Source organism: Drosophila eugracilis, unplaced genomic scaffold, assembly GCF_018153835.1.
Source record: "Drosophila eugracilis isolate 14026-0451.02 unplaced genomic scaffold, ASM1815383v1 contig_575, whole genome shotgun sequence".
Classification (NCBI taxonomy): domain Eukaryota; kingdom Metazoa; phylum Arthropoda; class Insecta; order Diptera; family Drosophilidae; genus Drosophila; species Drosophila eugracilis.
Genome location: NW_024573454.1, coordinates 669,172 through 1,129,264, shown reverse-complemented (window position 1 = coordinate 1,129,264; position 460,093 = coordinate 669,172). Strand labels below are relative to the sequence as shown.

The 460,093-nt window shown below is 41.8% G+C and overlaps 65 protein-coding genes, 1 long non-coding RNA gene and 1 other non-coding gene across 84 annotated transcripts; 37 read left to right on the top strand and 30 right to left on the bottom strand.

Annotated features, from left to right (window-relative positions):
• Nucleotides 1–2,254: 2,254 nt before the first annotated feature.
• Nucleotides 2,255–57,989, top strand: LOC108102534. The gene is given in 69 exon segments (XM_041819323.1): nucleotides 2,255–2,740; nucleotides 3,926–4,069; nucleotides 4,133–4,210; nucleotides 4,341–4,961; nucleotides 5,287–5,304; nucleotides 5,307–5,507; nucleotides 5,628–5,810; nucleotides 6,062–6,547; nucleotides 6,609–9,041; nucleotides 9,105–9,725; nucleotides 9,794–10,111; nucleotides 10,396–10,719; nucleotides 10,965–11,282; nucleotides 11,344–11,679; nucleotides 11,743–12,069; nucleotides 12,269–12,586; nucleotides 13,000–13,326; nucleotides 13,392–13,715; nucleotides 13,921–14,550; nucleotides 14,609–14,947; nucleotides 15,014–15,322; nucleotides 15,691–16,017; nucleotides 16,095–17,687; nucleotides 17,751–20,942; nucleotides 22,547–22,873; nucleotides 22,934–23,254; nucleotides 23,314–23,658; nucleotides 23,720–24,016; nucleotides 24,071–24,373; nucleotides 24,428–25,072; nucleotides 25,127–25,444; nucleotides 25,502–25,837; nucleotides 25,906–26,520; nucleotides 26,578–27,222; nucleotides 27,282–27,593; nucleotides 27,657–27,995; nucleotides 28,059–28,367; nucleotides 28,428–29,372; nucleotides 29,435–29,746; nucleotides 29,810–30,154; nucleotides 30,214–30,513; nucleotides 30,576–31,526; nucleotides 31,635–31,952; nucleotides 32,016–32,348; nucleotides 32,405–32,719; nucleotides 32,777–33,787; nucleotides 33,851–34,162; nucleotides 34,229–34,567; nucleotides 34,630–35,892; nucleotides 35,956–36,270; nucleotides 36,334–37,604; nucleotides 37,606–37,933; nucleotides 37,997–38,311; nucleotides 38,372–39,019; nucleotides 39,086–40,048; nucleotides 40,142–42,130; nucleotides 42,197–42,502; nucleotides 42,575–44,166; nucleotides 44,536–46,129; nucleotides 46,187–46,837; nucleotides 47,517–48,176; nucleotides 48,243–49,172; nucleotides 49,439–51,124; nucleotides 51,461–51,661; nucleotides 51,723–51,917; nucleotides 51,978–52,973; nucleotides 53,041–56,262; nucleotides 56,328–56,753; nucleotides 56,819–57,989. Coding segments are annotated over 69 exon segments (44,568 nt in total). The 5' UTR covers nucleotides 2,255–2,325; the 3' UTR covers nucleotides 57,061–57,989.
• Nucleotides 57,990–61,157: 3,168 nt separating this feature from the next.
• Nucleotides 61,158–69,059, top strand: LOC108102614 (sodium- and chloride-dependent GABA transporter ine). The gene is given in 10 exon segments (XM_017207722.2): nucleotides 61,158–62,395; nucleotides 63,118–63,409; nucleotides 65,032–65,210; nucleotides 66,013–66,147; nucleotides 67,067–67,196; nucleotides 67,254–67,346; nucleotides 67,443–68,205; nucleotides 68,207–68,395; nucleotides 68,458–68,634; nucleotides 68,701–69,059. Coding segments are annotated over 10 exon segments (2,820 nt in total). The 5' UTR covers nucleotides 61,158–61,761; the 3' UTR covers nucleotides 68,929–69,059.
• A 35-nt stretch (nucleotides 69,060–69,094) lies between these two features.
• LOC108102615 (polyphosphoinositide phosphatase) lies at nucleotides 69,095–72,002 on the bottom strand. Its single transcript, XM_017207724.2, has 3 exons — nucleotides 71,816–72,002; nucleotides 70,126–71,749; nucleotides 69,095–70,072 (listed from the first exon to the last, which is right to left on the bottom strand). Exons 1-3 carry the CDS (start codon nucleotides 71,894–71,896, stop codon nucleotides 69,201–69,203), a joined length of 2,577 nt encoding a protein of 858 aa, XP_017063213.1. The 5' UTR covers nucleotides 71,897–72,002; the 3' UTR covers nucleotides 69,095–69,200.
• Nucleotides 72,003–72,029: 27 nt separating this feature from the next.
• Nucleotides 72,030–73,252, bottom strand: LOC108102616 (gastrula zinc finger protein XlCGF8.2DB-like). Its single transcript, XM_017207725.2, has 2 exons — nucleotides 73,174–73,252; nucleotides 72,030–73,112 (listed from the first exon to the last, which is right to left on the bottom strand). The coding sequence occupies exon 2, from the start codon at nucleotides 73,105–73,107 to the stop codon at nucleotides 72,079–72,081; it is 1,029 nt and encodes a 342-aa protein (XP_017063214.2). The 5' UTR covers nucleotides 73,108–73,112; nucleotides 73,174–73,252; the 3' UTR covers nucleotides 72,030–72,078.
• A 59-nt stretch (nucleotides 73,253–73,311) lies between these two features.
• LOC108102528 (gastrula zinc finger protein XlCGF7.1-like) lies at nucleotides 73,312–74,405 on the bottom strand. Its single transcript, XM_017207565.1, has one exon. The coding sequence runs from the start codon at nucleotides 74,382–74,384 to the stop codon at nucleotides 73,380–73,382; it is 1,005 nt and encodes a 334-aa protein (XP_017063054.1). The 5' UTR covers nucleotides 74,385–74,405; the 3' UTR covers nucleotides 73,312–73,379.
• A 227-nt stretch (nucleotides 74,406–74,632) lies between these two features.
• On the bottom strand, nucleotides 74,633–76,291 carry LOC108102619 (zinc finger protein 808-like). The gene is made up of 2 exons (XM_017207727.2): nucleotides 76,210–76,291; nucleotides 74,633–76,152 (listed from the first exon to the last, which is right to left on the bottom strand). The coding sequence occupies exons 1-2, from the start codon at nucleotides 76,227–76,229 to the stop codon at nucleotides 74,676–74,678; spliced, it is 1,497 nt and encodes a 498-aa protein (XP_017063216.1). The 5' UTR covers nucleotides 76,230–76,291; the 3' UTR covers nucleotides 74,633–74,675.
• Nucleotides 76,292–76,362: 71 nt separating this feature from the next.
• LOC108102620 lies at nucleotides 76,363–77,629 on the top strand. Its single transcript, XM_017207728.2, has 2 exons — nucleotides 76,363–76,828; nucleotides 76,886–77,629. Exons 1-2 carry the CDS (start codon nucleotides 76,501–76,503, stop codon nucleotides 77,620–77,622), a joined length of 1,065 nt encoding a protein of 354 aa, XP_017063217.1. The 5' UTR covers nucleotides 76,363–76,500; the 3' UTR covers nucleotides 77,623–77,629.
• A 12-nt stretch (nucleotides 77,630–77,641) lies between these two features.
• LOC108102617 lies at nucleotides 77,642–79,532 on the bottom strand. Its single transcript, XM_017207726.2, has 2 exons — nucleotides 79,270–79,532; nucleotides 77,642–79,209 (listed from the first exon to the last, which is right to left on the bottom strand). The coding sequence occupies exons 1-2, from the start codon at nucleotides 79,528–79,530 to the stop codon at nucleotides 77,845–77,847; spliced, it is 1,626 nt and encodes a 541-aa protein (XP_017063215.1). The 5' UTR covers nucleotides 79,531–79,532; the 3' UTR covers nucleotides 77,642–77,844.
• Nucleotides 79,533–79,778: 246 nt separating this feature from the next.
• On the top strand, nucleotides 79,779–80,457 carry LOC108102622 (39S ribosomal protein L27, mitochondrial). The gene is made up of 3 exons (XM_017207731.2): nucleotides 79,779–79,910; nucleotides 79,961–80,124; nucleotides 80,196–80,457. The coding sequence occupies exons 1-3, from the start codon at nucleotides 79,847–79,849 to the stop codon at nucleotides 80,397–80,399; spliced, it is 432 nt and encodes a 143-aa protein (XP_017063220.1). The 5' UTR covers nucleotides 79,779–79,846; the 3' UTR covers nucleotides 80,400–80,457.
• A 250-nt stretch (nucleotides 80,458–80,707) lies between these two features.
• LOC108102621 (60S ribosomal protein L27a) lies at nucleotides 80,708–81,869 on the top strand. Its single transcript, XM_017207729.2, has 4 exons — nucleotides 80,708–80,788; nucleotides 81,029–81,346; nucleotides 81,563–81,697; nucleotides 81,773–81,869. The coding sequence occupies exons 1-3, from the start codon at nucleotides 80,786–80,788 to the stop codon at nucleotides 81,689–81,691; spliced, it is 450 nt and encodes a 149-aa protein (XP_017063218.1). The 5' UTR covers nucleotides 80,708–80,785; the 3' UTR covers nucleotides 81,692–81,697; nucleotides 81,773–81,869.
• Nucleotides 81,870–82,343: 474 nt separating this feature from the next.
• On the top strand, nucleotides 82,344–83,939 carry LOC108102698 (probable pseudouridine-5'-phosphatase). 2 transcript variants are annotated; one of them, XM_017207844.2, is made up of 4 exons: nucleotides 82,344–82,430; nucleotides 82,630–82,753; nucleotides 83,064–83,282; nucleotides 83,403–83,939. In XM_017207844.2, exons 2-4 carry the CDS (start codon nucleotides 82,690–82,692, stop codon nucleotides 83,813–83,815), a joined length of 696 nt encoding a protein of 231 aa, XP_017063333.1. In that variant the 5' UTR covers nucleotides 82,344–82,430; nucleotides 82,630–82,689; the 3' UTR covers nucleotides 83,816–83,939. The 2 variants fall into 2 exon arrangements, with proteins under 2 accessions (XP_017063333.1, XP_017063331.1); XM_017207842.2 differs by lacking the exon at nucleotides 83,064–83,282 and adding an exon at nucleotides 82,807–83,025.
• Nucleotides 83,908–84,486, bottom strand: LOC108102699 (NADH dehydrogenase [ubiquinone] 1 alpha subcomplex subunit 2). Its single transcript, XM_017207845.2, has 3 exons — nucleotides 84,298–84,486; nucleotides 84,131–84,237; nucleotides 83,908–84,068 (listed from the first exon to the last, which is right to left on the bottom strand). Exons 1-3 carry the CDS (start codon nucleotides 84,393–84,395, stop codon nucleotides 83,986–83,988), a joined length of 288 nt encoding a protein of 95 aa, XP_017063334.1. The 5' UTR covers nucleotides 84,396–84,486; the 3' UTR covers nucleotides 83,908–83,985.
• Nucleotides 84,487–84,777: 291 nt separating this feature from the next.
• LOC108102638 (tRNA selenocysteine 1-associated protein 1) lies at nucleotides 84,778–86,214 on the top strand. Its single transcript, XM_017207758.2, has 2 exons — nucleotides 84,778–84,894; nucleotides 84,955–86,214. Exons 1-2 carry the CDS (start codon nucleotides 84,859–84,861, stop codon nucleotides 85,909–85,911), a joined length of 993 nt encoding a protein of 330 aa, XP_017063247.2. The 5' UTR covers nucleotides 84,778–84,858; the 3' UTR covers nucleotides 85,912–86,214.
• Nucleotides 86,215–86,949: 735 nt separating this feature from the next.
• Nucleotides 86,950–90,876, top strand: LOC108102637 (PHD finger protein 14). The gene is given in 3 exon segments (XM_017207757.2): nucleotides 86,950–89,102; nucleotides 89,104–89,242; nucleotides 89,661–90,876. Coding segments are annotated over 3 exon segments (2,982 nt in total). The 5' UTR covers nucleotides 86,950–87,068; the 3' UTR covers nucleotides 90,470–90,876.
• Nucleotides 90,877–91,289: 413 nt separating this feature from the next.
• Nucleotides 91,290–93,039, top strand: LOC108102656 (solute carrier family 17 member 9). The gene is made up of 3 exons (XM_017207795.2): nucleotides 91,290–91,566; nucleotides 91,632–92,019; nucleotides 92,072–93,039. Exons 1-3 carry the CDS (start codon nucleotides 91,499–91,501, stop codon nucleotides 92,933–92,935), a joined length of 1,320 nt encoding a protein of 439 aa, XP_017063284.2. The 5' UTR covers nucleotides 91,290–91,498; the 3' UTR covers nucleotides 92,936–93,039.
• A 170-nt stretch (nucleotides 93,040–93,209) lies between these two features.
• Nucleotides 93,210–95,186, bottom strand: LOC108102655 (elongator complex protein 3). The gene is made up of 4 exons (XM_017207793.2): nucleotides 95,099–95,186; nucleotides 94,796–95,037; nucleotides 93,857–94,722; nucleotides 93,210–93,800 (listed from the first exon to the last, which is right to left on the bottom strand). Exons 1-4 carry the CDS (start codon nucleotides 95,118–95,120, stop codon nucleotides 93,281–93,283), a joined length of 1,650 nt encoding a protein of 549 aa, XP_017063282.1. The 5' UTR covers nucleotides 95,121–95,186; the 3' UTR covers nucleotides 93,210–93,280.
• A 57-nt stretch (nucleotides 95,187–95,243) lies between these two features.
• On the top strand, nucleotides 95,244–97,041 carry LOC108102678. Its single transcript, XM_017207819.2, has 2 exons — nucleotides 95,244–95,451; nucleotides 95,510–97,041. The coding sequence occupies exons 1-2, from the start codon at nucleotides 95,299–95,301 to the stop codon at nucleotides 96,839–96,841; spliced, it is 1,485 nt and encodes a 494-aa protein (XP_017063308.2). The 5' UTR covers nucleotides 95,244–95,298; the 3' UTR covers nucleotides 96,842–97,041.
• Nucleotides 96,929–97,504, bottom strand: LOC108102679 (protein FAM32A-like). Its single transcript, XM_017207820.2, has one exon. It carries the CDS (start codon nucleotides 97,407–97,409, stop codon nucleotides 97,056–97,058), a length of 354 nt encoding a protein of 117 aa, XP_017063309.2. The 5' UTR covers nucleotides 97,410–97,504; the 3' UTR covers nucleotides 96,929–97,055.
• Nucleotides 97,505–100,465: 2,961 nt separating this feature from the next.
• On the top strand, nucleotides 100,466–101,196 carry LOC108102531. Its single transcript, XR_001772177.2, has 2 exons — nucleotides 100,466–100,556; nucleotides 100,616–101,196. It is a non-coding gene; the product is annotated as an uncharacterized LOC108102531 (long non-coding RNA).
• Nucleotides 101,197–103,560: 2,364 nt separating this feature from the next.
• Nucleotides 103,561–143,653, top strand: LOC108102607. The gene is given in 5 exon segments (XM_017207711.2): nucleotides 103,561–105,092; nucleotides 138,051–138,908; nucleotides 138,980–138,993; nucleotides 138,995–139,300; nucleotides 139,376–143,653. Coding segments are annotated over 4 exon segments (3,126 nt in total). The 5' UTR covers nucleotides 103,561–105,092; nucleotides 138,051–138,067; the 3' UTR covers nucleotides 141,341–143,653.
• LOC108102510 lies at nucleotides 106,065–106,510 on the bottom strand. The gene is made up of 3 exons (XM_017207535.2): nucleotides 106,483–106,510; nucleotides 106,278–106,427; nucleotides 106,065–106,225 (listed from the first exon to the last, which is right to left on the bottom strand). The coding sequence occupies exons 1-3, from the start codon at nucleotides 106,508–106,510 to the stop codon at nucleotides 106,152–106,154; spliced, it is 252 nt and encodes an 83-aa protein (XP_017063024.2). The 3' UTR covers nucleotides 106,065–106,151.
• Nucleotides 110,065–110,721, bottom strand: LOC108102610. Its single transcript, XM_041819321.1, has 3 exons — nucleotides 110,508–110,721; nucleotides 110,331–110,454; nucleotides 110,065–110,274 (listed from the first exon to the last, which is right to left on the bottom strand). Exons 1-3 carry the CDS (start codon nucleotides 110,599–110,601, stop codon nucleotides 110,172–110,174), a joined length of 321 nt encoding a protein of 106 aa, XP_041675255.1. The 5' UTR covers nucleotides 110,602–110,721; the 3' UTR covers nucleotides 110,065–110,171.
• On the top strand, nucleotides 127,965–128,036 carry Trnaw-cca. The gene has a single exon. It is a non-coding gene; the product is annotated as a tRNA-Trp (tRNA).
• On the bottom strand, nucleotides 143,642–144,316 carry LOC108102609 (thioredoxin-like protein 4A). The gene is made up of 2 exons (XM_017207713.2): nucleotides 144,154–144,316; nucleotides 143,642–144,081 (listed from the first exon to the last, which is right to left on the bottom strand). Exons 1-2 carry the CDS (start codon nucleotides 144,229–144,231, stop codon nucleotides 143,731–143,733), a joined length of 429 nt encoding a protein of 142 aa, XP_017063202.1. The 5' UTR covers nucleotides 144,232–144,316; the 3' UTR covers nucleotides 143,642–143,730.
• Nucleotides 144,317–144,432: 116 nt separating this feature from the next.
• LOC108102608 (extensin-2) lies at nucleotides 144,433–146,830 on the bottom strand. The gene is made up of 4 exons (XM_041819322.1): nucleotides 146,519–146,830; nucleotides 146,280–146,458; nucleotides 146,009–146,248; nucleotides 144,433–145,803 (listed from the first exon to the last, which is right to left on the bottom strand). Exons 1-4 carry the CDS (start codon nucleotides 146,686–146,688, stop codon nucleotides 144,587–144,589), a joined length of 1,806 nt encoding a protein of 601 aa, XP_041675256.1. The 5' UTR covers nucleotides 146,689–146,830; the 3' UTR covers nucleotides 144,433–144,586.
• An 851-nt stretch (nucleotides 146,831–147,681) lies between these two features.
• Nucleotides 147,682–153,544, bottom strand: LOC108102647 (transmembrane protein 94). Of its 3 annotated transcripts, XM_017207774.2 has the most exons (10): nucleotides 153,294–153,544; nucleotides 152,600–153,233; nucleotides 151,828–152,542; nucleotides 151,605–151,767; nucleotides 150,883–150,979; nucleotides 150,037–150,823; nucleotides 148,712–149,868; nucleotides 148,489–148,651; nucleotides 148,184–148,430; nucleotides 147,682–148,127 (listed from the first exon to the last, which is right to left on the bottom strand). In XM_017207774.2, exons 1-10 carry the CDS (start codon nucleotides 153,440–153,442, stop codon nucleotides 148,055–148,057), a joined length of 4,185 nt encoding a protein of 1,394 aa, XP_017063263.2. In that variant the 5' UTR covers nucleotides 153,443–153,544; the 3' UTR covers nucleotides 147,682–148,054. The 3 variants fall into 3 exon arrangements, with proteins under 3 accessions (XP_017063263.2, XP_017063261.2, XP_017063262.2); XM_017207772.2 differs by having other exon boundaries at nucleotides 148,712–150,823; XM_017207773.2 differs by having other exon boundaries at nucleotides 148,712–150,823; nucleotides 151,650–151,767.
• A 1,334-nt stretch (nucleotides 153,545–154,878) lies between these two features.
• On the top strand, nucleotides 154,879–156,009 carry LOC108102625 (protein YIPF6). Its single transcript, XM_017207737.1, has 5 exons — nucleotides 154,879–155,001; nucleotides 155,055–155,268; nucleotides 155,338–155,509; nucleotides 155,576–155,733; nucleotides 155,788–156,009. Exons 1-5 carry the CDS (start codon nucleotides 154,984–154,986, stop codon nucleotides 155,898–155,900), a joined length of 675 nt encoding a protein of 224 aa, XP_017063226.1. The 5' UTR covers nucleotides 154,879–154,983; the 3' UTR covers nucleotides 155,901–156,009.
• LOC108102624 (alpha,alpha-trehalose-phosphate synthase [UDP-forming]) lies at nucleotides 155,993–160,575 on the bottom strand. Its single transcript, XM_017207736.2, has 5 exons — nucleotides 160,062–160,575; nucleotides 158,079–158,619; nucleotides 157,085–157,977; nucleotides 156,400–157,021; nucleotides 155,993–156,330 (listed from the first exon to the last, which is right to left on the bottom strand). Exons 1-5 carry the CDS (start codon nucleotides 160,193–160,195, stop codon nucleotides 156,091–156,093), a joined length of 2,430 nt encoding a protein of 809 aa, XP_017063225.1. The 5' UTR covers nucleotides 160,196–160,575; the 3' UTR covers nucleotides 155,993–156,090.
• A 951-nt stretch (nucleotides 160,576–161,526) lies between these two features.
• On the top strand, nucleotides 161,527–162,703 carry LOC108102659 (probable DNA replication complex GINS protein PSF2). Its single transcript, XM_017207798.2, has 2 exons — nucleotides 161,527–162,117; nucleotides 162,177–162,703. Exons 1-2 carry the CDS (start codon nucleotides 161,873–161,875, stop codon nucleotides 162,541–162,543), a joined length of 612 nt encoding a protein of 203 aa, XP_017063287.1. The 5' UTR covers nucleotides 161,527–161,872; the 3' UTR covers nucleotides 162,544–162,703.
• Nucleotides 162,704–162,810: 107 nt separating this feature from the next.
• LOC108102658 (vacuolar protein sorting-associated protein 53 homolog) lies at nucleotides 162,811–165,959 on the top strand. Its single transcript, XM_017207797.2, has 4 exons — nucleotides 162,811–162,996; nucleotides 163,060–163,566; nucleotides 163,622–164,796; nucleotides 164,859–165,959. Exons 1-4 carry the CDS (start codon nucleotides 162,901–162,903, stop codon nucleotides 165,757–165,759), a joined length of 2,679 nt encoding a protein of 892 aa, XP_017063286.2. The 5' UTR covers nucleotides 162,811–162,900; the 3' UTR covers nucleotides 165,760–165,959.
• Nucleotides 165,960–166,249: 290 nt separating this feature from the next.
• Nucleotides 166,250–175,010, bottom strand: LOC108102648 (TNF receptor-associated factor 4). 2 transcript variants are annotated; one of them, XM_017207775.2, is made up of 2 exons: nucleotides 174,481–175,010; nucleotides 166,250–168,034 (listed from the first exon to the last, which is right to left on the bottom strand). In XM_017207775.2, the coding sequence occupies exons 1-2, from the start codon at nucleotides 174,742–174,744 to the stop codon at nucleotides 166,841–166,843; spliced, it is 1,458 nt and encodes a 485-aa protein (XP_017063264.1). In that variant the 5' UTR covers nucleotides 174,745–175,010; the 3' UTR covers nucleotides 166,250–166,840. The 2 variants fall into 2 exon arrangements, with proteins under 2 accessions (XP_017063264.1, XP_017063265.1); XM_017207776.2 differs by lacking the exon at nucleotides 174,481–175,010 and adding an exon at nucleotides 168,175–168,243.
• Nucleotides 175,011–193,335: 18,325 nt separating this feature from the next.
• Nucleotides 193,336–194,233, bottom strand: LOC108102649 (cytochrome b5 domain-containing protein 1). 3 transcript variants are annotated; one of them, XM_017207778.2, is made up of 3 exons: nucleotides 194,033–194,233; nucleotides 193,608–193,977; nucleotides 193,336–193,533 (listed from the first exon to the last, which is right to left on the bottom strand). In XM_017207778.2, exons 1-3 carry the CDS (start codon nucleotides 194,177–194,179, stop codon nucleotides 193,472–193,474), a joined length of 579 nt encoding a protein of 192 aa, XP_017063267.1. In that variant the 5' UTR covers nucleotides 194,180–194,233; the 3' UTR covers nucleotides 193,336–193,471. The 3 variants fall into 3 exon arrangements, with proteins under 3 accessions (XP_017063267.1, XP_017063266.1, XP_017063268.1); XM_017207777.2 differs by having other exon boundaries at nucleotides 193,612–193,977; XM_017207779.2 differs by having other exon boundaries at nucleotides 193,463–193,565; nucleotides 193,612–193,977.
• Nucleotides 194,234–203,720: 9,487 nt separating this feature from the next.
• On the bottom strand, nucleotides 203,721–248,434 carry LOC108102557. 2 transcript variants are annotated; one of them, XM_017207628.2, is made up of 12 exons: nucleotides 248,304–248,434; nucleotides 247,105–247,313; nucleotides 231,867–232,265; nucleotides 215,808–215,861; nucleotides 213,610–213,667; nucleotides 212,039–213,541; nucleotides 211,888–211,971; nucleotides 211,205–211,823; nucleotides 210,916–211,137; nucleotides 210,659–210,856; nucleotides 210,421–210,587; nucleotides 203,721–210,301 (listed from the first exon to the last, which is right to left on the bottom strand). In XM_017207628.2, exons 3-12 carry the CDS (start codon nucleotides 232,249–232,251, stop codon nucleotides 209,767–209,769), a joined length of 3,825 nt encoding a protein of 1,274 aa, XP_017063117.2. In that variant the 5' UTR covers nucleotides 232,252–232,265; nucleotides 247,105–247,313; nucleotides 248,304–248,434; the 3' UTR covers nucleotides 203,721–209,766. The 2 variants fall into 2 exon arrangements, with proteins under 2 accessions (XP_017063117.2, XP_017063116.2); XM_017207627.2 differs by lacking the exons at nucleotides 247,105–247,313; nucleotides 248,304–248,434 and adding an exon at nucleotides 242,794–243,064.
• On the bottom strand, nucleotides 223,794–224,481 carry LOC108102559 (bifunctional lysine-specific demethylase and histidyl-hydroxylase NO66). The gene has a single exon (XM_017207630.2). It carries the CDS (start codon nucleotides 224,479–224,481, stop codon nucleotides 223,846–223,848), a length of 636 nt encoding a protein of 211 aa, XP_017063119.2. The 3' UTR covers nucleotides 223,794–223,845.
• On the top strand, nucleotides 236,265–237,410 carry LOC108102558 (nascent polypeptide-associated complex subunit alpha). Its single transcript, XM_017207629.2, is given in 2 exon segments — nucleotides 236,265–237,137; nucleotides 237,139–237,410. Coding segments are annotated over 2 exon segments (894 nt in total). The 5' UTR covers nucleotides 236,265–236,432; the 3' UTR covers nucleotides 237,328–237,410.
• Nucleotides 248,435–250,151: 1,717 nt separating the features above from the next.
• On the bottom strand, nucleotides 250,152–281,320 carry LOC108102591 (protein Star). Its single transcript, XM_017207693.2, has 5 exons — nucleotides 280,352–281,320; nucleotides 263,579–264,578; nucleotides 254,249–254,736; nucleotides 252,891–253,055; nucleotides 250,152–252,824 (listed from the first exon to the last, which is right to left on the bottom strand). The coding sequence occupies exons 2-5, from the start codon at nucleotides 264,507–264,509 to the stop codon at nucleotides 252,597–252,599; spliced, it is 1,812 nt and encodes a 603-aa protein (XP_017063182.1). The 5' UTR covers nucleotides 264,510–264,578; nucleotides 280,352–281,320; the 3' UTR covers nucleotides 250,152–252,596.
• Nucleotides 281,321–281,627: 307 nt separating this feature from the next.
• LOC108102700 (protein asteroid) lies at nucleotides 281,628–284,467 on the top strand. Its single transcript, XM_017207846.2, is given in 4 exon segments — nucleotides 281,628–282,238; nucleotides 282,294–282,734; nucleotides 282,791–283,207; nucleotides 283,209–284,467. Coding segments are annotated over 4 exon segments (2,559 nt in total). The 5' UTR covers nucleotides 281,628–281,704; the 3' UTR covers nucleotides 284,376–284,467.
• Nucleotides 284,468–284,643: 176 nt separating this feature from the next.
• Nucleotides 284,644–287,342, top strand: LOC108102605 (cysteine protease ATG4B). The gene is made up of 5 exons (XM_017207709.2): nucleotides 284,644–285,135; nucleotides 285,416–285,758; nucleotides 285,821–285,900; nucleotides 285,969–286,514; nucleotides 286,758–287,342. The coding sequence occupies exons 1-5, from the start codon at nucleotides 284,952–284,954 to the stop codon at nucleotides 286,823–286,825; spliced, it is 1,221 nt and encodes a 406-aa protein (XP_017063198.2). The 5' UTR covers nucleotides 284,644–284,951; the 3' UTR covers nucleotides 286,826–287,342.
• On the bottom strand, nucleotides 287,049–292,208 carry LOC108102606 (CBL-interacting protein kinase 15). The gene is given in 9 exon segments (XM_017207710.2): nucleotides 287,049–288,456; nucleotides 288,458–288,963; nucleotides 289,026–289,268; nucleotides 289,331–289,373; nucleotides 289,375–289,440; nucleotides 289,699–289,855; nucleotides 289,916–290,033; nucleotides 290,087–290,186; nucleotides 292,025–292,208. Coding segments are annotated over 7 exon segments (1,380 nt in total). The 5' UTR covers nucleotides 289,972–290,033; nucleotides 290,087–290,186; nucleotides 292,025–292,208; the 3' UTR covers nucleotides 287,049–288,147.
• A 19,946-nt stretch (nucleotides 292,209–312,154) lies between these two features.
• On the bottom strand, nucleotides 312,155–317,047 carry LOC108102657 (DNA-directed RNA polymerase, mitochondrial). The gene is given in 9 exon segments (XM_017207796.2): nucleotides 312,155–312,489; nucleotides 312,555–313,777; nucleotides 313,836–314,975; nucleotides 315,035–315,769; nucleotides 315,771–315,792; nucleotides 315,855–316,010; nucleotides 316,086–316,470; nucleotides 316,534–316,668; nucleotides 316,736–317,047. Coding segments are annotated over 9 exon segments (4,095 nt in total). The 5' UTR covers nucleotides 316,905–317,047; the 3' UTR covers nucleotides 312,155–312,359.
• Nucleotides 317,048–317,380: 333 nt separating this feature from the next.
• Nucleotides 317,381–321,480, top strand: LOC108102526. The gene is made up of 7 exons (XM_017207562.2): nucleotides 317,381–318,584; nucleotides 318,642–319,102; nucleotides 319,159–319,353; nucleotides 320,046–320,179; nucleotides 320,230–320,743; nucleotides 320,804–321,220; nucleotides 321,279–321,480. The coding sequence occupies exons 1-7, from the start codon at nucleotides 317,381–317,383 to the stop codon at nucleotides 321,414–321,416; spliced, it is 3,063 nt and encodes a 1,020-aa protein (XP_017063051.2). The 3' UTR covers nucleotides 321,417–321,480.
• Nucleotides 321,481–321,778: 298 nt separating this feature from the next.
• On the top strand, nucleotides 321,779–323,354 carry LOC108102530. The gene is made up of 4 exons (XM_017207567.2): nucleotides 321,779–321,943; nucleotides 321,996–322,293; nucleotides 322,352–322,558; nucleotides 322,614–323,354. Exons 1-4 carry the CDS (start codon nucleotides 321,779–321,781, stop codon nucleotides 322,736–322,738), a joined length of 795 nt encoding a protein of 264 aa, XP_017063056.1. The 3' UTR covers nucleotides 322,739–323,354.
• A 114-nt stretch (nucleotides 323,355–323,468) lies between these two features.
• Nucleotides 323,469–338,519, bottom strand: LOC108102630 (protein pinocchio). 2 transcript variants are annotated; one of them, XM_017207743.2, is made up of 5 exons: nucleotides 338,375–338,519; nucleotides 337,670–337,907; nucleotides 326,324–326,396; nucleotides 325,327–325,576; nucleotides 323,469–324,826 (listed from the first exon to the last, which is right to left on the bottom strand). In XM_017207743.2, exons 2-5 carry the CDS (start codon nucleotides 337,905–337,907, stop codon nucleotides 324,617–324,619), a joined length of 771 nt encoding a protein of 256 aa, XP_017063232.1. In that variant the 5' UTR covers nucleotides 338,375–338,519; the 3' UTR covers nucleotides 323,469–324,616. The 2 variants fall into 2 exon arrangements, with proteins under 2 accessions (XP_017063232.1, XP_017063233.1); XM_017207744.2 differs by lacking the exons at nucleotides 337,670–337,907; nucleotides 338,375–338,519 and adding an exon at nucleotides 327,434–327,914.
• Nucleotides 338,520–338,947: 428 nt separating this feature from the next.
• On the top strand, nucleotides 338,948–342,059 carry LOC108102652 (TBC1 domain family member 23). Of its 2 annotated transcripts, XM_017207791.2 has the most exons (4): nucleotides 338,948–338,964; nucleotides 339,030–339,158; nucleotides 339,482–340,844; nucleotides 340,911–342,059. In XM_017207791.2, the coding sequence occupies exons 2-4, from the start codon at nucleotides 339,142–339,144 to the stop codon at nucleotides 341,598–341,600; spliced, it is 2,070 nt and encodes a 689-aa protein (XP_017063280.1). In that variant the 5' UTR covers nucleotides 338,948–338,964; nucleotides 339,030–339,141; the 3' UTR covers nucleotides 341,601–342,059. The 2 variants fall into 2 exon arrangements, with proteins under 2 accessions (XP_017063280.1, XP_017063279.1); XM_017207790.2 differs by lacking the exon at nucleotides 338,948–338,964 and having other exon boundaries at nucleotides 338,971–339,158.
• Nucleotides 341,985–343,727, bottom strand: LOC108102654. Its single transcript, XM_017207792.2, has one exon. It carries the CDS (start codon nucleotides 343,718–343,720, stop codon nucleotides 342,092–342,094), a length of 1,629 nt encoding a protein of 542 aa, XP_017063281.2. The 5' UTR covers nucleotides 343,721–343,727; the 3' UTR covers nucleotides 341,985–342,091.
• An 805-nt stretch (nucleotides 343,728–344,532) lies between these two features.
• On the top strand, nucleotides 344,533–351,765 carry LOC108102666 (J domain-containing protein DDB_G0295729). Its single transcript, XM_017207806.2, has 5 exons — nucleotides 344,533–344,926; nucleotides 349,029–349,469; nucleotides 349,616–349,868; nucleotides 350,032–350,321; nucleotides 350,386–351,765. Exons 1-5 carry the CDS (start codon nucleotides 344,728–344,730, stop codon nucleotides 350,508–350,510), a joined length of 1,308 nt encoding a protein of 435 aa, XP_017063295.2. The 5' UTR covers nucleotides 344,533–344,727; the 3' UTR covers nucleotides 350,511–351,765.
• Nucleotides 351,766–354,309: 2,544 nt separating this feature from the next.
• On the top strand, nucleotides 354,310–358,761 carry LOC108102680 (sialin). The gene is made up of 4 exons (XM_017207821.2): nucleotides 354,310–354,527; nucleotides 356,614–357,600; nucleotides 357,813–358,099; nucleotides 358,160–358,761. The coding sequence occupies exons 1-4, from the start codon at nucleotides 354,488–354,490 to the stop codon at nucleotides 358,340–358,342; spliced, it is 1,497 nt and encodes a 498-aa protein (XP_017063310.2). The 5' UTR covers nucleotides 354,310–354,487; the 3' UTR covers nucleotides 358,343–358,761.
• Nucleotides 358,762–359,298: 537 nt separating this feature from the next.
• On the top strand, nucleotides 359,299–361,033 carry LOC108102681 (5-methylcytosine rRNA methyltransferase NSUN4). The gene has a single exon (XM_017207822.2). It carries the CDS (start codon nucleotides 359,370–359,372, stop codon nucleotides 360,879–360,881), a length of 1,512 nt encoding a protein of 503 aa, XP_017063311.1. The 5' UTR covers nucleotides 359,299–359,369; the 3' UTR covers nucleotides 360,882–361,033.
• On the bottom strand, nucleotides 361,021–362,296 carry LOC108102682 (general transcription factor IIH subunit 3). Its single transcript, XM_017207823.2, has 5 exons — nucleotides 362,181–362,296; nucleotides 361,940–362,120; nucleotides 361,689–361,884; nucleotides 361,210–361,628; nucleotides 361,021–361,147 (listed from the first exon to the last, which is right to left on the bottom strand). Exons 1-5 carry the CDS (start codon nucleotides 362,209–362,211, stop codon nucleotides 361,075–361,077), a joined length of 900 nt encoding a protein of 299 aa, XP_017063312.1. The 5' UTR covers nucleotides 362,212–362,296; the 3' UTR covers nucleotides 361,021–361,074.
• A 278-nt stretch (nucleotides 362,297–362,574) lies between these two features.
• On the top strand, nucleotides 362,575–363,393 carry LOC108102640 (vacuolar protein sorting-associated protein 29). Its single transcript, XM_017207761.2, has one exon. It carries the CDS (start codon nucleotides 362,669–362,671, stop codon nucleotides 363,215–363,217), a length of 549 nt encoding a protein of 182 aa, XP_017063250.1. The 5' UTR covers nucleotides 362,575–362,668; the 3' UTR covers nucleotides 363,218–363,393.
• A 147-nt stretch (nucleotides 363,394–363,540) lies between these two features.
• LOC108102639 (adenylyl cyclase-associated protein 1) lies at nucleotides 363,541–370,216 on the bottom strand. 2 transcript variants are annotated; one of them, XM_017207760.2, is made up of 7 exons: nucleotides 367,756–368,128; nucleotides 366,446–366,974; nucleotides 366,132–366,256; nucleotides 365,268–365,619; nucleotides 364,658–365,205; nucleotides 364,069–364,592; nucleotides 363,541–364,001 (listed from the first exon to the last, which is right to left on the bottom strand). In XM_017207760.2, the coding sequence occupies exons 1-7, from the start codon at nucleotides 367,970–367,972 to the stop codon at nucleotides 363,918–363,920; spliced, it is 2,379 nt and encodes a 792-aa protein (XP_017063249.2). In that variant the 5' UTR covers nucleotides 367,973–368,128; the 3' UTR covers nucleotides 363,541–363,917. The 2 variants fall into 2 exon arrangements, with proteins under 2 accessions (XP_017063249.2, XP_017063248.1); XM_017207759.2 differs by lacking the exons at nucleotides 366,132–366,256; nucleotides 366,446–366,974; nucleotides 367,756–368,128 and adding an exon at nucleotides 370,095–370,216.
• Nucleotides 370,217–370,650: 434 nt separating this feature from the next.
• On the top strand, nucleotides 370,651–372,357 carry LOC108102643 (dehydrodolichyl diphosphate synthase complex subunit NUS1). Of its 3 annotated transcripts, none has more exons than XM_017207765.2 (3): nucleotides 370,651–370,769; nucleotides 370,855–371,462; nucleotides 371,890–372,357. In XM_017207765.2, the coding sequence occupies exons 2-3, from the start codon at nucleotides 370,959–370,961 to the stop codon at nucleotides 372,232–372,234; spliced, it is 849 nt and encodes a 282-aa protein (XP_017063254.1). In that variant the 5' UTR covers nucleotides 370,651–370,769; nucleotides 370,855–370,958; the 3' UTR covers nucleotides 372,235–372,357. The 3 variants fall into 3 exon arrangements, with proteins under 3 accessions (XP_017063254.1, XP_017063256.1, XP_017063255.1); XM_017207767.2 differs by having other exon boundaries at nucleotides 370,663–370,797; XM_017207766.2 differs by having other exon boundaries at nucleotides 370,664–370,793.
• Nucleotides 372,346–376,451, bottom strand: LOC108102641. Its single transcript, XM_017207764.2, is given in 7 exon segments — nucleotides 372,346–372,711; nucleotides 372,713–373,249; nucleotides 373,251–373,348; nucleotides 373,412–373,991; nucleotides 374,087–374,306; nucleotides 375,528–375,693; nucleotides 376,428–376,451. Coding segments are annotated over 6 exon segments (1,665 nt in total). The 5' UTR covers nucleotides 375,617–375,693; nucleotides 376,428–376,451; the 3' UTR covers nucleotides 372,346–372,570.
• Nucleotides 376,452–377,168: 717 nt separating this feature from the next.
• LOC108102645 (integrator complex subunit 14) lies at nucleotides 377,169–379,138 on the top strand. Its single transcript, XM_017207770.2, has 2 exons — nucleotides 377,169–377,782; nucleotides 377,843–379,138. Exons 1-2 carry the CDS (start codon nucleotides 377,242–377,244, stop codon nucleotides 379,063–379,065), a joined length of 1,764 nt encoding a protein of 587 aa, XP_017063259.1. The 5' UTR covers nucleotides 377,169–377,241; the 3' UTR covers nucleotides 379,066–379,138.
• A 95-nt stretch (nucleotides 379,139–379,233) lies between these two features.
• Nucleotides 379,234–379,922, top strand: LOC108102646. Its single transcript, XM_017207771.2, has 2 exons — nucleotides 379,234–379,603; nucleotides 379,669–379,922. The coding sequence occupies exons 1-2, from the start codon at nucleotides 379,247–379,249 to the stop codon at nucleotides 379,849–379,851; spliced, it is 540 nt and encodes a 179-aa protein (XP_017063260.1). The 5' UTR covers nucleotides 379,234–379,246; the 3' UTR covers nucleotides 379,852–379,922.
• On the bottom strand, nucleotides 379,848–382,658 carry LOC108102644 (phospholipase A-2-activating protein). Its single transcript, XM_017207769.2, has 4 exons — nucleotides 382,323–382,658; nucleotides 381,393–382,259; nucleotides 380,706–381,335; nucleotides 379,848–380,650 (listed from the first exon to the last, which is right to left on the bottom strand). Exons 1-4 carry the CDS (start codon nucleotides 382,478–382,480, stop codon nucleotides 379,939–379,941), a joined length of 2,367 nt encoding a protein of 788 aa, XP_017063258.1. The 5' UTR covers nucleotides 382,481–382,658; the 3' UTR covers nucleotides 379,848–379,938.
• A 304-nt stretch (nucleotides 382,659–382,962) lies between these two features.
• On the top strand, nucleotides 382,963–383,565 carry LOC108102692. Of its 2 annotated transcripts, XM_017207836.2 has the most exons (4): nucleotides 382,980–383,015; nucleotides 383,094–383,141; nucleotides 383,201–383,335; nucleotides 383,390–383,565. In XM_017207836.2, the coding sequence occupies exons 1-4, from the start codon at nucleotides 383,012–383,014 to the stop codon at nucleotides 383,539–383,541; spliced, it is 339 nt and encodes a 112-aa protein (XP_017063325.1). In that variant the 5' UTR covers nucleotides 382,980–383,011; the 3' UTR covers nucleotides 383,542–383,565. The 2 variants fall into 2 exon arrangements, with proteins under 2 accessions (XP_017063324.1, XP_017063325.1); XM_017207835.2 differs by having other exon boundaries at nucleotides 382,963–383,141.
• Nucleotides 383,538–385,782, bottom strand: LOC108102691. The gene is made up of 4 exons (XM_017207834.2): nucleotides 385,009–385,782; nucleotides 384,568–384,767; nucleotides 383,879–384,492; nucleotides 383,538–383,736 (listed from the first exon to the last, which is right to left on the bottom strand). The coding sequence occupies exons 1-4, from the start codon at nucleotides 385,612–385,614 to the stop codon at nucleotides 383,573–383,575; spliced, it is 1,584 nt and encodes a 527-aa protein (XP_017063323.2). The 5' UTR covers nucleotides 385,615–385,782; the 3' UTR covers nucleotides 383,538–383,572.
• Nucleotides 385,783–386,087: 305 nt separating this feature from the next.
• Nucleotides 386,088–390,741, top strand: LOC108102560 (RNA-binding protein 5-A). The gene is given in 13 exon segments (XM_017207632.2): nucleotides 386,088–386,381; nucleotides 386,439–386,870; nucleotides 386,942–387,176; nucleotides 387,239–387,308; nucleotides 387,539–387,612; nucleotides 387,971–388,048; nucleotides 388,109–388,235; nucleotides 388,346–388,582; nucleotides 388,640–389,110; nucleotides 389,180–389,984; nucleotides 390,043–390,256; nucleotides 390,258–390,293; nucleotides 390,353–390,741. Coding segments are annotated over 13 exon segments (3,015 nt in total). The 5' UTR covers nucleotides 386,088–386,262; the 3' UTR covers nucleotides 390,470–390,741.
• An 82-nt stretch (nucleotides 390,742–390,823) lies between these two features.
• On the top strand, nucleotides 390,824–395,666 carry LOC108102561 (RNA-binding protein 5-B). 4 transcript variants are annotated; one of them, XM_017207634.2, is made up of 13 exons: nucleotides 390,824–390,975; nucleotides 391,066–391,165; nucleotides 391,225–391,587; nucleotides 392,008–392,236; nucleotides 392,297–392,366; nucleotides 392,657–392,730; nucleotides 393,113–393,190; nucleotides 393,249–393,375; nucleotides 393,467–393,703; nucleotides 393,764–394,180; nucleotides 394,237–395,032; nucleotides 395,094–395,343; nucleotides 395,405–395,666. In XM_017207634.2, exons 2-13 carry the CDS (start codon nucleotides 391,077–391,079, stop codon nucleotides 395,519–395,521), a joined length of 2,847 nt encoding a protein of 948 aa, XP_017063123.1. In that variant the 5' UTR covers nucleotides 390,824–390,975; nucleotides 391,066–391,076; the 3' UTR covers nucleotides 395,522–395,666. The 4 variants fall into 4 exon arrangements, 3 of the variants coding, with proteins under 3 accessions (XP_017063123.1, XP_017063122.1, XP_017063124.1); XM_017207633.2 differs by having other exon boundaries at nucleotides 390,824–391,165; XM_017207635.2 differs by lacking the exons at nucleotides 390,824–390,975; nucleotides 391,066–391,165; nucleotides 391,225–391,587; nucleotides 392,008–392,236; nucleotides 392,657–392,730 and having other exon boundaries at nucleotides 392,319–392,366.
• Nucleotides 395,528–397,173, bottom strand: LOC108102562. Its single transcript, XM_017207636.2, is given in 2 exon segments — nucleotides 395,528–396,383; nucleotides 396,386–397,173. Coding segments are annotated over 2 exon segments (1,365 nt in total). The 5' UTR covers nucleotides 397,074–397,173; the 3' UTR covers nucleotides 395,528–395,706.
• A 55-nt stretch (nucleotides 397,174–397,228) lies between these two features.
• LOC108102563 (queuine tRNA-ribosyltransferase catalytic subunit) lies at nucleotides 397,229–398,967 on the top strand. The gene is made up of 2 exons (XM_017207637.2): nucleotides 397,229–397,422; nucleotides 397,490–398,967. Exons 1-2 carry the CDS (start codon nucleotides 397,334–397,336, stop codon nucleotides 398,682–398,684), a joined length of 1,284 nt encoding a protein of 427 aa, XP_017063126.2. The 5' UTR covers nucleotides 397,229–397,333; the 3' UTR covers nucleotides 398,685–398,967.
• Nucleotides 398,968–399,321: 354 nt separating this feature from the next.
• On the top strand, nucleotides 399,322–411,776 carry LOC108102564 (dnaJ protein homolog 1). 2 transcript variants are annotated; one of them, XM_017207639.2, is made up of 6 exons: nucleotides 399,322–399,655; nucleotides 405,472–405,610; nucleotides 405,668–405,977; nucleotides 406,034–406,262; nucleotides 406,333–406,690; nucleotides 411,151–411,776. In XM_017207639.2, the coding sequence occupies exons 3-6, from the start codon at nucleotides 405,752–405,754 to the stop codon at nucleotides 411,376–411,378; spliced, it is 1,041 nt and encodes a 346-aa protein (XP_017063128.1). In that variant the 5' UTR covers nucleotides 399,322–399,655; nucleotides 405,472–405,610; nucleotides 405,668–405,751; the 3' UTR covers nucleotides 411,379–411,776. The 2 variants fall into 2 exon arrangements, with proteins under 2 accessions (XP_017063128.1, XP_017063127.1); XM_017207638.2 differs by having other exon boundaries at nucleotides 406,321–406,690.
• A 1,990-nt stretch (nucleotides 411,777–413,766) lies between these two features.
• Nucleotides 413,767–415,012, bottom strand: LOC108102529. Its single transcript, XM_041819324.1, is given in 3 exon segments — nucleotides 413,767–414,207; nucleotides 414,257–414,405; nucleotides 414,407–415,012. Coding segments are annotated over 3 exon segments (516 nt in total). The 5' UTR covers nucleotides 414,452–415,012; the 3' UTR covers nucleotides 413,767–413,885.
• Nucleotides 415,013–420,600: 5,588 nt separating this feature from the next.
• Nucleotides 420,601–421,705, top strand: LOC108110924. The gene is made up of 4 exons (XM_017220208.2): nucleotides 420,601–420,818; nucleotides 420,964–421,086; nucleotides 421,158–421,236; nucleotides 421,296–421,705. Exons 1-4 carry the CDS (start codon nucleotides 420,670–420,672, stop codon nucleotides 421,368–421,370), a joined length of 426 nt encoding a protein of 141 aa, XP_017075697.1. The 5' UTR covers nucleotides 420,601–420,669; the 3' UTR covers nucleotides 421,371–421,705.
• Nucleotides 421,706–437,147: 15,442 nt separating this feature from the next.
• LOC108110787 (nose resistant to fluoxetine protein 6) lies at nucleotides 437,148–440,678 on the top strand. The gene is given in 10 exon segments (XM_017220012.2): nucleotides 437,148–437,520; nucleotides 437,585–437,963; nucleotides 438,304–438,365; nucleotides 438,439–438,748; nucleotides 438,804–439,020; nucleotides 439,085–439,272; nucleotides 439,339–439,447; nucleotides 439,449–439,811; nucleotides 439,873–440,013; nucleotides 440,015–440,678. Coding segments are annotated over 10 exon segments (2,106 nt in total). The 5' UTR covers nucleotides 437,148–437,261; the 3' UTR covers nucleotides 440,093–440,678.
• Nucleotides 440,679–452,046: 11,368 nt separating this feature from the next.
• On the top strand, nucleotides 452,047–454,225 carry LOC108111155 (carboxylesterase 1E). The gene is given in 3 exon segments (XM_017220529.2): nucleotides 452,047–452,974; nucleotides 453,040–453,390; nucleotides 453,392–454,225. Coding segments are annotated over 3 exon segments (2,019 nt in total). The 5' UTR covers nucleotides 452,047–452,074; the 3' UTR covers nucleotides 454,160–454,225.
• Nucleotides 454,226–460,093: the final 5,868 nt, after the last annotated feature.

Below are 460,093 nucleotides of genomic sequence, written 5' to 3'. Positions count from 1 at the left end.
AGGCAGGAAATACCCACGACATTACTTCCTAGTACAACACTTGGACAAATGACTGAACCAACGACAGAATCTTCTAGGTTAGTACCGACTGTCAGGCCACATGAGAGGTCCACTCTTAGTCCAGCATTAGAAGACACCACTATCCAAACCCATCTGACAGAACAAACGACCAACCCTTCCAGCGAAGTAACAACTGAAAGGGCTATTGAAAGAACTACTCGTCCTGTAGGGTTAACAGAAAGTTCAATACCAAGCGAAAGGTCCGAAGTACCCACGACATTACATCCTGGTACAACACTTGGACAAATGACTGAACAAACGACAGAACCTTTCAGGGAAGTACCGTCTACCAGACCATTTGAGGGGTCCACTCTGAGTCCAGCATCAGTGGACACCACTATCCAAACCCAAGTGACAGAACCAACGACCACACCTTCCAGCGAATTAACAACTGAAAGGGCTATTGATGGAACTACTCGTCCTGTAGAGTCAACAGAGAGTTCAATATCAACCGAAAGGCAGAAATTAACCACGACATTACTTCCTGGCACAACACTTGGACAAATGACTGAACCAACAACCGAATCTTCTATGGAAGTACCGACTGACAGACCATTTGACAGGTCCACTCTGAGTCCAGCATCAGTAGACACCACTATCCAAACCCAAGTGACAGAACAAACGACCAAATCTAGCGAAGTAACAACAGAAAGGGATTTTGATGGAACTACTCATCCGGTTGGGTTGACGGAGAGTTCAATACCACCCGAAAGGCAGAAAGTACCCATGACATTACTTCCTGGTACAACACTTGGACCGATGACTGAATCAACGACAGAATTTTCTAAGAAAGTACCGACTGTCAGACCATTTGAGAGGTCCACTCTGAGTCCAGCATCAGAACACTCCACTATCCAATCCGAAGTAACAGAACAAACGACCAAACCTTCCAGAGAAGTAACGACTGACAGGGCTATTGATGGAACTACTCGTCCTGTAGGGTTAACAGAAAGTTCAATACCAAGCGAAAGGTCCGAAGTACCCACTACATTACTTCCTGGCACAACACTTGGACAGATGACTGAACCAACGACAGAATCTTCTAGGGTAGTACCGACTGTCAGGCCACTTGAGAGGTCCACTTTTAGTCCAGCATTAGAAGACACCACTATCCAAACCCATCTGACAGAACAAACGACCAACCCTTCCAGCGAAGTAACAACTGAAAGGGCTATTGAAGGAACTACTCGTCCTGTAGGGTTAACAGAAAGTTCAATACCAAGCGAAAGGTCCGAAGTACCCACGACATTACATCCTGGTACAACACTTGGACAAATGACTGAACAAACGACAGAACCTTTCAGGGAAGTACCGTCTACCAGACCATTTGAGGGGTCCACTCTGAGTCCAGCATCAGTGGACACCACTATCCAAACCCAAGTGACAGAACCAACGACCACACCTTCCAGCGAAGTAACAACTAAAAGGGCTATTGATGGAGCTACTCGTCCTGTAGGGTCAACAGATAGTTCCATGGCAACCGAAAGGCAGGAAGTACCCACGACATTACTTCCTGGTACAACACTTAGACAAATGACTGAACAAACGACAGAACCTTTCAGGGAGGTTCCGTCCACTAGACCTTTTGAGAGGTCCACTTTGAGTCCAGCATCGGTAGACACCACCATCCAATCCCAAGTAACAGACCAAACGACCAAACCTTCCAGCGAAGTAACGACTGAAAGGGCTATTGATGGAACTACTCGTCCTGTAGGGTCAACAGATAGTTCTATGTCAACCGAAAGGCAGGAAGTACCCACGACATTACTTCCTGGTACAACACTTAGACAAATGACTGAACAAACGACAGAACCTTTCCGGGAAGTTCCGTCTACCAAACCATTTGACAGGTCCACTCTGAGTCCAGCATCAGTAGACACCACTATTGAAACCCAAGTGACAGAACAATCGACCAAACCTTCCAGCGAAGTAACAACTGAAAGGGCTATTGATGGAACTACTCATTCTGTAGGGTCAACAGAGAGTTCAATACCAAGCGAAAGGTCCGAAGTACCTACGACATTACTTCCTGGTACAACACTTGGACAAATGACTGAACCAACGACAGAATCTTCCAGGGAATTACCGACTACCAAGCCATTTGAGAGGTCCACCCTTAGTCCAGCAGCAGTAGGCACTACTATCCCATCAATTACCTTAGAAACCACTATTATTCCAATTGTTACTACACGTGGGATAGACGTGGATCTGACGACCGAGTCAGCAAGTGAAGTTACATCTAGAATATCAATCGGAAGTTCAACCATGCCATCAGAATCGCATGATACATCCACATCTTTTATACAAGACACAACTTTAACAACGTCTTCTGTTGATATTTCTATAGCTGATTATACTCCATCAGAAAGTTTAGTTCCAACCACTATGGTGCCAGTTTTTAATGAATCCACTTCTATATCGGAGTTAAGTCCGTTTGCGACTGAAATGCCAATTGCAAATCACACGACTACGACAGAATTTGCAAAGAGTTGTATAACAGAATTTGACTGCATGGACGAACAGACCTGTTTAGGTGGGCTGTGCATATCGCCCTGTGATTACTTCAGCAATCTTTGCACGGTGCAGAATCTGACTATTTGTCGAACATTGAACCACACCACAATGTGCTTCTGTGATAACGCCGATGATGTAAATAGACCCGATTGCTCTATGAAAGCAGGTAACTAAAGTTGTGTATATAAGTGTAAGTCGTGTTATCGAATCATAATGAATGAATTGCAAGGAACCACAGGGTTGCGGTAAACTCTTGGCATCGTGGCATCGCCGACTACTTTCAACGCCAATCACATAACTGGCAAATTGTAGTAGCCTACTTCAGTTAGATGTCATGATTTCTTTATCTTCTCTTGGATTTCCAGTCATTATCCCTCTTGTGGCACATATATATGTATGACCAGCCATTGAAAATTGTGCGGGCACCTTGCATGCAACCATTCGGTTTATTTCTCGCAATTCCCGTGTGTTTTTTGTTCTTAAATTTTTCAAATGCATTTGTCTATGTTGCCCCTCTTCTTACTGCTTCCCCTGTGGCTGTATTTCGTTGAAAGCCTTGCACCTTCACCTGATATCTTCACCCGAGATAGTTCGAATTTTGTGTGTCCACCAAAAAAGCTTTTAATCGAATGTCAATTCTTGGGGGATCATTTCCCTAGCGCAGTCGAATGCATGTCCATTTATGTTGCAATGTTTCCCGTTCATGTTAGTTGCCTGCTTGTTGTCTGCCTGAATGCCTGCTGCAAGAATCATCATCAGATTTTCTGTCATCGTCCACACCACTTTTAATGTTTCTCGTTATGTCTTCGAAGATCTCAACTCGCATGTTTTTTATCTCAGCGCGACACCTTTCTTAGGTGTTCTAATCTGTGTTGATTTTGTTGTATTTAGTACATACTCGTTGTCGTTAATCATGTATCGTAAGTGTATTATCCAATAGTAAACAATTTGCATGCGGTATTTGGTTTCATAATTATAACAAACCTTAGCTAATAAATGTATGCACTAACCCACTTAATGCTTTTGCATGTGTATATGTTGTTTTAAGCAACAGCAAAAATGTAAACTATATTTAACTAACGCTAGCGCCTGCTAGTTATTATTTGGTTTGCCTGAATTTGGGCTTAAAAAGTTAGAATAAGAATTCCGTATAAAAATAAAAAGTTATACTAACTGCATTTAAAAATTAATGATTAAGAAAACTACCTACCGAACAGGATTCTTGACCTAAATAAAAAGGAATGACTTAAATTAAAACGACTTTATATAAACGCACATATGTGCTAAGCAAAATATACTCAAAGTATCTCAACTAATGTAATAACGTCCTTCGCTTTCAACACACAAACAGAAATCGGTTGCGCATCGAGTGATGAGTGCCCCTCCCAGCAGGCGTGCATTAATGCTCTTTGCGTGGATCCTTGCACCTACAATAATCCGTGCAGCCGGAATGAAGATTGTCGAGTTTTTAACCATCAGCCACTGTGTTCAGCCGGTGGGTATCAATAAAATGTATAAAAATCTTAAATCAAAAATGATTCAATTTGTAATATTACAGAACATGGTCGCACGCCTGGCTGTGAACATTGTCCACCAGGTGTCAACTGCGATCCTACAACCGGTGCTTGTATAAAGGGTAAGTTCTTTTTTAGTTTTCTTTTTTAATCATCCTAAACTCTTAATATTAAGTGTAAATACAATGTGTACATATTCTAATGTAAAATTAACCTCCCATTCCACCCGTGTAAATACATCTCTCTCCTTAGCTAATGTAACAATAACAACTATTACTACCAAGAACTCCACATCTACCAAGATACCAACGAAACAAAGAACAACAGCTAACCCAAACACAGGCGTCAAAACGACGCCGACAATCACAAGGCCCACCACAAGAACAACCACGACCACAACCACTACTACTACCACTTCCTCCACTAGCACTGAATCGAGCACAACAATCACAAGCGCTACTAACCAGACTAGTAAAAACCAAAAACCAGACACAGAAAGCACCACCTCCCACACCGATGCCACGAGGCGCTATCGCGATGGTGAGAACAATATCACCGATACGCCAACTCTGAGACCCACTATCCCGACGACCATATTGCGAGGGGAAAATATTAGTAGTGACAGTCAAAGGCTTTCCACAACGACGCCAAAAATGAAGACGACCCGGCTAGATACTTCCAACGAAGTCCCAGATACCACAACACCATGGCCAATAGAGTTGCCGACCACGGAGGGCACTACCACGGAGGTCTACAATACCATGATTGCCCCGCTTGGCAACACCACTGACACCTCATTAATTAACCCATGTACAGTAGATACTAACTGTGCTCCTAACGAGCACTGTAAGCTGGGCCATTGCAGTAAGAAAGGTATATTAACTTTATATGTGACATGCACGCCACTTTGGGATTTCACCTTACTATTCCAGTTAAACAAATTAAAGTTTGCACATCTTTGAAATATGAGAAAACATTTAACTGTTGTAAAGTCCCATTCCCAAAGTGGCACTAATACTGTTCAAGTGTACATAAATTCCTATGAATAGGGCTTGTTTTCTGGCATTACCAACTAGTTTTGTTGTAAAAATTGTAAATACTTAGAATAGCCCTTGTACATACTTACGACCTAATCGTTTAAAAAAATCATCATCATTTTATTAACTTTTTAACTCACTAAATCCTTTCTAACAAGTAGAACCACCGGGTTCACCGAAAACCCCGAACCCTGCCAATCTAACAACGACTGCATTGAGAGCGAGGCCTGTTACATGGGACTGTGCCAGGATCCATGCGAGTTTGCCAAGATTTGTGCTGCGACAGCTAAGTGTACGGCCAAGAGTCATCGACCAGTTTGCACATGTCCGCAGGGCCATGAGGGCAATCCGATGGTCAAATGTGTAACCACTCAAACCTCAAGTAAGACACTAATAAATTAATCAACAAACTTCATTTAATGCGTGGGACCAACTACCAAGTCTTAATTTTTAATGCTCCTTTTTTGACTCTTTCGAATAACCTTATAAAACTTATTTCTAGTTGAATGTACTGACAATTCGGACTGCGGAGTCACGGAAGCGTGCATCAACCAGCTTTGTCAACATCCTTGCGATGTCCATGATCCTTGTGCCACGAATGCCGTTTGCATTAACACCAACCATGCAGCCGATTGCAGCTGCGCGGATGGCTTCCAGGGCAACGGATTTGTCGGCTGTCAATCAGGTTAGTATACCCATGATCAACACGACGGCGCACCTATGTTGTCCTCAAAGATATCCTCTGCTAATGTGTCACAATGTCTCGTTTCCAAAAATTTCTTTCTTTCATACACTGTACAAATCCCCGTACACCACGACACTTGTATAAAACTTGTACCGCCCCGACACCAAATCAACTATAAAAACCAACCAACAAACTATAAATACACCCACCGATCCAACCGAATCGCACCGTAACCCTAATCAAAACCACAGCACGTCCCCATGTTTGTCAATACAACGAGGACTGTCCGCCGACTAAGCTCTGCGATCGTCTGAACCGCCGCTGTATCAATCCATGCCAAGAGGACTCTTGCGGCGAGAATGCCGAGTGCATTCCCGTGAACCACGGAACTGATTGTCGCTGCCTTCCTGGATTCCTGGGCAATGCCTATGTGCAATGCCTTCCCAGTCAGGGCTGTCGATCCGATTCAGAGTGCGATTCAAGTCAGGCTTGCATCAACGGAAAGTGTTCATCGCCCTGTCAATGCGGAGCTTTTGCCCTATGCGATGTTATTAATCATCGTGGAGTGTGCAAGTGCCCTCCTGGTTACAACGGAAATCCGCAAGTGGGATGCAGTCCACCGCAAGACCCTTGCGACCCCAATCCATGCGGCTTGAATGCCCTGTGTGAACTTGACAATGGCAATCCCATCTGCTATTGCCCCAAGGGGTTAACCGGAAATCCTTTCAAAAATTGCAGTAAGTATTCAGTATAATTAAGAAAGATAAAACGCTAAAATGTATTTTAAAAACCTTCCAGTTCCTGAGGGAGATGAGTGCACGCCTAATCCCTGTGGCCCCAATTCGGGATGCCGCCGCGTGGATGGCAACCCGATTTGCTTCTGCCTGCCGGAATACGAAGGTCAGCCTCCGTCGATTCCCTGTGAACTACCTTCAAATCCCTGCGATCCGTCGCCTTGTGGACCGAATACCCAGTGCTCCGTACTCAGCAATGGCTTCTCTAAATGCACCTGCCTCCCGAACTATGTGGAGAGCCCGAACACCATCCGAGGCTGCGTTGAACCCATTAACCCATGCGATCCCAATCCTTGTGGAACTGGAGCCATCTGCGATTCATCTCGCCAGCCTGTATGTTACTGTCCGGACAACAAGATTGGAAATCCTTTCAGGCTATGCGACAAACCAGCTGTCACAATTGAACTTTGCCAACCCGGACCCTGTGGCCGAAATGCCGACTGTTATGTAGCTGGAAATCGGGAGGAGTGCTACTGTCGATCAGGGTATGTGGGAGATGCTTATCAAGGATGCCGTGAACCAAGTCGCACCGTATGCGATCCCAACCCCTGCGGACCCAATGCCAATTGCGTTGTGGCAGGTGATGGTCAAACCGCTTGCGTTTGCCCCGATGGCTTATCCGGAGATCCCACATCCCTTATTGGCTGTCACGGCTACGAATGCCAGGTGGATGCCGATTGTCCAAACAGCAAGGCCTGTATGGGCTATCGCTGCTATGACCCCTGTCCAGGAGCCTGTGGTCAAGGAGCCCATTGCCAGGTGGAAGAACACCACCCAGTTTGCTCTTGCAGTGCTGGACTTACTGGCAACCCAGGAGTTCGCTGCTATGCTCTGGATCATCCTCAAAAGAATCCATGCGTTCCAAGCCCATGTGGTAGGAATACTGAGTGCAAGCTGTTGAATAACCGTGCTGTCTGCTCCTGTATCCCAGGTTACTTGGGTGATCCTCAGTCGGGATGCCAACCAGAGTGCGACATCAACTCCGATTGTGGTGATAATTTGTCGTGCATTAATCACAAGTGCGTGGATCCCTGTGCTGGAGCAATCTGCGGCATCAATGCGATCTGCAATGTGCGCCAACACACGCCAGTATGTCTGTGCTTAGACGGATTCGTTGGCGATGCCTTCCTGCAGTGTGTGCCAATTGGAATACTGAAAAACGTTTCGCGTGATCCATGTGCGCCATCGCCCTGTGGACCTCATGATGTTTGCTCGGTGTTTGGTGATGGAGTAGCACTTTGTGATCCCTGTTTCGGACCCAACGCCCAGCAGAATCCCAGATGCCGACCGGAGTGTGTGGCCAATTCCGATTGTCCGTTTGATCGTGCCTGTTTAGGCCAGCGTTGTCTAGATCCCTGCCCCGGATCGTGTGGACGAAATGCTATCTGTAATGTATACGAACATAACCCTGTCTGCGCTTGTCCGACGGGACTCTTTGGAAATCCCTATGAACAGTGTACCACGCAGTCAGTAATTGAGCCACCACCTCAACCAAGTTGCGCCAAGCTCCATTGCGGAGCCAATGCTGAGTGCAAGCGTCAACACAGCGGTCTGGCTTGCGTCTGCCGTAAGGGTTACTTCGGGGATCCACATATTGGTTGCCGGCCACAGTGCGTTCTCAACAGTGATTGTCCTGCTGAGAAGGCCTGTCTGAATTCCAAGTGTGTGGAGGCTTGTGCCGGTGTATGTGGTATTAATGCCGTATGTCGTGTAGTTAACCATGCGCCAGTTTGCATTTGTGCCGAGGGATACAGTGGAGATGCCTCCATTGCCTGTAATCCATTCTACCTACCACCTCCAGTGCGGCCAAATCCATGTGAGCCGTCCCCATGTGGACCGAACTCAAGGTGCAAGACCACCTCTGATGGTTATGCAGCTTGTTCCTGCCTACCGAACTTCAAAGGAGCTCCCCCAGTCTGCCAGCCGGAATGTGTGGTTAGCTCGGAGTGTGCACCAAATCAAGCCTGTCTGAATCACAGGTGTGCTGATCCCTGTCCTGGTATCTGTGGTGGTGGAGCCCGCTGTGAAGTGCTTAACCACAATCCGATCTGCTCTTGTGAGGCGAATTTCGAAGGCGATCCATTCGTTGCTTGCTCGCCCATTCCAGATCCAGGTCGCGACATCGCTGTGCCAAAGAACCCATGCGTGCCATCACCTTGCGGTCCCAACTCCATATGCCAGATCAAACAAAACCGGCCAGTCTGCTCCTGTGTGGCCAACTACATTGGTAGCCCACCGTATTGCCGCCCGGAGTGCACGTTGAGCAGCGAATGTCCGTCGGACAAGGCCTGTATCCAGGAGAAGTGCCAGAATCCATGTGCCAACATCTGTGGTCACAATGCCCGTTGTACGGTCATAGCACACTCCGCCCACTGCAGCTGTGACGAGGATTACGAGGGTGATGCATTCATCGGCTGCTCTAAAAAAGTCGTAGAAGGTTAGCTTAGCTTTTGCATTAAAATTCTAATTATAAATAAAATAATTTATTACTCCAATTCAGTACCGGAAGACCACATCGATCCATGTTATCCCAATCCGTGTGCCGAGAATGCTGTGTGCACTCCTCACAATAATGCTGCTCGCTGTTCCTGCATTGAGCCCTATAATGGTGATCCGTACAGTACAGGATGTCGTCCGGAATGTATATACAGCTCCGAATGTCCATCATCACTGGCCTGCATCAAACAGCATTGTCGCGATCCTTGCACGGCTGCTTGCGGAGCCAATGCCGAGTGCTCCGTGGTGAACCACTTGCCCTCGTGCAGTTGCACCCGAGGATTCGAAGGTAATCCGTTTGAGGGATGCAAGCGTGTGGCAATTATAAGCGTGAGCGTGTGTGAGCCAAATCCCTGTGGACCTAATAGTATCTGTCGCACCGTCGAGGGACATCCCACGTGCAGCTGCCAAGTTGGTTACTTCGGAGCTCCGCCTTCGTGCCGACCCGAATGTGTGGTTAGCTCAGAGTGTGCTCAGAATTTGGCTTGCATCAACCAAAAGTGTGTCGATCCATGTACGGAAACTTGCGGATTTAATGCCAAGTGCCAAGTGAACAACCACAATCCCATCTGCTCATGTCCAGTCAACTACGTTGGTAATCCATTCGAGCAATGTGTGCCTAAATGTAAGTTTAAAATTTATTATTTTAAGCTGTAAAAATTTATATTTATTAAAAATTAAAAACCGTTGCAGCTCCGGAACCGACACGAAACGTGGATCCCTGCCTGCCCAGTCCATGTGGTTCCAATTCCGTTTGTCGAAATGTTAACAATAGAGCTGAGTGCTCTTGTGCACCAGGAATGTTTGGTGCGCCACCAAATTGCCGACCGGAGTGTGTGATTAACCAGGATTGTCCATCGAATCGTGCTTGTATACGCCAGCGATGCGAAGATCCCTGTATTGGAATTTGTGGGTTCAATGCTGTGTGCTCCACTCAGCACCATAAGCCCAAATGCAGTTGCATTGAGAGCTTCGAAGGTGATCCGTACACCGCTTGCAGAATGAGAGAAAGTGAGTACACTTTTGGACTATTTGCTATCCTTTCCAAGAGCACGGATATGTGCTCGAGACGCGCCCTTAATGTTAAATGTTCCTTTCAGTGGTGCTCTAGAAGTATTGGTATTGTGGTGTACATCTTATGCATGTTCCTCGTATTGTGTACATATTATGGATTTCATCTATATATCTTTCTATTCTATTATTTATTAGTTTTACTTAGTTTTAAGTCTATTATGTTTGTACATTCCTCTGTATGCATCCGCATTGCCTGCTTGCTTTTTTCATGACCATGACAGTCGTGGTGCCAGATCCACCCTCCGATCCATGCTACCCATCGCCATGTGGTGCGAATGCCATTTGTCGCGTGCGCAATGGAGCCGGCTCCTGCACTTGCATCCAGAACTATTTCGGTGATCCCTACATCAACTGCCGTCCGGAGTGCGTGCAGAATAGCGATTGTCCCGGCAACCGTGCCTGTATAAATATGAAATGCCGCGATCCGTGCGCCAATGCCTGCGGTTTCAATGCAATCTGTCGGGTGGCTCACCATCAGCCCGTTTGTAGTTGTGAACCAGATTTCACCGGCAATCCGCTACGAGCATGCGTCAAGAGACCTTCAAGTATGACTTTGTCCTGGGGTGGGTCGACTTGAAGAGAACACGAATTGTAGTTACTTTATAATCTTTATTCTCTAAAAGTTGGTTTTAAGGCTGAAATAATTTCTTAAAGTAGGAAAAACTGAACTGTAATCTATGAGTTCAGATCTCATTCGTCTTCTCTGGATTCCACCAATCAAATCGACCCACCTCTCAGCAACCTTTAGACCAGAATTCTTGATCTAACTGTTTTGCCCTCCTCCTCATAGATATGTACCTGCCCCTGCCAAAAGACCCTTGTAGACCCTCTCCTTGTGGCTTATTCAGTACTTGTCATGTGGTTGGAGATCGTCCCGTATGTGCCTGCTTGCCAGATTACATGGGCGCTCCACCCAACTGCAGACCTGAGTGCATGACCAGTGCCGAGTGTCCCTCGGATAGGGCCTGCATAAACCAACGCTGCAAAGATCCTTGTCCAGGAACATGTGGTTACAATGCCCGCTGTCGGTGCACTAATCACTCGCCAATCTGCAGTTGTTACGATGGGTACACTGGTGATCCGTTCCACCAGTGCGTGCCTGAAAGAAGTAGGTTCCCTTTCCCATTTTCTCCATGGACAATTTTAAACTAAGAGTATAATAATTGTAGAACCACCACCGCCAATAACCGATCCCATTGTTCCGCCTAATCCGTGTGTGCCGTCACCTTGTGGACCCAACTCTCAATGTCAGGTATCGAGCAGCGGAGCAGTCTGCTCCTGCGTGACTAATTACATAGGACGTCCACCTGGTTGTCGACCAGAGTGCAGCATTAATTCCGAATGCCCGGCTAGAATGGCCTGTATTAATGCTCGATGTGCAGATCCATGCATCGGATCATGTGGAAATAACGCACTTTGCCATGTCAGCCTGCATGCCCCGGTTTGCATGTGCGCACCAGGTTTCTCTGGTGATCCATTCTCCGGTTGCTACAAGATCATAGAAAGTAGGTTTTTGTTAGGGTTTCTTAAAATAGATACTTATTCCCATATTTGCCCCGCCTATACAGCCCCCATTGAGGTGATCCAACCCTGTCGTCCCAGTCCTTGCGGATTGAATGCTCTTTGCGAGGAGCGGAATCAAGCTGCTGCCTGCAAGTGTTTGCCGGAATACTTTGGCGATCCGTATGTAGAGTGTCGCCCCGAGTGCGTCATCAACTCGGATTGTCCCAGGTCTCGTGCCTGCGTCAACCAGAAGTGCGTGGATCCTTGTCCAGGAATGTGCGGTCACAATGCACTATGCGCCGTCTTTAACCACGCCCCTAACTGCGAGTGCCTACCAGGCTACACGGGCAACCCCATCGTTGGTTGCCACCTCGTCCCTGAAACTCCGCGCTGTAAGATCTCATAAAAATTTCGATAGCAGTGATGGGAAGTACCTAGGTAGATAGTGTTTTCAGGCTCTTGTTCAAAAATGGATATGCATTTGTTGATTTTATATTGTTTCGAAATGTCTACCTTGGTATCCTTTCCTCCACTGCAAGTTAGGCCCAACGTTAGGAACCATATTAATTGTAGCATTTCCTACGCGTGTAGATCCTGACCCCATAGTGCCAGAAAACCCTTGCCAGCCCTCGCCCTGCGGTCTGTACAGTAACTGTCGTCCTGTCAATGGACATGCAGTGTGCTCCTGTGTGCCCAACTACATTGGTTCCCCTCCTAACTGCCGGCCCGAGTGCATGAGCAGCTCGGAGTGCGCGCAGGATAAGTCGTGCCTCAACGAACGCTGCAAGGATCCCTGTCCAGGCACCTGCGGCAACAATGCTCTTTGCCGCGTAGTTAACCACAACCCCATCTGTTCCTGCAGCCCCGGCTTCAGTGGTGATCCCTTCGTGCGCTGCTTCCCACAAGAGAGTAAGCATCGACAAGCAGTCGAAGGAAGCTTAACTTCGGAGAGCCGAAGATTTAAATCCCCCTGCAGTGAAACCATTTCCGTTAGATGAAGTTCCTTAAATTTTATATTTTTTCCGTTCTTTTTAAAAAAATTATAGTATGGAAATGGATCAAAAAGTGTCACTTTAATACAGATTATTAAAGATTATCTGCAGGGGTATTTAAGCTAACCATTCATCGAATCATTTTATCATCTGAGAGAACTTAAGGTCCTCAATTCATTTCATACCATGCTTGACAACATTATACCCATCCTCTATATATATTTTTCCATTATGTTTATTTCTTTTATATGTACTCTATGTATGGCTTATTTTGGTGCATGATGATTATCGTACTTGGTGTAATGTGATGGTTATAATTGGTGAAAGTAGAGCGGCCACCTATCACCGAGGATCACATTGATCCGTGTGTACCCTCGCCATGTGGGCCCAACTCTCAGTGCCGGGTGTCGGCTGCCAATGAGCAGGCTGTTTGCTCATGCTTGCAGCATTATGTGGGTAGGGCGCCAAATTGCCGGCCGGAGTGCACCTCGGACTCCGAGTGTCCCGGCAATTCGGCCTGCATAAATCTGCGCTGCCGGGATCCGTGTGTGGGTACCTGCGGCATCCAGACCACTTGCCTTGTAAATAATCATAGACCCATTTGCCGCTGTATTGACGGCTATACAGGGGACCCATTCTCAGAGTGTAGTCCGAAGAGTAAGGGAACCGAAAGCTTAGCTTTCCAGCCAGATACTAAACCTTGACCTTTCCCTTATCCTTAGTTGTTGTTCCGCCAGAGGTGGCACAACCTTGCAACCCGAGTCCCTGCGGTGCCAATGCAGTGTGTAAGGAGCGTAATGGAGTTGGCTCCTGCTCTTGCTTGCCGGAGTATAATGGAGACCCGTACACGGAATGCCGCCCGGAGTGCGTGCTGAATAGTGACTGCTCGAAGAACCGTGCCTGCCTGAACAACAAGTGCCGCGATCCCTGTCCGGGCGTCTGTGGCGTCTCCGCCGAGTGTCATGTGATTAATCACGCCCCAAGCTGCAGTTGTCCAAACGGATTTACGGGCAATCCCTCGCAATACTGTCGGGAGATACCAAAATGTAGGAAGTAGTTCCGCCTAGGGTGGGTCGAGTTTTTCGGACACGATTTTTAGTTTTCAAGGAAAAAGTTTAAATTCCTATTGTATCACTAACTAATATTGCATTTTGGCATATGAATTTAGTAAGTTTTCACACGAATTCCTTAAAATCGACCCACTCTACCTATTTTCAAGATAGGTTTAATAACGATCACCCTGAATTTTAGTACCCGCACCCGTTGAACCGTGTCGTCCTTCGCCTTGTGGTCCCTATAGTCAGTGCCGTGAGGTGAACGGACATGCGGTCTGCTCCTGCGTCACCAATTATATTGGCACTCCGCCAGCCTGTCGTCCAGAGTGCTCGGTTAGCTCCGAATGTGCACAGGACAGGGCGTGTGTGAACCTACGCTGTGTAGACCCTTGTCCTGGCACCTGTGGCAATGAGGCCATCTGTAAGGTGACCAACCACAATCCTATCTGCTCCTGCCCAGCCGGCTATAGCGGTGATCCCTTCGTGCGCTGTGCACCATGGCAGGATATACCTGATCAGCCGAAATCCAATGAGAATCCCTGCGTGCCCAGTCCATGCGGACGCAATTCTCAATGCCGTGTCGTGGGTGAGACGGGTGTGTGCTCATGCCTGCCCAATTTCGTGGGCAGGGCGCCCAATTGTAGGCCAGAGTGCACAATAAACACCGAATGTCCTGCCACATTGGCCTGTATTAATGAGCGCTGTCAGGACCCCTGTCCAGGATCATGTGGCTTCAATGCCTACTGCAATGTGGTGAATCATTCGCCCGTTTGCTCCTGCGACAATGGCTTTATTGGTGATCCTTTCGCCGGTTGTAATCCACAACGTAAGCTTTCTTCTTAGAGTCGATTAGAACGATACCTAATTCCCTTTATGGCCCCCAGCTCCAACCGTACCCGATGAGCATCTGACTCCCTGCCAACCATCACCCTGTGGCCCCAATGCCGAGTGCCGTGAGCGCAACGGAGCCGGCTCCTGTACTTGTTTGCCGGAATATTTCGGTGATCCGTACAGTGGCTGTCGCCCGCAGTGTGTTGTGAACAGTGATTGTTCGCGCGACAAGTCGTGTGTTAACCAGAAATGTGTGGACCCATGTCCAGGTGTTTGTGGCTTGAATGCTCAATGTCGTGTGTCCAATCATCTGCCCAGTTGCACTTGCATAGCCGGATACACCGGAAATCCATCGAGTGCTTGCCGTGAAATTCCACAACTGCCCCCACCACGTAGGTTTACCACTTACTCCTGGAATATGAAAACAATCCAACTGATTCCAACTCCCACTTTCCCAGCTGAACGGGATGAGAACCCTTGTAGACCTTCTCCCTGCGGTCCCTACAGTCAATGCCGTGAGGTTAACGGCCATGCCGTGTGCTCCTGCCTTCAGGGCTTCATCGGCTCAGCCCCCAACTGTCGGCCCGAGTGCATCATTAGCTCGGACTGCGCCCAAGATCGCAACTGTCAAAATCAGAAGTGTGTGGACCCGTGTCCGGGCACTTGTGGCATCGAGGCCCGCTGCCAGGTCATAAATCACTATCCCGCATGCTCGTGTGCCCCAGGTTTTACCGGAGATCCCTTCAACCGGTGCACTAAGATATTATGTAAGCATGATTAGCTAAATGGATGAGGAGTACAAGTCAAAGGGGGGAAGATTCCTTAATAATACTTTACAATTTCTTAATTTCTGCCTTTGTATTTCCTATCTAATGAGTAAAATGAGTATAAAACCTTGAAAGCACGGTATAAAATCGATCCCCACTTGGCTTGACACCCACCAATATTTCTTCCTCCTGCATGTATATACACTATTTAATGTTTGATTTTCTATTCTCTATTTATGTTTTGTTTTATTTTATGTACACTTTGTAAACCACTATCCAACTATACTATCCTATGAACCTATGTAAATGTTTGTCTAAATGTGCTATGAACCTACTACAACTTTCTGGCATGGCCAAATGGCATGTAGTGGAGCCCCCACCCACCGATAAGTCTGGTAATCCCTGCATCCCCTCACCGTGCGGACCCAACTCGAAATGCCTCGATGTCCGCGGTTCGCCTGCATGCTCCTGTTTGCCCGAATACCTAGGACGTCCGCCAAACTGCCGGCCCGAGTGCCTCAGTAGTGCTGACTGTCCGGCGAATCTAGCCTGTGTTAACCAGCGCTGCTCGAATCCATGCATCGGCGCCTGTGGCCTGCACTCCGTGTGCACGGTCATCAAACACCGACCAGCATGCGAGTGTGTGCCTGGTTACACCGGAGATCCCTTCTCCGGCTGTGCTATCGTACAGCAAAGTAATATATCTCTGCCTGCTAACGTATTAATGATTAATCATTAACGAACCTATAAAATTTTTCCATCTCTTCTTTAGTTACTCCGAAGGATGAACCAAGAAACCCTTGCAATCCTAGCCCTTGTGGAGCAAATGCGATTTGTAGGGAGCGCAATGGAGCTGGCTCCTGCGCTTGCCTGCCAGAGTACTTTGGTGATCCGTACAGCGGTTGCCGACCGGAATGCGTCCAGAACGATGACTGTGATCGCTCACGTGCCTGCATCAACAACAAGTGCCAGGATCCATGCCCTGGAGCGTGTGGCATTAATGCCGAGTGTAGGGTCTTGAATCATGGACCCAACTGCAACTGTTTCGATGGCTATACCGGAGATCCACATCGCTCTTGCTCGCCGATCGAGGTGGTTACGTTGCGACCAGAGAACCCGTGCCAGCCTTCACCATGCGGACCTTATAGTCAGTGCTTGGACACCAACAGCCACGCGGTATGCAGCTGCCTGGAGGGCTACATCGGAGCTCCCCCAAGCTGCAAACCGGAGTGCGTTGTCAGTTCCGAGTGTCCTCAAAACAGGGCGTGCATTAACCAGAAATGCGAGGATCCATGCCGCGGATCGTGCGGTAATAATGCTAAGTGTCAAGTGGTTAACCACAATCCGATTTGTACGTGCCAGGCGGGCATGACAGGAGATCCGATCTCTGGTTGTGAACCCGCTCCTGATATCAGGAACGTAGACGATCCATGCGTGCCTTCGCCATGTGGACCTAACTCCAATTGCCGCAAAATTGGCAACCAGGCAGCTTGTTCCTGCAAAACTAGCTTTATTGGAAGACCTCCCACTTGCCGACCAGAATGTACGAACAACGACGAGTGCCAAAATCATCTGTCTTGCCAGCAGGAACGCTGTGTTGATCCATGTCCCGGCTCGTGCGGTAGTAATGCCGTATGCCAGGTTGTCCAGCATAACGCTGTATGTTCCTGTGCCGATGGATACGAAGGAGAACCGCTCTTTGGCTGTCAGTTAATACCAGCTGTTACGCCCACAGAATCTCCAACATCGCCTTGTGAACCGTCCCCTTGCGGTCCGCATGCTGAGTGTCGGGAAAGGAATGGAGCTGGAGCATGTTACTGCCATGAGGGCTTCGAGGGTAATCCTTATGATGTCCAACGAGGATGCCGAAGAGAATGTGAGAACAACGATGACTGCTCCGCTGTGCAAGCTTGCTCTCGGTACAAGTGCGTCGATCCTTGCAACAATATCTGCGGTGACTACGCCATTTGCACAGTTGACAAACATGTGCCCACTTGTGACTGCCCGCCTGGATACACTGGAGATCCATTCTTCAGCTGTAAGCCTGTGCCGGTTACTCCTCGTCCTCCGTTAAACCCATGTAATCCATCGCCCTGCGGACCTAACAGCAACTGCCGTGCCATGAACAACCAAGCGGTGTGCTCCTGCCAGGCTGGATTCATCAATCAGCCGCCGAACTGCAAACCTGAGTGCGTGGTTAGTGCCGAATGTGCTCCAGAAAGGGCCTGTGTGAACAAGAAGTGTGTGGATCCCTGTCTACACACTTGCGGCATCCGAGCCATATGCACCACCAAGAACCACAGCCCTATCTGCACATGTCCACGTACTATGACTGGAGATCCGTTTGTCGAGTGCACTAAAGTTGGTAAGTGTTTTACAAACTTCATATATATTTTGGAAAACAAACACTAATATTAAATTTCCATAGCCATTACCAATGACAATACCACACCATCACCGCCACCGGCATCATGTGTGCCTTCTCCTTGTGGACCAAACGCCAAGTGCCAGATTGTGGGCAATAGTCCAGCCTGCTCCTGCTTGCCTAACTTTATCGGAGCACCACCTCGCTGTCGCCCAGAGTGCGTGTTGAACTCTGAATGTGGACCCACGGAAGCGTGTATCAACCAGAAATGTGCCGATCCTTGTTCTGGATCATGTGGATTCGAGGCCAAGTGCCATGTACTTAACCACCTGCCCATTTGCAACTGTATCGAGGGCTACGAGGGAGATCCGTTCGTGCGGTGCACCAAGAAGGAAGAAGAAAGAACTCCACCACCTCCCAATGATCCATGCAATCCGAGCCCTTGCGGTCTAAATGCCGATTGCTTTGCCGGAGAGTGTCGCTGCCAGAATAATTACCAAGGAAATGCCTATGAGGGCTGCCGTCCAGAGTGCACACTTTCGGCGGATTGCCCCAGGGATAAGGCCTGTATGCGCAACCGCTGTGTGGATCCATGCCCTGGAATCTGCGGCAACAATGCCATGTGCGAGGTAATGAACCACATTCCGGTGTGCTCATGCGTGCAAGGCTACGAGGGTGATCCATTTGTGAACTGCCGTGTGAAACCCATCGTGGAGGATCCCGTTGTTGAAGCTTGCTCTCCATCGCCATGCGGTTCAAACAGCCAGTGCCGAGATGTCAACGGACATGCGGTGTGCTCTTGCCTGGAAGGTTATATCGGAGCACCACCTCAGTGCCGACCCGAGTGTGTGGTCTCTAGCGAGTGTTCCGCTCTGCAAGCCTGTGTCAACAAGAAGTGCGTGGATCCATGCGCTGCTGCCTGTGGTTTGGAGGCTCGTTGTGAAGTCATCAACCACAGTCCGATCTGTGGCTGCCCACCGGGACGAACTGGTGATCCGTTTAAGCAGTGCGTAGTCCTGCCTCCGATACCCGTTCCGGATGTTAAGACACCGCCTCAAGATCCTTGTCTGCCCTCACCTTGTGGACCAAACTCAATGTGCAAGCCCGATAGGAATGGACCAATCTGCCAGTGTCTACCCGAGTTCTTTGGCTCGCCACCCAACTGCAGGCCCGAGTGCATCATCAATCCGGACTGTCAATCAACGCAGGCGTGCATCAACAACAAGTGCACCAATCCTTGCCCAGAATCGTGTGGAACTAATGCCGAGTGTCGTGTCATCGGACACGCCGTGTCTTGCTCTTGTCCAGCTGGATATGCTGGCAATGCATTCGTTCAATGTGTACCGCAGCAGGAAGAGCCGCCGAAGCCATGCCAACCATCGCCATGTGGACCGAATGCCGAATGCATTGAGCGTAATGGAGCAGCTGCCTGCAAGTGTATTGATGAATACCAAGGAAATCCCTACGAGGGATGTCGTCCGGAATGCGTTCTGAGCTCAGATTGTTCCACGGACAAGACGTGCATCCGCAACAAGTGCCAGGATCCTTGTCCTGGAATTTGTGGATTGAACGCCCAGTGCTATGCTGTAAACCATGTGCCAAACTGTGTCTGCAACGACGGCTATACTGGAGATCCATTCGCCAGTTGTCGCCGAGTAGAGGTTTCAACTCCTCCACCAGTCGCTGATCCCTGTATTCCATCTCCTTGTGGAGCCAACAGCAAATGCAGGGTGGCCAACAATTTGGCCGTGTGCTCCTGCTTGGATACCTTCATTGGAGCGCCACCAAACTGCAAACCAGAGTGCACTGTTAATGCCGAGTGTCCTTCGACCAAGGCGTGTCACAAGTTCCGCTGCGCTAACCCTTGCGCTAAGACGTGCGGTCTGAATGCCAAGTGTGAGGTGATAAACCATAATCCGATCTGCAGTTGTCCATTGGACATGACGGGCGATCCATTCTCTCGCTGCTATCCAGCTCCTCCACCACCGCCGCCTGGACCTAAGGATGAGCCTGTAAGAAGACCCTGCCAGCCCTCGCCTTGTGGATTGAACTCCGAATGTAGGGTGCGGGATGACCAGGCCTCCTGTTCATGCCTGCCAAACTTTATTGGAGCTCCACCTAACTGTCGTCCCGAGTGCGTTGTAAACACAGATTGTTCGCCAGACCGAGCTTGTATTGCCGAAAAGTGCCGCGATCCTTGTGATGGATCCTGCGGACTGGACTCGGAATGTCGTGTCCAGAACCACTTAGCTATCTGTACTTGTCGTGGAGGATTCACCGGGGATCCGTTCGTACGTTGCATCGAGTTTATCGAAGAGACCACAAAGTCACCACCACTCGAACAAGATCCGTGCGATTTGCAGCCATGTGGATCGAATGCCCAGTGCAGAAATGGAATCTGTAGCTGTATACCGGAATACCAGGGAGATCCATACACTGGCTGTCGCCCAGAGTGTACTTTGAGTACGGACTGTCCACCTACTAAGGCCTGCTTGAACAAGAAATGTGTGGATCCCTGCCCTGGAGTTTGTGGTCAGAACTCACAGTGTGACGTTTCGAACCATATACCTATTTGCAGTTGCCTGCAAGGTTACACAGGAGATCCGTTTGTTCACTGCCGCCAAGAGACGCCAGTTCCAAAGGACCCATGCCAACCAAACCCCTGTGGACCCAATAGCTTGTGCCACATTTCCGGCCAAGGACCAGTCTGTGCTTGTCAACCAGGAATGCTGGGCTCACCGCCAGCTTGTAAGCCGGAATGCATTGTCAGTTCTGAGTGCTCGCTGCATACTGCTTGTGTGAACAGAAAGTGCGTGGATCCGTGCCCCGGAGCCTGCGGACAGTTTGCCCGCTGCCAAGTGATCAACCACAACCCGTCATGCTCTTGTAACACAGGCTATACGGGTGATCCGTTCACACGCTGCTACCAGGAAGAACGGAAACCGTTACCTACGCCGGAGTTCCCATGTCAGCCATCGCCTTGCGGACCTAATTCCGAATGCAAGGTGCTGAATGGAAATGCAGCGTGCTCTTGTGCAGCAACCTTCATTGGAACGCCACCTAGCTGCAGACCTGAGTGCTCTATAAATCCGGAATGTCCACCAACCAAGGCCTGTATTCGCCAAAAGTGCTCCGATCCGTGTGTTAATGCGTGTGGATTCAATGCCCGTTGTAATGTGGCCAATCATCAACCCATCTGCACTTGCGATGTGGGCTATACTGGAGATCCGTTCACTGGCTGTCAGAAGGAGCAAGGTAGGACCCCATTTTTATTAACTTGTTCTGTTAGGCCAAGGCGTAAACCAGCTTATAAACGTTAATTTGTGGTTTTGGCTGCTTACTGGGCGCCCAGTACAACACTTGCTATTATTAAAATCAAACAGCACAGCCAAAATATTTGTTTACGCCTTGCAAAGATTTAACAATATGTGAAACTATTGAAAAAACCTCAGTATATTGGCTTGACCTAAAAAAAAGGAATTAAATGGAGAACCCATGAAACTCAGTGAAATTCCCCTGTTACGCTAGATTTATAGACCCCTTTAAAAGCAAGTTTCACATTTGTTACAAACGCATTAGAATAAATGAAGAAATGATCACTTGAAAGACAATTGCAATCGTTGTAATTGTTTATAATGTATGTTTTTTTGCACTGTTTGTTTGCACTTATGTTTATCACATCATCCGCGTGACTTGTTCTAATGTGTTCTTAGGCAGTTATATTTTACCACACAATTTACATTCATTAAAGTTTATGATTACCGCACGCACAGGCACAATGCATTGCATAATAAGGAGTGTTCCAATTATGTTTTTTGACACAAAATCACAAAGCACTCAAAAATGCGAAATGCAATTTTCAATACAGCACGCACTCTGTACGAGTTGTCTGAGTGAACGTGCTATTGAAAGTGTCTGTATGCTGGGATAGTCAAAGATTTTAATTAGTTTTAGTCAATTATTTATTTGCTTATTATTGCCCCTAACGCCTCAATTACAATATGCAAACTTGCCACGCCTTATTGCTTCCTTATATAAAACCTATAATGCCTTTACACCAATTTACCCGCCTTGATTATTGCCTTTAACCCTTGATGATTTATCGTTGTTGCCTCCAAAAGTATTACCCTGCGCCCTTTTGTTGTTGTATCCGATATTTGGGGGATAATATTTGCGAAATGCTTTACCTAATTCGTTATTTGGCCCAAAAACACAAAAGCCCCTGTCTCTCCACTCGCTTACTACCCAAAAATTGATCCTAACCCATTTACCCGAAATTGAGTACTGCGTTGTTGTTTATTACCCTGACCTGACCCTCAACCAAAATTCTGACTGCGTCTGCCAAAGAAATTAACCAAATACTAGTCGAAAATCAAACCAAAAACCGTGTTAGCACTTAATTAGAAAACTAAAATAGTTTAACATTGTAGCGTATGCGAATTGTTTAACAATGAACAATAAATCAAATGATATAACCCCGCAAAAGAACACTTGTTTTACTTACGACACAAAAACATAACTCAATGCCAATTTTTGATTGGCAAATCGCACTTACATAACACTGCCAAAGCACTCAGCACACAGAGTTTAACAAAACTAAATGAAGTAGTTTTCGAACTGCTGCACCTGAACCGCAATATCCTTCGTTCGAAGCGATTATGCCAACACCTAACTCTTACTTGTACTCTAATCCGCTACAATAATACCACCACTGCAATCGGATTAATCAGCTGAAAAACCAACGCCAGGTGTGTTGTACCGTACTAAAACCGATTTACTCGAGATCAATTAATGAAAATATCTGTCCACGTTTCTACTCCCTCTTTTCTTGGATCAAATCCGTTTACCGTCCAATATAGAGCGCATTGTCAATGAACAGATCACCCCCTGCGAACCCAATCCTTGTGGCTCGAATGCTGTTTGTCGCGAAAGAAATGGCATCGGTTCCTGCCAGTGCCTGCCCGAATACTTTGGTGACCCATATCAGTCATGTCGTCCAGAGTGCGTACGTCACTCAGACTGCGCCTCTAATAAGGCGTGCCAGCAGCAGAAATGTCGCGACCCCTGCCCAGGCACTTGCGGCAGCAATGCGGACTGCAGTGTAACGAACCACCTGCCCACATGCACATGCCGCATTGGATTCACTGGTGACCCGTACCGCTACTGCCATGTGGAACCACCCCAGCGTAAGATAACCCAACCTTTAAGTACCTCTTTTGCGACCCTGACCTTGGACCCATTTGTAGTCCCTGCTCGTGTGACTGAACCAACTCAACCCTGTCGCCCCTCGCCGTGTGGACCCAACTCCCAGTGTCGCGAACTCAACGGCCAAGCCGTCTGCTCCTGCCTTGAGCTCCATATCGGTCTGCCACCTAACTGCAGACCCGAGTGTGTGTTAAGTACCGAATGTCCCATCGATAAGGCATGTATCAGTCAACGTTGTCAGGATCCTTGCCCAGGCACTTGTGGCATCAATGCCGAGTGCCGGGTGCGTAATCACAGCCCTCTGTGTCAGTGTCGTCAAGGTTTCACCGGTGATTCCTTTACTCGATGCTATACCCTGCCACGTAAGAGATTGTGTCTTATTCTTACCACAACCCCAAAATAATCGTAATGACCAAACTAGCCCCACCACCTGTAATCGAACGTGTTGAACGTGATCCTTGCCTGCCATCACCGTGCGGTTTGAATAGTCAGTGCCGGAATGTCCAGGGTGTGCCATCCTGTTCCTGTCTGCCAGAATTCTTGGGGGTACCACCGAACTGTCGACCCGAGTGCACAATCAGTGCCGAGTGTCCCTCTAATCTGGCTTGCATAAGAGAGAAGTGTATAGATCCCTGCCCCGGTTCCTGTGGCTATGCAGCCGAGTGTAATGTGGTAAACCACACACCCATTTGCGTGTGTCCAGCTGGCTTTACGGGTGACCCATTCAGTAGCTGTCGTCTAGCGCCTCCGCCGGAGCCAGTGCAAAGTAAGAAATCTGGAAAAGAACCAAACAATAACTCGTTAAACAAAAAAAAACTACTTAATAGACGAATATGTGGATCCCTGCAATCCATCACCATGTGGCCCCAATGCCCAGTGCAACGCTGGAGTCTGCACTTGTTTGTCTGAATTCCATGGTGATCCCTACTCTGGATGCCGACCCGAGTGCGTTCTTAGTTCCGACTGTCCCCGGGACAAGGCTTGCCAGCGCAGCAAATGCGTGAACCCCTGTCCGGGAACTTGTGGCGAGAATGCCATTTGCGATGTCATTAATCACATACCCATGTGCAGATGCCCCGAACGCACTGCTGGCAGCGCGTTCATTCGCTGTTCTCCTGTGCAGAGTACGTCAAAATTGTTACCTTTTTTAAAGGTTCATCTTAATACCCCATCCATAGTTCTAGTATCTAATCCCTGCCTACCGTCACCGTGTGGTCCCAACTCTCAGTGCCGCGAGGTCAATCAGCAAGCGGTTTGCTCCTGCCTGCCTAGCTTTATTGGAGCTCCACCATCCTGCCGACCCGAATGCACTTCGAACGCGGAGTGTGCACCCACTCAATCATGCCTTAATCAACGGTGTGGAGATCCCTGCCCCGGTACATGTGGAGTCGGTGCAAATTGTGCTGTTGTCAGCCATAGTCCCTTCTGCACGTGTCCTGAGAGGTTTACGGGTAATCCATTTATTCGTTGTCAGCCCCAGAGTAAGGATATTATGTCAGCCAACGAGTCTCCTTTACAAGAGTTACCTTTCCCAGTTGAACCTGTTCGTGATGTTACTCCCGTCGATCCATGTCGTCCATCTCCTTGTGGACCTTACTCCCAGTGCCGCCCAGTAGGTGAGGCTCCTGCCTGTTCCTGTCTGGAAACCTATATCGGACGTCCTCCAAACTGCCGACCCGAGTGTGTGACCAGCTCTGACTGCGCCAGTCAACTGGCATGTGTCAACCAGAAGTGCGTCGATCCATGTCCAGGACGCTGTGGTGTAAATGCCGAATGCCATGTGGTCAGTCATGCTGTGCAATGCATCTGCCAGCAGGGCTTTAGCGGAGATCCGTTTGTGCAGTGCAGACCAGAAATCGCGTATGAAAACGAAATCCGCACTCCATGCAGCCCAAGTCCGTGTGGACCGAATGCCGTATGCCGCGATCGCAACGGAGTTGGATCCTGCCAGTGTTTGCCAGACTATTTTGGAGATCCCTATGGGGGCTGTCGCCCGGAGTGCATGCTTGATTCGGACTGTCCGTCAAACAGGGCTTGTCAACAACTGAGATGCCAGGATCCGTGTCCAGGAACTTGTGGTCTTAATGCCAACTGCCAAGTGGTAAACCATTTGCCAACCTGTAGTTGTCTAACCGGATATGTCGGTGACCCATACCGTCAATGTAATCGACAGCCTGAACGTAAGCAGACACCTGGAAAATCTTCGATCCCCTTTCTCAAGTCCACAATTTCAGCACCTCAAAACGAATATGTGAATCCTTGTCAGCCCAACCCATGTGGTCCCAACTCACAATGTCGTGTTTCAAATGAGCAAGCGGTTTGCTCGTGTCTGCCCCAGTTTGTGGGAACACCACCATCCTGCCGACCCGAGTGCACCATCTCTTCAGAGTGTCCAGTAGATAGGGCGTGTGTCAATCAGAAGTGCGTGGATCCCTGTGCCGCGGATAATTGCGGTAATAGTGCTATATGCAGGGTGCGCAATCACAGCCCCATATGCAGCTGTATCAGCGGTTTTACAGGCGACGCTTTTACTCGTTGCTTCCCCATTCCACGTAAGGCTTATTCTCTCAACGCTTTGGTAAAATATAGTAAACCCTCCCGTAAAACAGCACCGATTATTGAGACCAAGGACGAACCTCTGAGGGATCCCTGTATACCAACACCCTGTGGCCCTAATTCCGAGTGCCGTGATATCAATGGTTTGCCTGCCTGTTCTTGTCTTGCAAACTATATTGGTCAGGCTCCCAACTGTCGTCCAGAGTGCACAATAAACTCGGAATGTCCGAGTCAGCTGGCGTGTATTAACCAAAAGTGTCGCGATCCATGCCCAGGAGCCTGCGGACAAAATGCTGTTTGCAGTGTCATCAATCATACACCACTCTGCGCCTGCATCGATGGTTACATAGGAAATCCATTTACCAACTGCAACCCCAAACCTCCACAAAGTAGGTTTCTAAAGCGTTCATATAGGTTTGCTGATTTCTTACCCTCTTCCATATATTTCCTTTTATAGTCACAACACCACCAGTTGCCGACGATCCTTGCAACCCATCGCCCTGCGGAGCTAATGCTCTTTGTCGAAATGGCCAATGCACTTGTATACCCGAATATCAGGGAGATCCTTATGTCTCCTGCCGACCGGAGTGCGTACTGAATACAGATTGCCCAAGAGATCGGGCCTGTGCTCGCAACAAGTGTATCGATCCCTGCCCTGGAACTTGTGGGGTTAACGCCTTGTGCGAGGTTACCAACCATATTCCCATTTGTCGCTGCCCAGAACAAATGTCCGGCAATGCATTCTTTGAATGTCGCCCTGTGCCGCCTGCTAAGATTCAAGATCCTTGCCAGCCATCGCCTTGCGGTCCAAACAGTCAGTGCCGGGTGGTACAACAGACCGCTGTATGCTCCTGTTTGGCTAACTATGTGGGCAGTCCGCCGCAGTGTCGACCGGAGTGTGTAACAAACTCAGACTGTCCTGCCGATCAAGATTGCCAGAATATGAAGTGTCGCGATCCCTGTCCTGGCACGTGTGGCTTCAATGCCCTATGCAACGTGGTTAACCACCGTCCCTTCTGCACCTGCCCCAATCGCATGACCGGAAATCCATTCGTGAGCTGTCAGCAGCTAAGTAAGCCACCATGGTTATTTAATCATTCTTCTGTGCTCAAGTCTGAAGTTCTTTCAGTAATACGCGATGAAAGACCACAGAATCCTTGCCAGCCTTCACCATGTGGTCCTAACTCTGAATGTCGCGTATCAGGTGAATCGCCATCCTGTTCATGCCTACCCGAATTCATAGGAGCTCCGCCAAACTGCCGACCGGAGTGCATATCAAACTCTGAATGTCCCACAAACCAAGCCTGTATTAATAGGAAATGCGTGGATCCCTGTCCAGGATTGTGTGGTCAAAATGCCAATTGCCGAGTGTTCAGTCATAGTGCCATGTGCTTGTGTGACAGTGGTTTTACCGGAGATCCGTTTAGTCAGTGCAGTCCAATTAGAGATACTCCTCCTGAAGTTCTGCAGCCCTGCAACCCTAGTCCTTGCGGCGTGAATGCCAAATGCGAGGAGCGTGGTGGTGCAGGATCTTGCCAGTGTCTACCTGACTACTTTGGAAATCCCTATGATGGCTGTCGTCCCGAATGCGTTCTGAACTCTGACTGCCCCTCGAATTTGGCATGCGTGAACCAGAAATGTCGCGATCCCTGTCCCGGCACTTGTGGCCAAAGCGCCGAGTGCCAGGTGGTTAATCACTTGGCCACTTGCAATTGCTTGGTTGGTTATACAGGAGATCCGTATAGCTTGTGTCGTATTATAGCCAATGAGCCACGTAAGGATAAATTCCATTTCGACCAAGGATTTCGTGACCATCGATGGTTTTTATTTTAGCCGAACGCGTTTATGTGAATCCTTGCCAGCCGTCTCCTTGTGGTCCAAACTCGCAATGCCGTGAAGTCAACGAACAAGGTGTTTGTTCCTGCTTGCCAGAGTTCATTGGCAGTCCACCCGCCTGTCGACCTGAATGTACCAGTAGCTCGGAGTGCGCCGCTGACAAAGCTTGCGTGAACCGCAAATGTGTGGATCCTTGTCCAAATGTTTGTGGTCAGCAGGCCGAGTGTCGCGTGCGTAACCATAATCCTATTTGCACCTGTCTCAGTGGGTTCACCGGTGATCCATTTACCCGATGTTACCGTCAGCCGCGTAAGAAAATAGAGCAGACTAATAATGCTCTTCAAGTTACTATTGAAATCAACTTAATTCCAGCTCCCCCACCAGTTATTGAGCGTGAACCCCTTGATCCTTGTGTTCCTTCACCTTGCGGTGCAAATTCTCAGTGTCGCGAGATTCACGGCACACCGTCGTGTTCTTGCCTTCCTCAATATTTGGGTACTCCACCCAATTGCCGTCCAGAGTGTTCCATCAATGCCGAGTGTTCTAGTCATCAGGCCTGCATTAATCAGAAGTGCCGCGATCCCTGTCCCGGTTCTTGTGGCCTCAACACTCAGTGCAATGTGATAAACCACACGCCCATCTGCAGTTGTTTGGCCGGTTACATCGGTGATCCATTTAGCGTTTGCAATCCTCAGCCCATACCCGAGAAAAGTAAGACCCAATCTCTAACAGAACTAAAGTTTATAAATCACATTTTACCTCTTAACAAATTAGTTCGGGATCCACTTCCACCCGAGGATCTGTGCAATCCATCGCCTTGTGGCTCTAACACCCAATGCAACAATGGAGTTTGCTCTTGTTTGCCCGAATACCATGGTGATCCGTACACCGGTTGCCGCCCTGAGTGCGTCCTGCACACAGATTGTGACCGCAGTCGAGCTTGTGTTCGACATAAGTGTGTTGATCCCTGTCCTGGTGTTTGTGGCACCAACGCGATCTGTGAGGTTATAAACCATATACCCAACTGCCGTTGCTTGGAGAGAATGCAAGGCAATGCCTTTATCCAATGCAGCCCAATTCCACGTAAGATTTTACCCCAAGCCCCGGTCCGTCTCAGATACTACAAAGTCGCAAACTTTACAGAGATCGACGTTGTGCAGAACCCTTGCCAACCGTCGCCCTGCGGACCCAATTCTCAGTGTCGCGTTATCAACCAGCAGGCCATCTGCTCCTGCATCACGGATTTCGTAGGAAGCCCGCCATTCTGCCGACCAGAATGCACCATCAACTCGGAGTGCCCCCTGAACTTGGCCTGTCGCAATCAGAAGTGCGTGGATCCCTGTCCTGGCGTTTGTGGACGCGGTGCCCAGTGCCATGTTACGAATCACAGTCCATTCTGTCGCTGCTTGGAACGCTACACGGGTAATCCGTTCGTGAGTTGTCAGCAAATCATTGAGCCACCAGTTCCACCGCCAAGGCAAACTTGCCTGCCATCACCCTGCGGTCCATACTCTCAGTGCCGTGAAGTAAACGAGTCGCCATCCTGTACTTGTCTGGCAGACTATATTGGAGTTCCACCAAATTGCCGACCGGAGTGCGTGACCAGTTCAGAGTGTCCCACTAATCAGGCCTGCATTCAACAGAAGTGTAGAGATCCCTGTCCCGGATTGTGTGGACAATCTGCGGAATGTCGAGTGCTTTCGCACACGCCAAGCTGCGTTTGTCCAGAGGGAATGGAAGGTGATCCGTTTACTCTATGTACGGAGAAGAGAATTCAGGAGCGAGACCAGTTAGACCCTTGCAATCCCAGTCCTTGTGGAATTAATGCCCGTTGTACCTCACGCCAAGATGCCGGTTCATGCCAGTGCTTGCCGGAATACTTTGGAAATCCCTATGAGGGATGCCGCCCTGAGTGTGTTCTAAATTCAGACTGTTCTTCAAACAAGGCCTGCCAGCAGCAGAAGTGTCAGGATCCCTGTCCAGGAACTTGCGGTCAGAATGCCCTTTGCAATGTCCTGAACCATGTACCCACTTGTAACTGCATAACAGGATACTCCGGTGACCCGTACCGCTCGTGCGTCCCAGAACGTAAGACTGATGGTCAGAGTTCTTTGAATTTTGTAAACTTCCAAGAGTTACCTTTTTTATAGCCGTCAAAGAATACGTCAATCCTTGCCAGCCTTCACCGTGTGGCCCCAATTCACAGTGCCGCGAGGTCAATGAACAAGCTATATGTTCGTGTATGCCGGAATATGTGGGTGCCCCGCCTGTATGCCGACCCGAGTGTACGATATCGTCAGAGTGTCCGGCCGACAAAGCCTGTGTTAACCAGAAATGTGTAGATCCTTGTCCAAATACTTGCGGAGAACAAGCCATCTGCCGGGTGGTGAATCACAGTCCAATTTGCTCTTGTCGTGCCGGTTATACGGGCGATGCCTTCTTCCGCTGCTTCCCCAAACCTCGTAAGTGTCTGTATTCCCAAATATTAGGTCCCAGTCTTAACTGTCGCTTTCTCACTCCGAAAGCGGTACCACCAACGCCAGTACAAAAGACCCCGGTTGATCCCTGTGTGCCTTCTCCTTGCGGACCTTACTCTCAGTGCCGTTCCCAAGGAGATGCTCCCGCCTGTTCCTGTTTTATAGGATATTCCGGAGTTCCTCCCAATTGCCGACCCGAATGCCGCATCAACGCCGAGTGTCCCAGCAGCCAAGCTTGTATCAATGAGAAGTGTAGAGATCCCTGTCCCGGGTCATGCGGCTATGGAGCCATTTGTAATGTGATTAATCATACGCCTAGTTGCACATGTCCAATAGGATACTCCGGTGATCCATTTAGTCAATGTCAGCCCCTTCCACCATCGCCACCAACACGTAAGATTTAGCACCGAGTATTTAAAGTGTAGGAAGGATTCAAATTATTTAATTCTCAGCCGTTAAACTTGACGACCCTTGTAACCCCTCACCTTGCGGTCCAAATGCCCAGTGTAATAGTGGAGTTTGTACGTGTATTCCGGAATACCATGGTGATCCGTACAGAGGTTGCAGACCCGAGTGCATCACCAGTGCTGATTGCTCACGTGAACTCGCTTGTTCGAGGCATAAATGCTTCGATCCTTGCCCGGGAACCTGTGCCCCTAATGCTATTTGTACTGTACTTAACCACGTACCTATGTGCACGTGCCCGGATGGTTATAACGGCAATGCTTTCATTCAGTGCCAACCTACACCACGTAAATATTACCAGGCCACGCCCAAAAACCAAACGATTCCCAACGCAACGTTTCCCTTGCAGCACCTGTCCTTGTCCAGCCATGCCAACCCTCTCCGTGCGGACCCAACTCTCAATGCCGTGAGGTCAACCAGCAGGCTGTATGCTCTTGTGTGCCAGGATATTTTGGAACCCCGCCACTCTGCCGTCCGGAATGTACATCAAATTCTGAATGTTTGTCGCGTCAGGCTTGTGTAAACCAAAAGTGCACCGATCCTTGTCCCGGGTCTTGTGGCCGTAATGCTCAGTGCAGTGTAGTTAATCACAATCCGTTCTGTACCTGTCTGCCAAGGTTTACTGGCAATCCATTCGTGGGATGCCAACAGATTGTAGAGCCACCACGTCAATTTATAGTGCCTCAGGATCCGTGCCGTCCATCGCCTTGTGGCCCCAACTCTGAATGTCGCGCTGTTGGTGAGACACCAACTTGTACGTGCCTTGCTGAATTCGTTGGCTCCCCACCATATTGCAAACCCGAATGTGTGTCCAATTCTGAATGTCCTTCAAACTTGGCTTGTATAAATCAAAAGTGTCGCGATCCTTGCCCTGGATTGTGTGGATTGAGTGCCACTTGCCGCGTTGTCTCCCACACAGCAATGTGCATTTGCGATGTTGGATTGACCGGAGATCCCTTCACCCAATGCCAGCCTATTGAACAGGATGTGGAGATTATTAATCCGTGCCAGCCCTCGCCCTGTGGCGCTAATGCCGAGTGCATTCAACGAAATGGAGCCGGAGCCTGCCAGTGTCTAACGGACTACTTTGGAAACCCCTATGAGGGTTGTCGACCGGAATGTGTTCTGAACTCAGACTGCCCATCGAACAGAGCTTGTCAACAACAGAAGTGCCGCGATCCCTGCCCCGGAAGCTGTGGACAAAATGCTGAATGCAATGTGGTCAACCACACGCCCATGTGTAACTGCTTCGCTGGATATATTGGCGATCCTTATCGCTATTGTAGCCAACCACCAGAACGTAAGCCAGTCCTAATTATTTACGTAGTTGTACTAAACATGGTCGTAGTCGTGGATGTAGTTACTAATTTGAAATATTGTTTTGTACCGTATTTCTAACCATAACTAGCTGTTGTCCATGAGTATGTGAACCCCTGTCAACCGTCCCCCTGTGGCCCGAACTCCAATTGTCGCGAGGTTAATGAACAGGCAGTGTGCTCCTGCCGCCCTGAATTTCAGGGAGGCCCGCCCAACTGCCGACCCCAATGCACCTCAAGTTCAGAGTGCACCCCTAACAGGGCGTGCATCAACCAAAAGTGCGTTGATCCCTGCCCAGGTGTTTGTGGTCAGCAGGCAATCTGCGAGGTGCGCAACCATAGTCCAATTTGTAGGTGCCCCACCAGCATGATCGGTGATCCCTTCGTGCGCTGTTTGCCCCGACCAATACGTAAGGAAATTGAAAAGCCCCATGTGTATTATATCAATCCTAACCCGCTCTACCCGATACCAGTTTCACCACCGCCCTTGAGGGATGTAGCTCCCTACCGCGATCCCTGCCTACCTTCACCCTGTGGCCTGTACTCGTCGTGCAGGAGTCAACAGAATCAGGCCGTTTGTTCTTGCTTGCCCAACTACTTGGGCACTCCGCCGCATTGTCGTCCCGAGTGTACCATCAATGCAGAGTGTCCAAGTCACTTGGCCTGCATTGGCGAGCGCTGCCGAGATCCTTGTCCTGGTGCCTGCGGTCAGCAGACCGAGTGCCGAGTCATCAGCCATGTTCCTAGTTGTGTTTGCCTGCGGGGCTATGTGGGTGATGCGTTCCTGGCATGTCACCCTGCACCACGTAAGACTTGCTCAGTGCTTAACCCATTTTAGGACTAAGACCAAACCCCTTTACAGCCCCACCAGCCCGTGAAGAACCCCGCGATCCATGCAATCCCAGTCCATGCGGTAGCAACGCTATCTGCTTGAATCAGGGCGAGTGTACATGTCTTGCTGAATATCAGGGCGATCCCTATGTGGCCTGCAGACCTGAGTGCATTCTCAGTTCGGAGTGTCCTCGAAATTTGGCCTGTATTCAGCAGAAGTGCACTGATCCTTGTCCCGGAACTTGTGGCATAAATGCCTTATGCAATGTAGTTAACCACATCGCCATGTGCCATTGTCCCGAAAGGATGACGGGCAATGCATTCGTCCAATGTACTCCAGTGCAACGTAGGTTAACTCCCTTTTGTTTTAAGAGTCACAATCCAATCCCTTTCTGTTCACTAGTGGATGTATACCGTAACCCTTGTAATCCTTCGCCATGCGGCTCCTATGCTGAATGTCGAGAGCAGAACGGACAGGCGGTATACAGTTGTCTTCCCAACTACTTTGGGGTACCTCCTTCTTGTCGACCCGAGTGTAGCACCAACTACGATTGTTCCCCAAGTTTGGCATGTCAGAATCAGCGGTGCGTCGATCCTTGCCCTGGAGCGTGTGGGGCTTATGCCGATTGCCGCACTGTCAGCCACAGTCCCTTCTGTAGTTGCAGACCTGGCTATACGGGAAATCCCATTGTTCAATGTCATGTGATTAGTAAGTTTAAAATGAATATCACTAGAAAAGAACATAATCCGAATGATCCGCCTTTAGTTGAGCCCCAGAGAGATATTACGACCCAAGATCCTTGCCAGCCGTCACCCTGTGGACCAAACAGCGAATGCCGTCGAGTGGGAGACACTCCCTCCTGCTCTTGCCTGACCAACTTCTTTGGTACACCGCCAAACTGCCGACCTGAATGCGTTTCCAACTCCGAGTGCAGCCAGTTGCAGGTGTGCACAAACAATCGATGCAGGGATCCCTGTCCAGGTCTCTGCGGCACTGATGCCGTATGTCGAGTGATCAGTCACAGTGCCATGTGCTACTGCCAACCGGGTTACAGCGGTGATCCATTCGTCCGATGTATACCACACATCCAAAGAGAACCTGTTGAAATAGTTCAGCCCTGCAACCCGAATCCCTGTGGCACTTTTGCCGAGTGTCGTCAGCACAATTCAATTGGTTCCTGTCAGTGCCTGCCCGAGTATTTCGGCAATCCTTACGAAGGTTGTCGCCCTGAGTGCGTGCTTGACTCCGATTGTCCATCTCAGCTGGCCTGCGTCAATCAGAAATGCCGCGATCCTTGCCCCGGAAGTTGCGGCCAAAATGCCGAGTGCTATGTGCGTAATCACCTGCCCACTTGCAACTGCCTTAGCGGCTATGTAGGTGACCCCTATCGGTATTGCAACATCGAACCGAAACGTAAGCTGGCTCCCCGTTGAACCCTCTTAAACTGGTACTTAGAAGTCTTAAATTCCCTTACAGCCATTCGAGAATATGTCAACCCCTGTCAACCCTCTCCTTGTGGGCCCAACTCACAGTGTCGCGAACAGAACGGAGTGGCTACTTGCTCATGTCTTCCGGAGTATGTAGGCACTCCGCCAGGCTGCCGACCAGAGTGTACGGTCTCCTCGGAGTGCAATCTTGACAAGGCCTGCGTTCGTCACAAGTGTATTGATCCTTGCCCTGGCGCTTGCGGTAGTTCTGCCAATTGCCAGGTGGTTAACCATGCTCCACTTTGCTCTTGCCAAGTAGGCTATACGGGAGATCCGTTTACCCGTTGTCACCCTATTCCCCGTAAGTTATCAAAGCCAAGAAAACCCTATGAGGACGTGTTTTTTTATGATCCCCTTTTACATTTAGCTCCACCTACACACATTCTCCAAGATACTGTGCGCGATCCTTGTCAACCGTCTCCCTGTGGAGCTAATGCCCAATGTAGGCAGTCCCAGGGTCAAGCCATTTGCTCCTGTTTACCCAACTACTTTGGTGTTCCGCCTAACTGTCGACCCGAGTGCACTCAAAGTTCAGAGTGTCTGCCCAGTCTAGCCTGCATCAATCAACGATGCGCAGATCCCTGTCCTGGCTCCTGTGCCTACAACGCCATTTGTCACGTGCGTAACCACGTACCCAGTTGTCAGTGCCCTGTTGGCTATGTGGGTGATCCGTTCACCAACTGTCATCCCGAACCTCCGCCACCACGTAAGAATGTTTACCAGCGAATTCTGTTAGTCCTAGTTAAATGTCTTGCCCTTTACCCCCAGCAAAACCCATTGCTCTCGACGATCCGTGCAATCCTTCCCCTTGTGGAGCAAATGCCCTTTGCCTCAATGGTCAATGTTCATGTATATCCGAGTATCAAGGAGATCCTTATACTGGCTGCCGACCGGAGTGTGTGTTAAATGCGGATTGCGCGCGAAACCGTGCTTGCGTTCGTCATAAGTGTGTGGATCCTTGTCCCGGAACTTGTGCTCCAAATGCCATCTGCGATGTGATTAACCATATTGCCATGTGCCGATGCCCTGAGGGCATGATAGGCAATGCTTTCATCCAGTGCGAAACCCCTAAAGTTTCTCTGGCGCCTCCGGATCCATGCTTCCCCTCGCCTTGCGGTCCTAATAGTCGCTGCCGTGTATTTAACAACAACGCTGTATGTTCATGCATTGAGGATTTCGTTGGAACACCACCAAATTGTCGACCGGAGTGTACACATAACTCGGATTGCCTGCCTAGACTGGCTTGCCAGAGGCAGCATTGCATGGATCCGTGTCCAGGAACGTGTGGCTTTAATGCTCTTTGCCACGTGGTGAACCATGCACCGATTTGCACTTGCCCACCCAGGCACAATGGAAATCCATTCCTGGGCTGCTTCCCAGAACCTGTGCGCCGTGATGAAATTCTTCCGAAGCATCCCTGCCAGCCTTCGCCATGTGGTCCATATGCCACGTGTACGGCTGTGGGAGATCAAGCGCAGTGTACCTGCCTGCCAGAATATATTGGAACACCACCAAACTGTCGGCCAGAATGTGTAACCAATTCGGAGTGTTCCTTTGACCAGGCCTGCTTAAATCAACGATGCCGTGATCCCTGCCCGGGTTCTTGTGGATCTAATGCAAATTGCCACGTGATAAGCCACTCTGCAACATGCTCTTGTCTCCCAGGATATACTGGCGATCCATTCACGTCATGCCGTCAAGTACCATTCGTCCAAAAAGCGGAAATCGTTCAACCTTGCTCTCCCAATCCTTGTGGAGCCAATGCTGTGTGTCGCCACGAAGGCAATGTTGGTTCCTGCCAATGCTTGCCTGAATATTACGGAAACCCATATGAGATTTGTCGTCCGGAGTGTACAACGAACAACGATTGCCCGGCGCCCAAATCCTGCCAACAGAATAAGTGTCGGGATCCTTGTCCAGGAGTCTGTGCCTTAAATGCCTTGTGTCGTGTGATTAATCACTTGCCAACTTGTCATTGTCAGAATGGCCTCGTTGGTGATCCGTATAGCTACTGTCAAATACCTGAGAAACGTGAGTTGTGGCCTTAGTGTCCCAATTGATCAGTTTGTAATCAAGCCAATCCCCTACCTTTAGCTGTCCTGAAAGAATATGTCAATCCCTGCCAACCGTCTCCGTGTGGTCCTAACTCACAGTGCCGGGAAAACAACGAGCAAGCTATCTGCTCTTGTTTACCCGAGTATATGGGAGCTCCACCAAATTGCCGACCGGAATGTGTAACCAGTGCAGAGTGTCCTCATGACAAGGCTTGCATTAGGCAAAAGTGCACTGATCCCTGCCCAGGCGTTTGTGGCTCCAATGCAGAGTGTCGTGTTATCCAACATGCTCCTATCTGCAGTTGTCGTCCTGGTTTTACAGGCGATGCCTTCTCACGCTGCTTACCCCTGCCACGTAAGATTTTCCTCTAGAATGCGCAAAAGCATTTAGTTGACCCACCCATTCTTTATCTTACAGCCCCAAGACCACCACAGTTGGACGTATATCGAAATCCTTGTGTACCCTCGCCCTGTGGCCAATACGCAGAGTGTCGGGATCACCAGGGAACTGCTACGTGCAGTTGTCTGGCCTCCTACTTCGGCACTCCGCCCAACTGTCGCCCCGAGTGTACAATTAACCCCGACTGTCCCGCTCATCTGTCCTGTCAACAACAGCGTTGTCGGGATCCCTGCCCCGGAGCCTGTGGATTCAATGCTTTGTGCACGGTTATTAACCACAATCCCACGTGCCAGTGTGCCGCCGGACTAATTGGCAACGCCTTCACATCTTGTCATGCTCCACCTCCAGTCGCTCGAGATCCTCCTCAAATAAGTGATCCCTGTTCCTTGATTACTTGTGGCGCCAATGCAGTTTGCAATCAGGGACAATGTACCTGTCTGCCCGAGTTCGTGGGTAACCCATTAGTTGGATGTCGTCCAGAATGTGTGCTGAGTACGGAATGTGATTGGAACAAGGCGTGCGTAAGAAACAAGTGCGTCGATCCCTGTCCTGGAACCTGCGGTGCTAATGCCATTTGTGAGGTGCACAGACACGTGGCCATGTGTCACTGTCCACCGGGAATGACTGGAAATGCCTTCAGCCAATGCCGACCCTTGCCACCAGCTCCAATACGTGATGTCATCGATCCTTGTCAGCCTTCGCCGTGCGGTCCAAATGCTCAGTGTCGCAATATCAACGGACAGGCAGTTTGCTCGTGTCTTCGCGACTTCGTTGGAATACCACCTTCCTGTCGACCAGAGTGTGTTAGTAATGTGGAGTGTCCTCTGCACTTGGCTTGCCTTCAACAACATTGTCGAGATCCTTGTCCCGGTGTTTGTGGCTTGAATGCTGAATGCCGTGTGATCAATCACAGTCCGAACTGCCATTGCATTGGGTCCTTCACAGGAAATCCATTTGTGTCTTGTCAGCGTCAACCACCGCCACCAGTTAGACAAGATCCAATTGATCCCTGTCAACCATCGCCATGTGGAGCTAATGCCGAGTGTCATTCCCAGGGAAGCAATGCTCAATGTAGTTGTTTGACTGGCTTCATTGGAACACCACCTTACTGCCGACCCGAGTGCGTCTCCAACTCAGATTGTCCTACCAACCTCGCTTGCCTTAACCAAAAGTGCCGCGATCCGTGCCCAGGTGTATGTGGCTCAAATGCTGAGTGTTATGTGATTAACCATACACCTATGTGCACATGCACTGCTGGTCAAACGGGAAATCCTTTCGTTGGCTGTCAAAGTGGTTCGAGATGTTACCGCACCTCTAACACCATGTGTGCCCAGTCCCTGTGGAGCCAACGCAATCTGTACGGAAAGGAATGGGGCCGGAGCCTGTCAATGTCTTCCGGAATTCTTTGGCAATCCCTACGAAGGCTGCCGACCCGAGTGCGTGCTCAACTCAGACTGTCCAAGCCACCTGGCTTGTATCAATCAACATTGTCGCGATCCCTGCCCAGGAACATGTGGTACAAATGCCCAATGTCAAGTTCGTGAACACCTGCCGCAATGCAACTGCCTTGTGGGCTACCAAGGAAACCCTTACGTATACTGTAGTGTCCTTCAAGAACGTAAGCAGTTTGTGGAAAGAAGAATTATAAGACCAGAACGTTACCCTGTATTTTTCCCGACAGCCTTGCCTGAACCGATTCCCTCCCGCCCTTGCCAACCCTCACCATGTGGTCCAAACTCTCAGTGTCGAGAGTCGAACAACCAGGCAATATGCAAGTGTCTGCCGGACTTCATTGGCTCCCCACCCGCCTGTAGGCCAGAGTGTACTATCTCTAGCGAGTGTGACTTGCAAATGGCATGTGTCCAACAGCACTGTGTCGATCCCTGTCCTGGTGTCTGCGGCGTCAGTGCCCAGTGCCGGGTCATAAATCACAGTCCGCACTGTAGTTGCCTACCTGGTTTCACAGGTGATGCCATCAGTGGTTGCCAACGCATACGTAAGATTCTTCTTTATTTTAATAGCCCCGGGAGTTCCCTTAACCCAAAACCCTTTACAGCGCCCGCCATTACTTACGATGCCCCCAAGGAAACCTATCTCGACCCTTGTGTACCTTCTCCTTGTGGAACCTTTGGCCAATGTCGTGCTCAAGGGAACCAGGCTATATGCTCATGCTTACCTGGTTACTTTGGAGCTCCGCCGACTTGCCAGCCAGAGTGCATGATTAATCCAGATTGTCCCTCTCATTTGGCGTGTATAACTGAAAAGTGTCGAGATCCGTGTCCAGGTTCATGTGGGCTCTATGCTCAATGTAACGTCATCAACCACACACCGATCTGCAGTTGTCCATCGGGTTATCAGGGCAATCCCTTCGTCAGTTGCCAACGCTCGCCTCCGCCTCCAACTCCCCCACTACATGATGCCTGTAATCCCTCGCCTTGTGGCTCTAATGCTATCTGCAATCCTGGAGGACAGTGTGCTTGTCTGCCAGACTTTGATGGCAATCCCTACGTGGGCTGCCGTCCGGAGTGCGTCCTCAATACGGACTGTCCGAGAGACAAAGCCTGCCAGCGCAGCAAGTGCACAGATCCCTGTCCAGGAGCTTGTGGTGTCGGAGCAGTGTGCGAGGTTCGCAACCACATTCCAACATGTAACTGTCCACCCGGAACATCGGGCAATGCATTCGTTCAGTGTACCATTGTGCAATGTAGGTTTCAAACTAAGAATCAACTAACTTTAAAGACCAAACTTAACCATTCCTTACACTGTTTAGCTTCACCTTTGGTCCCTCTGAACCCCTGTCAACCATCGCCGTGTGGAAACAATGCCCAATGCCGAGAAGCCAACAATCAGGCTGTCTGCTCTTGCTTACCCGGCTACTTTGGTGTTCCACCAAAGTGTCGACCTGAGTGCACCATTAATTCGGACTGTGCCCCACATTTGGCCTGTTTGAATCAACAGTGTCGGGATCCTTGTCCTGGAGCTTGTGGGCAGTTTGCTCAGTGCCAGGTCATCCGACATGTGCCGCACTGTAGTTGTCCTCCAAGTTACTCGGGCAATGCCTTTTTCCTGTGCTATCGTTTACCGCCACCACCACCAGTACAAAGGGAACCGATCAATCCGTGCTCTCCATCACCATGTGGAGCAAACGCGGAGTGCACTAATCAGAATGACCAGGCCGTTTGCAAGTGTCTCAAGGATTATGTAGGAACACCACCCAACTGTCGACCGGAGTGCATAACATCTACCGAGTGCCCGAATCAGCTGGCTTGCATTGCTCAAAAATGCAAGGATCCTTGTCCTGGCCTTTGCGGAAATGCAGCCACCTGTCAAGTGGTCAGCCATGTGCCGTCATGCATTTGCATTGCGGACTATATTGGTGACCCCTACACTGGATGCTACGCCCGGCCACAGATTCAGCGTGAGCAGATTAATCCCTGCTACCAGAACCCTTGCGGAAGCAATGCCGTATGCAGAGAACGCGGAGGAGCCGGTTCGTGTCAGTGTCTGCCAGAATATTTCGGCAATCCCTACGAAGGATGTCGCCCCGAATGCGTGCTCAACTCGGACTGTTTAAGCCATTTGGCTTGCCTGAATCAACATTGTCGCGATCCCTGCCCTGGAAGCTGTGCTCCCAATGCCCAATGTCAAGTGGTTAATCATGTACCCAGCTGTAGTTGTTTCCCCGGATTCAGTGGTGATCCTTATCGCCATTGTCATGTGGTCCAAGCGGAACGTAAGCAGTCTTCACCCAGTCAATCGTTTAACCCTTGCACTAACATACCAATTTACCATTATCCACAATCTGCACTCTCCTGTCCCCCTATAGCCGTCGAAGTTGTCCACTTTAATCCCTGCCAACCATCGCCCTGTGGTCCCAACTCTCAGTGTACCGAATCCCAGGGTCAGGCGGTGTGTCGTTGCCTGCCGGATTACTTTGGTTCCCCACCTGCCTGTCGTCCCGAGTGCACCACTAATCCCGAATGTCCCAATGATAGAGCTTGCGTGGCCAGAAGATGCACCGATCCTTGTGCCGGTGCTTGTGGTCAGAATGCCATTTGCCGAGCGCATCAACATAAAGCGCATTGCTCGTGTCATCCTGGATACATGGGCGATGCCTTTATGCGTTGCTTGCCCATGCCACCGCCACAACCTGTTAGGGATTCACCCGTAGTCTATAGAGACCCTTGTGTGCCCTCTCCCTGTGGGCAGTTTGCCCAGTGTCGAGTGGAGTACGGCCAAGCCGTATGCTCGTGCCTAGCCTCTTATTACGGTATTCCACCTCATTGCCGTCCCGAGTGCACCCACAACCCAGATTGTCCTAGCCATAGAGTTTGTGTCAATCAAAGATGTGTGGATCCTTGCCCCGGGGCTTGTGGTCTAAACGCCCAATGTGATGTGCTCAATCATGTGCCCATCTGTACATGTCTCAGAGGTTTTGTAGGAGATCCTTTCTATCGCTGTTATCCAGCACCATCTCCTGCCCCTACACCTGTAACCGTTGTAGCCGATGATCCTTGTCAGCCTTCGCCATGTGGTCCTAATGCCCAGTGTTCAAACGGTGTCTGCAATTGTCTGCCCTTGTATCAGGGTGATCCCTACGTGGGCTGTCGCCCAGAGTGCGTATTGAGTACGGAGTGCCCGTGGAACAAGGCGTGCATCCGCAATCGTTGCCTGGATCCATGTCCGGGAACTTGCGGATCGGGAGCCACATGCCAGGTGCATAACCATGTAGCCATGTGCCAATGCCCCGCTGGCTATCAGGGAAATCCTTATGTCCTGTGCCAGCAGACACCTCTTCAGTCACCCGTGCAGCTCCATCCTTGCCAGCCTTCGCCTTGTGGACCCCACGGTCAGTGTCGAGAAGTTGGCTCGCAAGCAATTTGTACTTGCCTTCCCGGATATTATGGAAACCCACCAGCTTGTCGACCAGAGTGTGTCAGCAATCCGGAGTGTCCGCCAAGTTTAGCTTGTGTGAATCAGAAATGTCGTGACCCCTGTCCTGGTGCTTGCGGATACCTGGCCCAGTGTCATGTGATTAACCATAGTCCTCAGTGTATATGCCCTAATGGATACACTGGAAGCCCTTACTCCCAGTGCCAGTTGATTAGGACAGATTATACGCCAATTCAACGAGAGCCCATTGATCCCTGCTCGCCATCTCCCTGCGGTCCTCACGCGCAATGCAACAATGAGGGAGGCAACGCGGTTTGCCGCTGCCTTCCCGATTTCTTGGGAGTACCACCCTACTGTCGACCCGAGTGCATTTCCAATAGCGAGTGTCCCAGCGACAGGGCCTGCATAAATCGGAAGTGCCAAGATCCATGCCCGGGTCTATGCGGTTATAATGCCATCTGTAGAACTTATAACCATCAACCCAATTGTGTTTGTGCTCCCGGATTAGTGGGCAATCCATTCAGCTCTTGCTTACCGCCCACTCGCCCCGTTATTTCATCAGCACCTCCCACAACTGCCATAGAAGTACTCCAATATGAGGAACCATTTATCAATGGCTGTGAACCAAATCCTTGTGGAGCTAATGCTCAATGTAATCAGCGGAGAGAAGTAGTTTCCTGCGTCTGCCTGCCCGACTATTTCGGCAATCCCTACGAAGCCTGCCGGCCGGAGTGCATTTTGAACTCCGATTGTCCTTCAAGCAGAGCTTGTGTACAGCAAAAATGTCGTGATCCGTGTCCCGGAACGTGTGGTCTGAATGCTGAGTGCTATGTCCTAGATCATCTGCCACAATGCAGCTGTTTCAGCGGTTATACTGGAAATCCATTGGCGTACTGCGCACCTGTTCCAATAGTCCAACAATGTAAGAATCCATGCCCTCACAAATATGTTCTGACTTTAGATAATTATTTTGCCCCAACCCTTATAGCTCCCTTGAGTCCCTGTGATCCCTCTCCTTGTGGACCAAATGCCAAGTGTCATCCGGCAAATAATGAAGCCGTGTGCTCCTGCTTACCCGAATTCTACGGAACTCCTCCTAACTGTCGACCAGAGTGTACTCTTAACTCAGAGTGTGCTTATGATAAGGCTTGCGTCCATCACAAGTGTGTCGATCCCTGTCCTGGAATTTGTGGTATTAATGCAGAATGCCGCGTTCACTACCACAGTCCCATATGTTACTGCATTTCTTCTCACACGGGTGATCCTTTCACACGTTGCTATGAAACCCCCAAACGTAAGAATATAACGAAATCAGTGAATGACATTTATAAATCGGTTAACCATTTTAATATTCAACTCGAAACAGCTGAACGACCCCATATATACGATACACCTTCTCCTCCGTACCCGGTTGCTATACCAGACCTAGTCTACATACAACAACCACAACCGGGAATAGTAAATGTTCCCTCTAGTCCTCAGCCTGGATATCCACCATCCCATCCACCGCAATACAATGTGAACTACCCAACACCAAGTCCAACGAATCCCCAAAAGCCTGGAGTTGTGAACATACCATCTGTATCACAGCCAGTATATCCATCGCCCCAACCACCTGTTTATGATGTCAACTTCCCAACAAGGCCTAATCAAGTTCCACAACCCGGTGTTGTGAATATTCCGTCGCCGGCGAACCCATTACCTGCACCTCAACCAGGAGTTATAAACATTCCGTCAGTGCCACAACCTAGTTATCCTACGCCACAGACCCCAGTTTATCATGTAAATGATCCAACTACACCGAGACCAACTCCTCAACAACCTGGCGTGGTTAATATTGCAACTGTGCCACAACCATCATATCCTTCTGCAATCCCACCGGTTAACTATCCAACGCCACAACCACCTCAGACACCAGCACAACCTGGTGTTATCAATATACCTTCTGTGCCACAGCCGACCCCGCCAGCGCAACAACGTCCCGTGTTTATACCATCACATGAGATCCCGACACCAGCTCCAAAGCCAGGAGTAATTAATATTCCCAACGAACCGCAACCAGTTCATCAAATACCACAACCACCAGGGGTCTATAATATTCCGTCGTATCCACAGCCAGTGCCACCATCTCCTCAACCTCCCATATACATTCCGTCCCATGACACACTGACGCCAGCTCCAAAGCCCGGAGTTGTAAACATTCCTTCTGCGCCACAACCGGTTTACCCAACGCCACAGAACCCAGCTCACGACTATCCTACACCACCACCACCTGTGATAACGCCGCAACCTGGAATTGTTAATATTCCATCTGTGCCGCAACCAGCTCCTCCAGTTTCCCAACGCCCAGTATTTATACCAACCCCCATAAATACAACTCCTGCTCCTCAACCAGGAGTTATTAATATACCTTCTGTGGAACAACCAGTACATCCAACATATGAACCTCCGGTTGTGCAGCGGCCAGCTATATATGATGTGTACTATCCACCACCTCCTTCAAGACCGGGTGTGATCAATATTCCTTCGCCACCACGGCCGGTATATCCTGTACCTCAACAACCGATCTACGTTCCAGCACCGGTATTAAATGTACCTGCACCTAGACCGGTTATACATAACATTCCATCGGTATTGCAACCAACGTACCCACACCGGAATCCACCTATTCAGGATGTTAATTATCCAACGCCACATCCAACTCCTCCGGCACCTGGAATTATAAATATTCCGTCAGTTCCTCAACCTGTGCCATCACTCATTCCCGGAGTGATAAACATTCCCTCCCAACCATCACCTCCAGCCCCAGTACCAACTCCAGGAATTGTAAACATTCCATCTGTTCCACAACCGACGTATCCACCGAAAAATCCACCTGTTTACGATGTCAACTACCCAACACCACAGCCGACTCCTCCGGCACCTGGAATTTTAAATATTCCTTCGGTGCATCAACCAGTACCATCACCAATACCTGGCGTGATTAATATTCCTTCCCAACCATCACCTCCAATCTCAGTACCAACTCCAGGAGTTGTAAACATTCCCTCGGTTCCACAACCGACGTATCCAACGCAAAATCCGCCTGTTTATGATGTAAACTATCCAACACCACAGCCAACTCCTCCGACACCTGGAATTATAAATATTCCGTCAGTTTCTCAACCTGTGCCATCACCTATTCCCGGAGTGATAAACATTCCTTCCCAACCATCACCCCCAATCTCACTACCAACTCCAGGAGTTGAAAACATTCCCTCGGTTCCACAACCGACGTATCCACCACAAAATCCGCCTGTTTATGATGTAAACTATCCAACACCACAGCCAACTCCTCCGACACCTGGAATTATAAATATTCCATCGGTACCTCATCCTATGCCAACACCCACTCCTGGTGTTATCAATATTCCCTCAGTGCCATCTCCACCAACGCCAGTTCAACAGCCTGGAATTATAAATATTCCATCGGTACCACAACCTATAAGTCCAACCACTCAGCATCCGATTAAGGATATCCAATATGAGATACCGAGTCTACAACCTACCCCTGGAGTGATTAACGTACCATCCGTGCCGCATCCGACCTATCCAACTCAAAGGCCATTTTACCAGGACGTCAGTTATCCAACTTCTCAACCTACACCTGCGGTACATGGAATCGTGAATATTCCTTCGTTGCCACAGCCCGTGCCTGTAGCAACCCCTGGAGTGATAAACATACCTTCACAACCCTCTCAGCCGCTAACAACACAAAGACCTGGAATTATAAACATTCCCTCGGTTCCGCTACCTATACCTTCAACACCACAAAATCCTTTACAAGAGGTGCATCACGATACTCAGAGACCACAACCAATTCCTGGAATAGTTAACATTCCATCTGTACCGCAACCTACTCCAGCTCGTCCCAATTATGATGTGGCCAAACCCAATTTCGATTACAATCCGTGCTATCCAACGCCCTGTGGTCCCTACTCGCATTGTCACAATCGATTTGGAGCAGCTGCCTGCACTTGCCTGCCTAACTACAGTGGAACTCCTCCCAATTGCCGACCAGAATGTGTCATTAACTCGGATTGTCCATCAGTCTTGGCCTGCATAAATGAAAAATGTCGCGATCCTTGTCCAGGATCTTGTGCTTACAACGCAGTGTGCCGTGTACATGAACATGTGCCGAATTGCTTATGCCAAAATGGTTACACCGGAAATCCGTTTATTTCCTGTCAACCCACACCGATAGCCACTGATCAACGTAAGCCCATTGTGGAAAAGGACCCATGCTATCCATCGATTTGTGGACCAAACGCCGTGTGCAATAATGGAAAGTGTAGCTGTATACCGGAATATCTAGGAGATCCACATGTTGGCTGTCGGCCGGAGTGTGTTCTTAATACGGACTGTGCCAGAAATAAGGCTTGTATTCGACAGAAGTGTCAAGATCCTTGTCCAGGTACTTGTGGACTTAACGCCTTGTGTCATGTATACAACCATGTTGCCAGCTGCTCATGCCCGGAGCAAATGCAGGGCGATGCTTTTGTGAGATGTGACCCGATACCCAAACCTAAACCCCCTGCCCCTGCACCACCTACGACGTCACCGGCCCTTGTACCACAAAGTTCTCCGATTAATCCCTGCCAGCCCTCTCCTTGTGGTCCCAATGCTCAGTGTCGACCCTACCATGAACAAGCTATCTGCTACTGCTTGCCCGATTTTATAGGCACACCACCAGCGTGTCGTCCGGAATGCACTTCAAACTCAGACTGTCCCCTTGACAAATATTGTCTGAACCTCAAGTGTCGCGATCCGTGTCCAGGAGCGTGTGGCATTCATGCCATTTGTCATGTACAGAATCACAGTCCCTTGTGCGTTTGTCCACCCCAGTTAACGGGTAATCCGCTACTGGCTTGTCAACCTATAGGTATGTCAGAAAACATGACGAGTCCTAAGAAACAAAAATCTAATAAAACTTTTGTAGTTATTCCCCCCGTAGAACGCGATGAAGTGAATCCCTGCCAACCCTCTCCGTGTGGCCCGAATTCTGAATGTCAAGCCACGTCCAGCGGGGCTCGATGCTCCTGTCAGCCTCAGTATCATGGCACTCCACCCTTCTGTAGGCCGGAGTGCGTGAACAGTGCTGATTGTCCGGCGGACAAGGCGTGCCGAAATTACAAGTGTATTGATCCTTGTCCCGGTAGTTGTGGCCACTCAGCTCTTTGTCGTGTTGTGGCTCACAGTCCCCTGTGCTACTGTCCTGAAGGTTATGTAGGCAATGCGTACAGCCTTTGCACGCGACCCGAGCCAAGCCCACCTGCCGTGGTGATCCTTCCTTGCAATCCCAGTCCCTGCGGAGTTAACGCTTTTTGTCGGCCCCATAACGACTTGAGCGTCTGCCAGTGTCTGCCGGGTTACTATGGCAATCCATCTGAGATTTGCCGACCCGAATGCACTGTCAACTCGGACTGTCCAAGTCACAGGGCTTGCATGAGTGAAAAGTGTCGCGATCCCTGTCCGGGAGTTTGTGGCATCAATTCCCTCTGTCAGGTCATTAACCACAACCCGGTTTGCGAATGCCACCCTGGTCATGTAGGCAATCCCTACCTCAGCTGCCGTGTTCCGCAGCGTGAATGTAAGAAGAGATCATTTTATTTAAGCTATCTAAAACTGATCTTAATGCAAATTCTTTATCTAAACAACAACGCCGTACTTCTCTGCCCTACTATGAACTTAAAAATCTATTGATAAGGCCGTTCTTAATACAACAACCAACTCTCTAATGCCGAAAACAACAACGCTGTACTCAATTATCTGCCTCAGATACCTTGCCTCTTTTCTCTGCTCTTTCAACCTGCCCATATCATCAGGATTAAAACTCATATTTTAATGGATTAAGTCGTCATCACCTCTCTATAGCCATGTGGGCCTTTAAATATTTATTCTGTCATATTTAATAATGATCTCAAATATGAAGCTCGGCGATTCCTTTCAATAATTTTCTAGTCAAAATAATCTGTGATATCTTGCTCATCAAAGCTCTCTCATCATCAAAGCTGTGTAATAAGTTTTTCAGACTTTCAGCAACAAAGCAACACATAAATCTACATATTAAGCCGATTATTTTTCAGCTACCTCATTTGTATAATCTCAAAGCCATCAAGTGTCTCCTGGAATCGTCTATCGACTATACTCAGTGACAATATGCTAGCTCTAGAAATACTAAACATGCTTTTGGTTCGCTTTAAATCAATGCTTCGCTTTTAGCCAGCTGTTTTGCAAATGTTAAATCCCTCGTCTTTGATTTTCTTTAGCCCCAGTACCGGAATATGTGAACCCCTGTCAACCGTCGCCTTGCGGTGCTAATTCCCAGTGTCGTGAGTCCCAAGGGCAAGCCATATGCTCTTGCCTGCCGGAGTTTGTGGGCACACCGCCCTCATGTCGTCCGGAGTGTGTGATAAGCGCCGAGTGTCCGGCGGACAAGGCGTGCATCAACCAGAAGTGCCAGGATCCTTGTCCCGGTGCTTGTGGATTAAATGCCCAGTGCCATGTGCGTAACCACAGTCCGCTGTGCTCGTGTCAGACCGGATTCACCGGAGATGCCCTGACCCGCTGTCTACCCATACCACCACCAAAACCACCGCAATCTGATGATATCCGCGATCCTTGCGTGCCCTCACCTTGTGGACCATACTCCCAATGTCGGGTGGTTAATGGCGGAGCCAGTTGCAGTTGCCTACCGAATTATGTTGGAGCGGCGCCCAACTGCCGACCAGAATGCACCATCAATGCGGAGTGTCCTAGCAACTTGGCCTGCATCCACGAGAAATGCCGTGATCCATGTCCCGGAGCCTGTGGCTTTGCCGCGCTTTGTAGTGTCATTAATCATACTCCCAGTTGTTCGTGTCCCGCTGGATACACAGGAGATCCGTTTAACAGCTGTCGACTGCAGCCACCACCACAACCCCCGAAGAGTATGCCTGAACTTATCCTTAAGTCCCATGAAGTTTCCTCTAAGCTAGGTCCCCTTTATCTTGCAGCTCCCACCGATCCTTGCCAGCCCTCGCCATGCGGAGCTAATGCTTTATGCAACAATGGCCAGTGCTCTTGCCTGCCCGAGTATCAAGGTGATCCCTATACTGGCTGCCGTCCCGAGTGCGTTTTGAACTCGGATTGTCCCAGAAATAGGGCCTGTGTGAACCAAAAGTGCGCCGATCCTTGTCCAGGACACTGTGGCATCAATGCCCTTTGCGATGCCGTTAATCACATCGCCATGTGCCATTGTCCCGAGCGGATGACAGGCAATGCTTTTGTTTCCTGTCAACCCATTCGCGATGATCCTCCACCACCTACTCCTAATCCCTGCCAGCCTTCGCCTTGCGGATCTAATGCTCAGTGCGTGGAGAGGAATGGGAACGCCATCTGCTCCTGCCTAACCGGATACTTTGGACAGCCGCCTAACTGCCGGCTGGAGTGCTACTCCAGCTCCGACTGCTCCCAAGTTCACAGCTGTATCAATAACAAGTGCGTGGATCCGTGCCCGGGCAAATGCGGCCTAAATGCCGTGTGTCAGGCCATTCAACATCGGGCTCATTGCGAGTGTATTCCGGAATATACTGGAAATGCCTATGTTCTGTGCAATCCCATTCCAAGGAAACCCGAACCGGTTCGCGATCCCTGCCAACCCTCGCCTTGTGGTTCCAATTCCCAGTGTACAAATGTGAATGGTCAGGCGGAGTGCCGCTGTCTGCCGGAATTCCAGGGAACCCCACCGAACTGCCGACCAGAGTGCGTCAGCCACGATGAGTGTGCCAACCACCTGGCCTGTATGAATCAAAAGTGTCGCGATCCCTGTCCAGGAAGCTGTGGCCAGAGTGCCCAGTGCACGGTCAGCCTTCATACACCCAATTGTCAGTGCCCCGTGGGCATGACTGGTGATCCATTCCGTATTTGCCTGCCCAAACCACGTGGTAAGAGAGCCTTAATAAAGGAACCCTAATAATAGTATTTATTCTGTATCCTTACAAAAACTTAATTTTAAGGAAACAGATTTAAATAGGGGTTAATCGTAAAAACTTAACCCATCCGATCAGAAAAGTCCTTCTTTCCCAATAGGAAACCTGACCCCGTATACATTTACCCTCAAACAAGTTTGCATATTGTAATTAGGCAGGGCATCTTTTAAGATAACACTATTTCTATATAGTATCCTAACATATAAATGCTTCGATTTCAGATGAACCAAAGCCTGTGCCAACTCCTAAAAATCCGTGCTACCCCTCGCCTTGTGGAACCAATGCCGTGTGCCGTGTCCAAGGAGAGAACTACGTTTGCGAGTGCAGCCAACTGGAATATATCGGCAATCCCTATGAGGGATGTCGCCCCGAATGCGTGGGCAACTCCGAGTGCCCAGCCAATCAAGCTTGCATCCGTAGCAAGTGCCAGGATCCATGTCCCGGAGTGTGCGGCCTAGAGGCCATTTGCACCATGAACAACCACTTACCTATCTGCTCTTGTCCGCCGGGCTATACTGGCAATGCGTTTGCCCAGTGTACTCGACAGTTAACACCACCTCCTCCCTCGGATCCTTGCTATCCATCACCCTGTGGACCCAATTCCATTTGCCGTGTTCAAAACGAGAAGGCTGTGTGCGAGTGCGTGCCCGGATTCTTTGGTAATCCGCTGGCACAGGGCTGTCGCCCAGAGTGCACCCTCAGCTCGGATTGTGCCAAGGATAAGGCTTGCATCAACTCTAAGTGCGTGGATGCCTGCGTTGGAGAGTGTGGATTCGGAGCGGTTTGCCAAACAATTAACCACAGCCCTGTGTGTAGTTGTCCAATCAACATGGTGGGCAATCCGTTTGTCCAGTGCGAGGAACCGCGCCAGGTTGAACCTGTTGATCCCTGCCAGCCATCTCCTTGCCGCAGCAATGGAATCTGTCGCGTTTACAATGGAACTGCCACATGCAGTTATCCAGAGTGTGTGATTAACGAGGACTGTTCGCGTGATAGAGCCTGCGTTAGCCAAAAGTGCAGAGATCCGTGTCTTAATGCCTGCGGAATCAATGCCGTATGTCGGGCTATTAACCATAAGGCTGTGTGCAGCTGTCCACCAGATTTCTTCGGCTCTCCATATGCCCAGTGTGTAAGGCAGATACCGGAACCACTGCCCAAGCCCGAGTGCATTAGCGACGTTGACTGCACTAATGATAAGGCCTGCATCAACCAGGTTTGCCGCAATCCTTGCGAGCAATCGAACATGTGTGCGCAACAGGCGCGTTGCCATGTCCAGCTTCATCGGCCACTGTGCGTATGCAATGAAGGATATACTGGAAACGCCTTGCAGAACTGCTACCTTCTGGGATGCCGTTCTGATGGGGAGTGCGCCGCCAACGAGGCCTGCGTTAATCAGCAGTGCGTTGATCCATGTGGATTCACACAGTGTGGAACTGGAGCCATCTGTCGGGCTGACTTCAACCATCGTGCTAGGTGCCATTGCCTAGACGGATACCGCGGCAATCCTTTGGTGCGTTGCGAACGTCCAGAATGTCGCTCCGATGATGAATGCGCCTTCCACTTGGCCTGCCGTAATGAACGCTGCGAGGATCCGTGCAACTGTGGCATTGGAGCCCAGTGTCGTGTGGAAAATCATCGTGCTCAGTGCCGTTGTCCAGCCGGTTTCAGTGGAAACCCAGCCGTAAGATGTGACCTCGTGCCAACAGAACCAGAAGGATGTACCATGGATGCGGAATGTCCCAGCAAATTAGCCTGCTTCGGCGGCGAATGCAAGAACCCGTGCACTGTCACACATCCCTGCGGTGCCAATGCAATCTGCGAAGTGGTGGACACCCTACCCCTACGCACCATGATGTGCAGCTGTTTACCTGGCTATGTGGGTGAAGCCGACATTGGATGTCACAAAGGTAAGAAACGGCATGAATCACCAGGTGCTTAGAGTGAGATGGTTTGTTAGACAACAAGTGAACTCATTCTAACTTAAGTTATTTTTGAGTCCAGCTTTTTTAAAATATGCTTTATTTTTGAGTTTGCTTATCTCATTGCAGCAGCAGTTTTTATATAAAGTGCTTATACGAATATATATTTTTAATTACAAACCCATTTATAGTGATGCACCTTCTGAGCAGTTGCACCTATATATATTTTGACTGCACTCTATAACTCTTAACTGTTGCACTTAAACACTTAGCAAAGTCATTTAAATTTATAACATAATATTAATATATTTTTCTCACGACCAGAACCCCCGAGAGATCAGGGCTGTACGTCGCACGATCAGTGCCAGGATACGGAAGCCTGTCGAGGCGGAAACTGTGTCAATCCCTGTTTGGATGCCTCGCCTTGTGCCCGCACCGCCCAGTGTTTGGCCCAACAGCATCGTGCCATTTGCAGCTGTCCTGAGAGAACCCAGGGAGATCCATTCACCAACTGTTATGAGCCACGTAAGCTGAAATCAATATTAATATCATTCTGAATCCACTAACATAATAATCACAATTTTAGCTGAAGTCAAGACCGGTTGCACCCACGACTCGGAGTGCCAGCCGAATACGGCTTGCATCAATAAACGCTGTCAGGATCCTTGTGCCGAGGCCAATCCTTGTGCCGGCAATGCCGAATGCCGCGTGCAGAACTCAAGACCGATCTGCTTCTGTCCAGCTGGTTGGGGTGGTGACCCACAAGTCCAATGCTACAAACGTAAGTCCTTAAAAAATCTTCTTAATGTGGCATTTAATAATTTTATCTTTAATCCATCAGCCGAATGCAAAATCAATGCCGATTGTCCATATGACAAGACCTGCTTGAACGAGAACTGCGTGGATCCCTGCACACATGGCCAGGTTCGCTGCGGTAGTGGAGCCCAGTGCTTAGCGCAGAACCACCAGGCTGTTTGCATTTGCCCATCCGGAACTCAAGGCAATCCCTTCATCTCTTGCATCACTGGACACTGTCAATACAATGAAGATTGTGCTGATCACGAGGCTTGCGACCGACTGAATCGCGTTTGCCGACCAGTTTGCGACCAGGAGACGTGCGCTCTGAATGCCATCTGTGTGGGTCGTCGTCATCAGCCGCAGTGCGAGTGCCGACCCGGATACCAGGGCAATCCACACGTCCAGTGCGATATACCAGTGAAAACGCCTAAGCCTCAGTGTACCCAGGATGCTGATTGTCCATCGAAATTGGCGTGCATCAATGAGCGATGCGCAGATCCTTGTGACACGCCTCATGTTTGCACTCCGCAGCAGACTTGCACGGTTTTGGATACTCTTCCGAAACGAGCTATGGCCTGCAAGTGCCCCGGTGATACGGTTACCGATATTTCCCGCAATTGCGTGCCCATAACTGTGCCCAAGGTCATCACTGGATGTCAGCATAACTCCGAGTGTGCCAACCCAGAGGTCTGCTCGAATGGAAATTGCCTGGATGCTTGTCGACTGGAAAGATGCGGAGTTAACGCTCAATGTACCGCTAGGGATCACTATGCGCAGTGCAACTGCCCTAAGGGCTTCCAAGGAAATCCACGCATCGAGTGTTACACAACAGAAGTCGATAGACCTAGAATTCCCAGTCCTGGCTGCTCTCGCAACGATGATTGTCCCAATGATCAGATTTGCCGTAACGAGATTTGTATTAGTCCGTGTGCTTCGGATGCCTGTGGAATTGGTGCCTACTGCCATGTGCAGCAACGCAAGGCTATCTGCCGCTGTCCACCTGGCTATTCCGGAAACCCACAAGACCGCTGTCTGCCACGTAAGTGTTAGAAATTAGAATCTCTTTTAAATTATTTTAATACTTATTCGGTTTTTCATTTATGCAGCTTCCGATGTGATCTTGGCGGGCTGCAAGTCCAGCACCGACTGCCCAACCAACCAAGCCTGCATCAACACCCAGTGCGCCAGTCCTTGCAACTGCGGACCAAATGCCGAGTGCACGGTAAAGAACCATCATCCGATCTGCTACTGCAAACCTGGATTCTCCGGAAATGCCCAGTTTGGATGCGCACCTATTGGCTGCCAGTCGGACGACGAATGCAGCAGCGACAAGCAGTGCCTGAACCGCGAATGTATCAATCCCTGCCTGGCAAGCGATCCTTGTGCCCTGAATGCCGAGTGCTTCGGACGCAATCACCGGGCTAATTGCCGCTGTCCGGTAGGATTGGAGGGTGATCCGTTTGTGCGCTGTCTGCGCTTGGAATGTCACTCAGACTATGACTGTGCCTCGAACCTAGCTTGCGTGTCCAACGAATGTGTTAGTCCATGTGGTCAACGCAATCCTTGTGCCCAGAATGCCATCTGCCAAGCCCTGCAGCATCGCGCTGTTTGCCGTTGTCCGGATCAATTGCCCTTGGGCAATCCGTTCGCCTATTGTGAAGCTAGACAACTGGAGCCAGTTTGTCGCGATGACGGAGATTGTCCAAGTAAGTTGGCCTGCATCGATGATAAGTGCCAGAATCCTTGCACGGAGCTATCACCGTGCCACCAAACCGCTCGGTGCAGTGTCTTAGACAGCGTTCCTGTACGAACCATGGTATGTGAGTGTGCGCAGTACGAGGTGCCAGATGCCAGTGGAGCATGCAGAAAAATGGTACCTCCCAGGCAACCTGGATGCGAAAGTGACCAGGACTGTCCCGACCAAGAGGCCTGTATCCACGCCCAATGCCGCAACCCGTGTAATTGTGGAACCAATGCCGTCTGCCAAGTGACCCAGCATCGTGCCGTGTGCAGCTGCCAGGACGGATTCGAAGGAAATCCCTATGCTTCTTGTCGCTCGATTGGATGCCGCGTTGATGGAGAGTGCGATTCGGGCAAAGCCTGTATCAATGGTGACTGCATCAACCCATGCTTGATTAATGATCCATGTGGACCGAATGCCGAATGCTATGTGCAATCGAACCGTGCCCAGTGCCGCTGCCTGAGTGGCTATCGAGGAAATCCTTACGAGCGTTGCCGTGTTATCGGTTGCAGCAGTAACAACGACTGTCCCACGGATAAGACCTGCCAGAACGAGCAGTGCGTGAATCCCTGCGTTTACCACAACCCTTGTGCTCCGCGTGCGGAGTGTAGGGCTCAGAACCATCTGGCAGTTTGCCGCTGCCCTGCCGATTTCTTAGGAAATCCCTACGTAGACTGCAGACCGCCGCCACAGCCCATCTGTCAGTTGGATACCGACTGTCCTAGTCGCCAGGCTTGCATCAATGAACAGTGCGTGGATCCTTGCGTGGTCTTGGATCCGTGCCAACGACCTGCTCTGTGCGAGGTGACACCCACTTCCCCTGTGCGCACGATGCTCTGCATCTGCCCAGATGGCTATGTCAGTAGTGGAAAGGGAGGATGCAAACCCACACCAGCAATCAAGGAAGGTTGCATATCAGACTCAGACTGTCCCGCGGATAAGTCCTGTCTGAATAGCGTATGCCGAGATCCTTGTAACTGTGGCTTGAATGCGGAGTGCCGTATCAAAGATCACAAACCTGTCTGCACCTGTCGCCAAGGATTTGAAGGAAACCCAGAGTTCGAGTGCTCGAAGGTCGAATGCAGCATCAATTCAGACTGCCCAGGAACTCATGTGTGCCGTAATCAGCTCTGCATCCCTGCTTGCCAAGGTGAACAGTGTGGAAACAATGCCCAGTGCCTCGCCATTGAGCATCGTGCAGTATGCGAGTGCATCCCAGGACATGGTGGAAACGCCAGAATTGCTTGTACTCCATTGGGATGCCGATCCGATGATGAATGTCCAACGGACAAGGCTTGTGTCAACGGTAAATGTAATGATCCTTGTACAACGACTGCCATTTGCGCCCAGGACGAGCTTTGCAAGGTATATCAGCACCGACCGCAGTGTGCCTGCCCGCCAGGAACTGTACCCGGAAAGAACGGCTGTGAATCGGAGCGACATATTCCCATCTGCATCAGTGATGCTGATTGTCCCAGTCAAAAGGCCTGTCTGCGCGGAGAATGTGTGAATCCTTGCAATGCCACCGAGCCGTGCGGAGTTAACGCCTTCTGCAGCGTCAGAGATACTTTACCTGTAAGAACAATGATCTGCGAGTGTCTTGAGGGATACACCGGCAATCCAGCCGTGCAGTGTGACAAGCGATCCCTGTGTGTCATTGAGAAGGGCTTCGTTCGCGATGTGGACGGACAATGTGTCTGCCCGCCTGGAACTGCTTTGGACATCTACGAATACTGTACCCCATGCCGAGAGGAGCAGGGCTTCCGTATCGACGAAAGCGGACATTGCGTGTGCGCCCTGGAGCGTGGAATGGTGATCGACGAACGTGGTCGCTGCACTTGCCCCATTGAGCTAGGCTACCGTTTAACTCCCCGTGGCGAATGTCAGCCTGAGGAGCCGCCAGAGTGCACGAGCAACGATCAATGCGCTGATAACCGTTTCTGCAACCTGGACACCAAGACCTGCGAAGATCCCTGCCTGACCAAGGTGTGTGGTGTGAATGCCTTCTGTAACGCGGTCAATCACCGTGCCCAGTGCCAGTGCATTACTGGCTACACAGGCAATCCTGAGTTGCATTGCAACCACACTAACTTCCGCACCGATTTCCCAAGACCCGATATGGTGGTCAGTTGTCTGGCCGATGGCGTTCAAGTAGAGATCCATATCACAGAGCCTGGATTCAACGGAGTACTGTACGTTAAGGGCCACAGCAAGGACGAGGAGTGCCGTCGGGTAGTCAACCTAGCTGGTGAGACTGTTCCCCGTACCGAGATCTTCCGCGTCCACTTCGGTAGCTGCGGTATGCAGGCCGTGAAGGATGTTGCCAGCTTTGTACTGGTCATCCAGAAGCATCCCAAGCTGGTCACCTACAAGGCCCAGGCCTACAACATCAAGTGTGTCTACCAGACTGGCGAGAAGAACGTGACCCTAGGATTCAACGTATCAATGTTGACAACAGCCGGAACAATTGCCAACACAGGACCACCGCCCATCTGCCAGATGCGCATCATCACCAACGAGGGTGAGGAGATCAACTCCGCCGAGATCGGAGACAATCTCAAGCTTCAAGTAGATGTGGAGCCAGCGAGTAAGAATCCAAAATTTTTTAACATTTCAGCAAATTTTTTAATAATCGCTACTTTTTATTCACAGCCATTTACGGAGGCTTTGCCCGCTCTTGTATTGCGAAGACTATGGAGGACAATGTGCAGAACGAATATCTGGTCACGGATGAGAATGGCTGTGCTACGGATACCAGTATCTTTGGAAACTGGGAGTATAATCCGGACACAAACAGCCTGCTGGCCAGTTTCAATGCGTTCAAGTTCCCGTCGAGCGATAACATCCGCTTCCAGTGCAACATACGAGTTTGCTTTGGACGCTGCCAACCTGTCAACTGTGGTGGCTACAACGCCTTCGGGCGACGTCGCCGTTCCATTGCTGACAATTCCACCGATTCGACCGCCATTGCCACGAATTCGGGTGTGGAGGGTCAACTGCGCGAGGAGATCACCATCTCGTCGAATGCCATTTTGACATTCGAGAAGCGTAGCGGTCAAGGCCTTAATGATGCCAATAGTAAGTAGACCAGAATAATCAAAAATAACCGAACCCAAACTAACATTGATTATTTTATTCTACAGTCAAACCGGCGGCTCAGAGGGTCGAGGATATCTGCGTGTCGATGGTGGGACTAATTATTGCCCTGGTCATCACTGCCCTGTTGGCTCTCGTAGCCGTTGCCGTGGCAGTTTCCTGCTGGCTTATGGCCTACAGGAGGAGGCCCAAGACCATTGCGCCCCTGCCCCATCCACCAGAGTTCCCCAACCCGCTATTCGCCAATCCCGACGCAGTGCCCGAGCCAACGCCGGACTACATATCCTAAACGTAACGTAAAGATACACTGACATACATACACACCTAGCTATATCTTTAGTCTGTAAGAAAATTTAATGAAAATGAATATGAAAATTATGTGAATATTTGAAAGGCAAGTGCAAAAAGATCTGCAAAATGCAAAACAGATTAAATCGCGAAAAAGTATCAATATTGAAGAAAAGAAAAGAAAAACAAAAGTACAGTTGTGAGCTGAAAGTATAGTCGGCTCTGTTGGCCGTAAAACGAAACTATGAAAAGATTGAATTATTGTAAAAAGGAAATATGACGAAACGAGAATCGCATGAAAAATGCATGAAAGTAATTTAGTAGCTTAAGAAAATAATTTTATTAATTGTATTAACGTTTAGTATTCTCCTTCCTACTAATATGAGAATTCCGCGTAGTGTTTGTACGTTTAGCTGCCACATAGAGTTCACAAACTGCCAAACAGATGTGAGGGAATTCACACATAGAGAGTGCAGCTACAAACGAATTCTCGTCCTCTAACGACAACTTCTTCATTAGTCGAGTATCAATATTAATACTGTTAAATATGTATAACTAAAGACTTCCTATAAATATTTAGGGTGTGGGTAGTAGCAACGACACTTTGTATTATAGCACAGACACACGCACACACAACTGCAACTACTTCCTGTAATTTAGATATGAACTCTACTCGCCCGTTAAAATTGAAAACTGCCTTTAATTTCCAACAAGAACGAACAATGCACCCCAGAATACTCTCTACCAGATTCTAAGAGATCGTTGGACCAAAATCGATGGGTTACTATTCCTCGTGTATCACCTATAACCACTGGACAATATGTCAACGATTGTCTCAGTTGAGTTGTAAGAAAGCTATAGAGTAAAAACACACACACACACACACTGAGAAGAAAGACACTTTACTCAGCTTACAAAACGTGGGAAAAGTCCCAACAAGATCTAGGTATCAACTCTATATGGGAACATAACTATAACTGCCACTGAGGCGTCATCAGCGCACAAAAGATACTTATCTATTGCATAGGAAATACTAGGTTTGTTTTAATTTTAATCGAAATGACGACTAATGGAGGATTTGATTTTGACCAACTATCCCTCGACCACTTACTCGTACTACACTCTACTATGATTAACCATTATTTTTGTAGTTTTTTAGTCAATTAATATTAAATTGTTGTGATTGTTTTTAATGCAAAAGAGATACTTCCACTAACTTACTAATATGTAGAGACAAAAGTATAGAAAGTACTTAAAAAAAGGCAACGAACCAGTGCCCTTGTCCCGCCCCCTTTCCCATACTCATGGGGAACAGCTTGCCGCTGTCGACGCGCCGGAAACTATGCAGCGAATTTCCGTTTCTGGAGGCCGTTTTACAGAGCTTGTCTTTTCCTGATGAGATGATGGCTAAGGGAATAGCGGGATCGGGCCTGGATAATTAAATTATTAAAAATGAAGTTTTAAATTAATATTATTAAACGTAAACAAAATGTATAGTCACTACTTTAAGAAGAAAGATAATTTTCTTTATAGTAAAATACCATACAAAATAAACTCGCACTCAGACACGTACACAAAGAGACAGAATTTGTAAATAATGCACAGGCAAACTCTATGGTATTTTTAGTAGCGCATTATTGTGTATAGGTTTCTACACGTTGACTCTCAAATCCGAACTAAATCACAGGCTAACCTTAACCCATGCCAGGCATAAAATTATTTTCTTAAACCATAGACCATAACCATAATAGAATATCTAAGAAAGTGCACAAATTTTGCAACCGCCTCGTTCACAATTACCAAACACTTTTATTTTTCTTTACAAAAAAACCGCTTAAATATCTGATCCTAACTAAAGTTACATTGAATATAGACACAACTTTTTGCACTGGCAGCAAATATAAAAGGGAAAATAAAAAGAATAAGACTCGCTCTTATTGTAAAAAGACAACAATAGTTAAATTGTACTTATAAAGAAATGTATTTAAAAGGAAAAAAAGAGAAACGAAAATAATTGTAATCGCTTATTGTAAACTAATAAATAAATAAATAAATATAAATAAACAAATGCATTCCGATTGTGTTTGGCGGGTGGCTCACTTGATTATAATTAAATTAAATATTCCACCAGCATTTCAATTGGGCTTGACTCGAATCTGGCCACTTAAATGACCAAGCCGGCATATACTTAATATACTTGGCGAAAATTAAAGCTTCTTCTTATTTGTGTTCATATAATCTGAATTAATATTCCAGCATTTTGGGGACCGAGAACAAGCCTAACCCGTAGTGCTTCTTAAATCTGACCGCTATCAACAAAGACCCCATTTCTGTGTATTACTGGATCGGCTCTCCGGCTAAATATGGTGAGAGCGTTGAGATATAGCTGACCATATATATAGAGAGAGTGAGAGCGGATCGAGTTTGTGGTGTGCCACAGCAGTCGCAAGTGTAAACGATATTCGCAAACGTGGATTGGATCAGTTGACATTTGACAGCGCGCGTGCTGGCACGTTTTCGTGGTCCTCCTCCATGGACCGACGGTTAATCCAAAATTCAGTGTGTCTACGCCGGGGCCATTAAGTTGTCGAAAGTGCGGTGTTGCTTGGCAAGTAACATACCAAAAGTTGAACACCCCGGCACATTCAGATCGGAGCGTTATCTTGATTCGCCCGATTGACGTCGTCGTGTAATTTAATGTGCGTTGATTATGTTATTACCATTATTATGATTGATATTAATGCTTTCTTCACTGTATGAATGAAAAGCCACACAAGAAAATAAATTAAATTGCAGAAAAAAGTGAATTAAAATGAATGAAATTACCATTATTAGTGTCAGTCGCTGTCGGTCTGATTATCATAATTAAAGAATGTGATTATCTTTCGGTTTAGGCGCTAAACGCTGGCCGTGAATATTTTTGTTTTTGTTTAATCTTTTTGAGTGCCACAAAGGAAATCAATAAAAGCAGCGTTTAATGGCTGTTTGTTTGGGGCAGCAACTGGGCAAATAAAAATGTTGTATAATGGAGAATTTAGCACTTGATGGGCACAACTTTCATTAACAAGTCGGGGTGCTAATTTTGTTTTATAGTCCAGTCTGCTACGAGGGGGAGAATTATGCCCGGAATAGAACATCTGTTTAAAGGTGCCGCAGCTTTGTATACTCGTATATATTATTTACAACTTACAATAAAGTAGAAGCATCTTAAACGATGTCACTCTGTATCTCCCATTGTTAGACCTCAAATAAGCAATTACCAAAACATTTCTCAGCATTTTGCTTTCTCAGCAATAATTCCAAGCGAAAAACCAATTAAGTTCACACATAGTACCATAAATGATTTATTGGCCGGTAAAGGTAATCAATCAGGTTTTTTTCCTGAGGAATTGAATGAAAGCCCCAAAAAGCCAACAGATGATATTTTAAGAAGCTTACTACTCATACACAGTTATGTAAATACTTTTGGAATTCTTCCAAGCTTTGTTTGATCGGGTTTTATTCGTGCCTCGCGCTCTGGAAGAAAATTTACATTTTTACTACTTGAGTCTTGGCTGATTTTCATATTACAACGAAAACCCCCTAGCGTGCTTCGGCACTTGATATGTGATATATGATATGTGTATGGCAAGATGCGTAATTATTAATTACGGCATAGTTGAGCCATTCTGTGCGAACTCAGTGACCCTCGGGGTCTGGTCATGACCGAAGAGTCACTGGAGCAAATCGAGTGCCTATGACGTAGTGCCTCCGTGTTTATTCACAAGCGGAAACTTTCAAATTCATTTCGTTGGAGAAGAGCCCAATATGGGTAAAAGTGTGATTGGTAGCCAACGAAATGAAAGCAGAATGAGAAATGCTTTCCAAGAAGGCGACTAAGAGAGGGAGCGAGACCGCAGCAAACGTTTAGGGCCAGACTGGCGATAAGATACAAATTTGTATCTGTCGAGTCAAGTGCGAGTTGCTGTTTACCTGTGTGGGCCTGAAGAGCTTGTGTGTGAGTTTTATCTGTGGCGGTGATAAAATAAAATAAAAATGGGACAAAACTTCAGCTTGTTTATTTATATAAACAAACACAAAAAATATATATGTATATGAACTGCATATAAAAATTCCCCACTTAAGAAAAGAAAATTTTGTCAGTTTTATGGGAGAACAATGAGTCGGGAAAGTGAATTGCCAAGAAAGTGATAACAATTTGCTGAGAAGGGTATTAAACAACAGGACAATAAAGCACTAAAATAAAATATTACCAAATCGGTAAACGAATAACAAGTTATTTCGGTTTAATTTTAAACACAACTTTTAAGAAAGTAATCACCTTTATTAAAGCAAATAAAGATAACTCGTGCTCGCTTTCACATGATTTAGTTTATTTTGATTTAATAGCTCATACTCACGCGGCAAACAACAACAACATTGTGCAATTCAAGGTTTAAATGTGATTTAAAATTGTGTCAACCGGTACTCGCAATCGTAGATTGCGAACATTAAAAATGATAGATATGAAAGTGGCCCCAGCATCAGAGAACCAGTGCAAAAATAAACAACAGTCGGCTTTAAAAATGATTTTATGATAAAGCGACAAGCAAATAGTAACTAGAAACCTGCAACTAGCAACATATCAACCAGCAACAAGGCGCACAGCGACGAAAGCAATACGAATTTTTATGCAGAGAGAGCGTCTCTCTCAGCCTTCCAGATGACGGACAACAATGATGCCAGCCAGGTGCCGGCCACCACTTCTGATCAGGTGGTTAGCAGTCGTGCCCCGCCCACTGGCATAACGCCCTTGAGGCATAGCCAACTTTCTGATAGCGGCGCTGAAAGCTGCTACGAGGGCGACGAACAGGCACGACTCATACGATCGTCGTCGTCGCGGGCCCACAAGTTCATCATAATCCCGGCCACGCCGGGTACTCCACCGGCAACCGGTGCTGGACCGGGACCACTGCCTTTTCGCCAGACTAGCTCCACTACTTCACTGGTGGCAATGGCGGCTGCTCTGCACAAGCAGCCACCTCTTCGCCAGACATCAGTGAAGTCCAGGCCTAGTTCTGAGGTTTTACAGCCCGGCCAAGTACTGGCTCACCCACCTGCAGCAGCGGGATCCACCTCAACGGTGACATTCACTATCGACGATTGTGATGGACAAGTCAGCCCAACTCCAGCGCCCGTGCCAGTGCACGTGCCCGCCATCTCACCCACCCCCGCCACCTTGACCAGCACTACCACCACCACAATGGCCGGAGATTCGGTAGCCATCTCGCCGCTCAGCCAGGAGCTAAGATCGCGAATAGGCAGCCACCATAGCAGCATGCGCTCTGTGGTCTCAGGTTGGTGACCGTCAAACCTTATAACCCTTCCCCCATCAACTAGAACCCTCATATTGAGTTTCCAAGTACTTATATGTAATCGACCGTAATCAATTGCTTCGCTTGGAAACCCTTTAAATCTTTTAATTACATTCATTTGAAGAGGCCATTAAAATGTTGTGCTACATATAATTAAACGTCTAGCTCTAAAGTACCTAACTACTTTTCAGCGAATGTTAGTAAGAAAACTAAAATCCATAGCATGTAGCAAAATGAAAAAAGAGTTCATTGAAATTTAAAACTAGCTCTATTTTTGCGCTCAATTATTTAAATTTAGCACAAAGTTTTTAGACCTTAACAAGTAGTATAACTACTCGCAATTTATAATTTTATAATGCCTTATAATTGTAAATGAACTTCTAAAAGTTGAGTAAGGCCAACACTTTGTTCCACTTTTAATGCCCATAAATAACTAACTTTAAAACCTAGAGAAGTAGCGTTAAAAGGAAATGTAAATAATTTGATTTGCGGTTGTAAAATATATACATAAATTATTTATATACTCTGTAAAATAAATTATGTGACAGTAAACATATTAAATCAGTTATAAAGTCTATTCAGTAAAAAGTAACATGATAAAACGAACTTTTCTGCCTAGTCTTAACAGATTTCTTTATGTTCAATCTAAGATAATATCTCTCACTTGTAATTATGCCGCCAATGCTTTTTCGAAATCCCCGCAGGCTACCTTCCGGGCCTAAGCGATAGCAGCGGCAATCTGGTCGGAGGCATATCGATGGCCACTTCCGGATTACAGGCCCCTAATCCACTTTATATGCAACCACAGGCCTCGCTGAGCGGCAGTACCTATCAGTTTCACGACCTGGCCGGGAACCAGATCTATTCCGATGTGACCTCCGTTCGCTCGCTGGCCTCCATTGGTATTGGGTCCACGGACGGACGCAAGCTGGTAATCCGGCGAGTACCCACCACCGCCAACGAGCTGTTCGACATGGTTAACCCACAGACGCCACCGTAAGTGATTTTTTAATGATTATTTAAGAAGAATATTACCCAAATATAAAAACCTAGCTATAGTTTGGGAAAATGGAATATTATCCATGAAGTTTACTTTCGAAAGTCTCAAGTAACCTTAACCAAGCTCTGAAAACCTTTTTAGAAATTGATTAGGAACTTACTAACAAATATCTAACTTAGTTTTGATTTTTCTCCGTGTGAGTTTAGGGCCATTAGTTTGACAAAGGGGAGCCGATAAAACGTTCTAACAGTTGTGGCAAATTTGGCCAGCATTTGGCACCTTACCATAGAAAGCTAGTGTTGAACATTTGGCAAACACTTGATTTTAACACCCTTATGGCATCTTTGGGAGCGGGGGCCACATGATTGCCAACGGGCCCGAAACGTGCCGATCGCAGATCAGCTATTTTTAAGCAATGTTCCTTAACAAGATCAATAAATCGATACAAAAATCGAACAGTAGTATTTGTGTTGACCAGAGCACTTACCACTTCCCATTGTGTGCTCCATAAACATCGAGATTGTAGGCTGAAACCCGACGGAAAATTGCCGGATTCGTAGTCAGTAATGCGCCAACCCACAAACCGTTCAGTTCCCACTGCCAGTTCCATCCTAGTTTCCTTGGCTCCTGCCACATATAATCCAGGAATCCAGTGATGGCCACATGGATAACGTGATTTAAGGAAGCATCACAAGTTATTCCTGCCTTTAGATATCTTTATAGTAATAACTCAAGCCAAAGGAGTCCACAAGATTCAAGATGCCAAACCACCAGGAATATGATGTTCAGTCCTCGAAGCACTCGGAGCAGTCCTTCTATCGCTTCAATCGTGTGGCCAAAGTGTAAGATGTTCTTATTAAGAACCCATCTGAAAAACTTCAGTTGCATAACGAATCAGGCCATTAAACAGTGATCAATGGCTATATGTGATCGTGTGATTTATTTGGTCTAAGCATTAGCGGTCGTTCGCTGATTAAACATGAATGATTATTTAATGGTTAACTGGACTGTTTATACCAGACTTAGCACTACTCCACAAAGAAGAGCAAATATATGATCTTTCTTTTAAACCATCCATATATAGTGATGTTGTGCTGAAAAGTGTTTAAACTTTAGGAATATTTGAAAAATTTCAATTAAATTTTTTTTTTACAGCTCTTGTTAGAAAATAATATAATTAAGTTATTAAATCCACTAAAGTTAAGATTACAATAGATAGATAGATCATTAAACAAAACTCATTTATATTACTAAAATCGCCGTGTTCAAAAGGTTTTTTTTAACATGCGAAATCACAACTGCACTTTTTCGATATTTCCCCCATTTAATCAAAACACAGAAATGATAAAAAAAACCGACACGAACGGCAGTTTAATTCGTGACACCTCCACCCACACCACAAATTGCACACCCCATTCAGAAGCCACCCATGACATGACAACCCCGAATCAGATTCTCCGGGCACAATGCACCGCCAGTTGGCACCTCCATTGGAATAGCCAGCCCCCACTTTGTGGACTGCGTCCATGTGATTACTGCAATTAAGCCATTTGACGCATCAACTAATTCAGCGTGTGCTTTACATATATGGTTATTTTTATATCTTTCCCCTTTTTAGACCCTTGGGCATCGATGATGATGACAGCTACTTGGACATGTCCGACGAGACCGCCCATCTGAAGCCGCGTCAGCAACACTGGGCCAACAAGATGCAGTTCGTCTTGGCCTGCATAGGATACTCGGTGGGCCTGGGAAATGTCTGGCGGTTTCCTTATATGTGCTACAAAAGTGGCGGCGGTAAGTTATAGTTAAATTAAGACAGACCATATTTATCTCTTAATCAGAAATGTGCAACGTTATTTAACTTATTATTAGACATAACTACTTATACTTTTATCTGTGTCTTAAAACAAATCTCCGATTTAATTGAAAGTTAAATATGGGGGTCAGTTGTAGTCAATTCCCAGATTCCCACTGAATGTCAGGCCTTTTCCGGGGAAGGCTTAGCGGAAGTCCATCGTGAGAGTCCAACAAGTGACTAAGAGTGCCGCCAAAAGCCTGTACATGCGATAAGGCAGATAGTTACTTTGATTTCGTGCGACGACACCGGGAAGATATTTTTTTTAGTTTTTGGTTTTTGTTTGTTTTAGTTGCTCTAAAAACATTTGACAATTTTGCGCTTTAAGCGGCATTTCCGCTGAAGCGTTTAAAAGCCATAAATTAAAATTTGTTTAAGCTCAGAGCAGCGAGAATAGAGAATAGAGCGGTCACTGTCATCATTTCGACGGTGTTTCTCGATCACGCGAGCTCGGAGGCCAGCGTCCATCTTCATTTGCACTTGGAGACTCGGAGCTGGGCCTCCCATTTACATTCCTCATTTCTCGGGGGGGAATGGCAATGGAAATGGGAATTGTAATGAGCTGTTCGGCTGTGGAGAACTGGAACACGGTCTCCTGCCAATGACGCGAGGAGCGATAGACAGTAATATGCAATTTGCATTTGTTTATGTCAAATATTTATAATTAATTTAAATTATTTGTTTAGCTGCTCTCGCCCATGGTTACACGTACAAAAATGTTTTTCTGTTTGTCGTTTACAGGTGTTTTTCTAGTACCTTATTGCATAATACTGTTCATATGCAGCATTCCGCTGCTCTTCATGGAGCTATCTGTGGGTCAATACACGGGACGAGGTCCCATCGGGGCATTGGGTCAGCTGTGCCCTCTTTTCAAAGGTGAGTTTTAAATAAATATTATTTAAAATTTTCTTGCAACTAAATATTTAAATATAAAATATTAGAATACAAAATATTACAATATTTATGTATGAACTATTTTTTAAGTTTCCTTGTCGTTCCGTCATTTATTAAAATAACGTCACGCTTTTCATAACATCAGAAACCCCCAGCAAAACAATAGAAAACTAGGCTTGCCCAACTACCATGACAAACAGAATAGAGGGCTTATGTTTTGGCCAAGTCCATGGCCAAGGTCGGCCAAATATTTAGCTAGCTTGTTGAGCTCTATTTTGCGTTCTGATTTACACCGAGTATCCGTATCCACAATCAACATTCCCGTGCGATGCTCCACTTGCATACTAGCGGAAGCTAATTAGCTGGGTCATTGTTGTGGAGGTGGCGTGAAAACCTGAAGGTAAAGCGGGAAAATTTACCCCGCCTCCCATGCCGCTTCCCTCTCGGTCGAAGGCTAAGCCTATCATTACTGCCGTGAATCAAGAAAAAAAAAAATAAAAAACTTTTTGCTGTTTTTGCCGTTGCCAAACGCTTAATTACTGTCAATATTTTGCAAACAAACCACGCCCACGCGACCATTGAAAGGCAGGGGCAAGCTAATAAATATTAATAACGTGTAAAACTATTTAACCAAGATTCGCGAGCGACTTCGAACGGATCCAATTGTCACCGTATGTGGCCGACACATGGCCAATTATGCAGATGAGAGCCAGTCTAGACATGTGATTCCAAACAAAACCGGTCCGACTTTCATCTGGCCTAATTAAGACTAATTTTTCGTATGCTCTACTCAATGCAACTGCCATTTAGATCATTATATATCATTCAGTTGCATCAGGAGATCACCGACTTATTTAGGCCTCGGCGATAAGTAATTCAATTGTAATTTTTTCCTTCTCAGGAGCCGGTCTCGCCAGCGTGGTCGTCTCGTTCCTTATGTCCACCTACTATAGTGTCATCATAGGTTATTCAATCTATTACTTTTTCACGTCGTTCAAGACGGAGATGCCCTGGATCGACTGCAACAATAGGTGGGTTTTCAATTATCCTATATTTTTAAGTCAATATTATAAATTAGCAATTTTTAGATGGAACACACCAGATTGCTGGGTGCCTCAGCGCAAGGAGATGAATGCCAGTGCACCGGACACTTCTCGCACTCCTTCTGAAGAATTTTTCGAGTAAGAATAAGATTAATATCTTAAAATATACTTCGCATATCTATCTTATTTAATATGTATAATTTATATCATTTTATAATTTATCTTCTTTACCAGAAACAAGGTCCTTCAGATAAGCAGTGGTCTAGAGTATCCTGGCATGATGCGCTGGGAACTATTCGCCTGCCTGATCTGCGCCTGGCTGATGGTCTACTTCGCCACTTGGAAATCGATAAAGTCATCAGCGAAGGTGCGCTACTTCACTGCCACTTTTCCGTTTGTGCTGATCATCATCCTGATGGTGAGAGCGGTGACCTTGGATGGAGCGGCCGAGGGTCTGCGCTTCTTTTTCCGGCCCAAGTGGTCGGAGCTGAAGAATGCCAACGTGTGGATCAATGCCGCCTCACAAAACTTCAACTCTCTGGGCATCACCTTTGGATCGATGATCTCCTTTGCCAGCTACAACAAGTATAATAACAATATCCTACGAGACACGGTGGCAGTAAGTGCTGTCAATATGATCACCAGTCTGCTGGTGGGTATCTTTGCGTTCTCAACACTCGGTAACTTGGCGTTAGAGCAGAACACCAATGTGAGGGATGTAATCGGCGATGGGCCAGGAATGATATTTGTGGTGTATCCACAGGCGATGGCCAAGATGCCATATGCTCAGCTCTGGGCGGTTATGTTCTTTTTTATGCTCCTCTGCCTCGGTCTGAACTCACAGTTTGCCATTGTGGAAGTTGTGGTAACGTCGATACAGGATGGATTCCCGCGGTGGATCAAGAGACACCTGGGCTATCATGAAATCGTTGTGCTGTTCGTTTGCGTCATCTCATGCCTCTTCGGTATGCCCAACATCATACAGGGTGGTATTTACTTATTTCCAGCTGATGGACCATTACGCTGCCTCTGTAACGATCATGTTCTTGGCGTTCTGTCAAATGATCGCCATTGCCTGGTTCTACGGCACTGGAAGACTGTCGAAGAACATCAAGCAGATGACGGGAAAGGCTCCTTCGCTGTATCTCAGGTCCTGCTGGCTTGTCCTGGGACCCTGTCTACTTTTCGTAAGAGATCTAGCGACTTTGTTTTATAAAATTTATCTTAAATATATATTTGATTATTGCAGGCCATCTGGGTTTTGAGTTTAATAAACTACCAAGAACCCACCTACCACAACGGAAGGTACACCTATCCAGACTGGGCTTACGGAATTGGCTGGATGTTCGCCTCCTTCTCGCTGATCTGCATACCCGGATATGCGATAATTAACTTTTTGCGGTCATCTGGGGATTCCTTTTGGGATGTAAGTCAGAGCTGGATTCCTCTTTTCTGTAAGACCTTTTATTTAAATGTTTGCTCCCTTATATAGCGCATCCGGAACACGCTGAGACCAAACATATACGAGTGCAAGATCTGCGGTGAACACCATTGCGAACACGACTTTCCAGAGCAGGAACAGTTTATGCTGGCCCAAGAAATGTCCACCGTGTACAAGCCAATCAACCCCCACCTGCTGCACCTTAATCAGAAGTCCGGCTACAATGCAATGCATGCCTCACCCTCTCATGCGGTGGCAGGAGGCCCTGGTGGCCAATAGATATTAGAAACCTCTTCCAACACTATTGTTAGCCATTTCTGAGTATTTTTAACGAATCCTTTTTCTAAGTTACCAACAGAAATTAAAATATTTAAATAAATTGTAGTACGAGCCCATTCGATAAAACAGAATTTGAATTTTTTAAAATCATAACATTTGATAAAAGTATCATTATAATAACCCAAATAACGTTATTTTAATCATAAAATCTTAGATAAAATTTGAGAACAACAAACCTAAATAATAAAACATTATATATAAATGATGTAAGGCTATAGTTTTTGCACATACTGATAGAGTACATTGAATTCCTCCAATTTTGGTACTGCGTTAAACGTGCTGCGAGTGCGGCAGTACTCGGCATAGATTAGAAGACTCTTGCGAGGAACGACCGGCGGGCGCACGCTGAGATAGGAGTCAGTGCCGTAATCACTGAGAGGACATAGCATGATTCCTCGCATGATTTTGGCCAGCTCTTGATCGCGCTGGGCAACGGCTGTCTGAGCTGGTCTAGCACCACCGCTAGAAAGCTTGCCCATTTGAACGTACTTCTTATAGACAGCCATGCTTTGTTTGGAAGGCGGATTGATCGTACATCCGTATATTTCCTCCATTGAGGGCAACCCTGATGCCAGTGTGGCAGCGGCAGTTTCCGTAGATTCCGTTTGGTTAATATCCTTCTCTGCAAAACTGGCACTCAACTCCTCGTCGCTTGAGCTATCATCACCCTCGCTGGAGCTAGAAGAGTTGCTGTTCATAGAGCCCGTAGAGCTTTGTCCTGTCATAGAGGGATTCTGACGAGTCTTTCGCGAAGTCTGGATCTGTCGCTGGAAGGGACTGTAATTTGTGCGGAATGTGGGCATATATCGCAGCGCCAATTGACTGATCTCAAAAGCGATGTGCTCGCTAAGATCAGTCCACTTGAAGGACTGATGGTAATTCGAGTAAGCATCGATCATTTCCAGCCCACTACTGTGCACGCGAAACAGCTCCTTAACCAGTTTATTCGAGTCGGCACAGGAGTAGGGCAGACACTCACGAACCTTGTGGCGCACCCAGTCGGTAAGCGGCTTACTATCTGTTCTGGGCACAAAGGCGTTGTGCATGTCGTAGTCAGTCTGCAGCTCCCATATGGGTTGACCCTCTGAACAAAAAAGATTTTGTAATTTATGTAAGATCGAAATATATAATGCTTACGCTTTGTCAAACTGGGCTTATATATGCCCAAGAATAGGTTAATACTATGCTGTTTTTCGGTGTCACTGAACGTGTTGCTGTAGTACCGACTGAGGGTCTGCATCACATCGCTTCCCTGGGATCCCCACGGAGCCGTCTTCCTGTATGTTTTTATCCGGTGCACCAATTGCGAGCCTCCATATTGTAAAGCCAGTGTATCGCCGTGCTCTTCATACAGATTTTCCAGCATTGTAACGCAATCAGAATCGAATTCTAGCTTAGCAGATTTAACGAAACCCAGGCGTTCTAGTTGATGACCCAAAGCACATTTTCCAATAGCAAACTGGGCTGAATTGGTGCGATCCAAGCAATCAACGCAGTTAGTGCGTACGATTCCAGTTTGCAAGCCAGGCTCACTGCCCGCCGCCTTAAAGAACATGCCTGTCATCTGAACGATGCTTGAGGCATGAATGGCTAGTTGCTCCATGACATTGCCGCCACTCAGGCGACTTTGACGCGCCATATCGAAATGGATATGCTTCATGCGATGAGGAGGAGGCAGGAATTGATTGAGATAGCGAATACTGTACTCCAGCTCCTTGGAGATGATTGACTCGTGCTTGCGTCGCTCCCGCTTCTTTACTAAATTCAGCATGATTAGGGGCGCACCATAGTGAAAGAGAAGGCGTTCGAAATGAAGCGATGGAGTCTGCGCATATGGATCACATATGTCCAATTGAATCTGTGGCTTAGGGACCATCTTACTGATATCCTGGGACCAGTGCGAAGGTATTGAACCACGCATTTGGGTGAAGGCGCATATTCTTTGACCATCGCTGACAATCTGCTCTGTCTCCACCTCGTTAGCCACGTCGCCTTGAAAATTAGCTCCACGCTTGAGAAACCGCGTTCCGGCAAAACGTGAACTCCTTCGGGCTACCAGACAAACGTTAACGTGCCGCCCGAAGATGCTTATGCAGGATTGACTAACGAAACCGTGTGTAACCTCCAGAAGCCAGTCTTTTAGCATAATGCCCTCCATGGGCTGCAAAAGGTATGCGTTCCAAACAAACCGCTTGCGAGAATCGCTTCGAAAGGCGTAATCCACCCGCTCGTGGGCCTTGGCCACATTGTTGGTTAGCGTGTTCCAGTCAGGAAGAGGTTCGTCTTGGTCCAGGTCAACCTTGGCACCCACAAATCGTGGTGCGGATTCGTTGTATTGCAGCGTACGCGTAAGATCGTAGGAGTACGAGAAATAAAAATTGCTGCGCAAGTCAATGTTCTGGAACATTCGTTTATAACGATCCTCGTGCGGATGAGGTGGCCTCTGCGAAGTTACCTCGTTCACGCGCACCATTACCGTATCCTTTATGGTATAGACCAAGTGACGTCCGATGTGGGCGCAGCATTTGCGTTTGGTAACCAGCAGCAAGTAGTAGCCCTCAAGGAAGCGCACAAATCCTAGGACTCCATAGGCAGACGTCACTTTCGGCGACCCCGTAAGAGAGGCAACAAAGCGACGTATCTCCAGACTGTTGAATTCATTTGCATTCTCCTCGATACTTAAACGGTTATGAGCCAGTCGATCTATTGTCAAGAGGCGGAACCGAGTCTCCCTGTTGTTACTTCCCACTAAATAGAGCCGCTTAAATGAAAAAAAAACTAAACTATTAAATAAGTGAAAGAAGATCGAAATATGAGGAAATCTTACCGTTCTCGTCTCATAGAGCACAACTTTCTGGATACAACTTATCAATGGGTTAAAAACTATATTTGGGTTGTCATTGTTCATTTTTCTTCACTATTCTTGACTTTGTTTTCGTTTGAAAATTTTCAGTCACTCCCCCAAACAGTCATCAGCTGGTCACCGGGCTTAGAGATGTGAATAGTCGGAGGTGAAGGCAGCGTGAGTGAAAATATGTGGACTCGATTAAACTGATATTTTTATTTTAAACTACATATTTTTAATAATGCTTATTTGTGTATATTTCGGAGATGTCTTTCAAGAGATTTTTTATTCCTGTATGATTTAGAACAGTGTGGGCATGCGATGGTTCTTTCCGTACTATGCAGGAGCATGTGTTTCTTAAGGCAGGTCTTGTGACGAAAGGACGAGGTACACTGGGAGCACCGAAAATTGCGGTTTTCAGAATGGATGCGGATATGTTCATTGAGGTGGTGCTTTAAAATAAAAGCACTTTTGCAATGGGGACACTTATGAGGTCGTTCACCTGTATAAGATTGAAGATGATATTGTAGATGGCTTTTCCTGGCAAATGTTTTTGGACAATTTGGACACTTGTGCGGTTTTTCTCCTACGTGGGTGCGAATGTGCCGCTGAAGGTCCGTGGATCTATTAAAGGCCTTGGAACACTGGGAACACTTAAATGGCCGTTCGCCAGTATGAATTCTTTCATGCGACTGTAGTGTTGCCTGCTGAGCAAAAGATTTTTGGCAGTGAGAACACTCATATGGCTTTTCTGAACTGTGGGTACGTATGTGCGCCTTCAGAATAATCCTGAGTTTAAAGTTTTGAACACAATAGGGGCAAGGGAAGGACTCTCCATTGATGTGTGTTCTTATATGCGTCAACCACGCTCCCTTACGTTTGTATTTCTTAGGGCATTTTCGACACTCAAATAAATCCTCATTCCTGTCGACTTTCTGATTATAATCATCATCGCTTAGAGTGTCATTCCAATCTTCTTCATTGCACTTATCATCTTCTAGCAATAAACGGAGAGCTTGATCGATACCTTCGTCCCGAACTTGGCAGTAAAACTTGTGGCTTCTCTCGCTCGTCTGTCTTATTCCATATGCATTCTTGACATCGATTAAGCACAGTGGACATATCATTTCTGGTAATAAATCGCCACGCTTAACATCATAGCTGGTACACTCTGCAATCATCTCGGCAATGGAAACTCTTGTCTTTCGCCTAGCATCAAAAATATTCACCAAGTTCTCTGACTGATCGAGACAAACTCGACAGATTTCCTGCATAGCGCCTATTTAGGTAAATAAACAGGTGTAAGCTGAACTTTATAACTTATTTAATTACATATGTACCTGCTATTCTTATTTAAACATTGACTTAAAAAAAAGGCTTTTTTCAATGTGCACATTGCACTACATACCCTGTGTTCTGGTACTATGATCCATCGATTTATTATCGATATACATAATGTAATAAAAACTACTTCAAAATATAGTATTTACTGATTTTATTAAATAAAAAGAAGATCATTAATAACAATATAAAAAGATATACTTGGCTACTCCTTATGTGTAAGGATATGTCTGCGAAGACCCCTTTTTTCGATAAAAGACATTTTGCACTCAGAGCATTTAAATGCCTTTTCTTTTTTATGAGTTTGCATGTGATATTTAAGCGTGGTTGCCAAACTAAAGGACTTCAGACACTTGGAACATTTGTAGGGTCGTTCCCCTGTGTGGGTGCGGATGTGGCACTGAAGAGCGGCTTTCACTGTAAAGGACTTTGAACAATGGGAACAGGAAAACGGCTTTTCGCCTGTGTGACAGCGCATGTGATCCTGGAGATGTGATTTCCTTGAAAAAGATTTTGAGCAATCCGTACACCTATGAGGCCGTACGCCCTCGTGAGTGCGAATATGTCTCCGAAGGTCAGAGGATTTAATAAATGACTTAGAGCACTGAGAACACTTGAAGGGGCGTTCTCCAGTGTGAGTACGAACATGCGACAATAGAGTAGCTTGTTGTGCAAAGGTCTTCTGGCAGTGGGAACACTCATAAGGTCGTTCTCCAGTGTGTATGAGCATGTGCCTCTTGAGAAGGCAGCTATGTCTAAATTTTTTCGGGCAATTATCGCACGCAAAAGATGATCCTCCACTCAAATGAGTTTTCGGTTTTTTATGACGAGAGTCAAATGAATCTTCTCTGCTGCCTCTTTTGCCATCATAATCTTCGGTTTCGGAGGAATTAAAGTCGTCTTCATCATTCGAAAACTCCCATTCCTCCTCCTCAAGAAAAGCGCATACAGCCTCCTCAAATCCTTCATCACGGACTTGGCAGTAGAACTGATGGCTTCTCTCGCAGGTCTGTTTAATCGAAAATGCATTTTTAGCATCCTCTAAACACTGTGAACATATCATTTCCGGAAATATATCACCTTGTCTTACTTCAAGGCCAGTACACTCTGCCATCATCTCGGCAATTGAAAGTCTTGTTTTTCGTCTGGCATTAAAAATATTAACTAAATTACCCGAGCTTCCCAGGCAAACACGGCAGATTTCCTCCATTATTCAGAAATTAATTTTGTCACTGAACACCCTGTTATGCTTATGCTGTGTTTTGTAATGTTATCATCGTCTCATCGTGTTATCGATGTTAAATACCATTTTAGAGCATATCTATTAAATTTGAAATTGGTTGGCTAAACTGTAGAAGATACCAACATAACTTGTTGGCAATAACAGTTTTTCAATAAATTTAATGCTAATTTGAAATTTGAAAAAAAAATAGTAAACTATAATCACACTATAGAAACTTGGTAAGAAATATATTTTTATTAGCTTTACATTTTAGAGCATTTAGTTAGGAAGAATTTGGTCCTTGTGAGAGCGGAGGTGATTTTTCAAGGCATATTTATCCTTAAAAAGTTTTGGGCATAATGTACACTTCAACAAAGAGTCATTGTGAGTTCTCATGTGTCTTTTCAAATCGTTGTTAAAGGAAAACGACTCGGAACAAATAGAACAATTAAACCGTTCAACATGGTGATCTCGCATGTGCACATCCAGATCAGAGGAGCTCTTAAAAATCTTAAAGCACATTAAGCACCTAAGAACGTGCTGGTGCATGTGGCTCATAAGCTCTCGCCGAGTGACAAAAGGCATCGAGCATTCAGAGCACTTAAAGGGCCCGCCTTCGTGGACTCTTCCATGCATTGATAAATGTTTCTGTAAAACAAATGACTTCGGACAGAGTTGGCACTTGTATGGTCGCTCCTCGTGGGTCTGCATGTGCGTCTCCAAAAAAGTTTGAGTAGAAAAAAGCATACGGCAGTGACTACATTGAAGCGATGTCTTGTTAATAGCCCGGGTGCATTTCTTTAAATCCGATTGCACCATTAGTCTTGTGTGGGCTCCATCGTCTAACTCCTTTTTGATTGGCTCCTTGAATAAAAAGTCATTGTGAGTTTGCATGTGTTGTTTTAAATCGCTATTAACAGCGAAAGATTCGGAGCATATTAGGCAAGTAAAAGAGTGCGTGCGCATGTGTTGCGAAAACTGGCTACGATTGTTGAAGGTCATGGAGCACTCAGAGCAATTTAAGGGGCCACCTTCGTGCATTTTTCTGTGTCGTATTAAGGAGTTCTTTAAAGAAAAAGTCTTTGGACAGATGCTGCACTTGAACCATCCTTTCTTATGGGTCTGCATATGGGACTCCAGTAAATTTGTCTTAGTTTCTTCATTACATTGCTCAATAGGTGATGTTAGGGCTCCATCGTCTAATATTTCAGTTTTGATTGGCTCGTTGGTCACATCACAGTTAGACGATACCTGGTATTCTTCTTCCTCAATCGGCTCGTTCTTAATTTGGACGTGCATAGACTGGGTGCCGTCTAAACTATATTCCTCTTCTCCAATTTTTTCATTTTTCACTGGAATTTCCTCATCAATTTTTGATTCCTCCATATCGCAGTCAGGAAGAATGCAAGCACCTTCCTCAAATCCTTCTTCAATTATTTGGCCCTTAAACGTTTCTTCTTCTATGTCCTCGTCAAAAAATTCCGAGATTTCGAACACTTCGCCTATATCCTCTTCCTTCGGTTTGATTTCGCACTGGTTACTTTCCTCGCAGGACAGTCTTGCCCTAAATGCTATCCGCGCATCCACCATGCACAACGAGCACACGGTTTCAGGAAATGCATCTCCTCGTTTAACTTCTTTCCCAGTGTAATGTGAAATCACGTCGACATTTGAAAAGCCAACTTCTGATGGCCCATCGAATATGTTTATCATGGTGCTAAAACTGAACCAGCATATTCGACAAGTGGTTTGAGTCCTAAAATTAAATATTTTTAATTGTCTTGAGATCATTATATTAATAATAATTGCTCACCATGTTGTTTTGTTTACCATTTTTACAGAGAATTACAAGTGCACTAACCACCTTATAGTTCTATCGTGTTGGTAAACGCTTAAATTACTATTGATATCGATATTTTAAATTTTAAATGTCAAATAGTCAACCAATTATTTCTACCAATTTAATTTGCTAACATATCCTACAGCTGATAGATAAGTGTACTAGGCACCCTGTGGTGTACCAAAATATCAAACAGAAACTTTTAATATTGATATCGGTAACAGCAATTTAATGCTCATTTAAGAAAAAAAAACACTTAAATAAATGTCGTCTGCACCGATTGCTTCTTTTGAGAATACCCATATTCGCAGCAAATTTCGAGAATATGCCAGGGATCAGCGCCTGGAGTGCCGCATGAAGGCCAAGGACTCGTTGCGCATAGGACTCGGGCAGATAAAAGAGGAGGTGAAAGCTTTGGAGAGTTTGGAAACTAAGGACGTTATTGGAATGGCCGGCAGGATCAAGAGACGAAAACACGCCACAACTGAGGATATGCGCCGCCTGTCAGTAGCTTTTCTCCAAGGCAACGACAACATCAACGCCTTTGCAGGAATTCCTGGCGCGATCCAAGTTCTGGTAAAGGAGCTTACTGGTAAGCATTCGTTCTTCAAGGAAGGGTATTATCTATAAAAAAATACAAATTTTGTAGGACCGCATATTCAGCGACAGATCGATGCTATCGAGTGCCTTTGTAATCTTTCTCTTGGAGAGGCACATGTCTCAGAGAAAATTGCCAGTTTGGCAGGCAGTTACATTGTTACATACCTGGATGGTAAGGAGGAACGCCTTAAGCGAAGCTGTTTGTGGACATTGGCCAACATTCTAGCCACCTGCGAAAAGGCTTGTAAAATATTGTTGCAAATGCAACTGGTGCCGAAATTGTGGAGGGTCTACAATGATTCTAATAGCTGCCAAGAAGATGCAGGTATCTGCCTTAATCTGGTGGTCACCGAACACTTGCAGTATGTGAGTACCGAAGATCGAAATTACATAGCCCAGAACTTGCACAAAAAGAATCTCGGGGATCCCGCCACCGAATATTTTATGTATATAATATATCAATTGGAAATTGTTGGAGAGAATCACGAATTAGGGGCTCAGCAAGCTGAATGCCTGCTTCATTTCATTGATGCCCTTTTGACCTCGGTAGACAGTTTCTGCGTTATTTACGGAGTGCGTGTGTTGGCTAATCTGTTGGCTCTAGGGGACCCTAAACTAATTGGACGTCTGGCAGACCCACAGAATTTTGTTAAAGCCTTAAATCAGCTTTTCGCCTTGCGGGACTCGAATCTCAGTCTGGACCTAATGCGGTTACTGAAGAATTTCCTGCTTCTAAATATAACAGACTCCAACCTTATATTGGATGTTTTACAAGTATACGTATAGTCTCTTTTTTTTTTATAAATAAGTCTTATGTATCTCTTTATTGGTTTGAGTACACATTTAAAAACCAAGCCATAGGCTTTGAGTACCAGAAATTGTGAAATGGGTTTACAGATATTTCCAAAAGGAAACAAAATAAAATATAATAAATAATAAACAAATACATACAATTGATATCAACATGGAAACAAAGTGACAAGCATAATAAACAGGTTTTTGGATAACTTAAATGTCATCTTCGAAAAGGGCGATTATTTGACGCCTTTTAGCTTCGTCGTCAGCGTTCAGTTCATTGCCCCTGTGGACATTGTGATTGTGGACTTCCAGTTCGGAGACCGAGTCAAATACTAAGTTGCATTGCCCACATCGGGCTGAGAATATGGGAGCTTGGGCTTGAGAAATCGATCCGGGAGAGACTGCAGCCCGTTGCAGTTTTTCCAGGAAAGTAGCACGCTCTTTGTGCTTATCCGATACAAGACACAGTGAAGAACCAGCAGCTATTCCACGAATGGGAATGGGCTTTTTCACCGTAGGCGTACTTTGAGAGTTGCGGCTTTCTGAACGCTCAATTGCATACAGAACATTATTCTCCTCCGTGATCGGAGTCGTCGTGCCATTAGAAAAATCGAATATAGCAAATGGCTGTTCCACCGTGCGAGTATCCGGAATCTCTAATGGAATTGTCGGCTCAACCGTTTTCTCGCTGTTAGAAAGTTTTACCTGATTTAGTTTCTCAGCCAGACGCGAGTCTATGGAATGTTCTTGCAGCCAGGTGCAGGTTTTATGCAGAGCGAATATCATACGACGAATAAACTCATGCGGTGAGACCATCTTCTGCCGTCTTATGTCTAGCAGCTTGGTCACCTCGTTCACAAAAGTGACAAATTGGTACTCAACGCAGTTGTCCAGGTGCGACTGCTGCGAATCCTCGAACATGAAGCGCTTGGAACAGGCCGGGCACTTGCGCTCCTTCCACATAGGCTCCGGTATGTTTACCTTGATGTCGCGCAGTTGCAATTGGTCCTGCTCCATGGGATCGTCCTCTTCGAAGTTTGTCTCACTGTAGTTGTAGCAATTCTTGTGCTTACGCAGTAAAGCAGCCTCCTCGTTATCATCACTGGAGCTGGCCACAGCATAGTCGTCTTCTTCGTCTTCGTTTTGGGCACTGCTTGTGGGCATCTCTGTTTCTCGGGAATGCCTTGGCACGACATTGTGATGTTGCTGCTTGTTGAATAGTACATTTAAGTATTCAATTCGTTGCTCAGGACTACCTTCCAGTTGGGGAGCTGCCTGGTTTAGCAGTCGCTTGTGCACCTTGTCCTTGGAAGACTCAAGTTTAGAGCTGTTATTCAACAAAAGATTGTGTACGGGTCGCTGCTCTACAAAGCGAAGATCGTCAGCTGTGAACAGGGCACTCTCTTTGTCTATTTTGTTTGAGTCCGAGATGTTGACTCTCTTCTGCTGGTAGAGGTCGGCCAGCTTCAGGCTAAGGGCATTCTTGATGCACTGCTCACGGAATGTAACTGCGTGCTTAAGATATGAGATACACGGAGCACATATGTTTCGAGGCAGACCGTCGTCCGTGGAATTCTACGGTCAATCAAAAAAAAGATTATATGTGTCTATATGATAGGAAACGTTAACACTTACTTTTAAGCCCGTCGTTTCCTCGAGCAAAATGTTTATTGGCTTCTGCCAATTAAGAAACTCGTTTGTGGAGCCGTGCAGATAAGTAGGGATCTTAGCGAAAATTTCATAGTCTGCGGGACTGCTGCAGATGCGGCAAATATTTCCCCACGTCGTCATACTAATTTTAAACTTTAAACTTAATACTAGTGCCGGAAAAAACAAACAATTACAATTTTTTATGCCGGCGAGTAAGGCCTTACTGCGGAAACTCCAAAATTCCATAGACCGCCCCCGCTAGCATCAGTGATGTCCGCTGTAGCAGCTATTTTGTAGTCTTATTTGCGGAAAAATTATTTTCCTTCCAGGTCTGTTCAAATTTTTTTACAGATGCATTTTAATAAAATAAAAACCATGAAGAATAAAAAATCATATTTCGTCATAATCAAATGGAAATATAAATATATTTACTATCTAACGCATCTTTTATTTACATCGACAATTGGCAACAATGTCAATGTGCTCCACTTGATATGGCCACACTGCATTAATCTGTGTAATTGCATAAACAAACCTCGTTACTGGAATAAAAACACCAAAAATGTCGTTTAATATAATGCAAAAGCTGACCCTGCAGTGCCTGAAGGCGGACCAACCGTTGATGAGTAAGTATTTCCAGCGAAAAGATGACAGAAAGTAATTAATTACCTTTTAGCCACCATACGTAATGCTAGTAAGAAAACCGGCGGGAGTACAAGAAACAAGAAGGGCCATGCGAGACCAAAACATCGAGGATGGCGCGTCCAAGATGGACACCACGTCTCTGAGGGCACAATACTAGCCACTCAGCTGACTACGCGCTTTCATCCGGGTCTAAATGTAAGTAATGTATAAGGAAATTTGGTCAGGCTACAATATACTCATGTGTACTCCCAATGTTCTTGTCTTAGGTGGGATTCGGTCGCAATGGAACTCTGTTCGCCATGGAGCACGGCAAGGTTTATGTGACCTGCGAACCGATAGACCCCAACTGGGACCACACCTGGATTCAGCGGCATTATGCCGGCCGCCAAGATCAGACCATTTATAAGAAATTCTTTAATGTTATACCCGAAAATCAGCATCAGCGTTTTAAGCTAGTGGAGGAAATATAAATTGTTAAACGTTAATGTTAAAAACTAATTAAAATGAAACTACATTTTTAATTTGTAACAGCAAGGTTAATAACTTTTAAACCTTTCACAACACTATATTCAGTGGGGTTTAGAACCATGTTTCTGGCAAGCCATCGGTAAAATATATGATACTTTCAATATCGCAACTCGAACAATTGTACTCTATAACTTCTATGAGATTTTAAATATAACTATTCTTTTATATCCCACGTATACTTGGAAAATATAAAATAATATAATATTAATCGATGACTATAAGGAAAATATCGATGATCTGAGCTTATCGATAGCATAAAAAACATCGGCGTTGGGTCCACCTCTACAACCGCAGCCAACTTCGCTTCTTTCTTTCCAAAAATTTAAAGATGGTGAGTGGACGTCGGTAAATGAGGAGCATTTAAAATGTGGTATGTGGGCAAGTAAACGGTGCGAGATGAAAAGGAAAGTTGAAAAGAAATGTATTCCTTTGCCTGCCCACCGACCGCAATGCCAAAGTGAGCAACACGACTGGAGCAAATGCTGCACATAAACATAACCTCCAGCACGTGGGTGAGAAAATGTGAGGAATGGTAAATTAAAACACGTTTCTGTTCTTCTTTGTTTTACAGTCGAATATCAAGCGGAAGAAGACCAGGAAGCTGCGTGGTCATGTGAGCCATGGTCATGGCCGTATCGGCAAGCACCGCAAGCATCCCGGAGGTCGTGGTAACGCTGGTGGTATGCACCACCACCGCATCAACTTCGACAAATACCATCCTGGTTACTTCGGCAAGGTCGGCATGAGGAACTTCCATCTGCGCCGCCAGCACAAGTTCAGGCCTGAGATTAACCTGGACAAGCTCTGGTCCCTGGTTGGAGCTGAGAAGTTCGCTGAGTTGGAGAAGGAGAAGAGCACTAAGGCTCCCGTCATCGACTTGGTTAAATTCGTAAGTTTCGAACAAACTATACATAATACTACGAGCTCCTACTGCTGCTTTAAACATGAAGAGACACCCAAGGCGATGGGCGGACAGAATGCGACCGTACAATTGCTCTCACCGTGTAGAGAACAGCCTTTCAGATCAAAGCCAGCAGATTGTTTAGACGATGTGTAGACTTTTACCCCCTGTGACCTATCACTAACGATTTTTATCTCTCAACAGGGCTACTACAAGCTCTTGGGCCGTGGTCACCTGCCCGCCCGCCCCCTCATCGTGAAGGCCAAGTACTTCTCCAAGAAGGCTGAGGACAAGATCAAGAAGGCCGGCGGTGTGTGCTTGCTGAGCGCCTAAGTTAAGGTGAGACTGTGGTCCAAGAAAATCTTTAAAATGCCATTCTCAGGTCCATTAACTAATTGTCTTTTATTCTTTCAGATTCCTCTTCTACAGAAAAAAAGCAAGTTGACTACATTCGACCATCAAAAATGTATTTGTTTTTTAATAAATTTAAAAGAAAAACAAGTATCTTCTATTCCTAAAAAGTGTTGTTTACTGCAAGCTTGTGGGTTAATGTTACATAGGATTCCATATAAAAGTAGGAAACGGAAGACCTCTGATAAAGGTGTTTCGTTTTGCTTTTATATATTGGAAGTTGATATAAACTGAATTGTTGAATAAAAAACTAGTTTAAAAGATTGGAAAATTGAATTCTTACGAAACCATCATATGATCAAAGAGCTAAACTGGATTATTAAAAGATATTGAAACTCTTACAGGAAAAAGTTTTTAAATAAATGGACTACCACATTTTCATTTTCTTTAAATACCGAATATTTGTATTTAAGTTTATGAAAATATTAGGGGAATCGTAATTTAAAACTTACACTTAAATTTCAATTTTAAAAAGAGTATATATATTCGTCGCTCCAAATGGCATAATTATTATTTTTCATTTTTTAGTGTCAATTTCATTTCGGTATTTTTTGCCTTCTTGGCTACGGTTACACTGTTATAACAGAAAGCTCGCGGAAAAATTTGGAAGCGGCGGAAAAGTACGATACGCGCTATTGCAAAAGGCGGAAGAGGATTACGTGTAGGTCAAGGCCGTTTAGTTATGGGCATCCCTTATCTTTGACCCTGACTTTGAGGGATGCGACGACCTTGGGTCAAGGATACGAGCAAATAGGATGTCATATATGTATCCAGGGAGCTTGGTCGAAGTGGGGGGTGTCAAAGTGGTCGGGGGAGTTTCCAGTAAAAATAGTGACTTAATTATGACCTCTGTGTTACAGCCGCGACCTTGTCTATTTATATTACATAACTTAGAACAGAGTGAGGAGAACTGCTACGAGATGTCTAACAAAGTGCTGCGAAAGGTAACGCACTGCATCTTTGACATGGACGGCCTGTTGCTGGGTGAGTACTATCGTGCTTGAGACTGCTTTTTGTGTTAACTGTTTGTCGAACAGACACCGAGCGCCTTTATACTGTGGCCACCGAAATGATCCTCGAGCCATACGGCAAGCCGTATCCATTTGAAGTCAAGGAACAGGCCATGGGTCTGCAGACGGAGCCTCTAGCCAAGTTTATGGTCGAGTACTATGATCTGCCCATTTCGTGGGAGGAATATGCCCGCCAACAGCGAGCTAACACCGAGATCTTGATGAGGAACGCCCAGTTGATGCCAGGTACTAATCTCCGTTCTCACTTTGCCGTCACGTTTCAGACACGGAGAAAATATATGAGGAGGTCACCCGGCAAATAGCCGCCTCTTTTGGACGTCCATATCCGGTGGACGTGCGATTCCGGGTTATGGGCACCACGGAGCAACGCTCAGCAGAGATAGCCGTCACAGAGTGCCAGCTTCCCATCACACCAAAAGATTTCCTCAAGCAATACTCAAAACTTTGCCACGAGCGACTCCACAATGTTCCCCTGCTGGAAGGTTAGCACAACGACCAGAATACTAATCGGCTTTTCCCCCTATAAATACCTCCTGAATTCTATTTTTACTTTCCCTCTGTTGAAAGTTGTTTATTGATCCTATATTTATTCCGCTTTTTAGGTGCTGAGCGCCTGTTGCGTCATCTGCACGCCAACAAGGTGCCCTTTTGCTTGGCGACCAGTTCCGGAGCCGACATGGTCGAACTAAAGACCAACGAACATCGGGAGCTGTTCAGTCTGTTTAACCATAAAGTGTGTGGTTCCACGGATAAGGAGGTAGCAAATGGCAAGCCTGCGCCCGACATTTTCCTGGTGGCCGCCTCCAGATTTTCTGTGGCCCCCAAAGCCTCCGACTGCCTGGTCTTCGAGGACTCTCCAAACGGTGTCACAGCGGGAAATAGTGCTGGAATGCAGGTAGTAATGGTGCCTGATCCGAGGCTGTCCCAGGAGAAGACCTCCCACGCTACACAGGTGCTTGGCTCCTTGGCAGACTTTAAGCCAGAACAATTTGGACTGCCTCCGTTCAAGGATTGAGCTTAACTCCGATGTACTTTTTGAAGCCAGGCGATGCTATTGCTATAACTGGAAATTGATGTACCTAAAAACAAATGATTTTAAGTGTAATGTGTTACTTGATATACACGTAATTGTGCATATATTTATTTTCTTTTTATCTGTCTATAATGGTTTCTTAAACGTTAGCCCTATTTTCCGACCGCCTCTAAGTTTTTGTGTATGTCAGGAGCAGCTTGGTTGGCCAAAGACAGCGACAGCTCCTTGCCGTTGCCTAGTGGAGATCAGAAAAAAACCTAAAAAGTTATATGTAAGCCTTTTTCATCATCTACAAACCATAGCGAGCATAAAGTCGTGGCTGGACACCAGAGCATTCTCGAACCAGAATTGGCAGGTCTGGGTTGTTTTTCTTTAGATTTGGATAAAATCTTTCCACATATTCCCTGTAAATACATATTTCCTGAGGGTAAATTATGTAATTTAAAGAGTGCACTGCTTCTTACCTTGCTCCCTTAGAGGCCTCCGCTTTAGGATCGAGAATGATCCGCAGCTCCTTCAATTTTGGAGTGAAGGTGGCCAAACGGGAGAGAGTAATACGCATTTCGGCTGAACAGGTACGATTTTGAAATGATAAAAAGTAATGTCTTTGTAAATGTCGTTACTGTATAGGGTTGTCAAATAACCTTGGATTATATATTGGTATTATTGCTTAAAAAATTATTGAATAGATAATTTTAAGATATATTTTAATACACAAAAATAAACTTTTGCAATGCTGTTAATATACATATTACTTTCTATATTAAGTATGTTAAGAATACACACACTGTTGGTTATGGTTGGAACTTGTAAAAAACAAGTATTTAAATAGTAACTGTTTTTGATAAAAACAGTTTCTTACAAAACTGTTATCGGAATTTACCTAATACACACACCACGATTGAAACTTAAACCAGAGCTGCAACCGTATTTACCATTTCGATAAGTTTTTATATTCGACAGCTGTAGTTGTCAACACATTTGTTTCAAGATATTCTTTTGATTTTATTCAATTTTAAGTAATCATGGCGTCCGTACATTGTCAACTTTGGATGGGAAGCGTGAGTATCAAACCTCATTGCTGAAGAATTATGTTGGTAAACTCCCAATGATCATTTTAGCTGGAATCGTATATGACGGAGAACTTTATAATTGCTGCATTTCGCAAGATGGGCGAGGATCCCACCACAGTCCGCCTGATGCGCAACAAATACACCGGCGAACCGGCCGGCTACTGCTTCGTCAATTTTGTATCGGATGACCATGCGCTGGACGCGATGCACAAGCTGAACGGGAAGCCCATTCCCGGCACCAATCCCATAGTGCGATTCCGTCTCAACTCGGCAAGCAATTCATACAAATTGCCTGGTAACGAGCGCGAATTTAGTGTCTGGGTGGGTGACCTTAGCTCAGATGTGGACGACTATCAGCTGTACAAGGTCTTTTCCAGCAAATTTACCTCTATCAAGACGGCCAAAGTGATTTTGGACAGTCTGGGCTTCTCAAAGGGCTACGGCTTCGTGCGGTTCGGCATCGAGGATGAGCAGAAGTCTGCTTTGTACGATATGAATGGCTTTATCGGACTTGGTACCAAACCCATTAAGATCTGCAATGCTGTTCCGAAGCCAAAGTCGGAGTTAGGTTCTACTTTAGGAGAAGGGAGCACCACTTATGGTTATGGTGGCTCCGCTTCCACAGGCGGAACAGACTACTCACAGTACTACGATCCCACTAGCTCCTACTGGCAAGGATACCAAGCTTGGCAGGGTTACTACGAGCAGGCAGGTCCCTCTATCACAGATGCTGCAGCATACTACCAACAGGCCATGTCGCAGTCTCATTCCAATCCGCAGACCCTTGCCCAGCACGCCGAAGCCTGGAGCGCTCAACGCAGTGCGCAGTACGAACAACAGCAGTCTGCCGCTAACGGAGCCGATGATGTTTACGGACAGGTGGAGCACAAATTTGTCCTTGACGTGGAAAAGTTGAATCGCGAGGCTATTGACGCCGACCGCCGCTTTTATGACGCTCTGGAGAGCTCCAAGTGGCTGCCCATTGAACAGCTTGAAGTATTTTAGGTTCCTGATCTGAAATGTACCTTTTATAATTATAGCTTAGTTTTTAGCGTAAAATAGAAGAGACAGTCTCATATGATTTTACCTTGAGCTGTATTTCTTAAAAATCATAATGTTTTTTAAATTTATTCGAACAAATTTGGTATATTTTACATTTAAGAATTGTTTCATTTATTTTTTTTATAAACAAATAACAAAACAGTCATCTAAATGAATGATTATTTCTTAAACCTTACAGTTTATTTCGGTGCGACAATTAACATCTTTTATATTTTTAATAAATCTTCAAAAACTTTTGGTAAATCATTATTCTGTTGCTGAGTTATTATCCCCGGTTTTCCCTGACTTAAAAATTGTAATTTAATGAAACCAATATAAAGATAAGAGCGTATTCATGTACACAACTGAATTATTGTTTTTAGTAGCGTAATATCGTATGCATATTTTTTTTTTATAATCTATATCTTTTATAAAACTGAAATCTTGAAGAGTATTAATTTTTCGGTAAATACAAAAACATTATGTGATTGCAGTTTTAGTACTACCTTGGGCTGTATGTCTCAAAAATCATCATATTTTTTACATTTATTCGAACAAATTTGGGATATTTTACATTTAAGAATTGTTTCATTTATTTTTTTTATAAACAAATAACAAAACAGTCATCTAAATGAATGATTATTTCTTAAACCTTACAGTTTATTACGGTGCGACAATTGATATCTTTTATATTTTTAATAAATCTTCAAAAACTTTTGGTAAATCATTTTTCGTTTGCTGAGTTATTAACCCCGGTTTTCCCTGACTTAAAAATTGTAATTAATAATTTTAATTTAATGAAACCAATATAAAGATAATAGCGTATTCATGCACACAACCGAATTATTGTCTTTAGTAGAGTAATATCGTATGCATATATATATTTTTTTTTATAATCTATAGCTTTTATAAAACTGAATTCTTGAAGAGTATTAATTTTTCGGTAAATACAACAATATTATGTGATTGGAGTTTTAGTACTATTCTATATTATGGTTTTTTTTTGTTTTCCTAGCTACGGTTACACTGTTCAAACAGCTTATCGAAAAAATTTCGGAAAAATAAAGTACGGGTACAAGTGTAAAGGAAATTGCAGATAAATCCGGGTTATCTGCTGAATTATGAAGCGAGCGCGCCAGCCCAAAATAACCACGCAGGCCCTGCTCGATTTTGACCTGGGCGAGAGTTCATCAGACAGTGATTTTCTCCCAGACATCGACAACTGCTCGGACGGATCAAAGGATGAGAGCGATGGAGATGAGAGCAGCGACGGCAGCAGTGACTCCGATTCTGGTTCGGATTCGGATGCGGAAAGCGAGGATTCGACGTTGCAGCTGCGACAATTGCTGGCCGAGACGGAGCCGTCGCCGATGGAGAATGGAATTAACGGAGTGGACCACGGAGAAGCTAATACTCCGTCAGGTGGAGTTCCCCGACCACCTCTCCAGCTATCTAGTGCTCCGGCTAAGAGAATGTGTTGCGTCTGCCTAGGTGAACGCAGTGACGATGTCAACGAGATCGTAGAGTGCGATTCCTGCGGTGTTTCTGTCCACGAAGGATGCTATGGCGTCAGTGACAACGTGAGCATCTCTAGTACCAATTCCACCTGCTCCACGGAACCTTGGTTCTGCGAGGCTTGTCGCGCTGGTGTCTCGGAGCCTGACTGTGAACTATGCCCTAATAAGGGCGGTATATACAAAGAGACGGACGTGGGCAAGTGGGTACACCTAATATGTGCTTTGTATGTGCCAGGTGTGGCCTTCGGTGAGGTTGAACAGCTATCCTCCGTGACGCTGTTCGAAATGCAGTACAGCAAGTGGGGAGCAAAAGTGTGCTCCCTTTGCGAAAACGCTCTATTTGCCCGTTCTGGTGTTTGTATTGGTTGTGATGCAGGCATGTGCAAGACCTATTTTCACGTTACTTGCGCCCAGGTGGCAGGCTTCTTGATTGAGGCTCACCATGAAGACGACGCCGCTGATCCGTTCTACGCACACTGCAAAGTGCATTCGGAGAAAGAGATGATCAAGAAACGGCGACGCAACTACCACACATTGCGTCTGAACATGTTGCAAAGGGCAAGGGAAAAGGAAGCGACAGCTGGCGACCACGAGGCACCTGCTCCTCATCCGAACCCAGCTCAAGCCCGCATACAGCGCAAACTTCTGAAGATCCAACACAAATACGCCCGGCATAAGGAGCTGAAACCTACTCCGTGGGTACCAACTCAGAAAATGTCGCGCCTACTTACCACGTCGGCCTCCGCATGTCGTCGTTTACTGGCCAAGGCGGAAATTATGTCGGTGGATGTGCAACATCTGGAGCAGCGTGAAGCACACATCAATGCCCTGACAGACATCCGTAAGAAATGGCACATTGCGCCGGCCTTTAGTGTTGAGTTTACTGCCTACTACATGGACCGCATAGTTCGTATGGATGACTTCCGTCAACAGCAGCGGCAACTTATCTCGCATAACGCCATTCTGTCCAAGGATCAGGACGTGCTAAGGTCTCAGTATGACACTGCTTTGGAGGAGCGTAAGGCCGTGAAGGCCACTAAGGATTCTCTTCTAGCGAGCATAAAGTCATTGCACGCCACTTTGACACAAGTTGCACCCAACATGACTCTGCCTAGTGTGGATCTCATTGCGCATCCTTTGCCAGAGGCTCCTCCTAAGACGAGTACGCCCACTCCTCCCCAGCGACCCATTTCAGTACCCACAGCAGCTGCCCTAAAAATGGGAGTCGGGTTTCCGTTGGGTCACCTAGGTCCGCCAGGCAGTAAGCTGGACTCTTCACGTATGCTCAGTACTCAAGCCAAACAGGGCAAGCACAGCAGTTCTTCGGCCTCCGTTGATGCGGCCCCGTCGGTGGCCTGTGGCATTTGCAAACGAAGCAAAGATCAGCACTTGTTGGTCAAATGTGACACATGCAACCTGCACTACCATTTGGGCTGTCTAAATCCACCGCTCACCCGTCCGCCAAAGAAATCGAAACAATATGGCTGGCAATGCTCCGAATGTTGCGACAAGTCCGATGGCTCTGATGGCGTCACCGAAATCTCCTCAGGGCCGAGAAAGTCCCGTACTCGTTTCAACAAGGACGGTCACCTGGTTTATATGGATCGATATTCCCTAGACGATGTACCAGTGGCTGCTCCTATTCTCCCCAAAGGAGGTTACGGCCAAGCGGACGCTCAATAAAACGTTGCCAACTCCTGCCCCGGATTACGTCGAGGATCTGACCAAGTCACCAAAACGTCCAAAACTTCAATCACCGTCTAAAACACCAACTAATGGTGAGTTCGATGTGAAGAATTCGACTTTGCACTATACTGAATAAGAAATGAATGCATAATTTGAAGACATTTGTTTTATTTTATAAGCATGTAAATATGTACATTTGTTATTTTGAAACTATTTTGGTTTAATGTATTCGCGAATTTGTAGGATATTTGGCAAAATTCTTACAAAAGTTATATTTGGTAAATGAAAATAGAAATTGCGTTTTCTTAAAAAATTTAAATGCCCTTAAAATTTTATATTATTATTTTTAATTGGATTTTAACGAAAATCGAATTGGTAAAAACATTTTTGAATTTCAACTAAAAAATTAAGTAAAAGATTGGTGAGTATCCCTTTTATCCTTAAGCCGGGAAAATTCCACGTAATCTGTATAAAACTCCAAAACTAATGTCACTGATCTTCTTCCTTCAGTTCCTGCCTCTAATGTTACTCCCACAACCGCAGCTGCTCATGCATTGCCAACACCAACACCCAATACGAACGCCTTAAATCTATCTGGCTGCGAGGACTCCATAGACGGAAAACTATCTCGCAAGGGTAAACGAAAGGATAAGCACAAGAACAAGCACAACCTGTCGTCAGACACGGAGAAGTCCATCGGCAAGGAGCACAAACGAAAGCGAAAAAAACGGGCCCACCTCGACGAGTCGTCGTCCCACCTAGACAGTGTGGCAAACACCTCCGGAAGCACCATCAAGATCATATTCAAAGCTCTGCGTCTGCCCGGCGAGGATGCACCCGAATCTCAGTACTTCTACGTTCCGGCCAATGCGGTGCGGTCCGTTGATGAAGCATCACGCCCAACCTCGGTTGAAACAGTTGAGGATAGTGTACAAGGAACGGAACAGGCCTTGGCTCCCGTTTTGCTGCCGACAGCGTCGCCGCCAAAGGTGCGGGAGCCCAAGGAGCCTCCTTCCACCGCTCATGCAATCGCAACACATTCACCCAAGCGAAAGGTCAGTCCCCGAAAGGCAAGCCCCCGGAAGACGCGTGTGGGACGTCCCAGAGTGTCCAACTCCAAGCCAGTTGTAGAGATTAGTTGTTGCGTTTGCAGTCAGACCGGCAAAACGAACCAAGTGGTAACCTGCGACGAGTGCCACCGACACTACCACTTTGCCTGCCTTGATCCTCCACTGAAGAAGTCACCCAAGATACGGGGCTACTCTTGGCACTGCGCCGACTGCGATCCTACGGATGAGGATGCACTGCCCAAGAAATAGGAACTAAAATTGTTTACGTATTTATCTTAGATTTTTTACCATTTTAGGATAAAATATCTTGATAGATCATGCGATATTTACAAAACTGAAATTGAACATTACACAAAATTATTCATAGATTATACATAATAAAAAAATTATTGAAACTATTTGTTTGTAATGAATTTATATTTCGGGAATTTGGATTTTAGAACTTTTAATTGTTGCCAAATATACAACTCTGAATATAATTATTTTTCTAAAATACAAAAATATCAGTATGGCAAGGATTATTTAGTAATACAATCGCGTTATTAATTAATCTTTATAAATTGTGTATATTTCCCTGATAGTTTGTTCACTTCCTTGGTTACTTATTAACAAATCCTGGATTTGCACTCTACTCCCTAAAATATAAAAATCTTAGCAACGATTAAGGTAGGGTAATTCATAAAGTACGTCTGTTTATGAATATTTTTCAGAATGTTTGTTCTACTCTAACATTCCCATTTTTTTCAAAATGAACTGTTAAGAGCAATATCACATGTTGCTTTATCGAATTAGTATCGATTTATGTTATATCGACAAAACATAAACACGGAAAGCGATATATGGGCATACTGTTATGTGCACCCTACAGTGGACTTTATAAGAAACATCTGTCATAAGATAATGTATTTGTGTTAGCTAGTAAGCAGTTAATATTTTTATAAATTTTTAAAAACTATGATTAGTATTTTATTATGATTAAAAATAAATATCGACAGAAATGTCAAGACAATGGCATAATTTTATTTTGTTTACATAGGGGAAGAGGGGCTCTGTAAAGTCGACCATGCCGCGCTATACTCTAATCCAGCGGCTGCTTGAAAAACAGCCACGTAAAAAATATAATTTTAAAAAGCGTAAATACTTGGCATTCTTGAAGCACAGAATTGAATGAAAGCAAACAAAGGCCGATAGAATATGCCACAGCGACAAGCGACGCAGCAGTTTGAGTTGATATGTGACGTGAAGCAGTGGCAATAGATCCGGACCCATTTTGTGACCATGGACGAGAAACTGAAATATTCGTTGTTGCGCGGAGAATTGGTGGACACTCAAAGTATATGGACCAGGTGGGATTCACGATAAACATCTTACAAATACTTGAACTAAATATTCATTTGTCGCATATTTGCAGGCACGAGAAACGCGTGTGGTTCATTACCCTGATAACGGGCACCTGCATGCTCTACTCCACGCGCACTACTATGCCACTTCTTGTGCCGGCAGTGGCATCCGCTCAGAAGTGGAGTAAAACTGACTCCGGCACCGTTCTCAGCTCTTTCTTCTGGGGCTATACACTAACACAGGTTGTGGGTGGCTATTTCAGTGATCGTTTTGGAGGCCAGCGGGTCATCCTGTGCGCCGCCATCGGCTGGTCGCTCATCACATTCCTGATGCCCACGATCATCTGGTCAGCGGGATCGATAAAGAGCTACGCAATTCCTTTTATCGTGGCCATTCGCATATTAAACGGCGCCCTCCAGGGTGTTCATTTTCCCAGCATGATCAGCTTGACCAGTCAGGTAAGCCTCGTATAAGTTTTTTTCACATAAACTTTAATATAATTTTTTCCAGAACCTATGTCCTAATGAAAGGAGCAGCTTTTTTGGCCTGCTTACAGCCGGCTCTGCGTTGGGAACCCTTTTAACCGGAATCATGGGATCGTTTTTGCTGGATTACTTTGGATGGTCGTACGTCTTTCGGGTGATTGGTCTGATGGGGATCGCGTGGGCCTTGGTTCTGCGGTACTATGCAATGGCTGGAGAACGCAATCGAATCATAAATATTGCCACGCCCTCGCGGTTGTGCGCAAACAAGAGTCCGTCGGAGGCGTCGGCTGTACCCTGGCTACGCTACTTCAGTCGGCTGTCCTTCTGGGCCTGTGTGCTGACCCATGCCTGCGAGATGAACTGCTTCTTTGTACTTCTTTCTTGGCTGCCCACCTACTTCCATGACGGCTTTCCACACGCTAAAGGTTGGGTGGTAAACATGATACCTTGGTTGGCCTTGCCGCCATGCACGCTATTTGCAAAGTACTTGACCACAAGGTTACTTGCCCGCGAGTGGCAGACTACGACGGTGCGGAAGCTTATCCAGAGCTGCTGCTTTGCTGCCCAGAATTTGGCTCTGTTCGTGATGAGCCGTACCTCGGATTTCCATACGGCCCTTATCTGCATGACCATAATCATTGGGGGCACGGGCTTCCACAACAATGCGGTGACTGTGAATCCGCAGGATTTGGCTCCTCTTCATTCGGGAAGCGTCTTTGGCCTGATGAACACAGTAGGCGCGATTCCTGGCTTCCTTGGCGTCTATCTGGCCGGACACATTTTGGAGCTTACGCAGAGTTGGCCGATGGTGTTTAGCGCGGCGGCTGGAATTAATTTGGTCGGATGGATCATATTTCTCGTCTTTGGCTCGGCGGAAGCCATTGTTTAACATTCTCTAGCATTCTTTCTCAGCATAAACTAACTAATTTATTTGTGTATATTAGAGTGTGTCGATTTGTGTATGGATCTGTTTGAAGACTAATATTTTGTATTCTTATTTATGATTGACGACCGAGAACTTTTCTTGTAAAACGGTAAAGCCAAAAACATGGAGTATCGTGGACTACTACTATGATTTTTAGCTAATAAATCAATTTACAATATATCTATTAATGTATATATTATTAAGAACTTAGTTTTAAGTAGTGAAATCTTACTGCTCATAGCGTGATAAAATACAAGTGTTTAATTCATCAAGATACTCAGAAATTAATACATTTTATGATAAATTTATTTATTTTATGCTCTTAGACATGTATGGTCCATCCAGTTCATATCCCAGTTTGCGGTAGTAGTTCCTGGTGCCCACTCCCGAGATGACTGCCAATTTGGTGCTACCGTGTTCCTCGCGAGAAATTCGCTCCGCTTCTTCCATCAGCAACATACCGAAACCTTGATGTTGAAACTTTGTGGGATCGCGTGCATTCACCGGCACTACCGAGCCATATACATGCAGTTCGCGCACTATAGAACATGCACCCTTTAATTCCGGACGGAATGTATCCGGCGAGCACTTGCGAAGCCTAAGAAGACCGACAAGAATGTCTTGCTCGGGATCTTCGTAGGAGAGGAACGTTTCCCAGCCGCCGTTGGCCACATAGTCCCTGCGTATTAACTCGATTTCGTACGGTCGCACTTTGTTGTGGATTTCCTGGATGCCAACCTCGCGGGTTCTAACATCTCGACAGGTTGTTCCAAGATCCTTCATGCGGGCCAAAGCCAGTTCGCGAAGATTTCCGTGCTCCACGCCAGAACTAAAAACGATAAATTTATTAAGCTAACTCTTTGGATTCATTTCTGATGAGCTTACCTAACCAGCGGCATGGGAATGTCGCGTTGCACGCGGTAGACTCGCGTCCATGGTGGTACAAGAGCCAAAATTTTTGCCACTAGGTCCACAAGCATGGATGGTGGATAAGACTTATACCGACCGGTCTTCCATAGCTCGTAAAGGCCAGTGCCTCGAATCACAAGTGTAGGATAAATCTTTAGGCCATCAGAACGAAAGGCGGGATTCTCAAAATATTCGATAAACTGCTCGATGTCGCGCTCAAAATCCACATTAGGCAAGTCAGGCATCATGTGAGCCACAATTTTGTAGCCAGCATCCTTGCCTAGCTGGAAGCTCTCACACACTGCCCGCACAGTATGCCCTCGATTCGTGTCCCTAGCTACGTCTTCGTAAACCGATTGGACGCCGATCTCAAGTCGGGTACAGCCGTAGTTCAGCATGTCCGAAATGTGCCGCTTAAGGCAATAATCTGGTCGCGTTTCTATTGTGATCCCAATACACTTTGTGCGTGACTTTTCCGAGTAGCGAACGGCTTCCGCAACATTGGCGCTGCTGTGACCAGAGAGTGCATCGTGCAGGTTCCGGATGAAGTAGTCGCGGTATTCCTCCGGCAGGCACATAAACGTGCCACCCATCACGATGAACTCTACTTTATCCACACTGTGTCCCAGCTGCTTCAGTTGCTCAACGCGGTGGCGAGTTTGCAGGAACGGATCATATCGTGCCCGAATTGCTCGCATCGAGGTGGGCTCATAGCCCGTGTAAGACTGCGTCGAGTACTCGAAGTCACTATCCGGTCCACCGGGACAGTAGACGCAAATGTTGCCGGTCATGTTGATGTGCGGGCAACGATGGGGCTTGCACATGACGGCCACCACTGCAATCTGGAGAAATAGAGATTGAGCATGAATATTAGTAATAAAAAGGTAGACTGCTTTAAAGCCTAGAGTGACTTACTCCACTCGCTGTGCGAATGGGCTTGGCCCTTAGCTTGGGAAGCAAGATCTTCTTGGCGTCCTGTGGCACGGCTGCAATAATGTCCACTAGTCGTGGCGAACTGTCCAGTCCGTATTTTGAGGATACCAAAGACTTCATTCTGTTGAGGTTTACATCCTTTTTTGCTTCGTGCGCTTGCAGCAGCTCCTGGATAATCTCACCAATAACAAGCACCTGTCGCTCTTCGCGGCTGAGGCCCACACCTGTAATATATACGGAATAGATTATATTTAAAAGGCGATTTTCCCAAAACGTAAACTTTACCTAATTTCTTTTTTTGCTTCATTTTTTAAATGAATTTCACAAAAATTGCACGTGTGATGTCGCAGCTGTTTTGTTTTGGTTATCGAACGATATAATCATTCCTCTACGTAGCTGTGCTTTTAAAAGTTACTACGACTTGGTCACACTAGAACGCACAAAGTTTTTGTTTTCGCACCAGATTCTAGGGACTTCTGGATAAAATGACTAGCTGCGTGCCAGCGCAGCAGCAAAAGGACCGAGAGCAGTTGCTGAAGGAACTGATCAATAGTGGTGACGAGATGGACGACCCAGACGATTCAGATGATCCAGATCAGCACCATCATCAGCTGGTAGAGCCTACGTTCTCTTTTTCGGTGTGTATACAATAAGCCCATTTTAGCGGACAATGAATAGCGCCTTTCCAATTTATAGAATAGCAACACCTGCTGGGTGTGTAATGGCTATTATGGACCCAACTTTGGGGAACCATTATGCGGCGCCTGCCACGCCTTTCTATACAATGCTCAGCGGGCGGAAGAACTGCTGACCGAGCTTTCCGACGACGAGGACTCTGGGAACGACGAACCTCCTTTCAAGGACAAGCAAGAGGACGAAGAGACCGAGAATGATGTGGACATCATGGGCTTTGAGGATCTGGAAGATCCAGAACCGCCAGCCGTCGCTCAGCACGCCAATCCGCAGCCACCAATAGAACCGCAGAATGAGCAGCCAATTATGCCCGCTCTCGATCTGCCCCAGCAGGCGCCAGAAGCGGCGGCACAACCACGTGAGTCTCCGGAGCGCGACTTTGAGCAGGAACGGGCTGTAAATCCCTTCCTGTTGCCCATCAAGCGTCCTCGGGCTACGGCTCCATTGGCCTTGCCTCATTACATGCAGGAATTGGGCGATGGAAGGGCGCGAGCTCATGAATATAACGCCGCCGGTGGAAGCGGAGCAAGTGGCAGCAGCAGGAATATTGTAAATATTATACCGGTTGAGGTAATGCTAAAAATATTTGCATATCTGGACGACATGTCGCTGTGGATGGCCAGTGAGGTATGCAAGCAATGGCACGACATCGTCGGAAAGAACACGGCCCAGAGCATGTGGAAGTCTTATATTAAGCAGCGCTGGCCGCTGTTCGAAAATTTGACGGAGAATCCCAACTGGTACCGCCTGTACGGGGCACTAATGTCATCCTGCTTCTGTCGCACATGCCTGATTGAGATGGGAGGACGGGGTCAGGACTCGCAGCACGCAGATCAACAACTGGGAGAACGAGAGCCGGGCAACGTAATGCGCAACAACTTTCTGCGCGGCGAGGCGAATTTGCTGAATAGCTACGACTCTGAGGGCATATCGGCTATACCGCTGGATCGCCAGAATAACTACTGGCAAGCCACAATCCTGGGTCCACCCGGTAGCCCTTACGAGGGCGGCAAGTTCTTCCTGTTTATCTATTTTCCGGAACGCTATCCGATGACACCACCCACAGTGCGATTCCTTACAAAGATCCTGCATCCGAATGTGTCGCGGCACGGTGACGTGGGCATTGATATCTTCCAACAGCACAACTGGTCGTTGGCGCTGAACGTGGCCAAGGTACTGCTGTCGGTCCAGAGCCTTCTAACCGATCCGTACACCGAGGTCTGCATGGAGCCAGAACTGGGATATATATACGAACACGAGCGTGACCGATTCGAGCAACTGGTTCGGTCCTGGACCTGGAAGTACGCCATGTTCGAGCTGATTGTACCGCGTTAGAGGATCGATAGCCCTCCGAGGACATTGGACTGAAAGTTGGAAACTACCCCTCTTTACGTTGTAACTACATATGTCTGTGTATTTAGCTTAGTTGTGCCATTTGGATTGTTTATTTTGGCCTCTCTCTCACTTATCCCGCGCCCCAGGTCACAACATAGTCGAAATTACTTAACCTAATAATAAATGTATGCTTTAAGTTACGATTATCGGCGCCTTATTTCGTCCAGGACACCTTGGGAATATCAAAGTGCTCGGTAAGCGTGTCCAGGTGTTCGTTGAACTTCTCCACCCGTTCCTTGTGGGTGGTTTGTGCCTTGTCCATAATCCGCTTGTTTCGCATCTTTTCCTGCTGCTTCTTACTGGCCATCTCCGATTTGGTGAGCTTGCGTTCGTAGCCGCTGGCGGCTGACGAACTAGTGGCGCTAGCCTCCGCCAGTTGTTGCTCCAGGTACGCCTTCTGCCGCTCTTTCTCCTTGTCCTTGCTCTTGTGCTTCTTCTTTTTCTTAATATCCGAATCGTTTTTGAGTTTTAGCTTGCCCTTGGCAACGCAAGCGTACTCGTCGGACATAGTTGTAAATAAACTTTGTTCTAAAGACTTATACTACTCAATCTACGACTCCCAGATTTCCCTGTTTTGTTTACACCAGGCACCGATGTTTTATTGCCTACTACCATTATCGACATTTGCTTACACAAATATCGATTATTATCGATGTCACTTTTTCCGGCTATTTTTTTTAATACTAATCGACAAAATTACGTTATTTTGAAGTATTTCTTAAACAAGTTGTTTGATCATAATATCAGCATGCAGCTTATTTGTATGTATCCCATAAATTAAGTCGTCGGTTAATAGTTTTAGTTTATAATATTTTCACTATCTAAACAAGGTCTGAAATTGAACTTGAACGGGTCCACACGTTGATCAGAGGCTTTATTTCATCTCCTCCCTCGTACATAAGTTCTTTGTTTATTGTTTTACCTAACCTGAATCCTATCTAACCTAACCAGGTCTATTTGCGTCAGACTATTTATTTAGCACATTTTATTACCATTAAAGCTAAATGTTAAAGTTCCTGCTTAATTTTTATATTTTAAATCAAGTTTTAATTAAATTTGTTGTTCATTTAGAATGCAGTTTTAAGATCATTTATGCTTTAAATAACTGAAAAGTAACTCTGGAAATCAGTATACGTTTTGTTTCTAAGGGTAAAAACATGCATCTAGCTATCGGTGTACTTTTGGCAATCGTCGTAGTCCTGATTTCAGGCAGCGAGTCAGCTATCGTCAGGGGTTCTTTTAAGGACCCAGCTCATCCTGGAAAGTATATACATATTACTAACAAAGGTCATCTTCACAAAAGAATATCAAGCCAAGCTTTATGTAAACCTTGAACTTCTTTTTAATTCCAGTTAAATGAGCAAATTCATTATTATTGACTTTGATTTGACGGAAAAGAAATTAAGATAATAGGGAATGATAAGGGTTAGGTGCCACTATATATTGTATTTATAAAATTTTATTGAATTATCATATCATTTATCTCAATTGCTTGAGATTGTAAAATATATATATATATATATATTTGTAGAAGCACAGTAAAAGCCATTTTCAAGTTCTTGTAAATATGACCTAAATCCTTATCATTTCAATTGTCTCTGACATTTCGTAAAATCCTATAAAAGCATCGTGTTTACCAATAACGCGTTAACAGTCTTGACAAAATGTTTCTAAAGTTAACTGGACTCTGTGCTTTCCTCGCTTTACTTTCCCTTACTTCGGCCTATAAAATAACACCAAATGTTATCGATGGTGAGATTATAAAGGGTTTTTATATTTTACGTGACTCAATCTAATGAACTTTATATTAGGCATTCCTGGTTTCTTAAATATAACAACTGCTCCGTTTGTGAAGATTGGGTCAAGCTATTACTTTATTGAAAGTAAACTGCTAAAGAATTGGTATGACGCTTACGAAAATTGCCGGAAAATGGGAGCAGAGTTAATAGAGATCACAAACAGTGAGAAATTAAGTGAAATATTTCCATACCTCGTTGAGAATAAACTGTTTGCACTATTTTGGACCTCTGGCACTGATATGGCAAAACAGGGAAAACATATTTGGTTTACGAGTGGTAATCCCGTATCTTCTGACCTGTGGCTCCCAGAAGAGCCGAATAACGTTGACAATATTGAGCGCTGCGATGAGTTGGAGATTCACAAGGAAATCGGTGGACTAAATGACAAGAAATGTGAAAGTCTTAATCACTATATTTGTGAAGCACCCAAGCCAAAAACTGCTTCATTTGTAGTTTGGTAAATACATTTCCTGTTGTAAACAAAAAAAGGCAACTTTGATTGTTTTTTTATGTAGTTTAACTAACTGTGAATTAAATAAAAAAAATTACAGATGATTCAAATATTTAATTTTCTTTAATGAAAATAATCTAAACATACTTTGATAACACAGAAGTAAATTACCGTGCCCTGGCTGCTGTGACATACATATACATATATTATATATTATTAAAAACGAAAACCGTCTTTTGAGCCTTGTGGGCGTATGGGTGGGTGTGGCCGGATAGTACCACTGAAAGATGCGCTGGCATCTAAAGATTATATATTCTGACTTTCTAGCTGTAATAGTTCCTGAGATTTCAGCGATTTTAGTTTTTCGCGATTTGTGGGCGTTAGAGTGGGCGTGGCACGGATGCTGTCCCGGAACCTCAAGAATCTTAATGCTTAATCTCAACTTTGTATCTGTTATAGTTCCGGAGATCTCAGCGTTCATACGGACGAACGGACGGACAGACGGACATGGCTAAATCAACTTCGCTATTGATCCTGATCAAGAATATATATACTTTATAGGGTCGGAAACGCTTCCTTCTATCTGTTACATACTTTTCAACGAATCTAGTATATCCTTTTACTCTTCGAGTAACGGGTATAAAGATCATCTTCACAGAAGAATATCAAGCCAAGCTTTATGTAAACCTTGAACTTCTTTTTAATTCAAGTTAAATTAGCAAATTCATTATTATCATTATTTACTTTTCTCTTTAAAATATTTTGAAAATAATGATTTTGATTTGTCGGAAAAGAAATTAAGATAATAGGGAATGATAAGGGTTAAGTGCCATTTTATCGTTTATTTATAAAATTTTATTGAATTATCTTATCATCCATCTCAGTTTCTAGAGTCATACTTTGTATATCAGAAGTTGTCACGTTTTGTCATGATTTTGACTTGACGAAAATAAATTAAGATAATAAGGAATGATAAGCGTTAAGTGAAAATATATAATTTATTTATTAGATTTTATTTGAATTATCTTATCATCTATCTCAATTGCTTGAATCATACCTTTGTCTTTCAGAAATTGTCACGTTTTTTATATATATATTATTTATATTTCTTTTGTCGAAGCCCAATAAGAGCCATTTTCAAGTTCTTGTAAATATGACTTATATCCTTATCATTTCAAATGTCTCTGACATTTCGTAAGGCCATTTACAAGTTCTTGTAAATATGACTTAAATCCTTATCATTTCAATTGTCTCTGACATTTTGTAAAATCCTATAAAATCATCGTTTACCATTAACGCGTTAACAGTCTTGACAAAATGTTTCTAAAGTTAACTGGACTCTGTGCTTTCCTCGCTTTACTTTCCGTTACTTCGGCCTATAAAATAACACCAAATGTTATCGATGGTGAGATTATAAAGGGTTTTTATATTTTACGTGACTCAATCTAATGAACTTTATATTAGGCATTCCTGGTTTCTTAAATATAACAACTGCTCCGTTTATAAAGATTGGGTCAAGCTATTACTTTATTGAAAGTAAACTGCTAAAGAATTGGTACGACGCTTACGAAAATTGCCGGAAAATAGGAGCAGAGTTAATAGAGATCACAAACAGGAAGAAATTAAGTGAAATATATTCATACCTCGCTGGGAAAAAACTGTTTGTACACTTTTGGACCTCTGGCACTGATATGGCAAAACAGGGAAAACATATTTGGTTTACGAGTGGTAATCCCGTATCTTCTGATTTGTGGCTCCCGGGAGAGCCGAATAACCGTGACAATATTGAGCGCTGCGAGGAGTTGGGGATTCACGAGAAAATCGGTGGACTAAATGACAATAAATGTGAAAAACTTAATCGCTATATTTGTGAAGCACCCCAGCCAAAAACTGCTTCATTCGTTATATGGTAAATACATTTCGTTTTGTAAACAAAAAAAGGCAACTTTGATTGTTTTTTATGTATTGATTTTTATGTTTTTAAAATACGCGAAACTAGTTTAATTAACTGTGAATTAAATAAAAAAAAGTACAGATGATACAAATATTTAATTTTCTTTAACAAAATAATCTAAACATACTTTGATAACACAAAGTAAATTACCATGCCCTGGCTGTTGTGACATACATTTACATATGTACATATCTATAGCTTATTATAGCTTCCAAGAAACTTCAAGTCCGAAGAAAAATTAAGAAACGATAGGAATGGAAATTTTTCTTCTAATATCAGTTTTACGAGCTTACCAAGAATTTTTATGTCCGAAGAATTAAAAATGATCGATAATAATGGACTATATTAAGATGGAATTGCTAATATGAGCTTCCATTAGTAACTCTATTTTTCAAGCATTAAGATGTATCAGAGGACCGCAATATTTTTAGTGTTCGCTGTGTTTGTTCTTGCACAGTCCGAGGCAGCTGAAATGTCAGGTCAATTTAAAGAATCCTTGCTATCCTGGGAAATGTGTCTATGACGGCCTTGTTTTAAATTCTGGTCAGACGGGAACAACCAAATCGTGCGAACGGGTCTTTTGCGGCGATGATAGCTTTGCAACGGTTCAAACGTGAGTAAATTGTATTCAAACTGTAAGAACAATTAATAAATACATTTTCTTTAGGTGTGGTTTAGTCTTACTTCCCCCTAACATGAAGTTTGGAAAACAGACGGCTCCAAATGCCCAATATCCCGAATGCTGTCATCGTGAGGTTCTTGATAGTTCTGGCTGTGTTGTGTAACACGATACCCTTATATACAAATGATTTATTTTTTACTTTTCAAAAAATGCTCAAAATTTGTAATTAAATTTAAATGAAATAAAATGACTACATATACGACTACATATACGATTAAAATAAAGAATTCAAATAATGAAGAATAAATACTAACCGAATCGAATCGGAGTTTTCCGGCTGAGTATATCACAGTTGAATTGCTACTAAGGGCTTTTAGTAATGATTTTAGTTTTACAACCATTAAGATGAGTTTCGTTAGCGAAATCTTTTTAGTAGTGGTTGTGCTTCTTCTTGCACAATCCGAGGCAGCTAAAATGGATGGGGAATTTAGTGATCCTTCATATCCCGGCAAGTGTGTCTATGATGGCCTTATTTTGGATTCTGGTCAGACGGGAACAACTAAATCGTGCTATCGATTCATGTGCGAAGAAAAAAGCATTGGATCGGTTCAAACGTGAGTCTTATCAATTGGAACTGTGAGTACTTCAAATAAATGGTTTTCACTTTAGATGCAGTCCGATCAGTCTTCCGGATGAAATGAAGTTGGGAAAGTATAAAGCTCCTAAAGCCAATTATCCCGATTGCTGTGTTCGTGAGGTTCTGGATAGTTTTGGTAAAGTTTTATTCGCTATTTAAATGTAAAAATATTTCAATATTCAAGCAATACTTGTTTGAAATACATATATTAAATAAATGTTTGATTATATAAGCGTTGAAAGCGTAAAAAACCTCAAAAAATAATCTTTTTTTGTTTCTCATGTAAAATATTGTTTATAACTAAGTGCTCCTAATAAAACGCAACGCAATGTACACTTTCTCTTAAAGCCGTATCATTTGCTCTTCTGGTTCTCTTTCGGCTCTCTTCCGCCACCCACGCCGAGGTCCGTGTGGAAAGCTCGGTGGAAATTGTGGCTGTGCTCGCGAACTTGTTAGCATTGCATTCCGCTAGCAATCAGGTTCAGTTCTAATCCAACGGGCGACGGAACAACATACCGTGTGTGCTGTGTTCGCTGGGGGCGCGTCTGTAAATATTTAAAAATTGAAAAACATATTCATAAATGGCCCAGGCCAAAACACTGCGAGAAATTCCAGCAGCGAAGTGATTTCGAATGAGTGGTTTCAAAGTGACCAGTGCGAGCCAAAGTCGTGTTGTGTGGCCAAACATACAAAAAAATTATAAGAAATCATAATAAATGCATTTGAAATATAATAGTTAAGAAGTTAAAAAAAAAAAAGTTGAAAGTGTTGAAGGTGAAAATTCTGCTCACTCTCTTTGTGCCAATCGTGCTACCTCTCTCTTTCTCTTTTTCTGGCGGAAACTAACGGTTTAGGCAAAAAGTGCTGTAAAAGCTCGCTCCTTTCGCACATGCGTGTGCGTGTGACTGTGTGGGTGCCAGCTTGAGCGTGTGTGCGTGTGCTCGTGTTAGCATCCTGTAGCAAGTTCTTCACTCAAGGATAACAGTCGTAAAAGCACAACAATGTAATGAACAATATCAGAAAATATCATCATCATCTTCATTCCCATTCTCATGCCGAGGCAAAATATTATGTGTGTCCGTGTGTGTGTGTGCGTGTGTGTGTCTCTCAGGTTCTCTCGGCTCACAAACTTTAATGTCCTTCTTTGTCACTTAGTTTTATGCGACAGTCGCCGTCGAATGCGACAATACGAGGGCATTTGCATACGATTTACGATTCCCGTAGCCTCCAAAACGGACAATCCTACGGGTTAAGTCTGTCAGGAAGCTGCGGTTCCCCCTTACAACCTCCTCAAAAACACTCACACACACACAATGGAAGGCAAGGGCATGTAACAGGTAACACAACACAATTGACACCTGTCTCGCTCTGCATTTCCGTGACTCTCTCGCTCTCTGAGCATCCTTTGTGTAAGGTCCTGTAATACTCGTTCTGCCAATAACAACAGTTGCCACAAGGAGCCATTTCAATGTCATGAAATGATGTTTGCAATAAGTGAAAAAATTAAAAGAAGATTTTAGATCGATTTAATGTTTCGATAGACTGTTTTGGGACTTTTCAAGACAAAATGAAAAGGATATGAAAATACAAATATTTGCAAAAGAAGAACTCTTTTTAGAAACAAGAAAAGTTTCTTCAAATATAGGAAGTTTTAATGAAAGTCTTGGTAAAATATTTAACCGGTAATTGATATAGCATAATATTTGCTAAAATAACAATATTAAAATAAATTAAACTTTATGTATATGCGTATATAGAAACACTGAGAACATCCTTTATTTAGAAATGGATAACTTTTTGGGCAGCACATGTTGTGCCAGAGTTTGTCCTGTTTGTTTAAATCCCTTTTTGAATGTTCAAAGTTAAATGGCACTGGGGCTGGGGCGGAGTCACCAACTTTTTCATTACTGTTGCACATCAAGTTGAAGTTTGTCGTATGCTCGATGACCTTTATGCAAAATAGGTCCTGTCACATGTTTTCCGCCGTCCAGGACCCCGCACTCTCACTCTTCCAATGGCGTGCATTATTAAGCGCCAGCTTTTGTATTATTCAGAGCACACATGATGTCTGTGTTTGGACTGTGTAATAAAAAATCATTCATTATTCATGCAAAGGCTTCACTGTGGTCAGGCAGTTTTTCCTGCCGTTCTTATTGAAATGCCATTAGCGAAATTCCTGCGATTGCTAATGCGCCGACGCGACGTATACGCAATCTGGCATTGAGATAATATTTATATATCGCTTAATATGGGCATGGGCATCAGCCAGGTGAACAGAGATTTGCATTAATATTGGCGGAACAATGCCTGGCCATAATCATTACGAATGCAGATAAGTGGAGGCCATAATGCCAGGTAGTTGAGCCTAATTAAAAGAGAGAGGGCATACAGGAAACAAAGGCCAAGATTGCCTTGTGGTGATGCGTGAATTTCTTTTTTTTTTTGTAACAACAGTACAGAGATACAAAACATTGGCAACATTTCGTGGTCGTTTTCAGCGAGTTGATTCCGTTTTTGTTTGTGTTTGCCTTGCCGGAGCACGCGTTACCTTGGACAAGAATAAACCATCCAAACATCCTGCAGCAACCAAGCATCCAAGCACCCAGGCATCCATCTACTTGGCCATTGTGGTTGTTCTTGGCGTTTTTCCTCGGCGCGGCCTCACGTTCATCCTCATCTTTTGTGAATCCTTGGCGCAGCAGATTCTAGTTGGTGGCCTACTCTGAAGGTGAGTGCAAACATTCGCTTTTTCCTTTCTTTTTTCCTCCCCGTCACCATTTGCTCAATCGATTATTCCCTAACTGAACTTCAACTTAAATAGGCCATAAAATAGTATAAAAACCAAAACCAGAAACAAAAATCAGGCACATAATTGAGGTTTGAAATGAAAACGCCCACACTAACAAATTATTCAATAAATGTATTTTTTATTCCCCAGAGATAAATAGATTTTTATTTGCTTTTTGTGCGTATAAAGCCTCTAAATCAATTTGGCAGTCAGCACATCGATTTTTTATGATAATGTTTACAATGAGGCGATAAATGATAATAATCAAAACCATTTTATTTACAAAAAATTCCAAACTCAATCAGCTTTTGTTGCTATTTTTATACACATTTCTCTATGGTGATTGACTGTTGCTTTTTGTACTTTTTGTGGTCAAAAATTTAATCAAATGAATACAGATAAATGTGAAATTTTAAATGTTATTTTTAGTATTTTACAATGTGTTAAAGAAGTTAAAAACTAGTTTTTTATTTTGAGTTCTTTTTATTTCATCTTTTCTCATGCCAATCTCTTAGTTTGCTGTTTATTTGCATTGCAAATATTACCATTTGGCTGAAAAGGAATAACGCTCAAAGCGATGACGATGGCGAGCCACGTCCAAACAGTGGAAAATGTCAATAAACTTTTCGATTTGTGTCATGTCGGGTTCTCTCTACTATCTATGTGAATAAGCGACCTTCCAAAGCTGAGATTGACTTAGCTAACCCCCCTCTAACACGCCCATAAATCACAGACTGGGCGTGGCATAATGGGCGTGTAATGGAAACAGTTTGTTATAATTAGACAACAGTGACCGGCTATTAGAGTAAACTAGTTACTGGCTAATGGCCACGATGTTGCCTACTTTTCTGCGCTGTGCTTGGGGAAACAGGCGGATACGTTATTTCATTTCAAGAATCTTTTCTAACTAATTTGACTGCTTTATAATTTCCAAGTTTTGGTTATGACTGAAGGCTAAATAAAGTGCAAAAAATAATAATAATTGTAAACATATATTTATCATGATGTATCAATATTTTCACATAATGGAACCTGTTTTTTAGAGCATTTACGACGAGAAACGGGCTTTAAATCTAAAAGCAGAGTTTGAACACCATTTGGATAAAAATTATGATCGATATTTACCAGATAAGTTAAGAGACTTTCGATAACAGTTGATTGCTTGCAAAATACATGGATTGCGAACGGTATAAAAGCATTTGTTGTCCCTTTTGGCACATCCGGGGTTATCTTTGCCGGCACAAGGTTTATCACAATGTTGCGAGGCAGCAAAGGCTTTTAGTTAAGAGAATATATATTAAGGTTAAAAGTTAATATCTTTTCTTTTTACCCAGTAAAAACAGAAGGAGCAGCTTCATCTGCTGCACTTTTCAAGTTATAAAACATCACTGCGTTATGGCTGTGTGAAATTGGCATAACTAATTCTTCTATAAAATATATAAAACATATTCAAGCATGAAATTTATTCAACTATTGCTTTTTATAACAATGTGCACTTTCGTATTGAATACTAGACCGTGAATAACAAACAAGCAGATGGGTCAGAAGATGTCTTCTTCATAATTCATGGCAAACATTACGCTGCGACTACTACAAATCATGGCGAATAAGAATTCGCCCGACCCCTGGAAACATTTTTATGGCAACCATCTTTGCCAACAGCTCGTAAAACAAGAGCAACAGTCCGCAGTGCTTTACTCTCATAATTTATTTTGCATACACACTCACACTCATTCAAGAAAGCTGGAAAACAAGAATACACAAAACACAACGCATTGGAGGGGAAAAATTCAATTTCACAGGATATTTTCGGGGACCACAACTCCGGTCTTTCTAACAAATACAAAAAAAAGAAAGAACAATACAAAAGCAGTGAAAAAAAATAAACAAGAAATAGTTCTCATCTTCTCAACCATCGAAAATTAGTCGGAAAGAGGAGGAAAATGTGTGAATTTGGCAAAATAATATTTTACTGCGGATCCGTGACAATTTGACAAGTATTTTGACGGCATAAAAAGCGTTTTATTTTCCGCAAGAAAAGCTTAGCCAAATATTTGATTTATGGCGTTTAAATAGACACATTATACTAATATTGATTGACATTCATTTCGAATGATATATAAATTGAGGTCATTAAATAGAAAACAATTTTCCCTTGGGAGGTGTATAAAATGTGATTATAATTGCTAATCCTCAATAAATTTGTTATTTTTCCCGAATTAAAAAAACCTTTTTGAAAGTGTTAGTTAATATTTATTCATGTAAAGTCTGTTATCTAAAATATTCCTATAATAACTTTGATAAATATTGTATAAATACATTTAGATTTAATTTAAGGAAAGAAAAATTCAATTCCTTTGTTTGGTTCCTTAGAAAAGAGATCCTCTTTTTAGGCCAAAGACAGCGCGTGAAATGTAATGAATAAATAAAGTTCGGCTGTAGCTCGCCATTCGCATTCGAGAAGTTGAAAGATTTGGCCTGGCAACCAACGTGGTTATTGTACAAAGGTGCGAGAGCTTCTGTGCGTTTGCATATTTTAAGCTGCTCCTTTGCACCTTTTACATTTTATATGCCATGCGGCGGTTGAATTTGAGTTTGAGCCGTCGACTGGCCCTCGACTTTTCCGACTTTTTCGGCTCGTTTTCTGCGCCGACTTTTATTTCAGTTTCCGTTTATGTACACATTTGTAGCCTGGCCAACAGCAACCCACATACATTCACATCCACATCCACATCACCTTCACCTTTCGTACACACTGAGAGGTCACCATTCCCTGCCAATTTATAAATGCTGTATGTACATGTGTTTTCACAAGGCTTTAACTTTGCCCTCTCCCCGCCTACCCCATATTTCCACAAAAAGGGAAAAAGTAGAAAGTAAAAAAGAAAAAAATGAAAGTGTAATATTCAGTTTTTATGCTGAGGCTGGCGCTTCTCGCATGCGACTAAAAACCAGCTGCGGTCTCTGTACAGTGTAAATTTCTCCTACACTTCTCGTGCATTTCTAGAAACTTTGCCCCATGGCCCCCATGGTCAAGTTTCGGTTGGGCAAACAAAGAAAACCCCGATTTCTTTGGCCAGTCCTTGCCGAATCGGAACTTTTGTGGCGTTGTTTTTCCACTCGTTTTTTTCTTTTTTTTTATATTTTTGGATTTGGGTTAATGGCCAAACACACACACAGATTTTCACATTACTCTGGTAAATTCCAAGGCATTTCTGACCTTTGATAAGCCAAAGCTAATTTTGATGTAGAATGTGCAAATTATATGCATGTTAGCTTAAATTAAATCCGTTTGTAAATACATAGCTACAGAGAACGATTTTAATTAGTTTCAGTTGAATGCGCTTAACACGGCCACCAAATTAATTTCTCTGCCGCGGATTAGCTAAAGTGCCTCTTATCGGGATGATATACAAGTGGATGTGAGTTGGAGATGTTAAATTGTGGTTCTATTAGTGATTTTATAATAAAATATATTGATAATAAAAATGTGTAATAATTTTAAATGAAGTTTTTCTAATGCAGATATAAATATTCTTTAAACTCAGAGAAATATCTGAAAGGTTTTATTAATAGAACATTATCTAACATATCGTTATAGTATTTATTATTCAAAAATTCTTAAATATAAGTTATTTTATTATATAAAACAAAGTTGCTTAAATATAGTAACAAATCAAAACCAAAACCTAATCCATAGTCAATGCCCATCGCCAACACTAAATGTTGATTTGATGGTTGTAAATCGAATTGAATAATTAAACAGTTGGCTGGGAACAAGTGTTCATTGGCAATCGATCACATAATTGAGATGCGACTTTGATTGCATTTCAGGCTGTTCAAAATTACACAGAAGGGCAAAAATGCTGTCCCTTTGATTGTGGGTGAGGATAAAAAGGGGTCAGAGGTTCAGAGGGGGCAATTGGCCTTAAACCGAGATGGCTGTGAATTGGGAGCAACTGTCGAGGTCGTCACATTTGACCCGCAATGCAGCCGGGGCTTAATCTGCCCCACAGTCGCATTCAAATGTCAATTAGTGTTGTTGCTGTGGTCTCAATTCCCGTACGCCTCGCGCTCCTTTTATCTTTCCGGCTCATTCTGCCCATGCCATTTCCCCCGGGAAGCCATCGAGCAATTGAAGGCCACGGTACTAGCTTCGCATCCACATCCGCATCCGGTTCCTTGGCCAGCGGTCAATAAATCTGGGCCAGCACAACTTCCAGCCAAGGAGCCTAAGAGAAAAACCCATAAACAGTTTAGCTGGCGGAGCAGGAAAATAAAAAACTATGGCCCCGAGGAGTGCAGTAAATTGAAAACATACTTATGCATAATAACTATAAAATTAACATAATTTAAGTGGATCAAATCGATTTATTTAGCTAGTGCTTAACTGCTTGGCCAATTTCGATAAACTCCATGACTATGACCTAATTCGAAACTAAAAACATTTTTCAACTTGAATTTTCAAGTGCATTTGACTTTGCGGTTTCCTGTTGAGATATTCGGTGTAGCGACAATCCTTCGGTGGTAATTTATTTTCACATCTATTTTTAGAGAAGAATGTAGATTAAATTTAAAACATTTTCCATTCAAATTCGTATATAAATAGATAATAAAATCAGGAGAAAATTAATGATTATGATTTATTGTGTTTTTTTAATATATGTTATTTAAAATAAATTTTAATAGTAGTTATTATCAAAATATATCTTCGTACTTACGTAAAAAGCATGCCATATCCATCACCAGTACAAAAGACAGTAGTGCAGAAACCTTATGCGGAGGACCTGTCCCATCTTGAGAAGCACAACCGAAGGGCCGCCGTCAAAAACACAGTGATTGGAATAAGCTAAAATGTATTTAAATATACTTAATCGGTTAATAAATAAATCTTCAATAAACTTACCAAATGATATATCAGCAGAAGCCTGAAAAACAACCAAACTCCAGAGGAGCGCAAAAATGGCTTCGAAAAGTATCTACAAAAAGTATCTTAGTGAACCCGACCGATCGGCCTGCCTAGTTGCAAATAAGCTCACGCCTGCAGCATTCCGGATAGGGAAGGTTTGGATTGAGGTAGTCACCATAGTGACAAGAAGGTGACGGGATAGACACACCGCAACTGCCAAAAGGACAATAAGATTTGCATTTCTATCTTCAGGCAGTTGACCAACTCACCTATGGAAAACGACTCGCCCGTTGTGTCCGCACACGATTTTGCGGCACTCGTGCGTGGGATCCTTGATGCTAACCCCCGGATTGAGCACGAGTTCCTGGTTGATGACGCACTTATTGGGATGGCCTAAGGATGGGTTAGTAAATGTGGAGCTGTCAGCTGCGTCTGTCTGCACTCACTCGGATTGTAGTGGACTCCCTCCCATTCCGCAGAGTGACATCCGCTAAAAAGGATGCACAGAAGCGTGACTGTGAGAAGACTATGGGATGCCATGGATAAGCTGATGGCTTATTTTAAATCGCAGTGTAGTTTTAGTAAAAAATTGCTGAGAACTTGTTTGGTTTTATATTGACATTTGATTTTGAAGAGTTAACTTTTGTCTGAAAGCTAATATGATTTAGTTTGGCCACTAATTACTGTATCATAAAACATATTTATCATTTCGAATTTGAAATCAGCATTAAAACCTCTTTTAACCTTATAATATTATATAAAAGTCTTACCAGTATTGCCAGTATTATTAAGTAGTCAAATATGACTGACAATGAAAATACCTTTTTTTGCCGATGGTTATGATATCGATAGTGCCATCAATGACATTTGCTACCAACAATTGAGTTGTAACCTTTTAAAGCCGAAACAAGTTCAATAAACAAATGCCTTAAAAATTTTGAAACAACAAAGCAACAAAAACATCTGAATATCACAACCAAATTAAAAAAAAAACCTTTCAATGGAAATTTAAGGACTTAATCATAAAAATAGCCCCCAATGACTATTGCCACCCACTTTGGGTGTAGCTTGTTTTTTAGCATATTCTTTTTTTTAATTTTAGCTTATTCTAGCTTATTTTTTTCACAAATCTAGCTCATACGTGCGCTCATCACCTGGCAACACTGCCTGACACATTCAAATTGCGCGCACTTAGTGGGATGGTGGATTGATTTACCACTCTCAACGATCACTTCACCCAATGGACCATCGATGATGCACTTATCGGGAAGGTCTGTGCCAAGATAAAGGGATACTAGATAAGTTATTTGACTTGCTTAACTTAACAAAAAGTTAGTTAATTGATTCCCTTTTACAATACAAATTCACCTTTACTGGCAAAGATTTCATAATTGATGTTGACAGCCAAAACGCAATGAATCATTATAATTAGTGCCAGGATGGTAAAAACTCGGTATTGTGGCATCCTGTTTCTGGTTTACTTTCAGGAAATGTCACTAAAAGATTCGATTTCGATTTTCTGAGCTGTCTGCCTGTGGAGTGCCAGGCCTGCCTCGATTCCATATGCGCATTTTAATTAAAATCCATATCAGACAGGCGTACGAGGGGGCAGACACAGGTCTGGAGGACGAGCAGGAGAAGGATATGCTGATGAAGTTATCGAATATGTTAATGCAGTTATTTGCAGCTGCATTCGGCTTGTGTCATCTGTTGATGTTGTTGCATAATTCGATTAAGTGACGCTGCTGTCTCCAGAGCTGTGTGCCCTCCTCTGCCCTCCTCTGCCCTGCTTACCCCTTCACCAGGCCAATGTAAATGTTGGTTTATTTGCCTGTCTATCTTGTGGTCCTCTGTAAATTGTTATTGTTGATGTGTCACTCAACGGCTCGACCTGAGTCCATTTTAGAAATCATCGACATTGTCCACCCAAAAGACAGGGACAAATTTGCGGGGCCAGCTAATTGATGCAGCTGTGTGTACTCACATATCATTGGTTTCGTTTCGGGTTAGATCGGCAACTATTGGGTCAAGTAAATGCGATTCTAGTTGGTGTGCTGTTTTGATTACCTTACCTCTAGCCTGTCCGGGCCTGGCATGGCATGGCTTGGCTTGGCTGGGCTGGCCAATTAGCAAGCGGCCTCCATTGTTCGCCTGTTGAAATTAATTGAATCGAGTGGCCTCAGCTGGGCTTGAAATATGCACTTCAATGAACTCATCTCGACCCCAGTGGTTGGCTAATTAACCGACCCACTCGAAGCTCAAATAAACACTGGGGAATGTGCCAGCGTTGAGTGGATGGTTTAAATGAAGAGAAAATAAAGTGTAAAGCATCTTTTACTTTAGGTTACTGTTGTGTTTTCTTAGGTGTAAGTTAACTAGCTTTTAATGTCTTACAGTTCTAATTTGATGGGATATTAAGTTATAAAGAAAATTTTAAGAAATACTTTAAGTAAATCCCATTAAATTTGATAGCTTCGATTCGCAACTCCGATGTTCTTAAGTCTCAGAAACCTCATAAAGAAATGTTTCTTAATTTAACTGAGATTAGTGCCTTTTTAAGATTTATTTTCCTGGTTCTTCCCATTGGTGAAAGCTAATACTTCCTTGTTGATAACCCTGCTAATTGGTTCACTGCCCATGAATCCTGTCGCCGAATGGAAGCTGAGTAGCTTTCCTTTGAGACGGTTGAGGAGATGAATCTAGTTTTTCATCTCTGGTTGCTTATCTGTGACTTTAGCCAGAGCCTAATCAAAGGGACGACTTAGAGCACTGCGTTGAGTTAGAGTTCTGCTCTGAGTGAGAGGGACTGCATCAGAATTGATCCTTAAATTTGCATGGAACCTCAGCCAAAAGCGGCTTCTTTTGTGATTTGTTAAAAAGAGTAAAAACATTTTATAGATTAAAGATAAAGATAAAATTTAAATAAATTAATTTATAATTTGCTAAAAATAAAACGGAACCAACTACAGTGTAGGCTTATTATTTAATTTCCCATTTCTGCTGAAACCTACCTTACTTTTTCATAGCCAACGAATTCCTGTTTCCGCTTTGGCATAAATAAAGGCCTAAAATATATTCGATCGATAGAGCAATAGTGCTATCCACACACGCACATGGCCAAGGTATTTGCATATATAAAGAATCAACACGTCTCTGCGGCATAAATAACAAATTGGCCGGGTGAAGGTATTCTTAGAGAGTTGGGATTGGGTTCGATGGAGGTGTCCAAATAAGGGTCAAATGGGCAACATTTTCGGGGGATCAGAGGTGACCGTCAACGTTTTTCTCCATTTTTTGTTCTTTTATACCTTAAGGCCAGAACCCAAGAGATTGAAATCGAGCGAGACTGGATTTTTGGTTCCTCTTTCTCCTCTTTTTTTATGGTCGCACATAAAAAACACACATCATTATAATTTCAATGATATTAAAGTCCATATCAAAGTGAATGAGATACAAGCGGAATGCTTTATTTTTATTGCTCTACTTTTTCGGCGCTTTTAATTTTTGTGACGCCTGCCCAGTGACCCCAGGTGCTCACCTGCTCACATGTTCGCCTGTTCATCTGCGTTCATCTGCTCACCTGGGCATATACATTCGCACACAAATTGCTTCCTGTCCCAGACTCCCAGTGAAATGTCTGCGTTAAAAGGCCAACGGCCATGTGTTTTATTCGGCATTTATTTACGTTCGCAGCGGCAGGAAAATTCGGAAAAAAAGGGCGAGAAATATATGCGATACGGGGAATGCTTTTAACCGAAGTCATTCATCCAAACACACGTATATATTTTTACGGCTGAAAACATATCTTTGTGTATTTGTAATTCTAGCTTTTCTCGTATTTATAGTTTAGGAAACAGATATGACTCAAGCGTAGGCATGTGTAACCTGAAGGTCAGGGGCATCTAAAAGTTTGCTTTTAGCTTTTACCTGAAATAAAAACATTTTTTTCTGAACAAAATGGAAAGAAAATCATTTCCAGAAATTAGATTTGTTATATTAGAAGCATATATACTTTGCTGCTTTTAAGTTCTCATTCAATTTCAGTTTAGCGGAATGAAATTTCATTCATATTAAGTATACGCACTGTTTATCCAGTACATCGAAAATCTCGTACATTGTAACAATAATTTGCTGCACTTACACTCCTTTACCCGTATTATATTTATACATATTATTGCATTGGAAATATGAAATATTCAATAGCTTTACGCTTCACTGAATAATTCATGGCCCAAAAATAAACCAACGAAAAAACAATGAAAATCTCGAACACACAACGCACGAGAACTGAGTGAGTAAAGTGCAGTAAACAAAATTTTCGTATATCTAGATTTTTGTGCTGGAGAACAACGAAATCCTGTTCAGTCAGACAAGCTTTCTTTTGGCTCAGTTCACATTTATTACCTTTTACACTCAAAGAAATTTTTTATGGGATGTACTACTTAAAAATATTCTCCTAACCTATTTCCTTCATTAGGATATATCCTGATTATATAGTGTTAAAATAGTTCGGAAAAATATTTCAAAGAGCTGCTTTAACTTAACATTTTAATTACAAAAATTGAAGCCCTCAAAATTCCAATTTATATTAGAATAAAAACTTTTTAATTTCCTAAAATTGAAAAATAAATCATGTTTCCAGTGCATCTTTTATGACCTTACCACAACTGCAACAAAAGCAACTGCAGCATCCACTGCAGGCGACCTTGAAAATGCTAAAATTGAGTAAATTGTAGCAGCAAGCTTGTGGTTTTTGCAGTTTGTTTGTTTGTTTGTTCGTCCGCCTTGTTGTTGTTGCTGTTGCTGTTTTTGACAGCACCACACTGAGTTATTAAAATTTGCTTTTGCAATTGCAGTCTATAAACCGCTTAGCCTTTGTTTCACTTCGAACGAAAACGAAATACTCTCGAAAATAGATCTCTGTTTTGTGTCCAAAATTTAGGAATGCAACAGCTGAGAGAAAACCAATTATAAACAATTAGAGAGCTGTGGAAAAGGGAGAAGAGCCAAAAATGCAGCTATAAATAATTATGTGATTTTGGAACAAAGAAATACCAAGTCAAGGTGCCAAACTATAAGCAAAATAAATTTATAATTATGTTAGTAAATAAAGGTTTATAAATAATTTTCTAAAAATATTTTCTTTTACTTTCAGGTGAGTTGCATTTAAGGAAATGGATTCCTAATTAAGTTTCTTTAGACTCAGGCAAGTTAATATATGTATTTAACTTTAATATTCTCCATAATTGTATTAATATAATAGTCATCTTTCCATTTAATTAACAAATAAAACTTCTTCTATCTTCCTCTCTCTTTTGATGGCAATAATTTAATGTATTCCACAAAAGTTATGCCCTTCCTTTACCCTTTGTAATTGTTTTAGGGAATTATTATGAGGGATCAAAGCGATATCAAAACGTTGTAAGTCGCAGGATAATGGACTTGTGGCTACGTAGCTATGTGTGTGTGTGCCTGTGCTTGTGTGAATGTGACCAAACAGTTCAGATTAACCCAGACCCGGGAATTTATCCTTGGCATTTAACAATGCTTGACTTGCCCTGCCACTCTCTTGATTTTACTGCTGTTGTTGTTGCTGCTGCTGGTGCTGGTGGAAACCGCGAAACTGCGCTTGTTGAATTATTTAAGACACACAAGTGCGCACCCACCCACTGAATCAGGCATCGCAGCCAACCGCCCAGCATCAAGTACAAGGATAATGCCAAGCAGATAAAAGTGGCCGCAATGTAGCATACATTAAGGCGTCGGTGGCAACGCCGCCGCCACTAAAGTCCTCTTTGGCAGCGGCAGCTTGATTATGTCTCGGGACTCGAGACCAGAGACCCGAGTCACTCCGCACAAAAAAGAAATTAATTAATTTTTAAGCGTAATTAAATGCAAAGCAGCACTTGGTGGCACAGCCAGCCTCTGCCACCCTTTGCCCTCTGCCCTTCCAGGCCGCCTGGATACACTGAAAATAATTGGTATTCGGGTTTTGATTATTTGTTTAACCCTTATTACTTCTTCAGATGATTAGAATATTTTCAAATTATGATAAATAATTAATAATTCTTTCTAAATAACATTTATTAGATTTCACTTTGAGCTTTAACCTTGAGCTTTTGGCAAGTGCAGGTCGACCTGGCTTTGTTTTGTTGGCCATGAAGGCGCAAGGCTAACAAGTGGGTGGCCAAGGGCGCGAAGGATACGGGCCTGTAATAATTTTGGGGCACCAAACAACATTTCTCGAAGGAATTGATTTCTTTGAAATGAATTTCGGGCCTCCCTCGCCGAACATTTTTCCTTCACGCAATTAAAAATTCCACTCAAAGTCGGGCCCAAGAAAAAAAAAAAAAAAAAACAGAAAAAAGGTTATCCACTCGAGCGCAGTTAATGGGCTTCGAGTTCGGTTTCAGTGGGATTTCATTTTATTTTCAATTTTTTGTTGCTGTTTGTTTTGTGGCCCTGCGAATGATTGGCAAAGGGCAGAGCGCCCCAAGGTGGCTGGAACTTTGTCTGCCATTGACTTTTGCATGTAGGCTGGCCAATCAACGCCCAGGAGCAGGAACCCTGGACGTCAGGAGGTCAGGAGCAGATCCAATACGAGACCCTGGAGAAACCCGAGGAGAGCAACAGCGGAGCTCAACAGATTCTGATTCACATTCAATTTTGATGGCTCGTTTCGTATCGTTTTGCTGTTTTGGCCTGCCTTTGGTCAATTTCACTTTTATGTGTGTAGTCATCAGCTAAATGCCTTCCCAATATATATATAGTATATATATATCGATACGATACCAATCTGGTCCGTTTGTTTGGCATGCATGTACATATGTATTTATATAGACAACGTGCTCGTGCCGATTTGTTGGTTATTTTTAGGCGCCTGCACACAAAAAAACAAAACAAACGAAAAACCAAATTCAAACAAAACGAAACGAAACAATTACGCGGTATAGGCTCTCAGGAACTGTCAGTAGTTGCCTAATGGACTCAAGTCCCCCCCAAATCGATCTGAAATGTTTTAGTTATGAATGGAAATGTTTTTGTAAAGATTAGTAAAAACTTATTTAAGAAATAAGTGAGAAGTTCGATAATCATCAAAGAAAACCATGCTGATGGAAATATTTTTGTTGAAATCTTTTGAGTATCCCAAAAACTTAATTGTTTGTAATTTCACACCCAAATTGACTTTTAAACATCTCCAATAACTCAATGACTTTCCAAAAATCACTAGAAAATATTTATTTAATGTTTTTTTATCACTGACCAGCCATTGATCGTACAAATATTTGCTGTTTTCATTAATTGTTTCCAAATTGTTGACCAAACCAAAAGGAGAAACAATTCAATATGAATTAAGGCATGGTGGGGGACAAGGGTATATCCAGAGAGAAGATATAATCTATATCTGTTTATGTCCTCCCTCCCATCACCAGCTTCAGCCATGTCGTTATACGTTCGTGGCCCAGTTCATTAATGGACAGCCAGAGCAACTGCATCGACACCTCCCTTTCGACCAGGCCACACAATTCAATTAAATTTATGCCAATGCCAATGTCCGTGTTCATGTGCTGCTGGCCTTTGCTTGTGTTTGTTTTTGCCTCAACGAGTGTGTGTGTGTGTGTTTGCTCACACGTATGTCAATAGCTGTTTTAAGTTAATTAATCAAAGCTGAGCCAATTTTTATGCCAAACGTTTTCCACGTTTTGCGGTCTGCAAAATGATGCGGTCGCCGTTTTAGATTCTCTACCTCAAATGGACTTGTTAGCTTTTATCTAAATATTTTTTAAATATTATATATCTTAATTATAATTAGCTTTGACTTTTTACTTTTACCCCTTGCTTTTAAATGATATATTTATATATCCAAAGTTTGACATCTCCTTCCCCGCAGGAAATGTTCTTTGTATTTTCGTTATTTTGCGACTTTCAGACATAAATCGAACTTTTGAAATTTAAACGCCATTACTTTTCGAATTTCGTAAACAATTTAGCCAATTTGAACATGGCTCTCTGTTGTTCTAGCCGCCCGTCAATGATGATTATATTTACATTGGTATGCGTTAAATGATTTTGTTTTGTTTGGATTTTCGAATTTGGTTACGTTCAAGGTAAAGCGTTCGGCTTTCATACACTCTGGTTAAAAATTGCTATTTTCATTTAACAAAAGGTGATTTCGGAAGTAAAAGAAACAAATATTATTTCCAAGTGTATTCATTGGAATTTTTAAGGTAATTTTTGTGGCACGTGGCATGGCCCACTAATTGCCACTTAAATGCGGAATCCCATAACTGGGACCGGGTCAAAGCCGAGACCATTGTCGGGCCTTGGCAGCCAAAAAAAAAAAAAAAAAGAGAGAAAAAAGCAAGAAGAAATCAAATTCACACATTCGCAGGGCTGGAATGTGGGGCAAGGAGGCGGGACGTGGCGACACAATTGTCCTTGCAAGGACACACAGCTGCCACGTCAACGTCTTAGCCAAGGGCTGAGCTGCTTACTTTCTTTTTTTTTTTTTGCTTACTGCTGCTGGGAAATATTGATCCGTTTAAAAAAAAAAAAGCAAGCTGAAAAACCTGGCCAGGTGGGGCAAGCAAGGCGTGGCATTTATGAATTGTGGGTGTCGTGTTTGTTCTTGGGTCACGTTGCGTATACGCGATGTTTATTGATTCTGTCTGATGCGAGACGATAAGAATGTTATCTTTTTTCTGTGGACCTTGCCTAAAATAAGCTGCAAGTCACAAATCACAGTTTGTCCTCGTAATATGCTCGCTTTTTATGGCCATTTTTTTCGGGACAAGGCTGCTGCAACAGTTTCCTGCGCTCAATGTCATCGACATTCAACGCAATTATGGCAAATTTCCGACGACCCCCGCCTGCTGTCACCCAAAGGCGAAAGTTCAATTTCGTATTCAATTTGCGATTTCCACAGAGCACTGTGATAGCAAATTGCCAATGCCAGAGCCCAAACAATTTGAATGCGGATGGTTTGTGGGGAGGGAGAATGGAGGTAGATGTGTGTGTGTGTGTGTGCCTTTATCGCCATCGACTTTCCCGACTTTCCCGCCTGCAGGCTCTCACCTGTATAGACAGGTAAACGATAACACTAACACGGGAAAAAGCCCACGGCCAGGTGAAACTGGTGAACAGGTGAGCTCTTCGATTGCAGCGACAAAAGCCCGTCGTCGGCAACGGCAACGTGTCGAGCATAAGTAATGTTCATTTTTTATGTATATTTTATACATATTTCCGCTCTTTTCGGGGGCCAAATGCATGTAAAACACGGCCCAAAGGAAGCACAGGAACAGCAGTTTTCCAAACATGAAAATTGCAAACGAAAAAAAAGAAAGCACAGCAAAGAGAACCGAACAGAAATGTCGATTAAGAGTGCTGGAATTTTAGAAGGAATATTTGGCAAGCCATTTCAGGCATGTAGAGAGAACTTTCAAGAGCTTTTCAATATCGCAATGGGGCAGCAAAAATCCAAAAAAAAACACAATTATTTATTTCATTTATCTAAACGCCCATTAAATTTCAATATATGAGATTTATGAAGATAAAAAATATAATAAATGTGTGCTGTTAAAGTTTAAATTAAAGATAAGCAGGAGAAATTACTAAAAAAATATATCCACTGGCAACCCTTTAAGCTTTGAGGCTTTAAGTGGCTTAACAATTTTTATAAAATCTTTCTTTTAAGATTAATATAAAATATATAATACATAAATCCTTGTGACATTCACATTCTTAAGCTTTGTTTTTTAAGTAAAGCGACCTTCTCCTACCATGGACTTTCTCAGAGTTTTTCGTAGATGCAATTAATCGGCTTCCTTTGGCTCTCCATTATCTTTTTCCTGGCGCCTCGAATTGTGGGTCAGCTGCCCAAGGCTGTGGACCCAAATTAACGCCGTGTAATGGAAACGGGGACGAGACCGTGAGCGGCACGTTCGTTGACCGGATGTGTGCCTGCATGCATCGGACGGAGTCGTAAATGGGCTATGGACACGTGCCGGAGGACAGATGGTGGAAAAACAGATGGAAATGCCATTTCAATAATTTATACCAAACAATAAGGGGAAATATAAATTTAAATGGATCTTAAAAAGCATCTGCCATTTCTTATGCATGCTTGATAGCCAAGGAAATGCCGGCAGCTTTGGCGTAACAAATGCTTCAGGTGATGGACGCCCACATCCAAACTGAGGCCCAAACTCACATCACTCATACGCCATGTGCAGCGCTCTCCTGTCTGTCTACCAGTCAGTCAGCCAGTTTCTGCTGCTCTGTTTTTAATTAAAAAATATTAATATGAAAGCTGCGAGCTTGGCATGCTCGCGCGAAAAAAAGAGGCTTAAGTAGCCTGACACGAAGGAAATCTATTTTCTTTTTATAATAAACTCTACATTAACTAAGACTTACTTTGGGAAATAAACTTATATACATTTAGTTAAGCTACCTATTATGTTGGAAAATAACTTTATATAACAATTTGTGCACATTTTTAGTCAGCTTCGCTTAATAAACGAAACTAAGCGAGTAGACTATAAGCTCTGTGCTGTCTAATTTACAGAAAGATATGTAAATTCTTTTGGCTACACAGTCTGGCTGCATGAAATGTGTATGCAAATGCATTCATTTGCCAATGATTTGCCAGAAAGCAGGCCATTTATCAATTGAGAAGCACTTGCATGGCGAACATGGACCCAAAATTCCCCAATACTCCCAAAAGTATGCTAGAAAAATTGGCAACGAAAATTGTTGCATGGAGAAATCAAAGGCAGACCGGAAATCGAGCGTGGAAACCACAGACAGGGACGGGTAGATATATAGAGACAGAGAGATGGCATTGTTTGGGTGCAAGTGCAAGTTCTTTTGTGTGCGAAAGTATCTGTGAGCAGCAAATCAAATTAAGCTATCAGATAACCGTGTAAACTCTGCCAAGCAATTGCAGCTTGCAGAGGCAGGAATTTTACCTTGATATTCGGCACAAACGCAGAAAGCGCACATGGCTCACATACTCGTATATCAATGAATGGCAGCATGAAAGGAAATGGCTGGGAAAAAATAGCAGGGAGAGCCTGAAAAAATAGAGCAAAAAACGGCAAAGCAATCAGTATGTTCTGTATGTGTGAGGCTGTCCATGTATAAGTTACCTTCTTTTTTTTTTGTTCTTTTCAAGCGTGTGCATGAGTGTGAGTGCAGCATAACTGACATCGCAAATCGATAGAACTGCGTTAAACCAACGCCAACAAATGCGGTTTGATAGTTGGTCTATTTTCACCGCTCGCCCACACACTCTCCTCCTTTCGCAATCAATTTGCCTTTGGCTTAATTCTTACAAATTAAATATTTATTAAGAGCTGACATTAAAAATTAATTGAATTAGGCCAAAAAAAAAACAATAATAAGCAATATAATTAAAATGAAAAATAGAAAGAGATTGCTATTCAATTATTTGAAATATTTTATGTTAAAAAAAAGAAACCAAAAATGTTTTGGGTATTTAATAAAATATTTATTGCGATGTTTGGAAAAATATTATTAGAAATGTTCACATAATTTCATCATTTATGTTTTCAAACTACTATTATTTCAACCGCAGATGACTATTGCTGTTTTGTTTTACATTTAAATGAAATATTCCCACAATAATAATCCCCAACATTTTGAATGCCAGCTGAAATCCCTTTCTCATTCATAACTAAAATATGCCCGAGAGTATAATCTGTAAAGTCTAGAATTATGTCAGCAACAAGCTGCCTGCAATATGATTTTATAAACTTGTATAAAATATGTTTTCTTTGGCAAACAAAGGGACAGACACTTCCCTGGTAGATGGAGGGTAAAAATAGTGTGAGCTCAGCATAATGCATTTATGCAACCTAAAGCCTTTCTGAGGGTCCTTTTTAGTTTTTTGTTGTTGTTGTTGTTGTTGCTGCCACAATGACACCCACACAGGTGCATTTACTGGCCGTTTGCCACTGCCTTGATTGCAAAAGTGTCAAAGGTTGCGTATGGAATTTTTTTTATTTGGCTTTCGAAGGCCGCGCAAAATGCGTTTATCCAAAACGGGAAATGTCACAAAATGGCTGGCTGGCTGGCTGGTGAAGGGAAAATTGAGAAAATTGCAAAAAAGGCAGCCATCAAGGTTGAGTGTGGAAAATCGCCTTAAAGTGCACAATGAGAGTGGGAGGGGTGAGAGAGAATGGAGGGACTTTAAGGACAATGGCGGCAGGCAACTTAATGTCAACAGCAGGCAGTTAATGATACTCATCATTATCGGCGACCCAGAGACCCAGAGCGGCTTCTTATCGCACACAGTCGCACATTCATTAAAGCACGCGCACGCATACGCCCCCTGTTGGCCCAATGGCCCGCCCTCGTAGCCAGATTACGTATACGCCCGAGTGTTTGTCAGACCAAGGTGGAGGTGGTACCAATGCTTAGTGACAAAAATATCGGAGCAGCCTTGGGCGGAAGTGGGCGTTATGGTGTGTGTGTATATGTGTGTGTGTGTTTGGTTGTTTTTCAGTGTGGGAGGGCGTGCACTTAAATCTGTTCTTGTTTCAAGTGCTCACGGAGCACGTTTTAGCAACGGCTTCGGTTCATTTTAAGTGACGCTTACACGGCACGACATCATAGCCCCCTTTCCACTTTCCATCAACTGTTACCTACCACCATGGCATTGCATAACTTGTTGCTTTAGTTTGCGCTTAACTTTGCTCTCAATGAATTTTATAGTTGCGCCTGCCAGCCAACCAGCCAACCAACCAAGCAGCCAACATCCTGGTCGTGCTCGTCCTTGCTTATATAAAATCCTGTCTATATCCGCCTGCTGCCTTCTGCCTGTTGCTGCTGACTCCTGTCTTCGTTGTGTGCATTTGGCTTTTAAAATATTTAACAAGCACAATTATTGAGTTCACTATGCCGAATGCTGGGTTTGAATTAATTCCAAAATACTATGCACAAATTCCCGTTTATATTTCGTTGGAAACTTTTCGAGATAAATGGCCAATTGGGATCCGTCTTCAAACTTTCACTGCCATTCCAAGGATAATAAAGAAGTAAGAGAACTTTCTTGGTTTCGGATTTGCTGAAGCAAACTAAATAATGGTTCTGCAAACTGTTTTTAATGAGTTTTTCGCGGAAAATTCTTTCGGTTTAACGAGAAAAGCGTCGTGCTCATAAAGCGTCATATGATCAGACACCTGGAAAATGAGGCAGACTGATCTTCAGTTCGTTTCTTCTTCTGGGAAATCGCCTTCTATTTTTGTTTAATTTTCCTTTCACATCTGTTATTTTCATGCCAAATCAATTTCCTCTTTCCCTCATAAAACCATTAGTAAAATTTATATATGCCTGAATATTAACTCATTCAGAGAAGTACTTTCGAGTGCTTTCACACCTCTTCAAAAGCAGGTGCTAAATACTTGCGTTACTCGATATTTTTGTAGTGCCACAGCTGCTGACCAATTTAACACCCAGTTAAACTGCCAATGAAAATCCCTTTCTGTGCGCACACACAGTTTTTATCAAATTGGCACGACCCCAAGGAGTGACCCCTGCCCCAGTCGTAGCTGACCACCTCCACATCAATTTTTACACGTGCTGTCAATCAGTAGCAGCCCCACCTCAGTTCGCGCGTAACCTCAACCACCCCCTCCCCACCCCCTCTCTGACCACGCCTAGCGCCCTTTGACCTCCACCTCCAGTGGAAACCCTGCTGTCAGCGAGCTTTTCGCTCAGATTTTGTTTGCTGTGAGCGTTGGGTCTGAGGTCCGATCCCAGTGCCAGGTTAACTCCCAATGCCAGTGGCCACAATCTGCTAGGGTAATAGTGATTTTTCAGGGTATATAAGATGGTGTCCGAATCTGAAAGTTTTTCTAGTCATTTCAGAATGTATTTCAATGTTATTTTTATAGATATACAAAGTAGCTTAATAAACTTCTAAACTTACATAATTGTTTTGATTTATCATTTAAAAGTTTTTTTATTTGTATTTATTTTGATCACAGGGTATTTCCTCTTCGTGCTGTATACCTTAACTAAGTTTTGCCCCTTTTGCTTGTTGCCACGCACCAGCAACGTGCCAATTAATCATATTAATTTGTTGCCATTCGCTTGTAAATTTCTCGTATCGATTTTCGGCAGCCGCCGCTGCTGAAATGAGTCCCAAAAATTTATGCAAATTTATGCTGGCTAGGATCCGACGAGTCCTTGGGCCTCGGCTTTACACACACACACCCATACATACACACACAAAAATGGGATCCGCAGCCCGCAGCCGACTGAGCAAACATAATTGTAACTATTTTATGGCCAACTCGCCAAAAATTATGTTAAGCGGCATGGGGCAGTAAAAACAGGCAGGGCAACAACCAAATAACCAAACAAAACCAACAAAATAACAACATCATCATTAACATCAGCGGCAGGAAAAGGAATAACAACAACAGCAACACACAATGGTGGCGTTTTAAAAATCTAATTAGCTGCTTCAATGGCGAAATTTAATTAAATAAGTTTGTGTGCAACTGCCGTCGATGCTGTAAAGTTAATTAAAAAAGAACTGTTGACACATCCACACATGCAGGATGTGGTGTAAGCCAGTGGCAAGAGAAGGATGAAAATCGTTGAGAAAAGCACCTTGGGAAATATTCTTGGCACTTAACCAAGTTAAGGAAAAGTTCTTAACTTTCCGATGGGCAAAGTTAGAGGAGTGCTTGGATTGGGGTTGTAAATTGATTTGGATTATCAAAGGCAAATTGGCTAGAAAGCTATGATTTATTTATCCACGAGTGGGTAGACATTTTAACATCAATAAACTACTCAGCTATCCAGCACACCTTCTCCTGTCACCATGGCAATTATTTCTATGCGGATATTTATAGACAACCATATCTTATCTGTGTGGATGACAAAGTTCTTCGAACATAAATGGGTCCCAGTGCTGTTAATCATATTTTATTGACTCACTAAATCAAAGTACAGGCAAAGAGCAACTTTTGTGGGCAATTCATAAGTGTTTGGGGATTAAAATAGCTTCACTTTCAGTTTAATTATCTATTTTGAATAAGAAGTAGTTAGTTACCTTAAACTTAGTAGATTAAGTACCTTAAAACCTGCTGTGGTGACAAATCTCTATCCCATACTTACTTTCTTTGTTCTTTAAGTCATTTGACTAAACACCTTCATATCCATTTCCCCTTCTTTCCTGCCAAGATCATTGCACTGCCATTAAATCAGACATTTGCATATGAGATGACTAACCGGAAGCTAACTAAATTGTAACTTCATTTAAGTCTCCTTACTAAGAGTGACTCTACACAAATGTTCCCTGGTTCGTTGCCCATCCACATTACCCTATTTGTTTGTTTTTGTGTCACGCTCTAGCCAAGATCCTTGTGACTCTGGGGCTCAGGGTTTTTGGGTGGTGAATGTTGTTGGGCAGGACAAAGCTACTTGCGTTGTCCTTAAACGAATTAAGTAGAGCTTATGCTGGAACTCCCAACAGTAACTACTTAACTGAGAAAAAAAAAAACTCGGGCGGCCATTAACTCTCGGATTTTATGAGAGCTTTTTAGTCAGTGTGTGTGTTTGTGAGTTTTCGTATTTTTTGCTTGATTCCTGCTCCTGTTCGTCCTGTTTTGTGTCTCTCTTTGTACTGCTGCTCACTTATTAATGAGTGCTCTCCTACTTCTACACCCACTGTTACTTCTCGTTTTACTCAATGTACTCGTTGTACTCACCACATTTGCACATTGTGCCAGGATGGCTTGCTCCTGCTCCTGTTCCCGCTCCACGTGGAGCTGCCAGGATGCCTACGCAGTTATCTGAGCGCCTGGCTGGCAATTCCGTGCGCTTCTCACATACAAACAACCAGGATGCGGAGAGGCACACACAAATGGCATACTCACACCAACACACACACACGGATACACAGTGCAGTACACAATTACAGACAGCGCTGTGAAAGGACGAGCTGGGAAAGTTTGCGGCTGAAATGAGAAAAAATCGGAAAGAACGAGCTGAGATAGCAAAGTCGAAGTAGGGAATATCCTTTTAAAATTAAAAAGTATCATAAACGGTTATAGTATTAACTAATTTTTACAATTGTTAACAAATTTTAAATTTATTTTCATTCACTTTTCGTAAAAATTGATTTAAATTTACCTTCAAAAGTTTAAATGAAGATAAAACTAAAATAAACAAAACACATTTGTTCTTTTTTCTTAAAAGAAAAATTTTCATTCTAGCAGTTTTAAATTAGAAATAAATAAAATCTTTAAAAATGCAAATGATTTTCTTGTTTAAAATGAAGACCAAATAGGACTACCTTAACCAGGGTGTTCTGAAACTGACTAAAAAAATAGAAGGCCGAGCGAGTATCTCGCTTTTTATTTAGTTTCAGTTTTCGCCAGGTCCTTTTTGCGGCTCATTTTCCACAGAAAATTTTCAAATGTGCAACTGTTGAGTATTTATTAGTGTGCCCCATAAGCATGAATGGTTGTGTGTGGGTGTGTGTGTGTGTGTTAGCAGGGCTGGTCAGGGGTCGAGGGTCATGAGGAGTCTTTTACGTTTGGCTCGTGTGGCTCCCTTGGGGTTTTGCGCTTGAATACAATTATAGCGAATGTATTCAAGTGCGCAGTGGAAAGTTCGGGGCAAACTAATCAAGAACCTATAAATAGGCGCCCATGTTCCCATGAATTCAGGTGTTTTCTGGTATTTCATGGATACAGCCATTGAACTTGGGTGCCCGTGTGCCAGCCCCTGGAGATCTCAATCAGCTTTCGTGTTAGTATGCTTATTCATGGTGATTTGGCTAACACAACAAACTTTAGTTAGCTCACCTCTAGCCTAAGCAAACATAAATATAATAGCATTCACATGTTTCGTTATTAAGGAAATTAATATTTAAATTGCAATTTGTTAGAGTAAGGCAGTAGTTTGGTTTAATTAATGAGTTGCTGTATTAAGCAAAGATGCAATCTATTAATCACATTTCTTACTGAAATAAAGCTATTTGTTTCATATAAATTCCGGTATTTGGGCAACTTATTTTGATATACGAGTATATATAGTTGGTGACTAATGGCTTTAATAGTGACAACCTTTGACATTTATGTATAGATTTCGGAAAATGTAAGGTTCTTTGTAAAAGGTTGGACTTTTGTTACACATTCATTGACTTCACTGTAGTGAAGTGAAGTGATGGTCAATCCATTAGAAATCTGGCCAATTGATAATTGTTTGCTAATGCTTTTTTCATACTCAAAACGAGTTGCCAGAGATCTAACTGCAGTTCGCATTTCTGCCAAACCAGTTTTTTATTTTGCCGATCCTAAGTGGGTTAAACTTAACCAAGCTGATAATTCTGCTGCAGCAATGCCGGCTGCGCTGTCGACGTCATGGCTTATCTAATCAAAGCTAAACGCGATTAAATATATATTTATGATTATATGATTAGAATTAAGTATTGTTTAAATAAGAAATATTTTATAATTACAATTATTTTTAAAACATCATTTTGACATTTCTTTAAATATAATTTATAAATATATTAATAATTAATAGTTTAAATATTATTATTATAAATAACCTAGTTTTAGTAAATGAGTAAACATAGTGCTTTCATATGGTTCAAGTTCTTTCACGGTTTTATGATAGCTAAAGGCAAACTAATTTAAACAGATAATCTAATTCGAGGGCGGGCGGTAATTGGAAGGCGGTAAAAGTGAATGGACAGACTGACGTCGATGGAAATAACAACAACAACAACAACAACAACAACAATGGCAATTGTGGCAGCGGAAAAGTCGTGGGCATTATATGGTGGGGTATTATTTTTAGGCACACGAATATCAGCAAAACAACATTATAGCTGCGTTTCGGGTAGCGTTTTTCACGTGGACTCCGTGGCGCAACGGTAGCGCGTCCGACTCCAGATCGGAAGGTTGCGTGTTCAAATCACGTCGGGGTCAAGCTTGGGGACTTTTTTTGATTGTATTTTTTTTTTTTATTATATAAAAATTATTATTAATATAAGTTCTGCAAAAGTATACAAAGGGATAACAAAGTAATAAGAAAGGCATGTTAATAAAGAAATGATAAGGAATTTTTATCTTTAATTTTATTTACGTCATGGCCAAGGGTCTAGATATGAAAGGTGAAAGTGAAAGATATCCTTCTCCATAACGAAAGCGTTTTAAGGAATTTATTTCCTTTACATTAGGCATATTTTTGGAACTTGCTTTCATTTACTTCTACACCTTGTAGTCAGTCACAGCTTGCTAACGAATAAATCAAATCAATGTCACCAATTACTCATCTATTTACAACTCACTGAACCGAAATGATCCTCCAGGTCCTTTGAGGCCCTGAATCTGTTAAGAGACCTTTTCATTTGATTTGCAAATAAATCTTTTCAATTCGCTTAAGTGACGCTTTTCAAAAGCTAAATAAGTCGATTCGCCCTTGCTTAGAGTCGTTTTGTTTTTTGTCAATTAAGCAGCGAAAAGTCAAAGCAAAAATCACTTAAAGTATTCAATTACAAAATGTAAAACAACGCAGAACGAAATAAAAGAGATGAAACTGCTGGGAAAAATAGGGGAAAATGCTGGGAAAATGGGAAAATCATGGCGGAGGGAGGTCGTCGGAAAACCAACAAAGCGAATGGAAAAGTGAAATGAAATAAAACTGCGGGACTATGAAATGAAAGCCAGTGGCAGACAGGGAAGGAAATAGTATGGGAGGGGGTGGTTGGGGAGTGCAGCGTTAGCAGAAATGACTACAACAACAGGTGGCTCCCGCATATGTTGCAGTTTCGCTGTCACCGTCCGCTAGGTGGCGTCTGCTGGCATTTACCTCCCTCAATTTATTTCGCCTGTCACTGTTTTTCCCTCCTCCTCATTCACATTTTTGTCCTTGTGGATGGGCGTTGGCGTTGGCGTTGGCGTGGGCGTGGCCTGGTGCCTTTGGCCTTAGAATAAATATACACTTCCACCCCTCATCTCCCCCTCTCACCAACGTTTATACAAATAATTGTTTTTTGGCCAGCCAGCCACACAGCCACCCAGCCACCCAAGCTCACTGCACTTTTTTGCAAATAAAGCCAAAGTTGTTGCCGCAGTTTAATCTTTTTTCGTCGTCGTGATTTCAACAGCTGCAGGCTGGCGGATGCAGCTGCTCCAGGAGCGCGGGGCTAATGCAAACAGGTCAGGTGAATGGCATACAGTGGGGATATACAGCTGAGCTGGTGGATCCTTGAAAGCTGTTATTTAAAGTTGGTCATTGGTTGGCAATATAGATAGAAGGTGGAATAGAAATAGGTCTTTCTATTTTTGTTTAAATTAGTTAATCAGGCTGTTCATATCCTAAACTTAAATTGTAACTGAAAAGTCTGAAGTTTGTAATGCCTTTTTAAAGATATCTGGAAATTGTTTTATATAAACATTATTTATTGTGCAGAAGTGTAAATCAATTTAAGATAAGTTAATATATTGAAAGTGACCATTAAATATTATGAAACGCCAAAATATATCTCTTTTTTATCTGACCCATTGTGCGCAGAGGAACAGGCAGTTGTTAACTCTGATTTAATGGCCACATTGCAGTGCCTGCAACTACCTGCTGCTGTGTGTATGTGTGTGTGCGTTCTCAACCGTACTTAACTGCCCTCTTTCCTCAACCCCCTTTAACCTCTTCAGTCCCTCTAACCCTCTCCTCAACCCTTTCGTATCTGTCGGGTTGGCCGTGCTCAACAGAAGTGGCTACGTGCTGTGTTTGCGGCGCTCGAGATCCATCCGGATACCTGATGCAGTCTGCTACACTGACCAAAAACTATTATCAACAAATATTTTAACAATATTTACAGATATTATTTTCAAAGTTTTGAATAAAATATGAAGCTTAGAAGTTTTCATATTTATCATAAAAATCTTTGTACTATTATTTAGTTTTTAAAATGTAATAGTTTTGGTTTTTCTGTGTATGATGCTCGGCAGCTACGTGATGCGGTCCTTGTTGTGGGCTTTTAATGGGTTAATGGCGCCAGCTGCTGACCCTTCCTCTATGCTCCTGGCAAAATTGCAGTTTGGAGTGGCGAGAGCCATTGGCATTATGATAAATACACTTTTGGGTGGCCACTGCAACTTTGGGTGGGCGAATGGACTTCTAAATTACTTGGTGGACCAAAGTTTTTGGACGCGTCCTGTGCCTGGTGTCCTGGCCCCTGGCTATTGAATCAAAGCACATTTCCGGACAGCAATTTGCTCAATTGTGGCAAAAGTTTGCCGTCGTTTGCATAAAATGCTCCTTGCTTGCTAGTTTGCGAATCGCTGCTGTTGGCTGGAGGACAAAAAGTTGCAGGACCACAGAAAAATGTGTGTGAGCTGCCTGCTGCAGACAATGTGCAATCTGTGCCAGGCACATGTCACCAGCAAACACAAGCACAGAGCCAGGCACGTACTCTGTACAGTGTACACTGTACAATGACACCCCCGCAAAAGCACACAGACACACAAGGACAAAGACAAGGCGCAACAATAAGGCAAGCTAAGGATAATGGAGATGAAGCTGCAAGAAGACAGCACGGAGAGAAAAGTCTAACATTCATGCAAACATTCAAAATTCATTAAAAATTTAAATTAACTAAAATCAATAATATTTTCCAATTAACTTTATAATACAACCAAATGAAATAGAAAATATTGAAAATTATAAAAAACAAACACCTCTAAAAATAAGAAAGTAATGATTTTCTCTCTGTGACCCTCTGAGACACTCTTTACTTCAGAAAAGGTTGAGGACAGTGGTTGTTCGGCGCTGTGGGCGGTAGGCGTGGCAGGCAACAACTTTAATGGTGTCAGTAATTGTTAACTCAAGCGACGTTTATTTCCTGTGCATGTGTACGTTTCTGCTGCATACTTTGCGGCGCTTTCATTATACTTCTTTGCTTGGCACTTTAACGCCGCTGTAAAGGATACAGATAGTACATATGCGAACAAAACAAACAGGAAGCACAAGTCAAGTGTCAGCCCACAGGAAAAGAGCCAGAGCAGTGACACAGTCACCCTTAATATCATTTGTTGTGGTGGAATATGGTGAAGTGAATTACGTATACGCCATGTGTTGGTCATAGTGGTCGCAAAATGAAGTGTGGCCCGCAAAGCATTTAATTGACACTTGACTCCACTGACACAAATGCCACATCATACGACCGATGCTGCCATGCCAGCTGACCCGAAACCCCGCCAGCATTTGTCAATCTTCGTGTCAAAATTAAATGTCCGCTGCGGAATGGAATGCTGGGAATGTTGCTGTTGGTGATGCTGATGCTGATGTTGAATGCCGCCAACAGGATAACAACAGTCGTTATAAATTTGTCTAGACGTCATTGTCCACTCACATGACAGGCCACACTGTCCCCAACCCGCTGGCACAAAAGTCAGTCCTTGGACAGTCCAGTGACATGGCTCTTTGTACGGCGGTCAGCGAGGGAGGCAAGCCATTTGTCCGGCTGCCACATAAAAATTGTTTTAAATTAGTTGTTAATTTAACTACTTTGCCAGCTTTTGGCCATAGTCAGCTGGCAAAGCGTTTGGCCATAGACGACACTTAATGGCTCTTTTTATGGGGTCACCAGGGAGGTTGGCTAGGCACTTGGATAATCATTGACACTAAATGGGAAAGCTGTTTTATGGTCTTAGTTCAAATAAAACAAATTGCAATTTGAATTTAGTTTCGTTTTAATCTAAAATCTAAATGGATTTAAAGCATAGAAAACTTGGTCGTTTTCTATTATTTTTAGATTTATTTTAATTTCTTAGATAGTAGAAAATAATGCCAAAGTCAAATGAATTAATTTGGTTGAGTTAACACATCCGTGTTAAATAAATGTAATTAAATGTGGAAATTTCTCATCTTCTCATCCTTCTCAGACAACAATTCTTTCTCATAATTCCCACTGATTCCATTACCAATGACTTTTGACTGCAAATTGACTTCATTTGCCGAAATGAATTTGATTTATGGACAGGACACAAGCACACACATTTACCCGCATTATCTGTGGTCTTCCGAGTGATTAAGCAATAAATATACAAGTTGACAGTAAATTATTAACGTGGCAAATGGCAAAGTGGATGGGGCAAATGGTAGCAGCTTAGGGAAACCCAACTCGACCTGGAGTCATCTTCGTTTGGTTATCGTTGCCTTTCCCTGTTCGGGACATCTTTTGGCTAGGCCAGGCACGTAATCCTGGTAAATATTTGAGCAAATATTAAAAGTAGAACAAATTCAAAACGTGACACATTTAGAGGGAAAAGCAATCGAGTTTTCCTTCCTTTTACAGCATGGCTGGTGATTCCCCATCTTTTTTGTGGGTGCCAAAAATGGTCTTTAAGTGCATAATTTGTGCTCGAATGAGTGGCAATAACCGGAATGCAATCCAAAAGTCATTTGTAAGCGACACATAAGCCCGTGGGTGGGGTCAGGAATTCAGGGTCTGTTCTGTGTCTGGTCCTGAGTTGGGATCATAAACGTAAAACGCTTAGCACTAAAGACAAAGGCAACACACATACAACCATACACTACATATATATTTATTAGGGCAAGAAGGCGAGGGGGCGTAGCAGGGGCAGGCGCAGGAGCAACAATGCCGCCAAATGAAACAGCAAACAACAACAAAAAAAGAGCAGGCACGAGACTGGGAAAAAAACATGGCCATAACAATAAAAGCACAACAATAAGCAGTAACAACGAGGACAACGTCGCACGGTTCTACGGCATGAGGTAACACACATACAGGCACAGACACGATACCAGTGCTGACATTAAAAAAAAAAGCCACATCAAACATTTAAAACACCTGAAGGAGCTGGGCAATCGGCAGCTGAATGTTGGGCAAAATTGGAATTCAATAACCAGGAAATATTTTATTAAACGTTCCTTCCTTTTGTTCCATTAGCTTTTATATTTTACTTTTTTCAATAGATTTTTAAAGTAATTATAACAAAACGTCTTTATTAATATTGCTTTATAATTTAAAAGTGAGTTAAGTTAGTCTTTAATATTGTAAGTAGGCTTTTCCTTTAAGTAAAGTAAGCTAACTCAAAATGTTTAATTTCCTTAAACCTAAATGTTGAACTACTTGACTAGTATTTTTATGTAATCTCCCTAACTAAATTTGTTTAAATAATTCTAATATTTTGTCGGTTAAATAGCCAAGCTGCCAGAGCCAAGGGAGACACGAACACAGGGGCAGGATCAGGATAAAGAAGCGGATGTGAGAGGCAGGCTCGTGGCCATGGCGCTGGCAAGTGTAGCAGATTAACGGAATGTTTGTTAAATGGCGCACGGCTGTGTTTTTGAGAAGGGGCAGGGGGGAGTACGGGAAAACAGGACTACTTGGAGATAGAGATAAGAGGTGGCGGCGGGCAGGACTTTCAGCAGGCGCGGCTGTGGAATGCCGTAATTCTCATAATTTGGGCTGTCTGTATGGCATTGTGCGCTGCCTTTTGGAAAAGACAAAGCAGACACTAATAAGGCAGGCAGACTCGCTGAAAACCACTTTCTATTCTTCCTTTCACTATTTTAAAGCCTCCTCTCTCCGTTAAGCTTCTAAAATATTCAATTCCACAGCTTTGTCGACATTTTAGCTAATTAAAAAAAAAGAAGAAGAAAACCAAATGGAGGCCAAGTATAAGGACAGCAAATCGAATCGAAAAAAGGACACAAATTTTTGCCGTTGAGTATTTTCATTTGCCTAATGCTTCTTTAAGCCGCTTAGGTTGCTATATGTGGTCTTTTTTGTATATATGTAAGCGTGAATGTGCTCTTAAGTTGCTCAAGAGAGTGTGTTTGTGTGTGCGTGATGACAATGATGGATATTTAAGTAGGGACTCATTGGGTATTAAAAAATCAATGGATTGCAAACAATTTCATTAGTAAGTCAGCAATCGAACTGGAACCTAAAATGCTCTTTTTATTTATCGTTTAGCGGCATTTACTTAAAAGGAAATTCTTACTTTGAGTTTGTATATAAATAAATAAATACTAAAGATTCTTGAAATTATAATCAAGATAATTTGATTTAAGATTGCCAGATAGGTGCCACTTTGCTAGATCAAATTGAAATCCTTTTAAACTAAACTTATTTAACTGTCTCTCTGGAAATCATTGATTCTGTATTTGTGGCGAACGCCTCAATGCACATGAATGATTTCATTGTCGGTTGGCTGGAGGCAAAGTCAATTCGAGGTGCCCCAAAATCTGACAAAGGCATTCTTGTATGAGCTTATATATTTATCCGAAATTTCAATTGATTTGCCGTCAATTTCATTTGCTAAAGTAAAAATACGATAGTCCCAAAATAAGGCAGATATATTTTTATATACAACATGTACATATGTATATTGAGCAGACTTGCCCCGGGCATGATGAATTATTATTTCCACTCCTTTCACGCATTACGCATACGCACCGTGTACAATCAAATCCAAGTCGAGGCCGCCTGTCAGCATGTTTGTCCGTTGTCCGTCGTCCGTTGCTCGCTGTCCATTTGTCCATTTGTCCGCTGGCAAAACCACAATCATTCATCATGGTGCAACAACAAGGCGCAACAAGCAACACATTGTTCTTGTTGTAGCGATTGTTGTTGTTTGGTTAGCTTGAGCCCCCCACATTTTCCGCTCATTTTCCATCCAATCCCCGAAACCTATACCACCCTCGAAAACATCGCCCGCTTTGACATCGATATGGCGTTGATACACACGTTCATCGAGCGGACATTGTTAATGTATTCTACGTATATTGTTTGCCCTTTTTTTGGCCCACACACACACATAGAGACACCCCCGCAAGTATTTGAACTGAGCCAAAGGCAATTATCCTTGCCTAGCAAGAAGCAAACCCAATCCCCAAATGTGCTAATCCATCAATAGAACTCAACGGGAGTTTCAACAACGGGAGTTTGTCTTCTTTTGGGGTAGCAGAAATTGGTGAGCTGGCAGCATTTGTTCAAGTTCCATTGTATGGCAAACGGAAGCTGCAACTTATTACAAGTATTCAATAACTTTGTTTCCTCAACCAGGAAAAGTATTATCCTCCTGAGAGAATTTCTGTTTTGTTGGTGTACGTGCATTGAGATGTATTTTGAAAAATATATTTGTTAAGTAAACTATCTTAACTTCCTGAGATATAATCTTCCTGATATATAATAAGCCCCTTATCACCTTATCGTTGCCATAAGCCTGCTATCACTATAATACCAAATTGAAAAGATACCTAACTTCATTGCCATAAGTCCACATTAAAGCGTCTTATTAAGGAAACTTTTCATTTTGCATTCTAAGAAGTTCAGTGTGGAAAAGTAGACGAGACAAATTTCACAGCCATTAGTGGAATTCAAATATAATTGCCCGGCAAAAGAATCCGCCAACTGGGGGGCCATTAAAAATCACTCCAAACTGCTTAGACTGCAAATTGTGTTTTACATTTTTTTCCTCATTATTTGCACGGAAGTTGGACACGAATTATGGCCAATGTATAATAGCCATTAAAAGTTTCTTGTTTGCCCGACAAGTTCGTGGAGAGAAGAAAAAAAAAAGCAAGGGAAATGGAAAAATGGGCAATGGAAAATGGAAAACCGAAATAAGCCAAGGTAGAAGCTTGAGGTGGAATACGAGTGTTAGACCAAAACTTTTGCAATAATCATGTCGCTCCCTGACTGACTGCCGCTGTCCTTGGCAGGACAAAGCCTTGGCAGGACACACACACACACACACATACAGTTATGTAAAACAAAAATATAAAAAACCCGAGGAAAGGAAAGAACAACTCAGATAGAAAAATTCAGCAGAGCGAAGCTCCGCAATTGCGCGACTGTCAATACAAAAACGAACAATTAGATGGTGGCTTCAGCGGGGGCGGGGGGAAACCTGAGAGCAGGAGCAGTAGCATGAGCTGACCAACTAGCTGCCAATGACAATGGACAATGGCCAATGGCCACACACAACGGCAACAGGCTACAGTGTCCTTCTGAATTATTGAGCGTGCAACTTGTTGAAAATCCAAGGATACCGCCAAAAGGAGATGCTGCGGGCGAAGGCAATTTCTCGGACAATATAATTTATACCCACTGTGTTGTTACTGTGTCATTGTCTATGTATGTGTAGGTGTGGTTGTTACCTTAATTTACTCATTTCAACAAAATGTTAAAAATTTACCAAGTTATTCCCCCACGAGAATGTTGCCTAGAGAAGGGGTAGCTGTAGCTGGAAAACGAGCTAAAGCGCTGAAAACAATTAAAAAGTTTGAGGCACTGCCGAAGAATGCGCCAAGAAATGTGGATGGGTTTATGGCTTTTTAATGGGTTAAGGGAGTGTAGGGAGGAGGGAATAAAATTCCTAGAAGGAACGAAAAAAGGTGTTGAAGCGCGGTAGAGAGAAATCCGAGTATGTCCTTGGAAATCAATAAAACGTTGAGCATGCTTTGATTGCCATTTATTTTGTTGCATTTTCAATGTTCAATTTCCCGTCATCAATCAGTGAAATTTTCCCAATCAATTTCTGTGTTATAACAAGGGAACATGAAGTAGAAGGAAATAAAGTACAGAAGTTTTATCATCTCAGTTTAATTCGATCTCAAGAGCCCAAAATGTTCCACACTTTATTTTTAAAGTCATACCATACATTTTATGCAGCTATTTAGATCCCACACTTCCGCCACAAGTGGATATCCGTTAATTTCATTGGACCATTCGAAACAGCAGCTCACAGCTGGCCTGAATGGCAGTCACGTCGATATTGTATGGCCAATTTGTTCGTGACTAACACTTTCATGGGCAGTTAGCCAAGTCCAGTGAAGGAGCATAAAACTGACGGAGTTTGCTGTTCGCCAAATAAGCGGTGATGCGGTATGCACGCGGAGAGAATAAACCAGTGATGTATTGATGTTAAGACAAAGGAATTGTTTAAGAAGGATTCAGAGTTTTTTCAAATATTGTTTGATTATTTATTTATTTGATATAGAGTAATGTAATGAACAATCTACCAGACAATAAAAGAAGCTGTCTTTGGCTGGGAGGCCTTGCAAATATAGCGACTCGTAAAACTGCAGATCCGATCGTTCAGTCCAATGCCTTCCAAATTTAATTCATCGCAATGCTCATTGTTATTTAAATTATTTGGCTCTCCCTTTCGCCACAAATCCGATTTTACAGTTTGTCCATTCGAAAACCAAACATGTACATCCTGCTCAGCCAAGTCAGTGCCAGAGGTCCAATATGTCTTTATATTAGTCGTATACTTATCAGTAATGTATTTAGCTACCAGATTCAATTCCTCTAAGTTTTCAAATGCTACTAAATCCGCGTTCATTCGTCGACATGATTCGTAGGCAGTGTACCAATTAACCTGCTTACTGTCAATGAAATAATAATTTGATCCAATCTTCACGAACGGAGCTGTGCTTATTTTCAAGAATTCAGGAAGTTCTACAGGAGATACAAAAAGAATATAATAAAAAATTAAACAAATTTAAAATTAAGGTGCAATCCTACCATTAACAATATTCACACTAATATCGTAGGCCGCAGTTAGGGAAAGAATTCCCAAGAAAACACAAATTCCAGTAAACTGTACAAGCATTTTGACAAGACTATAAAAAATATTGTTAAATCCGCATCTTTTATAGTACCTTTGGAACAGCTAAATACAAGGGTGATAAGGGCGATAAGATAGCATTTCCAGATTAAAGTCAAAGGACTTAAGTTTTATCAGTAAGTTTATCAATTAGTTACATTTACAAGTACACTTATTACTGAGCTTTATTGAGCCCAAGAGCCACTTATATATATGTTTACAAGAATAAGAACAAGTCGTAATATTCTGAGAAAAGATAAAACTTATTAATTGCGCCTCTATTTTAATTTCAAATTTCAATTGCCTTAAACCATTTAATCAATTATTTCATTTTCTGATTAATTTTTCTTGCAGAAAATGTTTGAATAGAGATGGCCAAACTTTCACGACGTGCCTCGTCGTCTGCAGCAACGCCCACCACAGCAACAACAGCAACTACTGCAAGTACCGGAGTAACATCCGTCAATCCAAGTCATGCCACAGGCACAACGCAGCAACAAGAGGAGCAAATTCAACAGAATCAGGAGAAGTCTCTGCAGCAGCATCAGCAACAGCAACTGCTGCAACATCAACAACAGCAACGCATTGCCCGCCGTGCCGCCAGCAACAGCAACAGACCCCAAGCAGCGGCTCTCATTGATACGAGTCCTGATGTCCTACATGAGAATCCACCGCCATCACCGACACCGGCGGCGTTATCCAACCACAGCAGCGGCAATAACAATATTAACAACAGCTACCACAGCAACACTGCCACGCCCACAGCACCCGCCCACGCCCACGTTACGGCTACGCCCTATATGCCGCTTCTACCGCCGGGAGAGCGGAATCTGACGGACGCGGAAAATGCAGCGGAGCGGGCCAGGATTCGAGAGGAGTTCTTTGCCACCTATGACGTTATGACCGGCGTTAGGATCGCCGCCACATTGGGCGGTTTTTTTGGCCTTATGGTTTTCTTGATCGTTTGGAAAAGTCGAAGCAGCAGCAACGAGACATTGAAGGTTCTAAAGGATCCCAAAATGGCTGCAGTGGCAGCTGTTTGCATGCAGGAGGAAGAGGAGCGAGAGATCCACGATGCCATTGTAGCGACGGGGATGTCTATTTATCCGGATGAATATGATGCGATGGTCTACCGAAGGCAGCGAATGCTCTCGCTGGGTAATGTGAGTGCTCCTCCACTGCTGAATCGCGGCTATCGCTGTGGCTCTATGGGTAAGTCCTCCCAAGGAAGCTAAACTTACTCAAATAAGGTAGAGGGACTAATCCTTCAAATGTACTTTCAGGTGGCGTTGGTGTAGGGCGTTCCTGTGGGCTATAGTTACCTACTTGAACCTCCGCGTCGCTTTTCCTATTCTTCGATGTCTGGTGGGGGACCTGGTTCCGGCCATGTTGGGCGTCGCAAGAGTGGTTCTGAGTCGTCGCGGATTTTCAGCAACTACCCCATGGGCGGTAGTTTCGGAACAGACGACTATTTTGTGGAGACGGAGGATGAACTGGAGGCAGAGGAATATATGCAGCCAGGCGTCCCAGATGAGTCGGATCATCAGCACCAAAGGACGGACTCTACGCGCAGTAAACCCGGATTTCTGTCTGTACCGATGGCGGTGAGTGAAAGTGGAGGGGTTCATCCTATCCAGAATGAAAACATCTTGTAATGACTTCATCTTATAACACAACAGGGTCAAGACTCACGTCGGAGCAGTGCTATGACCTGTTGCAGCACGGATAGCTCTTACCTGGAGCGGCGAACATCCGCCTACATGGGCGGTTGTATGGGCAACCTGCCGCCCACGCTGCAAAGGAAACTATCGACTGCCTCGCGGACATCGAGCATCGAAAACTGGGACTACTACTATCCAGACATCCAGGTTATCCAGCCGACGCCTAAGGCATCTCCCTGTCCTTCGGAGCGCAGTGTACACGATGGATCCGGAACGGGATCAGGAAACGGCTCGAGGACATCCAACCTTAGTGCGTCCAATATCAAGCGAAAGCACAGTATCGTTTCCTATGATCCAGACAGTGCGCAGGCAGGTAGGAAGCAGCAGATCCATTCGATCAGCGCGGACACCGTGGATGTGTATCCTTACAACCAGGAGAGCTCCATGGATCTGGCATTGGCACTGCCTCTTCCCAAACCGGTGCAGTCGGCCCCGCCAACTAGTGTCCATCAGGCGTTCCACTTTTGCGACTCGCCCTCCGAGGAACTGCGTCTAGGAGTCCGACGAAAACTTACGCTTGTGGAGCTGCAGCGAAACGAGAGCAACAACAACAGCTTTCCATATACGCCCAATGCAGCAGTTCCGGCCGGAGTGGGTGGAACGGCAGCCAGCTCAAGTAGCATCAGCGTCGACAGTACCCCAGTGAGTCTGGAACGGTTAAATGGCGCAGGTAGCGGTGGAAGCGCCAGCTTGGCCACAATATCCGTGTCCAACAAACTTCCGGCTATGGGCAACAACAATCCAGAGAAGCGAGCTCCGCTAGCTTCACTAAGTTCCTTCAAGATCTCCTCACTGGAGTGTCCCGACTCCGAGTTGCGTTCCTTAGACGAAGACTCGGTTTTCGGTCTGGAGAGTCCGGCGGATACGGACGATGACATGCAGCAGCTAAGCAGCGACAGCGAGGAGCAGGAGGCGGCCGCCCAGGCCCAAGCCCAGGCAGCTTCAATCCGGGCTAGTGGGGAGACAAAGCCTAGTCCTCTGCTGCTTTCCATGCCCGTCAAGCGAATGAGTCTGAGTGCGGTGCCCTCTGGGGGATTGACAAGTGCAGCCTTGACTGGTGGCGGTGGTGCCCGGCCAAGGAGACCTCTACTGCAAAGGCATCGTACCATTAGCGTCACCTCCAGTGATCGGGTGGCTCTCATCAATCAGCCTCTGCAGCTTCAACAGTTCCACATGGGCTTGCCCATTCAATCGGAGGCGCCACCGCTGGAAACTCACTTTGGAGCAGTGGTGAGTCAGAGTCCCCCTAGGCGTGGACCACTCCTACAGCAGTACAGCGATCCTCAGACGACGACGACGACCACAACGACCACCACCACGGAGGAGGACACATGCTCCACGCTGAACACAGAGCTGGGCTTGGTGGAGGCTTCAGGAGCAGCTCTTGGTGGTGCTGAATCCGCAACACACACGCAGTACAGCAGCCTCAACACGGTGATCAGCATGGGTCGATCAACGCCAAGTCCCGTTCCCGTTCTGACCACCCGGATGGACAATAATTCCGCCACCCAGCAGCCAGCTCAACTGCCAACGAATGCCATCCGGCTGGTGCACGATCCCTGCCCATCGTCTGTATCCGATTCGGTGATAGCCACCCGGCAGCAGAGCATCTGTGTGCCCGCCTCCTTAAAAGAACTTATTCTGCGTAAGGGATCGGGTCCAACTCCGGCTCCCACCAGCGGAATCACCCGGAGTGCAACTAACTTGAGCTGTGAGAGTGGAGCCGCTGCACCAACCACAACGACTGCGACGCCCGCCGTCATGCTAGAGCTTCCCCTTATCCGGTTGCCCAACGAAGAGGATGACGACCAGGAGTTGCACCACTCGCACTTGGAGCGGGGCATTGAAGGCTTGGGCGGTGAAAAGCGCGATCCCAGCCTTCCCGGTACTTCCAGGAAATGGTCCAAGGAGACACTATTCTAGCCCAACTGGTTTCCACTGCTCCAACGAAGGCAGTTCCATGGGCCGGGCCACTATTTAAGAGCTTAGCAACTGACTTTGTACGCATGGTAATGGAATCTACAGTGAAAACTCCCCATAGAGGGCTTATGGAATTATTATTTACTTTCAAGCTCTACCATTAAGTTAAGCATAATGAAAGAGGATGGTAAAAACCTTTGCCATTTGTCAGAAACTTATAAGTTCTTTGTTTTTAAAAAACTTTTGTTAAAGAAAATTGCTAAGAGTCATTCGAGTACGTTAGGGCGAGTTTTCACTGTACTTTCGGTAGTTGCATGGTCTGGCAACCGACTTCCTGGGTTGCTCGAGACCCGGAACTATGAAACGCGAGTATTGATGAGTATTTAGGTATAGATAAGGAGTTTTAGATTAAGCGCATTTAGTCAAAATATAAGTTAGTTGAGTCTGGCATAAGAAGTTACTGTAGTACATGCCTACCAAACATGTATAGACCGATAGTAATGAGAAATGGGTAACGAACAGCAACATGAACAACAACGTATTCGTACTTAGAGACTGTTGTCTATTATTGTTAATAGAACTCTAAAAGTTAAGTAGTGATACTCGGATTTATTTTTCACACTTTATCTATAAAACCAATTTGTATGCGTTCGTATGCAGCCCCATACTAAGGAGAAAATTTATATATTTCTATAGATATATCGCCAGCCGCCAGCAGATATCAATCTTTCTATCTATCTATCTCTCATTCTCCCTATTATGGAACGAAAACTCTTCTAGTGTCTTAAACAGCAGCCAAATACTTAAAGTATTGTAATTTAGAAATTTTTATAGATTGCACAACAAACTTTAAATCGAATCGAATCGATCGAAATCGAGTTATCCTTGCAACAGAAGTACTCTGACAGAAGACCTTAAGAACCTCAAAAGGTTCACCCAAAGATGCCTAAATGTCTTTTATGCGTAGCTAGACAAAAGTTTCAGACTTTCTAGAAACATTTTCGCATTTCCCCGCTCCTGCCTATTCGAACACGAATTGTTGGTAATATAATAGAATTGTTGTCAGAATATAGAGTTACAAGCGAATATAAAAATTGAAAAACAAAAAAAAAAAGAACATCTATGTAAACAATTTCCTAACTCATCCCACCTACGCATCTCTATTTTTCTATGAAAAGCTAAAGCCAAGGAAAGGAAAACAGACGAAACGGTACATAAATCAAATGACTTGTGTTATTCAAATCAAAAATACATAATTAGTAGACGAAACGCAAGATAATATAATAGAGCTGCATTTTGAGGTAACCCAGCCCCCTAGAGACTTTCTAACATGCCTGAGCCTCAGCCTGAGCCTGATTTGTACCTTTCCTATGCATAAGTATATATTTATATACACCACACATGTATAAATCGAGCCCTGTTTGAATATTTTTTAATACTAGTAAGTATTTTGTACGACGAGATCAACTCGAGTGGCGCCTAAGAAATGCAAAATGGTATATCAAAAGAAAACCCCCCAAAAAAACAGAAAACAATTAATTGTTGGTTATATGCTGAAGAACGTAAGAGTAAATGAAAATTCGAAAATATTGTAATTGTAGCGTTGATTTGTTTAAAATGAGCAAAAATATACATACATATAACTAATAACGTAGATAAATATACATACCTATATTTAATGAAACCAATGAGCAAACCTAACTTGTGTAAGTCAAAGAGTAGCGGAACCAATTGTTAAACCTAAGCATAATAAATCTGTAATAAAACTGAGCTGTTGTATTAAATGAACAATAACAATGTTGAAGACAAAGTTTGGATATCGACGCCAAGCCCAATAAATGCGTAGAGCATTCAGTTTGTGAACTTCGTTTACGAGTACTTAGTATTTTTACTGAAAAAATGTTCTTTTTTTCTCCCCCTTTCGTTGCGTTATTTTCTTTTATACTTTTGTACTAATATCCCTGCTTTCTTGGACCGATCTTACTTCCGATTAATTTTCATTAACTTGATGTCTATATGTACCTCTAGCTAAACTCAAAGCATAATTGATCAAATTGGTAAACGAAAGCAATTCGAAATTAAAAGAAATATATGTACTACTAACGCGCAAAACAGAATTATTATTGCAAGATTACTTTAAAGAATGGATTAAAATTTTTAAAAAGTATGAGCTATTAAAGAACAAACTTAGTTAAATGTTATATATATGAAGAAAAAAACAGAAAATTGATGTACATGTTAGCGATATTAATGAGAAATGTGACAAGTGAAAAATAAACCAGAAGAAAATACATATACACAAGGTGCCAAGTTATAGTTGCTTCTATTTGGGATTATCAATTTGTTACGTCTAAATGGGACATACTAATCTTTGATGATAGGGACGATCCACTCTAGTATCTGTACTTGGTGGAGTAATCCTTTGGTGAGACAACCAGACCACGGCCTTTGCGAGCACCTCTGTACACTGTTTCCACGATGTCTATCATCTCCTGCTTGTCCTCCAATGGCCAATTGATCTTGTTGTTGTTACCCGTACCCAAATCAATCATAATGTGCTTGTTGCGGAAAAAGAACATCACAGTGCAGGGATCGTACAACTCGTACATCTTGTTGAAGTCCGGCACCTCGGTGATGTCCACCAAATAGATGACTGCAAAGTTTTTCACCTTTTCTGCTATGCTGTACATCACCTCGTCCATTTTCATGCATGCGGGGTCCCAATCGTGACCGAAGCGTATTACCTGGAAGTGGACCAATAGTTACTAATGGTGATCCACTGAGATTGATTTGTGAAACCGTTTCCGAATACTCACAACCACGCGGTCCTCCTCGGAGAGAATAGCCTGGTCCACCTGCCAGCCATTGTGCAAATGTGGGAGCATATACGACATGCTGCAGCTGTTTTATTTTAAGTTAGCGGATAAAAAACATAAACAAATACGGAAGGGCAATCACCGATATATATTTTGTTTTCTTGAAAATCGATTTTTTCTGCTATCGATATTTTCTGCCAGTGTGAACGTTGACTTGATTTAAACGATTTTTCGAAAACTGTATAAGAGTTTTGGTCATGGAGTATCTTGATATTCTTTTAACACATTGATATTATCTTACCTTGGTTCTATTTTTATTGCCAAAATTCAAATTAGATTCGGTTCATTCTTTAAAAACAAAATTCATTTAAAAAATTGTTTTTTTTTTAAATTAAGTTTTTTATTATCCATTAAGTATTTAGTAGCGTCCTTATCAGTTCAAGTATTTTTGCTTAAAGCTATCAATGTGTTCCAGCACCCTAACAGTCATCTCGTTAATATATTCGTCACGACCTTGTTCGGTGAATGGATCGGGTGCACTTCGTCGAGAGACATAGTGATTGGGCAGGTTTACCTTGTGGCGACCAATGGACTTAATGATTAGCCACAGTATGTAGAAACTGAACCACACGGTGAAGTACAAAGGGATGTACCACAGTTTCCGGCCAATGTAGAAGTAACTGTACTTTTTCACACGTGGCTCTGGTGGCGGCGGAGGTGGTGGTGGTGGTTCCGTTGGTGGTGGAGGTGGCGGTGGTGGTGGCGGCGGAGGTGGCGGTGGAGGCGGTGGGTGATGAACATGATGATGATGATGCGGATGATCGTCATATATCACATCCGGATAGGTGTCATCCGGATACGAGGGCTGGTAATCATAGTGACCCGAATAGTGATCGTGGTGGTGATCGTGAACATGATCATGATCCGGCGCATGATCGTGATCTTCCGGTTTTGGCGCCGCCGATTCTGGGTGAGATTCCAGCCAACCAGGTGGCGGTGTAGCATATTCCATATTGGGATCGTATTTGTGATCATCGTCGGGATGGGAACCATCATTGTGGAGTGCTGGTAAAGGAGAATCGTCACCGTCTCCCCCACCTCCGCCACTATCACCTCCATTTGCAGGAGACCCCATATCCATACCGTCAGCCGGTCCGGCACTGCCGGCGTCCTTGCCTTCCTGATCCTTTGGCGGTATGTTGTCCATGGCACTAGCCGGAAGCACTCCAATTACATCATCATTGCCGGGATCATCATCTGCTGCTGGGGAGGCACTCGCCATACTGGCCGCCGTGTCCTTATCGCTATTGCTACTGGCAAGTGGCCCTGGATACTTGTAACCCGAAGAAGGACCCGGATAAGAATATCCAGCATTGCTCAGACCTCCAGATGCGGGTGCTAAGTAACTTGTCACTGTATCTGAAGGCAAAGCTGCTTTGGGATCATCCGACGGTGATGGATACTTGGTGTTTAACGGCGGAAAAGAATAGACATCTCCTGGGGCAACATAGGAGTTCACCGAATTCGAGCCGGCGGCCACCTTGCCGTCCTGTCCATGGGAATGGTCGTGACTATGGTCGTGGTTGTGATTGTGGCCCTTAAATAGACCAGCGGCAGTTCCTTCGCCTGGAGTGAAGCGATCACTGAATCCTAAAAATAAAAACAAATAAAATTGATTTGTTTAAAAAACTGAATAAAATGATGGGATGTACATATATACACATAAAACAAATGTATGGTTAAATGAAATGTTTGTGCATAAAATTGCTACATACATTTATCTTTTTTTAAATCTTTGTCTTGAAAATTTTGTATTTCAATTTTTTTTTTATTTTATTTTATCTGAATCTGATACCTTTTTTATAGCTGGGTCTCGAAGCATGATTGCGAGATGGATTTCGTGATGATGAGGTGTAGTAAGAAGGACTACTTTGGGGATAAATACGTGTTTTTGATGGTGGGTAGTTGTACTGCTGTGGCTTGCCACCCCTCAACAATGGAGATATTAGTTGACCAAAGGGATACGCAGTCCTGTAATCTACGGCTCGTCCCGTGGAGACTCCATCTACAACTGGTTCTGGTAAATCCTTCGACACTGGAGTAGGTTCAAAAGCAGGTTACAGGACTAGGAGCAGGATCACTCGGGTTTTCCGCCTCTAATGAAACCAAAGGTGTGACAAACACCGGTGAACTTGTTGTTTCCTCAGGTTGGTGGTTGTAGGGAATGGGTGGAAGAGTGGTCGTGCTTATGAAAGCAATCACTGGAGCTCCAGTAGTGGATACCACATTTTCACTGGAGTTAAAGCTGTATGGACATGGATTGTCAGGAAAATTGATCACCAATCCTTAAACTCTTATAACTTACGTCTTTGGAAATATCAAATCCGTATTAAGAGCTTTAAAAATGCGTGGTCCTTGATCGTTTTCAGCTCTGCTGCCACCGACCAGAACCTGAGAGTAGGCATGAGTCCGTAGACTTCCAAAAAAAACACTGACTGACACTAACAGCGCCAGCTTGGCGCCTTCTAACCGCATTTTTCGAATTTGTGTTCCGCGTTTCACTTTAGGACACTTACAAATACAATATATTATTCCGCAATATCACTGAATATCCTCGGATGCTATACTTTCGTCATATCCGCTGGAGATCGAAAATAACGCCACTGTACCGCGTCGCGCGATGTAGTCGAATACAACGGATCACTTGATGGCCAATGGTTTTATTCGACGCCGTCCCGTCGAGTTCGTGATTTCGTTTTTTCATGACCCAGATTCCCAGCAAAAGGTGCTACTAGAAGTGATCTATATATCTGGATCTGGACGGGCAGAACAGCACTTTCATTTCGTCGACTTCGGAGGTGCTAATTATTTGTTACTCCACATTTCTGGTGGCATCTTCCGTTATGCGGTCCCGGCTGCTTCGGATTTGTACATAGATCTGGGGTGTAACTACATTTAAAATCCGTGGCCATACGATGAACTTCTTATGTGCTCGGGGCGTGTGGCTTCAATTTTGCAACTAATTAGGAACATTTTATATCGTCAAGACATGTGAGGTATGTCTGCATATTGTTTTTCTACTTGATAAAGTGAGAGTATTGAATTTTTAGATCAATTCTTTTACCCCTCTAAATACAAGTTTAGTATAACATATATCACCATTAATAATAAAATAAAATATTTTTTTTTAAATAATTTACTTTTGTCACAATGAAAAGTCTAAAGACATCAAAAAGATGTCAATTAATTATGTATCAACGATTTCTAAACGATTAAAAGATTTATAGTACAAAATAAAGACAAAAATATTTGTCACATTCTTTGCCATGGATGTGGGTCAGTAACTAAGCCACTTGCTGCACCGTGCCTCTCCCCATTAGCACCTATTCCGGCATGCTGTATACTGTTGTCCTTTCCTGTTCACATCTCAATCATAAAGTACAAGAAGAAAACAAGTTCTGGACATGCCACTTTCCCAATTGGATTATTCAAAATACCTGAGACTTTTACTTATTTAAAGAGGGATTCTAGTTTTTACCATACATATATTTATACAATAATTGCAAGTCTTTTGAATGTTAGTACAAAAAATGATCTCTTATTGAAACAAGGAACTGGAAGCCGACCGTTTTAGAAACAAGAATAACAAATGTGTTTCGTTACTCGATGGGGGTGTCATAAACTGTAATAAACACATGGAAGTACAAGTGGGTGAAATAACGAGGACGAATCTAAAAACAAGACAAACAAATGTCGGCATAAACAAAATAGCTAATGGTTAGTTTGAACCGTAAAAGTAATTAAAAGAAGCATGTTAAGTTGTGGTGTTATATACAGCCTTGGCACTAAGTACATGTGTAACATTGGCGTCTTTTCGTTTGGTAAGTCTCAGACGTGTTTTTTAGAATGGCGAATTCATGCCTAATTTGGTGCCAAAGTCAAGGCGCGCCCGACGCTGATATCGCGCGTTAACCCTAAAAAATAAGGAGTATTGAAATATACAGTTGATTACGAAAAAGAGAATATTTACTTGTTCTCCTGGAACTTTGCCATCTCACTGACAATCATACTCAGCAAGCTGCCTCCAAATAAGACTAACATGGCCACCCACAGGTTGGGTAGCTTTTCCCAGAAATCGTCTATAAGCAGTTGCACAATGCAGATAACGGCATGAAAAAGGACCAACAAGAAGCAGGTTATAGCCCAAATACGATTGGTAAATGGATTGCGCTGCCAGAGCGCATGATCCCGATGCACAAAAGTGAAAGAAATGAAAACTGAAAGGATAGAAATATGGTTCGCGTTACTTTTTTAATGAGCAATAAGATACTTTACCAAAATGTAGGATTATGCCTAGTAGGGCACAACTTCTAGCAAAGTAAAGATATTGATAGAAGGTCTTATCATCCTCATCCTCGATGCCTTCAACGGATCCCTCATTAGGTTCCGTAACTGCGTTTAATGGGGGCTCAGATAAGAACATCCAATAGGAAACGAGCTGAGTAATATTATGAATTTAAAAATTCTAGTCTTTAATTTTAATATTAGAATTACTTACCAAAGATAAGACTAGAACAATAAATTTGCAGCCGTAGCACCACATAACAAATGCAAAAGCCCGCGAATCGTAGTCTGTTTGCTTTTTGCTTGTTGCCCGATTCATGATCTTAGGATCCACGTCGATATGGGCAAGCGAAATGGCTATTAGCGGCACCGGTACGCACATTAGATAAATACACAGCAGAGGGGTAATAAGCGGTGGCAGCGAAAGGCACGCGCAGAGTACATTCAGAATAGAGATGGAGCCAGCACAGCAGGCCCAATACTGAATGCAGTTCCACAGACCAAGAGAGAAGCGACGTGATAGCTCAATTATGGCCACTAGAGAAAGCGGGTCGTCGCGGCAAACGGCAATGGAACAGGGTAGGGAATTGAGCAGCCGGCTTAAATATAGTGGGGAGACAGTGTGGGCAGGTGTTTGCATGGCGCATCCCTGGAGGCCGCCCTCTAACAGCTCCTCGTCATCATTGGCCTTGGTCTTTCCGGACTGTCGTTGCCACAATAGTTTGTTGTGCTGTATGTTAGCTTCCGTGTAGGCGTCCACATCCTGGCACACCTGCGGATACAGTGGTTCAACGGCTATACTGCAATCAGCCTGTAGGAAAATGTCTGCATTGGCATTGCTGGCCGAGCTTCCCAAACATACAACAATTTCGCCGTAGGACTGCATGATGTCCAGCATCTGGCGTGTAGCCTCCGCCGAACAGTCTGTAAAAAGAGAGACTTGCAGAGGGACATTATCAACCTGCTCCAAATGAGGTCGTATGTTTTCAATGCCTCTTGGTAGTTTTGCCCTGTTGGACATATCGAAGTTTATTGGTGCACTCTGATCCGTGCTTTCGGTGAGCGTGCTTAATGAGCGGCAGTTTTCGTCCATGGCAGAGTCCAGAGAATGGCGCTGCTTGTGTTTGCTAGGATCGGGTTCTGCCTCCAGTTCGGTATCTCCGGGTAGATGATGCCTTTGGGTGCTATTCTGCGAGCTCTCCTTGCTGCTATCGCCCTCAGCGGAAGGGGGATCTTCACCATTTAGCGCTGCATTTAAAGGTTTGCACTCATCCGGATTAGAAATGGCACCAGGAGCTGAGGAGCTGAGTGTTTTCGAGGACTCCAGATTATTTGGCGGTCCCAATAGATAACTTATTTCTGGACCGTCACCTACAATTTCAGTTTCTTTAGCTGCAGAAATGGATTCTGATACGGATGCAGTGGCAGGTGCGGGTGCATGGGACGATATGTACATGACTTTGGCACTGGGATGATGATTGTTCTCATGGTCTGTTGTGGTGGTGGTGGCAGTGGTTGAAGTGGTGGCATGGGGTTTACCAATATTTTCCTGCATCTCCTTGGTCTTGTTAGTAACTCGGTCCTTATCGATTTCCGGATCTGGTTCGCTTAACAGCGAGATGTGGCAGTTCCAGCCTGATTCGAGACCCATTTTCTCAGAGAAGACACGAGACCGCAGTTCGTTCTCTTTGCTAAAGTGCACAAAGCGAATGCAGGCTCGTTCCAAATGCTCAACAAGCCTCACAATATCGTTTTGTGCTTGGTACTGCATTGTCACCATGCCTATGAACACCTGGTGGCACTGCATCTCAAAGCATCCCTCGACATCATTGCACTCCTCATCCTTGCTTTCGGAGAACAACAATGAATCTGTGCTAATGCTGTGGCTCAGTTTAACGTGGTGTCCACCCTGGAAATCGCAGTGGGTCTTGTCCACATGCTGCATGCGTAGCTTCGACTCCGGCGGCAGCTCCAGATACAGACATTCACCTCCATTCCGCTGGGGTCCACTCAATGCTCCATGAATACCATGCCTCAAGGGGCGATAGGCGAATGCCGTGCAGTAAGAGGTCAACGCACTGCGCTGGTAAAAGTCTAGTGCCCGTTTGCGATCTTGGGCGGACAGTGGACGTAAATCAATACCGTCCCAAAAATCGTCACAGCAGTCCAGAATAATATCCGCCGTACCCTGGGTAAACAGGGACAAATAACCGCCCGGATTCTCCCGCATAACCACAGACAAGGAGTGCGGAAACGGCACCTTCACTTTGGAGGACAGCTGCAACTGTCTGGCGAACCGAATATCCCTGCGCACCACATCTGGTTGCTGTAAAGATATATTATATTTTTTTTTCAAAATTAATCCCTAACTAATGGTGAGTTTACCAAATGACGGTAACTGGCCAGTTGCCCCTCCAGCGCAAATCGATCTGTGGCATGGTCGGTGAATCCAATCTGCTTGGCCAGCTCGCAGAGGCAGCGTCTGTTTATAAAAATCAACCGATTAGAACTGGTTCTTACTGACACTAGACGCGTCGGCGGTGCGTGAGCATGCAGGCAAGCGTGGCGGATGGAGGTCGGTGGATAGGGCGGCAGTGGGAATGGGGCAACTATATTTAAGCGTTCTTGATTGTTTGTTACTTAAAATAGCATGCCAATGGAAATGGGGCGGGGAGGCAAGGGAGTTTGATTTACAATTACAAACAAATTAATATATGTAGAATAATAAATACAAGGTTTATAAGTCGACATTGCAGTTAGTTCAAAGGCATTTAATGAGATATGGGAATTTATAAGAGCAAAACCATTAAGGAATAGCAAGTTAATGAAAATCAAAAAAACGTTTTTCTTACGCTTCCAATTTATAAATTATTACCAATCGCTTGTTTTTCTTTTGTGGGGGAATCGTCCAATTGGATTCAAAAATCAAAAATACCCAAAGCAAAGACTAATTTGATCGGGCTGGCTTTAAATGCAATGGCATATAATACCATTTTGGAGAAAATCATTAGACTATATAAATAGTAGTTTAACGGTCGATGCGATCAACCATATATATGAGTTGGTTAGACAGAAACTAACGATGAGTATGGCAATGAACTACGTACCCATGCAAAAAGCTTTTACTCGACTCAATGAGTGCATACGCATACCGATTAGTCACAGGCACCAGATCTTTGTCGAGCATGGCCACGGCGGTTACATGGCCGCAGAACTGTGCATAGTGCTCGTGGGTGAGCGGAGAACAGGTGTTCAGCAGAATGGCGAGACCTAGAACATTTCGATTTCGTTATAATACTAACTAAACTTATTGTAAATCTTAAAATTTACCCAATGGCTTCAAGGACTTAATGTGCGCCTTCCACTCATGATCGTCGAACTCCAGACGGAAAGGGCAGTGTTGGTCGTGCGTGAGGTCTAGTACTTCAGCCACTATACCCCGCTCCTTGTGATCCTCATCGACATCCGGTACATCGTCACTCTCGCTCTGGGAAGACGACGTACTGCCTGCCCCGTCCTCACGCGATTCCTCGTCGGTGTTGTGAAGGAAAAATACCTTCTCGGCGGTGGGATTAGGCCAGGACAGTATGCCCTTCTTGTCTACGCAGCAGAGCGCCGATATGGAGCCCAGTACCTGAACGAGATTCGCTGAACGCGGCAACAATTCACTGTCACCACGCCACAGCTGCATCCAGATTCGAAGCACATTGGAACGAAGCATAGTCACATTCTGATAGTCATAAGACGGCGTGTCCAGGTCCTCGGCAAACGATTTGCTCGAACTCTTTTCCAGGGCCACCTGCGGCGTTTTAAGGAAGCACTGAAGCCGAGCTATGCCCCACAGATTCATTGATATCCACATGAGCGGAAAGATCAGTGGTAACAGCGGAATTATAGCTGCCGCCGGGGATTCGATGAGCACGAACCGCCAGTTGTGCTTCTCGTCAGTGGGCAGGCCGTAGCCATGGAGGCGTAGTAGCCCCGAGATGAGCGTGATAGCCAGAGCACTAATAAAACCCCACTGTTGTATGTACTTGGTGACCAGCTGTTGAAATAAACAAAGATAAGACCGGGTTTTAATTTCTTTTGAAGATCTCCTTACCAGATAGCGTTGCTGATTGTAGATGGTAGGCGGTCTTTTCAGGGAGTTTTTAAGGCAAACGGTTAGGTTTTCCAGGTAAGGTGTGCTTTCCAAACAGCATACGAGATCTGGCAACGGCGGCCGTGCCACTGGTTTTACGGGAGGATCTCCATGTGGAGCTGATCCATAGATTTCATTGGCCGTAAAGAACTTGTTCGTTTCTAATTCGTGACAGGGTCCGGGTGAAATATGTCCGGGTCTCAAAACAATATAGTCTCCGCGCACCAGCAAAGCCCACGGCAGGTTGACAATTTTTCCATCGCGATATGTCCACTGCAGGGAGACGCATGGGGACATGGGATTACTGAGGTGCGGATAGTTGGCCGGCTGCCAGTCGGCGCTGAAGTGCTGCTCCGCCAATTGAAGTTCGGCAAGAGCATGTCGCGTCTTTCGGAAGATCTCGGTGCGCCGCAGATTGTTTTCCCGTACCACCACGAATAGGTCAAGTGATAAGATTGCTAGCAAGCACAGTGCGGGCCACATCATTCCCGTGATGAGAAGAGCTCCACTGGCCAACAGACTTGCACCAATAGAAAGCCATCCCAGTGGGCTGTCATAGCGCTTGACAAATGCCGCACGCAACTTTCGATAAGAGCTGTATTTAAAGAGGATTGTCTGTCGTCACTTATATATCACCGGATATTAATTGACTCACCTTTCCGCGTTGTATCGCCGCTCATGCTCCAGCAGCATCCGCTCAATCTCTTCATGGAGACGACGGAGCGCCAACTTTGTGCTAAGACCACGTTGAGAGGGCTCCGGAGTCGTTCGCTTTTCCGGACTTTCAGCCCGCTTCGCTGCCATTTTATTTTGACAATATCCTGCAGGTGCAGTTAAAAAATTCGCGTCCGCCTACAGCATAGTATCAAAATTCGCGTCTGTTTAGATTACGGTTTGCGGATCAAGTGTTCGAGACAGCCGATTACAGAAAATACGGTCACTCGAGGACAGACCTGATTATTCTAGCGCATTTTCTAGCTTTTTAATTTTTATTGTGGTTGTTGTATAACAAATCCCGTTTACATTATTCTTTTCTGTTTAAACAACTAGATATTGAAATTACAATTTTTGTGCATACAGCTTATTACATAAAAAAGTCCAATCATTTAGAAAAGATAAAACCTGAATTTTATTAGAATTCCAAAGTAAGGTCAAATTTAACGTAAAATAGAACTTTAAAAATATTTAAGTTACTTAAAAAATGATTTGAAAATAATGAATTCTAAAATGTGAAACAAAGAATGTTCTTTTTTTTTAGTTATTTTATGCGTCATTACAAAAATACAGAAATGTAAATTTACATTTATATATGAATGTATGAATATATGTACATACACATACATATTACACATTTTTAGAAAAAGATAGGGCGAATTTGATCGATATTATCTTTATACCTGCAAATTGGGCAATTCAAATAATACTCATTGTTTAAGTACTTTTGAAGGCATAGTTTATGGAAAATATGGCCACAACTTAAAGAGTCAGCCGAATTGTTTGGACTAGAGTTAAAAGTCTCAAGACAGATGGAGCATATAATACTCTTAAAATCTTTCAGTCTCTTTTTCTGTTTATCAATTTCTTGCAAATGGAGTTGCTCCTGAGTTTTGAGGTCATTGAGAAGTTGTAGGCGCATTATCTCCTTTTGACCGTTAATTTGCTTCGACTCCTCCAGTTGCGCAACTATACTTTTAAACTCAGCATTGACCTTCTCCAATTCCGATGCGATCATATCACGTTCACGGATAAGAAGGAATTTCTGCGATTTCACGAAGTTAATGCTACTTAAAACGCCATCCATTACTTTCTGGTTTTCTGCAATACACTTCCTTAGCTGGTCCTTGAGTTGGTCCCGTTCTAGCGTAAGCTTTTGCATTTGCACACCTGAATTAATAATGTTGTTATCAAATAGTTTGGGGTCAGAGGATTCTTTAAGATCCATGGAATTCTCATTAACCATCATTAAGTGAGTATCTTTTCTGGGAATCCCTTGATTCATGTATGTATGTATTATATGCAATGGTTATCCTATATACATACAAATGTATATGTATATATCCTAGAAAGCTGAACAATAATACAGTGAATTCAAAGTTTAACTTGAAATTAAGAATAGGATTTAAAAATAGTTTTCTTACTATATTAAAATTGAGCTTAGTAAATTACAAACTTTTTAGCTGAGAATCAAATCTATCTGTCGTCTTCGAGTGTTATCGATAACCGATACCGATGGCCAGGTATCGGTAACATTAAGGTCACATTATTAGCACTATGTATTAGCTGGCGTATTTATAATTTCTTGTCGATGTAAACGTTATTATATATAACAGATAATACAAAAGCTAATGGATTCCAAATTAGATGTAAGTAGAAAACTTTAAAAAATAACTTAATGTTTAATATATTTTCCCCTTAGATGTTTGAGGACGTCAACACGTCGCCTTCTTTAGAGGGCGATATGTCGATTCCGGGCAAAAGAACCACAACTGCAACGTCTGCGAGCGGTGTTCCGGATTACAATACTCTGGACGAGCCCATCCGGGAGACAGTGCTTCGAGACATTCGCGCTGTCGGCGTCAAGTTCTACCATGTGCTCTATCCCAAGGAGAAGTCTAGTCTACTCCGCGATTGTACGTCATCATTTCGGTTACCCCTGCATTCGTAGGCAGTTTGATTATTTTGTTTACAACATTTTTTAGGGGACCTGTGGGGACCTCTTGTGCTGTGCACCTTTATGGCCACCATCTTACAGGGCTCCTCATCCGTCGACAGCATGTCCGACAACGGACCCGAGTTCGCCCAAGTCTTTGTTATCGTCTGGATCGGAGCGGCAATAGTCACACTTAACTCCAAGTTGCTGGGTGGCAATATGTGAGCATAATGTTTCTTTATAGGCATTACAAATTAGTTAAGAAAAATCATCCCAATCTCCACCAGCTCATTCTTCCAATCCGTATGCGTGCTTGGCTACTGCCTTACGCCGGTGGCCATTTCGCTAATTGTGTGTCGGGTAATCCTTTTGGCCGCACAGACAAGCCTACTCTTTTTTCTCCGCTTTGTGACCACCACTATAGGTTTTGCCTGGGCCACCTATGGTATGACAATCTAATTTAAATATTAGAAAATCGATCTAATAATTATCGTTCTAGCTTCCTTCGTATTTCTTGGTCAGAGCCAGCCACCCCATCGCAAAGCCTTGGCCGTGTACCCCATCTTTCTGTTCTTCTTCATCATCTCGTGGCTGGTCTTGTCCCACAATTAGCTCATTTCGTGAAGCTTGGCTTAGTGATTAGTTCGTAAAAAAAAACAGTGCACGTTCCATATCGTAACCAAAAAAAAATCGAAAATCAATTGTACATTTATTTAAGCTACGATTTCGTTTTTCTTTATTTTAAAAATCTTACAAGTTATCTGAGTTACGAGGTTGCTTATACATGCTTGGATGCATCGGCTTACACCTCCAGATTGTTTGTCGAGGAGGCCACCTCCAGGGACATCTGCATCTGGACACCGTCGCCCTTGGTGGGTCTGTAAGTCAGCGAATTAGCGCGCGCCTTGCGTCCCATGAAATGTCGTTCCACCCATTTGAGCAGCGTGTACACAGAGTCTGTGGAAGGTAACCGATGATCCGCTGCGGTCTTCACAATGTCCGACGATGTTACACGGAAAGTTCGTGCCATTCCCTTAAGAGCCTGTTAGGGGGGGCAACGTAAATAATTAATCACCAGCCATGCTGAAAGGATTCCTCTATGCACACATACCACCATGGCATCTTCATCTGTCAAATCGTCACCAACATAGATTATTTTGATGCGCTCATTCCAGTCTACGCCAAAAGATGTGCGCAAGATATAGATCGAGGCACGTCCCTTATTCCACTGCACCGGCGGACGAGCTTCCAAAGCGCAATGCGCTTCCGTGGCCCGGAAGCCATATTTTTCAATCAACGATCTTGCCTTGTCCACCATCGCTCCTCTAAGGTGATTTGGAGTTTCGCGATAATGGAACGTCAGCAGTGCCCCCTTGTTCTCCACCCATGCTCCGTCGCGACAGACAGAATCCTGCAGCGCTTTGAGCAGATCGCTAACCTTCTTCTCGTACTCCATAGGCATTGGGTGTACAAACTTGCTGCCGTCTGGGTGGAGGATTTCGAGACCATGATTGCCTGCATAGGTGATGCCCTCTATGCCAACCATCTTTTTAACATTATCGACGTTTCGGCCGGAGATGACAGCCACATAGACATCCGAGTGGTTGGATAGCTTGTACAGAACATTTTTAATCTCGGGTGAGAGCGTGGCCAGATCTGGGTGGGGAGCAATGGGCGCCAGTGTGCCGTCGTAGTCCAGCAGCAAAGCCAACTTGTGGTTATAGCCGATGTATCTGGAGGATACAAACAAATTATTTAAGGATCATCTTAGAAATTTCATGGATTTATATCATTACTTCAATAAGTAGTCATCAAAGTCGTCCACAGAGACCGGTTGCATAATGGTGGTGCCCACATCGTCCATCTCCAGAGCGCCAACTGCTTTCAGGAAGCAACGCATCCAATGGCTGACATCGCATTCCGCTTCTCGTCGTCGGAGACGTGCCATTCGAAGTACACGTTCATCCTCGGGCATAGTCAGCGCTCGGTGGATCACCTCCGCAGCCTCGTTTACCTCGTACGGATTGCAGAGCAAAGCCTCGTGCATCATCTCACCAGCTCCTGCAAAAGGAGAGATGACCAGGACGCCGGGAACCTCGTTAATCTGACAGGCCACGAACTCTTTGGCTACCAGGTTCATGCCGTCCCGAAGCGGTGTGACCAGGCAAACAGCCGCATCCCTATATAAAGCCGCTAATTCGTCCTGGCTAACATAATCGTAGATGTAGCGGATAGGTGCCCAGTTGGCGGTGGTAAAACGGCCGTTAATCCGGCCCACCAGCTGGTCCACCTCTTCTTTTAGTTCCCGGTACTCCTTAACATCCGTTCGCGAAGGCACCGAAATCTGCAGCAGGCTCACCTTCTCCTTGTGCTGCGGATACTTCAGCAAAAGCGCCTCGAAGGCCATCAGGCGATGGACAAGACCCTTGGTGTAATCTAGTCGGTCCACTCCCAAAATAATCTGCATCTTGGATGTCTTTAGCACCTTAGGTGCTGTCGTGGCCAGATTAACAAAGCGCTCGTAGGGAATGCCAATGGGAAGGGGACGGACGCGCACTGTGCGGCCGCCATGTTCCACGAGGAGATTGTTTCTGTCTACTCTGCATCCCAAGTTCCGCTGGCAGCAGTCCACGAAATTCAGGCAGTAATCCTGGATATGAAAGCCCACTAGATCGCAACCCAACATGCCCTAGACAGAAACAGAAAAACAAGTTATTTGGACTCTCTGGTCCTTCTTTGCATTATTAAATGGTTTTCGGTAGAGTAGTTTTTTTTCTTCCGTTTTCTTACCTGGAGGATTTCGTCGGACCAGGGTAGCAAGCGGAAGATGTCCCATGGTGGGAAAGGGATATGCAGGAAGAAGGCCAGACGGCAGGGAAGATTCTTCTCCTCGGCATGCTCGCGTACCCAGTTGGCGGCCAGCATGAGATGGTAGTCGTGGATCCAGACAATCGGTGGGCTCTTTTCGCTGCCTTGGTTCTTGGCCAGGCACTTTTCCAGAGCCTCGATAGTTCGCACAGCAAAATGCTTGTTGACAGTCACATAGTCATGCCAATGCTCACCTCCAAAGTTGGCGCGTCCTGGCATTGAGTGGAATAACGGCCAGAAAATCTTGTTGCAGCATCCGTTGTAGTAGCTATCGAAGATCTTGGAGTCGATGTTGACAGAAACAACCTGATCGGACTTGAGGCCAGCGGTTGGCGTCTGATCATTGGGATTGGACTCGGGAATGGCCTCGTTGGGATCCTTTAAATGAATTCCTGACCAGCCTACCCACAGGCCGCTGCCCTTGATCACCACCGGACACACTGCGGTTACTAGACCACCAGCGCTGGAGTAAACATATATAATCAATATTAGTCATCAAATCATTAGTCATTTTTAAGTGTTACAAATAAAATTCAAAAATGATTATAACACAGAATTATAGTTAGTCTTTTTTCCAAATTTGTGTTATACTACTTTAGCCACAAAATGTATGAAGTCCTTAATTTAAGAAAAGAACTGACCAAGAGATGTAAATACGTTATTCTTTTCAGACATATGAAATACGTAATCAAGTGCCAAAGTTACTGGATGAGTGTGTGTGTGTGTTAGGACCCAGCCCATTTTGTGCAGAGTGCATGACACCGGGGGCCTGATAAGAAGATGCCCATTAAGCCAGCGATTGTAAACAAGCTCTGGACTCAGCTCCGGTCCATATCGTCCCATCCGGAGACATTCTGCGAGAGCGGAGGCCCAAAAGAAATTCGTTCCTGGCATAGGTCAGGATGCTCTGAGTCGCTGCCACAGCTCCATCGCAAATTAATCTCATTCACGTGACACCTTTTTCAGTGTCAGGTTCAGGTTCTATTGGGCGGCTACAGCTCGCCATAACGCCTCTAGTATTGACCCTTTTACCAGACACCCGAATGGGTCAAAAACGAGTAACAAACCTCGCTGATAAGGCCAGCCATTATTATTGAATTTGTTTTGTAACTTAACGCCCAGACTTCGCATGTTTCAACTCATCTTTATTCGCCTCCCTTCCTCTCTGTATGTTTTGCACTGATAAGATTGAGAGCTTAGCCGAGATCAAGATGAACTGAAATATAGGTATGTCACATAGTTGGATCGAGAATTGGATGGAGGATCTGGGCTGCTAGTTGGGTGGCGGCGGTCAGGCGGCTTATCTTCAATGCAAATTGTGGGCTCGAGGATCGAACTGGGTTACTTATGGATTTTCGGGAGTACGAAGAACATGAAAATTTGCCCTAACCAATCTTTGGCTCTTCACGTCCGGAGAATTGATAAGCGTGCTTACGAAATCATCGAACATTTCGTATTATTTGATTTTCATGGCTATTCAGAACTTTCCTTTGTTTGAAATTTATTTAAATTTCAATTGAATTGCCCTTATTTCCGGATTAAAAGTGTGCATATAGGATGATTAGAAAAATGGGGATAGGTTTTGTGAGATTTCTAAGAAAGAAGAATCTTCGCTTAACTATGTAGTTTAAAATTTGGTTTGAAAAGTTTTAAGAACTCATGACAAGAGAAATAAGGATGAATTTAATGTTTGAAGAAATTAATGATTAATGAATTTATGTTTAAATTCGAGCTTCTGTGTATTTTTTAGCAACCAAGATTACGTAATACGCTTTACTTTACTTAGGAAACTTTAAAATATTTAAATTTGTTTTATAATTTTGGATTACATAAGCTTTTTGCTAAATATTATTTTTTTGACCAGAATTGTGTAAACCAATATTAAAACAAAATTATCACACTTACCTCGCCCTGCGTTCCAGCTCATCGGTTTTCGGATTCCGGATTAGCACAAATGGTAAACGATTGGAAACCACGATGAGACTTGCCTTGGTAGAAGGCTCCCCGGCATTGGTAACAATGATCTCCGTGTCGGGCATTGTGATCTTTGGTAAATTAGCTATAGGCTTTCACGAATATTTTTTTGCAGAAAAAGTTAGCACATAATTTTTGGGCCAAACCGATGATAAAGATCGCGGATGTGGTGGCTGAACCAGGCTTATCAATTAGTCTTCCGAAACGTGAACGACCGTTGCCGAATTCAGTTTTAAGTGATCGCTGATCGAAGACTGAGGATTCAAGAGCAACTGCCCGAACCCAAACCGCTGTCTGTCTTCTTATCGATGCTTCTCCCAGATGCAATTCTACGTGAAAATGGAAATCAGTTTTCTTGGTTGCGTTGGGAGCTTAATTGTTGGTCTGTTGGTCGCGAGAGCCAGCAGCTCCGTACCCTGCCGAAAATAGACAAGCACTAAGCCAACTAGTCGCTCAAGTCGCACTTTTCTGCTAAAAATTAATGCCTCCCAACCATCCCCCTCCATACATCCCATCTTGGGTTCCACAGTCCACTCTCCGTCTTATCAGAAAATCGTCCAGCTTCTGTTTCTCCCGCTGATTACGTTTTTCCTACGGATGTGTGAGAACCAAAACCTTACGGTGGAGAATGTCTGTACGATGTTCGGTTGTTCCTGTCCTGGTTAACTGGAAAACTGGACATTGCCATCCTTGGAAGGGGTTGGAGATCATGGTGCTCTACCTGATCTTTCGAAGCCCACAGTTCACAACACATCGCAGCTAGTTTTCTAGAATTAACTGGCCGCGCCTGGTATTATCAGCACGGGAACATTTCACGGCAATAGCCTCCTCCCCCTTGAATACCCATCTCACTCCATCGATGGTGTCTCTCGAAGCGATAAGTCAACAAATCGATGCTGTTGTTTACGCTCAGGGTTCTGCCGTATAAAGAACATCCGAATAATACACAGAAGATTTCTATTTTGGGTTCTCTATCAAAGTTGTCTGCAGACTAGACTGCAGTTCAAATCTCTTCAGTTTCCTGCGAATCTAACCTTGTGGTGACCGCCATTACAGCGGGTCATTAACGGGCAAATAGTTTTATTTGGGAGCTATATTTGCGAGGAAAGATATAAGACTGATAAGAGGCTAGCTAACGCTATCTAGTGCACTTTAGTTTTGGATTTACGGCGGAGTGGTGCAAGGGATTACGCCTGGCCAGCTTATATATTATAAAATGGAAAACTTAGCTGAACTTGAACGCTTGATCATGTTTGGCATTCATGTGCTTATCACGACGCCCGACTGGCGTTTTACGTGATTCTTGATAGTTGTCATTGCCTTAGCCGGAATCTGCAATAACAGTTTCGCATCGGGAGCACAAATTAGTCAGCTCCATTAGTTGCAGCGGTGCAGCAATGCGATTCGATTCGATCCGGCCGGAGATAGTGCAGATGAGATAACCCGCCCGAAGGTCGCTTTATTACGGTTGGCATATTTATAGTTGCGGACTGTGGCTATTGAGTCGTAGACGTCTATAGTTTGACGTGATTAAGCTGACGCAGAATCTGCAGGCAATAGCTTCGTGATGCAAGCAAATTGATTAGAAAACGAAATCCGTTATTAACGGTCGACTATCTGGGCTGCCAGACCGGTAAATTTCCTATGCCGATAATTGAAGATCGATATTAGGCTGTTGCCAGCTCTAACACACAATGTGACCGTATACCTCCGGATTTGTTTATTGTTTGCTTGGAGAAATTATGGATCCTTCAATTATTGAATTTATTGGGGAAAAGTGCATGATCAGTATTATACCAAACTTTTCCAACGAACCCTTGCATTTAATATATGGGTCTGTCGGTCCATTTAGGGCTGGTTTTCCCGTCTTTGTGCCCCTGTGGATGGCCACTCATCTGCGCAAGCAACAAAAGTGCCGGATTGTGCCGCCAGAATGGATGGACATGGATATATTGGAGGAAATCAAGGAGGAGGAAAAACGATCAAAGTATGTATGAATCGGGAAAGTCAATTGCATGCCAAAATTAACTCTTTGGTCATCTGTAGATTCTTCACGAAAATGCCTTGCGAGCATTACATGGTCGTGGCCCAGTTGGTCATGAGCACGGCTCCGGATGATGTTCCCCGATGCGAGGAACTGCGCACAGTCATCAAGGACATCTTCGACATACGCGAGTCTAAGCTTCGCACCTCGATTGACGCCTTTATTAAAGGAGAGGGCACCTATGCAAAGCTGGATAACCTTACTCTTCTTGAGATCCACAGCGTACGACCTATCCTGCCTTATTCTCTAGATCACATAGCTCGTTATCAACGCACGGCCACTGCTTCACAGAGGGACACTTCAATGCTTAGTACTTCCATGGCGGGATCAAGTTCGGGTCCCAATAGTAACTCTCTGTTTTCCCAGTGATTTTAATACCCAAATATTGTAGAGCTGGTTTAAGATAAATAGAGATAGTTATACGTAAATTCCTGAAGTCTATCATATTCAGACAAGAAACCTTTAAAAACTGCATCTATGTATCTAAGACTATAGAAATTCAACTATTAAAGTAAGCATACAAAAAACATTTCATATTTGATAAGATAATTTTTGAATTTCGATAGCTTTTATTATCGATTTATAGCAATCTAACCGGTCAGCGCCTAACAGCACAAATTTACTCTACCAGCAGCTGTTCTCAGATAAATGCATTCCAGCCCTGGTTTGTCACGAAGGAAAAATAAAAACTTTTAATACAGATAAATAGGATACAAATAAAACGGGATGAGTGAGACTGCGGTAGATGGAGAGGTGGAGGAGAGAATGGTGGCCAACAACAAAATCCACTTCTCCAAAGAGGTGAAGCAGGTCATCGACAAGGTGAGTCAGTGGAACGTACATATGGACACGGCTCCTCCAACCAATTGAGACTCTCCGTTAAAGGTTCTCAAAACAGATGATCCAATGGATGCGCCGGATTTCAATACCGTAGACTACATCAACCAGCTCTTTCCTAATGAACAATCGCTAGCCGGGATTGATGAGACCATTCAAAAGATGCAGTGTGAGGTGTCACTAATTGACGACAATATCCGATCTGTGGTTCGTGGTCAGACGAATACCGGTCAGGATGGTCAGTTGGCATTGACTGAAGCCCAGAAAGTTATTAGCTCCCTGTTCAGCCACATCATCGACGTAAAGACCCGGGCTGAGCGCACCGAGGAGATGGTCAAGGAGATTACTCGGGACATTAAGCAACTAGATTGCGCCAAGCGCAACCTCACCGCTGCGATTACTTCGCTGAATCACCTGCACATGTTGGTGGGCGGAATCGAAAGCCTAAACAAGCTGATTGAACGTCGATCCTATGGGGAAATCCTTAATCCCTTGCAGGCTATAACGGAAGTGAACCAGCACTTTCAGCAGTTCTCCGACATTGATGAAATCAAGGTAACTTCAGAATCCAACCAAAAGCATTTACTAACGAAGCTCGTTTTCCTTTTAGAATCTCTCTCAGAGCGTGGACAAAATACAGGTTACCCTAGCGCAACAAATCACTGAAGATTTCAAGGAAGCCTTCGCCTCGAAGCCTTCGGCACAAAACCAGCATAGGTTGGGACTTAATCAGCTGGCAGACGCCTGCAAAGTGATGTCTGTGCTGGATCCAAAGGTGAAGAAAGAGCTGCTTAAATGGTTTATTGCTCAACAGTTGGAGGAGTACACCCACTTGTTCCATGAGAACCAGGATATTGCCTGGTTGGACAAGATCGACAAACGTTACGCTTGGCTTAAGCGTCATTTGTTGGACTTTGAGGACAAGTATGGGCCGGTATTTCCCCTTGATTGGGAGGTCTCAGAGCGAATTACAGTCGAGTTTTGCCGACAGACGCGTGAACAGCTAGCACAGATAATGGCCAAACGCACCAACGAGATCGATGTAAGACTACTTTTGTTCGCCATTAACAAGACGCAGGCTTTCGAGCAGCTACTCTCCAAACGCTTCACGGGAATAACTCTTGGAGCCAAGCCCACGGAGCAAGCAAGAGTCCTTACAGAGCCGACGACAACGGAAACTGCTCTGGCCATAACAGTCTTTCACGACCAAATCGGACAATGCTTTAAGTCGCACCTGGACATATACATACGTAGCATTGACCGGAATCTTTCAGAGTTAATGGATAAGTTCGTGGAGATGTCTCGGGAACCGTATAAGTTTGCCGAGGCCAAGACTACCGTATACCCAAGTTCGGGCGATCTTTTCGTCTTTTATAAAAAGTGCATGGTACAGTGCAACCAGCTAAGCAACGAGCAGCCCATGTACGATCTCGCCCTTGTGTTCAAAAAATATCTGCGGGAATACGCTTCCAAAGTGCTCGAGGGTAGCACACCGAAGCTGGTGCCAGCCACCACTGGTAGCTCCATCGGCAAGAGCGTTTCATTGCTAACGCGAGACATGCAGAATTTGTCCACTGCCGCTGGCCAGGTGTTCCATAACTTTCTCAAGGAGGGCGACACTCAACGTTTCTCAAGAGATGACTTAGTGCGCATCTGCTGCGTTTTGACCACCGGTGAGTACTGCCTAGAGACTGTTCAGCAACTAGAGGATAAGCTGAAGGAGAAGGTGACGTCTGCCTATGTGAGTAAGATTGATATGAGCGAGGAAAAGGATGTGTTTCATCGGTAAGTTAAACACAAGCTGTGCTATGGTCATATCTTAATCTTATGTTCTCATCCCTTAACAGGATCATATCCAACTGCATCCAGCTTCTGGTCCAGGATCTTGAAGCTGGCTGCGAGGCCTCGCTGCAGGCGATGGCCAAGGTGCAGTGGCAGCATATTAATAACGTGGGCGATCAGAGCGCCTTCATCAGCAGTCTCTGCGGAAATTTCAAGCAGACAGTGCCAACTATTAGAGACACACTAGCAAGTTCGCGCAAATACTTCACGCAGTTTTGCCATCGCTTCGTGGCTGCTTTTATACCGAAGTTCATCAACGTCCTGTACCGCTGTAAACTTACGCTTTCGGATGGATCCAATAATGTACTTGGCTGTGAGCAGCTTCTTTTGGACACCCATTCTCTGAAGACGGCACTTTTAGAGCTACCTTCGGTGGGATCGAGCGTAAACCGAAAGGCCCCGACTAGCTACACAAAGGTAGTGGTTAAGGACATGACGCGGGCCGAGATGATCATCAAAGTGGTGATGACACCAGTCCAACCGCCAGCGCACTTCACCCAGCAAGTACTTAAACTTCTTCCCGACATCACCATTGCCGAATACCAAAAAATTCTGGATATGAAAGCGGTCAAGCGGGTGGATCAGCTGCAGTTGATCGATCTGTTCAAGCACACGGCTTCAGCAGCGGCTGTTAGTGGCCTAATAGAGGCAACTGCTGGAGATGAAGATATCAAAGCAACCGATACTACAGCCGTATCATCCGTGACGACGGACGACGCTGAACCTTCCACAGGAGCAACTGATTCCAGCACAGTGGTAGCGACAACGGCATCTTCTTCCACACCCAAACGAGCCTTTATTTTCAGCGTAGGAAGCTTTACAGGTAGTGCAGATAAAAACGCCGATGGCAGCTCCCAGACGGGCATCCGGAAGCTGGAGAATCTCCTAAAAAAGCGTTTTCCATAGGGCAAACTATATTCACCAATCATTCCACTGAGTTCGCTTTAGTTTACAATATTCGTGAATGCTTGTTTATTTATTTATTAAGTCTATTTGGTTTAAATGGTCTACTAGGTTTGTAGACAAAAAATTACAGAATTAACTCTGTAGTTATGTATTATTTTCAATCCATCCAATTTTAAATAAATACCAGACTTATTTTCAATCAAACCGGAATCTAAAATTACTGATAAATACTTTTAAATTTCGCGGGCAGAATAAGTATTGAGGCAAAAAACTTTAATTCGATAGATAACAAGGCTGCCAATCTAATTATCCACCGATAATCCAATTATCTCAGTACTGATAAACCCTTAAGTGAGCCCTCACCGCCGGTGTGCCCTAGGCACCTTCACCGCCACCAGAGCTTTAGGAAAGAATCAACTCAGTCCTTACTTACTTAGCATTCTGCCTTTGAAGAAAATACATCTCAAATAATACCAATTGAATTAAAGGATTTTGTATTTTAATTGCTTCATTTTATTATATTTTTGACTTTGTAGGTTTTAAACATAAACTTATTTGACTATGTTGAAAGTTGGATAATGACTAATGCGTTGGCTTAACTAACTAACTAGGTGCTACAACTAGAACTAGGTTTGCGGTTGCTGCGGCTGATCCGAATTTAACGCTATGTACATGCAACTTATGGTCTAACTGATTTTGAGCGTACGGTCTAGTTTGAAGATCTTTTGAAAGTGATCGCATCGCGCGCAATAATACAAATCTCTAAACAAAAGACTTAAGACACGAACTTAGGCGTACTTTTATGAATGAATTTGATGAGCTCTAAATTTATTTCTATGCGTATGTATGCTTTGGTTTAATTCCAGCACTGCAAAAACTTAAACGAAACGAGTATGACTATGACGCAGTGGCCCAGCGGTCGGCATTCAAAGGCCAGTTAGCGCCTGATGGCCAACATCGCCTGAAGCTGCCGCTGGTACTGAACAGGCTAGACTACGCTAGGCTAGGTGATTTACTCATAAATTTAAATACACAGTATTTACAAAAGTCGAGTAAATGTCTAAGAAACTATTTAAGGTCGCTAGACGGCAACTATTTTACTGGGATCCACTTTTACACGCAGAAACACGGTGTCCCCCTTGATGAAGGGCCGGCTGTGCAGAAGTTCATGAGAGATGAATCGTGGGAAGCCGAATCCTAGCTGATCGGGTTCATTTGAGGGTCGCTGGAAGTTTTCCCAGGTGGGATCCGGTACGAACGACTCCGCTACGCCTCCTTGGCCACTTTGGGCTCCCTGTTCGAACAGCGTAAAGGTGATTGAGTGCGAGAATGGCCACTTGAGCAGGGCATCGTACTCTCCGGGCAGAACTTTAATGTATACGGACACGTGAGTGTTCTCTCCGGGTCCATTCCCATTAAGGAACATGGAGGCCTGCAGCTTGTATCCGTACTGGGAAGTGTAGAAGGGAGGTGATACCAGCTCTAGACCATCCTTTCCCCTCGCTTCCGCCATTTTGGCTGACCAGTCGGTAATCTTCCACAGCAGAGTACCTGTGTAGTTGATGGACAGCTTGGACACTGCTGACTTAAGCATCTGGATTTGCTGACCCTGTCGCGAGCTAAGGGCCACCATTAGCGAAAGGTGGGCTGCGGCGTTGCTCTCCAAATGAGCCTCGAGCATCTGTCGGGGACCCTTGAAACGGCATCCCGCTTCCTTGAAGCTGCAGGACACGGCTAAAGACTGACACTCATCCCGAAGATGGGCCTCCAGCTCACCCCGGGCAATTGGGCCCGCATCGCATCTCTGTGGGCAGGCCAAGGGAGCCCTTGGGCACTGGGCCGCATGCAGGGGCAGTGTGTCCGCCGAGAATTCACGCTGGCAATGGGCACAGCGTCGGAGTCGCTTGGCGCAGTCCTTGGACTTGTGGAGCGTCATCCTGCCACGGAGAATCCGCTGACCGCACTTGGCCTCGCAATAGACAGGCTCCTGGCCGCAGCTACCGTTGTGCTCCTCCAATCCAGCTCCAGAGAATTCGCTCTGACAGAACTCGCAACGCGTTCTCCTCATCGTGCAGGTGTACTGTAGGTGATCGGTCATCATGATCCGGGGAATTTGGGCTCCACACTTATTGGGACACTGAGTGGCATCATGTTTGCAGGCGTTGAGATGCCCCTTCAGCTTTCGCAGCTCATCGGACCACTTGCAGCCCTGCTTGTGATGAATGCAAAATACCAAGGAGCCCATAATGTGTTTAGGATCAGGACCGGGATAGATCTGCAAGAAAGAGAAGAAGGTGGCGGTCAGTAAAGATCGGTGGAGAATTAAGCATTAAATCAAACAACTCCATAGGACAAAGCTACAAATAATTTAAATCTATATTATTAACAAATATTTATGTTCTGATACCTATTTACCTTTTCAACACTAAAATAACTTCTTGCTTTGCCAATACCTTTCCAAAAACCCATGGAGTGTGAACTGACTTTTCAAGTGCGGAAGTTGTAGTGAAACTAATGAGTTCCCTGAGATCCCCCTCCTTATAAAGGTGTTTGAGATTTGCTTTCCCAAGCTGATAGCCAGGAGATGGCCGTTCTTATCTCGCGATCCCCCGGCCTGTTGTTTATCCAGTCCATCGCAGATATTGATTTTCCAGCTACCTGCCCGGCACCTTTTTGCTGCATTTCCCTTGAGGGTTTTTCACACATGACTGCTCATGTTCCTAGGCACACCCAGACAGGCACTTCCTGTCCTACCTTCTAACGTTCTTTTTGGGCACTCTCCCAACTTCTCCAGCCATCGCTTGACTGCCTTTGCCCATACTTGGTGTATACTCGTACTTCGGGTTTTTGAAAGAACTGCACCCGCCTTTGGTTTTGCTCCCCAGTTTTTTTCCTGATGCACTTCTGCTTTATGCTTTTAATTACTGGGGACTGTGAGAGGAGTGCGACTTCACATCCGGTAGATTAAAATAATAAATTGCGTTGTTGTGCGAAAATATTTATGACTTGTTCTTTGGTCGTCTAATCTAATTAAAACGCCCCCATTTCGAATTCCCAGCCACCCAAATTTGGATATGGTAATTGTTCGATTTGATGATATTTGACAAACCATTAAAGTGATGAGTACGTGAAAAGTCAAATCGGGGGAAAAGAGAGATGTTTTAAGGGATCTGTGGCTCCTAACCGAGCGTCGCGACATTTCCGGTTGACTCTTTTAATTGACCTTATCTGCAGTTTGTCATGGGGCTTGAGGGAAGGTCAGGGGGTTGGCAGAGGGGCGCTGTTTCAGAGCGTGGCTTGACTTTTGATAAATGAACATGTCGCTGCATCTGGTTCTGGTCCCAGAGACATTCTCGTAGAGGCGACATAAAAACGAAGATATAATAAGCAATTAACACATAAGCAGGGTGCGGAAGGGGGAAGGGGGTGAACCTCGATTCGGACTCGTATTCGGATTCGGATCCCATGTGCCCTCCGAATGGGCGTAGTGGAAAAAATAAAATATTATTTCTATGGAATCGCCTTTTGCTGGTAATTTTCATTTAACGTGAAAACGAGTTTTGTGCCATCGTCTACGCTCTACAATTTTTATGTCAACTCTTAAGTGGTGAACTGTACGGTTGAACTCTTGATGGGGCAATGGACCAATTAGGCAATTTGACTTCGAATCGAAGAAGTCGAACCACCCACAGACGATTTCGTTCAGGAAGTAACTGCCACTCAATCGGAGATGCCGTAAACAAATTTGCAGTTGTTTATACAAATTCCGTATCATGTAGTGGATGGTTTAATGAAGAACATGCAGCAGCATCCGAAGAGATCAGAGATCAAAAGCTGCCCCCGGCCAACTGTTTGTCAACCGGCTCCGAATGTTTACGGGGAAACCAAAACAATTATGGTCTAAACGGGGGAAAAAAAGCTGAAGAGGGGAATGATTTCTTTTTAGTGGCAATTACTTGCCGCTCTGCTAAGGTTAATTTACTTTGACTTCCACATTGGGGACCACACAAAGATGGAGATGGAGGTCGTTTGCCAGATTTCGTCGGATGATTATATAATTAAGCGATCTTTGGGCAACTTTTGATTTTTTCCTAATGCCTACAAACGCAAGGAAATAAAGAATATTGTTATTCAACTGCTCAGAGTCATTCAGTTTGATTGGTTCTTATGTAAAGCCGCAGACAAAGCCAATTGAAATTCCGATTCAGACACGAAAGCGTGGCCAAATTTCAGGCTGCGGTAATTAAAAAATAACATAAAAACGGATGAAAACAGACGGACTGACAACACAACTCCAAAACAAATCAATGTTCATTCAGGCCAATGAAAGTGGAAACACCAAACAGAGATGTGAGCTAACAAACGCATTATTTATGAGCAACAGCAGTTGGCGCATTTTGTTTTATTTTTATGGGACGCAACGTCTCCTGGAGTGGCAACTTCTCTACCGCTCCCTGTCCCGCTCCACTCGGGAGCACTTCCATGGTGCATCGGGCCATGGCAGATCATAAAAATTAAGTTAGGAATAGGCAGGAAAAAAAATTTATAATTTTAGACATCGAATTCATTCGATTCCCTGTAAGACATGTGCCTCCTACTTGGAATTACCCCATCCAATTCCTATGCCTTAAAGTTCAAGGCGCTCATAGACGAATAAGTTTGTTTTATGTTTATGGTATCTCTGGCCTGGCTTCAATCAGACAACATCCCATTGCCAAGGCATTGTTTATGCTTCTGCTGAAAGTTTGGGGTGTCCAAAAACTTTGGGTTCGACCATGTTTCTGGAAGATCTGATACTCTTGGGGCTTTATTAATAGACAAATTGATTGGGAGGCACTTTAATTTAAAGGGTTGCAGTCTGTTGGGAGCAAGTGATTTGTTTGCCTGATTATCCAAATGAGTTTTGATGTTATGCGGGCAGAGTCTATTTAAGAAGTCTCTCTATTATAATATAACAAAGTCTATAAAGATTACTACATTTTCCCACAAGTTGATTAGCTGTAACTTTTGGTTATTTCATATTTATGATAAGCAAATGCTGAAGAAAGCATTTTGAACCAAATCTAAATAAGGTCTTTATATTCCCAGAATGTTCTATTATTCAGCTGGAGCACGATCTCTCGGCCTGCTAACCAAAAGATCATCAAATTCTTGGGCAAGGGGACTTAGCACCTTCCATTATTATTGGTAAACCCCCCACCAAACCATTCAGTTCCCCGCTGGTAGAACTTCCGTTTGTTCAGTTAACACAAAATATTCCCAACCAAAATATGTTGACGTTCATTTGTGTAATGCACAAAGGGATCCGAAGTAGGGGGAACTTGGCATGGGTCTGCGTAGATGCATAAATACCCCCTCTACTAGAACGCCCCTGGCATGCTTTTTATTTGGTACGTGAGCATTGGCATTAGCTTTTTATATTTAGAGACTCGACGGGCTGTGTTTGCCTAAGAAATTCTCAGCATTCATATGGAGCAACAGTATCAACATTATAAGCTCTATGAAAACTGTGCTAAATGTTTTTGATATTTACCCGCAGCTGGTACACTAATTAGATTGGTTTTTTTCACCTTTTTTCTCGAGGGGGTTGGGTTTGTGTTTGACTAAGGCTAAAACTTCCCACAGTCGCACGGGTTGCTAATGTTATGAGTATATTGCTGGTCGTTGCTTTGGTGACCTAATAAAATGCATCGATGCCGGATTTAAAAGTGCATCGATGGCGAATTTGTAAGCGAAACGGGCTAGTAATAAAGGAAACCGATCAAAACAGCTGATGCGCAGTTTTGTCAATTTCACAAAATGCCCGGCCAGTATGTAATTTCAGCAATAGCCATAAGAGCGGCAGCAACATCACAATGGATGTATGCGAGAGCCAGACAGCTGCAAAATACAAAATACAAAACACAAAAAACACAAAAAAAAGAAATGAAAACAAAACATGGCCAAAGACAGAAACTGGTTTTCACCTGGGAAAAAGAGGGGACAAAGCGGAGCAGAGCAGCTGATTTCTAAACAGGTAAAAACACCATGTTGCTGCTGCTTTGTTGCTCTGTTGCTCCCTCTGCACCTGCAATACCGCAATATTTCCAATAAAGCCATGTTAAATGCTGCTTTTTGCCGCTCTTAATCACGGTGATGAATTTGCATGCGTTTGCCCCGAGAAATGGATAAATTATGACTCCGATCACCAGTGATCAGATGTTCTAGTTTCTTTATTATATATTAGAGACCCAACATTGTTGCCAAACTACTGCAGGTGAACTTTGTTGCAGCTGCCACAATTTGTGGCTCATTGTTTTCATGCGGGTCTGACCTTTATTTTGGTCTGGTTAGCAGCTGCTTGTCTGGAAAAACGACAGGAAATGCAGTTAGCCAACGTTTTTGTTTTCTTTTTTTTTTTTTTGGGGTCGTCAGACTTTAGGGCAAAATTCTTGCTGCCATTAGCGAAAATATTTCGCATTGACAAGGTCCCCAGAAGTCAGAGAATAAGAGAAATCCGTTGAGTCAGGCATAGCCAGAGCGAAATGTGTCATTACCAGCAATATGTTAATTGATTGCTAATCGAAAGCGAAAAGTTTGTGAAAATAAAGGTTCAGCACGTTCTACAGGCTGGCATTATAAAAATGGTATTCAATTTCAATGTGATAATAGCATGTCAAGATCAATGGTGTTTATATGAAATGTATTCAGAATTAAATTCTATATACTATCAAAACCATTTTCCCAAGTGCCCAAAGTGATAGTATAAAGCTAAGAACTCATATGAAACTAATCTGTTGGCCATATGTTAATCGATTTCCCAGTGTGGGAAATGCAACGGGAATAGAGCGAATCAATTCTGGATTGGTGGGAAATGTTCAGCCAGACGGAAGCACCCATTCCGCCACTTAACGGGTTTTACTATAATTGCAAAATTCCAGGAATGCCAGTCCAGGGATAGAAGTAAACAGTAAAACAGGGCAGACGCCCCCGTCAGCAGTTGGCAACTGGAACTGGTTAACTGGTTTACCTTTGGCCAAGGATGTTTGTACTTTGCACCGCATCGAGCAGCTGAAAAGCCGTTGGGCAACTTTTCCGAGCGATTCGTTAGTCTAAGACCATAACCAAAACCAAAACAAGAAACTTGTTTTTGTTTGAGCTGCTGATTTGTTTCTGTTGTGTTTTTCGCCAAATGGCAAAAATGCGAACCTGCCTTACATAACCCCAGCTCAGGCACTCATTTAGTTTTTCCTTCGCCTAACGGTTCGATTGGACTACCGTATCTTAAGTGCTCTTCAACTTTGGCATTTTCCGCAGATGCGTCGCCGGCGCCTCGTCGCCGCTGGTCACGATTTTCCATTTCCCTGCCGCCGACGAAAACTGTGGCATGCTCGTGCCGTCGTCTTAGCTTTTCGTTATTAATGTTTTTTTTTAACCAACTCCGTCGTGCTACGTGGGTGTGGTTCGCAGTAGGTCTGGGTCTGTAAATGAATGCAGCTCTCGTCTGCGGAATCCACTGACCAGGGAGAATGTCAAAAGCGGATTGCGAAAAAAATGCCAGCGAAATCGAACTACGGGAATTCTGATTGCATTGCCCACTCGAATCCGCATTGAAATGGGCTTAGTCGGTGGGAAATTTGAACTCCGAAGTGGAAAATGTTAATTGATACTGGTTATATTCGATTTATACAATTTCATTCATTTCTTTTCATTGGTTTTGATTTAACAAACTTCAAATAAATATTTATTTTATAATTTTAAGAGTTAAATTTCCCACATTTGTGATTAAAATTCTAAGTAAATCCTTTTCCTCAAAACTGCAATTGTTTATGCCTCTCAATAAACCTTTTTCCCCATTCAAACTAGCTCTGCTTTCCTTGTCTGGAAATCGGGCCACGTTGTAGCCATATGTTGTCACCCATGACCGGGCCTGTCTGTATCCCTAAAGACATTCCCATCCTCATCAGTTCAAGCGCATCTACATCCTGTTTGCTTTTCGGATTTTTTATTTCCATTTTGTTCGCCTTTTTTTGTTGTACTCCTATTTTCCCGACATGTGTTTGAATTGAGACCCGGCAATCTGTCGCCCAGCTATGGCAAATTGCTCTCAACTTGGCCGTCAAACGGCGGGGGCTTAATTGCAACCGATTTGATGCGGGAAAACCATAAATTTATAGGCTTTTCGTTTTGATAGTTGTCAGGCCGCTTATCGAGTGTGGAAATCCGCTATCAGTGAACGTCCCCACGTTCTACATACGGCTATTTGTTTTACGAAACTGATTGATTGATAATGATAAGTGCCGGCTAAGCCCTAGTATCTGGCCCCTGGTCTAGGGCCCCATTCAATTGGGTCAATGAGCTTTATCTGAAATGGAATGCACTCGTGGAAGGGAACTTGGCAAGGCTTTTATTGCCATGGAAATTATATGCGGGCTTTAGTTGTTAAATGTTTGCACAGCTGGCTCGCCAAAACAGGAAGTCCCATCCACAGGGGCACGGATACGATCCCTGCTGCTGTGTCTCTCACCTCGATGATAGCCTCGTTTCGTATACATATATTATCATTCTTTAACTTATTTCACAGAATTTTTAGACCTTATAAGAAATTATCTTTCTGATAAATTATTATCAGTTATCAGTTTTCATTTGGTAAAAGTAATATTTTGTATTCCTATAAGAATTATATACACTAATTATCGAAATAATCCCTAGAGTTTTACTCTGTTTTTTTGGTAAACTTACAATCTGTTCCAGTTCCGTGATGGGCATGTTGTTGTTGTTCCCGGGAGTGGGTGAACTGTGCGACGACGAGTGTGACGAGGACACTGTCGAGGAAGATGAGCGCGAGGTAGCGCAATTTCCGCTGCCCGAGGTCGTCTTATTCCTGGGCGGCGTGGGTGGCGGTACAGGACCTGCCAATGTGGAGCAATCCTTGGAATTGCGATTTGGCGAGAGACGCGAGGGGAAGCTCAGCGTCTTCGTCCACTGGGCCAAACTGCGAACCATATTGTTTGCGTTTGTTTTTGTTTATTTGCTTGACGTGAAACTAATCCAAAAGTGTTTCAATGGGCAAGTTTTATGGGGTCTTGTCTTGTTTTCTGCTTTGGCAACTGCACTGTTTATAGGCACATCACACAGATCTTGACTATTTTCAAAACTTTGCGAAATTCACACGGCGCACGCGCATCGTTTATCTTTTTGTTTTTGTTTCAGATGCGAACTTCACGAATACGAACCGTTTGCGTCGACTTCTCGAAAGCAATTGAAGTGACTCAGAGACGGCAGCTACGTCCAAGCCGCTCTGAAACTCTCGCTCTCTTACGCTACAGGCACAAATTCATGCTCACCAATGTGGTGTAGGGGTTGTGCAAGCGGGACAGCAAGCTGCGATCTGCTCTGGCAATGCACTTTAGAGCGAGAGAGCGTTTGTTTTTCGGGGAGAGTGCAAACACACTCTCCCAAAAACAGAGAGAGAGAGTTGTTTTGTTCAACGGGTTGCACAGTGGGCATTAGTAGCATTTTGTGGTTAAAAATCACAAATTGAATTTAATTTTTATTTTTAACTTTTTAGTCTCATACATACATGGCGGTTAATGTTTTTTCAAATGATTTTGTTTTGTGAAACAATTTTTGATAACAATAAAATACTGGATTTTTGATATAAATTTTATTCAAAAACATGTATAATAAAATTAGTTATTCATAAGCTAATATAAAATATTTTTATTAGATTTTGGCTATTATAGTTTATCAAAAACAACAGCAAAACCCTTAATTAAACAAATCCATACTGCAGCTGTACTGGCAATTCTTACCACTGTGCGGTGGTTGAAATGGGCCAAGCAGTGGATGATTGAGTAAAATGCTGAAACTCTCTTCGAAACTGCATTGCGATATTTCGAAATGATCATTAAAATAAACTCAAATTTAATTTCATTTTATATTAAAAATCATCTTATATATTTTAATAATAAGATTTATTTAATATCTCAATTTTAAAGTACATAAAGGAGAAGGAAGAAAACTTATGAGCTTCTGCTCTTTCCAATCCATTTCCCAAAATTTTACACCATATCCTTATCTTTTAAGTTCTAGGCTCGATTTCTCTTGTAATTTTCTATTTTCTATGTGCTTTCCGGTCAATTTGGCATTAGGACATTTTGCGGATACTGTAATTGCTATATTTACCCAAACTCGGCTCTAATGATGCCAACAAGCCATTGCCAAGTGCAATTATACAAAGGGCCTCAATATCTGTTGGCCAGGAGTGAAAAAGTGAAAAAAAGGGGGAGAAGGATCGTGTAATCGAGGAGTCGAGGGGCCAGAGGAACAGGGATGTCGATTATGACCCATTCCCGACTTCCGTTGGCCGCATACCACAGAAAACCCACGCAAAAACACACAGCCACAGGGGCCCACTCACAGACACGAACTAACACGCACACAGGCAGCATAAAAACCGGCAACAACGGCCTTGCCAAGGTTGAGTGAGCATGTTGCCGAAAAAAGAGCCATAAAACCAAGAAAAGCTGCTGCCGTTGATGTTGCTGCCTCTTTTTCTGGCCAAGAGGAGAGAGCTGAGCTGGCGGAGAAAGAGCGAAGACCTGGCTCTCTCTTCGCTCTGATAATGGCCAGAAAGTCAGAAAGCCGCTTAGAAGCTGAGCCAGCATGAGCCAGCAATGGGAAATGAGTTCATTCAGCTTTAGCTTCAGTTACAGCTGGGCAGATCTTCAGAAGATTCAGAGAATGGGTAAGTCACGAAAAACAAATGAAACCTTTTTCTAAATCATTTGGACTTTTAATGCTTTCAAATAGCTGACATGCAAAGTAATTAGTCTTGCCATCCCTTATTTCGCCCATTTCATTACCAAAATCCTTCTGTTAATGGCAATTTTACCGCCAAAAAATCATTCGCATCTTGCTGGCACATGTCGGCCATGACAGATGCAGATGCTCTCGTTCGATTTGTGATTTCTCTGCCTGGCCAATAAGCTGTCCTCTGGCTGCCACATGTCCTTGCCGGATCCTGTTCCCTGGCTTTGTTCTCGGGCCGAGGAAATGATTCGCAGTTCGATGGCGAAAGGCAGCTGCATTTGGCTGTGGTCGAACAATGCCCTCGCTTATTGACAGTTTCCCAAAGGTGTCGCACAAAAGAGGATCAGGCTCGTAGCAAAAGGATCCTCCATGCCCTATGTTTGACAATATGTCAGTTGCTGTGTGCAGATATCCGGACAAATGTGCTATGTATCTTAAAGAATTTATATTCCTTTGTAACATTTTTTTACAATTTCTACAAAGATTTCATTTTGTTTATCTCTTTTTAGGTACATAATGTAACTTTTTTGTTTTTCAAAGAATTTATCTTATTACCACACAGAATGTTCACCTTAAACTTTAATAATCGGCATCTGACTATCTTCATTGGCCTTTTATAAGCCCAATTCTTATCTAATAAATATTTATAGTTTAAACATTTTCAAGATTTACCCATAAACCAAACGTAATTCCCACTCCCAAACATTTTTTCTCAGCTTAGTTACATCCGCTGCTTAGCCAGCCCACAAATCAAACTGGAATTTGCCTAATTAATAGTTCAAGATCAGAGAAAGGTCGGCGGTGAGGTAATTTTTATACAAACTCAACTTTCGGAAGGGGATGAGGGCTCTTTTACGAGGAAGGAAGGCGTGCGCCTGACCATTAATCTTGCATAAACATTCAGCGTTTGTACAAGAAATCATAACAGGCATATCAAATATTTGTGGCCGCTCGTTGATAAGTCAGTTTGTCTTATCAAGAGCGAGGCTGGTAGTGAAACAGTCGGGTATGTTACTTACTGAAAACCCATAATCAGTCAGACAGACATTGAGATGGTGGGGACCCACATCAAAGGTTCAGTAGGGAAAACTCAATTCTAAAACAGTTTCCCTAATGGTTCATTGATTTGCATTTTGGATGGGGTCGCTGGGTTCCCGGACCGCCAATGGGTGTGACCCATCTCTATCTGGTCCCAGTTTCGAATGAAAACATTTTCGCTTCTTATCTAAATTCCCGAAAATTCAGTTGTTGTTTCGTACTACTGCTGCTCGTGCACATAACAAGGCCTTTTGTTTATAAGCAAACAGTTTTTTGTTTTACAAATCAACACCTCGGGTATCAATTACCCGAAGGGAGATGGCCATATAGGAAAATACTGAGATAAAACGAGAGAGAACAAGAGACAACATGATCAGCATGAATCACTGGACCCGAATGGACCGCACTCTGTGTACGTTTCCCAGCCCAAGAGATCCGCTTAGACTCGCTTTATCTCCTAGCAATTAAAGTGTGACCGACCCTCGACAGGCCCTGGCAAATGTAAATCTTCTTCTGTGCTCTGCTATTTATTTATGATCTTTTATGATTTCCCAACAATAAACAGCCTGGCCAACCGCACACGCCGGGCCTTCCGTCCGTCTCTGGGCGATCCTTAGGATCCAGTCGCAGTTTATCTCTCCTTCTGCCGCATTAGTTGCGGATGGTTAGCTGTGCAAAAACTAACGAAAATTACGAGGTGTGCCCTCTCTGATGTACTTGAAATGCACTTCTGGGAACAGATCTTGTGATATGGTAGCGAGATTTATGGGCCAAACCATTGTAGTTCTATTAGTCAAGGCTTCTTTGAAGATTGGCGTTTTGTTTGAGGAAAGTGCTGATCGGGTCATTTAATATAATTTACAAAATGTCTAAAATATATTTAAGGAAATACATAAAAAATATACATCTCACTATTCATATACAAAGATCACATTTAATATTAACTTTATCTTATCTTATAATGACCATTACAGGCAGCCACAAATTTATAACCCAATTAAAACATTTATTATGCATAATTTTCCAGGCCATTTTCAAGTTCCCCTTACTCATTAGCAGCCAAGTTATTTGTTGTATCTACAGATCCCTCATTAAAGTGTAAACTGGGTCTATTGGGTTACAAATGGCCCGTAAGATCTTGCAGCAGACACCTGCCACACTCCCTCGCAACTTCATTAGAACTAGCGCATGGGTTCGTTTACTAACATAAATGTGTAAATATTTTTGTAACCCAAGGAACAAATGTGGAATGTGGAAGGAGCTCGTGTGTTTTTGGTGGCCTGGACAACGAAATTATGCAACGGAAACAGGTGCCACAGCGATCGATAAAAGTGACACTCATTAAATGCGAACACGCTTAGTTTTTCCACTGGCAGTGCGGCAAATGGAAAACTCTTGCATTTTGAATGACTCAAAGGCCGTTCACTTGTCCCAAAAAATTCTTCTGACTAATCGTGCATGACTCAGAGATCGGTTTTCATGCTACCACGCCAGCCATTACAGAGTGTTACACATTTATTACCACCCGACTTGAGATTGGTGGAAAACTCTGTGGAAACGCGGACTCTTTAATCAAAGTTCAGACACGTCCACCTGCAAAGTGTGGGAAAATTCCGATTCAACTGGAGGCGTCTGCTCTGGGTGCATTTCTTCAATGCAAATTTTCCTTCCTTGTGCAGCGAGGAAAAACAATTTTCACCCCAGAGCAATTTCGCTTGCTCGTTTCGCTCATTTTGCAACACTTTCACCCGCTGATTTGGCACGTAAATGGGCTGATAAAAGCAGCAAACAAACAGAAAAGATACAAAGCTTAGTCTTTGTTTTGTTTTTTTTTTTTCTATTTTGGGGAAACTATTCAAAGCTCGAAAGAAACATTAATGGGTTCTGCCTACAGTTGTACGGTTGACAACATGGACCGTGTTCGTTGACCTCATTTATGGTCTTCTTCTTCGTATCTTTATCTTATTTTTGCCAGCCAAATTCACTTTCAGTTTGGCTCAGTTTTGATTAAGTTGTGTCATGCAACGTTGATTTAATTATCATCAACTTGGGCCCAACATCCATTGTGCGGCTAACAAAAAACTAATGAGGAAATGCTGTGAAATTTTGTTGTCTCTTTTGCCAGAAAAACAGAGGAAAGCCATAGTAGAAAGTTGTTTTATCTAGCAGAAGCTAGTAGGTAATCAGCTTATGACAGATTTTTACTGAGATATATTGTAAGTCAGTTGATAATTTAACTTGACAATATATTTCCAAATATAATCTCTCCATTGTGGATAAACTAATCTTTTCATAATATTCTTAGATGATAAATCAATCAGTCCTAATAGTCTTAACCTGTGGGTCATAAAACTACATGAGCTGGGTTTGCCATTTTCCTTAGAGTTACTGCACCCTGTGCACCCTTCATTTGAAAGGACCACCTGCAGCTCAAAGGCCACACAGGATTTGCCCAAAATGTGTGCGAAACATGTTCAAATACCAGGACTTTCCATTCCCAAAACATGCTGGGCCAAGATAAAGTCAAGTGCAGCCACGAAGACACAATCTAATTCCTGCTAAAAAGCTGCTAATGGCCTAGAGATTGGGTGTGGAGAAAAACCCCGCTTGAGCCGAGATAGCGAGATATTTTCTCAGTTCATTCACCACTTTGCTGGCTTAGAATTCAGAGATTCAGGTAGATTTCGTGTGTTTTGTATCTAAAATTTGGTGTCTTCTTTATTTCCGCTGTATATGATTATGATAAACAAAAAGTGACTGCGTTTTGTGAATGAATCTCTGTTCGCATCTGCAGTTTTCGCATATAAATTTTCAACAATAAAATTTATACAAATAATCAGCTTGCGGTAACTGTGTGGGCTGGCATTAAAAAAATTATTTAAATGCCGTACATTTCCCGCCGTTCAAAAAATAAAGAAAAAAGCGTGGGATCTCAGGCGAGCGGCGTTTTTATTTTGTTAATTGTTTGCAGCTGAGATACGGATTTCAGAGTCAACGTAAAATGTCTCGAAAGTGCTGCGAGTGCGTGCTGTCAGGCGGGCCAGCAATTTTATTGACAATTCTGCCTTGTCCTAGCCGCTTTACTCCACTCCACTCCATTCCACTCCAAAAAAAGAAGAGTTCAAAATTATAAGCTTCTCGTGATCGGCATGCTAATGAGAAGGCCTATAAAACATAAAAACGCGTAAAGCAAAGGCAAACAAAACAAATTCACAGGCCTCCACTCGAAAAGCATAGAAGCCCTAACCGATCCCCAATCCCCATGTCACGTTGTTTGCGTTGTGAATTTGCGGCTCTCAAGAAATGGAAATATGGAGAGACAAGAAGGCAGCGGACAAAGCTGCTTATTATTGTCAAAAAATGTTCGGCTAGAGGAGCTCACGTTTTAATTTTTTTATAATGTCACTAATTTATTGTACGTGCTGCACTACAAAGCACACGGACACACGACGACGACCCATACCCATCCCCATGCCCAGTTCTTTGGCGACCCATTTAGGTGTTTTTAATAATAACATGACCAGATCAGCGGAGTTTCGGGGGATTGGGTGAATCGTAACTGTTTGCATTTCAATGAGGTCAGAGGGGGCAGATCAACTCAGAACACCCCACATACAGAAGACAGTAATGAAAGGCACATGACCCAAGTCCATGGAGACATTGCATGTCTGTCTTGTGATATCTCCTCAATTGGAAACCTCTACAGTTATTGAAGGTGACTTTTATTTGGTCTAGCCAAGTGGGAAAACTGGCAGGGAAAGGGCTGGAAAATCCGTGGGATCATGTCGGAAAACTTTAAAGGGTTTATATATTTACATTTCATATCGAATTTTGGTAGATTGATTAAACAGTCCAAAGTTATGAAACTAAAATGTGGCAGAGTATCAGAATTAATCTTAAACTTAAAATCATAAAACTTAAACTTCTATTTTGAAAAATATTGGTTTTCAAATATAACATTTCTCAGCCATAAATCAAGCATTTAAGCATACCAGTGACCAATATTTCAAGTCGGTTCATCACCCTTTTTGAGCACTTCAATAAGAATGCAAAGTAGTGTAATTTATGAGACTCGTTCGGGGGCAAACAGAGCAACTGATTAGAGGTTATCAATCCGAGCAAAGTCAGCCGGATATTTTGAGTCCCACACAGAAGTCGAATGCAGTGGATCTCGTCTTGTCAAATATTTGAGTGCACCCAATCAGTCTACGAACTCCCATTCCAATGCAGTTCCAAAGACGATGAACCGCATCGAAGGAAAGGCCATAAAACCCTCCGAGGCATACAAAAATATTTGATTTGTGATTAGGCCGCTGCAATAAAAGGCAAATACATAGAAGAAATGTTTGGTTAGAGTGCACTCACTTGCACTTTCCATAGATTAATCAAAAGCAGGGGGTTTCGGAGTGCAACTTGGTCTGGGCTGGGGTTCACTAACTTTCAACTATATATCAGTGGCCATAGTTAAATGCAACATGAGACCGCCTGTCAATGATGATGATTATGATGCCATTGCCCATTAGAGATCGTCGTCTGCCTGCCACACGCTCAACTTGAGCTGCGATCGCCTCCATCTTCATCTGCATTTGTATCTGCATCTCAACTGCGTCTCAAATTCCAATCTCCGCCTGCTTTTGCGGTCTCCCCAGTTTCAAATGAAATCGAATCAAAGCTGCAGCTTTGAAATCGTCATATGAAATGCATTCGAGCGCGGTAATTTGCAATTTTATGCGTTTTACACGCGTTGTCTGCTTTTATGCATATGTATATGAATGTATCCATGGCAAACGTATCTGGCAGATACATTTTCACGCAACAGAACTTAGAGTTTGCGGTCTTTTGTATCGAATTACTGAGCTACAAGATTTGCTAGCCAGACACTTTGATTGTGTAATATAGAACTAAAAACCTATAAATAACCACCATTAACTCTTCTTTTAAGATCAGGACAAAGAAAAGTCCCCAAAAACTCTTGATCAAAGATAAGATTCCTATCCTGCTGAGTCCAGATAGTACTTCGTTTGGCTATAAAGATTTCCCCTTAACCGGAAACCGTCAACAATCTTTGCAGGATGCCGGCGACTAAACTGGCTTATCACCTTGCCGCCATCATTGGAGTGCAGGAAAATTACTTTCAATTATTGGACTGGCTATCGGAAAGGACCCGTTTTCGGCCCAGGCAGATGTTTTCAATCCTGCGGGCAGAGGCATCAGGCAGCAGAGAAACCTGTATGGAATGCAGCTCCATCAAGCATCGACCTGATCTTTCTTGGGCTAACGAACTAAGAGCGCGCCAAATCGAGGACGACGCCTGTAATAACACACGAAAAAGGACACCCAGGCCAGACTCATAAATATATATATGTATATAGTATCTGGCAAGACGACGAGCCGATCCCTTTTGAGGCACAGGCGACAGATGTTTTTGTTTGGCATTCCAAAGCAGGTCAATGCCTGACGTCTTTAAGGATTCGATGCGTTGGTCCTGGCTCTCAGCTTCTTAGCAATAGGAAAGGTATCTCAAAGATAGAACGAATCCGAGCGGCAGCTGTCTCACTTGAGTGCGGCCTGTTTATAAAACGATCGACTGCTCCTGTCCTGGGCGAGAAGACCCCATACCAAAAGTATCTCGGATTACATACCGCGCACTTATAGATACATAGATACAGATACCCAGTAGGCAGTCGTCGACGCGCTCTTTTGAAATGTTTATAAATTATTTTCCTTTGATGATGGCCTTGCTAAAAGATTTTATTATGAAAAGCAAATCAACTTGGAACGCCTGGAAATTCGAGAGAGGTTTCCCTACGGGTAACGGCAACTTCGCAGGAATTCTCTCCCCTTTCATTAAGTATTCTACGTCTTGGCATTTTTGTTTGATTAATTAGTTGAATTTTGATGGGCATTCAACAAAAGACTTTTTGGGGCAGGTAACGAACGATCAGTTTTCCATCTGTGGGGTTGATTTGAATTTTCCCCCTCGTTCTCTCGTTCAAGTTCTCAAGGTATTTCACGCCGAACACTTCATTTATAATTTTCCCGATCTACATTTACAATTAAAATAGTTTTCTTATATAATAGCTTATCTAAGGATCATCTGCTGGGTATTCTTATGTATATTGCTCTTACCTCCTCGTAGGTATTTTCCCTGGAACTGGACTGGGTGCTGCTGGCAATCGAACGACGAAACATTTCGCTGTGAAAGAAAGACAATTAAAAATTGAAACATTTTGGGAATTTTTAATTTGGCTTAACAAATGATATGTAAATTATTACTTCTTCCGAAACAAATTAATGATGAATATAAAGTATGACAAATAATTTTCAAGTAAATAAATTTATAAGATAAAAAGAGAGTGCTGATTCTAAGGTTTTAGATTGGATACGCCAGATCTCAATTTCCTTTAAAGTTATTGATGATCTTTATATTATATAAGAAAACTCCCCTCTTCCCCTTAGCACTTTTACCCACAAATTAAGCAATCCGTTCTGCTATAATTTATATTGACAAATTCGATTTATTAACAAACACACAATTAGCCAAACTCTAAAGATAGTGGAACCCATGCACCTCAAAGGCCCACGCTTTAGTATAATTTATTAAGACGACAATCAGAGGGCACTATTGAGCATAAACTAGTTCCTATATCAAAAACGAAGAGCTGTAAAAAAAAGTCTGATACCTTAAACGCTGGCAAGTGGTGGGCGTGTTGACAGTGAGATTGGTCCTTGAGTCGCTCAGATGGGCGATGGAGTTGCTCAATGATGTGTGATTACTGTTGCTGGATTTGCCAGCGTTGAGCTTGGTCGTGTGACCAGAGGCAGGCTTTACTGTGGCCTGTGGGGCGGGCATCTTGAGACGACTTCGATCTGGCCAAATATGGTTTCGCTCATTAACCAACAAAAGCTTCAGCCAAGCCGATTGTTAGTGTTATTTAAACTTGTCATATATTTTCTGTTTGTTTGTTTGTTCGATTGTTAGACTTCTTCTGCCCACACGGATCTCAAAAATCTGGAGGCACACGAACGACTTGCCCAATTTGGAGTCTCGCAATATCGAATCTCTGCGTCTCTCGTATCTTATTTATGTGCATTAACTAAATGTTGCTAATTTTTGGTTTATTTTCTAGCGCTGCTGCTGATGCTGCGCCTTTTTTGGCCAAAGGAATGGCTGTCCAAGCGATCCAACACACATAAATCAGCCAAAACAATTCGGTCCCCGAGCACACGACCCGAACTCTAATTAACTCGTTGTCGCCGTCCCGAAAAAAAAAAACACAAAGCAGAGTGTCTGCCGCCACTGGGGGATGGATGCCTTTTAAGGTGTCACACCGCGATCATTTTCAATTATGACGCAACACACGAAACACGCGAAAATCTCAAGATCACCGTGATATTTAGCTGCGGACAGGTGGTGACTTCCACTTCGACTTCGACTTCTTGCTGCGCCGATTACTGAAACAAAACTGATTTATGCCTGTCACAAGGCGAACGGTGCAGCCAATTGCAGCCAGAGTTGCTGCCAAGTCGGTTCCAGTCTCGCCCCCCTCTTCTGCTCCTAGGGATCTGTCCCCTTTCGGCGTCCGCCTCCTTCGCTCTGAGGTTACCTTGCAAGAGTGGACGACAATTAGTTCTACATGTCGTCACACGTCGTAAGCTGCAGGAAGCCACAAGTACATAGAGGAAAAAGTTTGCAAGTTGTTTTTTGATAATAAGATCTATAAATTTTTGTATAAGTTTCCATCATTCATTCAATGTTCGTTTTTAACACATTTACAAAAGTTTTCTTATCATTAAGGTTTAAAAAATATATCAAGTATTATTCTCAATAATTTTTCTCAGTGCTTAAGAAATAGTTGAAACAACAACTTTCGTCTTGGGGACTCAGCCAGTGTTTTGTCTGCACTTTCATCTTTGGCTCCTCTTTGCACTCCCTCCCCAAACTGTTCCTCCTTCTCCCTGCATCCCCCCGGATACTTTGCGGTTGTGTAATGCCACGACAAAAAGCGATCAGATGTCCTTCTACGGATGTGCATTTTGTCTCCATCTCTCTCCCCGCTCTTCTCTGTTAAGCCATCTCTTTCTGGTCTGGCGTCTTAATGATCTCAACTACACTGCAAAAAACATAGAAGGAGATCTCTGAGGAAGTGAGAAGATTGGGGATTCAAAAGGGTTTCAGAACTTATATCAAGTATCTGTGATTTAAACTTCAAAATTACTTTTTACTTTGGAGAGTTACTATTTCATTATAGATATATATTTTCATTATATATCTCCCATAAATCCAGCATCACTGACTGTCAGTTGCCCTTTGCGCGGGGTGGTAATAGATGTATCCCAACCAGTTCAGCTCGAGCCTTGTCCACATCTCATCCTTGTCATAACATGCCCGTATCGAACTCAGTGGCTGTCCGGTGATAAACCACATTAATGCTCCTTAAGTATGCCCATGTATGCTACCTCCCAATACGTGATGAGAGCAACTACCTCGTTCTCCTTATCCCCTTCACCACCTTTCGAGCATAACAACTGGCAGCTGGCCATGTAATTGCAGAGTGCAGAGTGCCCAGCACTGCCATTTACCATTCATAGCTGGCTTTTTGCAGCTAAATGATCACCAGGCACTACCACCAGCTCCATCATCTACAAACTCAAAGGCAACAAGGCGACAAAAAGTGGCATTGGAACTGGTTGCAGACTCGATTTGAAGTTTCGTTGCAGTGGCATTACTTGGGTTTCTGTGCCAGACGGACGGAGTCCTAAAGGTCACAATTAATAGAGGGCATCATCTACCTGTACGACGGCGACACTTCCGTTTCCACTTTGCGGTTGCCCCAGCTTCAGAGGATCGAAATTGGAATCCCGATCCCAGGCAGTATAAGTTCCCCAACGGAAGTCAACAACTTTTTTCCTGCATTTTTTCATACATTTTTTTTTTTGCCATACTTTTGGGGTATCATGGTTATTATGATAAACAGTTAACAGCTAGCCAGATTTCAAAAATCTTAAACTTTATACTCGTGTGCCATTCGGGTTGGTAGAGTACAGATCCGAGATTAAAGCTGCTCACTGGCCCGGCAACAATCGCTGGAACTTTCGGCACTGGTAACCTGACCACTTGCCGGAGTCGAAGGCTTCTCAACTGGGACGGGGTGCGGCCTATGCTGTGGTTGATTGCCAAATATAGTTGGGCTTAGATTTCAGGTTATTGCTGGATTATAATTGCTTTCAAGATTTGATGTTCTGAGGTGAAGATTTTGGATTAACTTAAGAAAATCTAGAAAGGAGTAACAGTTTCATAAAAAAGGCTTGGTTAAACATAAGGATAGCATACAAAAAATATATAACTAAATTAAATTAGTAAATAAATAACATTTAATCTTCTTTGCCCAATTAAGCCTAACCCCTTTTCCATATACACTTCCAAGACAGTAGCTTCAACTTTAAGACCTTTTCTTTTAAGCAAATCAAATTAGTCGCCCCTTTGATCTTGTTCTGGCGAAACGCCTGGCTGCATTTAGAAGTGGAAGATTACTTCTAAGTACTTCGTATCTTCCAATCCAAGCTAGCCAAGTGCGTCCGCCAGATAGAGATATGGAAATCAGCTCCTGTCTGGCGATCGACTTGGACACGTGTTGTCCAAGCCAAAAGGGGGTTCAACCGAGTTCACTCCAACTCCATCAATCGATGGGGCACTTGCATAGTTGGAGTAACTAACTAGTGACTGGACCTAGCCTAGCCCTATGCCTATTCCTCGACTAGTTAAATGCAACTTTATTTTTTTTTTTTTTTTTCAGTTTTTGCAGGCAGCGGCACCGTCTGCGCACGAACGACGACGCATTTTTGTGCTTGTCATGCCGGTAATGACTGCAACAACAGCAACAAATACGAATGTACTATATAGTACTATATAGTGTAGCATATAGTATGCCCAGAACAAACAGCAACAAAAACAGCGAACAGCGAAACATGCTACCGCTTTGGAGTTGCGGGCTTGTGGAGCTGCGAGCCCGCCCCAACTGATCCATGAAAGTCAACCGAGCGCGTCCGCATCCATCCAGTGCCATAGCCACCTCCCCAACTATTTGTACACTGAAAGAAAATCGTACTCTCTAGCAGTAACTACTTTTTCTAACTATACTTCAGGTAAATTGACAGAGAATAAGTTAACTTATATTAAATATTTTATAATGTAAATTTCTCTCACTGCACGTATATGAGTTCTACTTGGCCGACCAGTGCGACGTCAGCAGCGATGTATTCCTTTGTTGTTGTTATGCTTTTCAAATTCCTTTGTGGCATTAAATGTAATGAAAAGAGCCCTGGAAAATGCCCAAGAGAAGGAGAAAGAAACGGCGGACTCGTCGCCATAATTATAATGGCTGGTCGACATGAAAGCAAGAGTGTGGAGCGACTAAGTGCGGGCGACGGGTCTGGTCTGGAGATCTATGATGGTTGGATTATGCCCTGGCCAATGGTTACCACTTCCATCTCCATCAGATTCGCCAAATACTTGGGAGGGTTGAGCTTCCAGCAAGCTGCTAGCTCGGGGAGCTTATAGGCTTTTACCCCATTTTAATCTGTTGGCAAGCGATAAAGTGTGCCCTCATAATTGCTAATTAACAGGCAATTTCGTTTTATTATGAATGTGAAACATCATTTAATTGCTACTTTCATGGCTTTTCATTTATTAAGTGATTTATGGAAATTTATTTTAAATTTCCTCAAAACTTTTATGGCATACGGGTGAAAGAAAGTGTTTGTGACAAGTTAGATATATTTTTATTACTCAGCAATATTTTATTTGCCTTTAGCTAAAGATCTCACACTTAAAAAAAAATAATCAGAAATTCCCTTTGCAATTTTCCTTGCTTTTTTGCATTTGTAATTGAGCTGTCTAGGGGATTCTCTACGCCCTTGATTGATTTGCAAAGGGTTTCCCCCAAATCAGCTTAGAAATTACAACCAGCTCATGGTATTTAATAAGAGTCTGGGAATCTTAGGGGACACCTTACAGCCAGTTACATAAGGCATTTCCCACGCTGCTCCCAGAATATCACTCATTCTGGTCGCCCTTCTTTTGGATCCCTCGCAGATCTTTTTGTTTAATTGTATAAATCGGCTACTGGTATTTTCATGTGTAAACAAATGTTTTACCTAAGCCTCTTCGCCCCTTGAAGTTTTAAACCAAAAAAGAAAAAAAAGAAAAGACAAATCATCTTGGCCAGGCCTGCTGGGGCTAACCAAATGAGCTGTGTTGGTCCCTTTGTATTCTTGGACCTTTGACTGAATCTCGGCTTCTGTTTCTGCCCCCATTTCTGCTGTTTCATCGTAATTATCAACTTGAAAAAGCGCTCATTACTCCTCAAAGAAGGAAGAAACCGAAAAGAGAAGGTTGCCAACCCAATCATTGTTAGAAAGTGAAGCTACCTGTTGTATGGTCACTCTTCTCCATAAACAAGTTACACGAGTATCCCAAAAAAAGTGAGTAGACCTGATTGAAGACTTCTGGTTGCCACTTTCAGCTGGAAACTTTGACTGTGGTCAGTGTGTGTGACAAAAAAAAACCATATCACTTGGAATAATATCTGAAGCGAGGAAAAGAAACCCTTATAATCCCTGCCACCCTCAGTTCTCACAGTTTCAACCCTTCGCAGGAACTCATAAATTTTTAACAAGATCAGTTTGGCACTTGTCTGGCATAAATCAAAACCAATTTAATGGGCGAGTACACAACCCATAGCTTAAGTAAACATTTCAATTTGGCAAAACCCCTTAACCACCCTATCACCAAAAAGTAAATATAGATCACAGTTTGATAATCCTATATTCATCTTTAAAAAAAAATCTCAATTGAAGCCCGCAGACCTATAAATCAATAGAATTAAAAACCAGAAATTGATTTCAAAGTCAGAGTGGCTCCCACGCTGCTTCTTTTTAAGATATTTTAATTATCCAGAGGAAGCACAAGGCCAGCTAACGGTCGTCCGAGGGAAAAGCCCCTGGGACAGGAAGTGCTTGGTCAACTATAAAAAAAAAACACGCCCAAGTGGAATGACAAGCAGGCGGGAAAGGATACAGATGTGGGTAGTTGGACGTCACGTGCGGCTTTAATTGATTTTTGGCCAGGCGATTTGCATGGGAATCATTTGATTCCGTTTCCCAGAAGGGCCTAGCCCACTAATTAACCAGGGAGCGACAACAAATATTGTGTTAATAACCATAAATTGAGGCCCACCCGAACCTTAACCCCTTAGCTCTTCGATTTGCATAGCTCTGCGAACTGCAAGCTAAAAAAACCGCCCCATTGTCTAACAAACTTCTTTTCGGCATACCTGATGGGCAACCGAGTGGAACCCAGAGCGAACCCAATGTAAATACGAAATTTATTTATTTTCATTTAGTTGCACGCGTTAATTTATGCCAGTCAGAGCGGTCTACGTCTTCGTTCGCTCTCCCGGGCCAACCACATCCGAAAATTATACAATAAAATGTAAAATAAACTCGAAGTTCTTATTGCCAATGGCTATTTATACGAGCAGCCTGGACGGACATTGAAAAACCACAAGAAAGTGCAGCACCCCCCGCTGACCCACTGGCCACCTCAAAGTCCCCTCCCCAACGAACCTTGTCAATCTGCCAGGGAGCACCAGGCATCCACAGATATCGAAGAAGTGACTGGCAAACTGACAGACAGGCAGACACTCCAGTCCAGAACGGAAGCAGTTGGGCTTTGAATAATTTATGAAAAATCACCAAGGCCCGTGGTGAGGTGCAAAAGTGGCATATCAATTTGGCGGGAGAATATTGAATGGGAATTAACTTAAAATTGACACTTTTTGTTCAGTTTTTAAAGAGATTATAAATATAAATCTGAAAATTAAAGAAAATTAAACCTGAGAGTTCTAAAAATAAGATCTAAAGTTAGCGAGCCTCGAAAAAGTCTCTCAAAAAGAACTTAAACCCTTGCTTATAGTAACTTCTATATTATTCCCTGTTGATTTAAAGTTACTCTGCTTAAAACAGCTACTATATTCTGCTTTAAAAATAATAGTTTAAGATAAAAGTATTAGGTTGATAAAACATTCCTGAAGACCAAAGGTTCTTAGCCATCCCATAAGCCATCCTATCAATCACCTCATCATTAATATGCCAATGACAGTTTGTTAGCCCCCGAATATGGAGTTGGGGGACTTTGTGGTGTGGCCACTTCCTAATTTGGTTCCGCTATTTGCCGTCACATACATTCTTTTTTCCCTTCGTTAAATTTATTATTTAATTTGCTGTGTGGGTGCTTGGTGTATGGAATGCCAAGTGCCAAATGCAGCGGCGGTCAACAGCTTTATAAGCCAAATGCAAATCAAAATTGAGGAGGAAAGCCATCACAATAGATGGGAGGAGTCGCTGGGCAAGTGGTAGTTAAGAATTAAAAACAGTAAAAGTTAATGAAATTGAGCCATAACGGATGTTGGATCTACGTTGTCCAATTTTGGAGGCGGCTTACTTCCTTTTGGGCGTGCGGTGTGACCGCCATTTGACCTTCATGCCAAATTATTTTGATTGTCCCGCTCGCCTGGCTTTCTGTTTCAAAGCTCATCTGCATAAGTCTGAGCAATTAACAAGCCGAACAGGAACAGCACACAGTTTATGTCGAGCTAAGCACTAAATTAGCTCGCTTAGCCTGGGAATATGGCTGGAGGAAAGACGCTGGAATAGAAGAATGCTCGCATACCAGAGCCTCGACTTCCGCCTGTCTTTGGGAGATGGGAAAGAATGCGACCGGCATGGAATTTCGATTTACCCAGACCAGGTGAATAGGTGGGAATGAGATGCCAAAGCCCACAGTGAAGTGGGTTACATGTTATACTACTACCTGTGGGTGATTTCGATAGTTCATGATGGATCCGGTGGGTTACAAAGGAATGTCGCGTGAACAGGGCAATTGTTGTAATGGTTCTGGTAAGACGTCACTGGCTCCATTAGATAAAATTCCAAACAATGTCATTCAAAAGAGGGGCATCTGTTGCTGTTTAACTTTTTCCAAACTGCAAGTTTTCGATGCAAGAAATACTCTTATATCAATTTATCTGGAGAACTTTTATTAAAAACTCTTCCCGTTACAAAAATGTTCTATAAATTATAAACTCATCTTCTTTCGCGAATTTGTGATGCATTCCAGCTTTATGGAAATTTGCAATTTGAGCTTCTCCCCCGTTAATTAGCAACTCAGTGCACACTCATAATGCCCGGCCTATCACCTGGCGTAGCCACAAATATAGCTTAAAACACGAATGCATTTTGTTTACCTAACCAGGCAATGAACTCTGTGGCGCTTCAAACAAAAGACTTAGGCAACGAACTCGGTCGTTTGGGGGGGAGACCCAGAGACCAGAGACCAGAGATGTTGAATGCCAAAACAGGTTTTGGCCAAACGATCAACGCAATTCCATAGAGCCCGGCAGCAGTGCAATGGATTTGAAGAGTTCTACGCATTGGCAACCCTCTCCCTTTTGCACCCACCATCAGCGGTGGCAGGTTCCCAATGTTCGATATTGCTCCTTTTTTCCCAGGCCCTGACAGGCGTAAACGTGTTCACAGACTTGGGTGAGTCATCCAATGGAAGTGGTGGTGCCAGGCACAGATTTCAGAGCATAACAGGTAGGAGAATTTCACAAGATTCTGCATGCCGAGGCTCAGACGTTCTTACCTCTATCAAAATCGATTTGGCAGACTTAATTTGGGTTTGTCTATGGTTGCCTTTTTTCATATGGCTAAGAAGGTCCTTAGATTGTCTGGATATAAGATTAAGATATACATGGACAATCTTTTGGTGGCTTCTTATAGTATTTCATTCTGTTAGGGAAACACCAAAGAGAACTAGTTTTAATGGCTTTAACTTGCTTAGAATCATTTCCTCTAAGTCACTTGTTATTTGCCTCTCCCGAAGGTTAATTAGACTGTTTTTTTGTAGATCCCATATTGACGACCTTCTGCTGCCAAACCCCTTGGCTTGTCAGAAATCCCACATACTCTTGGCAACTAAAATATTTCACAACATTGTTCAAGTGCCAGATTCTTAGCCTCTTTTGTCGCAATGTAAATTAAAAACACAGCCACAGACCATTTATGGTCCGGCCTGGCCCCAAGCCAAAGCCCATACCCGCCATAAAGCCAAGTCAGCGCAAACAGGTTTGCAATTAAACAACTAAAAAAAAAAATTATTAAGCAAAATGAGTCTGAAATTAATTATTTATGCGCTTAAGATAACACAACGCCATCCAGCGAAGCCCCCAGTTTTGTGGAGATCCAAGTAAAGTGGGCGTCACTCAACTTCCAAGAACCAAGAACCAGGCACCATAACTTGCTGCCGCGAAAGGCTCGCTGAAAAACACCCAAAGTTCACAGTTCAGTGATCACTCCCCCTCGGAAAGCAACGCGTGCCAACTGGGCAGCTGCAGGCGCTGTACCACTCCAAGGCACTCAAAAAACTGAAACAGAAACAGACACCCTGATCGTCATACACGAGTTCACAGCTCCACCGGCCCGCATAAATTAGAGCCGCGATCAGGAGCAATAAGGCGCATTTCGTATTTATAGTTGGTATATATATATATATAGGTACCCTGACCCTGGGCAAGTCGGCTGCACATTTTTTGAGTTATTACTACCTTCTGTGGACCATGACATTTGTTGAAATTTGCCTAAAACGCCTGTAAACTACCCGAACAACTACCAACTCCACTCTAGCTTGAAATGAGCTTTACTTGAGCACAACAAATTTCCAATAGCAATTAATCATAAACAGAATCAAGCAATGGTTATGTCATCCGTGTAGTAGAGCCAAATGGAGGGCGGTGGCAGCTCCACAGTGCTGTCCTCATCATCCGTCAGGCCATTCTCGTCCAGGGTGCCATTCAGATCTAGGACGCTGCAGGCTTTTCCCTGGTGGGGTTATAACATTATGAACCTAATTCCTGATAGTCCTCCTTATATTATATATATACTGTCATATATACCTACGCCATTCGAGAACTTTCTCCACTCATAGCTGCCGGCGTGGTGGTTATATCGCTGTTTGTACTTCTGCTGGATGTCGTAGATGCTGTCCTCATTGCAAACGGTCATGTACTGAGTCCGGGCAGTTAGGGCATTAATAATCCGGATAAGACGAGGACGCTTTGTGACCCTGCCAATGTGGTAGAAGGGATCCTGACTCCACATAGCACCCGGTGTTTTAGAGAACTCCGAGATGGCCACCTCCAAAATGGGCGGAAAGAGGACCCGAGGTCGCCCCGTGCTGGGAGAGATCTCCGTGCGCGGCTCTCCATTTTCATGAAAGAAATGTGTTAGATCCTTGCCAGCATGGGCTACCAAATAGTCAAGAGTCTGCAGGGGTTATCAAACTAAAAAGAAGTTTAAGGATTACACCACGTTCACCCACGCGATTCCAGTGGTCATAGCGATCCCTCAGCATAGGTGTGAGATCAAAGATATTCGTGTGTATAATCACCCAGCAGTCGTCCTTCTTGTTGTGCGAGACCACCTCATCCTTGAGGTAGTAACGCATTTTATTAATCGGTTGCTCCATTTCAAAGATTTAAATAGAAACAAAACCGACTGAAGTGTAATTTGATTTTCTTGACAAAACTGTCGCCTCTTGACTTGGCCCATTAATTCTGAGTTCTCCAGCAGTGCCGACTGTGCTCATCATCATTTCCAAAAAGGTCTCCGGGAGCGGATCTTATCTGTGGCCCTCCGGTTGGCAGACCAATTAATTCCAGCTGCCAGAGTGGCCCAAGTTCCCATTCCTGGCCGGGATGCCATTGCATAATTAGACGCCAATTGTCAAGTCGTCGGCAGTCGACGGTCTAAGCCCATCAATCGTTTGCCATAAATAGAAAAAATTAGATTAATGACCGTTGGCATTTTTGGTCTAACCTCCGGGGTTACACTCAACTCGTAAGACATGCCAATTGATGGGAACTCTGTCATCGACTATCGAGGGAGCACTGCACTTTGAGATATTTTGCCTCCAGTCACTCCAAGATCATTCAGCTTTTTCAAGTGAATGGAAAGCATTCCTTCTCACTTGATAGGTTGATTAATTTGGAAAGATTTTTTAGTCTTATGACTTAATGTCATGGAAAATGAAGCCAGTTGACAGTTTCCGAAAGAAAATTTAGCCAAATTGCATTTTAATCAAAAGGTGTTGCTCTTTTCTTTGTCATTTTCAAATGTACCAAAAGCAGCTGCTTGAAAAGGGTTTATTTGTATAAAATTCAAAACTAAGCCAATAAAACCCTTTTCATTTCAGTTTCCTTTCTGTTTGATGCTGAACTTTGAACCCAGCGGACTGGTCTTCAGGTAAACTAACTAACCAAAAGGTAACTAATGGACACACGTGATAAAATCAACTTCCGCAGGATTACAAAGTTGCCGACCTGGGGGTCATTCCATCCATGGCTCACAGTTCACAGCTGCCACTTTCCGTCGCGCATGCGCAGACAGAGAACTCAAGGGATTTGCCATGGCAACACCCAGTTAGGTCAAACAACAAGGGGCAAGGGGTAGCTGTTGTAGTAAAGGATATTGTGGCAGGAAGTCTCGAGTGGCATCTCATATTGCAATTATAGGGCATAGTGCTAAAAGGATTTAACGATACTTGGTGTTTACTTTAATTGCTCGCCACGCGTCGTTTTAAGTGGTTTTTAATATTTGCTTTCTTCGTTGGTTGCAAGTCGACAGACTGCGTGATTGTGGCAGCTGTTGGTGGATAGCCGCAGACACCATCAGTTGGCAATTATTTTGGGATTGGCCTTGCCCAGGGAAAGCTGCATCCTTTATGGCATTGCCACAGAAAACCAGACAAATGGCAACAGCAGGACTCACAATAATAGCCGCAAAACATGGCAATTAATCACGCAATCGAGAAACATTGTGTGATATGAGGGAAGATAGGCAAGGAATTGACACGTTTTTGGTGAACAATCTTTCGATATTTTAGCTTATTTTGGATAATGCTTGATGATTTGGGTTTTATACAAGTTTCTTCTATAAAAAAAGACACTTTTGTAACTCCCCTCTTAAAAAGTACAAAACCGACAAACAAATTGTTGACAAATATAACCCACAAAAAGGAACCCCAAAAAATTTAAAAATAATTTAGATCCTAAAAACCAGCTGCCATTTCGGTGGTGACCCATAGGAAAACAAGGCTTGGTTGTGGGTTGATCAGTAATCAACATTCACTCAGCTCATTTGCATGGTTGAAAAGTGGAAAGTGAGTGAGGGTGCTAGGGTACTAGGGTGCGAGTCCTGCTAATTGCTTCGAAGTCAACTGTGAAGCTGCACATATGTCGACCAAAGGACAATGGCTCTTAGATGAGTTTCCCATTTTCCATTTCCAATATTTGCTTGGCCAACCGGTTTTGATTTTGTGGGATGGCAACAGCTGGTTGGCCATTTGACACGCCACCTCTGGTTGCTGGCTGCCTTGATCTTTGGCCAAGGAGTTGCTGGTGCAGCTGCAACTGGCTTTATTTTTTTGTGTCTTGAATTTTGGGTCAAGAATGCGTGTGGCAGGCGCAAGCGAGGGGCACAATGCAGGCAAGGCAAATGAACTGGAAATGCTGCGGGTTAAAAACAACCCCAATCGAGGTCCCAACCCCTACGCACTGATGAACCACGTGCGTCACGCGCAGACGTAACCGCTGACACGGCAAGAAATTGTAGCCAAAAACTTAAGGTAAGAAAAAAAAATCAAAAAAATATTTAAAAATATTAATAATAATAATAAGATTAATCCATATTCATTTTTAACCAAATTTATGTTTAGTTCAAAATCTTTAGGATTGAAATTTCTTTCAGTGCACTTGCAGGAACCCCGAATGGGACTCAATCGCCGGATCCAGACTCCATCCAACCCCGTTCCGATTCAGAGGCCCCGTTACGAATCGAACAATGGGGCATGCTTTTGAGAACCCATTGAGTGCGTTGTGAAAATAAATAAAAACTAGCAGAAAAAATACTTTGTTAATGTAAATGACAGGAAGTGTGCACTTGAGTGCCAGCATCATTCTCGTCCCCCCCAGAGGCTGCAATTAAATATTATACAAAAAACACAAACCAAAACTCTTTCCACAATGACAAGTTTAGCGGAAAAAGTGCGACAAAAACGGTGGCAGCTGCAGATTTATATATAATTTCTGTATTTTTTTTCTCCCTCCTAATCATTGAAATGGCAATTGCATTGGCAATTCTAATCTGGATTGAGTGGCTGTGCGTAGGCAAACGAGTTGGCCAATTGCTGGTCCAACTCTTAGATGTTATTCCGATCGCCTTGACACATAGACAAAGTGCGGCGCCAATTTATTTACATTCTATGATTAACTGAGAGTGTGCATGCTATTTAAAAACTCATTGAATATTCGAAAAAGGTGGGCACAAATAATTTTCTTTAATAGGTGAAGGGGCTCAGTGTTGGTTTCTAAACATGGTTTATGTGATTTATCAACTCTTTCAGCACTTTTAGATTATAAATTTAAGTTACAATCAGCATTTTACTTAATTTCTGTATACTATTTTGGAGCAAAACTAGTCAATCTATATCTCGCTGAACTTGTTATAAAATTTCCTATTATTTATTCCAACAGCTTAGCCTTTCCTGTTCCCTCTTTTCAACTTCCAAACCTGATCTCTACAAAATTCCAAACAATTAAACACCACCACAGGGTGGCTTCATTGTAGTTAACACCCTGCGCAGACTCTTTTCAAACACTCTTCAGAACTCAACAGCTGACGGTTCGTATATCCTATCCTATCCTTGTACATCTCCATGAGTTCTCGAGAATCATCAAAAATGATTGTCTAAACATGCAACTAATTGAAAAGTGTGCCGTAATTCATTAGAAGGCTAGATACAATCGCTCGGGTTCCCTGTCATATCGAATATAGTATGTGTGGCTGACCAACTGTTATTATCCTTTTGAAAAGGAGGTGGGAAAGGATCTCTACCAGTTGCTTAGGGGGCGTTCTCCCTGTCAGGATACGAGGGTTGCATCACAGATCACCATTCCACGCAACTGTTCCTATATATAGTATTGTTTGCCTTCCCATTTGATACGAGACGATGCGCCTGCGCAAATTGATTTATTCAAATAATTAAATTGCCAACATATGCGAAAAATATACTTCAGTTTAGGTTTCCTAGCATCTGGACTAACATCTGTTAGTAGGGATTGCATAGTTTAAGCTGGTGAAGTTCCCACGAATCTCTTTGATATATAACTTCAAATTACATTTCTTATGCGAAAACTGTTTAGATTAAATATAATAAATATCTGAGAGAATAACTTCTAAGATATATAAATTTTTCATGAGCTCTAAAATGCACATGGTTAATGTAAGTTACTAAGCCTAAGTAATAGCTACAAAATATTAACCATTCCAGCCTCGTTTGCTAACATTTTTCCCTTCGACATTAGCCTTAAAGTGTGTCCCAATTAGTGTTAAACATATTAACTAAATCTGCATGAACTGTTATGCTAATTCCAGTTAGCCCGACTAAAAATTGCATTATGATTAGCCATTATTTTATGGTGGTTTTGTCTTGGAGTGGCATGCAACATGCAGTTAGTTTTGACTTTCGCATGGCATGTTGGAATGCAGTTGGGGGCGGCCAAGCCCAGGTCTAGGCCCAGTTAACAGTTAGTTGTTGCAAGTTGCCAAGTTACCAACAGCAGACAAATGGCGGCAAACTTAACAGACAACCAACTTCTTGGCTCGTCATCGTTGCGACATTGCAAGGTCGCTGCTGTTGGTGCTCTTGCTGTTGCAGTTCCCAAAACTTCCTGCCATTCATGACGGTTAATTGCCAGCATTGTTACTGGTTTTGTGCAGTGAAAGAAACGGGAAGTCATCGTTATAAATCATTATTCATTTAGTGGGTTGAAAGTATTCTTATAACTTAAATAATATCCTAACTCAAAGGAGATAAAACTGATTAAAAATTTTGAATTTTTCTTTATAAATAATATTTTTAAAATACTTTAAACTTTTTCTCAGTGTACTCATTGTTATTGCTGTTGTTTCTGTCGTACTTGCGGTTGCTGTTGTCATTAAGCAAAATTCTTTTTGGCGTTTCACATTGTCGTCGAGCAGTTGGCATATTTTTTAATCATCTCAGCGCATCCGCAACCAGTTTGCCTTCCGTTTCCACCCCACCCTTAGCCCGTCTTTTTTGGGCATTTCAATTAAACTTTTCGCTCGCTTAGTTAATATGATTACCGTTAATGCCCTCGGGCAGTTCTCACTCCGCTGGAGCTGGACTCTTGAACGCAGAAGTCTTCTGAGGCGGCTCGACTGCTTTTGATGATCTCGCCCTGCTCTGTAAATATTTTTATTGATATTTATTGAATTTCGCGGGGATGCTTAAAACAAGTGCCAATTTGTGGGAAGTTTATTTAGAGAGCAAGTTAATGTTATTAACAGTTCTTTATGGAAATGTTTTCTGTGGGAAAAGAATAAGAAGTATTGCAATTTAAAGAAGTAAAAGGGGAAAAGGGGTAGAGAAGAACCAAGTCTTGTTTGATTTTCTGTTTTTAGGTTTTATTATTAATATACCCCATGGAATTTTTCCTATGCATTTCAGGGCTAATCATAGGCAGTCTCTTGCCCCTTCTATCCAGACATTTTTGCCGCCTCGCAGTCTGCAAAGTCTGAAAGAAAAACAAACTGTGCTCATCTCCCACCAGCTGGAGGGCAAACCAAAAACAAACATCGATTGCAACATTTGTTTAAAAAGCCAAAAAGAGAGAGAGGGGAAAAACACTCGTACATCGCAGACTAAACAATGCAAAAATTTAGCCAAATGTTTTTTATTTTTCCAACTCTCTGTGTTTGAGCACGCGCCAAATGGTTCAGCGAGCTGAATGATGATGATAGTCCATATGTAGATCCCCGTTCACACTTCACATCCAGACACGAGTGAGTGTGCCAAATATAGTTTGCCGGGGTTACGTTATGGACCAGCTGGTGATATTGGCATTAACTCAGTTTTAAAGCGGCAAAAGAAATGAGATTTGACTGCTTTCAAGGTTGTAACGAAGTTTTTTGTACCCTATAATGGAATTTGGAAAGAAAAATTTTACTGTTTGTGTTCTTTGTATAAAACTTCTTGATAGCCAAATATTTGGATTTTTCGAAAACTTGAAACAGTTAAGATTAAGTACAATTTTTAAGATTTTGACGATAAAATGTTTTAAATAAAAGTTCTTTGTATAAAATGTGTGAACTAAACACTTGGCTGGTCTATATGATCTTCAAATTTATCGGATTTTTAGTAATTTTTCGCACTTCATCCCATTGCAAAGTTGGCAATCCCTATCCCCTTGGCCCTCATAGACCCTCATCCGATACTGCAAACTCATCACCCACTTCCTGCATCCTCATCTCCATCTCCACCCAGCCAACTCTTTCAATTCGAATCTGAATCCATCATTACAAAGTCCGATAATCGTTTTCATTGATTCGCTAAATTTATGCGAGGGCCCGCGTTTTTTCATTTCATCAAATTTTATGTTTATGCGCGTGTTTATGTCAGGCCTTTTTTGTTAGCCACAATAATGAGATTTTTAATGGTCGGCCAAATTTGGTAGCGCTTTGAAGGAGAGGGTTTTTTTTAGTTTCTTTGCCAGCTCGTAAAACGCCGCCTATTGGTTTATGGCCAACTGAAAAAGCATTAACAATCTCTTTGGTGACACTGGGGGAAAAGCACTTGGCGGAAAATGTGAGGAAAAGCTCACATAAATCGCTCGCCACAACGGATCGACGTCAGCCAGCAGCTTCCCCTCGATATGTGTTTGTCTCTGTGTGTTTGTCAGCAGCAGACATATATGAAAAGCGAATTTTCTCTGGTCGAGCGAAAAAAAAAACGAAAGAAAAACGCAAACGAAAACGTTGGAAAATTCGATGGCGGGATTGAGTGTGTGTCTGGTTTTTCTTTGGTCAAGTTTTCCTGCTGCTGGCTGCTGTTCGCCTGATACAAATATCGGAAAATTCCTTTGAGGATTTGCCACAAAGGCGGAAAAGCCGCTGCGGCAAACCTTTGATGATTCTCCACACATCTCGCTATCTCCCTCTGACTCTCGCCGTTCCTCTTGTCATTTTCCGATAGTGTGACAACCCCCTTAAGAATCCACCCCTCGCCATTCGCGGCGGTGGAAAATGTGAAAATGTTTTATGACCCGCTTGTTAGCTCTCCGTCTCTCCCTCTCTTACTCCGCCTTTCCTTTCCGCTTTTCTCGAATATGCCGGCTGCTGCTGCTGCTTCTTCTTTCTTACGTACTTAATACATTTTGACTTTTTGGGGGAAAAGCATTTCCCGGGGCGAGTATGTGTGTGTGTGCTTGTAGCAGAGTGAGAGTGGCAGAGAATGTGAATGCGAATGCTCCTAAGCGGTTTTCCCAGCTGCCACCGTTTCTGCTCCTGCTTTTCAGCTGCTGCTCGCCGGCGATTCCTGTTCGCCTGTTACATAATTCGCGTAATTTATTCAATTTTGAGAATTAATTTAATTTTTCTTTTCACACACGTGTTGAACTCAGGGTCCCCGGGTTCCATTTTACATTATTTTTCGGATAATATTTTAAACGGAAATTATTTAAATTTAGACTAAGAAAGTTAATTTGTAACGAATCACTGGAAACTGAAATAAGAATTTTTAAGCAGAAAATTTTTAGAAAGTTGCTGGCTAGATCGATCAATTAACCCCTTGAATTATAAAATATTAAGTAAAATCAGTTTTACCGATAAAACCTAAAATAAATGTGTCTCGAAGAATTTTCAAATTTTTAATTTTAAAAAATTATTTATTTTTTTAATTTCTAAAAATTAATCTTGATAAATTTGGTTATTTGTGACTTTAAAGTTTAAATAACCAATATTTTAGCCTTAGGCTTTACTTATTTTTCGTAGTCATTCCTCAATAAGTTAGCGCCATCTATATTTTCAAATTCAAACCCTTGAGAGTCATCTATTTCTTATTTCTACTTTTTTGGCTAACTAGCAGCCAACCAAGTCACTCAATCTTTTATTAATCACATATTGTCAATACATTCTTTTTTATTCAATCATTTTCTTGATATATTTATAAAAACTTTAATCACCTTTCTGTTTTCCACACTTAACCTTTCAATTCGCCGCTAAAGCTGCTGTATCTGTTAAACTATGTAAAGTAAATGTAAAGTTCAAATTCGCCGCACTCTTTGAAATATTACTTTGTAGAATGACATAGGGAAGTACACTTGTAAAGAGGAACTCTTGTAATATAAATGTAGATGCTGAAGGTAAGGCCATGTAGATATGGCATACATATTGTGAGTAGTTTTCAAATTACACAAAGGGCGCTAATGTGTCCGCTTGATAATGGGCATCATTGGACAAAAATAGATTTTATACTTAAGTTATTTTAAGGTGTTTTTTTATTATTAAAAGTTAAAAATGGGAATATAAAAATGTAATTCATTAACATTTTTAAAATAATTCTGTTATGTTACCACTGAATTGGTATCCGGATAAAGACTTATCTTGCCTTTCCAATAGTTTTCTGTTCGAAGCCATTGGTTGCTGTAAAAGTCTGCCAGTGATAAATGTCCAATACGAAATGGCTTTAACCCATTGGCAGACAATGGGTGAAAAACGCGTTTTAAGACTGTTTTAAAGAGGGAAACTAAAAATGACTATAAACTATGAAGATCAGTTTAAAAAAATAATTTATTTACAGGATATTTACAACTGTTATTAGGATAAAATATTTTTTTAAATAATTAAGAAGTCCCAGAAATTCTCTGATTTATAGCCCTAAAAATAGATTAGCCCACATATACAAAAACAATATTCAAAAGTAAACAAATAAATTCAGAAATTCCCATACTCTTTGCCATCAATGGGAAAATGGGTTAAGATTGCACATTACCCCGAGGCCAAGACAGGGCGGTCCACGTAATGGCTCTTAGATTGTTGTTTTCATTAAAAAAACCAACGGCTGCAAGCCAAATAGCCAGCCAGCAAGCGATTCCCCTGCCCTGTGGTTGCGGCATACAGCTTGTGCCGCTGTGGTGACCCCAACTCCAACCCCGGCTCCTGCTCCTGCGCCGGCTCCTGCTCCTGTTACTGTTAGGGAACGCCCAATTGCATTGGGCTGAGCGACAACAAAGGAAACGCCGCCTTTGACCAAGCCAGCCAGCCAGTCAGCCAGCCATCCATCGAAGCAACAACAACAAAAACCAGGAGGGGGAAAGTGGATCGGTAGAGGGATAGGGATCGGGATCGAGAAGTTGAGATCGGGATCGGCAGGGGATGGGAGTCTATAATCTCGTTCGCTTAAGCGTCACGCATGCCACTCCCCTAAATTGATATGCCCGCCATGGCCAAACACCGGCAAACATCATCATCAGAGCGAAGGAAGTGGAAGTGGCAGTGGTGGTACCGAAGTGGTAGTACTGGCGGCACAAGCGGAAAATCATCAAAGCGCTGGCACGGCTGCGGCAGCGGCGGCGGCGGCTTTTTTTCGCCTTTCATTGCGGCATTTCAAAGAAATGTTCCGACATTTCTACCAGGCGAACAGAAACGTCGACAGCCGGCGATGATGTGGTGTGCCAAAAAAGTGAATGAAATCGAAAACTCAGCAGAAGAGCTAGCATGGCACACACACCGAACAGTACACACACACAACACACGCACCACCAAACCACCTTTTATTCACTTTTTTTTTTTTTTTTTGAGGCGTCGCGTCGCTGCTCTTGGTTGCCGGCGTATAAAATTGGCTGTGACCCGATTATACACCTATATATTCTATTCGCTGGCCATTGTTCTGGGTGGGACTCGGCGGTCTGGGTCGCAACTGCAAAGGGAAAATCGCGAAAAAAAGGGGTGGAATTTAAGCTAAAAAAAAATTAGTAAATATATATATAGGAAAATCGTGCTTCTAATGATTGTCTACTTTTGGGGCAGTGTTAGTCTAGGTCGGGGCTGTCGGTCGTTTTTTTAGGGTAGCTTCTGTTTTCTAACAGCCCTAATTATTTTTTTTTGTTTTTTTTTTTTTTATTTACCACACATAAATAAAACTAGCATGGTTTTGAGTTTTCCTCTTTCTAATTTTTTTTTACGATTTTTTAATGCTTTAAACACACATAGAATAAACATTTTGGGTATGTATATAATATTGCACATATTAAGTGTAATTAATTTGCGATTATTTATTTGGATATTTAATATTAGCTTAGAAGCCAAGTCTCTTTGATGAGACGAAAATAACGTTTGAAGTGAACTTTCCCTCGGATCGTGAAGGGCAAAAACTGTCTGGAAAACTCGCTTGTACTCTATTCTTGTGGTTTCAACTTTGTGTATACTGTATGTCTCTAGTGAGATCGAAAAAGTGTGTCGTTATAATACCAATTTTGTTTTTTTGTTCTTTTTCAAAGTCTCTAGTGAGACGAAACGAATATTTTTTCCAGTGCCATGAATTGTTTGGAAAAAACCTCCTGCACTTAGGATTAAAAGGGGTTAATATTTGATATAACTCTTTGTGATTATTTCCATAGACACTGAATTTGTAATTTAATCCTTTAAGTCCTTTAAAGGGACAACAATTTCGCGTTTATTTTCTGAGTGCATAGTTTGTGAAAAAACCTTTTAGCACAATTTAATATATATTTCTTAATATATTTATTAATTTGTTCTCTGGGGTCGATGCACAAGTTTGTATGTGTAACGAATTTTTTGAACAGTGTAAGTGTAACAATCAATGTGTTTGTTGTGATTAAATTGTGGTTAATTGATTAAAAATTGCAATAATCAAAAGCTTTCTCCCAGTGCATTTACTTACTTCTTGTTTTGATTTTCATTTTCTGTTTTTGTTTGTGGAAAATGCTTACCAAGTGATTTTTTGATTTTCAAACGCCAATGGAACAATTTAGCAGAAAACTAAATGAAGCTTTTGAGTGCACTGGGCTTAAGACCTTAACCCTGCTTGGAAGCTTTGGGTGATTTGACTAGTTTGCATTAAATTTAACTATAATCTATAAACAACCCTTTTTGCTGAAAGTCTGAATTAAGAAGTTATCTTATTCGATTTTTATATCTTCTGTTGTATTCAGGCATACTAGTACCGCTTCAGTGTATCGTTTTGTAAGGGGAGGGGGAAGTATCATAATTCTGTTTTACTCTTTTGAAAAGATGGTAGCCATGCAACTATTTGAAAAATCTCAAACTAAATAAGTGTTAGGAAATAAGTTAGAGAATCGAAATCATGCGTGTTTATAAGAAGGACTGAATGTGAAAGCGTGCAAGTGTGCTAAGTACTCTAAGTGTTCTATGGTTATAGATATATATATAAATATGTATATTTCTATATTATTTTCGATAAGCAACTCTACAGATTATTGTTAGTTACAGTACCTTTGACGACTGTTTTGTTGTTGTGATTGGTGTTTCGTTACAGTGATGCTTAGAGCCAACTTGCCTGAAACAAGTTGGGTTTCTATTGACAGATTATGCTATACTTGCTATTTAGTTCTATCTTAGACACGCACAGTAAACACTGGGTAACGGGAATCATTGTGGTTGTGGTGGTGGTAACTAAAAAAAAAACCTTTTTCGTTAATATTTACTACGCTCGGCATTGGCTTAGTTTTGGCTAATGGTTTTATCGGTTTATATTGTTGGGTAGGCTCAGTTGTTTTAAGGGTCTCTTTATTATATTTTGATCTGTATTATAATAGTAATCGTAATTATTACCGGTTCTACATCGTCATCTCCATAATCTGCTTTTCTGCTTGCTGTTTATCATCGAAAATTGTTCGCATTTTTGTTTTGTTTTTGTTTAATTTATACATTTATATAATTTACACATGCAGCAGAATATAATATGTGATTTGTGGTTTCTTTTTTTTTAACTTGTATTTTTGTAGCGCATATTACACAATGGCGCGATACATTTAGATATAGGTATGCATATCCTCTTTGTTCTCCATAAATTCAAGTTGATTAATAACATTCATATATATGTGTATATATATATATATTTGTATATATTTATGTAGGTATACATGTTGCTATATAATTCTCATAAATAATTGTAGCATGTAATGTTATGTAATATGTATGTTTAAAACACTTAAATTGCATAGGTTAATAAGTTTTGCACAAAAAACCTTTAATAGGTATGCTCCATGTTTCTTTTCTTCGAGTGTAAGTGTTCGGTGTATAATATTTATTAGTTTTTATCAGCTTGACTCAATGTTCAATAATAATCGTTTAACTTGTCGCATTTTATCAGTTTTAGTACATTTAGATATTAATGGCCTCAGCCAGCATAATTTTTTGCTGGTTTTTACCTTTTTTTTGGGTTGCTTTTCTCGTTTAATTTTTTTTAGAGTTTCGTCATCGTTTTTACTTTAGTAACACAAATCTTTGCCAAGTGGCGAAATAGATATTTTCTTCTTTATGTAGCATATTGTATACACATCGATATTGTTAAATGTTTCGCTTAACCCCTAAATGCCTCACTTAATCAGTTAATTTATTTTGCTTTTCCAAAAATGTATGAAAGCCTGCTCGTATTATTTGTATTTATTTTTGCTTATTTTTCTTACTCGATAATCCATTGAACTTGATCAATGATTCAAATATTTCCCACTTTCTTTTTGATGCCTGTATTTTGTATTTTGTGTTTTGTTTTTTGTATTTATTTGTATTTGTATATTATCATCCGTGGTCACCAAACTCAATCTTTCTTTAAAACAAAAAACTTAGAACTTTGAGATTGTAAGTTTGGTTGCCTCTTTGATAAGTTTCTTTTTCAGTGTATCGTCCTGTCAAGAGTCCAAAAATGGTTACCTGAATACCAATCACTTGACCTTTAGCTTTGAGGGAACAGATCTTAAAGCTGCCGCACTGCGATCATACTTATCTATCCCGTTGTACGAGTTGAATCTCATTGTGTAGGCCTAAGACTAAGTTCCGTCCGGTCGGTCAGTTCCAGTTGGTTGTCAGTATTAGTTATAGTCAGGATTAGCTGCTAGTCCGGAGTTAGATGTGCGTATATACAGCCAGTTCTTGGGTCAAGGGTCCAATGTCCGTCCTATTGTTGGTGGTCGGGTTATGTTTCTTTAGGAACTCAAACCATTTTGTATGCCTCGTTCTGGGTTCGTGGCGTCAGTCGGTCGGTCTATGGTTGGTAGTCCACTTCATCTGCTCTTCTCTGATCCTGTTTTGGTAACAACTTGATCTGCCCCTTGGAAAGTTAATGGTCAGGTGATGACCAGAAACCAATTTAGACTCCATGTGTCGTTTTGTTTCTGTCCGCGATTTAGATTTATTCTTTTTCTGCCTCCCTTTTTTTTCTCCTTATAAATAAAAATAATTAAGATTTCGCTTTAGTTGATTTTGTTTTTGTTTTTTGTATATCTATGTTACACCATCAATGAAAATAGACTGGGGGAAATGATGAAATGCTTGGATACCCTTTCCCATACGGGGTACATTTAAATGGTTTATATTGTTGAAAAATGGACAAGTCCGTTAGACATTTATGCATTATAATTATAATTATGATTATTATATATTATATGTAAGTTCCTTTCAAGTTCTCTACGCATGGTTGTTGTTTCTTCCTCGTTTAATCATTAACATCTTTATGTATATATGGTTATGTCGAAATATACATCAATAATTGCCTTTATATGCGATTGACTATATATAATACGATACATTTACGTTGCTTGTTAGTACACTTATTTAACTTTGTTTCGTCGAAGAACATTTGAATTGAAATTGTCGTAGTTGTATTTGTATGTATTTTTCATTTTCTTCTTTAATTAACTTTGAAAAAACGTTGCATCAAGTACTCGAAAATCAATCGAAAAACTCACTACTAAATATTTTTCTCTAAAACAATTAATCTTTTAACTATTCATATTTCTTTATTCTTTTTTTTTTCTACCACTTTTAATAATTTTTCATCATATAGTTTTTCGCAAGCCCCAAGTTGTTGGTCGGACTTGCCACAGTTATTGTAATATTGTTTTCTCATTTTTGCTTTTATATTTGTTGTGTAGTGTCAGTTGTGTTTTTGTTACTTTTAAAACAAAGGAAATGTTAACAAATCATAGGTTTGCGTCGAGATAATAAATTGTTTCGTTTTCTTTTGGTTTTTTTTTTGCTTAAATTTAGCTGAAATGTATCTTATCTTTGTCGTCTTGAAATATTTCGAACTACGATAACTCATTTTCATTATGTTTAAGTTCAACTGCTACGTAAAACTGTTAAGTAGTATGCTATTATTATTTAATTGATAATTTTTTTGAATATTTCTTTGCTAATTTGCAGCACTTGCACTTAATTCCTCTTCAATCTGTTCTTATTTCGTTTCTATTTTCATATTTTTGTTGATTTTTCATATTTTTTCTCATCGTATGCCTCAAATCGGTAGCTATATGTTCGGTTAATGCGAATCGCTAGTCACTGTATCTTTGTTGTGGCTCCTTGGGGTGTCTTAGTATAGTGTGTCATGCGGTCTCTCGACGGCATTGTACCGTGTGACTATATTAATATATTTTGATTGGATAGTTTTCTTAGCATGTCCTGATTCGTTCTGGGTCGTTTTTTTTTTTTTTTTTTTTTTTTTGTTAAACCATTGATAGAATGAAAGTGCCTGGAGATGTTCTTTCCAGCATAATAAGGCTGCGTCCTTATTAATCTTATACTAATTAAATTTATAATTTTTTTTTGCGGATTTTTTTCATGTATTTTTGCTTCTCCGTAATAATCTACAGTTTGTTGTGGCACATACTCCTAACAGCACCGAGGCTGCAACCTCTCCCAGTAACCCCCTCTGCCCCTCGACCTATAGCTGCCTCAGTTTTGATGAAGTAGATCATGGGTTCATGAATTTAAGGCCAAGAAACAGACTGGCCAGCAGAAACTGGAGCTTCGGTGCTATTCCTCTGACATAATTGGATCTTAAGGAAAATATCAAAGTCGATACATGTATATATAATATAATAATAATATATATGATATAATCAACTGCGAAAGGGTAAAAGTGTAGCTTACGTTTAGGAGCGATTGAAAACTGAACAATTTCTTGATTTCGCACACATACATATGGTCTGGTAAAACATTACTCGATTTGCTTCGAAGATCAAGTAAGTGTATATGTTGGCTAGATAGATAATGACATTCACCATATTGTATATGAATAATATATATGTTGTATACAAATATATTTTTTAAATGTGATTATATCCTTGTATAATTAATTGTCATACACATCAATAGGTTGTATCCTCACTAAACTTTCCCTTTCATGTTGTAAATAGAATTCTTGTTAGGTACAAATTTTGCAATCTTCCTTTTCTTGTATATATGTATGTCTGTCTCTTGTCATATGTATCTTGTTGTGGGTTCAGTGTTCTAGTGTTAGTTAGTTTAGTTTAGTTTAGTTTAGTTTTGTGATTCTTGTATTTAGTGTGTGTTGTTCCAGTGATTCTGTTTGCTGTTCTGACTGGCTTGGCATATGTATACCGTTCAGCGATTGTTGTCGTTCGTTTGCTGCTTTTGCTGGTTTATCAAGCACATCGATTAGAGTTTAAGTTTAATGCCAACATCGATATCGATAAATGTACGATTAAACGATTAAACGATTAAGTAAAATGCCTCATAATTGAATCCAATGCTTAACAGCTAGACATGTATATAAGTATAAGGTATGTATGTAAATATTTCTCATTTGTATATCCTTTAACACTCAAATATGCTATATATATCGTGCGTTTCTATAGTTGCTTGCACCACACAATATCACCGAAATGGCATCTCCTCGCATGGACGCACCCCGGGTCTCACGGGCTGGTGCAGACCGGGGCAGCGTTGCACGTCCGAAGGGATCCACATCGCAGCGATCCTTGTGCTCCTCGATGCGGTGTAGTTAACTAAAGGTAATAAATCCGTCTACTGACAATCTCGTGAAGCCTTTTTCGAACCTTCCAAGAGCTCACGCCAAATCAAAATCGAACTTAAGTCAATTTCTAACTATAACAAACAGAAAAGACCCCCGAAACGCTGCAACAATCATTAACCTGAGGCTTAACCTTCAACCCGATGCTGGATCGGATTGGCTTACTTCTTCGCCTGCTTCGCTGGCTTGGCTGGCGTTCTCTGCTCGGCGACTTTGGGTTGATCCTTGGACTGATCCTTCGCCTGCTTCTCCTCCTTGTCCTTCTTGGCTGCTGCCGCTGCCTTGGAACTGCTGGTGGGCGCTTCCTCTTCGGCTGCCTCCTGCGCCTTGTCCTCCTTCAGTGGTTCCTTGGTGGTGCTGCTGGAGTTGCTATTGCCACCACTTCCCACTACTGGATCCTTGTCCAGTTCTCTTTTCTCGCCGGAAGTGTTGGCCGGCAGAGCCTTTAGGATGGCGTGCACCTCTTCGGCCACGGCCATCAGCACGAACTCGAACTGTTGCCGCGTGGCCACCACACCTGCCCGTTGGTCACGCAGGTGCTCCAGTGTAGCGGCAATGTCGATCTCACGCGCACCCTTGTTCATACGTTCGAGCACCAAGTCCAACAGGATGTAGGCACCCGTTCGTCCGGCTCCGGCACTTCCATGCACCACAATGGGGCAGGAACGACGTCCCCGGTAGGACTTGTTTACTTTCCTGAGAGTAAAATAAAATTTAAAATATTTTCTAAAAATTGTTGGGCCCTTAAACATTAGATATTATGATACTATGAGGCATATTTATTGATATTTTTATCATTAAAATACGTTAGTTACCTTCTGAAATCCAGCAGAGCCTTGGCCTGAGCAGGAACTCCCATGTGCGGCCAGGAAAGGAAGTGGAACTGGGTGACCGTTCTGGTTTCACTTGTGCGCAGATTTTTCAGGTAAAAAGAACGTACGAGGTAATCGTCACACCATATGTGTTCACTAACAAGGTGAACCTAAGCCATAAACAAATATTTAATTAATTTAAAATTATATTTATTGATCTTTAATCCAAATCTCTTCTTACCTCATAGATGTGATAGACCTCGGCACCTTCTTCCGGCCAATAGCGCGCACAGGCCACCTCCCCGTTCTCCTGCAGGCGGCAGAGAGCTACGATAACAACGGCTCCCTGCTCCCAGATCATTTGCCAAAAGTGGGCCAAGGTCGATGGTAGTGGACCCTGGGCGGCCACATAGGCGGGGGCGCGTGGATCGTGATCGGTCTAAAATAGAGGTAGGATCTATAATTTCTAGTAATACTAATGTAAGGCTAGAAACCTACAATCGTTGATGCGTTGACATAGTCGAGTCCTTCGGCGTTAGCCAGATGGTTTAGCACTACGCGGGAGTGGTCATATGGCAAGGGTGCTCCAGGTCTGTTTAGACCCGCACATTGCGGCTGGGAGGCAGCTTCCCGAGCACTGGGCTCAGCTTCATAGCGGCACAAAGCTTCCCATTCTCGCTGCAAGCGCCCCTTGTTGCGTAAGTGATCCTCCATGTAAGACTATATAGAATATGTAATGAATAGTGATATATAGCATAGCTTACAGCTAACGTCCTTTATTACTCACCAGAACCATGTGCCCCGTTGAGATGTCCATGTTCGTCAATGCTGGCTCCTCGCTCCACGAGGATGTACTGGATCGCGAGGATGGCGGGCGTCCTTCGTTCTCTTTGCTCAGCGATGTAATCCGTCCGCTTGGCGCCGGTTCGTTTGACCCACCGCCGGCTGCTCCGCTTGCCGAATTGCCACCGCTGCCATTGCCCGACTTTCCAGCCATCCTTGCCCGACAGAGTTCCTGGTAATCCTTACTGCAGGTCTCTGCCCCCGCAATGCCAGACTGCAGACCGCCTAATTTATCCCGTTTGCGATCGTGCCGCTTGATCAGAATGAGAGTTACGAATATCACGATCACAGCGGCAGCTCCGGCACCGGCGAACATGTAGGCCATGATGTGGGTGACATCCGGACCCTGCTCGGCCAGTTCGATTCGTGAAGAGGAAACACTGGGATCCTGCAGGTCCTTAATCACATCACCCACGCCGGCATGCAACACATAGAAACCGACGCGTCGCTGGATGTTGTTCTTGACGCCACGGTTCTCGTTGATGGTACGTGCCACATCGCCGGCGGTTTTGCGCTCGGGGTTGTTTGAGTTCACCCTGAAGCTGACTTCGTGTTGTTGAACGCTAAATGGGGGTTAGGTATTAAAGTTGGAGGTTGTATTTGGAGGAAAGTGCCGCCGAGACTCACGTTAAATAAGAAAAGTATCCCTGCATGTGTAGTATTTGCTCCAGCTCCTTCATGATGCGCTGCCCATCGTTCCAACTGTCAATCCTGCAGGTGATTTAATATAATTATTAATTATTATATTGTAATTTTAGTTAAATCTATCCAAACTCACGGGTTCTTGACGAACACATGCACATATTCAGTATCAACGGTGTGCGGCGCATGATCCTCGGCCGAGTGCTGCTTCATGACATTCTTCTTCTTGTGAGCATCGTCCTCTTCGTTGCCCTTGATGTGAGCGGGCAGAACCTCCTTGTTCCCATTGCCATCCAGTTTCCGTGCCTTGTCGGTCTCCAGTTGATTGCTGAGTTCCGAGGAGCCTAAGGATGGAGGACCTAGCAGAGGACCTGGTTTCTTCACATCCAGTCGCTCATGCCTTGCAAATCCCAACATATTGGCCAAGATCGATTGTTTCACATTTTCCGGCTCATCGGCCTGCATGCCATCGTTGTCCTGCTGTGCATCCTGCGGCATTAGGAGTAGTCCACCTTCGGTGTAAACGCGCTGACTTTTCGACTGTCTGGGAAAACTGTTGGAGGCCAGCATGGCCTCCTCTTCGAGAGGCGTTAGCGAATTTCTTAACAATCCCGACTCGAAGGCCAATTCCTGGTTCTGCAAGTTCACATCGTAAGGATCTAGCTGATTGAATGCCGATGGACGTCGTTTGGCCAACTCGGGAGTGGAATCCAGTTCGGTTTCCGAATGTCTAAAGCTTAAAGGTGGTTCCTGTACCAATCCCTGTTCGCCAGCCAATTCACGGAAAAAGGAACGCTTGGGTTGTTCATCCTCCACCTCGTCGGCCAATCCCCCCCTAGAGCGACCCCTTGTTCTTTTGAAGGGGGCGAAGTTGTCCGGGAAATAGAGTTCACTCGATTCGTTTACCTCCTCTGGTGGAACATAGACCGGTGCCTTTGCCTGCTCCTGCTGTTCCTTCAACTCCCGCTGCTGCTGCTGCTCCACAATCGCTTCCAGTTGATCCATGGCAATCGGTTGCGCCGCTGGCTTCCTCTGATATGGTTGCGGATCGGGCTCAGACGCGGCCAGAATCTGATAGAGTTCCAAGCGATTCTGTTCGGCCCGTCGGTCGGCATCTTGCTCAGCCGCTGCCAACTGTTGCTCCCGCTCTATTCTCTGGCGTTCGGTATCCAAGAAGGCATCCATAATGCTCGGAGCATCCAGTTGAGCACTCTGCCCGTGTCCGTCCATCTTGCCAAAGTGTTCCAGCTCCGAAGGATCATGCCTCAGCCTTCTGCGATCCTGCAGCATCCTGTTGAGGTACACATCTTCCACGTCATTTTCTCGCACCTGCTTCTTCCTCAATGCCGGAAAGAATTGCGAAGGGCTACCAGGCTGCTCGTAGAATTCCAGTTCGGTTTCCGGTTCCGGCGGCGTGAAGCGCACATAGGCCAATGCACTGGCCGGATCTCCGAATTCCGGAGGAGCCGGTGCCAAGTTTGCGCAGAGATTGGGTGGAAGCTGTTGTTGTCGTTGGAGCGAGAATAGTGAGCCCTGGATGCGGCACTGCACGTACGGATGGTCCCATCCTAAGCCGGCGCCCTGGAGTTCCTCCAGCATAGTGGCCAGCACACGGGACTGCTCCTCAGTAAGTGGTGTCCTTTAAAGAAAGTTAAGACAATGTGTTAACAAAGGATAGATTTTGATTAGACAAATCAAGTTAATTACTTCTCAATGTCCTCAACGTCGACACCGGTGGTTGGAATGCACTTGCCGAATATGTTGTCTGGAAATTTAAGAAGAAAATAAATGGGTTAAGTATATGGTATGGTTAAGCCATTTGACTTGGCAGTTCTTGTATTTATCTTAAGAAAAGTTTATCTTTCTACTTAAATATATGTATTATATTTTTGAGTTTTCCTGTTTCCTTAAAACTTTTGAAGCAGCAGAAGTTGCCGTTGACAGAAAAACTTAAAATGAATAAATTATAAGGTTCTCCCTCTTTTGAGTTAAAAGTTAAAGAAAGTGCCACAAAAATATAATTTTAATGAAAAAATTCCAACTTTTAAACATTCTACCCTTACTATCTCAATCTCTCTTTGACTACTCTATATTATCTGATCGTAAAGGTTAATTTATTCCATTTGCCCAGCCTGCACTACTTTAAACCTGCTAAAAATTCATTGGTAATTGCTTTGTGTTTTTCATTTTTGCTGCGCTATTGTCATCATCAGTCCCGATATTAATAGGGCATGTAACTGCATTAATGGCGGTCGTCTTACAATGGTTCATTCAGTGTCCCCGTTCCGTGTTCCCCCGGATCCTGCCATCAGCACCTTTTGTTTTCATTCTGATTTACGACCATTTAAATGCATATCCTTGTGGCTTGTCTCGGGCGTAATTTGCATAATGTAAATGATTCTCCTGCGGACGGAGCAGTGCAGTGCTGCGAGTGGAACTGAAACTGAAACGGCAACTGCAGTTCGCATATGTGTAAGCCAAGCCCTCCACGGCTCCCCCTTTTGAGGTCAACCATTTTCTCTGCAATTTTCGCCATTTTTCGCAGCGTTTTTCCTACTGCAGCTGCTTTTCCAATTGTTCTCTAGCCCTCCGCTGCCGCTGCCGCCACCGCTCGTTGTGCTTACATAAGTAATTGAGTGTGTTCTCGATAATGCACTGGCAGTCGGCACCCTTCACATCCTCCGGTTACCCTGATTTGCTCCTTAGTTCCATCTCACACTTTGTTTTGGTGTCGTTTCGGGTGAACTCTGACCCGCCATTGAAGCGCTCTGCAAATACGAATAATATGCCCGGGGCCAGAGTTCGAGTTCTCCGGTTGAGTGTTCCGGCAATGGCTTTGCTTTTCCACAACTCCCTGTGCTTTGACCCACAAAATGGAGGTTTTTGTCTCGAGATGCATTTTGGCAACAGACGTGGTGGGTAGAGAGTGGGGGTAATGGCAGCGGAAATCGACAGTGAAAGCCTTTATTGCATTTGGGGCTTGGAGAGCTTGAAGCGATTAAAGCCAAGCCGTTTTATGTGCTTTTCTTTTAATTCCTTTACAACGAACTTTATCCTGTTTTAGTTTGCAGAAATGATAATATTTAGTTTAACCTTCATTTTATCAATTTGTATTAATATTTTTAATTTTGCAGCAAGTGTTGTTTAAATATCAACAAAAACACAAACCGAAAACAACTGTAGTAGGTTGACTACATGGTCACTTTAAGTATCGATAAAACTCCGATAGTCGATGAAACGAGTAGTTAAGCTAAGATAAGATCAGATTTCGATTGGATTCTTCGTTCAGAAGTGCAATAAAAGAGACGTGTCAAGTATACCTACAAATAGACTTTAACAAAACTTTATTTAATTTCCTATCCAACTTTATGATTATTCAAGTTTATAAAACATTATCCCCTCATTTGGCTTTCCCAACACAAACTTTTTACTGGATATATTTGAATACTAAATGGTTTCCCATAATTAATTTTATGCATTTCGAACGCAAACTCTGCAACTTGTTGAAGCTGAATATTTAAATTCATTATTATCGAATAAAAACCGAAAAACTTTCCCCTTCATTTTGCATACTTAAATGGAATGTGTTTCCTTTTTTTTTGCTGACACATTTGCATTCTTAATTTCCTCCACAAACTTCTACTTAATGGCTTATTAAAGTCTCCCTCGCTCTCCTTCGAAAGGAAACTAATGAATTAAACGTTCGAAGTCATTTAGCATTCTTAATGCCACGAATTTCGTGGTAATATTTAAGCTCATCCCTAGAAACTATGCTGCTAATCCCTTTTCTTGCTCGGTAAATTCAATTTCCACGAACTTAGTGGCGTCCTTTTGTTCCCTGATAACCACAATCTGGGGCTTAAGTCCATCTTAACTGGGTGTCGGCCGTCTTATCGCTTACTCACCATCGTAGCAGACCTCGGAGTGCGGTATGCATAGCGTCCTAACAAACTGGCAGCCTGAAAGAAAGGGAAAAAAAGGAAAAATCTTTGGTTAGTAGGGAGTACATGAAAGAGTTGTTTAACCGATGCCATTATGAGCGGGTAAGTGGAAAGCAGAGCAGAGCAGTCTTTCAGTTGAGACATAATGATGTGGTAAGAGCCAAATCAGCATTACGTCGCTAAGCAGACTCTCGACACCCCCGAGATCCCAAAAGCATCCAGCCCTCCCATCCTCTGATGTTTTTCTTGCTGGTGGTGTCATGTGTCGCTTGCCTGACTCTTGGCTAAATAAACGCTTTTTATGAGCATGTCGCACATGGCTGACACACACATACACACACGCAGACAAACACTTGCCAGTCGACAGGCGAAGACAACTACAAATTCCTGGCCCCGAAAATATCCTCTTTGGGCCGTTAGTCAAATGTCTTGTCTGTTAGCGTGTCTCCGTGTGTGTGTGACGTCAACAAGAAGAACGCCCGCATCGCATCGGGAATTTGCCAGTGAAAAATTTGCCTCCAACCATTTTCCTGGGGACTAGCATCATGTGTTACGCACGTCCTTTTTGTCCTGTTTGCCCCTACTTTACTCCCTGGTCTACCCACGCCCGAAAATTGCGTCACTTTGGAACTTTGTTGTCAACAGTTTTCGTGGTCTTTGCCTGGCTTTAACTTTGCCCTGTGACAACGTCGCTTCGACATTCGTTGGCCATTAATTAAGCCAAAGTAATTTCATTTGGCTGCCACAGCCTCCACCATCACCACCACCACAAATGCCACATTTCTGGCTGTTTTGTTTTTAATTGCTGAATAATTGCAGCCCGGCCAAAAAGGCCAAGCGAATATTAATCTCAACGGGCTGAGGGTCCCGGTCCCTTGGCGATAAGAGGGCTCTTTGAATGGCCAGAAATTAAGTAGCTTCTCACAAAAAGAGTTTGCCCGAGGATGGGTAAAGATTTTCTGATGAATTCATCAGACAGCCGGAAAAAGTAGCACAGCGAATTGGAAATTGCTCGGACTTTTCCATTAAGGCACAGTTAGAGAATAATTTTAATACGTTCTTAGAATTTTATAAGAATTTATTTTCCGATTGAAGACCTACCAAAGTTTCTTAATTATTAAAAAAGGGTTAAAAGTGTTCCAATTTAAATGGGAACAAATATAAAATAAAGTTTCTACCCTTCCTCTTCACAATAAATGCTAAAAACAATTAAAAACTTTTGTGCCAAAAGAACAATCGGAAAAACTTTGCCATTTTTCACTTAAGTACCTGACATCCAAGAAGACTATAAAATTCTTAATGACTCTTTGCTTAAGTGCGATAAACTTGATTTTTATTCTCTGTGTAGTTAGTCGAGTGGCTACATTGTTTGGCCATATGGAGTCCTTTCTATCCTTCTTTCTGCCCTTTCAGCATTGTCGAGTCGACAGAGTGAAGTGCACTCCACATCCGGAACCAAGAAGCATAAACGTTCAGTTTGCCTCCCCCAGTCTGCTGCGAAAGTCATGGGCCGTCGGGGAAAAACAGTCAATAAATGTGGCGACACAGGCCGTCTGTCTATTTATCAATAGGCCAACAGAGACGTGACCTGAATGCCAGACGGAAAAAGGCAATATTAAATAGAAACTAATTAAATGAGATGGTCAGGCAATTTTGTGGCAAGTGAGCGGTCTAATTGCGATGGCATTCCAATGCTCTTCTACAATGGAAACTTAAAGAGACCAATCAACCCAAGGGATCAGAGTTCCACAGACTGGGCTCATAAATATGCGAACTCATGGCCATTGTCCCGGTAAGCTGGGGCTGCATTGTTTTTCCGATTTTACCTGCCCTTCTTTTTTTCATTCTGTTTTTTTTCTTCTCTTCTACACGCCCACTGATAAGGCCACGCAGCGTATGCGCAATGTGGCGTTACGTGCCGCATTCATAGGCCATTTTAACGCCATCGTTGAGCCATGCAAATGCGCACTGGCCATCGAGTGTGGCAATAAAAATAAGAGGCATCCTGCGAACCCAAACGGCTAAAAGCTTTTACGGCAACAAAATCCCCGTCGGACAGCAACTATCTGTACGTCATCCTTTTTCTCGAACGTCGATGCAATGGTGATGCAACTATTATTTATGGCGGTTTCGATTTGCTACACAAGAGAATGAAAAGTGAAGAATCCTTGGCACAGGCTTCGACCGCAAGGAGGAAATGGCCAGAGCCTGGCCCGCATTCAGACCGGATTGCCAATCAACAAATCAAAATCTGTGATGTCGATGGGGGGTTCGCAACGGCAATCATCCTTTTGTGCTCGCTCGGAATTGATTGATAAGTTGCCGTCGTCGTCGGTCGATTCTTTTTGCAAGCTTGATTGTTAGCTCACAGTTTCACTTTTTTCCCAATAGGGAAATCTTGGCCAGCCTAAATTATGCCAGAGGCCAATGGTTGTTGCTGGGCAAACACTGGAGACGCAACAATTTAATAAATTTGCCGCCCCCCCACGGCGAAATTGAAAATTCCGAACGCATTTCCCATTCCCTTATTGTGGTTGCTGTGGCAGTTGCCTCATCGGGAAGCCCAGCCCTCCCTTCTCACATTTTGATTGATGTCCACCGGCACACCGCACATAGTTAAGAGGAAGCTCCTTCGGAATTTTCCGCCTGGCCAGGGCTGTTTACTTATGAGACTCGCTCCTGGGTAAAGTTTCCCAGGTTCCCTCCTGTTCTGGTTCTGGTTCTGCCTGCTGTTTGCTTTTGGGTCAAGGCATTTAAAAAAAAGAAAGATTTTCATTTCATAACGACATTTTTTCTCCTGTCATCTGGCCACGACGCAGGCACAAACACACGGACATGGGCACGTGTGACCAGGACAACGTGTGGTATGTGTAATATGCGGAGGCGAGCGTTGAGAGCTTTGCCGACATCTTTAATGACAATAATGAATGTCCGCACCCTGATTACGTGCAGCATTTACCCCAGACAGCCAAACCAGCAACGTAAAAGTCCAAACACACATTTTTAAGGGGATACTCAAAACTTGAACTAGTGTGATTTTATGGAAGTTGATGTATAATAAAAACAGGGAATCAGGATCAAAATTTAAAATCTACATTGTCCCTTTGGGTAGTTAAAGAAAAATGGCATTTAGATTGGGGCCAAAAGGGTGACATTTTTACTGATAACCTTTTATGTACATTTTAACCACTTCTGGTTTAGTAAATGTTTTAATGTTTAACTTTGAGAGATTATACTTTGTAAGGGTAAACACTTTTATTTAGATTTTACAAATTACAGTTTCTCTTGACTATTTCAAAGCTAAAGATAAATTTCTGGCATGTTTCAAAGGAAAATATTTTAGTTTTATGAATAACAAAATAAATCAATTTTCTGGGCTCACGAAAAGGGCAATCTAATCATATCCTCAAAATTAAATATTTTAACAGGAAAAGCTAAGTCTGACAAAAGACAATCTGTAATCCTTCAAAACAGCAAACACATAAAAAGCACAAATTCAAGTTTGAATTTAGACAAAAAACAATAGAACAAAGATTTAAGCCTTGATTCTTTGACAAATTTTCCAGGAATTACACATTGAAAATGTAAAACTCAAAAAGGAATACTTCTTTGTAGAAAAGCCAGAAATAAATAGTATATAAAGTACATTGCTAACTGGTGCTTAAAACACAATTACCAGACCAGGCAAAAATGGTTGTAAAACATGAAACATGAAAATACGAAAACAAGGCATATTTTTCCTTTGGCCAGGCCAGAATAAAAGATGCGTTAAAGTCGCCCCGCGGGCCACAATACTTGCGTTGACAGTACGTGTCAATGGTGGGGGCGAGCAGGGTGAGCAAGGCGAACAGCTGTCAGGGAAGCAGGGCGGCACAAAGAAAATAAATAATAACAAAGGACATTAATCATGACAACGACAACGACAAGGCAAAGGCAAAGGACTTTCTCTCTTTTATTTTTTTTTTGTTTTTGTTTTTTGATATCCAGTGAGGACGAGAAACTGTGGCAGGGCCAATGGCAAAGCAAACATGATGCAAGTGTTCCGCACAGCTCGTTAAAGGGCAGCATAACAAGTAAACATACATACACCTACATGCTTTAGTACACATATAACAGCCAGGATCTGTTTATGCATTAAAGTCCTGCTCCTGCCTACTTGACTTGCTAAGCGTTTAATGCCATCACACACACATGCGCCACTCGCGCTAAGCAAACAGAATAACAAACAAATAAAAAGCACCGACGATGCATTGCCTCTCCGGCTTTTCCCCATTTTCTTTTCTTTTCCTTTTTTTTTTTTTGCCACGGCTTAGTTGCAGCTGCAAAAGTTGTCGCTGCTTGGGAGCTTTATTAAGTGTAAATAAGCGGCGGCATTTCACAGCAGCTCCGGGTCCTGCTGCCGCACATTCCTTTTGAGTGGGGCATTCCTTATGGCAGGACAAGCCACACAGATGGAAAAATTAAGTGTTTTCAGCTCGAAACTAGTAACTCAAAAGCTCAAAAGGATTTTTGCTGATGCAGCTTTCAAAATATAAACAGACTTTGTAACTTTCAACAAACTTTACCAATGGAATTTTAAAACTTACATATTTGTATAAAAAGTTTTTGAAGGTTTTAAAAGCTATAAAATATTTTTTTTTTTGGTATTTTAACTGTCTAAATTTTAGTAAAAAACACATTTAAACTCTTCAAAATTTTAGAATCCTTTCAACTGCTAATCCTAAGATTTGTTGAAGACCCATTTGAAGCTTATTAGTTCTGAATGAGTAAGCAGATTTTAGAAGATAAGATTTTAAGTATATTTTTTCCTGTGCTGTTTCCTCCAACATGTTGCTGCAACTGAGCTGTTTTTCATTTTCTCTCTGACGCCGCCGGCTCCTTGATTTATGCGAACTCATTTTATTCATAAATTTTAAACACGTTTGACGTCCTTCGTTGGGAGTCCCATGGAAATCGAGGCACGAAGAGGGGCGTTTTTTCCTCTTTGGTATGCCAACTGTTTCTGGATTTTTCTGGGTGTGGGTGGTTCGTTGATTTATCTAGCCACATTTCTAAACAAATATTTTTGGCCCCTTCCAGGCAACCGACGCCAGTGACCCAAACAAATTTGGCACGCAATTAGGCTGCCTCCAGTTCTTTACATTTTTTTTTTCGTCCACTTTAAAACGAACGTCCAGCATAAATATAAAGTTTTTATGGCAGCCACTTTGATGCCTCAGCCTAGGACTAATAAATTGAGTGCCACTTCTGACCAGACCAGAGATACAGTAGACAAAATGATATAGAGTTTTAGAGGGGAGTTTCAAGGGAGTTCAATTTACATTCTGTGAGCCAAGGAAAATGTTTATTTGTCTACGGTTGATCCAGCAAGAGACTGCCGGATGTCAACACTGTGCAAATATGTGTCAAGTACCTGTCCAAAAATTGTTTGTTTGTTTATCGGATGAGCAAGATATGAAGGGCTCTGAAAGGCACATGGAATATGAGTTAAGGAAATGTTGCCAAGTCTAAGGAGACATTTTTGATGACGCCTCAAAATATGCAATGAAAAGTGTCTGCCCATGCATGAAGCGAACGGATAGCAAACACTTTTTTGTACTTGTAGATATTTGTATTTTAAAGTGCAATGCAGAATGACAACTTATCAATATGACTGTAGTTGATGTATCTTACAGACAGATATGAGCCATAGATAGACGTATTGAAAGGATACCGAAAGCACTCAAAGATGTTTGAGGTTCACATACAAAGTCTTGGGAAAGTAAATTCTTCTTCTCAACTAAGCAATCAATTGAGTTTTCTACCTTTATCAATTTCAATCTCTTTTCTCAATCGAAAACCTATCTTTAGGTTTAAGACATCAAATTTAAAGAGCTCCACACAAACAAATCCGCTTTTCTCATTCATTATCTAACGTCTTTGTGGGTAACAAATTTCCAAAAAATTCCTAACGAACTTGCTTGTCTCATTACCGAGAAACTGCTTTGGTCATCTGCATGGTGCCAAGTTCAAATTACACTGAAAAAGGTGAGCCAAGGTTACAGCTTCAATTTCAAAATGAAAGAGTGGAATGAGAAGCATTATATTGTTTCAATTTGTATCTACATTTTCAGCTCAATCTTTGCATGTTAAACATTACTTTCGTGCATATAAAACATGCAGTTTTGCAAAAACAGAGCCAGGTATGTGCACATCAATTTTGCATTTCATTCATGAAGTCCTTTGAATACGACCAGTGCCTTTTCCTATCTACCTCTGGCTGCACTTTGTGGGCGATTTATTAGAAATTCCTTTTCCAAAAGTGACCCCAAATGGAACTGCATTCTTGTCCTGCCTTGCCAAACTGCAATGGAAACGAGCAGCGTCGTGGGTTTTTGGGCCATCTACAAATCGAATACGCATTTGGACCGGAATCGAAATCGAAATCAAAATTTCAAATATGATGACTGATTGCTAGCCTCGGGCGAACACGGCAAAGGTTGCTAGGCATCCCGGTGAGTCTCATCCTGCGGCTTACTGCTCGTTGCAAGTCAGCAAATGCATCCGCCCTCTCATTTTGTATGGATTTATGCCAGGTTTGCTGGTTTCAGCTAAACTCAATCAAATGCAAATCCCAAGCAATTGGCTTTAAGAGCTCAAAAAATAAAATCAAATAAATTGAACTCAACGCCCACAATCGGTTATAGATATAGCTATGAGGGCGGGGTCGATTTACGATGCGATCAAATTGATTTAATTAAATGCAAATAAGTTGTAGCCATTGTCGTCGGCACTTTGCGCTTCAATGGATTTAATGTGCAATTACTTTTCCAATTTGCCATAAAAGAATACACACAAATCTTGATTGCTTATTACTTGGGTCACACATTTTTCACCATTTTCCGGCCGACGTTACGTGCCCTTCATTCCTTTCTCCCATTTCTTTCTCGCTTCTTTGGTTTTCATTAATGTTTAGGCAGCTTTTAATTTGCACTCATTAATGATGGGGCAGGGGGGACAGGCGTGAAGCAAGGAAATCGAAGTAAGGGCCCTGCCATTGGCACCCAAAAAACAGGATTCGCTCATGAATTTTCATTAATTTCCGCAAAGTTGTTGCCCCACTGCCACTGCGGCTGTTTGTGTTGCTGTTGTACATGAAAAATTCATTAGATTTTTTGCATAAATTATGGCCGGGCAAAGTACAACGAAGATAGGAAAGGCCTCTGCCAAAACAACAACTGCAAATTATTCCACAAACTTTCCCAAAAAACATTTGGCTGACAAAATCACCCAATTTATCGTTGATGTGGAAGCAAACTTAGGTCAAATATTTGACGCCCCAAAAGTTTCCACCTGACAACCCCCCGCAGAGACCAATTAAAGTTGCTCAACGCCCCGAATCCCCGAAAATATCAAATTAAATATGACCTACTTTTTGGTAAGTTTATTAATTTAAATTGCCGAAAATAGGTGTTTTACAAAATGGCAACATGGCAGGTTATACAAATTTATGAGGGTTGTATGGTGTACCTTGTAGTAGGCTGACATGGTCACCTTAAATATCGAAATAATTTCGATAACCGATGAACCGAGGTTAGGCTAAGATAAGATCATTGATTGTCAAGCAAATTTCGATTGGATTCATCATCGTCATCGTTTAAAAGTGCACTAAAATTAGACTTTTACAAACTTGATTTTGATTCAAGGATATCAATAAACCGTTTTAAAAAATCACTTAAATCAAAGTCAATATATTCTTAATAAATTTTTTACTTTCAAAAATTACAGGCAATTTAGTTATAAGATGTGCAAAAGGATATTGTAAAATATGAAATGAGTTAAATTAATAAAAAATGGTAAAAAGCTTTTAAGTCCTGGGAAACGGGAAGCCTAACGACTGGCTTGATTTCTTCGGAGGAACGTTTAGCTAGTGGCTTGACCCAAACAATGGTTTTCCTTCTTGTATGTGGGTTCTTGTATTTCCAGACTTGCCTGCTTTCACGTCATTTGCTATCGAAGTGGTCTAGGCCTTTTCTGATTTGGAAGGCTTTGGATTTCCTTCAGTATTAGCCAAGGAATTGCTTGCTGAAGGGGCAGCCAAGGCACCGGCCATGCTTACTCGACGCTGTATGCGGGATGCAGGTTGGGTAGAGGATTTGGATGGAGTCACATATGCCTCAAGGTGATTTACATCTGGTTCTTCTTCTTTTACCTTGCTAGAACTCACCGACTTCTTGGCATCTTGATCACTTTTGTAATCACTGCGAGTTTTAATAACGATTCGTTCAGGTATCTTAGAAGCCACTGTTGGGGCTTCTTCATCATCTTCACTAGACTCCGATTCAGATTCTTCGCTGCTCTCCTCCGTTTCCTCCTCCGATTCAGAATAGGAATCTCCTTCGAAATCGGAATATTCATCGTCCTCGGAATCGCAATCGCTATCAGAGTCGGACTCACTACCATATCCCTCCTCCACATCATCACTATCCTCGATCTTTGCATTTAGATACTCCTGGACAAGTTTGCGCTGCTCCTTAACAGACATGTTAAGCTGCTTTGACTTATCGAATACCTGGTTAACCAAGCCTTCCAAAGATGAAGGGCTAAGATCTTTAGCCTTCTTGGTAGATTTCTTCGAAACATGAATTTCCTTGGACATTGTGATAGTTTTTTTTTTTTATTTAACAATTTGGTATATAACGAGAATTTTGGTTAGAAAAAAATATTCGTGTTCGAACGAATGCCTGGGAGCTAATGAGGTTTCAGGTTGAAACTAAATGTGAAGTTTGATATTTTCTAAAAGCTGCCTACTCGGATATTTTCTATAAATTCTAAGGATTTTCTTTTAAAATAAAATTTAAATACTATCCAAAGGGCTGGTATGTTCACCCATTCTTATTCAACCAAACTTAATGAAGAAATATTTGACTTGTGACCCTAATTTGTTTGCCACACCAGCTGAATCAATTACTGTGGCGCCGCAAAGTATGCCACGCAGGTGGGGCAATTTATTTGTGCGGTCACCAGAAGATAAATCAAATCATTAGTTCGGAGGTCATTCGAGTGGGAAGAGAAGGAGTCAAAGGTCGCTATGTATGTTGAGAGGGCGGGTGTATTAATGCCAAATTAGAGACGCCCAATGGAGCGTGATTACGGCAGGCCAAACATCGCAATTGGAACACATAAATACACATTTGCCTTTTGGGGGGCTAAAACGCTTATTTGCGTATGCGTGGCACATAAAAATCCAGTTCTTATTAAATTTCCGCACGCCTACACATGTCCTGTTCCTTGATGGTGGGATAACCACCACATCCACATCCACACATCCCCCCCCCCCATCCTGTGGCAGTTGGTAGCAGCTGTTTGGCTTGTTCCTTGGCATTTGCCCAATGAATTTTGCATGTTTTCCATCGGCCCTATACGTATGTTTTTTATTTTTACACTTGCCGCAGGCCAAGAAGCACTTTCTTGACTTTGGTTTCCTATTTGTTTGCCTTTGGGGAATAGGCTGTCTTTGTTGCACCTTCAAGGCGGCTGGCAGAGTAAACAATATTAACATTAAATTAACATTTATTTGCTTTTGCCAAAGGTTTCCTTCCCCTCAAGGATGTCAAATAAATACATTTACATACATTACGCAACACATATGAGGGCTTTCGGTAGTTTTCTGAGCTAACTCTCTAGTTGCCATTAAAAACCTTCTAATAGCCCGCTGCCAAGGGCGGACTTATAAAAAAAACCACAGAAAAAAATGAAATTGGGAACCCCGAAAATAGGAACTTCAAAAGGCAAGCCAAAACAAAGTGCCAACAAAGTAATTGCAGGGATTTGCCTTGCGGCCACCTCGATGGGCAAATTTTTGGAGAGGGCGGCCCTAGACCATTTTCCATACTTTATATATGTATTGTATACATATATATGTATGTCTGAGTGTGGGGAAATAATACTCAAAGAGGCGGTTACCCGGGGAGCCAAAAGGACGAAGGACTAGCAACCAGTTGCCGCGCCATTTTCTCGTTTTGTTTTCCCCTTACATTCCTTTCTTTCCTTTCTTTTTTTTAATGTGCCAAAATGTATAACTGTAACTGCTGTGCATGGGTTGTCGTTTGAACAATTTTACGCATATTTGCACTTAAATATAACATCTCCCTGCTATATATATATATATACATATATGTGCCTGGCGAAACGCCCAGATATTTACGATGGCACGTTAATTTTTATGACATTTTCTCGCTGGCAATTCGTTTGTCCCTCGAAATGCCCGCCGCCAGACAGCGATTCCGATTCCCATTATGTCAGGTTTATGAACGGGATATATATCTCAAAAGGGCACAAAGGTTCGGGCTAATAAACCTATTAAATTTGGTGATAAATGTTTGAGGAGGGGCTTGAAAACCTGTGCGAAATTTAAGTCATTTTTGGGCATTAAATATTTAGGGCATACGGATCGGAGTGATATCATTTTTGTTATGTAAGTTTTTATTGTTTTATTGTTGGCGGACTGAGATTACTTCTTGTTGGTAAACAAAAATAATCAACAAAATTTGTATAAACATATTTAATAAATATTTATTTTCGTGCTTATAATTCCCTTTTAAAAGAGAAAGTAAAGCCATTACCTTGACTAAATTTAGTTTTCTTTTCGCATTTCCTAATATAATTTCTTTTCTTTTTAATGAGCATCATTTAGTCGAGTCTCTTAAATCCACCTCCACTTTTATTGTTATATTTCTTTGTTCGCTTTTCTATATTTTTATATGCCTGCATCTTAACGATGATTACGGTTATTATTCATTAGCCAGGCTTTTGTCAGCTGGCCTTTTCCCTCCATGTCCATGTCCTTGATTATTTGCAATTTTTCCAATCAATCGAGAGTTGGGAAAAAAAAGGAGGAGTGTCTGCCATGGTTCATTGGTCATTCAATATCTTTCCTTCCGCTCGATTGCTTATCTCTGTGTGGAATACAACGGCGAGGACCTGGCCTGACCTCCGACCCCTTTGTTTCTACGATATTGGAGCCGTGCATCGGACTGTCCAGGTGGGCGGCATCTTGAAAAAGGAGGCGTAACACACGTACACATAGAGATGATGTGTGTGTGTGTGTACTTATTGTTTCAGCTTTATCTCTTAATTACATCTTCATCTGGCCATTGAAAGCCTTCGGCTCGGAAAGTTTAATTAACTCGCCAGAACCTCTTATTGGCCAGACTCTGAAGCATCGATGAGCGGCAGATGCGAGTGCTCCGAACCGATACTGGCCATCATGTGGACCAGTGGGCAATTTAATGTAACCACATAATTGAATTGCCACTAAAATCTACTAAATATGACAGAATCGAGTATAGAGCGTGTGCAGGCTATGGCCACAAATTCATTAATTTCAGGAATGCTTTAGAAAGTCCAGATAAGGATATCAAACAGCCCGCATTTTGTATCCACAACACAAATATTATTTCCTGTGGCTTGCCATTGTGAATTTTTGTTTCATTTTATTATGATTTTTTGTTTATTTTTTTCCTTTCAATATTTGGCTGCAAACTAAATATCTTCAAACATTTTTGTGGAAAATATTTCCATTTATTGAATTTATTTTGAAGGTTTTCATATTTAAAGAAGAGAGCTCAAACTGTTTTTATGCTTAAAGAAAAACTTAAAATATTTGTAAAAAATTCTTAATAAATACATTTAAATTCTCTCAATTTTATTTTGCAAATATTTATATTCACTTTTTGTTTACCCACACACAAAGGCCAGGCAATTTCCAATTTCTGTCTCAGTTTTTCAGCAACCACTTTCAGCAGCCAAATCTCTGATCTCCGCCAGAGCAATGCAACTAACTGCTTTCCACTTAGCACAACTTAATCCCCTGAACGGAAACTCAAACTGAAAACTGGGATAAATCCTGCACTTCTCTGGTCCTGCTGCGAGGACAATGGCAAATGAGGGGAAAACGCAGCACTAACTGCCCCACTCACACGTACTGCATATACTATATGGTATGTGGTATATGGTTTATGCTACAAAGTGCGTTGCCAGCCTGTCGGCAGTAATTGCGGCGCTTAAAAGGACAGACGAGTTTAGGGCTTAGCTGCAGATGCAAGAGCATTTTCCCAGCTACATTTTCCAATCCTTTTTTTCCCAACATTTCCCACCAAATTGAGCGTGCCCAAAGAATGGAGAGGAGAAAATAACTCGTAAAAAGTTTTCTATCCAATGAAGCGCAAGGATGTCTTCTTTCTTTGACTCAAGGAATTCTTCTTCTTCTTCTTCGTTTCACTGATACTCGATTATGTTGGCAATATGTTTACGTTAACAAAGACCAAAGCCCGCCCCATTCCGCCCGCCCAGAGGAAAACATCGTTGCCTGCCGGCAGACAGCAATTTGTTCCAAATGACTTGAGCGTGGCGCAAATTAAGTGCATTTTCATTAGTTGCAAGTTGTTTGCCATTTGAGAAATTAAATTGCCGTTGGAGAGTCAAGGAGTTCAAATGGGAATGGGGAAACGGGTCGAGGCGCTTCAAGTTGCTGCACAGCAATTATTTTTCCGGCTCACATTCACACTCAACCTTGGTGGCTACCAAAAAGGGCTATCCTTTGGTTATCTCCCATCCACGGCGCTATCATCCTCGGCCCCACTCAACGCAGTCATCCAACCTTTATGAATTTCGACCATGTGCAAAGTTATTTGCCAGGGTAAAAGTGCACAAAAAATACCAAAGTAGAGAACCCGAAGAACCTTGCTCCACTTTAAACTGGATGAAACTGGAATCAACAAAATATTTGTGGGATGGAGTGCGGAAAAAATAGCAAAAGCCACAGGACGTCAGCAAGGGATTTTTTGGTTTAAGCCAAGGGGGAGGAAGAGAGAAGAATGCATTAGTACTTCCACCTGTCTGCCCAAAAAGTCCATAGTCATGTTTTTGTTTCATACACTTTGGCCCAGCAAGTTTGCAGCAGGAGGAAACTTTGACAAAATGCATGAAGGTGACGAAAAAAACAAGAGCTTTGTATTTAAGACCAGCTTTAAAGTTTCCAATTTCCCAGAGAACTAAATACTTTCCACTTTGCAAGTCGATAATTCCTATTTCATGGCATATAAAAAGCAATTTTCACAGCTCTTTTCAAATTGCAGCTTTAATTCAATGAAGAGTTTATAGTATAAATTTGAACCTCACAGCTGGGCTTAACATGAGCTAAATAGCAATCCACAAATACTATATATAGTACCTATATCGACGTCTATATAGCGCTGAACAATTGCGGTTTGTGTGCCAAATCAACCGCAAAGCATGATGTAAAGCGGCAGCCAGAGGTTCGCCGCATTCCATTTGGCCGAAAATACAAAAATGAACACACCATGGCGTATACGCAATACGTTTTGAAGTTTCAGGTTTCTACATGGAAATAGCATTAGCACGGCATCCATTTGAAAAGTTTCACAATGCCCAGCCTCCATGGCAACGTCGGCCAACTAATTAATAATGCATTCGCATCTGATTTGAAAATGTGAAAATGCGCGAAAATGTAAAATCCAATTTCGATCCAATGCAAGCGAAAAAAAGAAAGAAAAAACTAAAGGCCAAGTTGGCTTTTGCATTCTGTGTGCGCTTTCGGCTGAGATAGATGAAGCTGAATTTCATTAAATTCAGAGAATGCTGTGGAAAATATGAAAACTATCTGACGGTGCCGAGTGCTCTGAGTGCAAATATTTGTTTTTCAAATGAAATGAATAAATGCAGTGAACGGCCAGACAAAGTTATCTACTAGCTGCTGGCTTTGCCTCATTCGCATCCTTCGTTTTGTTGTCAGTTAAATGAAGTTGTTTTTACCAGTTTGCCGTGCTGATCCGCTTGGTTGGCTGACAAAGGTCAATGTGTTAGACACTGTTGCATGCAACAGGGAGCTCTCGAGAGGATGGCATGTGCGAATCCCACAGCAGCTCCTCCGGTTCCAGTAGCCAGCTGCTGTTAATTAAATTTTATTGTGCAGCCATCAAAAGTTGCACACCACAATGGCTGGAAAGGGTGATAGGTGGTGCCTGGTGGATGTTGGATGAAGTGGCAGTGGCAGTGGCAGTGCCACCATGAAATATGGCAACCAAGGAGCAGCAGGAGCATCAGCTGCTGCTAATGATGATGTTGCTTGTTGCCAGTCGCCTGCCTGCTAATTTATACATACACATATAATACACACACACACATATACACACAATCATGACACGGCCGACAACAATGTGGAGGAGCAGTCAACTGCAAAGCCAGGACATTTATCTATTTGTGTATCTGTAGCAGCCCAAGGATATGAATGTGAGTGTGGGTGTAGCTTTGTGCACCTGCAGAAACAGAAGCAGCAGTGGTGGCAGAGGCAGCGGTGGTAGCAGCAGCAGCGGAGCAGCAGCATCAGCAATCAATAAATCCCAGGACCCAGCTCCAGGTCCTGTTGATTCTTGCGCAATTCTGTGCATAAATGCAGAGGCGGAGCTCCATGGTTAACTTTGCATGTGATGTGGGCCGATGGCTGACGTGCATGCAACAACGAAAGCTGCAAATTTGCATGCCCAACAAAGGCAGCAACTAGTTGTTGTCATGGCAGCAGGGATGCTCTGCAGGATATGAGCTGTGAATCCTGCAACTAGACCTCATCCTCTTATGCCTAGGCCCCCATCACTCCCACATCACTTCCACATTGCCATGATTACGAAAGGAACTTAGAGAGATGAATACGATAAGCTGGAAAATGGTTAGCTCGAGCACAAGTTGGTTGAGTCCGGGAAAACGAAACTGACAGCTTGCAGTGGATAATTTATGCTTGGCTGATATAGTTACAAAAATTTAATCCCAGCTTAATTGGCTAAATAGAAAACATAACGTCAATCAGATTATGACATGGAAACCTGAAAGAGGAGCCCGAGAAAACACCAATGAAAAGAGATGCATTTCGAAGAAATCTGAACTAAGATAACATATAAGCTGTCTCATTTTTTAAGCGGCTTTCGCAAATTAGCAAATAGAAACATTGGCTAAAATTCATGAGCTTATTTAGCTGTGAAAATAAGTACTGCATGTAGTGGGAATAGAAAGCAAATGCATTTTAAATATTCATAAGCAATAAATGTTTTGTTTGATCGAATGTGCGAATACATTTTGAATATTTTAGCAGTCCGAAACACAAAACTTTTTCCATATGTGCCAGTTTTTCTGTTCTTCTATGAATTTGGAAATGCAAAGGCAGCCAAGTGTGAAATGATTGCAAAATTTATCATGGGAATGCAGGTTTTCGGCAATAAATATAACTCATATATATTATTTATTTTACTCAAAAGAGTATTAAAGCTATTTTGGTAAGAAAAAGTGCCAAAAATCAATAGCAATGAATCTGGTTCGTTCACACACATGATGGTGAAATCACCTCAACCCGTAATTGGCCCCAATGATGTTCCCTGCCTTTGGTGGGCCTGTTGCACATGATAGTCGCCGTAACTCACTTAGCCAGCTTTTGGGTCGGTTCCGGCCGTTGAGGCCATTTCCTGGCCAAAACCTGCTGCTGAATGCAACAGCAGTTTGCTGTTGATGTTACTGTCCCGGATTCCTCGCCCTGGCCAATTGGATTATGCATGGTGCGGACTAAACTAGTTAAAAACATATTTACACACAGCTACCAGACACGGACACGGACATGGGCATGGACATGGACATGAGCCACCTTGTCGTCCGGGGAGCAAGGCTTAAAAGCCATGTTTCTCTTTTGCTGCGTTTCTGGTTTTGTGCGTCAAAGTTTTAATTAAACTGGTTTATGTTTTTGCCACAATACACACACAAAAAGTTAACACACGAGGCGGTTGCAGTTCGCCAGGGAAACCGAGAATCGCCAGGGACTAATAACGTATGTGGTACGCCTTTTATCGGTTGCAACTAGGCTTGTATTATTGAATTAGGATTATTGATTGTTCGATTTGTTAGCAAGGTATTACAACTTAATTAAGACTTTGGAAACTCATAAAACTGCATAGATTTCATCTATTCCTTAAGGACACTCACCAACATTGCCCTCCGCTTGAGCAAGATCTCCATGCGTGGCGAGCAGAAGGATTAGCAGGAGTGCTCCGAATGGCAATAGTTTGGCCGGATGTCGCAGGGCGTCCAGGCTGCAGCAGAGGAGTGGCAACTTAAGCTGGTGTTGCAGTTGCCTGTGCGCTCGTTTATTTCGGTAGTGCTGCACTTGCTCTTGCTGGGCAGAAGGATGTCGATCCTGCTCCTTCTGCTGGTGATGGTGGAATGGAGGCCTCTGATTAGACCAGAACTGCTCGCATGCTCGCCCCGCCGACGACTCCTGGTCCTTGACTGTACGTCGTGCTCTCTGGTGCTTCGGCTCTTCAGTTGTGGTGCATGGATGTTGCTGCCGTTGTTGTACATTGCTTGCCATGATAATCGGCACACCTGGAAAAGTCGGAAAACCAATTAATTAAGCAACAAAGGGACAGCGGGGGTTAAGCAATATCTTAGCTGGAGATAAAACTAAATTAAGCTGAACTTAAAAAAAAAAAGCTACAGGATAGCTAATCGATATTAAGATACATGTAAAAACTACCCTGAAACTACTATCTTTGTACTTTTACATTCTTTTTCAGTTTGACCTTTACTTGTTTACACAAAAAGTTGTGCATGATAAGGTCGGATATTGCATTTTAATATTTGACATTTTTCATCAGAAAACTAATAAAATGTGCAAAAAGTTTCCAGGTGATTTGCTTTTTAATAATTTCAGCTCCAAATATTTTCAAGGTTATTTAAATATGCAGATTTTTAGCACCAAATCAAACTATTTTTAAATGTCAATGCCAGTTTTTCATTTGTTTAAGCATCGTTTTTAATAAGTTTAAATTTTCAATTAGCTTTTCTGGGTGCACAAAACCCGCATTTTCCTCGCCCACATCCTTGTAAGTCTGTACTCAAATTTATGCAGGAATTTGCACTAATAACCTGGTGCTCCTTTGCTAAGTGGGTGGTGGTATAGCCCCCTCCCACCAAGTACATCCAAAGTATTTCGGGTGCCTGCCTTATTGTTGTTACCGGAAATTAGCAATGTATATTCGGGAGGAGCTGCCTTGGTTGGCTCTTGAGGGAAATTGCATTTTATTGTGCCAGGGACAACTTTTCGCTTTTCCGGCATTTCCATATTTCATATTTTCACACAATGCGCACAAAGGAAAACCTCGGCAAAGGCGGTGGGGGAAAACTGCGAGGGAAGCCGGGTGTATTGAAGTGGCTAGGTGGCTGGGAATCTCCGTTGTTTGAGCACATTTGTCGCGCTGCAGTTTCCGGGTTTTTTTAGTTGGCCCTCTTTTGTGCGGGTTTTGTTTAGCCTCCGGTGATGGTGACTGGTGACTGGTAACTGGTGACTGGTGGCTGGCGACTCCTGCTGCCGAATCCTTAGCAAGTATTTCTTGCTCTTTATATGGTAATAAATGTCAGGCCTTGGTAAGCGTTGTTAGCCCATGGCAGTCAGCAGGGGAAATTGATTTTCTTTGCCGCTTCAGTAACTCCATGTTGTGATGGGCAGGTGGTTGGGGTTATGGGTTCTGGGTTCAGGATTGTGGATACCGTCTGGGTCATTTGGCGATAAGCGCGTCAGCCTCGCTCAAGGTTGACATATTTCGGAACGAGGGTGATGGCAGCAGGGTTTCATTCTGAAAGCAAAGTCAAACCGCCCACGAAATGGGATTCCAGCTCGTCAACAGCACCGCAAAGATGTGGCAGATTAAGCCCCGAAACAAGATACCAAATGAAATGGCCTTGTTAAAAAATAAGCCATATGTTTCGTTCAAGGAAAACTTAATAGTTTTAACCTTAATTTAAAAAAAAAACAAGGAAAATCAATCAAAAGGTCCCTCTTTCTGTTATAAAATCAAGTTAAAAGGAAGACTAGGGAAACTAATTTGCTGACTCAACAATAACAACAACATCAAGTACAAGCTTTTCGTAATCAATAAAGAAAGTACATAAAGACCCCATCTTGATGAGAACTAGTTTTCCGAAGGAAAGTCTGCTGACTCACTCACTTATGATAATAAAATTAAGCCAAACAAGCATCAATCAGTGATGAAATTCATTAGCAGGAAATAAGGGAAATTTATTCAGACCAAGGCCGAGCACAATATAAATGTCTTGGCTAACATCTCAATTACGGAAACATCTTTAGTTGTTACATGTCTGGGACATGGTAATATGATTTCAATCATTTCTCGAAACTTGCATGATTAATGTATTTCAGATTCCTGGCCTCTTCCAGCCAGAGAGCAGCTTCTAATGGACTTTATTGGCCTGACAGCGGGAATGGAGACCTCATTCTTGGCGAATGTCTCCTTGGGCCTTCGGGGTTGGCTTGGTTGGTTCATTTTTCATGCACAGGCCGTAGCAGAAACTAAACTACAAAGCTAAGACTAAGCTCCAATAAGTTGGATGGGCAACCAGATGACACCGCAGCATATGGGGCGGGATAATTAATCATAGTACGAACGTGCTAGGACAGCCAAAAACTTTGCAACCCAACTTGCCGGATCCGGATGGGGGAACCAAAAACAAAACTCAACTGAACCGTAACACATTGAATCGAATCGACCGAAAAGTTAAAAGCCCAGCTCTTTATGCCAACCCAATGCGATTATTCATGGCTGGCAAAGGGGAATATCTGATTAGTTGGCCTCTCGAATTTAATTAAGGTGACAGGCCAGACTTTGCGGTGGCAGACGGATGCATCATCCTTGGGCTTCTGTCTTCCCACTGCTCCTCCCTCTTCTCCAGCTCCTGCTGCCGCTTCATTTGCCTTCCTTGAATAATTTATGCAACTCAATTAGGCGTTGACCTGGCGATAAAGTTTAATAATTGCAGGTGGTGGTGCTTCGCCCTTCCTTTGCTCGCACTTTAATTAAAAGAACCGAGCAATTAAAAACGCATCATCAGACAGAGTACAACGAATGGAAAAAAGCGCTTGGGGTGGTCAAGACCCAGTTCCCCGATTGCCAAATACCTGGTATTTAATAAAAAGCAGGGAAATGTGTGGTTTCCATAGCCATACAAAAATTTAAAATGATTTCCACTTACAGAATTGCTAGGCAGTAATTTTTTGTAATTAACATTCCAACTTCTTTATATAAATTAACTTATAATTCAGTAAGAAAATCCAGCTATATTAATCAGAGCTTTTAATTATTAAATATCTTAGCAAAAAAGATACTCATAAATTCTGCAAAGCTACAATTTTCATACATTTTTCATGAAAATATGCATAATATATTTTCCATTTATTCCAATTCCAATATACCCTCAAACTCTTTATATAAAAAAACGGAATAACAATGTAAATGTAATTTCCGGAATGGAAAGTGAGTGTGCTAATGGGGCGTGGCACTTTTTTTTTAATATAGTTAACAGCAAAGTGTTTCTGCCTGGCGCACCCTGCTGAACCCACTTGTCCTGGGAAAATCCGGGAGCCGAAAAACCGCAAAGGGAACCACTGTAACCACGTTTGCTCCACGCGAATCGTGTTTGTGGGTCTGCTCCGTTTTAACCGCCCAAAAACCGCGACCACGACTGCAATTAAAATGGAAGAAAAACAGCTCCAGATGAGCCTTTGTGCCTGGCTCCATCTCTCGCCCTTCTTCATCGCATTTCCATTGCTTTCCGCATTTTCCCGCAGCAACACGCGACTTGTTTGCACATTGAAAAATATTCCCCAGCGAAAAGCCAACTGCACTTTCCATTTCCTCGTCACTTTTGCAATTGGCTTTGTCAGGGAAAATATTCCGACAACTGTCACGTCTCAGCCATGGATTTTCAATCATCAATATCAATTGAATTTCTTTGGCTCTGCGGCGAAAGTTTTATAACCCCGCGCAGGAAAGTGCAAATTTCGACAGCAGCTGGCACTCTCGTTTTAAATTATAACAGCCATTTTTCACTGCAGAGTTGCTAACTTTTTCTTATCAATTTACGTTGGCCCCAAAAATTATCGATATCGATAGATCTACACTTTCAGAAAGCCTGCTCAGTGCGTTTGAAATTGTGTTTGCTTCTTGACTTCCTTGAAGGCAACTCATTTCAGCCTTTGACTATGAGTAGCCACTCATTGCATTATGAACTTTTCAAAAGCACCAATTTATGTTATTTATTACGCTCGGCAGGAAGCAGCAGCTCGGAAAAAGTTAAATTGATCGTTAAGAGCTCATGGACGGGGAAAAATTCTTATTAGAGGTTAAATAATCAAAAGCTGGTAGATAGTAAAATTAAAAACTGGTTTAATAAGAAATCTTGGTTTCTGTTATACAGTAGTCTGTAATATTGTAGTAAGCTATGGAAATATAATAAAGAATAAGGCTCTATATTTTTTATTGATTTTAAAATTACTGGATTATTGGCGCATTGGAATATTTGTTCGATTCCGCTGTAGCTTCGTGTAGAGCGGCCCCAATCTGAACAACACTGCTAATCTATCGAAAGTTTGTTTTCTCGAATTTCCTGCCGCTTCACGTGCGTTACAGCTTTCTGAAAATTATTCACAAAACTTGTGCTCGCTAGTCCGAAAGTTTACATAATTTGTTCTTAGCCATGGGTAGGAAGCAAAAATTGAAGAAGGACGCCAAGGCCGCAGCAAAAGCGAGTGCTGCAGAGAATGCGAAAACCTCACTTGTCTCATTGAAAAATGACATTAAGGCTTTGAGCGACGCGTTGGCCGCCAAGGAAAAGACTTCTGAAGAAGATCCTACTCCCGGGTGCAGTCAGGAAAGGTCCCAGAGCAAGGACGCAATGGATCCTGGCTATCGCAAAAAACTCAAGAAGCTGATGGACCTGGCCCAAAAGGTGCCGAATGTGCTGACTCTTCCGGACAAACTGGTAACCGTCGAAGATTGTAATGAAAATGATCAGTCAACGGACAGCGACGATGAGGCCCCTGACCTGGTAGACCCCAATCTGGAAGATTTCAGTTCTTTGGGAGCTCTGCGATCCTCAGATTGTCCAAGGCAATCGCGAGGCGAGAAGAAGGCACGTCGCATCCTAATGAAGATGGATCTGAAGCCGGTCGAGAACGTGGTTCGCGTGACAATGAAGAAGAGTAAGAACTTTTTGTTGTACATCGACAATCCCGAGGTGTTCAAGGTGGCACACTCGGAGACGTACATCTGTTTCGGACCAGTCCGTGTGGAGGACATTAGCACCTCGGCCGCCGCTTCACAGGCAGCAGCCAAGGCTGCCGAACGTTTCCGTACTTCGTCCAATTCAGGCGGTGCTGAGGACGGCAAGGGGGAAAACCAATGCCGAAGGATCCCCTGCTGATGACGACGAGGCCGAGGAGTTGGACAAGGAAGTCACCAAGGATCTGGACGAAAAAGATATTGAACTGGTGCAAATGCAGGCCGCCTGCTCGCGCAACAAAGCAATCAAAGCTCTGCTAATGAACGATAACGATGTGGTCAATGCCATCATGGCCTTAACTGTGGGCTAACAGCTTCTCAATCAAAGTTAATTTATACATGTAAGAAAGGTATTTTGATTTGTTCACCAAATACATGTATTATATTTTCCTAATCTTTTCGATTATTTAACATTTAATGTAGAAAAGCTATAATTTTTCAACTCTTCTACCATAAGAAAACATTTTGGAAGAATGTTTTATAGGGTTTTGGAACTTAATATTGTGTTGAGATTACCTTTTGATTGTCAAGACTTAAGAAAGTAATTTTGGAGGTTTTTATTCTAGATTTTTCAAAGTGTTTTCTTAAGCTCTTTTACTCATTTTTATATCCTCAAATTAGGGTAACAAATATCTTACTTCATAGAGAAATCGTTTTCCGGTTAGCGAGCATTTTCCGGGAAACTTACAGCTGTACATTTCCTACTCAATTGCTTTATTGGATGTACATATGTATGTTCAAAGAAATCAAGATGCAACCTTGTTACGCAAGCTTGACAGCTTCCGGTGCCATTTTTATTTACATTTGAAGGAAAAGGAAAGAGACTTTCGATTTGAGCGGAACTTCCCCTCTGAAACGTTTGTGAAAACCTTCACTTGCAGAACATTTCTAAACTTTATTTTTATATTAAACAGAAACATCGATCGTTTATATTAATTTTCTAATGAATTGACATTATGACGTAGTGAAAGTCTTTCACAAAATTCGCTTAAGGTATATTCTTCATTTTTATTTGCTTTTCCATCAGGGCTTAACGTTGCCAATTTTCCTTTCAGCTACTGCCATTCTTGGCCATTTTCTTTTGTGGCGGAAATTTAATCGCTTCTTTCTTTGTGCCGCTGACGCTGCAGTTTTGTTTATTCTTCACTTAGTTTCAGCCGCTTGGCAAAGTCTGGCAAGTACTCAACTTTTGGATTTTTTCGACGATGCCATGATTGCCTTGCCAGTTAGGATACCCAGGTGATGTGCCTGGTGATGACGTGGCTTCATAAGTCCTGCTCCACGGGCATTCCACTCAATTAAAATGGCTTGACTTTCTGGTTTTATTTTTTATTTTGGTTATTCTTTTTGTCCCTGGGGCGACAGACAATACGCAAAGCCACTTAATAAATAGCTCTGGCTCTAACTTAATTTTATTTAATTTGCAGCTGTCGTCAGCAGCCGTAAAAAAGGCTTTAGTTTTGCATTGTGGGCGCGCTCAGCAGTCCGTGTGGCTGGGCACGTGCCCGCTATTCCGCCGGAAAACTGGAAATGGAAACTTTGTAGGTGTGTGTGTGTGTGTGTGTACCTTCGCCGTTTTTCGTTTAGTGCGAGTGGAAAATTCTAGCGCGTGTCGGCTTGGAGTGGAAAGTTTTTAGGGTTCCTAACGTGCCATTGCTATAGAAGTTTCTTCGCCGGAAATTGATTAAGTTGGTTTCGCCTTTAATCAGCGGAATTGAAGATGCTGCCGAAATACAAATCAGTTGACAGTCGGCGGCAGCTGTACTTCGCAATTTACTATCCCATTCAAATGGTACTTGAAAGGACTTTCCGCTTGGACTCTGGTTATTTCATCTCGTTGCTGGCCTAAATCCCGGAAAATGCGGCAACAAATTCGAAAAGTTGTAAAATGCTTAATGGCATCATTTAAGTCTGGAATTCATCAACTATGAGGAATATCTTCCTTGGAACAAACTGCCTGTTGTTGCACTTAAAAATGTGGTAAGATTGTTGGAAAATTAAAGAATTTACTAATAAATTAAAGTGATTTTTATATTCATTTCTTTTAAGAATAATTGGGAATCCTTTTAAATATTTAGTAAAAGTGCTTAACATTGTTCTGCATTCTGCTTTCTTTGTTCAATTGTTAAAAGGCGACTTTTATTCTGAAGACAGTATTAAGAGATTCCCATTGTATCCACTTGGTCTTAAGGATTTACCATATTTCTTTTTTGTATGTAGGCTTAAAGACTTCCTTTACTGAATGCCACCTTCTGTTCCTGTTTTACAAGAATTTTCGTAGGCATAAAATGCTGTGGGTTGGTTTCACCCCCACCCTACATTTCCTTGCCGCTTATAAACTTTCCCTTTTTGGTTTTGCGGCCAACATTTGGCCTACTGCCCGTTCGCTTGAAAAGTTTTCCTTTTCGTGGTTATTCATTCACTTTCAAGTTGATTTGGGTTTCGCATTTCGGTGAGCATTTCTTGACCAAAATCTGCAAGATTTGTCTTCAGCATTGTCCTTCCGCCTGCCCGCATCCGTCTGAAAACGTTAGCCTTCTTGAGCGGGGGCTTAAGGATTTGGCTAAGGGATTCCTCTTGACTGGATTCAGTTGGCCCCTCTGGCGCTGTTCATGACTTTGTGTTGGACCTCCATATACTACATACTGCTGAGCTAATCATGACGCCGATGATTTAACTCCCTCTTCGAATTCAAGTTCGTTCCCTCCTTTCTACATTGACTTTTCCATATCCATTTCCAACCAGAAGGCGGGTTATCCCCCCTCCGTTTTGGCTTGAAGTGTTGGCAAGGTTTTTGCCATTTGATTTGACGCCTGAGTTTGCTTTCGGATGGGCAAAAGTGGGCTTGGGTTTAAGAGGCGGAGCATCGGACCCGCCAGGTGTGTTTGCCTGCACTTTAGAGCTCTTCGGCTCTCCTTGGGGCTCTATTATTGTGAATATCGAGCACCTGGGCACCGTCGACGGTGAACGAGCAGAGAACACAGTGAAAAGCGCGTAAAGAAATGGCAACGAGTGGGAGTGACTTCCTGGCAGGTGATTTAAGGCCTCGACAGGCTCACATTTCCCGGCCTTTGTGTAATTGATGCACAGCATCGGGAGTACGAGAAGGATCTCGACCCGGCTAAAGGATAACAAATCGCTTTCATCCTGACTCCGTTTCCGGCCGAACACAATGTGTACAATTCGCCATCTACAAATACACAATTCATAATTCCTTTTTCAGCCAGCCCAGCGTGAAAGGGATTTCCGCCGCCTCTTCAGCAGTAAAGCAAGAATAAGGACCTCTCTCCGCCCAAAAAGCAATTAGATAAACTTGCCAGCTGGATTCGGCAATTGAAAGTGGGCGAAAGTGGAAAATTGCGGGGGCCAGCTGAGAGTGGCAGGACAATTATGAGAGCGAAGGGTTTGGATAATTCAACAATTTGGTCGGGTTAGGGGGAATCAGCGTGGAATTATTCTCCTAAGTGCCATGAATTATGACTCAATACTTAAACGAATAAATTATTGTTAGGGGTCTGCTTTGTTGTCTCAGCAAAAAGTGTGGGTTGTTCAAGGTTGTTTCTTCTTTTTAATGCCTTAATTAGGAAGGGAATTTATTTTATTTCTTTGTGTATTAAGGTTTATCTTTAAAGTGTACTTAATCATTTCCCGGAAACGTAATCATTTTCCCATATCCTTTTCTAATCACAAACGAAATTGCTTTTCCGAATTGAGAACTTCACCTATCCTACAAATATCTTTTTTCTTTTGCTAGCTAAATAGCAACAATGTCTGGATTTAATTGCTGCCGACATCTAAGCCATTGTTTTTCTGTATGTCTGGTATACAGCATTGGATAAGTTAGTCTAAGAGCTTTATCTTTACCATGTAAAGCAAATTGCTTTTCCCTTTGCCAAATTGTTTTACATTTCCACCCGAAAACTTTTGGCATTTCACAGTTTACCTCTTCGTCCTTTTTGCTACCCCAATTTCAACAGCGCAGCAATTATAAGTTGACTAGGGAATATATTCAAGGCATTTGAAGAAAAAAACATACAGTTTACAGAGAAGGAGGGTCCTTTACCAAAACGGAGTTCTTAGAAGTCCTCGTTAGGAAAAGCTGCTTACGTTACACTGCACAGTGCACTAATTTTCCCCTGCATTTTGCCCGTATGCAGGGAAGATTCTCGCAGTTAATAAGCAGTTTCGTTTGCTGGAATTTATGCACCATATTTTATTCAGATGGCGCTTTATAAATGCAGCTGGTGAAAGGAGAGCAAAGGCCATGGATAATGAACGGCAGGCAACCAGCTCCGGGGTGCAGAATTTCCAGCGAACTGATAATGTTGTTAAAGTGCACATGAGAAGGGGCGGGTGGAAAATGGGGGGGGTGCTGCGAAATCAATTTCGGAAAAACAAATTGCGCAGCTTGTACCCAGTGAAAGCTCAGTGAAAATAATAGTGCTGCATTCTCTGCTTTTATGATATACACTTTTCCTGCTGCTTATCTACCCTTTTAACGGGGGAAAACTACCTTTAATAGGAAACTGATAGCAGCCTTTTCCCATTTACGATAAATAATGTTTTCCTAATTAAGTCAGTTATTATCACATTGCCGAACGGACACCTGATATGAAAACTCACTTCCCCTTGGCTGAACAATATTCGTAATAATTTGTGAAAAGCCAATGATTTAACAGTAATTTTCATGGAAATAGTCACCAGCCATACACAACGAGATTCATTTGCATTCTATAATTGAAATGATGTAACCAATATGCCTGTGTCTTCTCTCGAATTAAATCACTTTGATTGAAGTTCGATTCGAGTTTCTGCATGAGTGGATTGCGAGTTGCATTGCCTACTTTTCTGGGCACTCTTGTCTGACCAGGTCGATCGTGTTTATTTATTTTCCTTGTCCGATATCTGTCGGATTTACTTAAACGCTTTTAATTGAAAGCCCACGACCTGTGCTATTACAACTGCTGGCCTCCAATGAGAGTAATGTTTGCTCGGACAAGGAACATCAAATATCAATTTCATTTCGGTTGGATTTTGTAAATATCGAAAAGGGTCGTTGCATTTTTAGTCTCTTAAAATGCAATGCCAGTTTTAAGAAAGGGGATTGTCTTTTATTAACTTGTTAATGGTTTAATTATTTTAGTTACTGAGTGGGTTTCGTCATTGCTTAAAGTAACTATTGAAGCTGAAAATTGAATTTAAACTTATCCTAATTAATTTTTGTAATAAATAAATATTTATGAAATGAAAATGAAAAAATGCTAACTAAATTCATTAAAAACGAAATAGTTATTTTTTGTGGAATTCTTAGAAATTAATAAATAATATTTTATATGTTAAGATCTGTAATTATTAGCTTAGTATTAAGTAGTAGTTAATTTTTCCGAAAAATCTATTTTATTAGTATGACTATAAAATAATAGAAATTTATTTATTTCATACATAAGTTTATTTTAAGTTGAATGGACTTTCTGTTTTATAAAGACCAAGAGAAGTTCAGAACTCAGAAAACTCATTTTCAGACCTGCATTTAGCATAGAAATTGAAAGTTCTGCTTCTAAATTGAATACATATTCCCTTTTAAAATATACATAAATGCAAACATTTGTTTATTTTAATTAATAAATTTTAACCTTAAAGAAAGTACCTAAAGTACCAGTATGAACATCAAGTAACTTTCTATCAGACCTGCATTTAGCTAAGCAAGTGAAAGTTTTGCTTCTAAATGGGATCCCCATTTCCCATGCCTATTTCCATGCCCGTTCCCCAAGACTCACCGCTTGAAGTGCCGACGGCTGGCATCGACGCTGGGTGCCATATGTTAGGCTTACACGCTTATCGCACCAAGAACAGGACCAAGAGCAGCCGCAGGACTCTTCGCCGCCGCCGTCGCACTTTTAGGGCACTCGGTCCTCGGGCACTGAAGTAGCTGGCGCAGAACACTGGCTGGGAATCCACCGCCTACTTGTTGTAGGCGGGCACTTTTCTTATTTAACCGCTCAACACTTGGAGCAGCGTTCGCTGCGCTCCACTCCCCAGGTTGAACTGAATGCCAACGATGCCTTCAGCTGCCCATAGAGCGTTGAGCATCAGGTAGCGCACGGCAACAGTGAAGCCGAGTGCTGCCGAAGTCTTGCCGCACGAAGCTCTTTTCCAGCTGCTTTTCCAGCTGCCTGGGGAAATGGTTGAAAGCTTGAAGCTTTTGCTGTTGCTTCGCCAGCTGCTGCCACGATTTTCCGTTATTTTTCCCATGGCTGCTCCTGTTGCGCTGCCAGCACGACGCCCACGCAAAAAAGCTTTTCCGCGCAAGCCACCGAGAGCTTTCTCTAAAGGCGGCGCCTACGTTTTGGAGGATTCAGAGGAATCATCTAGAGTAGGGACGCTCGGGATAGAACTGGCTCACTTGCTGGCTCACCCTCGTCCTGTTAAACAGGCTCTCTCTTTTTGGCCCCTAAGGCGTTCGGTTGCCAAAAATAGCAACAGCGCGAAAGTTCCAATTGCCTCTCCCACCTAACCACTCACTACAGTAAAGCCTCATCTAAATGAAAGTATAGAAAATTCTAGAAAATATAGAATCTTAATACTAGTTAGCATTGATTTCAGGATAAACAAATTGAATTATTAAGAAAATTTTTGAAAAAAAATGTCTGGGAAATCCTAATTTAAGCTTTAACTTTCACTTCTGCCATTTCCACTGTATCCGTTAAATTTCCTTTCATTTTCGTTTGGCCATGCTTTCCATTTTCGGTTGTGTGGGCCACTAACTGTCTGTTTAAAAAAAGTGCCAAGTCAGTTTCTGGAGCTCAGCTCACGACCAACCGCAACCCCCAACGAAAATTGTGTCGAAAATTTTATAACTTGATATATCTGCTGCCTGGGCTATTTTTAGCAGTGGATGTAGGTGTAGCCAGAGTTGCCATTGCCACCATTGATTTTTCTCACTGTTTTCGTGTTTCCCTCTTGCCCCGCTGCTGTTTTTCCTGGCTTATTCGGTTCTTGCCTGACGCAGCGCCTTTTTATGAATGAACTTGGCTCACATAAGCATTTGTTATAACTCCCAACCCCGAAAAAAAGAGGGGCGTTGCACCCTTTGCTGGAATTGCTGGGGTTAAGAGATGGGGGGAAAGGGAAAGTGGGGAGCCAGGACAACCCTAATAAACGCGCTTTCAATGTCACCAAAATGCTTGCAATCTCATTAAGTAAATGGATTGCCCTTGTCGTAGACGACATAGTCGAGGTTTTGTAATACAGACATTTGTCCATATGACGCCATTGTATCCCATATTCTGTACATATCCCCAGCCTGATGTCATGGATGTATGGGTTTTTGTGTTCGTTCTTGTATTAGTACAAGGATATTGTTAAACTGGGACTCTGTGTGCCGCGTTGGCGTATGGAATTATGATTAATATTTGTTCAGTTTAAAATTAATTGCGTTCAGCTATTGCCTCGACAGCCGTTACCATCGCCCACAGCCATACCCACAAATTCTGCCACTATTTCAGCCATTTATAATCCCATAGATGGCGTAGAATGCCTGAGGTCAGGTTATCGTAAGGGGGTTAACAAGAACCAGCTTGGGTTTTGCACGGAGTTGCCGTGACTGATTGCCTGGGACAAGGTCGGGCCAGCTAATTAAACGACGTTACGTTAACGTACTTATATAAAAAGGCAGAGCTAATCTGCGTTTCCTTTGATGATTTGCTCCCCCAGGCCCCAGGTAGGGCTCATTTGCAATTAAAATTGATATAAATAGATTCCCAATGCTGTTTGCTGTATTACTTTCAGTACGTTTACATATTAAACAAAAAGTTAATGAGGGTAATTTTCAATAGAAAGGATAATGGTGTTCTTCTTAAGTCCAGGTGATGTATTAAAAGGTCATTAAAGTTGGGCACTATATAACGATTAATTTGTGAGTTGTCTGATGTTAACTTTAAAAAGAGAATATCTTAAATCTAGTTACAAAAATTAGCAACTTATTTACTTCCAATACCAATACAGGTTATAAGATATATTATGTTTGACCCCTAAGTAAACTTTAAAGTTCACAAAATCAGATAATTGGCAAACATTTGTCGGGTTCAAAATCAATTTTAATTTTAAATATACCCCCTAAGAGCAGCTGGACAAATTGAAAAAGGAAAAATTTAATATTCTGGGCCAGGTTAAAGTCAATTTAATTCACTTTCAGCCTCCATCAGTCTTTGTTATGCCAACAGAACGGAAACTTGTTTGATTATTTATATAGCCAGGCCCAGCCTGAAAATATTTGTGCAATTGCTAGACTTTGTTTTTAGGAGGCCATCAAAATATAATATTATATTCATGCATCCTTAACTGTTACGACTTCTTGGCTGAATCCGTATCAGTATCTTGATTTTCTGTTGGTTTAGCATTAAAACTAAAGTGGCTTGGCAAGTTAGGATGGCAAACGTATTTGTATCAGTGGCGGATGAGCGCGTTTTTATGCCCATTTTATATATGCCAACTTGTTTATGTTTACGCGAAAATATTTACGTTTCATTTTTAGTATGGTTCCATAAGCTTCCACGCCCCTCCCTTACCCAAGGGATCTGCCGCCTACCGCTTCCGGTTGTTGACGCAACTCTTAATCAAACAGCGGGCTTTTCTGTGACATTTATAGCCAAAGTCCGTTGGCCGTTGTCCAAGCCGGGGCTATATTTAACGCACTTGTGGCTGCCCATGGACCACGACCTCATCATTTTTTTCTTTCATTTTTCTCTCAGATTTCCAGCCTGCATATGCCATCGGCCATGTCAACGGCATTCAATCAATCGCAATGAAGTCGACACAAAGCCCACGCTCAGCAGGTCCCCGTTGTTGATGAATGAGTCAGTGGATCCAGCGAGTCCTATTCCCAGAATGACGACCATGGCAACGCCAGCTCAGATATCCGTGTGCTCGAAATACAATCGAGTCACATGTCCTGCCGCCTGAGGACGACGATGACGACAACAACAAGTGGTGGCAGTGGTGAAGGACCCGGCCGTGCATTGAATCCCCGAACAAAACAAAGTCATAAAGGGATTGCACGGTAATCATAAAGTTCGATAAAGAGAAGGGTGTATGCATCGAGAGTATTAATCCCTACATGGGTCACTTTATCACACTGGCAATATAATGGTATCTTGGTGCTAATCTGGGTGGGAAAGTGCCATTCAAATTTCTGTATTTCGATATAGATGAAAACTTTTTATGGATTTTAAACACCTATGGATATCTAATTAGCATTCCTATGCTATCATTTTGAATTGTTACGAAGCTTAATCAGGTTTGGCAATAAATATATTGCTATGTATCACATAAATGGGTCATCACAGCTGTCTATCCATGATATTTATGAATGTCCTTCATTTTTTATCATTTATATTTATTTATTTCCTTAATAAAGTAATTGCAAGTAATCGAATGATTTGAACAATGTTGGATCGATAATGATGCCATATAATGAGTTCACCAATTTCCCATTAGTCAGCTAAAAATATAATTTTGGTCGTATTAATTGATACAACAATTCCGCAGTCAAATATCACGTATACGTTGTAAACAAGGGACTGATTTTATATATGTGCGGATATGGTAAATAGGAACCTGTACAAATCTCTTACTTACTATTGAATGAGATAAAAGATTCATCATTGAAATAGATTCTTTACGATATTAATGTATTCCTCTGCTTGCCTGTTCCCATTAGTATACCATCAAACCCGAAGCAACTAGAAATGTTGTAATATTAATCAAGCATTCACTTAGTACCGCATTTATCAATCGATTGGCACTCTGACGTTTTATCAATACTCTAAACCATCGCTTATAATGAAATATTTAGAAGAAGAACCCCCTGTTGAGGAATTTTGCAATCAAGAAGCACGCGCCATTAATTGCTTTCCATTGCATTCCCATTGCCTACATCCCGGGGCAGGGCTAGCAGGTGACGGGGGTATAAGGTGCACGCACCTGTTGCGAAAAGGTCGAATCACTTAGCCAACTATAAGCGGATGGTAACCCTACACCACACATACTATACGCTAAACTAACTATAGGTGCAAATGGCTGTGACTTACCTCAGTTTGACATTTATGGCGTGGCTCATGTATTTGTTTACTTCATATTCAGCGCAAACGAACGAAGACATGCAAATTGATGTGCGATGATTATAGGTTTGTATATTAGTTATATTTTGTTGTTGCTTTGCCGTTGTTGCTCCCCTCTCCAGTTGCTTGTTCCGTGTTCCTTGTTGCCGCTGCTTTTGCCGTTGCCGTTGCTGTTGCTCCTAGATCGTATAAATTTTGATTAATTCGCTTGTGTGTACATAACATACACATATATACATATATGTATATAGTCAAATTCGGTAAGCAGCACTTCTTTTTGACGCAAACAACGTCAGCGACTGACGACAGCAGCCTGAAGCCGAAAGCCAGAAACCAAGCATTTCGAAGACGTTAAAGAGAGTTTTGGCCCAGAAAGAGAGAGCGAGCTTCCAAGAGCACCGGCTATATTATGACTGTGTGGGTGTCTGATTGGTGTTTGTGTGCCTATGTGTGTGAGACTGTGCTTGCAGGTGTTCGCAGGCGCACGGATGACGTACGATTATTTGTGGGCTCTGGCGTCTAATTGCCGCCTCGCTGTTGATATTGGCCCACATGTTTCAATTTCTTGGCCACACAATATACATGGAAAAAACATTATTTAGCCCACGCTTTCGGGGGGCGTAAGCGAGGGAGTTTTGTTAAAGAGAAACTGGACATTTAACTACGCAATAAGCGTAGGGAGACTCGCTCTCAGAAATAGGCCTTAAGTCCTTTTGTTTTTAGGCTTTTGTTGGTTTGAAGTCTCCTTGTTTTTGGTCTTGGGTTAATTGTTGGGCGCGTGCAAAAAACACGCAGAACAAAAATAGCCAAGAAAGGCCAAGGGAAATGGTGGAAAACCGAGGGAAAATGCCTGGTCGCAAAAACATTAGAAGCATATGGCTGGCTGACATTTTGTGTAGCATACTTCTGTGCTGTCACTTAAAATGTTCTTTCACACATACTGCGGCACTTTCACATACACACACACACACACGTACACTCGCACACACACACAAATATGGTAACATTTAATGAAGTTCAGTGTCAAATTTTTCGTTTCGCTTTCAGCCACAAAAATAAAACACACAGAATTATTCTCGAGCTTTTCGGCCGCCATATTTAACAGGCTAACGTTGTTTTGTAATCGTGGAAAAAATTGTTATTTAATATAATAACAAACGCCTCCTTACTGTGGTTTTCTTGTTTTTTATTTTTGATTTTTCGTGCTGCCCAAGTTTCCTTGCTGCTACTGCTCTTTTCTGGCTTTTCGCTCGCGTTGACCGTCAGCCGAAGGACTGACTGTCCTACTGAAGCGCCATTCCTCGGCAGCCCTGTCTCGTAGTCGCTCTCGTCGACTCGGTGCTCGGAGTTTCGCCCGTACAATGTGCCCGCACCCACACACCCAGACAATCACACACACACTCACTCACGCACTCACAAGTAGTCGAAAATTCCTACGCATTTCGCTTATAGCCCATGTGTCTGTGTGTGTGTGTGCTGTAGGTTAGGCACACGCACAATTAAGATAAAGCTTCACAAGCTTTTGGCCAATGCTTTGGTGGCCCACAGATGCGGCCAAAATTAAAGCACTCGAGCAACTAACTAACACGTTTCATGGATTTAATATTCTTTGGAAAATATAGTTATTTTTGGTGATCTAGGGTATTAAAGTATTTTAAAAAATATTTGTATCTTTAGAATTTAAAATACATGCTTACAAATTGCTTTAATACTTTCATTTTTTACTTAAGCATGCTTTTTATGTTTATATTTTAAGTAAGTAAAAAATAAATAATTAAGTGTAATTCCTTTATAAATCAGGGAATACTCTTAAGTTGACTGCAACTGTATTGATGGCACATATTTTGAAAGTGACAATGCCAAGATTATGTGTCAATTTTCAGAGATGGTAGCCATTGATACAGTGGTGTCTAGAAAAATGAACAACACTTTTTCCAAACTTAATAAATAAGAAACAAAAACTTATAATAAGTACCCGTACTCTTACAGGGTATCACAGCAGCTTTGCACAACAATTAAGCCCCATGAAACCGAAGGGTTATGTCCTGCGAAAGCTGCCCTAGAGCAACAACAATGGCCGGGCTGAAAAACACCGCCCACCATCCCAGTAAAGCATTTGACGTAGGTTGACAGCTGTTTGCTCTGGGCAAACTTTATGACTATTGATTTTGTCCCGAATTCTGAATTCCGAACCTGGACGCAACAGTTTGAAAGTCGCAGCTTTCACTTTCGTGGCGCCCGAGAACCGACTGATTATGCCACCCAACTACTGCGCCTGTCCGTTGCCTCTGTGTTAGTGTGTCAGAGCAGCGCTTGCGCTGGTTTTTCGTGCGGAAAAGCTCCATTACAACAGCCTGTTGCCGACGTAGGCGGCACCCGGAGAACAGCCAGCCATCCCCCAGCACTCCACCCATGGCTAACCCCTTCCAGGTGGCGCCGTTGCACTGGAAGAGGTCTCAGTGCCAGACTCACTCCATTTAAAGGCATCCAAAAGTGCCACCTAAAAACCTAGACAATGACCGTGTACATGCCAAGGCGTAGCAGTTGGCTGAGCGAATTAATTTGATCACTCGTCTAAAAAGCGAGCTGCATGCTAATGCCACTTTAATGAGTTCTGTTTCCGCCTGAATGAAGGGATTATGACTGCTGCTGGCAAAAAGGGCTCAGCACACAATCGTTAAACGATGAGCTTTGCACTTTGGATTGGCCCCAGTGGCAAGGGGTAAGTGCTGTTTGGCAACAGGTTGCCAATGGCATCCGGCGTCCATTACTTTTCAAGCGACGAGAGGCCATTTTAACGGGCAAGCAGGAATGTAGGCAAAGATAGAGGGCTGACATAAAGTGCTGCATACCTTCCGGCTGTGGCAGTTTAAAATGGAAATCCAACTAAATGGCTTAAAATCGTTTAACATTGTGGAATCAATGAGAATAATTGTATAAATAATGAAATATACAATTTGTTAAATCTAAAATAACAGTATTTATCCCCCAATAGAAAAAAGAGTCATTATTTACTATTACATTTCATGTAAATCTTTATTTATTTCATTCATTGAATTCGTGTAAATTTTGTTGGTATTCATAGTTAATATTTTGTCATAGTTGCAGGCCTTTTCTTTTCAATTTGTTAGCAAGTATCTAACTATAATAAGTGACGGCAAAGTTGCATTCAAAATTTCCATAAGTATTCATTTCAGTTTTTAGTTTTCAATTAGTTCTGGGTAGTTTAGAATATGTACTCGTGTCACTGTTTTTCTCAACAGTTTTCAAGTCAATTTCATAAGATAAACAATTTCGATTTTTTGCCATAGATATAGTTTTTGTTTTATGATTTCAAACGAGAGAACTCAAAAGACCGATAGATGGACAAACAAAAGTGAATGGAGATTTCATAAGTTTTTGATTCTTTATTTTTTATATTAACTATAAATTTTGTTTCCTTAGTTTTATGCTCGCTGTAAATACAATTTCTAGTTCGATGTCGAGCTTTAGCATGAGTTAGCCTTTTGCTTGTATATATGGTGTATGGTATGGGTGTTTTGTTTTTATGTTTTTTTTTTTTGAAGGGGCGTAATGCAATGCGGGATGTGTGCTATGGACAAGGCCAAATCAGATGGTTATCATAATAGCCTACTTAAAATTTGGTTAAACGCTAATTTACACAAGATACAACTAAGTAATTAGAATTAGACTTAAAAAAACAGACATTAGCACTGTACTTATGACTAAGGTGATGTGTTTTCTTTTGTGATTTATTTCTGTAGTTTTTTTTTTTTTTATAGTTGTGACGGATTTGAGTGTGGTAACTGAGTGAAGACTGTGGGCATCACCGTCGTCGTCCCTCATCATCGGTAAGGCAAGTTTAACAGACGGCAAATGGTAACAACAAATGTTCGGCTTGTGACGGTTGCTGCTCAATGCTTTCTCTCTCTATCTCTCTATGTACAACGATTTCAATATGAGTAATGCTTAGATTTTGGTTTTCATTTCAAGTCTAAGTCAAAGGCACTGATTATCTACTCGGCTCTCAATTTAATATCTGTGGCTGGCTATAAGTCTGTTATTTTGAGTGTTCTTAGATTTTTGGGTGGGGGGAGGCGAGGTGCAACGAGTTCGCGGCACTTGCAACAACTGTCACCGATCTTTAGCTGTATCCTAAGTGTGTGTGCACATAAAAAATAATAATACATCATAATTACTAAAATGTAATTGAAATACAAGTGGTTTTACATTTAATTTCGCTGCGCTACATTAACATTTATTTAGTCTGTTTATTTTACTAGTACATGTAGTACATCAAATGTGCATTAGTGTTTGTGATTCGTTTTTCTTTTCGTTTTTTGCTCTATTTCATTATTGTTTCTTTAATATTCTTTCGAATGCTGCCTCATTTACTAGTTTGATCTATGATTCGATCTTCATTTTAGTTTTTGTTAATTTAATGGTTCGCTTATGTTGTAACTATGAGTATGAGATGAGTTTGAAAGCAGATTTTGCAAATGAGTTTTCTATATATTTATTCGCTTGCGCTAGTGTGTGTGTATGTGTGTATGTGTGTATGTGTGTACAATGGTGGTGTTTATGTGTATGTGTATGGATGTGCTTGGTTTGGTTCAATAATTTAATATAATTTAAATATTTGTTGTATTTAGTTTTTGCGCTGCTTCATATCGTCGTCGTCCGGCGCCAGTTTTAAACAATAATTTACGTTAGGTTTTTGTTTTACTTATTGATTACTAGATAAAGCATTCGATATAACATAAACTTGCATAGATAGATAGTTGGATAGTTGGTTTGTAGGAGGATAGCCGACCTAAGCCTAGTAGCAGAGCAGTTACAATATTTTCTCGTTCTTAATCCGAACTCGCCGCGCCAGTTGTAATTTAATTTATACATCGAAAAGTGGGGGGGCGGGCGTTCGCTCTCTTAGATTAACATTCATTTAGCATAGCTTATAGCAAATCATAATACGTTATATGCATTTATGTGTATAGTAATGTGTTCAAATTTAACACAAGTGTTACGTGTACTCAGCTCGTACACATGAACAAAAAACAATTTTGACAAAAAATAAATGGAAATAATAACATAAAGGTGATATAATATGTTGTTTTTTTGGGGGGAGAGGAGGGAGGTAAAGGGAGATTTGAGTTTTACAAAAACTAAGATTCTACTCGTACAATATATCATAATCGGTATACAGTATATATATATATAAACGATATCGTTAGTGTAGCGTATATGTATAGTAATAATTATCATTATAACATAGAGTTCAGTTTGAGAGTTTTACTAATCTCTCGCTTCGCTGCCAAGTGTTTTCTTGATTTCTTTCAGTAACTACTTTCATTTTCTCGCTTTTTAACGCTTGTCTTCACTTCGATTTTCCCTCTGGGCATCTCTGTTTCCCAGTTTGGATTCTTCGATCTTTCGTTGTGTTTGTCTACGAATTGTTGTCGTGCCTAAGGCGTCTTCAGCAGCAGGATGTCTTTCTTGCGCGTGCGACTGGCGCTGGCATTGAGTCGCTGGTAGAAGTAATTCCTTCCGATCTTGCGCTGCAACTTGTAGGACTTGCCCGCCAGGAACCTGGTGATGTCCAGCACATAGTCGTGCACGTCCTCGTTATCCTCGAGCAAATGTATCGATATCACATCGATTTTGACTTTGTCGAAGGGCAGTGTCTGCAAGATCTATAAAACCAAAAGAAAAACCATTTAGCGAAAGTGTTAAGAGAGTTAAGTCAATGGGTCACTTACCTCAAGCTCATGCCCCTGGACGCCCAGACTGAGCAGATCGTATTCGGTGCGCTCACATGCCAGCATGATTGTGTAGAGCGGAAAGCATTTGACACGCGAGTTGAACCACGAGGTCTCCTCGTCGTGCAGACTATTGATGCGCACATCCTCGTTGTGTATGGTAATCTGTAAGGAAAGCGTGGAAAATTAGTTAATGATCTTTGAGATAAACAAGAGGAAACGCTATAGTCGAGTGCCGCGACTATAAGATACCCGTTACTGTTTTACACAATTTTAAAATATAAATTTTGCTAGTGGAAATTCACAAGGCGCCACCTATTGTCAGAGGAAGTATGTTGAGTATGCTTATAGTGACGTCACTGCCCATGTGGAGCCTTATAACCTTAATTTCTTCATAAATAGCGAAATAATGTTCCGATTTGAAAAATCTTTTGTAAGTCGATAGATATTAACAAAAATAAGTTACACAAGGTCAAACGAAGGCATTCATAATAATATTATAGACTCCACAGTTTTCCGCGGTTTGTGGCGTTAGAGTGGGCGTGGCCGGATGCAACTTCGTGGCAAGTTGCAGAGGCATCTCCAAATACGTGTTCTTAAGCAAAATTGTGTAGCTTTTATAGTTTTCGAGATTTTTGCATTTTTGGTTTTCGGGTTTTGTGGGCGTTCAGTGGGCGTGGCGTGATTGGAAAAACAATTCGCATTGGGAGCATTATAGAAACATACATGCTTAATCCGAACTTTCATCTCTTATAGTTACCGAGATATCAGCTTTTCTAGAAAACCGAAAACCGTCTTTTGAGCCTTGTGGGCGTATGGGTGGTGTGGCCGGATAGTAGTACCACTATAAGATGCGCTGCCATCTAAAGATTATACTTTTGAATTTCAACTTTCTAACTGCAATAGTTCCTGAGATTTCAGCAATTTTAGTTTTTGCGATTTGTGGGCGTTAGAGTGGGCGTGGCAGGATGCTGTAATAAACTTGCGCTGTCCCGGGACCTCAAGAATCTTCATGCTAATCTCAGCTTTGTATCTGCTATAGTTCCTGAGATCTCAGCGTTCATACGGACGGACGGACGGACGGACGGACGGACGGACGGACGGACGGACGGACGGACAGACGGACATGGCTCAATCGACTTCGCTATTGATCCTGATCAAGAATATATATACTTTATAGGGTCGCAAAAGCTTCCTTCTATCTGTTACATACTTTTCAACGAATCTAGTATACCCTTTTACTCTACGAGTAACGGGTATAAAAAGCTGAAGGTAAGTTACTAAGTGTATTTAGCTTTATGGATCTTACGATGATATTTCACTATTTTATTCATTACTTATATCAATCGACAACTCACCTCTTTGGGATACGTATTGGGCGAAACACAGGCGTGCACCACCTGCATGCGTGCCCGCTGGGCATTCTGCTTGCGCAACGTGAAGTACCAGCGTGGCTCCGGCTCCACCAGCACGCCCATCCAGTTGAGCTGTTCGCTCAGCCAGGGCGCCGTGATTAGATGGGCGAGCGGACCGCTCAGCGACTGGATCACTGCTCCATTCATCTTCCCGCCCACCAGATCGGCCACATAGTGGGCCAGTTGATCGGCTCCACTGCCGCTACTATTGCCGCTTCCGAAAGTGGAACCGGCGGTGGCAAGTCGAGGGGAGTTGGGCGGTAGACCACCGCCCACAGTGGCCGCCGTTACGACCTTCGGCGACGCCTTGCCCAGGTATTTGCCCATATGGATCTGGCGCAGGAATGCAATGAGTGAGGGATCGTCTTGCGCAACCCCATTCAGCTCGTAGTCGCGCGACATATTCAGCCGAAACTGTTGATGGCGAATCTCTGGAAGAGAAGAAATCAAAAGATCAGTTGCAAGTTGGTTTTTGTGTGGTGGCGGTAATTGGATTTAATTAAAAGTTGTTGCACCACTGGACGCATGGCGTGTGTGGCTCTAACTCTGCCACGCTTCGCTGCCAATTGGAGCGCATTGACCACATTTGCATTGGCAATTGAGTGCGCTCGAAGAGAAGAAGCATAACTAAGAAGTAGTTAAAGGTAAGTAAGGCAAAAGGAAATTCTTAAATTTATTCCCAATTCAAAGAATATTTCCAAACAAACAACCTTTTAGGTTGAAACAATGCCATTTAGACAAATTTTCGGCAAAATGCCATGTCAGGTTGGCATAAATTGTTCGGGTAAAAGTGAAAAATTGAGGAACAGGAGACCCCACCGAAGGTCGAGAGAAGGAAACAGCCACTTGGCAGCGGCGATGACCTCGCCTTGAAAAGCGGCTCGACGTGGAATCGGCATTTGGCCGCTGTGCCGGCCCATAAAGTATAATGAGCGCACGGCCTTTGATATTTAGCACATGACCCCATCGTATACCCCCCCTAACCCCTTCCAACCAACCGATTTTCCTCCGGGCACCATCGACCATTTGACTCATGTCAGAGCTGGCCCAACCTGTCCATAAACCTTAGCAACAAAAAGCCAACGATTTGCCGTAGTTTTGTTTTAGTTGCCTCACTCCGCACCGTCGTCCATACACTCAGACACACTTGGGTTTTATTTGCTTTTCACACTTTCCTTGTGCCAATTTCCACTTTTTGTTTCGTTTCTGTGCCTGGCCTCCGGCGAAACAAATCGTAAAAGCCAAAAGAAATTAAAATATATATCAAATGTGCTTGCAACAATTTGTGGTAACTTAAGAGAGCTTTAAGCCATACCACTTGTTCGGTAAAGGTTCCCAAAAGGCCAAGGCTTGATGACCAAATTTAAGGATTTTTAAGGAATGAAAAGGTTAGTTGGGCCAAAGGTAGCATTACGAAATTAGGAAAAACTAGATTGTTAGTTAATAAAACACAAAAAAAACGTTAATTAAATGAAAGTTTTTGGTTGGTTAAGTTTAAAAAGTAAGCTTCTATTGATAAACCATTGAAATTCCAAATAAGTGGCATGATTTTTCTTTCCTTTCTCATATAAATTTCATAGAAAATTCACAAACTTAAATTATGAGCCAAGTTGATTTAAATAAATATGACAAAAAGACATGTGACGTGGGCGGAAAGCGTGGCAATCATCTAGTCAAATCGATCTTCCATTTCGGCTACTTATACGTCATCATTTCTCGCTCCGGTTCCTCCAATGAATTCACATCGTTATAGAGCCGCCGCCTCACCCAAATCCAAGTCGTTATACAAATATATATTTTTTTATTTTGTTGGCCATTCAACGCAAATGTGCCATGCAAATTTCAAAGCAATGAAAAAAATAAAAAAAAAAACGGCTAAAACTTTTATGTTTCGGTCACAAAATGGCCATAAAGTTTATTATAATGCATATATAGACAGGCTGGCTGGCAGAAAGTCAGGGCAAAAACAGTTGCTGGCCATTTAGACAAAACCACTATAATTTAGCTGAACGAGTGGAGGAGACATTTTTTCTGTAATTTCCCAAACGAGACGCCGCCGCCCCGTAGGCCAAGTGAAAACTTGCACTAATTAACACCAGAAAGCCGGCGACCAAGCCAAACTGATCTCCTCTTGGTAGGGAAAGTGGTAGTGTTGCTCAGTTTGGGGGAAATTTATGTGGCCATTAGTTGTGGAAATCTGATAGCGGGAATTGATGTAACATAACATCTCGCATTACAACGAACGATTAGAAGTTAAGTGAATTATTTGATCATTCGTCTACCAGCATACCTCCAACCCTGATCCATCCATCCAGGAAATAATGATCCTATGCCCCCGACAGATGTGCAATAAAAGGCCGCCTTAAACCGTTAAATGCGAACACATGTAAATCCGATATATAAAAACCGAAAATATAAATGAAAGAAAAGAATGAAATGAAATGAATTTGGGGAACAAAATCTGCCCTCGGGCGCAGCAATTTCGGTGTCAAAAGCTGACATTTCTAATTTGCACAAGGGGTCGTCGTCGTCGTCGTCCTCGTTCAGGGTGGGCAAGACAAATGACAGGGCAGGACGGTACCGAAAATTATATTCAATGGCGGCGGACAACATTACCCAGCAGAAGGAAGGATGGAAACGACGGTCGAGGAGCAACGTTTAATTGCGGTTAAGCGGCGGCAAACTTTAAGTTTGCCTGGTTTGCCCGCTCAACTCGTTGTCCTGAGGCGGCGGTTTATTTCGATTATTCAGGGGTAACCTAAGGGGTATTCAGGGGTTTCCATGGTCTACTTCAGGGGTAGTGCAAGACCAACTTGCCCTGCCAGTGCACGCCCTATTCAATAATTCAACAAAGGCGGGAGCAGGCAGGCAAATAAAAAACTCAGTAAAAGAAAGGTGGAGAGAGAAAGAAAAAGCACAAGTAAAACTCACAACTTTTATGCATTTTCAATTGCGGCTAAAAGTTTATCAAAAAGAGGTAGTACACTTATAGGAAAGAACTTAGTATTTAGAATAGTAAGTCATAGGAAGTCTTCTTATGATAAGAAATCTAACAAAACATATCTTATCTCTTATTAAAGTATTAAATTTAAGAAAGAAAATGTCAATATTTTCATATATTTTTTCATAATTTATCTAAATTTTATTTTAAACTAACTTTATTTCTAGTGTATGACCATTATATGTAGTATCCAAAAAACTTCATCGTTGTAGTTTGTTTGCCTTTGTTTTTATCTATATATTTTTGAGGGCACTGCGACGTGGCTGTCGTCGTCGGGCAATGTTACCCTTGTTGTGTAATATCCGCGGCCTGAAATCGGGATCTGGAATTGCGTGCCCGCCCTATGTTCCCCCCATTATGCCCTAGTGTCCTACCATTGCCTAGTAGTTCAGTTATTGATTTGTGCAGCGATTCCGTTGGCATCGGTCTGGTCTCTGGTTGTAGCCAGGCTTGTAATTGCTTGTTTGGCGCTATTCAAAATGGCCTGTTTCCATGTTGATAACAACGAATGTTCCTACATGTCTTGCATGTGGTAACAAAATAAGCAACGCAAGTGCTGATTTATATGGCAAATAAGACCAAGGAGTGAGCGGGCCTAATCTATGTGGGTCGGATCTTAATCACCGCCTACTAAAGCTCATTTAACTGTGTGGCGAAATGAAATGAAAAAAAGGCCAATGCAGGGCAAACTACTGCATCACGTGATCAGGTGTGAAATGCATTAAGTAGGAGGGAACGGCAAAGAGAAAAGTGCAACTTAGAAGGTAGAAAATAGCATTAACCTTTTATGGGAAAAAAACTCAAGTTCTTTCATCTTTTAAAAGTACAAATCAAAAAGGTGTTGACCATAAATTTAGGCCTCAATAAGAAACTGACATATGGGGTCTTAGCACACTCTATATATGATATATGACCCCGTTGAAACGTGCCAAGAAACCTTTAACATAATAAATGACCCCGTTCTTAATGTGTTAAACGTTCCCTTCTTAACCATTTATCAACCCTGATTGAAATATCTTACAGCAAAATCCCGATAAAGCAGACCACGACGAGGGCAGTTTTTGTGCTCAGCTCAGCTCAGCTCCCGCTGTTGTTGTTTTTCCTTTCCTTATTATTAACCTTATCGCAGGGCAATTTCCCAAGGAGAACCCACACGACGCCTAAGAAATTGCGCAATTGCAATGGCCGGGAGGGTTGCAAAACCCGAGACCCACATGCGGGTGGTGGCCAGAATGAAAAGCAAGCCAAAGAAGAACTCAGTTTCTTCATAGTCATCGTGAGTAGTCGTCGCTGTGGCGCATGCTGTGATAATGCCATTTGAGCTTTGCTTTTCAAATTGAGCACTCGCTGCGCTTTTGACGGAGCCGGGCTGGGCTGATGGCTGATCATCATCTTCGTCGTAGCCACACGAACTTAGCGAACCACAGCTACGAACCGCAGACCAAGCAGTCCAGACGACGACGACGACGACGACACTGCGGGGGTGGATTTTCTCCGCTGATATTTCACTGGATTTGGGGGGCCATGCAACAATGTTGGCAACTGCATACACGAAAATTATGAATCACAAGGCAAACTAAGTTGGGAGTGGGGAAAGGAGGGCCCTGAATGACATCCGGTGGCTAGCAAGGGCGGTTGCTACTACACGTAGAGAAAAAATAACTGAGAACTAGGATATCTAAAGGGAAGGTTTTATGTTAGATTATTATAGTTTATGAATCAAATATCATTCTGTGTTAGTTTAGTAAAATAAATGAAAACAAATTTGTGTTATACTAAAATGATAGATCAGTTAGTAAAATTAACTTTTGATTTATAATAATTAATGAAGATGGATAATGAATATAATGAACTTGCAAAATGCATATTAAGTTTTACTTCTTTTTAAAGAATTTTTCCTAAAAGTTTGATTAATTCCTGTATTAAACCCTGAGCAGTTATAACTGCTTATAACCAGCCAGACTAAAGAGGGATTTGTGAAGAGCCCTTCTTCGTTGGAAAACTCCCTAGAAACTCACTGCGTGCCTAACGGGAATTAAGTCATTAGTGGTTAGTGTGTGTGTGTGCAATGGAGTTCAAGTTGTAAGTTTCAATTAAAGTTGCAATTTGCAAATTGTCACCAATGGAGGCCAGACGACAGTGACGACGACATCGTGTAATCACCGCAAGTGTGAAGATAATGCCTTCTTAACATGATTAATGCTTTGACCTTTGAGGGCGTGTGCAGGCAAACATGGTGCCAATACACATAGAGAAACTAGTAGTAATATTAAGAACAAAATCTACTTCCTGGTTATTGAACCAAAAACAAAATAAAAGCTGTGTGCTTATTCCACAAATGGGCTAATACGGTCTGCGGTACTTGTTAGGGTCGTCTTTTTTGGTTACCGACTACTGTCAAAGGTGAGGCTAATGACACTGCACCTGGCCACCTGCACACTCCCCCTTTTCGAGAGAGTCACGAGCCATGTCAACAAGAACAACAACAACAATAACAACAAGTGAAATGCGGCAACGTCGCCGAAAGGCGCGGCATGGCGTGTGAAGATGGCAACAGTAGTTACCAGTTACCAATCAGTTAAAAGTGAACGGTGAAACAGTGAAAGCCAGCTAATCGATGACTAACTAATCACATGGCGTCGATAAGTAGGCTATACTTGGATTATGGCACAAATCAATGCAATCCTAAGGGTGGAATCTACAAAAATTGGGTGACGGATATTACATATTATTGGATTTAGACATGTGTCTTGGCAGTACAAATAAATGGGAAACAAGTTGATGGAATGTGCCTGGAGGTTTGTTTATATAACCTAAGACCACGCACTAATTTAACAGAACCAGTTCTTTAAGTAACTTAACTTTTTAGGCCAATATGGCAAAGAAGCTAAGTTCATAAAACGTTTAATATGGTAAATACCAGCGGTAAAATACGAGTTCGACAACCTCTATTAATAAATATGGGAATATTTAATAGATAAAATAAAAATCTTATTTTTTAAAGCCATTCTCTATTAAGTTAATACAACTATCAATTTATTTCTTAGCCAATTATCTTCTTGCTTAATTTAAAGTAACTCTTAACTAATGGTTTCTCTGTATGCAAAATCATTGACCAACTTTCCAAGTGGCTAAGCCTTCTAATTTGCTTACCCTCATAATTATTAGTTATTTTAAAGGTAACTCTATAATTACCTCATGTTTATTATATCTTTTAATTTCCAGAACCTTTCTAGATTTCTAGATTCCAAACTAGATTTTCCCAGTGAAAGGATCACTCGTGAACCACTCACACACATCCCCCGATTACAAAATGCCGCCAAACATCAAATGCAATTTCCGATTCCGAATCTCTCGCTCCCCAGAGAACAAAAAAAAAACCAGAAGTGCTTTGGTCATTGCAACAATCAACTCTGGAACGTGACTGTTACAACAAATCTAGGGATTGTGGATTGTGGGGGACCATCATCATCATCATCATCATCATCATCATCTTCGCTATGATAGAAATACAGAAGATATAAAGAAATGGTAACAAAATGCGGCCGAGGCTGAATTTGTAACAAGAAGAGCGTAGGCAAGCAGAAAAAATTGATGTGAGATATTTGGGTTCTGTAAAGTCATGGTCAGAGGTTTATCAGCTTGGGAATTTCGGGGGAGAAAGGTGGGGTTCGAGCTACACATTCCACAATATATATAGAGAGTAGAGAAAAATTTGTCACTTTAATAAGCGCATTTTCGGTTCGCTTTGGTTCTGTCAAGTGCATGATTCGAAGAAATTCCAACTGCCACAAAGCTTCAACTTTTCAACCTCAACCTTTGTCCCTTGGCACGAAACGTGTTAAATTTATATATCCACTCGGCTTTTGTTATGAAGGGAATTCTGAATAAAAAGAAGGAAAATGACCAGAAGAAGGAATGCCTAATTTATGATTATTTTTGTTTATGAATACGTTCGCTCGTATAAACCTAATAGAGCCATCAATGAGCCATAAAAATGGCTCTGTCCCTGTCCAGCAGCAGCAGAGGCAGCTTCAACCTCCAACGACAAGTGACACGCCCAACTGGATAACTTGGAGATATCATACCTTCCACATCGTCGAACCCATTCGCATCGACTCAATAAGAGAGCCACAGCCCCGTCTAGTCGACGTGGCGACGAAAAACAAAAGAATCGGATATTACAGCCAATAAGATGTTGAATTATAACCCCTTTGAGCACTTAACTGAGTGCATGAAATTACAAAATTTATAGCAAGAAATCAGCAGCAATCATCATTTCGATTTTATACAGTTTTTAATGGCGATAAACCACAAAAAAGAGGATAAAAACAAAAAAGTGAAGAAGTCAAGCCATGACTTTAATAACAATTTTTGACATTTAATAAACAAATTTATAAACACAATCTCAAGAGCAATTTATAGATGGGATTACCTATAGAATCAATAAAAAGTTTTATTGCAAGTAGATTCCTTAAAATTCAACATAAGACTTTAATCACAGTTTAAAAATAACCAAACAAAAGTGACTAATCCTATAAGATTTTCATTACTTTCATTATTGCAAATGGAAATCAAACACTGATCAGTCAGCTGGAGAATTAAGCTCTTAAAATGCAATTCTTTGAATAAATTTGCATAATATTCTTGAAAAATAAAAGGCGGACAGGAAGAAGTTGGCGCTACGGAAGAAGTCTTTGGCCCAAAGGAAGCAACTCAAAGGAGGCAAAAAAAAAAAGCGAAAATTGCCAACACCCGAGTGGAATTTTAAAACGTCTCTTTCTCTCTATAGAAGTGGCTGTTGATTTTTACAGCTGCAAAAACAATGGACTGACATTGATTTTTTTTCGGGGCCTGGTATGGCTGGTCTGGTGTTTACTCTTAGTAGCCCTTAGTCACTCTGTGGGGCATATGAATCACTCAATAATACTCTGGCGCCAGCATTGGCGATCCGTCGACAGCGGGCTCACATCATATGCAAAACAATTTCGCTTGTAAAATACTTTCTGCTTTTTCCGATTCCAACTGCCGCGCCAGGCAATCCAAATTAAGCAAATTTATTTTGTACTTTCGTATTATAGACTAGCAACGAGATCGCAACAAAAATTTACCCAAGCATTCTCCATTCGACGACGACGGGGCATGTAATTTGGTCTCGGCGACAACAAAATATTTTAGCGAATTAAAAGAAATTGCCTCATCCGACAGCTGTCCGCGCGATCTGGACAATAATGTGGATAGATGGCCAAGCTAACTAAGCTAGTCCATAGGGAATGCGTCATCTCTCTCTCGGATCTAGATAAGTCGCAAGGTTTACGATATAGATCATTCAAGGGAAGGCTTTGTGGAAGACGATAGTATATATAACCCTGTGATTATTGCAAATCTACTTAAGTCTCATCATAGAAAATGATTTCCTTATCAAATGAAAGCAGGAAAGGTGGATAGCATATATATTCTACTTCCAAGAAAGTTGATAAGAATAAGATATTAATATTTCTCTTATCAAAAATATCTCAATTTGTACTGCACTTTGAAAGAAATTATTTCCTCTTTACAAATTTTCATTGTAATTCCTTAAGGAAAGCCACAATAATTTTCCTCTTGTTACTAAACACCTATTTAAACTCTTTTAGTTAGTCAACTGGCCATTATGACTACGTAAACTATGCTAATGTTCTTCTAAAAGGCAATTAGATATTCTTCTGACGTTTGGGGCGGCTGTCTTTGAAACGTAGGAGTAACCAGGGTAGAGGGGGGCATCATGCAGCACGTGTCTGGGCTTCCTCATCGATGGCAACGTTTTGGGGCAATGACAACACAACAAAGCAGCGACAGCTGCGATATTTTGCCTGTTGCCAAGCGATTGCTGACAGGAAGCGCCACTGCGCCAACCAACGCTGCAAACACGCCCACGCCAAAAAGATATTGGCAAAAAAAATGCAGACCTTAAATAAACTCCAGAGAGAGGGGGACAAAAAACAGCAGCGATCTATGACAAAAGATGCGCTTCTGGACAGTTTAGATGACGCGTAAACTAATCTTAAAAGTGTGCCCATTACCGGGAAAGGACAACCTTTCAAAAAACAAAGGGAGCGGATCTTCTCAGCCAAGGCAAACACAGCCTACATCCGGTGGAAAAAATTGTATTTGGGTTTCGGGCAAAGAACCGAAAGCAACAACAACATCAAAAAAAAACAGATGACATATGCCAAAGATATCAAATTTAAATAAGTAAACACTGGACAGGATAGAGGATATAGAAGACTCACCTGTCGTATCCATGTAAACTATTAATATGGCGAAGACAGTCGCGAAGGAGAGCAGGCACAGTGCGATGGGCAATAGCTGGCGATAGGGCGAGGGATTCAGTCGAGGATCTAGCTTCTTGGCTTTGCAGGATTTTGATCCTCCAGTACCGCCGCCGCTACCACCTCCGCCGCCTCCACCGCCCGCACAACCCGCTGCTGTGAGGTGATGATGATGGTGGTGATGATGATGCTGCTGCTGGTGGTGTTGCCTGTGCGAATGCTGGATTTGTTGCGGAGTTGTTCTCGCCCGGGATTCCATGCCATTGGATTTCTGGCAACAGTGGAGCTGCTGCTGCAACGCCTGTGGCAGCCTGGTGGGCGTGGAAAGGGGCGAGGAGACTGTGCTAACCGACGGTGAACTGATCACGCTGCTCTGATCACTTTGGTCACCTCCTCCGCCATCCTGACGCAGGTGCCTGCTCAACGTCCCCGCCGCCGCCAATGTCGTCGATGTGTTTTTGTGGCGCTGCTGCACATGATCTGTCTCATCGATGCCACAGTCTTTGGTTTGTTGCCGGGTCTCTCGTTCCGTCTGCTTCTCCTGCTGGTGGCCAAAGTTCACCTCATCGACATCCTCGATCTCGGTGTCATCATCATCGTCCACTGCCGCATAATTTGTTCGCACGGGCAGGGGTTTCCTGGACTCCGGACTAATGGCGGGATTAGATGTACTGGGTGTGACTTGCTGATGGGCTCCCGATCCTCCGCCTGCACAGCTCCGACTCAGGGTGAACTTCTTAGGCGTTGCCTTGGCATGCCGCCTGCTCTGTGTCGCCGCCGATCGCTGCTGGTGATGATTACTACTAGTGGTGTTGTTCTGCTCCTCCTGTTCCGCCTGCTGCAGCTGCTCCACCGCCAGCGCTGGATGCGCCGAGAACACTTGCTGCGCCATGACTTCTATGTGTGGTTTCCTATGATCTTGAATGCCTCCTGGTTGTGAGTTCTCTCCTACAGCCGCATCCTGGAGAAGAAGAGAAAAAGAACAGAGAATCCAATTAGTCCCAAAACGAAAACTAATTTCATAAAGTGCATTGAACTGAAGCATCATCGTCATCATCATCCCAGCATCCTTACAACAAGATCTCCTTATGTCTGGGAATCTTTTGTCTGCTTGCTCCTTGCTGCTCCTGCTGCTGTCTGAACATATTTTCATTTTTATGAATAGGCAAAAATACAGTCCCAAAAAAAAAAAACGAAAGAAATATGAAAATGAAATGAGCGGAGAACCCAAACCCAGACTTGAACTCGTACTCGAACCCAAACCCGAACCCAAGAGCAGCAAAAGTCGCTCCAAGACGGCGGCCCAAAGAAATTGAATACAAAACTCCACCACCTGTCAAAAATCGAGCGACTGGCAGACAAAAGCCGGGTGCGAAAGAGACGGCAGCCAGACGTAGAGCGAGAGCGGTTGATTGCCAAAGAATTTCAACAACAACGCGTGGTATTTTGTGAACCAAATTAAAAAAGACACAGAACGAGAGCGAGCGAGTTGGGCACCGGAGGGGTGAAAATGCATTGCAGCGAGGCATGAGAATTATAAATGGAAAAGCATTGAAGACGACGGCCAAGAAGAGGGCGATCGAGCGGAGCAGGAGAAGGGGATCCGAGGAGGCGGAGGGCCACAGTGGAAGTGCAAGCCGTTTTGTGTACTAATGTGAGTACCTTACAGCACGCTAAAAATAATTCTTTTTTACTTTTTTAAGAATAAATATTCAGAATTTAAAACAAAAAGGTTAGAAAATGTGTTCTGAAATACTAATAATAAAACTTAATACATTTTTTATAGTTTTTTTAATGGGAATTAATCACTTAATAAAAATAATTCAAATCAGAATCACAGATTTTAAAATCATTTTTTCAGTAAATCATAAAATTTGTTTATTATATTTCAATGTCGCTGCTAGTATTTTGACCACCAACGTATGGGTGTAGTGCCGTGTACTTGTGCGCCTGCGCAACAGACGCGCGAACGAGAGAAGCCATGCTCGGCTTGAACGGGAGCGAGTGAAACGGCAAGCTGTGCGAGTGGAATCGAGTTCATCAACTGGCAGTGGAAACAGCAGATGTTTTTCCAATGTTTGGCGGCTGTTGCTGCTGTTGGCTCTTATTCATTCTTCCTCTGCCCTGCCCTGCCCCTCAAAAAAAAAAAAAAATGCACAAATTAACAAGAGATTTGTAATGGACAAAGCAACAGGCAGGGATTGCAATGAGCTATTGGTGGTTATAGAAAGATTCCTGAAGGTGTACTTCGTCTTCATCTCTTTTGATCATCCTTTAAGTACTTTTATTAATATTATAATATCATCTATGACATCATAATGTGTTATGATTATTTATTTTATTAACATTATCCCTTGATTTAAGGGTATTTGCGTACCTCCTTAAACTTGAAACACCCTCCATTCATGTAATACCTTCTCTTTTAGTTTTTGCTTTATGAACCATAACATCTTCTGGTTTGGATGTTGTAGTATTTTTTGCCCTGCCTCGTAAAGCTCCTTTTGTGCTAAGGGCAAGGCTGCTGCCAACAAACCAACAGATTCGGAATAAGAATAAGAATCAGAATCAGATCGCTGACCAACAGCAGCAGCAGCAGGGTGGCATGGTCTTGGTTGCATTGACTTATGTGGATGCCGCCGCAAGGCATTCGCGCATTCATTATCCATTACGCGTGCGCCCAGTTCTTGGTTCCTGGGATCCCCATTCTTAACTCGACGACTTCCCCCCTCGTTTCCCCTCCCCCCTGGAGAATGGAATATGTTTTGTATGTTTTGATTTGCTGGAATTTATTGAAACATATATCCCAACGATGGTCGGGTCTGCGAGGCCTGTGATTAACTGGCCTGCTGTTGGATGCTCGCATTTAATGATACTCTACACAGCCTTCGTTCGTTAAACGATATAGTTCCTGGAATGTGGCTGGCTTAAATGGGTCCATCTGAAAGATAAGTCAAGCATCTGCAGGTTGCACTTGCAAGTGGGCAGTTTGAGAGTCATTAAATCTCTGAACGAGTTATCCATTTAATCGATATGCAGCATGTTATTAGCCACTTTTAACTTAACTTGTTTAAAAAACTACAAAAATATATAAACTAAATTTCCTTAAAAAAAAACGGAAATATTTTCATTCTTCGTTTTAATGCTTGATTTACAAAAGTTTTTCCCACAACTATCAGCTTTTTTAAAACCTATTCTACACACTTTCTGGCAAATGATTTTCATGGTATCGAACAATTAAGATGCATTTTCACAGCTCTAAAAGAAACTTCAAGTTTATGGACGCGTTTAATGGGCTTTTAATTCAGTAATTAGTTGGCTATGTCTTTGATTTGCAGTGCGTAAATAAAGCGCCATGAAATCGAATTGAAACGGAGCGAAAAACTTTGAAGTTGGCTACGGAAAGGGCCCACAGATACATGGTATAGATATATAGATATACTGATGGCGGTCGGTATGGCGTGTGATTTACGGCTTGTCGCAGCACATGAAATCGATCGATTTGAGAGAGAGAGAAAGAGAGACCGACCAGGAGAAGAAAAACAACAAAATAGAAAATCAGAGGAAGCCGACAGCGTACGGATATATCTATGCATCTTCATAGCTATATATCTATAGATGTATCCGTATCTGCTTCTATATATCTATCAATAGCTGTGTGCGCGCTTTTGCCGGCGTCGCTTTCATTGATGCTGCCCTTTTTTGTGTCTGCTGGCTGTCTGGGAAATCGTCGACTTGGCAACAACATCTATATATCTGTCTATATATGCTGTGACATAGGCAACACCTCCCTGCTGTTGGCGCCAGTTGGAGAGGTCACCCCAAGATTTAAGTGGTCTGAGGGTAAAAACGATTTAGGAGACGATGGCGATTTAGGCCTTGCAATTTTAGCCATTTGCCGTTTGTGCAACATATTTTGCGGCCCCAGTTCCGAGAATCGCCAAGCCAAGCTGAACAAACAACAAAATCAGGAGGGGAAATGGAAAGGAAAGGTGAGCCAAGGTGGAGACAAAGTGGCATAAACACAGAGAAAAACTAGTATTTACTTTTCTTATAACTTTTCATTAACTTTAAGCCATGACTACTTTAAAAGTTGTTCAAACTCTGTCATTTTTTTAAATGTATCTATGAAAAGAATGATTAAAGAATTTTGAAATTTTTATTTCGAGAAATGATGACACTTTGTTCTCTGTGTAAAAACCAAACAGCAGCAGAGGAAGAACCAGCGAGCGAACATGCCACAATAATGTTTTGCGGTTAATGATCGTGCGATGCGAGGTACGTATAAATGTAACACAAAGCCAGAAAGAGAGGGCGAACGGCACAAGACATTTTGATAAAACATTTACAAACGCACTCAACCAGAACTCCATCATCCCAGCAGAGCCACACAAAAAAAGCAACACACTACCAACACAGTTAGAAGGAAGGTACATATAACCACCAAGCTAAATTCTACACAAAAAACTAAAAAAACAAAGCCAAGAACAAGACGGGACAAGAAGCGTTGACGATGGGCAGTCAAGTAAGAAAAAGGCAAGCAGCTCGTAGAATTATTCTGCTACGCTTTTAACCATATGGTTTATTTATACAAAAACACCAACAACGGAGGAACAAGATCAAGAAGTGGAAGGCAGGCAGTCAGTCCAGGCCAGGCCAGGCCATTCGCCAACATTGGTAACAACAAAGTGGCAGACAATAAAAATGCAATTCTGAAAAGCAGCCAGCAATAACAACAGCTCGGCGAACATTGCACATAGGAATTCTTCGTCTTCTACACTTGCAACTGGGAAGGAAGACCCATGGAAAACGGACAGAAAACTGGCCAGGAGATCTTGTGGATTACGAAAGTTTAGTCGGCTTGATAGAGGCGGGATTCCATTCGAAAATGGAGATGTTGTTTTGGGAGAAAGGAGTTTTAGTTCAGCATAAGTGCTTTTTAGTGGGCAGCCCCTTGATCATTTAACAATCTTCATTAGGAAAAACTGTTTTTATATTATATCAAATATCCTTGAAAGAAGCGTACTATAGTTTTCTTGCACACACAACTCCTAGTCCCTTAATTTTCCCTAAATAAACCCTAAAAATGTTCACTCCCACTTGTCTCCTTAAAGACCATCATAAATAACTGCCCCATTCCTGTCAGATAAACTCACCAACGCCTTAAGTGACCAACCAAGCAACCAACCCTCTTCTCTTTACCCTAAAAAGTTGTTGAAATTTTCCAATTGCTGCAATTGTTTCAAGTACTCGCCCTTAACAAGATCTTCTCTTCCCTTTAGGTTTTTGCCCATCTGATGGCTACTTAGAACTGAGAGCCACCCCGCTGGACAGCTCAGACCAAGACCTCAGCTCCGCCACGCTGAACGCGCTAATGAAAAAATTGCTCTCGCCAGGTAAGGCAAGAAGGTATTTCGGAAATTTATTGGTAGCACACAGAAAAAATATACGTAACTGCTGGCCAAATGTGGTGTAGCATATGTTGCAGACTTCGTAACTGGTAACTGGTAACAGGGACTTGGGTCTTGGACCTGTGTGGTCGTCGTTGGCGGCGTTGACTTATCTTGGCTTGTTTATCGGCCAGCGTCGTCGGCGTCGTCGTTTTAATTGTTTGTGCCCAAGGCGTCGGCTTGTAGGAGTTTGCCAGCCCAAAAGTTGGCCGGCAGCAGCAGCAACAGCAGCAGCTACAACGGTTATTTCAGCAAGTCGTTCTAGTAAATTAGCACATAAAAATGCGGCTGGAAAGTTGCCAAATAAAAAGCGGCATTGCCAGCAGTTGAGGAATCTAGGGTAAGTTGGGAATGGCAAATGGGTTCCATTGCAGCCGCTGCTATTTTATTGCATTTGCCTTTGCATGTTGGGAATTTATTACCAAAAAGTCAGCAGGGGGCCAAAACCAAGTAGGAGCCAGGAACCGGGAACAGGGCTTCTTGGCAGTTGCTTCGGTGTACCCGGACAGATGGCGTGTGCCAGGACTAAAAAGGTGCCCTGCAGGACTCCTGGCAAAATGCAATTCATCGTATTGCATGCGACAATTGGCGGGGCACTTTGATTTTGCCCCTTTTAAGGAGATCCATCAGGAGAGAAGGATATCCACCATGACAGAAAGAAGCCGAAAAAAAAAATCGCTTATCTTAATGAGAAGTTGACGTGTCTGCATGCCACAATACCAACTCAGTTGGGGCATGAAAATTGCCTTAATGTGCCGGCAGATGCCCGAAAAAATAATATTTATGCGCCACAATAAAATTGTGGGAGTTACTTGGCCAATTACACCATAAACTTGGCGCATTGATTGTTTACTTTAGTCGCTCTCCCTCCGTGTAAGCCATAAATTCGATCTATTGATGATGAGAGTTTCATTTGTTGTCTTCAAATATAACAATATTTTTGCCTTAGCTATGGTTTGTTGATATCCCATGACATTTGTTTAGAGTGGAAATTTCGATAGAATTTCTATTAAGTTTTTAATTTATGGCCAACGGAAGTCTGCCAAGTGTCTTACATAACTATTTAAAGTCTTTGGTTTATTTTTAGTCTAGAACCCATTTCCCATACATATACACCCGTATATGTATGATTAAATTTCCTCAATTAACTAAGTTAACTGCAAATTACACTGACCGCTGGCCAGCTGGATGGTAATTATGCAATGTTCAACTCGGCATAATTTCGCAATTAAATTGAAGTCCATAATCTATCCCACATCATCGCAGTCAATTGCCAGCGCGTACTCACATTTCCAGGGAATCAGAACGTTATATTAATTTGAACCCCCCTCCTCTCATCCACTGCTGCCGCTGCTGCTGCTGACGTGACTGCAGCCAACCAAAGCTCAATGAAGCAGCAGCAGCAAAGTAAGAAAAAAAAGAAATGCAGTAAATGCTAAAAGATACAGTGAGTTCTGAAAAATGAAAACATTTATGTAGAAACCATAAAAGGTGATGAAAACTGGAATTGTTTTTAAGAAATATTTATGACAAATAAATAGAAAAGATATCTAAACAAATACCATCTTTTACATGCATTTTTTTTTAATAAGAAAAACATATTTATGTGCTATGTGAAGTCCCATTTAAAAATTGTAAAAAAAAATCTTTTTGCACACACAAATACAACAATTTGCTTCACCCAAGTTCCACTGTACTTGAAAGGGAACCATCGCGTAATGAGCAACACGCACAAAATCCATAGAAATGGAAATGGATCAAGAGCAGCAGATACACCAGATACGGGGATTCAACTGCACGCATCTAGAGGGGCAGCAGCAGCAGATGCAGATGCAGATACAGGCATTGCCAGCAGGTCAAGCAGGTACAAATGCAACAAGCGTTCGCTCGGCTGATTAGAAAGAGCGGGCACTATTTGTTGGAAACATAAACAATATTTGATGGCTGTTGCTTTGCCTTTTCCAACTACAATGATCACTACAATGCTGATGATGATGCGTCGACGGTGGCGGCTGCTTCTTGTGTGTCTACACATGCATGACGAATGCGAAGAGCCCAGGAGAACGGCGATCGGGAAAATGAGAAAAAGAGAGAGAGAGAGGGTGAGAGAGAGACTAGCATAATAATTCACTTAATCAGGCTTGAGCGGATTTACCGACTCGGCACATTTATCACGGCAAAAGACAGGAGAAAAAATGCCGAAAAGAAGGCAGCTAAATTGGCCTAGACCAGAACAGACCAGCAGATAATAGACAAATTGCCGCTGATAAGCAGAAGCAGCAGGCAGAAAAAATCAAGGGAAAAGATGGCTAAGTGGATGCGGGTCCGTTTAGGCAGGTGAAAAATTGAAGTTGAGATTATGTTTAAGAGAAGTAGTCCTCATCCCCGCCTCACTGCATTTTCCACCAACCACCAGAAGACTACACTTCATCTCAAACACATGTCGCTCTTATTTTCCTGTTTTGGGCAAAACGGAAGAAGTCTTTGGCATGCATGAATGGGTAGCAAAACAAAAGGAAAAGAAAAAAAAACTATATGAAAAGCAAGAAATGAAAACTCAAGTGGAAAATTTTCACTAGGAGGATGCGTGGCTGGAAGATGAGAGAGATCCGAAAGGCAGGGTTTTGTGTGTTTGCATGTGCATTTCGATTTCTGTTTTTGTTTGCAACACGTTCACTGCATGCCACGTTGCCTGACTTCACATTCAAATGGCATGACATTTCACATTTCTGGATGGATTCCGAATTTAAATGGAATTGCTCAAATTGCAGCCTGAGCTTGGCTCAAAAACAGTAATGGATAATGCAGGGATTTACCAGGAAATAGACCCCCATAAAATAATGGGCATCTTTTTTTTAAATGAGCAATGCTTACAGGGATGATAAACAGCTGCAGGTTTAAAAAATAATCTTTAAAATTGGGAAATACACTGTTTATGTTTACTTAATATTACTATATTTTAAGCATGTTCAATCCCCAAACCGCTTTAATTATTTCCACTGATTCAATCCTTTTCATACAATCCTCCCTTAACTTTTCAGACGCCATTTTCCCTTCGAAATGAAAGTTCCTTCCATCGATTGCATAAATCGCAAAAGCGCCAGGAAACCGAAGCCGGCACACAAATGGTAATAAATGTCAGTCAAAGTGCAGGGATCGGGCCAGAGGAGAGTCCCAAGAAGCAGGGAGCATTATAACGAAGTCGCAATCGAAGTCAGGTCGTGTCAATAAATCGAAATGTAAACTCAATTTACAAAATTGAAATTGAAGCGGGCCGCACGCAGAGGGTTAAACGCAATGCGCTGCAGACAGGGAGCGGCGCACCTGCGCATGATATCCTGATACTGGACTTTGGACTTTGGACGGGTTCATCCTTTTGGCATGGATTGCGAAATCCAAAATGAAAACAAGTCGTGGGGGAAATGTTTTGAAGATTAAATAAAGGTGATTGGAACAGTGATTCCACTTAAAAGTTAGTTTAATGAACTTTACTTGCCACAGGATATCTTAAAGATGAAAAATGAGAAAGAAAATGTTTGAAAATTCTCACTAAAATAATAGATTTTCGGTAAATACGTAGTATAACCTGTGTAAAGAAATCTACTGTTCATTAGCTAAATTTTCTCAAACTCGAAAACCGAAATATGGACTTCCGATAGTTCTTTTACCAAAATCCACCACTGTACCGCCAAAATCGAGGTGTGTGACCTTTTTCTGCGCTTTTAGCGTTGCTGTAACTCTGTTTTTCTTCATCGTTTTCAGTTTTTTTTAGGTTGACGTGTGCGAAGCATTAAGTAAAAGCAGCAACAACAAAGCGACTATGAAATTCGCATAAAAGTCTGGGAAAAGTAAAACGGTTTACGTGCGGATTACAAAAGAGCAGTGGATGGGCGGACGGAAAGCATAACTAAATAAACCGGGGAAAAATCAAATAAAACAAAACACCATTTTCGCAACGAGCTTGCAAACTTAATATATCTACCTCCCTCTTATATATATAGATATATATTATATATTGTATAGTGAAAAATCATCACGGGCACGTGCGTGGCTTTCTTTCTCAAGGCATTCAACTTTGGTCAAACGATGGAGTGGGTGGAGGCGTAATTAGAGGAGCTAATGACAGGTGGTGTCTGCCACTGGGTGGCACCTTAATTTGCCAAAAATGATGGATTTGCTTTATCAATTTTTGGCTCGTGTGTATTTTTGCCGACAGGCAAAAGGGGCAGGATAATGGGTTCTGTGATCAGAATGATGTGGGTCCGAACCTGTGGCGCATTGAACCCAAACGGTGGGGCGTGAAAAGGGAAGGAACGGAACGGAATCCAGGGAAGGGGCAGTCGAGCGGAGTGTAGCCAAGCGGTGCATGTGCAGCGGCTTGTTGCAGGCGGCAGCAGGAAGCCAACAAATTACGGCCGAACCACTCATCATCAGGTGGTGCGACACGTCGAGTGATTGAGTACAGAGAAAGAAATGGGTTATAAATTGTTATCAGAATATCTTTTTAATCTTTCTTGCATTGTAAATTTAATCTTTCCAATGCTAAAAACAAATAGACGAAAAACTCAAACGGATTTAAAACCTCATTACTTAATTTTGGAATATTTCTAAAATTATTCCCAGTGTATTAACGAGTAGAACTAAAATTGAGAGTCGAGTTAGCTTCGGTTGGCGGTAATTTAGTTCAACTGCCAGCCATGACACATTTTTACGGGCCTTTCTGGAGCGAAACGCAAGAGACCGTCCGACTGCCTCCACCTCATCTCTTTCTCCCCTCGTTCGTACATAATTGAAATTGAAGTTGAGGCAGCAAAATGGCGACGACGCTTTTAATTGAACTTAAACTGTACTAACGGCACATTTCCCAGCTTAAAACACTTTTCCAACTAACTTTGGGCACATTTAAATGTCGTTTGTGCCCCGTCATTGTCATATTTATATGATTGGAGGCGAGGTAAGTTTTGGTTATCTACGTTGGAACTTGATTTTGGGGCCCCTCCCCAACTCTTAAGAAGTTGTTAAAGTTTTACCACCGCAAAACCAAGAAGAAGGAGGAACAAAATGTATAATAACAACCATAACAAAACTGAGAAAACTTTGACACTGTCTTTTCGACTAGAGGCTTACTAATAATTCAAGCTAGGAGGGGTTATTAAATCTTCAATCAGATTTTTATAAAATTTGTTGTAGGAATATGTAGTTATAGAAATATTTTAAACAAACTTGATAATTTGTTTATTTAACCCCCCTAAGTTCCAACTGCCTACGCCACTGTATTTAGTTCTTATTTTTGTTTTTGTGCTGAAGACTTCTTCCGAGTTTATTTCGTTTGGTATCCGTATCATTTCCTACACAACACACCTTTTTCTCCATCCATCCATCTATCCATCTCTCCAGTCTTTGGTTCTTCTTGGTTATTTTTTCCGTTTTCTGTTTTTGTTTTGGCAGTCACAACTTCTTTGGCTTTGCCATTGAATGAAAGGCAGAAGAAACAGACTTTTGCTGTGGTCTAGAAATACAACAATAACAACAACAACAAACTTGTAACCACAAAAGTTTGTATTTCAAAGCAAACCACACTGTGATTCCTCTTCATCTACCTCTTTTTCTGCTTCTTGGTTGCTTTATACATTGTTGTTGTTGTTGTTGTTGTTGTTTTGGGGACGGCGACACTTGGATATCTCTTTTTTTTTGGTCGGATTTCTGTATCTGTGCGGTTCATTGTTATAATTATGGGAATTATTATTGTGGTTTTCACTCGGCTTTACCTTTTCTTCCCCCCAAAAAGCGAACTGAGAACTGGTTTTAAAGCCCCAAAGAAGAACCAACAATTTGATGTAATCGATAAGAAAAGTGTCTGGGAATCTTAAAGCTGTACCATTTTTACCCCGAAAAATGTTGAGACAATTCGAGAAGTCAGGAAAATAGAGATGTTCATCAGTAAATTGCGAATTAATTTTTGTATAGCCCATTGAAATTGGTTGTTTATTTAAAAGCGGCAGAGATCCCAGCCAGAAATTGTTTACATCATGCAGAGGATGAGGAGCCAAAATAGATGGAAATGGTTTGTGTTATATTCCCCCACAACCAGGTAATGCTGATTGATCCGGGGAATGCTAAACACAAATCAAAGCTAATATTCTTTATGGACTTCTTGGAAATAATCTTATCGCGACTAACGAGTTGGGTCAACAAGCCAAGTAAGTGCCTGCAATGGATTGCAGCACAAATGGGCAAATGGCTATAGATAGGGTTTATAACTCCAGTTCCCACAGTTCATAAAGTTCGCTAAATGAATCATTAAACAAATTACAAATTAGTATGCCAGTTATAAATAGCGACAGAATAATACATAAATAAATAAGCCAGATCTAGTATATAGGAGGGGTATGTACCTATATGTTTGTACGCATAACAAGGGGGCACCGAAACCGAAGCACCTACAAAGTAGGTAAACATACTGTACATGTCCATCAATGTTGTGTAAATATTGGCGCAGTGAGTTAGTGTAGGTGGCTATGAAAAGCTGCACCACCCACAGGCAGTCAGTCGGGAACCGTGTCTATATAGTTGGGGCCCCTTGGCGATCACCCGCGTTAGTCAGCTGTTTGCACTGGATAACGATATGATGAGTGGGATCCATTCCGGTGAATGGATTTCTCTGGTTAATAATGACTATTCGGTATTTCTCACAGAGGGGATATTATTAAAATCATTTTAAAGGGTTAATTTCGAAAGGTTTGCAAAAAGGTAAACTATTAGTCATTTTAAGTCAAAGAATGTCCAAAAGGCAGGATGTTAAAGGCAGTATTCAGGAAATTTCACATTTTCAGTAACCAGAATTATGAAATTTTACTTAAACAAAGAACAATTAACACATAAGTCAATTCTGCTTCTATATATTGAATTATTTCACCATTTTTTCCTAAAAATTATAATGAATAAACTTGCTCCATAATCACCTGACCGACCACAAGAAAGGTGAAAAAACAGAAGCGATAATAAAGTTCAAATACCAATCCCATTCATTATTCCATTCATGAATATGGACCAATTTATACTGAATGCTGCATTAACGTAAGCAAATCAAAACAAATGTCCGAATGCCCTCATAAAGCAGATCGATGCGCAAGATGTTTTAATCTTCTATTAACAGGGCAATTTGTAAAAATTGATTGCATTATGGAAATTGTTTAGCCAAAAGTGAATTTTCCAATGAAATGCTGCCCAGACAGACAAGTAAATAAATGCCAAACGGATTTTACTCAGACAGAATGTGTCGCTAGAGAGGAATAGATAGAGAGAACCCAATATATGATCTTGGCAATGATATATGGGCTATATGTATGGCCATCTCATCTCTCCATCCATCTGTTCGTTCAAAATTATTAATTGAGAAAATGTGTAGAGCAGGCTGAATGTACGGTCTTGTATGTAAATACATATATGTACTTGCGCATCCGATGGATTCGAGCAAATTTCACAACTTAAGAAAAAGAAAAAGATAATGACTCAACTCAATCCGAGCTGCTGCGCTACAATACCTACTTTCAATATTTTGTGTTGACGCCAGCGAGAAATTTAGCCCACAAATAGCTGCCAATTGACAACAGTAAAACATGGCCAAATATGTACGAAGCCGGCCCATGACGTAAGCGCCCCACGGTAGCTGCATAAATAGGCAAAACTATTGAAGAAGAAGGGAAAATATTGCATCGAATTTGGAATTACCATTGCTGAAGTTTTTTCCTATGACTAATATTTCTATATTTATAAGTTTGTTTCAATAGGTCAATTAAATGGTAATTTATTATCTTTTTATCGGTTAATTCAATGGTTGAATTCCCGTTGATTGATTTGAAATTTTAAAAATATAGATATTGTCATTATAGATCATTTTATGGCCACAAATAAGGATGAATGATTACATTTTAATACAAAAAAAAAGAAAGAAAAAAAGCTATTAAAAGATTTTATAATCGATCGAGTTGATTGATATTCATGATATGTTATTTTATTCCAAAACATAATTTTTAAATTTTAAAAAATCATCTGTGTTACCTTAGATACCCAAATACAACCACCCTAGTGTAGGGTATCCAAAGGCTAAACACATGCAAAATTTACATGAGCGGGTCTTGATTTATTAGCAACAGACAAGGACGGACATCGAAACGAGAAATTACAACGTAAGACGACGGCGTACACACACCCACATGGACGAGATAAGAAGAGATAGAGTGAGAGGGGAAAACTAAGAAAAACGTAAGCATTTCATTCACAAAAATTGAAAAAGCAAATGAAATTCAGTGAACATTTGAGATCGATTTAGATTTATATTTGTGGTCGTGTAGATGAATCAATTAAATGGCAAAAGAACGGGCAAAAATCTGGTAACCAAATTTGGGCAAAAGGAGTGGCCACATAACGGATATGGGAATGGGCCAAAAGCGAATTTAGTCATCCATTTCTGCATGAATCAATCACAATAGATCCCACAGATGTGTTTTTTTAAAATTCACAATGGGCATTACACATACACACACATGTCACTCATTTTGGAGTTCCGTTTTTTGCCAAGTGAGTGATCAATGCAAAAATACTACCCGTACTCCTCGCTCCTTTCCGATCTGTACTATTTTAGAAATAGTTTGGTCTCGCTCTTTCTCAATTGCACGTGTTGGGACCGCTGCAGCAGAAAAATCAACAACAACAAAAGCCTCGACGCCGACAGCGGATTTTGTTGGATTTTATTTTTGGGTCTTGAGGCTTCTTCGCTTTTTATATTCTTCTTTATGTCTTTCCGATTTTGGAGGTAGCTCGCCATGTGAAAGGAAATAATTACTTTATTTGTTGTTTCTGTGTGTATGCGTACAGTCGGGGTCAATATAATAGTAATAGATCTGAACTACTTTAATTAACAAGTCAAAAATCTTGGTTGCTTAATAAAAAAATTGTTATATTTCTTTACACGTTTAACTAAAATAGCAAATTGATTTTAATATTCACTTTATTTCCATTAAATAATGTTAGATAAATTCTAATTTCACACTTGAAATTCTATAATTTTTGTTTTCCATAAAAATTATATTATCTTTACCCCATTTGTCTTGCCTATTATGTATGTGGGGGCAAGTTTGTTGTTATGGCCGTGTTGTTTTTCGGTTGATTTGTCTGCCTCTTTATTCTCTGTTGCCAGCTGGGCTGCATTTCAAACAATTTGGAAATTTAAAAATTGTTTGCAAGCTTTTATTAGCCAATGTTGCTTCTTCTTCTTTAGCTTATTGGCCTCCTCCAACGCTTTTCCGAATTGACTGCGTCTAAACAATAATTAACCGTAAATGAAAATGGGCAGGAAATGCGAGAGGCCGCTTGTAGGTCAAGAAGCATTTCGATGGGCAAAGGTAAGTAGCCATTATTTCCCTAGTTGTTGTTATTATTCTGGCCACTGTTGCAATGCCTTTATTGCGTTTCTTAGACATTAGATGCGATATCTAACGGTACTCCTATATGGTGTATCTGCCTGCCCCATAATGACGCATAATTGCGTAGACAGAAAACACAAATCACAGAGATCGCCAATTGAGAAAGTGAGATCAGTGACAAATTACGCGGGCAATTTAAGCGCAGCTTTAAGCGGCCACATCCGTTTTGCAGATATATGTTTATACGTATGTACAGCGCAGAACATTAGACAAATTTGCACATTTAATCAAAGACAATTGTTTAATTGCTCAATTGCGGCAAATAACTGGTGTACGAGCAAGGAAATGGGAACGGGACAAGTGCAAAAACAATAAAACAGAGGATGAGACACCTACACGAAACATTTGTCCTATGAATCAAGTTTTGATGGTGTTTTAAATTTTTCTTTAAAAACTTTATATTTCTATCATATTTGTAAAGAAATAAAAAGTAATCAAAGGTTTTTCAAGAATTCTTTTATACTTTTAAACACTCAACTACTTCCTTTTCTAAGCGCATTTTAAGTTACAGAAAATGCAACAGGGGGAAGTTCGAGATCGCTTCTTATCTAGTTCTCTATTTACGTTTGCAGAGTGGGATGGCAATAGCCATAGAAAGACAGTCGTCAAGTGCGACTCTTGCTGGTGTTTTCGCTGTGGCCCCTGCACTTCCTACTAGGAAATTCTCCGGAATTCAGAATTATGTGCAGCAGCAGCGTTGGCAAGTGTCATTTGAGACCCAAACACAAAGAGACAAACAGCAGCTGCTCCCCAATGGTCTTGTGTGTGTGTCAGAGAGTGGATTTTATTTGAAATTCAAACTCTTTTTATGGTACTCATTGATTATAGGGTAGCTGAGGGTATTATAACTAAAACATTATACAGAAAATTTTTTTATTTAACAGAAGTTTATACTTTCTCAGCTATAATTTAACGTTCTTAGCTGGTATTTACTATTATTCGAGCCTAAAAACCTCAGTTCTTCAAGTGGTATCAACTTGTCGCATCTCCATTTATAGTCTTCCCTTCCCGGTTTACCAGTAAAAATCATAAAAATCGCAGTCACAACAGCTGTAGGAAAACTATAAACCACTCTGGGAAATGCGTTTGGGAAGGGATGACCGGAGAAGGAAACGTTTTATTTTTTGGCAGGGCTAAACCTTTTTTTCCTGCCGCTTTGAAAACTGCGAGATGAACTTTTGTGCTCGATTTTCCAGTTGCCAAAAAGCGCCGGAAATTGCTGGCAACTGTCGGATCGTCGGCATATATGTACATATCCCCCCTTTCTATATGGAAAATCAACCTGATTCACAAGAGCACAGCGGCGAAAATTACATAATCGTTGGACAAATGGGAGCACAGTCATATCGAAATTGTGCCAAATTGCAACTGCAGATGATAATAACGATGATTTATTTCTCCCCCAGTGAGATTTTCATAATTTTCCTAACAATTTTCTGGAATCTGCGGGTGGCTAATTTCGCCCAATTTTCGCTGTTTCACCAGCCATGGAAAACATTTCAATTCTTTTATATTTTTTCTGGGTTTTCTCGGCCCACCAACAGAGGTATTCTCTAGTTTTTTTCGGGTTTCCCGAGGGTTTTTCACCTTGACTACCTGCAAATACCTGCCTTGAAATAAAGAGAGGCGTGGGAAACACGAAAAAATATATGTGGAGTAAAGGAATGGGAAAAACAAGAAAATTGCAATTGCAGGACGTGTGAAAATGTGCGGAAGACAGGAAACGTGGGCAGGACCACTAGCAGTTTTCCTAGAATGGCCTTGGCCAATGGGAAAGCGATTTCCCTTTGATTAAGACTTACCTTTTTCGGCAAAAGAAGAAGAAACGATGATCCCGTATCCAAAAAACAGAAGATGATTATAATTCGATGGTTGCAAACCTCCAGAAGAATATCTTTTCACACGCACTATATTTTTTGTTTTACTGCTGATTGATCCAAGGCGAAGATGAATTTTCGCACTTTTGCTTTACGTTTTGATGTTGTTGTTGTTTACTGATTTCTTTTTGAAACATTTATTTGCACACAATTATTTATTAAATGCCGTACACACACAGACACAGTGGCTATTGTGTGCGTGTGTTTGTTGTTTACGAACGTGTGTGTGTGCGTAGAGCACGCCTCGCACACACTGACAAAAATTCATTCACGATACGGTGATCACGATCTTCGCTCTCGCTCCAACACACATATTGTTGTTGCTCTTGCTGTTGTTTTTGTTGTTGAGAAAATTCAAGACAAAAAATAATACTATATGAAAAGAAATGCGAAAGACGCACAAAGTTATTAACGTGTGTTTTTGGATGTTTCTGATGTTTTATATTTACTTAATTTCATATTCATATTTCGCCCATGGTTTTCTTTTCTTTTTCGTTGATTTTCTTAGCTACCTGTGCTTTAGTTAAACGAACACACAAAAACAACACACGCACGCACACCACACACCGCTCACACACACACACTCACGCAACGAAACGAGAGACGCAAAGGTAAAGTGGTAAAGTGTGTGCAAGAAAAAAGCGACAAGAAACGGAACGGAACCAACGGAACCCGTATATATGCACGCGCTCGGAGATTCAATGGCGATTTGCACTGCACTCTGTGTTTTTCCGGTGCCAGATTTCCCAGTTTTCCACCTTATTTAGTGGGTCGTAGTATTGTTGATTGCAGCCGAATTTTCTATTTGGCTATTCGCAGCACTCGCGATGTTACGATTTTATTGATGCGCGAACGCAGAGCGAGCAAGCGTCGGGTCGGAATTTTCGGGACAGTGTGACCGTGATGAACTCAAAGGGAAATACTGTGCTGACAGGGTGACCGTAGCGATAAAAATACCATGTTTCTGGATTGACCGCTTAAGAATATCATCAAAAATACCAGATTGTATGGAATATCGATATTAAGAAATTATGATATCGAAACGCTGTTGATAGAATGTTAAGTAACTGCAATGTTAAATACAGAAATGACTACGGCGCCGCTGTTCTGCTACTGTTAGAAAGATATAAATATTTTGTTTTGCATGTTGATTATTATTACATTTTTTTCAGTGTATGAATAAATATTTGGTTGCTTACCAACACTACCGTTAGCACGCGTTCGCAAGTTGGAGTGCAAGAAATAAACAAATCGCAGCTCAGCAACAAGTGCGGGAAAATGGGAGTCCGGGGCCTTACCAGTTATATAGCACAGCGTGCTGAGATCTACCTGAAGCCCTACGAACTCCACTCCACGGCGCTAGTCATCGATGGCGATAATCTGTCCTGCAATCTTTACAAAGATGTTACCGGCAGTTATTCGGCCTTTGGAGGGGACTACGACGACTTTTACCGGGCGGTGGTCCAGTTTTTCCAGGTCCTGGCCGAGTGCGACATCCGTCCTTACGTTCTAATGGACGGAGGCTATGAGGAGCGAAAGTTGCAGACTGTGGGCACCCGACTGAGGGGCAAGATATCTGTAATCAAGAAGATAAACCCAAATGCCTCTATTACGCTGTTTCCCCTGCACCTTAAGGAAGTTTTCGTAGATGCAGTGCGGGATTGTGGAGTCCCTGTGATGCGGTGCGTCTTCGAGGCGGACGATGAGCTGGCTGCCTTGGCAAGGAAACTAAACTGCCCAGTGCTCTCATACGACTCTGATTTTTACATTCACAACGTCAAGTATATCCCGCTGATAACGCTGACTGTTAAAGTATGTTACAATATCATAAATATCCATACAATGTTAATAATTTTATATCCTCCAGGTGCTGACCAAACAGGTGAAAGACAAGAACAACGGCAAACAAAAAGAATCCCGCAATCTGCGTCGCAACGAAGCCAAAAATGTGGAGAAGCGCACCAAGGCCAACAAGATTTTGAGCGACATTCAAACCTTAGAGCAGGTAGCTTCACCGAAAGGGAAAACTAAGACGTACAAGTACCTCGACTGCTGCATCTATCGAGTATCCCATCTTTGCGGAAAAAGCACTCTGAGTCCGGAGAAACTGCCACTTTTTGCTGCTCTCCTTGGCAACGATTATATTGCGCGCAGTGCCTTTAAGAACTTCTTTGCGTCCGGTATGGGCAAAGCAGGAAGGAGTCGCAAGCTAAAGATTCAGCAAAAACGCATACAGGTCATCTTAGCCTGGCTAAAAGAAGAAACATCCGAGAGTGCCTTGGCTAAAGTGTTGTCGAGGCTAAAAAAGGTTAGTTTTTTAAGATACCGTGGCTTTTAGTATACTAATTGTTAATATTCTTGCAGAACCAGCGAGAATCTCTAGTGTCCCAGGTCAATGCAGCTATTTCTGGTTACTCCAATGAGTTGTGCCATGCTTATGATTTCTTCGATGAGCACTATGAAAATGCATTTCCTTATATAGAACCCGCTAGTGAAGAAGAAGCGAGTGATGAGGAAGATTCTGTTAGCTTGGATGATAATCTATCAGAAGTTGAAGTTGACAAGGATGTGGAAGAATCTGAAGCTAAAGAGCAACAGGAGGAGGAGGAGCAAGCTGAAAATGAAGAGGCTGATTCAGGTGATGATGAGGAGGAAGAAGAGGATCTCGAGGTAGAAGTTGAAGATAAAACACTACTCTTCCCCCAATGGTTTCTGGACAAACTATACCCGGCCCACCTTTCACGCTTCTTTGTGGACCTGATGCACCTGCGTAAATACATCAAACAATCCACAGATCGAGCACTTTCCCTTTCACGACTCAAATGAACTGGCCCTGCCTATCCTTAACTACGTTTTCTCACTACTCCATAACGTAGAGGGTGCGAAAATAGAGCCACAACTAGATGTGGAAGGTACACCACTCCCCATTGAGTACACATACCTCACGAGAGCTCTTCGAGTTACCAACGTAAGGTATATCAAGATGCCAATTGAGAAGGAGCCTCCTTATGCGTTTGAACCATCTTCACCTGATGCCAGGCATCTGAGGGCTGTATTCCAAGCTTATGTTCCGCATGCAGATACAGAGAAGCTGTTCAAAAAGCTGGACGAGCTGCCGGAGGATCTGAGGCTGTACTTCCTGGCTATTATCTACTGGTTACATCGCTCGGAGCATTGTGATTTGGTGCATCTTCACTCGTTGATCCTCAGTGTGATTGTTTTACGAACCATAGACGTTAAAATTCCGGCTGAAAGAGAGGTGAAAGCTTTCCGTAAGAGATTTGGCAAGACATTGAAGGCAGAAAGGGCCGTTAGGGATAAAGAAGCCGCCGAAGGCATTGCTCGTGGTATTAAACCGTGTATCTTAGAGCTCTCAGTGCCGGATCGGATGCCCCATGTACCTAAATCGGATTGCTATTTAACCCAAGAACGCCTCCTACCTCATTTTCACATGCAGGAAATCTTTAAGAAAAAGTTCGATTTGTACTCAACAACGGTTATTCACGCATTTGCAGAATTTCAGGCTGTGGTCTATCAACTTAATGGACTAAACTCTCTTCTGGATTTTCCGCTATTAGGTCCAAGAATGAACCAGCTATTTTGTGGCGCTTTTCTCTACAATATGTACGATCTTCTGAGAAATCGTGCAGATGTCCGATTCCACATTGAGAACTTCCTACTGCCCGACTCGAAGATTATGTTTGATTTCTACTGTTATTTGTACGATTGGTGCACTGACTTTATTCCACATTGGAAACGGTTGGAGGTGGATCAGACGGCTGCAAAGGCTCAACAAAAGAAGCGACAAAAGAAGCAGCGTCAGGCGACGAGGAAAGCAGAAGCAAAGGAGTCCAATGCAGATCCCAATGCGGAAATGGTCAAGGACGCCGACCCCGAAGATGACTTCTTCGATTTGAATAACAAATTCTGCGCGCTTAAGGTAGCGTAACTTTTTTAAACTTGTTAAGTGCAATATTGAAGTTTCTAAGCAGTTATTGAATTTTATCTTATTGATAATAAAAAACAAACAATATTTTTAAATATAACAATTTTTCCTTATCAATATTACTAAGATAAATATTGAAAAATAGTTTCAGAAAGCTATTAAATTTGAAATTTAAAAAAAGGGCTGTTACTTTTTATAACATTTATGTATTTCCTATGTTAAGACTTCTGGTATATTTATCAGAAATACTATAGATAATAGCTGCGGTCACACTAACAGCTACGTCACTGCTGTTATCGTTGTAATCAACAAAAAACAAAAAAGAAAACGAAAATAAACCAAACTAAACGCGCCGCAGACTGATCAAAAGTTGGTTATCGCTTAGTTTGTAATCAGCCCGTCACTGCCAGCAACAAATGAAACCTCTGTGACCTCGGGCCGAAAGCAGGAGCATTGCTACCAGCGAAAACAAAGGCCAAAACAAAGGCACCAGCCGAAAAAATCGGAACGTCATTGGGAGGCAATTAACTCGCAGAACGGCCTTGGTGTCCAACCGCTACTCCTCCCAACGGGCAGTAGATGCTGGTTGGGCTCAGCGACCAGCTAGCACGGATCATGGAGAGCGTCTTTGAGGCATATTTGGGCCCGGACAGCGTCCTGGCCAGTGCAGTTGGCCAAGCGGTGGGCAGTGGAGAGCCCGAGGACATCCCTAGGAAAAACACCGATGTTTGGGTCCTGGGTAGAAAATATAATGCCATACAAGGTAAGTCAAGGCTAATAAAGGCAGTTTTATAAGGAATTAGACCTGCCATATTGGCTGGAATGAGTCATATGATGCTATCATATCAAATAATTCCCATAAGTTGGGGAAAACCCAACGAGACGCTAGTATCGTACAGTGTACTTGGTCGTATATAGATTCCTGTCCTTATTTTATGATAGCAGTTTTAACTGATTAAAATTTCTGTTACGATTTGAAAGTAATTTTGTAGTCCTAGTGCGTACATACAAGAAAAAGAATAAAAATATTTCCTTTTTTTTAGAACTTGAACTTATACGACGCGATATTCAGTCTCGATTGTGGTGCACCTATCGTCATGGATTTTCGCCGTTGGGAGAGGTTCAGCTTACGTCGGACAAGGGATGGGGCTGCATGCTCCGTTGTGGTCAGATGGTCCTCGCCCAGGCGCTGATTGATCTACATTTGGGTCGCGATTGGTTCTGGACGTCGGATTGCCGTGATGCCACCTACCTCAAGATCGTAAATCGTTTTAAGGACGTTGGGGATAGCTTTTACTCCATACACCAGATCGCCCTGATGGGAGAGTCCCAAAACAAGGCAGTGGGCGAGTGGTTAGGACCTAATACAGTAGCCCAGATTCTCAAGTAAGATCTAATTGTTAAATTTTAAATGGAAGACAAGTTCAATAACTTTTTGGTAATTGCAGAAAACTAGTGCGCTTTGACGACTGGAGCTCACTGGCAGTTCATGTGGCTATGGATAGCACAGTAGTTCTGGAGGACGTATGTAAGTGTGGAAAAGCGTTACGGGTTTAAACCCCTTTCCTAAATAATATTTTTTTCCATATCTCGTAGATTCATCATGTCGCGAAGGAGGCTCTTGGAAACCACTGCTACTCATAATCCCTCTGCGCCTGGGCATCACAGATATTAATCCGCTTTATGTGCCAGCCTTAAAAAGATGCCTTGAACTAGATAGCAGCTGTGGTATGATCGGCGGTCGTCCCAACCAGGCTCTGTACTTCCTAGGCTACGTGGACGACGAGGTCCTCTATTTAGATCCACACACCACTCAACGAACAGGAGTAGTTGGTCAGAAAACTGCTGCGGGAGAACAAGATTACGACGAGACCTACCATCAGAAGCATGCTGCTCGTTTGAGCTTCGCCGCCATGGATCCCTCTTTGGCGGTTTGTTTCCTTTGCAAGACCAGTGACAGTTTTGAGTCCCTGCTAACTAAGTTCCGTGAAGAGGTTCTTAGCATATGCTCGCCGGCTCTTTTTGAGATAAGTCAAACACGAGCCGTCGATTGGGACACAACGGAGGATATCGACTGGCCCACCATGCCTGATATCGATTGGCCAGCGGGCACCTCGGATTCGGATTCGTTTGCCATAGTTGGTAAGATGGGGGATGGTATTTAAAATAATATAAACTTTACGCTTGCGGCTATTTTTTAATAAATTTAAATCTTGAAAAATAAGACAAATAACTAAAAGAAAGAAAAGAAATGGCAATGGCCAACGCCTTTGCAAACATCTTCAAAATATTTAATAATTGGTATTCTGTAGTCGTATTAAACATTCTTATAAATTCCACTCGCATTTCACTCAAACCCCCTTATCAATTCACTCCATTTTGCAGAAGAGAGCGCTCGAGACAGCGACGCCGGCTGCAGCGGCAAAAAACCCAGTAAGAGCGCCGTCATATGAGAGGGTCGCCGGTGGAGCGCCTGCGTCGCAACAGAACAGATGAAACTAAACCAGGCGAAAGTGGAGCAGCAGATGAGGAGGATGAGGTTTTGCGAGCAGAAGCGAGCGGGAACAGGAGGACGAGCCCCCTGCGGATGCTGCAACTGCAATAAACTAAGGCTAAAGTGCATAATTAGACGAGTGGTTGAGATTTAGATTTAAGAATGATTACGATTTATACGAATGCGATTCTTAGCGATTCATAATGCTGCTTTATTGTACGCTATTGACTCCACGGGAGACAATTTGGCAAGAACACACACACAGAGAGTGACACTTACATACAGACACACTCGCTTTTTTGATGATCAATTAAACATTTTTATGCAACGTTGTACATTGAAGACTCGATGAGATCGATCGATCCTTAGCCAAGTGTGTATTTATATGTTTTGTATTCATATTATTTCGTTTCGTATATTCGTCTGTATATGCTTAAAAATGGACCAACAACTAAATACATAATACTTGGACTATATGTATATATTTCTATATATATGTATATATCAACTTTGCTATCCGCCTCTGGACTTAACGGTTGGACAAACTGAAGCTACACGAAATAAGGAACTTTCTCGAATGAGTAACCAAGGAAAGAATGTAGGAAACTACGTTAACAACAAACTCGCGCCTATGCAGCTGGCAAATTGACACTAATTGGGCTTGTCCTCTGGTCTCTCAGCTTTATCCCAGCAGAAAGGCAAACCTGGATTATCCAAAGGATCCATTGGATTCCCCTTTATCTTGGTTTTTCTTTTTAAATCCTTAGAGATAGCTTCTCTCTTCTTTCAAGCGATACTTGTCTTTATTTCATTTAACTAATAAGGGTTTTCTAAATCCCTTGATTCCTTTATATTTTTAAAGAAATATTAGCTGATCGTGTTTTGATTCCACTACGTATTACTTTTAAAGAAGTTTTGAAATATTCTGAATATTTTTTAGACAATTTGTTTTTACTCTAGAACTTGCTAACCTCAATTTCTTTTTTTACCAACCATTTGTTACTTTTTAACATTAAAGCTTAGACATTGAATCTAAATGGTTACAATTCAAAAGAATAAGCTGATCAATGGTATAGCCTCTAGTAAAAAAGTTAAATATTTGATAATTCAGCTTAAGGGTCTTTGAACCCCTGTTTCCCTTTCCAAGAAAAGGTAACAAAATACCATTTTTTCTTGAAAAATTCTATAGAAAACCAAGTTTGCCTTATCATTCCTGGGGACCCAAGGACCTAGCAGGACCAGGAGAGTAATATAAACATTCAACAATTATTCGCGGATGTCTTAGAGTATGCAGCATGATCTCTCAATTCGCTTCTCCGCTTTGGGCTCACTATGCAGGGCCATCTCCACATGCTTTCGTGCCAGCCAGGATTGCTTTTGCAATCGATTGACCACAATTCTATAGGCGCCAATGATGTCAGAACGTGGTCCACTCTGCCTAGCATTGATCAGCATCTCGGAGGACAAGCCCAGTTCGGCCAAAATTGTCCGGGCTTCAAACTCTAGAGCTCCCAGTTGGCTAAGATCCTCGGTGTTCGTGGGCAACATAATGCAGCTGCCCGTCTCCGCGTCGTAGTTCTTGAACAAAGGGACAATCGTCGGCCACTTCGACATTCCACGGATTGATCTTGGCCGATCCGCATTGACCACCGTTGGCCAACTGTTTCTCCGGCTCTGTGTCCATGGGTGTAACCTTTTTCTTAAGACTACCACAGAACATGTATCTTCTGGTTGGACGCTTGGCCTGGTCGGTGGACTGTGGTTCCTTTAGCTGACCTGATCCCTGAAGCATTAATTCATGACCCATCTCGATTGGTTGCAGGAAGTTCTGCACAAACATCTCATCTTGCTGACGGGTGTTCATACTAATGGCCGGCTTCTTTACCACCTCTGCATATCGATCCCTTAAGGATGCGGATTTCCTCAATCGATGAGATTTGCTACGCACCCAGAATATAGATCGCTTCACTGGCTTGGTGTGCTGGTTGATCTCCCACTGCATTAGATCTGCACTTAATTTGGGGCAGGTCACAAACTGACTGTTTAGTATGTCGTCTATAGTTGGCCGATGGGCAGGTATGTGGATCAAGATGCGTTCTAAAAACAAATTAACATTATAATCAAATTAGAATTGTAATCCAAAAGCAAGTTCAACTTACGTATAAGTCTTATGCAGGGCAAACTAAGCTGTCCAGGAAGCAGATAGTCTCCTTTGAGAATGGCTGCCTTGAGGCCGGGGATTGTGGGTGCCCGGAAGGGCATGTTGCCAACCACCATGAAGTAGAGCAGGATGCCCAGGGCCCACACATCGACGGGGGCACCGATATAATGGTCATCGGAGAAGAGCTCGGGCGCCGCATACGGTGGGGAGCCGCAAAACGTGTCGAGCTTTTGATTGGCACCTGTCAAAGACCATGAAATTGATTAGTTTTCTGACGGAATGAAGGGGTTATTGATACCGCACCATTGATGAGTTGGGTGCTGAAACCGAAATCGGCCAGCTTTAAGGCGATCTTCCGAGAGGAGCAGGACATTTTCAGCCTTAATGTCCCGATGCACATAGCCCAGACTGTGCTGCAAATGGAATTAAGTTCAATTAATTTCCCAGTATAAAAATCAACATATTAAACGAAGTATTAAGTAAAAGCCATTATAATTAATTAAATATTAACAACACTCAGGGAAATTAATATAATTAATCTCTCTGTCAAATCCAGCTTTTAAATAAATTATTTCCAAGCGATAAATATTGATTTTCGGTGGAGATACAATTGAATTAAAATTACCAGAATTCATTTGTATGTTTCTGCATTTTAAATATTGACAGCTTACCATATGCTTGACAGCCAGCAAGAGCTGTTTCAGTAAAGGAGCCGCATGAATCTCCCGCAGAGGTCCTCCTTGGGTTATGTGGTTGTACAGCTCACCACCGCGTATCCACTCCGTGACCAGATAGACCCGCCCCAAAGTTTCAACTACCTCGAAAAGCCTAAAAGAAATATTAAATATATTAATCCTACCCATAATAAAGACAAGATTCGTTTTCCACCTCAAAATATTTGGATGATGAACACACTCGAGTGTGGCTATCTCGCTGGACAGCATTCGCAGCGCCTTGGCATCGAGACCAGCCCGATCCAGGTCCACCACCTTAATGGCCACTTTGTCTGGAAATTGACTGATTAATATCTAATCAGGATAAAGTTTTCTTTTGGCTTACCACGCGTCAACTGGTGAACAGCGAGTTTGACTTTGGAGAAGTTGCCGCGTCCGATGTCGCCACAAAATCTGTAAAGGCCAATCCGACGGCCGATGGTTACCTAGGAAGAAAAAATTAAATACATAATTTATTATTACTTGAAGACCTTGCTAATTTATAGAAACTTCCCTAACTTTATTAAAGTTTCTGTTCTTTCATCAAACTGATGTCAAAACGTGAGGCATTTCCCTAACATTTTCCTCAGGGGCAAGGTTCGTCTTAAGGTTAAGTAATCCGAGGCAGCGATTATTTGATACCCCAATGTACACATGTTCTAGCAATTAACATTGACTGCTCCCATTCCGGCTGGAAACGCGGTGCCTGTAATTTATGCACTCGCGCCCACCGCCCCCTCCCAAAACCTTCCGTTCAAGAATTCTTGGTCTTGCAATTAGCCAAGGTCAAGTGCGGTTCACTTTTTTTTTTTTGGGTTTCGTTTTTTGTTAATGTAATTTGAACTGTACACTTCAGCACTCAACGTGGCCGTTTTTTTGTGTTTTTTTGCTTGTTGCTTGTCGTGGCTTTCACCTCTTGGCTTGCAGTGTGTGTTTTTGTTCTTCAATCCAGCTTTTGAGCCATCGAGAGAGAGAGAGAGAAAGAGCTAGCGTTAATTAAGGAACGCAACGCGGCGTATACGTAATGCGGATAACTTGCGTTCGGTCACACGCGCATTCTGCAACGCAAGCCTCAAATAGGCGGGGAATGAGCTCAAACAAAGACAACAAATCCCCGGAACACACTAGGAAAAATAAATTCAGTTTAGGATTAGAACGGTAGAGATTTTAGTGACTTGAATAAACTACTTGCATGCCTTTTACCTTTTAACATTCTTTAATACACTTTTTGAGTTTAAAAAAATACCATTTAGATTTATTTTCAGTGTATAACCGGACAACGGCAAAGCTGCACAAGCAAATTAGCCTTGAACCCATACATAATTGCACCACTGCAGCGGGGGGTTTGTGTATTAGCTAACACACAACTACACAACCATACAAGCACTGGGGCACACCTACACGGAAAATGGCCCAAAAACAACAAGCGACAATAACCTGGCTTTGGCTTTCACCGTGACGTCAGAGCGTTAGAGGGGCTTACCTCTGTTGTTTTGCTCTGCCAAACAGGTTGCATTCAGAGGGAACTTGTATATGAGATACAATTCATCATGCACAAGGACACGCAAATCTGGCACAATAAGTTCATGACACAATGCGAAGATATATTTTTGCCGTAATCATTTGCAGCCTTCACAAAAGGATGCCGAAGGAAATTCATTTTACGATACGGATACGGATGCCTATTAAAGCAAAATTATCATAGTGACGATTTTATGATGTATGGTTATGGAGGAAAAATAAGTATTTGTATTCCAGTTACAGACAGTTTTTGATAGAGTTGCCTTATTTTGATGGGGTGGTAAAATAGAAAATAGGTTTTTCAACTTATTTATTTAATCTAGGGCTAACATCTTCAAAGGATATATATATCGGATTATAAATAAATAAAATATTACGATTTGCTGTTTAAATTTATTACGAATACGCTGCGATGTGCCTGCTTTTCTGCTTACATTTAAATGAAAATATAGGTGGAATGTTATATAAAACATATTTAAATTAACAAACATTTTTGCTAAGCAAATGTTCCCTTTCTAATCTAAAGGTCGGAGGAACATTTTCCACCTCACATTCCCAAGCACATTTATCAAATTACTGGAAATTTATTTAAAAACTTGGTCTGCAGTGGAGTGCCATGACTAATGGCGGGGGTAATTGACATTAACCGAACCATTGCCGCAACTCGAAGAACTTACAGGTGGGCAAAAAAGTTGTGGGTGACCCCGACGGGGCGGCGACCCACCATGATTTCGCCACCACAGGCATTTCAATTTGCACTCACCTCGTGGCCGCAGCGCGGATCGCATTGCAGCGCCTTGGTTAGCCGCTGATAGGGCGGAGTGGGCGGTGGCGGCTGACAAATTGTCAGGGGCGTTGTCGTCGACGTCACTTTCACAGTGGCTGAGCTGCGCAGCGCGTTGGTATCCACGGCTGCCGTTTTGCTGCTTTCACTTCCTGGGAATTCAGTTCCTTATTGGTTTGGGGTTTGTGGCAACTTGTTGGTCCTTTTCTTAGTCCTGCTGCAGTCGACTTCTTACTTGTTTCCACAGAACTCGTTTGTAATTACAGAACGGCAGAGTCTTAGGGCAGTCTTACATTATTAAATGCTTTGTCTGCAGACACTTCTCTGACAGCGACCCCCTGAAAGTTTGTAAGTGAAGGAGAAGAGTTAAGCCAAGTTGATTTCTGTTTCTTGGTAAGCGTCTTATTCTATTTGATGGCAAGGAAAGTCAATTGAAATTATATAAGTTGATTGTTTTTAGGGGGTAAGAGAGTCCTTGCAGAATAGTTTCAGATTGTTTGGATAAAGGTAAATCGATAAAGATGTTTTATTATTTATTATTTTTCCCAGGAAGGTAGTAGTAAGTTTTTTTTTATTGGATTGCTATAAAGAGTGCTTAGTCTAAAAAATTATAAAAGTCTAAACAATATTAACATAAAACTAATAAATTAGTATTAAACAAAACGAATTGCCAACTTAAAAAACCATTGCTTCTCCAGACAATGATTTAGAGCTCTTGAAACAAAAATAAATTATTATAATTTCGTTTTGGTAATTACCAACGATAAAATTTATATATGGCCTTAATGAGTTTCGTTTAAAGGAAACGCTTGCGGGTCATTAATTTCCCATTTTGTATCCACCTCAGCTAAACGCCATCAACTACAGAAAGATTATTTATAAACATATATTTTTGGTCCTCATAATAAAGACCAACTTCGATGATGGATTTGCCGTGAAACATAAATTAGAATTATTAAATGCAACTTGGTCTCAACATATTCAACTCGATTTTTCCTTACGAAACACTGGTGGACAAATGTTGCTGGTCAAATATAATTAACGGTTGTCGGAGGGCTATGAAAATGAGAAAACTTTTGGTCGTAATGTAATCGATATGGGTTGAGAGGGTTTCGACCCAGTTTCATCCAATTATGGATGGCCGTAACTCAACTAGTGGCAGTGCCAGGAGGGAGAACAGATTTCCAATAAGCGAATAAGCAATTCTTCAATAATTCAATAACGAAAAGAGCGCGCATCCTTTTTTTCTTCTGCAGCAGGAGCAGCGAGGGTAAAAGTTAACTTGAAGTAATTACGTAAATGGATTTTCTTTCCTCTCATTTTTTTGCACAAATTTCCTGAACGCCATTTCAAATAAAACACAGAAATGGCAAACACTGTGCAGGGATCGAGGGATCGGGGTATAATGTTTATATAGCAATCGACAGGGCCAATCCCAATTCCACCTCCTCAAGCGTGACAGGAAGTTGGCCAGGAAGGAAGCGAGCAAAGGCGCAGCGACTAAGCCCGAAAACTAAACTTGGCCAGGCGAAGGCGACAGGGCGTTACACAGATATGTAAGCCCGTATGCTAAGTGTATGGCTATATGTAGCGTAACATATATATAAATTTCAACTATAAACACTTGAAATTATTATAAAAGCCACAGGGCTGGCCCAACTTTCTTGGCAAGTCGGCGACAGGCCATCTCACTGATTGACTGACGACCGCCAGCACCACGCCTCCTCCAACGCCTCTAGTGGTTTTGTCACGTTCAGGATGTGCGTAGCGGTACAGTGGCGGGTGTAAGAATAGTAATTGTTTTGGGAATTTATGGTAAGCGATTTCAGAAAAAAAATATTATTTAATTACAGAAAATTCTTAAACAAATTCGATAACTATTACGTCTAAGTACCACTAAGTGAGTTGCTTAAATTGCGTTTATAAGCTAAATTATAATGCATACAAGCTAAGCTAATTATTCAAAGTACGAATGAGTGATGTTCATGCAAGGCAAGCGGAAAAAACACTATAAAATGTTAACATTTAATGCACGCTATTCTACCTGGAATTGTAAAAAAACAATAATCAATATTTGTTTTTAATATTTTGGCAATGGTTAAAATACAAAAATAATTTGAATATTTTGATACGCATGATATGCTGACTTCATTTGCGTAAAAATAGTGATAGATAAAGCATTTTAGCATATCAAAATTTTGCTGTTTTGTTTGATTTGAAGTCTAAAAAACATCCTTCAACTATTGCCTTGGTCATAGTTATAGTGTCCTGATAGCCTGCATGTGTGTGTGTGTGGTGGCACAATTAAATTCACATTTACATTCGTATGTACGAATACAGGCTCTGGGTTTTCGTTTTCATTTTCATTTTCGTGCCAGCTGTCACAGCCGCAATTTCATTTCGACGCTCACAAGTATGCAACGAAATTTTTACACTTTCCCACTTATCAAACAGAAGCAGGCTCCCTTTTTTATTTGTCTGTGTGTGTGTGTGTGTGTGAATATGAGTGTGGGTGGTAAAGTTGGGGTTACCTTGAATGGGTTTTCCAACCATCTCGCATACATTTGCATGCTAATGACAACCCCTCAGCCGCCCCTCTACAACGAGTATCTATGTGGAATTACACTTTTTATTACAAAACTAAACGTGAATGCATTTGATATCAAAGCAAAACAGAAGCGACGACTCGGATCTCAAAAACTTTGAGTAGTTGCAATTTGAGTGATGGGAATGAAAAGAGAAAGAGATACAGACAGCGGAGAAGAGGGAAACTGACTAAAGAAAGAGCCAGCTAGATGCTAGAGATAGTGCAGCGGTCTAAGTTTATTTCAGCCAGATGGAATTTTCAGCTAGCAAAGAGTGAAAGGAGTCTCATAACTGGGTCAAAAGTGTTTGCATAAAAGAAAATAAGCACTTGGCAAAAGTGAAACGGGTAATGCACAAAACGTTAAGAACGTATAGGATATGGCTAACATATAAGTAGTTTGTAGAGAAAATGGCTTAATGTTTCAGTTTTAGAATTCAAATTGAAAACTTTTCGCTACAACTTTTTTGCATTTTAAATATCCATTAAAACTTTGCATTTTCGTTGAATTTTTTTGGGGGAATAATCAATTTAAAGATTTTAATAATTAAGTTGACTTATTTTTAGAATAACTATTTTTAGATTTTTGCATGAGATTGCGAAGGCCAATTTCCAGGAAAACAGAAAAAGCAATCCACTTTATGTACGAGCCAAGCAAGGAAAAGTGAAAACTGCTTAGGTTTCTTTGAGAAATTCAATCATATTTATTGTTTATGTTAGTTTGTTTGTTTAAAAATGCAATTAAATCTAAGTTTTTTCGTAAGGTAATACAGTTTTTTTGCAAAAGTTTTAACTTGCTTAGCCATGGCCATAAAAGGTCAACACTCTCATAAAATAAGTCAACTAGGACGACCCTCCTACAATTACCAGCAAAATTATTTGTTTTTCAAAATTATTCAAGTCAATAATAAATCTTCACATAGCAAGCTTTGAATCCTTTCTCATTTACCTCAACAAACAGCAAACATCCTCTTAATGCCTGAAGCTCATAAATTCTTGTAATATTCACAAGAGATACCAATTGACCCATTTAGAACCTTCTGCCCCATTCTATAAATCACTTAGAACAAACGGTTTAGAGTTTCGCAATTTAAGACATGCCAGCTCCAAGGCAATTTCCCATGAAGTCCTCCCAGGGCAGCCTCCCACATCGAATACTTGCTTTTGCTTGAAAATTATTCAGGCATTTTTTGGGTCAAGTTCAATTGCAGGCATTAATTATAAGGACTTGGCACTCACTTGTTCACCACTCAAGTTCAAATGAATTCAAATTTGCAGGCCATTGGGTGAGATCAAAGTGAGTGTGACGACTTGTTCTAGGCAGATGTGTTTTTAATCTTGTTTTAGTACTATCGATGCTGGATTTTGTTTACGAAAGTCGTACCAAATCAAATTCCCAAGAGTAAAGTCAACTATTAAAGAAATATTCTTAAGTTTTCCAACATGAATCATCCTAATTCTATTAAAAATAGTATAAACTCATACATAAGTCAGAAAACTGCGTGGATGTCGTGAGATGTAGAACAAGAAGAAACGCTATAGACGACTATAAGATGCCCGTTGATGTCAAATCTAATTTTAAAAATAATCATTTGATAGCAGAAATGATATCAAACATTTTGAAGTTGTCAAAACGTCGCCGACGGTGGCACTGGGAGTTAAGTCGACTCTGCAAATTGAAATCCTTGTCCTGGGTCTGAATCTCAGTAAAGGTTTGAGGAGAACTAAGATTTATTTCCATCTTAGAAGTCGACTTAACTCCTAGAAGGTTTCGCCGTGATAAAAGGATGTATTAGCAGCACCACATTTTGTTAGAAAAAACATGTTTAATACCTGATAATGACGTTATTGCCCATGTGAGGTCTCCTAATGGTCGTGAGGTCATTTCTTAAGAAATTGTGAAATTATGTATGAAAAAATCTCCTTGAGCTGGCATCTTAAGAATAAACAAGATTAGTCTCAATTTTCTAATTCTTATAGTTCCTGAGATTTCAGAGATTTTAGTTTTTTGTGTTTTGTGGTCGTTAAAGTAGGCGTCTATTGATCTTGATCAACACTTTATATACTTTATTTGGTCGAAAACGCTTCCTTCTACCTGTTAGATACTATTTTTATAATAACAAACAGCGCATAATGCGGTTTGTTTTTAGAGTGCATTATGAAAGTGGGTGGATTTTAGTGGGTGGAAGGCCACTGGGGGCCTATGAATATAAATAGAAAATGCTCCAAAATGATGATGTGCAGATGTGCAAATGTGCAGTGCAGTGCAGAGGCAAAAGTGGCGCAAGGACACTTGTTGTGGTCACCGTTAGTGGTGGTTACTATCAACACCCTCTCAAGAAATCAATACGATCTGCAAGGGACATAACCCTTGGCCTCCCACACATCTCACTATATGTAAATGTTATCACGAAACACCTAATGCAATAGAAAGAAAAAGTGGAATAATTAGAGTAAAAGGAGTCCATAGAAAGGAATTTTATTACAATTTGCACGTGTAATTAATTAGTTTTTACGCTCCGTAAAGCAGAGCCAGAGAATTCATTACGGATTCTTCTTTGCCATTCGCTTTTCCCATTTGCAATTTCCCCAATTTGAATTTCATAAAGCAGAAAGCGGCAAGAACTACAAGGACCGAAATTCAGTTATGTCCTTCAACTTGAACGATGTCGTTATACCCGGCCCACTTTCCCCCATTTTTCCCATTTGAGCTACTTACAAGTCCAACAACAAATAACGACGACAATGAGAACAAGAGTCGACAGCACTAAAGTGAATGAATGAGTGCACTGGGAGGAAAAATTGTAAAATGTAAGATATTTTTAAGTAAGGAAAAGGTAGCTAATGTCAGGTAAAATAAACATTTCTTAAGGATTTTATTTTAAATGGTATAAAAGTTGTCTAAATATTCTACAATTCCATCATTAAAGCTTAATAATAATAATAAATATAAAATCCTGTGAAAATCTCATTCAGAGAAGATACAATTTAAGCCCTCTAACTTTCTAAAAGTGTAATAAAAAAGTTGAATAAGCAAATAATACGATTCAAGAAGAAGGCACAGGCAGCGGACAAAGGAATGCATATATATCAGAAGTTAAATATAAAATTCCTACTTATTTTATTATTATTATTTTGTTTCGATTTATTTGGTTCTTTTTTTAAAAATTCAAACACAAAGCGAAAAAGTTAATAAATAAGTAATAGAAACATTTGATTGGAGAACTTTTCTTGGTTTGCATTAAATGTAGCAGTTTCCTTTTACAATTCCTGGTAATGTCAAATTTAATTTGCCCATTTAAGTAGAACTTTAGTGCTTAATGATCATGAAATTCCCAGTGAGAGAGGAAGCCATCCATCAGCTGGAGACCGCTGCGGAGTGACCGTCATTATAGGTAATTCCCCGATGCCAGAACAGAAAAGAGCTAGCAATAATGCAAATACTTGGACTCCAAGGAGCCCTCGAAAGGGAAAAACCCAAAGGGGGGAGATGGTACTACACACATTTCGAACAGCAACAACCGATAAGGCAGGAAAATTTCCTCTGCTTTTGTTGTTTTTTTTTTTTTTTATATGTTTTTCTTTTCGGACAGCTCTAAGCCAAGCCCAAGTCAACTCAAGTCAAGAATAAACGACGACAACAACGAAAATTTTCCCAAGCACAAAAACAAAAAAAGCAGAAGAAGAACAAAAAAAAAACAGGTTGGGGGTATAAAAAAGAGTCGGACTAAGAAATGAAAATTTGCATACAAAAACCCAAAAGTCGCGCGGAAGTTGTACGCGAAATTTCGCATGGGCGCACTTGGACGCAGGGGGCGTGGAGCCAGCAGACCGCCGTTTTGGCCAAAACCAAACTGATATAGAAAAAAACGTAAAAACCCGTAAGGTGTAATGAGTGTGGAATGTCGTAAATTTTTAAATTGCTTTCCTTGGTTTTATTTTATATTTTCTTGCTGCTGTCTTCTTCCCCGTGTATGTAATTTTCAGGGTGCTGTGAATCGAGTTTTTCCAGAGAGGTGGAAACACCTTGTGGGAATTTCCGTTGAAAAGTTAAATTATGAGCCACGCACCGCTAAGCGCCATCAAGTGCTGTCCAAACCCCTAGCCAAAAAATAAAAAAAAAATGCTCGATTCCCCAGACAGTGTGCGAAATAAAGTGTTCTGCTAACTGAATGTCAAATCTATTGAGGCGATTAAAAGGCGCACACCCACACTCATGCTCATACACCCATACACACACACACACACACCGAAATGACCGAATAAACATAAGCACTCAGTGTCGCCGGGGAGCGCCAGCTAAAGCGCCATTGAAAGCAATCAAAAATTGAGCGAAAACCCCGACAGCGAATAAGATGGCAAAAATCTAGGTGATGGACAAACAGATACCTCGTATTAAAAGGTTTAAAACACTTTTAAGAAATAAGGAATTCGGGTGGTGAAAAGGTTTAGTTACTCTTTTAATATGTAAGAATTTTACTAGTTTTTTTGGGAATCTAAAGGAAAACCTAACCCCCTTTACATCAATTTAAAGTTTAACAAAATACTGAGAGTAAAAAAGAACAGCCCAGTTTAAGCTAACGAGTACGAGACATTGACCAGAGCACTCTCAAAGTCACTTTTATGAGCTTAGTCCACGCTTTAGCGACGTGCCAGTGCTATTGATTGGGTCCATTGATCACTTTGTTGGCCCCCAAATGGATTTGCCAACTCATCCTCCCTTGCAATGCCCCCACCCCGGGAATCACATGTCGTCACAGCTTCAGTTTCAGTTTCAATTTCAGTGCCATGGAATGCAAATTAATATTAATTAAACGCGCTCGCAACTCAGTCAGAAACTGTATCGACCGAACGGGGTGTTTGGTTATTTGGTAACTGGGAAATGGTAGAGCAGTGAGTGGCCTGGATTATGTGTCTGATGTGGGTCCGTTGTCTGGGTGCAAATGCGTGAAAATTCAGCTAAAATGTTGAAGATTAATGACCGGCCATGAGTAACCTTTTCTGGCAGCAGCCCATATACCCATGTCGGGATTCATTGTAATCCTCATAAAACGAAATTTATGCTCGGCCATTTAATCAAACATTTCAAATTGCTGGCTGGTTTACACAAAATTAATCATGTGGAAGCGTAAACAGGATTCAGAATTCTATGGAAAATATTAAAACATTATCTCTGTGCCATACTTTGTTTACCAACATAAGCTTAATTTTATTGAATTATAAACATATTCTTGCTTCCACATAAATTCACTTTGCTGTTATGGTATAATGAGCCAATATTGTACAAAAAAGGAAACTGAATGGTTATTGTTATGGACAATTTCCAGCTTAATGAACGGGCAATCTCCCCTTTGAAACATTGACATTGTTATTTTATTTTTTCATTCACAAAACTCTTTTCGATATAATTTATTATTGTTAGATAAACTGTACGTTAACTGAACTTATCTCTGATATGGATTGCCAAAAATATGCCAACAAAAAATAAACAAATCGCATTTCGAGGAAATAACAGGCTTTTATAAGCGATTGTCAATGCCAACAGATGAGCTAAGTCGGAGGCAAATGATTAGCGTTCAAGCCTGATAAGTGTGGCAAAATATATATATATAGAATTCTGAGGAAAAATTAATGATTTTTTCATCATACTTTTGGGTTTTTAAGGTTTCACTTTTATTTATAGCTAAAGCTCAGGAAGAAATAGGTTCATATATAAACTGAAATAAGTTTTTATTACATTTTTTAGCCTGACATTATTTAAGTCCTGTGATTTCCGTTTTTATATGAGCATAGACACATCCATATATGAATTTCAATACATATTTTTTCCTTGCATTTCCCTCTATTGACAGGATAAATATTTACTTAGCCACGTTGATAGCTTTCGCACGTTTAGTACACAGACAAAAAAAAATTCTAAAAAAAAAAGTATAATCAAAATGTATTAACCTTTTTGTGTGTTAATCCCAAAGGCCTTGATTTATTGATGCTTTTGTTAAATATAGTTTTTTGTTCTCTATCAAAAGACCATGCCTTTAAATAATTATATTTTCAATTTTTTATTTCATGGCCTTGTTCTTAAAACAAAATATTTATATTTTAAATTGCAAACGTTAGAAAAACAAACAATTGGAATATCATGAGGCTGTTGTGGCTAAAATTTAAAGCCTTTCTGCAGCCCACAAAATGCGACACTGAAATTTCCATTGCGTTAATAAATTGAAAAAAAAAAAAAAACAGAAAACATTGAAAGGCAAATAATTTAGTTTTGTTTGCATGTCGCGGTTGTTTTTCTTGCAGCTGCAACGACAGCAGGCAATGCATGCAAGCATTTAATTCAATTTACACTTAATTTATTTAAACCTTATTGAAAATTATTTATTTAAATGACACAGCGCCTTGTTTGCGTTTGTTTAAGGGGAGCCCATGAAATATTTATAGCGTGGCAGGGGGTGTCGCGCAGCATGGCCCATGTTTTATTTATTTATAACATTTAAGTACAATGAGCAGACGCACGCACTGGCGATGTGTGTTTGCATAGGCCTACTTGCCTCACCTCCCATCACCACCAAATATATATATTATTATAATACGTACTTAACAAGAAGAGCAAAATGCTAGAGAACAGCGAAGAGCTCGCCTATTTGCACAACAATAAAGTCAATTTAGTCGACTTCATTAAGTGCAGTCAAATGCGCGACATCGGCGACTCTACCTCTATTTCTGAGATCCCACATTCCTCTATATAACCCCCCTCTATACATATATATAAACACCCCCCTTGGTCCCACAAACATGTGTATATAAATATTTGCCATTGCCGCTGTTTTGCACTCTAATGAAGGGGTCCCTCTAACAACCCGAATAAGATGGAAAACCTTAGGTCTTTTTTAAGGATTTTACTATTTGAGTGGTGTCTGTTTGCCTGAACATACATTTGTCATTCTATCTATTGTTCCAGAAATTCAATCAATCTCCCAAATCCTTGTCTTTTTTTTCTATGTCCTTTTATTTGTCCTCCTATTTATAGATGCATGATTCTGTCAATTTGTCTACGTGTCGTTTAGAGTGTCCTGAATCAAGAACAACCTGAGACTGATTAAGTGACAGAGCGTAAGTGGCAGCTCAAGCAGAACAAATAATTGATTAAACTTGTAGTTGGTTTAGTGAGAAAAAAGGTTCATTTTCTTTATTTATTTAAATCTATTTAAGTTTAGAAATGTAACAAATTTTGTTTAGCTGTATTTTATCAAAAGAAATTCTAATATTTCTGTCAAAAAAAAACCTTTCTCTCCCCTGCACTTTCTAGAGTATTTTCCGCTTCGGCTGGCTTTCCCATAGTTTTTCATCCTTTGCCTCTTTCTCACACATATATATATATGTTTTTTTTGCGAATTTATTTGTTGCGTGCGAATGAGAGCTCAATTCGCCTGATAAGACGATCCGAGCGACAGCGACAAGGGGTCTGACGTTATGTTAACGCTCTGACGGGCGCCGAGGTCATCTTCATCTCCTTGGGGCTTAACATCGGAACCCTTAACCCTTGTCGTTAGCGGGGGGAAATTCGATGCAGTGCAAAGTTGATGTATAACGGGCGTTTAATAGCAACTGCCGACGGCTTTCGAAGCTGAGAGAATGTTACGCATACGCCGCATGGTACAGCGGTATAGCTAACATAATGTCACAATATGGAAGCGTACATTTTTCTCAGCAAGTTTTCGACTGTTGTAATGGCTTTACTTGCCTGTTAGCGAGGATGTTTCGAGCATTGTCAACTGGTTTCGCCTTGGGACTGATTATTGCCGTTTGACACATTCGGCTGACTTGCCGTCGATTCGCGTGGCCCAGTGAAAGAACATCCATATTCACAGCCCTATTCCCAGCGATGTGCACAGCCATTTGAACTGGCACATCAACGAGTATACGCCCCGTCGACGCCCCCATGGCTGACTGACTTATTGAGCAAACACTGTGCCAGCCCAGCCATGTGTCTATGTCATAGGCAAACAAAATGGGTGAGTGGAAAACGTGAAAAGTGAAAATAAATAAACAAGTACAAGTACATACATATACAAGTACTAGCAAGTCAAAGACATCTACTGTCTGTCATTGACCAGCAGTCTGGTTTACTGAATTTGCAACACAAGATTAAGATGTTCCTACTCTGGCATTATTCTTTGGCCATGTCGTTTGTTAACTCGCATGTTCGATTGCTTTTGCTGTGAACATTTGCCGTTTGGTCTATTGATCTGTTTAATTTAATTAATGAGTCGCTTGTTCCTCAAGGAAAAGCCGAGAGACTTGAATGGGATAATTGTGTTTGAAACGTCGACAATAAAATAAACATACGAAAGCAAACTTTCTTGGTTAGTCAACTGATCCAGTGATTAGTGCACTTTGCTAAGTGAAGGGAATAAGGTTGTGTAAGTAATTATGTAATTATTCGGTAATTAGGTAGATGTAAACAAGGTAAAGTAGTTAGGCATATAGGAAATGCAAATATATAAAGTGGGTTTTGTTTTTATTAAATATAATTACTTATACTAATAGTAATATTAAGTAAAAATACCTTTATTCTTATATAGAAACGAACTTCACATTTTGACAGTCTTTTCGTTAAATTGATTTTCGGTTCTAGGAAGAAATTCACTTATTTTTATCCAAAAGACAACAAACAACTTAATTTAGCAACCTTCTTATTTATCCCAAAGCCATGTTACATTATTACACATTCGAATTTTCCAAGAAATTGTTTCCCTTTTCCCTCCGATTACCTTTTGATATACTAACTACTATATGTACCTTCCCTTCAGAGCCGTATCCATATCAAAATTGAATCGAAATTTCGAATTCCCAGAACTCAATGGCAATATCGTTGGTTTAAATAACAAGCGTATAAAGTTCTCAAAACTTTGATGGAGCGAAGACATCTTGAAGACTCGTTCGGCCACTTTTTCGCCACTTGAGTTTCGTAATCATTTTCTCATCTTTCTTCGTTTTTCCCCCCTAACCTAACCCCTTTTTTCTTATGAATAAATCCCCCATGCTTGCCACCAAGGGGCAAGCTGTTGCATGGCCGTTGGTTATAGATTGCCTCACAGCACATTACATTTGATTATGAGTCTGTGTGCGCGTGTCGGCAACTACGCCTCACAAAATGCCACTGCCTACAATTTCTCTACCGATTTCCCCAACCATTTCCCCCGCTCATTTCCCAACCATTTTGTGCCTCCTCAGCTCCAGGCCCCCCTTCAAGTACTCACAGGAAGGAAGCTTCAAGACGCGATTAAATCAGCAAATAAAATAGCAAACGGACGGTGTGTGGGAGTGAGATAGAGCCAAGGAGATAGGGTGATTGAGTGGAGAGCAACAAGAAAATGCCCGGAAAAGTGGGAAATGCAAAGAAGGAAAAATAGCAGTGCAAATAGCAAATAGGCAAAGAAGAAACATGCACTCACCGGACTGCAATTGAGTAAACAGAGAAATGTTGAGAAAAATGAATTTTTAAAAAGTTTTTCGGTTCGCCAGGTAAAGGAGCCTTGACTCGGCTTAAAATGTTCAATATATTTGGCAGGGAAAACTGTGATTCTGACGGGGGGCTGACTTTCTGATTGAATAGATAAATGAAGGACGGAAAAGCACTGAAAATTGATGGCTCGACGAAGGCTTCTCTATTGTTTAGCACAATGCGAACTTGTATATAAATTTGTATACATATATATAGTATATATATAATGTATAACATTGGAGAACAAATGAATAGACTTGAATAGAATGAAATCGAATGAAAAATACGATTCGAAAGACGTACAGAAATGCAAACTAAACTGATAACAAATTTGTTTACCCCATAGAGTTCAAGGCTAACAAGGACAAGTCAGTGGGTGTGTAACAGGTAGAAGCATGACTTTGTGACCCTCAACGTATGTATACTTGAATATAGTGGGGTTCATCCATATCTGATTACTAATCAAATGAAAGGAAATCTACTTTAAATTCTATTAAGTTTGTGAAGGCACGTAAAAGCGGAAATTAAATTGGAAGCTTTGTTGCCAAAAACTTGGCATAAAAGTGACTTTTTAATCATAACTTAATGTCCTTACTTTTTAATAATGAATGAATTTGCTAACAGCTTAATCAACTTGATTGATAGATTTTAAATTATTCATTACATATAACGATTAAGCTAATTAGTAAGCTTGCTAAGGTAATAAATTCAAATAAAAACATTTCAAAATCACTTTCATTAACATATCATTTTGTTACCCTCTTGTTTTATTATTACATTTAATTACCAATTAATATTTCACTTCATACCAATGAGAATAACTGTCATGTTGACATTTATTTATTGGCTGGCAATTCGATTCATTGGCTTACAGCTTTTCCACTGATTAAGTTGTCGTCTAGACTTTGGTAACATGTAACACAAAACCGTTGACAAACTGAAAATCGAATACCGAGCGCGGATGGGCGATAAATGAAAAGAGTTCGTTTAGCGAGTTTCACCTTTTATGTAACTTCCACGAAAAATGTCTCCAATAATTTGTATTGCCAGGCTAGAAAATGATGTGAAAAAACCTAATTGCGTCAATTCTTCGTTTTTTTTTAGGTAATCGGAGCTGTAGATCCCATGATAATTATTAAATGCCATGGCAACGTCCGCTCGGTGCAGGAGAATCGCATTAATTTCCCAACCCATCGCTGGCCAATTACCGGGCAAATGCTATTAGCCACAGACCCGCAACAGGCCAATTACAAGACCAACTCGAATGGCCAAACCTAATCAAGACCCAAAAATAATAGAAAAAAAGAGACTTGCCAAAAATTGTTCAACTTCAAACTGAATCGAGTTACGTGTTTTTTTTTTTTTAGCAGCCAAAAATCATATTTTAAAGGCCAACGAGCAATTTAAGCTTTCGGTCGGCTCACTTGAGCTTATGGTGGGGATTTTCTTGGCCATCATTTCTCTGCCAAACAGAATGGACAACTCTGTTGTGGCTTCTGTTTCTGTTGCTGTCTCTGGCTAGGTTTTATAGCAAGTCAAAAACCTATTAATGCCCAGCTCAGCAGCACGTTCAACTTGTTACAATTCTTATTTTCCTCTTTCATCGTTTTTATTTTTCGTTTTTATTTTTCCCCATACACTAAACAAAAGCTGCTTGGCTCGGCGATTAAAGATTTAAGTTTACGGATTAATATCGAAGGGGTATTTTTGTCGCATATGCATATTCATATATTCTAACCTCTAGATGACCTTGCTTAACCAGAGTGACCGACCCTGTCAACTCGACTGTAAACATGTGTAAAGTCAACGCATTTTTCGATTGGCCTTGGGGAGAAAGTCGCTAAAGTTGCAAGTCATATTTTCTAGAGAATGTGTAAAAAAAAATTGTAATTTTTTGATTAGTTTTTAGTTCTTATCGAATAATTTACTTAATAAACCTAAAAAAATCTCACAAAAAGTGTATAGGTTCTTCGCTTTGACATAATTTAATTTGTCTTCTTTCCTGTTCTTGTTTTTTTTTTGACCATTTTATTTGTTTTCTACTAGTATTTCCGGCAGTTGGCTTTTCTGTGGCTTTTGCATTAGCTTCTCTGCCTTCGAGTATCTCATGCCGACCCTCTGTCATATGTTCGTGTGGGTAGTACATTCCGATTTCCCTTCTCCCCTTCCCTAGCCAACAATCATATATCAGTAAAAACAAAAAAGAACAGAACCGTGTATTGAGCCGCCTTTGGCGCATTGTTTGACATGACTTTAATATTTCAGAAAACGACAAAAAAAAAGAAAGGAAAGGGGGAAAATACATTTTGGCTCTGTGTGTCGCAATTTTAATCGATACGGAAATATCGTCAGCAATAACAACTGCATTCCAGCCAATGATTGTTTGGCAGTAGCTGTCAGTTGGAATTTTGATACTTCAGTCAAGTTAGAAATAAGGTTTTTTGTCTAAGGTAGATTCTTTGGTATCTGGGCAACAGAACAATCAATTTCAATTAAGGTAAGTGGGGCAGGTGTCCCGGCCACACGCTGTGCGTTTGCTGGGCAATAATTAAGCTGCGTGTCATTATGCACTGTTTCTGACCAAGAATCATTTGGGCTTAATTCAATCAAGCCTTCAAATGTCCACAGCACTTTTCGGCTTGATTTTCGTTTCATTTTTCCTTTGGCAGCACCAGCATGGAAATAATCACCGGAAATCTCCGAACGGAAACGCTCGTAATAATGGCACCCGAAATGGACGACAGCGCCGCATTTAGCCAAACAAAGTGGCATTGGCCATGTCCCTTTGCCATTGGCCCAAAGTGTTGTTGTGCATGCTAACGGTACATTAATTCGCATTCATAAATAACGCTAAAGAAAGCGAAATAAAGCCAGCCGCCCGGCAAAGTGGAAATCAATGCAGTCCAAAACGGAGTAAGCCAAAAAAAACCAAAACAAAGAAGGGAAAACAAGTGGCATTTTCTGGTCAAATTGTCTGATTTGTGTTTCGTTTTCGTCGGAAGAGAGGGGACTAATTACTCACGCTAGGCGACCGGTTGACAAATGGGGGGATTACTGAGTTCAGAAGAGTTCAGCAGAGAAAAAAAATGTATTCGATTAGTTGAGAAGTACAAAATAACACATTGGGAAGAAGATGCAGGAAGCCAGGTTTGTTTTTCTGCACCCATTAAAGACAACCAATGGAAACTATAAGAAATAACCATCAAAGGTAATGTTTTTAAGACTTAATTTAAGTATTTTTAATAATCAAAAAACATATATTTTATTAAATTCTTATGATTTTACTTTTTGCTCTAAATATTACTTTACTTTAAATCTAATCTGCATTCATTTTGTTATATCTGTAATTAATATTGATATTTATCAATCAAAATCACCTATCAGGTGCAAAAAGCGATTAAATTGTTATCTTTCTATTTGACCTAAATGATTATAGGTGTTTGAAAGACGAAAATGTATGAAAATATTCAGGAAGAACAATAAAAAATAGAAAATAGAAACAATACAAAATGTCAAATATTTAGCTTTAAATCTGGTTTTTGATACAATATTCCTAAGAAACTATAATGATATGTAAGGTTATTTATTTTCTATGTAATTTCCCAAAAATATTTGCCACACATTACTATTTTTTTAAGCACATTTTTTGTTAGTGCCCCTGGGCAGCCAAGAAAGTGAGCTGCCAAAATAGCATAATCTCTGCCTGCACTCGCACTTGACTTGATTTGACTTCCCCTGCCCGATAATGGGCACAGCTCACGCGAGGTTGGTGGAGGGGGAGAATAGAGGGGGGAGCAAGAAGATTGGGGGTGGGAAAGAGGCCTAGTGACAGGCGGTAAGCGGTGAGCGGTAAGCGGTTAGGTTGACAGCTGACTGGCTTGCAGTTGACTGACTTCTTATCTCCTGCCCCGCGGCAGCTGAATGTGTCAGCTATGTTCGCGCCTCTGGAAATCCTTCCGTCGCTCTTACGCTGACATTGAATATAAAAATATCGGTAGTACATAACGCTTCCCTATTAAATATGCAATAAATAATAATGTGCGATGTGAGCAATATTCTGTGCTTAGTCACGGCATAAATTCAGTTGTCCGGGAGCGCATTATAAATGACTCAAGCTTATGGTTTCTGATAAATGGTAGTGGAGAAAAGTGCAAGGAAACTGATATTGACAGCGCTGACATTTGCAAGAAACTTATTGCTCAATAAATTAGATATTAAAGTGGGATTTCTCTTTTGGAATTTCCCAAAAGATAATAGTTTTGTTAATGTTTTTCAAGATGTGTTCGTTTATGTGTACGTCAGCAAATGAAGATCTAATACGCATTTGATTTATCTCACTTTTACTATCTGTTTTTACCACTTCGGGTGCGGTAATTCTCCAGACCAACGAAAGTCATAACTTAAACTAAATAAAATAAAACTAAAACCCAAACAGTTGGCACCCAATTGGGGCACATAACATTTACGTATGCATCACCATCACGATGATTTAAGCATTTTATCCTGCAACATCGTGCCGCACGCCACAAGGCTGGCCGGGACTATAAATTTAAATGGCCATTTCCAGTGTGGCAAAATGGATAATAACCCATTTGATGTACGGACACACTTTTTCCATTAAAGCCAAATACAATGCGATGCTCGCGCACCGGAAAAATATGGCCTACAAGGCGTCGCGAAAGGAAGGCGGGGCGTCCGGGGCCGGGATTATATGTGGCAGGACTTAAACACTTTAACACCCGCAACTTATGGCAAACACACACTCACACATATTACGCATACGCACGATAGGCCCATAAAAATCATGGCGATTGTTAACTGTTTTTAATTGAAATCGTGTAGAGCGGTATTAACGGGTAGAAGTTATTTGCTTATTTTATTGGTAACGGATATTCTCGTTCGTTACGTATACGCCCAAGCGGCGCTTAAACTTGGTTATTAAAAAAACAAATTCTAATCCTTTTTAATTTAAAAAAAGTTTGTTATCTATTAACGATACTCTATAAAGAGTTTAGAAGTTAGTCCTTCTCATTCTTTTTCAGAAGCTTGCATGTTACGTATACGTGTTGTGTTTTTATTTGTAAAATAATTTCCACTTAATACGCATACGCACAGAGTTCATTCTAAAATTATAAATAGTTTTTAATTACTTCAGATCTTATTCTGCAACTCATAAAACGGTTAATTTCCATTTCAAATGTTTTAAATAGAAATCATGTCAATGTCCTATCACTTTTTTTATCAAATGCGGTGCGATAATTTCGTCACTTGCTGGCAAAACTCATTTGCAACTCAATTTCCTCTCGAAATTCAATCAAACCCGTCTACAGGCCGTCAATTATGACATTATCACGAACAGAAAACTAAGTTCCAACTTTTCTCCATCCCCTCCCTGTAGTCTATGCTCGAAACATTGTCCCAATTACAAACTGGGTCTGTGTGTGCGTTTATCTATATCTATATATGTTCGTATATATACGCTACCGCTTGCTGCCGCTGGTGCTGCAAGTTGTTGTTGGAAGCGTTCCTTCTAATTTGCATGCCCCTGCTCACATTGCCCTGTAATTGAATTAGTTTTAATGCGATATTGTGGTGCGATAAAGCCGACACCCAGATAGCGCTCTTTATTCGTTTATGAACGGTCATTTATCAATTGCAACTCGCACAATTCACTTGCAATTACCCAAACAAAAGGTACACCAACAACAACAAAAAGACACACACTTGGAAAATCGAAAGATATATCTTTCTGGGAAAAACATAAAAACAGAGAGTCAAAAACATAGAAAAAAGAGCAGTTACTGCGGAGAAAACGGAAAATACGTTTTGTATTCTGCAGATAATTTAAGAGATTTGTTTGGCATTTCCTTTGCTTTTAAAAAATAAACAATAATAAATTTTCTTAATTCTAAAAATTGCTAATATTTAAGAGTGTTTTTAAAATGTTTTGTAAACTTGTTTTGCCTTTATTTGTTTTTTATTTTTATGGATTGTTTACTTTCTTGATTACAACAAATGTGTTCTATTTTTTATTTAAATGCTTTTTGTTTATAAACTGTAAAATTATTAAAAACATATATCACATATCTTTAGTATAATTAACCTTTTTTACTTGAACAAAAAATATAGTACACATTTTTTAAATTGAACTACAAACTTTCTGTTTTTCTTTTCCAAGAAATTTAAGAGAATAATTTCCAAATAATCAGCTTACAAAACATATTGTTAAGTAAATATGTTCTTAAATTAAACATTTCCTTTTTTTAAACATTTTAAAACACATTTTGTAGTGTATTTTGTTTGCTAGCTGCTTAGTGTCACTATTTAACATGTTTTCATTTTGTTGAAATTAATTTGCACTGCACTTTGCGGTTACCCCGCGACTACCCCCTTTGGATCAGCTCAGATCCCATGGATTTGTGTGACATGCGGTGATAAAAAGCTAATCAGGCTGCTGCACTCGTTACCTGGTTGATCCACCTGTGCGGCGGAACAGGTGCAAGAGATGCGATTGCAGCGGAATTCCCTTAGAGCGCGCTGTTTGCCTCGGCAATCAGAATTCGGGAAGCGGACTCGGAATCGCAGCGTTCTCGACGCGTCACATGAACTTTTCAGACTGAGCGGCAAGTCGGAAGCGAGTGGCCAGCCGAGCCAAAAAAATAGTATGTAAAAAATGAGAGCAGAGCGGCCAAAGAAAGTCGACGCCGATGCCGACGCCAACGCTGCCGGTCGCCGGTAACAGAAGCAGCGGCAGCGGCTGAGATAGTACACGTAGCTAAAGTGGGCGCATGTAAAAGGGGGGGTAGGGAACCCGAGCGTGGGCGTGCTCCGATGAACATCCACTCGGAATCGCAATCGGGAACCGAGTGAGTGAGTGAAAACGAAAGCGGAACAAAGTAGTCGCAACTGAAAAACACTAAATGAGGTGGTAAATCATAGATTTTAATCCCAAAATATTTCAAACAATAAAATTAAGATGTAAACTTTAGAGAATTCATTAGTATTTTAACATGTAAATGTAAATAAAATAATAAACTAAACTAAACATAGAATCATAACATGACCGTAAGCAAGTGTTTTCCCATAAATTGTTGTCCAAAAATCAACAAATAAGATTATAAAGTTTAATTACTCTGAAATAAATATTTTTTAATAAACAAAAAATGTTAAATACAAACTTTCTGTATTTATAAATTGATTATAATTGTACTCCCTTGTTAATAAAAACCCCTAAAATTGTTTACTTAAGCAAAGAAAATGATGCACTCTTTCAAAATATTGAATGTTTAACACTGAAGGCAGCATAAAGCGGATGGAACCAACTAAATCGGGAAGTGACCATAAATCAATGGATTCGTTATATTCTCCTTGGCAAACAGTTTTTAAGAATTGAAAACAATCGAAAGTGATTGCTACAAATTAACCGAAGTTAAACAAATAAACAACAAACTAATATAAAAAGAAAATTCAAAAATATTTAAAAAAGAGTGAAAACACAATTAATATAAGCGTCACAAAACTATTTACAGCAGTAGCTGAAATTAAATAAAATATATATATGTAAACAAAACGGAATACTAAATATATTTTCCACTCAAAAACTATTCAATTTTAAATAGAAATGAGCGCAAGATAAATTCACATACTATTTACTGTTTGCACATGAATTCGCAGACAAACATGCTCTTAGTTTCCACAATGTAGTAGCGAAATTTAATTAAACAATCGTTTTATGGCGCAGATACACAACCGCACATGTTTAAGTACATCTGACCCGCAAAGGCAATCAAAAACTTTTGAGGTAGCAAAACACATAAAAATCAAATGGAAAACCCAATCCATCAGTGGATGAAAGCAGACGTTTTCCGGCTTTATAGCACGCGTATGTTAATCGTTTTTGGACGCTGCCTCGTATTATATAGACTTTCTTGGATTTTCCACATTTACCTTATAATTTCCCTTGCCCATCTCAAATCCAATATTATCCAAGTAATAGTTTAAAAAAGTATTTTTTTTAAAAGCATTTTTAATAAATTTTATGTAATTTATGTTTACAAAATCACATTTGGCGTCGATCCACTTTTCGCCCTTTGTAGTTTCTGTTTTTCGTATTTTTCTGTTTTTGGTATTGAAAGCCGAATTGTTCAACAAATTTAACTGGTATATTAAATAAAGCTAATGACTACGTTTAAGGTTAGGCACTGTTGAAAATGTCGTATCTCCTAACTGAAGAAGTACACTGAGTCGAGTACGTTGCGCAGGTCAAAATCTCCCTTTTGTGGCAGTTGCTTAAGTGTACGGTTCAGCTGGCGCTTGGACAGATCCTCCACGGAGCCATCGTTTGTGAAGTCACTAAATGAGTAAGATATTTATGTTAGTTATGAAAGTTAATTTATATTTAAAGTCCTATCACTTACCTATCTTGATAGCTGTAAGTCTGACGCATAAACTCAGATAGCTGCTCCAGAATGGGTTGCGAGTGCAGGGCAACAAACTGCTCCCGACACATCCGATTCAGATCTGGCACAGCATTGGCGTGAGTCCAAAAACAGTCGTGTACGGAAACGAATGTAATGCCTTGCCTTTCGCAGTGTAGCGAGGTGAGCATCATGTGCGAGGAATCCAGCGAATGGATGAAGTTCGGCGGGAAAGCATTCTTTTGCTTCAGAATGTTTGGTCTCTCGTACATGTCCATCGGCTGGTTTGCTGTTACCTTAAACCCGGTGCGAGGGGAGTGTTTCATCTCTTGACGATTGTAGGGCTGAACTACCGGCAGACCCAGTGGCGTTACCCACTCCACGTTCTGACTACAAACACCGGAAATCAGACGGGCGCACTCCGTGAACCAATCCTGAATTTCTCTCGTCGATGTGAACATTTCTCGCAGGCTCTCAAAAGTCTTTGTTGTAAGGTATGTGGACGCCGGCCACACCCAATCCTTGGGGAACTCATCAATGTCTTTAAGTTGGCGTGCTATCTGCAATCTGGCTCCATAACGCGTCACTCCATAAACTGTGGTCATCACTGTTTGCTTGATCACCTTGCGACGCACAAATCCGGCTAGTGCTTCTGCCACGTGTAGTCCGTTTTGGGCATCGGTTTTTCTACTCCTCTCCACCAACGTAGCCACTGCACTGTAAACATCCTGGGGAACGGCCGATGGTGCTAGGTTAACACTACAAGCACCAGCTTCATCTCTACCCAAAGCTGCATAATGCTGCAATCCATTGCAAGATCCATCCTGGTGGATAGGGAACCGACTTAGATAGGCAGCGGGATCGGGACAGCGATGCACGTTGGCGATTTCCATGCAGCAGGCTAGCGTTTGCCATGGTTCATCTGATTTGGCCCACCACATACGCCCCTTAAGCGGATTGTCCGCAGAGTCCAGTATATCTGGCATTATTTCTTCCGCATACAACAGACGTTCCCTTACAGAGTCCCGCTTCTTCAGACCAGTCAAATTGATGCAATGCAGCTTCAGCCAACTGAAACCATCAACACCCAGGGGTTGGGCTTGATCAAAGATAAGCATCGAGCGAGCCAAATCAGAGCCCAAGTGATTGAGATGCGGTGGTACAGGATATACACGTCCGCGGAAGTCCATGTTGTGCGGCAGCCAGAAGACTTTATCGCGGTACTAAAACATAAAACATTAATAATGTTAATGAATTAAATATTCCATTAAGAATAGTTACATGCTGGGCCAATGACAGCCTATAGAGAGCATCGCACCACAAGCTGTACATCTCGGCCTGCTTTCTTCGATGGCCAAGCTTATCCCGGAATTCCTTAGCACGATCTGCATTTGAGGTAGCGTTGCCATCAACATCTTTAGTTGGCAACGTTGGAAGTGGGGGCAGAGAACTGGGCGGTTGAGGAACATCCAACTTCGCATCGCCACCATTTTGGAACACCTCAATAATCACATCCAACAGCTGCGTGTTTACCCGCCAAGGTACACTGGCCAACTGATTCAGAGAGTCCAGAGCAGGATAGAGATGTTGTGGGTTGGAAGCGTTAATCCGGTCCCATTGTTGAATGGCTTGGTGAGGCAGGCGGATCAATTCAGACTTGTTAAGAAGGTAGCCACCATTATGAGGAGTACTCCAGGGTTGCGGAGGACATAGCATGGGCACCAAATTTGAATCGAACGTAAGTGTCTGCTGGCGTGAGGCTCGGAATAATCTGGAGAGAACAGGATGTGGCTTAACTTCTTCTTTAACAAAACGTCCCTGATTGCGGAAGAGTGTGTAGAAGGCGGGCAAAAGATTTTGTGGCTGAGAAGCCGCTTTGGTTTTGCTCTTCAGCCTCATCACATGAGCGTCGATCTTGATGTCCCGCATCAGAATGTTGTACAAAAAGCGTCCCACTCCGGTCAAGACCGTTGAAGGCCATGGCACCTCTGGTAGATCCATGCTAGGCCCACTCTCTCGCTGATCATGCACAAGGCGCTGCCACGCCTGCCTTGTGTTATCCTGAGACTTTCCGCTGTCCCACAGATCGCAGTATGAACTATATATTTCCCCAATCTTCTCTAGCGTGCCATTGTGTTTCTTCTGCTCAATTTGGTATCTCTGTTGTACCTTCTGGCCAAGCTCTTTGTACAGCTGACCCACCGTTGGACTAAATGTTTCTGATCCCTCGGCCAGCTTATACAGTTCCTTGATCAGAATGTCTGCAAAGTGCGAAGTATCCAGTGTCTTCAGATATGTATAGTAATTCATGAAGCCATGTGGCTTGAAGCGCACCTGGGCGCGCAGCGTATTGAGATCCCGCACAATGGCCGATGAAATTTGTTTGCGCCAAGTTTCCTCTAGTTCCTTAAGACGTTCCCGCTGAAAAGGATTTTTATAATAAGGGAAAAATAAATGTTAACTTGTTTAATGTAACTTACGCATTTCTCAGAATTGGCGAACTCCTTGGATTTCTCGATTGACTTTATGGTAATGCTGCCATCCAATTCGATTTTGAGCTGCTCCCTTGCAAGCTGCTCCAGTTGAGCTGTGGTGTAGCCACGCTTGGAGTTCATTATAGCATAATCTAAGTCCTTCTTTCCTGGGCTTTTCTCGGCTCCAACAGGTAAAACATGCTCGTTGAGATGATCCAACAGTACATTGTCGTAACCCAGCTGAGGTGGTACATAGACAGGCTTAAATTTCGGTCGAATACGTCGAATAGCATCCAAAGCAATATCCCTCTGATCGGCTACAAATTTTGACCTATCCATGATTCGATTTAAACTGAATCCCTCTTCCTCAGCTTGAGCTATATATTTGGATATGAGTTGCTGGTTTTGCTCATCTGATTCCAGACGCCCCAAGCACTCGAAAATAGCTGCATAACTTTGCTCGTTGAACGTCAGACCATCCTCCTCGATAAGCTTAAAAAGCTCCTGCGATCGATCAAAGGATCCCTTGCCAGCATAACCGTGCAGAAGGATATTGTACAGGTCGATGGTGATGAGGTCTTCGTTCATATGAGGCAAGGTACTCTTTTTCACTCTTCCCCGATAGGCAATGATGGTGGACAGGGCGCGACTTAACATGTTGGCTGAAACACAAACGTGCAGGTAGGTGTTTAAGTTCATATGCAGTGCCCGCTGTTTGGCCAACCGCTCTTGCTCCTCGTTTAACGTGAATCTTAGACTTGAAGCTAAAAAGGTGAAGGATAAGAATTAGCCATTTGCTTTTAAAATCTTAGCAAAATAAAGTTACCGTTTTTTGGACTTGGTTGTGACTGCACTAGCGTTAGGCATGGACACGGCAGTTACAGCAGGTTTGCTCTTTTCCAGAGGATTAATGTACGGCTCAATAGCTTCGAAAGGATCTAGGACTTCAGAATCTTCAGCCAGCACTTTGGGGCTAGTCAGCCTAGAATATTGAAATATAATTTAGTTAATCTTAAGTAATTCAAATTAGTAAAAAATCTGCTAGTATTAGTCATACCCAAAATCCACTTCGTGTTGATCATTTCCCATGCTCTCGATGATATCCCGAAAGTTGTGAAAGCTTTTGAGAATATTTTGAACCTCTTCGGGATTGGATATGACCTGTTTAGTGTACTCATCCTTTCCGAAGAAGAGCAGAGGCCGATCATCGTATATACCGGATTCCAGAACAGAACAATTTAATGCCTCCATATCGACTTTTTGATACTCCACAGGCTGACGCTGCATAAGGTCCAATATGCCTTTGGTCTTCTTATCTTTGCGATCAGCACGGGCCCGCCTTTCTAGGATTTGTTGCTGGGCTTTCTGTATAAAGTCGGCTAGTTTTTTAGACTTGAGTCGCTTAACCCGCGATCTTCGTTCGCTGATTGCTTGTTCGGTAACTAAAGAGGGGATAATGGATGATGTCAGCCTGTGAATTGCTTTAATTTCTATCTAGGACTCACCCTCCAGGAGTTCCACATATTTAGCATAGCGCGGCTTGCGCAATCGTTTTTTTTTCGCCTGGGCCAGTGCATCTGCCTGTGTGGGTGTTGTTGTTTGCGTGCGTATAGTTGTTGTTGTGGCTGCTGTTATTGTCGCTGCAATTGGAAAGCACATGTCGCATTGGTATAACTGCCTTTAACACTTTTCATTATCATAACTCACCTGCCGGTGTTTGGCGGTATAGCATTTGATAATACTGCTGATAATGGATGAAATTTGAAGGCGCATTTCCACCGCCGCAGCACACCGTTGTTGTTGTGTGGGCGGTGGGTGGCACTCGCAGTGCTTTTTGCACGGCTACAGCTCGATTTGCACCCAACAAACGATACATTTCAATGAATTGCTGCTAAGGGCACTCGTTCCACATAAATGTCATCAAATTAACGCAGTATTCGGCACTTTTCACACAGCATTTGTTGCATAATTACACACGGATTCCGTCCGCTTTGTTGTTTATTTCCCGCACTTCACGTGTGGCGGCCACAAGCAGTATTACCACTGCTGTATTAGCACTGCTTGCTCTCCTGAACAGCTGTTTGTTATATCAGGGCTGGCAAAAAATACAACTTACAAATATACTAGAAAATACTTTTTTGGGTGGTTTATTTATAAGCAGTAGAAAATATGTTACGTTTAAGATTTATAACTTTGAATTTAAAATAAAACAGTACTAAAAGTAATAGAACAAATTATTATACTCGTCGTCTTTCGGGATATTATTTAAGGTAAGTAATGGTCCTGGATCGTTTTACCGCTACCTTTCCGATACAGTTCAAAAATAAACACAATTCAAAAGTTTCATGAAAAATGCCGCCAAAAAAGGCAAAGAAGGGGGCTGCGGCGACTAAAAAAGATGAGGACCTTGGGCCGCATCCGCAGCCACCGAATGTTTTTCTGTACATCCAGTTAGCTAAAATCGCAAACCTGCCCGAAACTAAACATCTGCTGGAGATTCACATAAGCCAGGGTGAAAGTTTGATCGTGAAATGTGATGAGCACTACAACACTGATGGTATAATAATTCAGGATGAATTCTATTCGAGGCCTACGTTCACGCTGATCTTCCAGCAGGACAATGTGGATAGGATCAATCATGCGGCAGATAATCCTCTCCTGATTAAGCTCTACTTGCGGGAGCTACCGCCAAAGAAAGACTTTCAAGTGGAGTATGAAATGGGCGAGGAGGAGGAAGAGGAGGCGCTTGATCTGCTGGGGGATATCGATTCCGATCTCGGTATATCTACGGGAAAAACAACAAACTACGATGATGATTATGAGGCCAGGGAGACGATCAAATTGGAACTACTATGTGTTGGTTATCTGGATGTGATAAAATTGTTTGGCCACCGACGCAGTATGATCAGTGAAGAACTCTTCCTTTACCCAATGCCGGATGTATCCACCGAGCTGCGAACCACTGTTCACACGGAATGGCATCTCTACACCCTCCTGCCAATTGCCAAAAAGCTGATCTTTACCAACATGTCCTTTGTGACGTTGGAGAGCATTTACAACCTGAAGGAAGAGTACATATTGGACCTACCATCCTTGTGGGTGAGGGTGAGTTTCCGTTCCCGCTTTCCCAGTGATCGGAATGAATATACTTTTATACCGCTCTGTGAATTTGGGAATCTGGAGCGGAAGGTCATCAGCATGCAGGACAATCATCATGTCTTCGAGTCCTTTCGGCGCAGCGTGGAACCTTGGAATGTAACCGGATTGAAGTCTTCTATGGAGGTGGAAATGCATAGACTCTTCTCAGAATTGCTTTGTACCGAGGGCATGACAGTGGACTTTGAGGCAATCGACCCATCTTTGGATGATGCTCTAGTCTGTAACTCTTTCCACCGTTTTATTCTTACTCAAAAATTGGCAGATATCCTTTCGTATGTCATCACTTGTCAGCAGTATGTCCTGGCCGTAGAGGCGTTTCAAGCTACTGGCAACTCAGTCAAGCCGCAGAAGGTTTTTCAGGGCATTCTAGATCCGTCTATAATGGTTTTTCCAGGAGGTAAGTTTATGCTTAATAAATGGGAATCGTTTCTTATTCTAATTTTGTATTCAACAGTACAGAACATGAGATTCGCTGTCCAATTGGATTACACGGGAAAAATTAAGGCCAAGAAAAATGTGAGCATAGTGAGTAATAAGAGTTTGGAGCGTCAAAAGCTATTGCCGACGTTCGCCATCATAAAGTTGTGCCTGCTGGCGCCGATTAGTGAGATCTACAAGGAGCTAAAGGTGTTCCGCGACAGCTTTATCCGTCAGAATCGACTGCTCTTCTGTGATCGTCCGTATACTGCTCAAAACAAGTTAACTCTTGCTGAAATCCAAACGGAAGCCTATGCCCGGTTTGACAAGTTTATTCGGGACTGCATTACCTTCATCATCGACAAGAAAGTGATGAAAGTCGAGGATAAAAAGCAGCACTTTTGCTGTGCTGTGCAGAACCTGACAAACATCCTATTGAAGTTGGTGGGCAGTGTTTTCAATACAAGGACTCCAACATCTACAAGCACAGAATTTGCGGTTAGTAGGTAATTTTCATTCTTAACTTGCTTCTTACCTGATTTCCATACTTACAGAATCTCTGCGTATTTGCCTATAATGATTTGGAACCCCGGATTCATTCAATAGTGGAGAAGATGGAGAACGAGGGCTTCGAGAACTATGCGGTCCATAAGCAAATCCAAATAGAGCGAATCATCGACTACTTGAACACCATTAAACTGCTCTACTTAGTGAGAGATGATAGCCTTGCTAATCTTTTGCTTGAGAAGGTCAGTTCTTGATTCACAACTTGCAATTGTAGGAAGTGTGATTCATTAGTTAGCCGCTACTACAAGTGACCAATACTTTACTTAGTAACTTTGTTTATAAAAAACTAAGCTGCAGGCTTTCACAGTTCGATAAAAAGTTGAGTAATTTTTGTGGTTTTCTTAGTAATTGACGTCTACTTTTTCTATAAAATTTTACCATTCATAGTCATTTAGCTAAATTTATACATCATTTTCTACAAAAGGAAGTTAACTTTAAAATCAACAACGATCTTAACATCTGTAAAATTTAGCAACTTCAAACTTATTTACAGACATTGACAATTAAAGTATCAACTGGATTTTTGTTAAAACATTTCATTTGCTTGTTATAAACGGAAATGAATAAGGTTTCCGCCAAACCTGTGAATGATTCACATAAATCGTACGCTAATTTGATTAGATTGTAAATAATGAATAACTTCCAGAATTCACCTGTAATTTTCCGGTAGTATATCAGTTATGAATGAACAAAATTCGGAAGTAAAAAATTAATCATTATGATTATTAGGGTATGTTATCTAATTGTTAAATTTGTCAGCGGCATAACTGGATCAAAACCGGGTAATGGGTTCCAAAATAACCTTCCGAACTCAAAAGAAAATTAAGAAAAGATCTACAAAATTGTATAATTTTGACTTATTTTTTATTTTTAGGCTTTCACAGAGTTTCCTGGAGACGAACGCTTTTGGTTCTTCATGCTTATCTCGTATATGGAACGCCGTGAACTTGACAAGGCAAAGTTGTTCTTCATAAATAATAAAGTGGCAAGCATCCATGAATATTTTGCGTAAGTAGTTAAATATATAAAGACACTATCTCATCAAACTGATATCCCAGAGGCTGGATTAAATTGTACATCAACTATATGGACTCTCGAAACAATCCGGAGACCGCGGCCGATTGCACAGAGTGTCTTTTGAAGAGCATTACGAACTATGCTGAGCGAAATCCCCGACACCAGGATGCATGGATCCTATTGTATTGCTACTACAAGCGATTTAAATATGAGCCTGGCTGTGCCTTTGCCCTCTGGAGATTTGCGGATCAGAATAGTCACAACCGTAGCAGTTCGACATCCAATTCTCCACACAGCGTTTGGGGTCTTTTATTAACCCTGAATATAAACTTTGCAACGAGTCGAGGGACATTGTTCTTTGAGGTTTTTAGGATCTTTGTGCGCCTGGGTCTCTACGAATTTGCCCAGGTTGTCTTTGCCACCGTAGAGCATCTGGTCAGTGATGCGGATCGATATATGATCAATACGCAGTTGGCCCTAACGCTTGGTCAACTGCCTGATGACTATGAGCTACAGAGTTTTGAATTTGGGGAAGGGGAGGAAGCTGATTATTCAGTGGGTTTTCAATGTTCTCTTTTTAAAAAATAGGGTTAAATTACTTACATTTTATCACAGGCCACTATGAATGCCCAGCTCAATGGTAATGTGCAGTTCAATCGTGGCAATCTGGAGGAGGCAGCGTTATATTACGAATGCTGCTTGGCGTTGCCGCCTATCGGTGATTATGAACGCGATTGCTTCGAGGTCAGCAGATTACGCTTGGGATACTTATCATATGCACTGGGCAACTATGAGAAGTGCATAGAAGCTCTTAGCATACCATTTGCCGGAAATCTCCTTGTCCTTGTGGCCAACTACATGATTGGCAAATCATACTATAAGTTAAACAACTTGGATATGGCTCTTAAATACTTTGCGAAATCAACCCAGCTGGAGACCCATGTGCCCAACATTTGGGGATTTCTGGCATTGATTAACCTAAAACTAGGCGAAAACTATAAGGCAATCGAATGTTGGAAGTACGCCAAAATAGTAAGCGTACTACAAATCTTTTAATAGTTCATTAATAATTTGTCTTCTCCTGTTTTAGGAGCCCCACTATTCCATTGATGATGTGATGATCTATGAGGAGTTGGATGCCATTGACTATGACACCGTTGAGTTATACATTGATTCTCCAAATCTGTTAGGAGAGGACCTCTTCCGGGAATCACAGTCAGACATCTAATTTGTATATTTTGTGTGTGTTTTTCGCTGTGAATTCGAATTCATAAAGACCACCATGCTCACTACTCTGCTCTATTCATAATGGGTTCATCTGGGGCAGCACCAGATGAAAGTGAAACTGTGGGGTCCGTGGTTGGCTCCATCTCTTGGTTATGTTTTTTTTTTTCACCGAGGCTCATTTGTTGCTGTTTAGCTGGCGTGACTTGTTGACACAAGGTAATGAGACGGGGCAACAGCAATTTGCTTACATAAGACAGATAGTCCGTCCACCAAGCACACAAATACATACACCAGTGGCATGTCCTGGCTTTTTATAGAACCCATTTGAGGTTTAAAAACCTATGCTGCAGTCTGCATCGAAACATGGCCCATGGAGGTGGCATCTGCTCAACGGCTGTGCTGGAGGAGAAACCAGCGGCATGTGTGGCTAGCAGCACAGCCTTGGCTATTAGGAACTCCACGATAATCGCCCATCGGTTGTCCATTTATCTGCCCCAATTACTTCTACCCTCAAGGGATCCCCAAAAGGTAGTTCAAAAAGTTCCACTTTTATTATGAAATTACTTGTTTTCTTTTTCAGCTTATTACTGAAATTAACTGTCATGTGGCCCAGTTCCGAGAGTTGCTCATCTTTATAGGTCAGGCTCGGGATTCCCCAGAGCTACGTGAGAAGATTAGAAAGCTGAGGCGGAATTGCGTGGATGCCTGCAAGCATACAGCTCATTTGATTACTCCCCAACCGCGACACTGCTTAGGCAGTCCCAGTGAAAGGATGCACTTGACCCTGCTCTTTCATCTTACCCAGCAATTTCAACATGAACTTATCAAGAGTCATCGCCTGATCCAACTGGTACCCTTGGACATGACGGAGTACTATGGTTAGGCGCATATTTATGTATATCTGAAGGGACTTAAATTGTTTCTATTCCTTCCCAGCACCTTCCCGCACTGCTCCTTCCAATCTGGGCAACGTCATTAGTCAGTTCTTGTTGTGCAAGCAAATTAATCCTGATTTTCAGCAGGAGGAACTATGCAGCATAGTCAAGGACTCTCAAGAGCTGACTGAACTTTTGGAAGAGCTGCAAGCTCACATGCCCTTGGCAGAGGCATCTCCAGAATCTGACCTGGATCCAGCACAGAAATGTAAGTTATTTTCAGTTAATTTTTTGCAAAATTATAAAATTATCGATCCCTTTAGCTGAGAGTAGCCTTGTTTCCCTCAACACCCCGGCTTGGTATGCCAGACAACGTAGACGGAGTTGCAAAAGCCGCAGCCGTAGTCTTTGCTGCTGTCTGGCCAAAAACCAAAACAAAACTTATTAATGAAAGTACCTTTGGGAGGTTTTCAACTTGATCACAGATTACCAGTTCTTAGTATTTTATAATTTGTATAGTTGGTAGATCTCATGTAAAGGAAGTGAAAAACTTTGGAAGATAGAGCCCCATTATCAGCTAGGAAATAGTGATTTAACATCCACAAACAAGTCACTAAATCTATAATTACTGCAATGCTCAATGATAGCGGAACAACTTTGAGAAACGATAAAATGTGTTCCCAGAAATGATAATAACCGTAATATCGGAAATGTGGGACATCAAAGAGTCACCAGGTAATAACCGTAATGAAAGCGATTAAAAGAAATACAAACCAAAAATACAAATCGAATGTTGGTTTTTTCTCGTTTCGTGGAATCCCAAAAAAAAAAACAATGATGAAATCCGAAATCTGTGTCTCTTATATGGACAAAGGGTGATAAATTCACTGAAAGCAGGTGAAATCCCACTTTACAGCGACAAAGAAAGATGTCACATTTATTGGCGAGAATCCCAGAAGCCTCAGAAGTGTTTACCTACCACTTAGTAAAGCAGGTGATGTTGGCTTTGGAGCGGCGTCGCCCACCTGGTAACCATAAATGCTGATTAGATTCCGGCTTACACCGCGTGCCTCTCGTCATTGGACAATGGCAACCAGATTGAGCAGAGCCCGATTCCGTGACTCGCTGATAATACAACTTGACAACAGGGAATTCTCGAATTAATTAGAATACATTTGTTTTGATTTTTGCATAGTTTAGGTATTTAATTTTAAAAATATGCCTTTGTCTTTTACAAAACATATCTCTACATTAAAAATATATATATTTATATATGTATATATTGTATGCAGATTTATATGGTATATAATATATATATATTTAGGTGTATATATTTAGGTATAAACTTCTACATGTCATATGGATTTTCACAGAAAATCTTCAACTTTTTGAGTAATGCTTTTTAATTGTTTCCTTGTGCGTGTTCTTATATCCTTAAATTTTCATCTCATTTACTTTCTCGCGCTTTCGCTTTCCCCTTTGGAGAGACTGTTCAATCCTGTAGTTACTTTGTTGAGCATTATGCAATTTGGAAGATTCTTTGTTACGCTCACTGAGCCCACCGATTAGCACCATCATAGCTAACTTTGATCTGTGCCAACGGAACTCCTCGCTTCTAACAAGCTTTGACACAAGGCAAAAAGCAACAACAACTAACTAACTAATTGTTAACAACAATCTCTACACGATTACACCGTCTGTTTGGTAAATGTACTTGTGTTTGTGTGTGTTATACAAAAATGATCATCATCAATCGCTATAGCTATAGTTAGACATTTGCTACATCATTATAAATTCACTATTTGTTCACGATTCTTTCTGGCTAATATCACCGTTATCACTGCAATGCCTAAACTCGGCTTAAGTCTAAGCAGAAAGAAGTCTTTTCCTGGATAGAACAGGTCATGTGTGCAAACAAAATGATGGTGGTGCCATTAAAAAGTAAACAAAGGTGGTACTAACTTAGCTGCTAAACATTTCGCAGAGTCACAACACAACAAACGAAACGAAAACGAAACCGGTGAAATCATAAAACAAAAGAAAAGTAAATTTGTGCAAAAAAAAAAAAAAAAAAAAAAAATTAAGACTCAACGCTGCACAACAATAAAAACTAACAACTTAAAAGCTTAGTAATTAGGCCCTAAATTACGGGTGAGACTGTGTGTTTTTTTGTGTAGAGGAGGTGAAGCTGTTTCTGCTATAGCTATCTGCTATATGATATCTTCTATCTGCTATCCGGATGAATGGCTGAGTGTGTGGGGGTGTGGCTGATGTGGAGGCGTGTTTGCAGTCTGGCTGTCGAAGGAACTGTTGGGCAGACCTCGCTCTAGATGCGTCCGCTTTTGCTAGCCGATGACGTCGACAGCTGTTCCAGACGAGAGCAAAGCTCCTGGGCCAAACGCAGTTGATTCGCAGCGGCAGCGGCACATGAGGTGGCAGCTCCACCGGCACCTCCAACGGGTAACTGTACTCCAGCCACAACTTCCGGATAACTGATGCACACGCCCACCCAACGGGCTTGACTGCAGGCATGAGACTGTAAGGAAAACGAAAAGGAAATGTTTAGTTTGGTAAACAAAAATAAATTCACTTTAATTTGTATAACTCGAACATGTTATTAATATTTGATTTAAGAGCGAAACGTAATGCGTAATACTTTTTGATTCTTGAGAAAAAAAAAAACTAAAAACATTTGTTTAAACAATCTATGAATTTTTAAGAAAAAACCTCAATGTTAGTTCTGCGCATTCAATGCTTATTTGTGTTGACTTATCGAAAAAATGTTGAGGTGTCAACCAATGCTGTTATGTATATTAACTTTTCTCAATTATAATCGTTTCCATTTTTTTGTATTCGCAAAAAATTAGTATCCATCAAAATGGGATTAATAAAAGTGACTTGGCAAGGCAAACTCTTCATTTCAGATAAAGAATTTTTGAGTTATGACGTTCAATAAATCCAGGAAATTTGGCTTTTTGTTCGAGTTATGGAAAATCTGATAAGAGGGGTTTATTCCACTCAAAGATTTCAACTCACCATGGCGAAATCACGTTTCCATTGGACACCGCACTGGCCGTCACAAAGGGGACAGGGACGCTCCAGGCTGTAACCACCGCATTCGCTGCAATCGAGGGACACATGATCATCGGTCCAGGAAACGCCGCAGGTGAAGCAGGAGCCCATATGCTGGCGCAGCTCCTCGATGGTCAACACGTTGTCCATGCTGATCTCTAGGGGACTACCAACTAGATCTGGCAACGACGCAGACAAACCCAGATTGTGATGCCTGCAAGAGATTAAAGCGGGGAATTCTTGATTAGTAATCATGACAAATTGTGGCTGGCGTCGGGCAACCGTGACCTTGCCAAGTGGGTGGCGGTAAACGCTAGCGTGATTATGATAATAAGCAGCGTGCCGGTACGCAAAGCGGAATGGGATTTTGGGATGGTTGATGTGGGAATGGGAACGGGGACGGGACGAGGGCAATGATTGGCGACTGTACCCGACTCTACGGCGCGACTTTCCCCCGATCATGTGAGCGACGGCGACGGGCTTTTGTTGCTTTTGTATGGCCCCAAAATGCGAAATGATAATGATACGAATGTTAATATATATTTATATATATATATATATATTTATGGCTGTATACAAACACAGGCACTGACGCCGAACTGTTGAGCTCTGAAGGTGCTGGCCCCTTTCATTAATGGGCCAAAGTCGTGGCCAAATTGCAGGTGTGGTTTTCAAACTTATTCAATTGTATTGTATTGTATTGAGTGGTATTGTGACTGTGTACTCTGTACCCTGTCCCAGTCGCCATTCGCCGTCCGATAAGATTGCTAAAATCATGAATGAGCCACCAATTCACGCCCCTTTCGTACCCCCCTAAATCAACCCTGACATTGTTTACAGCGATATTTAGCAAATGCGAATGCGTAAAACGGAAATGGAAGCGAATCGCTGTTTCCAGCTAAAATGAATCACAATGTGCTCGAGAGATCTATAGATTGGGCATCTAAATTTAAATACTTACGACAAGGGACTGCAGATGTCGGCGATTTGGGGACCGTGAACACTGGCGATCGACATATTGGCTGTTGATGGCACTGCAAAAGGAAAAGATGAAAGGAAAACAAAAAGTCAGTTAAAGTTCATCAAATGTAACAAGGTGAGTTCAATACTGGCCAGGTAAACGCTCGCTGGCGAAGGTAAACGAGCTTGTTGTACAGGTGCGTGACTCAAATGTCAGAGCTCGACTGTACCAAGTTTAGCTTCTGGACTGAAGCAGATCATTCAAATTCATATATGATTTTCCGCAGCAACTCGAACGACATTCTTGGCTAAAATTAACAACTATTCGTGGGGGAAACTGAAGGTGGAGTGCGGTTCACAAGTCCACAACCGCTGAAATCCGGTTGAAAGCACCATAAGCACGCCGAGGCCGCCGATCTCAGTGATCAATGCGTCATCTTTGTGTAGTTTCAATTGTTTTGGGCTTGGACAATTAAAAAACTTTAATGTGCGAATTATTCGGAATTGGAAGCGGATCGTTAATTGCCAGTGCTTGTGTCTCAAATGGGGGAATACTGTCTATAGGCTATACTATACTAAACATATACTAAACGAACTGTGTGTCGTCTACAATGTCTCCACGATTTTGGCAAAGATGCAAAAATCTTTTTGGCGAGGCACATGACTGCCACAGCGTCTGCTGGCCTGGCATCATAATAAATAAATAAACACATTTTCTGCGTTGTTATGCGGCCAGTCGTTGGATATTCTATATTTAGCTGGATTGTATCGAGAAAGTATAATCATGAGACGTGCCCAAAATAAACCGCCAATAACATGGGATAGTCTGGGCAACGGTTTGAGAAATCGCTTGACTGGTTGCATTTCGGTTTGAGCCTCGACTATGAGGGGCAATTTTTCAGTTGCTGAAACGGCAACGACAACGGCGCAAAAACGAAATTGCTGTAATTTATCCGAGCATATTGTGCCTCACACACAACTAGTTGCATTTAATTTGATTTTATTTATTTATAGAAGGGCACACACACAGTCGCACACAAAATCGGAGGGACACAGACGGGGCGCTAAACTTTTTTTTTATTTAAGTTATTTCAGGCACGGAAATACTTACATTTGTTGTGTTATTTACAGCAACGACTGTTGTTTTGTGTTTTTTCAGCGCTATTAATAAATCCAAATTGGGATTTCTGTGCTGTTTTATTTGATTTGTTTTGGTTGTTGTAGTTGGTTTTTTTTGTTGCAGTATTGGTAATTGTAGTTGGCCTTGCGTAAGCCAGACAATCAAATTACTTTTTTTTTAATAATTGCCTCGATATTAACATTAACCGTTGGCAATTTTGTATTGTTTGTAACTTTTCACACGCGATGCGAGACAGTTAGCTCATGAAAATGCAATTGGCAATCATAAACATATATATTTGAATGCAGTTGTTTGACAGAGACTGCAGCGCACTTTTATAGTTGGACTGGGAAACGAAACTGAACTGAGTAGCTGGGAATTAGATTGCTTTTAACCAGATTCGAATAGTTTTCTCCAGAGCCGAAAGACCAAGTGGGCAAGCACGTCGAACCGCGAAACTCAAATGAACGTCGCTCGCTGAATCGGTGCCGCTTTTATAGGCGATTCGAGTGGCGAGAGAGCCGACAACAGCTAGAAGAGAGACCGAAACGAGCGAGTGATATTGCTCGAATCGGATGACAAAGCAAAGCTAACGAACTGAACTTGCCAACCATACAAGCACACACTTACGAATTAAAATGAAAACAAAAAAAATCAGTCGAGTGCCGTGCAAAACTCGTAATAAACATTAATGGGGGGCAAATCACAAGCGAAATGCCAAAACAAAGTCAGATGCTGACCAAATTAGCGGTAGTTGGCAACAGGAGCGGCTCTCGCGGAGAGATAAAAAGAGTAAGAGATAACAAACCAAAACAAATCAAAAAGTAGCGAGTGTTTCGACTAGGATATACCCGGTACTCGGTGACTTACTAAGTATATAGCCTATCTTGACGGGCGTAATTGTGTTGTGAAAATCTTTAAAAGTGATAAAGATATTGATTTAACTCATATAGCTACTAATCACCCATCAATACTCGGGAAACCCTAATCAATAATTTAGTGTGCAAAAGTAGGACATACCCTTTCAACTTTATAAGTAAGAGGTATCTATATAGGTAGCGAGAATGAGAGAGAACGAGCACATTTAACGGTCAAACACAGCAGGCGGGCACCCTTACACCCATACCTACATGCATATACCGATACCCTTACCGATATCTCCTCCATACGCCCCATCTGCTGCACAGTACGTATACGACACATTGACCGGACGGACACTAGTACAACGACTAGGTGTAATCGCCTGCCGGTTATTGACGCATGTCCAAGAAGACGGCAAAACAAGATGCCCCCTGGCAACCGTCAGAAGAATCGACGGACGCGTTGTTTCATTTGAATAACAAATCACTTTGCGCTATGACAGGTAGAGCGCCGGGCAAGGACAGGGACGGTTACGGGTTCGGGTTCGGATTTGGGTTCGGGTCCGTGTCCGTGAAAGCAGCAGGTGAAAAACACGACTGAATGGCTCAGGAAATCAAAGGACAAGGGGACAGAAGAAGGTAGCCGGAAGGTGCGATCCACAGAATGGGCCAGGTAGAGAGCACATCCTTAATGACTAGATCCGCAAAAGTATCAACGGAAAATTCCATCAGGGCTGTTTTCCCCATAATTACTTTGATCTGATCTGTCAAAAATGTGTTTGTAAAATGTTTTTGCAAAATGTCAATGCAACGTTATTCGTTTGTTTAAATATATAACTCTTATAGTTGATCAAAGTTGACTGAGTTATCTTCTACATTATATCATATCTAGTGATCTTATAAAATTTTAGTTATCTCAAAATGACATGATATCATGCTGAAAGTATTATTCTTTCTCTGTAGTTATTTCCCCATCATAAATATACATAAACGTTGGCGTTTTTCGCTTATCAATCTACTGGCAATCTTATCAGCAAATTCCCCCACCCCCACCCTACTCAGTTTTTTTTGCAATGCGCGTGTCTCTGCAGCAAATTGTAAAAAAAAAAAAAATAAAGTGTAATGGTGAAACCCATTGGGTATGTATAATATGAAGACGAGGTGACTCCCGGGGCTGTCATCCCGCCGGAATGGAAATTTTCGCTAGCGTTAGCATGTTAATAGGGAAAAAAGTTGCCAAAGTGCAGCTAGACCGAGCTTAACTTATGCATATGAACCGAGATACAAGACGCGCGCGCGTCGCTTGAAAGGCGTTTCGAATTTCGCCAGCCCAACGAAAAGGGAGCACCCCGACCGGCCAAAGCCAGAAAGTCAAAAATCCAAAACCACATTTGACGAACCACAACCAAAGCCAAATCCAAGCGACCCTCGCCAAATTAATGCAATTCAGCACCAGAGGCGACGGTCAACACATTTGTACATATACTTGGGAAGAACATATAGTATAAACAATTAATGTTTATTTAGAAAGCAAGAACGAAACCCTCGCAAAACTGGGCACGCTTTTCACTGGCATTCAACTTTTGTCGAGGCGCAGTTTCGTACTTTTGTGCACGGGGAGAAATCTGGAAAATTTCTCTATATGAAAAATGTATTTTGTAAATTGAAGTTTCTATATATAAATATAATGATGAGGATATTTTAGAGTGCAAAACAAAACACTCAAATTACCCACATTCAATAAACGAATGCGTAAAAAATATATTTTGATGACTTTTATGGTTTTTGTTATATTAAATTGTATAATATTGGGTAATTGCATAATGACCCCGATCATTTTCCGGCACTTTAATTTTAAAGTGTGAAGATGGAATCGGGGGACCATTGTCATCGGAGAAGGTCACACGGCAATTTGCCTGAGAAGCTCCGCACACAAAAGAGACAGTCTCACCTCAGCGGAAATTGCGTCAGACAACGTGAGGATATTAGTCCGAAAATAACAATATTTAAACAATATTTTGCAAACCTTTTAAAAACTTATTAAGTGCCCCCGCACACATGCGTGTGTATTTTTATACTCTTCCACAAAAGCCAATCCAATTCCAAATTCGTTGATATCGTTTTCCTGCTAAATACATATCCAGCCCTTTGTCCAGATTTAATGTTTTCAGAATTATATGAGTTTATGTTTATAAACAAATGAATTTCACAAACCACCGGATCTGGGGTAACAATAGTATATAAAGTTTTTTTTTCTATCTTATCGCTTGATTTATACGTCGGCAAAAGGTGCTATAGATTGAATATCGTAAATATAGGTTTATAGGGGGCTATTATTAAAATATTTATTATTTGTTATTTTTAAACAAATGTTATTTGACGCACCACTTAGATTACATATATTTCTCTATGAAAAACCCTTTGCTTCTGTTGTTGTTTTTCTAAATAAAAATCTGTTTATTATTTCTTTTAGTTGATAAATTCTAAAGGCAAACCACAATCTTTTTAATATGCTTTCTGTTTGCAATATTTGTAACTTCATTAAATTGATAAATTATCTAACTTGTCAAGGGCTCGTGTCGATAGCTAAACTTAAATTTAGAAGGTATAAACTGCACACTTAACTATCGTTCAGCTACCCTTAGGGAAATAAATTAGTTCTATGATAAGTTTAAGTGTTTTTAAGCCTAAAGATGTAAGAATTCATAGTCTAAAAATAAGTTCTAAGCGACATTAATTTGTCTTAAAAAATAAACCATTTTAGAAAACCTTTTTAGAGCTATATCAAGAATATAGCTAAGTAACTATTTTACCCTTCCTGTTGTCATCAAAACCCCGTATTTACCCAGCTTGAACAGAGAGTATTGCAATTTCACTTATGCCATAGAGCTGTAGTTGGTGTTTGCCAAGATAAACCCCCTTGGAAATATGCATAACCATCGTGCTCAAGTGCTGCTTGAAGACATGCGCTTCCTCTTTTGAATTTGGCCTGGCTGGCTGGTGGCGGCGAGTCTTTAACTCTCTGGTTGGAGCTCTGTTTTGAGCAACTTGCTCCGCAGCTAAGCAAACAAAGCTGCTCCTGAAAGTAGCTGTTAATTATTGTTATGGATGGATGTTGTGACTGGTGTGTAAATATACAGCACACATGCGGATGGATCCGTCACAGCCAAATGCAAAAACAAAGGCGGCCGGCCACGGCTTGACGTCAATTGCAAAGGGGAAGAATCAGGAACCCAACCCAAAAAGATAATAACAGAAGCAACAGTTCAGGGGCAGAAGAAGACAAGCTTTGTTTTGTTTCTCTTCTTGTTAATTAATTATTGATATTGAAAAAAGATGATGATGATTTGGAGTTCGATGGTGGGCGGCTGATTCATTAGACTGGTGGGGAAATCTACGACGACTCTTTTTTGGCCAGTCACAACCACACGTCGCCGATCGTTAAATTCATCTTCGGTCAAAGCTTCGCTTCTACCATCATCACATGCTGATGCTAATGAGTTCGCTTGAATGCGACAAACCCGTTCCACGGGATTCCCTCGCCCAGAGATTCGATTCCGAGTGTAAACAAACCGAAATCGGAATTCCACCGTGCTGGATGTACTATGAAAACCGTTTACTTAATTAATGGGGGAAAAGTACCAATATTCGAATATAGTGGTAAACTGCCAAAATGAGTCGTGTGACTCTGTCTGGGCATAATCCAACGAAAGTGGCTATTGGTTCTATAATCACAGGCTAGATAAGTGCACTTAGTATTCGACGACTTTAACCCCTTTAACACCCCGCTAACGACCCAACGTCGATCGGAAAGATTTACGAGCCCATCACGCCGCCAGACGAAACTGTTGACAAGGGCAATTAGAATGCCGTCGAACGACCCTGACCTTTGGCCCCCTTGGGGTAAACTAATTTCCATGGGTTTTGTAAGTCTTCCACGTAATTAATTTGCATACCGTGCCAGATAAAACGATCTCGCCAATGAGAAATGGGAAAACCTCCTATAAATAGGTCTATGACATGTTATCTCACGGCGTCATTGCATGTTTACCAATATATATATATATATATAGATCTCGTTACTCTAGATCGGCAAACTGGCTGATGACTGATACTGTATGGTTACGAAGTCATTGCGACCCTGTCCATGACTGAAAACCCCAAGAAGGTGGGTCTCATTGAGCTCTGGTTTACTTGACCCTGGCCCTGGGAATGTGTAATTCACCTGAAGAAATGGAGCTGCATTCCTCAATGGATTTTACGATGAGTTATTACTTGAATATTTCTACTACTTCAATTTGTACATTAGGGTCTACTCAACCTGTATAGTCACTAGGTGCTTTTATCTTGATATATAAAAGGATCGTGATGTTTCACAACTATAATATCATTTATATTAGGAAAACGTATTTCCTATAAACATTTGTATAAATAGAACGTGTTCTATTCAGGTTTAATGACGACTCTTTAATATTTATAGATCTCGTTTCTTTTTGTCTGAACGCCTCACGATTATATATACGACTTGTACATAACCTTCAGTAAACCTGACTGCAATGATGGGTGATAAAATCCTAAAGCTGATTAGATCAAAAGGAAAATACGTAAGGTAGGTTCTAAGAACAAAGTCCAACTAAGATACTACTTCACCTTGAACTATATTGTTAGGAAAGCTTTTATCTTTAATCCTAATATAACATTACAGTTACCATTCAGTTACTTAAGTTCAATATCAACCTACCTAACCATAAAATAAAACAACAACAATATCATAAAGGTTTATTGACTTTTTTTGTGGAAAAATTAAAAACAAGGAAATCCCAGGAATTTGAAAAGAAATGGAATCAGTGCAGATTGTGAGAATTATTTTTTACTTTAGATTTCTTCAAAACATTAAAAATTGATTCATAAACATAAATATTTAATCTTTCCTTGTAATAAATACTCCTCTCAGTTTGTTTAATTAGAAAACCCCAAGTCATGCATCATCCCACTAAAAACACAAGCCATAGATCACATATGTTTAAACCAAGCAAAATTACTGGGAAACGATATGAAAACTAATTAAAAAACAGTTTGTCAGTGTTCTGTTCTCTGGGGTATAAGGCTTTTCTTTTATAAAAGCACAAATTAAACTTGATAATTTTAGTCAGAGTTAGTGGGAAACAAAATGGAACGGCCTAGAAACATATCTATTTGGTTTTCTGGATTATAAAGCTGTAAAAAAACAAAACAATGCCCCGGAAAGTTACGCGATTGGATTAAAATGCATAAACAAACACCCAGTACATTGAACACTAGTTCAAGGAACTATTTGCAAATCAGTATTCGCGAAAATTCCCAAGCGCTTGGAAAGTGCGCAATCGGCAATCGAAAAAAAACTAGAACACACCGGAGCAAGGGGGTCGAGAGTCCGAGAAATATAATGCGGCCAAGAGGAAGGGATGGGGTTTTGTGGTTTCATTTGGCGCACGACAATTAACACTTGTGGAAGTCTGGAGAACACTTAATTAGCAATTTGCATAATGCAACAGTCTGTTAATTACACGTGACACGAGAGATTACTACCGGGGGGAGGTGCGCTTCAGACCACAGAGAGAGGTAAGTCCGCAGATGTTGAGCTGTACAAAAAATGATACCCCTCTCAAACTACATTCAGTTCAATCTGGTTTCGCCTTTAATTTGTTCAATGAATTTATATAGTTCGAATTTTTAAGCTTTCGCCATGGACAATATTTAATGAATTTTTAGCATGTGCATGGCTAACAAACAAACTGGTCCCCTAAATTGACAAAGGTTCTTCCATTTGTTCATATAATAATCAATTTGGTATTCATCTATAATGTTTAAATCAGTTTGATCTGGTTTCATTTTCACTGAGCAGACATTCCGAAATGCGAGCCCCTAATTAAGAAACTGTCAATAAAGAAACTAATTCGATATATCAGATATATTAAATGACTAAACAATGAATTAAAAGCTAGCTGCGTCTCCAGGTTTTCATGTTTAATTAAGTTTCTATTTAATAATCTGATTATCAGCTTAAAGGTTTCCCAGTAATTGGGGTTTTGATTAATTGTATTACTTACTCTCGCGATTCTACAGAACATTAGATTAGTATTTTTCCAAAGAAGATTACGGCGGCTTTGCCATGTTATCTTTAGGCTTTGAATGTTTTCATACTCATTTATTTTTTATGTAATTTTCGTTTAAACAAAATGAAAGATTATATTTTTATTTCAGGGTAAATTTGCTTTCAGTTACGTTGGATAATTCAATTTAAAATTTAAACTCCGCAGTAAATTTTACAGGTGGTAGCTCTTAAACTATAAGGTTCCTATCTTTATGACGACTACCGTGTATGTGATGCAAATGGTGGGAATTTTACAACAAGTTCGAGGGGTATATTTAGTCAATAAAGTGGCGCGAGCGACTAACTGACGTCGTCAGATCTGACAACGTCGTCATCAGCATCTTTGGAATGGGAATACTATACTATATAGTAGGTACTACGGCAGAGACGCATCCACATCATGGTTGGCGTCTCTGTTAGATTTGCGTCGCGCGGAACATTTGCCCAGTGTAAACATATACACAACCGGTACCGGTTTGAACCGATTACGACTGCCGTAGTGGCCGGGCAAGAGTTTTGTCTATATGCTCGTTTGTGTGTGCTAAAATTGTAAATTAACAAAAGAAAGAAAAAAAAACGAAGCCAATACAATGAATGAATGAACGGGCGGAATTCAAATTGAAATCAATCCTCGACACACGGACTTACGGACATACGGACACACCCAGCGATCGGATCGGTCGGGCCTCTCCAAGTTGAGTGGTGCTGCATTATAGGGTCTTTAGCTTTACAAAATACAAAACTACATGTAACTTATAGATTAGTTCTCTGTTGCCAACTGGAATACTAATATATTCTTTCCAGCTATAGAAATTATTTACACCTTATCATTTTGTGCTCAAAATAAAACAAAGAAGTAGAACCTGAAGGAATTTCTACAACATATAATATACATTATTGCAAATTCAAAGTGAATAACGCTCACATTCAATTTTAATAATTATTCATTGTTCCTGGAATTAATACTCAATGGGTGACACACTCTGATGATCTTTTATCTGGGTATATTTGGATTATACCCGGCAAAACGTAACCGGTTGATACCCAAGTGAATCGGTTGAGGGCCATCTGGAGCCGCCTCTAACTGGTGGCCAGACCGCAAAGCCACGGCGCCAGATCCCGCTCAGAAGTCAAAGCCCACAGATCGGATTGCATTTGGGCATTTTCCATCACGCCATCGCCGGCATATGGACATATGGTATGTCCGTACCTGTGTCATGCCAGCAGCACACTTCCACTCCATTGCGGGTGCTATCGGTTTTCAACACAGATTGGAGAACCTGAGGCGATGGGGCTGCTGCGCAATTCTAGCTAGTAGTTATAGCGGACGAGACTTATCAGCTAGAGACGGAGACGACGCTCGAGTCGACAAATTGAGCAAAACCGTGAACGGACTGCGCGTGGCTTTTTGTTCTATAATGAGCATGGGAACATAAAGCACAGAGCACACAGTTGACATGAGGTGGTCGGGGGGGCATTGCGAAATCGAAAACGGTTTTATTTTTAAAAATTGTCATTACGTTGGTCGTTTTAATAAGCATTTTATGCAAGCAAAATGCTTATGCAAGCTTCCCATATCCGCGCATGGGACTCGCCGAAAGTGAATTCTACAGACGCTTCCCACCGCTTTAAACCATATACAGAGGTATATATATAATTAATGTTGTATAAGGAATAGCCGGGTCTAGACAGCGTATGACTCAAGTTCCACACGAGATAAGCACAAGAGCGATCAGTTCAGATAATAAAATTCCACAACATCCATCATGATAAGTGGTAAAGTACCGCATGTGTATTCAGGAGAAAGATCAAATCTAATATGAGTGAGTCACTTTGATAAAGCTAACTTTAGTCCTATAAATAGCTCGGATAAATCGTTTTTAACTAGCTTGATTGACTGCAAATTATCTGATTCACTTGAGATCTTACAACATCAACGTGAACGGAAACTGTGTTACTTTGGCAGACGAGACTATTTGCAAATAGTCTGATGCAATATGCTAATCATTCGTAATAATGCAAACTAAGCATTAACATTTTTAAGGGGAAAACGGTTAAGGTGCAAAACTAACGAAGGCTGCTTAAACTTTCTCTTCAAAGTGGTTAAAAAACCTTACAATTAGTCCCTTAATTTATTTTTCAATCAGGAAAACTAGCTGCAATCTATGAAACTTGCGTGTTAAAAGGTTTACCCAAAGGAGGAAACTTTATTTGAGGACATAAAAACCAAACAAATTAGCTCAACCAGTTGCTAGAAAAGTTTTCCTTTCAGTAACTGCCGCAGTTAAGTCCGGATAAGGGACATAATATCCAACACTCATGCTTGGTTCACACGAACCATTGATGGGTGGCTTAATAACCCCAACTCTATAAGCTCAACTCCACAGAAGCCTTTAACGAGCGACACGTGCCCAATATGCATGAAAAAAAAAAAAAAAAAAACAGCTCACGCTAGCCATATAATCCAACAATGTTATTGTTGACCAAAAAATTGGGAAAAAATATTCCACTCACATTGTTGAGACATCGGACATATTTGCACACTCTTTTGGCACCCATTTTTCAGCCGTAGAGTTGAAGGAGAAGCATGATCGAGTCGAGGAGAGGCCGGTCCCCTTCAAATCAATCCGGAGTCACATGATAAACGCGTGAATTTGCCGGCTAAATTTTGGGTGACAAGCAAAACGTGTAAATAGGCGAGTCGCACGACTCGATTGTCCGTCTACTAATCAGATTGCAGATAAACGGACGGGCAAAAAACAATTACCCAAAAATTAGAACCCCCATCCATTTGAAATGGTTATTGATGGGATAGCCCAAATTTCATTGGATGTGCATACAAAGTTCTAAAAACAGAACAGTATGCGACTAATTTTAAATGGAACTCTTTGGGAAGATAGAGTGTTTAGCTATTACGGTTATTGTATAATTGATGGCCCTTGTTTATATACAGCCCATTATCAACGGCACTCGACGATAAAGCCAAGTGTATAGGCATTAATAAAACTGTTCGGCAGTTTCCGCTCGATCAGACAAAAGCCGGGACTCGAAAAATCGGGAAAACCACCAGACGATAAGCCACTGCAGCTGGTACAAAGGTGCAAAAAAACGGTTTCCCGACGCTCAATTAGTGGCTTTCGTTTGAGCTAATCGTAAATAACATAGATTACTTCGATGTCTAGACTATAAATATAATCGCTGGGCTAATTATACCCCTTGCTATGGCATATTCACCTATAAAGTTCAGCTTGTCGGTGGCAAGATTGCAAAAGTCTGGATCATCCACATCGAAAATGATTCCATCCTCCCACTCGGTGACAATATGCGATGAGGAAACGGAAACGGAAGTTGTGGAGCGTTGATGTTGCTGTTGTTGTTGTTGCACCAAGGAGTTGCTGCTGTTGGTTGATATACAGTTGTTGTTGTTGCTGCTGCTAGCGGAGATGTGGTTGTTGTTGCTGCCCGTTTTCATCTGAATCAAAAAAGTCGCAATTAAAGGGTTTGCAAAATATGTACATATGTACGTGCTGCTATGCGAATAGCAAAGTACACACGTGGCTCAAAGTGCAGCTTATGCTGATTGGTCAGGTTAGTAGTGAAAAGTGGTGATAAATCAGAGAAAGGGGGAATTTTCAGACGAGCGTTTTGGTAGTTTTTCAACCCAGCTGTTGCACTTACACACACACACATGCACACCTCGTATCTTGCAACATCTTTCACAAATGCAACATGCAAAATCAATAGATGCAAGTTGCATTTTATTTGGGTGAAGGCTGTGTGGGTATATATATGCATGTGTGTGAAATTGCATTAGCTAAATGTTGTTATTTTTGTTATTGTCATTGCATTTGCAAATTTTGTTTGGCCCCCTGTGCATGTGTGTTTGTATGAAAATACCTCAAGTCTGTATTGCCACGAAAAAAATTTCGTTTAACTCACCTTTATTAAAGCCAGCTACGTTGGTTAACCAGCACAAAGTTTTGACAACAAATTTAGAAATCTTTTATTGAATTTTAAGTTAAATTTGGATAAAATATCTGCAAAACAAAACTTTGCTTGCAAAATCGCTGGCAACTAGAGGTGGTAAACTATCGATTGCCGTAGTTGGCAACATTAATCGATGAGGTAGAATACGTTACAATTTTAAACTTATTTTCGAATAGTTTATATCTAAATTAACTTAATATGATCAGCTTTTTTAAACTATTATAAGAAATTTTAAAGCTTTAATATAATCTAACAAATATTCTTTCAAACTCTGTGCTATCTGTCAATTAAACTTTTTTGTCAATGAAATGTAAAAATTAAAGTAATTTTCAGAATTATTTATTATAGAGTATTATATAAAGTAAAGTTCTATATGTTTTAATCCCAAAGTTTTATTTTTTCTCTTTTGAATAATATTTTTCGTAATTTTAAAATTGCCATAATAACAGAGACGTACTCACGTGCGGATTTTCCTAACATTTTAATAATATCATCTCTATCGTTCTCTGTGCTTAACGTAAGGACTTGCCATCTCTATAAACGTAACCATCACCCGTTTCTTAAAACGTAACCAAAATTCGATCAAAATAAATTTGGAATATTACAGAAATAATCATTTGCATATAGAAAATGAACCTACCTGGCCTTCTCCAGCTTAAGAGAGTGCATTAAGGCAGCATTTCGCAACGAAAACGTAGTAATTAGATAAAAGCGGAGTCATGGAGGAGAATATGTGGTAAATAATAAACATTGGGTTTGGGGCTACGTCAACAATTGACAATTAGTCAGGGAACCTTAGAGATTCAGCATCCCACTTGGGCTGTGAATTATAAGGTATGATTTTTAGTTGCTACCAATGCAAGGGCATTTTCTCGAACAGACGACCATTTGTTTCGGTGATTGAGTCAGCAGTTGGTAGTAAGGCGAGGGGATGCGGGGCACCTGGGGTGTGGGTGCTCCGCGTTATCAGCAGCTGGTTATTTAGACACGTTGACGTCGCCTTCTCCCCTTGTACATAACTAAAACAAGCAACTGATTATGATGAATCTCTCTCTTTAGGATCATTGAGTTGGAGTCGGCGCTACTGGACGACTGCAATGTCAACGACATATATGGCATTTGCCAGGGAAAAGCCCTGCCAGAGGCACTGCGTCCGGATGTGTGGCAGGTTTGCCTCGATGTACGACACAAATCGGATCAGATGTCTCTCTTCAACGAGATCTACGACCTGCCCTTCCAGAGCAAATTGCGCGAGGATTGCCAAAGGCACGTCGATCGCATGGGAAACGATGAGGAGGACAAGGTCTCTGTGGTCTCCGACCTGGAGTCCATCATTACGTTCTATTGCAAAAACAGAAATTTGCAGTATGAGCCGGATAACGGATGGATTGAGCTACTACTCCCGCTGTTCGCCTTGAAACTGAATCGCTCGGATACTTTCAATCTGTTCGAGTCCATTAGGGACACTTATATTCCTAAGGGCTGTAGACCCAAAGGAAACGTCTTCCATGTTTTTCGTCTGCTCTTGCTCTACCACGATCCTGAGCTTTGCACCCTACTGGACACCAAAAAGATAACGCCCGACTTGTATTCGCTGACCTGGTTTCAGTCGCTTTTTGCCTCCTGCAGCAGTCTTTCGGTTATCATCGCCATGTGGGACTTATACTTTCAGAATGCTGACCCTTTTATGGTATTTTTCCTGGCACTGATTATCCTGATTAACGGAAGGGAGCAGATCCTGCAGATGAGAAGCTCGTCCAAGGAGGAGATCATCAAGTTCTTGGGCCTTATGCCATGTGCCCTGGAATTTGACGATGTCCCCGATTTCTGCTCTTTGGCTCAGTACTATGCGCTTAAGACACCCACTTCATTTAAAACTGACTATTTAAAGGCGCTTTACGGCAAACAGAATGATACTCCACGCAGTCAGGAGGAGGCTAACAAGGTATCACAGGCCCTGTGCCTGCCAGTCTCCGTCTACGAGCTAGTGGAGAACTCGGCCACAGAATTCCCGGTGCCGGATGCAGTACGCTTTTTTCTTGTCGATTGCCGACCAGCTGAGCAGTACAACGCTGGCCATTTGTCCACGGCATTCCACCTGGACTGTAACCTGATGCTCCAGGAACCTGTCGCCTTCGCCACAGCCGTCCAGGGTCTCCTTACTGCCCAGCGGCAGGCCATCGAGGCCAACTCAAATGCCGGTGGCGAGCATCTGTGTTTCATGGGCAGCGGTCGCGTCGAAGAGGACCAGTACACCCACATGGTGGTGGCCTCATTCCTGCAGAAGAACACCCATTATGTGTCGCTGCTGACCGGTGGTTACGCATCCATCCACGACTACTTCGGCGACCACATGGCCGATTGCCTAGAGGATCACAATGTGCGCAAGTGCCTCGTCTGCCAGCAGCACAATGTCGAGCAGGTGAGATCCGAATGCTTCGCTAAAAATATTCATTTGACTTATAAAATTAAAATTCTTCTTTTGCAGACAAAATCAGCGCCGCTAAAAACGTCAACGCCATCTTCTACAGACTTATTTAGCAAGTTCTCCGCCGCCATGAAGTCAAAGTCTGCTGAGGTCAAAGGCAAACTACTGGACATCATTGTAAATCCGAGTGCTAACGGCGGAGCCTCCGCTAGCGGTTCCAATGGTGTGCAAGCTGCACCAGCACAGGAACGCCATGTCAGTGCCAAAGAGCGGAACGGAAAGCGATACCGCAATGTGGCGCCTGTTTTCAGTATTGACGATGAGAACGAAGACGCCTTAGACGGAGTGGAAGAGCGGGATGACCAACCACTGGCCGGCGATGGAAAGGAGATTGTGAATCTGAGCCAGTACTTTAAGACGGCCGACATAATCAACGCATTCAAGTGCCAGGAGGTGCACATGAGTGGCTATATGTATGACAGTCACTTGATTATCACACCCGGCCAACTAGTAGTGCTACGGGAACTGGGACGTGGCCAGGCGCAGATAATGGTGCGTCGCCCGCTGGCCAGCATTGTTAAAATTACGGCCAAGAAACGACATCGTGACCTGATCACCTTTAAGTATGGTTTTCCCGATGGCGACGGCCTGCTCATCACAGACATGGACCGCTTCCTTATCCCGGATGCCGCCAAGGCAACGGCCCAGGTCTCCAAGCACATTATGAAGGTGCTAGACCACGACAAGTAGGAGAGACCGAACATCCTCAGCTTGCTTCTCTGGTTTTCCCCTTACCGCGCATAAAGCTTTATTTCTTACACAATCAGAGATGGACAGAAACTGATACAATATCAGAAGATACACAAAGTGCAATGCGCCCGTGAAAGCGCTGTAACTAGTTTGTAATTGGCAATGTTTTCCTTTTAGTAGCAGACAAATTGTAGTTCATATTGTAAACGAAGGCCTGGCTGCAACTGTAACATAGAGCACTCGATGCAGAGTCCGAAGAGAATAATGGAAAGTAGTCCCAGATCACATCGCCAGCAAGTCCTGCCCTTGGCCCCAGATTTTCTAAATTTCTAAGTGCAAAGAAAGGAAACCTTAACTGAAGCCTTGAGACTTACAACGTGTAAATGAAAAGAGTAACTAATATTTATTGCAATTTAAACCAAACAAATAAACATGTATTATAATCGACACAATCAAAAATTCATCTTTTCGTTTGCCTGTGAAAATATCTTTTAAACTTCTTGTTTTTCCAGCAGCGGAAGGTCACTGGTTATGGTTTCTCGCTTTGTATCCTGATGACCCTCGACTGGATTTTTTGCTGCAGAGAGTTGTCTTCGATGGAAAGTGCGATATAACCATGCCAGCGGAATTAATAGGGCGATTAGCACTATAATTGGGCACATAGCGATGATGCCTAATGGATAGCCTTCGACAGCTTGTAGTTTTTCCTGATCCAACTTCAGTTGGGTTACGATCTTAAAAAGTTGATCGAATGATTCCAGGATTCCGACTTTAAGAGGGGACTTGCTAGTCAACTGCAACGATGCATAACCATTTTTCGAGGGTAGTCTTCTCTTGGGTTCTCCTTGAAGCGTGACAACTGAACTTCGGACGATGCAGTCACTCTGAATGCTAAGAATTCCACTGCCATTTATCTTGAGTTCCTGACTAGCACCAGAGCACACTCCCATTAAAGAAAGCTCCTTGGTAAGGGCCACCATCCATGAATTCGGTGAAACCAGCTGTGTCCACATGCTGCTCTTCTCCACTTGACGGAAAGTGCAGACTTTGGAAGATTGATTCCGGATTGCCGCCAAGGAACAGGCAAAACTATCATCACCATTTCCGTATGTTACTTGGTTGTGCTTACAAATTATCCTTTCTGCGGCCAATTCAATGCAGTCATCGAGGTTCTCCAGTGGAAAAAATCTGTCCAGGTGGTCGTTGATGCCCAGATACGGTGTTTCGGTGTCCAAAAGTTGGATGCTGCCATTATGTACCCGAGGAATGGGTGTCAAGCGGTAGATATTAAACTGTTCCACATCGATTAGGGGCACTTTGATTTCAAAGACCATCTGTTCGTCCAACTGATGAAGGATTACAGTGGCTATACGGTAAATATCAGAAATTGAGAACTGGTCGAAGGGCAGACTTAGACCTCTTGGTAGATGGCCATATATTTTAGATATCTCCGCCTGCAATTGCTCTATGGAAAGGACTAGGGGACTTAGTTTTCCTTGATGGGCGGAATGCATTGCTTCAAGTATGGCCTCCTGTGATCTTCTTAATTGGGTGCCCAAAAGTGATAGTTCATTTAGCAATCTCGGGGCAACCCAATCGGGTGCTTCAGTTCCATATTGTTCCTTTGGACTTAAAGGATCAATTGTGTGTTCAAGTAGAATTACGTTAACGTTTTTTGTGCTGTCGATAGTACTATATGTGTTATTAAACGTATTGGTCATGCCATCTTCATCAAGGGAAATGCGTTTGAACTTAAAACCCGTCGAATTCCTCATTAAAAGTGGTCCATCTTCAAGAATAGTGTCCGCATATTTAAATAATTCAAAAAATTTAGGACACTCTTGCTTATGATAAGGACAAATATCTGCAATATCAGTGCGGATCTTTTCAAAGGCTTTTATTGCCGGAAGAAGTGAATCCAAATTAAAGCTCGTATATATGGTCCAATCTTCAAAAGCTATAGAAGCACGACCGCTGTACTCCACAAAAGTGCCAAGACTGTTATTGAATCCCTTAAACACCATTGGATTTTCATCGTAGTTTTTATTTACATTAGTCTCATAGGAGAGAGATACTAGTAGTACAGAGATTAGAATAACCCGAAAAGTTTTGGAAATCATTTTTCGAGCTTTACGATTCAAAGGTCCGTTGTAAACTGAAAGTGAGCTCCCAAAAACTGAGTAGGAAAGGTATTAAATGTAATTTGATTTTCCTGATTTAGCAATTTTATCGGATATATATATGTATATAATGTTAACGTATAAGACGTTGCATTCATTTCTTGCAAATTAAGCAAGAACGTTTTTAGACTTTTATTTTTATATTTTATGAAGTTGTTCTGACTTAGTGCTTAAATAATGTTTTCTTATTTTCATGACTTTAATGTATATATACTTTATATTAGTTCGTCGCAATCATCACAATGTCTTAATAGTATTCATTACTCAAAATATACATCTATCAAATATTAATTTAAGGCATACAGCGTTTAACATTATATACACCTAAACGTAATAATCTCAAAGTTCTTTACAATTTTGACATTTATTTAACTTAAAATCGATTAGTATATATAAATTAACAATATTTAAAAATATTCAACTTAAAATTATAAAATAAAAGATCTTATTTACATAATAACCAGTGTCATAAGGGCATACCTTGCGCCATAGAAGCACACAGATATGGCCAGGCAGTAACGCAGCTCTTTGCAGATTCGACGCAGGCGCTTTAGAGGTTTACCGAGCTGCCTTGCCAGGGAACTACGTAAGCAGGCTCCTCTGACGGTCCGCAAATCTTTATCAATGGAAGTGACGTAGGTTGTGTGCAGGCTGGACGAAAAGCGGTCGACGGGTGGTTGTCGAGAGTCGGAGATGGGTGGGACTGGGTCTGTAAAAGCAACGGCCAACGGCACGGAATCGGGGCCAGTACGTTAAAAACTGTTGCACTGCTTCGCTGGGACGTCAGTTCATTCAGAACAGTCGAAGTGAGCAGACCACTGGAGGAGAAAGGACACCAGAGACCAGGAGTCGAAGTCGACCTCCCACCTCCAGCTAGATCCGATTCCGAATCCTATTTGGGACAACAACATTCAGTGAAGTGCACCCAGAAAAACAAAACCGTAAACATGCCACAAATATCGTTGCCCAGCAGCAGTTTGCTGGTAATTCTGGCACTGATCCTGTGCCTCAGCCCGCTGATCCGGGCGGTGCCCGCCTCCGTACTTGCCCAGGACACGGAGCTTTCCACCAGCGCCAATCATAAGCTCCAGCAGCAACAGAAGCAGCAGCAGCAGCTGGAACAGCAGCAGCAACAGCCGGCAGCAGGTGAGTGCCAAAGTTCAGTTCAGGTGGAACAGCTCCGCCCACACAAGCCACTGTTTAATGCTAAAGGTCATTGGGAAATTTCGAGTTTTCATTTTTTTTTTTTAAAAACGTTCGCCCCTAGGCGAAATCAGCAGCTCGTCGTCTGCGTAGGTGGGCTGCTGATTTTTGAGGGGTCTGGGCTTCGGGCATCCGCTCGAGTGGCTCCATCTTGGAGCTCATCTCATTTAGTATTTTCCATTTCCCATATTTCCCGCTCATCGTCCTCCGTCGTTTGTCGTTCTTTTGCCAGGAAATTGCGTAGGTGTTTTACGCCAGGACGACAGCTGTCGCCTTCGCTGTCGCTGTCCCTCTCCCTTTCCCTGTCCCTATTAAGTCCCCCGCTTTTTGCACGGTTTCACAAATTTCCATCCTGCGGTTGTTGTTCTTACACTGGCTTAGTGAATCATTACTGTCCTTACACAGTAAGAAAAGTGATCTTAATCAAAAGGAAATTCAATGAAAAAAAAAAAGTTAAATGAGAAATAATTATAACTTCCTCCGCTTGTATTCAAAAGTTATGCAAAATTTGGTGTTAAAAAGTTTTGAAGCTACAAAAGAGAATGATTTTTTACACCTATTTTAACTTAAAAGTTGTAATTTTTCTAAAAAAAAAAATGATTACCAGAAAAACTAAAATAAATAATAAATAAAAACATCCATAAGTATTTATAAAAAATTTTAAAAACGAAAGTAAATTTTCTATGCTTTTAAATTATAGCCAACCATTTTTTCTCAGTGTACTTACATTGTACATGTATGTAGCTAAGAGCCCACCAACACAAGCACACAGGAACCTACAGCGCAGTTAAACATCGCGTAGGCGTTCGCCACACAAAATGGCGGCCAGCCTCCTTTGTGCACACATATTTATGCACCATGTATACACGTACTCACCGTGTGTGTGTTTGTGTATGTTTTGCCCTCCCCCCTTAGCTGTTAAAGTGTGCGTACGTGCGCGCGATTTCATTTCTATTTTTAGAAAGCGAGTTAGGCGAAAGTTTTTAGCCCCTTCTACGTATTCAGCATTTTCTGCTAGCCTGGCGCCTTTCGCCTAGCATCGTCTTTCACCATTCACCACATCTTGAGAGAAAGTGGGTGTAAACCAAACCACCCACTACCCACACCTCCTTTTCACCGCAGCATTGAGCCTTTAAGTAGGGAGTAACCAGCTCAAGCTGTTAAGCCTTTTCGATCCCATTTCTCGCTTGCCAACCCCACCTCGATTTTCGAATTACGCCTGAATGTATGCAACACGTTCGTTAGCTTCACAAACCGCAGAAAGTAAGGCCAGAGAAGGCAGCCGGGCTTTGGTCAAATGTCAATCGCCTAAAGCCAATGGCAGCCACATCAAAATGTCAAAAGCAGCTACCAGAAAAAATATTGGATAAATTGAATTGGGGTGGACAATCTGTAAGGAAAGTATGGTATTTAAGGCAATGAAGTTTTACAGAAAGTCTCGGCTAAGGAAAATTTCTACAAACTGAAAAGGATATTAAACTATTATTATGTAACAGAAAAAAGCCTCACAGATATCGCACAGTTAACTCAGATTATGCAATGAAATATTTCAATATGGGACTTAGATTGATCATAATGTTACATCTTTCTTGCGTTTTTATACACCTGTTTTTATTTATTTTATATAATTTAATCAGTATTCAACAGAAGCAAGACCAATTTATTTTAAAAATAAAAACCAAATCTCTAGGGATTTTGCCAGACTTGTCAAAGGTTCTTTAATCGCAATATAAGACTAATATAAGACTAATATAAGACACAATATAAGACTTTTCCTCAACTACAGATTCTTCAGTTCATTTTTCATAGCATACTTCAAGGTACTTGTCCCTTAGGAGAGTAAAAACACGAATCCTAATAGATTTCGCCCACACAACACTTTGCCCTAAATAGATTTATTACGTCGATGGGTGGGCGATGCTAGCTAGGGTCCCCCCTATCGTGTTTATTAAATTACATATGGCAGCTTAATGAGAAAGGCAAACAAGCACAGCCTTCAAGTGTCCAGCTGTTGGCACTCTTGACGCTCTTTAAAATGCAAAGTGGAAACAGGGTCCACCCCAAGAGCTTAATTTACGCACCAGCAGTGTCAGCAGTCAAGTGTGCACATTAAATATTTATAAAAGCAATGGCTGCTGGCCGTTCCTGTCACTCGTTGACATCGACTGGTTATGAAATATTCAGGGAAAGGCCAGGGGATCCCCAGTATCCATTCCAGTCCTGCAATCCAGCAAAAACCGCAGGCATTTCCAATCGCATTTTCCATACAAATTTTTCCATATGCCATGGTTATATTATTAAGTTATTTCTGTGTTTGCTTGGAGGGCGAAAAGAAACGCCCAAGGACTTAGCCATGGCGTTAATTGTGTTCATGTTCATGTCGTGTTGTCTGTGGTGGCCCGACTTTCTGAACAGCTGCTGGCTAAGGAGCCACCCACTGACACATACCATATACCATACACACCCCAACCAAACAACCAACCCCCTAATCTGTGCGCATGTATGTGTAGGTACGAGGTGTATGTGGGGAGCAAACAACTTGTTGATACTTTTACAGTTCAGTGAACACTTTTATAGAGAGAAAAAAAAGAGACGAGGACGACGTCAGCAGACGTCAGAGCTTTGCCAGCTCTTTTTTTTATTATTTATTTATTTATTTATTTATACAAGTACCAAGGTACTTGTGATGGACATCCGAGAGCAGGACATTTGCCATGCACATAAACATATTTAGAGGCAAAGGCGTGGGTGGGTATAAAAAGTGTAACACGAGCATTGTTGGTATTAAATGACTGCAGATTCTTGGAATCATTTAGCCAGAGGGAGACTGACCCAAGGACTCTAGGGGCTTTTGCAAACTGGGTTACGTGTAATCCATAAATTGCGACGCCTTAAAGTATGTACATTTTTACAATCCAGCTGGAATTTCAGAGAAAAGGGCGTAATATTTCTGAGAAAGAGCTCTTAATGCAAAATATTACTCGTTGCTTGGAAACTAAATAAATTACCTAGAAGTTGAGGTGGTTTCATATACAGGTACCTTATAGTTAAGCCCCTGTAAAGGTTAACCTCTAGGGTTAGGTAACAGATTAAAGTTGCCTTTTATGTTCTATCTAAAACAATATACAAATTTCTGAGCAGTCATTCACCATTTGATCCAAACTGTTTGTCATTTTATGGGCTACCATTATAGGATTGGCACAAGCTAATAACACATTAATCATTGGGCTCATATAAATCATAGCTATTTAGTTATCATTCCCTCTCCAGATGGCTATATATGTGATATGTAAGTTCCCAATAAACGACTATCAAAGCTCCATAGTGATAAGCCATTGATAAAAGTTCGACGAAAAATCCCCCAGTAAATATGGCTATAACGAACGCTAGAACCAACTTCAATGCTGGGTAGTTTAACTAGTTCTTTAGTCACGATCCAGATGGAAGCTTTAACTAAAACTAGATTGGATTTGGAGTTGGAATAACCACTCACGAGGTGGACCCATTTCAAGTGCTAACTGAAACTTAATTGGTGGCAGCTAGCACTTGATTATTGTTATCAAACGATCCGAGATATTGAAAACCGGGCCAATTAGCAGGCTGGAACCCCTTTTTTAATTCTCGATGCCATCCAAGCAGCAGGAGCAGAGGCTGGTTAGGGCAGGGGAATATGATTAGGATTAATAAGGTCAATCCATGGGACCCATCTGCTAAGGGCCAATGGGTGGCCTTCCTCCATTGGGGATTACATGGGGATATAAACATAAACATAAGCCCGCCTGTCAGGGCGCTAAAAGCAATTAGCGCAAACCGAGAAATATGCTCCGATGTATAAAACAATTATGGTACTCGTTTTGGTGGACGGCGGCTAATTGGTTTTGCGGTCACTTGGCTGCGGGGTTGCGAATTTATTGAATCAGCCTCGGGGGAAAATGGGAAATGGAAAATTGGAGTGCTGGCCCCCCAAAGCAGCGTGCAATGGAAAAATTTCAATTTCAATTTGTGTTACCCTGTTCGTTTTCTCTTTCTCTTCCTCACCTATTAGCGAAACGTTCGGAGGACGCGAATGGCGTGCCCACGGCGGACAAAAAGTCAAGTCCGGAAATTGTTCCCGCTTCCTTTAGTAATGCTCCCTCGGCCCGGAATAGTCCCATTCCGATCTCTAGCCAGCCGCAGCAACAGGTGCCATCCGGAGTTTATGCCCTGCCCTCGAACGAGGAGATCCTGGCCGCCGTAGCAGCTGCTGCCCAGAATAGCCAACAGCAGTTGTCGGAGGAGCCAACTCCTTTGGAGGAGGCAGTGGCCAGCTCTACGATGCGCAAACGAGGCATCAACTATGAGTACAACCCGTACTCCCTGGCCTCTAGCGATTATGGCAGTGATGTTCCCAGTGGCGTTTGGTCCGAGGACTACGAGGCCGCCGTTCCTGTCAGCTATGGCGAACGGGACATACAGGAGATTGATGATTATGTTCCGGAGAGAAGAGGTGGGTCTACTAAATTAACTCTTTAAGGACTTAACAAAAATATTAAGCAAAAGCAAAACTTCTGTTCTGTTTTAAGGCCAAAAATATTTTTACTTTCTTTTTTTTACTCAAAGTCATATTTTCTTATATTTACTTTTAATTTCTAGTGAGTGGCTCGAGTGCCCGAAACAAGGCCTATGACAATCTGCAAAATCTCCTCAATGCCGAGGCTTACTTGGAGAGCATTCCCCTCTCGGTTCCGCTGACCTATGCCAACCGGAACTACAATCTGGATGACCGGAACAAACGTGGAATCTACTACAATCTGGGCAGTAATGGTGCCAGTGGCCTTAGCAGCGGAAGTGGCTATAATAGCGAAAATCTTAACTTGAACAAATACCGACGGTTCAATGATATGCGGTGAGTTGGTTTGAAATGTGATTCTAAGGGGGCAACACTGCGTATGATTAATACGTCTTAAAGGTGTTAGTTAAGATACTTAAGATACTGTAAAGTTGGGAAATATAATATTTAAGATCTAATAATCTTAATTTATTTTAAAAAATAATTGTGGAATTTTCAGACTGAAACGCGACACCCAGCTGAACCCTGCTGATATGTTGGCCCTGGTTGCCTTGGTGGAGGCCGGCGAACGAGCGCGCAAGGAAAGCGATGTGGAGAACTCCGGACCCGTGCCGATGATTGCATCCGATGACCTGGACTATGTGCCTGCAGCAAATTGGTTAGATGTACCTGTACAGTCGCAACCCGCTCTAGTGGACTACTATGGAATGCCAGTGGACAATCAGAACCAGGTGATGCCCAAATACGAGTACGTGCCGCGCCAGCACAAGTACAGTGGAGTGAATAGTCGTAAGTCTGAATTAAATTCATACAATTAGGTATATATTTTATAAATTTTTTAATATTTTAATAGGTTTTGGTTCCTCGAGTCCGCGATATATGGTTGGCAAGAAGAAGCGTTCGATTAGCCAAAGCCAATTCATGAACGAACCGGTGGCCGATCGCGGATCCAGCTATAATGGGGAAAAGTACTTCTAAGGAGATACCCAACGCATCCGATAGTCTTTATAGTTATTAATGATAGCCACAGGCCCCACGAAGAGTATTTCTTGTTTTTTTGAACATTGAACACAAAATACATAATCCAAAGAACATACAAAAAGGAAAATTTCTAATTCAATTATAGTAATGAGATAGTGTCAAGGTCAACTCGTGTGCAATTTTTGCGTAGAATTTCAATTTTAAACCAAACTAACAAGAATTAAATTATTGTTAAAAATATATATATATTATATTGTACGTCAAAAACATAATCAAATCAATGTTTTTAGGTGATTTTGTCCCACGAAATCTAACTGTAAGCCTAATCGAAATGAAACCAAACCGAATCTATGCCACTTAATACACTGTAAGAAATCGATGTCTATGGCAAAACTACTGAAATGAAAGAAAAAAAAATAGCAAAACCAGAGAAACCGCAACTATCTGTATCTACTTGTGTAATACTTATCGAACTAGAGGCTTCCCGACTAGTACAAAAACCAAAAACAAAATGTGAAGAGAATATATATATATATGTATATGAATATATCGAATGGCAACAATCGCCAAAAACGGCTAGTTATCATACTTTAATCGAGCTCAGAAGCGACAATGGTCCTCTTTAACCGCTTTAATTGAAAACTCAAATATTTTTGAAGACATTTGGCGCCACACATTGCCATACACAATTTTTTATATAGAATCGCGCCGACTTGGGGACAAAACGATCTGACAATTGATGAGAATTTTAATCTTATATACTGAATATCCGCATCTAAACTATATATATATATATATATAAACCTATTATATGTATACAATATGCAAACTATTTGTCAAAATTAAACTAAAAATGGCTCAGAGCATAAATATTTTAAATATTATATGCCGACGAATGGCTAAGGTCGTATTTTTAATTTTGAATGAAATTGTCTGACTGTTTTTTGGTAATAATCAAATATACATATGTACTATGGAATATGATAAAAATAAATTATATATATATAATATATATTACTTATACAGAGATTTCAAATGCATTAATAGCGTATATATATATATGTGTGTGTGTGTATACAATACAATATATATATGTATATATATATATATATTTATGAACACTCAAGTAACTATAATATTACATATATATATTTTCCAATTACACACATTTTGGGTCTCTGAATATTTGGCCTTTATTTAACGCCTTAAGTTCTTTGCGCGAGCTTAATTTGAAAATATATTAATTTACAAGCAACTGATTTACGATTAAATAAAAAATAAAAAAACGTCTTTGGTTTGGAAACCAATGAAAAATTGGATAAATAGGGGGTTTTACAAATGGGAAGGTGTCTCTTTCGGGATCTCAGATATTGGAAAAGAAAGTGAAAAACTGAAAGAATTTTCCCCAACCCTAACAAATCGTAGAAAATGTGTCAATTTGGAGCTTACAACAATCATCATCAGTTACAATTAGAGGAATTGCTTTTTCATCTACGCAGCAACAGCTTCTCAATGAAAAAGTCATAAAAATGATTTTCTTTTTTCTACATTTTGTAGTCAAGTCGATCAAGTTTTGGGTAGGAAAAGTTAAATAATTGGAAATTTGGAAGACAATTCAATGAAAGCCAATTAAACAACTAGACACTTGGAATAGCTAGAAGCGGGTTGTCTGTGGACTTTCAAACGATGTGTGTGCCAAAAATTTAATAAAAACCAATTGGCCTCCGCACACGCGTCGACATCAATCGGAATTTTGGATGGGTTTCATCATCATCATCTCGTACTTTTGTACTTCTTTAATGTTCCATGCAGATACCAATGACACAAATGCATGTCCATCGGGCTAACCAACCAGATAACCAAGCAGCCATGAAGCCTCCATTGAAAACAAAGTTCTGGCCCGGACGCCTGATGAGCTCCAACTTTATGCAAACAAACCCGAACCGAACTGGCCCTTGTCAGTAATAAAACAATACCATAAACAGTAAGGCAAATAAACAAAAAGAAAACATTGTGAATTACGAACATGAGGTTCCAGATACTTAAATGCGTTTTAACTCGGACACCAGCTTTTCATTTGTTTGAGAGAAGAGCGATGGAAAAGGGGTTTTATGACTAAGGAATACCCTTTTTATAACTTATTTTGATTACTCAAATATATTTTATATTGTTAAAATTAAATTGTAAAAGAAGACAATATAATATTCACAAAATTGGAATGAAATGTTACTGCTTATTATATTATACCTTATCACAAGTTTGCACAAAGTAAAGTAAAGTAAACCAACCCCACTGTAAGCCAAATTGTAACCATATGGCCAAGGAAAACTACAGGGAAAACAGGGAAAATGGCAAAAAGCGGGCATTAATATGTATGGAGTATGTGTACGGATGGATAACGAGTGCAAGAGCATTGGAGCCTGAAGCTGGAGGAATGGTAGAGCAGTCACTGGATGCGGGTTTGAATGTGGAACTGAAAAGATATTTGCATATCTCATCAGTGGAAAGCTCTTAAATACAGCAAATAAATTAATAAATTAGAAAAAAATAAGTTCAACCACATAACAATAACTAATGAAAATCAATCTGTTAAAAACTCTCGGGTTTTTCTTATTAGATAGCATTTGTTTTAGCCATTCCCCCCACGTGCAGCACGATTTCGCACCTCTTATCATGAGATAAAACCGCTAAAAACTTGTTAAATTCGCGTTAATTAATAGCTTAAATAAGAAATTCATTTAAATAAATAAAGTCCGGGATTAGGGACGTATAAAATAGCTTTAATTAAAAGCAATGAAAGTTACCAACCAAAATTATAGGAATATTTTTTATACACTTGATTGGGCCATTTGGCTCTAGATCGTTTTACCATATTTATACTAATTTCATGCACGCGTTTTGCATATTTTATAACTGCTTTATATACAACCACCTGTAGAATAATTTACATTTTTGTGGTTTTGTGTTCGAGATGAGCAAAGTGAGTTAATTAACAATTTGCAAAGTTATATAACAATTGGAGGAAGTTGAAATAATAAAAGCTAAGAAACGTTAAGCCCTTATTGAGAGAATACGTTTCATTTAATTAAGTACTACTTATTATATTAAATATTAAAAAATATTATAAAAAAATATTTTAAAAAAATTTCTTACTCTTTTTAACTTTTGAACTAAAATCCAACTTTTTCGCATGAAAACTAAAAAAATTCATAACAAACTTATTTCATAGCCACACAACGGTGACCGAAATTAATTTAAAATTCTGTAGAGAAGGCTCATAAATAAAAAGCCTAAATTGTTATTTTCCTTTCATTCATGAAGCATTTCGAAATTGGCCTAAACACGAGGAGATAGACCATTGATATGCTGGCCAAGTCAAAGGCGTGGGCGCATTCGAAAATAGCCAACATAGCAGGGACAGCAACCAAGCAGGTACCCCAACCGAAGGTATCTAAAAGTAACGATGCAATCGAATGAAACTCAAATGAAATTTACTGCGGGGAGTGGCGTTCGTAGAATGAGGCATACTAGAAGGTAACGGGAAGGGGCAATATCGTCATGATGTCGGTCACTATGACAAACTTTTCCCGAACCCCAAAACACGAAGCCAAAGATACGCGCCAACCGACAGGCAAACCACTTGGACCCAGAGAACAAGATCCCAAAAACCAGAGACCCACCACCACCACTACATGGTCGTGGCCAAAAACACACAGATACACACACGTACGAGAAACGAGAATATATTTTTTTTTTGGGGACGACGCACAAAATCAAAGAGTATTCCAGCTATTCGCTTCAGTTGGTGAGCAACTTTCGAAGGCGACGCACGTGGATTTCAAATACGCGTTCGATTTCGGTTTCGAGGCGTGAGAATATATCTCAATTTGTTTAAATAAAATATTAGCATTCCCCGGGTTGCCGGCTGCAACAAGGCATATATATATATATATATATATTTTAAAATCTTCAAGATGCCGGAGGAAGTGCCCGCCAAAGGCAGCGTATTGGGCAGTAAGTCATAGTGGTCTATAAGTATGAACCATCTGTTTCGAGATTGCACCCATGAAGTGCATCATCCGTTGGTGCAACAAGTGCAACAAGTGCAACAAGTGGGTGGGCAAAAGACTTTGGCAAGGCCATCACTAAGATAAAGAAATAACTTTGACCTCCAAAAACCGGCACAAAGGTCATTCGCGTGCGTGAGTTCCAGAAATCTTCCTTGTTCTCCGAATGTGTATGTGTGTTTGTGGTATATCCTTTATGTTTTTAGGTTTCTGTGGCTTTTTTTAGATTACTGCCCACGCCAGGCGGCATATTTGATTTGTTTTTGTCGTTTTTATGCCCAGGGAATGATGTCCCGGGCAAGGTCAAATGGAAGTCATAGATATAAACAATATTGGCATACAACTTATATAGCCAATTTGTATACGAACCTCAAAACAAACGCGACATTCTTGAAATTCGTCTGCCTATCCCAACAAAAACTACGAAAGTTTGCCAAGCATTTCAGTGGGGTAAATAATATTGTTTACTTTAATCAAAAGTATGCGAAAAGTCTATTTGTACACACGTTTTGAGTTTTATGATAAAAGTGAGACGAACTCAAAAAGGGGTAAGAGTTATCAATCATTAACTCAAAGAGCTTAACTTAAACATATGCTTTTAGTTTCTAACAAAGATTCTCTGATTCAGTATATATTTATGAATTTCATCAAATACTTTACAAATTACTTTACTTTATATTTGTTTTTGTTTATCGAATGTTTATTACTTTATATATTTATAAAATATTTAATAATTGTAAACAATTAGTCAGTTTTATGACAAAGTCAATAAGATTATTATTAGTAATCACTTAAAGAGTCAGAAATAATTATTTAAACATTTTTGTAAGTTCAATAAACTTTAATTAATGATTGTAAATATTTAGTCATTTATTAAAACTGAACTAAGCTAACATGATATTTGCTTGTATAGAAAGGAAAAATTATTCAGGATCAGACGTTCTTATTTTAGCACATAGATTAGCCTAAGCACTTGAGCTTTACCACCACGCCCCACCTAATCAAACAAGCAAATAAGTCTAGGGGAATTTATGAATACTTACCAATGGAAAGGTATTGGTGCTTTCTAGCATTTAAGCCAAGTTAAGTAAAGATTAAGTAATAGAGTATTAAGAGAGAAATGACAACGAATGAAGGATACTCTCTCTAAAGAAGTAGTGAGGAAAAAAACCTAAACTTAAGAACTCATAATTTACTTCATTTCTACCAATTTTGATAATGGAAAAATTATAGGAATTTTACCTGAAATTCTTGAATACTTTTTACTTATATATATATTATGATCTTCCAATTTTAGATATGATATATATATATAACCCACTCTAAATATGTCAATATGGCTATATCCCAAGACATTGAGCAAATAATACCCCCCGTTCCCAAAGAACAATTAACAAATATAACTAATCGTGTTGCCAGCTCGCAAGGCCCACTTCTGACAGCCATGAAAGTGAAATTGAAAACAAAGACCACAAATTTATGCCCCTTGTTATCGCAACGTGCGCCCATAATTGCCAGACTAGATTGCCCCCCTTTTCGATTTCTAAAGGGGGGTTTTCGGATTATAATCGTTCCAGGTATCGATGCGCGTGCGATGGATGGTTCTATATACACTGACCCTACCCAACTGCCAGTAATCAGTGGCCATTTCAATGTAGAACTCGTGGGTCACCAGGTGATTGAGTTCTTAATATCCAAATGGTGTCATGTCGCTATAAATATTTTTTGATAGTAAGGATAGTCTTAGAAGTAGCAAGAAAAACAAAATTCCTTAATTTGCTTAAATGGTTATTATTTAGCATTCCATATCATTGGTAATTGAAACTCGTAGAACCGCAATTTAATTGGCCAATATGAATATCGTTCGAATTAATCAAATTGACTTGACACACACTACTGAAGGAAATATTTGCTTTATTGGTTGGGGAATATTTGCTTTTTCCGGAAACAAAATGTTATATACTATACTTAATTTACTTAAAAGAACATATCTTAAAGTTTAAACCACCTTTTCCCATTCTTTCCACTTCCAGAACTTGTGCCCGCCCGCTATGTGTTGGCTATTATGGGATCCATTGGCATGGCCATTGTCTACGGACTGAAAGTGAATCTCAGTGTGGCCATGGTTGCCATGTTAAATCACACGGCCATCAAATTACACAAACATGACAATGATACCAACGGACCCGTTGTGGAGGAGTGCCACCCGCCAGGAGGTAATGTGACGGTTACAGTAGAGGATGGACCCTTTGACTGGAGCGAGCCCCTGCAGGGAACTCTGCTGAGTTGCTACTTCTGGGGCTATCTGGTCTCGCAGATTCCTCTGGCCCACGTGGCAGAGAACTTTTCCGCCAAATGGGTGATGCTCTTCTCGGTGGCCATCAATGTGCTGTGCACACTATTGACTCCATTTTTTACCAATTTGCATTACGGTGGTCTGATCCTGATGCGAATCGTTGAAGGCATTGGAGGAGGAGCTTCCTTCCCAGCCATGCACGTGATGATTGCCTCCTGGGCTCCTCCCACTGAACGAATGGTCATGTCCACCATTATCTATGTGGGCACATCAGCGGGTACTGCACTATCTATCCTCCTAGCCGGACTTTGCTCTGCCCAATGGGGCTGGGAGTCGGTGTTCTATGTAATGGGTGTTCTCAGCTGCATTTGGATGTTACTGTGGACCATCTTGATTCAGGATAATCCCAACAAGCAGCGCTTTATTAGTCCTGAAGAGCGGCAAATGATCAACAGTTCATTGGGCACGGAGCAGAAGTCGGAACATCATCCCGCCGTACCATGGGTCAAGGTCTTCAAATCCGTTCCGTTCTGGGCCATCCTCATAGCCCATACCTGCAGCAACTTCGGCTGGTACATGTTCCTCATCGAGATTCCCTTCTACATGAAGCAAGTGCTTAAGTTCAATGTGGCCAGCAATGCGGCACTTAGTGCCATGCCCTACTTCCCTATGATCATCTTCAGTATTTGCCTGGGAAAACTTTTGGATAGTCTGCAAGCTAAGGGTAAGATTTCGAAGATTTTATATCTTTTTAAAGGTTTGCCCATGATGAGAGTTTCATTTCTTCTTTTGCTTCTTGATATTTCTTATCTTATCTAATCCTCTTTCATTAACTTTTATCAAGATTAACAATCATTAAACGGGCTTGATTAATTTACACTTATTGCAAAATAATCATCTAAACTAATATTTTATAAACTTTCTTCCCTATTACAGGTAAAATCACCACCACTTTTGCCCGGAAATTGGCCACCTCTATTTGCACTCTGATCCCCGGAGCTTGTCTGCTGATTCTCTGCTTCATTGGATGCCGTCACTATGAGGCAGTGGCTGTCATGTCTGTTGGCATTGTGGCTATGGGTTCCATGTTCTCCGGTTTCCTGTCCAATCACATCGATATTGCCCCGAATTTTGCTGGAACTTTGGTGGCTCTGACCAACACAGCGGCTACTGTGCCTGGTATTGTGGTGCCGATCTTTGTGGGATTTGTCACCAAGGGAAATGTGAGTAAACGATAATTAGATAACCTTTCTTTCTTTTATAATTCTCGTTTAATTTTTTAGCAAAACATTGGAGCATGGCGAATCATCTTCGGCGTCACCATTGTCCTGTTCGCCCTGGAGTTCCTAGTATTTGTCTTTTTGGGTTCTGGTAGCGAGCAACCGTGGAATAAGTCTGGAAGCCCCAAGGATCCCGAGGCCAAGGACGAAAAGACTCCGTTGAAGGAGCTCCCCACTAAATCCTAAATCCGAAATCTCTGCCTCAATTACTATGCCCAAATTACTCAATGAACAGCTGCTTATTGGGATAACTTTTGGACCAAGCTAGCACCGAATGGAAAGGTCGACACTGGACTGTAAATACCAATTGCAAATTATGCAATGTACACCCGGAATAGTGAGCTCATAAAAATAGGAATTTCGAAATGATCAAAGGGTTTACATTATATGAAAATAAGACAACATGAAACTATAAACAAGTTATGCTCATTTCGAAAATCGAATTTTGTACGTTCACTCTTTACAGTGTGCACTGTAGTTTTTAGATCGCTGTAACCCTTTAGTTAGTAGCCGTACACCCTACGGATAAACACTTCAGCCCGCCTAATGTACTTAACACTCTTGATTTCAAAAGTTGTCTACAAATAAAGCGACGTCTTAGTGGATGCACTGAGTTTTTCTTACAGTATGTGAGGGTAAGGGAAAATGGCTTTCACCTTCAGTTTTAATGGAAAAGCCGGGTGAATGCCCTCGGATTCAATGTTTATTTATATTTTTAAAGCAAACAGTGTGTGCTGTTGTATTAATTTACAATTCTACAGAATCTTTATTTATGGATTATACTTAACGACTGTTTATTCAAACACCAAAAATATAATAATATTACAAAATGAAAATATTCAAGGAAACTGATTTATGGTATATATACATTTTATACAATGTTAAAAACCAGAAAAGTTTTCAGATTTATCGGTTTCAAATAGATTTCAAAATACATTATCATTAATACACAACTAAACATCAAACTGTTAGAACTTACACTTTAATAGGTATAAACTCTTCAGATTGTCCCACATTATTCATATCTCACGTTTTATTATTATTACCACTGTCCCTTTTCATGAATCATTATTCATAAGTCTACCCCTTATCAACTTTGAATTCCGATTATTGTATGCGCCAAAACTCAATACCACACTTATCGATATCCCCAAAGAAACATATGATTTGATGTAATCATTTTGCCGGTTTCAACAGAGTTTGTAAATATAAAATGTTAAAAGTACGCAGCATATCCCTGCTGCCCAGGCGGTGGAAGAGCGGATCCAAAACGCGTTGGAATGTTTTGCAAAACAAGAAGAACAACTGTGACCGGGCGCTAGATAACTTTGATGACTTCTATGGAAGTGTTTATGGCAGCCGATGGAAGAACATGCGGGCGGCTCTTCTCACAAGGCACAAGTACATCGCCATGGTCAACAATTTTGGGGACACGGAGCAGACATGTAGCATGCTGGAGACAGATGGAGCTATCAACATGAAGTCCTTAATTAACCTGGCACAGGATCGTCAAAGAGACAGCACGGAACCGATGCCGGAGCAAGGAAAATCCCGTCACGAAATCGAAGGTAAATTGGATGAACTTCTACGAAAACAGCAGGAACGGGAAGTGGCGGCCATTTACCCAAGTTCAGGAGAGGATGGTTCATCTGCACCACTGCCGCTGGAACTAAAGTTTGATAACATACAGGAAAAGCAGCCGGAGGAGTTCAATAATCCATTCAAACAGAGCTTAACAAAGGCTTTGGAGGAGGATGTTAAACTGGACGAGCACCGTTTGGTAGATCCTCAGTTCGGCACTGGTGGTCTCTATGAATACATGCCAGCCCATAGCATCAAAGGCATGGAAGATTGGGTGGCTGAATCGGAGCATTACAAGTACTACCAAACCAGCGCCGATTTTCCACTCACAATTGAACCGGAGGTTTCGTTTTATTACCCTGAGCACCTCTCCCTGTACACCTATGAAATGGGAAACTGTTCTGACTTTAAGGGACCCAAGAAGTGCCTGACCGGCGTCCTCTCCCACTTCATGATGGATGGGGCTTCGACTTTGCCACCACTTTTCCTGCAGGTTAAGCCTGGCGAGCGAGTGCTCGATGCCTGTGCCTCTCCTGGCGGAAAATCCCTGTTAATGTTGCAAACACTTCACCTGGATCAACTAGTCTGCAATGACATTCAAGAATCCCGCCTGAACAAGCTACGTAAAGTGATGCAGGAATACCTCTTCGACTACAAGGACCGATGGGCGGGTAAGCGTCTTATTTTCAGTCAGAGCGATGCCCGTAACCTGGACCAGTATGAGCAGTTTGACAAGATTCTGGTGGACGTGCCCTGCACCACGGATCGACACGTGGTCAACGAACAGGACAACAATATATTCAAACCGACGCGCATCAAGGAACGATTGAGGATTCCAGAGCTCCAGGCAGGCATCCTAGCTAACTGCCTCCGTCTATTGCGACCAGGTGGTAGCTTAGTTTACTCCACCTGCTCGCTGTCGCCCATTCAGAACGATGGTGTAGTCCACATGGCACTGCAGAAGGTATTCACAGAGTACGGCATAACGGCTACTATCAAGGATCTAAGTCAGCATACAGCCCTCTTTAGCGATGTCTTTAAATTTGAGCACCCAAAGGGTCTTAAGTATGGACAGATGGTAGTACCCTATCTTCCGGCTAACTTTGGACCCATGTATTTCAGTAAAATAACAAGAAATATGTGAATAATGGAATTAGAAAAGTTAAATAGGAATAAACTAAGGGACAGACTTTTTAAAAGTTATGTTCTTTATGCTACATTTTGCTTTAAAGTGGGCATATAACCAACATGAAACTACATTTTCTAAGAATAAATGAAACTGCTTTAAAATAAAAATGTACCTTTATATTTAACATACTGCTTTTGGCGAACGCGAATTACATTGGTTTGTCGGTCTTCTTTTTCTTCTTAGCTTTTATAGGCAAAGGTCCAGGATTCTTGAATATTGTACTGAAAAGAGAAAAATATTACCCATAAGTATAGTTATTTTTAATTAAATAACCCATACTTACTGGCATGTGGTGCAAATTGGACTGTATTTGCAAAACACAGACAAGCAAACCGAGCAGACGTAGCCAATGTCGATGAGCTCACGATGGCAGAAACAGGAGGCGCGATAGTCAACTTTGGGCGGTGGTGGCAGGACCAACTTGTGGCGAATCTGTGGGGCGGGCAGGAAGACCCACAAAAGATACTGCAGCAAGCCATCCAACTGAGTGACCTTGAGGAACTGCCCGGAGGTAATATCACATCCTTGTTGGAGCAAGCTGAGTGTCTTGTCCAGGGCGCAGGTATCGATCACAATGCCCAGTTTTTGGGCGGTAAAGAAGACATTCATGAAGGTCATATATTGGGAGGCACACTCATTGCTACCGGTCAGGACCAAAATGCGGGAGTGCATCTTGACACCAGGTGCGAGATTCCTTTGGATCTACATATGAGTATGTAAGATGAAATATTAATTGATTTTAAAGTGATTTCTGTCATTTACCCTGGATATGTAGCACAGCGCCATGGACATGCTGCCAGCCAGAAGACTCTCACAAGGCGCACTGAGCCTTGGAGCATTCATCAGGATGCTGCCCAACCGCTGTTTTACTGTCTTCTCCACTAAACTAAAGGCCTCATATTGGCCATCCACCTGGCGCAATTCTACTGGTCTTTTGGGCAGAGGGTAAAGGAAATTTCTGAAAAGAAGATAAGGTTAAGACAGTAGTCATATATATATGACATTTCACTTACGTTGCATGATGAGAACAGGATAATACAGCCAGTTTATTCTGGGCCTTCTGCATAAGATGAGCATTCCCAAAGGCAATGACCGCCTCCAGGATTTGTGTGAGATTTTGGGGATTCTGTCGGACAACGTGCTGCGAGGGATTCGTATCCAGCACGATAGCCAAGAGGTCGATGCATGTCTCGTCTGTAATATGGGACTTATAAAGGATTGTTCTAAGATACTTATTTCAATTTAAATACGCACCTTCTTTCGTGGTTGCTTGTTCCGCTTCCATTTTCGCCGGCAATGTTATCGGTAGAGATGAACAGCCATCGATGTTTTTAAATAGTAGGGTACCACCCTATATTTAAAAACAATTTAAAATATAAAAAACATTTGTTGTAAAGATGGTCTTAAAGCTTTCAGGCCATGTTTCTTGAATTTTACTTTTCAAACAAAATATTGTTCTCTATTTATTTCTATGAACTATGCGCCAAAAATAAAAGCACACAACAATAAAGGTAACTATTACTTCGCTAATAATAAATAAATATAATGCGCACAAAAAATACTTAAAAATAGATTTATCTGAGTTAAAATCACAAAAGAAAAATTTTCTTTAACTTTTCATTGTTGGAACTACAAATTGTCACCACCATCGATAGACGCGTTATCGCTGAAACCTATCGTCATATTTGCTGGGCGTTTCACAATTTTTTTGGGAAACACAACAAACCACCACAAAGGACACGATGCTCGTTCTGGTACTTGGTGACCTGCACATTCCGCACCGGTGCAGCAGCCTACCGGCGAAGTTCAAGAAGTTGCTGGTACCGGGCCGTATCCATCATATCCTGGCCACCGGAAACATCTGCACCAAGGAATCCTATGATTACCTGAAGAGTCTTGCTAATGACGTGCACATAGTACGCGGCGACTTTGACGAAAACCTGACGTATCCGGAGCAGAAGGTCGTCACCGTAGGCCAGTTCCGGATCGGCCTGTGCCACGGCCACCAAGTGGTTCCCCGAGGAGATCCAGAGGCTCTGGCTCTCATCCAGCGGCAACTTGACGTCGATATCCTGATCACGGGGCACACATACAAATTCGAGGCCTACGAGCACGGGAACAAGTTCTACATTAATCCGGGATCGGCCACGGGAGCTTTCAATCCGCTGGATACCAATGTGGTGCCCTCATTCGTACTAATGGACATACAGAGTACCACAGTGGTCACATATGTTTACCAACTGATTGGAGACGAAGTCAAGGTGGAGCGGATCGAGTACAAGAAGATCTAGGGTTATAGTATTAGCCACCAGCCATTCCCAACCAAACCCTGACCCTCTCATTCTGAGCTTGGCTTTATTAAAGAAATTGTAAATGTACGTAGCAATAAATCAAGTTCTCATTTTTTTATCTGATAAAAAATGCTGACATTTTATTTAAATAGAAAATAAAATTATGATTGATTCAAGATTGAGTTTTAGATTTTATGAAATGCGTAGTTAGTTTAAACAAATGGATGTCCAGAACGAACCAAAAGATTCCTTTATTGATTTTAAATTTCCGGACCATAAAGAACTCACAGTATAAACACCCCTTAGACCCATATACTCTCACATTTATCTGATAAAAAATGTTTAAATTTTATTTAAATAGAATATAAAAAGGAGTTACTTCTGATGATCGAGTAAAGAGTCTGCTTAAAAAGTTCGAATTTCGTGCTCAGTTTCATTACACACTCTTGATTTATAAATACATTGGGTTCAGCTTTGTGGCCATCGCTTTTCCATCGAAATAAATTATATAAATACTTTCCACTAGCCAGGATAGCAAAGTTTGGCAACATCATCATTATTACGAAAAGTTTGATCTAAAAATCTCTGAATTACGAAAACTTTGCGCTTAAGATTAAATACAATTATGATTGCTCACTGGCTAATGCTTGCTGCTGATGATAATTGGAAAAGCAACGGATTGTCCCTAGGAGGGACCGCATTAGCCGAGGCTGTCCACGCAAACAGTCTTGAGGGTCTTGCCGGCAATGGTGGTCTTATACTGCTCCGGTAAAGCCAACTCGGTCTGAAAGGAAAAAACAAAACAATTAGTAATAATATAAATCTTAAATTAAAAAAATGTTTAAACTCACATAGTCGCCGGTGTCGTCGGGCAAGAGGATGTTCATCTCTGAGGACTTGGAGTTGACGATCTCCACACCCAGCGAGTCCTTAGACAGATACATCTGGCAACCGTCGGTCTTATCGATCGAAACGGTTGGTACAGATCCGAGCACCTGCATCTGGACGCTCTGGCAATTGACAAACTCCACGGAGGCCACCACGGAGTCGAATAGCAGAGAGCACTTCTTGCACGAGTCAAACACGATGTTGTTCACCTTGCCCTTGACAGTCAACGTGGATCCCTCGCAACGGAAGACGTAAACCACATTGTTCATCTCGGCGTTCTCAACCAGCAATCCAGTGTTGTTCTTCTGGTACTCAATGATCCACTTTTTGCCATCGCGCTCGAAAACGGGCGCCTTAGCAGGTGCAACCGATGGGGCGGCAACGGTTTGATTGCCTCCTGATTGGGCCGGAGATTTGAACGGAGCCGGTCCAGTGCGCAGAGAAGGATTTTTGTGGGTCTGCATGTCCCCAGTGACCTTCTTCAAGCCTGTGGGTTTTACAGAATAACATAGATTAGAAAAAGTTTAAATGTAATTTTAATTTATTACCTACCCTTGGTAATATCGGCACCCTGGTTGATCTGGGCGAATAAAGCGCTGCGATCATCTCCGCCGCTCTCTAGCTTCAGGGCGCTCAGATCCAGCATCGGTGGTGGTGGGGGCAGACCGCCGGGTGGCGGTGGTGGAGGGGCACCACCAGCGGGGGCAGCTCCCTTGCCGGACCAAACCAATCCAGTGGTGTGGTACTGGCGGATGTAGGCCTGCAGTTCGGTCAGAGTCTGAACCCAGGCGCGAGCCCATTCCACATGCGTGACATCCTTCTCCTTCCACTCCTTAAGCACACGGTTCGTGTAGAACTGACCGGCGTCGTTCATCTCCTTGACATAGGGGCCAGGAGTCTTCTCTACGCACACCCAACCCAAAGCGGGAATGCTCTCACTGATGGCCGACAGGTGGTTGAACAAGGCCGAAGAACGATGCTTCTCGCGGAAGTCCTGGATGGCGCTGATTTGCGTCGAGGTCGGTTTAAGGAGCTCTGCCTGCTTGGGCTGTGCTGGCTGAGCAATCTGGGTGGCCAGCGTTACATACTGCAGTTGGAAGCTGTTGAGGGATGATTGGTTAAATCTTCATTTCAAATAAATGACTCATCGATGCTGACTCACCCAAAAGCGCTCTTCACGAGCTCCGCATGCTGAGCAACATCACCACCAATTTTGGCGGATAGGGATAGATATTGGCTTAGCGGACCCGCTACAATGTCCTCAAATCCGTTGACACTCATGTTGTTGCTGGGCGGCAAAGATGGTGGTTGTGGTTTGTCTACTTTTTTCACAACTGGAAGAGCTTCTTCAACTTCTTCTTCAACTGGTGGAGGCGGGAGTGTGGGCGTGGGCAAATCAATTGGTATAGGCGCTGTTAAAGTCCGTTCCAATCGGTCGACGAGGGTCTCCAGACGCTCGCAAATGCTCTCCAAATGCTCGACAGCGGCCGTAGGCTTGGCTTCCGGCTCGTTATCTGAACCAGAATAATGGAAAATTATTAAAGTTTGTTTAACAATTATTTAAAAAAAATATAACGACGATAAATTGAAATATTCAAATGAAGTGAAGTTTCAGCGTGATGAACCCCGATAAATCGTGCACTCACAATATCTGACAAAAGGCGATATAAACTAAAGCTTCTCGAGAATAATCTCTCATCATGAGTTTTTGTACGATGACGATGTTTCGGTGCACTTAAACTTATTTATTATCGATGCAAAAAAGAGCTAATCCCAACGAGTGAAAGTAATGAACTACATGCAAAAACGACACAAGAACTAACATAAAAATCAAAAGAGAGAAAAACGGAGTTGGACCCCTCAAAAAGTTACTTGACTTGCTAATTTTTTGGCCATCAAGATTATAAGATTTGAATTTCAAATATTCCATAAAGCCAGGAAATGAAAAGCAAGCCAAGAAACCCACAAAACAGACATCTGAGATAAAAAAAAACAAAAGAATCGGACTCTAACGAAGCTAGCATACCCCGCACGGCCACGCTGTGCTCCACAGCCGCATGAGCAGCCCGCAGGAGCTCCGTGTAGAGACGCTGGCGCTTCAGCTCCAACTCGTCGCGTCCCACCGGCGTTACCGGTGGCTCGATGCAGCCGCTGGACATGGAACGAGGTCAGAGGAGGCGATATACAAAATTGTGGCAGAAAACACAAGGTGGTCAACCTGTTCTGGGTTCATAGAAACTAGCTTGATAAAAGGACTTTAATTAAAGCAATTAGTTTTAGTTCTTTATCGGTAAGTATCATGAAACCAGACAGGATCTTAGAAAAAGCTAGCTATCATACATCTCATTGAGTCGCTCGTCGTCGAACCAGGAGGGCAATCCGTGGGCAAAGAATAGTGTCTCCGAAACGACATCCCCTTCGATGTACGGTGCACACATGCTTTCCCGTTTCGGCGGAGGCAGTGAGTCAGAGAACACCTCGTCATCGTCCAGCAGGGAATTCTGATTCTGGCTGGCCAGTAGAAGCAGGGGCACTGGATCTGGCTCAATGATCTCCGCCCGGTTACTGATGTTCACCTTTTTCTTGATTGACTGATGTGTGGAGTTATGTCTAGACAGACAGCTCTTGGTGGGCGGTGGTTGAGGAGGCGGTGTGGTCGGAATAACTGCAGACACAACAACTTCATCCGCTTCCTCTGCATCGCCGCTGGTCATCGAAGCAGGCGGTGCCGTCGATGTGGAAGAATGTGTGGAGCGGGCCAATCCCTCCGTTTCTTTGGGTGCGGGATCTGTCTTTGGCGATTCAACTAGTGCTGGTTGTGCTGGAGCTGGTGGTGATTTATTAGCTGCTTCAGCCTGAGTTTGTTGGGCTGTGGAAGTGTTGCTTAAGATTACTCTACATGAAGCTCGAATTACATATAGTTGTTTATCAAGGAAAGCGCCGATACTTAAGTTGATTACTTCACTTTAGCCTTTGCTTACTTCGCTTCCTGCTTTCCATTATGTTCATTTATCGCATTTAAAAAGCTTTTTACTATCGTGATGTCATGGTCTGATTGATTAAGTAGTTAGTTTTGTATTGCTTATCTTTATTTGAATGAATCTGATAGTTAGAAAGTCTGATACCTAGTATTAATTTTATTACAACTATTTAGGGGTACATATCCAAAGAAAATAATTTATTTAAAAATTGTATCTTTCATTTAAGATTTCTATATTTTTAGACTAAACTATACTATATTTGTGTATATGTGAATACTATGATTGATATGCACGTATGATTTGTATGATTAACAACACTGCCTATAGTATAAAAAGTAATCAGTTATTTCTCATTGATCAACTGCGTATCGGCGATATTCCTTGATTTTCCACAAATATAAAATGCACAGAAAAAAACCCAAAAGAGAGCACAGTGAAGACAACTTAAAAGTGAACTAAAAATGGCTTTAAAAGCCGTTTGAAGTACGTGGTTGTAACTAAAAAGAGGTAGAAGCAGTGGTCAGCTGCAGTTGTAATGCAGTTACTAGGAACCGGCCGGAAACGGCAATTCGTTCCGGAGAGCAGACAAAAGCCGACACAGCTGTTGAGCTTGAAAGCCGGAGAGTACGTAAGGGGTGGTGTATACAATACTTGGGGTTGTGTCAGTACCAGTGTTTGCCTTGATGCCTTCATCTGTTGGATTATCCGCTTCGATGGCCTGCTTTTCTGGTTTTAGGGGCTCCTCATTTGATGACTCCTTTTGAATCTCTGACTTGCCATTCAGCTGGGATTCCCCCTTTTCGTTGGCTTGCACTTCATCATCCTCGTTCTTTTTATCCTTTTCCCTCTTGCCCGCCTTGGGGTTAGATCGACAGCAGGAGAACATTGTTGCAGGTGGTTTTCTTTCCGGTTTTCAACACTTTAAATACGAATCAAGCACATTATGTAATTTCCGTTTTAAGATTCTCGGATTTCCAGTTCTTTTTCTAAAGCGGCGGTCACAACACTGACATCACATCACTATACATCAGCAACAGCAACAGCGGCGGGATGCAGCAGCCATACAAATAATGTTCGAGGTTGCAAAAGGCTATGGCCACTCCTAGCTCATTTAGCTATATGTGTATATCCTTTGGCCTAATATATTGGCACATTAATATGAAGGCTTGTTGGTCCACAAAGTGCTCCGGACCTTCAACTGGGTCAAGTGACTGGCAGTCAAAAACACAGGACTAAATGACACACAAATGTGATTACACACTGAGAACACACCCTAAACGAAGCGCACGCCCACGGGTTTCGGTTTTCGATTGGGATTCGTTTTTTCGATTTCGAAATGGTTTGAACAGGACTCTGTTAATACAACGCACTCTGTTAACTCTATTAAGTTTGGTTGCCTATTTTGGCTTACGCGGCGCTGCTTTTGACCATTTCTGGCCAGCCATCGGACTGGCAATGAAAATGTGTTTCCATTAATAACCACTTTTGGCCTGGCATGCAGGATTTTATGCAAGCTTCGAAGATAACTTGCACATTGTGCAGCAGAGAAAGCTTCAAAACTCAAGCTGGGAAATGGAAAAACTCTCTGAGAGAGCTGCGCAGACACTACTTTGATTTGTGTTTTACCCTTGCATTAAGTTGCTCGATTTTTAAGGGAACAGAAACCAAGCCTATTATTTTATGGGTTTTTAATAGAGGAGGGGCCTTATCAAAAACATTTTTTTTTACAGCTCGAAGATTTCTATAGTTTTACCTCTGGGGTAGTCTTAAAGCTTTTTTGAAAATTTTCCTAGGGAAATAAACGTTATTGAAAAAGTATTATTCAAAGTATAGTTATTAAGATAGTTCTTCTATAAGGTGTTTCTTAGTAAAAGAAATCGTTTTTAGGGTAAAAAAAAACTTCGACTTTCTCGGCAACTTGTGCTCTTTTTTGCGTGATTTTATTTTAGCCTTATAGTGCAATGAGTTTATTGCACCGGCAGAGTTGTTTTTGTCTTTAAGTAGCTTAAAACAAATGGCTGGCAATTAGAGTGGGAAATGCATCAGTGTCTTGTAGAGGATAAAGCAAAGGAAGTGGGGCATTACGAGGGAAGTAGTAAGCCGAGATTCAACTTTCGCCTGGCGATACTAGTTCTCCTTGCAGTTTTTGTTGTTGTTTTAGTTTCTTGTGGCAGATGCGTTTGTTGCGTGCAGAAAACAGAAGAGGAAAAACTAAGAAAAAACTAGAAATCAAGAAGATTAAATGTCTTCAGCTGAGGTACCGTTATTTTAACTGCGTATGTGTGAGTAAGACAGCTCGAATTACAAGTAAATGGAAAATGGTAAAAGGAAAAACTTTAACCTTATAAGGCTAGGTGTTATATATTTCAAACATAACTATTAGTAATCTTTCTCTCTTTTTATTTTCAGTCGCAATTCGCTGATAAAACATTTTGGCCACTTTTTGACTCATCCACACACAAACACAAGCAAAGAGGTTTGGTCTTGCGTAAAATATATAGTTTATATATATTATACAGTAGTGTGTGTTACTTTCCTGTATGTGAGTCAGCAATAACAAAAACAAAAAATGGCCACAACAGCTGAGTAGTTAAGTTTTTTTCTTATCGGGGGTTAGCAAGCGAAATAGCACCTGCTAAGGGTTAATTTGCATACAATTGCTGGCAATTAATTATAAGCATTAAAAACATGGAATTGGATATGAAATCATCGTTAAAAATACACCATATAGAATTAATTTTACAAACAAAATGAATCACACAAAAATAGCCATCACACAGCTGTCTCTTGTCTTTTTGCCTCTCATTTTGTTGTTGGTGTATTTGTACAAACACCCACGGCCAGCACACACAGATGCAAACACCACCCACCTCCTTCTCCACTAACCCCCCTTGACTATAAAATTTCGCAGACAGTTTGGCCGGCGAATTAAGAAAGGCTTGCGAAAAACAAAGCCCAACCAAAAAAACGCTGTGCCACAAGAAAAGCACATAGCTGGTATTACTAACCTTTATTTGTGCTGTTGAATTGGCAAGGACTTGCAGTTTTTACTTCAATAGAACGGATAAGATGCAGAGTCGTAGAACCGGCAAAGGCGAAAAAACGAAACAAACTTGGCGTGGCTTTCGGTGTGACCAGATGAGGAATGGTAAAAAAAGTTTGTCATTTAACCCTTGAAATGCTACCTTAGTTGCAGTATTTTTTAATAGTCGTTATTAAAAGCATACAAAATTGTGTTCAAAAGAATTAAACGTGTACAATTCAAAAAAAAATTATATAAAGCTAAAATGAATTTCGTTTTTGAATTTTTCATCATAATCTATAAAAACTATTGCCAGAGTTCAAAAACTCAAAACATATAAATATTAAAAATAAAAAAAAATGTATATCATTGTAAGTATGAAAAATACTTTGCTGCACAATCAAAACGTAATTGCAGTTTTGACTTATGTTAGATAAATAAGTGGGCTATTTTAGTTCTTTATAAAAATAAATAATTTAAGTGTACTGTTAAAATCACGTTAAATAACCGTTGACTAACGTGTTCCTTAGGTATACAGCTGCCCCCTCCGACTGGTCACATTGAAGAACACGTACTTTCATTATTCTGAGAGAGCGCATCGGTTACAAATTTGGGTACGCTTGGATAACACTATGAACCCGCGCCCCAAGTGACAGAGCAGGTAGCCAAGTGACCCTGGATAACCGTGGGTACTGAGCCGGCTCCCCTGGAAACCCCTAATCCCTATTCTTCTACACACTTTTCAGGTTATGTTCGTTTGTGTACACTGCGACGGGAAGAAGCAACAGGAGCGGATTCCTTGCAGAAGAGTTTGCCCGGTGGCAAAAAAACCGCCCCTGGAATCACAAGTATGATCGAGGTGCTGTGCCTGCTTCTAAGCAGGATTTTGCTACTCCTCATTGGCGGCTACGAGCTGATTTGGCGGTTTCGAGAGCATCTAAATGCACTGGTGGTCAGGTGGTCATATGACCTTTGGCGCAGCGGAACGGCACGTGAGCATCATGAACGTCGTGTGCTCGCGGAATGCCGTTCTCAGTTGACTAAGACGCCTCAGCATCTGGTCCTGGTCATCTCACCGATGGACACCAACGTTGATTCAGTGCTCCTAAGGAAGATCTTTGATTTTGCCTTGGACATGGGTATAAAACATGTCAGTTTGTATGACAGACGAACAAAAGGCAAGGGCTACGTGGAGCTAACCGCACTTTGTCGGTCATCCAACGAGGATCAAGGCAGCTGCTTAAAGTGGCCGCCCAGTCCAATTCCTTGCAAAGCAGAGAATCAGCCCAAAAACGGTCAAAAGACAAATGGTTATGTGAACGGTGCCAACGGCTCATATTCCCCTCAACTGCAGGTAAGTGGCGGGATCTGATAAGCGGGGAATTTAGCAAACTTATAAAACTGAGTTTAAAATACCCTTACATAGTAATTATTTACTTGCTAAATCACTAATCTTGTTTCACTTGTTGACAATTGGTATAAGTACCTTTTCCTTAAAGAAATGCCGTTCAAGGTTCATTGACTAGTTATGTACTTGGCAAAGTATTAACTTTTATCATTTCAATAGATTAGGAATCTATAGAAAAGACCACATTGTGGTTTACAAATTTTCTTAAATATATTGTTGTTTTTACACCTACAGATATTAAAATCGAATCACAAAACCAAATTTTGGAAATCAATAAACTCTTTGTTAGGGTATATCAACATAACCGATTCCCGGAACTAATTGTTTGCCTTATCAAATTTCTAATTGAGTTTTTGGCTTCCCCTTCTTGCAGCTATATCAAATCAGCGCCTCCGATGGCCATGCCCTAATCGCCGACGTCTGTCGGGAGTTGTACGAGGGCAGAGAGACGCCGATGGTGCAAAATCTACTTAAGCAAAAGCGCGAAGCGCTAACAGAGCAGATTACAGGCATGCTGAACAAGCGACTTGGCTTTGATGCCCCGGATCCAGATTTGGGCATTGTGTTTGCCCGACAGACATGCACCTACGGTCTGTTACCCTGGCATGTGAGGTTCACGGAGTTTCACACGCATCCCAGCGGACGCCATTTCGACGTGGAAACGTTCGCCAATATCCTGAGCAAGTACTCTCGGTGCGAACAACGATGGGGCACGTAGACACCCTGTTCTGAGTGGGAAACGATACCCTTATATTAACTAGTTACCTTAACTATATGTAAATTATCGCCAGAAATTCCTTTTAGTTTGTAAGAATAAACCACAAAAGTGTATTGTTCATAATGAAGTGTATTTTGGGGCAGAGTTTTTCGTTTTAAGATCCGTTTGCATAAATATGTACAGCTGCGCTTAAGTCAATAGCTCAGAATACAATATTAGTATTTATTTTGCAGTACTAGAACTTTAAGCGCAACTAAATGTTTATACTATAAGTAAGTGGGCTGACTTAGTTGCTATGGTTAGAATTATTGTATTTTGGTTATTTCCTGGGCCCTTCTACTTGCTTTCAGGCTCAGCATGGCGCTTAGACAGAAGATTGACATCGGTTAAATACTTGTTCTTGTCGATGTTATGGGGTCCCGGACCCATGGGCATCCGCTCATGAAGCACATGGAAGGAGTTGCGCAGATCCTCGAGTGGAGTCGGCCAGTCCCTTCTTAATGTTGGCAAATTCACTGGACATCAAAGATAGTTTGCCCAGCAAGAAGTTGAGGTTCTCATCCATGTCTATCATATGCTTTTTGGTCTCCTCCACCCGGCTGCCCAGACCCATCATTGTGGCCAAAGTGCTGTTGATATATCCATCAGAAGCAGACTGAATAACGCCCAGCATTTCACTGCTCTGGCTGATCTCGCCAGCCATGATCTCGATGCGGTGCCACACCTGGTTTAGCTCCGTCTCCAGCAGTCCACTTATATTCTTGTTTGCTTCCTGTTGGGTACTCACAACCGTTCCATCTAACGCTGTGAAGCGCTCTTTTAGTAGCTCGCTGAGCTTGTTCATCTCCTCCTCCAACAGCTTGCCCACCCGCTGCACTACATTCAGTGTTCCGAAGTCCACCTTACGCTGTGTGTCCAGCACCACCTCTGAGTTGGTCATCATAATATTGTTGAACTTGCTGAGGGCCTCCAATCCCTCGTTCAACTTGGCATTGCTCTCATTCGTCGATGCGAAAGTATTTGTTAAGAATGTCCACTTCCTTAGAAAGCTGGCGAACGTCCGCCTGGATATTGGCCTCCGTTTGCTGTAGTTGCTCAGTGGTCTCCGTAACAGCTTTATCGATAAGTAAGTAGTAATATAATCAGGTACCTAGTTAAGAACTACTTTTACCCTTACCTGATTTATGAACAGCCGAAGATTCGCTCTTAAGTTGAGCCAAGGCATTCAGGGTTTCGTTATTCAGTTCTTGAATATAAGCCCGATCCTTCTCGTTCAGACCAACTGGAGCAGCAGGTCGCTGGACAGTCTCACTCAATTCGTTAACCTTGCCACCCAGCGTATTTAGTCGCTCCAGAAGTTGGGCCTCGAACTCATTGTTCTTGGGTGGAGCAGCAGTGGTCACACTGACGGTATGCTCCTGCAGCTTGGTCTCAATCTGGGACAGCAATTCCGGTCCCTTGGGCAGACCATCGAAATTCTTTTGGGTTTGATCGGCAGCCTTTTGGCTGCTTTCCTTCAGAGAGGCCACACTGGCAGTCAGCTTCTGGATCTCCTCCAGCAACTTTGTGTTGAGACGCTTTTGCTCCTCCAAGAACTCTTTGGGAATGGCGGGAGCGACGGGTGCGGCTGGAGGTGCAAGAAGGTTGCCACTAACTGGAGGTCTCTTAAAGCACTCGTCGTTCTCCCTCATCCACTTAAACATGTGCTCCGTGGCCTGGCTAAAGCGATCTGACTGGGTGTTGTACTTCTCTTCTTGCTAAAGATAAGATGGGTTTAAGATTCAAAAAGTCTTTATAATAAACAAAGTAGCAATACCTAGCCTGGTTGTTCGTAATATTATCCTTGACTTACCGTTATCAGCATGGTCTCTATTTGACTGACCCTCTCGTCCAGGCGCCCGAAGATACCATTTAACGGCTCCAGGCTCTTCTGGCCCTTCTGAAGGGATTGGAGGGCCTTCTTTAGCAATTCGCCCAAAGCACGCTCACGATGTTCGTGCCTTTCCAACTTATTGTCCAGCTGGTTGTAGGAGTAGATTAGTGACTGGATGGTGCCACGTAGCTCCTCGTTGCTGCAAAGAGTCGAGGATTAAGCAGATGATAGCTTAAAATTAGCCTCGCTTTTTGGTCCATTAATCATCAGAGCAGGGGCGGGGATGCCCAATAGATGGGAATGGGACCACCACCACCATGTGCATCTATAAATATTGAGGGGCGCGATCGCATATTCTAGGATGGGGATAAGTGGTGAGTGCCTGATGGACGGGATCTCAGGGTCAGGAACCCTCTACCATTAGCTGTTTGTGTGAAATGCACTGATGCTGATGGATAGAGCATAGATATACAGAGGGGAAACATAGAACACATGCTACTCTATCCGCAGTCACCCTTCGAATTACCAGGCCATTTGCATGTGAAGTGTGCAGTAAAAATATGCCTCCAGTCGCATCCAAAGTCCGAAAATAAACAAACAAATAAGCGGAACAGCCAACATCTTAGTTTCCCTTTGAAGGCATTAGTCATTAGTGAAGTGGCTCTGTGCATGTGCATCCATATCCATATTCCACATCCACTCCCATTCGGATGGCCCCAGGCGCCGACAACTTCTTTTAGTTTCGAAGTCTTTTATAACATTTCGCTAAAAACTCCCCACAGTGGAGGGTATTATGGATCCTAGGATAGGGTAGGGGAATCGAAACCACTCCGGTGCCAAGTGCGAACGAATGTGTGACATGTGTCAAAAGCATAAGAACAAGGAGGGCTAGAAATTGTAGTTCCTTTGAATCTAGATTGGAGGTGGGGATTCCTTAAGTTTGAGCATCCAATTACTACCCTACGCATGAGATCTGATCACAGAGTTAGTGTTTTTATTGTTTTTAAGATCATTTCATTTAAAGTGGGTCCTTAACACTAGGAAATCTTAATGGTTTGGGAATTTTTATGGGTTAAATGGAAGATTTTCAAATTAAATTTTGAAGAATAACATGCTTAGATCAAGAGAATTGGTATATTGTTCCCGAATTTGTTTTAAATGCATTTCAATTTTAGTTAATGAAGAAAAGTGTAACTGGATTTTAGATTTTTAACTATCATAATATTATGATAACTGCTTATTATATTAACAAAAGATATCAAATCGGAATATACAAAATATAAATAAGTAGTGCTACACACTCTTTTATCAACCATTAAATCCCAAACCTTTTTTTTAACTTTAGATGTATAAACCTTTTCATAAAAGGAAATCATGTTTCCCGATACAAAATTTTAATGAATCGATCTACTTTACTTACGAGACTGGCCCTGCAGCAATCGTCTGCCATTGGGAGATTGCAATTAGAGCTATGAATGCTAATTGAAGTGTCCGTCTTTCTCCTTCCATGGTGTTTCTAAATATATAAAGTGCGTTTCGATCCGAACCGATCTTCAATTGAGATGCTGATTGATCCACTGCGTGACCTGTTGGAAAGTCGAACGGATACTGAATCAATGGTTATTGAGAATTGAGAATAAATTTCAATGCATTTTACAATTATTTCCTTTTGGATTACATCAGAACATGTTTATCGCAAATAACTTTGGCATAAACAAATAAATAGTGTAATTTATGGGAATGTACAAACAAATAATAAAGAAATGCCACTGATTTGCAGCTGAAACAATTGCAAACAAAGCGAATTGGTTCCTTGTCCATTTTGTCCGGATAGACCTCGCCAAATGTATATATATGTTTGCATATAGAGCGCCATTAAATCGGCGATATTGTTCTTGCGGCGATAAACAAATGACGCGAAAATATCCACTGGATGCACTGCATGTGCCAGATTCTCCTTCAAAAGGGAAAGGAAGTGATGCATTGAGGAAATTGGGTCAGAAATAAGCGATTTAAATTTACGAGAGCAAAAAATAAAATTAAAAAGCCGTTTTTATTAAAGAAAATTAATAAAAACGTCTCAAGATAGGCCGAATTGTTTTTACGTTGATAAGAACTTTGGGTTAAAGGTTGACTAATGATGAGGGGTATTTGTAAAAATATTAAAGTACATTTTTTATTAATTAAATACTACTTTCGATGTAAGATTGGGTTTAAAGGTAACATACTCACAAGAATAATTATTCGTAACTTAAGGTCAAAAATACTTTAAAATCTAGCACACACTTGGATCACTTAAGATTAAAAATCGAAACACTACCACTAGACGTCCTCACAGCTCGATGCGAAAACGAGGAATGATGCTCGCCGACTATTCCGGAGTAGATGTAGATCCATATTCCTCCCCGATAATGGATTCTCTCCGCTCTCAGCCTTTCTCAGCCCCTAGAAACTCTGGCGCATTGCATATGATTTTAATAATATGTAATTAAAATTGTAGATGATAAGATCCCGCATAGAGTCAAGTCGGGGTGACAATCAATAAAAATTCAATTTATTCTAATACAAAACCATTGGGTACAATGCAAACAAATGATATATGGATGTTGCTAACGAACTTTAGATGATTTTGCGTGGAAATCCCTATCGATTCAGAGCAAGCATCCAAAATCGATTTGATTGAGATGCTTTTCGGTTCCAAAGTAATTTAATTCTTCCAGAGCCGATTCCAAGAATTTATGACCAAAAATTAATTTAAAAATCGGTTGTGGAAAAGCCCTGAAATTGGAATATTATGCAACCTCTATTCATCTATTGTACTATTACAGCTTAGTAACTATAATTATAATTTAAAGTGATATAAACAAATCAATATAATATTTTTTACAAATTTAATTTATTAATTGATAAGTTTAAATCAATAAATTGACCAAAAGCACAATTAAACTTATTTCACAAAGTATTTAAAATTTAATTGTGGCGCCAATTTATGGACTTTAACATTCACCTGGAATTATTAAAAAATTTCGTTGTGAATGGCGTTTCAGCTGGAGCGAAAGAAGATGCATAAATAACAAATAAAAATTGCCGAAAGCATAAATAAACCTTTAAATCCATTTATTAAAAAAAAAACAATGCCCACCTTAATAGCTCTGGATGCGTCGTTATCGATGCTTCGTCCTGTTCCAGGACGAAACGAGCACACCTACCAATCACTGGCCGTCAAAGGAATTCAACATTTGCTGGACAATCTCACGTCCGCCGGGAAACTAGAGCATATAGCTCTTCTTTCTTACTCAACTACGGCAGAATTAAAGGTGGACTTCACACGAGATTACGACCAGATCAGACAGGCGGTCAAGAAAGTCGAACCACTGGACAAGGCCTGTCTGATGAGCATGCTTAAGGCGGTTGTGTCCATAATGTCACCGTGGGGCAACCAAAACATCCTCCAAGTGGTCGTATTTACGGACTGTGGCCTTGGCTTTGGCAACACTTCGATCACAGGCTTCCTGGAGGACTATTCCGGCAAAGATGCGGAGCCGGAGTTTAGCTTTTTAAAAACCCTGGCCAACTATAATCTTAACTTTATTTGTCTTGGCCTGCATGGAGACCACTATTTCACCCGGGGGTTGGCAGTTTACCAGCAACTACTGGACAAGGTCTCCCTAAAGGGTAAGTATATAGTATAAAAATGTATACAAATTAATCTAAATATTAACTCCACTATTTTAGGCCAGCTCTTCATGACCAAACCTGCTAAGAGCACTGAAACAGTCGAGGGCAACCCCAATCCGAACCCGAGTAGTAGCCATAAAAGCGAACTAGGTCGCACTACGGTTTTCGAATTAATAGAACGTCTTTGTGAGTCAACTTATAAGTCCTCGGAGGTGATCTTAAAATGTGGGAGCTATTTTCGTATGGAGGCGCCAGTATTGCTCTGGCCACCTACGGCACCCTATGAGCAAAAATCTTCAGTATTTGGACGAGAGCCCACTATTCGCCACATTGATTCAAGGATTGAAGTTTGTGGGTTTCTAGCCCTTTCGGACATTGGTTCGCCGGCCACTTTGAGTCGTCATTGGGTACTTCCCAAGGTGGAGCGGGAAAAGAGTGGCGGAAGTCGAAGATCTGCAAGCTTACCGTCAGCTGCCAAGCCACCGAAACTCAATTTGGATACCAGCAATCCCAACTACGAACTGGAAAAGTTGGAAACTGATATACGAGATTTCTACTCTAAAGATCCAAAAGACACCGAAGAGAGTGGCGATGACGATGTGACCATTGTCTTGAAACCTGGTCCCCAGACGGAGCAGCAAAAGGAAAACCTTTGCGTCCTTCTTCATGGTGCCCTCAAAATGGAGAATATGGCAGCTTTGGTTAAAGTGGGCGATAAGTGGTATGGATTTATATATGCCTTCACCGACGGTAAGAAAAAGTCCAATCTGATGCTAAACATACTTCCACCTGGAACAAATGTGATACCATGGGTTGGAGATCTGGAATTGCTCGGATTTCCCGAGGACTTGGCCCCTGGGGAGACAGCCAGTTTTCCGGTGCGGGCTGATCGGAGATCCTATTCCCAGAGTAGTGTTGTATGGATACGACAGGCCAGTCTACAGTCTGATGTCCAAAAGGTATTACGGCATGCCAAGAAGATGCCAGACAAGACCCAGCATTTCTACAAAGAGCTAAATCGGATTCGAAGAGCTGCTTTGGCCCTTGGATTCGTAGAGTTGCTGGAGGCCTTGGCAATGTTGCTAGAAAAAGAGTGCGCACATCTCAGCCTGAATGGTGCCAACAACGAATGCACCTTGCAGTTGCAACATGCGGCCACAGAATTGCGAAAGACATCAAATAGAGATATCAAGTCTACGATTATACCGCTACAAAAAGTGGGTGCCTCTGATGCGGGCAGCACAGCTGCTACTGCTACTGCACCTGCATATATGTATTAAAAAATATTACAAGACCTATGTATATGTGTTTTTATAATCATAAAAAGACGAATTTGGTAAAGTTTTAAAATCATTCAAAACTGTAACGGTCACTTTCCTTATTATGAGCACCAAACATTTTTGCATTTAACAGCACTTTACTATTTGTTTATCGGCTATCGAGCGACAAATAACAATAACAATGGGAAGTCCAGAATTACCTTCAGATCCTGGCCAGGAGATATTTCCAACCCCATCAGTTGACCATCCGAGAGGAGGTGTAGAGAGCGAAGATGATGATGATCCGGATGTATACGATGGCTATCAACCACTTGCCTTGGACGACGATAATGTTGGAGCAGATCCCGAGGAAAATAGCGCAGAAGCTCACCCTACAGATAACGACGAGGACATTGATTTGATGACAGCTCCAGTCACTCATGGCGACCCCAACATGCCGACAATCGAGCCCGCGGATGTAGAAATCGAGCGACAAGTTTGGAGTGAGCCAAGGCCAAGGGAACTCCAAATGGATCTTGACAAGACGCGAACGGAACAGGTAAAGTAGAATAAAATTATTCAAAGTATTTAAGTATTAAATTAATTTTCATCAATTTACTTCAGATCCTCAAGGCCATGTCCACGATAACGTTACCCAACATCACAGTTCCAGATTGGGCCAAGGGAGTGCCCGAAGAGCGCTGGAAAAATGAACTCCTCGACCGGATAAACAACCGACAACATCCACCAGGGCCTTCATCATCGTCGCAGGAAGATCCCCAGCATTCCAAATCTAAGAGAGATTAGCTTGTATACTCTGTATTTAGCAAAAACATTCTCCAATATATGCTTAATTTAGAAAGATTATACAAAAAATAGAGTACGGCAGAGATCCTAGAATGCAGCCAGCAATGCCTGGCCCACTAAGTTCACTTTGCTGAAGTTCGCGTCCTGCGGTGTGTTGGTTAGTTCTCTGAGCTTGTCCATCACATAGTCAACGGACACTACCTGTGCAATGGTCTCCTGACCACAGGGAGTTGTAGTCAGATTGCCGATGGCCTGCATGGAACGGTAGCACGCCTCCAGGTCCTTGGCCCATTTCAGAAATTCCACTACACCGGACGTAACCACATGACAAACCTCCGATTTTGCCACGCTCATGGTTTGCGATATTGTGAGGTTCAAATAGAAGGTTGCTACTGCAATCTGCAGGTTGGCACTACCCGTCTTGATCGTTCCAACAAGGTCAATGATCTCCGGCAGACGAGACTCAACCTGTTGACGTCCTGTGGCGTGACCTAAACTATTGGCCAGGCAGCGCACAACCATTAGCTGGTTGGCTGCTGATCCTGCCAGGTTGGGGATGATGGTTTCCAGGAAATTATGGCTGTTATTTAAGACACTAAAGATGGGCTCATTCCGAACAGCCAGGCGCAGGATGTCTAGTACGGGGAAGAGCATGGCCGCTGGCCACTTCAGTAGGATGATTAAGGCTTCAAGTGAGGTCAGATCTAGTTCCGGCGTTTGCTCAGTGAGTTTGATTACAGCCAAGATGATTTCTTCTCCAACCTTACCATCGGCAGGGGTTAGCTTATTATTGAACTCCCTGAAAAAAAGGGATGGATTCAGGTCATGTTCCCAATACCACTTCAATTACCCACTTCATTTTATCAAGCACCTTCTTTGCATCACAGGCGTCAAAAGTGCGGTAGCTGCTCACAGGAAAGTGCTTGTCACCGGATCGAACAAAGTTTACGTCTACCTGGGACGGAGCATTGCTAGCTGATGTGGAGTAGCTTGATGCGCCCGTAAAAGGATCTACATTTCCACCACTCCTCACATTCGTATTACTTGAACCAGGAACATAGCGCGAACCTCCAGTGAATGGATCCTGATAACCAGTAGGCGCTTGCTCCATCATCACAGGCGCACTATTCGAGTTCTTTACAATAAAGTTGGCAACCTGGTCGAGGTAGGCCTGTGGCAAGTTATTGCGATGAATAAATGTCTGGGCCGCCTGCCAAGGATCTTCGCCTCGATTGTAGGGTAGCTTAATTGGTGGTTCCGTGTCGGAGATGTCAACGTTGAACACAAAGTCGTACTCTTTGCCCTCATGTAGCTTTTTGCCTGAGCTAGCCTGTGTGCCCCCAGAAGCACCAGTAACGTCGCCCACAAAATTCCAGTTGCCCGTATTCCAGATATAGCACTTTACGGAACCATCCGGATGCCGCACCATTTTCGTTTGCCCTTCTCGGGTTCCATTAGACAAAAGGGCTTCCGGACCTGGAAGACTACATAAAGATTGTTATCTTTCTGAATATATATGAGAAATCCATGCGAAAGCTTACTCTGTCTTCTTAATGCCTCCAATATCTTCATTCATCTGTGACTTCCTGGTAGCCACTGCCAAATCAAAGGATTTTAGGACGCCCTCGCTAGCTTGTCTAGCCGGATCCTGGCTGAATACCCTTACCACACCGTCGCTGCAACCGGTGACGATGTCTCCGTTTTTCAAGCAGGCCACAGACCACACAGAAATGGCTGGATGGATGATAGGGGCACCCAGCTCATCACCAGTTATGACATTCCACATGCGTAAAGTGCTGTCTTCGCCACAGGAGACCACCACCTGATCTCCCAGAGCCTTATTTCTATCCATTGAATATATATAGTTTGCGTGTCCGCTCAACTGACGGACGCACTCGCCATCCTCGTTCCAAAACCGAAGAACAGCATCATTTCCGCAGGAAAGCAGAGTGTTGGCCTCCAGACCGATGAGCCCCCTTACACAATCCGTATGTCCTTTGAGCAGTCGCAACTTCTCGCCTTTTGCGTTCCAGTAGTAGATGTTCTTGTCGGCTCCACCGGTTACATACTTTCCCTGTTCCTTTAAGGTAGCTACTGCCCAAACGGCCGCCTCGTGTCCCTCTAAGGGAATAAAAGTCACATCACCTGCCTCACTAATGGTCCACACTCGGGCAGTCTTGTCCCAACTACCACTGATGAGGCTGCGTGCCTCCAATCCTTCCGAGAGGGCGCACACTGTTGATCCGTGACCCTTGAGGGTGAGTAAAGGCACAAATCCATCCTGCTTGTAAATACAAATAGTGGCATCATTGCTGGCGGTGCAGATCCACTGCTCCGACTCTAGGTAGTAGATGTACGAAATGAAGTTCTTGTGGTCCTGCAGAGTAACGCTCTCCAAGTATTCATTTCTTAGGGAGGTAAAAGGAATACTTTAGATGGTCATCAAAAAAGCTTCACCCTCATTAACTAACCCAAACGGTTTCCACAGCTTTGTGCTCTTGTCCCTTGAACCGGACAAAATAATTTGCCCTCCTTCAGATGTTCCACCACCCACCGCAACAGCCCGCACATCCATGCTATGACCCAGGAGCTCGCAGCTCAGCTTGTAGTTGTCTAACGATGGTTCCATGTGTGGTCTGGTATTATCCTGGTTATCACGTTACAAAAGTATTACTTTGTTTGCCGGCTGCCACCGATATTACCATTCAATGCGAAAAAATTTGCACACTCAGATAGTGGTGAGCCGATCCGACTCGCGGTTAACAAGCCGCATACGATACTTTTTAAATCCAATATAGTTCAATTTAAAAAACGAAGTAAACAATTTAACAGTAGCATAAGAAAAGCAAAAATTTTATATTTTAGCATGCCAACTAAAATTAAGATAAAATTGTTCTCTGTTACGTTGTTATAAGTATATATTAAAACAAGAGCAAAAAAATGTTTTTGATTTATAGAGATAGAAAGTTAATCTTTAAAATGTTTTTTGTTGTTATCCAATATAGTTTAACAAACGAAGTCAAAGTTTTTTCTGTCTTCAATATATTTGCAGAGATATCGATAAATATAAGGACTCTATCGTTCAATTTGATTTTTGACTGTCATCTCTAGGCCTGAAAGTCTTGCTTTGTTAAACAAAGTTTGTTTACATTTTCATGAAATGGGTGGGAAAAGTTATTATTGCGATTACTGCTGTTGTTTCTTAAAAAACGATGTTAATGTGAGAAAATTGCACAATGTAGGTCTCTCCCACACTATTGCAAGGATCAACTATATGAAACGGTATGAGGGTAAGGACAATCTGAACTCCATAAACAAATATTTTTACCAAAAAATCGAAAATCTTTAGATCCCAAAAAGGTTTTAAACGAAGAGCATCGGAAAGCGCCATGTAAACGATACTTTGAAGGCTACTGCAAATTTGAAATGTATTGCAAATACTCCCACTATAGTAAGAGGGAATTCCAGGAACTGGAAAAAATAGGTTTGAGATGGAATGTTGGGCATAACAATTAGTTTCAAGTATTTATCCTTTCAGTTATTGCTAAAAAGAATTCAAAGTCCCGTAATAGAAAGAACTCCAATAAATGGCCATGGAAAACTCATCTACAAAGGGGATTACCTCCGTCATTGCAACCCATTACCTTGGCCAAGTTGCAACAAACAAATTTTGAACTAAGCTGGGGTTAATTAAAGCCAATATATTTACAATAAGCACAAGTCAAGAATTCAATATTCCAACTACTTTCTCCATCACACGTGCCACTTTTAGATTAATTCGCAATGTCCGAGCGTACTCGTAATGAAACGATTTCGGGGAATGCCCGCTTAAGTTCTCCTCATCGGGATCAGCCAGGTGTGCCAGCAGGAAATAGCATAGGTGTTCTGTAAGCAGATAAGATTCAAAGAATTTCATTAAAGGAATTCAAGGTATATTATTCAATTGACCTTTCCAATGGTTCTTAGATACGTGTAGGCATAACATAGGAAATGTCAGACATCATTAAATCTGTTCAATAAAACCTACCCTGCTCCCCTTCCACGGCATAAAAAAGGGGCGGATTACCACCTCTGGCCTCGGATGCGTTAATCACATCCATTTTATGACGACGGTTCTTCAACTTTTGTTTACTCAACTCCAGCCTTTCACAGGCACGATCATAGTACTTAGCAAAAGCCTTCTCATCCGCGTCATTTGCATTTGAAGACTCCTGTGTTCTCCTGTATACAGTTTCCCCCAATTCTCGCTCGTCTATAATATCCAGTATTGCTTCCGCAATTAAGAATTGATTATTTCTCACAGCCAGATGCAAAACTGTATAGCCATCGTCGTTGGTTAGTAGTAAAATATTTAAATCGATTCTACGCATTAGTAACCTAAAAGACTCAATATTTATATTATTTATGACAGCCAGATGTAGAGCTGTATTTGAGTTCTCGTAGAGATTATCGGTATGGCAATGAGCACTCAAAATTAGTGATATAATCTCCGTATCCGCGTCATTCGTCAGTGCAAGTTCCAGGCAATCCTCTCCATCAGAGGTGAGCAGTTCGTTGATATCCATTTTGTCGTGTAGGCACACAAATATTTGGCGGTTTACACCAAAAACATTCCCATCCAGTATTTCATCGTGGATGGGCCTGAAAGATGATATAATTATGAGTCTTTAATAATTTCATTCATTTGGTATCTTTTTTTTTTGTTTTAATACTTACAGCAAACCTTCTTCGGACATTATACGGGCCTTTTTGAATTCATTAGCCATTATCCGTATAATTCGGTCTTTATTACTGCCATTTATATAGTCCTCCACCAGTGTCATCTCATCAAAATTTAAAGATATAATAGAATTGGTGGATTCACGACGCTGAGGGGTAGCTTTCGAGTGCATATTTTCCGCAGCATTAAAAAAATCCTGTTCAAAATAAGTTAATCATCGTTATTAAGCATCAATCATTTCACAATTCTGATTAATTTTGCCGTAGAAACTTCTTACATATTTCTGTATATATAATCAACTTTAATTTTAAAAACAAAACGAGTCACAGACTCTTAATCAATTGCTTTCGAAAATAAAATGTCTACGTGAAAAATGATTTACATTACTTTTAGAAATCATTTCTAGACAAGAAGTATATATTATTAATATAACTTACAGGCGCCTCCTGTTTTTTCTTCTTGGTGACAACAGGTGTCAGTTGCTTTTCTTCTCGCTCCTGAAGCGCCATTTCAGCCGCAGATCTTTTGACCACCTGTGGCACGCAGGTATTTCGCTTTCGTCCGCGCTTTTTAGGAACTTTTTGGGGTTCATTAGGTGTTTTTATATGACTGGAACTTGATGTGGCCTGGGGGCTATTGGTATTCCCCGTAGATGATTCATTTATTAGATCAGGCCGTTTCAGGGGTTTAGTAGTCCTTTCCTGGGGCTCCGTTTCCGTTTGCGTCGAGGAATCCACTTTTTGGGCCCGACAAGAACATTGTTTACCTTGATTAGAGATAGCGACCTTATCACTAGAACTGCGATTATTAATAGCGTCGATCACCCGTTGGGTGAGAGCTTTATCGGGGAGGCGCATCAGTAATTTAAATATTTCCTCGTAAATAACCTGACAGGACTTCCTCTGGATATAGGTCGTGGTGCCCATTGGGGCGGGCATCGATATCAATCGAACTGGAGTTGGTTGTTTGGCTAACAATAAATCCGATCCGTCTGGGATGACTGGTTGAATGAGCTGCGATTTTGTTAATAACACTTTCTTCATCGTGCTTGCCTTTCAATGTGTTACTCAAGTTTACAATAACGAAAAGAGATAAGATGCTCCAGTTTGTTATTGATTTTGCGGGGAATTCCAAATTTAGGTGGATCCAAATATAATAAGTTGGTTTTTCCCCAAGACACGCTGCACGGAATGGCACTCGGGCGCCTTTCAACACTTTTTTTTAGAGACGTGCGATAGTTTTGTCCAATTAATTTATTACGCAACGATACTATAATGGCAATTCTCTATTAAAAAACTTAACGGAAATGTTTTATTATTATTTAAAAATAAATCATATACTTAACCAAGATATTAGAATTTTTTCTTAATATAAAAAGCATTGAACTTGAAATATATGTTTATTTTAGGAAGGAAATATAAATATATTTGAAGAATTCAAATTTTGTTGCTGGAAAAATCTCCCTGAATAACGTACCATCTCTATATTCCCTGAGCTTATCGATAACCAGCTCGCTGTGAATGGTAAAAGGGAGCCAAAGTATTCTTGTGAAAAAAAAGATACGGTCCGACATAACGGCACCGGGGAAAAAGGGCAAACATTTGTTATTTATAAGGACATTTAAGAGCTGCTAAGCATAAGCACTCATTTAAGTATTGCCCGGTATTAGGATCAGCCATCCAAAGTCGGTGATGGACTCGCGTAATCGGCGCAGCTTCTCTGGTGGAAGTGCAAATGATGGGGGCCGGGGTAATAATTATTATAGATCCCGGCCGGGTTCTCGATATAGTAGATCCCGCTCGCGTTCACGGTATGAATTACATCAAATCTCATGAAATTATGTATTTATAAATATAAACACCTACAGGGAACGCAATCGCAATTTTGGAGGCTTCAGGCACCGGGATTCTCGTTCTCGTAGTCGAGATCGTTCCCCCATGTTCCGACAAGATCTCCGTGGTGGTCGTGGTGGTAATGGTGACCAGGACTTGTACAACAACATCATCGACGATGACCACAGAGAGGATCAGCGCAATTACAACTCCCGGAATAACTTTGACAATCGCCAGTTTCGGAGAGATGATAACTTTGATCGCCGGAACAGGGAAAGAGATGGCAATACCGACCGAGAACTAAATGACTATGAATACGAACAGCGTTGCCGAGATCAACATTCACGGGATCGCAACTCCATTGAGAAGGAAAGGTTTCGACAAAGGGGTCATAGCAGGGAGCACAGTAGACCTTGGAACAGGAACTACAATCATGACGATCGCAGCAGGAGTAACGAGCGAAACACGTAAGTAGATGACAATATATCTACATTTGATAAGCTATTATTATTTCAAATTGTGATTGATTTGTAACTAGGCGACCGCAAAATCATCGAACTTACAATGGCGGTGGAAACAACAATAAGCCCAACCATAATCGAGAACGCGAAAGAGATTGGGAACATGATCGGGAACGGGATCGGGAAAGGAGAGCTTCTTCGGAATATGACAGTGATGAGGGTCAAATGCGGAGGAACAAATACAGAGGTGCTACTGAAGCGCTCAATATAATTATAATCTTTGGCCTTACAAAAGAAATGACAAGAGCAGATGTAAGCTAAGCTAAGCAAGAATAGATAGAAAATACCTTTTAATTAAACATTTTTAAATTCAGATAATGAGCGAACTGATAAAGGTGAACATGGAGCCAGCCTGTATTCGCATTATACGGAAACAAGGAACAGGTGGGTTACGAAATCTCTGACTTTGCACTTACAGCACAGACGTGGGTAGGTAAAAAAAAGTATGAGCGGCTATGCGCTAATGGAGACCAAAAGAACAAATCGAATTAAACCGGCCACATATGAAACGAAAAGAATACAAATTCCCCACCACAACAATGTTACAAACCTATCGAAACATTCAACATATTTTGACGAAAACATTTTGTATCTGCTTCTATCCGAAAATTTAGATTCATCACGCGGTATAGCGTTTGTCGAGTTTAACACCGTTGAGGAGGCGAAACAATGGATGGATATTACACAGGTATCAGCGCAATCAACCAGAAACCCTTTGAACTTTTGATCACCACCAGGCAGAGTTCTTCCCTTGGCAATAATATTGAAAGGTCTTTTCGTTTAGTTTTCTTACCCAGCTACAAATTTGTCATAATCGATTTCGTAAAACGCACATAGTTCTAGAATTATGGGAACTAAAAAGGAAACTATTATTTTAATATTATGGCCGGGGAAGCGGAATGAGGAACGATCGCCAGCAGCAAAACTTCGATTTACGAAACACAGAAGCAATCTGGTGACTGTGTAGAGTGTGAAAGATTTACTCCTTTTAATGACTTACCAATTCGTAACTTTTCTATTTCATATTTCCATGTCTGGCGCTCCAGGGCGTGCTGAAGCTGAATGATCAACGGGTGACGATGCAGTATAGTCACAAGCGCATACAGGATTGGAATTGCAACAAGGTGCCTGCCATTAAAAATATTATTTTATTCTTATAAGTCACTGTAATTTTTCGCTTTCAGTGTGGCGTCTGCAACTTCAAGTTTAGATTCTTTTGCTTTGTATGCAAAACATCCCGGGAAGATAGCGAAACGACATTTTCCTCCGGAAGCGAGGGCGTGGACGAAGTCAGCAGCATTCTCACCAAAAGTATACAAATATATACTCTCTTGCCATCTCGTTTTGTAGCGTCGATCAAACTGAAAATGTACAGACCACTGACAGACACGATTTCTCTACCACTTCCTTAATCTATGCAGAGATCATGCTACGCAATCTGGACGCTCTGACCAACGAAGAGGGCGTGCTCACAGCCCTCCAGATGCACCTAAACGATTTGAGCAAGACGGTAACCAAGGTGATCATCAGCCGGGACACATTGACTCAGGCATCTCGAGGAATTTGTTATCTTCACTTTGACACACTCGTCGACTCCATGAATGTGCACAATGCGTTGACATCGCTGAATCCGCCACTTACCCTAGATGACAAGCCTGGTAAAAGACCTCCATGGCTTCTATAATCCAAAAATAACAAATTTCTCTTTTCTGCAGTGGCAGTTACCTATTGCAAGGAACCTGAGGAACAAAAAACATTGCTCAAAGATCCAAAATCCACAGCAGCAAAATCCAGTGAAGTCAGCGTTAACAGTGGAAGGAGTTTAGGGACTCTACCTTCAGGAGTGGATGAAAACTATACTGTGACCGATATCCCACGTCTTGCTGAATACAGTGCCTCCGTGTATGCTTCGAATCCTGCAGAACACGCTCATTACGTTCAGTACTACACCGATTATTACACAACACATCTTAGCAAGAAAAGTACTGACCCCCACTTAACGGAGGCGAACTCTGGAGCAGCTGTTGCCCTTTCAGCCATTCAACGCAAGCAAAAGAAGATGAACAGCATTGAAACTACAATCACGGCAGCGGCTACAGCTGCCGCACAAGCAGCGGCGGAAGTAAAGGCCACTTTGGCTGCTCAGGGTGTTAGTGCGCCGAGGGGCAACGATGGAAAGACCTACCGTAAGTGGGCAAATTTATATTATATGTTTCTAAGAATTCAATTTTATTCGTTTTATCTCCATTTTACAGCAACTCCCGATGTAACGCAGTACCAGTACGATGAAACGTCCGGTTACTATTACGATCGCATCACAGGTCTCTATTACGATGCTCACTCGCAGTACTACTACAACAACGAAACAGGCGCGTATCTCTATTGGGATCAAAAGAAGAGTACCTATATCCTGGCCACTCCGGCCTCCACTCAGGCAGCTCTCCAGGAAGTGCTGTCTGACGCTGAGAAAAAGAAGGGGGAGGATGGCAAAAAGGAAAAGGAAAAAGACAAAGAGGAGGGAAACAAGCATGACAAAGTCAAAGTTGCCAAGAAAATTGTCAAAGACATGGAGAAATGGGCCAAGCAGCTAAATCAGAAAAAGGACTACACAGCGGTGGCCACGCCACAGCCAATATTAGGAAACGAAGGTCCCAGCACATCAAGGGTCAATCAAGGAGGATATGCTGATGTCGGGTTCTCAATTCTGGAGAAAAAGGAACGTAGCAAGCTGATGGACTATACGGTTCCGGGTCCAATGAACAAGCTTGTAAATGCCTATGGCGGAGCATCAGACTCTGAAGAGGAAACTGCTCCAAATATTCAGGCCCCTCAGACTTCAGAGGGATCAGGAGGAATGTCTGGTAGTGGAGGTGGAGGCTCCACGGCCAACGAGTCGGATTACGTTGATTTCCAAAAACTCACCTGCCTGCTATGCAAGCGTGCCTTCCAATCGCAGGAAATTTTACAGAAGCATTTAAAAATGTCGGCTCTACACAAGGAGAACCTGGCAAAGCTAAACCAAAATTCTGGAAGTAGTAATAGTATTGAAGAGGCATTATCGTAAGTGGGGTTGTTTATAGTGATTTGACACTTGATTGAACTTAATATCTTCCCTCAGTTATAGAGACCGTGCGAAGGAGCGCAGACTTAAGTACGGTGAAAGCGATCCTCCACCTCCCAATCGCAGCAGGGAGCGCTTCGAACAGGAATTAAAGACTTTACAAACGCGGCAGAAGGAATCTTCTGGAGCTACTCCGGCTATGCCCATCAGTTCAAGCAACGTGGGCAGTCGTCTACTGCAAAAGATGGGCTGGTCTGAGGGTCAAGGCTTAGGGCAGGAAGAACCAGGGCCGCACAGAGATCATAGAGGTTGGTACCGAGGAATTTGTATTACCTATAAGGTTAATATAATAATTTGTCGACTCTAGGCTGATGGACGGTCCAACAATGTGGGTCTGGGCAATAATTCGGGAAGCATGTTACCAGGCAACGATTACAAATCCTATATAAAGAAAATGATGAAGCAGCGTTACGAGAATGCATGAGAATAGAAATACTGTTAAAGAGACATTTAACAAGTTTTTTAAACTAAAAGGAAATGTTAAATTGAACTTAAAGCTGTGTTTTATCATATTATTTATGAATCTTAAGCATTTTTCGTTTGCTAATCTTAATTGAATTGGCAACTTTTATCTTGTTAAATAATCGGAAAAATAAGAAATCTTTCCTCTAAATAAGATTTATTTGAGTTATGAAAAAGCGAATTCGGAACTTAATCGGAATGTACAAAAATAAATCCTACGTTGAAAAATTTAAATTGTGTGTTGTGAACCAATTTTTGTTTGACGCTTTGCAGCACTGTCGTGTAAACCGTTATCGATAACTAGCAGTCAGTAGTTTTGGGTGAACGGCAAAAGGAGGCCGAGATTTTTCTATTCGTGTTTTTTTTTTAACCCGGAGAACTCCTTGTTTCTGTCTCAATGAACAAAGACGTCCAGACTGGGAACAAGTTTAACCAGCTTTCGCACCCTGCTTAAATCGTGGTAAACAAGTAAGATGTGCACACTAACGCGGTTCAACTAAATGGCAAAAGGCCAAAAACGCATACAGACTGAATATAATTACCATCGATTTGCATTAGATACGCGTAGAATGGAGTCTCGATACGGTCGCAGCTTCTCGGGTGGAAATGGAAATGATTCAGGCTATAGACGCTATACTCGTTCCCGTTCGCGATCCAGGTATGAAATGCTTAAGTTTACATATGCCAACGGGTATAAGTGGATTTAATGGTTTTTAGGGAACGCAGTCGGGATCGTAATGAGTATAGACGACGCAATTCCCGTTCTCGTAGCCGGGAAAGATCCTCGCATTATAGACGCGATCGAAGTACGGATCGTGATTTATACCGTGATCTGATAAATGATGATTACGAGGAGCAGAGCAACTACAGCTCAAGACATAACAATGATCGTCGTGATCTGGATAACCACGGTCGCAGGGATCATGATGGCTATAACGATCATGATCGTCGTGACCAGAATAGCTATGGTAGACGTAGCCAGGATAAATATGAAAATGAACATGATAACCGCTGGAAGAACTACAATCGTGAGTCGAAGGAGCGCAATCATGACGACTTTGATAGAGGATCTGAACGCAGGTAAGGAGTTGTATTTGGAGCTTGTCTGGTTGTGATTTTTATAATTTCCATATTAATATCCGAAAGGTTAAGAAAGTAATGAACAACCTGGCTAGTTCAAATTTTTGTATATTTACAATACTTTAAAGTAACTTAAAGACCTTATTGTTTATGCTTATTTTATATTAACTTCAAAGGAAAAACTCAAATTTTGCTTTCTTAGCTTTTGGTAACCAATTAAAATGTAAAATAAATTAAATATCGTGACAATTTGGTGAACCGTATAAATGCATGTAAATTGTCAAATGAATCATTCATTTTCGTTTAGCATAATTGAAGTCAACTAAAATGACAGTACTAGGGATTTTACACCAAATAATTAAGCAAATTGAATTATACATATTGTAAAATACGATACTAAAACCGAATCCTTAATTTCAGCCGCAGTGGTGATTATCGGCAGTATAATAATAATGGCAATGGCAGCTCTAACAGTAGTAATAGGGATCGAGAAATGGATCGCGATCGCGAGAAACAGTATTCGTCGGATGAGGACAGTGACACAGTTAATGAATATAAGCAAAAAAATAGCTATCCCAGTGGCAGCAACGTGGGGCCATTGAACAACATTATCCTCTTTGGACTAAAGAAGCATGTCACGGAAGCGGATGTAAGATTTTAAAATATATAGAACATGATTATAAAAAAATAACTAAGTTAATCGTCACAGATAATGGGCGAACTAATAAAACTCGATATGGAACCCACTTCCATTCGCGTGATGAGGAAACAGCCATCAGGTGGGTTACAATTCCGCGTTTTATATTCCATTTTAAGTGAAAAAAAAAATATAGCGTGAGTATTGAGTGCCCAGCAAAATGTTCGGAAATGGATTTATACAAAATTCAAATATACTTGGCTTACGACATCTGCAACCAAATTCTAAAACAAAATATAGATATAAACATAGAAAAATATAGTAAACTGAATCACCAAAATACAATCCCCAAAAATGTTACAATGCTATTAAAACAACCAACAACATTTTTTGACAAAAACATTTTCGTATCTGCTTCTATCTAAAATTTAGGTGCCTCACGCTGTTTTGCATTTGTCGAGTTTAAAACCGTTGAGGAGGCGAAACATTGGATGGATTTAACCCAGGTATCACAACAAATTACAAGAACCTTGAACCTTCTTGAGTCAGCTAAATGAGAAAGACGGCAATATCCGAAAACTTGGCATCAACTATACAGAAATCGAAGCTTTGAATTCAGTTCTTCTGGTGGCCTTCATTTCATTCACTCGAAAACATTTAATTAGGTTATACTTCTTTTATTGTCGAAATTGAGTCGGGTCATCAAGGTGTGAACTGAACTCAAAGCCAGAGTTTCAAATAAAGGAGACAACCTGCATCTGCGACATCTGCGCGTTGACCAAAAACACAGAGCAACCTGGTGACTGTGTAGTCTGTGAAAGATATGATTAGTTTTTTATCAATGGCTGTTATTTAATTTTCTTTATCTTCTTTCCTTCTTCCGTACAGGGTGTGCTCCAGCTGGGTGATCATCGCGTGTCCATGCAGTATAGCCACACTAGCATGTCGGATTGGACCTGTATTAAGGTAAGCATAACCCAATTATAAGTTAGAAATGGTTTTTTCAAATTTTTTTGTTTTACAGTGTGGTGCCAGTAACTTTAAGCGACGCTTTCAGTGTTTCATGTGCAGCTCCTCGCGGGTAGAGAGTGAAAATGCTCTTTCTGGAGCCGGCGAGGGCACCGACGAGATCAGCCGCATCCTCACAAAAAGTATATCCAACATGAGCAATATCTTTCAATGCCGTTTCCCTAGCTAAATAGCTAAATACCCAACTAACCGCCACACGCTTTTCCAATGCAGAGATCATGCTACGCGGCTTGGACGCGCTGACAAACGAGGAGGGCGTGCTAACTGCCCTCCAGGAGCACCTACCCGACCTGGCCAAAACAGTCAGCAAGGTGCTGATCAGCCGCGACACCCTAACCCAAGCATCTCGAGGCATTTGTTATCTAAACTTTGATACACTCATTGATTCAATGAATGTGTATAACGGTCTGACGGCGTTGAATCCACCGCTTACCTTGGATGACAAAATGGGTAATGGCTATTTTCTATATTTCATTTTTTTCACTTTAATAATGATAACAAATTTTTCAGTTTCTGTCAACTATTGTATGGATTCTGAAAATCGTCAAATGTTGCCAACTGCTGACTCGACTACATCTCGATCCACTGTTGCGGCGTTGACACCCTCGGTAGTAAGTGCATGCTACACCCTAGCAGATGTACCACGTCTTGCCGAATACAGTGCCTCCGTGTATGCATCGAACCCTGTGGAGCATGCCCACTACGTTCAGTACTATACGGATTATTATACAACTGAAATAAGTAAGAACAGTACAAATCCTCAAGTCACAGAGGCCAATTCAGGAGCAGCAGTGGCCCTATCAGCCATGCAGCGTAAGCAAAGGAAAATAAGCCACATGGAGACGACGACTTCTGTGCCAGAGGCGAAAGCCGCGTTTCTAGCCAGAGGAGCAAGTGCTCCCAGGGGTAATGATGGAAAGAAATACGGTAAGTAAACAGCTAATTAATTTTATTTATTATGGTAATTGTATTATAATTGTTAGCCACTCCCGATGTATCCAAGTACCAATATGATGAGACCTCGGGCTATTACTATGACCACGTTACTGGTCTCTACTATGATGCCCACTCGCAGTACTACTATAACAACGAGACTGGCGCATATCTTTATTGGGATCAGAAAAGGAGCACTTATATTTTGGCAACACCCGCTTCCACTCAGGCAGCTCTCCAAGAAGTGTTGGCTGAGGCCGAAAAGAAAGAGGAGGAGGCCAAGAAGGCTAAAGAAAAGGAGAAAGAAAAAGAAGATGTGGGCAAGCCCGACAAAGTCAAGGTGGCCAAGAAGATCGTCAAGGATATGGAAAAGTGGGCTAAGCATCTAAACCAGAGAAAAGACTACACGACAGTGGCCACACCACAGCCTATTCTGCCTGAAAATGAAGCTCCAAGCACTTCGCGTGGCAACCAAGGAGCTTATGCTGATGTGGGATTCTCGATTCTTGAGAAGAAAGAGCTCCGTAAGCTCAATGACTATACACCACAGGCTGGACCACCGGCGGTAAGCAAACTAGTTAGCGCCTATGGAGGGCCATCTGACTCGGAAGATGATAATACTGGTGCCTCCCAGAAACTTAAAAAAGCTGGGGAAGCGGGTGGTGGGCCTACCGCTGATTCGGAATATGTGGACTTTCAAAAGCTTACTTGCCTGCTCTGTAAGCGGGCCTTTCAATCGCTCGACATCTTGCAGAAGCATCTAAAAATGTCTAATCTACATAAAGAGAATCTGGCCAAGCTTAACAAAAATTCTGAAAATAGAAATAGCGTTGATGAAGCACTATCGTAAGTTGGATTGAATGATTAAAACAGTATATATTACATTAAACCTAATATCTTTCTTCAGCTATCGAGACCGTGCCAAGGAGCGCAGACTTAAGTACGGCGAGGGCGATCCTCCTCCACCAAATCGTAGCAGGGAGCGCTTTGAGCAAGAATTAAAAACTTTGCAAACGCGGCAGAAAGACTCCTCTGGAGCTGCTCCGGCTATGCCCATTAGTTCGAGCAACGTGGGCAGTCGTCTGCTGCAAAAGATGGGCTGGTCAGAGGGTCAGGGTTTGGGCAAGAAGAACCAGGGACGTACGCAAATTATAGAGGTAAACATCGAATATAACTACTAAGATGTGATATTCTAAAGCTGTAATTCTAAATCCTCAGGCTGACGGTCGTACCAACAATGTGGGTCTGGGCAATAAGGCTGGAAACTTAACACCTGGAAACGACTACAAATCCTACATCAAGAAAATGATGAAGCAGCGTTATGAGAACGCTTGAGACATCTTAAAGACACATTTGATTTTATTCCGCTTGAATATAGGAGCATTTAGGCATTATTTACCTCAATTACCACCTTAGTGCGCTCATTTAGCATTAACTTGCGATGTTAACATGTAAATAGTTAATAAAGTCTCAAATTGAATTTGATTAATGTATTAATTATAAATTGAATGTAAAAGTATTTAAATCTCGTCCATGTAGCCATGCTCGTAGGCGTGACGGACAGTTTTGAAGATCTCCTCATTTGCCTCGTCTCCAGCAATGTCCAGGGACAACTGGTGGAAGGCAGGACCGTGCATATCCGTATCAAACAGTCGAGACAACTCGGCGCAATCCTTCTCATTGCCCAACAGCCAGGGCAAGAAATGCATGCACACCATAGATCCGTAGAAAGCATAACGTTTAAAGTGGGCAATAAAGCGTTCAAAACTGAATTCCTTCAGCAGATTATTCACACGGTCCTCGGTCAACTCATCTTGGTTGCGGCGCAGCACTAGTTCAAGCATTTCAATCATATGGGTATGGTACTTCTGGAGCAAATCCGCATAAATCTCGTCCCTGCCCTCCGATGGTGTGTTCATGTATAGGAAGAAACTAAGGTCAATGGCCGTGGTACTAAAGCGCAGCTCCTGGAAATCGATGGCTTTGATGCCATCCACCTTGTCGTCGGCTCCGTAGTGGAAGAGCACATTGTTCCTGTTGTAATCCCCATGCAGAAAGGTTGCAAAATGGCTATCTGGTTGATTTTCGGCATAGGAGTTGGTGCGAATCTTCTCCAGCAATTGAGTTGGGTGTTTAAAATACTTCTCACGCAGCCGCTCAATGGCAGCACTAAATCCATCATTTGTACCCTCCAGAGCTGCTCCTTCTTGCGGTCATAGAACTCGAAGAACCGGTCGAAAGCTACGCGATAAAGGACATCAAAGATTGCTTTTCCTGAACTGGAAACAAAGGGCATGTCCACCACTCCGGCACGCAAACGGGCATGAACATTCGGCTGCAGGATTTTTGTGGCATAGCCAAGCGCATGGAAGGGTCCTACTAGACCCACCATCGCCTCCAGCTGATCCCGACGAAGGGTTAGCCTTGGACCCAACTGGTAGCCATCGCCCTTCAGATGTTTTAGAGCCAAAACAGATTCCCGTCCGTTGCTGAGATTATCGACTTGACCAAATCTGGCGACATAGCATCGAGGAACCCAATTGGACACCACATCACTGGCCAGATGACTTGTCCTTAGGACATTCTCATAGGCTGGCAGGATTTCGGCATAGGCATAAACTTCGTTGGCAAACTGGATGTACGAATTACTGCTCTCCCGGAACTCTTCTGTACCTTTCATGAATTTCACCAGAATGACCTCCGTACGCTTACGCTCGGCAATCACTAGATCCAGGGTAACCGTATACAAGGCAGACATGAATCCATCCAGGCCATTGGAGCACTCAACACTGTGGGAATCCAGAGAAGCCTCCGGTCCAAAATCCTTGAAAATATCGTACACCAGATGGCGTTCAATAAAGTCTAACTGCTGCTGTTGCGTTGACATCTCTATCTTATTCTGAATGCAATCAGTGATGATCTGATTAATATATAGCCTTTATCAAAGTACACGTAAGCCCGCCTTCTAATAACTTTTATTAAATTAATCCAAGTTATATATATATATCGATAGTTGCATCGACTAAAATTGGTATTTTCAAGCTAATACCGGAGTGGTCACACGGAATACCGATTGAAAACGTGCACCGGCTTTTTTCGGCGTAAACATTAGGTATTCGCTAAAAATATTAGGATAATCCTAATTAAATGAGTCCCAGCAAGATTCCTCCACTGACCTATAAGGTTGTGGCGGAGTGCTCAGTTTCCAAAGCCAGAGCAGGTCTGATGACTCTTAGGTAAGTGCACTCATAAGATTAACACTAGAAAACTGTGACTAATCCATATTACGAACTCTTCTTATAGGCACAGTGAGGTAGATACTCCCGTTTTCATGCCAGTGGGCACCCAGGGAACCTTAAAGGGCATCATTCCAGACCAACTCATTGAGTTAAATTGCCAAATCCTGCTGGGAAACACATATCATCTGGGATTACGTCCCGGAATTGAGACTCTAAAGAAAGCTGGAGGTCTCCACAATTTTATGGGTTGGCCAAGGGCTATCCTGACTGACTCTGGTGGCTTCCAGATGGTTTCCCTACTGCAGCTGGCCGAGATCGATGAGCATGGTGTGAATTTTCGGTCGCCGTTCGACAACAGTCAGTGCATGTTGACGCCGGAGCATTCCATACAAATCCAAAATGCCATCGGTGCGGATATTATGATGCAGTTGGATGATGTGGTCAAGACAACCACAACTGGTCCTAGGGTGGAGGAGGCCATGGAAAGGACCATTCGTTGGGTGGATCGCTGTATTGAGGCACACGCCCGGGATGATGATCAGTCGCTGTTTCCCATTGTTCAGGGAGGATTGGATGTGCCATTACGGCAACGTTGTGTTTCCGCATTGATGGAGCGGAAAGTTCGAGGCTTCGCCGTTGGTGGATTGAGTGGTGGAGAAAGTAAACATGATTTCTGGAGGATGGTGGATGTCTGCACTGGTTATTTGCCAAAGGACAAACCCCGTTACCTAATGGGTGTGGGTTTTGCGGCAGATCTAGTGGTCTGTGTGGCCCTGGGCATCGATATGTTCGATTGTGTCTTCCCCACTAGAACAGCTCGTTTTGGTTGCGCCTTGGTGGACGGCGGCCAATTAAACCTTAAGCAGCCTAAGTATAAAATGCAGATGGAACCAATCGACAAGGATTGCGAGTGCAGCACCTGTAAACGATATACCCGCTCGTATCTCCATCACATTGTCACTAATGAGTGTGTCTCCTGCTCTTTGTTGAGCATTCACAATGTGTCCTATCAGCTGCGTTTGATGAGGAGCATGCGGGAAGCCATTCAGCGGGATGAGTTCCCTCAATTCGTCGTGGATTTCATGGCGAGGCACTTCAATTCCGATCCCATTCCGGCTTGGATCCGAGAAGCTCTGGCAGCTGTGAATATTGAACTGCCAGCGGATCCGGAGGTAGAAGTTTCTCAGGAGCAGAAACGAAAGACAGAGAACAAGCAAGATGCGGACGATGTGGCAGAGGAGCAGGTGGCCACTAGCTAACATATACAAAGAAAAACTAAAAACTTTTGACTACTAAAGAGGCATTTGTATAGTACTTAGAAACTAATTGGCACTTTGAATACTTTAATGACATTCGATATATATGACATACATATATCGACTTATATTTACTATTATTAAAACAAAATACTTAATAGAAAATAAGTAAAAAGCTGAATTAAACCACAGATTACTAAAGAACTTGTAATTTAGAAACAAATATAAATCAAAATTTTAATATTTTATATTATTATTATGATTTCATAAAAATGTTAATCTTGGTATTATATAACTAATTATTTATTTTAATTCTAGATACATTCTTAAGAATTCATGCGTACTCCAATAAAGGGTATAAGAATACTGGTTTTCGGTTCTGCTTTGCCTACGTTCTTATCCGCTCTTTGCGGCAAGGAGCTTTCGTGTTTTACCTATGGGAAAAAGCTCTGTGTAGCTATAGTGTGACGCATAGCTCAAATCGGTGGCGATCGTCGATCTCGCGTGGAACGGCCGTTTTTGATATTGTACTTGATTTTCGCTTTTTTTTCCACGGCTTCTTTCTCGATTGTACTTCGGGTACATGTGTGGTAAATAAGAAAAACAAAAAAAGCGGATCGTTAAGAAACCTCTCACTTTTAATTTGACTCTCTCGCAAAGCTCTCTTTTCGCATTAAGGGGATATTTTTTGTTGGTCTGCGAGAGATTCGAGATTGGAGATCCAAAAGAGAGAGCGGGAGTGCTAGTGCTGCTTACCAGTCGGCGGTGGATCGTTCAGTGAGTCTCCAAGCGTTGTCGCATCCACAATATCGCGGTTTTTGTCGCGGATTCGTTTGGCTAACTAACGGTATACGCTGCACGCATCTGGCGGTAAATTGGCAGCGAGAAGCCCGCGCTAATAATACATTTTGAAATCGGGAAAAGAAAAGGATCGTAAATCCATAACAAGTATACGCCCAATCAACCAATCAATTGTAAGGAGTCCCCCAAAAATGTATTATTGGTTTTTATGGCAATGACAATTAATCACGGACTTGCAGTGCGTGTGTGTGAGTGCTGGAGAGTGACTAAGTGTGTGTGTGTGTGTGAGATTTTTGCCTCGTATCGTTTGCCAAATGTGGTAAAAGCGAAATAACAAAAAAAAAAAATAATGTTAACTTCGTATTCATACACCCAGGCATACATAAACATTAGTGCTTTTCAAGGCTCTCTGATTCCTTTTGTTTATCCGCAGGCTCTTCTTTAGAGTAATAAGCAATAACCCTTATATAAAGTATACGCCAAGTATATCTGCCAAGTCCAAAAGTGATTTTTCCGCTCATTTTATTATTTATATTTTCTGTTTTATTTTTCTTCTTTTTTTTTTTTGTATTTGCCATCGTTTTTGGCTTTGGCCTGTGTGTTTTTGAATTTTCATGGTTTCATTTCTTTAAATAAGTTTTATTTTTAGCACTTTTAGTTATTTTTGTGTATATGGGTTTTTTTTTTCTCACCAATTTCTCGGCTGCCCAGTTCGCCTGATTATTTTTTTCGAAATTTTCATGCCGATTCTTTGGAATATTCATGGGCTTTCTACACTGTGTACACAAAATGTGTGAAGAGAGATTTTTGTTTTAAATTCAGTTAAAGGTGTATATAGGGTGGACCAAAAATTGGGGAGGATCTAAAGAGAAATTAGGAATTTAAAGTATTTTCTTAGTGATAAAGAAATTGATGGAATATTCCATATTAACAAACATTCTCTCTCTTTAAACCTCCAGTAATACCTTCATATTAACCCCATAAATAAACCATGAAAGAAGCTCTCTCTGCTTTTTATGGTCTTTTTATTTTTTTGGCTGTCTCAACTATTGCCTCATTTTTCAAACACTCAACTTTTGTTGGCCACAAATTCATAAATAAAAAGTAAACATACAAGGCAGCCAATTATGATTGAAGGCTTTGATTGTTGGCCTTCAAGTGTAAACTCTCAGACAAATGGTCAATAGCCAAAAAGCCAAATGGCAACAAATTACCACCAAAAAGTGTAAAAGCCAAAAGGAAAATCTTAATGACGGCTACTACTAATCGTAATCACACTAGAATTTGTCAGTTCGTACCGTTAGCTCTTCGGTTTTTGCCTAGTATTTATAAATTATGACACATTCGAGAGGCGGCGAAGAGAAATAAAAAAAACTTGAGAGAGAGAGAGTGGTCTTTTTGGGTTTCTTCACGATGAGTGGATCTATAGGCCATATACTCTTTGAACAGCTGCTGGGTGGGCGGCATTCAAAAATGTAGGCATGGTGGTGGCTGAGTATTGTTTTGATGGTCGTTGAGCCGCAAAACACATGCAAAATTCATCATTTTTTCGCCAGAGAAAAAGAGAGAGAGAGTCAGAGGGAGAAAAGTGAAGATGTCTCGGGGCAATTAAGCACAGTAATTATGGGGAAAAGAAAAACACAAAGGAAATACACTTTCGCGCCTTTGTCTTTGCAATTGATTAATTTCATTCCCCTCTCTCTTGTGAGGCTAAAAAAAAACTTGTTTTAATTATATAAATTAATGAACACGGTTTTTATGAGCGGAAATTAAAATACAGCTTATCAGTCAATTAAAAACGTTCAAAAGAGATGACCACTTAATGAAAAGTTAATTTTAAAATATTGAAATAAACTTACGATTAATTATTTCCGTGTCAAAAGAACGTTAAGCTCCTTTTTTATGTTATTTACTGATATCGAAAGGTTTTTTATTTATATAAAATTAATTAATTTTAATTAATCAAATTTATTAGTATTTTCCCATAAATCACATTTATATCTTTATATAGAATTTTACTCACAAATTTATTTAGTTTAAATGAAAGTAACTTTTTAGTAAGCAATCCTCAAAGCCGATAAAAGCTTTTCTAAACTCAGTAAATACTTTTCTTCTTTCCTTTTCACCATAATCCAAACAATTCCATTAAAAGCTTTCCACTTCCATTTATCCTTTTAATTAAATATCAGTTGCAACAACATTTTAATCAATATACCAAACAAAATCAAACAACAACTTCCGCACAAACAACATTGCTTTTTGCCGACTAAAAACAAGTTTTTCATTTTCATAGTCGCATGCAAATTTTTAGTTGGGGCAAAAATTCCAATTCCAAAATATACAATATGTTCGCCTTAATAGTTATTCTATGCAAAATAGTCGTTCGAATTTGCCTTTGTTTTTGTTAAGCTAAAAACCAAAATAAACGGAAATGGAATATCTGCTTGCTTAGACATCAATGCTCTTAGCAAATTAGTATGAAAATTCCAATGTAAACACGGAGTCTGCAAAAAAAAAAAAAGATGAACCACGCCGCAAATTAACCCAAAATCATTGAACGCTGATTCATTTATCTAAAACGAAGCAAAATGTATATACAAAATCTCTCCAAAAACGCAAATGTTTGAAGCTTGTTGGTGTTTGTGTGGGAGTTTTTACTGTACGTCCAAGAGTCAAAGAAGCTTAGTCATTGGACCTATTTTTGCATCAGATTTGCGGCTTAGAAACACCCACCCCTTGAAATATTGATAATTTGCCGTAGTCTATCTACGGTTTTCTATTTGGTCATCTAATGTGGCTTGGCCTAAACGATTTGCCTTCTGCTAGATTCTCGTCGTACTCGTTTTTCTACTTTTTTTTTTTTTAATTTTGCGATTTTTGGCAACATTTTTGGTCGAGTGTGGGTGAATAAACTTCATGGTGTTTGATTAGTTTCTGGTTGATAAAAAATATAAAAAAAAACATACCATTGAGTTGACAATGAATGGGTTTTGCTGTTGACTTTGAAAACGAGAAATACAATAGGAAAAAACGAAAAAATGATTGGTTTTTGCTTCTTTGAGAGCGAGAGTGAATGGCTGGAGTTGAATGAGAGTCAGGGGGATCAAAAGTTTTGACAACCTTGAAACAGTAAATACTGTGGAATATGGTTGTTGTGGTATAAAAACGGTGAACTGGACTTTAAATGTGGAAAATTTTAAATGATTTGAAGATCTCTTAACATATGGTGACGTATTGATGGGTTTTGTAAATGAGAAAATAAGTTTAATAACTTTAATAGGCTAAACTTCTTCCTGAAAACTTAAAAATCTACGAAAAATATAAGAAAATCAGCAAGTCAAATGTTTCTATATCTTTATATATAGTCCATTTTCTAACCTTTCTATTTATCTTTTCAATCTACCAGTATTAATTAGTTCTAAATATTTGATCTAGGCTTCGAGTTCATTTAGCCAAGGCAAGACAAATGTTGACTGTCGCATTAGTAAGCGATTTTATCAGCAAAATCTGCCCCCAAAGCCATCGCTCAGGCAATAAATAACAAATTTGAATAGCCCAACATAAATCACTCTTTCAATTTGATATTCGTTTATTATTAAATTTCGTTTCTTTTAATTTTATTTTCTCTCCACCTCTCAATGTTTTTTTTTTTTCGGACATGTGAGCAGTGTAGTTGGGAATACAAAACACAGACATAAAATGGGAATTAAAGTTTGCCCCGAGTCGAGGCATTAATAAATCAAGTTCAATTCAATTAGTGCAATTCCGGGGACGACACAAACAATTTTCATTTTCCTCCCCCCCCTTGCAACGCCTTTGCCCTCTCATAACCTACGACAATTTATAATATGGAAAGAAATTCAAATGCAAATGCAAATGCAAATGGAAATGTTTTTTTGTTGCTAAAAATGCAAACAAAATGACAATGGAAAATATGGTTGGAAAAGCAATTCACTAATAATGCATCCCGAGTACCCAATAAATTGTTAAACAAATGTTATTTTGTAATCAATAAATGAGCTGCCTGCCGCCAGTGTCGAACGCGCTGAATAATATATGCCGAAGTTGGCCAAAACGCCCACTCGAAACACGTTGTAACTGTCAATTGGGCGGTGCCATAAAAAAATCCTCTTTATATGGCCCAGCATGAATTTATTTTCCACCTTAAGCTCGTAATTTTACACGATACACAGTTATTGCCAATAATTCAATAAAGAACCATAAAACGAATTATTAAAATGCGTGCGAAAATCTCTGTTAAAAAAAAAGTAAAAAAGCAATCAGAAAAATTCAATTTAAACGTTGGAATGTAGAAAACGGATAAAACACATAACATAATCGCCTTGCATAACACATATTTCATATATTTTATTTATCTTTTTGCATTCATCTGGCAGCAAGAGAAAAACTTTCTTTCAATGAAAGATGAAATGTTGCCAATGTGTGTTGAAAAAGGAAAATAGAAAAAATCATATCTATATATTCATTCGAATCTGTATTGTGACCTTGTCCCCGCGGCTTGCTCAATCTGGCACACATTTGGCATGAATCGATGGTTGGATTCGATCCGGAATAGATTTCACGATACACTGGCAAATTATATGCAAACTGCAGCTGACTAATTTCTGGAATGGAATGCCGCCGCTGATCGCATCAATCGTCTCCTGTCAATAGCCAACAAATCTTGTGCCCCTCCAAAACTGTCTCTCGCCCCAGAACGCAATTTGTATTTATTTTTGTTTTTTTGCTTTTTTGTCAACGCAACAAGTTTTATATATTCTCATCTATATAGGAGTGTATGTATGTATATATATATATACGACATGATATTCCAAGATGAAATCAGTTAAGCCCAAGGCTGAAAACTGTTTTGAGTATGGATTGCCGGGCCTGAGTGTTGACATCTTGAATGTTAATGATTTTTCGGGATGCGATCTTGAACTTGAGCAATAACAGGCCTTCAAAGCAATTAAAGGTCTTGTTTTACTGTGGATTATAGTATGTGTGGAGATGTTTTGATAAAACTTAAAAGTTTTTTAAACAAAAGTGAAGGAAATTTTGGCAAAAATAACGAGTTTAAAAAGCAATTTCTTAAGTAAATTAGAATTAGCATTACTTCCTTTTCATTTCCCATCTTAAAAACATAATTTATCAACTCAAATTTTCCTTACCTTTTCCTAAGATAATGCGGCTTGATTGTTGTGGTTAAGATCACGCAATTTTCCAGAGCTTGATTAACTTTTCACTCTGAAAGGTTTACTAATCTTCTCTAGATTGATTGTTGCTTTTTTTTCGTGGGAAACCGCAAGCAGGAACAGTTTTGAATTACAGATGTCTCAACGCCCCTCTTGATAGACATGTCAACCAATCAAGTTCTAATGAGTGTCTAATAATTTTTCGAAAGGGGGTATTCCACGCCCCAAGTGATCCCCAGACTGTCGCCCAAAATATTCATAAATGTCATCGTCAATTCTAATTCAAATGGCTCATGTTAAACTCAATTGGACACACAGATCTTCAGATCTTCTTCAGAAATGTTAAGGTCAATGCAAATTGGCTCGACAAGAATTTTTTCATTTATGAAATTTTCATTGTATTCGTGACTAAATATAAGTATTTAAAAGACTTTTTTGTTTATTGATGTTTGTTTGTCGAATGCCTAAGAATATGTAATAAAATTGTTAGCGTTAATTGAACTTGCAAATGCTTAATGTTTAAGTGTCTATCAATGGAAAGATATAGAAATTGGAATATCTGAAAAGGGTGAACAAATGGAAAGAGAAAATGTTTCAATGTTCCGGAAAGAAAAATAAATATTTCTAGCTAGCCGGTCTAAATTTAGTGAAAGGCGTGGGCCGTTTCAGCATTGAACATGACCAGGGCCTGTGACGCGTCTTATGATCAGCCAAATGGAACTACCTATACACAGCTAAATATATATCTATATGTATATGTATATCTATATAACATATTCTTTCAATCTTTGCAGATTTTGGCTGATAATAGAGCAAGCGATCGATAACAAGATGCATGTGCCATTATAAAGATAAAAGGAAAGGACATCATAGAAGCAGTATCATAGGAGGTCCTTGTTATAGATATATGGAAAACCCTTAACTGATATTATTGTAAGTTCTGCTCCTAGATTTATGTTTATGTTTTAATATCCTAAACTTCTATTACAGATATTAGAGTACATTGAACTTGAGTGTTAACTTTTTACCTACATCTATAGAACCCGCTCATACACAAGCAGTTAGAACATTAGAATGGGTAAAGATTATTATAAAACCTTAGGGCTGCCAAAAACTGCCACCGACGATGAGATCAAAAAGGCCTATAGGAAACTGGCCCTGCGCTATCATCCGGACAAAAATAAAGCCGCCAATGCTGAGGACAAATTCAAAGAGGTGGCCGAGGCCTACGAAGTCCTGTCAGACAAGAGCAAGCGAGAAGTGTACGATAAATATGGTGAAGATGGTCTGAAGAGTGGCGGTAAGTTAGTATACTAACTAGTTAGTATAAAATATTAATGAAATCCCAACTTTTAGGCACACGAAATGGCGGTCCTTCGAGCAACTCCTTTACATATCAGTTCCATGGAGATCCTCGTGCCACCTTCGCCCAGTTCTTTGGCAACAGCAATCCCTTCGCCTCGTTCTTTGACATGGGCGACAATATATTTGATAAGAACGTCTTCGATCTGGACACAGAACCCGACTTCTTTTCATCGCCCTTCGGTGGTATTGGTTCTCGCCATGGTCTAGGCAGTGCCTTCAGGTTAGTTTATCAAATCTAGTTAGGCTCTCCCCAGTATAACTTTGCTAATCTTACGCAGGCCCTCTTTCAGATCACACTCCTTCAACGTACATACGCCGTTCAAGAAGGAGCAGAAACAGGATCCACCCGTCGAACACGATCTCTATGTAACGCTGGAGGAGATCTATCACGGCTGTGTTAAGAAAATGAAAATCTCCCGACGCGTCGTCTCTGCGGATGGCAGTTCACGCAAGGAGGATAAGGTACTGCAGATATCCATTAAGCCGGGCTGGAAATCGGGCACAAAGGTCACCTTTCAAAAGGAGGGCGACCAGGCGCCCGGCAAAATCCCCGCCGACATTGTGTTCATCATCAGGGACAAACCGCATACCATGTTCAAGCGCGAAGGCAGCGATCTACGCTATACGGCGAGATTGACGCTTAAGCAGGTGAGTTTTAGTCTGTAGATTAGTGAAATATATACTTGAAAGACTTTTCTTAGATATAAAAAGATAAGTAGCTCTTAATCAACAGAATTGGTTCAAGATTTTCCCAGCTAGTTAGTACCTATAGTTGACCCTCTGCAATCCACTAGAGACCTCGCTTGAGAGAATGTTCACCATCAGAGATCATATTCACATGAGGGACCTGTGGCTAAGTTCTCACAGTATGTGGTGGCGCCCAATTAGAGGCGCAGCCAGTGCCTAAATCAAATTGTAATGGAATCGGTCAGGCATAATGGTTATGGCAAATTTACCATATACGCGGTTACCAGCCAAGCAGCCAAAGCACCCCGCCAAATTGGTAAACATGGTCAAGTTTCAATTAACGTCGACAGAGAGAGAGAGGGTTGAGGATTTTGGCCAACAATCTGCTGCTAAAGCGGCTACCACTGAGGTGTTAGATTTTTACACAGTCGCCAAAGCGCAAAACTTCGCACAACATTGTACACTTTTGATGCCAATATGGTCAGGTGGAAAAACCAAAAAAAAAAAAAATAAATATCAAAATATTTTGAAATTCTGAAAACTAGCAAACGTAACAAACTGAAATGACACGCCAGTGAGTTTGCAGTCATGTTAAAATTGTTAATTGCATTAAGTAGATTAAATAGTTGACTTGGCTACGTTTGAGATTTTTAACATTTTATTGCTTGTTAGTGCGACAAATTTAGTAAATATTTTTGGTCTTCTCTCTTGGCCAGAAAGCCGCATATGGCATAGTTGGCCAAATATTTTCTGTTTGTCTGTATTTTGAATTTATGAATTCCATTTTCGTTTTGAGCTAAAAGTGTCATGTTGTTCTTTCTATATAGAAATATTTGACACGGTTATTTGGCTTTTGGATAATGTGAACAGATTTAATTGAAATATTTATCAAGATTGAAGTTTCGGATTTTTGTAACTTAATTAGAAGTTTTTAATATGCAACTTTCTTCTATTAAATCTCACATAGCTTGCTGGCCTTTTGAAGCTTTGTCAATATTTTTAATAAAAAACCAATAAATCTTGGCCATAAGCACATGCTCGTAAGATTCTGTTTGGCTCAATAAACCAGCCAGCCAGACAGCCAGCCAGCCATAAGGCAATTGGAGCTCCATATATGATCATCCACATAATTGCCAGCAACGACGTTTTCCATTTTTTTTCTCGCTGTCATATTTTTGTTGTCGCTGCAGCAGCAGTAAATTTAAAGCGACTCATAAATTACATCATCGTTTACGATAAAAATCGAAGTCAATGAGTTTCGAATTAATTTTTCGCTTTACTTTTTTTTGGCTTTTAATATTATTTTTATGCATATTTCGAATGATATATAGACTTAGCGCACGTTCCAGTTTTAATTTTAAATTCTCGCATTTTTTCACTTAGACTGGCGCTATATATATGAATTTTCGAAATGGAAATCAAATTTAACAATGGTTTTGTTTTCAAGTGCCTGCGTCAGAGAATCTCGCAAATGCAGCAAACTAAAATTGATGAACATTTCAAGGATGTACGAGAGGACTCACTGCTTGTAACTGATGGCCAAAACGTTGTTGATGTTGTTGTCTGCCCAATGGCATTGTCATTCGATTGCTGGCCCAACTGAAAACAAAAAAAGAAAACCAACAAAAATATTGGAAGTTCTATACAAAACCATTTGGTAGTCGAAAACTTCGTTTGCATTTTGATGACAGTTGTCAACTGGTTTGAGCCAAAGAGTTTGGGGACGCTCACAGAAATCGAAAAAAGAGGCACAAGAATAATGCTTTATGACATGCGATTGAATGCTGTTGATTTGTTTTTTTTGTTAGCAAAAAGGGAAAATCTCCCACCTAAACCTTCTCTTCTTTCAGCGAGAGTAATTGTCTAGAGCAGCTTTGCAAAAAATGGGGGGGAAACATGGAGGATATATAGGGGAATTTATGTTTACGGCCTGGAACCTTCCGTTAAGCTGAGCCTGACATTCAGATTTATCATCTAGTTCGGCGATGGTTGTTTCCAATGATGATTTTTTAGTGCACTGAAAGGAAATCGGGAGTATTTGATATATGTTTTCTATATAAAGAATTGAGAAAGTTGTGAGTTTTATATAAGAGAGGCATAAAAAGGAATCACTAGGAATATGTTACAAATTAAGGTTTTTAAGCTTATGATCTTCTCAAGGTACATTGTATCTTTACAAAAAAGATAGATAAAATAAATTCTTTTATTTTTTAGAATTAGTTTTTCTATTCATTTTATAGCTTTGAAAACTGCTTACAATATTGGTTCTAAAATTGAACTTTATTGAGTGCTTAGTTCATGTTAATAGCTTTGAGAAAAGTTTACAATAAAATTTTTCACACAGATTGGAATTTTAGTTTTTGATTTAAAAGTACAACATTTGTATTATATATACAATCTTTTACAATTTATTTTTTATTCTTTAATTTACATTTTTAATCTTAAAAAGTAATTACCATATCCTATGATCATATCATACTAAAAAGTTTATGTTAGTTATGTAAAATTACATCATAAAGATAATATTTCTATTATTCCAAATGTTTTCATTGTTAAGTTCATATTTACATCTTTCAAAAGAGTTTACCATATTTTTTTGCTAAATCCCTGCTCTAGCTACAGATTCCTCACTGGGAAGTGGTCGCAAAATTTCATCGCTGCCCCATTCACGTTTTTATTCCCTTTATTTTCGGTTAACTTTTTTTATTTTTTGCTTTTTGTAAGTTTCAGCTGCCGTAAAAGGCAGCAAAGTATTTAAGCGTTACAGATTTATATATATATATATATATATATATATCGTTGTGTTTTTTTTGGCTGCGACAACATTTTCAACATTTCCATTAAAAAAAATATTGATGCTGGTCGCCGTCATCATGGGGACAGGTTGTTTTCGTTGTTGTAGGTAGTTTACTGGGTCTGTCGTCATCAGTTTATGTTGTCATCGCTTTTAAAATCGCCAGTCAATACCCGATCCGATCCGATATATATATATATATAAAGTACGCATATAGTTAAATATTCATAAGGTGTGCACTTTATTTATGTTTTAAGTGATTTCTTTTTGTATTTATAAGTTATTTGGATTTTATTGGGTGAGGCCCGTAGACAACATTGACAACTATTTAACACGTGTACCCGGCAAGTTCTTTGGTTACAAATCACTTGTGACAAGTTATGGAATGGCATAAAATATTATATCATCCGTTGATGGGCATCAAAGGGATTGTTTCGCTTTCGGACTTAGATCAAAAACTTTTTTTTTAGGATTTTTAGGTTTTCATAAATCACTGTGAGGAAGGGTTTGACATTCCAGTTATTGGTTGTTTATGGTTTTGTGTCAAAACGTTTGAAAAATAAAGGCAGTTTGAAATGTTGGAATTCGGGTGGGAAAAGGATTACCAAAGATAATCTGTCATTTTGAGGGGAGTTTCTGGAGAAAAGATTTGCTAACGAGGCATGTCGAAAGGGAAATGTTGAAGTGAGAAGTTGGGATTATGAGGAAGTTAAACTTGGACTTTGATAAATATTTGATACGGAAATATATTTCAAGGTTACATTTCCTTAACTTTAATATAAAAATGATAGCTTTTTCTGTCTTTTATTTTCTTGTTTTCTTAACAAAATCATTCACTAAAAACAGAAATTTCCTGCTTAAACTTTTATATGAGTTTTTCCACTGATTTGCTTATACAACTTCAAAAGATAAGATAACTTTAATAGAATAAACCACAAAGGCAGTGGAAAATCTCTATCTATATAAGCATTAAATGATATCATCTATATAAAAGAGAAAAACAAAACATTCAATCAATAAGAGTTTCAACCAACAAGCACTAATTGAGTAAGCCACATCAATGTCTTTTCTGGACAAAACAAAACCTGATTGATGCCCATCTTTTAGTGGGCCAATTAAACAAGTCGTATGTCAAACCGAAAGAGCTTCGAACGAGAAGTATCAATGAAAATGTCTGGGCCAAGGAAAAAGGGAAAGTAAACAGTAAAGGACATGGAAGCGTGTCAACAAGATGTTTAAACACGAATTAGGCAACATAAAAAAGGATTTACAAATGTTATGTTCGATACGAAAGCAAACATGCAACTTGAAGGGCAAATGGGTAGTAATAAAAGCCCGCCTCAAGGAGCTGGGGCAAGAAAAAAATCCAACCTAAACAGGATTACCCGGAGAAGATTGATAGATTCCATTCGAACTCATGTGTTGTGTTTGCTCATTTCGGGTTTTTTTTTTTGGTTGAACAAGAAAACGAAATTGAGTTATTGGTTGGGGTATTTGTTGACCATGTTGATTGATAAGCTAAGAGCTAAAAATAAATAGAAAATAAAGTAAATAAGAAAAAAGTTATTTTTTTGTCTCTTTTGAAGGGAAATCCCTTTAAAATACAATATTTTTATATCCTTTTTAGGCTCTCTGCGGCGTTGTCTTCCAAGTTCCTACCATGTCCGGCGACAAGTTACGCATCAGTACCATGCAGGAGATTATTAAGCCGAGCACGGTGAAACGGATTCAGGATTATGGCCTGCCCTTCCCCAAGGATACGACACGCAAAGGTGATCTCCTGGTGGCCTTCGACATTCAGTTCCCGGAGAAATTGACAGCCGCCCAAAAGGAGCGGCTCAGGGAAGTGTTATGAGGTGTTATGATCAACACCCACCCAGTGACGACTCACACACACACACACACACTCTTAGTCATTCATTCAATCGCACTAAAACCAAACCGACTCCATCTTTCAATCAATGTCCTATTCATTATTTTTGTTAACAACTCCCATTGAGATCTTTTTTCCATTTTGCTTGTTTTTTGTGTTCAGTGAAAACATTTTCCGCATCTTTTTACAGGAAATCTTAAAACTTAACAATCGGTTTTGCTCATCTTACGCCACGAACATGTTTGCATAATATATATATGTTGACCATAGTTATTATATCATTAATTCTTAATTTATTTGTCTAAATTAAAACTACATTTAATAAAATTACACACACACAGAGAGAGAAGAGAATACATGTGGAAGAAAAAGAAAAACAAGCGAAAAGTTCATGTTTTTTTTTACTTTTTTAAAGGTTGAAAAGGATATTTCTTTTAAGAGTTAAGGCTGAAAGTTAATCTTAAAATTTTTAAAAATATTTTTTAAACACAACATGCTTTTCTGGGCATTATCTGCAGAGTCATGTTTCCGCAATTGCAGAGCTCAAAAAAGAAAACGGGGAAAAACTGCGAAAGGAAAAGTGAAAATTTCGTTTAGTAATCGCAAAGCGTTTGACTAATTAGCTGCCGTTTCCAGTCGGTCGCCCCTTTCGTCCAGCCCCGCCCACCAAAAACATTCCCATGTCAAACGGAATGCTGCTCGTTAAGTCATTAAAATTGCATGAAGTCAAAACTTTATGGTCTGCAAAGTTTGCGTCAAAGCCGAACTAACCCCAAAAAAAAAAGGAAGACTGAAAATGAGAGAAATTCCAGAAAGCCAAAAAAAAAAAAAATTAAAATAGGATAAAAGAATGGTAGGAAAGTTGGCAGAAGATGCGAGAGCAACGAGACCAACATCAAAGCTGCCAAATGGTAATTCGTTTAAAAAGAAAGCCCGGCGACAGACGGGACTTAGACATCGACATAGACGCATTTCATTTGCAGACAATAAACAGAAGCACCAAAACAGCAACAACAACAACAACAATTGAGGGCAAAGTAAATAAATTAAATTTTGAACAACTCTTTGCATACAAAATAGCATTGGAAGGAAAAGGAATGCCAAGCCTGGCCGAAAAAGATTCAAAAGCTTGCTCAGATTTCAAACACATGCCAGTGACGAGGAGAGGATGAGTACAGGGACCAGGATGAGCCCGGGATGTGCAATGGATACGGGACGCAGTCGAGTCGGGTGTTCGATCTGCACGTGCCAGGAACACTCCACGGACCTCTGCCGCTGACTCTGTAACAATTCGTTGCGATTTTCCACTTATTTGGTGGAAAACCGAGAACAGAATGAGACTACACTTTAAAGAAGTACTTAATACTTAATAAATTTGACTTTTTCTTTTGTTTTTTAAAAAGCTGATGGTTCCTTTTTGTTTTAAAAAGTATCTTTTGAGTACGGATTCATAATACTTTTTAAAGAAAATTTGCTTAGATTTGTAAGACAACTCAGCTTAAACTGAAACTAAACTAGACATATTCTATGACTGAATTAAAGAATTTTTAACTTTATTTATTCTTTAAAAACACTTTAAATATCCCAGATTTTTCTCACTCTGTAAATCTCCCCAAAATTCTAAAGAAAAAACCTCAAAGACGTAGGCTGAAGTTGAGGCTGCGGATGAGCCAGCAAGAAGTTGGTTGTGCCATTAGCATTGGCTGGTTGGCCAAGAGGACGAGTAGGAGGGGAGGCCCAGTTGAAATCACAGAAAATCATCGACAACTGGCAAATGTGTGAATTGAATTTTCAAACAATTTTCCCCCTGTGCAGGCGCACTGCAGCCATACTCATCGTCATCGTTCTGCTTTCTTTTTTTTTCCTCCTGGTTTCAGTTTCTGTTCCTGGCGCTTTTCAATTCCGCTCTCGCAGCCGCTGCCGCCACCACAGCCTCCCATTTCCCCAGATTTCCCGCTGGCCAAATACAGGCAGCGTGCATGATTTGAGATTTGATTTGGATGGTGGCCACATTACAGTCGCTAAACCTCAGATTCCGTCTGGATGTCCTGTGTTAGCTGAAAAGCTGGAAAACGAATTTTAAACATTTCGCTCACGTCTCGGATGTTTATGCCATTAGCGTTTAAGTTGCCCATACAAAATGCGACTCGTAAATAAGCAAACGTTTCTTTGTTTTGGCTCGCCTTCCTGTTTTTCTTTGTCAAGGCAGAGGTAATCGATGCCAAGGCTAGTTATTGAAAATTATTGAGGGAGAATGGAACAATCCGATTAAATTAAAAGGAGATTTACAGGAAAGTGAGCAAAATTTCTACCAAATTAGAAAATATGTTCTAAAATTAAGCTATTTCATTAAGTAAATAACCATCTTCGTTGCTTTTTCAACATCATTTAATTTAATATTTAATAATTTCATTGATTATACAAAATTTTGGCTAGAAACTTTTAAGCTTATTACCGCCAGCCTAAAAATATGCAACACAAAATCACAATCAATTTACAGGCATTCCAACACAGCAAGATGAGCAGGAACAGTAGTAGGTATTCAAGTCTGGACACATCAGATCCTCATCCTGATCCTGCTGCCTATTCTTCCTCTTGGCTGATCGGTAAAGTCTCCTGATGAGAGCACCATAAGGCTTCCGGGTCACCAATTTAGTTGTGGTTTTATGTATCTCGTAGATGCAGTTGGTTTCAAGGCACACGAATGGTTCCACCAGGTCATTCTCAGATAGGGTATTATTAGGAGCGATAGCCAAATGACTACTCTGATTAACATAGCAGGCTGCCTTGGTTTTCTTGACCCTCTTTTTGGTCACTGTTTTAACTTTATTTTTGTTTACCAATCTCTTTTGGCTTGAATTGGGCGCTTTGGTCTCTGTTATAGCACCCTTGGATCTCTGCCTCGAAAGCTTCCTTGCGTTTGGCAGCCTTTCTCTTTAGAGCTGAAACCATATTATATCGATTTTGGATATGATTGATATTCCTTAAGGTTTGCTCAAAAGAAACTTTAGACTTCTTCCACTTCCTGCAGCGTATTCCAGAGATTGTTTTTCATATCTTTTACACGAGAAAATTTTACTCAAAATTATAAAAATATTACAGACTAACTGAAACAAATCATACGAATAAATAAATCATGTAAGAATGGAAAACCAAGGGGGGGCTAGATTTTTATTTTTCCCATTGCTTTGTCATTTGGGAAATTCCGATATGAAACGTCAAATACTAAACTGACTTTATCGCTCGGCTGATAAAGAGTTTTGATGGAAAAACCAATACCTCAATCGTATTCCTGCCACTATATATAGTGTGGAAATCGAGGCTAAACTTCAGTTAAGAATTTCACTTGCTATTGGAAAAATGTCTCCACCACCTCACCAGCCACACAACCCACACCCACCAAAGGGTCCTGGTCATCCTGGAGATCACCATCCAGAGCCGCATCCACCTCACCATGGAGATCATAAGCCGCATCACTAAGCTGGGATTATAAATAAGGAAGAATTTAAAGGATTTTTATAATTTTGAATATACATATTTATGGAGATAAAATCTATTTAAAACCACCTTAAACCAAAGAATAAAAATTTTGTGGAAAAAGTAAAATTTTGATTTTAATTATGATTAAATAGGTTTTTAATTTTATTAAGTGTTTAGCTCTTTTATGTTTTGGTAATCAGGTATTCTGAATACAAAATAAACATTCTGAAATCTGATAATAATTGTAGTTCCTTTCCCCAAAAGTATAAACAATACAAAAACATCAATACCTTTTCACTTATTAACTTATCTTTATGGCTACCCCAGCAAATACTCATTAAGTCAACAAGGGCTATGGCACCAACAAACCATATAATATTCTGAGTAATTTTACGGGAATTTCAGGAACGATAAGGTAAATGTGTTAGATTACTAATCATTCGCCAACAAGTTGTGGTTTAAGTTAAGAAACAAATTAGTAGCCTTCCTTGTTATAGCCACAAAAATCAAACAAGAAAAAGCCAGAAAACGGTTGAGGTTTAAATTCTGATTACTAATCGACTTCCTGCTGACTTTTCACCAATTTTTCCTTAATCACAAATATAAAAAATACAAAACAATTACTATTTTTCCAATAAAAAACATTTGTTATTGTCGGCAAAAGAAAGAAAATCAAATCCGTCCATCTTCATAGAGGTTCCAATGGAAAGTTCGGAATACTTAGGAGCTTAGGAGAACTCACCTTATCAAAAACTTTGATAAGATTTCAATGTGGTTACTCGAAATATATTATTTTTTATATAAATGGTATGACATTAGCGGTAGAGTTTAGTACGAAACGGTAGCTAATTGAGTAAAGATGCCGCCGCCACCACCGCACCACCATCACAACCCACCGCCCCATGGGCCTCAGCCGCCATTCCAGCAGCCGGTGCATGCGATTTATTATGAACCCACTCCTGGACACCCAGGAAATGGTTCCGGTTACAATCCACCACCGCCACATGGACCTTATCCATACCCACCTGCACCTGGCTACGTGGCTCCTGGACCTCCAATGCATCCACGTTAAGAAGGGAAAAGTATTCTGGTATTAACCATAAAATGTGATAAAAAATAAATTACACAACTTAATGTTATTAAACTGATTTTAAATAGTAACACCGGAAGTTCTTTCTTCAATTATTTTTTTATTGGAAATTCGAATGATGATTCATTTAGAGCGAACACTTTCCTTTTAGTCTGTTAGGCTTCTGCGCTCAAAGACCCAATTTGGCATCGGACAAATAACTCGTGGGAACACAGGTTTATCGTATGGTGGTCCCAATGTAATGTGGTTTAAAGACCACTGGCTTTTGGATCGGTATTTTTGGATTATAAAAGGCCGGAGGTGGCATCTTTACTTGCTAAACTGCGAATGAGTACTGAAACGCTTTTAGCTTTGTATTTATAGAGAGGAATACCAGTATGATATCATAAGCATTTTCGCTCTTTGTTATTACTGAAATGGGGGAAGAACCTTTATATATGGCACAGTTCTTTATTAAAAGTCCCCTTTTTATATTTGCTAAGAGCAAATATTTATGCTGATAAAAAACATTGTAATAACAGCTGCTTTAAAAATCTGTTGGGTAAACAACAAAAATATATCCATAAAAAAATAAAAGCTCATGTAAAAATAACATTAAAAAATCACAAAAATCTGAAAATAACTATTTTCTATTTATGAGTATTTTTTTTTAGTTTTTCTAAAAATAAATATCATTTGGATTAAGTCATGTCCGTCTGTCCGTATGAACGAGATTTATGAGATTTGTAAGAGATACAAAGTTGGGAATAAGCTTGCCGATTCTTGAAGCCCCTACGCTGTGCCCCTGCACTTTGTTTCACCATCCAACCAAGCCCACTCTAATGTCCATAAACTAGGGAAAACTTTTTTTTCTTTTACCATATATAAAATGTTTTTGTCATTATCTATCGATATACCAAAATTCAATCGGAACATTGCTATGCGATTTATTAAGAATTATTGGTTGTAAGGCCTCAGAAGGGCAGTGACGTCACTATCAGTTATTAAACATGCTTTTCTAAAAATAGGTGGCGCTTTTGTCGTTTTGGCCAGCAAAATGAATTTTTAAAGTTGGATAAGAAAATATCTGATATTGGATATCTTATAGTCGCTGAACTCGGCTATAGCATTTCTTCTGGTTTAGCCTTTATTTTTACTCCACTATCAACTTTCCCCTTCGTTTCTTGTTTTGATATAAAACACAAGTAATTATTATTTTGTATTAAGTTTTATTTTTGGTAAATGCTTTTAATTTAACATTAACAAAACAGACTAAGTCCTTTAAATTTTGGCACTTTTGTTTTAGTTTTATACTAAAAATAAATAATTTGTTAAATTTCTTGACTTTCACATCCCTTTAATCCTCAGCGAGGGTGCATTGGGGGACCGGGAGGATGGTGATGATGGTCATGGTGTGGGGGACCATGATGCGGAGGTCCGTGGTGAGGAGGTCCATGATGCGGGGGTCCATGATGCGGGGGCCCGTGATGCAGGGGTCCGTGGTGTGGAGGACCATGGTGCGGAGGCCCGTGATGGGGGTCGTGGTGCGGCGGTGGTGGTGGCATCTTTGCTTGACGAACTACAGGTGAGTACTGAACTTACCAGCCTGTGGGCTTACCATTTATATGAAAAAGCAAATATTATTTCAAGTACAGCTAACCAGCAGATAAGTTGGGTATTTCGGAATTCCCAATGGACTGCTATAAAGATAACCGACCCTCCCACAAACTCGGACTAGTCGTCATTCTCTCGGAATAATAAATCTACCTATAAGTTAGTTATGGAGACTATTTTTGGTTTATAATAAATGTTTTTTGAATACGTAACAGTTCTTGATTTCTCATATCATCATAAAAATTTCACTTCCCCCCTTTGGCAAAGAGAACAATCAATCAATCACTGTACTTGGTGTTGATAAATAGCTTATCGCATTAGTCGAATGTCATGTAGTCTTAACTAAACATATCTTTGATTCCTTTGGCCTTAGCCTTATGAACAAAAACTTCAATTTATTTGTTAAAATATTTGTTTGTTATTTCTTGAAAAAACTGCCAAGTATTAGTAATCACACGTAAATATCTGTTGTAAACCTTATCAATGGGTTGTTTGGACTTGAAGTACGATAATGCTTGGCAATCGGGAAAGGCTTATCTTATCGCTAGGAAATACGCATTTGGTCATAGAAGTTTGCTTACATTAGTCAGACTACAACTTCGATTATAATGGTGATTTTAGGAACTATTTTTTGGGCACTACCAATGATGGTTTTCAGGGGAAGTACTTAAAAAGTTAAAAAAAATATAAAAATATAGAGAAAATCCCATTGATCAACTTCATAAACATACTAAAAACCCATTTTAGAAGCACCTTTTAAGTTTTTTAAATATATAAAATATCACTCATCCGCCAGGTTATCCCATATGGTTTTGACTTTCCTCTGGAAAAATACAACCCATCGCCTTTTTTTATCCGTAATCAGTCAGCCGTTCAATAATTGACTGCATCTGTGGTTAAATTCCGTTCAAACTTCTCTCGGGTAATAAAATAGTCTTGGGGTGGAAAAAATCAAGCAAACAGCAAATAAAATTTATAACAAATCTAACACACATACATCATTTTGATATGGCCATGGACACGTTCCGTCCGTCTATTTGCTTAAGGATGGATGCTTCATCGGGTGGCAGCACATGGATATGGACAAGGTCCGCGCACTTCGAAGGATCTGCAGCTGGGAGGCAACTTCACCCGGGACAGACACATTAATTTTCCTGCTCGCTTCTCGTAACCGCATGCAATTTTTCTTGGCTAGCTCTCCCTTGGCTATCGCCTTTCATTGGCAGGAAGCGCAGCCTGAGGGGGGCTCGGCTAGGAATGGGTTTAAGGATTTGGGTTTAGGGACGGGGTAGTGCCCACATCCTTCAGCCAGTCAGTTAGTCAGTCAGCCAGATAAGTGCGGTTTATGTGCAGCACGTAGACCAACTCAATACACTCGATAAATTGCGGCGGCGTTTGGCTGCTTAGAAACGGGAAACTTGACCGCAAAGGGAAGGGGAAAAGGGGAAAGGGATATTACAGTGGTAGTAAGATTTTTAGATACCTTTTGACTAATTATAAAAATAAAAATAGTATCCTAAATCAGAAAAAGTGCAATTAACAGTCCTTATTAACGAAATTTTTTAATATTAATCAACAAAGATTGCTATTTTGGTACCCTCAACTGTCTTTTAAAAGAAAATAAGGAGATATGGTTAGCCTGAAGTACCAAATCGATGCTGGGCAGTTTTTCTTTTAACGAAAACTGCAAATGCACTTTAACCCTCTGTACGCCAAACCTGACTTTGACCTACCACCCTATACCCCACTAACGAAAGCTAACTCAATTTTCGTTTCGATGGCCAGCACTTGATTAAATAATGTCCAAAGGCATTTGAAAGCCGAATTCCGATTGAAAATGCCAGCGTGCCCCTCTTCACAAACAAACAAAATTCCATTGCAAATTTACTCATATTAAAAGCTCATTAAAGATCAAATGCCCAAAGCCCTAAACCCTTGGATTCCTTACCCAACCCCCCAACAGCCAGGAAAAACTCATCATGGCAACAACATTCCATGGCATGGAGAGGAAAACAGGAAAAACCCCGTAACGGAAAATATGTTATTAATTCAAATTAATATAATCCAATTTTTTTGCTTTTCGCTTTTCCTCCCATTGCCCCAGAGTTTTGCCCGGGAAATGGAAACTACTTTCTCAGCGTCGCGCATTACGGAAAGATGTTTTCCCTTTCCGCTTTCTCGGGGTGGCACAGGATTTTCACGGATGGGGGTTTGGGTTTAACTTCTATGATGTATAGACATTGTCGTATCTGGGTTGGCATGAGAAATGGCCCGGTTCGTGGCTTAGCGGGTGTGGTTTTTGCATGCAGGCAAATGTGGGTTAATAATGAGGCCATAGACAGCAGCAGGCGGGTTTAAATTTGAAAGACATTTGTCTTGCCTAAACCATTATGTTTTTGCATATGATTATTTTGCAGGTTTTCATATTTCAGGGTAATGGGTTCATTTGTTAAAGGTTAATGGGAAGATTGGCGAGGCACATGTGCTGAGAACCTGAAATATTTCTATCAGAAAGTAAATATTCAGTGAAAGATATATCCATTTCACATATATGCTATCCCGAATCCCAATCAATCAACAAAATGTGCAGCTTGCTGTTTCGAAATAAAGTTGAAAAGTAGAAACAGACTCATCGAATGCGATTGCCTTCTCTTATTTAACCCACATTCAAAGCTCACTCGATGGCAAATCAAAGCCAGACAACTTCATTTCAAATGTTCCATAAGGGAGTCGGAGCTATCCACTATGCACTGTGAAAAAAGTATTAAAAAAAGCTAAAAGTAAGTTCTATCTTTTATTAAGTTACAAGAAAAGCTATGTTACTTTTTGCCAAACTTTCTTTCTCTGTGCAGTGAAAACTTCTCCCATATGCAACAGTTGCCGATGTCTGGTCCACCCAGCAATCCCTCAAGCCATTGTTAGCTTGTTGGTTCGATAAACTCCCCAGCAACAGCCAACCAGACAACCCAATCCCTATCCTAACTGCACCTAGTATCCGGTTTTAGACCCTCCAATTGGTTTTCAGTTCCATGGCGAATGCCTGGCGGTGTGCAAGTAGGGAAATCTGGTATCTGGCTGAGTGCTCGGCATAAAACGGAAAACTTGTTAGGATGGATAAACTGCGAGGCAACAATGCGGCTGGCGAGAATCCCTTCAAGCGGCCAATGAATGCCCTACAGAAGCAATGGTATCGCGTTTTGTTAGCCAGAAGAGTGGGTTTCGGGCAGCGTCCTCCGCCCGATGAAAAGGAGCTAACGTAGTAAGTCAGTGGCAGTAAGCAAGCAGTCACGGCCCCTTTTTTCTCAGTTCAAATCAAATTGTGTGAAAATTGCAATTTCCTGTTGATTTAATACATTTCACAATTTCCTCATGCCTGCCGGCGGGTGCTACAAATAAAAAAAAAGCTCAGACATTTGTCGTAAGCGTTATACAGCCTCGTTCCGGCGATACAACGAACATTTCCGCCGGGAAATGGCCAAGCATGAGGAGATGCAGCGTTGCGCCATTGATGCCATGAGGGTACACAGGTGTGTTTTAAGTTTTATATATAATTATGGCTGAATTTAGTTTAAAGATTTTCTTTTTTGATATTAATTAGAACCTTTGCCATCACCACTCTTTGGCTGCCATTGCACTCCAAGCGGGAAATCAACTCCACTTTGGAAACCCTCGAAAAGGTAAGGAAAAGCTAAGAAAAATCTCAGATTTAACCATGCTAAAAGGTATTTATTTTCAGGTACTAACCGCCAAGGAAAGACGACGCCTGCAGGAGATACTCAAGCAAGGAGAATCCTGGCATTCGCATCGCTAAAGCAACATCCAGGGCTACTGCTCAGCTTCAGATACAGATCCCTGAACCTGACTCATCCTCATCCTCTCAAGCCCATCACCATCATCATCTGCCACGGCTAAGTGAATTCCATTTAGCTTGGATTTCACTCTTCTCAGGAGCCTGATTTTTCTTTACTCACTTCAGCTTTTTTGTTTTTCACTTTTTCTTCGTTTTGTTCTTGAAATTTCGCTGTCAGTGGCCAAAAGCATTGTCGTAAATATTTAATACCAGTAAAAGTGCAAAGTTCACTTTGGCTAAAACCGAAACTGTGTTGGGACGAGATCAATTTTTGGGTATGGGTTAGGTTATAGAAATTGCTGGGATAAAGGAATTACTGCACTTAAGTTCAATCATTTTGTCATAAAAATCAATATTTAGATTAAAAATAATAATCAACTTTAACTTTAAGAATCGTTGTTTAGTATTTTTATAAGCCAGTTAGAAGTTATTTTCCCTTCTCTATCCCCCATTCAGATTTATTATGTTTTCTTTTGGCAATCGATTTAGCCTATTAAAAACTGCTGCCTAGGGCAAAGTTTTTCAATGTAAATATGTCATATGCCAAAAAGGATTCTCCCATAAAACACACTTGTTGTGGGGGAGGGATTAGGAAATGGATACAATGGGAAAACTGTACAGAAAGGGGTGGCATTCTGGTAAATCCCTGAAAGAAAGCTAAAGAGACAAAAGACGAAGTCAGCTTCAAGCTTAACCCACTCACATATCCCAGTGACATTTGCTGTTTGCCAGGACTGAGACTCGATAGTAGGCCAAACAGCAAAAAGGGCTCAACCCAATATCCTTGCCAACAGCAATCAACAAACAACGGAAACAGAAGCTTGGCCAGCAGAAAAAACCCCGAAAGAAAACTTGACTCGTAGGCTTGAAAACGCCGCAGCTGTTTCAGTTTTGGCATATTGCCGACTTGACAGCAAAAACAGCAAGAGAAAAAAATCGAGAAAGAAAACTATTGAACAAAGTGGCGCCCGTCGCACTTTATGACGAGCCTGCAGTGGCCTTTCCCCACCCCCTCCAACATAATAGCAATCATAGAAATGTGTTCTAATTTAAAGCCATATATAGGAAAGCAAACAGAGGAAGGAAAAACAACAGATCGAAGAGACAAAGGGAACAGCTGCCAAGAAAAAGAAGGAAATCAAAGTTGGGGAAAGAAGGAAAATGGTAGCAAGTTATACTGTGAGAAAAAAGCGGGGGAACTTCATGAAAATGTTTTGAAAGTGGATAGAGTTTTTTTATATTTACGATTCAATAGTTATTGTTATACATTTTTATCTTAAATATCAAAAAGGAAATGTAAATTTTTCATAAATTTGAAAATAAAACTTCTCTGTGTACATTTTTAAAACTGCACTTGGCCAAAATGATTTTTATATTTTATGTTGGTTTGAGATGTTTGTGTCGTCGATGTCGATGTCGATGTCGTAGAGCTCACTGGTGAGGTCGTGCCCAGTATCAACATTAGTTCACGGTAATGTCATGAACTTTTCCTGGCCTCAGCTGCTCGCCTGCCATTGGCTTTGTCAGCGTTTATTGATGGCATCAAAGTGTTTTTCAATTTATTTTATTTTTGCCTCCACAATTTATTGGCATGCTCTCTATGTTTTTGGGGTCGGGTTTGCTTTTGGTCTTCTTCCGCTCCTCCTACCTTACGATGTTTGTCTTGGCCAGATGCGATCCCAGCGATATGATTGATGTTGCAACAATTTTGCAGCATAATTTTAGGCTAGCCAATATAATAATGCAGGAGGCCAACAGCGAAATGGTTGCTACAAATCAGACACGTAGGAGTCGTTTAGTTTAAATGGCCAAGAAAGTTCAATTGATAAGAGCTAGGAGAAATTTTCCATTAAAGAGATTTAAGGTTGTAAAATATATAAATGTTAACTTTGTGATATATTACGAGCCATATTTCAATGAAAATAAATGAAAGTTAAACATTGTTCTTTGAAGTATCAAGGCAAATATTTTTTTTACATGTTAAATTGTTTAATAAAATATTTTTAAAGAGTAAGAAAATTATAGACTGAAGCTGGGATCTAGTGCAATATCTTATACAATACGTTTTCCTAAACATTTATGATTTGCAAGTAAGATTTGGACGTTATTGATTATTATTGGCTTTGCAATCCCTTGTATAGCCCCTACAATTAACCTACTTGCTGGACAATTATAGCATCAGCATATCATTGGGAACCCCCAGTTTGGCATACCGAAAAACTGCCAAATTGGCAAATGTCAGAAGCTAAGTTGGCCAACAGAATCGAATCGCGCGGAGGGTCAGCCTCTATAAGTACATAAATGAATGCATGTCCTGGTACAATGAGTTGATAATCCCAAAGGCAAATACACTCAAATAGAGGCGGAAAATGGTGGGCGGGGCAGTGATATGTCAGTGGCATACACTCACACACACACACACACACGGACTTCTATCTATGCAAAGCCATAAAGCAACAATAATAAACGCACATCATCATCATCAACGGCGGCAGAGGTTTTCCCCTCTCTCAGTTTTCCCGCTCCTCTAACCGCTGCTGCTGTCAGCAAAAAAGTATGAAATATCATCTAAAATAGGAAATGCGTAAATGCGAAATCCTACAGAACGGAAACTCAACTGAAAGCGATGCGCCAACGAACGTTGATGATTTACCCCACCACTTTTCCACTCCCATATATCTACCTCTCTCCCTCTTGCCATGCTCTGTATGAAAGTCAATTTTTCATTTAGATAACTTTGACATACGCAAACGTCATGGAAAGGAAGGAGCTCTACACAGTGGTTTGTAGTTTGAAGATAATGGGTAAGGTGGGTTTCAAGATTATATAAATATTTATTAGAGTTTTCATATTGCCTTTAAACATTTTTTCAAAAAAGAAATCAGATTTTTAAGCAAAAAAGTGTTACAGTTTATTAACCATCTTAGTTTACCTTTGCCTCACTGTGCCTTTGGATCCTTTGTCCGCCCACCACCTCCCCCCCGCTTTGCATGTGTGCGTCTGCATACAACGATTTAGATTTTGGGTTCAACCTCGGCTGCCATTCCTGCTGGCGCCAGTCAGTTTATCCTGAGGGGTTTCATCGCGGAAATGCGGGCAGCGTTTTGATAAATGAATTTTCCCCAACCCCAACAAATTCTACACCCCCTATCTCTATGTGTGCTCTCTTGGCTTAAATGAAATGTTAACAATTAAACGGAGTCGTTGGAACGACAAACGAAGTAACACGAAAAGACTATCAGAAAAGAGCAAGTTGCTTTGGCTTTGTCTGGTTAAAACGCTGCGTATACTTAATAAAATAAATAATTCTTCATTCGTGGAGGGGGTTGTTGTTATGATATTTGTTTCATGTTGATTTTTGCTGCTTATGTTTTCGTTGTTTTGCTTGGGTGGTTGGTTTTAGTGTAAACTTAAGAAAACAGCAAAACATAAGTGGCAAAAGGGATAAAGATTTTCGGTAGCGTGGGGTTGTTGGTTCTTCGTTTCATTAAGGAGGGTTGTTCTTCCAGCTAAACAGGAACAGAAGTTATTTTGTATTTACAGAGAGACTGTTTTGCTCACCTGCCCTCGCTTGCTAAGCAGACACTTACACATTGTTATAATCATAAAAAGTATTAAAAAGTAACAAGAAGCTGCTACTTTTCGGGGTCGGGGCTGGTTGGCCGGGACAGGTGGGGCCATTTTGAAGTTGATTGCCCATTTTTTGGATGCTACACTTGTTTACCAACGTTGAGTCCTTTTTGCCAAGGGATGCGGCATATTGTCTTGTTTTGTTGTGAGAAGTGTAATCTGTCCGCGGCTTAGGTACAAAATTTGCGCTTACGTTAGCGTGAAATGATGTTTGGGTAATAAAGCGGAGAACTTTGGTTGGTCAGTGAAGACTTGCAGGTGCGCTACGATTGGTTTTTCGTACTTTTTGGAGTAAATTCTTGATCTAAGCATCTAACAAAACGTATTCCTTTTTAAGAATCCTTTTATACTTTAATTATTAAATTAATTAATTTTAATTTAAAATATTTAAAGATTATATTCAAATCAAAACCATTTATTTCATTATTTCGTATAAATTAGCTTTAAAGAAATTTTAAAAAATGTTTAATTTAATTTTGATAAATTACAAACAGACCCTTGAAACCGAAACCCCCCACAATCTACACCTGTACCGCAGCACAATCATATTTCACGCTTTGCTTCATCCAAACAGACAACGCAACAAGAGCGGGCAAAAGCGGGCATATAAAATTTTATATCTCCACCATAAAGCGAATCCCAGGGAATTACCTGGCATCCCTTCCCCTACCCACTAAAAATAAAACAGAAAACATCGAAATCGAGCCTACATTTTAATGAAATATGTTTAAAGTACAGTGGCAGCTCGTAAATACAACTTTATAGTGATATATATGGGCACGTATGCTTATGGGCATTACCGATTTGGCCAATCCCCATGGAAACAGCTGGGAAAGTTCGCATGATATTTTATTAAAGCTCCAACTTAACCTTCAATATGGTGGCAGAACACAACATAAAGTTGTTGTTGGTCTAGGGTAGAGGGTAGAGTAGGTAGGGTGCACACCCACTTGAGTTTTTGTTATGGTCCATGGAGGATGGTGCTTCTGTTGGCTTGGACGCAGGTGTTGGCTACGTGGTCGAGGTAAAGCAACAAAGACGCCAACCGACTTGGAAGCCACAAAAGCAAACTCCGACCGAGACCCAGCAGACTCAGACCCAGGAAAACAGAAAAACCCAGACCCGAACCAGACGGAAAGGATCCTTACAAGGGGAGGGGTGGGCATTTTTTGGTTTTACCTTCGTCTGGAAATACTCTCGGTTTATTTTCCATTTTCCATTCGCCCCGTGCAGTCTCTCCACGATGCATACCTTTTTGGCACTTTTGCCGAATTTATCGCATAAGCTTTTCGCATACTTCCGGGTAATTGGCAACACCATCTTCCATACTACAGTGGGTGTTCACTGTTGTGTTGTGCTTGGTGTGTGTGTGTATTGCGCATTTAAAGGCGTTAAGGTGCAAATTTATTTCTACGAAACCTTTTCCGTACCCAGTATTACAGTATCCCGGCATCCGTTCTTCCCCTCTTAATGAGCTCTACGGCTGCGTAATATTTCTTTACCCTCGACACATGTATGGATGAATGGGATGGGTTGGGGATGGGTTTTGGGTTGAGGGTCGGCATTCCGGTTTTCAGGACCAGAACTCTTCTTTGAGGTCCTCGTTAGGGGCAGGTTTCGCACTTGTGGTTTGCACATTATTGTTCAAAATTGTTAAGCACATTTAAGCTTGATTTAGTTGCATATTTATTGTGGCCATTTCAGCCAGCCATTTTAATGCGTTATGTAAACTGTACTTAATTTATGTTTTCTTACTTTTTTTTTGTTATTAAGTAGAGGGCTAAAATGTTAAGGACCAGGCGGCTTGGGCGTAAGACTTCTTGAGGTCTTAAACAAGTTTTCAAGGGAAGGGTTTTGATCCAAAAGTTAGCTACAAAGTTTTAAGATTTAAAATCCTTTTAAAAAACACAATAAAACGTTTTTTCCGAGATTGCAGATTTTCAATTTTGCGATATTTAAAACAGATATTCCGGGTTATAAGTATTTATGAGCTTTCCGGTTGTCCAAGTCCCGATACCTAGCCAATTTATTTGCCATAAAAACGTCCGCAGAACTACCTTCATAAAAAGCTGTATAAACTACGGCCCAAAGTCGTGGGCCACAAAAGGACATGGCATGAAGGACAACGGGGTTCTTATCATAATCATTTCCAGGCAGCTGCGTTGACTTCCGCTTGCCGCACAATCTCTTCCGCCCCTCTCCCAAAAACAATCCAGTCCCGGCGACCCTTTCTGTCGATGATGATGATGGAGTTGGGAGTTGGAGCTGGAGCTGGAGTTGGAGCTGGAGCTGGAGCAGTCTGTTCCATTTGCCTTCCGCATTGCTTTATGACCATAAATATTTCATTATGAATATTTTTTTCCGTACGGCCAACGCATTTCGACATGCTATCTATAAGTCATTTGGTCTAGCTGCCTGCAAAACTTTTCCCGAAATAAATAATAAAAAATGCAATCCGTTGCCGCTTCAATAAACCTTTTTCCAAAAGGAATATAGCTCAATATTTTTGCCATGTTTTATTTTTACGCATCAAAATGCGTCGAGACACGAAAGGGTTAAGCATGAGGTGGAATAGATGGGGAATACCAAAGGACCTGTGGCAAAGGAATGGGATCCTTTTTTTGGGAGAAGCAGAGGACTTGCGTTCGTGACATCTGCAAGTCGCATTAATAATTAAATCAAGCAATAAAAATTCAGCACGAGTGGCAGCCATGGACAGACCCATACCTAAAATCAGTCCATGACTGATAGGTCTCCTGCTCCTCTTTTGGCCAAAAAATATTTATATATATTTTAGGGCAGCAGGAAATGGATGTTTAGTAAATAAATTATAGAAATAGGTAAATACCCTAGGAGTGGAGTTTAAAAATCTTAGTTTTCTTGCATAATAATTTATAGTTAATATTAAATTTTGAATAAAAAATGAAAAACAAGAATGACATTTCAAAGTTATAAGCTGTAAAAGATACTAAAAGTTACATTTCTGATAACCATTTTTTGATTTTTTTTTTAATACTTAAATCAGTGAAAGCAAGTTAAAACTTAAGCCCCCCCTAGTTACCCTGCAAATATCGGTTAACAAAATTTGCATAAACATAAATCATTAATTTCCATTCAACCCCGCCCGAGCTAAAACAAAAGTTCAATTGACATTTTCTTTGTGTCCATTTTCTTTATTTTTTTTCTGCTCATTTATTTGTTTTTTCCATGAAGTAAATTTTTGCACACGAATTGCTAAATTCATAATAAATGAAAGCCATGGCTGGGGAGAGGGGAAAATTGAAAATGCCGCCTGCAACATTCTTACGCACGAACAATTTCGTAATGAAAAGCTTCCATTTTGCTTCTCTCTACCAACATTGTTGTTAATATTTTCTCCCCTCTCTACCCGCACACACACACACAAAATGCGATTAAAATTGTTAGAGCAAATTATGGCGGAAGGGAAAGCAAAGCAGAGCGGATTTTTCTGCGCTTTCCCTTTGGTTTGTTGTGTGTTTTTAATCTAATAAAAATAGTTTACGCTGTTGCTCATAAATTCGCAGATAGAAATTCCAGCAGCGTTGAAGGAAATTACAAGAAAATTAAGAAAGTTTTCAAGGAGCTGGAGCCGTTCAAACGGCGGGCGTCCAAAACTTCAAGTTTAATCAATAAAAGCCGCAGGGAAGCCTTTTTGGCCCAAAGATGCCAGCAGGCGAGGAATACCCATCATGCAGAGCTGATTCAATTTTTTTTCCCTTATCCATTCCGCCAACCATATATGTGGGAGTTATTGTTGTATATATTTCGGCTGCCACCCGTTGAGCTTTACTAGTCCGGCTTTATCTGTGCTCTCTCTTATCAAGTTTTAGCACTTAGAAAAATTACTTAAAAACTTTCAAATTATTTCTAATAAAAATAATCCATTTGCTAAAATCAAAATTAAATATATAACAAAAATTTAAAAACTCGAAAAAATGTGTAAAAATATTTTTGAAAAATTAATTTTTTCCTGTCTTTTTCAAGTGTTTGGTCTTGCCCTTTGACACTTCCCCTTGCACTTGTTTCCATGGCTAGCATTTTAATTGAAATTATATTTTGTCTGTCATGACAGAGGTCGGGTTAAGCCTTAACCTTTCCTTCTCCTTTACTTTTCTCTTCGTTTCTTTTCAGGTAGATGATGACATGCAGGGAATCATTTCATGCATTCCGACACACAATTTCCCTAGCATACTTTTAGGGATTATCTTACCTTGAGAAGGTTGCCTTAACTTTAGGCCAGCATCTTGACTTGGTACCCCGAAAAGTTGAGGCCACAAGCCAAAAGTGACTTTTGCATCGGAAACTTTTTCAAAGCAATTAGATAAGGACTTTGGCTGAGTTTAAAGTTTCAGCCAGAAAATCTGTCTTTTCCACTTTCCAAAATGTGTGTGTCTGTGTGTGTGTGTTATCGGGTTGAAGTGGACTTTGGCCAACATTTAATCAGCAGAAAGTTAGCCAAGTTGACCAGAACACTCACTCTGGCCACCTGGACGACTTCATGGAAATGTGATTAGAGGGCACCAACATTTTATATTTAGCTTAAATAATATTTAGGCAAGCGTAAAACGAAGATGGCCACTAACTGGAGTGTTTTCCTGGCCAAAAAGAACAAAGAGAAATATTTAAGCACTTAAGTGCCAAAAGGAAAAAGGACTTTCCAATGTCCAGTGAGTCCAGAGTCCAGTCAGAAATTAGTTCTAAGATGAATGGCCAAAGTCGCAAAGTTTCTGCAGCTTTTCTCGGGATTTACTGCTGTAACGGCTGTGGCAGCCACGCCCAAGTTCTCCGCCTCTTATGTTTTTCCTAGTTCCGTTTAAGTTTTTTTTTTATTTTTTTTATTTAAAGCAAAAAACTTTTTTAATGAATGCTCTTAGTTGTGCACATATTTTTAATGCACCGACTTCATTAAAAGGCAACTTTCGTTTGCCTCGGCCAGAATCTTAAAACATTTATCGCTTTTAACTGGGGATTTATAGAGAAGGCCAGATGCAAAGTGGCTTAAGTGTTGGACTTATGTTATTAGCTAAAAGCTGGTCCATAATGGACTTGACAATTGGTTTTCCCTCAAAGTAGTTTTCATTTTGCTTTTAATGCTTTGGAAAATTTTATGCTTGCTAAACAAGGGAAACTAATATGATTTCCTCTCATATAAACGGGAAAGAAAAAGGAAAGGAAAGTGGTTTTTCATTAAAATATTAAAAAAGATGCTTGGTTAGTAGGGGGTGTATGGGCAATAAAATAAAGGATGGTTTATATTCAATATTTTCTCTTTAAAAACATAATTTTACAATGTTGACTTAAAACTTTATCTTACCAGCTTAATTTTTATATCTAAGCCAAATTCCCTTCTCCAGCCATCACTCGTGAACCTGATCATTGCATTTGCTGAAATTTAAAATGTTCTCGCCTTCTGTTAGCCAATTCAAGCCCTAAAACTGAAACAAAGCTTTTCCAAAAACCCAAAAAAACTGAGGGTTGGCATCTTTTGTATTAAATTTTTGTTGAGAGTCATCTCACGTAGCGGACGAGCAGCCAAAGTAAAGCTGATACACCGTGTATAATGGGATTTGTTTATTGGTATCATTTGAGCCAAACTTTTTTTTTTGGGAGCAAGGAACACGGGGGGGTCCAGGGCTGTGTTATGGGCATCCCCCAAGTGCAGTGAGTAAAAAAGTTTCGAGTTGCGTTTTTGAGAGTGCAAAAGGCGGGAATAAGTAGCTAAAGTGGTTGCCCCTTTCCATTGAGAAGTGGGGCCATACGCATAGCTAATCCTAGACAGGCGACAACCATCATCATCATCATCATCAACAGCCAGCTGGGATTGGCTAGCAGGGTACAGGTGGAAGGTGCACTGGGAAAAAAGGGATTACCAGTTTTTAAGTTAGATTGAAATTATAAATAAGATTAAGATTAAACTTTTTAAGGAATTAAAAGTAGACTTTTCATAGATTTTTAAAGTTTATTTAATAATTAGTTTACTTCCCATAAAGTTTCTTTTAAAATAGAAATTTACTTAATCCTAATCCTAAATTTTGCCCTACCTCTTTTATTTTTCATTTAAGAAGAAAAATATAAACTAGTTTAAATTCTAAATTTTAAAAAATTAAAGTGTAAAAGATCAGCAGAGTTCTCCCACGTGATGCTATAACGCAATATTGACACTTTCAACGACTTTAGCGCCGCCAAAAAGTCATAAAGGGAGTGGAGTTGGAGTCAAAGTTTCCACTTTTCCCTTTGTTGTTTTTTTTTCTTTTTTTTTGGAGGGGGCCAGCTTACACCGTTCGGCATTCACCTCTCTCAGATTGCACTCATGCCAAACTGTGAGTGGGAGTGCATAAAAGTAAATCCAGGGATTTCGTCGTTGTTGCCACTTAAACTTTTTCACACCCAGACACCAAAAATGGCATCGACCCGCCGAGTCTTTAAGTGCCTCGAATGGCTTCTATGGCTTCACAGCTCCGCTGGACGCCCTCATTTGGGATCCGGATTCAGGATTCGAGGATTGCATGTGGACGGAGATGGAGATGGAGATGGAGATGCGTGTGCCGGGCATTATTTTCATTGTCGCATTTTTCATCATCACCTCTACAGCCACCACCCCCCCCAGCTGAATACTCCCACTAAAGTTTTTATGGCTCGCCGTGCTTGGCTGGCTTCCCTTGGCTTCTCCTGCTTCTGGCTCGGCTTTTCACTATTTGGAGTCCTGTGCCTTTGGCTTTGGCTATAGCTTCAATAGCTTTTGCCGTTGGCCTGCACCTGTGCGTCGCTTAGGACCGGAAGCTGCACATCAGCGCTTCGTGTGCGTGGATTCTTGGCTGGGTGAGGACTCCAAGTCTGTTCATCCTGGCACAGTGGGTTGGGTTTCTTAAATATGTGCACAAAATGATATACTTTTTTTCTCTTTTTTAAAAGAACCTCAGATTGTGAGAATACTTTTTAAGGTTTTCTTAAAATAAATATTTTTGTAATATGTTTTTTAGAGGGCTTTTTTCACTTTTAAGCCCACTGTACAGTTTTGTCTCTGGTCGTGGCAATTGCCACTTTTGGCCCTCTGGATTGCATCGTCGCCGTCATTGTCTCTTAGTTTTCCGTAGCTTCGCTTTTCTCCTTGGCTGGAGTGTTCTTTTTTTTTCATACTACTTTCTTTTTTTTTTGTTTTTTTTTTTGGATGAGGTGGGGGCAAATCTCTTTTGAATTATTACTGTAATTACCGTTGAGTTTCGCCTGGCAATTGCTTGTGCAATTTCGCTGCTCCTTGTTGCTCCTTTGCATCCCCCTCAGTGGCATCCTTCGGTGTCTCTGGGTCCTTGGTCCTTGGTCCTTGGTTTCTGGTCGTCATCATCTCCTGGTAGCCTGTTGTGACACCGCTGATGACTGTGTTGATCCGACGATTATGATTTTATTACGTTTTCGTGTAGTTGTGCTCTGTGTGCTTAATTTTCGGTCACAGTTTCGCAGTCCTTATATCCGCACTCAGCCTCCTGTTGGGTGAAATATGGCCCTTTCTCAGGGTTTTTCCACACAACACAAAAAAAAAAAAAAAAAAAGAAAAACAACAGAAGGAAGATTCTCAGGATGAAATTTTGCAGTGCTTCATTGGGCACTTTCTTTTCTTGCTCTTCTGGTCGAAACAATCAAAATTAATCGCTTGTAATGAAGCAACCATAATGGCGGACAGAGCCTAGAGAATCGGTGGAATCCGAGGAAACCCCTGGCCCTGGACTCCGGTTGAAGTGATAAACGATGTCGCAATGAGCAGAGCATTTAATTGTGGATTGCCCTTCGGGGGGCAGCCTTTGCAAATTGGGTCTACCAGAGATTTCTCGCCTTGGACTTGGGATTAATCAGAATTGATGATGGGAAATTTATTCAAGGTGGGATTCGGTGGGCTAAGAACAGGTTTAAAGTGTCCAACTATGGGATATTATGATGTATAGTAAAAGCTTTAAGGGACTTTAAGATGATTCCTTTAACATTTTTAAAGTTCTTAAAAGAAAACCATTTGGCTAACTTTTTGGTTATTTCACTCACCTTTCTCTCTCATAAATTAAATGATTTTTCACACCATTTTCTTATAATATTCCACAATGGCACACATGCCATAACTTATTGTCCTTAGAATTCTCATATCCAAATCATATATCATTTGCCTTCAACACACACTCGAAATGCTTTTCACCTTAGCTAAGGTTACCTTTGCCATTTTTGCCCCCAAGATGCGTATATTGTTCATTATATCTGTCATAATTCATAGTCAACGCCAGCTCTAAAGTCAACCCCCTCCAAAAAAAAAAAATAAAATACAGCCACCCCCCTTGATTTCCACTCCATACCGCTGAGAGGGTGTAGCGGAACATCTGCCTTTTCTAAAATATTAAATAAAGCAATCAAATAAATCTTCCAACATGCCTCATTTATTGCAGATTACCATCCCAGGAAGCTCCACCGAAAAATGCAGACAAGATGGAGGATTGGTGGCTAAAAACAGAGGAGTACATCTTCCCCACCCCCCCTTCAAGGAAAGTTACACGCACGTACAAGCTGCAGGCCCACCACTATCATTACGCCCAGTTGCCAGCATCCCCAATGCCCAACCCCCCCAAAATACTTGGTAATCAAGAGTGGAGCCTGGCTGTAAGTGAACCTTCAATTACGTAAAATAACGACGAGTAGCGCAGATTATCTCATTAAAGGCGAATTGCCCCCACAGACTAGGTTTCCATTTTTTTTTTTTGTCGACTTCATCTTTAAATTCAGCTCAGGGTTTTCTTGGGGGAGGAGTGGGGGTGGTCTCAGATCTGTTTGGGTGACAAACTAAAAATATGTTAGCTGTTTTAAAAAGAACTGAGGAAGAGAGGAAGTCCTGTCGTTAGGAATACCCTACAAAGTTAGAATGCAGTTACTTAGGAATATATTTTCATGAATCATTATCATACAGTTCCCACTTAATAACTGAGATATTCCCAACTTTTTGGGATATATGTATATATATTTTATAAATAAATATATCTAAGAAAAGTTATCTTAACCAATATCTCGACTATACCCTCTGTAAGGATATAAAAAACCGAATGTTTCGCTTTGGTTTCGGGGCTTGCTATTAGTGTCTGGCGTGGTCCTGTCTGCTCCATGTCCTTGAATGAAAGTTCCGGCGAAAGTGAAAGTAAAACTCGCGACTGGATGCGCGACACATTTCGCACTCCCTCTCTCGTTTTTCCAAGTCCGCTTACCAATCTCCCAGCTTTCCCTTCTTCTTTCACTAGCTCTCACACTTTCACTGTCGTCGTCTTTCCTTTCTGGTCTATAAATTTCTATGGCCAAAGAATGCGTGTTTAATGGCCGGCATTGTGTGTGAGTGTGTGTGTTGTGTGTATGTCTGAGCTTTAAGCACGTGTGGATGGGGATTTCCCGAGCTCAGTTTTTCCCCTCTCAGACGAGATGGCTTTCCCACGCCGAGCTCCATTTATTATGCTTCAAAAATATTCGCATTTTTTCTTTCCAGTTGGTCTTTCGGAATTCGCTGCCTTCTGCAAATGCCATTTTAGAAGATGTTTTATGTGTGTGTTGACATTTTTATTGCGGCAACATGTGTCGAAATTCGGCTTGCCACCCCCTCTAACTACTTGCAACCTACATTCACCCCCATAACTGTTTTTGTCTTTGGGTTTTCCGAGTGTGTGTGTGTGTGTGTAGTGGAATGTGGAAAACGGTTTACATTGTACTTAGCGCAAGGCAAGAGTTAAATGTATTTCCAGGGATTTTCAGTGCCAGGATATTCAGCTGTCGGATTAACGTAGTTACTATTACGTTTATGTCCTTTCGCCAAACTGTTTTTGCGGTTTAGTTGAGCAACTTTCCCCCGCTAAAGTTGTTTTAATTACAGGCGCTCATATGGGTGAATTTAATTAAATTTTTAATGTTCTGATAAGCCAGTTAAAAATGATTGCGGGGAAAGTGAGTTGAGAGTTTAAGGAAGGAAGAAAAGTTTATTACCCTTTTAATAAGAGATGCCCTAAAAAGTTTACATAAAAATATTTCAACATTAAAGTTAAATAAAAGTTAGTAGCTGATATTTCTTTGAGGAATTTAAACACATCTCAAGGGTTTTTTGGCTACTTGGTCCTCATTTTGGATAAGCGACTCACATGGAGGCAGCTTTGCTTTGAAAATATCAGCTACTTGTCATTCCAAGCTTAGGAAACTCTACTGGTTGCTTAAGCCAACGAGCAAGCTTAGCCTAGCTAACAAAGTGCTGCTGTATAAATCCATTGTGGTGCCCTCTATGATGTACTGCATCCAACTATGGGGCCTGGCCTCGGACTCTAACGTCATGAAAGTACAAAGGGTTAAAAATAAAGCCCTAGAAGATGACCTCCACATTCCCTCTATTTGGGAACAGATAAACAGGCCCTCGAGTCGGTACAACGATCGTCTCACAGCTCACACCAACCACTAAGCTTCTTCGCTAAAGCGAAGGCATCCAGCCGATCTCTGGACAAGAGGATGCCAAATTTCTCGAGTCCTAAGGCAGTAACTAGCACTCGTATTAAAAGTATTAGTATTTAGCATTGATCTCTAGTTATCTAGTTATAAAAATTTGTTAATTCCCTCCTGCTATGAATTTATGTTATTTGGTCATTATTGTTCTCAACTCTCTCTCTGTTCTCTCTCTCAACTTCTCATTAAGTTGGCTGATTAACGTTTAATAAATGTATTTATTGTTTGGCTTTCTTAATCTCTCTCAATCAACTTATTTTAATTAATATACTTATATACGGAACCCTTTGTAGTTTTAGTCACACTCCTAATCAACAACCGCTTGTAATAATCTAGGAAATCTATTAGGTTGGCTGTTTGTTATTGTTTACTTTTGATAAGCAATGAAAACAATGTAAAGTTCATGAAGTCACAAAGCAATTTAATCAACTAACTGGTTCGTTAACTCAAATAATAAATGTAAGCAAAATAATGAATTACAAATTATAGATTTTTTGCTGAATATCAAGAGTTGAGGTTTTTAGGTTTTCATAATAAACTTTGTTAAAGTTACAAAAATATAAAAAAATATTTTAAATATATAATAAAACTTACTTATAAATTTTATATATATTTAAGAACTTAAAGAGGAACTTATTTAAATATTAAAAGAAAAATTATGTTATATTGTAAACACCAGGTAACACCAAGTCGATGCCTTCTGCTAACCACATTTTCGGCAAAATGCGTGACAAGAGCATTCAGAGATCCAGCAGTGAAAGTGTGCCCCAGACTGGTTGTTTTTGTGTACTTTAGCGGATTCACAATTCGCGCCGCTTGGGAATACCCACTTTGTTTGACTGAGTAAAAAATACTTTAAATTTTGAATCGCCTTTTGATTAATGCGGCTGCTATTACGCAATAATATATCGTCAAACAAAACAAGCGGCATTAGGTTTTAGTGTCTCGCCCTTTCCAAGGGCAGGCAGTTCAATAACCCTACGATATGAACCTCCGAACTATTACAAATAGCAAGTAGATTGCCAAGGTGAGCCAGCCACTTCAACTTGGCCGATTGAGCTAGTGACGACTAAATCGATTGTAGTATACTAAGGCTTTATCGCCAAGTGATCTGTTGGCCAGAAACCGCTATCGGTTGTTGACCCATTTCTGAAATATAAAACAAACTGACGTAATTGGCCCAATCGTCAAGTGTTAACCCGCCAATGGGCCACGGGGAGTTCCCTTTCATTCTGTATACGAGAATGTGGTATATAAATATACTCCACTGATTACGTGATGCTGCAATTAAGCCAGAGAGAATTGATAAAAAAGTTAATAGTTAAATGTTAATAGTCATCGTCGTCGTCATCGCATCGACATCCCCCATCATATGTTTGGCATTGAATCTAATTTGGCTGCTATATCGGTCATTCAACCGATTTGTTTGCGATCGCCGCAATGATCGCTGTTCGCTCTCTACTGAGATATCAGCAGAAAAAAAGGTAATAGAAATTGGTAAGACCCAAGTGCTACCCTATAAAGTTTTGCCCGAAAAGGTGCGTTATCAAAGAGCTAGTGCTGCACGAGCAACTTGTGCAGCCAAGAGAGCTCCTCCTCCAGTGATTAGAAATAGCCATATCAGCCGGCCGTGTGAGCCAGAGTAAGAGTTTTACTAGCCCAGTATAAATATCACCCGCATCGTCACGGCCGTCTCACACAGAAATGGTATTCAGGCAATCAAGCTGCTCGGGCTCAACGCTCCTCATCCTGGTGTTGATTCTGGGATTAGGATTACCCAATGCCCATGGGTATAGCTCGAAGGATCTGTTGACCTGGATGCAGGCTAGTAACTTTGGTTACCAGGTGCTAAAGCAGGCTTTGAATGACAACCAATCCTCGACGGCTTCTGAGGCTTCTTGTCTGGCTGAGGTTAGATTGCTGCTAAAAGGAGCAGAGGAGAAATCCTTGCCAGCTCTGAGGGGTGAGATTATATTAATTGCCTAATCAAGTGCACTTGTACTTACTTTTCATACTTTACTTTACAGTTTTTGATGCCTGGGGAAAGTTCCCGCAAGGCCTGCTCTATGGCCACTTTGTGGACATGGGCAACTATGAATCCTGTCTTAGTTTGGATCTTAGCCGAAGTCTGGGAAGTACTGTAACTATCAATGCCGGATCTAAGTATTGTCTCAGCAATATACAGTTTGAGAGTTTGCTTTTGGAATCAGTGGGTTCCGCTGCCCTCACTCTAAGAATTGGAACCTGTATGCCTTCCTCCTGTAGTGCTGACCAACTCAATCGATGGCTCCAAGGACATCTGGAGGATATGTTTGGCGAGAACTCTACAGGAGTTACTTTGGTGCAGGAAAATGACTGCTCCTTGGCTCATAGAGATCCCATGGATGGGCTCGACTGGTTTGCAGTGTAAGTTATTAAAAGATCATAATGAACAAAAAGTATATAGTAAATATCGTATCTCACGCCCATTGTTTGGTTAAAACTTACGCAATATGCAGTGGAATGACTGGTTGTGTGCGCTTAGACTTGTTTTTGAATGCCAGTGGCGTTTGCTAACAGAATGTGTTGTTAGTAAAAGCTAAGGTCGACTTTGATGATAAAAATGAAATTGTTTGAGATAAATGTTTAGTTTTAACTGCAATCGAGTAAACTAAATATAGAAAACTAGAACTTATGGCTAATATCAAAACTTAGAAAAATGTAAAACTTATGTGAATCCATTCTAACTTTCATTTTATTCTTATAGATCTGTCCTAATCGTATTGTGTGTTTTGGTACTCCTAGCCACAATTTTTGAATATGGCGGAGGTAAGGAAAACTTTCAATACACTTTGTAAGTCATTTATTCAAATTGCTTTTCTTTTTTTATACCTTTCTATAGTTTCCAACAAGATCCTTGGATCCTTCTCCCTACTCACAAACTTACCCCAATTACTGAAGACATCGAACACACCTTCACCCCGTGTGATTCCCTGCCTGAACGGCATTCGTTGTTTAACCATCATTTGGATCATTCTTGGCCATGGCTATATGTACCTTCTACTGTCGCCCACTATCAATGCTTATGAGATAGTGGCCTGGGCCAAGACCCCTTTCTCCATGGTCTTGCAGAGCGGTTCTACCTCTGTAGACACATTCTTCCTTCTAAGCGGATTGCTGCTGGTTTTGACCACTCTTCGTGAGTTGGACCGGTGAGTTTGGGGTATTCCAAACCTTGATAGATTACTCATGTCCTTTAATCCTTAGCACCAAAGGACGTCTCCATGTTCCACTCATGTATCTGCACCGCCTGGTGCGATTGACTCCCGTTTTGGCCTTGGCGGTGCTCATCTTTATGACGCTTTTTAACCGATTGGATAGCGGTCCTTTGTGGCAGCAGTTCACTGGCTCATCGGATCTTTGCAGCGATACTTGGTGGGCAACGTTGCTCTATGTGCAAAATTATGCAGCTCCTGGAAGGATGGTAAGTAGTCCTTAGAGTCCTTACTTTCAACTCAACGTAAATCTAATCTATCTGCATCTTCTAGTGCCTGGGTCATTCTTGGTATCTGGCAGTCGACATGCAACTTTATATTATTTCACCGCTACTTCTGATAGCCCTTTACAAATGGGGCAAAAAGGCTGTAGGAGGGATTGTCCTCCTAATCCTTTTGCTCTTTGGCTGCGTCTTCAGTATAATAATCTTCAATGATCTGCATGTTTTTGTCAAAAAAGGGTGAGTTTAGTTTAGTTCTATATAAGAACATGCATTACTCAGACTAATGTTTATATAAATCAACAGAAACCTGGGAGGTGATAGCCCACAGATGCGCCTGATTTACTACACCACCCATGCCAGAGCCACTCCTTGGTTGATTGGTCTGCTCTTTGGATACTTTCTGCATCATCAGAAATGGAAGGAAGAGTCGTCTGCCCAAGTGGTTGGCTTTGATCCTGTGGATCCTCTCCATCTCTCTTCTGGGCACTGTGATCTATGCTGTATATCCTTATACCCAAGATGGTGTCGATGAAATTTCTCCACTAGCAGGGGCTTTCTATCTGTGCCTGAGTCGCATTGCCTGGCCTTTGGGCTTGTGCTGGATCATCTGGGCTTGCCAGAATGGTCTGGCTCCTGTTGTTAATGATCTGCTAAGCTGGTCCTTCTGGCAACCTATCTCCAAGTTATCCTACTGTCTGTATATATGGCATTTGCTGGTGGAAACGGTTCATATAGCCCGCATTAAGACGAGTTTGCACTTTTCAGATTACGATGCTGTGAGTAGATTAAGGTTTTCCCTTTTATTAGCAAAATAATTATGTTTTATATTCATTGTAGATCCTCCGCTTTTGGTCTGACTTTGGCATCACTATGCTGGTGTCCCTATTTATGCATCTTTTTGTTGAGGTTCCATTCTCACGACTTGAAATGGAACTGCTTAAAAAACGCAGAAATGCGGAGGCCAATAAACAAATTCCTCTCTATAGAGACCTCCACTGAGCCCGTGGAAGTAAACCAAGCAACTAGCATATCCCGACAAAATCTAGTTGAACCTTAAAAAATGATTTTAACTTGGTTAGTTAATTTGATTGATGTAAATATTTTACTTTTTAAGTTGAACTGACTATTAACGATGTTAATGATATTGTGATTATAAAATGTGAAATATGCTTTTAAATAAGATTTATTTCGTTTATTTATAAATTTTATAGAATTTTACATATATATATTCTATTTTACATCTGCCTATGTAGATATTTACAAAGATTTTCCGTGATGGCAGCAAATTAAAATCCCTAAAAGTATGCAAAGCAAAAATTAAATGTCAAGCAATGTTTGAAGAACATTTAAGTTGAGTGCTTAACAAGAACATTTCCGGTACTTAATTCACAATTTCCGCCTTTAATGTGTAGCTGCATATTTAAGTTATTTATTTATGAAAATGTACAAGAAAGTTCATACATCTTCACTAGTAAATACCATACGTATGCGTAATTTATTTGCTGCCAAGTCTCTAATGTTACTTTTCATATTAAAAAAGATAATTTTTTGGCTAAATTCTTTTAGTAACTTAATTCAAATAAGAACTATACCTAATTCACGTCCTAATTAAGATCTTTCCTTCCACGTTCACTATAAATAAAATGTTAACTATACCCCTATTAATTTAAAGCCCACATCACGTATGAACAATGTTCCCCACTCATATATCACAATCCTTTCAATCAGCTACAAAGAGAGCAAACTCTGACCAATTTTCTGCCCCACACCAGCTAAGCCATATCTTCATAGTAGACCCATTTCCCACAACAATTACCCTTTAACATACACAAATTCCACATCACGTATACGCCTCCATGGACCGCCCATCCGTTTTGAAAATTCGTTCGTTGGGTTTTTCGGGTGTTCATGGTACCATGCCATGAACCATTTTGAAAAGTATGGGGGTATGAGGGCTAACATCTATGCAAAGCTAAACGTGCAGCAACTAACAACTAAATTTCATTAAACCGCAGCGCACAAATTGAACTACAACAAACCCACCGCCATCGCCAATGCCACAACACCATCCTCATCAACATCAACGGGGGCCCACCCGAAAAACAGGAGTTGCAAAAACAAATGCCGCTAGAGGGAAATTTAAGTGCCTTCGGCGACCAAACGAACCAATTTTGTAGCGGCCATTTCAGGGAGCCAAAGCTTCAAAAAAAAAAAAAAAGTTGAAAAAAAAGATGCCCAACAAAATGAAGCGGCATGAAGTTAATGCCGCAGACTACAGCCATGTGCTCTATGAGGCAGCGGATGCCAAAAAGCAGCAGCCAGGACAACAACTCGTGCATGAAGCGGCCAAGTGGATGGAGGGGGTGGCTATAAAAGAGTGGGGGATGGCACAAGGACACTAGGAGGGTGGACAAAAATCACGCAACGGAGCATGACAAGCAAACGCAACGTAGCGCATCCTTTGGCTGCCTTTTTGCCACGTTTTCGGGCGGAGAGTAACCGAGAATTCCGGACTCCTGGACAACTTCAAAAATGCTGCAGCTGTTCGATGGGCCAGCATCGAGACTCCCCCGCAAAACAATGCCTCTTCCCCTTACCGTTTGGGGCAAACGTTTCGCCACCCGCTCTCTAGTTCTGCGTGATAATAAAATGAAAACTTTGAACGGCCAAGTGAAGAAATGAAGCAAGATCGAGGACACTGTTAGAAATAAGGGGGAAATATTTAAAAAAAAAAATTATAATATTAAATATTTTATCTCTTTATTAATATTATAAATGTTTAATAGATCAAAATTTCAACTTAATAAAAAAATAGATTGGTTTTTATGTGCAAATGGATTTGCTTTGCTTTTACCTTAAATTTGTTCTTAATTTTCTTTGCTTTCCTTATTTACGGGAATGTTTTCTTGTAAGGGCATATATTTTCCGAAATATTTTCTAAATTAAACAAAAATTCCTCTCAGTGCTCTTGTCCAGAGCAACAACAATGTCTGTTCCTGGCGACCAACAGCGCACCGCATGTCTGGCATATTTAATTTATTTATTTTATGCAAATTTCGGATAATGTATCTGCGGCCGCAGGATACAAAATACAAAATACACAAGCACAAACAACGGCAGAGCGGAAACCACAGCAGCAGGAGTAGATGTAACAACATCAAGGGGTTTCCCAAGGTGGAGCCAAACCCCCCCCACCCTCCAAGTTACCCACCACATTGCCCATCTCCAGTCGAACAAAAAAATGTTCCATAATGAAAGCAATTGTTGCCAAACCGCGCAGCGCACAAAATTATTCAGAATAGTTGGTGGAAGAGACACCATAAACGGGACGAAGAACGAAGGACGACAGCTGGATGCGGTTGCCAGAGCGATATTTAGCATTATACGCTTCATTGTCTAAAGTGGCGCCCAGGGAGAACCTCCATCCTCTGACATTCTCTTTCCTCCTCCACCTCTCTTATTGTATTTATTCAAAAGTTAGAACACCGCCTGCTTGCACTAACTACTAATGTGCGGTTCCCTCCATACACAAAATGAGGGTCGAATGCAAAGAGAGAGGGGCGTGGCAGACCGGTGGCAAGTTCTATCCAGCGCCATTTGCTTTTTATTGTTCAAAAACTGTTGAAAAGTTTTGCCATAATTTTGCCAAATTTTTCCCCATCTTACTCTTTTTTATCTATCGAAATTTTGAGGGTTATCTTAATAGTGGAAATTATTGGGACTTACAGATGGTAAAATGGCTTAGTATAAAAATTATAGATGAAAGATAATGATAGATTATGATAAAAATCATGTACTTTTAAGGATTCACAAGGCATAAGTTCTCTAAAGTTAAAAATAAGAGAAGGAGTTAAAATTCTAAGAATTATTTTATCACTTAAATGGAAACTAAAAATCCTATTTGGTATACACTTTTTTTAATTGCATAATCTACCCCTTCTTGAAACACAAATTTCCACCCAGCTCACCCAAGTTTTTATTCCAAAATTTGCGACCAGAATAAATATTACGTATACGAAATGTTGGCTGGTGAGGATTTTTACTAATTAAAATGGTTTTTCCGCTGACGCTGCCCCATACCCTCTCCCCACCCAGGCAAAAAGTTTATAATTCCCCCAACGATTTGCAAAATGCACCGAAAGGAAATATATACACTCGTCGTATACACACATTTAAATGGAACCATATTTCAGGCAGCTCATGAATAAGTTGCGCTCCTCATGCGAACTCAGCTCGTCCATAAATTAGCATTAAGAGAGCTTCGGGGCGTGGATTTTGATGATTTTCGTGGCCATTTTTCCGGTTTTTTTTTGCTGTCGATGGATACCACTATCACGTGCAGCTAATAAATCTGCCCGAGAGGGGCATTTAAAAGGATTACGAATCATCGAAGGCCTCGGTCCGGATAAAAGTGATTAAGTCTGACCACGACGTGGCAACCTTTTTTTTTGCGTTCTTTCGGGTTTTCACTTTCTTTTTTTTTGGTTATTTTTCTTTCTTTTTTTGCGTTGTTTTTTGAGGGGCTACGAGTTTGTGCAATTGTATGTGAAACATTTCAGGACTTTTAACCCTTTTTTATGGGTCTGACTGGGGTCGGAGGTCTTGGACTGTCGCTTGCAGTCCATTTACCTGCACAATTGAATGATTTCCTAAGCCCCATAGTGGGTTGATGGCATTGTAGTCTTGATGCTTTTGGGCTTTGGTGGTGAAAGGAGTGCGCAGTTTATTTATTCTTCGAGTGGAAAGAATTTTAAGCAATGTTATTGGCATTTCATTTGGGGGGTAATTTATGTGGCAGGAAGAAAGAGATTAAAGAGATTACCTTTGCATTTTATAATTTACTATCAGAAATAAGTTAAAAATCTAAAATTAAAGAGAATTTCATTTTACCAAAAAGTAGTTTTTAGCCCATCCTTACCTCCCCTTGTTCTTTCCCAAATAAAATCCCCCAAATAGTTGCCTCATTCATATCTTTTATAATTTAGTTGGGCCATAAACCTCTCAGGAGAACTAAGAAGTGCCCGAAAATAAAGCCTCAGGAATATGAAACAACGAAAAGGAAAGAGTTCCAAGGATGCTCTTGTATTCTTCCGCTTCCGGTCTCTCTCTCTCTCTATCCCACTCTGGCGGGCAATCATAAATATTCACTAACTGAGAGCAGGAAGCGTCGGGGCGAGGACATTAGTTAGCCAGCGAGGACAGGACGAAAATTACAAATTTTTCCCAGCCAACTTGCCACTCGCTATCCTTATAACTACATACTATACTACCAGACAGACTCTCTTTTCCAGTTTCCTGGCGGAAGGTCCTGCTCATCATAAAGAACGACTCCCACGTTGGATCCTTCCGGGAGTAGAATTTTATGTGTGGTCAGGCAATTTGCTGCTTTACAATAAGTGCCAGAGACATAAAAATAATAATTATGCTTGTACCTTTTATGATTATGGTGTGAAAACAACAATTGTTCTTCCCTCCCCCCCAGAAAAAAGAGGCCAACGCACTAAGGATATTTACGAGCCATGTGTAGGTGGAGCTTTAAGGAAGCAAATTATTAAAACAACAAGGGCAAAACGAAAAAAAAAAAGAAACCCAAAAACAAGAACAACTCAATGTTAATGGCCAAGATTAAGGGGCGGGGCAAGTCCTTCTCCTGCAGGACTCCTTGGCCTTAGCTTCAAGCTTAGCGCCTTGCCATCGTCTGCTTTCAGCACAATAAACAAAAAGTAATTTTCACAAATTTGCCAAACTTGTAAGCCCCTCGAAAGCAAGCGAACCATTGGAATTTATGTGGCGTGCCCGCTTTTCCGAGAGTGGACCCAGGTGCTATATCCGCCACTCCTCCACAGAACTAGACACGAACCTTTCTTAGCTGCCCCCCTCCCACCGCCGGATACAGCAAGTTCTTCTATTTCAGGAGTTTCTGTTCTTTTTTTTTTTGGTTTTGTGGGAAGGAAACTGTCGCGACGTCATTTATTATCCGCTGTCTGAAGGGTCGCCCATTGTCGCCTGTCGCCGGAGTCCTTGGCTCACTCCCACATTAATAGATATGGTTAATGTGTGTGTGGAGCTAAGCTATCTCTGCATGTGCATCCGTAACCCCCAAATCCATTCCATACTCCAATTTTGGGGACTCTGTTCGACTTCCGCTTGATTGTCCGGCTCTGGGGAGTGTTTGGTAAAAAAAAGCTAGAAATTGCACGGGGATTTGTTGTGGTTGAAAAAGTCGTAATCCTGCGAAGTAAAATATGGAAACCAATAAAAAAGTTAAACTAAATTGATGTCTCTTTAACTTTCTTTGCACTTTTGCTTTTTTTTTATTTCTTTTGATTGATTCTGTATTCTAAAAACAAACTCTAAACATTCAAATTAACTAACAGCTTTTCTGATTAAATGCCCCCCAAAAACACTTTGAAAATAAGTTAAAGGTTATATGATCACTATTCCCACTTTTCCCATTTAAACCGAACCCATCCTGTAACTTCTTCCCCCAAGGATATGCTTTATCTTCGACTTCCATCCTTGCCTAATTCAATCGGCTGTGGCAAATTAAAGTTCCATTTCTCTTTTGGCCAAGGCGTCAAACCCTTGCCAAATCAAAGGAAAAAATCCTTCTTATCTTTGCAACCCTTGGCCCAGGGTCAAAGTTCGATAAAGAGAATGGGGGAGACCCCCGACCATGCTTAGCATATGCGCATAAATCACAGGGCCAAAGACAAGGAGCGAGGGGACCTAAGGAGAAACGCAGACAGAAAGCCACCCACTACAGGACAATAAAATTGCTAAACGCTACAATGACAATTCAAGCATGTAAATGAAAGGCGAACTAGAAATGGTACCAAAAAAGGGGAGGACAACAAAGGGGGAATCGAAGACGGCAAAGGGCTTTGGGTGATGCCGCGCGCAAATGAAATTAAAGGCGAGCAAACAAGTTACGGTCAGACAATCAGGAACGTAAAAAAGGACGCAGGACACTGGCCTGCATTGTGCCGAACGCACATCGACCGACCCCCTTTTTTCGCTTTAATCAATTCCTGTTGGGCCACGCCCTCAGTCCTTTTTTTTTGGTTTTTGGCTTGGTTTCCTTGCCATTGAAGAAGATTCAGCCTTTTGGGGATTTCTTGCCTGCAGCACAGAGATTGATTTGTGCTGGTCGAAGCCCCTTTTTGATGGGCGCCCTTGTTTGGCCTTTGATTAAATTAAATTTCACAGGACATATGTACACATCCCCAAAAAAATAGGCCCAACTCCAAAAAGGATCCTTTGTTTGTCCGGATTTTTAAAGAAAAGTGTAGAAAAATTGCGCGTAATTTACAGTAAATCCTTCGTGTAATTTGTTTGTCAACAAATTGGGTTCGGACCTGGCTAACGAATGTGTAAATGTTGGCCATTTAACATTTTACCCCAAAATCCCTGCTCTTTTTTTTTGTCTCCTTAAGGATCAGAGGTTTTTTTTCCGTTCTTTTCTTTGACATTGTCTAATGAGTTAATTAGGCTGGTGATGCGGGTAGGTAAGACCGTTCAGATTCCATCATTGGCATCATTTATCCCGAGTGTCCTCAACGATAATGTCCTGCGGAGATGGATAAAGGACAGATTGTGATGAGAGCGATATGGTAAATGATGTGGCTGAAAACCTATTTGGAATTTGATAAGGGAATTGGGTCAGGCAAGTAGCTAAATCTTTATGTATTTTACTATAAGAAAATTGTAATATAAAATGTATTTTAGCTTAAAATTAGAAAATTATATTAATTTAGATTAGTTTCTTTAATAATCTCCATCCCAACCCCAAGAGCCAAGAAACCCATTTGATTTATAAAACTTTTAAGCTGCTTAATGCCAACAACCACAAGTTCTAATGCGATAATTCTGCCCATTCAATATTTTTCCTTTCCCTTTTTCCAACTCCCATACTTGACCAAGGCTAGCATCAATGTTTAATGTCCTTTGGCAAGGACTTCTCCGCTCAACCTCACCCTTTAACCCACGCAGTTCGATGAAAACCGCAATAATTTCTGTGGCCATGCGTTCGAGCAACATTTATTTTTAGTTTTCCCCTGTCTTGGTCCTTACAAAACTAGCCACAAAGGGATATGTAAAAGGGTAAGCGCGGGTGTGTGTGTGTGTGTGATGTGTGGCTTGAAGCCTGTCAATGGCCAGAAGGAGCAGCCAGAATCTGGCCAAAGATGGACAAAACAAAAGCAAATTGAAATGAATGCGTGCGGCAAAAGTTTTGCGGCCAAGGGAGGCCAAAACTCGAGTGCAGCTCGCAGGACACGACCAAATGGTATAATCCTTTGTTCTGCCACGGATGATGATGGTAAAGAGCCCCCTCCCTACCGAAAAAACTTTTGCGGTTCAATTTGAAAAGGAAACTGCAAAGGAAATTCCAAGGACATACAACGCACACACGAAAGGATGAATAAAATTTTAATTAAACTAATGAAAATGTACAAGGCCCAAGGACATGGCAGGAAATATGTATCCTGCTTGGCAGGCCAAGTTTTGCACTGCTTTCGGAGGCAGGAAAACATTAAAAATTAACTGGCGGAATAATCGAAACTGTTAAAACGTTAATTTAACACTTAAACAAGCCAAACCGCAGGACAACTCGTAACAGTTAACTGTGACTGCTAACGGCAACTGTCACTGTCTATCGAATGGGATAGGTGGGATTGTTGGGTGATTGTATGGTTGTATGGTTGGGTGGGTGGCATTCCGATTGGCAGCTTCTCTCTCTCTGTGTGTCACATTTAATGCAAGAACGGAATTCCATTAAGCGACAACCGCAGCGCTGCTGACGTTGCTGCCACAGACCAAACCCAGCCAAACCGAACCAAACCAACCCAAAAACCCAACAGAACTACCACCCATCCTTAACCCATCCTTAACCCACTACCCATCCGCAGAAGAGGAAACGCATTTGTGGTGCCAAATAAACACGCGTTCCGCCGGGAACTGGGTTCCTTGGAGATGGCAGCGTGAGGAAACTGATTTCCTGTTTTAATTTTAAACTTTTAAGATTTAGAAATTTAATTTAATAGAAAAGGTATATCAAAAAGTCTTAAGGGTACACATTTATTGTTTATTTTTGATAATAATATTATTATAAATATTTAAAAATATAAAATAGACAACAAGACACTATAAACTTACTGACCAAAGCTCATTTTTTACATCAAACAAACTTAAGCAGTTGGCAAGCAAAAAGTTACTAAATAATTCAAATAATGAACTCACGACTTCATCTCATAAAGAGATACAACTATAAGGCATGGCCAGTGCACACACGCACACCCCAGGAATCCCCCCAATCTCCCCTCAACCATTCCAGGACCGACTGCAGCCTGATCCCAAAACATTTTCGACCCATTCCAGGATTTTCAGCTACCCGGAACACGCAGCATATTGCAGATGTTTAAACACAAAGCTTCCATTGAAGGGGAGTGAGTGAGTGCGGGGGGCAAAAGAATCACAGTGAAGCTTCACCACACGAACACAAACACATGCACAAGCGGCTTACATGTGTATGTATGGAGAGTGTATATGTGTTGGGGGCGAACATAAATTGCAATCGGAATATCAAATTGGCAGTTGGTTGGGGGTATTGGGGGGGGGAGTAGGAAAAACAGAACGTTAGCAAGGACGAAGGACTCTCGTTGGGTTCTCCTGTTCTCGTTGTGATTTTATCAATTCAATAAAAACCAAATAAAATCAGTACAAATGCAAATACCATTAATGTATTGGGCTTTAACTTTGTTTTGTTTTCGATTCTTCTCTTCTTTTTCTCTTCCCTCGCGTGGCCTCCCATATTGTTTTCCATTTCAAGTGGAGTGGGTGGCCCATTTTCTCTGTAATATTTTCATATTTATTTATTATTATGTATGTATATATATATATGTATTTTTGTTTTTGTATTATTTACGCTTCTGTGCCCTTTTATAGTTGACTGGGGACGTGAACATGCGAGTTGCAGGTTGGGAAAATAATTTAAAGATTTTACGCAGCTACCAAAAAATTGTAAAGGGGAAAGTTGTGCAAGCAATTAAAGTTATTGATGGATATGGAAAGGTTATAATAAAGGCAAGATGAGGATATTTTTAAACCCTCTTTAATAGTTATAAAAAATATTTTATCCCGCTTAGCCACCTGATAAATACCACTTATGAAGCTCCATGGCATCCTATTAAACTGCAATCATGGCAAACTAATTTGTTTTCCTCCAACCAAATACCAACAGATGCCAAAGAAAAATTGTTCTAGCATAATGAACTTTTGGCGTGTGTGTGTCAGAGATAGATTTTTTGGGGCGGGTGGAAGGCCAAAAGGAAAATCGCTCACCTTTCGACGTTAGCTGGCGCTGAACTGCCAAGAGCAAGAGCACAATTCAATTATTGTTTTATAATTAATATTTTGCACATCAAAATCGCATCAGCAGCAGCTGGGAAGCTGCTGCTAATTTCCACGAAACGCCTTTCCCACGCACTTATGGGCGTGGCACACGCAATGTAATAAGTTAAGGGAAAGAGAGTGAAGGAAAAACCCAGGGAAAAATCGTAGTGCCTTGCGTGTGGCACACAACAAAGAATGGAAAAAATAAAGATAAATTAGGCTGGGAAAATGTGTTCGTTGGATAAATGATAAGCAAGATAATTAATACAAGCTTCGGGAGCCGAAGAGTAATGATTAAATGAAATGTTTGATATTAATAAATAAGAGAAATCTAGAAAGTAGTGTCATGAATTGATTAGAATTTAGTAAAACAAACCATCAAAGAAACTAAGCCTAACTTGGTTATCAACTTTTAGATCTCAAACTAATTTGAAATTGCTAAATTTGTTATAAATTTCTCAATCAAAGTGGAAAAAGCCCACAACATACTAGAGCCTTATCTTATGTTTTGATAATCAGTTTAAAAATGTTATGTGTATTAAAATATTTACTTAATTAAAACCCAAGACCTTGTCTATCCAAAAATCAAATTAAAATTCAATCTAGCATGTAATAATTGGCTTTTATATTTCCCAACTCTGTCTCGCATGCCAAGTAAATGCAGTAAATCAAAACCCTTTCAGTTTACTCTCTAGGACAATGTCTACTTTTATGCAAATCACTTTTATGGTGCTTTTAAACTCAATTAAAAGCAAAATATTTACTCGATAGCCGGAAGATTAATAACTTTTTAAGGACTTCTCTTACTGGCAGGGACAGTTCTGAGAATTGAGATAGCTGGCAAAAAAAAAAAAGATTAATCTCGTTAAACGTTGAGGCGTGCCAGTTGAGGAAAAACGAGGAAAATTGGGGGAAAGTGGTGTATCCACTCTTTGCATCTGGGCAAACTTTGCGTGCTGCAAGAGTGTTGCACGCCGCTTTCTGTCTCTCGAGGCAATCAGGCAAGGATGTGTAGGTCCTGGAGCTGCCACTCCTCCTCCTTCTCATACATATATAATTATTTTCTTGGCCTGGGCAAGCTCCTGTTCCTGCTGCTCCCTTACTCCGCCTCCGACTTCAGATGGCGTCAACTCCCAGTAGTATACTTAATTATATTGTCGTAACTTTAAATGTCATTTGGCCATTGTCTGCGACACATGAAAGAGCCAAGAGCGCTGGGATAGGCACTGAGAGAACAATTAGATGATCTTGCGGTGATTAAATCCATGTAAAGGAGTAACTAGAACTAAGAAAGAGGGATTAATACTCGATCTGTAATGAAATCTTTGATAAGTCTTAGTTTTTATCTAAAACTTATACCAAACATTTCCCATTTTCTCTCAGTGCCAAAATGAGTGGAATAGATAGCAAAGCTTGGATGAAGGAAGAAGATGAGGAGAAGATGGCTGGCACCGAGACTGGGACAAATCAGCTGCCGTACGTGGTCGACTGGCTGGACAACAACATTGAGATTCATGTGGCAGAGGCAGCGTTCGGGCAGCGCGTGCCACTCTGCCGGTCTCCGGCCTAATCCCCAGTATGGATCCCCGGGACCCCTAGCTCGACTTTTGCAATAGAGGGGTTGGGTCAAGAAACTTGAAATCTCAACATGCGTTTGGGCCTCATGATATTTGCCAGCTTCCGGCCTTCGCTCTGCGCTTCCTCTGTTGGCTGTAAATATGCTGAAGAATATAATTCATCTGGGCAAAAAGATAATGCCACACAGCTGTAAAATATGGCACTATGGACTCATATGGCCAACTAGCCAACTTCCACTCCACTCCCTTCCTGGACTATCTTACAAAAGTCTCCTCATTTACAGACAATGACCGGCTGTCGGCTTTAAACTCTCATTATTATTTTGCTCAGGCAATTGAATTTCAGCGAATTGCAACATCAGAAACATCAGCAATTCGTTGTGGGAAAAACCAAACTGACCAGTTTGTTATTGAGAAATTTTATTTTAGAAGATGAGGGGGTGATTCTAGCCAAGAAATCTCACGTTGCCAATAAAATAATAACGTAATTCAGCAAATTGTCTCTGATTTAATTGCCTGCATTCAAGTCGAGAGATGAGCAGAGACATCAATCTTAGAAATAATTACGAGTGATGTTTAAGAAATGAAAAGGGGAAAACAAACTGGTTTTAACTTTACTAAAACCAAAATAAAAGTAGATTAAACTTAAATTTAAACCGCAAACCGTTCAGCTCCTTAAACTTTTATATTATTAGGCTAGTACACGGGAACTCTCCAGTGTTTGTTTGCTGAAAAGTTGTCCGAAAATTCCCCAGCTAATTCCAGATTCTCAGTGACTCAGTGAACTATAACTGGCGTGGAGTACGTGATTAGAATGCCGGAGAAGCGCTGCCCCAAACATGGTCTTATCCAACTGGAAGGCACGCAAACAAGGCGGCCGCAAAAAGTTTAAGTTTTTCGATTCTCGTTTTGTTTTTTATCATTTTATTTTTTTTTCTCCTTATTGTTGTTGTTATTTATCGCCAAAGCTGAGCAAACTGGCCGGCCTCGCTCACTTTTGAGCTGGGTTTCCGATTATAATGCCAGTTAGTTCTCAGTTCAGTTCCCAGTTGACAATCAAGCGAAGCGAAATGCAAAAGCAGCTCAAGCGGAACATATTTTTGCTACTATGCCTGGTAGTGACCTTGACAAGGTGCGAGTCTAGCGGAGAGCCTCATATTCGAGTAAAACGCATAGTTGGTGGCAAGGAATCGAAGGCGCCACCAGTCGATGATCCTGTAGTGTTCGCGCGACTCTTCAATCGCGATGCCCGTATCGAGGGCTTTCGTAATCCCAATACAGGAATCTACTCTTTCCTGGGAATGCACTACGCAGAGCCACCTCTGGGCCCTTTAAGATACTCCCGGCCGGTCTACAAGAGATTGGGTGGTGATTTGAATGCCACCAAGCACGGACCACCTTGTATACAACCACATCCGCAGTTTCCTCAGCGGATTATTGGCGATGAGGACTGCTTGCTGCTGAATGTTTACACACCTCAAATGCCGGACGAGAGTACAGGTCTGCCGGTTTTCGTTTGGATCCATCCGGGTGGCTATCGTTATGGTTCCGCTGCGCAATACGATGCCACGCCCATGGCTCAGAGGGGCGCAATTGTGGTGGCTCCGCAATATCGTCTGGGATCTCTGGGAATTATGGGCGATGGCACCAAACAGTTCGATGGAAATCTTGCCATGTTTGACCTGGCCGCCGCTCTCCGTTGGGTCACGGATTATATCTCCTATTTCGGTGGTAATCCCAAACAGGTTCAGGCTATTGGTCATGGATCTGGAGCAGCTAGTGCTATGTATCTATCCATGTCCCAGACGGCAAAGAGTGCCAGTGATGTTCATGGTGTGGTGGCCATGTCTGGGACAGCACTGTCTCAGTATGCCATGGATAAGGAACCAGTTCAGAGTGTCGAGGAGGTGGCCAAAATCAATGGATGTCCCACTGGCAACGAGTTGGAGATTGTCAACTGCATGAGGGGGGTGAGTAAGAAGGGTATTCTTTGAGGTATCATTTTAAAAATTCAAAACGCAAAATATATATTCAGAAAAGCGCCGAGGAGATCATCAAGAACGATGACAAAGTCCAAACCGAACGCTTGGCAGGACGAGCTTTGGTCAAAGGGTTAACTGGCAATGTTGGTTTCCAACCTCACATTGAAAGCGAGGATGATGGAAGAGCATTACCCAGTCTTATAGTTGGAGAACCGGAACAACAACTTAAGAGCAGTAACTTCTCGGGGATTCCCCTGCTGACTGGAGTTACCAAACACGAAACAGCTAATTCCGTGACTGTGGAAACTATAGAAAAGGTTTTTGGTTCAGCGGAGCAGTTTCTGGGATCTCTTAGTGACTCTCTAAATAAGTTAACGAGTTTCCTAAAAATCGATAAGATAACTGGGTCAGATTGCCAAACCGGAACTGCCGGGACTAACGAGTGTCCTAACACCAACTTTGCAGGATGTGTGGAAAGTGCCTCAAGCCCTGAACGTAGATCAAGTGCTCTCCAAGGTGGTGGAGTCCACGACAGATGTTCTCTTCAATCTCCCAGCAGTTCTGACCACCCAGGTTTGGTCTAAACTAGCTCCGGCGTTTATGTACAGCTTCGAGTATAATGGCACCAAGTCGAAGGGTATCAATTTTCTAAAAGGCCTTCCCATTGTCTCAGAAACAGCTCACGATAAGCCCGAGACAGTGGGTCATGGAGATGAGATCGGCTATATGTTCGATGCCAATGATATTTTTGGGAATCCTTTAGAGGACACCCGCTTAACCAGTGCAGAAGATATTAAAGTTCGTAACAACCTCATCGATCTTCTGGTTAAGTTCGCCAATAGGGACAAAGACAAGGGTAACAAAGGTTCGTCACTCTTCCAAAGTGTTACCGGAAAAGCTACGCCTTTCATCAAGATAGATACCAAACTGGAGACTTCAAATGATTTCCGTTTCTGCGAATTGTCCGTTCTGGGTGCTTCACTGTCTCCGCTGAGCTCCACCAGCTGTGCGGGATTGGGAAATCTATTGGGCCAACTGGGTGGTGGATTGGGTGGTGGATTGGGCCAGACTCTGGGTGGAGTGGGCAGCACTTTGGGTTTGGGTGGTAATGGTGGAGGTGGTAATAGGGGCCGAAAACCAGGAAGCGGTGGTCTTGGTCTGGGGATTTTGTAGGGATTATGTTTATGCGAAGAAAAAATTGTGAATTATATTTAACGAATAAAGAAAGAAGAAAGTTTATATTATAAAATGAAGTTCTTTCTTATTAAAATGGCTAACAGAGTTCAGCTACAAAATGTTGGCCAAAAGGAAGATGAATGAGCATCCAACTCTTAAACCATCGTTTTACTTTCCTATCTATAACCTAAAAACTAATCAAATTTAATAAAATTCAGGACTTAAACATTAATTTATGTGCCGCATAAACTCGTGGAAAGTTTCTCTTTCATTTCGTCGGCATATTGAATAAATCCAGGCTGGTTCTATTGATTTAAGCTGTTGCCATGACCGGTCGCTCAATTAGCACAGCTCTGTGCCGGCTCAATGCCTGCCGCACTAATCTCCCTATTGACTTTGCCTACCCCCAACCCCTCTCCATATAGAGCCACTGTCCCGCTTCCCCCCTCCCGTGGCATCAAGAGCCACAACTGAAAAGCGGCGATAAGCAAATTTCCGGCGCGCAAAATTTAAACAAAGAGAGAGAAATTTGTTAGATGAATGAATGAGGGGGGAGAAAGAGGGCGGCGGTTTGGAAGTTGGGGCTACCAGGCAGTTTTATAACTTGTGGCCAGATCTTAGCCCGGGAGCCTTCTGCATAATGTTGATGATGGTTGGCACTGGCAACAGTGCAAACAATGGGCATAAGCTCCAGATGGCGATGATGAGGAATGGTAAAAACCAGGGAGAAGGAGAAGGGAGGAGAAGCAGGACCAGGACCACGACCAGGAGCATGGAATCCGAGTTGCCTTGACGCCTTTGTGCAAATTCCCAGCAAGCGTTGAACTATGACCAAAAATGCTAAAGCCAAGCCGGAGCCAAAGTCGAAAGCCGTAACCAAAGCCGGCTTATGGCGTCGCTGTTTCAGCCTTGTTCTTGGCCATCTTCTCATGCCAAGTTGGCTTGCCTGCTGCCAAGTGATGATATTATTAATATTATTAAAACTAATTTTATGAATTTAAATCATTAACCACTTCAGATGAAGGAGCAGCCTTGGCTTGGCTTGGGTTTGAGTTCTCTTTAGAGGAAATGACAGCAAAAATGCCAGCTATTAGAGAAATTTTATAAAAATAAAAAAATTTTATTACTTAAAAATTGTTTAAAAATTATGACAGATGTGGAATAAAGAAGAATAAGAAAGTACTTTTTTAAGCAATTTTAACTGCTTGGCAAAAGCAACAAATCTTTAGGCAACTTTCTTGGCCAATTGCAAGTGGAAAACTTTGATATATTAATCATTCGACCCGATGTCCCGGCTATTACGACATCTGTGGCAATATTAATGGCCGCCAAAGATTCCAAAGGAGAGAAAAACTTTACAATTAATTAGACAACAGATGATGAACGATGATTATAGTTGGCCAAAGGAGTCGTAAATGAAAGATGTCTCCATTTGTCTGGTCAGAGATTTAATGATGGCCATAAAAGAATTACCAAAGTCAGGGGATACAGGTCTGTGAATAACAAATGATTAGATGACGATGATGATCAAAGCGGGCTGCTAATCCAAGATAGATATTATCTCCCACCCATTCAACTACTATAATCACCCTCTCTGGCAACGGGATTCATTTCAGGACTTCACTTCATTACGAGGCAGTTTACCTGTACGAGCTTCAATTGGCATAAATCAGAGGCCTTTTATGGCTAAAGTGTCGTCCAATTTCAGAAAGTTTTTCCCCGTTAGCTGCTGTACTGTCTGTTTTCAATGGAGGAGAGACGGGCATGGTTAGTTTTTCCCAAACCACCACCACGTTACTGCAATTTTTCTTCATTAATGTGTAGTTACGCAATTTCCGTATACAAAAAGTTTTCTACTCGTTGCGTTAATTTTGGCCAATTCAGACGGTAGCACCAGCTGAAATGGCACACCCCTGACTTTTCCCTTTTTCCGTATTTTCGTATTGCCATCCCCTCTCAAGTATCATCATTCCGGTTTTTGTGGTCGTGCCCGGCCTATTTCGAGTCTTTTGCCAAAATTAGTTCCGCCCCTCGATTTATATTGTCATTTCGTGCGTTTCGATTGTGTAAAGCAATTTCCCCTCCTTCCCCCCTCTTGGATGATGGAAGGGGATTTGGTGGTACATAGTTTCGGTTGAGTTTCTAGTCCCCGTCTATATATATGTGGCTGGTTTTTGGCTTAGCTATTCCATCAAGTTACGGCATTGCGGCGTGTCCTGGCCTCAGCTCACCTCTAGTCATAGTCACAGCCTCCCTCACATGCCCCAAAAATGGAAATGGCAATGGAAATGTTGACTGCAATACAATTGTAATTTCCCCCAGACTATCTATGTGTGTGTGTGTGTGTATGGTGTTCGGACCAAGGTGCATAAATTAGGCCAGTCATTTACTGTTAATAGCAGTTGGCAGGAGCAGCAGTAGCAGCAGTACCAGCTGCTCTAGATGCCCAATGTTGTGTACTTTCCAAATTACTTTGCGTTTGCCAACTTTGACCCCAGTAGATTGGCAACTTTGGCTGATTTTGGTTTGCCGGAATATGTAGGAAGGGATTTTGATATTAAGTGAGTGGGAATTGATTTTTGTAAAAATATTTAAGCCTGACTTTAATGGTAATAGTTTAAAGTTCAAGTTATTTTAAGTTATTTCTTAAACTTTAACTAAGATTTTTGTACAGATTTTTGAAAACTAATCTACTCATTCGTTATATTTCTTAATAGAAGATAAATTTACTTTTTAGATTAATAATTCTTCACCCTTAAACAAGCTTCTTCCATATATTTCTCAGAGAACTAACAATGATTTACTTCACATATTACAGCCTAGCATCCTATATACAAGACACATATCATTAGCTTTAGTCTTATTATTAATAACAGGAAAATCGTACATTTAATTAGGCTAATCTTAATTGATCAGGAAGTGCTCCCGTACTTCACTCAACTCAACCTAAAATGACGTAGATTGTTCAGGGTATCAACTATAATTTCAGCTATTCAATGAACGTTATAAGCTCGAAGCGGCCGAAATTCAAAGCAACAATTGGTCTAATCCAAATAATGGAATTTTGAAGCCGATGCCTCTGGGAGACGCTGCTTCAATTTCCTAGTGCCTCTACTCCATCCACTGGATGCTTCTATATGGCTGAATGTCCATCAGTTTCGATTTGAATGAGAACCAGGCTGAGGGCAAGCATGAGGGTGTGGCGACCATGAGGGTTGTCAGCCTCAATTTTGGCCCAGCCACTTGGCCATTGTTCGAATTTTGACATAAGCAAAAATCCCAGCTCAATGCAGCCCCTACCATAGCTTTTCTAACAATTGAAAGAGGGCACTGTAAGAAAATCTTAGCCTTAAATATGATTGGACTTTTTATAGAAAAATTATTTATAGACTTTCACAAGGTTTAAAGATTTTTTGCTGTAACTTTTCACTTTTTCAGAGTTTTTAAACTTTCTTCATTAAATGCAAGTATTTCTCTCAGTGTCCCTCTAAACATGATGCTCGGATTATGAGCTGCGCTTTGACTACGTCAATTGCAGTCCAGTCAAATTCAGAGGCATTCGATTTACTCCATTCGCCATTCAGTTGCCTTTTGGACAGAATTGAGTGAGCTGCTTGAAGGGTTGTGGTTGGTTGGGGCCGTTCGTTCTTACCGTCTCTCTAATTAAAATTGATTACCATAATTTGGGGTATTGATTGGCCTCGAACACGCACAATGACCATGCCAACTTCTCACCCATTCGAACTGTTAACAGTTTTGACCCGCGATGTCTTTGTTTTTGTATCTAACACCTTTTCCTGGTTCACCCATCCAACTATTAATTAGCCGCACGCAATTGGTCGAGTCAGGCTTATTGATTACCTTACCATAAGTTCTCTAGGCAGTGGTAGTGGTGGTGGGTTGGTAACCACGTTCATCAGGCGTTTCAATGTCACATGAGTGTGTGTGTGTGTGTGTGTTGTGGCTGCCTTATGACTTATTTACGCCGCTGATTGTTTCTGACATCTGTTGTAATTGACACTTTTCGCAAGGTTCTCTAATGGACAAAGACGCGCAACAAGACCGCAAAAGCCACTGTCAGACCGCAATCTCTTTCATTTTACCCATACTATGCCATACCAACCATGCCACAAATCCATCAAAATAGTCTACCACTACCCTATCGAAGACATCCCTAATGGCTATGCAGTAAATGGCAGCAATTTCTAGACGTACGAGAAAACATTGTTTGCAAAATATCCAATTACATTTGCATTTGATTATGGTTTAAGGGGGTGGGGAGTAAGAGAGGAAAAAAGAATATGTTAGAATATTTATCAAGTTGATATATTCAACTAATAAATAAAATGTGATATGTGATAGCTTTGCCATAGGAATATTTAATGCTATTTTGCATATTTTGCTTCACACTGAAAGCTTCTTATTTGTTTATTTAAAAGAGAAAAGTGTTAGAAAAATCTATCTTTTTTGTGAGATTTCTTCAAATATCTTTTATTATCTAAACGAAGACAGCTTTAACTTTAAAATTTAGCAAAAAATTAATACTCTCTATCTCCTGAATCTCCTCCAAATTCCTTAGTCATTTTCACACTCTCCGCGAATGTTTATCTTTCGAAAACTCCCCAAAAGAGTTCATTAGAAAGTACGTATTCCATGCATCCCTGCACGTTGGCAGCAGTGCCTTAATCTAGTCGGGAATATAAATTTAAAATTACATTACGTCTATATGTAGTGAGGATGGGTATTTGGATGGTGGCGATGCCATGACAGCACGACAAGCCGGCATCCTCTGCCGCTACTGAAAATCAACGCCAAATGTGAGTTGCTTTTACAAGCGCCGCGGGTGTGCCTCCTGGCAAGTAGTATGAAACTTCTCTCATTCCATCTTTTCCCCAGTTGGGAATCCAAAACCCATACTCCGTGTGGCTGCTCGGGCGCCAAGTGCATTGGAATGTGTGGCAGCTGCAATTGTGCGGCAATAAATTATTGTGCAACACGCAGACATCACAAGAGGGGGGCGAACTCCCTCTGAACTCGAACCAAAACCAATCCCAAGCCCAAACACAAACCCTCTGAACTGTGCTGAGTGGCAGGCAGGCTGGCAGGCAGGCGGTGGCATGGTAATGAATGCTACGGAAATTTTTTAACAATTTTTTAACTTAAAAATTACGACAGCGCTGACAATTTGCCATAAAAAGCGACGGCAACTGAGGACTGCAGAATGTCGGAGGCTGTCTGAATTTTGTGCTGACTCGACTATGACTCTTATTTGCTGGAAAGAGGGAAGGAGATGTCTTCTCCTCGTCTCATCTCACTGAAAATTGGAACTCTTGAAATGGAAATGGTGACTAAGGATGGAAGCGTGAGGCGGTTAAAATGGATTTTTTTGGGGTTTATTAGTTTTATTACTATTTTATGGTAAAGCTAAGCAAAGTAGGTCGTGATCCAATATTCACTTCAATATATTTTAGAAAGAAAGCAAAAACATATTTTAGATATCAAAATTATATCACTTCATCTTTTTTTAAAATGAAGTTAGAATTAGTTTTTCTTTACAAAGATTTAATTTCAAATTTTACAAAATCTTTTTCTATTTTTCGTAAATTTTTCCTATTTACCTTTTACTTCTTTTCACATCTCCAACTTTTATACTCTTGCTGTCTGGATGTCTGACTGCTCCGATGGCATTTTTGCTTTTGTTACACCCATTTGATGTACCTTGAATTCGCCTGAGAGAGTGTGTGAGTGTCTGCCTGTGTGTGTGCTGCATGTGTATGTGAGCCTGCAATATTTTACTTTACAAAATGGGGGAGGTTAAGGCTCATTTGTCAAACGTCAGGACTTGATGATGCAATTGTTGTTGCTGCCCCACGCATGTTGTCATTTAGTTTGCATGCAGATTTATGCCCCAGCCAAAGTTTATTTAAATAT

Bases quoted from the DNA above. Each gene is read 5' to 3' on its own strand.
- LOC108102615 (XM_017207724.2), bottom strand. From the start codon at position 71,896: ATGAACAATGACAACCCAAATATAGTTTTTAACCCATTGATAAGTTGT. The intron at 71,750-71,815 runs GTAAGATTTCCT...TTTTCATTTAAG, and splicing joins TGCTCTATGAGACGAGAACG to CGGCTCTATTTAGTGGGAAG. The intron at 70,073-70,125 runs GTAAGCATTATA...TTTTTTGTTCAG, and splicing joins TAAGCCCAGTTTGACAAAGC to AGGGTCAACCCATATGGGAG.
- LOC108102616 (XM_017207725.2), bottom strand. From the start codon at position 73,107: ATGCAGGAAATCTGTCGAGTTTGTCTCGATCAGTCAGAGAACTTGGTG.
- LOC108102528 (XM_017207565.1), bottom strand. From the start codon at position 74,384: ATGGAGGAAATCTGCCGTGTTTGCCTGGGAAGCTCGGGTAATTTAGTT.
- LOC108102619 (XM_017207727.2), bottom strand. From the start codon at position 76,229: ATGGTAAACAAAACAACATG. The intron at 76,153-76,209 runs GTGAGCAATTAT...ATTTAATTTTAG, and splicing joins ATGGTAAACAAAACAACATG to GACTCAAACCACTTGTCGAA.
- LOC108102620 (XM_017207728.2), top strand. From the start codon at position 76,501: ATGTCGTCTGCACCGATTGCTTCTTTTGAGAATACCCATATTCGCAGC. The intron at 76,829-76,885 runs GTAAGCATTCGT...CAAATTTTGTAG, and splicing joins TCTGGTAAAGGAGCTTACTG to GACCGCATATTCAGCGACAG.
- LOC108102617 (XM_017207726.2), bottom strand. From the start codon at position 79,530: ATGGAATTTTGGAGTTTCCGCAGTAAGGCCTTACTCGCCGGCATAAAA. The intron at 79,210-79,269 runs GTAAGTGTTAAC...GATTGACCGTAG, and splicing joins AGGAAACGACGGGCTTAAAA to AATTCCACGGACGACGGTCT.
- LOC108102622 (XM_017207731.2), top strand. From the start codon at position 79,847: ATGTCGTTTAATATAATGCAAAAGCTGACCCTGCAGTGCCTGAAGGCG. The intron at 79,911-79,960 runs GTAAGTATTTCC...ATTACCTTTTAG, and splicing joins GGCGGACCAACCGTTGATGA to CCACCATACGTAATGCTAGT. The intron at 80,125-80,195 runs GTAAGTAATGTA...TTCTTGTCTTAG, and splicing joins GCTTTCATCCGGGTCTAAAT to GTGGGATTCGGTCGCAATGG.
- LOC108102621 (XM_017207729.2), top strand. The intron at 81,347-81,562 runs GTAAGTTTCGAA...ATCTCTCAACAG, and splicing joins TCATCGACTTGGTTAAATTC to GGCTACTACAAGCTCTTGGG.
- LOC108102698 (XM_017207844.2), top strand. From the start codon at position 82,690: ATGTCTAACAAAGTGCTGCGAAAGGTAACGCACTGCATCTTTGACATG. The intron at 82,754-83,063 runs GTGAGTACTATC...GTCACGTTTCAG, and splicing joins CATGGACGGCCTGTTGCTGG to ACACGGAGAAAATATATGAG. The intron at 83,283-83,402 runs GTTAGCACAACG...TCCGCTTTTTAG, and splicing joins CAATGTTCCCCTGCTGGAAG to GTGCTGAGCGCCTGTTGCGT.
- LOC108102699 (XM_017207845.2), bottom strand. From the start codon at position 84,395: ATGCGTATTACTCTCTCCCGTTTGGCCACCTTCACTCCAAAATTGAAG. The intron at 84,238-84,297 runs GTAAGAAGCAGT...ATGTATTTACAG, and splicing joins GAGGCCTCTAAGGGAGCAAG to GGAATATGTGGAAAGATTTT. The intron at 84,069-84,130 runs GTTTGTAGATGA...GATCTCCACTAG, and splicing joins ACGACTTTATGCTCGCTATG to GCAACGGCAAGGAGCTGTCG.
- LOC108102638 (XM_017207758.2), top strand. From the start codon at position 84,859: ATGGCGTCCGTACATTGTCAACTTTGGATGGGAAGC. The intron at 84,895-84,954 runs GTGAGTATCAAA...TGATCATTTTAG, and splicing joins GTCAACTTTGGATGGGAAGC to CTGGAATCGTATATGACGGA.
- LOC108102656 (XM_017207795.2), top strand. From the start codon at position 91,499: ATGGACGAGAAACTGAAATATTCGTTGTTGCGCGGAGAATTGGTGGAC. The intron at 91,567-91,631 runs GTGGGATTCACG...GCATATTTGCAG, and splicing joins ACTCAAAGTATATGGACCAG to GCACGAGAAACGCGTGTGGT. The intron at 92,020-92,071 runs GTAAGCCTCGTA...AATTTTTTCCAG, and splicing joins TGATCAGCTTGACCAGTCAG to AACCTATGTCCTAATGAAAG.
- LOC108102655 (XM_017207793.2), bottom strand. From the start codon at position 95,120: ATGAAGCAAAAAAAGAAATTAG. The intron at 95,038-95,098 runs GTAAAGTTTACG...TATATATTACAG, and splicing joins GAAGCAAAAAAAGAAATTAG to GTGTGGGCCTCAGCCGCGAA. The intron at 93,801-93,856 runs GTAAGCTCATCA...TATCGTTTTTAG, and splicing joins ATTCCCATGCCGCTGGTTAG to TTCTGGCGTGGAGCACGGAA.
- LOC108102678 (XM_017207819.2), top strand. From the start codon at position 95,299: ATGACTAGCTGCGTGCCAGCGCAGCAGCAAAAGGACCGAGAGCAGTTG. The intron at 95,452-95,509 runs GTGTGTATACAA...TCCAATTTATAG, and splicing joins AGCCTACGTTCTCTTTTTCG to AATAGCAACACCTGCTGGGT.
- LOC108102679 (XM_017207820.2), bottom strand. From the start codon at position 97,409: ATGTCCGACGAGTACGCTTGCGTTGCCAAGGGCAAGCTAAAACTCAAA.
- LOC108102510 (XM_017207535.2), bottom strand. From the start codon at position 106,510: ATGAAGCTGCTCCTTCTGTTTTTACTGG. The intron at 106,428-106,482 runs GTAAAAAGAAAA...CTTAACTAAAAG, and splicing joins GCTCCTTCTGTTTTTACTGG to CCTTTGCTGCCTCGCAACAT. The intron at 106,226-106,277 runs GTAAATATCGAT...CTCTGCTTTTAG, and splicing joins AAAGTCTCTTAACTTATCTG to ATTTAAAGCCCGTTTCTCGT.
- LOC108102610 (XM_041819321.1), bottom strand. From the start codon at position 110,601: ATGGCATCCCATAGTCTTCTCACAGTCACGCTTCTGTGCATCCTTTTT. The intron at 110,455-110,507 runs GTGAGTGCAGAC...ACCCATCCTTAG, and splicing joins GGGAGTCCACTACAATCCGA to GCCATCCCAATAAGTGCGTC. The intron at 110,275-110,330 runs GTGAGTTGGTCA...TCCTTTTGGCAG, and splicing joins GGGCGAGTCGTTTTCCATAG to TTGCGGTGTGTCTATCCCGT.
- LOC108102609 (XM_017207713.2), bottom strand. From the start codon at position 144,231: ATGTCGTATATGCTCCCACATTTGCACAATGGCTGGCAGGTGGACCAG. The intron at 144,082-144,153 runs GTGAGTATTCGG...GTCCACTTCCAG, and splicing joins CCGAGGAGGACCGCGTGGTT to GTAATACGCTTCGGTCACGA.
- LOC108102608 (XM_041819322.1), bottom strand. From the start codon at position 146,688: ATGCGGTTAGAAGGCGCCAAGCTGGCGCTGTTAGTGTCAGTCAGTGTT. The intron at 146,459-146,518 runs GTAAGTTATAAG...ATGTCCATACAG, and splicing joins GATTTGATATTTCCAAAGAC to CTTTAACTCCAGTGAAAATG. The intron at 145,804-146,008 runs GTATCAGATTCA...TTTTATTTTTAG, and splicing joins GAGACCCAGCTATAAAAAAG to GATTCAGTGATCGCTTCACT.
- LOC108102647 (XM_017207772.2), bottom strand. From the start codon at position 153,442: ATGGCAGCGAAGCGGGCTGAAAGTCCGGAAAAGCGAACGACTCCGGAG. The intron at 150,824-150,882 runs GTAAACTCACCA...ATATCTTTACAG, and splicing joins TGGCCAGTTACCGTCATTTG to CAACCAGATGTGGTGCGCAG. The intron at 148,652-148,711 runs GTAAGTAATTCT...AATATTACTCAG, and splicing joins TTGTTCTAGTCTTATCTTTG to CTCGTTTCCTATTGGATGTT.
- LOC108102625 (XM_017207737.1), top strand. The intron at 155,510-155,575 runs GTGAGCATAATG...AATCTCCACCAG, and splicing joins AAGTTGCTGGGTGGCAATAT to CTCATTCTTCCAATCCGTAT. The intron at 155,734-155,787 runs GTATGACAATCT...TTATCGTTCTAG, and splicing joins TTTTGCCTGGGCCACCTATG to CTTCCTTCGTATTTCTTGGT.
- LOC108102624 (XM_017207736.2), bottom strand. From the start codon at position 160,195: ATGCCCGACACGGAGATCATTGTTACCAATGCCGGGGAGCCTTCTACC. The intron at 158,620-160,061 runs GTAAGTGTGATA...TGTTTACTCCAG, and splicing joins GAGCTGGAACGCAGGGCGAG to CGCTGGTGGTCTAGTAACCG. The intron at 157,978-158,078 runs GTAAGAAAACGG...GTTTCTGTCTAG, and splicing joins GGTCCGACGAAATCCTCCAG to GGCATGTTGGGTTGCGATCT.
- LOC108102659 (XM_017207798.2), top strand. From the start codon at position 161,873: ATGGATCCTTCAATTATTGAATTTATTGGGGAAAAGTGCATGATCAGT. The intron at 162,118-162,176 runs GTATGTATGAAT...GGTCATCTGTAG, and splicing joins GAGGAGGAAAAACGATCAAA to ATTCTTCACGAAAATGCCTT.
- LOC108102658 (XM_017207797.2), top strand. From the start codon at position 162,901: ATGAGTGAGACTGCGGTAGATGGAGAGGTGGAGGAGAGAATGGTGGCC. The intron at 162,997-163,059 runs GTGAGTCAGTGG...TCTCCGTTAAAG, and splicing joins TGAAGCAGGTCATCGACAAG to GTTCTCAAAACAGATGATCC. The intron at 163,567-163,621 runs GTAACTTCAGAA...TTTTCCTTTTAG, and splicing joins CCGACATTGATGAAATCAAG to AATCTCTCTCAGAGCGTGGA.
- LOC108102648 (XM_017207775.2), bottom strand. From the start codon at position 174,744: ATGGTTCGCAGTTTGGCCCAGTGGACGAAGACGCTGAGCTTCCCCTCG. The intron at 168,035-174,480 runs GTAAGTTTACCA...TCTTTCTTGCAG, and splicing joins TCACGGAACTGGAACAGATT to ATCTATCCCGGTCCTGATCC.
- LOC108102649 (XM_017207777.2), bottom strand. From the start codon at position 194,179: ATGGAGCAACCGATTAATAAAATGCGTTACTACCTCAAGGATGAGGTG. The intron at 193,978-194,032 runs GTGGGTGAACGT...TAACCCCTGCAG, and splicing joins GCTATGACCACTGGAATCGC to ACTCTTGACTATTTGGTAGC. The intron at 193,534-193,611 runs GTAGGTATATAT...TAACCCCACCAG, and splicing joins GGAGAAAGTTCTCGAATGGC to GGAAAAGCCTGCAGCGTCCT.
- LOC108102559 (XM_017207630.2), bottom strand. From the start codon at position 224,481: ATGTCCAAGGAAATTCATGTTTCGAAGAAATCTACCAAGAAGGCTAAA.
- LOC108102557 (XM_017207627.2), bottom strand. From the start codon at position 242,818: ATGCCAGCCGTCGGCACTTCAAGCG. The intron at 211,824-211,887 runs GTGAGTCTCGGC...ACCCCCATTTAG, and splicing joins GGATACTTTTCTTATTTAAC to CGTTCAACAACACGAAGTCA. The intron at 210,857-210,915 runs GTAGGTTTCTAG...CCTCTATTTTAG, and splicing joins ATGTCAACGCATCAACGATT to ACCGATCACGATCCACGCGC.
- LOC108102591 (XM_017207693.2), bottom strand. From the start codon at position 264,509: ATGGCGCAGCAAGTGTTCTCGGCGCATCCAGCGCTGGCGGTGGAGCAG. The intron at 254,737-263,578 runs GTGAGTCTTCTA...CTTCTCTTCCAG, and splicing joins AGTTTACATGGATACGACAG to AGATTCGCCATCAACAGTTT. The intron at 252,825-252,890 runs GTAAGTGACCCA...TTGGTTTTATAG, and splicing joins TCCAGGGGCATGAGCTTGAG to ATCTTGCAGACACTGCCCTT.
- LOC108102605 (XM_017207709.2), top strand. From the start codon at position 284,952: ATGCTGGTTGGGCTCAGCGACCAGCTAGCACGGATCATGGAGAGCGTC. The intron at 285,901-285,968 runs GTAAGTGTGGAA...CATATCTCGTAG, and splicing joins AGTAGTTCTGGAGGACGTAT to ATTCATCATGTCGCGAAGGA. The intron at 286,515-286,757 runs GTAAGATGGGGG...TCCATTTTGCAG, and splicing joins GGATTCGTTTGCCATAGTTG to AAGAGAGCGCTCGAGACAGC.
- LOC108102526 (XM_017207562.2), top strand. From the start codon at position 317,381: ATGCCGCCAAAAAAGGCAAAGAAGGGGGCTGCGGCGACTAAAAAAGAT. The intron at 320,180-320,229 runs GTAAGTAGTTAA...CTGATATCCCAG, and splicing joins AGCATCCATGAATATTTTGC to AGGCTGGATTAAATTGTACA. The intron at 321,221-321,278 runs GTAAGCGTACTA...CTCCTGTTTTAG, and splicing joins GTTGGAAGTACGCCAAAATA to GAGCCCCACTATTCCATTGA.
- LOC108102530 (XM_017207567.2), top strand. From the start codon at position 321,779: ATGGCCCATGGAGGTGGCATCTGCTCAACGGCTGTGCTGGAGGAGAAA. The intron at 321,944-321,995 runs GTAGTTCAAAAA...TTTCTTTTTCAG, and splicing joins CCTCAAGGGATCCCCAAAAG to CTTATTACTGAAATTAACTG. The intron at 322,294-322,351 runs GTTAGGCGCATA...ATTCCTTCCCAG, and splicing joins GGACATGACGGAGTACTATG to CACCTTCCCGCACTGCTCCT.
- LOC108102630 (XM_017207743.2), bottom strand. From the start codon at position 337,907: ATGAAAACGGGCAGCAACAACAACCACATCTCCGCTAGCAGCAGCAAC. The intron at 326,397-337,669 runs GTGAATATGCCA...TTCCTTTTGCAG, and splicing joins CGACAAGCTGAACTTTATAG to TGCCATCAACAGCCAATATG. The intron at 324,827-325,326 runs GTGAGTTGAAAT...TTTTCCTTACAG, and splicing joins GGAAACGTGATTTCGCCATG to TCTCATGCCTGCAGTCAAGC.
- LOC108102652 (XM_017207791.2), top strand. The intron at 340,845-340,910 runs GTGAGATCCGAA...CTTCTTTTGCAG, and splicing joins AGCAGCACAATGTCGAGCAG to ACAAAATCAGCGCCGCTAAA.
- LOC108102654 (XM_017207792.2), bottom strand. From the start codon at position 343,720: ATGATTTCCAAAACTTTTCGGGTTATTCTAATCTCTGTACTACTAGTA.
- LOC108102666 (XM_017207806.2), top strand. From the start codon at position 344,728: ATGCCACAAATATCGTTGCCCAGCAGCAGTTTGCTGGTAATTCTGGCA. The intron at 349,470-349,615 runs GTGGGTCTACTA...TTTAATTTCTAG, and splicing joins TTATGTTCCGGAGAGAAGAG to TGAGTGGCTCGAGTGCCCGA. The intron at 350,322-350,385 runs GTAAGTCTGAAT...ATATTTTAATAG, and splicing joins GTACAGTGGAGTGAATAGTC to GTTTTGGTTCCTCGAGTCCG.
- LOC108102680 (XM_017207821.2), top strand. From the start codon at position 354,488: ATGCCGGAGGAAGTGCCCGCCAAAGGCAGCGTATTGGGCA. The intron at 357,601-357,812 runs GTAAGATTTCGA...TCCCTATTACAG, and splicing joins GGATAGTCTGCAAGCTAAGG to GTAAAATCACCACCACTTTT. The intron at 358,100-358,159 runs GTGAGTAAACGA...TTAATTTTTTAG, and splicing joins GATTTGTCACCAAGGGAAAT to CAAAACATTGGAGCATGGCG.
- LOC108102681 (XM_017207822.2), top strand. From the start codon at position 359,370: ATGTTAAAAGTACGCAGCATATCCCTGCTGCCCAGGCGGTGGAAGAGC.
- LOC108102682 (XM_017207823.2), bottom strand. From the start codon at position 362,211: ATGGAAGCGGAACAAGCAACCACGAAAGAAG. The intron at 361,885-361,939 runs GTAAGTGAAATG...TCTTCTTTTCAG, and splicing joins TCCTGTTCTCATCATGCAAC to AAATTTCCTTTACCCTCTGC. The intron at 361,148-361,209 runs GTAAGTATGGGT...TTCTCTTTTCAG, and splicing joins CCAATTTGCACCACATGCCA to TACAATATTCAAGAATCCTG.
- LOC108102640 (XM_017207761.2), top strand. From the start codon at position 362,669: ATGCTCGTTCTGGTACTTGGTGACCTGCACATTCCGCACCGGTGCAGC.
- LOC108102639 (XM_017207760.2), bottom strand. From the start codon at position 367,972: ATGTTCTCCTGCTGTCGATCTAACCCCAAGGCGGGCAAGAGGGAAAAG. The intron at 365,206-365,267 runs GTGAGTCAGCAT...ATCCCTCAACAG, and splicing joins CTCGTGAAGAGCGCTTTTGG to CTTCCAACTGCAGTATGTAA. The intron at 364,593-364,657 runs GTAGGTAATAAA...TAAAACCCACAG, and splicing joins GGGTGCCGATATTACCAAGG to GCTTGAAGAAGGTCACTGGG.
- LOC108102643 (XM_017207765.2), top strand. From the start codon at position 370,959: ATGATCGAGGTGCTGTGCCTGCTTCTAAGCAGGATTTTGCTACTCCTC. The intron at 371,463-371,889 runs GTAAGTGGCGGG...CCCTTCTTGCAG, and splicing joins CATATTCCCCTCAACTGCAG to CTATATCAAATCAGCGCCTC.
- LOC108102645 (XM_017207770.2), top strand. From the start codon at position 377,242: ATGCCCACCTTAATAGCTCTGGATGCGTCGTTATCGATGCTTCGTCCT. The intron at 377,783-377,842 runs GTAAGTATATAG...CCACTATTTTAG, and splicing joins GGACAAGGTCTCCCTAAAGG to GCCAGCTCTTCATGACCAAA.
- LOC108102646 (XM_017207771.2), top strand. From the start codon at position 379,247: ATGGGAAGTCCAGAATTACCTTCAGATCCTGGCCAGGAGATATTTCCA. The intron at 379,604-379,668 runs GTAAAGTAGAAT...AATTTACTTCAG, and splicing joins ACAAGACGCGAACGGAACAG to ATCCTCAAGGCCATGTCCAC.
- LOC108102644 (XM_017207769.2), bottom strand. From the start codon at position 382,480: ATGGAACCATCGTTAGACAACTACAAGCTGAGCTGCGAGCTCCTGGGT. The intron at 381,336-381,392 runs GTAAGCTTTCGC...ATCTTTATGTAG, and splicing joins GGAGGCATTAAGAAGACAGA to TCTTCCAGGTCCGGAAGCCC. The intron at 380,651-380,705 runs GTGGGTAATTGA...CCTTTTTTTCAG, and splicing joins AAGGTGCTTGATAAAATGAA to GGAGTTCAATAATAAGCTAA.
- LOC108102692 (XM_017207835.2), top strand. From the start codon at position 383,012: ATGGGTGGGAAAAGTTATTATTGCGATTACTGCTGTTGTTTCTTAAAA. The intron at 383,142-383,200 runs GTAAGGACAATC...GAAAATCTTTAG, and splicing joins CTATATGAAACGGTATGAGG to ATCCCAAAAAGGTTTTAAAC. The intron at 383,336-383,389 runs GTTTGAGATGGA...TTATCCTTTCAG, and splicing joins CCAGGAACTGGAAAAAATAG to TTATTGCTAAAAAGAATTCA.
- LOC108102691 (XM_017207834.2), bottom strand. From the start codon at position 385,614: ATGAAGAAAGTGTTATTAACAAAATCGCAGCTCATTCAACCAGTCATC. The intron at 384,768-385,008 runs GTAAGTTATATT...TATTTTGAACAG, and splicing joins AGAAAAAACAGGAGGCGCCT to GATTTTTTTAATGCTGCGGA. The intron at 383,737-383,878 runs GTAGGTTTTATT...ATCTGCTTACAG, and splicing joins TGCCGTGGAAGGGGAGCAGG to AACACCTATGCTATTTCCTG.
- LOC108102561 (XM_017207633.2), top strand. From the start codon at position 391,008: ATGGCAAAAGGCCAAAAACGCATACAGACTGAATATAATTACCATCGA. The intron at 391,166-391,224 runs GTATGAAATGCT...AATGGTTTTTAG, and splicing joins CGTTCCCGTTCGCGATCCAG to GGAACGCAGTCGGGATCGTA. The intron at 393,704-393,763 runs GTAATGGCTATT...CAAATTTTTCAG, and splicing joins TACCTTGGATGACAAAATGG to TTTCTGTCAACTATTGTATG.
- LOC108102563 (XM_017207637.2), top strand. From the start codon at position 397,334: ATGAGTCCCAGCAAGATTCCTCCACTGACCTATAAGGTTGTGGCGGAG. The intron at 397,423-397,489 runs GTAAGTGCACTC...CTCTTCTTATAG, and splicing joins GCAGGTCTGATGACTCTTAG to GCACAGTGAGGTAGATACTC.
- LOC108102564 (XM_017207638.2), top strand. From the start codon at position 405,752: ATGGGTAAAGATTATTATAAAACCTTAGGGCTGCCAAAAACTGCCACC. The intron at 405,978-406,033 runs GTAAGTTAGTAT...CCCAACTTTTAG, and splicing joins AGATGGTCTGAAGAGTGGCG to GCACACGAAATGGCGGTCCT. The intron at 406,263-406,320 runs GTTAGTTTATCA...AATCTTACGCAG, and splicing joins GGTCTAGGCAGTGCCTTCAG to GCCCTCTTTCAGATCACACT.
- LOC108110924 (XM_017220208.2), top strand. From the start codon at position 420,670: ATGGATAAACTGCGAGGCAACAATGCGGCTGGCGAGAATCCCTTCAAG. The intron at 420,819-420,963 runs GTAAGTCAGTGG...ATAAAAAAAAAG, and splicing joins GATGAAAAGGAGCTAACGTA to CTCAGACATTTGTCGTAAGC. The intron at 421,237-421,295 runs GTAAGGAAAAGC...ATTTATTTTCAG, and splicing joins CTTTGGAAACCCTCGAAAAG to GTACTAACCGCCAAGGAAAG.